At 46.4% G+C, this 519691-nt stretch overlaps 7 protein-coding genes across 16 annotated transcripts; 2 read left to right on the forward strand and 5 right to left on the reverse strand.

Annotated features, from left to right (window-relative positions):
* Positions 1–14165: 14165 nt before the first annotated feature.
* ANAPC7 (anaphase promoting complex subunit 7) lies at positions 14166–44267 on the reverse strand. Its single transcript, XM_029620122.1, has 11 exons — positions 43609–44267; positions 40875–41061; positions 39932–40051; positions 39691–39802; positions 38906–39059; positions 31282–31424; positions 24135–24252; positions 22161–22357; positions 21192–21416; positions 20330–20480; positions 14166–19302 (listed from the first exon to the last, which is right to left on the reverse strand). Exons 1-11 carry the CDS (start codon positions 43707–43709, stop codon positions 19113–19115), a joined length of 1698 nt encoding a protein of 565 aa, XP_029475982.1. The 5' UTR covers positions 43710–44267; the 3' UTR covers positions 14166–19112.
* Positions 44268–56709: 12442 nt separating this feature from the next.
* On the reverse strand, positions 56710–65688 carry ARPC3 (actin related protein 2/3 complex subunit 3). 3 transcript variants are annotated; one of them, XM_029571455.1, is made up of 7 exons: positions 65400–65688; positions 64908–65007; positions 62981–63057; positions 61829–61897; positions 60666–60792; positions 58283–58377; positions 56710–57186 (listed from the first exon to the last, which is right to left on the reverse strand). In XM_029571455.1, exons 1-7 carry the CDS (start codon positions 65403–65405, stop codon positions 57124–57126), a joined length of 537 nt encoding a protein of 178 aa, XP_029427315.1. In that variant the 5' UTR covers positions 65406–65688; the 3' UTR covers positions 56710–57123. The 3 variants fall into 3 exon arrangements, with proteins under 3 accessions (XP_029427315.1, XP_029427314.1, XP_029427313.1); XM_029571454.1 differs by having other exon boundaries at positions 65500–65686; XM_029571453.1 differs by lacking the exon at positions 65400–65688 and adding an exon at positions 65178–65207.
* A 9578-nt stretch (positions 65689–75266) lies between these two features.
* On the reverse strand, positions 75267–97687 carry GPN3 (GPN-loop GTPase 3). Of its 2 annotated transcripts, none has more exons than XM_029620013.1 (8): positions 97512–97687; positions 96511–96619; positions 92481–92648; positions 91282–91406; positions 90570–90685; positions 89418–89514; positions 84540–84668; positions 75267–83832 (listed from the first exon to the last, which is right to left on the reverse strand). In XM_029620013.1, the coding sequence occupies exons 1-8, from the start codon at positions 97557–97559 to the stop codon at positions 83761–83763; spliced, it is 864 nt and encodes a 287-aa protein (XP_029475873.1). In that variant the 5' UTR covers positions 97560–97687; the 3' UTR covers positions 75267–83760. The 2 variants fall into 2 exon arrangements, with proteins under 2 accessions (XP_029475873.1, XP_029475874.1); XM_029620014.1 differs by lacking the exon at positions 97512–97687 and adding an exon at positions 97423–97495.
* Positions 97688–105685: 7998 nt separating this feature from the next.
* Positions 105686–128624, forward strand: FAM216A (family with sequence similarity 216 member A). Its single transcript, XM_029572044.1, has 7 exons — positions 105686–105886; positions 108900–108940; positions 117025–117152; positions 117994–118138; positions 119208–119394; positions 122467–122555; positions 124706–128624. The coding sequence occupies exons 1-7, from the start codon at positions 105720–105722 to the stop codon at positions 124810–124812; spliced, it is 864 nt and encodes a 287-aa protein (XP_029427904.1). The 5' UTR covers positions 105686–105719; the 3' UTR covers positions 124813–128624.
* Positions 128039–163081, reverse strand: VPS29 (VPS29 retromer complex component). Of its 5 annotated transcripts, none has more exons than XM_029572048.1 (5): positions 162928–163069; positions 161208–161219; positions 150768–150959; positions 136340–136575; positions 128039–128575 (listed from the first exon to the last, which is right to left on the reverse strand). In XM_029572048.1, the coding sequence occupies exons 1-5, from the start codon at positions 162928–162930 to the stop codon at positions 128458–128460; spliced, it is 561 nt and encodes a 186-aa protein (XP_029427908.1). In that variant the 5' UTR covers positions 162931–163069; the 3' UTR covers positions 128039–128457. The 5 variants fall into 5 exon arrangements, with proteins under 5 accessions (XP_029427908.1, XP_029427905.1, XP_029427909.1 ...); XM_029572045.1 differs by lacking the exon at positions 162928–163069 and adding an exon at positions 162722–162811; XM_029572049.1 differs by lacking the exon at positions 161208–161219 and having other exon boundaries at positions 162928–163081.
* Positions 163082–163242: 161 nt separating this feature from the next.
* RAD9B (RAD9 checkpoint clamp component B) lies at positions 163243–418681 on the forward strand. 3 transcript variants are annotated; one of them, XM_029572041.1, is made up of 11 exons: positions 163243–163686; positions 181507–181577; positions 206978–207127; positions 228942–229056; positions 269185–269284; positions 277778–277884; positions 297443–297549; positions 320752–320816; positions 346574–346696; positions 409105–409354; positions 418197–418681. In XM_029572041.1, the coding sequence occupies exons 1-11, from the start codon at positions 163653–163655 to the stop codon at positions 418329–418331; spliced, it is 1257 nt and encodes a 418-aa protein (XP_029427901.1). In that variant the 5' UTR covers positions 163243–163652; the 3' UTR covers positions 418332–418681. The 3 variants fall into 3 exon arrangements, with proteins under 3 accessions (XP_029427901.1, XP_029427903.1, XP_029427902.1); XM_029572043.1 differs by lacking the exon at positions 409105–409354; XM_029572042.1 differs by lacking the exon at positions 346574–346696.
* A 25624-nt stretch (positions 418682–444305) lies between these two features.
* On the reverse strand, positions 444306–500267 carry PPTC7 (PTC7 protein phosphatase homolog). Its single transcript, XM_029619215.1, has 6 exons — positions 499836–500267; positions 487944–488135; positions 459733–459931; positions 458060–458183; positions 457402–457531; positions 444306–447644 (listed from the first exon to the last, which is right to left on the reverse strand). Exons 1-6 carry the CDS (start codon positions 500035–500037, stop codon positions 447586–447588), a joined length of 906 nt encoding a protein of 301 aa, XP_029475075.1. The 5' UTR covers positions 500038–500267; the 3' UTR covers positions 444306–447585.
* Between the last annotated feature and the right edge of the window lie 19424 nt (positions 500268–519691).

A 519691-nucleotide genomic window follows, 5' to 3' on the forward strand; every position in this document is an offset into this window, starting at 1 on the left:
AGCCCATGCTGCCAGTGACTGAAGAAATCAGAAGCAGGCCTGGCATTAGGAAGGGAAATGAATGCTGGGTAAATGTGGGGGAGTGGCAGGGGTATGTGTATGTCAAGTAGGTGGCAGAGAAGAGAAAGCAAGAAGGTGCTGAGTGAATGGTGGTGGAAAAAAAAAAGTGTGAGGCTGATACGGCGTGGAGAGAGGAGAATAGGGGAGAAGAGCTGATGGGCAAAGGTGCAGGACCTGATTGAGGCCTGTGCCACAGCCAGTGCTGCCTCCCGTTGGTGGGGGTCACTTAGGGTGCCCAATAGCCTTGCATCCACCCTGGCGACAGTAAGTGCAGAAGGTCTGCAGCAGCGGCCCGTTACGTCCGCAGGCAGGAGACGTGCTTCTCTCACGCTGTTTCGGGTAGGAGGTGGCGCAGCCCGGCAGGAGGATGCTGGCTATGAGAGCACGGGCACAAAAAAAAGAAAGGAGTTTAAAAGAAACGCGGTGTGTGAGTGGGTGTCCCTAGCAAGGACACTGGTGAGTCCGTGGCAGACATCTTGACCGCCGGCTGAGAGGCCTGGGTGCTGGGACTGGCCCACCTACGCATGGGACAAAGAGCAAAGAAGCAAACAAAATTCAAGAAAACCTGAGAATCACAGAGGATCCTTAGATGCAAAGAAGTGATGGGTTCGCCAGAAATCAAGTGGGGTCTATGGCACTGCAACAGGAAAGAAAAGGGGCGGAGTGGATGGGGCTCGTGCGCCAGATCTGTCGTCTTATTCTATGCTTTAGCCTCAGGACCCAAGCCTCAGTCCTAACCCCTCGTCCCAGCATCCTGCAGCCATCGTTCAAGATCCTCAGAGGCTGCTGTCGAGGCCAATACTAAGCTGTGTTCTCGCTGAGCGGGAGGCGCGGATTTTTACCACGAATTACAAATCTCTAAAGGTGCGTTCCCGGGAGGGAGGAGGGGAGCGGCCGTTGGACTCCGCCTTGTAACTATTTATCAGCCTGACTGCAGGCCCGGGCTCTGCCATTATCCACACTGGCGCTCTCCCTTTGACTGCACATTTGTAGCAAAAGTGCAAAGAAATGAATTTTCCTGAGAGCCAAATCACACTGTAGATAGAAGCGATAACAGAGGTTTGGGGTAGATTTTCAAAGGGGTACGAGCGTACCTCCCCCCGAAAACCTACCCCAAACCCCCTCTGCGCGCACCGAGCCTATTTTGCATAGGCTCGGAGGCGCGCGCAAGCCCCAGGGCTTTGCAAAGGGGGCGTGTCGGGGGCGGCACAAATTTCAGGGCGGGGCAGGAGGCGTGGTCGAGGCCTCCGGACCAGTCCCCGGGTCGGGTGATGCTTTCGGCAGGCGTAAATCTGCCAACAAAGGTAGGGGGGTGGTTTAGAAAGGGCCGGGGGGGGGTTAGGGAGGGGAAGGTGAGGGGAGGTGGAAGGAAAGTTCCCTCCAAGGGAACAGGCAGCGCGCGCTGGGCTCGGCGAGTGCAGGCTGCACAAATGTGCACCGCCTTGCGCGCACCGACCCCGGCTCTTATAAAATCCAGTGTACTTTTGTTCGCGCGTGCGCGTAAATTTATAAAATCTACCCCTTTGTTTCTAATTATTAAAGATCTCGAGCAGATGCAAGCTTGTGCTGGCAGAGGGTCGTCGAGGACCGTGCACAGTTCCCGGCGTGCGCACATGGACGTGCCGATCTGGCTGCGCACAGGCGGGGACACATTCAGGCCTCTTCCAGGTCCCTCCCAGTCCACTTCACTTAAGGAGGAGGGAACTTTCCTATCCCTAACACTAACCTTCCTACCCTGTCCCTCTCCTCTCTGACCCCTTCCTAACTACTTAATTTTTTTGTTTGATTACTTACTGCTCCTCTGCCGGGCTTCCCTGGGACAATCCCCGCCCTGCCCAGACCACGGCACCGGGCCACCCCCCCTTTCTTTAGGCCCGGCCCTTGTGCGTATATCGGTGGTTATGCGCGTGGCACGACCCATAAGTGAATGCAAAAGGACAACGTCTAAAACCATTTCAGCTTGAGCCTTTCGAACATCTGCTATCTTGAAATGCTTTCTAGCATAAAAAAAAAACTACAGAGCTACGCATTTCAAAAAAGCAGAACATTATAGTTAAAATTATAAGGCCCAAGATGGCGGCGTGAACGGTGGCACGAGAAGCTGCTCTCTGATAAATATTCCCTGGTTGAAAATGCCTCCTAAAAGGAAAGGTAAAATTCGGGTTTCCCCCCCCCCCGGCACCCCTTTTACCTGAAGGACAGAAGCTGATTACCTCCTTTGCGACCGCCTCGGTGGAAAGAACGGGTGGAATTGTCCCTGCTTCAGCGACAGGAGAGGGAGCTCCCTCGCTGTCTGGGGAAACCACACTTAGTCCCCCGGATTATCGACCTCCAGCGCCGCGGGTGAACCTGTTAGATGCAGCGCATAAGGATGACCTCGCCCGACCGGCAGGAAGCCAAGACGGAGGAACGACGCTGCAGCCTCAGTTCTCCTCCAGTTTGCTGGAATCAGCATCGATCAGGGACCTAGAGGAATCTGAACCATCTTTATCCCCAGTTGATCCTGTGCAGGAAGAAAGCAGGATTATGGCAGCGCAGGCGTTGGATGTTCCAGGAGCGCTGAATGCCCATGAAGGAGGCGAGTCTTTTCAATTGCCACCCCAAACCGGCTATAGTGACCCTGGACACTTTATGGGACCTTGTTGCTAACCTCGGAAGGCTAGTGAAGGACTGTGAAAACAAATATGTGAAAGTGGTATCGGAGATACAGTCCCTTAACCTCAACTTGGGAGGCCAGATTAAGGATCTTAGCAACAGAGTTGAAGTGGTGGAACAAAATACATCACAAGTTCAGTCCATGAACTTTAAATTGATAAAAGCTTATGGAATCCTTGGAAAACCACGTGAGACATCTCAACCTAAGATTCTTACATTTTCTTCGTGCTCTGGGAGAGGACACCCATAGCATATTAATAAGGTTTTTTTTGTGGAAAATTTAAAATTTGAAGAGTCTAAACTTCCTCTGGTAAATAAGGCATACTTTATATCAAAAGCCAGAAGAAATATTGGAGATAACCAGATGGAAGCTCTCGACAACTTGACGCAATTTTTGGAAAGCTCAACAGTAGAGATATTAGATTGAGGAGTGTTACTCATGTCCTTTGTGACTGAGAAAGATATAAGTGATGTTATGAGAAAATATTTTCAAAATACAACTACTACTTTTTTGGGTCAAGTTGTTAAAATATTTCCAGATTTTGCTAGGGCCACCCAAATAAGGAGACGGGAGTTCGTTAGTATGAGATCTCATGTATTAACCTTAGGTTATACATTTGTATTAAAATATCCTCGCAGATCCATAATTTGAGGAAAAGATGAATGTTTTGTTTTCACTATGTCTGAACAACTGAAATCCTTCTTAAATGCCAGGAATTTAAACATCAATCCTGTGTAATAGATCCCTTAGATAATCATTTATTGTAATCCATCGAATCCGTTAAGCCAGTTTATCTTGTTTTGTATTGTTTCTTGTACATACTCCCTTTAATTATTAGGGCCTGTTTCTTTTGTTTCTTAAGTTCTGAGATTTATACCTCACTGAAAAGTGTTGTAATTGGTAATTTCCTATTGGCATGTTTAATGTGAAATTAGATATTTTACATATCTTTTCTTTTTCGATGAAGTAAGATGTAGGATTACTTTATGAAAACTAATAAAATATGAATTATAAAATTAAAAAAAAAAAGTTAAAATTATTTTCTCCAGAAATCATGGCTCACTGACTTCATGTGAGCGACTGATACCGAAGCCCCAACTAAGACCAGGTACTGGATCCTTCAGACCCAACTGGGTGTCAGAGCAGCAAAAGGGAAGAGGCCAAGAATTTATCTGGCACAAGCCCCACTGCGAGTCATTCAGAAACGAGCTTTTTAAATCAGAGGTTCTCGTGGATCCAGGACTGCCCCGCCCAATCTGGCATTGCAGGGGTTGGGGGGAAGCTTTCTGAGGAGGCAGCTGGCCTGGAAACTCGCTTGACGCCCCGTGGTGTATAAATGGTTACATTTAATTGTGGCTGGCCTGCCCCTTTAAGAAACCCTGTGATAACGCCGCAGCAAGGGACGCATAAGTGAGGCTGAGCAGAGGGTGGGGGCTGCCATCTCAGGCTGAGGTGCAGAATTAGGGCTGCATGCACAAGCCTCTAACGCCAGCCTCCTCTCATCCACATCCAGGACCTTCGCCCGTGTGCCGCATTAGTTCACAAATGTTACATTGCAGCCAGTCCTCAAAGGGGAAACCATCCGCCGTGCGATTTGTGCGGGCGACGTAGGTAGGGGCACCCCCCACTCAACGTCTGCATGCAGTGGAAGCTCTCAGCCTGGTCCCTGTACGGGGTTTGGAAACTCCCCCCGCCCATGTACCTTCAGCCACTTACGGCAGTTCACAGGAACACCTCTGTGGCCGATGTTAGCTTCTTTGCACTATGAACACTAAAAGTAGGCCCCAGTACCTCACAGCCATAAAGGCTGCTCTGCCGTCTTGCTCAGCTTCTTAAGTCTGAGATATTGCAGGAGGATGGGGCCATGGCTTCAGGGTTGTTTTCATACTAGTGCAGTGGTGTTCACTGCTGATCCCATGAGGGCCCTAACCAGGCCAGGGTTTCAGGATATCCCTAATAAATATGCATGAGTCAAAATAAAGGTGGTACATGCAAATCTGCCTCATGCATATTACATAAGAACATAAGATATGCCATACTGAGTCAGACCAAGGGTCCATCAAGCCCAGTATCCTGTTTCCAACAGTGGCCAATCCAAGTCACAAGTACCTGACCAGTAGCCAAACATTAGATAGATCACAAGCTACTATTGTTTATTAATTACCGTCATAGCAGTTTATGGATTTATCCTCTGGGAACTTATCCAAACCTTTTTTAAACCCATTTACACAAACTGCTGTAACCTCATCCTCTGGCAATGAATTCCAGAGCTTAACTATGCGCTGAGCGAAAAATAATTTTCTTCTATTTGTTTTAAATGAGCTACTTGCTAACTTCATGGAGTGCCCCCTAGTCTGTCTATTATCTGAAAGAGTAAATAACCAATTTACATTAACTTGTTCAAGTCCGTTCATAATTTTGTAGACCTTTATCATATCCCCCCTCCGTCATCTCTTCTCCAGTTTTCCTCATAGGGGAGCCATTCCATACCCCTTATCATTTTGATTACCCTTCTCTGCATTTTCTCCAGTACAACTGTATCTTTTTTGAGATGTGGCAACCAGAATTGCACACAGTATTCAAGATGCGGTCTCATCATGGGCGATATAGAATCATTATGACATCCACCTTTACATTTGCCATTCCTTCCCTAATTATTCCTAACATTGTTCGCCTTTTTGACTGCCACAGGACACTGAGCTGACGATTTCAATATATTATCCATGATGACACCTAGATCTCTTTCCTGGATGGTAATTCCTAATATGGGACCTAACATTGTGTAACTATAGTGAGAGTTATTTTTCCCTATATGCATCACCTTGCACTTATCCACATTAAATTTCATCTGCCATTTGGAAGCCCAATCTTCCAGTCTTGCAAGGTCCTCCTACAATGTATCACAATCTGCTTGATATTTAACTACTCTGCTTGCAAATCTCATCATCTCTCATTCTACCCATTGCCAGATCATGTACAAATATATTAAAAAGCACCAGTCCAAGTACAGATCCCTGAGGCACTCCACCGTTTACCTTTTTCCACTGTGAAAATTGACCATTTAATCCTACTCTCTGTTTCCTGTCTTTTAACCAGTTTGTAATCCACAAAAGGACATCGCCTCCTATCCCATGACTTTTTAGTTTTCTTAGAAGCCTCTCATGAGGGACTTTGTCAAATGCCTTCTGAAAATCCAAATACACCACATCTACCGGTTCACCTTTATCCACATGTTTATTAACCCCTTCAAAAAAATGTAGGCGATTTATGAGGCAAGACTTCCCTTGGATAAATCCATGCTGGCTGTATCCCATTAAACCATGTCTATCTAAATGTTTTGTGATTTTATTCTTTATAACAGCTTGCACGATTTTTCCTGGCACTGAAATCAGGCTAACCGGTCTGTAGTTTCCCGGATCGCCCCTGAAGCCCTTTTTAAATATTGGGGTTACATTAGCCACCCTCCAGTCTTTAGGTTCAATGGATGATTTTAATGATAGGTTACAAATTTTTACTAATAGACCTGAAATTTCATTTTTTAGTTCCTTCAGAACTCTGGGGTGTATACCATCCAGTCCGGGTGATTTACTACTCTTCAGTTTGTCAATCAGGCCTACCACATCTTCTAGGTTCACCGTGATTTGGTTCAGTCCATCTGAATCATCGCCCATGAAAGCTTTCTCTAGAACGGGTACCTCTCCAACATCTTCTTTAGTAAACATCGAAGCAAAGAATTTTAGTTGTTTCGCGATGGCCTTATCTTCCCTAAGTTCTGCTTTAACCCCTCGATCATCTAACAGCCCGACTCCCTCACAGGCTTTCTACTTTGGATATATTTTTAAAAGTTTTATTATGAGATTTTCCTCTACAGCCAACTTCTTTTCAACTTCTCTCTTAGCTTGTCTTATCCATGTCTTACATTTAATTTGCCAGTGCTTATGTTTTTTTCCCTATTTTCTTCTGATGGATCCTTCTTCCAGTTTTTGAATGAAGAACTTTTGGCTAAAATAGCCTCTTTCACCTCCCCTTTTAACCATGCCGGTAATCGTTTTGCCTTCTTTCCACCTTTCTTAATGTGTGGAATACATCTGGACTGCGCTTCTAAGATGGTATTTTTTTAACAATGTCTACATTCAACATTTGTAGCTGCACCTTTCAGTTTTGGGTTTGTTTTTTTTAACTATTTTTCTTATTTTATCAGTTTCCCTTTTGAAAGTTTAGTGCTAAAGCCATGGATTTACTTACTGTTCCCCTTCCAGTCATTAATTCAAATTTGATCATATTATGATCACTATTGCCAAGTGGCCCCACCACTGTTAACTTTATCACCAAATCCTGTGCTCCACTTAGAATTAGATCTAAAATTGCTCTCTCTCTTCAGTTCCTAAACCAATTGCTCCATAAAACTGTCATTTATTCCATCCTGGAACTTTATCTTTCTAGCAAAGTGTTGCATATAAGGAAAAATAACCCTTGCTGTAGTTACACGGTTAGGCTCCATATTAGGAGCTACCACCCAGGAAAAAGATCTAGGCATCATACTGGATAATACTTTAAAATTGTCAGTTCAGTGTGCTGCAGCAGTAAAAAAAAAAAGCAAACAATGTTAGGAATTATTAGGAAGGAATGGTTAATAAAATGGAAAATATCATAATGCCTCTATATCACTCCATGGTGAGACCGCTCCTTGAATACTGGGTAAATTCTGGTCGCCGCATCTCAAAAAAGATATAGTTGTGATGGAGAAGGTACAGAGAAGGGCAATCAAAATGATAAAGGGGATGGAACAACTCCCCTATGAGGAAAGGCTGAAGAGGTTAGGGCTGTTCAGCCTGGAGACGAGACGGCTGAGCAAGGATATGATAGAGGTCTTTAAGACCATGAGAGGTCTTGAAAGAGTAGATGTGAATCGGTTATTTACACTTTAGAATAATAGCAGGACTAGAGGGCATTCCATGAAGTTAGCAAGTAGCACATTTAAGACTAATCGGAGAAAATTCTTTTTCACTCAATGCACAATAAAGCTCTGGAATTTGTTGCCAGAGGATGTGGTTAGTGTAGTTAAGTGTAGCTGGGTTCAAAAAAAGTTTGGATAAGTTCTTGGAGAAGAAGTCCATTAACGGCTATTAATCAAGTTTACTTAGGGAATAGCCACTGTTATTACCGTATTTTTCGCTCCATAAGACGCACTTTTTTTCCCCCAAAGCTGGGGGGAAAATGTATGTGCGTCTTATGGAGCGAATATAAAAAAAAAACCAAACAAAAATCTAACAACCCCCCCCCCCCCCCCGACTCCCCCAAGACCTGCCGACTTAATTTCCTACAACCCCCCCCCCAAGACCTGACAAATTAATTTCCTGCAACCCCCCACCCTCCTGACCCCCCCAAGACCTGCCAAACGTCCCTGGTGGTCCAGCGGGGGTCCGGGAATGATCTCCTGGGCGTGGGCCATCGGCTGCCAGTAAACAAAATGGCGCCGACGGCCCTATGCCCTCACTATGTCACTGAGACCGACCGCTGCTATTGGTCGGTCTCAGTGACATAGTGAGGGCATAGGGCCGTCGGCGCCATTTTGTTTACTGGCAGCTGACGGCCCTATGCCCTCACTATGTCACTGAGACCGACCAATAGCAGCGATCGGTCTCAGTGACATAGTGAGGGCATAGGGCCGTCGGCTGCCAGTAAACAAAATGGCGCCGACGGCCCTATGCCCTCACTATGTCACTGAGACCGACCAATAGCAGCGGTCGGTCTCAGTGACATAGTGAGGGCATAGGGCCGTCGGCGCCATTTTGTTTACTGGCAGCCGACGGCTCACGCCCAGGAGATCGTTCCCGGACCGCTCCTGGACCCCCGCTGGACCACCAGGGACGTTTGGCAGGTCTTGGGGGGGTCAGGAGGGTGGGGGGTTGCAGGAAATTAATTCGGCAGGTCTTGGGGGGGTCAGGAGGGTGGGGGGTTGCAGGAAATTAATTCGGCAGGTCTTGGGGGGGTCAGGGGGGTGGAGGTTGTTAATTTAAAGGGTTGGGATGGGGGGGTTTGGGGGTTCCCACAGAAAGAAAAATATTCTGATCTGGGGAGTGGACCGAAATGGCCCTCCCCAGACCCGAAAACAAAATGGGGAGAAAAAAAAAACCTATGCACTCCCCTAATTTGCTCCATAAGACGCCCAGACGCAGAGCCGGTTTAGCACAATTTTTTTTTTTTTAAATTTTCCCACTCTGAATCCTAGGTGCGTCTTATGGTCAGGTGCGTCTTATGGAGCGAAAAATACGGTAATTGCATCAGTAGCATGGGATCTTCTTAGTGTTTGGGTAATTGCCAGTTTCTTGTGGCCTGGTTTGGCCTCTATTGGAAACAGGATGCTGGGCTTGATGGACCCTTGGTCTGACCCAGAATGGCAATTTCTTATGTCCTTATGTTACACTTACCCAGTCAATATTGTGGAATTTGAAATCTCCCATTATTTCTGCACTACCAATTTTGATTAGCTTCCCTAATTTCTCTTAACATTTCACTGTCCATCTCATTATTTTGGCCTGGTGGACGGTAGTATAGTCCTATCATTATACTCTTCCCCCAACACACACGGGATTTCTACTTATAAAGATTAAATTGTGCATTTAATCTCTTGCAGGATCTTTATCGTGTTGGACTATGCAATCCCAGACATAAAATGCCACCAAGTTGCTCTTCTCTATCATTGCGATATAATTTGTCCCCCGGTATAGCATTGTCCTCATTGGTTATCCTCTTTCCACCATGTCTCTGAGATCCAATTAAGACTATGTCATCATTCAGTGCTATACACTCTAACTCTCCCATCTTACTTCTTAGATTTCTGGCATTAGCATACTAACATTTCAAAGTGTGTTTTTTGTTTGTATTAACATTCTGCTTTTCAGTTGATAGGGATAAATTGGAATCTTTTAGTTCCGATGATTCTTTGCTTAAAGGCAAATAGACTACTTTTCTTATTATTGGAACCCCTCTGTTGGGATTCCCTAACTGTAATGCTTCATTAGTATCCTTCGAAGATACCTTCCTCCAAACCATGCGCTGCTGAGTGACTGTCAGCTTTCCCCTTTGTTCTAGTTTAAAAGCTGCTCTATCTCCTTTTTAAAGGTTAGCACCAGCAGTCTGGTTCCACCCTGATTAAGGTGGAGCCCATCCCTTTGGAAAAGACTCCCCCTTCCCCAAAAGGTTCCCCAGTTCCTTACAAAACTGAATCCCTCTTCCTTGCACCATTGTCTCATCCACACATTGAGACTCCGGAGCTCTGCCTGCCTCTGGGACCTGTGCTTAGAACAGGGAGCATTTCAGAGAATGCTACCCTGGAGGTTCTGGATTTCAGCTTTCTACCCGAGTATAAATCTGGCTTCCAGAATCTCCTTCCCCCATTTTCTTATGTTGTTCGTGCCCTCATGTACCATGACAGCCAGCTCCTTCCCAACACTGTCTAAAAGCCTATCTAGGTGACAAGAGATCCGCCAACTTCACACCAGATAGGCATGTTACCAGGCTATCTTCATGTACACCAGCCACCCAGCCGTCTACATTCCTAATAATCAAATCACCAGCTATGATAGCTGATCTAACCCTTCCCTCCTGGGCAATAACCCTGGGAGGCACATCCTCCATATGAAAGGACAATGCATCACCTGGAGAGCAGGTCCTTGCTACAGGCTCTTTTCCTGTTGCACCAGGTTGATGCTCTCTGACCTGATCTTCCACCTCCAAGGCAGCACCAGGGCTGCCAGACTGGAGTTGGGACTTGGCCTCTATGTTCCTAAAGATCTCATCTATATACCTTTCTGTCTGCCTCAACTCCTCCAAGTCTGCCACACTGGCTTCTAGAGCTTGGACTCGTTTTCTGAGAGACAGGAGCTCTATGCACCGGGTACACACATACAACCTCTCATTGGTGGTGAGAAGTGAAATTCTTCTAAGCACAAAGGAAGAGTAGGACCTAGGGATAACTGTATCTGATGGCAATGCATTAAGAATAAAGTGACGGTAAAACCCAGAAAGATACTTGGCTGCATAGGGAGAGGAATAGTCAGCAGAGAAAGGGAGGCGATATTGCCCCGTATAGGTCCCTGCTGAGACCTCATTTTGCAATACTGTGTACAGTTCTGGAGATCGCACCTTCAAAAGGATAGAAACAGGATGGAGTCAGGCCAGAGGGAGGTTACTAAATGGTCAGTGATCTTCGGTGTAAAGCATATCAGGAAAGCTCTAAGCATGTATAACCTCGAGGAAAGGTGAGATAGGGGACATATGATAGAGACATTCAAATATTTCAAAGGTTTCCATGTATGGGAGACAAGCCTTTTTCAATGGAGGCTTTAGAATGAGGGGTCATGAGATTAGGTTAGTCTCAGGAGTAATCTTAGGAAATATTTCTTTAGAGAGGGGGTGGTGGATGTATAGAACAGCCTCCTCATGTAGGCGGTGGAGACAGAAGCAGTATCTGAATTCAAGAAAGCCTGGGATAAGTACAGGGGATCTCAGGGAAGTGATGAGAATTATAATGTGCCATCATTTCTATGTTTTCAGGATCTCTGCAGTAAATATGCATTAGGTAGATATGTATGCACAACCTCTTTGCATGTAAATTTCTCTCATACATATTCATTGTGGATATACTGAAAACCTGCCTGGGGTAGGGGCAGCCTCCAGGACACGTTTGGGAATCACTGCACTAGGGTAGATTCATTTTACAGAGCCCTTCCTGAAATCATCAGCCTGACCCAAAAGGGAGAAATGGAGGGAGAAGAGAGTCAGTCAGTCAGTCAGTCACGCTAGCTTCCTATTTAGGAAGGGCAGCAGCATGGGGGTTAAAGAAGTTCAGGATTTCAGTGTTCTGTCTTTAACTTTTCCCAATACACAATGCCAGCCCATTCTTCTTTTTCCCTCTATATCTCCTTTTTGTAAAGAAACCCTCAAGTCTCTTCTGTGGGACAGGCTGAGCCTCAGCACGTCTCCTGTTTTATTTCTCTAAACTTTTAAGCCACTTATTATGATTACAAAATTAGGAATCGTAGTGTAGGACTAAAATTATACTCTTCACCAGGCCAACACTCAGACAATGATATCGGGAAGCATTTTAGCAGAACCAAGCAATAGCTGGGTAGTTGTAACACAATCTACCCCCTGCAAGGAAACCGAGACATTTCTGACTTTCCTTAGCAGAAAGCAGGCAGAATGTTAGGAAGAAAATAAATCAATGCAGTCACCCACACAGGAAGCAAACTAAAACCAATCTCTTGCACAGGCACCAGCCCCAATCAGAAATGTGAATAGGCAATGCAACTCAGCCTAAGGATTACTATTAAACACGCAGACCTTACAAGACAGAGTGCATTGGTGTAGATGGATTACATTTGTGTTTCCGAGACCATTCTGAAACCAGCTGCCTAGGGCGCCAAGGAACATCCTGCTTCTACAGGCTTTAGGACCATGTGCTTGCACAATTTCAGAGGGGCAGCCCACCATGCCACGCTGCCTCGGGGCACCAAAATCTTAAACGTGGCCCTGCTGGGGGAATCACAAACCAAACTGTTATCTTTAAAGTGGCTTATTCTTCAGAAGACTCTATGGGAGTAGGCTGCAAGCATTTGATGGTAATTAACCCTATCACCCAGATGAGTTGTTCTTTTACACTACACCTTGCTGGCCTACTGTGGGTGAATCAGACAATAAATTACCTTTAACAAATTCAAGTTAGCTAAGGGCTTCCTGTGCAAAGCTCACACTAGAACTTGGGGATGAAAGCAGATCTAGAGCATTAAAATAAGAAGAACTGGAAGCCAGGGACACTAATCCTGAGACTTACCTGCTAGTCTGGCAGAGGCTGAGCAGGTGAATGCGGCAGGTGTAGGGGACGAAGGCCCCTTACCTGCCCTCCCTCACTCTTTTTAACCTTTGTGAACCTAAACCCACAGGTAAGAAACATTTTTTTCTAACACAAAATGGGGGGGGGGGGGAAACCCTTTATCCTACTATTAAACTGCAAGATTCCCTTCTTTATCCCATCTGACTTTCCTTCCAATCCTGAGGTGCAATCAGTATCCGAAGATTATGAGAGATCCTCAGCTATCTACTCCCACCATTCAATCACTAGGAAAGGGGGAATCAGGGAAGGTGCGGTTTAATAACAAAAAGCACAGACATGCACAAAATATAAAAAAAAAAAGAAAGAAGTCCAAACAAAAGATGGCCTGAAAGCAGAGGGTATTCCTGTTAGAAGATGTTTGGAAGCACCTTCAGCGCTGATTAGTGCTCAGGCCATTGATGGGGGCATTCTGCAGAGAAAGCAGAGCCCCTTTCAAAATTGCACACCCTTCCCCCCAGGGCAGTGAAAAGGGGCAGCACGGTCCCACCATAGTACACAGGGGAAGCTTGTTTTATCAATGCAAACACTGCAGGGACTTATGTACCCGCGGTCCCCACCGGGCAAGAAATGTTCAAAGCCTGCAGGCTCATGGGTCGCCAGTGGGCCTGCAAGCTCCTCGGACGACCTGGAAGCTATCATTTCTGCCCTCCCAACTTTCTGCAAATCAGTTTTGCGAAGGAGTCGGCCTGGGGCGATGGGCTCAGAGAATAACTCCGCTGCTTGGCTTATAAAATAAAACATACTGGTAAAATGAAATTCTCTGGCTTCGGGAACTGACACAGGGTTGCAGAGCTCTCACCCCTACAGCCCAGGTTCAAAAGAAGCTCATCATGGTCTGAAAACCACTTGGTGACTTGTGGGAGATAAGCTGGCACTGCCTGGGACTAACTGGCCCCACTGCTGCAGAGAGATTCGAGAGTGCACGGGCCTGAAGGCTGAATGATAGCTGCCTCTAGCGCATGGACGAGACTTGTTGGCAGGGTGGCTTGCAAAAGCTGGCACTGCCACTGCTCAGGCTCCCCCTATTGCACGGATTAACGGAGGGCTTCAGCTTCCAGTACTACCAGTCTGGCTCCTGTCAAAACTCTAAGTGCATTAGCAAAATGATTTGATCTCTATGCTCCAGGTAAACCATTAACCTGGCTCTGACAAAATGGCTCTGCAGTTTCTCTTATGCTACTTTCTGTGTGCTCTGAAATAATCTACATTTGCTTATATGTCCCAGCTGCTTCTTGTGAGACAGGAGGCTAACACCCAGGAACTGGCTGTATGTCATCCTCCAGACTCTAATTCAGTACAGAATTTGGCTATGTCTGTCACCTGGCAGCTTGCCATAGTCTGCAGGAAGAGATTTTTCTTTACTGGACAATCCTATTCTTGTCCACACCCTATGCCCAGATCCTAGCTCGCATTTAAAAAGGATGAGGTGACGTGTGCTACCTTAAGCAAGCTATGGCAATGCTCTCTGTACTCTGCAACCACATTAGTTGTCAAGACAACATTTTCTTAAGTCCTTATACAAATATTTTAATCTGGCAAACGCAGACGGAGTAAATCTGATAGCCGGACCTCTTTATTCAGACGTAACAGAGACAGAGTTATGACATGCTTGAGGCTGCTTGACTTCCATTTGTGCAGGGCGTGGATCCGAGTCCTCGTGTGCCCCTGACATACGACGTAGGCAATGACAGCAGACACACTAAACTAGCCCATTCAGTCTATCCACTAGCGACCCGCCCAGTCTAATCACAAAAGTGAATAAGGACACAGAAAGTAGGCTACAAACGTAAAATCAGAGTCGGGGCTATCCCATCAACTTGTACAATCACGTCCCGTTGTCAGACTGCACACAGTGCAAACACCTGAAAACATGCAACACTTCTTCTAACCATTTCACTGGTAAATATACTTAATTTGTGAAAAACAGCAGTCCCGAACCCGTAAGTCATCATGACTCTCCCGGCCCCCACCATGGGCTGCATTTCAGCATGGATGCCTGCCTGAGGGTGGAAAGAGTCCATGTGGTAAACTTCAGAAGACATTTCTTGCTGCTGGTTTCCAGTTGTTGGCACTGTGGGCAATTAGAAAAACAGGACTTGTGTTTATATGCTCGTCACTCCACCAAAAATATGGTAGTCCCTGAGTACTGTTTTCCTGTTTCTCTAAACCTGCCTTGGTCTGTTGTTTAATGTCCTGTGCCACCTTTCGGTCTATACTGTGGATATTAGCTGGTTTGAACTGGTCTGTTGCTCCTGACATGTACCAGTTTTCCAAATGCCCTCTACGTTTAACAGCAACGCTCCTGGTAGATCGGGATAGCTGTGCACAGCGACTCCCTGCAAGTCCAGCAGAGCTCAAGATCTTGAAAGCTCACCTTCCCTAAAAAGAGGAACAGAACCCAAGTTTCAGCACCTCAAGGACACAAAGGCCTAGATTTCTTTCTAAACCGAAGGTTTTTCTCCTAACTGGGGACTAAACTTGTAGATGTTAAGGACACACATAGAATCTAAAGTGTCAAACCTTCATATTTTGCTACTCCTTGCATCCCATAACTTTCCACCCCTGCATCTCTTTGTCTCCTCATCCACTTCAATTTTCTGAAACTATACTTTCTTTAAATGCCACAAGTTTCACGCTTTCAGGTTAGGCACTTAAACCAAGAGCCAAGCCCGGAGGATGGCTGTATGACGCCTTGCACAGCTTTCAAGTCCTGCATTATACTAACTAAAGGTTCATTTCAGACCTGGCTCATCCGACGCCCCATGGCGCTCCTGGGGAACCTGAGTAGAGGAAGACAAAACACAGAAAGCTGCCAGAGAGTGGCTCCCAAGTTATGGGCCTGATGTAGCGAGGACATCCTCCCCTTTCTTCCAAAAGGAAAATGAGAGTCTGGCCTCTGAGGGAAATCCGGAGATGATTTAAAATATACAAACGGAACATGTACACGATTAAGGGCCCTAAGGAAGGCCTTATTTCAAGCTCACTTTGAGGCCTGTTTATTTTGTGCTGGGCCTTTAGGATCCAGCTCCTGAGCAGCTCTTACATGGATTCAGTTGCTCGAGAGGCACGAAAGTAACACCAACACATCATCACTGACATGGCCTCTTGTTTTAAGGAGACCTCACCGAGAAGGCTAGGCGAAGCCAATATTTTTTCCTAGTCCCCTCTGTTCCAGTACAAGCTCTGCCCTTGAATGCTAGTCCCTCACCCAATGCCAGGATAACATTTGAAGAGCATTAACCTAACTCCCAGCTGCCCTAGATTTTTATCAAGCAAAACGCCTGAAAGGCTCTCAGGGTAAGAGAAGAAAGGCAACATAAACCTGAAAGGCACTGGAACGCACCGGGCCTCTCTTTTCCTATACAGCTATTAATCCAGCGGCGTTTTCCTTCCACAGCTGCAGAAACAGATCCCAGCTAACGTCCCATACACAGACAATGAACCAAAAAACCCAAAACCGCTTGTCCCTAGAAGCACTTCCTCAGGCCAGAGGAAGTCAGAATGAAAGGAGATGATGATGATGTAAGAGCACAGGGAAAGTGAGCTGCTGCCTTCTTTACCTTCTAAAGCTTTCCACATGCGGCTTCTCACCTGAATGTAATATTCTGACTTAAATGGAGCCATGCGCTTTGCAGCAATTTTCAAACTGAGTCCACACGTGCCTTCATTGGGGAAGAGCTCCCGCAGGCATTTGCACTTGGTTTCTACAGATATTTCCCCCCACACCATAACAACATACGGAGACTCAAAATGCCATCGCTGAACATTATCTTCCCTCCCTCCAGCTAGGAACGACCTCAGGACTGCGGCCTCCTTTGTGGAACAACAGGCAAAGGGTGGCAATGTTCAGACAATCAGGGCCCCAGGTAAACGTGGCCCTCCGAACATACAATCAATACCCACAGCACTGTGACAAGAACAGGGAGTCTCTTTCTCTGCAGTTCAGTGCTTTTTGGAGCAGGTGACCATACAGAAATGTTTCTCAAATGTGGCCTCCAATGGTTTTTTTTGTGGCCATAATGGTTAAAATTAACTGAGTATTTTTTTTTTGGGGGGGGGGGGGAGTGGTAATGTGGCCACCAGCGAGAGCGGGATGCCAGACTCCTGAGGCCACCCAAAAAATCTGCAAGAACTCCTGCTGTCTAGGTCCATGGAAAGGGGCTGAGCCGGTGCTACCACATGCATGGACTGCTAGCTCTGCTTTTTTGGTAATTTTCAGGAAATCAATGGAAAAATCAGAACAACGTTTATGCACGCAGTGGGATAAAACCCATAATTGTCACACTATTTCAGCGAGATATAGAACACCTGGCTGTCCTCTGACCTCCCTGCTGAGCCTATCAGAAGATGAAGCCGGACCACAAAGCTCCAATAGAAAAGCAGGATACTGGAAACCAGTGCTCTGAATTATAAAGGGGGCATAGAGTGCACGACCCCTGAGGATGGCCCATTTCAATAGGGTCAGCACTAAAGTGCCTCTTTAATAAGAATTTGAGTTCACAATTGAAGTGGCTAAGTTATATCTACCATATAAATGGGCTCTGACAGACGGGCTGCAAATGCGCAGTAGAGAGTGGCTCTACCGCGCATGCGCGGGCAGGAGAGCACGTCGGTCAGAGCGGAGCTACAATATAGCGCTGGGAGGAGCAGCAGCGGAGCGGTGGCGGCGGTATCGAGAGGAGCAGCAGCAGTGATAGCGGGAGGAGTGGCGGCGGTATCGAGTGTCGGGCGGGCCAGCATATGGCGCTGGGAGGAAATGCAGCGGTGGGGAGGAGCAGCTGAGGCATGCGCGAGGGAGGGATTCCCAGAGACCTCCTGTCCTCGTGTCTGCACCGAGAGCAGGGCCGTGCTGAAGAGAACAAGGAGGGAGAGGGAAGGTGTTGTGGATGAGCTGAGAGGGGAGGGAGGAAGTGGGGAAAAAAGAGGGTAAGACTGAGGGGAGGGAGGGTGAGTGACAGAGGGGGAGAAGGATGAGTGACTGAGGTGCATGAGCGAGGGGAAGGGGGAGGGAGGGAGAAGTGTAGAAGGGTGCAGTGTCCAAAAACGGACCGAAAAATAAAATTTTAACTTAGGCCGTTGTTACGGGTTTAACGGCTTGTATTTAATATATTAAAAAGAAGCCTGGCGTATAAGTGGTGTCCAACAGCTTCTTTTTGCCTTCATCCTAAATTAGATGCAAGAGGGGGAAATGCATGCAGATTAATGTCCAAAGAATGAACCAGGGATCGTTTTAAGTTCTAGTTACTAAAGATTATTCCCACAGAAGAGAAAACCAGAGTCTAATCCCAGTTCCCCAAAATTGCCTCTCATAGGGGGTAGGTGCACTATCAACATGCGAGAGCTGTGCTCATGGGATCAGGATTTCCTGGCAGCAGGCAGGCATGCTTGGGATGCAGAGGAAGTTTCCTCCGCTGAGGTCCTGTGTTCGAGGAGCACAGACTGGATCTAGCATTACATTAACACCACTTGAAACTTCTGATTACTCTCAGTTTAAAAACTCCAAAAATAAAAGCCAAAGTGCATTAAAAAAAAATCGCTGGGGCTACCAAGCAAATAAAAAGAAATTATTGGTCGACGTCAAAAGGTGTCTGTAAGCAAGTCCAGCTGCGTCCAGCCCATCAGGCTCCATCTGGTGCCATCAGGGACTTGGATAGGAAATGCTGTTACAGGGCCAACAAGACAGATGCACAGCAAAAACCTTTCTATCCAAATAGGGAAGGCATGCAAGATCAGCCTGGTCCCAACAAGGCAAAGGACGGCAGCAAGATAGGAGGCCTTCCCGGCCTCATCCGGCACAAAACCGTTCCAGCTCTTCCATGCTTTGCATTTCTGTCCCTCTCACCACAAGTTACACCCCCCCCTCCCTCTTCATAGACCCAGAGCAGGAAAGACGACGCGGCAGAGTTTGATTTTATAAAGGCGAGTGTACAGCTTATTCCAATGAATACATGGTACAGACATTGGTAGAGAGTTTCTATATACATGTGAACTTCATGTCCCATTCTTTCCATGTGCAAAATACTGATTACCACACTGAAAAGAAATTTAGAAATTAGATATTCTTCAGGAGCGCTCCGACTGTAGACGGTGATTCAGGGCATCGCGTGGTGTGCGCCCACCAAAACAGGCAAATCTTGTACGTGTCAGGAACAGCACCCAGAGCTCAGCAGGAAAAAAAACCCCCAAAAAAAACCCCAACACTCTTCTTCTTCCACAGGACTGCAAATAAGATTCAAAAACAAAACTGAACCACAGAAATACATTGTTTTAAATTAGTCTGACGCCCTACCTTTAATCACCTATGGAAAATATCTCCTGGGGTGGGAGGGGAGGGGAAGAGAAAGCTAATATTGAAATCATCTACTTTCAAAAGAATGATTCCTCCTGAAGAGCTCAGTCTGGGAACAGTTCATGCTTGGGACACTGCGTCCTGCCCCAGTACCAGCTATGGCGGTGTGATGCAGTGCTCCGAGCGCCAGCTACCTCCCCGCGGGACCCTCACTGCATGCCGAACCACTGCTCCTGATCTGCCCACTGAGCTGCCTCGCTGTCACTGCCCTCCAGGTCTCCCTCCTCTCCGCTCCCCTCCATGTCATCCACATCCTCCTCCTGGGTGGCATCCGTTGGACTCTCTTCTTTCTCCATTTTCTGCATTCCTTCCAAAGACTTTTGATCGTTAGGGTCCAAACTACGAAAACAGTAAGCGAAAAAGAAAAAAAAAAAAAATGACTTGCCTGTCCATCTTTTCTCGCCTTCTGCTTCCTGACTGAAGAGGCACTCCTGGAATATCCAGGCAGTCACAGCGGTGGGGATTTCCATGACAAAGTCACTAAGAGGCGGTTTTACATTTCCTACATTTTACAGAGGCCGGAAATGTGCAAATAAAAAGGCTTCTAGTCAGTTTGCTTGCACAGTTCTTGCGTAATTCTGGACACAGTGCCTCGTTTACCCAAGGGATTTCATTTCCTGAAGCTTCGGGGGGGAATCATGCAAGCCAAAAAGGGCTGCAGGCTTTTGGGGTTTTTGTTTTTTGCAGGTTTAATTGTCCGACTTGGGCAATGCATCCTGTCACCTCCTCAATAGGGTTGGGGTTATTTCTCCCTACCCCCTACGTTACAGATTCTCACTGCCAGAGAAAAGGCCAAAACAGGAGCATCCTCTACACAGAGCTCAGATCCATGTGCTTGAACGTCTGTGCCAAAAAGAGAGCAATATTCTGGTTTAATCAACCTGAAAAGAGAGCTGCACGGGATTCCCGCAAGGGGAAGGGGTCTGCACGTTGGCCAAAAGAACTAAATGTAAGAATCAAATCAAAGATCCCCAGCACTTTCTGCACACTGATTTTGCTTGACTTGATTTTTTTCACTGCATATTTTCCCTTTCTGAAGTTGCAAGAATTTAAATTCTTGAGCTACCTCAAAACTGTGCCCACAACCTGACTATGTTTGCCCAACATTTAAATCCTGCCCTGACAAACAGCTCTGTATTGGTCCTTTTTCAAGGAAGCACACCTAAAACTAAACACCATTCTGCACGAGCATGCCCCCTTATCACTTTTCACTCTAGCGCCTTCACATAAACAAACATTGTTCTCAAGAGTCAATATATTCAGCTGCCACCTGGTTCCTATATCTGTTTATACATTCCCTGAAGCTTAAACTTTCTTAAATCACTATTTTCTGTGAAGAGCAATGCTGGTCAGCCCTGGCCTTCACCTCAGTGCGATGCTGTACTGGTCCATAGCTTCCTGGTACTCGCTGACCGCCACCAGGAAGTCGCCCAGCATTCGGTGCAGGACACAGTCGCTCTGATCCGCCAGGGAAGTGCGCAGTAAAGCAATTCCATCCTCGTACTTTTGTTCCCGACCTGTAAAAAGGATGCCAGGATAGGGTCACTGCACCGATCCAAAGGAAGCTGGACCTCCCCCCCATTACTTCAGGCAGACCCCAGACTTTTCATCTGAGGTGCAAATAAACCTAGAGCCTACAGAAACTGAGGAATTCTTTTTCTCCTATAGTTGGACTATCAATGACTCTTTCACTTTATAAAATTGTCTTCACCTTGTCTAGGACCCATCCTGTGAAATATTCTCCCTTGGATGAACTAGTCTAGCGCACAGATTTTTCCTACTTTGTAGAAAGCAGCTCCTAAAAATACAACTCCATTTAACTGCAGAATATTTCCGAGCTATGCTTCTTGCATACTGCATCAGTTCTTCCATGGGCAAAGGTGTACTGGATTTCAATTTTGGATTTTATTACTCGCCTGTCCAAACGAGTTCATGGCATTTTACATGTCAGGTGCTCAGCTGGTTCCCTGCCCCACAGAGCTTACATTCTCAGTCTGTACCTGAAGCAATGAAGTGATTGGCCCAAGATCACAAGGAGTGGTGGTGGTGGTGGCAGAAGCAGCCTTTGAACCCTTCTTCTCAGCCTCCTGCTCTAACCACCAGGCTTCTCCTCCAAAAAATAACATTACTGAGCACCTGCCAATTCTATAGCAAAGAAATTCAGTGCTACTCTATTCTGACAAGCAGGGCAACGAGAGTTAGAAAGAGCCGCAGGCAGACAAACGTACTGAGCAGCTCCGCTTTCTTCACCACGGCCTTAATGTAGTCCGGCCTCTGCAGCAGAGCCTTGTCTAAGAGCATCTTGGCTTTCTCCTGCGTGACTGGGTCTTCCAGGCAAACCGTTGCCAAGAGAGTCAGAGTCTGTGCATTTGCTCCCAGAGTCTTATAAACATTGTTAGCCATCACCATGGCTTCCCGAATGCTGTTTGAGGCCAAATAGCATTCAATAAGACCTAGAAAAAAAAGAAAGTATGCACAGTGAATTATCTTATGCCGTAGCGGCATTCATTATACACTGCCTGTGGTGGGGGGGCATTTGTACTTATGAAATTCCCACCTCGCAAAAGGACTCATGCAGCGTTTCGAGATGTCATTAATCATGCCTGGTCTCTCACAGTCCTGTTCTCGGGTCATTTGTTTGTTTTTTTAAGATACGGTTACCACTTATTTATTTATTTATTTTAGATTTATATTCTGCCTTTGTTTTCTTGGCCCGGCGATTTCCTCCTATTCCTCTGATCTTCTGGCTCAGTAAGAACCAGCCTTTGGTGAGCTACCGCGCCAGGAGTCTGCATTGTATGAACCCTTCAGTCCTTGGCCGTGGGTCGCAGAATGCAGATCAGTCCAGTTGCTAGGTGCCCACTGTTGTGTGATGAGCTGAGATTCCCATGCCCACCCCGGGGGACTGTGAGTATTGCTGGTGCCCTAGGGCTCAGGAATCAGACTGTCTTCCACATGTCCGTATGCACCTGGGCCGTCCTAACCCTGGGGGGATTCTCTTTTTCTCTCTTTCAAACTGTTATATGCTCCACATTAAAGAAGCAGAAAGTAGTCACGAGGCCAGCGAGGCACTCCTGGCTTCCTCTGAGGTCAGGATGGAGACATCAGCCTGGGCCAGGTGCTTCTCAGCTCCACAATGCCAGCAGACACTCAGCACCATTCTGCCCTTAGGCCACTCTATCTCTCCTCACACTTGCCTTCATAACAATCCAGCCTGCAGGGTGCTAGGCGTATAGCTTCACGGAAGTGGATTATCGCCTCCTGAACTCTTCCCATATTTCGAAGGGCAGCTCCCTTCAGTAGCAAGGCCTGCACACTGTTACTGTTGAGCTGAATGGCCTTGGCACCCAGGTACAAGGCACGGGAGTATCGTTTACTGTAAAAACTGTGACACCTGGAGAAAAACAAGGAGAAGCATGCCAAGGCAGGAACGCAGTGTCCACAAATCTGAGGGAGGAATGCATATTCAGTAAGCAGCCCTTCCCCCGTACACGCAGCAAACATTACATTACATATCCACTTCGGCACATTGATTTCCATGTATCTGTTCTTTAGTCAGGTTAAATATCTGTGCTCACAAATGTAAGAAATTATTTCAGACTGGAGAAGCAAGCCTGCCACTTCTGCTTCTCATTCACTGCGGTCATGGATTTGCTTGTCAGATTTTCCCCTTGTTCCCCCACCCCGCACTGAATTTGGATTATGTGGTCAAAAAGGCAAACATTTTTTTCCCCAAAGTTAGCAAATAGAATGTTAGGAATTATTTGGAGAGGAAGAGATAAGAGAACTGAGAATATCATGATGCCTTTGTATAGATCCATGATGTGACTACATCTTGAGTACTGAGTGCTGTTCTGGTCGCCCCAGCTCAAAAAAAAAAAAAAAAAGACATAGCAGACATGGAAAAGGCACAGAGAAGGGCAACACGAATGATAAAGGGAGTGAAAAAACCGTCTTATGGAGAAAGCCTAAACACATTAGGGCACGTTAGCTTGGAAACGAGACGACTGGGGGGGGGGGGGGGGGGGGGGAGGGGATTTATAAAATCATGGGTGAGGTGGAATGGGCAAATATGGCAGTGTTACCCTTTCAAACAAATCTAGGACTAGGGGACACTCCATGAAACCTGCAACCAGCAGATTTAAAACATCGTAGGAAGTAATTTTTCACTCAGAGCACAATCCAGCTATGGAATCTGTTGTCAAAGGACAACCAACATAGTGAGGGTTCAAAAGAAGATTGAACAAGTTCATAAACAGTTATTAGCCTGGTAAACCTGGGAAAGCCTTCGCTTATCCCTGGAAGTGGGATACGAGACACAGATTCACTGTAGGGGATCTGAAGGGTCCGGCTACTGTTGGAGACAGGATGCTGGGCTCGATGGAGCTTGGTCTGAGCCAGCCTGGCACTTATCTTATTAACCTGTAATGCCACTAGTTACACTGCATCATTGCTCCCATAGTGACATTGCTTTAAAAGCACAGCTTAATGAGTTTGTCATTACTGACATCGCCACAACCCCTCTGTGTTCCAACAGAGCCGCCAAGTATTTATTTATTTATTCGCCATTTATAGTCCATCAATCCACTTAAGATCTCAGTAAGTACAATAAAAGACTTTACATACAGCTGGAAAAAGACAAACATGTAATAAATATAATTAGCAATAAATTCAGTCAAATAAAACCATAGGAAGACGCAAACAGTCATAAAACAATAGAAAAGGTTTGGGTAAACAACAAAGCTTTAAATTATTTTTCCTAAGGGACCATAACTCTAAGCTCAATAGGCAAAGTATTCCACAAACACAGTGCAGCCACGGAGCAAGCTCGCACTCTATTTTCAGCTAACCTGATCTTTTTAAATGAGGGTGTAACTAAGGTGCACACATGTATGGAGCGCAAAGAATGCAGAGAGTATAAACAGCTAACACAGGATGCAAGTGAGAAGGAGAATCATTGAACGAAGCTTTCAGAGTTATAGAGGCAGTGATAGGGAGTTCTGCCAGGCATCGGTCCCCAGCGTTAATGAAAATAAAGGGAGTAATATGGTCAGCCAGCAATTTATCTGGCTGCAGCATTCTGGATCACCTGGGGAAAATCGCAGAAAGGCCTGAACATAGCTTAAAATGAGAGGGCATAACAACCCCTCCCCCCCCGGCGCAGCACTTACCCCGAGACCACCCACGGCTCCGCATGCTGATCAGAAATATTGAACAAGCGACAGCCCAAGTTTTCCACGTCCTCCAGTCGACCTTCACGTGCCAGTAAGTAACCATAAACATCCATGCCTAGGAAGGGATTTAGGTTAAAAGGGAAATCAGTTTACTTCGAAAGCGCCAAGTTTGTTGTTATCCCTTAGAAAACAAATCAGCATTAACATTCTACAATTAGTGCAAATGCTTTTGTTCGTAGTCTCCTGAAAGATCTTAACTAAAGTCAAACCTAATACAAGTCTGAACACCAGAGCCAGGAAGTTCCCATCTGGATCTGTCACGGATACCGACTCCCCCACCAGCAGGATCAGCGCTGGTGTGAGGTGCCCAAGGCAGGCTCTACAGCCTTGTGCCCCTCCCCCCACACAATTAAAAATGATGCATTTACAACAGATTTTATATGAAAAAGTACATTCTGAGGTAAAAATAGCACAGGTATATTATATTTACTGTGGTGCAAAAAAGGACATTGGAACCACTATGGTACCAGACCTACTGTAATGCATGGTGGCTATTGGCTTGTCTATCAGAAAACAATTACAATACAGTAAACCAAAACAGCACTAGCTGCCACCCCTTAAATAGTTACAACCCTGCAAATATTACACCAGGCCCTAAAACACCAACACACCTCCTATCAGGAAAACAGAACAAGCCAGGCTGCTATAGATCCATTCACAGAAAGCACACATCAAATACAGAATAAAGAGACCATAAACCGAAATGTGCAGACAAAAAGCTAAACTGGAAACCCCAAGAAAAGCGATTCTGTATGCAGTGCAGAACTATGACCATTCCTCACGAAACAGCAAACATTAAAATCAAGAAACACAAGGCATCAGAGCACTGAAGCCAATAATTAAAACTTATGCAAAATCTTTTACAAATTTCCCAAACACCAATAACATTGTAAAAAACAGACACATCAAACACCACTCAATAATTAAAACTAATAAAGATTTAAAAAATCCCCCCCCTCTCCATACTTGGCCCCTTTTGATTGTTGTGAATTAGTAGAGGAGGCCAGATTCTCTCTCCTCTCTCTTTCACATACACATATTTTCTAACACGCCCGCCCAGCACATATACTCATTCACACACATGTGCCCACACATGTTCCTGCTCATTCACACGCACACTCACTTTCCTCTCCCTCCAGAACAAGCAGCAGCACTGCAGCCTCCTCCACCACCGGGCCCCATCTCTCTCCTGTGGCGGCGATGCAGCCGTTGCCTTCAGCCAAGCTGCTGTCGCTTCTGCTCTTTTTGGCTGCGTGTTCCCAGCCGATACCGCTCCATCTCCTGAATCCTATGAGCCCAAGCAATGCTGCTGCTGCTGCTTCTTTAGGCCTCGCTGCCGCCTCGTTCCAGATGTACAAGAACAGTGGCCGCTTTGAGTCGCGTGGCCGTCCCGCTGCTCCGCCTTCTCTCTTCAGCTCCCACCACCTGTTCAACTCTTGCTGCTTCTTTGGGCGTGTGGGCCGGCCCCTGACACGGACGCTTCTTTTTTTTGGGCTGCGCCAGCCAGGCCTTCCTCTTCGAAGGCAGAACAGTGAAGGTCCGGCCAGCTCAGGCTGAAGGAGCAGGAGCAGTAGGGTCCGACTGCGATCAGGGTCGGTGGAAGCACCAGGCGGCCACCCCTTAAACCTGTGATGCTCTAGGCGGTTGCCTAGTGCTTCCACCGACCCTGAGCAGGATCTCTCACGGGGCCATGAGAGAAACAACATGGTAAGAATATCAAATTAATTTTTTATTTTTTTTTTGTAATTAGAAGTTTTTATTGGATGTGTGCAAGGAAACATTACAAGAAATCAGGGTACAAAATACAGAGATACATCCAAAATTCTCACTGTACATCCCAAACCCTCCCACCCTCAAATCCGCATAGTATAAATCTATCCAAAAAGCACTCCGCAATGCCATTAAAGTAACATTGTACATAAAGGAGTTTCTAAAAAGGTCATCTTAAGAACATGCGTTCATAAAACTGGAAGGAAGTCGCACCAAGTGAAACGCCATCAGCAGCAGTACATGAGTGAGCACATACTATAAAGTGCCCCAGCCCTGAGACCGCCACCTTTTGTCCAAAGGGGACCAAAATTTTCCTTAAAACCAGTAGGCGGTTATGATGCAAGGCTGTCAAATGAGCTAAACGCCAGTGTTTAAATAGGCGACCGTGTAATCTCACTGACGGAGATCGCTTGAATTCCTTTTCTCTCTTACAATCGGAAGCACGTGATATAAAAAGGCCCCGCATTACAGCTTTAGAACAATCCCAAATCGGAGTCTGAGATAAGGAAGCACGGGGCCTGAAGGGGAAAATATTCTCAAAATTTGCTCACTTAACGAGTGGAGGAAAGATTCATCTTTCAATAAGCTTTCATTAAGGCGTCAAAAACCCGCTGACCACAATCCAAATCCTGAAAGGAAACATTCATCCGAACGGGCGCATGGTCAGACCATGTAATAATCCCTCTGCTAGCTCCCACCATCCGATTTTGCAAAAACTTATCAATGAGAAAACAATCAGTACGGGAGTACGATCTGTGGGAAGATGGGAAAAAAAAAAAAAAAAGTATAAACATGAGAGGTAGGGTACAGTTGTCTCCAAATATCGAGCAGACCCCTCTGAGATATAAGAGGTAAGCATCTTCCCTGCTCCACTTGATGAAGAAGAAGAATGCTGTGAGTTATCTACAGTTACATTTTTAGTAAGGTTGAAGTTCCCTCCCAGAAGCCGAATCCCCTCTGCAGAGTAAAATGTCATCCAGCCCTTTCAGAAACGATCATTGATCTAAGTTTGGGGAACACAGACTAACTAAAGTGAATATCTCCTTGCCCACCCGAAGTTTTAGTAAGCGATACCTGCCTTGTGCATCAAAGAGTTGAGAGATTACCTCATGTGTAAAAGAATTAGAGGTCAGAATGACCACCCCTGTATATTTAGCCCCCACTGTGCTAGTAGCCAAGAACCGGTGTGGATAGTCCCTTGTGAGATAAGAGACGTTCATGCCTCCTCCTTACGTGGGTCATTTGCAAATATGCAATAGATGTTCTGTTGTAAATAGCTTATGAAATATGTTAAGACCTTTAACATTAGGGGAAAATATCCAGGTCGCCATTTATAAGGTACAAAAAAGCCCCGTCCCATGTATCCCTGTTATCGCACTCAAGGGACCTGTGCCTAAAAATCCAAGCCACAGCAAATGTGCATAAGAGAATGTAAAAAAAAGAAAACCAAAAAGACGCAATATCCCCCTACTGATACCACAACCCGCAGAACAACCACAGCAGATCTGACCACTCACTGGGGGTAAAAGTGACAAATCAAAGACGGAATGAAGTCAATCCCCCGATTGCCCAAGCACAACATTATACAGAAAATTAGCAATAATAATAAGTATCTATCATATGAACTAGAAAAAATGCAACTGAAAAACACTGCTTAAAGAACCGCAAATTGGAAATGCCCACCATAGCTATTGATCTGTAAGAATTGACCAGTAGCCTGACTATATCGCAAAATGCAAAGCAGAAATCAAGAAGTCCTGTCCACTCAGCCCTGAGCTGAGCGGGATTCTTCCGAACGCTGATGCAGCCGCCGGCCTCCCTTTGCAGCGCGTTGCCACCTCGGATAAGTATCTGTTTTGGGTGTGTTGGGCGCCATCTTAGGCACATTGAAACCAATCAGAAGGCAGGCTCGCTCGCTTAAAGGCCTCCATGGCCTCAGAGACAGATCTCACCCGGGAGGTAATTCCTTTAAGGGGAAAGTCCATCGGTAGCGTATTTGTTCAGCACGCAGGGCTCGGGTCACTTCTCTCATCTCAAAGCGCTTACGCAGACTGGAGGGCGACAGATCTTGGAAGGCAGTAAGAGAATAATCTTCCCATTTCCACTCAGATTGTTTCCTCGCCGCCTCATAAATCAGCGGTTTTTGTGGGGAAACTATGCAAACGCAAAACAATGTCCCTGGTTCTGGTATCGGGCTTCGGGCGCAACGCCCTATGAGCTTGCTCAATTTTTACCAGGGTAGTGGAGGCAGAAACAGTGGGGCCTTCAGCCTCCCGAGCGGTAAATATAAAAAAGTACCCAAATATTCTGAGCCACGGTTAATGCGTCCTTGTAGGCTTCAGTTTCAGGCACTCCCTGGATCCTAAAGTTATAGCGCCGAGAGCGATTTTCAAGATCCTCAATTTTTTCAGCAAGAAACACGTTTTCCTTTTGTAAGAAATGTTGCTGCGTCACTAAGTTATTAATGACGTCAGCGTGGCCTTCCACCTGGATATCAAGCTCATCGACCCTGGAGCCCAGTGCCACCAAATCGTCTCTCACCTCAGAAATAGAGCCCAGGACATCCTTTCGGTGCCGTTTCATGTCCGCTCTCAATTCTAAGAACCAACCTCATAGTTCATCTCTCGAGGATAAATCAACGGCACAGGAACTTAGCAAGGAAGCGGAGGTTACATTTTGCAGCACGAGGCCACTGGAGTCTTCTGTGGCCTGCCTGCTATCATTGAAAGCATGCTTACTGAAAGAAAATTGTTTCAGATTAGTAGTTTTATGTTTGGTCGCCATCCCGAGATGTCCTCTACCAGCAAGGCAAACAGAAAGTGCAAAAACCAAGTTTAAAGCAATGATATATGATGGATTCGGCAATGAGGGTTGAGGAGCTTCCAAATCTTGCATCCATCTTGGCTGGCCACGGAATAGTGACCCTATAAAACTCATTTTAATAAAATGCGGATTAAAGCGTTGCCAAACGTGAATGTTAAGGGAGATTTCTTATTCTGCACTAAGACCTTTTTGTTTCCCTAGTAAGACTTCCTTGAACTGACAGGCAGGTGGCAACTGAACACCTGCTATGTTGTGCATGCAATTTTTGATTGCTAGGACTAAACAGGTTACTCTGCTATATTTTCCAAAGCAAAGCTCAGAATGCATATTTTCCCAGTTTCCACAAGGTGGTGTAATATTGCAACATTTTGTATTTATATTGGTCAAGAACCCAGTACACCTTGGGCTTTCACTGGTTGCGCACTATCAGCTCTAGAGTGATCTAGCCAGAATTTTCCAGAAATCTCAGTCTTGGCTGGGAATGTGAAGAGCTACACATTCTTGTGAGGACCGGAACCTCCCCAGGCATTGGCTACATTCAAAGAAACTTATCTAGTTAGCATTAACTGTATAAATCCTTATTTCCCAGTTGCTGTTTGTAAATCAAATTTTTTTGTTCACTGTTCTTGCTATTGATTAATAAACTTTTTAGTTTGTTAGCGCTGTCCTGTGACCGACTAGCATAGTAACATTATAAATGTCGGCAGAAAAAGACTCAAGCGGTCCATTCAGTCTGCCCTGCAAGTTTTTACCATCCTTATATATATAAAAAAAAAAGTAACTGCTGCTCCGTTCAAGTTACCCCATGCCTTTTGTTATAAGTAGTAACTGCTGCTCTGTGTAGGTTACCCCCTGTTAACATAAGCGATCCTATTTGTCTGTAAGCACATTTCTGGGAATTGTGTGAACCTTAGTTTCTGTTGGGTCTCAATGTCCCCAGAACCATCAGGGGAGAATATCTGCCCAAAGGTAAGCAGGAATCCACTTGGTGGGAGATTGCCAGTGTAGGGGTACGTGTAGGTGGGCCTGGGCTGTGCTTGCCAGGACCCTCTGAGTGACCACAGTGTTAACCCTCAGTGGGTGCTAGGACAATGCTAACGCATTATGTTACAGACCTGTTCCATTTTTATTTCAGGAAGGAGTTGTGCATTCTTTATATTCCACATCAAGGATTCAAATATTAAGAAAATGATTCTTAGTTCTACTCCTACCTCCCTGTGACCTTCAGGCCAACTTGGAGGTCAACAATGCACAATTCTGTTTCCTAAGGGCATTTCAACTCACTCTCTCTCTCTGATGGCATCACAACTTAAGAAATGCCAACTCAGTTTTCACCTTACATGCAATACAGAGAACGATCACATTATGACCCATTTTACTACACAAAACAGGAAAATATTCATCTAGAACTCTTCTAACAAATATATTTACTGTGCAAGTTACCTATAAGCTTTCCAGTTCACAAATGTTTCTGTGTTAGTTTTGATGAGTGTTAATTAAGCATCTGTCTTATCCTGCTGAGGACAGGGATAAAGAGTTTGCAGCCAGGTCTCCGAGAAGGAAGGGGGAAGGGAAATGAGCAAACGAGCAGTGAACATGCTCACAGTGCCTCACCACTCATTCTAGCTTGTGAACAGAATTTTAGAGTTTATATCACTAAACCTTGCACTTCAACTCAGAAACCGCTAGGTTGCTTCAGCTGCCAATAACAGAAGCAAACTGGCTCTGCAGTGAGGCTTGCAGCTCCAGCTCTGACACCAATCATATCTGATCAGAGGTAGAAAATTCATGGGCACCAGTTCACTTATAAATTAGCACCCGAGTGGCGCTGCCTCTGCCACAGCAGATAGGGGAGGAAGAACATCTCTGCTGTGACGGCCTGGGCCCAGGAGGAACCACTGCCGCCGTGGTCAGAACTGGGTCAGAAGATGAGCAGCTGCTGCAGAAGAGAGGCTAGAAAGGTGAAAACAAACACAGAAAGCATAAAAATACAAACACAGAAAGCAAAAAAAAAAAGAAAAAAAATTGGAAACAGACAAAACCAAAAAAAGAAGACATAAAAATAAAATCCAAAATAACCCCCCCCAAACAAAATAAAACATTCAATAAAAAAAAAAAAGCAAAATGAAAAAAAGATTTAAAATATAAACAAGCAAAAAAGCAACACAAAATGCAAAAAATAGATAAAACAAACAAAGAAAAAGCCTCAAAAAATAGGATACAAGGAAAAATATTATTTTGCTCTAGGCTTCTAAGAAATGTTGGCTGGTGCCCTAGTTTTCTAACTATTTTCCTATCCCATCTCTAGTTTTAGAAAGCCCCAAGCACATCACACAAGATGGGATAAGAGCCCAAAGGGTTTTTTCCTACATGGGTATGCTTGGGGCACAAGTTTAGTACGCCCGGCCCCGACTGTCGATAAAAGGCATATGGCACATGGATTCTCACGAAAATCCTAGCAGGTTTTTTGTTATGATTTGGATGTCTGTACCTTTTATCAGATAGGGATCCAGCATCTGGGCTTGTTCAAACTTCAAAACTGAATTCTTATTATCACCGGCTCTGAAGTACAAATCTGCTAAACTCCCCAGCAGGTCCACATTGTCTCTTAAGAGCGATTTTTTTTCTAGGGAACTTGAAGAGAAAAGAAAAAGAGCAGTCTGGGTGTTGTGGGTCCATTTCATATTACCTCACAAAATCTGACAATGCTGGAGACTAAAAAACACCACGCTGGACTCAGATATTTCTTGCTATATTATTATTTTTTTTAATTCTAGATTTCACTTTTTCTACCTCCAGTTCTAAATTCAGCCCCACTGCATTTCCTCAGTTGTCTGTGCCCTTTGCCCTCACTGCATCCCCAATATCCCTTTCTGTGACTGACAGCAGCTAAAAGTCCACTAACAGCCAGCTTACCCGTGGGTGTTTATCACCAAAGTACTTTAATAATCCCTGCTGTCCCCTGCCTTTCCTTGGGACTCAGTATATGAAAAAACTTTTATTCTGACAAAATTCGAGCCCGTCTCTGGCCGAGATTTGCTCTTTTTGAAGAGCTGCCTCAGGGGCTAGACATGTCAGCAGGGTAGATATTGCGAGGTAGGATTCTCGCTCTGTCTGTCAAGCTATATAATTGGAGCGTTTGTATTCAGTTTGAATCCTCAGTAATGCAGCTGCTTATGTAATCCGGACCAAAGAATTGAATCCTCCATGAATGCATATTGCAGTTTGGCGCATTATAAGGAAGAACTGAATAATACAGGCTTAGTGATGTGCTGAAAGACACTGGTTTTTTCTATGCGGTCCGGCGAAATTAACATTAATGACAATTTCGTTCTGAAAGATTTCTGTGATTAAAATATTCCAGAGGATTCAATTCTTTGGTCCGGATTACATAAGCAGCTGCATTACTGAGGATTCAAACTGAATATAAACGCTACAATTATATAGCTTGACAGACAGAGCGAGAATCCTACCTCGTAATATCTACCCTGCTGACATGTCTAGCCCCTGAGGCAGCTCTTCAAAAAGAGCAAAACTCAGCCAGAGACGGGCTCGAATTTTGTCAGAATAAAAGTTTTTTCATATACTGAGTCCCAAGGAAAGGCAGGGGACAGCAGGGATTATGGAAAGGCCGGCAACTCAACAGACTGACTGACATGAAAAGCGGAAACTACCTTGGGTAAAAAGGACAGCACCGTGCGCAATGAAATACCCGAATCCGACATACGCAGGAAAGGCTCACGGCAGGACAGAGCCTGAATCTCTGAAATGCGTCTAGCAGAACAAATCAAAACGAGAAATACCGCCTTGAGGGTCAGATCCTTCAAAGTTATCCGCTTAAGAGGGGCACAAAGACCACGAAGAACCAGATTCAGATTCCACGACGGACAGAGAGCCCCCTTCAAAAAACGCACCACATCCGAATGCGTGGCGATAGACGCACCCTCCACCGTACCACACAAACAACCTAGCGCCGCAACTTGGACGCGGAGTGAACTATAGGCCAGACCCTTCTTTAAGCCGTCCCGCAGGAACGCCAAAATGTTTACAACCGTGGCTCTGCGCAGAAACACGCCGGATGCGCTACACCAAGTATCGAATACCTTCCATACTGTAAACATATGTTAGAGAGGTAGAAGGTTTTCTAGAACTGAGCAGGGTTGTGATGACTGCTTCCGGGTAGCCTCTCTTTCTCAATTGCCTCCTTTCATAAGCCAGGCCGCTAGACAAAAGCGAGCCGACTGGTCGAAAAATACCGGACCCTGCCGAAGGAGATTGTGGAGATGACAGAGGCGGATGGGACCGTCGACCACTAGGTTGATGAGATCCGCATACCACGGTCTGCGCGGCCATTCCGGAGCCACGAGAATCACGGGACCTGCATGTGATTCTATTTGCCTCACGACTTTTCCTACTAGTGGCCATGGAGGAAATACATAGAAAAGGATGTCCTGGGGCCATGGAAGAACAAGGGCATCCATCCCTTCCACTCCGTGTTCCCTCCTTCGACTGAAGAATCGAGCTGCCTTCGCATTGAGGCGGGTAGCCATCAGGTCTAGCCGGGGCATCCCCCACCTCCAGGTGAGGATGCTCATCGCTTCCCCGGAAAGTTCCCACTCTCCGGGGTCTAGGTGCTGTCGACTGAGAAAGTCTGCTTGAATATTGTCTACTCCGGCTATGTGTGATACCGCTAGATGGCGCAGATGATGTTCTGTCCAGGTCATCAGCATGTCTGCCTCTATGGCAACTGAATGACTCCTCGTGCCGCCTTGCCTGTTGATGTACGCTACTGTCGTAGCATTGTCGGAGAGAACCCTCACCGACTGATGCTGAATCAGTGACAGAAATCTGCAGAGCACCAGCCGTACCACTCTTGTCTCCAAACAATTGATGGACCATTTGGCCTGAGGAACTGTCCACTGACCTTGCGCCGATTGTGTCTGGCAGACCGCTCCCTAGCCGAAAAGGCTGGCATCCGTTGTCACTACTATCCACTGTGGGCTTTCCAGGTCCATTCCCTCCTACAAATGATGTGGCAACAACCACCAATCTAGACTGAATCGAGCAAGCTCCAGGAAGGGTAGAGGCAGATGAAACTCCTCTGACTTGGGGTCCCATCTGGAAAGCAACACCCTCTGGAAAGGCCGCAGATGCGCAAAGGCCCAGGGGACCATTTCCAGAGTAGATGCCATAGAACCAAGAACCTGTAAATAGTCCCATACCGTGGGCAAAGGTAGATCCAAAAGGCGGCGTACTTGCAACATCAGTTTGAGCATTCTGTCCTGCGGGAGAAAAACCTTTCCCACAGCCATATCGAACCGTGCTCCCAGAAACTGCAAGACCTGGGACGGAATCAAGTGACTCTTGTCGAAGTTGACTACCCAACCAAGGGCATGAAGTTGATGCAAAACCTTCTGGATCGCTAGGCTGCAAAGGGTCTGTGACTTCGCTCGGATGAGCCAATCATCCAGATAGGGATGAACTAATATCCCTTCTCGTCTGAGGGCCGCTCCAACTACCACCATCACCTTGGTAAACACTCGAGGCGTAGTTGCTAGACCAAACGGGAGGGCCCGAAACTGGTAGTGTTCGCCCAACACCATGAACCGGAGATATCTCTGGTGGGCCTCCTGAATCGGTATATGAAGATAAGCTTCGGTCAGGTCCAAAGAGGCCAAAAATTCGCCTTTGTGAACGGTCGCAATGACGGATCTCAATGTCTCTATGCGAAACGAGGCACCCGAAGCATCTTGTTGACTGCCTTCAAGTCTAGGATTGGACGAAAAGACCCTTCCTTTTTGGGGACGACAAAGTAAACGAAGTAACAGCCGGTCCGATATTGGAACCAAGAGACCGGAACAATCGCCCTTAGATCCTTCAAGCAGTGTAAAGTCTGGAGTACTAGCTGCTGTTTCAGAAGAGACCCGCACAGGGATACCAGGAAAAGGTCCCGCAACGGGTGAGCAAAATCCAAAGCGTAACCTTGCTTTATGATATTGAGGACCCATTGATCCGAGGTGATTTTGACCCATTCCTCGTGAAAACGAGAGACACATCCTCCTATCTCTGGCACCGAGGAATGGGCCGGCGCACCTTCATTGAGGAGATTTGGAGGATGCGAAGGACTGGGAGTTGCTAGTACGGAGAGGCCATCTCCCACGAAAGGAATGGACCCAAACCTGGGACCTGGAAGGTTGTTGGCATGGGGAAAAAGACGGAGTCCTACCAGTTCGGAACCATCTCTGGCCCCGAAAACGGCCCCTAAAGGAACCAAAAGTACGAAATGAACGAGGTTTGTCCTCTGGCAATTTATAAACTTTATTATCTCCCAAGTCTTTAATAAGCTGTTCTAACTTTTCTCTGAACAGCAAAGTTCCTTTAAACGGAAAAGAACCCAAGCGAGACTTGGAAGTTGCGTCAGCCGCCCAGTGGCGGAGCCAAAGAAGCCTCCTAGCCGAAACTGCAGAGGCCATCGTGCGAGAAGAGGTACGTAAGAGATCATATAAGGCATCAGCCGTATATGCTACCACCGACTCTAAACAATTCGCCTGCTCAAGTTCTGCCGAGGGCAAATCCTGAGAGGTGAGTAACTGTTGAACCCACCGAAGAGTAGCCCTTTGCATTAAGCTACTGCATACCGCCGCCCATACGCCTAGGGCAGATACCTCAAAAATATGTTTAAGAAGAACGTCAAGCTTCCTATCCTGTAGGTCCTCGAGAGCAGTGCCTCCCGTCACTGGAATAGTGGCGTGCTTGGCGATGGCAGAAACTGCAGAGTCCACTTGAGGAACCTTCAGCAATTCCAGAGATTCCTGTGGGAGTGGGTAGAGCTTGTCCATTGCCCTAGTAACCCTAAGGCTGGCCTCCGAACATCCCATTCCCGAGTAAGCAACTGATGAAGTTTAGGATGAAAGGGGAAAGCCCTAGGTGGGGCTCTAAGCCCTGCAAGAACAGGATCCCCGGGAGTAGAGTCCGCCACTGGCTGTGGTGCTGGAATTGCAAGCTCTTCCAGAACAAAAGGAATAAGATGATCTAACTCCTCTTTGCAGAACAAGCACAGCACTTCGGGATCATCCCCTTCCACCAGAGCCGATTCCGAATCCCCCTCATCCGCTACATCCCCCGATGTTCCCAGGAGAGGGTCTTGTAAGCCAGTGTCCTGAGGCATAGGCTGAAGATGTGGAATAGGTCCCTCTGCAAGTCTGGGCACCTTAGCTGGTGGTGGCTGCTGACCCCCAGCATCTGCTTCAGCCTCTAAATATGCCTTGTGCATTAGCAAGATAAATTGAGATGAAAATGGATGTCTTAAACACCACCCCCCCCGGGGGTAAAGGAGGATGAAGAGGCTTGGTTTTCTGCAAAATCGGGCGCTCTGGACTTAATGCAGGGGGGAACAACACCGGAGGAAGCTCCCCTCCCCCCAACGGCTGATCAACGCAATCGTCGGGGAAATCCAAAATGGCCACCGTTCCCGCACGAATCGGGGACAGGGCCGGCCGATGCAGGGGGACAGGCTGAGAATTAGTCGAGCTGCGTGCACGCGGTAATGGCCGTTTTCTGCCTGCAAGAGGCAGTTCTGATGGCCCCTCGCCCCCGGGGAGGCAGTGAAAACAAAGACTGTCCTTGGAGAGCCGCACTGCCGGCTGCATGAAGGAGAGGAATTTAGACCACCAGATTTACACTCCATGGATGCAAGGACCAAGTGTACAAAAAGGATCACCAAGCCCCAGCTTGTCCATCTCAACCAGACAGGGAAGGACCCACTAGGAGCCAAAACCCTCTGGGAGGAAGGTTCCAAACTCAAAAACCCGTAACCACACTGCAGATTTTGCACCATCTACCATCTGCTGGAGACAGAGAAATGCTGAGGAGCTGCAGGCAGTACACAGGTTATGGTGCAGTGTCAGTAAAACTTTCTCTGTCTCCATCTGCTGGCAGGGAGGCAAAACCCAGGAGTCTGGTTTGATTTGGGTACATACAGGGAACCTGTTCTGTCTCTTTTCTTTTTTTTTTAATCTAATTCTCCAGACTGCAGGATTTTCACCTCTGCCATCTGCTGGAGTCAGAGAAATACTGAGGGACTACAGGTGGCACTCTAGCTTATGTAGCAGTTTCAGAAAAGTTTTGTTCTCTGCCTCCATCTGCTGGTAGGGATGCAAAACCCTCTTGTCTGGACTGATCTGGGGTATGAACATAAGAACATAAGAACATAAGAAAATGCCATACTGGGTCAGACCAAGGGTCCATCAAGCCCAGCATCCTGTTTCCAACAGTGGCCAATCCAGGCCATAAGAACCTGGCAAGTACCCAAAAACTAAGTCTATTCCATGTAACCATTGCTAATGGCAGTGGCTATTCTCTAAGTGAACCTAATAGCAGGTAATGGACTTCTCCTCCAAGAACTTATCCAATCCTTTTTTAAACACAGCTATACTACCTGCACGAACCACATTCTCTGGCAACAAATTCCAGAGTTTAATTGTGCGTTGAGTAAAAAAGAACTTTCTCCGATTAGTTTTAAATGTGCCCCATGCTAACTTCATGGAGTGTCCCCTAGTCCTTCTACTATCTGAAAGAGTAAATAACCGATTCACATCTACCCGTTCTAGACCTCTCATGATTTTAAACACCTCTATCATATCCCCCCTCAGTCGTCTCTTCTCCAAGCTGAAAAGTCCTAATCTCTTTAGTCTTTCCTCATAGGGGAGTTGTTCCATTCCCCTTATCATTTTGGTAGCCCTTCTCTGTACCTTCTCCATCGCAATTATATCTTTTTTGAGATGCGGCGACCAGAATTGTACACAGTATTCAAGGTGCGGTCTCACCATGGAGCGATACAGAGGCATTATGACATTTTCCGTTTTATTCATCATTCCTTTTCTAATAATTCCCAACATTCTGTTTGCTTTTTTGACTGCCGCAGCACACTGAACCGACGATTTCAATGTGTTATCCACTATGACACCTAGATCTCTTTCTTGGGTTGTAGCACCTAATATGGAACCCAACATCGTGTAATTATAGCATGGGTTATTTTTCCCTATATGCATCACCTTGCACTTTTCCACATTAAATTTCATCTGCCATTTGGATGCCCAATTTTCCAGTCTCACAAGGTCTTCCTGCAATTTATCACAATCTGCTTGTGATTTAACTACTCTGCACAATTTTGTGTCATCTGCAAATTTGATTATCTCACTCGTCGTATTTCTTTCCAGATCATTTATAAATATATTGAACAGTAAGGGTCCCAATACAGATCCCTGAGGCACTCCACTGTCCACTCCCTTCCACTGAGAAAATTGCCCATTTAATCCTACTCTCTGTTTCCTGTCTTTTAGCCAGTTTGCAATCCACGAAAGGACATCGCCACCTATCCCATGACTTTTTACTTTTCCTAGAAGCCTCTCATGAGGAACTTTGTCAAACGCCTTCTGAAAATCCAAGTATACTATATCTACCGGTTCACCTTTATCCACATGTTTATTAACTCCTTCAAAAAAGTGAAGCAGATTTGTGAGGCAAGACTTGCCCTGGGTAAAGCCATGCTGACTTTGTTCCATTAAACCATGTCTTTCTATATGTTCTGTGATTTTGATGTTTAGAACACTTTCCACTATTTTTCCTGGCACTGAAGTCAGGCTAACCGGTCTGTAGTTTCCCGGATCGCCCCTGGAGCCCTTTTTAAATATTGGGGTTACATTTGCTATCCTCCAGTCTTCAGGTACAATGGATGATTTTAATGATAAGTTACAAATTTTTACTAATAGGTCTGAAATTTCATTTTTTAGTTCCTTCAGAACTCTGGGGTGTATACAGGAACAGGAAAAGACATTTTTCCACAGATTTCTTTTTCGATCTAACATTGAAATTCCCTGACAAAATAAAATAAAAACTGAACACAAAGGTCCTTATCTATATGCTAGCATGATCCCTTTCCGCATCTGACTAAAACCTCTTACATAGCATTCTCAGTACTAATCTCCAGGCCCTCCACTGAGCACCAAGAGAGGGACTAGTTTATCAGATTCAACGGGACAAAAATGGAAATGGTTTCTAAACCTGCAATAAGATGCTCAGTTGGAGTCACGGAAGGAGCGTGCTCCCCTTCTTACCATATGGTATTGATTGCTCTGGTGTTCTCCCCGGTGTGTACAAAGGCGTACGCTTTGATCCACACAGAAAGCCAGTCCAGATTAGGAATGCTCTGGATTACATTTATCGTCATCGATGCCACTTCTGCGCCTTTCACGGAAAGGGACAGTAGACCTATCAATAACAGAAAGAGAGCAGGTAAAGTCAGACATATTCCAGAAGTGTTGCTCCCGTTCTGTGAGTATCAATGCTTAATGCAAGGAGCGGCTCACAGTCAACCAGCCAATAATACAGCAGCTCAGATCCCATGCCAGGAAGCAAAAGGTGGGTAGAATCCTCACTCCAGGGGCGTGATGTGTGTTACATGCCCGCCCCCCTCCCCCACTCCAAACCATGGTGGTTTTTTAAGTTTATGGAAATAGTTTTATGTTGTTACGATTAAAGAGGTGTAGCGTTACATGCACCCATGAGCTTCACATTTCTAAACCGCTTTATCCTTCAGGAAAAGAGTCAAGGCCTATTTACTGAAGCATTCAAGTAACTGGAATATCTGTGGTATAGTAATTGATTTATCATTTTATTTGCATTGTCGATTTATTTATGCCATAGTGTTCTGTGTTGTTATATGTATTATTTATGAACGTTAAGAGTGTTATCCGTTTTTTTTAAATAAGTATAGCTGTGCATGCTGTTGCTCCATACGCCTTCCCGTATTCTACAAACTAAAATATTTAAAATGTATGTAGAGGTATTCAAACCACAGCAAAGTCACATTCCATGAAAAGCAGTGAAAATACATCTGTACCTAGGATTGCATCAAGTGCCAAAGGGCACTGCCTCAGCACTTCCTTGTAACTAGTGACAGAAGAACGCTCTTGACCTGCCTTCTTGTACAAATTTGCCAACAGCATGTTAATCTAGAACAAACAGGGAAAAAAAAGACCTATTTGTAAAAAAAAAAAAAAAAAAAAAAAAAAAAAAAATTATTATGTTACTATGTCCAATCATCAGCTCCTACCGACTGCTGAGAGACTTCATGCAATTACCTTAGGGGTTCTCTGTCGGGAAGGGATCCCATCGAGTATTGCAATGGCATCTTTGTCTTGTTTCAGCATGGTGTAACACTCCGCCATTTTGTATTTCACTTCAATTTCTGAAGGCAGACACTAAATAAATATAAATGCTGGTTGAAGGAATGTCTCTTCTTCCAAATACTAGTCAAAATTATTTTAATTGAAATGCGCCATGTGGAATACAGGTGCAGTGCGATTCCTGTGCAAGGCAGCAAGAGATTGGCGAAATGGAGGTGACTATGGGGTGATTCTAGTCTTGCACTGTCTTAATGGAAATTTAAACTCTAGAACAGGCCCTGACCACAATGCTTCTGAGAATGTGTCTAGATCAGATTTATTTTCCCTTAAACGAGTTAAGGATTGCACTTTTTATTTCCTTGTGCTTCTTATTCTTCTCTTGTATAGTCTTAGTCTTTTCTTCCATTCTGAGGGATGCCAAAAATCTAACTTGACAGCAGTGTTTTAGCAAATTGATAGGAGAGCTGATCTACCTCTTCCATCCATGTCTCTTTCAGTTGATAAATCAGTTTTGAACTGACATTGTGATATTTCTCTAGTGACCATTCTGCATAAGAGGTTCACTACAATGGAAGGGCTTAACTTCAGAAAAGTCATCGTTCAGTACTAACAAAATATTTTTGATATGAAATTGGAAGCAACGAGGCATAGAGGAAATGTGAGAAAGTACCACCTTACTGAGTGTGTAGTTCATAACTGGGATGTGGCAAATGCAGATGCAAGCAAAACAGGGACAGAATTCAAACATGCTCGAGATAGATGCAGGGGATGATAGAAAGGATAAAGGAGGGAGAGGACAAGACCGAGTAAGATCTCAGCAGATTAGATGGACCACGAGGTGCTTATCTGCCACAATAAAGATGTTCCCAAGATCACGTCAATGTTGGTTTGTAAATACCTGACTTTGTGGAGTCGATGCTGCATTCCCAGTGGAAGGCCTGACTTTTGATGTCTTACTTAATGCTTTCTTCTGCTGCAAAGCCATTGTGTACTTACTCACAGCATTTCTATATTCCTTGTCATGAAACAGAGAATCCGCATGGTACACAAGCAGCTGATATTTTTGAGATGAAGAGAATAATTCACTGGAAGGCAGAATTCAAGAGAAAGAAGTTTAAACAATTTAAAAAAAATAATCCATACATTTGTATTTCTTTCTGATCTGAATGGACACTAGCTATTTTGGAGGCAATTTACACAAAGCCACCTAAGTTAATTGCACAACTGTAGCAAATTTTCAAAGAAACTGTTCAGGCAATTTCTTCTTGAAAATGTACTAACACAAAAGTGCCCGCATACGTTTGCCCCCTGCTCCATCTGTGGATGGAGTTAGGTAGCAGAAACTGCATGCATATATTTGAAAATCCTATATGCACACATAGTTTACTCTCCCAACCCAGCTCACTTTCCAAAACACCAACTTTATAAAGCAGCTAAATATAACCACTAGTATGGGTGTGCACAGACATTTTTTCCGTTTTGTTTTAGTTTTTCATTTTGTTGTTTTATTTCAAATGAAAATAAAAACAAAACAAAAAAAAGATTGTGTCTGCCTAGCTCTCCTCTCCACTACAAAAAGAACCTCTCCCTGCATAGCTCCCAGTCTACCCTCCTTCCAAACCTCTTATCCAATCCATAGGCTCTGAAGACTCCATGGCAGAAGCAATCCCCAGTTGCTCCTGCCCCAGTGATGTAATTTTAGAAAATGTCATTGGTCAAATCAAGGCTGGCGCCATTATGGATAATTTCTATACAACAAAGTGGCACTGGGCAGCCTGAGGCAATTGTATGACAATTATCCATAATGATGCCAATCTCAGATTGGCCAGTTCCATTTTCTACAATTGTATTGTCAAGGCAGGAGCGAGAGGACATGAGGTGACAAGTTTGGGGGTGTGTGCCAGATCAGGGGCTGTATGGAGGGGCCAGGAAGAATATTTTAATGAAATAAAAATGCACAAATTTTTTTTTTGTTTTAAAAAGGAAAGGAACTGAAACAGATTTTGTGGTACTGTTGTGTGGAGCCAGGGACAGGCTCAAGTAAGCCCATAGCTGAATTTTGAGTTCCCTTTTCACAATATGCTACACAACTCCCCACTGTGGGGCAGGTTGGGCCACTAACTAGCACATCAGACAACCTTCCACCATTATCTCTCACAGCTGCAGGGGACTCTTTGTGTATTTATTGTTTAAATGGTTAACCATTTAAATGTCAGTAAATGGTCAACTTTTTAAATATTTATATCCTTGACAGCTACCTAGTTGTACTATATTTAGCCACTCTGCACGGGGAATGTTTCACTTTGATGTAGCTGGCTAAGTCCTTTCAAAATTGCTCTCATGTATGGTTTAAACAGGAACATCAACTGAACATCCACTTTCACATACAGTGAAGAAAAATAAAATCTAGAGTAAACAGAGCAAAAGACAGCTGATGGGATTACCTTTGTCATCTGGGTATGCTGTTTGGGAGGGAAGGGGGTGGCAGTTAATAACCAGAAGAAAATGGAGAGAAAAGAAAAGGGATGACAAAGGTTATCCAGGCAGAAAAGAACAGTCCCTCTTCTGGCAGTTTATTGTGCTGTTCTTAGTTATACAACTATGATTGGGTATGAATGGCTGAAAGCTGTTCTCTGATGCCTCTGAGTCAAGTTCCCCTGACTGGTAACACCACATCAGTGAAGTGTCAGTTTACACTCCCTGTAAACTCCCTGTCAGTTTACACTCCCTTCTTCTTCTCTTCTAACGCTCATGTTTATGCTCCCTGTTTTTTGTAACTTTGCCTTCTATATCATTGTTAATTGTTTTTCCCCCCCAGTTATACTGTAAACCGGTACGATAAGACTTGGTCTTGAGCATCGGTATATTAAAAGAATTTACATAAATAGTTTGAGTGTTGCTTTCCAGCTCAGAAGCACTGATCCCAAGGTGTTGCCCCCCCCCAGTTTATTAAAGTACTGTTTCCCCCTGGCTATGCCGCCCTGCTATGTATTAACACTGCTCCCCCTAGAAGAACTGGAACAGATTCTGGAATGAAAAATAAATAGTTCTTTAGAGGAAAAATGAACACATGGAACAAGCTCCCAGTAGACGTGGCAGAGACCAGTATTTGGTAGTCCTGTACTTTGCCCCTAGTTTTCTGGTAGCCGAGCAGTTCCAAATCTTTGCAATAACTAAGAAAGCCTAGGACAAGCCCAGAGGATCCTTAGATCCTCTGGGCTTGTCCTAGGCTTGTGAAAGCAAAACCTTAGAACGGGTAGGTTCTGAGGTATTGCATTAGGAGCCGACAAATTGAAGCCCTCCTCATTTGCCATCATTTTCTATGTGCAATGGCTCTGCTTTGCAGCATGATCATGAGGACTTGCTCCCGAGAGCTGGCAGACCAGAGATACATAGACAAGGGCCATATTAGCAGTAAGCCAAGGAAGTCTCAAGGAGCTTTTATCAGTTTTAGCCTGGCCTTTTATTCTGCAGCGTTAAAGCCCGAGATCAGATAGGCGCTGATAGGTATTACAGTCCTTAATCGCTGTCAGGTTCCTAGTTTACGGGGGGGGGGGGGGGAGGATACCGAAAAGCCTCTTGACATCTCTATATACAGCCCCCAGCCTTGTTGCTCTGGGCCTTCCACTCACGGGTTGTTGTTGCTCATGGTTAGCAGCAGACTGCTCAGTAACCGGACGTTGGAGTGCAGGCCGGCGGCCGCCATATCCCTCACATGGTCAATCACATTCATCCTCAAAGCGGGAAGGGTAGGGGAGAGCGGCCGGAGGGAGCAGGAGAAGCGCTAGCGCCTGGAACCCTTATGCCCACCGCCTTCCTTCCGTCTCTGCGCGGACAATGGCGCTCCGAGGACTTCAAATGAGGACCTCCTGAGAAGAGCGGTGAGGCGGCGTGCCTGGACGCCGCAGCAGCAGCTCGCAAAAAAAAAAAAACAACCGAAGACGGCCGCGGTTATCCCGCGAGCGCGGGTTTGGGTTGCCGGGAAAAGCGACGAAACCGCGGGAGACGAGCCGGTGGGTGGCCGAGCCCGGTTTGTTTTTCAGGCACTGGAATAGACACCTCTGGGCTCTCTGCCCCGCTCCCGGCTTTGAAGTCTGTATTAAAGGAGGCGGTCGGACTTGGGAGGGGACAGTGGTGGGAGATACGGGCCTGGGGCGGTTTTATGGCCGCCTCCCCCCTTATTTATTTCATTTCTCCCTGGTAGCTAGTTCCATTTTGTAATCTACAAAGAATGAGTGAGCAGTCAGTGCTGCTCCTCAGAAACAGAAGGCACCGGGCTCCCGCCTGCCTCTGACCCCGCCCTGTCCTCCTCTGCTCGAGGGGGCGGGGTCAGTGCTTCATCCTCTGGCCTTGCTGCGCCCTCCCTATTTATCCCTGGCCTGAGTGATGAGGGGTTCACTTTTTTTTTCCTGTGGCTCTACCTTCTCTCCGGCTCAGAGGTCGTTGCTTTTGATCCCGGCCTTGCTATGTTCTTCTCTCTAGCCTTCCATGTAGTTTTTAGTTCAAAAGCTTTCACTAGGTGAAGAGATCCAATCCTGTTAAAAAAAACCCCAAAAACTCCAATGTATAGCTGTTGCTATTTTTTGCTTGAGTGGCATAATCTCATGCTGCAAACGAATAAGCTGGAAGGATTGATAGATGGAATTTAACTGCACAACCTTGTCTAGCTGTTCTTTCCTAAAAGTTTGAAGTGGAGAATTGATGATTTTTTTTTATACTTATAATTTTAGGCCTATATATCATAATAGTTTTTTTAAATTAGTGTTATTAGGTTTTATATAGCACCTTTCACATAATGAAGCAGAGTTTTTTCTACTTTATCTGGGAAAAATAATACTACATCGTGCCCACTATGTCAAAGTACATAACAAACCTAGCACTGTAGATGCACATGCCTGTAGCCACTTTTAGATAGACTAGCCCTGTAAATTAAGAAAGCAGTGGCATATGCTGTTGCCATCAAGTACTATTTGATTACATGTAGATAGGATTGTAGCTACAATAGCAGAGGAGGAAAAGTACAATTGAGGTTTTACAAAACAATAAGAGTATGAATAGGGAATATCTAAACTGAAATTTAACCAACTTTTTCAACAATTAAAATACTGAGAATGAACTACATGTACCCACCCTGGAGACATGTATCAATGGATAATTTATGTCATAAACCAAGTAGTTTTTAATGACTTATTTGTTACCAGATAATAATGGCACCTTTTGTAAAGCACAAGCTATTTGTATGTGCCCCATTGTAAACCGTTATGAAGATAAATTACTTAATGACAGTATAGAAAATCTTTTAAATAAATAAATACATTTTTTCCCCAGCTATGCAAATACCTGCAGCCCCAAAGTATGAGTAAATGCTATGCAAGACCACTAAAACTGTCTCTTTTAGAATAGTCACTACTGTTTAAACTATTTATTTATTTATTATTTATTTATTTATTTATAGTTTTTATATACCGGGAGTTCCTGTATACAATACATATCACTCCGGTTTACAAATAACAGTAAGAACTACTGCCGGGGGCAGTTTACATGGAACAAATCTTGGAACAAATCAGAACACTTGATCTAAATAAATAGTAAAAGAACAAAGCTGCCGGGGGCAGTTTACATGGAACAAATCGGAACACTTGATCTAAATAATTAGTAAAAGAACAGAACTGAGTTCAACTTTAAGCATATAAATAAAGGCAATACTATATCAATCCCAGATCTGATTTATATTTATGACTGGCAATGACTCTCCACAGACCTGCAGCAACCTACAACCTAGCCTAAGAGAACCTTTAGAAGTCAGAAGTTAAATGCTAGTAAAAACAAACTCCGTTTTTTCATGTCCTTTCAGTAGAATACTTTTTTTTTCATGTGTTGATCTACCATGTGATTGAAATAACATTACCTAAATGCTGTGACCAACTATCTTCACCCCCTGCCTATTCTTCAATTACTACCACCATGTCTTAGCAGCAGTATGCTACCAAACCTATCCAGAAGGGCTATCAGTGATGATAGTCCTGATGTTATAATTTATTACATAACTTAGATAACTTTCCATGGGGCCAAGCGCATGACCTGTGTGGCTACAAGAAAGCAGCTTCATGCTGGAGCCTATGGATCACTTGTTTGAATGCATCTTATACTTTTAGCCATGTGCATTTGGATGCCCCATGCTTGGCCATGGGGGGGGGGGGGAGGCATTTTCCTGTGCTCAGCAAAGCAGCTCAGCTAGAGCAGATGAAGGTATAGAAGTTATACACCTTCTGCACAAAGCATTTTTGATTAACAGGAGCGCTGGAGGTATGTCTTACCCCAAAGAGATGATTGGGTGGGGGGGGGGGGGGGGGGGGGGGGGGGGGGGGAAGGGTGTCTAGTTTCAGGCCAGCCGAAAGGATTTGTTAGAACCACATCATCTTGATTTGGAATCGGGTGGCTCAGGGGACAAGGAACCCCACATCATCTTCCACAGGATGATGATTTTAATAAGGAACACTTGGAGAAGGGTGAAATCCCAGTAGGACAGGGGGGGGGGGATGATCCTAAGGTAATTGTTCTCTTTAAAAGAGAATTGCCCACGATGATCTCTTGGGATAAAAGAATAGAAGGTAGAGTCAGAGCATGAGGATCAGGATCCCATCTTAGAGAGTCTCGGGTTCTGCTTAAGCCTTTCCTTTTCATAGGGCAGTTAAAGCTCTTGTGTTTAAGGAATGGGATACTCCTGACTCTGGCTGAAGATTGGCAGGGTCATGGCAAAGTTGTATCCTCTGGCAGCTGATTTAGCCCCCATAGCAGATACCTTGTATGATTTGCTTTGTACATCAACCAGGAACATGGTGTCTTCAGTGTCAGCTATAGTTGCTGGCTGCTTGATTGGGCTGCAGCCGGATGGTCGCAATCCAAACTTGGTTATCTTCCTTTTAAAAGGGAAACTGCTTTTTTGGGAGGATTTGGAGAAGTTGGGCAAATACCTTTGAGAATCTAAGTCTCATAAGCTGCCGGATGACCTTCCCTAGTAGGAAGAAGTTTAAGGAGGCCAGGTGTTATTGTCTGGGCAAAGGATCTTCTACACAACACTAGTATATAAGCAAATCTCACTTCTGTTGAGGGAACCATAAGAACTCTTGGGAGAATTCAGGTCCCAGTTGGGGAGATCTTAAGAGGTCTCAATGAGGTTCCAATGGTCTACTCTCTGTATGTATGCATATGGGGATGGTTTTCTCTCTTTTACGAAGAGTGGCCCACAATTATTTCAGACCAGTGGGTCTTGTCCGCAGTATGAGATGGGTACGCTTTAGAATTTGCTTGCCCAGTAGCTAAGGCCTTCATGATTTCTCCGTGTTCATCTCAGCTCAAGAAAAGTTGCAGTACAATCCATCTTGGAATGACTCCTTTGGTTGTGGGTGGTTAATTCCAGTCCTAAGAAAAGAGGGTTGGGGAAGGTACTCCATTTTCTTCGTGGACCCGAAAAAGGAGAATACATTTATCATCCCATTTTAGACCTCAAGCAAGTGAATGCATCCTTATGGATGCCTCACTTTTGCATGGAAACTTTACAGCTTTATAATTGCAGTGGTCAGACAAGGGGGAATTCTTGCCATCCTTGGATCTTTCGGAGATCTATCGCCACATTTCCATTCACAGAGATCATCAAACGTTCTTCAGGTTTGTTGGGCTGGGACAGCATTTTCAGTTTCATGCACTCCCATTTGGTTTGGCGATGGCTCCTTGCACCTTTTCCAAGGCGATAGTGGTGGTGGCGGCAACCTTGCACATGCCAACCTGGACGACTGGCTCAGTCAAAGTCAAGAGATGCTTGCCTTTGGTCTGTTTACAGAGTGGTTCAGTTACTGTAGGCTGGGTGATAAACTTCCCCAAGAGCAAGCTGCTTGCATCACGGAGCTTGGAATACCTAAGGGCTCGTTTCGAGAGAAGGATAGACAAAGTGTTTCTTACCATAGATAGGCTTTTGAAACTGCAGATGTAGATCGGTCATTTCTTGCAATTAGAGTCTCAAAGTCTGAGATTATCTATAGGTCCTGGGTTCCATGGCATCTTTGCAGAACCTAGTGCCATGGGCATTTGCACATATGAGATTGTTGCAGAAGGCGCTTCTCACACATTGAAGGACTCAGTCACAGGATTTTGAGATCAGCTTACCCTTCTTTGGGAAAGCTAGGTCAACTTTTTCCTGGTGGCTCTAACAGGAAAATTTGTTCAAAAGATGTGGATCTAGAAATTGTGGATTGGATGCCAGTCTGTGTGGCTGGGGGACCCATTGGTCAGGGACAGATAACGCAGGACAGATGTACTGTGCTGGAGGCCTTCTACCAATCAGTTAGAAACAAGGGCGATATGGATGACCTTAAGTGTTTCAGCTATTGGTCAGAGACAAGGCAGTGAGTGTTGTTGGAAAATGCAACTGTTGTGGTGTATATAAACAGACAGGTAGGGTCGAAGAATCCAATGGCATCCTTGGAAGTGAAGGTCTTGTTCCATTGGCCGGAGAGGAATTGAAGACATTTTTGGCGAATCATGTAGCCGGAGTAGAGAACATGCAGGTAGGTTATTTCAGCAGGCATACTCTAGACCCTCGAAAGTGTGAGTTGGCAGAAAAAAAACTGTCTCTTTCATAGCCACATGGGGCAGTCCCCAGTTGGAATTTATGACAATTAGGTAGAATTCCAAGCCTCCAAGGTTTTTCAGTAGAAGGATGAAGACTGGGTCCGATGGCCTTGATGCCCTGGCCAGGTTGTGGCCTCAAGGGATTCTGCTTTGTCTTTCCTACTTGACCTTTGATACAAAGGGTGATCAGGTGCATAGAAAGACATCAAGGAAGGTTATTCTGGTGGCTCCAGAGTGGGTCTGGCATCCTAGGTTCACAGACTTGATAAACCAAGATAGAAGGACTCTTGTGACTCAGCCATATTCCCAGTCTGTTGCATCAGGGTTTGATCTTCTTGGAACAGATGGCTCACTTTGGCCTCTCGGCCTGTGTTTTGAGCAGAGGTTGAGAGTTAGACTATTCAGATAAGGTCATTACTATGTTGCTTCAAGCCAGAGAGACCTAGATTTCCTTGGCATATGTGCATGTTTGGAAGGTATTCTAATCATGGTGTCTGGGATTTCCTTATTTATTTATTTATTTTAGATTTTTATATACCGGTGTTCCTGTATTAAAATACAGATCACATCGGTTTACATTGAAACATAAAAATTACGCCAAGAGGCGGTACATATAACAAGGTTATAGAACTTGGAAAACATGGAAAACAGGTTCGAAAAATAACATTGAGAAAATTGTATAGTCTCTTTGAGAAACCAAATCATAAAATAAGGCGTAATTTCATTTCAGACCTCAATTCCTGATTTTAAAATTAGATTTTTTAGCAGCACGTGAGGTGAGTGATTTAGTTCAAATGATTCCTGACCCTACTCATATTAAAGAGCACACTTTGGATTTAGTGTTTGGTTCTTTATTGGCACACAATAGGGGTAGATTGAAATATGAGGGAGTTTTATGGACAGATCTTTTTTTTTAAGTTTTATATTTAATAAAGATAGGATCAAAGAGCCCCAAAATGAAGATAGATCAAATTGGAGAAAGGTGAATCCAAAATTGTTTAGGGAAAAGGTGGACCAGTCGCTAGATAAACATTGGGAAAAGATGGATATGGTAAACGTGGAGAATATGGGTGGTATGAATTACTGGAGGACAGTAAAGTAGAGATAGGAATGAAGGAAAAGAGTAAGGATGAGAAATGTGGAAAGTTTAAAATGCCCCTGCTATACATTAGTTAGCTGATTTGAAGAGAAGTTAGAGACACTTAGAAAGAAGATGGCAGAAAACAGAGTAATAATGATAAAAATATTGTGGAGGAAGGCAAATACAGAATATTTTAGAAAGCTTGTGTTTAAAAAGATTATTATAATGGGACAGTACGAATCTCACACTATAATGCAAGAGTGCTATTTAAAACAGTAAACATCTTTACTGGGAAAACAAAAATAGGGAACTTTTGATATATGATGATTAACCAGATTGTGAGAAGTTAGCTGCTTATTTTAAGGAAAAAGTGGATTTGCTAGTGAGTGGTTTAGAGAGATTTTGGAGGAAACAGAAGTGAAGCAAACTGACTATGAATAATGCAGTACAGGAATTTGAAGTGTATCAGGAGGAATAATTTGGAGAAATTTGAGCAGGTTTCCTTATGGGACTTGAAGTTGATAACAGAGCAGGTGAAGCCATCAAATACCTTTTTGGATCCTTGCCCTTCTTGCTTAACACAAGGATGTCTGATAACGTTTTAGGATTCCTATTAACTTTTGTAAAAAGCTCATTGGAAATGGGATGGGGTACCAAGCAGACTTAAGAAAGCTGTAGCCTTTCCATGGTTTAAGAGTGAATCTATGGAGCCATGCGAATGCAGCAATTACAGATTGCTTTCAAACATGGCTTATGTTCAAAGAGTTTAGAATGGATTATCACTCAACAATTATCAGATTATTTGGAAAACACTGAATTTTTAGATATGGCACAGCAGGCTTTTCTAAAAGTTTTTAGCACAGAGATCCTTATGACGACATCTTTGATGGATGAGCTCCTTCCTGGAATTAATAGAGGTGAATCTGTTATGTTAGTTTTGCTCAATCGGTCCAGCACTTAATTTAGTTGATCATTCAATTTTGTTGCAGAGATGTGAATGCAGGGATGAAATGGCTGAAAGAAGACACTGTGTTTTTTCAAGGGAGGGATTGGGAGTTCCTCCGGGTTCCTCTCTTTCACCTCTACTTTTTAACGTCTTTATCTCTAGTGGGTAGAATTGTTTGTTTATTGGGGGGATTTGTTTAGATGGATGTGGACGATATCCAGATTGTGGCTTAATACAGTGTTTGCAGGGGGTAGTGAATTGGTTGAGTGAGAACAGATTAGTATTAAACTTTTCAAAAGAGCTTTTAAAACTGGGAAATGGTGAGACAGAGTTGGCCTAAATTGGGAGAGATTAGAGCTTTGCTCAAAAGAAGTCAGGTCACTGGGATTAAAGCTAGATAAAATCTAAGTATGGCAAAACAGTCCAAGTTGCAAAAAGTACTTTTTTGAAATAAAAAATGGTAAAACAACTGAAACCTTATTTGGAGCTGCATGCATTGTGAATAGTAGTAGATGCTCCAATTTTGTCCCACATATATTATTGCAATGCTATATATTTAGGGTTGCCAAGTAAAACTACTCAAACATTGTAGTTGATCCAAAATATAGTGGCTTGGATCATTACAGACAGCTCTAGGTCACTGGCAATGCCATTACTACTGCAGGTACAGTGGTTGGCAGTAGAGGCGCGTTGTAAGTTTAAATGTCTGGTATTGGCTTTTAAAATATTGAGAGGGCAAGGTCCACCACATCTGAAACAGTTTGAGGGGGGTATGAGACTAGGAGAAATTTTCAAGCAGTAGGAAAACACTGTTTGCAGCTTTTCACCATTTATAACTGGCTAATAGATCATTTTCAGCTTCTGTTCCAATATTGTGGAATAGTCTTCCTCTTGAAATAAGAGAAAATGATTTGAAACAGTTTAGAAAGAGAATGAAAATATGGTTTATATCTACAGTGTTTGTTAAGTTAACCTGTTAAGATCAAATGATTGAAGCTTGGGAGACTGTTTAATCAGCAAATCAGTGTTGGAAAATATTTTGTGTTATTGATATGTTTTGAGATTTAAAAATGCTCAAAGCAATGTAAAAATAGTATAACATGGTTAATAAGGGAGAAATTACTTACCTGATAATTTTGTTTTCCTTCGTGTTGACAAATGGACTCAGGATTAATTGGTTGTGCTCCCCTGCCAGGAGACGAGTCAGATTTCAAAGCTAACATCACCCCAGTTACAACCCTGCAGTGACCTCAGCTCTTCAGTATTCTCTTCAAAAGCCACTGTGGACATACTACTGAAAAAAACTGGATTAAAAATATGATTTAAAAACTGAAAACTTAACTATACTCAACCGAACACTGAATAATTCTGAATATAGATGCCTTGATCAAGGGACTGGATGATGGTTTACCCATAATCTCTTGGAATTGATATCTACTCCACGAGCGAATCCTTGGCACCGTTCTTGGGCAGCCGGGGTGGGATGCTGAGTCCATCTGTCTGCACTAAGGAAAGGGAAATTATCAGGTAAGTAATTTCTCCATTTCCTAGCGTGTAGCCAGATGGATTCAGGACCACTGGGATGTACAAAAGCTGCTCCCGATCTGGGCGGGAGGCTTCCTGTGGTCCGATTAACTCTGCCCTTGCAAAGGCTGCGTCCTCTCAGGCCTGTACATCCAGGCAGTAGAATCTGGAGAAGGTGTGCAAGGAGGACCACGTCACAGCTCGGTAGATATTGATGGGAGACAGCAGTCTAAGCTTCCGCCCATGAGACTGCCTGAACCCTATGGAATGAGTTTCTCTGAAAAGGTAATGGCCTTCCTGTCTCCACATAGGTTCCTGTGACCACCACCTTAATCCAGCAAGCAATGGAAGCCGCGAAACTGGTTCACCCTGCTTCCTTCCACCGTGAAGGACAAACACAGTTCTGAAACTTCCAGATACCGCACCAAACGTCTACTGACATTCAAATGATGGCAGCTGTATTCTTCCGTGTCTTTGTGCTTATGTAAGGATGGCAACAAAATGGACTGATTCAAATGAAACTCAGAGACTACCTTGGGCAAGAAGGATGGAACGGTACGGAGCTGTAATGCTCCTGGAGTCCTCCGGAGGAATGGTTCCAGACACAACAATGGCTCCAGTTCAGAGATCTGACACACCGAGCATATAGCCACCAGTAATACCGTTTTCAAGGTTAATAAACGCAAGGAAAGACTGTGCAGCGGCCGAAAGGAGGGCTCTGCCAAAAATTCCAATACTAGATTAAGATTCCGCAAGGGAACCGGCCACCGTAGGGGTGATCAGAGCTGCTTCACCCCTTTCAGAAAAAAGGGCCATGTCTGGAAAAGCAGTAGGCAGGTTCCATTCACCTCATCCCAAAACAGGAGAGAGCTGCTACCTGGACGTTCAAGGAGTTAAGGGTCAAACCTTTATTCAAGCCGTCCTGCAAAAATTCCAGAATTAGTGGGATTTTGACCGCATGAAGGGGGACACCGCATTCCTTGCACCAAGCCTCAAATACTCTCCATACCCACACATATGCTACAGATGTAGAGAACTACCGAGTGCAGAATATGATGGCAATTACTGTCGCAGAATATCCTCACTTCATCAGGCGAGCCCTCTCAAGGGCCAGACCGTAAGACAGAATTGAGTCGGATCCTCTTGAAGGACCTGTCCCTGCTGTAGAACCCTGTGTGGTAGGAGGTACAGGGGAGGTCTCCACATACCATGGACGCCTGGGCCAATCTGAAGCTACTAGGACTAATCCCCTGTGGTGCTCGATTCTGCGAATGACCCTGCCCAGCTGGGGCCATAGAGGGAAGGCGTATAGAAACTCTTCTTCCTGCCAGGTCTGAATAAGAGCGTCGATCTCCAGGGACCATTGATCTCTTCTGCGACTGAAGAATCAGGGTCCTTTCGCATTGAAAACTTTAAGAAAACATTGAAAACTTTAAGAAAATTTAAGAAAACTTTAAGAAAACATTGAAAACTTTAAGAAAACGCGCCATGTCCACAGCCGGGCCCAACCTTTGGAATTCGTTACCACCCGAGCTTCGCCAAGAACCCTCTCTCCAAAATTTTAAAAAACACCTTAAAACATGGCTCTTCAGACAAGCCTTTCCTGAATCTCAACATTACTCTGACACGGGTCAAAAGACATAACATGACACAAGGTAACCTCAGGACATAAGACATATCAGGACTTTAAGGAGACACTTGAGCACTCATCTCTTCCGTACCATACTCTTTAAGGAGTCACCCGACCCTCAAGGATCTTAGGAGACTTGATCACCCTTTACTCCCACATCATATCCCGTTAATCTTGTTCTAATGCCTCACTCCCTTCCTGCCTACATACTCCTCCTTCCCTCCACCACTCAGTCTTACTCTCATAGCTACCTTATGCCCTATGCTACCACCACGCCTTATCCACTATGCAGCTGCACAATGACACTTCATTAAACGTATTTTGATATTACGCATACAGTCGCCCCAGTTGTTGTTCCCCTATTTATATATATTATGTTACTCTATGATGAAGCATTTCACTATATATTATTGTTGAACTGTTGACCTGTTCTATGTTTATTGTTTATTGCTCAATGTTCTATGTTCGATGTAACGCCATAGCCGCGACAGTTATGTTCAATTGTAAACCGATATGATTTGATATCTTTGTTCAAGAATGTCGGTATAGAAAAATTCGAAATAAATAAATAAATAAATAAATTGTGGGATGCGGCCAGCAGGTCGATGGACGGGAGACCCCAGCGATCTACTGTCTGCCAAAGCCTTTCAGCGGATAATGCCCACTCTCTTGGATCCAGACTTTCCCTGCTTAGAAAGTCTGCTCTGACTTCTTTTCCTGCTATGTGGGAGGCTGAGATCATCTGTAGATAGATCTCCTGTGACACTTGCTGGCTCTTGGTTCCTCCCTTGCGGTTGACATAAGCTACTGTCATTGCATTGTCTGACATTAAGCAGATTGCTTAATCCTGGAGTCTGTGGTTGAACTGTAGACACACCAATCTGACTGCCCGGGCTTCAAGGCGGTTGATGTTCCAGAGGGCCTCTTCCTCGCTCCAACGTCCCTGGGCTGTTAGTTCCTGAGAGTGAACTTCTCAGCCCCGGAGGCTAGCATCATTTGTGAGGACCAGCCAGTTCGGGGAGGACAAGGGTACACCCCTGCTCAGATGAGCTTCCTACAGCCACTACTAGAGCTGAGAGCATACTCCCATTGGTAAGTGGAGGCGAATCGAATAGTCTTGAGACTGCAGGTTCCAACATGACAGTAGTGAGCGCTGAAGTGGTCGCATGTGTACCCTCGCCCACGGCACTACCTCCAGGGTTGCTGCCATCAAACTGAGAACTTAGATAGCTCCACACTGTCCAGCATATCGTGTTCATCAACCGACACACTTGGGACATCAACTTTCTTATCTGCATGGTCGGAAGGTAGGCCTTGCCCTGCTTGGTATCGAACCAGACTCCCAGATATTCCAAGGACTGGGAGGTCTTGAGACTGTTTTTGTCCAGGTTTACAACCCAGCCGAGTTCCTGAAGCAAGGAGGTCACCTTGTTGGTTATCCGGATACTCTCTTCCACGGACTTGGCCCGGATCAACCAGTTGTCCAAGTACAGGTGTGCCAGGATTCCCTCTTTCCTCAATGCTGTCACTACTATAATCTTTGAAGATGTTCTGGGGCAGTAGCTAGGCCAAAGAGCAGTGCCCAGAACTGATAATGGCGACTCAGTACTGCAAAGAGTAGGAAACGTGTGTGTTCTTGACAGATTGGAATATGTAGGTAGGCCTCTGATAGGTCCAGGGAGGTTAAGAACTCTCCTGATTGTACAGCCATTGTCACGTAGCATAGGGTTTCCATGCGGAAGTGATTCACTCTTTGATGTTGGTTGATGCTCTTGAAGCCCAGGATGGGGCAAAATGAACCTTCCTTCTTGGGTATGATGAAATAGATGGAATAACTCCCCGTATTTTCCTGGGGCACAGGTACTGGGATTATAACTTTCATCCTGAGGAGCCTCAAAATAGTCTCCACTGCCTGCTTCATGTGCTGGGAGTGGCAAGGAGACATCATGAATATGTCCTGAGTACTGTGAAATCCCAGCACATATCCTTCTCATATGATCTCTAGTACCCATTTGTCCGAAGTGATCTTGACCCACCGCTGGTAGAAGAGGGACAGTTGACCCCCCCCCCATCTCCTCGTTCCGAGGCTGGGTCGGCAAAACCTGAACCTGAGCCTGCCGCTCTCTTGGGCTGTTGACTATGAAAGGACTGAGACCTCCCAAAGGGCCAAGACCTCTGAAATGTCGAGAGTCTGTAGGGGCGAAAGCGTTGGGAGCACCTGGATGGACCTCTCATAAGCAAGAGGCGCTGTAACTGCTCTCTCTTATCTTCCGGTAGCCAGGGAACTAGAGATTCACCCATTTACTGGCCAGCTTTTCCAATTTGTTTCTGAAAAGGAGTTATCCTTTAAAAGGCATCTTTGTAAGATTTGCCTTGGAGGTTGCTTCTGCTAACCAATTTCGCAGCCATAGCTGTCTTCTGGCCGCCACTCCTCTGGCCGAAGTACGGACTAGATCTGAGCCCGCGTGTGTGTGCATATATTCAGAATGTCTGCGTTCAAACCCTCTCATGGGAGAGGTTTTCAGATTTTCTCTTTGGTGTTTCCCAGTAGTTTTATTTTCCCCTGCTTGTTTACAAGGGGTTACATCTTTTTTAGCTTGGTTAGATTATACTGAGCAACTGCAGGTGGCACCATCTGGTCTCCATCTGGTGGTAGGGGAGAAAACCCCAGACTGGACTGATCTGTGGGACTCAAAGGAAAAAAAAAAATCAGCAGGTAATTTTTCCATCTGAATGTAATTGTGGATATCCTGAGAACAGGACTGCACTAGGGACATGGACTTTGAGAAATCCTACACTTGAGAGCTACAATCTGATATTACACACACCCCGAGCCCTTCCCTCATGCTGTTCCGGAATTAAGACACAGGGCACCCCACTGTATTTTTACTAACTAAACTCCCATATCAACTGGGACAAAGTGATAATTGTGTCAAAGGCTTGTTTATTGAAATCAGATAGAGGTTAAAAGGTAGTGAGCAACAATACAGTACAAGTTGCCTGATAAAAATACAATTGAGAATAAAGGTACTTCAGCCAGTGTGGGGTACCTGCTTATTTCAGAAGTATTTTCTAGCAGCTCATGGAAAACTCAAACACATAATGAGGAACTGATCTAAAAACATTATCAATTTTTATTTTTATTAAGCACCAGCTTAACATGTTTTGCAAAGACTCAAATGATCTTTTGCCCCTATTTTTTCCCCCACTCGAGAATGTTCTGGAGGAATAAAAGTTCATTCTCTTGTAACATTTAAATAAAACAAAGGAAAAACAATACAGCTTGCTGCAAAGCACTCAGCACGAGGTCTGGGTCTGTTCCTGCTGAGCTTGGAAGCTCACTGGCCAGGTCCGGAAAGGGATTTGTTCATGAACTGCCTCTTCACAAAGCAAGTCCACCACTAGCAGAGAGAAAGAGAGAGAGTAAAGCTCATTTAAAAAAAAACAAAAACCAAACAAAAAACCACTGCTGTTCACAAATAACCACGTAAGTAGTCAAGCATGTGTTTGGTTAACATTTAAATGTGGAAGGACAAATGGCCTGGGCTTTGTGCTGTCAAGGAGTTGAGGAGTTCTACTGCTGTCCAAGGGGGGAGGCTGAGGTAAATATAGGAGCTGCGATGATGCCCTGAGACTGCATCCTATATTTCTGGACATGGATTCTGTACCGTATCGAGTATGCCTGTATTTGGGGCAATACTGGAGGTGGACAGGAATGAGAACGATCTCACCGAGGAGAACAAATGTGTTTGGTAACAGGTTAGCTAAACGCCTGCATGGCCCAATTTGTACATAACATCTGATCTCTACCAAGAAGTTCCATGCACTACCACTGGAGCCTGCTTTCACAAATATATTAGGATTCCAAAAACATCTCTCTTATCAAGATCCTCTTGGACTCCCTACTGTCCTGAAAACTTGGTATGGATAGACCACCAAAACAGAAGAGTTATTAGGGGATGGGAGATAGACACATGGTGATCTCATAAGCCTAGGTTAAGAACAGCCAAGAAAAATCAAGCATTGTGATTTTGCAGACAGCATCATGTGAGCATGTACCGACATCCTTTTCTAACTGGGCAACAGATCATAAGGCACTGGCCAATGGTAAAACAACCTTTTTAAAAAAGTTATTCTAAGGACACGCAGACACGTTTGGTCCCCATGACATAAGTGCAGCAGCACAATGCCAGATGTAAGGATTTTGCAGCTCCTGGATGCTTCTAACATTCCAATGCACCTGAGGTGACATTTACCTCAATACATGTTACAGGTGATATTTCAGACTCTGAATGAAAGGAAATTAAACTTATAAATCGCTTGGACTGGGAGAATGGTTGCCTCATGGAAAAAAGGGTGGGGTTTTTTTTTTTTAGCTAAGTTTTTCATGAGACACAGGCTTTTTCTGTAGGGGAGGCTGAATGCATGGCATGATGTGAACAGTCCCTGTGCTGCTTGAGAAAAGATCATACAGCCGTGAAATGGGCTTGCCCTTACCTTGCTGGGTTTATCACTCTGGGGATCAAAAACCTTCTCACATAGCCTGAGGCCAGTCTCCTGTCTCAGCTGCTGTAGATATGCTCTCATCACTTCTGCAGGAGACAAGACATGAGAGACAACTCTGAAGCCAAAAATCACCTGTACTAGATGGTCAAATGTGCTACACATTTACATAAAATGTACTGGAACAAAATAACCCTGGGAACTACGGAAATCCTCAACTCTCCTATACTACAAAAACATCCCAAGCAAGCCCGATAGGTTTCAATGGGAAAAAAAGAATGATTTAAAAAGAAGAAGTAGCTATTTGAGAAGAGAGCTTACATGAAAGATAAGTCGTGCAGCTGAACTTTGAACTGATTTGCAGCAGGAGGCCTGCAAAGAGCAAGCTGCAGGAGTCTAAGCAGGTGGTGATAAGAGTGAACGAGCAGTTTGGTAGCATACTCAGAAAGGAAGAGAGATTTTAGAGACATTACAGGAAGAAATGGCATGCTTTAGCAGGGCTCTGGATGTGCATATATGTACAGATGCACACATGACCACAGTCTGATCCATCCATGCCACCTCACACCCGAGCAACTTTCAAAAAACTGCCTCTTCCCATTTACAGCAGCTATGCAAGTGCTCATTGTACATAGAGAAGCTGAATCTGACCATAGTAGTCCATGCCTTGATAACATCTTAGCTGCAGTGCTGCAGCACATTATACAGTGGCCTTCAGCTAATCCAGAACATCGCAGCACACCTACTAAATGGGTGAAAACATTGCAAATACGTCACCCCTTCTGCTAGAATCCTATGCCTAACGTTTAAAGCTTTAAAGGGTAAAGGCCCAGACTACAGGAAGACCAAACTACCTCTGTACCCACCTTCCAGACCTCTAAGAAGCCTCCATAGTTACCCCTTCTCTGAAGGAAATAAAGTGCTCAGATACTACACACAGGGCTTTCTTAGGAAAAGGCTGCTCCCCGTGGAATGCACTACCAAAAATACTCCATCAAAACTACCTCCTTTTCAAAAAGCAAGTGAGGAGTTTTTGGCAAGGCATTCAAGGTTAAGAGCAACTAACTGCACCACCGCACCCACCCGGTCACGTCTCTCCCCAACTGGCATCAACCAAAAGCCCCCACGTGCAGACAGGGCTTATTTTACCACTGTCTGTCCTATACATTAAAACAATTTTATAATAGATGCCCATCCTATAACTATTTACATCCAAGCCCTGTAGCACAATCTGTAAATTCAGCTGTACAAATGTATTATTTCCTCTCCCATACACCATTTGTTTTTATCAATATCCATAGATGTATGTGTAAGTCGTCTTAAATAAAATCGGTGTCCTGGTGGACCCACGGTTAATAGTGAGTATGGTAAACGTACCAGAAGACTGTAACCCCATGTTAAAGACCACTGTACATCACTTTCAGTGGAAGTTTACTTTCAGAAAGGCAGTTCATAAATTAGAATGCATACAAAAATATAAAATGAGTCTGTGCAGCAGCAACTCATTTACCCTGGTTCCTAACAGTGGAAGTGACGACAGAGAGGGAATTTTTAAATACCTGAAACACTTACTTTGCCTCAAGAATGAGATAAGGCAGTGGGAAGACTATTCCTAGTGACTTGTTCCTTTATGAGGCAGTTAAGCTAGTACAACTGTTTTGGTAGTTAAGCTGCTTTAAAACTTTGCCATCCTGTGCTTGGTGGCAGGAGACACAAGGAAGGAGGAGGAAGTCACCTCTGTGCCCTGTTCGGGTGTTCACATCCTCGTTTGCAGCATTACCAGCCCGAAAAACTGAGCTTTGGGTCGCAAGGCCTATCCAGCCTGCTCAGAAAGGCCCTGCCTTGGATCTCAGGACCCGGGGGAGCAGAAGTGAGTATTCTGCCATTTGCCACATTAGGTCTACTCTGGACCTGAACACGGTAAGCCAGGACTTCCAAAACGTGTCCAGGTGACTCCACTGCCTGTCAGGTTTTCAGAATATTTGTTAAATTAGTTTGCATACACTGGAAACCCAGTACATGCAAATTTATCTCGTGTATTCATTGTGGATGTCCTGAAAACGTGATGGACTGGGGAATTTCCCCCACGTGGGTCTTCATTTCGGATGGGGGTCAAAATATAGCAATCTGAGGACTCTTGACCATGGGGCAGATAATCCATTTGTTCTATCCCACATACAATAACAAGGCCCTTCTGTCTTCTAATCGTACAGATTCCTTGCACAGAACCAAAATACCTCCTGGCTGAAGCAAGAGCCATGTTAGGCCCTTTACCCCTTCAGACCTCACACCTCAACTACTTGTCCAGAAGCCCCAAGCTCTAGGGCCTGTGAGCTTTCACGCACACATTTAAGAATGTAATGGCTCGGCCACTTACCATCCTCCTGTTTGTTGGCAGGCTTTGCATACATAGCATTGAGCGGGAAGCCTGGCTCGCCAGGGATTGGGAAGTTTGTGATTCCTAGAGTGTACATTTCTTTTTCTCCTTGGCCTCTGGAATTACACTGAGAAAGAGAACATGTAAATATCTTTTAGCCATACAAAGTATAGCCACAGACTAAATCTAGTCCATCTCATTGTGTTCTGCTGTCTTTGCAAACACTGGAAGGATTTCTGTCACAGTGATATCAGAAATTAGATTAGAAAAGAGGATTCAAATATGGAGCAAGTTTAGTGAAGAAATGGGGGTTAACACATAGGGAGAAAATATGATATGGACATGTGTTAAAATATAGCACCATGGGTATTTATTTATCTTATATTCCGTATCCATTGCAGATTACAAGTTACTTACACACAGTAAAAACAAAATACAAGATAACACTTAATAAATCAAGCAGTACACTTTACTCCCTCAAACAAATAAAAAAAATGCCTCTTCATATTAAAAGCCTGTGCAAAAGAATTGCTTTAATCTTCTTTTGAAATTTCAACTAATCTGCAAATTCTACAGGTAGAGCATTCCATAAATGCAGACCCATCACCGAAAAGTCTTTAGACCTGGTCGTCCTCCTGTGATATTCATTAACAGGTGGAACAGCATGCAAAAGATGAGATGTATAACCTGATACTTTATCTTTCAAATAAGATTCTACATAAAAAGCTTAAACGGAACTCTCTGCATACTAGAGAACCAATGCATTTCTTTCTAAATATAGTGTTACACTTGCTCCCCACTGCAATCCAAAACACTGTCCTCACAGCTGCACTCTGAACCAACTACAATACCTTCATTAAACATTTTGGCAGCCCTGCATATACAGAGCACTTTTTGCTCTGAGGGAATAAAAAAAAAAAAAAAAAGACAGCTCCTTTTGCTGGCCTAGGACTGGAAGGGAAGTTCCTCAATATCACTCAGCAGGGGTCACCAATGCAGCAGTCCTCAGACCTTCGTGATTTCCCTGAACCAGAGCTCCAGGCCCCACCCTGGGGCCCTCTCTGCAGCAACCATCCGCATTACCTCAGCAGTTCAGAAAACAAAACATCATGCTTAAAAAACCTTTGCACCTGCTTTTCTGTAACTTGACAGTAAAGCATTACCTTCTGCAGCTTCTTTAAACACTCTGAGATGTAGAGGGTTATGTAGATCAGCGTCCTGTCAGCCTCGTTCTGCAAGACAAAGTACACAAGGCTCATATTATAAGATTCTTTACCTCAGCAAAACTTCATTTTATTGAAAAGAAAAAAACACAACTTTCTACAGAAATGGGGGGGGGGGGTCAACTGTCCCTCTTCTACCGCTGCGATGCAATGCTTGAGCTGCCCACAAAGAATCTAAAAGGTTGCTCAGAGACCCACTGGACTGTGCTGAAGTCTGGAGGGAAGGGTCCTACTGTAGGAGCCTGGTCCTCTGGTAGTGCTTGTGGGGAGTGGAGGAGACACAACCTGAGATTTCTGGGACTCCTTGAGGATTAGGGCAAAAAATGCAAATTACTCAGAATCTGAAGCAGAAGAGAGGCTGCCAGCAAGTCAAATTCTGGAACCCCTGAGAAATAATCCAGTCATCGCCATGCACACCGGTTTGCCTGCGGTCTTGGGGAGGTACTGCCTGGCTTCTGGGAGAGAGACATTTTGAAATTACAGCTCACTTTGGCTGAAATTACAGCCAACCCCACAGGATATTCAGTATCTGTCCTGTACAGATATTACACAGCAAAATGCGCACGCATATATTGGACACATTGAAACGAGACATAAAAACAGGCGGAATTAACATGTATGAAGCTTGTAAGCAGTAGCACCAGTCAAGTCTTCTGGCTACTGTCTATTTGTGCATATATTTTCCCCTTTAGAGAGATTACTTTAAGATGACTGAATTCTGAATGTGTATGAAAGATGTGCAAATAGACAGGAGCCGATGCTGAAACATCAGAACAGACACTAAGCATGGAACCTGTGCTGCAGACTGGCACGTCCCACTCCTGGATAGACAGGAGGCTCACCTTCAGAATGTTAATGTATTTCTAAGGATGTCATTTTATAATAATGAATTTATTACACTATTTTTACTGTAAACCTTTTTGGGCTGAACTTCATTCAAGAAAGGTGGCATAGAAATGTAACACAACAGTAACCAGGGTTGAAGCCTTGGTGGGTGGCGCTACTGCTGACACGTTTCAAACTGGTGCTATTTAACCCCCTTTCTGTGTCTCAACTGATAAGTATAGTGCACCGGAAAGTTGTACTGCTCACCTTAATTTCGTAATTTTTGAAGAACACATTGGCTTTGAAGTAATAAATAGCCTCTTCGATAATGTCCACGTCCTTAGCTAAAAAATTAAAAGGAGAAAAAAAAAGATGAATTGAAGAAAGCATCTGCAGTAGCACCACCTATTGAAAATATCAAAATTTATATACCAAACCTGAGGCTCCAATCTGAGCCTCCGGCTCCTGGGTGCTGGCACCAGTTATCTATTTATTTATCGCCTAAGCGATTTACAATATATCAAGACAAACAGTAAATATACAAAAATAAAATTTAAAAAATACATAAAAACACAATCAGACCTTTAAACAATTTCCTTCAACTCCTCTACAGGGCAATTTCTTTCATCAAGCAAGTTTTTAAAGCTTTCCTAAATTTTAACAAATTTACCTCTTCTCTCAAGCCAGGAGGCAAATTATTCCAAAGTTGAGGAATCATTCCAGAGAATGATCTGAGAATGTCGAAACATTTTAACCTCCTGGACTCTCAAAAAATATCCTCTTGAGGACCTAAAATTTCTACTTGGTCTGTACCAACTGAGATGGTCCTTTAGTTGCTGTGAACCAACTCCTTTCAAAGTTTTAAAAGCCAGAGCCAAATTCTTAAACCTGCATCTTGAACTCACCGGAAGCCAATGCAGATCCAATAATAATGGCTGAGAAGGAGCTCTCCTAGAGCTTCCAGTTACAATACGAGCTGCTGTATTCTGAATAGTTTGCAGTTGGAGTAGTTTTGACAAGTAATCCCAAAAATAAAGCATTGCAATAATCAATGTAAGACAAAACTAAAGTAAAAACTACACAGATCTCAAAACTATAATGTCCAAAAATGGTCTAATTTGTTTAAGCAACTTGATTCTCAGATAACTTCTCACCAAAAGAGAGAGATGTTTTTTTCTCAACTTAAGGCTGAATCCTCTTGAACCCCAAGAGATCTAACCTCCTCCTTAGGAATAATCTCTTTCCCCATCCACTTCAAAAGGGGTATCTTAATTTGTTTTTTCTCAAAAACAAAATTTATGTTTCTTAGGATTCAGCGCCAGTTTACTATCTGACAGCCAATTTTTCACTGATTCCAAACAAAATTACCAATTGTTTGTAATCAGCCTGCCTATTTGGCGGCAAAGGAACAAGGATATGAATATCTGAATATCATATATATATGGAAACCTGCCTTCCGAATCATCTCACCGATTCTGCTCAAATAAATATTGAACAGAATCAGACACACAGATGAATCCTGTGGTACTCCACAATCCACCTCAACTGCAGCAGAATAATTGCCTTGAAAATACACCAATTGCTTTCTCCCTGACAAAAAAAAAATAATTCAGCAACCGCTTCAAAATAAGATCACCAATACCTAATGATTCACAGGGTCTCAAAAGATACCAAGTTATAGATAGGATGTGTTTGGAACTGGAGAGTGGGCAGACAGCCGCCTACAAGGAAATATTGCCTAAGCAGTTCCATTTCCGGACAACCTAGCATTTCCCTAGAAATCCAAAATATATAAAAATTGGAAAAACAATTGCTCTTTTAATGGATTTAACTACCAATGAAGTTATCTGAAGGGGAAAAAAAAAAACCCTCCCCCCAGTATTGCTGATTTAAAAGCACACCTGGATTAGCCTACCCCGATGACAATTATCTGGTCTGAGCTGGATTTAAGATTATGGGTCTCCTCCTCTACAAACCAGGAAGCAGTGGGGAATATCTCTGTTTTGGGGTGCCTTCAGAATGTGGCCTAGACTTAATCCAGCTCTGCAACTGGTCACCCTATATCCAATGGCATCCAAAAATTAGAGTTCTCTGCAAGTCTGTCAGCTGGCAATTCCCAGTCTTACTCTTGATTAAACAAAATTTAATCTCAACAACCCTTTGAGAATGTGAAAAATAGAGAAACTGTACTTACTTTCCCTGGGTGCAGGTCCTTTGAACTGACTTCTAATTGGCAACAAGGCCATATTGCCAATCAACTTGGTATCGGACTCCATTAGAGTAGAGTGGTAAGCCTGGGGGTAGGAAAGCCATATTCTGATTTTTAGTAGCATAAAGACGGAACTACAGCTATGGCTCTTCCAGGAGCCTTTAGCAAAGAAGCAGAAAGCAGACCTTTCAGAATATCAGCAGCACCTTAGGTCTGCTCAGAACTGTAAGTCACCTTCCATTTTGCATGTCTTACCCCAGCTAACAGCATTTAATGCAAAATATCTGCTCGTGTTCTCCGGTTATTCTAATCAGATACTAAAAGCTAGGTCTCAGGCTCCTTCTAAATCTGCACTAGATCACAGCTAAAGTTTGTTTCGACACATTCTACAAAAAAAAAAGTTACAATTATAAACTTCTCCGTTTAGGCCTGCTACGATCCTACTTCCTGAATTTCAGGGTCCCCTAGCTTCAGTACCTCCATCCGCTAGTTTACAACGCGGGCAGCTCCGGAAACCCGCGGCCCGAGCGTGCACACTGAGGGGGGGCGGGGAGAGGGGATCGGACCAGAGCCTTACCGGCATGCTGATCGCGGCTGCGTGGGCTTTCCGAGGAGTGGAAGCTTTCAGCAGCGGAGCAGGCTCGAGCACTTCCGCGTCCCACCCTGAGCCACCGCTGCTGCTGCTGCGGCGACAGGAAGTGAGCGAGGCGCGGCCCGGCCCTGCAGTGCTGCGTGCGGCCGCCTGGGGGCGCCAGAGCCCATCCCTCTGCTATCGGCTGCTCCGTCTCGCCCTCCCATTTAAGGTCGTGCCCTCTCCTGCGTTTGTCAAGTCTTGCGGCTGGAAGGTTTGCCTTTTTATTTTAGGAAAATCTTATTTCATAACGTTACTGGGGAAGACCAGCAAACCCGACTCTATTTAATGTTATTAGCTTCAAATAAGCCACTTAGGGTTGCCAAAATACACAATTTTCGGTTTTTTTTTTCCTCAAAACGGATACAACTTAGGTGTCTGTTAAACAGAAGCCTGTGTTGGCTGCTGCGGAAGGCAAATGGAAACAATTATTGTAACAGCATTGGCCAACCAACGTTTTACACTGCGACGGCAGAAAGCACCCGTGAGGCTCACAGAGGGTCGTGCAAGCGATGTGGCTCAGAGCGGAAAAGAGATAGGTCGACCTCAGCGATGAAAGCTCATGAGCACAATATCCGGGGATGTCGCTCTTAGCTCGTCCTTAGCACTGGGGTCCAGGGCCAGAATTCCGCCGTTGCACGGGAATCTGACAGGAGCACCTGGACGGACACCTGGACAGCCTGAGCTGGGGTTTGACCCAGTGATCTAAAGAGAAAAGGCTTTCTAAATAATGCTGAGCCATCCGCTGCGACTAAGGGCCAAGACTTGGGAAAGCTATCCACAATTGAATATGCTCCAGTGCATGTTATAAACTAAACCAGGCAAAACCCAGTAACCGTCTCAAAGCTGAGATTTCAAAAAGCAACATGGTTTAGCCATTGTACAATTTAAAAAAGGAAAACTTTGAAAATAAGTCCTATCCATCGCAAGGGTGCACAGCACATATGGGCCAATACAGTAAAAACGCCCGCTCTCCCAGCGCACGCCCAGGCCACTCTCCTGTGTGCGCGATTCTGTATTTAAATGAGGCCCGGCGGTAAAAACAGGCAAAAGGAGGTGCTAGGGAAACTAGCACCTCCTTTTGGACCGGAGCGGCACAGGCTCAGAAACCAGACGCCGCCAAAATTGAGCGTCCGGTTTTCGACCTGACAGCCACAGGCTCACTTCAAATGTTTTTACCCTTCAGGACCTCCGACTTAATATCGCCATGCTGTTAAGTCGGAGGGTGCACAGAACAGTTTTTACTGCTTTTCTGTGCACTTTCCCAGTGCCCGAAGAAATTAGCGCCTACCTTTGGTTAAGCGCTAATTTCTGAAAGCAAAACGTGCAGCTTGACTGCACATTTTGTTTTCTGAATCGCATGGGAATACCTAATAGGGCCATCAACTTGGCCCAGGTTTAATCATCAGTCTCGCCCTGTCCACATTGTACTCGCACTTAACTTACCATTGACTTGGTTTAAAAACAGTCCTATCCAGTTCCCCATGTACACTCACCCAGAGTTTGCATCCTATAATTGAACGTACATAGCCTTCTACTCACATACGACTCCCTCTTTATTTTCGATTGTATAAACTTCTCCCTTTAATTTCACTCTTAGAGGCTCCTGGACCATTTCAAATTATAGAATTCTCAATTTAAGTTCCTTGTACCAGCTCTTGAATTCACTTGTTTTATGTTTTTCAGTTGTACCATTCTTATATTCACGTGTTTTATGTACTGAGTTTGGGCGAAGTTGCAGTTTCCTGTAAACCGGTGTGATTTGTATCCCATACAGGAACCTCAGTATATAAAAGTTTAAAATAAATAAATACTAGGTTCGGGGGATTGGACACGCACTGTACTGTATCGGCCCGCTAGTTGGGCCAGTTAACCGTTGTCCTGCTTCCAAAGCAACCTGTTTCTGCTGCTAAAGGAAATTTGGTTCTTACCTGCTAATTTTCATTCCTGGAATGCCACAGATCAGTCCAGACAAGTGAGTTTATGCATCCCTGCCAGCAGATGGAAGCAGAGAACAAAAACTTTGAGGCACTGCTTCATAACAGAGTCCCACCTGCAGTCCCTCACTATTGACCTGTACCCAAGCCAAAATGTGTAACTCCTAAGCACCATGATCTCTTCCTCTAAAGAGCTGAGGAACAAGTTGGAACTTCCAACCAAACTGACCCCTGAATTATGATCAAGAAAGAAAACATTTTAAATCTCCAAAACTGCAAGAACTATATACAATTATCTTCTTCATAACAAAAACTCTGCAACACCAGCAGCATCCAGAATCAAGAGAGGGCTTTTGAAAATTAATCATAATCCAAATGGACTGGGAGTCTTGGCTGATCTGTGTATTCCAGGAATGAAAATTAGCAGGCAAGAACCAAATTTTCCTTTCCTGTTCATACCCAGATCGGTCCACCCAAGTGGGATGTAGCCAAGCCCCTTTACACTGGGCAGGATCCCAAAAGGCCTGTACACAGCACACTTTCCCTAAAGGCATCCTCCTCTGGAGCCCTAACATTCAAACAGTAATGTTTAGTGTACAAAGGGGATAATGGTGCTGCCCAGCAAATCTCCTGAGGAGACACCAACTGACCCCTCTGCCCAGGAGGCAGCCTGAGCCCTAGTTGAATGTGCCCGCAAACCCTCAGGGATCAGCCAGCCTTCTCAAATATAGGCTGAAACAATCTCCTCCTTCAACCAACAAGAAATCAGTCGCCTTTCCACCCTTCCTTAGCCCACTGAATAACACAAAAAGGTGGTCTGAGGTCCAAAAACCATTAGTCACCTTGAGATATCTTAGGAGAACCCGACGCACATCCAAAAGAGGAAGCTCCCTCACATGGGGAGAATCAGGCATCAAACATGAAAACCCCAGCAACGCCACAGTCTGGTTAAGATGAAAGGCTAAGTGAAAAATCTTATATTGAATGCCAATCCTAAAATAATTTTTTGACCATTATTTGTTAAGTCTATGGCCACATCATCAAGCCTGACAGCGTGTTCTCTGTAGTTTCAAACGAGAGCCGCCCGGACTTCTAATCATCTGCGGCAGTCATTTTTTCTTTTTTTCTGTTTTTCAATTTGTTTTTCTATTATATCATCGATTCAATAGTAATTCTTTCAAAGGTTTTAAAAGAAGCTCAACATACGGCCGAAGTTTCGCAGCACCAGCTGCTTCATCAGGAGCTGTAGTGCAATAGCAATAATCTTTTCAATAATAATCAATCTTTCTCTGTCAGATGAATTCCTATATCAAGAAAAAAGATTTAATAAAACAAGATCATTTATTTATTTATTTATAATTTTTATATACCGACATTCTTACATTAAAATGCAAATCATACCGGTTTACATAAAACAGAAAAAGCAGGAAAAAATATTTCCATAGTCAAATATATTATATATATATATAGATCATATATATATATATATATTTATTTATTTGTTACTTATCTGAAGTCGGCAAACAATCAAACCTCATAACTGGACTAACACCATCTCATAACATCTTTAAACAAGAGGAACAGAGACCATCTTTGTATCTGACGTGAACTTATAACTAAGTTCCATCCAATCCAGACCTCACACGTCCTTATCAAGTGTGACGTAAGCATCAAGTTTTCTTTCACAGAAATAAATTTAGTTCTAATTCAGTATTCAACCCTCTAGGATAAAGGGTATCCAAAAAATGTTTCTTGGAGAATATCCACTGTGATACTAGTGATTTACATCTAGTCACTCTAGATGTTGAGTCCCTATACACATCGATTCCACAAAATGAAATGATGGAGATTGCTAGGACATATTTTGAATCTAGAACTCGTCCACAACGCATACCTTCAGAATTTTTACAATCCTTATTACATATTGCATTGACAAAAAATTATTTTGCGTATGAAAAAAATGTTTTTCAGTAGGTCTGTGGCACCACAATGGGTGCCACTATGGCTCCAGATTTAGCGAATCTCTATATGGGTGCTTTCGAGCAGAAATGGATCACTGACAATCAACCTTTTTTTCAAAATATTTTTGTATGGAGAAGATATATAGATGACATCTTGATTCTATGGCGAGGGACCCAACAGGAATTTAATGATTTTTTGATCTGGTTAAATTTGTGCAATACCAGTCTTCGTTTTACAGCTTCTTGTCAGACAAATGTGACTACCTTTTTAGACATTACCATTATAAAGACACCGATGGGATTTAAAACTTCAGTTTATCGAAAACCAGTAAGTAGTAACACCTTTCTGCACTTCAGCAGTGCTCACCCTCGGAGTTTAAAAGAAAATTTACCCACCGGGCAACTTTTCAGAATTCGATGCCTCTGTTCCTCTCAGGATGATTTTAAAAATCAAGCTAAGATCTTAAGTGACCGTTTTGTAAAGAGAGGCTATCCTAGGCGATGTGTGAGACTAGCTTTTCACCGAGCTAAACATACTAACAGAGATTGGTTGTTTTTACCGAAAGAAAAAACAATAGAAGATCTGATTACTTGTGTGGTGCCTTTTTCCCCTATGGCATCTACATTTAAACAACTTGTTCACCAAAATTGGCATCTGTTGCAGTTCTATGGCGAATTTGAATCAAGACCTAGATTTACATACACGAGAGGCTCTAATTTAAAAGATCAACTTGTGCATTCTGACTCGACGATTTTTGTACCCAAAAAGGGTGTTGGTTCACATACAGCTTGTGGAACATGTTCTGTATGTATGAATATGCTTGTGACCACCTATATTCAAGTTTGATAACTTATCAATTACAGTTCAATTGAGACAATATACAACATGTAAATCTGTGGGTGTTATATACATTATCCAATGCCCATGTAAGATGACATATGTGGGCAAGACTACACAACAACTGCGGACTAGAATTATTGAACATCGTTCAAGTCTGGCTACACAGCGTTTGAATGCACCGATAGTGTCCCACTGCTTTGAAAAAGGACATATTTTTGAAGAATTGCGGGTTTGTGTATTGGAGCAGATTGTGCCTCACTGGCGTGGAGGCGACATGAACAAAAAACTTTTGAGAGCTGAACAAAGATGGATACATTTTTTGGATACCCTTTATCCTAGAGGGTTGAATGCTGAATTAGAACTAAATGTGTTTCTGTGAAAGAAAACTTGATGCTTACGTCACCCTTGATAATGACGTGTGAGGTCTGGATTGGATGGAACTTGGTTTTAAGTTCACGTCAGATACAAAGATGGTCTCTGTTCATCTTGTTTAAAGATGTTATGAGACGGCGTTCGTCCAGTTATGAGGTTTGATTGTTTGCCGACTTCAGATAAGTAACAAATATGATCTTGTTTTATTAAATCTTTTTTCTTGATATAGGAATTCATCTGACAGAGAAAGATTGAATATTATTGAAAAGATTATTGCTATTGCACTACAGCTCCTGCTGAAGCAGCTGGTGCTGCGAAACTTCGGCCGTATGTTGAGCTTCTTTTAAAACCTTTGAAAGAATTACTATTGAATCGATGATATAATATAAAAACAAATAGAAAAAATGACTGCCGCAGATGATTAGAGGTCCGGGCGGCTCTCGTTTGAAACTACAGAGAACACGCTGTCAGGCTTGATGATGCGGCCATAGACTTAACAAATGGTCAAAAAATTCTTTTGGGATTGGCATTCAATATAAGATTTTTCATATAACATTTCCTTTTTGTTTACTATTTTGTGCTTGTGGAAATTGTTCCAGTTCTTTTTTTGGCGTAAGATGAAAGGCTGACACCACCTTGGGCAAAAAAGGAAGGAACCACCTGAACTGAGATCTCATCGTCGGAAATCCGCAAAAAGGGCTCCCTGTACGATAAGGCTTGGAGCTCAGAAATCCGTCTAGCGAAGCAAATAGTCACTAGAAACACCGCCTTCAGCGTAAGATCCTTCAAAGAAGCCCTGCACAAAGGCTCGAAAGGAGGGTTACACAAAACTCGCAGAACCAAACTAAGATTCCAGGATGGACAAAGTCTTCGAATTGGAGGGCACAAATGCTTTGCTCCTTTCAAAAAACGTATTACATCCAGATGCGAAGCTAAAGGTCTTCCCTGAAGCCTTCCTCTAAAACAGCCTAAGGCTGCCATCTGGACTCTGAGAGAATTACCGGCTAAACCTTGACAGCCCCTCAAAAAGGCCAAGACCTGGGCCACAATTGCCTGCAAGGGATCAGTGTCATGGGCTGTATACCAGGCTTCAAACACTCTCCAAACTGATATATGCCAAAAACGTGGAGGATCTCCTAGCCTGAAGCACAGTAGTAATCACCGGCTTGGAATACCCCTTTAGGTGGAAACGTTGCTTTTCAAAAGCCAAGCCGCTAGACAGACTAGACAGATCCGCTTGTCCAACAAGATGGGGCCCAGATGCAGCAGATCCTTCAAATGGCTTAAGAACATGCCATACTGGGTCAGACCAAGGGTCCATCAAGCCCAGCATCCTGTTTCCAACAGTGGCTTAAGCGAACGAGCCAGTCCACTACCAGTTGTACTAGATCCGCAAACCATGGATGTCATGGCCACTCCGGCGCTACCAGGATCACTTGTCTCTGATTCTGCTCAATGCAACGTAGCACCCAACCTACAAGCGGCCATAGGCTCCTCTCTGGCCATGGCTGAACTAGGGTGTCTATCCCTGCAGAGCCGAATTCCCTCCAGCAACTGAAAAACTTGGTTGCCTTGGCATTCTTCTTTGTTGCCATGAGATCAAATTGGGGTTCACCCCACCTGCGCTGAAGGAGCGCAAAGGCCTCCACCAACAACTCCCATTCCCCTGAATCTAGCTGTTGCCTGTTGAGATAGTCCACCTGTACATTGTCTACGCCTGCTACGTGAGCCACTGCTAGAGCCGCTAGATGAAGCTCCACCCAGGTGAAGAACGCCTGAACCTCCTGAGCCACCAAACAACTCTTCGTTCCGCCCTGCCAATATAAGCCACTGCTATTGCATTGTCCGAGAACACATGAACTGCCTGGCCCTGAATCCGAGGGAGAAAAAACAACAATGCCCTCCAAACCACTCTTGTCTCCAGATGGTTGATGGACCAGGATGCTTCCACCAGGGTCCACTGACCTTGGGCCGCCAATCCTTGACACACTGTTCCCCTGCTGAGACTGGCATTCGTGGTCACCACCCAGTCCAGAACCTCCAGATCCACTCCCATCTCTAAATTGGACCGTGATAGCCACCATGAGAGACTGGATCTGGTCTCCTCCTGCATCAGATTCCAATAGGATAGGAGAGCTTTCTGTAAGGGACACGTGCGCAAAAGTCCATGGTACCAGATCTAGTGTAGAAGCCATGGACCCTAATAAATAATCCTAGACCTTGGGAACTGGCAGGTCCCTCAGACGAACCACTTGTGATTGCAACTTGAGAATCCTCTCTGGGGTGAGGAACACCTTGCCCACCCAGGGTGTTGAATCTCACAACCAGGTAGTCCAAGGACTGAGACGGGACCAGCTGACTCTCTGACTGGTTTATCACCCAGCCCAGGGACTCCAGGCACTCAGTCACTCGCCGAATGGAGGCAACCCACTCTGCTTCCGACTTTGCTCGAATAAGCAAATCGAGATAAGGATGAACCAGCTTCCCCTCTCGAGGGCCACCGCCACTACTACCCATCATCTTCGTGAACGATCTCGGCGCCGTTGCCAAGCCAAAAGGCAGGACCTGAAACTGAAAACGCTCTCCTAGCACAGTGAATTGCAGAAATCTCTGATGATCCGCCCTGATGGGAATATAGAGATAAGCCTCCATCAGATCGAGAGAAGGCAAGAACTCCCCTTTGCACACCGCCGCAATCCCTGTCCGCAATGTTTCCATTCGAAAACGTGGAACCCACAATGTCACATTGATCCTTTGCAGATCCAGAATGAGCCGAAACGAGCCTTCCTTCTTGGGAACCATGAAGTACACAGAATACCTTCCCTGACAGTGTTCTTCGAGTGGTACCGGGAGGGCGGCTTCCAATCGCTGCAGGCGTAGCAGAGTGTCCCACAGCACTGCTTGCTTGGTGGGCAAAGTGCAACAGGACACTATGAAGGCCTCCTTGAAAGGGGGAGGGGGGGCGAGAAAATACTAACGCGTAGCCATTTATCACTTCCAGCACCCACTGGTCCGAGGTAATTCTGGTCCACTCCTCGTAAAACCAGGACAACCTTCCTCCGACGGCCACAAGGGAGGAGTGGACCAGTCCACCTTCATTGGGCAGGCTTGGCACCTCCGGACCCCTGTCCAGAACCCTCTCTGAGCACTCTGCGGGTCACTCGAAAGGACTGCTGCCGTCCTGAACCCTGTTTCTGTGCAGAACTGGACAAACTTCTGCTGGCATGAAATCTCATCTTATGGAAGCAAGAATGAGACAGAAAGGTCTTTTTAGTGCCCTTCTTATCCTCAGGCAACCTATTCCCCTTAGAGTCTGCCAGATGCTTCATCAGCTTCTCCAGGTCCTCACCGAACAACTGCCCCTTAAGAGGGAGATTAGCAAGTTGCACCTTCGACCAAACATCCGCCGACCAATTGTGTAGCCACAGAAGCCTTTGCGCAGCCACCACAGACACTTCCTAGCTGAAGTGCGAAACAAATCAGAGGGCATCCGCCACATAAGCTACACCTGCTTCCAGGCAAGCATCCTGGCCAGCAGCCCCTGGGGTACCTCCGGCAGACTCCTGCACCCAGTACAAATAAGCACTCTGCATAAGGCTGGCACAGACTGTAGCTCTCAGGCTTAAAGCAGAAACCTCGAACAGCCTCTTCAACAGGATCTCCAGCTTCTGTCCTTCAAAGCCGCTGATCCTGCCACCAGAACGGTCATCTTTTTTGTCACCACCGATACTGCTGCATACACCTTAGGCAGATTCCACATCTCTAAGATGCTCTCAGGCATGGGTTATAACCTGGCCACCTTCAATCCAGCTTCCAGGGACTCCCACCCCCGGTCAATTTCATCATCTGCTTCAGCAAGGGGAATGCCCTCCGTGGTCCCCACAAATCCTCCAACACCAGGTTTCCCCCTCCGTGTCTGAGTACTCCTGCATCACCTTAATCAGCAGTTCCTCCAGGACCAGAGGGATGAGTGGTCGCAATTCCTCCTTGCGAAATAACCTAACCACCCTAGGATCATCGCCTTCCATCAATGGGACCTGCTTCTGCTATATTCACTGCACTTGGCACTGAAGAGTTAACCTTCGATTTGGAAGCAGAAATTCTGGAGTTTTTTTTCTTGTGTTGTCCCTTATGTCTGCCACACCTGGGTGATTCAGCAGCTAGTCTGGCCAGCTCTGCAGAATCATCTTCATTTTACCTGTCTTTATTGCTGTGACCCAGACGGCTCTAGTCACCATTATCTCCAACTTATGCATAGTAACACTCTTTGTTTTGGCGATCAACAACGTTTGGAGTTGTAGAAACAACCTCCTCTGTGTGTAAAGAATCCGTGGATGCTGTGCATAGGAAATGGGGAGTAGAGAGAATCTACAACGCTGATATATAGTGACCAGATTTAGGGGCCTATGACAGCAAGGCTCTAAGAGGAGCCGTGGCGCAGGAACAACAGGGCTGAGTTTGGGATAGAAATTAGGGTCCCACTGCTGGTTGCAAGTGAGCTGGAAGGATATAGGAGGAGGAAACTGCTGCCACCCCCACCCCCTACTGAGCATGCATTTTGTACCCTTTAAAAGTATTTTCTTAAATAAACTGAAGGACAAGAACATTTACAAACATACTTTATTGTACAGAAGTCAGAGTGGAGAGCTTCCATCAGAACGTGAATGTGTTCACTACTGAACCACAGTGAAAGATTGTCATAGCAACCACTGGAGGTTTCTACACATGGGTTTAGTTTTAGGCTATATTTATACACAGCACATTTTAATAGCATGAGCAGGTTTACCCTTTGCCATCACTGATTTTTATTCATGAAGACCATGCTTATGTCACATACAGCATTTGTTACACTGAAATATTTTCCCAAATTGACTTTACTATAAAACTGAATGTAGAAATCAGGAATAAGACGACAGTGGTAACTCCTGTGTTTTCTTATGCTTACTAGCAACACGGTGCAGGATATTTTAATAAACCCGGGCTGCTGACTGCAGGAAGGAAGTTAGTCATACATGAGCACAGTGCAGTTGCCAGACTATTTTCAGCGTGATGAAATCTCATTGCATGATCTCACATTCTTTACAGAGGAAGCACTACCCAAGTACAATCTATGTGCCCCTTTCTTACTTTTTACATTTTAGTCTTCTCCATTTGTTCTATCCTACTTTATTCCTTCTCCGTTGAAACTTTGCAACAAAGGTATCCATTCCCAGATATGGGGAGAGCAGCTGGCAGCTGTGTATGCTTCCATGCTGCACCTGTCTCAGGATGAGGAGGAGCAGCACAGCTGCACCCGCTGTTCCCAAGCTGCTTAATGGTGGGGAGGGCCCAGTCAGAGCTTTTTAACAACTTAAAACCGCAGCATCTCCTCTGCCATTAGACTCAAGCACAAAAGAGGCAAAGTAAGCAATTTTATTTAAAGGCCAATTGAATATATAAAAAAATGTTAGTTGTACTAGCCCATGGGTTGGAGTATATGCTGTAATGATTCACAGACAGCTGAGGGACTACGTGTTCTAAGCCCCAGAAAGCATGTTACTACAGTACATACATACGCATTGCTGAGTGTGCATGCAAATCACCTCAAGGTGGGAGGAATTAAATGGTAAACATGATCTGGCCATGTAAAGGGTGAATTCACCAAACCATGATCTTCAGGTCTAAAAAATAGATGTCACATTTTTATAAAAGGAAAAATCATAGTTGCTGTTTATGACTTAAGTGAATTAAATTACTTATGGAAAAACTAACATTCTAAGAGAACAAGTAAAAAAAAACAACACACACCATACTACATTTTAAAATAAATATAACTCTCAGTAAATAATCAGGGAACCATGGTCAATGCCGGTTAAATTCTACCTTCCTGTTCATAGCGCAGATCAGTCCAGACAAGCGAATAAGAACTTTCCAGGCACTGCTACATAACCAAGAGTGCCACCCGCAGGCCCTCCGTATTTCTCTGTCTCCAGCAGATGGCAGAAGGGCAATCCTGTAGCCTGGAGTTTTGAACTTAGAATTTTTAAAACATTTTTTGTATTTATTTATTTTTTTTTAAGCTGGTGGCTCATTGAGGGGTTAGGTTCATTCATGGGCCATCCCTCGGCCAGAGCAGGGCAAGCGGAGGGTTGGTTAGCCCTGATGTGGTTCAGTTCTCTTCTTCCAGAAAGAGGGAAAGGCAAGGGGTCCTGGTTCCATTTCTCCCTGTGGGTCCTCCTCACCCTCAGCCATTAGCACCAAGAAGCAGGGAATGATTCATTTTCTTTTTTCTGCCTTCCCTTGTGTGTGTGTTTTGTTTTTTTTTGAGTGCCGTTATTTAAAAAAAAAAGTAAATAGCTGAGGAGTGCGACAGCAGAGCTAATTGTGTACTGGGAGGCCACAGTCAGGCGAGTAGGGATGCAAGTGATTCAGCTATGGTGCTGGGGCATCATCTGAGATTTTTATTGCGCCAGCAGGGGATTCATTAGCAGCAGGAGGCAATTTTATTTTTTTTTTTAACCACTGACCGAGGCTTCATGGCGTCTGCTGCTGAGTGCAAGAAACTGTCAGGGCTGCAACCCAAGGCAATCGCACCTCAATGCAGCCTTGTTTTGCCCAGATTGTGCCACTGGAGGGACAGGGACCTCCGCCGGGGTCACAGATGGCAGTCGCTCCATCTCCCCAGGCTCGGTGCAGGAGATGGGTGGGGTGGGACTGAGGAGGCAGCAGCCATCTTGACCACATGGCACAGGACTCTTCCCCCCCCCCCCCCCCTTTCTGGTAGATCAGCACCCTGTGTAAGACAAGAAAGGGAGGGAATGATGAAGTAATGCTGGATCTGGAGTCCAGTGATACCAAGGACTGCACTGTGGATTTTGTCCTGCTCCTCCATAAAGCCTATTTAGCTAAGAAGAAAGTAGGAGCTAAGCACTCTGCACCTCAGAAGACCCAACACTAACAGCTAGGCAGGCAGGGTCAGGGGCATTTTTTCTGCTTCTGGGCCATCCCTCAGGTGACGAGGATGGCATTTTGGGCAAAGCAGAAGGGCTGCAGGGAGGTCTGGGGGTTGATCCGGACAAGAATCCTGTGGATACGTTAGCGGATATTATGCATGATGCTGAGGACGTCCTGCTCATGGAGGGGGATGATTCTAGGGTGGTGAGATTGTTCCAGAAGGAGAAATTGCGGCTACTAATTCCCCAGGTGTTGGAATAGTTGGGGATTAAGGTCACACAAAGATTGAGAATGAGGGAATGAACCCTGTCTTGGATAGACCTCAGGGGCCACCTAAGGCTTTTCCTTTACCAAAGAAAGTGAAGAAGTTGGTCAACCACGAGTGGGAATCTCTCAACAATGGGTCTTAAGGTAGGCAGGGCTATAGTCAAGTTATATCCCTTGCTGGAACAGACTTTGGCGTTTTGGAAGCTTCCTAAAGGTAGATGTGGCAATGTCAGTGGTGACCAAGAATACGACCATCCCAGTGGCAGGATCGGCCACTCTGAAGGATAGCCAGGATCAGAAGTTGTTCTGTGGAAGAGATTGTTGGAGGTCTCAGCTTTAAGCCTTCGTGCGGCAGTCTGCGAGAACTTGATGCAGAAAACCTGCTTGTGCCGGGTGCAGGAGGCTCAGGAGGACGAGTTGGGGACGGCAAATGAGGCCACATAGGCTGCCCGCTTGGAAGGAGGAAGCGTGGCCTAAGAGGCAAATACCCTATATAACATGGTCCAGACTTCCGCCAGGAATATGGTTTCTGCAGGGGCAGTACAGAGGTTCCTGTGGTTACAAAATTGGTTGGTGGATGTGTGGTCTAGAGCACAGCTGGGTAACCTTTTTAAAGGAAAACTGTTGTTTGGAGAAGATCTAGAACAGATGATGAAGCAGTTGGGGGGGGGGGTCAAAAGGAAAAGTTGCCTGAAGATAGGGACGATCGGAAAGACGACGTTCCACCACACGCTCATTTTCAAGACGCAAGGAGGTTTAGCTCGAACAGGAGTTCTACACCTACAGCACAGAAGCAAGGCTTGGGAAGGCAGTAGTCCTTTTAGGGGCTGCAGGAGGTAAGGTTAGCCAACAAAGGCAGGCTGGTCTGCTCCTCAGAAGCTTGAGGGAGACTATCCCTGTTTTATGAGGTGTCAACCAGGATCACGTCAGACCAATGGGCTCTGGAGGTGATGAGAGGGTTGCGCCTTTTCACACCCGATCAGAGACGTCTGTTGTCTCCTGTTGTGCTTCCCGCATCAAATGAGAGGCAGTGCAGGACACGTTATAGTGCTGCAGTACCTGAATGCGATCGTTCCGGTTCCCCCTCAGGAACAGGGATTAGGGTTCCCAAGAAAGAGGAGACGTTTTGACCCATACTCTATATACAGATCAATGTGGTGCTATGGGTGCTGCGTTTTCCAATGGAAACTCTCTGGACGGTAATAGCGGTGGTTTGCAAGGGAGACTTTCTGGCATCAGTGGATTTCAGAGGCCTATCTACACATTCACATAAGACCGTACTATCAGAAATTGCTGAGGTTCATGGTGCTAGAGGGTCATTTTCAGTTTCAGGCCCTTCCCCTCGGGTTAGTGACAGCACCATGTACTTTCACAAAAGTGATGGTGGTAGTGGCGGCAGCACTCAGGAGGGAAGGAATCTTGGTGCACCGGTACCTGGATGATTGGCTCATCAGCATGCAGTCAGAATTGGAGTGTTGTTCAGTTCGATGTGTCATGCAGCTGCTGCGGTCATTAGGCTGGGTGGTGAACCTGGGGAAGAGTCACTTGGAACCATCCCAGTTGTTAGAGTATCTGGGGGCTCGATTAGATACCTGTGTTGGGAAAGTCTTTCTTACCATCAAGAGGGTGATCAATTTGCAGGCTCAGGTGGTTTGACTTCTGTGGCTTTCAGTTCCCAGAGTCTGGGACTATTTGCAGGTCTTGGGTCCATGGTGTCTACACTGGAGTTGGTTCCATGGGCATTTGCTCACATATGAACTCTCCAGTTGGAATCACTTTCAGAAGAATTTCATCTTCCTTTGTCACTTCAGCAGGATGCCAGATCAAGTCTCTCGTGGTGGGTGTTTCGTCTCAATTTGGAAAAAGGGGTGGATCTGGAGGTTCTGGACGAGGCAGTGGTGACCACAGATGCCAGCCTCAGAGGTTTGGGGGGGGGGCAGTATGTCAAGGACAGACGACCCAAGGGCAGGGGTCGCCAATGGAAGCATCTTGATCAATTAACTGGTTGGAAACTAGGGCGGTTCACAAAGCTTCTCTCGCCTTTCTTCTGCTCATTCAGGGATGAACAGTACGAGTGTTCTCGGACAACGCAACGATGGTGGAGTGATGTATATCAATTGTCAAAGCAGAATGAAGAGTTGGCTGGTGGCTCAGGAGTTGTTTATTTGGGTGGAGATGCATCTAGCAGGAGTAGCATCATCTCACATGGGCTGAATGGACAATGTGCAGACGGACTATCCTAGCAGATAGCAGCTGGATCCGGGAGAGAAGAAGGAGTTGTTGGCAGAGGCCTTTGCCCTTATACAAGTCAGATGGGGAAGGCCTCAGTTGGAACTCATGGCGGTTCAAGAGAATGCAAAGGCGGATTGATTTTATAGTCACCGGAGGTCGGCTCCAAGGGAAAATCAACATCCTGGTTCAACCATGGCCTACTAAGCTTCTGCTCTATATGTTTCCCCCATGGCCTCTCATACGGCAGGTATTGCATCACATTGACCATCCGGGCAGGGTGATCCTCATGGCACCAGAGTGGCCACATCGGCCATGGTTTGCAGATCTGGTTCATCTTCCTATGGACTGTCCCATTCGCTTAGCCCAACAGGCCGTGCAGATACGACAGGGGCCCATCTTTTCAAAGCAGGCGGATTGCTTTTGTCTAGTGGCTTGGCTTTTGAAAGTCAATGGTTGCGCTTGAAATGGTACTCTGAGCCAGTGACTAAGACTTTGCTTCAGGTGAGGAGGCCTTCCACGTCTTTGGCTTATATCAGAGTTTGGAGAGTGTTTGAGTTGTGGTGTTTGGAGAACGGGCTATAGCCACTGCATGTAGATGTTCCTCAGGTCTTAGCCTTTTTGCAAAGTGGTTTAGCAAAGGGGCTGGACTATAATTCCCTCCGAGTACAAGTGGCAGTCTTAGGTTGTCTTCTAGATAAGCCACAGGGGCAGCTGTTGACGTCTCATCTGGATGTCATGCGTTTTCTGAAGGGGGCGAAGCATTTGCATCCACCGATCTGGAGGATGTGTCCAGCATAGAATCTTAACCTGGTCCTTTGACCTCTTTGTGGTCTTCCATTTGAACTAATTAGAAGGGCTTCTTTGAAGGATCTCACCCTGAAGATCATTTTCTTGGTAGCCATTTGCTCGGCTAGGAGAATTTCAGTGCTTCAAGCTCCAAGACCCCTTTCTATGCATTTTAGAAGATGGTGTATCGTTACGTATGGTCCCCTTCCTTCTTGCCATATGTTTCCTCTTTTTATCTCAACCAGACAGTGGAGCTGCCGGTTTTCCCGCATTTGATGCCCGATATGCCACTTGCGAAGGAGCTTCACCTATTCAATGTTCGGCAGATTCTCTTGCAATACTTTAAGGTGATGAATGCCTTTCAGAGATCAGATCATCTCTTTGTCCTGTTCAATGGCATGAAGAAGGGAAATAAAGCTTCCAAGGGCACGACTGCATGATGGTTAAGAGAGGCGATAATTTCAGCCTATATCTGTAAGGGTCAATCGGTTCCAGAGGGGTTGTGGGCACATTCTACTAGGGTGCAGGAAACCTCCTGGGCGGAGTGTCAACTGATTTCTCTGCAGAAGATTTTTCAGTGGCGACAGTCTTCACGTCACACTTTTACCAAACATTACCATCTGGATATGCATGTGTCAGAAGAGTCTGCATTTGGGGAAGTGTTTTGCGTGCAGGTCTTTCAAGTATAGAAGGGGTTGGGTACATCCCACTTGTCTGGACTGATCTGGGGTATGAATAGGAAAGGAAAAGTGGTTCTTACCTGCTAGTTTTCATTCCTGGAATACCACAGATCAGGCCAGAAGCCCATCCCCTTTGATTTTTTCGAAAGACCTTCCTTGCTTCTGGATGTTGCTACGACAGTTTTTAGTCATATGCAGATTTTCAAAGACTGTACATAGGTTATAGGTCAGGGTTGCTAATTATAATGACCCTTGTTATGAAACAGGGGGCCCTAGTTTTAGGAGGCTCCAATTTTGAGTCTCTGCTCACCCAAAATTATTTGGGTTTTTTGGATTGGACATCTTGTCTTGGCTACAGGTCAATACTGAAGAAGTGCAGGTGGCACTCTCAATTAAGTAGCAGTGCCTGAAAAATGTTTTTATTCTCTGCCTTCATCTGCTGGTAGGGATGCAAAACCCACTTATCTGGACTGATCTAATTTCTGTTCCTGGAATACCACAGAAGTAAGAACCAAATTTTCCTAATAGTTAGCAAAAAAACAGTTCTGAGGTTTTATATATAAAATACAAGCAAATATCATAAAACTCCAAGGTAACAAATTAAATATACTCTACATGTCCGAGAACATGATCTCAACCCAATTCTTGTACATACAGCATAGCAGTTTTAAGCCCTCAAGGCCACATGCACTAAGCTTCTTCCTTCACAGACACAAAATAGGAAAAGCCCTTTAATAGTGTGTTATCAACCCGATCCTTCCTAGTCAGTCAGTTTGGTTTTCTGGATATCTGAAATGAATATGCATGAGCTACATTTACACACTGTGAAATACACTGCCTCAATTATATCCCCTGCAAATTCATTGTGGATATCCTGAGACCCTACCTTGGCTAGGGGTACTCAAGGTTGAAGAGCTTTAGTATATCTGGCTCTCATTGCTAACCTCTGCAAAGTCTGCTACACTCTGGCAAGTCTGCTCAAACATTTCCGTGGGAAGTAAAGGCTTACATTATTGCAGAAGATTAAAAAAAAAAACAAAAACAAAAAACAAAAAAAAAAAAACCCCACACACCACCTCTTAATGAATCATAGGCCCCGATTATTTTTTGGCACAAAACAGAAGAAAATCGTTTTTATAAAAATCAGCCGCGTGTATCACATTGTGTTAACAATGAAACTCTTTAGTGGCAAAGGGCCAAAAAGTCTTGTTACAAAATGGTGGAACAGAATGGAATCCATCCTTGGAATACTTTGGCTACTTGCTGACCCACAGAACTCTACACGCATGCTGCAGTGCACAAAGCCTGTGGCTCCAGAAAAAAAAAAAAAAAAAAGAGGATTCAAGGAAGACGAGAAAGATATCAAAACAGATAAAGATGCAGGACTTTTCATTTCATGTTTTTGCATTTTCTAGCAGCAATATTCCCCTTAGAAGAAAGCATCTCTTGCTGTGTCTCAGCCTCCCTGCACTTCCAGCCACCTATCATGAATTGCCCCGCAGATCCCAGCTGCCGCAGGGAATTCTGCTCATGCACGCTGTTCCATAATGCTCAGTCTGCCTACGAAGCTACGGTAGCACTGTTTCACACCAATGCAAGCACTACAGCAGCGTGCATTTAAAAAAAACCCCAAAAAAACATGCTAGAGGGCCGGTTTACCAAGCTCTTTCCTATCTGCACATAATGGAGGGAAAAAAAAAAACCAAACTAGAATGAAAGGGGGCCCCCAGGTAAGGTGTTACATATGTGAATTCATACATACAGGATCTTCTACAAACTGTTCCCGAAGTGAAATCATTGCTATAATCAGACCTAGATGAGATTCTGCTTACATACTGCATTTTAATATTATGACGGTGAACCTTAAGAGCAACAGCAGGAACTCTTCTGCAGCTGAAACGGATGACCAGGTTTGCGCTTCGTGATGCGAGGGACGATGACTGCCCTCCTTCCCCATCCAGAATACAGATGCGCATCCTTAAAGCATCACTTCAACACACCTGAACTCTCCGCTATGTCGCTGTTCCTACTAAAGACAAAGGATTATGCACCAACACTGCTGCTCTCCCCAACATCAGGTGATGAAAGCAGAGGTTAAAAAATAAAAATAAAGCTGTTGTACCATTTTCCTTCAAGTTTAGAGAAGTCTATCCAATGGTTTCTAAAGAAAAATTACTTTGTACAGATATTTCTTGTGTTCACGTTTCTTGCTCATCTGCGCGGTCTTGAAAATATTCATCAAAATTCGAAGGATTGTCTGGATTAGATTCCTGACATGAAAACATAAGACAATACAGTGAAGGCTGGCTTCATTTGGCTTTTGTGTATTCAACAAGACAAGTAACTATTATTTCCTGATATGTTATTTCCAAAAGTACACTTTCAGTCTACTCGTTCAAAAGTGTTTTCATTTTATTATAAAAACTGTTCAAGTTTCTTTGTTTTTTTGTAAGCTCATGGAGACCTAGTGCAACTAATCCCATCACTATCCCAGCCAGGTGCCACAGCACTGTCAGCTTCCATGCAGGCCAGAGGCCAGATACAAATCACTTCTACAGCACAGCAGGCATCACCGCCAGCCTGCAAGTCCCCAGATCCCACCCCCCTCCCAGCTTCTCAGCCTCACGTCTGCTAACAGAATACCATCACCCAAGTCTCCATCCCATAAATTCACGATGGCAGGAGCCAAACAGAGCTCCCTAAAGAGCTTTGCTAACTCAGTCCAATGACTTAGTACAGCCACAAATGGGAGATATATATAGGCACCTTCATTTTCAGTTTTCCCAGGAATAAACACAGGGGAAAAAAAAAAAAAAGTCAGTGGAAAAAAGAACTTTTCCCCAGTTTTTGTTTATTACAACAAACACTGATAAACTCCTGGGAAACATAAAATAAAAACTGAACACGAAGGTCCCTAGAGAGATCCTGGCAGCTTCTGAGGAGCTCTGAGAAGTCCTGGGCAGCAGACATAATTTACCTTTGGCTCTTTGAACTCCAAATCTTCTCCGTATTGGATGGCAAAGTCAATGTGCTGCAGTACGATGTTCATACATTCCTCGTCGCATTGGTCAAAGGGTAAAAAGTGAACCATGCTGTAGTCGTCAATCTAGGAGAGGAGAGATTTTAATGGCCACTCTCGCCATCTTTCTGAATTCTGCCACAAGCAGCACCATGCATGGACTGTGCGCCTCTGGCCTCAGTCCAGCAGAAGCTTCTATCACTGTTCCACCACGACTCCTGCATAATCCCCACACGGCCTTAACACCAGTCTTTAAAAGTCAATCATTTCCATTTATCATACTGTGAACATTACTGTTGCTTTAGGTGATGTTCAACTAATGCACATAACTAAATAGCCATATGTCAGGAAATACTTTATTGCATTTACAAGATCTCAGAGTTTCGGCTAATGGAAATCATTTATTTGTGATTCTTCATAAGCTAGACAATCATCACCGCAAGTGGATCATATACCCATGATACTTTCTAATCATAGGTCTTTTAATCAAATTTTTTAAAATTTTCTTTTTTCAATTATAGATTTTTTTTTCTTTTTATAAGTCCACTATCTTTAGAAAATACTTTCTTGTATTTATGATTCCAAAAGGAAAAAAACGAGTTATCTTGGTTGTACTGTAGACCCCGATTCATAGTACCGCTCTAGATGTTTATTTTACGATGTCCTGCCTTTGCCCGACACGGCTCGTGTTTCGAAGAGAATCTACCACCTCAGGGGCGCATCCTCAGTAGGGATGTGCAATCGTTTTTCCCGAATTAGGCAATGTCAATGAAATTGCCTAATTTGGAATGGTTCAGGAGAACCGAAAAATGATTTTTTTCCGAAATTTCGGAAAAAATTCATTTTTGAGTTAGCGCGCGCTAACTCCCAATACTGCGCATTAACCCGAAAATCAGTGCCCCCGAAAAACAAACCCCTGAACCACGGGAAAAACGAAATTCATGCGGGGGGGTGGGGGGGGGGGGAAGCCAGACACAAAATCTTTACCCAAAGCACATCTCTAATCGTCAGCAAGTCACATACACTAGGACAGAATGATTGCAGTTAAACGTACTTATGAAAAAGAAATAACTGTTCAGCCTTAAACTTTAATGGCATTCGCTGAAAAGTAATTTCTGTTGAACAGACTTAAAGCAGGATAAAAGCTGAACCTTGATAACATACGTGTCCAGAAGAAAGAGCATTCCCATGTATAAACTCAAAATAAAATGGTACGTTCGGCGTCTTTCCTGTGAGCTCCGCCATTTTGTTGTGCCTATTTGAAGCCTCTGTTTGAATAGAAACAGACCAATCAAAAGCTGTGTAATTTGGAGTCAGCCAATCAATGAACTATGTAGCTTAGAGGCGGGACATCCGTTCAATATTGTCATTCATACCTCTGGGTAAACTAGACGAAAGCTGGAATATCCAGCGTTCTTTATAAAAGTTTATTCATGTCACCTCCTCAGTCTGAAAGGAGTGACTCCATCAATGTATGGTCCAATGTAACCGTGCAAACGTGTGTTTGTTGTAAACAAATGTTTGACTATTGGCGCTTCCAGCTTACTCGTGGTTCAATCTACTATGATGCTCAAGAAGGCGAACTCTGACAGGTCTCGACCTCTGACCTACGTAAATTTGCAGACAGTGCATTGTAAAATGTAAATGACATTTTGAGAATTACAATTTGTGTTGAATCATTTGGTATAGAGTGTCTGAGCGAGGGGTCCTGCCAAGAGATACCCTCCAGAATGGGACTGCATGTATCGCATGCCCCACATGAAGTATGCCCTGTTATAGTGAGTGAACCAAATGCATCTGTTTCTGTGGGTAAAGCTGTGCGGATGATGCAATTGCAAATACTAGGATGTAGGTCGGACATTGAGACCTGTCAAAGTTCACCTTCATGAGCATTGTAGTAGATTGAACACAAGTAAGCTGGAAGCGCCAATAGTCAAACATAGTTTACAACAAACACACGTTTGCATGGTTACGTTGGACCATACTTGATGGAGTCACTCCTTCAGATTGAGGAGGTGACATTAAAACTTCATTAAATTATAAAGAACGCTGGATATTCCAGCTTTCGTCTAGTTTTCCCCGAGGTATGAATGACAATACTGAATGGATGCCCCGCCTCTAAGCTACATAGTTCATTGATTGGCTGACTCTAAATTACACAGCTTTTGATTGTTTGTTTCTATTCAAATAGGGGCTTCAAATAGCAAATCAAAATGGCGGAACTCACAGGAAAGACGCCGAACGTACCATTTTATTTTGAGTTTATACATGGGAATGCTCTTTATTCTGGACACGTATGTTATCAAGGTTCAGCTTTTATCCTGCTTTAAGTCTGTTCAACAGAAATTACTTTTCAGCGAATGCCATTAAAGTTTAAGGCTGAACAGTTATTTCTTTTTCATAAGTACGTTTAACTGCAATCATTCTGTCCCAGTGTATGTGACTTGCTGACGATGCACCCCTGAGGAAGAAGATTCTCTTCGAAACACGAGCCGTGTCGGGCAAAGGCAGGACATCTTAAAATAAACATTTAGAGCGATACAATGAATCTGGGTCTACAGTTCAACCAAGATAACTCGTTTTTTCCTTTTGGAATCATAAATACAAGAAAGCATTTTCTAAAGATAGTGGACTTCTAAAAAGAAAAAAAAATCTATATTGAAAAAAGAAAAAGTTTAAAAAAAAATTAGAAAGTATACGATCCACTTGCAGTGATGTTTGTCTAGCTTTTGAAGAATCACAAATAAGTGATTTCCATTACCCGAAACCCTATGAGGTCTTGGAAATGCAATAAAGAAGTTCCTGACATGGCTATTTAGTTATTTACAGTTTATGACTGCCGTATTCTATTCAGTTACCTATTTTTTTTGTCAACTAATGCATATGACATAACATGTAATACATCTTCAATATCTAAAATTCATGAACTCATCCTCAACACATCTAAACCTCATTCACTCTTCTTTCCAAAACAGTACACAGTAAACATCCCAAAAATATCTGGATTTGGGATTTTACACAAATAATCTTGATCATTAAAATTAGAATGTATTTCTTCTGCACTTTACATGCTTCCTTTCATAAACTAAGTAGCAGGGGGAGCCAAATACCTTTTATGGGTGGGAATGGGCCAAGCAAACCAAGTTGTGCCACCTTTCCTCCTCCCCCCTTGCTCATCAGCAGTAAGTGGAGGAGCGGTGATGCCTCAGGCCATGTCTTCGTTTTCCTCCTCTGCCACCTGGCCTATCTGCTGCTTTGAACTGCACGGCTGCACAATCCCATGAGGTTCAAAGCAGAAGTCAGGCCCAGAATTGCAGGAGACGGCTAATGAACTGCCAAGCCATCCTGGATCTCTCACAGCAATCTGTGGGAAGGGACAGATTTTGCTATGGCCCATCCCATTCCTACACATATGGCACGTGAGTATTATCCCATCTTATATGCAAGTACATAGGGACAGTAACTTTCAAACTGGCACATGGGTGCATCGGTGCATGCCCAGCTACGCAGCTATTTTACCACTTGTACATACACGTGCCCAATTTTAAGCGGGTGCATGCCTATACGCGTAAATCCCACTTCTACCGCGCAAGTCGGGGAACTTTAAAAGGGGCGTGCCTCCGCGCCATTTCCAGTTTCACCAGATTGTCCACCAAGTTACCCAGTTAAAAGCTAGGTCTTCCAAATCCCTCCTGGTTTGACTGTCTACATTCCCCCCAGTTACCCCCATACTCTCTAAACCTCTGGGAGAAATGGCTATTTTTTTTTTTTTTTTTTATAAAACTTACAATTTGTCCCTAGCAAAAAGTAAACTTACACAGCAGGGGATCTGGGTGTGTGCCCAGGCACGTGGGTATTTGCGCACATCTGTTGGCTATGCCCCAAAACCCCATGTCCTGTCCAGACCACACCCTCACCCTACCCCTTTTGAAAACTTGAAATGTGCACACAGGAGATATGCACTCATCTGGGTGGCTTTTAAAATTTGGCGGTGGTGCATGAGCCCGACTTGTGCACTTATTTCCCAATTTTGGTGCACGCCAGGCTTTTAAAATTCACCTCTAACAGGCCGATGCTATACCATGTGCTCGGCCTAGCGCACAGGCTAACGAGCTCTTGGACGCATGTTTTGGACGAGCTAGGCTAACACCAGATGCAATAAGGGGATTAGTGCATCCAAAATAGTGCATAGCTAATAGTGCTCATCAAATGGAAATGCATGTAGATGAGGCTATCAGCTATTACCCAGATGCAAAAAAAAAAAAATAAAATCACCAGCCCCAAGGCTGGCATTGAGTCTTTACATTCTCCGAGCCGTCAAAGACTCCACAGAAATCCCAAAATACTGCTTTCCTGTGGTTCCTCCTACCTAGTATTGTCCTGATACTAACTAGGAGAAACCACAGGAAGCAGCATGGAGGAAAAAAAAACAACCTTGCCAGCGGCCAGGTTAGGGACGCCCATTAATTGAGCATCTGATTTCCTAACCTGTGGCTGTGAGTGGGTTAGGAAAATGGACATTGAGTGTCCGTTTTCCTAACCAGTACACAGCTACTTCTCCTGAGTGCTAGGGACGCACAATTTCTCCCTAGCACGTCCTCTATCACAATCCCTCATTTAAATAATGCATCACGCCTCCAGGAGAGTTGGCTGGACTCGCATTAGGAGAGCAGGCACTCAATCATGAGCGCCCATTTTACACGAGCTGATATTGCATCGGCCTGTAAGAGTTTAACTGTGACTTTGTTAATCAGTTTATTTCTAACATATAGTAGCAACATCTATCTAGTTTAAAAAAAAAAAAAATCACATATTTGCATGTGGCTATGACCTTACCAGTCCACAGATGGCTTCAGTCAGCTTTTTGAATTTTTTGCTTTTTAGTACACTTGAAGAGTCCTCAATCAGAGAATACATGTCTGGGTCCAGATACCTGGAAAAAAAAAAAATAATAAATTCAGGCCTGGTCCATTCAATCCTTATCCTAACTGCTAATCTCACCCATGTTCATTCCATAAGTTTAAAAGGTGGTTAGAAAGGGAGACAAAGCGGTGACACAAGGCCCCAAATTATCTGTCTTTTCACTTAGGGCTTATGGGGAATGCTGCCCACGGATTGCGCTCTAAAAGCCTAAGAAACAGCTCTCCAGCCTGAGGGCAAAGATTCCATAAATAAGTCTGTGGCACACCTACTGCGGAATAAATGACAGGCTAGATGTGACCGGAGCTAACATGGCTCACGGCTGTACGTCACCGATCTGGCGGTTATTCTAGGAACAAACTCCGATGACCACAGCAACACCTGTTCCACTCTGCAGCAATACTTATCGCCTGGCAACTTGGGTTTTTTCCGTAGTGGAGGTCATCAGAAATTTATATAAAAGCCAAATGGTCAGAAAGGAAGTTTAGGAGTCCAAAGGCATCAAAAACAGGTAATCATACTAATTCTCCTCACAGGCAATGATTTCAACAGGATTTCAAAAATGCACCAACCTGCCAGGGGAGTCAGTGGGAGTAAGAACACTACTGAAATTCAAGAAAGCACGAGATAAAAGACAGAAGATGCCTAGCTGTGAGGAGGTAAAGAAAGTGAGATATGGGCTCTGCTGTACTGCAGCAGGAAGGGAAATGGACAGACTAGATAGATATTATGGTCCTTATCTACAGTCATCTCAGATTCACTATGTATTTTGCCTTGCTGTGTCCTCCCTAACATGGGCAGACAAAGCACACCTGTTACTTCCGTGTGCACGTGACTTTCGATAAACCATGGCTAATTAGCTTCGCATCTGAAGTTCCATACCAAACGAGCTCATTTGTAGCTCATTTTCTCAGTCATGTCCTGAGATCATGTTGACAGATTAGTGCCACCAGGTCACCAGCTTTGGACTCAAATCTCTGATTATTTTCATTAACACCCTGGGGAGAATTCCCAAAAATAATGCTAGTGAATTGTAAGTACAGGCACAGACCATGTTCCAGAACTTACTTCTCAATTTCTTTTCTCGCTTTCTTACTCAGTAAATCCATCTTTGTCATTATATTAACCTGTGGAATCTCCAAGGATACCATAGCACTGAGGGCTGCCATGACACCAGAGATAAACTAAAGGAAAAAAGGACAAACATAATAGATCTACATGAGATAAACGGCAATAGATCCACATAAATGATAAAATCTTATAAAAAAAAATTGCAAAGCTAAATAAGCTAATTTGCTACAACTGGGAACCTCAGGATTTTAAATCTATAGCCTTCCAGCTTTCACCCAAGGACACTTGCGCAGAGTTAAAAAGCACAGCTTGTCTGCCTGAGCTAACAGAATAGAACCTGATCTACTTTAGCCAAGCTGCCCATCTCTCTGCTGTTATCACACTACCTTTCACTTACTAGAGTAATAAGAACCTAAGTAGTGCCATGCTGGGTCAGACCAAGGGTCCATCAAGCCCAGCATCTTGTCTCCAACAGTGGCCAGTCCGGGTCACTTGGATGTACCTAGCAGATTCATTCCATGTTGCTCATCCCCATTATTAAGAAACAGCAAACTTCACGTCTGCCTGCCTAATAACTTAATGATCTGCCCTCCAGAATTAAATCTGTTTTAAGCTCAGCTACACTACTAGCCTTAACCACACTGTCTTGCAACAAATTCCACAATTCTTACAAAAGTTAACTAAAATGTTAACTAGTAATATACTGTACCTTAAAAGATTCCACCATGAACTGAGAATCAACCAGGAAAACTCCACAGACACGAAACTCCCACTGCTGCAGTTGCTCCACAAGTTGCTTCATCACTGGCAGGTGAGTGTAGAGTTCAATCTGGCCTAGAACACAGATTGTTACATTTACTTTCCCAGCCCTCATCAGTCAAAAGTTCTGTCTCAAAGCCAAGTTTATAAAACAATGCAGCACACTGTACAGAGTATTGGCCACTGAGCAGATATCACAGCTTGGCTGCTCAGCCAGGCCCTTCCCCTAGACTCCCCTCTCTCCCCATCGCCGGTTTGTAAAAATGCATTCCTTCTCTAAGGTTCATCTTTACTATTAAGTTGTTCTCTCCCCTCTGTTCTTAATTTACCCTGCATCATTCTTGTGATCATTGAATTTCGTATCCTTTATAAATGCATTTTGTTCTCACCTCTTACATGATCTGCCTTGTGCCTTACCTTAAGAAACGGCAAAATATAAGCCAAACAGTTTGCCATGACCAAAGCATAACATTAGCCCTGCTGATGGGGCGAGCAGTGTAAAGTGAAGTGAGAACGAAGCAGGGGTTGCCACCATAAGCTGAGGACTTGAGGAAGGAAGCGGCAGCAGCACCACACTGGCATGTCTGCTCACAGGCCATGCCTCCCAAAAGAAGCTGGCTGATTGCTTCTTTTGCAATACCAATGGCATTAAAATCTATTTTGAAAGGAATCATATCCAAATAGAAACTAAAGATTTGCTTCATGGGGGAACAATATTTATCTTATGAGATGCTAAACAGGACACTAACTTCAACCACTCACAAGTGCCCCAAAACATTCACCTTTTACCTATTTCCATATAGGTTAATGAGGTTTTGGGTTTATTTGTAAATACTGATTTAATATTGAGGTGCATTTTTTTTAATGCAAAATGTTAATGTAACAGGAGTAAGCAGCAGAAAAAGACATCTCTTTCCACTTAGTACATGCATTCACAAAGCAAAGCATCTGACATCTCATTCTCTGATCAACCTTATTGCACTGCACTAAAGGCAAGGATATTTTCCCCGAGATATATTCCTAGATTAACTTTACTCAACAGTGCTGCAGAAAGAAGGTGCACGCGCACCTTAAAGCTGCCTTTTTAAGCTTACGCATCTATCACCTGTTGCAGTAGACCGTTACATTATTTAGAAGTCGGATATTTACCTGGACAATCAAAAAGTATGTAATCATCCTCCACATGCCCCAGGCAATTCTCCAGCCAGTCAAAGTTGTTGGCAAAATATTCCATGCAAAAGACGAGCCCCCCGTTTGGTCCAAATCTTAAAGTGTCATCTTCCATCACATCATCAACCTCGATCAGCTCTCGGATATCTAGAAAGGAAGAAGGATCTGACCTTCAAGCAGCAGTACTAATTAAACAAATATACCTGCCTGGAGTTTGTAGCCTTTTACAGCTGTTCATCGAACATCTTTGGTGAATTTCAGTAAGGGAAATTCCAGGATCATAACTGGCCTTCACACAAAGTTGGAAGTTGAAAGTTTTGTGCCTTTCAGATGGCCAGACCATCACATAATCACCCGTCAGATGTGCCAAGAATGACTAATAAACCTAAGGGTTGGGGGTTATTAAAAAAAAAAGTGTTTCACTGCTGTCCAGCACCTGGTCTGCTCAGCTCCCGAGACAGATGGACAAGATGCCCATATCAAAAATGCCGCGTGCTTTTCACATTTTAGAACCAAGATAAAAAATAAATACTCTCATTTGCAGTTCAATCTAAATTCTTGCAAGTCTTGTTTTGATTACATTGAATTGCTGCAAAAATATTGGTGGCAAATGTTTTTGAAAGCTCAGCAACTCCCCCCCGCCCCCCTCTCAGCGCCAGCCTTGTCAGAACTCCAAGCAGCGGAGCACAGCACATGAATACCGCCTGAATTAGGGAAGATTTTTAAACAACGAGAGCGCACCTAAAGTGCCAAAACAGAAAATATATTTCAGGACACCAAAAGAGGATACACTTGGGAATAAGACCGCAAGAGAAGGCAACAGACACATTGCACAAAACGTTAATCTGCATAGTGCTGCTGCTTCAAACAAGTTCTAAGTCCACTTGCTGGGCAAGAGAAACAATTTTACAAGAATATTAAATCCAGGTTTCAAGTGTCATCAACCAAAAGCTTCTCTGATGCATTGCTTATGGGACTGTAAAGTTCTTCAATCCTTCTGGCAAGAGCTGCACAAGTATGTTTTGTTTATTCTGTGGTGTTTGGCATAATAGGTGATATTCTGTGGTGTTTGGCATAATAGGTGATATTACTAATAACAAGGTTAAGAAAGCCAAGAAATTGTTTCTAATTAAAAGTTGCCTCAATGCCTACAAACTGATTTTGGTGAGATGGATGAGTGACTTGGGGCCAGCATTAGAGGGCTGGAGAGTTTCTGTGCTTGATCTATACCTGTTGGAGAAGGAATCAAAGACCATCTCTGGCAGGAAGAACATATCATTTCATCAGAGATGGTCAAACGTTTTGAAGTCTATACCAGAAGAGTTACAGCAGAAAATTAAACTGCCCAGCATAGCGGAGACATGAACGGTACAATGGCTGCTCCATCTCCAGACGTCTGTGAATATAAACGATTGGACAGTAATTGCCCTCTCCAGGAATACAGTCCCAGAACTGCTTAATTGTATTAGGTATAGTAATACCAGCTTAACTCCAAAAACAGAGGTGAAGATAGTATCTAGTATAAGCAATTGTACAACGAGAATCATTGTGTTAAGTGTCTAGTGAGATGAAGGGGGTAGGAAGAGTGGGACAGAGGGGGGATTAAGGGCCAGGAGCCTTAACTTGTTGTACTAATTGTTGACATCGAACGTTTAAGGTTGTGTATATATACTTATGTTGCATTGTCTTTCCAGTTTGTCTCCTGCCAAAACACAATAAAAATCATATATAATAAAAAAAAAAAAAATACAGGTTTTAGGAAGCCCTTAACATTTGACTTTTTTTGCAGTCAACTTTAATATTTACTTAAAAGCGTTTGTATATCACTTTCTCCATAGTTGTTCGATGTGGTTTACAAATAAAAGAACATGCATAATTCTTTTAAGTAAAAACAAAATAAGTAACATACATAATAGTAAGCATTAAATAAAATGAAGTAAAACAAAACTGCAGCTGAATTATAACTAACAAAAAGAAACACCACAGTATTTTCCTAGCACTGTTCCTTTATTGCAGGGGTGGCCAACTCCAGTCCGAGAGCCACAAACAGGCCAGGTTTTCAGGATCTCCACAATGAATATGCAGGAGAAATTTGCATGGCCTGTTTGGGGCTCTAAGGACAGGAGTTGGCTACCCCTGCTTTATTACATTTCATTCTTTTGACTTAGCAGTGCTCTCCTCCTCCTCTGGGTTTCCAGCTCAACCAAAACCAGCCTCTGCTGAGCCTTCATTCACTATTATCCAGGGAATTTCCCTCCTGACTTAGCCCTCTTTGCAGCAGCAGGCCTTAGCCTGGGAACTTGCACCAGGGCTCCTCACTAGGGTCTGCCAGTGCTGCCTACACGGCATCCTTAGTCCGGGCCAACCCAGAAACTGAACTGCATCTCAGGGTTGCAATGCTCCTAGCATGTTCTAAAACATGTGACTAAACTGTTCTTTTGCTGTTCCCAAATACTGAGTTTTATTTTTATTTACTGATTTTATTTATCATCATTTGGTGATGCCATCACAACGGTTTACAACAGTAAAAAATACAATAAAGTAAAATCGCAACACAAAATACATTAAAAATTCTTAGCATAAAAACTACATAGTAAGATCAACATTACATTAAAATAATATAACAAAACTGCAATGTCATTTTTAGTGTAAAAATAAAACTTAAAATATATATGTAAAAACATGAAGTTTAGTGTGTTTCATTAGTTTCAATAAATGCCTTTGTAAAGAGCCAGGTTTTAATCTCTTTCTTAAATGTTTTTAAGTTTTGTAATAGGCTTAAATCTGTGGGTAATGAATTCCAGATCTTTGGAGTAGCAAGTGATATTGCGCGTTCTCTTACTTGCGTAAGCTGTGCCGATCGTACCGATGGAATAGAAAGGAGGCCTTTATTTGCTGAATGGAGGTTTCTTTGCGGTACATGTATTTTAATTGCCGTGTTAAGCCAATCCATGTGCTCTCCATACATGATTTTATGGATAATTGTTAATATTTTATACTCTATTCTATATTGTATTGGTAGCCAATGAAGGGAAATCAGAACTGTGGTAATATGTTCTTGTTTCTTGGTACCAGTTAAGATTCTGGCTACTGCATTTTGTAGTATTTGAAGTGGTCGAATCATTGATGATGGTAATCCAAGTAAAAGAGAGTTACAGTAGTCAATATTGGAAAAGATGAGTAATTGTAATAACGTTCTAAAGTCGGTAGGATTAAGGAAAGGCTTTAGCCTCCTTAAGGTTAATAACTTGTAGTAACCACCTTTGATTTTTTTTGCAATGTGGGTCTTAAAACAACTCACTATCTATCATAATTCCTAAATCTCTAACATATGGTATAGAATGGATTTCAGTTTTGCGATCTTCCATTTTCAGCAGTGGTAGAGGAGATGTTGGTGATTTTCTATTTAGAATTATAATTTCCGTTTTGGTTGTATTTAGTATGAGTTTGATATGAGTTAGCAGTTGTTTAATGATAGATAGAAACATGGCAGGTTTATTGTTTCAATCGAGTCAGTAATGGGTATCAAGATTTGAATAATCATCTTCATATATGTAGTGTGAAAGTCTGAGCCCAGTAAATAAATGACAAAGGAGAAACATGTATATATTGAAGAGGGTGGCAGACAGAGACGAATCTTGGAGAACACCAGTTGTAAATTGAAATTTTCTTGAGTGCACTTGATTTTTACTTGAAAATTGCGGTTTCACAGATAAGAGGAAAAACATTGTAATGTTTTGTCTGTAAGCCCAATTTCTGTAAGTCGTAACAGGATAGAGTAACAGTATCAAAAGCTGCGGGGATATCTAGTAACACTAATTGTATGGTGTCATGTAATGTGATAAGTAAAGATTCCGTGTTATAGTGCTTCCTGAATCCAAACTGGGATGGGAATATGTTATTTCTTTCAAGGTGTTCTGTCAACTGGATTTATACAGATTTTTCAAGGAGTTTTGCTAATATTTTGTCAAATATTAATGCAGTTAACAGCACATCCATGAGAACTCACCTGCCATGACAGAGTACTCAAAGTGTTCAGCTGCAGGGTCCAGATTAACAACCTGAATGAGACGGTTCAAGGTTTCGCAGTGTTGCACCATGGTGGAACAGTAGGTGCTCTAGCATTTAAAACAGAAAACCCACCAGTTATATCCTCAGCCGCAACAAATAACTGGGTAGCACTAACTGGAAATAAGAATTCTAAGGGAAATCCTATTTCCTCTGTGATTTAGTACAACATTCAGCTGAGAAAGTAAACTTTACTTTATTAAAAATTTATATTCTGCTCATATCTCATTGTTCAAGGCAGATTACATCTAATACACATGTACAGAATTATAAACTAAGGCTAGTCAGTGGTCTTTGTTCTAAAGAAGGCTAGAGGAAAGGCAAGATTTGAGAAAGACATTTAAATATCTCGTTTCTATGCAGAGGAGACTAGACGCTTTCATCGGAAAAGGAGGCTCTATGATGAATCGGGAGTAATCTTTTCAGAGAAGGACAAAAACTATCTGAATTCAAGAAAGCATGGAATAAACACGGGGGGGGGGGGCCTCTCCACGGAAGTAAGGGGAATTATAATGCTGAATTAATTAGACAAATGGGCAGACTGCATGGGCGAAGAGGACTTTTTCTGCCGTCGTGTTTCTATATTTCTAAGGAGGGTTTGAAACTGCAGTCTCGAAAGCTGTTACCGATATTATACTCCTTTCTACTGTTAACAATCAGCTCTACCCAAATCTTTGCAGAGTTGTCCTTTAACTACATAATGATCTCCTCCTGGGCTCACAAGGGATCCTCTATTTCTTTTCGAATTTCAGCAACCCCCTAGCCACACGCTGAGCACTTCCCGCAAACCTGCCAGTGAGGAAGCGCCCGGACCCCCACAAGGGCTATAACTACTTATCCACCCCCAGCTTACCCTCGGGAGGGGATAAAATAATAACTCCCCGCCGGCGTCACGTACAATCCCCCGGGCGGCGTATCACAGCGAGCACGGCCTCCTCTCACCTTGCCACTGCCCGCCGGGCCCATCACCAGCTGTGCGTACCGCGGCATCTCCCGTACTAGAGAGCCTCAGACCGCAGCCCACGTGGGCTCTCCCTAGCACTTCCGGCATCGAGAAGCTCGCGCGCCTCCTTAGGGGCCGCGAGAGAGCTCAAAACGCGCAGCATGAAGGCTCGGCGCGGCGGAAGAGCCTAGAATGGCCGGCAGCGCATGCTCAGACAGAGCTGGGGGCGGGGCGTTCACTGATTCCAGAGGAGCCTCTTCCTCTGCTTTGAGTCTCTTGTCATTTTGCAACGTTGCATTTGCTTGACCTGTGCCACTCCACACTCTGTATGGCCATTCTATGCCTCAAAACTTTTAAAATAATAATAAAAAAAAATCAAATAATCCTAACAATAATATTTAATTGCCAAAAAGATAACACGTGCAAATTTTAATTTCAATTTGATTTTTCACTTTTTCCTATGAAAGGCACAAGGTTAATTCCAAGATAAAGCTGTCCAGTTTTTGCCCTAGAGACAGTGGTAGTCATTTGACCGGAGAGCATCACTTTGATCTACAAAACATTTTAACTCAGTCTTTAGTAATATTGCTTTTCCTCTCTCCCCATAATTGTCATTGTGGTTTGAGATACAGTTGGACACTAAGTCTACTTGCCTAATAACTTTATGGACTTTTTCTTCAGGAACATAGTGTATCAATAAATTATTCTTAAATACAGAAAAAAAAAGAGCTTGTCCAATCCTCTTTTGAACCGCACTATCAGGTTGATGCAATAGTGTGCTCACATGAGCACACTATTTAACCCAAGGTTGGACGCGGGTTTTGGACTCGCGTCCACAACCTCTTATTCTATAAGGGGATTAGCGTGTCCAAAACGCACGTCCAACCTCCGCAAACTAATAGCGCTTATCGCATGCAAATGCATGTTGATGGGGTTATTAGCTATTCTCCCCAGATTAAAAAAAATAAATTGTGCACCCAATGTGCACATTTTTACGCTCAGAAATTAACGCCTGCCCAGAGCGTTAATTTCTGAGAACCCAAAAAATGTACAGAAAAGCAGAAGACTGTAAAAAAAAAAAATGTTAAAAAGTGTGCCGGTGATCAGATTAGGAAAAGGGACGCTCAATTAATGAGCATCCATTTTCCTAACCCGTGGCTGTGCACAGGTTAGGCAAATGCCGTTCGTAAAATTTAGCATCAGTTTTCCTAACCTGCTGACGGCCACCTCTCCTGGGCGCCTGCTGCCAAGGAGGCGCTAGGGGTGCATATATGTCCCTAGCGCCTCCTTGGCAGTATGACCCCCTCATTTCAATATTTGATCGCATGCCCAGGAGAGGTGGCTGCCCATGCGTTAGGAAAGCAACACTGAGCATCCGTTTTCCATGCTGATTTATTGGATTGGCCTGTATGTTAGTTGCCTGGACCACATCCACTGGCAACAGAGCCCATAACTTGATTGTGTGCTGAGTGAAAAAATACTTAATATAATTGTTTTTAAATCTGCCGGTTGCTGGTTTCATGGAGTGTTCCCTAGTCCTAGTGTTGTTTGAAAGGGTAACTAACCGTTCCCTATTTACCCATTCCACCCCACTCATGATTTTATAAATTTCAATCCTATCCCCTTCTCAGTTGTCTCTTTTCCAAGCTAAAGAGCCCTAATGGGTTTAGTTTTTCTCCATAAGGGAGCTTTTCCACCCCTTTATCATTTTTGTTGCCCTTCTCTGTAGATTTTCCATGTCTGCTTTGTCTTTTTTGAGCTGAGGCGACTAGAACTGCACACAGATCTCAAGATGCAGTCACAATGGCTCTATAGAAAGGCATTAAGGTATTGTCAGCTCTGTTCTCTATTCCTTTCCATATAACTCCTAACATTCTATTTGCCCTTTTGACCGCTGACACACAGTGAGCTGAAGATTTCAAGGTATTGTCCTCGAGGATGTCAAGGTCCTTTTCTGGGTGGTGACTCCTGACTCGGAACTCAGCATCGTGTACTTGTATTTGGGATTATTTTTCCCTATGTGCATTACTTTTCACGTGTTCATATTAGATTGCATCTGTCATTTAGCTGTCCAGTCTCCTAAACTCACAAAGTCCTTCTGCAGTTACTCACAATCCGCTGCTGTTTTAAAGACTCAAAACAATTTTGTCATCTGCAAATTTGTTCCTTTCTCCAAATCATTTATGCATATGCTAAATAGCACAGGTCCCAATACAGACCCCTGGGGCACTCCACTAACAGCATTTCTATATTTGGAAAACTGACTATTTAGTCCTATCCTCTGTTTCCTGTCTTTTATCCAGTTACTAATTCACAATAGGACATTGCTTCTGATCCCATGACCTCCCAATTTCCTAAGGAGTCTCTCATGAGAGACTTTGTCAAATGCCTTATGAAAATCCAAATACAATCTGGGGTAGATTTTCAGAGGGGTACGCACGTAAGATACGCGCGTACCCCCCCGAAAACCTACCCCAACCCCCACCTGCGCGTGCCGAGCCTATTTTGCATAGGCTCGGCGGTGCGCGTAAGCCCCGGGACGCGCGCGTAAGTCCCGGGGCTTTGCAAAGGGGGCATGTCGGGGGCGTGTCGGGTGGGCGGCACAAATTTTGGGGCGGGGCGGGAGGCATGTTGGAGGCGTGACGCCGGCCCGGGGGCATGGTCGAGGCCTCCGGACTAGCCCCTGGGTCGGGTGATGGCGCGCCAGCAGCCCACTGGCGCGCGCAGATTTACACCTGCTTTCGACAGGCGTAAATCTGCCAACAAAGGTAAGGGGGGGTTTAGATAGGGCCAGGGGGGTCGGTTAGGTAGGGGAAGGGAGGGGAAGGTGAGGGGAGGTGGAAGGAAAGTTCCCTCCGAGGCCGCTCCGATTTCGGAGCGGCCTCGGAGGGAACAGGCAGCGCGCGCCGGCGTGCACAGGTTGCACAAATGTGCACCCCCTTGCGCGCGCCGACCCCGTATTTTATAAGATACGCGTGTATCTTAAAAATCCAGCGTACTTTTGTTCGCGCCTGGTGCACGAACAAAAGTACGCGCGCGCGTAAATTTATAAAATCTACCCCTCTATCAGCTGGCTCACCTTTGCAGCATGTTTATTTAAACCATCAAAAAAAGAAATCTAGTAAATTGGTAAGGCAAGATTTCCCTTTGGAAAACCCATGTTGACTCCCCTTTAAACCATGTCTATCTATGTGGTCAGTAATTTTTTTTTTAATTATAGTTTCAACTATTTTTCCTAGCACTGATGTCAGGTTCACTGGTCTATAGTTTCCCAGATCACCCCTAGAGCCCTTTTTAAAAATTGCCATCACATTGGTTTTATTAGAAATACATAATTTTAAATAATAATAGAAAAACCTCAGGGCATTATGGATGCTAAAAATATGGGGACTCTGATGACATTTGTTTATTCATATAGTTTTTAAATTGTAAAGCAACAGTTAATATTTAATAAAATTTTTGTATACTTCTTTCTTGACCAAAAGGTCATCCAAAGCAGTGCACAACATAGTAACATATGACCATAAAACATTTGAACATAAAATGTGTCATGCTAGGTCAAACCAAAGCTCAACGATTCCAGCATCCAATCTCCACTGGGGTAGAAACATAGAAACATGATGGCAGAAACAGGCTATATAGCCTATCTAGTCTGCACATCCACACCAACTACTCAGCTCTACAATCATCTGCCTGGACCGTCCCTTGTTGCTTGTTCCCAGGGATAAGCGTTGGCTTTCCCGTCTACTGATCTAAAAATTGTAGACTTTTCCTACAGGAACTGGCCCAGTTAAAGGCAAACTAAATCCTCTATGCACTATAGGGATGTGAATCGTTTTTGAACGATTAAAATTATCGTCAGATAATTTTAAAATCGTCCAAAATCGTTAGAGTGCACGATACAATACAAATGCCCACGATTTATCATCAGGGGCATTTGTATTGTATCATTAAATAGGGCACACCAAAAAAGCCCCTAAACCCACCCTGACCATTTAAATCGACCTGACCCGACCCATCGCTATTTTTTTTTTACGGAGGCCCGCGCCGCAAAAAAAAAAAACCAAACCATCTGACCCTTTAAATCGACCCGACCCATCGCTAATTATTTTTTTACGGAGGCCCGCGCCGCAAAAAAACCCAAAAAAACCCTTCCGACCCTTTAAATCGACCCCCCCTCCCGACCCCCCCAAAACCTTTTAAAGTTACCTGGTGGTCCAGGGGGTCCTCGGGGAGAGAGCCAGGGGGGCCTCGGGGAGAGGAGAGATCCAGGGGGGCCTCGGGGAAAGATTTCCCAGGCATCAGCTGTTCTAAAAAAAAAAAAAATGACGCCGATGCCCCTTTGCCCTTACCATGTGACAGGGTATCCGTGCCATTGGCCGGCCCCTGTCACATGGTAGGAGCACTGGATGTCCGGCGCCATCTTTACTCATCAGTCCATATTATACTATGGGCTGATGGCCGGCACCATGTTTAAGGATGGCGCCGGCCATCTTTACTCATCATGGGCTGATGAGTAAAGATGGCCGGCGCCATCTTTAAAGATGGCGCCGGCCATCCAGTGCTCCTACCATGTGACAGGGGCCGGCCAATGGCACGGATACCCTGTCACATGGTAAGGGCAAAGGGGCATCAGCGCCATTTTTTTTTTTTTTTTAGAACAGGTGATGCCTGGGAAATCTTTCCCCGAGGCCCCCCTGGATCTCTCCCCGAGGTCTCCCGAGGCCCCCCTGGACCACCAGGTAACTTTAAAAGGTTTGGGGGGGGTCGGGAGGGGGGGTTGATTTAAATGGTCGGATGGGTTTTTTTGTTTTTTTTGCGGCGCGGGCCTCCGTAAAAAAATAATTAGTGATGGGTCGGGTCCGGTCGGGGGGGGGGGGGGGGGGGCGATTTAAGGGGTCGGATGGTTTTTTTTGTTTTTTTTTGCGGCGCGGGCCTCCGTAAAAATATAATTAGTGATGGGTCGGGTCGGGAGGTCGATTTAAAGGGTCGGATGTGGGTTGTTTTTTTTTTTTGCGGTGCAGGCCTCCTAAAAAAATGTGAATTGGAATCGGAAACTATTCCAATTCACATATCTTAACGATCAGAATCGAGCCCCCCCACAGCCGAATCTGATCGTTAAGACGATCTGGCACACAATTCACATCTCTAATGCACTATGCAATATCTCCGAAATGTACACAAGCAATAGTTAATACTCACTTTGAATTGATTGTGTCTTTCTTTTTTAATTCTTTAAGTAGCTGTCATGCAATTTCTCCTAATCTTTAAAAGCAGTCATAGTATTCAGAATCTCAGATTAGGTAACACTCATAGGACCATTTGGTCTCAGTGTTGACTATAAGGCTATGTATATGGCATCACACACACTGCATGAACCATTCCAGTCCTATAAGTGAGATCATTTGTGACACTGTTCCAAACATGGCTGCACCAAGGGCTCAGGGAAGTGGCAGGGGATCAAGCTTAAGGGATTTAAAACATACTAAAAGTAAAGATTTTTGTTGACAAATGATAAATATTGGGATTGAGATGAGCTAAAAAATATTTTTTAAGGCAGGGACTGCTCAAGGCAACCTGCTGCCTGAGGCGAGGGATGAGATGGCGCTGTCCCCCACCCCCCTCTCCCTTTTCCACACACACCCATACATGCATACACATATATGCACTCATTCACTTCTCTCCCTCTTCCATAACACATGCACTCTCATTGTCTCTTCTCAACTCGATTCTCATTAGCCACAGGAGCCTCCTCTTTCCCCAGGCTCGCAGGACATGCGCTCCACTTCCTCTTCTTCCTCCTCCTCCTCCTTCTCCAGGAGCGTCGGCCCGCTCTGCCCTTGTTTTATTTTTGGTGCGCGGCCCGACACTGTTGCTCCTCCTTCTGAGTGTTCAGTTTCCCGCGGAGGAGGGCAATGCTCCTGTTCGTCTTTTTTGCTGCGCAGCACAAGGCTTCACGTTGTCTTCCGGAGGCACGGTACTGATGCTCCTCCTTCTTCGAGCGCATGCTGCTTCAGGCCCTTTCTCTTCCGGCCTTCTGCAGCTGGGCACCTGGAGTTTTCAGGTGTTGGCCTGGAGCCCCGGCAATTCATTAGGAATTCCAGAGTCTCCGGGCCATATCTGGAGAGTTCCCAGGTATGAGTGTGAGGCAGACACCTCACCCTGCCTCATTATAGAACTGCCCATTTTAAGGATGTAAACGTTGGAGATTGCTGTGGTCTCTTCCTCAGGCACTGAACATGCTGGAGGAAATTACCTTAGCAGTCCTAAATTTTCACATTTAAACACTGGCTCTTCCAATAAGGGTTTCATGTCCATCCAACAACTTTATTGAGTTTCTTTAAAATATAATTTTATTTTTGGCAGGCTGCTACACCCTTTCTACTTTTGAGCAAATATTACTGCTTTCTGTGTATACCTTTGAAATATAACACTCTGCATAGAAAGTGCAGTAGTTTTTTAAGATTATTTTAAATTTTTATTATCACGTTAATGTTCAACTGAGCTTACACACAGAGTGACACACAAGCAATGCAAGATATAATTATCCCAAGCCTCCAGATCTCAAATACCCATAATGTAAGCAATAGATCAGTTTTCCTTCCCCCCCCCCCGCTTTTTTTCAAAATAACCCCCCTTCCCCCAACTTCCATTAACAATTATGAGTGCCATTCCTCAAAGGGCTGCCAAATACACGTAATGGCAGCATGCTTGCTTTTCCTGATCGCTATACGAAACTCCATTGTTGCGAGCGGAGTAGTGGACCCTTGGGCCGGCCTTGCGGAGAGAGATGGTAAGCACTCCGCGGTGAAGCGGTAGGCCGGGAGGCGGAGCCAGGCAGAGCGTAGGGTAGGAGACTTTGCCCTAGAAGCCCGAGGACCCCCCGAGCCACTGGGACTTAGGAGACCGAGGACACTGAAGAGACGGCTTCGCCCTGGAAGCCTGAAGACCCCCCGGGAGGAGCCCGTGAGGTCCCGAGCCGCTGGGACTTAGGAGACCTAGGCTGAAGGCGGAGACGGAGACTGACCAGGGTCGAGGCAGGCGGCAAAAGAGAAGCGTCAGGTACAGGCCGGAGTCAGGAACCAGAAGGACAACTGAAGATCCAGGAGCTGGAGCAGGAGTCAAAGATCCGGAACTGGAACCAAGGATTCCTGGAACAGGACTCAACACGAGCAGGAAGCAACAGGAACAGAGCACAGCAACCAGCACCAAGCAGGAACCTCGTTGTAAGGCAATTTGCTACAGTCAGATGCCGGGTTTAAATACCCACCAGCGTCTGATGTCATTCCAAGGGAAGTCCCGCATCTCGGCGGGAAAAGCCCTTTAAATTCCTCCTCCTTGCGCGTGTGCCTAGGAGGGGAGGGACTACTTTCAGAGGCTCGGCACAGGCCGAGTAGGCTTGAACAGCTGCGACCCTCGCGGGGAAGGGAGCCCGACCCTGGGACCTTGCCGACTGAACCCTGGCGGAGCAGGTAAGGCCTCGGTCGCGGGGCTTGCGACCAAGACCGCAACATCCATGCTATAGATACCATCCAGGCTCTGATGCACCTGTTGTATAGCCTGCCGCATTGATTGGATTTTCTCCAGTGGGGCTGCCACTGAACATCTGGCTACAAGGCAAACTTGAGTAAATAGTTTAGGCACATGAGGAGGAGACTCCTCCACTGGTACATTAAAAAGGAAGAACTCGGGACCCCAGTCTAATGTATAATTCGTCAGCACAAGCACATTCTGTTGAGTGACTATTCAACAACAAAAATCTGCCTTCAAATGTGATCATAGAAAATCTCGCATCTTTACATTTCAAAGTAGTTAAAGGTACAGTTTATGACAAATAATTATTCTATAGGTAGTTACATCTCTGCAAAACCTATGATGTATTACACAGCACTTGCTTTAAAAATAAACAGGCAACTTTAAAATGTGTTCACCTATTATCCTCCTGCTCCATATTTCATTTTAGAAACCCACAGAAAAGACTGGGCTGTTACCTGTCGCCTTTTCAGAGCAAAACGCACATAAAACAAGATTCGACGTTCCGCCCCCCCCCCCCTGTCATTTTACTTATCGCCTCTGGCCACGAACCTTGGCTGCGCATGCGCTTTGAGCGCTGAACTGCAGGGCGCCCTCTGCAGGCGCACTGGGGTGGGCGGAGGGCGGGGAGGACACTGGCACGGGCTCTGCTGCTGTTGGGCGCAGCTCTGCTGATGCCATTGCTACAGATACCAGAGAAACCGCTAACTGTTGTTTTTTGGAGATCGTACAATAAGGTCATGAACAAGCAAGTTACTTTCATTGCACGGGATGAAAGGAGGCTGCAGATCTGCAAAGGGCAGACTTGGCAGTGCCCAGCTGAAAAGCGTTTAGTGTCGAGGTAGGTGAGGGGAACATGCCACCATCTAGCTCCAGCCATCTTCACTAAGTCCCTACATTGAAAGGCTACTTTTAAGGATGGTTTGAAATATAAGAGGGGGTTTTTTTTCTGGATTTACATTGACATTTTGCAAACTTAAACCACGATCAGCATAACATGAGCAAAGCACGATTTCAAAATAAATGACAATTTTTATCATGTTTGATGAGTATATTCCTTGTGAGATACCCGAATAGCTGGAGGTTAATGTTTTGTTTTGGTCGTATCCACTAACGTCTGCATTGCAGTTTTATTTCCAGCCTTATTTCTTTACGTGCTCAACACAGACATCAGCAATCCTGTCACAGCTTAACCTCGGCTGATGATGTAACTCCTTTAGGACTGCGAGGCTCAGGCTGGCAACAGGGAGCTGGAAAGTCAAAACTAATCTTCGTTTGCAGGTGGAGCTTCAGGGATTATATATTTTGACCAGGGCTGAATTAAGGGTGCTTTGGGCCCTAGCTGGTATCCCAAATGGGCTATCCCCTACTGTTATACTTCATTTGTGCATCTATGGGCCCTCGTCTAGGCTTGGGACTCTGGCCAGCGCACCATCCCCCTTTAATCTGTCACTGCCTTTGACATTGATGCCTGTAGTGCTTTAGCCTCTCACTTCCTATGGATATTGCTCATTAGAAGTCCAGATCAAGGGTTCCGAGTATCCTAACTGCGACAGAAGATGTAGAGCTGCCTATAAACTTCAACCAGAACCCCCTTATTTTTTGTAGCAGGGAATATTAGCATGATCATATTCTCCAGTTTCAGGAAGGAGATAAAAATGCATAACACTTATTTTATATTCATTTTATCCATTGTTCAAGATAATCAACAGTTGCTCTTGAAATAAGGTCAGGGAAACAGATGTTAAGAGCATTGCACATCAGATAGATGCCTGTAAACATAGGGATACACAACCAAACACAAAAGCATAAGAGCTCTATAATAATGTTTCCCTAGGTTTTCTGAGAGACAAATCTTACAAAGAATTATTTTGCCTGTTTTGGCATTATTCTTGTAATATTGCAAATGTGGATACTGAAACGTTTCTTTTTTACAAATAGTTTTTCTTGCTTAAAACAACCAGTTTGATTATGCATGCTTTCAAATACTACAGTATGTAGAAGAGTTATATGCTACCAGGTTTATCCCTAGAGGTTCTGATCAGCTGTTGTCCCTTTAGTGAGACACACTTTCTTATCATGAATGAATTTAAGAAAGGGATCCTGAGGTCTCCAGGCACCTCTCCAGCTCATCACTGCTACAGGCCAATCAGACTGCAGCTGTGATTTATAAATTTAGTGACTGCCTAACAATATTGAAATCTTCTCGAAACAGGCACATTAGCTCTCTGTACCAAAAAAAAAAAAAAATAGATGTTCCCTTTCTGCAACTGAACTTAGATAACAGGCCTCCAACCTGACAGCATGGACTAATGCTATTGCGACTCTAGACTGGCCCACACACCATTCTTATGGCATCACCATGCCTTGGATCATGGTATGTTATCATTCACCTAAAGCATCAGTCTTTTTTAAATATCAGTTCCTAGTTGAAAACAAACAAACAAAATCTTTAGGGATCCAGCAAGGTCAGGAGACACATCCTCCTTAACACCAGAGGAAAAGAAGGAGCGAAGAAAAGATTAACGTTTTAGAAAACCTCCATGGTCAAACTTATGACTGAAGCTATTGGGCTATTTATTTATTTATTTATTTAGACATTTTATATACTTTTGTTCCAAATGAAGATCACAACAGTTTACAAAAGTTGCATTCATACTATAGTTCAACACCATAGGTATATATCTAAATCTACATTGATGTTCTGGGACATATTGGCTAAGACCTAGGGCATTTGACTAGAAGTTCTGAGGATCTATTTCAACAATTTTCACAAAAGTTGTCTTAAGATACTTGTAATCTGTTGTTACTTATCATTATCCTTCAGGTAGTCAAGTTCCCAAATGATTCGTTTTATAATGGCATAGTCCTTGCCATGTCTGGGATGGTGGACTTTCTTTCCCGCAGTCATATATCTACAGCAGATGCCTATGCTGGCCACCTCTTAGTGACCCTAATTACTGAGGCTTCAGTTCAAAATGAACCTGGAGGACATTATGTTGTTTATCCTTGATATTCTCCTTATTCACATTTTTGCAGATCTGAAATTATTTCCTCTGCTAGGAGATGGGCATTAGTGATATGTTGCACTCTTGTGCGAGTGGTCATCTTTTTATGAGTAATGGTGGGTGGAGACTGGAAAGTTTCTATCCATGGACAGACCATCACCCTTTTCTTCCCTCTCTTTCATACTTCCTGCACCCTTCACAAGAGCCTTGGTGAATTTCTGACCAGGTGTACCAGTGGCCATTTTTGTGGCATTCTGGAGTAGCGTGCACAGTTATCTTCATTTCGCATGGATAAGAAGAAAGGATACCTAAGAATAAAATTAAAAAAGGAAACAGCACCACTCCAATAGAATATTTTGAGCAATCTAGATAATACTGCTACTGGGAGGTGAACCCAACACCTGGTTTTATTATGTGTAAGGACTTAACTGCAAAAGTCTTTCATTAACAGCCAGCTAATGCAAAGGAAGAGGTCTTCTTTGGGGGTGGCATCACTGGACAAGCAGGAGGAGAGACGACACTCCATGCAGCACCACCGAGCAAACAGAAATCATTTCCAAGAACGGGGGCAAGCTGTGAAACTGCAGGCACATTTTGATCTCAGTGCCCAGAGCCTCTTTTCTTTCCTGTGTTAAAAATATCAGGAAGCTGTGGAGCAGCAGTGGGTTGGGCCTGTTCAGTGTGACAAAACAGAGGAGGTTTTCTCCCAGAAAATAGGAGTTACTGAGGTGGGGAGCATTGATAGGGACATGGAACTAGGCCAGTGAAATGCCCTTTTCTTTATATCTCCTGAATAGTCAGCCCTAATTCTATGCTGCTACTCATACTGCTTGCTTCTTTTCACAGATCAGCTGGGAATCGTTATTACCAGAACCAAAAATATACTAGTAAGTATTACCCTTCATGACACTGATAATAAGTGTAATTAACACAGAATTCAAGGAGATAATTTGAAGAAAAAAATGTTTTCTTTTAATAGAGCTTAGCCTAGTTTTCCAAGATGCATGTTCCTGCCTTAAGAGATTTTTCTGATGATGATGTTTGCATCTGTAAAAGCATAAAATGATTGTTTCACAAGTTTACTGAGGAACCGGTAGCCCGTGAAATGCATTTCACAAATGAACTGTTGTAAGGAGCAGTTCCTGAAGCCATTCTTGTGGATAAACAGTGATCCACAGGCATAAACTGCCTGCCTGAATATTGCCCTCCCTTGATGAGCTATAAGCACCTGCTGTGCACACCTTTTGTCATATGTGCAGGAGGTGTTCCTGGGGCAGTATTTTGGGCGGGGTTGCAAAATGACACAGGTAGATAGCTCTACATGCATTATTTTTCCCGAAAACATGCACACTATGGTACGAAAAGCAGGTGAGAATTTAATCGGATATATAGTACCCGTTTCAATGGGAAAGCGCGCACATATATTTTCTTAGTAAATTGGTGCAAAGCCCACAGGTAGAAAGTACTCACAGAAATGTAGTAATTTATTTATATTCTGCCTTTCATTACACTGCAAAGCAGATTACATTCAGGTTCTGTAGGTTATTGCTCTGTGCTCAGAAGGCTCACAATCTAAGGGTCTGATTTATTAAGGCTTTCCTCCCATTTTGTGTCTATGGGAAAAATGTTTAGTAAATGAGGGGCTACGGTTGGATGAAGTGACTTGCCCCAGGTCACAAGGAGCAGCAGTGGGATTTGTCCCAATGCAGATAGTTTGAAAATTATTCCCTACATTTGTTTTACGTTTTGCACTATTCCTTTCAAATTAGTTTGAAATGTGCTCCAAGGTACTTATTTTTCCATGCATACAGGGTTTTTTTTTTCTTTTTGTTAGGAGGTTTAATCCTTATGGTTTGGTCAAGTTCCAAACAGTTTCTTGTCCCCATTGGTACCAAGTAGCAGGGTATTCACTGTCAATATCCTGTCAGTTTCCAGCCTCAGTCCAAAGGCCAAGATGTGACCCTACTCGGCTCAATGCACCGACCTTACATTTGAGAAGTGATGCGACAGTTATGTTTTATCATTATTTTGTTATAGCTGGAGCTTTCATCTTCCTGGATTGGTGAGAGCCCAGTTTCATGTTCCCACTGTGGCAGGGCCTTAAGATCCAGTACTCGAGTTCTCAATCTCAGCCAAGAGGCTGCAAAGGAACCACCTCAGGCCTTCCATTTTCATAGCAGTTGTATATGCTGCCTTCGGTCCTCCTGGAACACAGTACTATGTATTTATAATATTTCTAAGCCACCTCCCCTGCTAAAGCTGTCTGAAGTGGGGTACAGCGTGCCTAGAACCAGCTTCAAAGGGATTATGGGGAGAGAGAAATTAAGGCTCTAATGGGTGCTGAATCTTAAGAACAGGAACTTAACACATTATGTCCCAACCTTTTTTTAGGAGGTTGCCCTCTAAACAGGACACTGGGTCATAATGCATTAAAGATCAACAAAATCACTTGTTCCCTGTACGTACCAGGATCAGTCCAGACTCCTGGCTTTTGCCTTCCCTCCAGCAGATGGAGACAGAGAAGTTTGAACGGACCCTGCTCTATACCCTGAGGTGCCACCTAGAGTCTGTCAGTATTTCTCTATGTGCAGCAGATGGTGGAGGTGCAAATTCCTTCAGTCTGGATTAGCTAGAAACTAGTTAAAAAAAAAACAAAAAAAAAAAAACTAATTCCCTGACGTACCAGGATCATTCCAGACCACTGAGATTATGCCTTTCTTCCAGCAGATGGAGTCAGAGAAATAAACTGAAAAGCACTCCTCATATACTGGTGTGCCCCCTGTGATCCTTCAGTATTTCTCTGACTCCAGCAGATGGAAGAAGCATAATCTGTGGTTCTGATCCTGTACTTACTAAATTGTTGATTGCTGATTGAAAAGTGTGGGGTTGTTGGGCCCCTCATTACCTTTGGCTAGTACAATATACAGTAAATTTGGTGAGAAGTTTTACCTAGTACCTCCGAAAGGTGGACATCCGGTTCCCCTTGGTGGCAGGTAAGTTAGGAAGTTTTGTTTGTTCAGTAAATAAGTTTGCCCGGAGCCCAGTGACAGCAAGGATTTACCGGTGGGCTGGTCCCTCCCCCCTATATACCCTTAGATGCGACATCCCTCTAGAAGGAGCAGCCTGTGAAGTTTTCTCTCGGACCCAGGACCGCGTGTTTTCCTTCCCTTGATTGGAGAGACATAGTTACCCAAAAAAAAAATCCAGCTTTAGCTGTTTCACTGCTCTCCCGGGGCTCCGGAGGGGTTCGCTGCTATTTGCAAGTACTTACTGCGCTGGGACTCCCCACTTATATGCCATGTGGCTCGCGGTGTTCTGCCTGTGGAGAGGCGGTGGTCCAGCTCTCCCGTGACGGCCTCTGCTCCCGATGCCTTCCCAGGGGAGAAGGGCTGTCGGATCAGCTAATTACAGGCAGGGGAGCAGGTGCCTCGTGATCGCGGGTTGCAGAGAGGCCTCTGCTAGCTGTTAGACTTCGGCTTGTCCCGTTCCCGGCCAGCGCGGGAACGGCATCCATTTTGTCTCCCTCCGACAAGCTGCCCGAGCCCAGCTCGGGGGGAGGGGATTTTCCTCCACCGTTGTCACCACCCGATTTGAGCCCTGTAAGGCCACAGAAGGCAGGGCTTGATCCTCCTCCTCCTCCAAACCCTCCCCGGGCGGGGGGTTTCCTTAAAGCGAAAGCATCCTTTTTCCTCACAGTTTGTGCTGCTTTTGCACAAAGCATATATGGAGGCAGAATCAGATTTGGAGGAACAAGGTTCGCCACCTGCGAAGATTCTGAGACCTGATGCAGGCCCAGATGTACCCAGGGTCTGAGTAGGGGGGCACCCTTCTGGATATGGCAGCCCCTCCTTGCCCTGACCCGCTTGCTCTTCCGCCCCAGGACCCGGATTCGCTCGGGGATGGGGATACGGTTGCTCCAGTGGATGGAGATGACGCGCATGTCCTCAGGCTGTTTGTCAAGGAGGAGTTGGAACCCTTAATTCCTCACGTGTTAGAGGAACTGGATATTCAGGCGCTGTAGGCTGTGGCTGCTCCTGTTTCGGGGGACCCGGTTCTCTCGGGACTTTGACTTCTGCCCACGGCTTTTCCCTTTCACCCGAGTCTTTTCCAGCTTATGACCCAGGAGTGGGACACACAGGAGGCTAGTCTTCGAGTCACCAGGGCTATGGAGAAGCTGTACCCGTTGCCTGAGGAGTCTCTGGAGCTTCTGAAGATCCCCAAAGTGGATTCGGCGGTCACAGCTATCACCACACACATTACTATCCCGGTCACCGGCGGGACTGCGCTTAAGGATCTCCAGGATAGGAAGCTGGAGGTTCTCCTCAAGAGAATTTTCGAGGTTTCTGCGCTGGGGGTCAGGGCAGCGGTCTGCAGTAGTCTTATGCAGTGGGCCACCCTCAGATGGGTTCAGCAACGGCTCACAGTTCAGGCTTTGCCCCCGGGGGCGGCTGAGCAGGCAAACCGCATGGAGGCGGTGGTAGCTTATACCACGGACGCTCTGTATGATCTCCTTTGGACTTCATCCCGCACCATGTCTTCGGCAGTGTTGGCCAAACGACTACTATGGCTCCGTTACTGGTCTGCGAATGCTTCCTCCAAGTCACGGTTGGGTTCCTGCCCCTTTTAAGGGCAAGCTCTTATTTGGAGAAGAGCTTGAACAGCTTGTTAAGGCGTTAGGAGACAATAAGGGGTACAAGCTTCCGGAAGGTAAGCCCCGCTCTTCTTGGCCCTTCAGTAACTCTCGGGGTCATTTCCGGGGACAGTGCCATTTCCGGGCAGGACTCAGGCCTCTGCCCCCCCCCCCGACAGCAGTCGACAAGATCCCAGTCATGGGCTCACTCCTTTCGTGGTCGTAGGCCGACTAGAGATGGAATCGCCCAAGGAGCCTCCGGCGTCAAGTCTTCCCAATGAAGGTGCGCTGACCCACTCCTCCGTGCCGGAGATTGGCGGGCGGCTCTCTCAGTTTTTCGAGGAATGGGTCAAAATTACTTCAGATCAGTGGGTCCTAAGCATTGTTGAACACGGTTACGCTTTGGATTTTGCTCGGCTGCTAAGGGAGTTTTTTCTGGTCTCTCCTTGCGGCCCCCAAGCGAAATGGTCGGTGGTGAGTCAAACCCTGGAACACTTGAAAGCTCTGGGAGCCATAGTCCCAGTTCTGCCGACCAAGCACCGCAAGGGCAGGTAATTCCATCTATTTCGTGGTTCCCACAAAGGAGGGTTCGTACCGTCCTATCTTGGACCTCAAGACTGTGAACAAAGCATTACTGATGAAAACATTGAGATCAGTCATTGCAGCCCATCCACAAAGGAGAATTTTTAGCCTCGTTGGACCTGAAGGTGGTTTACCTTCACATAGGTATCCAGGAAGATCATCAGAAGTTCCTGCGGTTCATGATTCTGGGTGAACATTTCCAGTTCTGTGTGCTACCGTTCGGGTTGGTGACAGCCCCCCCGCGTCTTCACCAAGGTCATGGTGGTAGAAGCGGCAGCTCTCAGGAGACAAGGGATATTGGTTCGCCCATATTTGGACGACTAGCTCAACCAAGTGAAGACAGAAGATCTTTGCCGAAAGGCGGTGCATTCGGTCTTGGAGCGTCTGCACTCGCTAGGTTGGGTCATCAACTTCTCCAAGAGCCAGCTGACTCCCTCCCAGCACTTGCTATTCCTCAGTGCTCTGTTCGACACAGCTATCGTGCAAATCCCTTCAGTCTGGATTAGCTAGAAACTAGTTTAAAAAAAAAAAAAAAAAAAGGACTAACCTTCAGGATCAACAAGAGGATTGAGGTACTGTAAGCCTCTCTGGGGGTTGGCAGGTCCTGAAGGGACCATCCCCCCTGGTATTTGAGGCTGAGGAGCAGAGGGTTGAAAACCCTGTAACCGGCACTCCTTTGCATTCTTTGAGGGTGATACTGGGGAGCCCAGTTCACTCACCCTCTGAGGGGAACAGGTCCAGTGTTATTAAAAAAAAACAACCCACAGCCGAACTGTGGAAGAAGCTGTAAGTTAAAAAAAAAAAAAAAAAAAAGGATTTCCTTTTACCTCTGACTACCTTTCTGGGCCTCTCTGGTCCCTCCCCGCCCCCCGGCGATCTCTGCCTGCCGGCTTCCCACGGTTGTACCTCCTGCCGGGCTCTTTTTTTCTATTTTTGGTGCTCCTCATGCTGCGTGGTGCAGCCTACAGCGCCTGTGGGAAGGCACATGCATGGCTCTCCAGAGCCGGCATCTGCTCCGACTGCCTCCCCGGGGGGAGAGCACTTCGGAGATGCCTCAGATGTCAGTTTCCCGCAGTGGTGATCCCCGCGGAGGCTGGGAGCCTTGTTCGGCACCATCCACCTCCCGACCCGTTCCTGCTGAGTGCGGGAACGGAAGCCATCTTGGAGGTGTTTAGAGTGCAGGAGCGGGCAGCTTTGGGGGTAGGGAATTCCCCATCACTGTTATCACCATGTCCTGGGACGTGCAGGGAGACCTCAGACTCTTTTTCATCATTCTCCGAAGAATTTGTCCTGCTCCTCACAAAGCCTTTAAGGCTTGGAAGGCAGCCAAGAAGGAAGGTGGCAAGGCTCCTCTTTCAGCCCCGGTGCCTTCGGGAGGGGGCAAAGAGGATACTTTGACCCACAAGCGGCCCAAGCCCTCGGGGGGGGGGGGGGGGGGGGGGTGTGGCTTCATCAAAACCTAAGCGACCACTCAGATCTATATCCTGCCCTACAGACACTTCATCTTCGGAGGCTTCGGATGTAGATGGATCCCACCCGCGGGATCCTCAAGGTTCGGACGCAGATCCAGACAGCCAGCCTCCGCCTACCAAGCACTCAGGCTCACAGATGGTCGAAGGTGATGACCCCAAAGTGGTGCGTTTGTTCCAAAAAGATGAGTTGGGTCCGCTTATTTCCGCTATTCTGGAAGAATTGGGGATAGAGGGTCCTCAGGAGGATTCACGCATGGGTGCCATGGATCAGGTGATGGTCAGTCTTAGGGGCCCGGCTTGCTCCTTTCCATTTCATGTCAGTGACTGACCTATTGTTTCGGGAGTGGGACACTCCAGACTTAGGTTTGAAGGTGAGCCAGGCTATGGATAAAATGTACCCACCACCGGAAGATGCCCTGGACCTCCTCAAAGTGCCTATGGTGGATGCGGCAGTCTCCGCAGTGATGAAAAAGACCACTATCCCTGTTACAGGACCCACAGCTCTTAAAAGACTTACAGGATTGCAAATTGGAGTTGCAGCTTAAAAAGATTTTTGAAGTTTCGGCTCTCGGGGTATGTGCCGCTATGTGCAGCAGTTTTGTACTAAGGGCCAGCCTCCGCTGGGTACAGCACTTGCAATCGGTTGTATCCTTGTCAGATGCAGAAGCTATTCAGGCTGGTCTACTGGAGGCTGTGGTCGCTTACTGCGCCGATGCGCTTTCTGATCTCCTTCGTACTTCAGGCAGGACTATGGTTTCGGCTGTCTCGGCCCGTAGACTCCTCTGGCTCAGAAACTGGTCTGCGGACGTCTCTTCAAAGACCCAACTGGGATCCTTGCCTTTTAAGGGGAAGCTGCTCTTCAGCCAAAAATTGGAGGACATGATTAAGTCTCTGGGAGAGAACAAAGTCCATAAGTTACCGGAGGATAAGTCCAAGGCGAAGGGATCCTTTTCCCAGCAGTCAGGGTTTCGTGGGCATCAACATTTTTGCTCTTCCCGATCCTCCGGGTCATCATCTCGACAGGGTCCTCCCCGCCAACATTCCTGGAATCAGTCCTTTCGTGGCCGACGACCTGGTAGGGACGGAGCCCCACAGGCACATGGAGGTCTCAAGTCTACACAATGAAGCGATGCCATTCACTCCTCTGTACCGAAGATAGGGGGCAGGGTATCCCTTTTCTTGGAGGAGTGGCCACCTTAACCTCAGACCAGTGGGTCCTAAATATAATAGAACACGGCTACGCTTTAGATTTTGTTCAGCCGCGCCGGGAGCGATTTCTGATTTCCCCATGCTCCTACGAGCAAAAACGCCTGGCGGTGCACGACACCCTAAGACGTCTTCAGGACTTGGGAGCCATTGTTCCAGTACCCACAGGAGAGCTCAGGTGGGGACGCTACTCCATTTACTTCATGGTACCCAAAAAGGAAGGCACATTCCAGCCCATCCTCGACCTAAAGAGAGTCAATCGGGCTCTAAGGGTGCCTCAATTTCGTATGGAAACTCTTCGTTCTGTGATAGCGTCCATTCACAGGGGAGAATTCTTGGCGTCCCTAGACCTCACGGAAGCATATCTGCACATACTTTTGATGGTTGGGGTGGATGGTTATCTACGGTTCTCAGTTCTTGGACGTCACTTCCAATTTTGTGCCCCTCCCAGTCTCGCAACGGAGCCCATGGTATTCACCAAGATAATGGTGGTCGTAGCAGCGGCACTCCGGAGAGAGGGTACTCTGGTGCATCCTTATCTGGACGACTGGTTGATTCGAGCAAAATCAGATGTTCTTCTTATGCTATATGTTCCCCTTACAGGGTGTGAGTAAGGGCATGCCTCGTTTGTTCCGTTACAGGTTTACATTCCTTCTGCTCTTTGGGGGGGGGGGGGGAAGTTGTATTATAATGAAAGTTATGGTTTAAATTTTATGGTTGGGTACAGCGTAATACTGACAGACTCTAGGTGGCATCTCAGGGTATAGGGCAGGGTCCGTTCAAACTTCTCTCTCTCCATCTGCTGGAGGGGAGGCAAAACCCAGGAGTCTGTCAACTACAGGAACAAAAATTAGCAGGTAAGAACAAATTTTCCTTTGACCCATTTTTTTAGGAACTGGATTAACTGGCACAATAAACTTCCTCAATCCTGCTTTCAGCATTAGCAGCCTATCTGAATATATATCAGTGCCAGTTTACATTTGATCTGGCATTTGGATTGGTGTATTTATCACACTTTAATCTGCTACCGTATGCACCTAAAGTTATTGATTTCAGGGGTGTCTTGGTTTGCTTTTTTCAGCCCCTGACAGTGCATCTGGTAAATCAGAGGACAAAAATGTGGGAAAGAACAGAACAATGTCAGCACCTGTGGCGCAAGTCAAAACGATTCACATTCCTAAGTCCATGATGACAGCATCATTTCTAAAGGTAGAATGCTCCTGTTAGGTCTTTCTAGAGGAGAAGCTTTGTTTATAAGACACGCTGTAATGGCATTTTGCATTGTCATTCTCTCTCTGGCTTACAATGCTCAGGAGATATTTGGCTGTTCTCTAGAACCAGGTTTAGATGGCTACACCAAGGTTTTCTGGAAAAAAAAAAAATCCGAAGTGATGATTCCATCCTAATACTTCCCTGATGGAACACTTATCTTTATTGTGGCTATATAAGGAGATCTATTTTCCCGAGGAACTGGCGATTGCACTGAGCATAACTCATTACCTTAACAACATAGGGTATACTCCTAAGGATGACTGTGCCAATGTCTAATGTACTAAACACAAGGCCAATACAATACTAAACTTGCATCTCTTCCCTACCTTCCTGCTTGTAGGATATCAGGATTATTTAAAGTGCATGCTAAATTCTAAGCTCATGGATTTCACATTACATAGTAGTGATGCAATGTTCATAAATGCAGGGCCAGATTTAAGATTTTGGTGCCCTCAGGTAGGACTGGATGGGTGGGGCGGATGCCTCAGTGGTATCCCTTTCAAAAGGTGCTAGTACGCAGCCCCTAAAGCAACCAGGACCAGGCTCCTCTTTGGCCGAGGTACTTGGACCCTTCAAAATCAGGCATCCTACACAGTGGCCTTTATCCCTAAATCAGGATCTTCGAACATGTTTTATAATAAAGTACTAATAGGCATTCATGCCTATTCTGGAAGGAGCTCTTGAATTTTTTTTTTTTTTTTTTAATATTGAGCCTCTGAAATAGAAAAACGTCCTTGCTCGCGTAAAGTTTTTTTTATAGCTTCATTTTATATTGCAGCATCCAGATCTTACCCCAGGACAGAAGCGATATCTCTGGAGCATTGCCAAAATCTACAGCACAAACTGGATGCGAACATTGATGAAAAGGCAGTACACAAATTTATCTCATCACTATAAACAGCTTGGACTTCTGAAGTGTACTGGTACGGAAGAATTCACTACTGCGGGGTAGGCAATGCTGGTCCTGGTGTGCCAGAAACCAGTCTGATTTTCAAAATATCCACACTGAATATGTAAGAGGTATATTTGTAGGCACTGCCTCTATTGTATGCAAATGTACCTCCTGCATATCCATTCTGGAGATCCTAAAACAGGTCTATTTGTGGCCTTCAAGCATCACAATTGCCTAATGCAGAGGTTCCCAAAGCTGTGCTGGGGGACCCCAGCCAGTCAGGTTTCTGAGATACCCACAATGAATAGGCATCAGATAAGATTTGCCTGCTGTAGAGGCAATGCATGCAAATGTATTTCATACATATTCATTGTGAATAGCTTGAAAACCCAATTGGCTGGGAGTCCACCAGGACAGGCTTGAGAACCCCCACATCATATTTTCAGCCTAGTACTTGGGACATATCTAGCAGTCAGGTTTTCAGGATATCCACACTGAATATGTATGAGGTATATCTGCATACACTATTTTATTGTATGCAAATATATCTCAGAAAAAAGAACCAGTAAACACCAGTGATTCTTGATACTTTATTCAGCACTAAGCATCAAAAAAGCCCGACTCAGGCAGAGTTTTGCTCATTTGATCTGCTTCATGGTCTAATAAAACACCTATAGCACAAGATGCCAAAGTAGCCTGCATCCAGCAGATTGACTTCACTGTTTGTGCGTCGCTTAAAGCACCTTTAATGAGCTCTGACAACGCCAAAATATGCAGGACAGAAACAAACGCCACAGCGGATAGGTCAGTGCACTTTTTTGATGCTTAGTGCTGAATAAAGAATCAAGAATCCTTGATGTTTACCGGTTCTTTTTTCTTGGTTGCTACTGCAATATTGGATCGGTTTCCGGTTTGTTTCTTTGGACCTGCAAATGTATCTCATCCATAGTCATTGTGGATCTCCTAAAAATAAGACCTCTTTGTCACACTCCAGGACCAGAGTTGCCGACCCTACACCACCTAATTGTAGAAATAACAGTCCTCCTAATACAGCAAATCATTTATCTGCTACTGTATTTGTTTTATGGTCTATACTGAAGGTCTCACTGTGCCACAGGAAAATCAAGCCAAAGCTCAGGCTTCCCAAAGGCAACGCAGCTGGATTAAAAGGAAGAAAACTCCACAGAGAGGCGTGAAACCAGCTCTTACTCCAAGTTCCACTGGGCAGTCACCTATAGCAAGAAATGGAAACTCAACTCCTTCACATACAGAAGACAGTAAACAAAGGTCTACTATATTTCTCTTTCATGAAATGACAGATTGTTGCACAGACTTGACTTGGCATAGCAATACAATTAAAAAAAAAAGCACACTCAAATGGCAATTAATTAATTTGAAACACAACAAAAGAGCAGGAAGCTGCACTCCAAATATTCAATAGACAACATCCAAGGAGATGCAGATAAATAAGTCAGTCCCAAGATTCAAGATTAATCATATAAGAGATATTTTTAATTTTTCAGAGCGGCACCTCCATTGCTTAAAACGGCACAAATCTCAGAGAGGGTCCCCCGACACGGACCCGTGCTTCGCCAAACCCGGCTACGTCGGGAGGGACAGTAATTTCATACGAGTTCATAAACTACAAAATAAAGAAATTACAACAAAATAATACGCTGGACCAATACAAATGGATGGAATCACATAATTCAAATACATGAAACATACCTTTATAACTCAGTGCATTCACGCAGTCAAATCGCAAGGAGGGCGGACAGTACAAGCAAACCCCGGCGTTTAAAGGGACTAAAAATTTAGGCGCCAAAATTCGGCCAATAGGAGATTAACAGCACTGCACACCATCAGCCAATCAGAATACAGTATTAGAATGACAGTCGGGAACCGGAAAAATAGTAAAAAAAATTGCCATTCAATCTTGTTATTAAGTCCATGGGGCATCAGGCAGTTAAGTCTATAGATCCATTTCTGTTCCCGGTGGGTCAGAATCTCTGAGAAATTCCCACCCCGGGGTGGCGGAGGTACCATTAGATCAAATTCAGTATGGCCAGATGCAATCCAGTGAGGCACCAAAGGGACTGTTTCCCATCCATTTTTAATATTTGAGCGGTGCTCAATAATTCGGGTTCGAATGGGGTGGGAAGTTTTACCTACGTATAATTTGAAGCAAGGACATACAATCACATAGATAACTCCTTTGGTCTGACATGTGGCCAAAAACTTTAACTGAAGTTTAATATGGGAAATAGGATATTCAAAAATAAAGGTGCAGTATGGAGACACACTGAGCAGTGCCCATAGGGTGAATTACCTGAACAGCTTTCAGAATCTGACAACCCTTGGTCATTTAAATATGAATGAACCAAAATATCTAAGATTCCATCCCCGGCAAAGTGAAAATCGGGGAGGGTAATCAAAAATTTTATAAATGGATAATATTGGCCAGTAACATTTAATAATCGAAGTAATGATGTGTACATGAGTTGAAAAAGGTAAAATACAGTTTATACATTAGTCGGATGACCTGATTTGTGGAATGAACATATATTCACGCTTAACGTAAAGCGCATGTTTGAATGCTCTATGAAGTACACGTTGGAGGGTACCCTCTCTCCCTAAACCTTAACACCATCTGCTTATCTTGGTTAATAAAGTCTGCTCACAAGGAGCAGAGGCGTTGAAGCCTAAGTAATTGACCAGCTGGAATATTCGTTCTTAGAGCAGTAGGATGGTGACTATCAAACCTTAATAAGGTGTTGCGGTCAGTCTGCTTCCGAAAAAGCGATGCATAAAAAATACCATTTTCAGTAGATACAGATACATCCAAAAAAGGAATAACCTTGGAGTTAATAGAAAAATTAAATTGGAGATGTTCACTACAATTATTTAACCAATCAAGAAATACAAAAAAATTGGATGTCCGTCCCTGTCAATACTAAAAAAAATATCAATGTACCTGTACCATGAGAAAATAAATGACGACCAAGAAGATGAATAAAGTCTTCTTCGAATTTACTAACAGAGGCAGGCCAAGCTCGGTGCCATTTGTCTGCATCTCCTTGGATGTTGACTAATTAATTAATTTGGCCATGTTTAGCTATTTCCAGACCCTTTTATACACAAATATTTAGCAGTTCAGGTTCCTACTTTAATAGTGCCCCTTTAATGAACTGCACCGGTGACCATATGGCATGAACATGATCGTCTGGCCACATCCACCTGCATCCCCTTTAAAACAGGGTGGAACAATTTGTTCACTAGTTCGATGTTGGCTCCATATGGTTCAAAAATATAAAAGCTGCACATCCCAAAGGTGGAAATGGTGTTCTTCTATGGGTGTGATTTTACCTTCAGACGTCATCTCGCTTCCTGGGTGTCAAATGCTTCTGTGCAAGTCACACAGCTGGTTTCCTCTCCCTGCCTCATTTGTCTTATTCTCATAGGTCCTGTTTTGCATAAAGATGTGGGTATTAAGGCCAAGGCCCAGCCCCAGCCTTGTTATGTCTCTCTAGCCAAAACCAACAGCATATATCACAGAGAGTAAAGCAGCACAGGATGGCTGGTTGATGTGGTTACTACGTCACAGACAGATGAACAGATACTGTGTAGAAGGATGACTAAAAACTAACAAGGTTGTTATCAGGATGTAACAGTTTATTCATGCACTATAGGAAAAGTTATCCATAGGGCAAGGTCATTATTTCAATAAAATAAAACTTAACAGTTGTTGGTAGGTTAGTATGTTCCTTGAATGTTAGTGCTCATAAAAGGTGTTATATTGACAAGACTGCTGTTTATTCAGGTTGGTAAGTGGATGTACAAGATCCTCCAACACTCACCAACATATTTTAACTGTGCTTGTTTTCTGCCCCAACTCAAGTATTGGTCTCTGCATGTGTGGTGATTTTTTGTTTGAGATGTGGAGGAAAAATCCATAAGCCATTAAGGTGGACTTGAGGAAATTCACTGCTTATCCCTGCCATAAGCAGCATGAAACCCAGCAACCTTTTGGGATCCTGCCAAGTACTTATGATCTGGCTTGGTCACTGTTAGAAACAGTGGACCTTTGGTCTGACCCAGTATGGCAATTCTTATGGGTACAACATAGGCCACCAAACAACTTTCACTTGCAACAAGGCTGGGGGTTGATAAATGAAGGCCTCTCTCTCCCAGTATCAGTTCAGCTTATGAAATAAATTCCAAATATGCATTAAGAGTTATGACAAAATATAGGATGAACGTACTCTCAACAGGAAATAAGCTTAAATGTAAGCGCAAGGGGAAAAATTTGATATTACTCCTAAGCAATCCCACAGATGGATTTTTTTTTTTAAATTGTAGACTGCAGTCAGGAGCTTTACTGAAAACAAGAAATAAATCACAGAAAAGTCTACAGCCCCCAAGAAAAAGAGAACCACTTACTCAGTCTGGTAAGTTTCCTGGATGCATAATAAAAGATATTTTGGAGAAAACATATCTACAATCTCTCTACCTAAACTCAACAAAACAAAAGCAACATGCTGGAGAAATTCCTGATGATAAAATCCAGGCAACAGAAAGGGACAGTGTAAGAGGTAGTATCATATCAATCCACTGTATGGTTCATTTCTTGCCGATTGTTATTCTGCTTATTTATCAACTTTAAAACTAGCTCAGGAGGGCAGTCACTCCAACATAAACACATTTTCAACATACTGAAAACAAGCAGGTGTAGACAATAATTCAGTGGTATTCACATCCGGTTCTTGAGGACCACAAGAGGGTCAGGTTTTTAGGATACCATTAATGTAAAATCAGAAAAAAGATTTGCATACAATTGAGATTTGGTACATGCAAATCTATGTCATGCACATGCATTAAGGAAGTCTTCAAAGGCTGACCCTTTTGCAGCCCTCAAAGACAGGACATGAATGCCACTGCAACAACTGCAAGAAGAAAGCAGAGGTAGGCAGCCTCCAGTGCCCATGGACACCAAGCTGCTCTGCTTTTCAGGATATTCCTAATGAATATGTGAGATAGCCTGCACACTCACATTGCTCTGTATGCAGATCTACCTCATGCACATTCAATTAAGGAGCTCCTGAAGACCCCAAGTGGACTAGAGGTTGCCTACCCCCCCAAGAAAGGGGGCTGGGTACAAAACCTTCCAAGTCCTAGGGCGGTTCAGCATTGCACTTACTCCACTAGCAGAAGGAACTGCTCCTATGTGAAGCATGCATGCAGCCATTATTCACTGATTTGGGGGGGGGGGGGGGGGGTGTAGCTTTCACTCAGACTCATTTTCAAAGTTTGCCATGGACCCGTTACATAAATGAGCTTGCCTATTTTCAAAGCAGTTTTCTTTTGTCGCTATTGTTGCTTCAGATAGGCAAAAGGAAAAGTCAATTACATTAACTACCCCATTCCTTCTTGAGTTGGACAGTCACTGTTAAGTTTAGGGTCCAGCAGCTTAGTTGGATAAGATGGGCAGTCAAGCACCAAGATTAGGACACGGGGGTGTGGACTGGCGTATCCCAGCCTGACATCACTGTTCCCCACTCCATTATAAACCATACTAAGTTCACACTTACGACTATGGTATTCACTCCAGCCCCCTTGTGGTCTCTGCACACTGGCTGGTGTCTGGTGAGACAAGCATCTTTCTGTGATTCCCCTTTTTGCACTGCTTTCTGTGTTGCTGGGAGTTTTTGAGCAGCAGCTATTACCCCTAGCAGAAAGCAAAAGGGGGGAAGTAACCTGCAGCGAGCCCAAGATGGATCTTTTTTGCTTTCAGGACTACAGTGCCTGCGCTTCTGGTTTCCTTGTTGAATGGCTTTCTTATAAATTTCTATTCACATGCTTCTGTGGCGGTACATGCATTTAACTTAATCGAGGCGTTGAGCCTCCTGCCCGTGTTACTGGCAAGCCCTTTATTGATCCCTGTCCCAATTTCTACTCCACCTCAAACTGGGAAAACAGATGACTAATGGCCTTCAACATGACTGCTAGCCCGGCCTGATGTAAGGCACCTGAATGAGAGAATGACAAAAACCTCACCACCTGTGCAACTAAAGTTGCCAACTGCATCCATTTTTCTCAGGACAAGCTGATCCAGATCCAGTCCTAATTTTACTGCCCATTGCATGCAATGACTTGCCTGATTTCTCTATTACATTCTTTAAGAAAAGCAAGACTACAACCCCTTGTAAGCCACAGGGGTAAAAAGCCAGGACTGGACCAGCCCACACTGAAAATCTGGACTCAGTTGGCAATTGTAATTTGGGACTAGCTTTCAAAGAGTTAAACTTCCTTCAACAGGTTAGTATCAGCATAGCTCTGAAAAGCAAATGACAAATGTATCAGGTTAGTTCAGTAGAAAAAAAATCAGCTGCACCTTGGTTTCTGTCTTTTAATTCTCGTTCTGCAGGTGGCCTAAAACAGTGATCTCATTACTTCAAAAAACATAATAATATTAAAATCTGAATGCAATGGTGCCTGTTCACCATTTAATTTAATCTAGGGCTGTAAGAAAAGTGATTTTATTTTCATTTCAAAGACTTTGGATTCTAATCTGCCTGGACCATTCTACCTTTTCTTTCAGGTTCTGCTGACCAGGCAGCATCCAAAGGAAGTGAACAGAAAACAGAAGAGGAGTCTCTGAGTGAATCCATGAATTCAATATCACTTGAAGCTGAAAAAGGGCATTGATGACACTTTTAAGAATCCTGGAATAGAAATTTCTAGCTTTCGTGCAGGCCCGGTCAAAGTTGGGAATGTTGACCCGTCTGCCAACAAAATTTGTCTTTTTAGAGTGCCTGCGCTCACTAACCGTTTCTGAGTAAATCCTCATCTGGCTTAAAGATTTTTTTAGACACTGAAATACACAGGTATTTTCTGACCTATAGGAAAGAGATCCAGATAAACCAAGGAAAAGACGGACTGATGGTGATCTAGAATGAAACCAGAAAGGGTACTGCTACCTAACCTGGGACAGACAAGTTTCTTGTGGAAAGTTATCATTAGAACTAAGCCTTGTATAGCAATGCAACGCTGCAGATGGTAGAAAGAAGTTAGTTTAGGGAAAACTCAGTGGAAAAAAAAAAAAGGAAAGCAGTGTATGAAGATCTTGAATAGATCTTCGTAATCTTTGAAATATTCCTGCAGAAAATGAGAATTTTTTATTAACCAAATGTAATCAGAGCATTACTATCCCATTATGGGCTCATCTTATTGAAATCTGTGACTTTCAAAAACTTTCCAGCAAAAAGATCCTTATTGACTGCAGCAAACAGTATGAAAATTCTGAAGTCCATATTGAGTGGTGCAGAGAGCAGGACAATGCCTTACTTGAGTTGGGATATTCAGCGGACTTACCTGGCTAAGTCTATCACTGAATATACTGGAACTACCTGACCAAATTTAGGCCCTATCCCCCCCCCCCCCCCCCCAACATAGACACCCTCTCTCTCTCTCCCTATGTTAAAAGAAAAAGCAGCTGAGAAGTCCTGCATGTATTGGAAAAAAAATGTAAATGCCCCCTTTACATGGGGTTTTTGATTGAACCCCACCCCCTCCAAATTATGTAATGCATGATCAGCTTACTTTCAGCATGCACAACCCTCACTATCCCTTTTCTGACAGCAGCTACTCTCCTGTTCCCAATATCTGGAAGTGGGCAGAGGAAGCTATTGGCGGACGCTCTAGTTACATCGAACTAAGAACAAGAAGCCCAAAAAGCTTACGCACATCTGTCATTACACTGCCTCAGTTTAAAAAGCTCAAAACCATGTGCATGGCCCTAACCCTATAGAAGCAAAGCAGGAAATGGATCAATCAATAAACAAAAAATCTTTGTTTGGTTAAAAAAAAAACCAAACTGTGTATTGATAAGGAAGTTACAGACAAAAAAAATGCCTGTCACCCCCCCTGCACACTTTAGCTTGCCCTCAGTCCCTTAATAGTGCAACACCTCAAAGGTAACCATTATCTTCCCCATAACGCAGCAGTTGTTAGCATAGCTTGGATGTCTCATTGTCCACTTCCTCCAAATTAGGAGACCATGCCTTCCATAGCTGAAAAATACATTATACAGCACTATATACAGGAAGTGCAGGTGAGATGGACAACCGGACACACACATGCTACCCTCCCTACCTCTTTCTAGCACAGGTGTAATATCCTACAACTGGCCTTGCTCTAGGACTGACAGCTGGGATATATCCTTACCAATATAGGCAGGAGTAACTGGACTGATGGACCAGCTGTCTTTTTTTCTGCTGTCATATTTATTTTTCGACACGTTGGCTAGTTAGCAGGGATGTCCTCCTATTCGCAAATACAATCTTCGGTTATTTGGGGAAAAAAAAAAAAATCCACATGCAAGGTCATACTCATTTTACACTAGAGATAAGCTAAACTAAATCCTCTTCACTAGCTCCTTCACTGCAAAAAACAAACAAACAAAATATATATAAATCTATGTGCTGAACACAATAGATCACTTCTGCTGTGAAAGGCAGACATTGCTTATTTTATTCAAATCCTTCAAAACAGGATTATTTAGCTGTAAGCTCCTGTGAATTAATAGGTGCTATTAAGTCTATTATAGCAATGACAAAAAAAGATACAGCATAGCACAAGATTGTTCCTTTTACATACCATGCTGTCTCAAAATATTGACAATTGAGATTTTACTTCCTTTTTTCCATTAGTTACTTTATTCACTACTTATCCGTAAATCCCTAACCCTTCCCACCTAAAAATTGTCAAGAGTGCAATCTTGCCAGTAAGTGCTTTTGATCTGATACATTTACTGATATTTTCAGTGAACAGGCACAAAAATGTTAAAAGGCACAATTTCCTAATTGTGTTTCTTTATACAAAGCCTGTAGTTAACAGGTCTTGCAGGCTATTACTGTTCAGTTACAATGCCATCTTTTAATTCTTGAATAATTAGCTGCATCACACAGGTAAAGTAGAGTCTGTACATTTCAACAGAGAAATACTGAGGGAATGCAGGCGGCATCCCAGGTTAAGAGAGAGGGTGCCCTTCAAGTTTTTCTCTGTCTCCATCTGCTGGAAGGGAGGCATAACCCACAATCTGGACTGATCCAGGTACGTATAGGGAAAGTAGAATTTGTACATTTCAATTTAATATTCTGCCTTTTGGGACTGGTCAGCTACTGCAAAGTGGATTACATTCAGGTACGTAGGTATTTTAATATTCCATTATCAATCTTGTGCCAGACCACAATTACATTTTTGTTACAAGAACACCTCATACTTCCATACCAATATTGGTCCCTTCCATATATAAAAACTATCAAAAGACAAAAAAACAAAAACAACTTACCATGCACTAAAGTGGATTGACTCCATTTGATTTTATTCAACTGTTAAAGCTCTGGTGGTCTATGCTTCATAATGCTGGACTTCCCAATTTTATTTTTGTAGTCTTGTATCACAATTAAATGATACGATTTAATTCACAAGTGAGAAATATACCAGGAAGTTGTACAGTGTGGATATTGGTAACAGACTCTGAAATAGACAAAAATTCCCTCAAATACTGCATCATGGTCCTTACTATTTTGCAAAGATAGATTGGATTGCTTTGTCCTGAAACAGAAGCTCTTAGCTCTCTGGAGCCTGTAAGGCAGATTTTTCAAGTTTTAGTTCTATTAAATCACAAGCCACAAGAAGTCCTATCATTGTATAAAGATTACAAACATTACTCTCATTTACTGCAAAGAATTCAAAGCACCTGAGATTTTTCCAAACAGATTAGCTTTGAGCAAGTTACACCACTGCCCCAAGTGCTGGCATGAAAAATAATTCAGATTATGTGAGCTATCAGGGTAGCACAAACGATTGGGTTCCAGTGGAACACCATAAGAACAGCAGCTTATATAAAGAAAGTGTTAACAACTATAAGTGCATGAGAAAAGAAGTTTAATACAGTATAGTGGGATTTAATATTTAACACAACAGCATCTGAGCCTATCCATGTGTTTCTAAATCAACTTCCTATTTTGATATGTCTGTGAATGTTAGTATTTATGATATTTACAAGACTAGTATTTTATACATAGAGATCTATGTGCCACACCTTTTCTTAGAAATGTATTTTGTAAACCAATAAAACACTGCTGTGCTGCTTACAATAGAGGTATAGCAGTATTATGTTATCAAACAGAACAGCTGGGCAAAATAAAACAGAAGGAAAAATATCAGAAAGTAGAATTGTTACAATAAATTCTTTATGGACCCTAAAATGCTTAGACACTTGATTTGACTGAAGAAAAAGAAAAGGGAGGCACGAAAGCTGAAGATCAGAATAGAGAAGGGTTTGCTTTAGGGTTTCTTGTATTCAATTCTTTCCACTTTCACATCATCTCCGATTAGTTGATACACGTATGTGACCACTGTAGCAGCCTGGATGTCCATCAGTACAAAGGAAGGGATGATGTTGCTTTAAAAAAAAAAAAAAAAAAAAGCTGAGTTTTGTAACTATATTTAAACGGAAATAAAGAAGTAATAGCAACCGCCGTCTCTCTATCAATAGCTTGACATAGAAACATAGAAAGTGATGGCAGATAAGAAACGTAAGGCCCATATAGCCCAATGCCACAGACCACACTTTTCCATTCACATCTTCACAGCTAAAGATCCTCCATGCTTATCCCAGGCTTTCGTGAATTCTGTTACTGCTCTTGCCTCCACCACTTCCCTGGAAGGTCATTCCATGAAGAAACATTTTCTGTTATTGCCCCCACCCCTGTCTGCTCCCTTTGCACCTCATACCATGATTTCCTGTTCTAAGACATTTTCTCTGAAAACATTTCAGGTATTTTAATGTTTCTATCATATCCAACAGCTACAATAAAACATGTACAGTTCAAACCCCACTGCTTGTGACCTTGGGCAAGTCTCGTCACCCTCCGTCGCCTCAGATATAAACAGATTGTGACATGGCAGTGGAACACTTGATTGGGGGAGGGGCAACCAAGCTTCACCCCCACCTCTGTCCATAACAGTAAAAACCATATTAAAAAAAAAAAAAAGGAAAGCAGAGTTGCTTACCTGTAACAGGTGTTCTCCTAGGACAAGCAGGATGGTAGTCCTTACACGAGTGACATCATCGGATGGAGCCCGGCACAGAACTTTGATCTCAAAGATTCTAGAACTTTCAGCATGCCCTACTGAGCATGCGCAGCTGTAATCATCGCCCTGCCCCCTAGGCAGAGCTCCTCAGTCCATGATATAGTGGGACCAAGACTATGGCATGTTCTACCAGTAGATTTAAGATTACAAGCAGAACTCAAAACGTTTAAAAAGGCGCTTAAAACCTGGCTATTTGAGAAGGCTTATACGATAGTTAATGGATAAACTTTTAACTACCACAGTTTTACAGCTTAATTTTTATGTCTATGCTTTTTACTTATTTTATTGGCTATTAACTGTTTTGTATGATGAAGAAGCTTTGTATCATTTTTATTTTTTATGTCTTTTATTACAGCTGTTTAATGATTAATATTTCATTTTATGCTTATTTATATTTTTATTGGATGTTCTTTGTATGAAATGTTTGTAAACCGTTGAGACGGCTAGACTAAACAATGGTATATAAAAACCTAATAAATAAATACATACATACATACAAGGAGAAACCAACTCCTAGGGGAGACGGGAGGGTTTCAAGAGGACTATAGGAAAATTGATTCTTACCTACTCATTTCCGTTCCTGTTATACCACAGATCAGTCCAGACTAGTGGCTTTATGCATCCCTACCAGCAGATGAACAAAACTTTGAGGCACTGCTACATAAATGTGTCAACTGCAGTCCCCTCAGTACTGACCTGTACCCAAGCCAAGTTTAACTAACATCCCTTGTACTAGGGTGAATCAGAAAACCCCTTAGGGTTGGATACCCCAGAGCTGGAGGCTAATCTACTCCCATAAGCAACCGCTTAATTCAACACAAACTGAACAGATTAACTGATATTAAAATTCTTTTAAAAAAATCAAGAAAGGCAGCAATACCAGAGCGGGTCTCTGGACTGATCTGTGGATTTACAGGAATGAAAATTAGCAGGTAAGAACCAATGTTCCTTTCCTGAACATACCCAGATCAGTCCAGACCAGTGGGATGTACCAAAGCCACCCTATACTGGGCGGGAACCCAAAAGACCTGCTCTCAACACACTTTCACTGGAAGTAGTATCCTCCTGCATGCGAACATCCAATCGGTAGTGCTTGATTAAAGTATGGAAGTGAGGACAACACCGTGGGCCCTACAGATCTCCTATGGAGACACCAACTGAAACTCAGCCCAAGAGGCCACCTGAGCTCTAGTTGAATGAGCTTCCAAACCAGTTGGAACGGGCCGTCCCTTACACATATAGGCCGAGCAAATAGCTTCCTTCAACAAATGAGCCCAAGTAGATTTAGAAGCTCTCTCTCCTTTCATGGAGCCACCGTACAAGACGAACAGGTGGTCCAAGCGATGGAAGGAATTAGTGACCTTCAGCTAACATAACAGAGTGTGACGCACATCCAAACAATGGAGATCTCTACCCACCACTGAATTCCTGGGCCAGTCCAGAAACCCTGGCAATTCCACTGTCTGTTTCACACGAAAGGCAGAAACCACCTTAGGCAAAAAAAAAAAAGGGGGTACCGTGCGCAAGGACACACTGTCATCGGAAATAAGCAAGAAAGGATCGCGACAAGATAAAGCCTGAAGTTCCGAGATCCACCTGGCAGAACAAATAGCTACCAGGAAAACCACCTTCAATGTCAGATCCTTCAAAGAAGCTCGTCCCAAAGGCTCAAACGTGCCTCACAGAAAACCCACAAGACTAAAATTAGATTCCAATCTGGGCACATCTTCGAATATGCTTTACCCCCTTTAGGAATCGGATGACATGGGGGGGGAGGGGGGGGTAGTGAAAGACTTACCCTGCGCCCCTGAGGCAACCCAAGGCCGAAACCTGTATGCAGAGCGAACTGTAGGCTAACCCCTTGGACAAGCCCAATTGAAGAAAGGACAAAATATGCAGAACCGTTGCCAACAAATGATCCAGGCCTTGCTGTAAGCACCAGGTCTCAAAAACTTTCCACACCCTGATGTAGGCCATGGAAGTAGCAGGTCTTCTAGCCTAGAGAAGGGTGGTAATAACCGGCTCTGAATACCCCTTCATTCTCAAGCATCGCTTCACGAAAGCCAAGCCACGAAACAAAAGTGATCCTGCCAATCCGAAAAGATGGGCCCCTGTCACATCAGCCCTGGCAGATGAGCCAGATGAAGAGGACCGTCCACTGCCGGATACACTAGATATGCAAAGCAAGGACATCATGGCCATTCTGGCGTCACGAGCACCACTGTTGCTGGATGCGCCTCTATACGTCACAATACTCGTCCTATAAGAGGCCACGGTGGAAACAAAGGTCCACGGAACCAGATCCAACGTTGAAGCCATGGACCCCAGAACCTGTAAATAATCCCATACTCTGGGAAGCAGAAGACATAAGAGCCGAATCACTTGTGACTGAAGTTTGAGACTCTGTCCGCCATTAGGTACACTCGGCCCACCTGGGTGTCAAAGCGGGCTCCTAAATATTCCAGGAACTGGAATGGAACCAGGTGACTCTTTGCCAATTTGATGACCTACCCCAGAGAACAGAGAGTGGTCATCACGTGCTGTAGAGAACGATCACACTCCTCCGTCTTTGCCCGGATCAGCCAGTCATCCAGATATGGATGCACCAGAATGCCTTCCCGGTGCAAGGCAGCTATCACCACCACCATCTCTTTCATGAAGGTCTGGGACGCCATGGTCAACCCAAAAGGAAGAGCTGGCCCAACACCTTGAAGTGCAAGAATTTCTGATGATCCTTTCGAATGGGAATATGCAGATAAGTATTTGTAAGGTCCAACGAAGCCAGGAATTCATCTTTGCGGACTGCCGCAATTACTGTCTGTAACGTCTCCATCTGGAAACATGGCACTCGCAAACTTAAGTTTACCTTCTGCAAATCTAAGATGGGATGGAAGGTGCCCTCCTTTGGTACCACAAAATAGATGGGGTACCTTCCCTGTCCCTGCTCGCTTGGTGGCACTGGAACTATAGCCTCTAGGTGTATTAACCTTTGTAGAGTTCACTTCACCATCTCCTTTTTGCTTCGAGAAGTGCAGAGGGACTTCAGAAAGGACTCCCTGAGCAGACACAAAAATTCTAAAGGTATAACCGTCTCTTATAACCTCTAGAACCCATTGTTCCGAAGTAATCTTGGCTCACTCCTTGTAAAACTGGGACAGTCTGCCCCCTACCGCTTCCGATGAGAAGCGGGCCAGATTAGCTTCATTGGGAAGACTTACTGCTTCTGGTCTCATGACTAGAGCCACATCTGGAGGACCTGACGGTGCCCCAAAAGGACTGCTGTCAAACTGGACGACTGCCTGGATCCCAAAGAGATAGACCCCCTGTCGGACCGAAACCTCCTTGAATCCTGAAAACATGACTGGGACGGGAAAATCTTATTGGTCTTATCTTCTGGCAGTCTGCTTCCCTAGACCAGCTGATGAAGTCCCCATGGGACTTCATCAGCTGGTCTAGGTCCTCCCCAAAGAGTAGTTTCCCCTTGAAAGGAAGATTGCATAGCTGAGTCTTTGACCACATATCCACCAATCAATTGCGCAGCCACAGAAGATGGCACCCAGCCACTGCCAAGACCATATTTCTGGCCGACGTACACACCGGGTCATACAAGGCATCCGTCACATAAGCCACCCTGGCCTCTAACCGGGCCACTTGAACTGGGGAGAACACCCCCAATGAGGCCTGCTCCTGTGTAGTGGCATCATCCTCCGAGTCATCAAGATCCCTGGGGTCAACCCTGCACCTGCGGCACGGGATCCCAGGGGCAAGTGCCCATGTCTTGAGACTCTGGAGCCAACCTAGGTCTCTTGACCGGCCCTGGTCTCCTCTCCAAGGAAGCCCTCTCCTCCTGCATTCCCCCGAGCCAAAAAGGCCTTGTGCACCAAAAGAATAAACTTGGGGGGGGGGGGGGGAACCCTGCGAGCCCTCCATCCCCGCATCGGGGAGACCTGACTCTATACCTCCTCTGTCCTCCTGGACATCTTCTGGCTCCTGTCCCGCAAGAGAAAGCAGTGGAGGGAGTCCATCGGGGTCACGGCCAGCTGGGGTTTCCCACTTGTCATACCCCTTGGAAGGAGGCACCGAAGTAACACCCCTTTTAAACCTGCCACTATCACCAAGGCACGGGCAGCCTTCCTGGACTTTGGAGTCTTGAAGGAAGATCCCTCTCTTCCCGATGCACAACCAGTGCAGATGGAGTGCGTATTCAAGTGGGCAGGCAAGAGCCCACAGGTCCTGCAGGCCTCCATCTGAGGTTTATCAGCCATGACGCCTGTGCTGAAGTCAGGCCTAGTGCACCGCTGTGAGAAGGCCCCACCCACATGACAGCTGCTGGCAAGATGCGCAATTGCGTCGAAAAGCCAGCATGCAGGAAAGTTAGAAGTAGGCCTGAAATCCGCATGAACGTCTCGGTATGCAGCACAAGTTTCCCCCACTGGGGAAAAACTAAACACGGTCTCTCACTCTCTCCTGTGAGTTGCTGGGAACCCCGCCTGGCCGCCCACCTCTGCACTGCTGCATGATCCAAGTTTCCTGACCCTTTGTCTCTTGTTGCTTTTTTTTTTTTTTTTTTTTAAACAAAAACAAAAAAACAAATCAGCTCACAGAAAGATCAAGCGAAAAACAAAGAGTACTTCCCTATATGGAGCCAGCAGTACATAGGAGAGGTCTTCAGGGTACCCAGTACACTGCCTATCAAGGTCCCAGGAACAGTGGGCCACAGCAGCCAGGGGTATCCAACCCCTCGGTTGCCCGGCTCAATCTGAGGGACAGCCTAGAAAAAAATGGAACCTAGCACCTTGGGAAGCAAAAGTCCATACTACATTTTCCAAGTCTCCACTCTGTCAGGACTGCAGGTATGCACCTCTACCATCTGCTGGAGACAGAGAAATACTGAGGGGATTGCAGATGGCACTCTCAGTGCCTCAAAGTTTTGTTCTCTGCCTCCATCTGCCGGTAGGGCTGCAAAAACCTACTGATCTGGATTGATCTAGATATGTTAAGGAACATCCTACTGTCCTAGGAGAACACTTGTTACAGGTAAACAACTCTGCTTTCTTCTAGGACAAGCAGGATGGTAGTCCTCACACATGGGTGAATACCAAGCTACAGGCTGTCCGAGCAGGACTAAGTGGTAAACCGCACAGTGCTGGAGTACTACCTCAGTCGTTTGCATGTGAGGCAGCCAACCCACCAGGCTGGAGAAGAGTTAGGTTCTACAAAGCCAAGAAAAAGACAGACAGAAGTCCCCATGTATAGCAGGGATGTCTGAAGTAGGGGTGTCATGCGAATGCAAACAGAAGCAACTACGCATCATGGAAGACAGTACAAGCAGGAATTCTTACAAAAACAGTGGATCTGGATCCTCCTGCATACTCCAGACCTGTCAGCACTGTGGAAAAAAGGAAAACAGATAGAGCAAAGAGAGGACAAAAGTACAAAAACCTGCAGGAGCAGTTTTTTTGTTTTGGAACAGACTGTTGGGTTCTCACCTGGGCAGCCTACAATGAAGCCGGCAGACAGAAAGAATAAACTACATGAAAGAAAAGCTGCAGCTCTAGAAAAAAATCACTTACAAAACTGTAAGAAGAGAGCAAACATGAATATTGTGAAAAATTTTCTAATAAAACAGAGCATGAGCTCCACAACCTCGAGACGACAGCTCTGCGGAAAATAAGAGACTGAGGGACTCTGCCTAGGGGACAGGGTGATGACTATAGCTGCACATGCTCAGTAGGGCATGCTGAAAGCTCTAGAATCTTTGAGATCAAAGCTCCTTGCTGGGCTCCATCTGATGACGTCACCCATGTGCGAGGACTACCATCCTGCTTGTCCTAGGAGCACAAATATTTCAGAACAGCCAAAGAATAAATCATCCAGTAATGCAAAACTTCCATAACTTTTTAAGTATTTTCACAAAACCCAATAAAATATTTAAAAAACAGCCAACACATCAAATATCACCCACAAATTAAAACTAGTAAAACGTCTTCTGCCTGCATACCTGATCTTTTCATGGCCAGTCACCCTGAGAATGTTGTGGAATGGGGGGGGAGCAGAGGACGGCCACACAAACTTTATCCTATCCTCTCACAGAGGTTAATTCTCTCAAACATTCCCCACACATGCACGTGCAGGAAGGCAGGCACTCATTTTCAGCTGCAGTGGCCACTGCAAGATAGGTACCGCAGCAGCCCGAGTTGCTTCTCTGGCCCCCGCGGGACGGGCTCCATGGCAGCCCAGCCAAACCTTTTTGGAGCTTTGCAGCCTTGCCACATGGGCTGCTTCCTCCTCCTTGCTGGTAGCGCCAATATTGTCATTCAGGTGTTGGAAGCCAAGGAGAAAGTGGCTAGAGGCACTGCAAAGCCTCTCTCGTCCAGGAGCAGCTAGAGTAAGTGAGGGGCTCACAGCAGCATCGCGAAGGGGCGGTGTGGTGGTAAGGTCATAATGTGCTGTCCCAGCTGCCACCAATGAGGCTTCTCTGGTGGAAAATGGGGGGGGGGGGGGGGGCATGGCCCCTGCGTGCCTTCCTGTTCTGACACCTATGGATTGTGAGCCCTCTGGGGTTAGAAAATTCTTACGATATCTGAATGTAATCTGCTTTGAAGAGGCTAAAATGTGTAATATAAACCAAATTGCATAAAAATGACAAAAATATTAATCCCTCATCTACTAAGTCTTAAGACATCAAAAGCATATCCTTTCATTTCAACCAGTCAAGGAATAGCTAGGGGTGATGGGCTTAAAACTGTGATCTAGCATTCCAGTCACAAGCCCTGCCTATAAACCAGTGTTTTTCCATGAGCAAAGTTAATCAGATTACATAGGCAATATGTATACGTGATCAAGGCAATTTATAATCTACGAGGCTGACAACAGTGGCTTTGGCTTTTTGCAGAAACTTCAGATTGTCCTTTTGCCTTGGAACACATGCTCCACTGGTGGATTTAAAAACCAAAGAGCACCTAGGTATCAAGTATGCCCAGAAATGTTTAAACCCAAAGCTAATTATGTAGGTATCATATATGAAGCAGAAGATTATGAAGAGACACTCGTCAGCATACTGTTGACTTACCTTTCTAAAGCACTGTAGGCGCCTGTAGCTGATCCTGGGTTGATGTAGAATTTGTTCTCATGTTCAAATGCCTCAAATTTCTGTGTATGTCCTGAGATAAGAATGTCCACATCCAGCTGCCTCTGTAGCAAAGCCAGACTGGCCATGTCACCCCAAGGAATAACTTGATGCCCATGGATTAAACCAATTTTAAACTGGCCAACAGTGACGACTTTCTGTTCTGGGTAATTCAGATTCTAGAAGGAAGATTCAATGCATATTGTTCAAGATTTGCAGAAATGAGGTTCTGCAGCTTAAGTATTATAGAAGCTTCAAAGCATTCATCTCATCCTGGAAAGCATGATGTAAAATTTAAAATTTTTTCCATGAATCCATTCCAGACATTAAACAGCAATTTGTGGCACTGCAGCTTTGCGAGTTATCTTGTATTGCTGTGCTACTCAAACTATGACATGCAGTTTGATGCTTATGTGACTCAAAGAGTGACGAAACAGTCACGTAAACGCAGCTTTCTTTATTAACATTAAGGATAAACACTGCTCGATTCTGCAATGTTTCTTCCCAATTGCATATCCTATTCCCTCTTGTATTGTTCCCATCCTCCTGTTCTTATCGCACATTTTTACACATGATAAAATACAAGCTCTTAATTACTACCATGTTAAAGATATCAGTTGATGTCTTCCAATGTTGATATAGTATAGCATAATCTTTGGTTTACCCTATTGTTTTTCATGTCATCCCTCCTGCTATTCATTAGCATAACTAAACTGTTTATTATTTAATAAGTTGTTCCTATTCAGTTCCGAGTTTGATGTAAAGCCTGTTGCTAATTTTACAGTTCCATGTAAACCGATGTGATGTCCCCCTACTAATGTCTGTATATAAACATTTTCAAATAAAGTGTTTTAAAAATCCTTGTGAGTAAAAGAACCACAGTGGTACAGTGCTATGTACACTGATAGCATAAGTACTGATCTGTTTTTGTTTTAAATCTGTATTTTCCAACTGATGATACAAGCAAATAGCAATACATACATATATACATACAAATATATATGTATGTGAGTCTGGCAAACTATTTCTTCATGAAATTTTGAGTATAGATGAAAAGAAGCTTCATATAAAAGTCTATACGAATATAATCACACATTGAGTTTCCCTATTTTCACTTTCCAATTAAAAAAAGAGTCTATCAAATTATGAATTTGCTCTGAGCTTTCAGCAATAATCTTTCAAAAAAGACTGACTATACATTAACAAAATCAGGGGATTTTTTTCTCTACATAGGAGGTCAGTCTTTCCATAGAAAGAACATACAAATACACATTCAGTCCAAAGATCCACAGAGGATTTATTTGGGTCGTTCCAGAATTTAGCTACTGTTCTCCTCTCTAGCTGTTGCCAAGAAATAAGCAATTAAAATACCTCTCTTCAATCTACATGTCTCTGGAAGTGGAGCACCTAATACCACAACCAAAACGATCTACTGGGAACAAAACTGGGGACTAAATTGACAGAAATCAAAATGCTGGGCAAAAGTAGTATTGGATACAAATATCAACTTATCTGCTCTTCAAATTATATAAGACACATTGAAGATAAAAGGAAATGCAAACAGATGAAAGCATGGAGAAAAGATATTGGAAAAAAGTATGGACTCCTAGAGAGTAGTAAGATGTCTGAGGGTAGATAAAGGGGGGGGGGGGGGGGAGGATTTGAAATCCTTTATAGATGGCATCTGAGTTCTAATAGAATTAAAGAGAGTGTTTTTCAGATAGGGGTTGGAGGTGGTGTGGAGCACAAGGAAAGTTTTTCCGTATTTGGAGAGTCTAAATGCTAGTTGGATAATATGGAATATACAATGAAAAAGTCCTGGATAGGAAATACTTAGAATAAAAAAACAAACACAAAAACAAAGAAACTTTCCCTAATCACTGAACCCAAAGGGGTCTTCTCCCTTTTGGAAATTTATCATGATATTCAGACAAGCACGCACCATAGTTATTTGAGATAAGTGTGTTTTCACTATAATTTCACAAAATGGAAAAATAAGGCAGGAAGGAGGAGGCATAGACCGATGATAAAATCGATATTCAGGCATTGAAAAAACATTGCAGTAAATATTGCAGCATTAATTAAGCCTGTAGATATGATGGCCATGCCTTCTCCATTTAAATATTTCTTGATTTAAGATATACTGATTGGACTACTTTGGGTTCAATGATTAGGGAAGGTTTCTTTGGTTTTTTTGATTATATGAAATAATTGCCATTTCTGCATCTTCTTTTTATTAAAATAAATTTCAAGCTGGTGAATTGTGCCGGTGGGGGGGGGGGGGGGGGGGGGAAGCACTGGAAAATAGATCATAAACTACAGATTGAGAATATCTAGCATTGTATGTAGTCCATTTCTATGATTGAATATAATATGATGTCACAGTTGGTATATATGCTTTGTGTTTCAATAAAAACTTAATTACATACACACACTGGAATAGTTTTCTATATAAATAATTGTTCCCTTGTCATAAAGCTGAGCCAATTCTACTCCTGATTTCACCCAAGCATTAACATTTTTTCTTGAGAATATAGCTGAGAAATCCCATACCAGTGCTGAAGAAGATAACATAGCCAAAAACTAACCCACTCCTCTCTGAAATACTTCTGTAGACTTAGACCATCAATTTCTCCTTTTTTAGCTGGATATCCATCCACTGTACCTCCAAGCTGCAATGCGCTATCTTTTGAAATCTGGTAAAGCTACCCCTTTATATTTTAACGTCACAAGTATCTGTCAAACAAATTATAGGACTATTCCACATCCATATAAACTTGGAAATTTTATTTAGGTCATTAAATAATTTTGTCTGGGGCATCAGATGGAAGCTTCTCAAGAAAAAAATGAATGCATTGCGAGATCAGCATAGAGGAGTGCTAGCCGGGTGAGTTTTGAATACCGTGGGCAGGCACATGAGGAGCAGCAGCAGAACAAGCTTCCCTTTTTGCTACCTGTTCCTGTTTTGGGTTTGTGTGAATGGGAGCTTGCCTGGCCGTGGAGGTGTCCATGAATAGTAGCGCGTGTGCTATGAGAGCGAGAGCGACTGCCTGGCGGGCTGGGGGTGTGTGAATGGGAGCTTGCATGTGTACATATGTATGGAAGTGGGCGCGGGAGCCTGCATGAGAGAGAGTCTGTGTGTGAGTATGAAGGAGGAAGGAAAGAAGACTGAATAAGAAACCCTGAAAAAGGAAAAGAGACAAGGGGGAAAAAATACTGGGACCAATGATTAGAAAAATAAGATCAGACAACAAAAGTAAAAAAAATTATTTTTGCCTTTCACCGATTGGAATATACCATCTTTGGGAATGTCATTTCTTATATATTTGATTTTTGCTTTTTCTTCAGTATTCTAGTGCTCAGAGTCTGGTTTCTCAGGCTTTCCATTTCAGTTTTGTTTGCATGTTTGATAAGGGTCTGTCTGTTTTGTGCATCTGTGACAGAAATGCAGTATTTTGGCTAGCATATAGTTTCTCTGAGGGCATTTGTAGCAGTTTGGTTTGTTCTGTTTGCCCATTAGGTAGTGTATTAGTGTTCTAGGGCCTGGTTTAATGTTTGCCTTGCTTCCTTTTCATAGATAAGGTTGCTGCTATTTGAATCTTGAGTTACTGCTGTTATGGTATGATAAAGTTTTATTTCTTTATTTGCAGGGTTTGTGTTACTTCACAAAGTGTTTAGCAGTGAAGGGAATATATGTTTTGCTATCATTGAGGTGACACCGGAATTTGAATTTTTTTTTTGTATGTCCTAGTTCTGTTCTGCACCTGTTGCAAATCTTTATGATGATTATTACTGTTTTATTGTAGTTTTATGCATTTTAGGAAAGAGGATTCATAAAAGAATATACTGATATGTTTTATTACATGATTGGATCGGATGTTTCTGAAGTGTTCTTCATTTATTTTTTACATGATATTGTGTATTTATAAACTTCAATAAATATAAAATAAGTTAATATAAATAAGGCATTTTTAATGTGGCAAGTGCTTGAAGTAACAGAATTAAAATATTTTAAAATTTCACTCATGCATGATGGCTGTTGCGAAATCCACTGTAGGGTGGATGCTAAGACATTATTTAATCAATAAGAGTACAATTAGTAGGGCCTAGATCTGTATGTCTACTGCCCACCCATGTTAACTTTGCCCCCCCCCCCCCCAAAAAAAAAAATTCAGTTCTGGCTATACCACTGGGCTGAAGAAGAACAGAGAGAGGCTGGGGCCGCCGGCAGAGCTCAGGCCAGCAACAGCTGAAGAACAGATAGAGGCCCCACGTGAGAGAGGGCGTGTGTGTGTGGTGAAGGATGCCATCCCATTCTTCGCCTCAGGCAGCAGCTTGCCTTGAGCTGCCCCTGACTGATGCTATCCTCCCTACCCAGGATATATAATAAGGCTGCCAAATCCTTAAATCTGTTTTGATCTTAGATACCAAAGGGGTCTAATTTCTATCATATAGCTTAATTTTCCCAGAATCTTTACTCCAATCACATTATAGCTTGAAAGTCTAACTTCATAGAAAGACAAGTTTGCTTACTGTAAACTGATTTCCATAGATAGAATGAATTAGCCATGCTATTTGGATGACGTCACCGACAGCGCACTCTAGCCGACATCTTCTCCAAGGTTGAAAAGTTTGGATGTTCTGTGCAGTACTTCCCACGCGCAGTACATCACTTTTTTCAGTTAGTAAAAAAAGCTAGAAGGCAGCGGCCATGGTATATGGGAACAGAAAAATATGTCCAGGGAGGTGGAAGGGAACGCATGGCTAATTCATCCTATCTATGAAATCCACAGTTTACAGTAGGCAAACTTGTCTTTTTCCGTCAATAAGCATGCTGAATAAGCCCTGCTATTTGGTAGTCCCAAATAGGAACAAAAAAAAAAAAAAAAAAAGATATGGAATAGTGGTGATGGTTTATTTTCATCTGTTATACCATACTTTTCTTTTCACCCCCCCCCTTTGTTTTTTTTTTTTAACACACTCCCCAGTGGACATAGTTTTCTGATCTAGCACACTGGATAATACTGCCCGCCCTAGTCCGCTACCTACGGCTGTTAAATGATCCAGGCAGCAGTGCGCAATAAAAGTGTGGACTTGGGAGCAAGTAGCAGCACTACATATATCCTCTATAGGAACATTTTGAAGATGCGTTGTAGAAGCTATGGCTTGCACCTGATGTACTGAAACTCGTCTTGACAGGGTATTTTGTGATGAATTATGACAGAATTGAATACAGTTTGCAATCCAGTTAGATATAGTCCTCTTGGAGACTGCAACCCCCAGTGAGTTCAGGTTAAATGATACTAACAATTGAAAACGATAGTCAATGTGGCAGAGTCCTTTGCTATAGTAAGCCAATGTTCTCTTATAGTCTAACGTATGGAGTAAAGATTCTCTCTTGTTGGCATGAGGCCTGGGAAAGAATATTAGAAATGTAATGTCCTGATTAATGTGAAAGGCTGACACCACTTTGGGTAGGAATTTAGGATGAGTCTGGAGAAATACCTTGTCGTGGTAAAACTGAAAATAAGAAGAAAAATGAATCAAAGCTTGTAGTTCACTTATTCTTCGGGCTGAAGTTATTGCTACTAGAAAAACCACCTTCCAAGTGAGATATTTCAAATGAGGAGACTGTAGCGGTTCAAAGGGAGCTTTCATTAGGGTTGATAAGACTACATTCAGATCTCAGGGAACTAGAGGTTTACGGACTGGTGGATCAAGATTTAAAAAGTCCTTTTATGAAATGAGATATTAAGAGGATGAGAGGCTATTGAGGAGTCATTATGTCTCATGATAAGCAGCTATAACGCTTAGGTGTACTCTGTCTGATGAAGTAGCTAAACCTGATTTGGAGAGGTGAAGCAAGTAACAGGATTTCTCTAGGTGCCAAGGAAAATGGAGAAACGCCTTGAGTTTGACACCATTTGGCATATCTCTTCCGCTTGAAGGAGTAGTTACATCTGGTTGATGGCTTTCTTACTGCTACTGCCCTTTTGATCTCACATTCAACATCCAGGCCATCAGGGGGAGGGAGGAGTGAAAGGATGAAGAAGAGAGCCCTCCTCTTGAGTTAAGAGATGTGGGTCCTGACAGATACAAGAGTTCACTTTCGGAGTACTGTATTAGATAAGCGAACTAGGGCTGTCTCGGCCATACAGGTGCTATGAGAATCATGCGAGCTTGGTCCCAAATCAATTTCTGAACGGTTCTTGAGATTAGAGGAATTGGAGGAAAGGCATAAAGACGACCCCAAGACCATGACATCAGGAAAGCATCCTGTTTGTTCCTGAGACTGCTTGGGCATACTGAGCAAAATCGACAAACTTTCTGATTCTGTTCTGTTGTGAAAAGGTTTATCCAAGGACAACCCCACTGTCAAAAAATCTGATTTGCTACCAATTTGTTGAATGACCATTTGTGGGGATGAAAAATTCTGCTGAGGCAATCGGCTACTGTGTTCTCTATCCCTGTTAAGTAAGTTGCCCTCAACACTACTGAGTTGTTGAGAGCCCACTCCCAAATCCAAACCGTTTCGCTGCAAAGAATCCAGGAACCTGACCTGCCTTGTTTATGTAAAACATAGCCACCTGATTGTCGGTATGAATCAAAGCATAACCTTGCAATAGATGCGTAAAGGCTATTACAGCATCTCTCATAGCTCTGAGTTCTAGAAGACTTATTTGATACATTCCCTCGGCTTGTGACCATTGACCTTGGGTCTTGTAATGTAGGAGATACGCTCCCCCAACCTTGTGTGGAGGCATCTGTGGTGAAGACTAGAGTGTGGGCTGGATCCTGAAGAGAAGCTCCCACTGTCATCACCTCTAGATTCAACCACCATCGAATGTCCTTCACCATGGATTCCAACAAGGTCACTATAGTGGACACTAGTTGAAGATATTGAACCCATTACGCTTTTAATCCCCATTGAAGGTGCCGCATGTGTAGGTGAGTATGGGGAAACTACATGGATGGCAGCCACCAAGAGACCCAGCAGAATTAGAACCTAGTGGGCAGTGACGTGATTTTAGAAGTAAGTCTGTACATAGATGAATTCAGTCAACTCTTTGCTGGGGAAGGAATGCACAAGATTTTATGGAATCTACTCTGGTTCTTATGAATTGTAGAATCTGAGTCTGTTTGAGTACAGATTTCTTGTAGTTAACAAACCTAGAGACTCTAGACACAAGATTGTTATCTCCAGTTGATGAAATAAGGAAATCTGGTCAGGAGAAACTATTAGCCAATCGCCCAGGTAAGGGAATATCCGAATCCCTTGACGTCTTGGATGAGCTACTGCCACAGCCAGGCATTTGATGAAGACGCAGGGAGCCGAGGAAAGACCAAAGGGCAGAACCATGTACCGGTAGTGTCTTGGAGTTCATCTGGAAGCACAGGAACTGCCAGAAGGAGGGATGTATTGGAATATAGGTGTATGCCTCCTTGAGGTCCAGTGAACACATCCAATCGTTCTTCTGTATGAATAGTAGAACTACTTGAGGGATGTCATCTTGAATTTCTCTTTCCGGAGGTACTTGTTTAGGGAATGAAGGTCCAGTATAGGGGAGAGTCCCCTTGAGCGTTTCGGAATGAGGAAGTATTGGGAATATCATCTTGAAATTGATCTTGTGCTTGGGAACCAACTGGATTGCTCATTGCTGGAGCAAAATCTGTATCTCTTGTTCTAGAAGAGCTAGATGAAAGTATCCTTCATTGCGGCAGTGTGGAAAGGGGAGGGCAGGAAATGAAATTTAGATGATCACCCTTGCAAACTATCTGAAGTACCAGTGATCTATGGCGATTCTCCTCCATTCTGAGAAATGACTGAATTCTCCCTGCTACTGGGAGACCTGGTTGCGGCTGACATCTTCAGAAAAATGGAGGAGGTTTTTGAACAGAGGTCTAGGATGGATTTGTTGCTTTCTGTCCCTTTGGCGAGGTCTAGTTTGAGCAAATTGAGGCTGAGCGCGTGGATTATAGCTGAATTGTTGGAGATCTGTATGGTAGGAAACTCTTGTATGATTTTTTTTGGTAGTAGAATGGCTTTCGCTGGTAAAAACATCTTGCCGACATTTGAGAATCTAAGGTTCCTGAGAGGGACTTAATTGCTACATTTTTCTCCTTTAATTGGGCCACCGTATCCCTGAATTTGTTATCAAATAAGTTGTCCCCTATGCAAGGAAGATTAGACAGTTTTCATGGACATCTTTCCCTAATAGTGCTAGAACAGAGTTATGCTATGCGCCAAGCAGCGATGGCAGTGGCGGAAGTCCTGGAAGACATTTCAAAGGACTCGTATACCGTTCTGAGCAAGTGGCATAGACCTTCCTCCATGTCATAGAATGGTTGAGGCATTATCAGCTAGACTGTTGCTGAACAAAGAAAGGGTTTTAATAAATGAAAGGACTTGCAGAGGTACTGAACTATATAAAATTGATGCTGCTGTATACGCGAAGTTAGCATTGCACTTTGAAAGGTCTTTTTGGCATACTCCGAGGATTCTGTGGTCCTTTATTGGGGGGCGAGGATGAACAGAGCCTAGTTTTCTTTGTTTGCTTCATTGCTGATTCCACAACCCCGAATGCACGGGGAAGCTGAACGACTCTGTAGGTAGTAGATTTTTATAATCTGAGCTTCAAATCAAGTTTCCTGGAAACAGGACGAATGGACTTAGGTGATTCCCATGTTCTTGAGAGAATGGAGTCCAATAATTTGTGAGATGGAAGAGCTCATGATTCAGCTAGAACATCTAGTATTTTCAGAATTCTGAATATCTGCTCTCCAAGGTCAGGTAATTTTCGGACCTCCACTCCCAGGAATTTGCCTAGCTTTTCTACAAATTGAGAGAAATTGAGGTCCTCTGGTGGAGAGGAGAGGTCAGGAAGCTCTTCTGGTGGATCCGATTGTATACTAGTTGAGGTATCCGGGGAACGGTCACACAGGGAACTGGAGGCATTGACTGAGGGGGAATGATGCTCTGTGACATGGGTTTCATCTGGAGGAGGAGATGAAGTAAATTCGGGGAAGCTGGCTAGCGGTGCATCCCCAACTGGACCTGGAACATGAGGAGGTGACACCTGCGGGTGCAAGGTGGAGAAAGAGTTTGTTATAATTGCCTCCTGTGAAAAAGACACTGTCACATCTTCAAGAAGTTTCAGATGTTGTGGTCTCATTTGAGAAGACTGGGAGATTGATTTTCACCGGCATAGAGCTGCAGTTAAAATCTCTGAAGACGACTGAGGCACCCAAGAAACATGCTACTGTGTAGGAAGAAAGCTCTTCTTGGAGAATAAATCTGTTTAGATGAGAGCGAGAAGATAATCCCGAACACTGATCAGTTGCCCTGCGAAGAGCCCGAACTAATAGAAAGAAGCTTTGGAGGAGATACCCAAGGAGGGTGGGATAGTATGTCTCATATGGGATCCATACTGTATTGAGACCAAGATGGTGATCTTATTTGTCCAATGGCTCTGGACCTGCTGATGCTGACTGATACGAGAACTCCTTTCCTTTAGACAACGCATGCATCTTACGTTTTCTGTGTATCAAAACAGCACTGTGTAGACTGTGAGAATGCGTTGATGCGCAGAATGTCAAGTTTGCACTTATGAATCAATCTTCGTGGGGCACGATGCAGTCTGCGTCAAGATACAATGCTTTGGTTTCTTACTGGAAAGTCTGCACCGATGCGTCCTGCCCCAAGATCATAGCGGCGCGCTTTGCATCTGTCACCTTTTTTTTTTTTTTTACTCCTACATAGAGGTATCGCACTCTTAAGAGGGCGCCTTGCATCTGTCAGCACAGCCGGTGCATGTGTCGGGACCATGCGGGCCATGAGCCAGAGATCCAGATTTTACCTTTTTTGGTGCCAGTTTGACTTCAGGCGTCCGTAACTTTTTCCTCTATGGCTCCACTGATGAAGCATGTCTGGCTACATCATGAGACTTTGATTTTGGGCCCAGGGAGGATTGAAAATCCCGGATTGGGCGCATAGCTTCCTGAGGTCGATGAAGTTCCTTCTCAGTCCCAGAGGCTGGCAATTTTACAGTGACTACATGACACTTAGTCATGGTCTGGGCCAAGACAAATATAGCAATAATTATGATTGTCAGTTATGGACATAATGTGTCCACACTGATAATACTTAAAGCCTGTTTTTGTTTTTTTTTTTAAAGATGTCATGTTAGCACTTAAAAGTGCTGTTTGGGTTTTGCTACTGCGAGGAGAAAACCTTTGAAGAGAGATTGAGAAAAATGTCTGGGCCTGAGCGCAGAAAAAAACAAACTGAAGAGAGTGATGACGCGCTGCACATGGGAAGTGCCGCACAGGTGCAGCACATCAAAACTTCAATCTTGGAGAATATGTCCGCTAGCGTGTGCAGTCTGAAGTCATCCAAATAGAAGGCCTAATTCAGCCTGCTTATCAACGGAAAAAAATAATTGTTGCTTTTATTCATCATGCTAAAAGCAAAATATCAACATACAGTCTTAAGTTTTTCTTTTACCAACTTTAAGTTCATAACTTTCCCCATCTGCCTTTTATATTCAAATGGCACCCATATTTTATGTAACTACATTAATACTGTACTAATGTATATGGAGAAATTACTACTTACCTGATAATTTCCTTTCCTTTAATGAAGGGTAGGTCAACCCCAATGAGTGGTTATGCATCTCTGCCAGCAAATGGAGACGGAATTAAAGCTGATGTCACAACCATATAGTCCCACCCTGACAGCCCGCCAGAATTCTCTGGAAAAGCCAAATTGTAGACAATCTGATTATACCTGAACATTATTATCCACAGGCAAACATTCATGTTTCTCAACCAACAGGAACACTGAACTCAGTCAAAGAAATGAACATATCTAGCAAACTAAGGGCTAGAGAAGTCACCAGTTGACAACAAAGAGCAGGGATCATACTCTGCATAGCTCGCCGTAAGAAAGGCTAACCACAAATTTAAACATCGACAGCTGAGGGCGCGTCTGGGATTGGTCTAACCCTTCACTAAAGGAAAGGAAATCAAGTAGTAATTTCTCCTTTTTCAGTGATCGGGTAAGTCAATCTCAGTAAGTGGGATGTGCCAAAGCTAATCTCGGAAAGGGTAGGAGGCTGCCAGTGGTCCAATCAATACCGCCCACGAAAAGGTGTCCTCCCTAGCCATAACATCAAAGCAGTAATGCTTGGGGAAGGAGAGCAAAGATGACCAGGTTGCTGCTTGGCAAATTTCAACAAGCGGCAAATGAAGTTTCACCCACAAAACCGCCTTAGCCCTAGTAGAATGCAGTCTAATCTGTCTTGGTAAGGCAACGTCAGCAGCCACCCAGGCTGTCATAATGACTTCCTTAACCTAGCAGGCAATCATTGCTCGCATCGCTGGTGCTCCCTGCTCACAAAGACAACAAGAGAGGGGGAGGAACAAATTATTTGTGTTCCCCGGAGTATCAGGCTTACAGCAATCGTGTGAATACCTTGGTACTCAGTCGTCCAGCAATATACCCACACTTTATATATGCCACCATGGAGCATGAATAGGCGACCAGACTTCTGAACAGCCTTAATTACCTAACACCGCCATAAAGGATGCTTGACAATGAAGGAACGCAAAAGGCAGTACTCATCTTCATCTCTGCCCCCTGTCCAAGGAAAGTAGAGAAGTGGACTGATTCAAATGAAACTCCAAAACCACTTTAGGCAAAAAGAGGACACCGTCCGAAGTTGAACCGCACCCAGAGAAGGTTCATGACAGGAAAGAACCTGAAGCTCAGGGACCCAACATGCCAATTAGATTACTACCAGAAAACCTGTCTTCAAAGTAAGCAGCCACAAGGAAAGAGCATGCAGCAGTAGAAGAGTCGAACCCACCAAAAACTCGAGGACCAAGTTAAGGTCCCATAGAGGCACCAGAAGCCGCAACAGGGAGTGAAGATGTTTAACTCCCTGAAAGAAACAGGACACATCAGGATGGGAAAACAAAGGTCCTCCAAAGACTCTTCCCCTATAAAAAGCCAGGGCTGCAGCTTGACCTTCAAGGTGCAAAGGGCCAAACTATTAAGCAAGTCATTCTATAAAAGTTCCAAAATCAAAGGAATATCCACCTTGAACCGTTAAGTACATCACTGAGAATACCAGGCCTCCAGACCCTCCAAATTCTAACCTAGGTTAGAAAAGTAGAAAATTTCCAGGCACAAAGAAAAGGGGAAGTTTCAGAAGTCAAAAAAACCCTGCTTCAACCACCGAACCCTTTCAATGGCCAAACTGTAAGACAGAATTGACACGGATCATCTTGAGGAATGAGCCCCTGATGTAAAGGTCTGTACGAGACGATAGCCCAAAAGGACTGTCCTCCAGAAGTCTCTGAAGATCAGCATACTATGACCTTCAAACCCAGTCCGGAACCAGTAAAAGAATGGTGTTGGTTTGACCATTAAACCTACTGCACCAGACTGCTTATCAGAGGCCAGGTGGAAACGCATACAGCAGGACGCCGCGTGGCCACTCTTGAAAAATAGCATTGATGCCCATTGCTTTTCGGTCCCGACTGAAGTATGGAACCTTCGTGTACTTGAAGCTCGCCAACAGGGGGAGAGGGCTAAAGCCTTCATCGCCGAGCCTCTCTCGGCTTGCAACCACTATTGGAAATTATAGTTCACGACAGTCAAGGCTATCAGACTGAGGGCACTCTACTGAGGGAGGGACCACACGGTATCACCTCAGGAAGCAAGTTGTGCTATACAGACATCTTGTCTTTCTATTATCTCCTTTCGATTCTTCTTTTTTTTTTTTTTTTTTTTTTTTTACTCACAGGCAATCCCCCGAAGGGAAATGCATGTCCACCATCTGCTGGAGTCGGAGAAAACTGGCAAACTCGATGTCTGGGCGGGACCTTATGGCTGTGACATCAGCTTTTGCTCGGTCTCCATCTGCTGGCAGAGGTACATAATCACTCGTTGGGACTGATTTACCTAAACGCTAAGGAAGTGTAATTAATAAACAAACAGATTTAAACATAAAATATGGGTGCCTGCTTAAGATTAAAGGTTAAAGTATCTGCCTTTCCCAAATTAAATTTTATAATGACATCTTTCCGAAATCTTTAAATCATTTGCATCCAAGTGGTTGACACTAGGGACACTGTTAGACATAAAATATCTGTATTTCACATTCCAGTCCTCCACCTAAGATTCTCATTTTTCTTTGGGGGGGAATCTGCAATTTGCACTGCCAAGGGTTCAATAACCAAAATCAACCACCATAGGTGAAAGGACAACCCTTTCTTCTCCCTATTTTTAATTCAGATTTTGAGGATAAATACTTCATTAAACATCCACCTTAGGCCTCCTTACCTTCTATAATCGAAGTCACAGTTCCCTAAAGCTTCCTCCAAAAAGGTCTGCATTACTCTCAGAAAATACTGATTATTCAGAGCTCTCTCACAATGCAGTTCTCTTTGGCTATCTTGAAGCAGTAGCATTAAATATGCTTCTGATGAGAGAAAGCCAGGCCCTGCATATTCACTATCCCTACTGAGTTATTTACTGAACAATGTATAGAGTACAATACAGTACAATACTATTTTAAGCATGTATTAAGATATTTGGGGAGAAAAGCCCCTTAAGTTGCTAAGAAGCCAGTGTACTAAGCAGAGAAAAACTGAGATTTAGTACATGTTATTTGTGTTCTTTTAAACAGAATATATATGCAAATAAGCCTGATAGAAATTTAGCCTATTTTTCTTATTGAAGTGTAATTAAAGTTATTGTAAAACTGGCTTTACAAAGCAAATTTCATGCATAGCTTTACTATATGGTAACAGTTAATCAGCTGATTTGCAAAATTTAGCATTGCAGTGATTATTAAAATACAAGTTTTGCAAGCATAAATCTACGTGCAAAACTTTACTATTTGCAAAGCCGAAAAATGTCAAAGGGGGAATAGCCTCCCTGAAACTCAAAAACTTATCTTTTTTGGGCAAGCTTTTCAGTAATATAAGGAAAGGCATTTTTAAGTACTTTACACATACGGAGATGCATTGATTTTTGTTTCAGACAATATATAGTTGTACTGTTGTTAAGAGTACTTGTTTTTATTTGTATCTATGTATGTTACTATGTAAGTCGCTAAGAATTCTGGATAATGTGGCCTACAAATGTTACAAGTCCGCTTTGTGCACTAAAATGGCAAACAGTGTGCACTATCACACATCATGCGCACAATTTGCCATACAAAACAGACTCTGAACTTTTTCTCAGCTTAGCACAGCCTCCATTTCTATTATATTTTATGGAACTATTTGCACTTGCATGCCACATACTAAATCAAAGCAAATGATCAATCATTCTTTTTTTTTGCAGAACAGATATCACCACCTCATCGAAGTCCCCTCTGACAATGTGAACATCTCCAGCCAAGGTCTTCAGATAGTCATAGCTCTCCTTGGTGCAGAGGTTTCCGGTGCAGAGAATATGTTGAATCTTTCCAGGCACCAGCAGTTTTTTGAACTTTGCTGGCAGACTGTTGCACCGATGCGGGATATGGAGGTCTCCTAATACTAACACCAACTTATCAGGTACACAGATACATAAAAAAAGAATATATATATTAGCAAAGTCTACTGTAAAACTGAAAAACATCATCTTAATGCAACAATTCCTGCTAGTACTTAGCTAGCTGTATGTGTCACTATCCACTATGCCTACAGTGATCATAGAGCTTCATGGTCAAGGGGAAAACCTGCTTTTAATCCAATGCAATCAAAGAGATGCAATTCTACTTTCCCAAGTGAGTTCCCTAAGAAAAGCAGGACTACATCTCCCTGCATGCAATGCAGTAAGATCAGGACTAGCTCAGTTTGTCCCCCTGGACATGGAGTTATATGGTCACCCAAGGCATACAGCATTATAAAAGATTTATATCTTTGAATACTCAGGAAATAAAAAAGGAAGGTAAAAATATCTAGTGTGTACGTTTTATTCTTTCCCTTGCTACAACTTGTTCCACAAGTAGAAACAAGAGCTAAATCACAAAGTAACCTAGTGCAAAGGTGGATATAAAATACTCTGGTAGTTCATCTGTGGTGCAGCTGCTTTCTGACTGGCAGCATCTCAGTTGAAACTAATGGCTGAAGCAGAATGCGGTACTGATCTTTAATAAGCTTCCTTTTAGTAGAAAGATTTTTAAAGTGCATTTTGTTATTACATAATGCTGTACACACTGAAATATTCAGACTAACAGAAAATATTTCAATCAATGAAGACTGGAACTTTGATCAGAAAAACACACATTAAAGAATTACTCTAGATACTTTTTTATCATGAGGAAAACCTGCTAACATCTAGGTTATGCTCATTTGTTTAAGAATTCCTAAATAAGGATGTTATCAGTGTTTTTATCTTGCCATCTTCTTCTTAACTGAGCAAACTGAATAAAGGTTGTAGAGCCTGACTTTGAAGTAAATGTTATTTAGAGAAAAAAAAATCATGCAGCAAAGTCAGTATGAGAAGTTAGATTTTATTATACAATACAAGCAAATAGAATGTTAGGAATTATTAGGAAGGGAATGGGAATGGTTAATAGAATGGAAAATGTCATAATGCCTCTATATCGCTCCATGGTGAGACCACACCTTGAATACTGTGTACAATTCTGGTCGCCGCATCTCAAAAATGATATAGTTGCGATGAAGAAGGTACAGAGAAGGGCAACCAAAATGATAAAGGGGATGGAACAGCTTCCCTATGAGGATAGGCTGAAGAGATTAGGGCTGTTCAGCTTGGAGAAGAGACGGCTGAGGGGGGATATGATAGAGGTCTTTAAGATCATGAGAGGTCTTGAACGAGTAGATGTGACTCGGTTATTTTCACTTTCGAATAATAGAAGGACTAGGGGGCATTCCCTGAAGTTAGCAAGTAGCACATTTAAGACTAATCGGAGAAAATTCTTTTTCACTCAACGCACAATAAAGCTCTGGAATTTGTTGCCAGAGGATGTGGATAGTGCAGTTAGTGTAGCTGGGTTCAAAAAAGGTTTGGATAAGTTCTTGGAGGAGAAGTCCATTAATGGCTATTAATCAATTTTACTTAGGGAATAGCCACTGCTATTAATTGAATCAGTAGCATGGGATCTTCTTAGTGTTTGGGTAATTGCCAGGTTCTTGTGGCCTGGTTTTGGCCTCTGTTGGAAACAGGATACTGGGCTTGATGGACCCTTGGTCTGACCCAGCATCGCAATTTCTTATGTTCATGAAAGAAGTGCAGAGCAAAGAAAGGGTTGTAGCATTAGATTAGAATAAACTGATTTTAATGACATTTCATGATTCAAACCAACCTTTGTGAAACTAAAATAGCAGCACAGCATGTGCATGAATTGACAGTGGCTTCATCTCTTGGCTGTATTTCTTTATTGCATGATGTAGGGTTTTGTTTTGGTTTTTTTGTACGTTTAACTTCATGCTTTGGCCATGGTGAAAATGCCTTCATGTCTCCAATAGGGGTTATGTGACTGGGTGATTAAACACCCTGCCCCCTCCCCCAAATTATGAAGGTTCTCAACCTCAGTCAAAAAATAAAGGCCAAGAAGGAAACTTCTTTGGTTCATGCTTTTCCTAATCGTAGTACTTTAGCCAAAACAGAGGCCATACGTGGACATACTGAAAACGCCTTGCACTCAGTTAATCTGAACAGCTGACAGTAGAAAAAATATTAAAAATAAAAACTGGAGATTTTGTGCATGCAAGATCATGTTCAATTTGGTTTCTCTCATCACAGTTTAGAACTTTTACAAGGACGGCAACTTTTAAAGAGGCACGCGGGGATACAAGCACATGCGTTCGTCAGCCCAAGCCCAGGGAAGTGGTCATTTTATAACATACGTGCATATATGTTGCATAAGTGGGGCAATTTTAAAGGCATGTGCGTTGACAATTACCAATTTTCCCAGTTCATTCTCAGTTCGCCCAGCTAAGGAATAGGACTTCCAGACCCCCTAGTTTAGCCTCCATTCTCTGTTAGCCCCCACCCTTAAAACCCCACTGATGTGCCTATTTATCTTTATGTTACAACTTAGATGTCTTCCATAGAAGTAAACTTATGTGAAGGAGGGCCCAGCACGTGCCCATGCGTGTAAGTATTTACGTGCTAATTTCAAGGTGAACTCCAGGCCCAGATCGAAGATAGCTGCTTCCTGAAGCAAGTGCGCGCATCTGCGTCCTTTTTGCCTGGCTCAAGTTTATGTTTTGTACAATGCCGCATTCAGCCCATAAATGGAGGGTTAAGGAGAAGACCTTCTCCGCGGTCTCAGGTCCTATGGACACATCCTACGAGGGATCCGATCGGGTGAGGCACATATGATGGAGGAAGCCGGAATGTAGTCACTGGCTTCTCCACCAGACCTGTCTGTATCTCTGTCACCGATCTGTGGGGCTCCACCGGCAAATCCAGCGGCCACCAGGGATCAGGTAGCCTTATCGGAGGAGCCGTTTGCCGGAAGTGCTGACAACCTCCTTAATCGAGCGGGCTTGGGACTCCCCGAAGAAGATCGAGGACTAGCTGGAGCAGGCCCCATTTGGAGTATAGCAGACTCATCCAAGGAGGATTCTGATCAGGTTGTTATGATATCGAGGTGTTTGGTGGATTCTCAGGGGCAACAGTGATGGTATCTCCTACGGGGAGGAGCCCCATAGGGAACTGAAGCACCGGGTTAGACTCAGATGCACAAACACAGAGAATATATTGTATTATACAGCTTTTGTGTATATTATACAGCTTTTGTGGTCCACCAGAGGTGGCAGTAGAGAGTACATTAGATAGCAACAGTCTGTAATCCTCGGCAGAGGAGACCCGTTTCACAATGGTGGTGTAGGGCCCGATGCAGATGAGCAGCAAGGAGCTGTAGATGGACAGACTAGGAGAAGTTGTACTCACTCTCTATAGCTGATAGGTAGAGTTCCAGCAGGTTGAAGAATTGGAAGCAGGCAGCAGGATAGACACACAGGCCCTCGAGGAGCGAGTACCTGTATGTAGGATAGGCACCTGGAAATAAGCAAAGGGCCCCCGAGGAGCAGGTACCCAGGTTAGTAGAACCCCGGAGGGTGAAGGTGGCTTCCAGCAGAGTAGAAGCGGCAGAGCAGCTTCAGACCGGAGCGAATCCAATCTGTTGCTAACTCGGCGAGAGTCAGCAAATGGGCAACCTTTTGAATACGGAAGCAGTGACGTCACTCGAGGGGGACGCCCCCGAGGTTCGCGCCAACACTGCTACAAGACGTGAGGCGTGTGCGCCCGCCCTAGGAGGCCTCAGGTCAACATGGCGGGACGCCGCACCAGAGCTGCTCCAGGGAATCCAGAGGGTGCGGCAAGGAGACACTACGGACGCCATTCTCCCGAGGCTGGTGGAGAAGGCTGAAATAGAGGTGAGGCATGTCGGGCGAAGCCGTCTGAGACCGGACGCAACATTGTATCAGTTTCTACCCCAGTATTAAGACTTTTGTAAAATCTCAACACCCACTCCGGAGAGTCCCAAGTTAATTACTTTGGATACTATCTGGGATGCATCTGTAAATCTGGCATCATCTATGACTCTGCAACTTAACCCTATAATTGATATTCAACATTTATTAACTTTAAGGTTATGTCTTTGGAAAAAATCTCAAAGAATTGGAAGTAGTGAAACAAGAAATGCTTAATTTTAATCCACCCCAAGAACTATTGATTAAAGAAAACCAGTTATTCCAAAATAACGTTGAGAATCTAGAAATGTTCTGGGTGGGATGAATTTACACTTTATTAATTTTCCTAAACTTCCTCATTTATCTGCCAAGGAAATGTTTAAGAAATATTTTGTGGCAGTATTGAAAGTTCCTGAGATGGCAGTACCTCCTGTATCTAAATTATATTATTTACCAGCCTTTAAAAGAAGTGAGAATCTAGGGTCATCACAGGGAATGGATCTCATAACTCCAACACTGAATGTGTCTCAGCTGTTGGAAACCTCAGACAGTGCTCTGGTATACCGGCTACAATGGTGGTCTCTTTTGCATTTGATATGGATTGGGACTGGGTTTTGAGACTGTATTTCAAACAAACATCACTCTGAAGTTCTTTTATCACCCGATTATAAGAATATATCCAGATGTATCGAGGTCTACGCCAAAAAAAACAAAACACAAGACTTTTTTTATACTTAGGTCTAAGGCATTATAGATTGGAGCCTCTTTTGCACTGCAATTCCCTTGTAAATGTTGTATTAAATATAAAGGCCTATCTTATGTCTTTCTTTAGTCCATCTCAGTTGACCTTTCTTCGCTGCGATATTACCCTCAGCATGTACCAAGGGTTTAACTCAGGTCAAGCTGATCCTCCTCCAGAAAGTTGAGTGCCCTAGTGATGTATAAGCCCGCTGTTTATCACTGCTTCAAATTTTGTTTGGTTTTTTTTTTCTCTGAGATTTTTCCTTGTGGCCATTGGATCCTCTATTGTGGACTTTTGGGATAGAAGAACTAATCTGATATTTCCTTATTGTTTTGATTGCCTTTTGTAATCTTATGTTTCTTTCTCCCTTTTCTAATTAAAGATGTTTTCTTGATAATTCATGGAAACTGAATAAAAAAAAAAAAGTGAAATCCAGGAACGTCCATGCTCACCCCATTTTTGGAACATTTCATTTGCACTCGTAGCAGGAGATACAATGTACATGGGCGACTTAAAAACTTGTGTTTCTCTCCCAGTTTTGGCGCACACTGAGAAATTACTACTTACCTGATAAATGTCTTTTCCTTATTTTAGAACCAGTGGGTTATGTACCTCTACCAGCAGATGGAGACGGAGCAAACTGATATCACAGTATATATACTCCTGTAGTGACATCAGCCTGCCAGTATTCTCTTCAAAAGCCAACTGTGGACAGACTAGAAAAACTTGATTAATAACAGACGACCATTTCACTCAACCAACAGGAAACATTGTACCCAGGAAAGGAATGTATGAACACTAATCTAGGGGCAAGATAAACACTTACCAGAAACCCCAAGAACACATAGCCATGCAGACGAACCATAACAATCATTTGGCAGCCAAAGGCGGGAAGCTGAATCCATCTGTCTAGATTAAAGAAAAGGAAATTATCAGGTAAGTAGTAATTTCTTATTTCCTAGCATCTAGATAGATGGACTCAGGAACAGAGGGATGTACCCAAGCTACTCCTGAAAGAGTGAGAGGCTGCTCGCAGCCCAGTCAAAACCACACGTGCAAAGGCTGTGTCCTCCTGGGCTTGCACATCCAGACTATAATATCTGGAAAAGGTGTGTAAGACAGACCAATGTAGCAGCTTGGCAAATGTTAATGGGAGACAACAATCTAACCTCCACCACTTTAGGCAAGAAAGAAGGAAGGAACAGTTCACAGCTGAATCACTCCTGGAGTCACCCAAAAGGAACGGCTCCCAGCAAGACAAAGCCTGCAGCTTTGAAATTTGATTCTCACAGCATATCGCCACCAGAAACACCGTTTTCAAGGTCAGTAATCACAATGAAAGACTATGTAATGGTTGAGATTTAGGGCCCGCCAAGAAATCCAGTGCCAGATTAAGAACCCACATGAGAAGATGAAGATATTTCACTCTCCTCAAGAAACAGGCCACATTAGGATGAAATAAGGAATCACTGAAACAGGCAAGAGCCGCTACCTGTAGCTTCAAAGAATTAATGGCCAACCCTATATTCAACCCATCCTGCAAAAATTCCGAAATAAGCGGGATCCTAACTAAACGAGAAAGTACTCCTTGATATTCAAACTAAGCCTCAAAAAACTCACCAAGCCTGCACATAGGCTAAGGGAGCTGAGAATTGTCATGCTTGCAGCAAGGTGGCAATCACTGCAGTAGAATATCCAAAATGTGAGCCCTCTCAAGGGCCATACCGTAAGACAAAACAAAGTTGGTTCTTCGTGAAAGACAGGCCCCTGCTGCAACAGATTCCTGTGTGCCGGAAGATGGAGGGGGTGAGTCTACCAAGAGACTTTGCAGATCTGCATACCATGGTCTCCTAGGCCAATCCAGTGCCAACAAGAACAGCATCCCCCTATGGTCTTCGACCCTCCAAACTATTCTGCCCAACATGGGTCACAGGGGAAAGGCATACAGCAGCTTGTCCTCTGGCCAGACCTGGACAAGAGCATCAATACCCAAGGACACAATACCCATTCTCCTAAGTCCAGCCTGCCTGCTGAGAAAGTCTGCTCTTAAATTGGCGTTTCCTGCAATATGCGACGCCGAGATTTCCTGAAGATGCACTTCCACCCATTCGATAAGTTGGTCTATCTCCTGCAACACTTGCTGACTTTTGGTGCCTCCCTGCGAATTGATGTAAGCCACTGTCATTGCATTGTCTGACATTATCTGGATCGCTCGACCCTGCAACCTGCCACTTAACTGCAAGCATGCCAATCAGACTGCCTGGGCTTCCAGCCAATTCATGTTCCAGAGAGACTCTTCTGCCCTCCAGCGCCCTTGTGCTGTAAGTTCCTGACAGTGAGCTCCTCAACCCTGGAGGCTTGTATCTGTTGTGAGTACTAACCAGTCCAGTGATTTTAGGGAAGCTCCCTTTCTTAGACGATCCACTTGTAACCACCACCGTAGTTGAAAGCAGACCTCCATCAGCAGGTGGAGCTGATTCGAATAGTCCTGAGATTGTGGGCTCCAACAAGACAACAAGGAGCGCTGAAGAGGATGCATATGCACCCTCGCCAATGGCACCACTTCCAGGGTTGCCGCCATCAAACCGAGTACCTGGGCGTATAGTATTCACCAAGAGATGCACCTGTGTCATCAACTTCTGAATACGAGCTTCTGGCAGGAAAACATTGCCCTGCCTCGTGTCAAACCAAACATCCAGATACTCCTATCATGCACATCTTTCAAGGCTTCTTCTCCCTCCACGGGGATAGTCATCCTTTTAGAGATGGCACAGACAAGTGCATCCACTAATCGGAAAACACAAACATTCTCACCACTGAATCCAAGGGGTACAGGCCTTCCAAGGTCCGACCCCCTTTGAAATTTGCCTCCGGGGCATCCCACTCAAGATCAATCAATTCATGAGTAGCCTCCATAACAGGGAAAAAAAACAAGAGGCTTTATGCAAAGAAACCAAATTGGGATTTTTCTTTAGCTCAGACATGGAATCTGCTCCAGGTACTCCCAGCATCTTCAACATCTGAGAAATCAGGGCCGGCAGTCCATCACTATGAAAGAACTGCAACATAGTCCTATAGGGTTCCAGTCCAGGAGGAATTTCCCCAACCTCCAAAGAGTCAGGATCTGCTTCATCATCGGTGCCATCCAGATTCCTGTTGGGAATACCTGCAACTAATCGTGGTGTTCATTGGCGCTTAAACATAGTACCGGAAGACGGAGAGGTCACAGCCTGAAGATCAGACCTGACAGGACTGGATGGGAGTGAGGACTGCGCCTGAAGAAAGGATTGCAATCCTTGAAAACATTCTACCCAAGAAAAGGCAGAAGGATCCATGCCAAAATCAAAGGCACTTGTGCGGCGCCCACTGAGCTGCCGTCCCCTGCTGAGGAACGAGTCAAGGGAGTTCCAAGGTCAGGCGTCCCTCCTGAATAAAACAGTATAGTGTTAATTATGCGAGAGTGCATCACTGCCCTCATGATTTACACTCTACCAGACAGTTAACCCATTGGTGTAATATAGATCCTCTTAATACAGTGGTTATTTATGATATTTGTGATTGAGGATCAATTTAGAGGCTTCATTATTTTGGGGAATGTCCTTAACCAGGCTGTAAAGAATCAGGCTTAGTAAAATCAGAGGAAGATAATTCTCCCTGAGCCTCCAAGCAGCGCTGGCACTCCAGGCTAACATGCCCGAATATGACTGGCAGCACAGAGGGAAAGGAACTTAGGTTTCTTAGCCACCGGCGCCATTAGTCCATCAGTACACTTAACAGGCAACTGAAGATGTGCATCCAGCTAAGTTCATGCTGAAAAAGCTTAGGCGCACAAAATTTAGTCTTATGTACTGCAAAACTAAGTGCACTGTCACCGCGCCAATCCTGGGTGAATGACCGATATGCGCACATTCTGGTACATATGCAGTGTGCCCAAAAGAAAATGGGCGCACAATTTGGACTGCACAGCCGGACACACTTGTGAATACTGACACTCCTGTAGAAGGCAGCCAAATGCGCAGAAAAAAAATCACGCAAAAACACCACCGCGGCCTACCATGTGGCACACAGAAAGAAGCCTAACAGCGGTGCCTAGCCCACACAGACTGCTCAATCCACCAGGCTGCCCAATTCCCTTAACACCACGGGTGTGGGAACGAATGTCGGCATGGCATGCCGAGCACGAAGACCAGAGAAGTCCTACAACTCCTCCGCTATTCCGTCTGAGGAAAATGTTACCTGAGCTCAGTCTTCCCAGCCGAGTACAGAGACTTGTTTCCAGCTGCAGGGGAAGAAGGCCCATACAGTCACCATTGCGCTCGGCTTCCTGCACTTACTGCCTTTCAGCTGATTAATTCAGCTAGGTCCACGCCGGCTGAAGAACCAGCTACCAGACCAAGGCACTCATCTGAGGAACCACGGAAATCACCTCAAGAATTCTCAAGTGGGGGAACTCAAATCTCCAATTAATTCTCCTCTAAATTTTGAAGCAATCCCCAGTAGGGAAATGCACATACATCATCTACTGGAGATGGAGAATACTGGCAGGCTGATATCACCGCAGTATATATACTGTGATGGCAGTTTGCTCCATCTCCATCTGCTGGTAGAGGTGCTTAACCCACTAGTCCTGAATCCATCTGCCTAGTTGCTAGGAAATGGGCTTTTAAAATTCATCTTTAAAATATTTAAAAGATAGGACTTCTTGAACATATTTTTGGTCCGATATAGTGCAGAATGTATTGCCCTGATTACATGAGAGTTTTAAGTTTACTTCTTTTGTAACTGCTTTAAGCTCATATGGGCTTTAGGCCCAAAGCCACCTCAAAGTGGGTAAGTAGGGCACTCACCCTTAATGCCAAGCTAGGGGGTGGGGTGGGGTGGGGAAGAAGGGGATATACACCACTGTTTTCAGCTTGAAAGAGAGGGGGACAGAGCAACAAAAAAGTTACCCTTGCCTGGTGCATTGTTTTGTCCAGTGATTGCCCTGCTTATGTCAAAAAAGGAAACAAATTAACAAAGCTCTTTTACTCTATGCATGGCTGGTATGTCAATGCCTCCCCTTCTCTCACTGCAAACATGTTAGTAAAATACTGGCATGCAAGTATTTTCTTAAAATTAATAGAAAAGACTGCTTCACGACAATCTGGGTTAGGGTAGTATACTCAGAAAATCAGTAGCTGAGACCCCTAAAATGACTTAGTCAGTGCCATACAGGAGATGCAGCTATGACTCTCGGGCCAGAGTTTCTTCAAAATAGTGCTGGCCATCCCTGCAGACCTGCTCAAATATGGCATTGGAGGCAGTTGCCTTCTTTCCTACAAAGCACAGAGCATTGCATTGCTCGATCTGACAGAGCAGAGGTTGGAGAATATGGGGAAAGGATGGAATTCCCAAAGTTATGACAATGTCATCTCATGAAGAAACTGGACACATGCCGGGTTGGGCAACTCACCCAATTATAAAAGTAGGAAGTGTTAAAAAAAAAAAAAAAAAAAAAGAAGGAACTGGCCTTGGTAAACCCTGACATTTTCAAATATCAATGCAATTAGGCTAATATGATGCACAATAGCCAATAATGCTAAAAAAAAAAATCAGTGTTAGCATAAGCTAAAAGGAGTAACTTACTCTGTGCCCAGGCTTATTGGAATGAAGAGGTTGATTGCAGACAAGGAAGGGTGAGGTAGGTGGGAATGAAAAACAGGGTGAAATGTGACCAATGTTAAATAAAAGAAGTTACAAAAAAGAAAATCTTTAGCCAAATGAATCAGCAAATAATTAATGAATTCTGAATGTTATTAAAGGAAAGTGTTGAATGCTGGAAGCCCTTTCCAAAATAGCAATTCTATCTAAATTGTTTAGGGTGATACACTTTCTTGTTCCAATGACATTTCTGTTTATCCTTCACTTTCAGCTGAAATTAATACTTTTAATCAAAATTTCACTAACAAGAAGTAATTAATAATCCATTTTTACATCACAACATCAAATTTCAACTAAAATTTACCTATGACTTTGCTTGTTAAAAAAAAAATCTTCATGTTATTAAAGTTTTTAATTCAAATTAGCTAAGAAAATATTAGAACCATATCATTCTAGTCAGCTAAGGGGAAATAACTTTAAAATATCTACCTACCTTTGTTTCTGAGGGTATATAAAACACTATACAAGTAATACTAAGCATCCTTGGATAACATTTTCAACATAGTTGATTTATGCGCTATGTTGAACTGTTGATATAACTGCATCTCCGTCTCTCAGGGCCTGACTCACTAAGTTTTTTCTCACACTCTGCATATATGTGAGAAAAATCCTAGTGAATTGGCCCATAAGTTTAATTTTTGCAGTAATGGACAGTGATCGAATAAGTCTCATACCACTGCTATTACTCGCATTAGTGGCATAGGATCTATCTAATGTTTTGGTAGTTGCCAGGTACTTATAACGTGGATTAGCCACTGTTGGAAACAGGATGCTGGGCTTGATGGACCCTTGGTCTGACCCAGTATTGCAACTTATGTTCTTATATATGGATCTTTATTTGATCTATCAGCACTAATGCAAAAATGCAATCTGCTAGATATAATTACTCCAATATCCTTAAATTTTCCATTTCAAGACAGTACAGCATATGTAATAACACATATCATGCAGCTTTGCCATATTATTATTTTGGAGGGATTACTACATGAAAATCTGAGGCAAATAAGATAAAAGAACATGAATTTTAAATAAAAAAGATGATAGCCTAAACTCTTCTGCCACTGAAATTCCATGTGCCTTGGGCATATCACTTTATCTTCCATTATCTCAGCTACACAGTCTGACCTTCAAGGCATAGATTGTATTTGGATGTCAGTGGTGGTATGACACTATGATTTGGAACGCTACATGAACGCCAATATAACTGAATCTCTCATGCATGCAAGAGTGCAGGAATTTTCGTCTTATTATTAAAAATATGAAAACTAAAAGATTTATAAACTCTATTAGCATCTTTCACCACACGTTCCTAGGAGCAGAATGTAAACTTCAAAAGTATATCATAAACCGTAAGGCACTTAATATGATAAAGGAGGACGTCCTAATTATGATAAAATTAAAGGTGACACGCATCAATTCAGTACAGTAAACGCACAAACCCCAGCAATGAAAACAATTGCATCCCCGCCCCAGCATGATTTTCCCGGTAGGTGCCTTTCCCCAATGAGAATCATGTGACAGCAGCTAGTAGGCCCCGAGAGAGCCTTCCCCTTCCTCACAGACGTCGGTACTTCCCGGTGCACGGCCCGGCTTGCAGCAAACACCAAAAGCCCATAGAGCCCGAGAACGGGGAATGCCTTCCTACCATGCTGTTACTGGGGCGCGCCGGTGTTACAGGAAGTAGCAGCAGCAGCAACACCCGCAGGAAAAGAACCAGAACCCAGCACGGCAAGCGCCAAACCCTGGGCCGCTACGGCAGCCGCGCAGGCACAAAACGGAGCAGTGCCGTACACCGCGAAAAAGAAAAAGGGAGGGCCTCGTCGTGCCTTTACACGTCCCCTCCCCTCAAGTGTGTAAGGAGAGCTCGTATAGGCCGCGTTGTATCAAAAGGGAAGTCCAGCGAGGGCTGACGGGCGAGGCGACGAAGTTCAGCTATGGGGTGACGCAACCGCCCACAATCGCACATGCGCAGTGCGCGTCGAGCGTTTTCCCGCGCTCGTCGGTGTGGCGGGGAGAGATTGTTCTGTGGTGGACGTTCGAAGACCTGCTTGTCTCGCTTCCTGTCAGTGAGTGGGGGGAAAGGGAAGATCCCTCTGCGCTCTCCACCGGGACGCGTCTCGAGAAGTTTTTTCAAATATATTATCATTCCAGATAAAGCTTATTAGGTTGTCTTAATAACAACAAAAAAGACAGAGGCTGGTGCACCTTTTCCAAGACTTCAGATGCATGAAGTGTTAGCTCAGTCCCAGTGGTTGCTTCATGAGAGCACTGGGATAGAAGTCAGCATAGGTTTAAAACCTTGCACAGACCTCCTGCAGCATTGTGAGAATTTGACTTACTGACGGCTCTAGGTGGACCCTTAACCTGAGCATGAAGTGTGCCATTCCTGGCAGCCACGTGAAAGGTATTTTACTGCAGATGGGTTCAATCAAGTGCTTTGTATTTCCAGGAACAACTGGAACAACCCTAGACAGTATCGAGCAGATTGAATGGATGATTTTGGTCTTTATCTGCCATCATTTACTATTTTACTGTGCGTAATCATTCTGGCATATCTATTTTGGCGTTTTAGCTAGGGTGTGGTACATTGAGACCCCGACTTTAGAGCAAGCAATGTAGATGGATACTTGAGAAGATGGGAGATTTCTATTATTTAGTTCACACATTTATAGCCCTCCCCAGCCTTTTAGAAGGTTGTCAAAAGCACTGTATGACAGTACTAAATCATGGTGCATATAATAAAATCCAAGTACAATAAGGGAAATAAAATGACTTCAAAGTTAGTGGGAGGTGGTGTATTTTAGCCTTGGTAGCCAGGGTTGCAGCCCAATTACTCTTAGGTGCTAGGCTATCCCCCCTCTCATCATGACCTTTTTGATTTAGCCACACTAGATAAATAAGGAAGGTGAATAAAGATAGGACAAGCACTCAAAAAGTTAAGTATTTCAATTTATTCAAATTTATAACCCCCATTCATCATAAATTTCAGAGTGGCTAACAACAAACTTTCTTAGTGTTCAGACAGAATCCAGAACCAGTGGGTTATGCATCTCTACCAGCAGATGGAGACGGAGCAAAACTGACATTATGGTATATATACTGTTGCGCTGGAGGTGGACCATTGGCCTGACACAGGATTGGTATGGCCCTCTGAGGGATCCCAGAGGGCGCCTGCCGCCAGGAGGCGGAGCACACAAGGAGACAGGCAAGCTGGAGCTTCACCAATAACGGCCCAGGGGCTCCACAGGTTGAGCCCTTGGATTCCCGGGCTGCCTGGGCTTAGGTGGGCCTCTGGGAGTCTTCTGAAGAGATGGTGGAGAGGTGTGCCCACAAAGAGTAGAGGTGCGTGGCTGACAGTGAACAGACAAGCTAGACCGGAACAGAGATTACTGGAGACCATGGCTACGAGGCAGGAACTGAAGATCCTCCGGGCAGGGTAGGCAGCGCCTAGTGGTCTGGCTCGAGGAAGGCCGCAGACAGCGTCAATGCAGGTGGGCCTGGTGGTCTCAGGAGAAGCAAGAGAGTGTCTGAATGGAGCGCAAGGGTCAAAGCCAGGGTATCCGTCCGAGGATGGTCAGCCAAAGCAAGGGTCAGTTCCAGGTATCAGTCTGAGCGTGGTCAGGGCAAGCAGCGGTCAGTTCCAGGTATCAGTCCGAGCGTGGTCAGAGGCAAGCAGAGGTCAGTTCCAGGTATCGGTCCAAGCGTGGTCAGAGGCAAGCCGAGGTCAGTTCCGGGTATCAGTCCGAGATTGTACATCCTGGGTTGCAGAACGTGGAACAAAACTCAGGAACGAAGGAACACAGGAACAGGTGCTGGAACCCAGGAAGGACCACAGGAACACAGGAGCGAACACAGGAACAGACGCGGGAACACTGGAACAAGCACAGGAACTCAGGAACATGCACGGGAACACTGGAGGAACGCAGGAACGAGGACTGCAACTAGCTCACACAACCCGTTTGCCAAGGCAAGGAATGGAGGGCTGAGCCCTGCCTTTTATGTAGGGCTCAGGTGACATCATCATTGGGTGCCGCGGACTGGTTTCCCGCCACGGCGCCTTTAAAGGTCGGCCCTGTGCGCACGCGCCTAGGGGCCGACTACAGGAAGGCGTGGCGTGGGCCTCTCCGCGCTGCGAGGGACACGGAGCACTGGAGCAGGAGGGAACCGGGTCCGGAGTTGAGGAGGCCGAGGAGCTAGGAGCCCGAGGGCGCAGATGGCTAGCTACAACCGCGGGGGAGACCGGGGGAGCAGTCGAGGCTGGGTCTGGAAGGTGAGCAGAGCCGGTTGCAGCCCTAGCACGGCCGGGGTTCGCAACATATACCCCTGAGGTGACATCATCCCACCAGTATTCTCCATCTCCAGTAGATGGTGGACGTGCCTCTCCCTACTGGGGATTAATTAAAAAAAAATTTTTTTCAAAGGAGAATAAAATAATTATTTGCCCCGCTCTTCTGTGGTGATACCTTATGGTCCCTCCCTCAGCTAAGAATTCCTGAGGTGATTTCTTTGGATTCTTCCCTCAGATGAGTGTCTTGGTCCGGTAGCTGGTTTTTCAGCCGGGGTGGACTTAGCTGTAAAAGAAAACAGCTGAAAGACAAGTGGGTGTAGGAGGCCGAGTGCAGCGGTGACATGGTCCTTACCCTCTCCCCCCGCAGCCAGAGACGGATCTGATACTCAGCGAGGATGGGATGAGCTACGGTAAAGAGGTCATTAAAAAAAAAAGAGGAAAGGGAGTTAAGTAGGCTTTCCTCTCCCCCCACCGGTCTCCATCTTTGGCGTGCTGATCCGACATTCGTGCCTCCAGGGGAGCTTAGGGAACGTGAGCAGCTTGGTGGGTTGAGCAGCTTTTTTTGGCTAGGCCCTGCTCTTAGGCTTGTCTTGTTCGCCACATAGGCCACAGTGGCATTTTCATGTGTTTTTCTGCACGCAAGACTGTCCTCTTCAGTTCCATCGGTTCGTGCTTGTGTGCTCAGCTCTGCGTCCAGGTTGTGCGCCTGGTTGTGTGCTTAGTTGTGTGCCAAGTTAGGCATCCTTAAAAAGAACAACCTAGATCCGGAAATCCTTACCAACTACCGTCCCATATCAAACCTTTCATTCATAGCCAAAACCATTGAAAAAGTCATATACTCTCAACTCTATGACTTCCTGGAGACAAACAGCATCCTACCTCCATCCCAGTATGGTTTTAGAAAAAACCTAAACACGGAATCTGTCCTCATCTCCCTAAATGACATTATTATAAGAGGCTTTGACAAAGGTGAAAAATACTTGCTCATTCTTCTTGACCTTTCAGCCGCCTTCAACACAGTGAACCACAATATACTATTGGAGCGACTATCCCAAATGGTTTAACTGGCAATACCTTACGTTGGTTTTCTTCCTATTTATCTGATCGAACATACCAAGTATTAATCAACAACAACCTATCAAAAACAATCAACCTCAACACCGGAGTCCCTCAAGGATCAGCTTTATGAGCCACCCTTTTCAACATATACCTTCTCTCTGTTACGGCTATGGCTGCTGTGCAAGCGCCTCACCACCAGGGGTCCCTCAAGTGCAGGCTCTCCTGGCTGGCCCAATCCATCTGCTCTACGTCCGGGATGTTCCTTTATAGCCCTGCCTACCTTAGACTCCAGTGCTTCGGCATCGAGCTCGTTTGGGCTCCCTTCTCTAGCCTTGCCGTGTGTGTGGCCTTCAGGCATTCTGCCTTGCCTTGCTGTGGGTGTATGGCCTTCGGCCTTGCTGTGTGTGTGTGGCCTTCAGGCCTTTTGCCTTGCCTAGCTGTGTGTGTGTGTGTGGCCTTCGGGCCTTCTGCCTTGCCTTGCTGTGGGTGTGTGGCCTTCAGGCCTTCTGCTTGCCTTGCCTTGCTGTGTGTGGCCTTCGGGCCTTCTGCCTTGCCTTGCTGTGGGTGTGTGACCTTCGGGCCTTCTGCCTTGCCTTGCTGTGGGTGTGTGACTTTCGGGCCTTCTGCCTTGCCTTGCTGTGGGTGTGTGACTTTCGGGCCTTCTGCCTTGCCTTGCTGTGGGTGTGTGGCCTTCGGGCCTTCTGCCTTGCCTTGCTGTGGGTGTGTGGCCTTCGGGCCTTCTGCCTTGCCTTGCTGTGGGTGTGTGGCCTTCGGGCCTTCTGCCTTGCCTTGCTGTGGGTGTGTGGCCTTCGGGCCTTCTGCCTTGCCTTGCTGTGGGTGTGTGGCCTTCGGGCCTTCTGCCTTGCCGTGTGTGTGGCCTTCGGGCTCTCTGCCTAGTCTTGTGTGTGGCCTTCGGGCTCTCTGCCTAGTCATGTGTGTGTGTGTGTGGCCTTCGGGCTCTGTCTTGCTATAAGGTTCTGGTGACCCTGCCTGGACATTGACTCTGTTTGCCTGCCTTGACTCTGCCTGGACATTGACTCTGTTTGCCTGCTGCCTGCCTTGACCCTGCCTGAACTTTGACTGTGTTCCCAGCCAGTACTCTGCTCCCTATCTCAGCCATCGCCCAGCTCCATTCACTCCTGCCTGCATCTCATTCCTTCCCAGCCATTCATCACAGACCTTCCAGCTGTCTCTGTCTCTCTCCACCTGGAGTCACTCCTGAAGGTGGTGTTCACAACACCGGACCACTGCCCTAAACGTAACAGTATGCTGAAGCCACCCTTCAGAGAGAGATAGGATTTTTTGTCAAACCAGTGAGTCAATTTTTTTTTCCACAAACTACAATATGCCTCAGTCTCAAAGATTTTATAGCTGTGCATGCTGTCAAACCTTGAACTATTTAAGCTACCAAGACTGTCTAGCTTGTCAACTCCCCGACCAAGAACATTGGACATGCAGTAATTGCTATAAGAGAAATGTCTCTGTTTACCAAGAATGTTTAAATTGTTCTACTCCTAAGCCAGGATGGTGGAAATGTTCTTGTATCCCAAGCCTATTACCACCAGGCAAACCGTGCCCCTGTTGCTCAGCTATGGGACCAGCTGCTTCATTAAGAAAAACAGTCAGCTCGACTACCCTGCGTTCAGCTTCTGGCCCAGTTAAAAACGTTATTCCCTGTAACAGCTTGTGGATAAAGAATTCCAGCCCTTCATTTCAAGACACTTTGAAGAAAACTTGTCACTAGGAAACAAGTAATAATTCTGAAAACCTTAGAACTCACCGGGTTAAGAAGGCTTCCATGACTTCCACGCTAGAGCCTCAGAGACAAGAGTAGAATGTACTAATTAACTCTAGCAGAGCCCTGCTTTCCACAGCTGCAGATCAGTTACAATTAAAGGCTAGGGTTCCAAGACGATCCAGAGCTGCCTGTGCCTTCTCTAAGCTGCTAGTCCACCCTTTTAAACCAGGGAAACATAACCGGGAGCTCCAGACTCTGTCTCAAGATACCAAGTCCTCTGCAGTACAATCTTTATCCTCCCTTCACATCACAACATACTTTGTTACTCTGCCGCCCCTGGAGGGGTCTGAACTGGTCCTGCTGCCGCCCCTGGAGGGGTCTGAACCGGTCCTGCTGCCGCCCCTGGAGGGGTCCGAACCAGTTCTGCTGTCGCGCCAGGAGGGGTCCAAGCCTGCTGCTTTGTCGCCCCTGGAGGGGTTTGGGACCTTCTCGCTGCTCTAGGACGGGGTAGAAATCTTCACATCATCCCAGGAGGGCCTTGACCCTGCCCACCCGCCCCAGCAGGGGTCTGAGCCTGCCACCTGGCCCCAGGAGGGGTTTAGGACTGTTCTGCCATCCTGGGAAGGGGTTGTATTTGTTACACCATCTTCAGAGGAGTTTGGATTTGCTATCACGCTGTACTCCCTGCAGAGTTGGGGTCCAGATGGAGGGGGAGGTCTTGAAGGGGGGGTACTGTTACGGCTATGGCTGCTGTGCAAGCGCCTCACCACCAGGGGTCCCTCAAGTGCAGGCTCTCCTGGCTGGCCCAATCCATCTGCTCTATGTCCAGGATGTTCCTTTATAGCCCTGCCTACCCTAGACTCCACTGCTTCGGCATCGAGCTCGTTTGGGCTCCCTGCTCTAGCCTTCATTGCCTTGCTGTGTGTGGCCTTCGGGCCTTCTGCCTTGCTTTGTCTTGCCGTGCGTGTGGCCTTCGGGCCTTCTGCCTTGCTTTGTCTTGCCGTGCGTGTGGCCTTCGGGCCTTCTGCCTTGCCTTGCCTTGCTGTGGGTGTGTGGCCTTCGGGCCTTCTGCCTTGCTTTGCCGTGTGTGTGGCCTTCGGGCCTTCTGCCTTGCCTTGCTGTGGGTGTGTGGCCTTCGGGCCTTCTGCTTTGCCTTGCCTTGCTGTGGGTGTGTGGCCTTCGGGCCTTCTGCTTTGCCTTGCCTTGCCTTGCTGTGGGTGTGTGGCCTTCGGGCCTTCTGCTTTGCCTTGCCTTGCTGTGGGTGTGTGGCCTTCGGGCCTTCTGCTTTGCCTTGCCTTGGCCTTCGGGCCTTCTGCCTTGCCTTGCTGTGGGTGTGTGGCCTTCGGGCCTTCTGCCTTGCCTTGCCTTGCTGTGGGTGTGTGGCCTTCGGGCCTTCTGCTTTGCTTTGTCTTGCCTTGCGTGTGGCCTTCGGGCCTTCTGCCTTGCTGTGTGTGTGTGTGTGTGTGTGGCCGGCCTTCGGGCCTTCTGCCTTGCTGTGTGTATGTGGCCTTCGGGCCTTCTGGTGGGTGTGTGTGTGGGTGGCCTTAGGGCTCTCTGCCTAGTCATGTGTGTGTGTGTGTGTGTGGCCTTCGGGCTCTCTGTCTTGCTATAAGTTTCTGGTGACCCTGCCTGGACATTGACTCTGTTTGCCTGCCGCCTGCCTTGACCCTGCCTGAACTTTGACTGTGTTCCCAGCCAGTACTCTGCTCCATGTCTCAGCCATTGCCCAGCTCCATTCACTCCTGCCTGCATCTCATTCCTTCCCAGCCATTCATCACAGACCTTCCAGCTGTCTCTGTCTCTCTCCACCTGGAGTCACTCCTGAAGGTGGTGTTCACAACACCGGACCACTGCCCTAAACGTAACACTCCTCATCTGCCAACTACTAAAAGAATATGAAATCACACACTTCCTCTATGCTGATGACATTCAGCTCCTCATTCCCATAAAAATTCGATTGAAGACACCTACAAGAAAACCTCAGAACTACTTATCTTAATCAAACATCTCCTAAATTCCATGAAACTCATAATCAACTGTTGTGTTGGACGGCCTCTAAAGGCCTTGCATTCTGTTGTGTTGGACGGCCTCTAAAGGCCTTGCATTCTGTTGTGAACGGGGTGTTTTAGTGTGCCCTTGGGCCTCGGCCCAAGCCCAGACCTTCAGGGCCGAGCTGAGGGTTGACGGTGTGTCCCACGATGGCTGACGGTCTGGCCCTCTGCCAGGCCTGCAAGCTCCCAAGGCCAACACCCAAGGATGTTGGAAGTTGAATGGTCCTCCGACCATTCCGAGCCCTTTCGGACCTGCTGCGAGGAACAGCATGGAGCAGCAGGCCTGGCCTGAGGTTGAGGGCAGACGGGCCTTGACACGTAGACAGGACTATGGACGATGCGACGGCATTGCAGACAAAACACTTAGTTGATGCGACGGCACCTCTGACGCAGACACTTGGTTGATGCGACGGCACCTCTGACGCAGACACTTGGTTCTTGACAACAACTGGTAGGAAGGACATTTGCACTGTCTCTCAGGGTGCCCTACTCAGGTTACCTGCAGGACTGAGTCGCGGACCACCCTGTCCCACTGCGCGCCCTACACAGCCCTTAGAGGCTGGTCACGGACCATGAGGAGAGCGGGACAAGCGCGGGGAAGATCCAGGCAAAGAGGAACTCCAATGATGAAGCCGGTGTCATCCGAAGCTCCCTCTATGGCTGGCGGGAACAGAGATTCTGGAGCACAAGGACAATCCCACCTGCAGGCCACCCCATTCTCAGGCACACCTCATCCGAGAGAACAGGCCTACAGGATCAGAAGGCTCAAGAGCACCAGACGAAGATGCAGGGAAGAACATCTGGAAAGGCAGGCACATCAGGATGAGGAAGATCATGACGAGGCATCAGAACATGGACCGGGACCTCAGGCAAAACACTAAGACATGAAGACGTGGTAGAAGGCAGACGGGACGAGGAGCTCCACGAAGAACAGAAGACCTTACGAGGTTCTGGCAGGCAGGAGCCTCCAGAGGGGATGACACTCAGATGCAAGGCAACGACAGACTGAGAAGACAGCCCTTTATAGGGCTCAAGCAGGAAGTCCACTTAAAGGTGGGGCCAGCACACTTCCTGTGCCTGGCCCTCCAAATCAGGCAGAGAGGCACGGGCCGGCGCCCAAGAAGCAAGCAGGAGCAGGGCTGTGCAGGACCGTGGACAGCGGCCTGCACAGCGTCATCGCATAGAGATGCAGGCAGGGCCTGAGGAGCAGGCCCTGACGTCGGCAGCGGCTCCAACCGCTGCGGGGAGCCCCGGGGGCAGTCCCAGCCCCGTGGAGAGAGGCAGAAAGTCCGCGGCACCGGCCACGGTGAAGATGAGGATCCGGGGTGGCCTCCGGGCCGCGAGGGGCAGGCAAGACCGCGGCTCACACACACACGCACTTATTTGTGCGTACTATCTGAGCGTCTTGGTGGGAGTTCAGTTTGTGCACTTTTCAAGGCACAGTGGGAGTGCCTAAATTTTGGATGCCTAGTTTTTTGCAGTGTGAACACAACTGAACGTACTATTGTCAGACACCTGTTAGGGCATATTGACAGAAAGGCGCCCATTCCAAATGAGCCTAAGCACCTTGCCCTATGTGTTTCTTTTCATATCCCAACCTGGCATTCCCTCTAACTTGTGTCAGTGCTGTTTGGAGGTTCAGGAAGAATTGCCTCCATCTGGTTTTACTAAGCCTGGTTCTTCCCAGCCTGCTGCAAGAATGGAGAAAGAGCTGACAGAGGTGTCGCCTGATTTTGGGACTCCCCTAACTGGTTCATCAGCGGGGGAAAGTAGTTCAGTGGGCGAAGGTCCGATGCCCCCTGGTTTTGGTGCCTTTTCTTGGGTAGAATTTTTTCAAGAACTACAGTCCTTTCTTCAAGCGCAGTCCCTGGTTCCTGCCAATCTTGACAAGACATGGATCTCAGGCTGTAGATTACCGCACGCCTGGTGCTGTGGGTAAGCGTCAGAGTAAGCCTAGATTTGCTGCAGGTCTCCCTGATAGGGCCCAGATGGCTCGGATGATGAAGCCGATCCTTCCTCCCTGGAAGATGGGAAAATTCCTCTGGGTTTGGAGCCGTATAGAACTATGTTACGTTTCTTCCATAGAGATGAGTTACCAGCTCTGATTTCCCAGACATTGAAGGTGCTGAGAGTTCCAGGGGCTGAATCTATGTCTTGAGCCAAAGAAAGATCCCATTTTGATTTCTTTGCGTAAAGCCTCGTTTCTTCTCTATTATGAAGACCATTCAAAAATTGATTGATCTTGAATGGGGTGCCCTGGAAGCTAATTTTAAAGGGGGACGAGTCTTGGTAGGGCTGTACCCCTGGATCCAATTGCGAAAGAGCAATTGTGGTTTCTGAAGTTGGATGCGCTTGTATGTGCTGTTACCAAGCGGATGACTATTCCCGTAGAAAGGGGAGCAGCCTTGAAGGATGCTCAGGATAGGAGAATTGAGGCTATCTTTAAGCAGGCTTTTGAAGTAATTGGCAATGAATTTGCAGATAGCTTCCTGTTTTTCCCTGGTGACTCGCTCTTGTTTTACTGCTTTCTCAGGAGATCGATGAATCTGACGTGAATTCCAGGGCCTTGATGGAACCAGCAGCCGCCTTTTTGGCAGAGACTGCGATTTGGTCTGCACTTTGGCCAGAGGGGTGGCTTCAGTAATAGCAGCTAGGCGTCAGCTACAGCTGAAAAATTGGTTGGCCAATACAACCTCAAAGTCTAACCTTAATGAAGTTGCCTTTTAAATGTTTGCTCTTGTTTGGGAGTGAGCTGGAGACAATGGTCAATAAGTAGGGTGAGTCCCAGGTTCCTCGATTACCAGAGGATAAGAAACAGGCACCGCGCTCCTTCATCCCGAGAGGTCATACTATGGGGTTCAGGTGTTTTCGACCCTAAAGAGGAGCGGATTTTCAGAGGATTTGACCCTTGGGTAGGTCTTAGTCCTTTCGTCCCATGCAGCCCAGACGGGGTGCAGGCTCGGGTAGTGCAGTACCCTGAGCCTCCCAATGAAGGTGTGCAGATCCACCCCCAGGAATAGGAGATAGGAGGTCGCCTCTCTTTTTTATCGGAGATGGGTCGAGATTACGTCAGACCAGAGGGTTACAGAGGTGATAAGAGATGGCTATGTGCTGGAGTTTCATAGTGTTCCTCAGGACATGTTCATGGTGTCTCCCTGCAACTCTCCGCAGAAGACAGGTAGTGGAGTGTTCGTTGTCAAAACTCCTCAGCCTGCAGGCTGTGGTTCCAGTGCCCACGTCTCAAGAAATTACGGGCCGATATTGTTGCGATCCTGCCCGCGAGGAGCGCGGGCAGGCTCTTACCCCACGCGGCCAGTCGGGCCGCTGACGCTGTTTTCTTCGCGGCAGGCCTGCCGCCACCGGGTCCCTTCCTGGCTGCCTCCAGCCCTGCGCGGCAGGGTCGGGCCACCGGGAGCTCCTTCGGGCGGCTGGGCCAGCTGCCACCGCTCCGGTGTTCCCCGACGCGCTGCAGGCTTCCCGGGGTCTTCAGCCGGCAGGGAGGGCATCCCTGCCGGTGCCTGCTTCAGCCCGGGTCCTTGGTCGGCAGGGAGGCTGTCCCTGCCGGTGCCTGCAGTCTCTTCAGCTCCCTGTAGCCAGCCTCTGACTCCGGTTTGCTTCTGACTCCGCTTCAGCCTGCAGGCAGCCTCTGACTCCGGTTTGCTTCTGACTCCGCTTCGGCTCGCTGCCTGCCTCCGACTCCGGTTTGCTTCCGACTCCGCTTCAGCCTGCAGCCAGCTTACCTTTCTGGCTTCCTGCTTCAGTCTTCGCGGCTGGAAGCCGCTAGCAGCCTGCCACCTTTCCACCTTCAGAGCAGCCCTGCTCCGCGGCCTGCCTGACTCCCTTGGATTGTCCACGTGGTTGGGAGGACGCCGAGCTGCACTAAATCTCCAGGTTGGAGTTGTGGTGCCAGGCAACATATTTTTGTCTGCTTACTCGAGGAGTTGATGAGTCTTTTGCCATAGATCTTGGACCTCTTGCTCACTGATATTGGCTATTGGTCAGATGACAGGAGTGGGGACTGGCAAAGATACCAGAGGGTGGTGCCGGAAGACTAGGTAGAAGGGTGAGGATCCTGTCAAGCTTCCCTTTATTGTAGCAGAACTCTGCCCATGAGAGAAGGGATTCCCAGTTGTCTTGACACTAGTTCACACATGCCCTCAGAAAGACTTTCAGGGTCTGTTTAACCCGTTCCGTCTTTCCATTATTCTGAGGGTGATCCCAAATTTCTTGCAAAGGCTCTTCCAGAAGTGGATTAGACACCAAGAATAGTCCAAATTTGAGCCTTTATTTGAATGGAGACAATTATATGTTTGTGTCCGACTCAGGCCGAGTTTCGCCCCACCTGGGGCTGCCTCAGGGGCTATTTATGAATAAACAATGTATATACCAGATTGTTCTCAAATTGAGTGCATCAAAATATCTAGTAGTCAGATGGTCTAAATTTTGCCGTATTCTGATATAGTCTCCGCTCAAATTCATTAGGCAGCCCCAGGTGGGGCGAAACTCGGCCTGAGTCGGGCACAAACATATAATTGTCTCCATTCAAATAAAGGCTCAAATTTGGACTATTCTTGGTGTCTAATCTGCATATTTGCCTAAACGGCTTTGTTAGATAGCCTACCCTCCTGCTTTATTGGTTCTTCCAGAAGTGGGCCTTAAATTGTACTCCTCGGTCTGAGAGAATATGAGATGGGAGCCCATGCAGCAAAGGATGTGTTGAATGAAGAGATTAGCCAACTCAGGTGCAGAACGCAGCCCAGAGAGAGGCATGAAATAAGCTATGTTTGAAAAACAATTCTCCGCTATCCATATAGTGTTGCAATTAGCAGTGCACAGATGCAGCCCGCGGACCACCATTCTCACCTCCAGCCCCGCGCCAAGCTACTGCCGCCTCTGCCAAGGCCCACTTCCGTGAACGCGGAGAGACACCGCCACTCCAGCACTTGTTCTGCTGAACTCCTTAGGCATGCGCACAAGCGTCACTTGCTGATATAAAGGGACCGCAGTGAGAAAAGCTGCGCAGCTCCTGAGAATGACGTCATGAGGCCTGGCCTGGCCTCGGCATAGGTCAGCCTGCTTCCAAGTAGTGTGAGTTGCCAGCGTCTTCGTCTTTGGTTCCTGTGGTTCCAGTTCCTGCTTCGGTCCCAGTTTCAGCCCAGTGACTTGTGTCTTCATCCCAGCGTGCTGTGTCTTCAGTCTTCGCCTCCAGCATTTGTGGACCTTGTCTTCCTATCACTCTTGTCGTTGTCCTTTCAGTTCTTCAGTGTGCTTTTCCTGCTTGTTCTATTCCTTGCATGCCCACTCTTCCTATCCGTCCATCCTGTTCCCTTCTAACGGTTACTTGATATTGACCTTGGCCTGATTCCTGAACCAGCTTGATTGCCGCCTGCCTTTGCCCATAGCCTGCCACCGGATACACCTTGCCTTCTCCTGTTCCAACCTGCTACTTCCACAGACCTCATCACAAGCAGAAGCCCCCACCTGCCAGCTTCAGTACCCAAAGGCTCAATCCAAAGGGAATGTGGGCTGGTAAAGGCGAATTTCCAGTTGGGGCTCTGCCTCGTCTGGATCCGCTGCCTATGGTGGGGACCTGCAGGGCTCCACCCTGCAGGGAGCTTCAACTCTACTTCAGCCCACTTGCATATTATAGTGGTGTTGCCATTTGAGAGGGGAAGGTCTGTGACAAAGTAAGTGGCTAAATTGGGTCCAAGGTTCCTTGGGTCTGGCAGTGATTGTAACAGCCCCCAAGGTCGGGCTCAAAAGCTCTTGTTCATAGCACATGTGGAGTAGAATTCCATATATAACTTCACATCGACCTTCATCTGAAGCCACTGATAGCGTTGGAAGATTAACTCCAGGGTTAGGGTGAAGCCTGGGTGACCCCACAAACGAGTTGTGAGCCCATTGAAGGACTTTCTGATGTAAACATTTAGGAATGATAATACTTTAAAATGATAATACTTTAAAATCGTCAGCTCAGTGTGCTGCAGCAGTCAAAAAAGCAAATAGAATGTTAGGAATTATTAGGAAGGGAATGGTTAATAGAACGGAAAATGTCATAATGCCTCTATATCGCTCCATGGTGAGACCACACCTTGAATACTGTGTACAATTCTGGTCGCCGCATCTCAAAAAAGATATAGTTGCGATGGAGAAGGTACAGAGAAGGGCAACCAAAATGATAAAGGGGATGGAACAGCTTCCCTATGAGGATAGGCTGAAGAGATTAGGGCTGTTCAGCTTGGAGAAGAGACGGCTGAGGGGGTATATGATAGAGGTCTTTAAGATCATGAGAGGTCTTGAACGAGTAGATATGACTCAGTTATTTTCACTTTTGAATAATAGAAGGACTAGGGGGCATTCCATGAAGTTAGCAAGTAGCACATTTTAACATTTAACACTTTTCTATACCGACCTTCATGGTAATGACCATATCAGATCGGTTTACATCGAACAGGGTAATAAACTGAAACAGAAATAAACAATTGAACGGAAGCGGCAAAGTGACATTTGACATTCAACAAGGAGGGAGAACTTGGAGGCTAATCAGCTAGAAAGAGAGGCCTAGGGTGGCAGAAAACTAAATATAATAATATAATACATAGTAATATAGTATAAATATAGTAATATAATACAATAAGGTGAACGGGCTAGCGCATAATGAACTTTGTGGTACAGGTTTCCTCGTTCATGAAGGGAGTTAGGTCATCTAGTGTGAATCCGGGGGATCTGAGAAGGCTTGGCGGAAAAGCCATGTCTTAAGTCTTTTCCTAAAAGTTAGGAGGCAGGGTTTCAGCCTGAGGTCTGAAGGGATTTTATTCCAAATAGTTGGGTCCTGCTGTAGAGAACGCTCGGTCTTTGGTCGAGGTGAGGCGCGTGACTTTAGTTGGAGGAGCTTGTAGAGTTCCTTTGTGGATTTCTCTAATCGGTCTGTTGGAGGTATGGAGTTTGAGGGGGAATTCTAGGTTGAGTTGAAGTTGATTGTGGATGGATTTGTGGATTAAGGTAAGTGATTTGTGTAGGATTCTGAAGTTAACTGGTAACCAGTGTAGGTTTCTGAGGATAGGTGAAATGTGTTCTCCACGGTTGGTGTTGGTCAAAATTCTGGCTGCGGCATTCTGAATCATCTGCAGGGGCTTGGTGGTAGAGGCGGGTAGACCTAGGAGGAGAGCACTGCAGTAGTCTATTTTGGCAAATATCAGGGATTGGAGAACTGTCCTGAAGTCGTGGAAGAATAGGAGGGGTTTGAGTCTTTTTAGAACCTGGAGTCTGTAGAAGCAATCTTTCGTTGTGATGTTGATCATTTTCTTAAGGTTTAGGCGATTGTCGAGAATTACCCCCAGATCTCTTACATGCGTATGGGTGAGATGCGAGTTGTGGAGGGACTGTGGGAGGGAGTTATCCTGGTTGGAGGAGATGAGGAGGAGTTCGGTCTTCGTAGTATTAAGGACCAGGTTTAGACTGTTGAGTAGGCTAGTGATGGATTGTAGGCAGTTATTCCAGTGAGTAGGGGCTTTTGAGATGGATTCTGTTATAGGAATCAGAATCTGTACATCGTCTGCATAGATGTAGTGTATTAGTTTAAGATCTGTTAGCAGTTGGCAGAGGGGGAGGAGGTAGATGTTGAAGAGGGTGGGGGATAAGGAGGATCCTTGCAGTACGCCCAGTGAGGAATTTGTAGAGGGTGATTCTTTATTATTAATTTTTACTTTAAAGCTTCTGTTGCTGAGGAAAGACTTGAACCAGCTGAGGACTGATCCAGATATACCAATGTCTGATAGGCGATTCAGGAGGATGGAGTGGTTGACGGTGTTGAATGCCGCCGAGATGTCTAGCAGGACTAGTAGAAAGGAGTGGCCTTTGTCTAATCCCATAATAATGTGGTCTGTTAGAGAGATGAGGAGAGATTCTGTGCTGCGTGATTTGCGAAAGTCATATTGCGATGGATATAGGATGTTGTGATCTTCTAGATAATCTGAGAGCTGGGTGTTTACCACTTTCTCCGTTAGTTCAGCTAAGAATGGGAGATTAGAGATGGGGCGGAAATTGGCTAATTCTCTCGGGTCTAATTGTGTTTCTTAAGGAGGGGTTTAAGGGAAGCCGTTTTAAGTTTGTCTGGATAGATCCCTTGAGTTAGCAGGCAGTTTATAATGTTGGTCAGTGGTCCAGAGATCGTATTTGGTATAAGAAGTAGGAGTTTGGAAGGGATATTGTCTGAAGGGTGGCTGGATGGTTTCTGTTTTTTAAGGAGGGATTCGATTTCCCTGGGGGAGGTTAGATCGAAGTTGTCGAGTTTGGCTCCCACGGGGGTGTGGACATTGTCGTATGCAGCGAGCGGGGTGGGGTTGGTGGTGAGTAGTGCAAGAGTATTCGAAATCTTCTGTTGGAAGAAAGATGCAAGCTCGTTAGCCTTGGATAGTGCCTGTTCGTCTGGTATTGTCGGAGGGGTTGGCTTAGTGATTTGTGATACATAAGAGAAAAGAGCTTTGGCATCAAATTGGAGGTTGTGGATTTTATTGGCGTAATATTCTCTTTTTGTCTTTAAAATAGAGGTCCTGTAATGATGTAAGGTTCCTTTGTATGCTGAAAGTGTAGATGAGTTGGGGGTTTTACGCCATCTGTTTTCTTTGTGTTGTAAGTCTTGTTTCATCCGTTTCAGTTCAGAAGTGAACCAGGGTTGATTTCCTTTTTTTGCTGGGTTAATAGTTTTGGAGACTGTGGGGCATAGTTTGTTTGCTATTGCTTCCGTGATGTTATGCCAGGAGAGTACGGCAGAGTCTGGGTTGGAAAGATCTAAGTTTGTGAATTCCATCGAAAGCTGATCACTAAGTATATCGGATTCGCATGGTTTCCTGTAGTGAATGGTGGAGAGGTGATGAGGTGTGTATGTCTGCTTATTTGTGGAGAAGGAGGAGTTTATCAGGAAGTGGTCAGACCAGGGGATTTAAGACTAATCGGAGAAAATTTTTTCACTCAACGCACAATAAAGCTCTGGAATTTGTTGCCAGAGGATGTGGTTAGTGCAGTTAGTGTAGCTGGGTTCAAAAAAGGTTTGGATAAGTTCTTGGAGGAGAAGTCCATTAATGGCTATTAATCAATTTTACTTAGGGAATAGCCACTGCTATTAATTGCATCAGTAGCATGGGATCTTCTTAGTGTTTGGGTAATTGCCAGGTTCTTGTGGCCTGGTTTTGGCCTCTGTTGGAAACAGGATGCTGGGCTTGATGGACTCTTGGTCTGACCCAGCATGGCAATTTCTTATGTTCTTATCTTCCCAGGTGGGACCAGTATAGTGGCAGTGATCATGATCCACGCGGAGTTTATGATGTGTCATAGGGGCTCCAAGGAACCTTCTGTGTCGAAGGAATGTGAGAGGGCTATGTTTAGCTGGCTAACTTTAAGATAGCTGGCTATATTTAATAGAGATGTGCTTTTGGGTAAAAATTTTGTGTCGGGCTTTGTTTCGGCCCCCCCCCCTCCCCGCGGGAAATTCGTTTTTCCCGTGGTTCGGGGTTTTTTTTTCAGGGACCCCGATTTTTGGGTTAGTGCGCATTATCGGGAGTTAGTGTGTGCTAATTCCCATTAGCGTGCACTATTGGGAGTTAGCGTGCACTAACTCAAAAATGAATTTTTCCCGAAATTTCGGAAAAAATCAATCATTTTTTGGTTCTCTAGAACCATTCCAAATTAGGCAATTTGTTGACATTTCCTAATTCGGGAAAAACGATTGCACATCCCTAATATTTAATAGTACAGCTGCCCTATTGAATATACTTCCAGAGTTAGCCAGATAAACAGGTCAATACAGAACGGTGCGCTCGGCTTAGCGCACCGTTAGCCCCCATCTGGAAGCGTGTTTTCAATGCGCTATTATTACCCCTTATACAGTAAGGGGTAATAGCTTGAAGAAAACGCGTGTCCAACCCCCCAAAAACTAGTAGTGCCCGCAACATGCAAATGCATGTTAATGAGCCTATTAGTTATTCCCGCGCCATACAGAAAGTAAAATGTGCAGCTAAGCCACACATTTTACTCTCAGAATTTAACGCCTGCCCAAAGGCAGGTGTTAATTTCGGCTGGCACTGGGAAAGTGTACAGGAAAGGAGAAAAAACTGCTTTTCTGTACAAACCGACTTAATATCATTAAGTCGGAGACCCCAAAAATTAAAAAAAAAAAATCAGCCTGCGGCTCGTGGGTTGGAAGATAGACGCTGAATTTTGCCGACGTCCATTTTCCGAACCTGTGGCTGACATCGGGTTTGACAACTGACGCCGGTAAAATTAAGTGTCGGCTGTCAAACCCGCTGAAGCCGCCGCTTCTGCCAATAAGGAGGCGCTAGTGTCCCTAGCGCCTCCTTATTACCTAGGGCCCTCATTAGCATAGAGAATCGCGCGCCCAGGAGAGTGGCCTGGGCGCACGTTGGGAGAGAGGGTGCTCGCCTTGGAACGCTGGCTCTCTCATTTATCAAAATGCTATAAGGTGTTTTTGCATGCGTAAGGGCTTATTGTGGTGTGTTCTCAAAGAGAGAGAGAGAGAGAGACTAGCCATAATGCCCTCACCCTAGATAGGTATTTATATCTCTATGGGAGGCCCACCTAGTAAATCGAGTTGAGGATTAAGTATTAGTGTAGGGGGTTAGGGGCCGCCACTTTGACATTCAAAGTGAGATGTACAAACAGAACAGTGCTCTCTTGTGAAGATTTGATGACCTTGGGAACATTGCACAAATCTCACCCAAAGATGAGATTTGTGCAATGTTCTCTCAACCTACCTTAATGGACTCTACCTGGGTAACATCAAGCTAGGTTGAGAGAACATTGCACAAATCTCATCTTTGGGTGAGCTTCCTCACTCCGAAGGTCATCAAATCTTCACAAGAGAGCACTGTTCTGTTCGTACGTCTCATTTTGAATGTCAAAGTGGCCCCTAACCCCCTACACTAATACCTAAACCTCACCTTGACTGAAAGAAATATTCCTTTTCTTAAAACTGAAAAAAAAGTATGTGGAACAGAGTGAGACTGCTGTAAAAATGAATGCAAACAGGAGCCCATTTCTGCTTATGTTAAGTTTTTTTCTCTTCTGCAGTATTTGGGAGAGCAATCCATGCCCTTGCAAGAATTAGTGATGAACTGTGGTTTGACCCAACTGAAAAAGGGGTAAGTGTGTTTTTAAAGTAGAGATGGGCCAAAACAAGCAAAGAAAAAAGTCAAGAGCTGTGATGGCAATTATAGACCCTAACTATAATTCAGGTCTTCAGCTATGGCCTGGGGTTATAAATGTATGATTGAGCTCTTTTATCATTTATATGCTGATTTCACAGGTTCTTATCACTATCTGTGATCATAGAAACATAGAACATGATGGCAGAAAAGATCATATGGCCCATCCAGTCTGCCCATCTACAACGCCTGCTCTGCTTTGTAGCCTCTCATTCTACCTCAAAGATTACTACCCTTAATAGAAGGTTTGGAGGGTAACCTTCATGGAGAGGAATTTACTACTACCCTTAACTGAAGGCTTGGAGGTAACCTACATGGAGCGGTAGTTACTACCCTTAAAAAAATAACCAAAAAAAATAAACTTACTGGGCTGACTAGATGGACCATTTTGGTCTTGAAACCAACAACACTGTCCCAGAAAAATCTAGTGTAGGTGGAAAATAAATTTCATACATCAACACTCCACCAGATCTACAATTTTTTGCATATAAATATAGACCATCATAATCGACGACATCAGTGGAGAGTAATTAAACACGTCTATGATCTTCAGCCTTATATATAATCATAGGTCTCTGAAATTGTCCCATTCTTTTTTTCTTTTTTGTTATGCACTTTAAAAAATCATGCTAATTAAATATACATTTTTTAGTTTCATATCAATATCACCATAACTTATCTTGTTAAATTGGCTGCCAATGTTCGATGCTTCCCATGGTGATTGTCTTCACAGAGCGCTGTATTACTTTCAGCAAGAAATGCCCATCACTTCTTCGCCAACACAGAACTGTGTTTCGAACTACTGTTCTTCATCAGGGCGCTTAATTTAAAATGTCAGTCTATGAACAAAATATCATCCTCTTTTTTTTATTAAGGAAATAGGCATAAAGATTATTGAAATGCATACCGTCATCCGAGGCACTCACTGACAGCAACATTGGATTGGAAATGATGTCAGGCTTCATCTTCAAAGCAACCACTCATTTTTAAAGGTCTGATCTGTCACTCAAATCACAACACAATAAAGAATTCCAGTCAATCTCGCTATTAAGACCATTAGGTGACATGGTTTTAAGATTGAAAATCCAATACTGTTCTCTATAATTTAACTGATATATTGGATCACTCCTCATGGATTATTTTGTACTTTTTCTATTACCCTCCATTTTAAATCTGAAAATTGGTGAAGAGAGTCAACACAATTTTGTACCATTGGTGCTTGTAATTTTTGTGTGGAGATACAGCTGCAGTGGTTGATAATGCGTTTGCAAATAGGACGTGAGGTACATCCAACATATTTTTCATTCCATGGACAAATTATTATGTATATGACATTTGAAGTCTTACAATCCGTATAGTGTCACACAGCATATGATTTCCCACTGATATCATCATGCCAAGTGGGGCTAGTGATCAACTGTCTGCAGATGGCACAACCTCCACAACTCCAATGTCCCTTCTGAGGCAATTCCTCTTGGGCATCTGCTATGTGCACATCCATTTTGGTCTTTGCCACCATTTCCTATGTTACTATCTATGCTTGTCCCAAGCTTTCATGAATTCTTACACTGCCTTTGTCCCCACAGAGAGGCTGTTCCATGTGCCCACCACCCTTTCTATAAAGAAATATTTCATATTTCCTTAGATTATTCTGGATTCTACCCTTTTCACTGTCATCCCATGAATCCTCATTCCAATGCCTCTTTTCCATCAAAAAAAGCCAGCATCCTATGTATTTATTCTTTGGAGATATTTAAATATTCACCATCATTAGACATAACCTTTCAGTGTAAAGATTAACTAAATGTTAGGAGGTAGGAACTTTATAAATATCTTCAAGATGTGAGAACAAAGGTTTCTTTGTTATAGAAAACCTAATTTCATTTAATAGATTTTTCATTATCTTAGTATTACTTGGAAATTTTATGCCTGCTGATTATGTGTAAAATGATTATCCTGCTTTAGCTACTTGCTTTATTTTTATTAGAAAATAAAATATACTTTAACATCAACAAAACATATATCCTGTCTCGACAAGTGTTTTTGTGTTTATTCACTGTTGTCCTACTTTTTTCTTGTCCCAGGAGTGCCTGGGAGTTTTTACTTCATGTTTCCAGTCAGCTCTGGTCAATCTATGTGATTTAGCAACTAATCTGGCTAACCCTGCAGAATTATCCTCATTTTATCTGCCTTTATTTCAGTGGCCCAGGCTGTACTGGTCACTGTTCCCTTCAGTTTATGCTCAGTAAGACTCCATTAATTTTTACTCACCAATAAAGTTTGGAATTGAAGAAGTGGCCTCCTCTGACTGCAAGTAAAGACTGAGTTAAAACATAAGAACATAAGGCTTGCATTACTGGGTCAGAACAAGGGTCTATCAAGCCCAGTATCCAGTTTCCAACAGTGGCCAAGCCAGGTCACAAGTACCTGGTAGGATCCCAAGGAGTAGATAGATTCCAAGCTGCTTATCTCAAGAATAAGCAGTGGATTTCTGCAACTCTCCCTTAATAATTGTTAAAGGGCTATTCCCTGTACGTACCGGATCAGTCCAGACTCCTGGGTTTTGCCTCCACACCAGCAGATGGAGACATAGCAAGATTTGACTGGCTCTGCCATATATACCAGGGTGCCACCCACAGCCAGCCAGTATTACTCTGTCTCCAGCAGATGGTCCGGGTGCTCCACTCATAGTCTGGTTTAAAAAAAAAAAAGGAAACAGGGAAATAGGTAGATTTGATTTTGTATTATTAGGTGCCTTGAATTAAGTTCTTTCTTTAAAAAAATAAAAAAAGATTGTTGCTGAAGGAAGAAGGACTCCCGCTAGACGGTCTTCGCCTCCCAGGGGGTTTGGCTGGTCCTGAGGGGACCATCCCCCCTGGTTTTGCAGGTGGCTGGGGCTAAGGGTCGAGGGCCCTACCTGTGCCTTGGAGGCAGCCCAGCTTGGGGTGATACCGGAGAGTCCGGATCACTCACCCCAACCAGACCACTTCAGGACCCATCGGTGGACAGCGGAGCAGGTCAGGCGGCGTTTTTCTATACAAAAAAAAAAAAAAAAAAGATTTGTTTTTTTCTCACAGGACAAGCAGGATGGTAGTCCTCACATATGGGTGACATCATCAGGATGGAGCCCAATCACGGAAAACTTCTGTCAAAATTTCCAGAACTTTGACTGGTCCCTACTGGGCATGCTCAGCATGGCACTAACCCTGCAGCCAGCAGGGGTCCCCCTTCAGTCTTCTTTTTTCCGCGCAGCAGTAGCCTCGCGGTTTAGGAGCTCTGAAGAGATTCCTGACAGGAATTTTCCTCACGGAGTTAATTAAACTTAAATTGCCCCACAGGGGTCCCTCCTCTAACTTTTCTCAGGCTGCGGTACTCCAGTAAGTTTTTACCCATTTTCTGTCGATTACCATCGAGTTTGGCCCTCGCGGCCTACTGGCCGTCGACCGTACTGCGGCTCGATTTTTTTCTATGGCCATGGCGTCAGGGTTTCGTCGGTGCCCACACTGTACTCGTACCATGTCTATCACAGACCCTCATGGAGTCTGGGTAATGTGTTTAGGCCGTGAGCATGATGTCCTGACTTGCACCAAATGTGCCCTCATGACATCTAAAGGTCGCAAAGCCAGAATGGAGAAGATGGGACTCCTCTTCCGTGCTCACATCCCGACGCCGTCCATCGCATCGATGTCATCGGAACCGGCACCATCGAAGTCGCACCAGCATCGACCTCCGTCCAGTGACCGTCTGCCATCGAAGTCTTCACGGCCATCGACTCCCGTTACTCCTCCTCAAGATTGAGGGGATCGTAGGGAGAAACATCGCCATCGGCATCGTAAGTCTCGGGCCGTCGAGGGAGCAAAATCATCGACCTCGCCACCATCCAAGCCACCATCGAAGAAGCCCCGTCCAGAAATGGCATCGACCATTCCTGCGACCGGGGCATTGAGGCCACCCTCACCCGATCGGGGTTTGGGAGTTGCGATTCCGCCTGTAAAGGTGGTCCCTCTGACTGTGCCTCCACCTCCCTCTTCCATCACGGAGCCAGGGCTGCTTGCTCCAGGTCTCCAGGAAGAACTGGATCGGCTGGTCCAGGAGGCCATCGACAAGGCGATGCAATGGCTCCAGGTTCCTCCGGCACCGACACCAGCACCGAGAGTGTAACCAGTCACCGACTCGATGACAGCACCGCTGGCACCGCTGCTATCCCAGATGGAGGCGCTCATGATCACCCTTCCACCGGTGATTCCCGGGTCTCCGATGGCTCCGGTGCGCTCCCCGTTGACAGCTTCATCGGGAGGAGAAACACCGTTCCGCATTCCTCCTTCGGGAGTATTGCCTCAGCCATCAATGCCATTTCGTCCCTCGCCACCGATTCATTCATCGGGAGCAATACGCACATCGGCGCCATCGATGCCTTCGATACCGGCAACGATGCTTTCCAGGCCTTCCACGGTGCCCCCGGCGATTTCTTCGATTTTTTCGGAGCCTCAGCTGGGGCCTTCGGGTATCCAACCCCCTTCTTGTCCTACAGGTCAGTCTGCTGATCCTTATGATACCTGGGGTGATGATGCTTCCACAGACACCGATGACTTACCTTCACCTCCCTCTCCTACTGAAAGTAGAAAGCGTTCTCCTCCAGAGGACCTTTCTTTCATTAATTTTGTGAAGGAAATGTCTGAGTTGGTCCCTTTTCAGCTTCAGACGGAGCAGGATGTTAGGCACCAGATGATGGAGCTCCTCCTGTTGCGGTCCCGGGCCGAGGGGGTTCCCGGCCGGGACCTCCTACCGGGTAGGCCGGATCCCTCGGCAGCGGGCGCGGGCCGCAGCGCGTCTCTCCCTGCGTCTCCAGAGCAGCGTCGGGGAGAGCACGGCAGGACCTGCCCCCTTAAAGGGGCCGAGGCAGGAGAGTCGGGTCGGCTCCGGATGATGAGGTCAGACGCCCGGGGAGATTTAAACCTCTCCCCGGGAAGGCTCAGATGCCTTTGCAACAGGGTCCTTGCTGGTTTCTTCTGGAGTTTTGCCTTGCCTGCCGCCTGCCTTGACCTTGCCTGGAACTGGACTTTGCCTTGCCTGCCACCTGCCTTGACCTTGCCTGGAACTGGACTTTGCTTTGCCTGCCGCCTGCCTAGACCCTGCCCGGAATTGGACTTTGCCTTGCCTGCCGCCTGCCTTGACCTTGCCTGGAACTGGACCTTGCTCTATCTGTCGCCTGCCTTGTATTCGCTGGATTGAGTTACCGCTCCACCTTCCAGAAGGGAATTCATCAGGACTTCTCCTCGGTGAGTACCCTCTGGACCAAGGGTCCACTACTGATTGGGTTAGAACACCTCCAATTCCTGGATACCCCTAAAGTGATCACTTCTATTCCCATTCATCAAGTTCTTCTTGACCTCCTCAAAAAGAATTGGGAAAACCCAGGATCCATAGCCCCAGTCCACAGAAAAGCTGACACTACCTATTTAGTACAGTCAGCCCTCGGCTTTCAAAAATCTCAGCTCGACCACCACTCAGTGGTAGTGGAATCGGCTCAAAAGAAAGCAAAAAGGACGAAGCCTCACTCATCTACCCCTCCTGTTAAGGAACACAAGTTCCTAGACAATATTGGTCGACAAGTGTTCCAAGGGGCCATACTCATCTCCAGAATTGCTGCTTACCAGCTGTATATGACCCAATACAATAGGGTCATTTTCAAGCAGATACAGGTCTTCTCTGAAACCCTGCCTGAACAATTCCAACAACAGCTTCAAATCCTTGTCAACAAGGGGTTTGAAGCAGGAAAGCATGAGATAAGAACAGCTTACGATATCTTCGACACCACTACTAGAGTGTCTGCAGCTGCCATTTCGGCAAGACGATGGGCCTGGCTCAAATCTCCTGACTTTCGGCCAGAAGTACAAGACAGGCTATCTGACCTACCATGTGTAGGAGACAATCTGTTTGGTGAACAGATCCAGCAAATAGTGGCTGAATTAAAGGACCATCATGAGACCCTTAAACAGCTCTCATCAATACCTTCCGACTTCCCCTCAAGACAGCCCTTTAGGAAGGACTCTAAGAAGTCATTCTTCCGTCCAAGGAAGTACTATCCTCCACCAGCAAGGTCCCGAACTACGAGGCTTCTCAAAAACCTCAGCCTCGCCAGGCCCGAAAGCAAAAGCCGCAAGCAGTTCCCCAGCCGGGGCCTGCTTCAGGTTTTTGACTTTCACTTGGAGAGCAGCAGCCTGATTCCTCTGCCAAGCATACCAGTGGGAGGTCAATATGTGCCACTTTCGCGGCATGTGGCAATCATTCACAACCGACCAATGGGTGCTAGCAATCATTGCTCAGGGTTACCACCTAAACTTTCTTGCTCTTCCACCTGACTCACCACCTCTGCAAGCATGGAGAGTATCCGACCATTCTGTCCTTCTGGAGCAGGAGGTTTCCCTTCTTCTCCAGTTAAGAGCAATAGAACCCATCCCACTCTCGCAGCAAGGCCTAGGGTTCTATTCCCGGTACTTTTTGATCCCCAAAAAATCCTGGGGAGTTCGTCCAATTGTGGACCTACATGCTCTCAACAAGTACCTGCAGCGAGAAAAGTTCAAGATGGTAACTTTGGGCTCACTTCTACCTCTTCTGCAAAGAGGAGACTGGCTCTGCTCTCTGGACCGTCAGGACGCATACACACACATTGCGATAACTCCAGCTCATCGCAAGTACCTCAGGTTTTTAGTAGGCCCAAAGCACTATCAATACCACGTGCTTCCATTCGGCCTAGCATCGGCACCACGAGTCTTTACCAAATGTCTCGTGGTTGTCGCAGCTTTTCTCAGGAAAGAAGGTGTTCACGTCTACCCCTATCTGGACGACTGGTTAATCAGGGCTCCAACCCAGCAAGCCGCTCGGTCGTCCCTCAATTTGACCCTACACACTCTAATTTCTCTAGGATTTCTCGTCAATTACGAAAAATCCTATTTATTTATTTATTTATTTATTTATTTAACATTTTTTCTATACCGAACTTCATGACAAGCTTCATATCAGGCCGGTTTACATAAAACTTAGGGAATAACTGAACATAACCGTATAACAGGAAGGCCGAAGCGCAGATACAAATAACAGGGAGAACGAACTTGGGGGCTAGAGTAGCCAGGAAGTAAAGGACAGAAATAACTGGAGAGTGAGAACTTATGAATATACATTTATTATTATTTAGTCCCATCTCAAACCTTGTTGGTCATTGGGGCAGACTTGGACACCTTGCAGGCAAAAGCCTTTCTCCCTCAACAACGAGCGCTAACCCTCATGTCTCTCGCTCACCAGTTGCAGTCTCAGCATAGAGCAACAGCTCGCCAATTCTTCATCCTTTTAGGACACATGGCATCCTCAGTCCATGTCACACCAATGGCCCGCCTGGCCATGAGACTCATGCATTGGACTCTGAGGTCACAATGGATTCAAGCTGTTCAGCCTCTGTCAACCATTGTCCACATCACCGACTCACTCCGTCTGTCTCTCGCCTGGTGGACAAATCACAACAATCTCCTCCAGGGTCTGCCCTTTCAAGTGCCAGATCCTCAACTCATTCTCACCACCGACACTTCCAACCTCGGGTGGGAACCCATGTGGACAATCTACAGACACAAGGGTCTTGGTCTCCAGGGGAAGCCAAACATCAAATAAACTTCCTAGAACTTCGAGCAATTCGATATGCTCTCAGGGCTTTTCAGGAACGCCTGTCAAATCACGTCATCCTGATTCAGACGGACAACCAGGTGGCCATGTGGTACATCAACAAGCAGGGAAGCACAGGCTCCTTCCTTCTGTGTCAGGAAGCTGCGCAGATTTGGTCAGAAGTGCTCTCCCACTCGATGTACCTCAGGGCCACCTACTTGCCGGGAGTGGACAATGTCTTGGCAGACAAACTGAGTCGTGTCTTCCAGCCACACGAGTGGTCTCTCAACCCCTCAGTAGCGACCTCAATCTTTCGCTAATGGGGATACCCCCAGACAGACTTCTTTGCGTCCCCTCAGAACCACAAAGTGGACAACTACTGCTCCCTCATTCGGAGTGAGCGCTCTCAGCCCAGAGATGCATTCTCCCTCTCGTGGGCAACCGGTCTGCTCTATGCATTCCCTCCACTTCCTCTTCTTTCGAAGACTCTCGTGAAGCTACGTCAGGACAAGGGAACCATGATCCTGATAGCACCTCACTGGCCTCACCAAGTGTGGTTTCCTATACTCCAGGATCTCTCCATCCACAGGCACATTTCCTTGGGAATAGACCCGCATCTGATCACTCAAAACGACGGATGCCTACGCCATCCCAATCTTCGGGCCTTGTCCCCGACAGCATGGATGTTGAAAGCTTAATCCTTCAACCACTTAACTTTTCAGATTCGGTTTCTCGTGTCCTGATTGCTTCGTGAAAACCTTCTACAAGAAAATCTTATTCCTATAAATGGAAAAAGTATACATCATGGTGCACTTCGCAGTCTCTTGATCCCTTTTCCTGTCCAATCCCAAGGTTTTTGGACTATCTCTGGCATTTGTCAGAGTCAGGTTTAAAGACCTCTTCAATAAGAATGCATGTCAGTGCGGTAGCCGCCTTCCATAAAGGTGTCGGGGATGTTACTATATCAGTACAACCCCTCGTAACACGCTTTTTAAAGGGCTTGCTCCATATCAAGCCACCTTTACGTCCTCCGGCCACTTCTTATACCTTAATCTAGTTCATGGTCGGCTCATGAAACCACCATTCGAGCCTCTTCACTCCTGTGACTTAAAATATCTCACATGGAAAGTGATTTTCCTTTTGGCTATCACTTCAGCTCACAGGGTTAGTGAGTTACAGGCCCTAGTTACCTATCCGCCTCACACTAAACTCCTGCAGGACCGGGCAGTACTCCGCACTCACCCTAAATTTTTACCTAAGGTAGTTTCGGAGTTTCACATTAATCAATCCATCATACTACCTACCTTCTTTCCCAGGCCCCATTCCAATCCAGGGGAACAGGATCTGCATACCCTTGACTGTAAACGGGCTCTAGCGTTCTACCTAGACCGTACAGTTGCCCACAGGAAGAGTACTCAGTTATTCATTTCTTTCCATCCCAATAAGTTAGGGCAACCTGTGGGTAAGCACACTCTCTCCTCCTGGTTGGCGGACTGCATATCTCTTTGCTATCAGCAAGCAGGCATTCCTTTTCAAGACCGTGTCAAAGCACACTCTGTGAGGGCCATGGCAACTTCAGTAGCACACCTACGATCGGTGCGCTTCCTGACATTTTCAAGGCTGCCACCTGGCGTTCTCTCCACACTTTCGCAGCCCACTATTGCTTGGACAAAGCCGGAAGACAAGATTCCATCTTCGGCCAGTCTGTCCAGCGTAACTTATTTCCAACGTGACGTACCTACACCCTTCCGCCGCCTGGTGGGGTTCAGGATGCCCTCTACCAAATTCCACCCCAGTTGTTGTGCCTGTTGCATGCCGTTGGGTACATTTGGTGCATATTCGGACATCCTCAGCTCAGTACTCACCCATATGTGAGGACTACCATCCTGCTTGTCCTGTGAGAAAGCAAATGTTGCTTACCTGTAACAGGTGTTCTCACAGGACAGCAGGATGTTAGTCCTCACGAAACCCGCCTGCCGCCCCGTGGTGTTGGGTTCGTAACGTTTTGTTATTTTATTTTTCGGCATTGCTTGTAGCTTTCAAATAAGACTGAAGGGGGACCCCTGCTGGCTGCAGGGGTAGTGCCATGCTGGGCATGCCCAGTAGGGGCCAGTCAAAATTCTGGAAACTTTGACAGAAGTTTTCCGTGATTGGGCTTCATCCTGATGATGTCACCCATATGTGAGGACTAACATCCTGCTGTCCTGTGAGAACACCTGTTACAGGTAAGCAACATTTGCTTTCACTAGCAGGTCTCTTTTACCTTGTTGCTGCGGCGATCCGTTTGCGGTGGGCTTTCTCTCCCCCTTCTTCATTTTCCCTAGTTTTGTTGGGTCGGCTTGGCTACCCGATGCCACGCGGTCAGGTCTGCGTCGAGTGTGGGGCGGATCGCGAGCACCTCTCGCGGGATGGGCTTTGCTCTGCCTGCATTCCTGGAGGTGAGGGGACTTCGGGGACTTCGCAGCCAGTCAGAGGGGTACTTGTGAGGCGCAGTTCCTTGGCGATCGCCATCAGGGAACTGCCTGCCTCGTCCCACAGACCCGGGCCGGTGAACGCGGGAAAAGCCGCCATTTTGGGAGCCACTTCGTCGGCTGCAGGGAGGGGGACTGGACAATGCTGGAACGGATTCAGAAGGTTCCTCTTCGTCCTTTTCTTCAGATTTTATTTTAGCCATGCACAGAGCCTTTAAGGCTCGCAAGGCGTTAAAGAGATAGGCTCCTAAATCCGGAAGCTTCGAGGCACTGCCTCCCCCAGCCAAGAGGCAGAACCAGAAACGACCTGGGGAGAGCTTCCAAGGCTCACTGTCCATTACAGGCTATTCCACCCCGAGAGGATTCAGACTCCGTTTCGGAGTCCCCAGATCCGGATGATCCAGAAGAGACTACCCTGCCCCCGAGGGGGGGGGGGGGGTCGAAGGAGTAGGCGACCACACTCTGGGTTCTGCGTGGCAGAGTCAGGTCACTGAGGGTGACAATCCTAAGGTGGTCCACCTGTTCCATAGGGATGAACTGGGTCCCCTAATTCCTGCAATCCTGGAAGTGTTAGGGATTGCAGCGCCACCAGAGGAGTCTCGTTTGGGCTCGATGGACCCAGTATTATTGGGCCTGAGTGGTCCTCCTACAACCTTTCCCTTCCATTTTTTGGCTATGGACTTGCTTTTTCGTGAATGGGATACTCCAGATTTGGGGTTGAAGGTCAGGAAGGCTATGGATAAACTATATCCTCTTCCGGAGGATGCTTTGGAGATGCTTCGGGTTCCGAAGGTGGTTTCTGCGTTGACGAAAAGGACTACCATTCCGGTTACAGGGGCTACAGCTCTTAAAGACCTTCAAGATTGGAAATTAGAGGTGCAGCTTAAGAAGATCTTTGAAGTTTCCACCCTAGGGGTCCGGGCGGTGATGTGTAGTAATTTTGCTCTGAGAGTGGGGCTTCGCTGGGTGCAACAATTGTTAGCCAATGAGGGCCTTTCAGAAGAAGAAGCGTGACAGGCAGGCCGTCTTGAGGCGGTAGTGGCCTATAGTGCTGATGCCCTTCATGATCTTCTGCGCACATCAGCTCGCTTCATGGAGTGTCGGCATGCAGGCTGTTGTAGTTGCGAAATTGGGTGGCGGATGGGGCCTCCAAATCCCATTTGGGTTCCTTGCCCTTTAAGGGGAAACTTCTTTTTGGGAAAGAACTGGAGGATATGATTCAGTCACTGGGTGAGAATAAGATTCACCGCCTGCCGGAGGACAGGACGCGATCCAGGAGATCCTTCTCTACACGATCCCGATTTTGAGGGTCTCGCAAGTCTCACCCGGCTCATACCATCACATCTTCCTTTTGTCCCACGCCAGCACACCAGCAGTCTTGGTCCCAGACCTCTTGTGGCCGGCGCTTCGGCCACGAGAGGTCTGGGATGTCTGGAGTTTTCCAGACGTCTTCAGGTGGGAAGCCTGCACAATGATGTCAGGCCGGTCCTTTCCTCGGTACCAAAGGTAGGGGGCAGATTGTCTCTGTTTTACGAGGAATGGACCACAATCACGTCGGACCAGTGGGTGCTCTCAGTGATAAAACACAGCTATGCTCTAGATTTTGCACGCCGTCCCAGCCCAAGATTCCTAATATCTCTGTGTGGATATGCCGCAAAAAGACAAGCAGTCAAAATCACTTTGCATCGTCTTCTGGACCTGGGGGCAATCGTTCCGGTACCTCCCCCAGAACAGTGAAGGGGACGTTATTCTATATACTTCGTAGTTCCAAAAAAGGAGGGTTCCTTCCAACCCATCCTCGACATCAAGCGTGTCAACAGATGTCTGCGGATACCCCGCTTTCGCATGGAGACATTACGGTCGGTCATCGCTTCCGTTTGGCCAGGAGAGTTTCTGGCTTCGCTAGACCTGACAGAGGCGTATCTGTACATTGGGATCAGACAGGACCACCAGAAATATCTGAGATTTTTCATCCTAGGGAACCACTACCAGTTTCAAGCACTACCATTCAATCTTGCGACGGCTCCCAGAACATTTACCAAGATTATGGTGGTGGTGGCATCTCAACTTCGCCGGGAAGGCTTGCTGGTGCACCCATACTTGGACGATTGGTTGATTCGGGCGAAGTCTGAAAGTATGTGTCACTCGGCAATCCAACGGGTGCCACAGGTGCTGAAGTCTCTCGGTTGGGTGGTCAACTTGGCCAAAAGTCACCTAGTCCCATCCCAGTCATTGGAGTTTTTGGGAGCCTTGTTCGACACCCGTCAGGGAAGAGTTTACCTTTCCTTGGATCGAGGTCTCAAGCTGCAGGGCCAAGTATCGACCCTGCTTCAACTACACATCCAGACGGTCTGGGATTACTTACAGGTAATTGGTTCCATGACTTCTACGCTGGAATTGGTCCCGTGGTCTTTCACGCACATGAGGCCTTTACAATCAGCCCTGCTTTCCCGTTGGAGTCCCATTTCTGAACAGTTCTACCTTCCCCTGCCCTTGACGGAGTCCACCCGTTCCAGTCTAGGGTGGTGGCTCTGTTTGGACAATCTGCACAAGGGTGTTCCACTGACGGTGCCAGAATGGACAGTGGTCAACATGGATGCCAGCCTTTCTGGTTGGGGAGTCGTTTGTTTGCAACAGTCGGCTCAGGGACTCTGGTCTCCAGTGGAGTCTCAGTGGTCGATCAACTTCTTGGAAACCAGAGCAGTTCGCCTAGCCTTGCAGGTTTTTCTTCCTGTCATTCACGGGAAGTCGGTCAGAGTGCTGTCCGACAATGCGATCACCGTAGTGTACATCAATCGGCAGGGTGGAACCAGGAGTCGGCTGGTGGCACTGGAAGCTTGACTGTTGATCCAGTGGGCGGAGCTTCACCTATCCACCTTAGCTGCATCCCACATTGCAGGGGTCGACAATGTACACACAGATTTTTTGAGTCGAAATCAGCTCGACCCCGGAGAGTGGGAGCTAGCGGACAGGGCTTATCAACTCATCTGCAACAGATGGAGCACGCTGTGCATGGATCTCATGGCGACTTTCAAGAATGCCAAGGCTCCTCGCTTCTTTGCTCATCGCAGGGAGACAGGGGCCGAGGGTGTGGATGCTCTAGCTTTGGGCCTGGCCGACGTCTGTTCTGCTGTATGTTTTTGCACCTTGGCCTCTAATCGGCAAAGTTCTTCGTCGCATAGAGACACACCCGTCGGATGTGATCCTGGTAGCTCCCGGGTGGCCCTGTCGGCCATGGTTCACGGATCTGCTCAATCTGGTAGTTGACGGTCCGCTGCGCTTCCCGTTTCTTCCAAACCTTTTCATCAGGGTCCCGTTCGTTTCGATCAGGTAGATCGCTTTTGTCTAGCGGCATGGCATTTGAGAGGAGGCGTCTGAAAGGTAAAGGTTACTCGGACGCGGTCATGACCACTCTCCTTAGGTCGCGCAAGGCAAGAACATAAGAAAATGCCATACTGGGTCAGACCAAGGGTCCATCAAGCCCAGCATCCTGTTTCCAACAGTGGCCAATCCAGGCCATAAGAACCTGGCAAGTACCCAAAAATTAAGTCTATTCCGTGTAACCATTGCTAATGGCAGTGGCTATTCTCTAAGGGGTAGATTTTCAGACCGCGCGAATAGGCGTACTTTTGCTGGCGCATCAGGCGCAAGCAAAAGTACGCGGGATTTTAGTAGATACGCGCGTAGCCGCTAAAATCCTGGATCGGCGCGCGCAAGGCTATCGATTCTGTATAGCCGGCGCGCGCCGAGCCGCGCAGCCTACCCCCGTTCCCTCCGAGGCCGCTCCGAAATCGGAGCGGCCTCGGAGGGAATCCTCTAACGCACTCCCCTCACCTTCCCCTCCCTTCCTCTACCTAACCCACCCGCCCGGCCCTGTCTAAACCCCCTCCTTACCTTTGTCGGGGGATTTACGCCTCCCAGAGGGAGGCGTAAATCCCCGCGGGCCGCTAGCGCACCGGGCCGCGACCTGGGGGCGGGTCCGGAGGGCACGGCCACGCCCCGGAACGCCCCGGGCCGTAACCACGCCCCCGGAACACTCCCGACACGCCCCGAAAACGCCACGCGGTTCAGGCCCGCCCCCCCGACACGCCCCCCTCAGAAAACCCCGGGACTTACGCGAGTCCCGGGGCTCTGCGCGCGCCGGTAGGCCTATGTAAAATAGGCTCACCGGCACGCAGGGCCCTGCTCGCCTAAATCCGCCCGGATTTGGGCGGATTTAGGCGAGCAGGGCTCTTAAAATCCGCCCCTAAGTGAAATTAATAGCAGGTAATGGACTTCTCCTCCAAGAACTTATCCAATCCTTTTTTAAACACAGCTATACTAACTGCACTAACCACATCCTCTGGCAACAAATTCCAGAGTTTAATTGTGCGTTGAGTAAAAAAGAACTTTCTCCGATTAGTTTTAAATGTGCCCCATGCTAACTTCATGGAGTGCCCCCTAGTCTTTCTACTGTCCGAAAGAGTAAATAACCGATTCACATCTACCCGTTCTAGACCTCTCATGATTTTAAACACCTCTATCATATCCCCCCCTCAGTCGTCTCTTCTCCAAGCTGAAAAGTCCTAACCTCTTTTGTCTTTCCTCATAGGGGAGTTGTTCCATTCCCTTATCATTTTGGTAGCCCTTCTCTGTACCTTCTCCATCGCAATTATATCTTTTTTGAGATGCGGCAACCAGAACTGTACACAGTATTCAAGGTGCGGTCTCACCATGGAGCGAAACAGAGGCATTATGACATTTTCCGTTTTATTCACCATTCCCTTTCTAATAATTCCCAACATTCTGTTTGCTTTTTTGACTGCCGCAGCACACTGTACCGACGATTTCAATGTGTTATCCACTATGACACATAGATCTCTTTCTTGGGTTGTAGCACCTAATATGGAACCCAACTTTGTGTAATCATAGCATGGGTTATTTTTCCCTATATGCATCACCTTGCACTTATCCACATTAAATTTCATCTGCCATTTGGATGCCCAATTTTCCAGTCTCACAAGGTCTTCCTGCAATTTATCACAATCTGCTTGTGATTTAATTACTCTGAACAATTTTGTGTCATCTGCAAATTTGATTATCTCACTCGTCGTATTTCTTTCCAGATCATTTATAAATATATTGAAAAGTAAGGGTCCCAATACAGATCCCTGAGGCACTCCACTGTCCACTCCCTTCCACTGAGAAAATTGCCCATTTAATCCTACTCTCTGTTTCCTGTCTTTTAGCCAGTTTGCAATCCATGAAAGGACATTGCCACCTATCCCATGACTTTTTACTTTTCCTAGAAGCCTCTCATGAGGAACTTTGTCAAACGCCTTCTGAAAATCAAAGTATACTATATCTACCGGTTCACCTTTATCCACATGTTTATTAACTCCTTCAAAAAAGTGAAGCAGATTTGTGAGGCAAGACTTGCCCTGGGTAAAGCCATGCTGACTTTGTTCCATTAAACCATGTCTTTCTATATGTTCTGTGATTTTGATGTTTAGAACACTTTCCACTATTTTTCCTGGCACTGAAGTCAGGCTAACCGGTCTGTAGTTTCCCGGATCGCCCCTGGAGCCCTTTTTAAATATTGGGGTTACATTTGCTATCCTCCAGTCTTCAGATACAATGGATGATTTTAATGATAAGTTTCAAATTTTTACTAATAGGTCTGAAATTTCATTTTTTAGTTCCCTCAGAACTCTGGGGTGTATACCATCCGGTCCAGGTGATTTACTACTCTTCAGTTTGTCAATCAAGCCTACCACATCTTCTAGGTTCACCGTGATTTGATTCAGTCCATCTGAATCATTACCCATGAAAACCTTCTCCATTACGGGTACCTCCCCAACATCCTCTTCAGTAAACACCGAAGCAAAGAAATCATTTAATCTTTCCGCGATGGCCTTATCTTCTCTAAGTGCCCCTTTAACCCCTCGATCATCTAACGGTCCAACTGACTCCCTCACAGGCTCTCTCAAAGTTTTTACTGTGAATTTTTGCCTCTACAGCTAACTTCTTTTCAAATTCTCTCTTAGCCTGTCTTATCAATGTCTTACATTTAACTTGCCAATGTTTATGCTTTATCCTATTTTCTTCTGTTGGATCCTTCTTCCAATTTTTGAATGAAGATCTTTTGGCTAAAATAGCTTCTTTCACCTCCCCTTTTAACCATGCCGGTAATGGTTTTGCCTTCTTTCCACCTTTCTTTTTATCATTTAAAGGTTTATTGAGTATAAAACAGCTGCAGAATCTCAAACCAACAAACATGATAACTGGTGTACAGTCAAAGCAAAATCAGCATACGTATCACCACAGAAGGAGAAGGTACACCATCGTCAAAGATGAAAGGCATAATAAAACATTATAGAGCATAATATTACATCCTGAAATACAACTGTGATTTTCTCCCCTACTCCCCCCCCCCTTCCCTCCATTGGTAAATCCAAAGAATAAAGGGTTGCAATGTGGAAGCATCACGAGCCACCACCATATCCCCCCCCTGTACAGTAAATAAAATAAACTATGCGAGAAACCGCAGAACTCATCAGGGGGAGCCATTGGCTTGAGCAGATTTCCAATTTACATATGCCTGCCAAGTTTTGTCAAATTTATGCAAAGTTTTATGCCGACAAGCTGTGATCTTGGACAATAAAAAGATTTTTTCCACGCGTTGTTGTATGACTGCATTTGTAGGTACTCTGGTATCTTTCCAGGATCGTGCAATTTCCAAACGGGTGGCCAAGACAACATAATGAGCCAACCTGTTAAAATCATCCGACAGACCCACGAACTTGAGCCCAAGTAATGCCTGAGCCGGTCCAAAAATTGGTAGACCAGGGATCATCACTCCCAACCAGTGTCGTATAGTCGACCATAGTACCTGTAGCACCGAGCAATCCCACCACATATGAATATAAGTGCCCACCTTCCCGCAATTCCTCCAGCAGTACTCCGAAACCCTGGGCATAAATTTGTGTAACCGCTGCGGATACATATACCAGCGGTATAAAACCTTATATGCGTTTTCAATCAGAGATGCAGCAATATAACCTTTCCCAAGCCCTTGAAAAATCGTCTGCCACTGCTGGGTGGAAAGATCCATTCCCAAGTCTCGTTCCCATGCAATTTGAAAGTTTGCCTTTGTCCCATCCGCCCTTGCCAGTAATTGATAAATGCCTGACATCAGCCGGCTAGAGGTATCAGCTTTCTTACACAATTTTTCAAAAGAGGATTGGCCAAGCGCCAGATGCGGACCAATCTGAGTGGTTCTAGCGAAATGAGCTAATTGCATATATGGGAAATAAGCAGAGTCGGGTAAATTATACTGACGCTGCAAATCAGCAAAGGGTTTGATTCCCGTTGAGCCCCAAATCTGGTCCCACTCTAAAATTCCCCGACTCCTCCATAGTTGGAAGGCTGGGTTTTCATAGCCGGGTCTAAACTCTTTATTATCATAAAGACTAGTGCTAGCATGGTATTCTCTCCGTCCCACAAGTCTGTCCCCCTGCAGAGACCATAATGACAAAGTATCTAATATAGAGGAGGAGAATACGTTCCCCGGAACCACAGTCCAAGTCCTCCGTGGTTGCCAAATAAGAGACCTTAATGGGGTGCCCCCAACGAGTTCCTGGTTAAGTTGTATCCACTGTTTGGGAGGTTTCCCCTTGTGCCAGTCAACCACTTTTTTAAAGTGAGCAGCCCAATAATAGCGGAGAAGATCCGGCACACCAAGCCCTCCCAGCGCCTTAGTCTGAAAGAGCACTTTCCGGGCTATCCTCGGTCTCCGCCCCGCCCAAATGAAATTCATACACTTACGTTGCCAAATTTGAAGTTGGGCCGCTGACACGGGTATGGGGAGTGTTTGAAAAAGATACAATAATTTGGGCAGTAAGGACATTTTGAAGACCGCCATCCGCCCCATCCAGGAGATGTGATACCTACTCCATTCTTCCATCTCCCTAACCATTTTTTTCCATAAAGAGACATAATTGAGAGTAAAAAGATCATGGGTTGCACTTAGTTGCACACCTAGATACTTAATATGAGACGATGCCCATCGGAATGGGAAGCGACCCTTGAGGCGGGAAATGGTATGAGGAGCAAGGTTAATGTTCAAAATCTCCGATTTCTCCCAATTGACCCGAAACCCTGCTAAAAGCATCCATCTCTGAAATCAAATGGGCAAGGGAGAGTTCTGGTCTGGTAAGGGTGAGCAGGATATCGTCCGCATAAAAAGAGAGAGTTTAGACGACATCCGCTCCATCTGCAGCCCCTGAATAGCTTCCTGCTCCCGAATTTTAATCGCAAAGGGTTCTAAAAACAAAGCAAAAAGTAAAGGGGATAGTGGACAACCCTGTCTAGTTCCCCGGCCAACCGTGAAATTTGGGGAGTAACCACCATTTATCTTCAAGCAAGCCTGAGGGGCATCATACAATTGTCGCAGCCATAGTAAAAAAGGGGCACCAAAGCCCATATTTTCCAAAGTACAGAACAGATATGGCCAGTGTACCATATCAAACGCCTTTTCGGCGTCTATTGACAAGGCTATAGTTGGAATTTGATACTTTTTCGCAAACCAAATACGGTCAAAAATCTTGTGAACGTTGTCCGCAGTGGTCCTCCCAGGAATAAACCCCGACTGGTCTGTATGAACAAGCTGCGTAATGTAACAATTTAACCTATTAGCCAATATCTTCGCTAGAATTTTTACATCAATGTTTAAGAGAGATATTGGCCGATACGACCCACAGTGGGAAGGATCTCTACCGGGCTTCAATAAAATAGTGATCCCAGCCGTGTTATCCTGGGGGGACAGAACGGTTCCCTTCCTTAATGAGTTAAAAAAGTTAAGGAGAATGGGGGCTAGTACAGTGGCAAACTGTTTATAAAATCTGGGCGTAAATCCATCCAACCCAGGCGATTTACCTAATTTAAGAGTGTTAATAGCTTCTGTAACTTCTAATAAAGAAATGTCCTTATCCAGGAACTGCCGTTGAGGAGCTGTTAATGCCGGCAGGGGGATATCCGACATATAATGAGATATGTCCTCATCAGATATCGTAGAGTCTGCGCTATAAAGCTGAGCATAAAATTGATGGAAGCGATGCCTGATCGAAGTGTTATCTGTCAGTAAAGCACCATCAGCACTCTTAATTTTAATAATAGTAGCTTGCGCTTGTTTACGTTTTAGCGTTTGCGCTAGATATTTCCCTGCTTTGTTCCCACCCTCAAAAAACCTCTGTTGCGCCAAAGTTAACTGATGCGCTATCTTGGCCGAATCTAGGTGTGCTATTTTATCTTTAGTCTCTTGAATAGCTTGTAGTGTGGTGGTGTTAGTAGGATCGCCCATATGGGAACGTTCCAAATCTTGAAGGTGCAATAATAACCCTTGCCTGTCCTGGTTGGTCTGTCTTTTAATGAACGTGGCTCGGGAAATAAACGATCCACGCAGGACACATTTCAGACAGTCCCACACTACCCCAGGATCCATCCCCTCAGTATCATTAGTATGGAGATAATCCTGTATTTCCTTAGCAATCTGGCGTTGAAACTCACTATCTTCCAGTAGAGAGTCATTAAGGCGCCAAAACAGTTGGCCTTTATCATAATTTTGAATTTGTAGGGTAAACCATATGGGGGCATGATCCGACCAGACGATCGGTTCAATATCCACTGCTTTAACCATATTTATTCGCTGCCTATCCAGCAGGAACATATCCAAACGAGAGTAACTGCTGTGGGGATGCGAATAAAAGGAATAACAGCGGGATTTGGGATAGCGAGATCGCCAGACATCTACCCCGGAAACCAGGGATTGAACATGCTGTAACGCTTTCCGGACTAGAATGGAATCAGAACTGCGCCCCGTGGAATTGTCCAATGTGGGATGGAGGGTTGTATTAAAATCGCCACCCAATATCACACTCCCTTCCGCCTTGTCGGCAAGAACAGTAGACAATTGTGTGAAGAAAACCTCCTTATGAGAGGTCGGGCCATAGATTGTGATAAGGGCGTACTGCTCAGACCCCACCCGAATATTAAGCAACAAGTACCGCCCTTGAGGATCGGAGTGGGAACTCAAAACCTCATATTGTAAATTCTTATGAATAAGAATCCCTACCCCCGCATATTTAGTATCTTTAGTAGCTGCAGCCCAGTATTGATGCGGGTAGTTAACATTTTTGAGCAAAGCCTCATACCGCTTTCTGAGATGTGTCTCCTGTAAATATATCACATCGGCCTGCAGACGACCCATTTCTTGAAAAAGGAGCTTACGCTTCCGCCCAGAATTTAGGCCCTTGACATTTAGAGATACAAATTTAATAGTAGCCATGGAGAATAATTAGCCCCTCCGGGCCATACTGTACAAACCAGATACCCTCAATGGGGCCGACTGCCGAGTAAGAAATGGAGCCCGGCCATAAAAACAGACAGGAAGAAATGGCACCTGAGAAAGGTGATTGATAGCAGACATATGTGTGAGCACACCAAACAACCCCTGCTATAGAACCACAAGCATACCAATGGAGAAGAAACATCCCCCACCCCCTCCCCCTCCCCCACCCCCTATGAACCTCCTGAGAAGGATAAAACCGTTCCCAGCCTCTACTGGAGGAAAGGCCCATCCTGAAGCCAGAACGAAGCCTCCCACCCCCTCAAGTAGCGTATAGCGCCACCGTAGCTGATTATCACACCCAATACTTGAAATTAAAAAAAAAATGAAACCCAAACAGTAAGAAAACCGCTTCTTACGGAACCGAAACCAACATGAGAATACCGGGGCATTGCCCCCTGGGCACCAGTTCTGTGACAGGTTAACCTGAAAAAAGAAGAAAAGTTAATGGAGAGTCACAAAAGTCAGGTTGGAGCTCCTTCCTTGCGGCCGTCGCTAGGATTTCTTCTCAATCTTTTACCCCCTTTGGGGACGCGCTGCCATCTGGGAATCTCCGTGCGGCGACCCTTAGGTACCTTAGGATCCGAAGCTGGAACCTCCACCGCCATACCAGCCTCCTTCATCGCCTGAACCGCATCCTCAAAAGTGTGAGCCTTGAATGATTTCCCCTCCACTTGGAACCAAAGGCCAAAGGGGAATAACCAACGATAACGCACTTTAGCAGCTGAAAGGACCATGGTGATCGGTTTAAAAGCGAATCGCTTCCGCAGGGTAATAGCAGCCAGATCCGCATACACTGCAATATCATGTTCTTCCCACCGCCATAAACGTTTCTGTCTCGCTGCTGTAGCTATTTTGTCCTTATACAAAAAGGAATGGAAGCAAACCACAATGTCTCTGGGGGTATTTCCTACCCGGGGTCCCAGCGATCTGTGAGCTCTCTCAATCTGGCAGCTACAGGCAGGCTCCCCCTCGCACTGTGCTTGCTCCCCCAAAATCACAGCACAAATCCGTTGAATCACAGAGACACAGTCCTTGTATTCCTCACCTTCTGGCACTCCTTTGAAACGCAGGTTACAGCGTCTGTTTCTGTTCTCAATGTCCTCAAGTTTATCAGCAATCTCCGTTTGTTGAAGCTGAAGGGCAGAGAGATCTTTTTGTTGTGCAGCCCAGCGCTCTTCATGGTCGTCAAGGCGCGTGTCTGCCTCCACTAGCTGGCGTGCCATGGTAGTGTGCTCTTCCCGCATCTCCTGTAAGGTATTAGCTATTTCAGCTTTAAAGGACTTAATATCCTTGCGGAGCTCAATGAACCACGAGCGCATTTCCGCTCGAATCGAGGTCTCAGCCATTGGGCCCTGCTCTGCACACTCAATATCCTCCGTGTCTCGCAGCTCAGAATCCGCCGCCATTTTATGCACCTCGGATTCCGTATCGTCCTCGAGCTTGCTGTAGGAGAATTTTTGCAGATTGAGGGTATTTTTTTTCGCCGTCATGGTCCACTAAGGTTCCGCCGTCAAATGCTTCGGGTTGCACTTCAGAACGCCACGGTAGGCGCTAGCTATATTCCGTAAAAGCTCCGGTGGGTGAGGAGCCCCGTTCTCAGGCGTCCAGCATGGGAAGTGACGTCACTTCCTCCTCTTTCCACCTTTCTTAATGTGTGGAATACATCTGGACTGTGCTTCTAGAATGGTATTTTTTAACAATGACCACGCCTCTTGGACATTTTTTACTTTTGTAGCTGCTCCTTTCAGTTTTTTTCTAACTATTTTTCTCATTTTATCAAAGTTTCCCTTTTGAAAGTTTAGCACGAGAGCCTTGGATTTGCACACTGTTCCTTTTCCAGTCATTAAATCAAATTTGATCATATTATGATCACTATTGCCAAGCGGCCCCACCACCGTTACCTCTCTCACCAAGTCCTGTGCTCCACTGAGAATTCCCTCTCTTATGTACAGGTTTGGAGGATTTTCGAGTCATGGTGCGTTTCACATCAGATTGCTCCCACTCGGGCGTCGGTATCCAGCGTTCTAGCTTTCCTCCAGGATGGTTTGTCCAAGGGCTTGTCCTGTAGTTCCTTGCGGGTGCAGGTGGCAGCCCTGGGATGTTTGCGTGGTTCTATAGATGGGGTGGCATTGGCAGCGCATCCTGATGTCTTGCGATTTCTTTGCGGGGCAAAACATTTGCGTCCACTGGTGTATCTTCCATGTCCATCCTGGAATTTGAATGTTGTCCTTAAGGCTTTGTGTATGCTTCCTTTCGAACCATTGAAGAGCGCGACTCTGAAAGACCTCACGTTGAAGGTGGTATTTTTGGTAGCAATTTCCTCGGCACGTCAGGTCTCTGAATTGCAGGCTTTATCATGCCGGGAGCCTTTCTTGAGGATCTCAGATTCCGGGGTTAGTTTATGGACTGTGCCATCCTTTCTTCCGAAAGTAGTGTCCTCTTTTCATTTGAATCAGTCCGTAGAACTTCCTGCCTTTTCCGATTTGGATCGGTCAGATCCTCTTTACAAGGAGTTGAGAAAATTGGATGTTCGAAGGGCACTTCTGCGTTATCTGGAAGTTACTAACGCTTTTAGGGCCTCGGATCACCTCTTTGTTCTCTGGAATGGACCAAAGCAGGGTAATATGATCTCCAAGACCACGATCGCATGGTGGTTGAAAGAGACCATTAACTCTGCTTACTTGCTTTCTGGAAAGCCGTTACCGATAGGGCTCAAGGTGCATTCCATTCGATCCCAGGCGGCTTCCTGGGCTGAGTGTCATCAAATCCCCCACAGGAGATTTGCAGAGCAGCAACTTGGAAATCGTTGCATACCTTTGCGTGTCATTATAGGCTCGATGTGCAAGATCCGAGCGTGGGAAATTTCGGGGTAGGCGTGTTGAGAGTGGGCCTCTCCGGTTCCCATCCCACGTAGGTACAAGCTCTGGTACATCCCAAGACTCTAGACTGATCCGGTATGTACAGGGAAAAGAAAATTAGGTCTTACCTTCGATAATTTTCATTCCTGTAGTACCAAGGATCAGTCCAGAGTCCCGCCCGTTGTGTTCATCAAGGTTTGGGAGAGTCCGCTACTGCTATTTGTTTGTGTTGTCCTCTGGTCTGCGGATTTTCTGCTGTTCGTACCCTTATTTATGGGTCTGGTTTGTTGGGGTCAGTGATCCATCTGTTCAGTTACATTTCCTGTAGATAGTTTGGTTGAGAATCATTCTGCTTTGACATGGAGTAATTATCAAAGGTAAGATCTAATTTTCTTTTCCTCCTGGAACTTGTCCAAACCTAAGCTTTCTGTTCAAGTTGTACATGTGTGACAGAGGCAGAATAACATCAAATAAGTTACTGATTTTGCATTACTCAGTTTAACTAATGTGTTTCCCTCTAGTGTTGTGTTCCGCGGTTGTGGAAGGCCACGACCGCAGCCCCCTACCTTGCCTGCGATGGCAACCCGCCACGGGAGCTCCGGGAGAAGTCCCTGATCCTGTGCTCGTTGCTCTGGCACGGGCCCCAGTGATAGTCGCCGGGTGGGGAGCCGTCCCTGCTCCTCCTTTGCGGCGTCCAGCAGTGTTTCCTCCGCGGAGGAAATCCAAGATGGCCACCACCATCTTTAGGCGCGGGGCCACGCCCCCTCATCAGATTTAAAGGGACCTGATCCCTTTAACTATCCACAGCTGTTCCCTATGAGCCAGAGCAGAGAAAGTATAAAAGGAGGCTTCCTCTGCTCATTCTGGATTGGCCACTGTTGGAAACAGGATGCTGGGCTTGATGGACCCTTGGTCTGACCCAGTATGGCATTTTCTTATGTTCTTATGTTCCTTGACTTGGCAATGTCCCACGTAGTCAGGTCTGCTTGCTTCGGTGAGTTCTTGTACTTCAGATCCTTGTTCCGGTCTCGTCTTGGTGTTCCTGGTTCCTGACTTCGGATTGGCTAGCGGTGATTCCTGGTGTGTGACTTCGGACTGGCAAGCGGTGATCTCTTAGTATAAGACCTCGGATTGGTAAGCGACGACCCTCTGGCACTTGACCTCGGACGTCTTCTGGACCATCGTCTCCAAGGGCCCACCTAAGTCCCAGCGGCCCGGGTCCCTACGGGCTCCTCCCGGGGGGACCGCGGGCCTCCAGGGGTGAAGCTCCAGTTAGCCCTTGCACCGAACTCTCGACTCCTTGACCTCTCAAAGGTCCACCTAAGTCCCAGCGGTCTGGGTCCCTACGGGCTTCTCCTGGGGGGGGGGATCGCGGACTTCCAGTGGCGAAGACTCCGTTCTTCTCCTTGACGTCACGACTCTTCGTCTGCTTCCACATTCGCCTCAGTCTCCAGTGCCGAGGGTCAGCTGGTCGCATCTTCTGTTCTGCCTCGCCACCCAACGGGAGAACCTATGGATCTTCCTCCTAAGGTATACCATCCTCCCGTCGGCCCAAGGGTTCACAAGCCGGAGCATAACATCTAGCCCTATTTAGGCAACATGTATCTTTTTTGTAAAAACTTCTTAGTGTGGTGTACAACATTCAGTATAACAACCAGCATAAAAAGATAAAACCAGTATATTACCAGCATATAAGATAAAACATAAGCAACTTTACTGAGATTACACCTACTTTTCATATTTATACCATTGGGCTGGAAATTATGGCAGTGTTTGATTTGGTCAGGTAGCTAGGTAAGTTTTACAGATTTTGGAATAGCTCTGTATTTCCTTTTCTTTCTCTCTCTCTCTCTCTCTATATATATATATATACACAGTTGGTTGTAACTAATATTATATGATCTAAGTGATGAATCAAGTTAATGGAATGTTTTATTTATACCTTTTTTTTTTTCATTTTGTTTGTAGCTTGCTCTGAGATCAGTGAATTCTTCCAGGTCAGCCTATGCCTGTGTCTTCTTCTCATGTATGTTTTTTCAGCACTACAGCAGGGTGACCATTCATGAACCAGGTCAAGGAGATGTACAGTTGCACTTCAAATGTAAATTTCCAATGAAGGTAAATATCTGTAACAACAGCTTTGGTCTTTCAATTAAAGAGAATCTGAAACAACTTCATTCTTATAGTATTTTACATGCATAGAACCACTTTGATAGGGATGGGCATCTTACTTTGGATAATAGCTTCAGAAAGGCAGAAGATATCTATCAGCTATTTTCTTTTATAATTGTATTTGCGGTGCTGAACTCCTGGCTGCCTTTAGGCCTCCTACTGAGCTGTCAGGTTGCACAGGCACCCTGGAAAAAGGGACAGAGTATAGTGCTATGTAAAAATAGGTTTATACACCTTTAGGGGTGCATTTAAACAGACTAGGGATAATTAGCCATATTCAGTGTTACGATCCCCCCTGTTGCTGCGCTACAGGTGGTATCTCACCTTCCACTGGAGGCCGCTTTGAAGCCAGGGCCTCGCCTGTGTAACATCCAGGATGTGCTCCAGGGCCTGGGAGGCCTAGCTGTTCCTGAAGCCTGCCTGTGGCTTGCTTGGCTGCGTTTGGATTTCCTGTTCCTATTTAAGGCATGGTGAGGAGGAGGTGAGAGTGGCCGAAGGCCACTCCCCCCCCCCGAAAAAGACAAACAAAAGAAGGGTAGTTTGATAACAAAACAAGAGACAATAACAAAATTAAGAAACAACGGTTCCCAGGCACCCCCGAAAGAAGGTGCCTGAGACAAAAACAAACAGTAAGGGAGGGAAGGGGGACCATAAAAGACTAGAGAGGAGGCAGGAGTGGTCTTAAGACCGCTTCGCCCCCAAAAGAAACAACAAAAAGAAAGGAACCGTAAACAAAATATGAAGACACCAATTCCCAGGCACCCCCTAGAGAGGGTGCCTGGGACTAATAGAAATAATAAGGGAGGGGAGGGAGACTAATTAAGACTAGGGCGGAGGCAGGAGTGGCCATAAGACCACTCTGTCTCCGAAAAAAGAAACAAATTCCCAGGCGTCCCCTGGGGAGGGCGCCTGGGACTAATAAAAAATAAAAGGGGAGGGGAGGGACTATTAAGACTAGAGAGGAGGCGAGAGTGGCCGCAAGACCACTCTGCCCCCGAAAAGAAACAAAAAAGGGGAAGTCTATAAATAAAAAGGAAAACAACAGTTCTCAGGCGCCCCATAGAGAGGCGCCTGAGACTAATATAAATAGAAGAGCAGGGAAAGGGGAAACCTTAACAAAGGGCCACAAGAAAACTTGTGGCCTAAAACCCAGGACTACTCATGTCCAAACAGAGTGTGCATCCACTTACCTGCCTCCAAGTGCCTCTTAAGAGGGGCGGGGGATGGGGCAGGGAAGGGGAGGGGTCACCGATTAGAAAAGGGAAGGGATCCTGATCGGGACCAAGGAAGGGAGGGGGGGGGAAGGGGCCCCCTCACCCCCACCACTTTGATCCTTAGCGGGGGGTGAGGGGAGGAAAGGTATAAAAACAAAGGGGGAAAGGGACACCCAAAAAGTGCACAGAAACAAAACAGAACTATAACAGAAAAAACTCAAATCAAAGGGATTAACTCAAAAAGGGGAGGGAGGGGAGGGGAGCACTCAGTCCACTGCCCACCTGCGGGTAAACTCCTCTACCCGCCCGGCGGACAATGCACAGAAGTGCTCCGCTTTCAGCCGGGCGCGCACCGTCGAACGGAAGAGGACCTCGCACTCCAGGGACCGGCCCTCGGTCAACATCTCTTGCCGCGACCGCCAGACTGAGGATCTGGCGGTGGACAGGAGATAGTTGACCAAGGCGTCCCTTTGGCGCAGAGGCCCCCTCCTAAGTGCGCGCCCGTAAATGAGGTGGTGCGGGGTGAAATGTAACCAAAACCCCAAAAATAAACCATTCAAAAAGGACAGGAAGGGGGTGAGCCTGGGGCACTGAAGCCCCAGGTGGAAAAGGTCCTCCTCCTGCCCGCAGCCGAACGGACAGGGGGGATCCTCCCGGAAAACCCGCGCCTTGAACCGGCCGGTGGCCACGGCCCCATGCACCAACCTCCAGGAGCGGTCCCCTTCGTAGCCGGGGATCAGCTCAGAATAGAACGATCCCCAGCGAGGCCCGCTCCCGTCCCCGCTCCTCGGCGGCAACACCTCCCGCCAGGGAGTGTCGGGCCTCGGAGCGAGGGCGAGGCGATGCACGGTATGTAGCACCAGCCGGCCCAGGACCCTCCGGGACATGGTCCGGAAGTCTGCTACGGGCAGTTCCCACAGCCTGCTAAGACTGTGGGCGCAAGGAGGAACGTCAGCTCTATGAGGGGGCCCGCCGTCCTCGGCAAACCTAGGCCCTATAATCAGCGCCGGGGGTGCAGTCGGGTGGGGAGCCCCGGGCTGCAGCGGGCCCACCTCACTCACGACTCTCGCTAGAAGACGGAGAGCATCGGGCACAAACTTGAGAATGTGGCAGACGACTTGAGGCGGGGCATCTAGCATATCCCCGACCTTGGTCACCTGAGCGCAGACCAGGTAGCATCACAGGCTGACGTTCTCCTCCAGCCCCAACAAACCGAGAGCGCGGTTATGCAGGAGGGGCTCCCCCAGGAGTTCGCCCGGCCTGCTCGGCAACCCCCTGGTCAGTCCCAGCAGCATCCAAGCCTTCAGCATCTCTCGGTAGAATCCCGGCAGCCGCGAGAGCCTCTTGGGGGTGAAGCCGCTCGGGTCGAGGACCAACAGCTGCCAGTCGTACCGCAGGTTGCCCGTCTGGCGCAAAAAATGGGTCGTCAGCGGGCGCCATCGCGGAGTGGGGTCCGCGTACAGGTATCTCTGCAGGGCCTGTAGACGGAAGGTGTGCACCTGACTTCTCAGGCACACTAGCCCATGACCGCCCTCTCCCGACGGGAGAGCCAGGACCCCGGCGGAGACCCAGTGCTTCCCACCGCCCCAAAAGAAGTCCAGCAGTTTCCTTTGAGCACAAGCAAGGAACTCCGGGGGGCGGACTCAAGGCGGTGGTACAGCATGCTCGCCAGCAGCTGATTCACCACCAAGGCCCGACCCCGGAATGACACCAGATGCAGCAGACCCCTCCGCGCCCCGAGGCGAGCTTCAAGCTTCTCTCCGAGCTCGCTCCAGTTAACGGAGGCGGTGGCATCCGCGACGGACAGGTGGACGCCGAGATACTTAAGGGTCTCCCTGCCCCACGACAGGGCAGGGAGATGGGCGTCCACCCCCTGCGGCCCTACCAAGAGGCCGGAGCTTTTGTCCCAGTTGACCTTAGCGGATGAGGCTGCGAAATAGACCTGCTGGCAGTCACGCACCCTCTGTCGGTCAAGCGGGTCCTGTACCGCCAGGAGCACGTCATCGGCATAGGTCGAAAGGGTGATCCGCAACTCGGGCTCTCGCAGCACCAGACCGACGAGCCGCCTGCGCAGAAGACACAGGAACGGTTCGATGGCCAGCGCGTAGAGTTGACCCGAGAGGGGACACCCCTGACGCACTCCCCGCCCGAACGCCAGGGGCACCGCCAGGGACCAGTTGACTTTAACCAGACACTCCGTTCTCAAGTACAAGAGGCGGAGGTACCCCACGAACCCGGGTCCAAAACCGAACGCTCGCAAAGTACCCATGAGATAATCGTGATTTACCCTGTCGAAGGCCTTCTCCTGATCGAGGGACAAAAAGGCCGCCGACAGACCAGACCTACGAGCGTGATGAATCAGATCCCGGACCAAAAAGATGTTATCAAAAATAGTGCGTCCGGGGATCGTGTAGGTCTGGTCAGGGTGAATCACCTGCGTCAGCACGGAAGCTAGCCGCAGGGAGAGCGCCTTGGCCAGAATCTTATAATCCGTGCAGAGCAGGGAGACGGGGCGCCAGTTCTTGAGGCAGCGCGGGTCCCCCTTCTTGGGCAGGAGGGTGAGCACTGCTCGCCTACAAGAAAGGGGCAGGCACCCCGTCTCGAGGGCTTCGTTTAGGACCCGCAGGAGATCGGGCCCTAAGACGTCAAAAAAGAAAGAGACGAACTCGGCGGTGAGCCCGTCGATGCCGGGGGACTTCCCTCTCGGCAAGTGGCCCAGAGCCTCGATGAGGTCTCCCAGGCCCAAGGGTAGGTCGAGCCAGGCTCGGCTGACCTCACTCACCGCCGGCAGCCCCTCCCATAGGGTTTGACAAGCGTTTGGATCGATCGGGTCTGGGGAAAAGAGAGCCTCATAGAAATCACAGACCTCCGCCCTGATCTTACTCGGTTCGTCGAAGGGGGTCCCGTCGGCAGCCAGCAGGCACACTATCTGCTTCCGGTTACCCCTCCGCTTCTCCAGGCCATAGAAGAAGGGTGTGCCGCGGTCCATCTCCCGCAGGATCTGGACACGCGACCTCACATAGGCCCCGCGTCCTCGTCGCTCTTCGAGGTGGCGCAGGGCCAACTTCTTCTCCTCGTACTCGAGAAGCACAGCCGGTCCGCCTCCTGGTCCCCGAGCGTCGCCGAGGCGCCCTTCCAACTCCATCACCTCCCCCGAGAGGCGACGGATGGCAAGGCGCTCTTCGGCATTGACGCCCCTGGCACGTTCTTGACAGAGAACCCGGAGACAGACCTTGCCCACATCCCACCACTGAGCGAGAGAAGCAAAGTCCGCCTCCCGGCAGCGCCAGTCCACCCAGAACTCCTGCACCGCCGCCACCAACTCGTCGTCCTCGAGGAGCGAGTTGTTGAAGTGCCAGTGGGTCGACCTGGGCTGTGCGGGGCTGAGCACGACCCTCAGGACCACCATATGGTGATCCGAGAGGGTGGCCGGCTCCACCGTACACTCCGTGGCCCGGTGCATCAGCCAACGGGACAGATACCACTGGTCGATGCGGGAGTGACACACACGCTCTCTGACCACCCTCACGAAGGTGAAGCCGGAGCAGGCGTCCGGGTGCTGCTCACGCCAGACATCCGCCAAACCGCCGCGCAGGACGGCCTCCCGAAGGGTCGCCTGTGCGCCGGAGAACTCACGTACACCCCCCCGATAGAGTGGGCCGAGGGTGACGTTAAAATCCCCCCCGAGCACCACTTCCTCGTCGGAGTCCAAGAGGTCGGACAACTGACGAAAGAATACCGTTTGTTCGGCCGAGCCGCAAGGGGCGTACACTTAACGCAATTCACCGTGCAGCTTCCCTCTAAGCGTAGCCTCACGTGCAGTATCCTGCCCAGCATGACAGCCTCGACGCTCAGCACCTCTGTCTGCGAGACCCGCGAAATCAAGACGGCCACCCCGCCAGCCACTCCCGAGTCGTGACTGAAGGCCATCTCGCCGTCCCACTCCAGTCGCCAGGACGCTTCGGCGGCTGGAGTGGTATGGGTTTCCTGTAAAAAGATCACTGAGTACCCGCCGCGCTTAAGGGCGGAAAGTACTCAGTGCTTGCGGAACCCGGTCTGGCAGCCGTTGGCGTTAAAGGTGCAGAACGTGAAAGCCATTCTCTGTCAAGAGGGGGTTTCGGGTATCACGCGCACGACCGGCCCCATCACAGAGCCGGCTGAAGCGAGCACGAGCGGTCGTGACCGATGAAAACCTCTCCTCGCCAGGGCAGGGGGACGGCCGAGGAGCGGTGCAGCCGCCCGCCCCACGTCCCCCTCCCCAACAGTTGTGAGCGCAGACCTACCTCCATCGCGGAAGGGGTCAGAGCCGTCTGCGGGGGAGAGCGGGGGTCGAGAGGCCGGCGTGTCTCATGTCGACGCGCGGCCCTCTTTCCTCGGCCGCTCGCCCATTCACACTCACCCCTCTTCCCCTCCCCCTTGCGTCGTCAGATCCCCCAAGTCCTGGCCCCGGAGGAGACCGGGACCTGGTCCTCGAACTTCGGAACAAGCCCTCCGGGAACGAGAACTCTTCCGGCGGTTCCTCCTGGAGGAGGACGAACGACCGCGCTCACCCTCCCTCCCACCCCCCCGCAGGGCGTTGGCCCGCACTGACGGGTGCCGGGCCACCCGGGGCAGGGAAAGAGGGATAGGGAGGGCGAACTAAAGAAAGAAGGGAGGGGATGGGAGAGAGGAGGGGAGTGAGAGGGGTAGGAACGGAAGGGAGAGGGGTCTGGGGAACGGGAAAGGAACTCGACAGAGCGGGCCCGAGGGCGACCCGTTCCGAAGGGGGAGAAGAGGACGGAGGCGGAAGGGAGAGGACCTCCCCCTCCTCCAGTTCAGAGAGAGGGGGAGAGGAAGGGGAGGGAGGGAGGAAGGGGGTGGAGAAGGCCAGACAGAAGCTCCGTCAGGGGCAGGCCGGAGGGCCCCGCGGCCCGGTCGGGACCCTGCCGAGACGGGGCCCCTTCCGGAGGCGGAAGCTCGACCGGCCCCACCACCCGCGGAGTCGGGGTGGGAAGGACAATAGGAGGGGGTTTAGGGGGCAACACCTCCACGGTCCGAGGTTCCTCCGCCTCGCCCACCGAGCCGTCCCTCTCCGTCTGGACAGGAGGGGGGACCACGATGGAGACGTCAGGCTCGGTGGGGGTCGGCGGAGGGGGCTTCCTGGTCGGGGGCGGCAGCAGCGGTGGGGGCTCACCCGCCTCCTGCTTACCAGGAGGGGGCGGAGGCGGCAGGGGTGCTTGTACCGGGGACTGGGGAGAGCGGGCTTCCGGGGAGGCAGTCAAAATACCTCCCACAGGGAAGGGCGGGGATGATACTACCTGTCCCTAACCCTTGGATCCCACCTGGAGCCCGCCCGACGGGTCCCCGGTGTTTTCCCCGCCATCTGGGGAGATCCCGCTTTCCGGGGCCTCAGGGCTAATCCCCGGGGCCGACTCTGGCTCCCCGCCCGGAAGACCAGGCCGAGGCTCCGAGGGCCCGTCCCCCTCGCCCACGGCCTCCGCGGCGACGACAACCGCTTCGTCGACCGGCGATGGACTCGGGAGAGAAGGAGGGGGTGCCTCGGGCACCTCGCGGGCAGGGCGGGGTTCCGCTAAGCTAGCTGTCGGGGGTGACAGGGAGAGGGCCGGCTTCGCTCCCGGGTCGAGCCCCTCCTCGTCCGAGGAGGGGGCGGCCCGAGGATCGTCGCCCGGGGCCTCTCCCCGCGTGAGCTTCCTCCGCTTCTTGGTCAAAAGAGCGGAGGCGCCGGCGCGCTCCGACTGGGGAGCGGGCAGAGGAGGCGTGGGCAACACCTCCATCTCCTCCAGCACGCCCACACAGTCCTCGCTGACCAGTGGGAGAGACGAGGCCGCCTCGTCGTCCTCGCGGTCGACCACCTCCACGAAACAGGCGGGAGATGGGGGAGGCGCGGAGTCGGAGGCGGGGGCCAGCCCTAAGTCCCCATCTACGGGGCCCGTCCCCCTCGCCTCGTCCTCTCCCTGATCTATGATAATAACTGGGGCCTCAGAGCTCCCCTCAACAGGGGGCTCTGGGATGACAACATCGGTGGGCCACGGCCCAGGGGCAACTGCGGGAGGGACCGGGGGATCGGCGACCCCTTGCTGGTCACCAGATGGAACATCGAGACCCCCGCCCGTGGGGGCAGCCGCCCTTTCGGCCCTGGCGCAGGCCCTCTCCCTCTTGCGTCGCTGCCTGGAGGAGAGCGGCGCGGTCACGGGGAGAAGGGCCTCGGGGTCGGGCTCGTCAGGTCGTGGCTGGTCCGCGACGGGGAGAACGTTGGCGGCGGCCGGCTGAGGGGGTGCGGCGATGGTAACGGCGGATGCCGCGGTGGCGGTGGAGCCCTGTCGATCTCGGGTAGGGGCAGACGCGGGCGTCGTGGTCCCGCCCCGGGTGGACGCCCTCGAGGGAGCCGCGGCTTCGGCCTTACGAGGGGTGGCAGCGTCAGGGGGTGCGTCGGTGGCGGAGGGTCACGCCGCCGCCCTCTCCCACCCTGAAAGCTGGGAGAGGTGGCCGGGGCACTCCTGAAAAGAATGCCCCAGCCTGCAGCCACGCTGGCCCATAGAGCCCTCCGCCGACCAATAGATTTTAAAAGGCACCCCCTGAAAGGTGATAAAACGCCACCCCTCGGCCCGCATCACCTCCGCTGACAGACGTATCCACGCCTGCCGACGGTAGGAAGACACGTGCCGCAGCTCCCGCTCCCGGTGTCCCGCCGGGATGGCCGTGACGGGGGTGGTGAAGGCCCCCAGGACACCGAATTGGAGCTGGAGGAGGGCGACCGGGATGTGGGGCGGGACGTTGGAAAACACTACCCGCGTCCCTTGCCCCACGATGGGCTCCACCGCGTGGTACACCCCCTCGACGACCAGCCCCTCGACCACGGCTTTGTGCACCGAGGCGAGGGACCGGACGAACAGCACGACCTTCCCGTACATTCTCCCCGCCGCCACGACCTCCGTAGGCCCGACCAGCTTGGCCAGGGCGGCCGAAAAGCGGAGGGGGTCGGAGGTGACCAGCTCTTGGCAGCGCAGGCCGTGCCGCATGGTGAGGCCGGAGGAGCCCGCCGCCACCGAGGAATAAGGATCCAACGGCGGGGCGGGGCGGGCCGCCCTCCGGCGCTCGATCCCTTCACCGCGGTGACGGCGGCGTAGCTGGCCTGAGCTGCTACGGGACGGGGAAGGGGGGTGGCGGGTGGAGGCGTCGCGGGGCCCCCAGAGGTCGTAGGGTCGGTCGAGGCGATGGCCGGGGCGGAGGAACCGCTGGTGTTAACGGCCGCGGTGGCGAGGGGGAAAGGAAGGGGCGCCGCAGGAAGGGCGGCGGACGCGGCAGTCACGGCGATCGCGGCAGCAGTCGCCTTGGCCCACCGCGAGGTGACGCTCGCCGCCCTCTGCGGCAGAGGAGAAGGAGGAAGAGCAGCGGGTTCGACCCGCGGGGGAGGAAACGGGTTGCCTTTTGCCCAAGAGGGGAGGGGGGCGATGATGGTCCCGTCCTCCGCCACGAGCTCGCTAATGGGGGTGAAGGGGAAGGGGGTAGGCGTGGCCGCCAGGGAGCCTCCGGAAGAGGGGAGGGGCGAGGCGATGTGCTTCACCTTCCTCGCCCTCTTGCCGGCGGGTATCGCGCCTGCGGCTGACGCCCGAGGGGGAGGGGGAGGAACGTCAACCTCCGGAGAGGGACGGGGCGGGGGAAGGGAACCGGTGGCGGCGGGGGCAGGAGGGCCGTCCCCCTCTACCCGGGGAGGCGACAGCAGGGCGAGGACGCACGCCGCCACCCCCATAAGGCGAGAGAGGGCGGCGGTGATGACTTGCGAGGCGGCCTCCTTTTCGATCATCGCCGGAAGGGGGGGGACGGGAGGGGGCGGAGCTCCAACCTCCGAGGAGGGGCGGGCGGGCGCGGGGGCAGGAGGGTTCCCCACTTCTGCCTGGGAAGGCGAAAATGGGGCCAGCACACTGGCCGCCACCCCTAAGAGACGAGAGGGGTGGGCGGGGACGGCGTGCCGAGGCGCACCCTCCTGCGGTGCCGCCGGCGGAGATGGATTGGAGGGGGGAGGAGCATCGGCCCCCGAGGAAGGGTGGGGCGAGGGGAGGGAGCGAGCGGGGGCGGGAGGGTTTGCCACTTCTGCCCGGGAGGGTGAAAAAGGAGCGAGCACGCTCTCTGCCACTCCCAAGGGGGGGGGGAGGGCAGTGGAAGCAGGAGGAACAGTAGCAGAGACAGAGGCCATGTTGAAGACAAAGAGGGGACAACAAAACCAAAAAGGAAAAAAGACAAAGGCAGGTAACAAAAAATAAGACACAAAACAGCAAGAAGAAGAGGGGAGGGGGGGAACCAGAACCTAACTAAAGGGTAGGGAAGGAAAGGGAACAAAATAAAAATAAACCCTAAGAGTCCTAAAAACCTTGGGCCCTAGGGGGGGAGAAAAAAAAAGGGAGCTAAGGCAACTTGAGCCAAAAAAAAAATAAAAAGGGAAAAAATTAAAGGAAAAACCTAAATGGCCTTAGGGGGGTAAAACTCAGGCCTAAGGGAGAGGGAGGGGGGTCAGCTCAAAAATAAAAGTAGCTGACAGAGGAGAGGGGGGGGGGGGGGGAGAAAGAAAAAGGGAGTTAAGGCAACTTGAGCCAAAAAAATAAGAAGGGGGGGGGGGCAAAAAGGAAAAACTAAAAGAAAAACCTAAATGGCCTGGGGGGGGGGGGGTGTAAACTCAGGCCTAAGGGAGAGGAAGGGGGGGTCAGCTTAAAAAAAGAAAAGTAGCTGACAGGGGGGGGGGAGAAGAAAAACAAAACTCAAAGAACAAACTAAGGAGGGTTAGGAGCCGCAGGTGGGAAGGGTGGGGCAGGTAGCTGCAGGCAGCTGATTGCAATGAAGCAATCAAGCTAGGTGCCTGCAGCAAGGGAAGAACAAAAGGAAGTCAAACAAACCAACCAACCAACAAACAAACAGCAAACAACCCAAAGAACAAAAGGAAAACAGGACAGCAAGGACAACTAAAAGGGGAAGACAACAACCAAGCCTAAGTAAGTAAACAAAAATTAATAAAGTAAGAGGAAAGGGGAGGGGGAGGATGGAAGGAACCCAAGAAGAGAGGCTCCAACCACCTCTTCCCTCCTTTCCTCCTGGTCTGGGACCGCTCGCCTGCCTGCAGGGCCTGTAGCCCCTGTGGTGCTGGCCACAGGGGGACAGGTGGAGGACCTCCCGATGTTAGGGGGGGAGCAGCACCTGGGGAGAAAACAAGAAAGGGGGGGGGGGAGAGGAGGTGAGTAAGAAAATAAACAGGGAGGGGAAGGATAAACTAACCTAAAAAACAACACAGAAGGAAAGGGGAAGTGCTGCAGCACTTGTGTGTGTGAAGGGGAGGGAAGGCAGGTGCTGGCCCTGGCCCTGGCCCTAGCCCTAGGTGAGGTCTTAGGGGCCTTGCAGGCCTGATGATGGCTGTCCCGGTGGAGGGCTGGTGGAGGTCCTGCAGCAATTCTGCCTAGCCAGATGGTGGTGAGAGGTCCAGGCAGAGAGGTAGGAAGCAGTAACAGCAGCAGCAGTAGCAGTAGCAGGGTGGATGGAGGAGAACTCCAGGGACCCAGAATGCAACAGGGGCCTGGGAGGCCTAGCTGTTCCTGAGGCTTGCTTGGCTGCATTTGGACTTCCTGTTCCTATTTAAGGCATGGGGAGGAGGAGGTGGAAGTGGCCTATGTGGCCGATGCCCTATACGACATGGTCCTGACGTCTGCCAGAAATATGATTTCTGCAGTGGCAGCACAGAGACTCCTGTGGTTGCGAAATTGGTCGGTTGATGTGTATTCTAAAGCATAGCTATATAACCTCCCCTGTAAAGGGAAGCTATTGCTCAGTGAGGATCTGGAGCAGCTGATGAAGCAGTTTGGGGGAGATGAAGGGAAATAAATTACCCGAGGTTAAGAAGATCGGCAAGAAGACCTTTCCCATACACACTCGTTTTCGAGATGTAAGGACATTTCAGTCAAGCAGAGGTTCTTTGCCTAAAGCACAGAAGCAGGGCTTGGGTAGGCAGCAGTCCTTTTGGGAGCAGCATAGGTCCCCCCATGAAGAGGCCAGCTAGGGGGCCAGAAGAGGTAAGGTTGGCCAATGAAGGCAAGCTGGTCTGCTCCTCTTTGGAAGCCATCGGAGGGAGACTGTCCCTGGTTTACGAGGAGTGGACCAGAATCACGTCAGACCAATGGGTTCTGGAGCTGGTAAGAGACGGCTACGCCTTAGAATTTTTTAACCCGCTCAGGGAAGCCTATGTGATTTCCCGCTGTGTCTCCCTAGCCAAGCGGGAGGAGTTGCGGGACACTTTACAGCTGTTGCAGTGCCTGCACGCAATTGTTTCGGTTCCCCCTCAGGAGCGAGGATGAGGAAGAGTGTATTTTGTGGTTCCCTGTTCCCAAGAAAGAAGGGACTTTTCGACCCATCTTCAATCTGTGGCGCTCTGGGTGCTGCACTTTCAGATGAAGACACTGCAGATGGTGATAGCGCTGCGCAAGGGGGAGTTTCTGGCCTCTGGATTTGATGAAGGCCTATCTCCACATTCCCATAAGAGCCAGTCATCAGAGATTCCTAAAGTTCATGGTACTATTTATTTATTTATTTATGTTATTTAGTTAGTTTTTCTATACCGGTGTTGGTACATACCTTCACACCGGTTAACAATGTTTCTTAAAATAATAACATAAAAAAACATAAAAAGAAAATAAAATACATTAAATTTTGTAAAAAAAAACAAGAAAAACAATCATAAAAATAGTAATAGGAGAGCATTTCCAGTTTCGGACCTTTCCGAATGTTCACGAAGGTAATGGTGGAAATGGCAGCAGCACTCAGGAGGGAAGGTATCTTGGTGCACCCTTTCCTGGACAATTGGCTCATTACAGCAAAGTTGGAAGTGGAGTGTCGGCAATCGTTTTGACAGGTCATGCAACTGCTGCGCTCGTTGGGCTGGGTGGTGAATCTAGCAAAGAGTCATTTGGAGTCATCCCAGTCGGAGTATCTGGGAGTGTGGTTTGATACCTGAGTCGGGAAGGTGTTCCTGACCACGGAGAGGGTAATCAAGTTTTAGGCTCAGGTGCTCCAACTTCTGCAGATTTTGGTTCCCAGAGACTGGGACTATTTGCAGGTCCTGGGTTCTATGGCATCTACACTGGAGTTAGTTCCATGGGCCTTTGCTGACATGCAATCCCTTCAGAGGGTGCTTTTATCCCATTGGAATCCGCTGTTGGAGGAATTTCAACTTCCTTTACCACTTCAGGGGGACACCAGGCTCCTCCGGCAGCTCCGCAGCCTCCTCCGGTCCCAGCCGGTTCTCCCCATGTGCGTCGAGGGGAGACACCACCATCACCTAGTTCTAGTCTGTCCACCTTAGGCGCACACGCACGCACGCACCTTCTCTGACTTTAAAGGGGCCGCGGCAGGAAACCTACCTGCGGCCCCGGATGATGATGTCTCCAGGCCTTACTATTTAAGGCAGGCTCCGCCATTCTGTCTTTGCCTTGGCAACAGGTTTCCATACTTCCTGTCGTGTGCTTAGTTGCTGCTCGCTCGTGTTCCTGTTCCTGTATCCGACTTAGTTCCAGTCTTCGTGTTCCTGTTCCAGTTCCATCTTCCTGATTCCTGACTACCCATTGGACAGATTCCCTGGCTTTGACCCTTGCTTGAACCTGACCTTGTCTCCAGCCGCCTGCCCTGACTCCAGCTTGAACCTGACCCTGCCTCCAGCTGACTGCCTTGGACTTGGCCTTTCTTAGGCTCTTGCCTACCTACAAGCCCGGACTTAACCTGTTCCTACTGCTTGCCTGCCTCAGCCTGTCCGGAGTTCTGGAACCAGGCCTAGTCTTCAACCTAGCTCTGTTGGACTCTGTGTCTCCGCTGCTTACTGGCACCTTGCCTCGTATGCTCTCTCCAGGATCAACCATGCGGAGGCCCGCCTAAGACCAGCCGGCCCTGGTACCCAAGGGCTCAACCTGCGGGGAACGAGGGCTGGTATTGGCGAAGTTCCAGTCAGCCTCCGCTTCCCATTCAGCTCCGCCTCCCGACGGTGGGGACCCGTGGGGGCTTCCCCATGGGTAACGCCAACTCCACCTCAGGCCACCTCAGCAACAGGATGCAGGCAACCTGGGTAAAGTGTCAACTGATTTCTCCACAGGAAATTTGTTGAGTAGCGACATGGTCTTCACTTCACACTTTTACCAAACATTACCATTTGGATGTACAGACGCTGGAGGAGTCTGCATTTGTGGAGAGTGTGTTGAGCGCAGGTCTTTCAAGTTCCTACCCAGTATAGAGGGGCTTGGGTACATCCCACTTGTCTGGTCTGATCTGGAGTATGAACAGGAAAGGAAAATTGGTTCTTACCTGCTGTTAGGAACCTGCTAGGGAGTTAGCATTTTGTTAGGAATCTGCTCCTGTTGTAGGAGGAGTTAGCAATCTTGTTATGAGCGAGCTCCTCTGGAGGGAGGAGCTAGCTATCTGTGATGGTTAAACTCCTATGAAGGGGAGGAGATAGCAAGCTGGTTGTGAATGACATCTCAAGAGGGAGGAGTTAACAATCTGTTATGAATCTCCGTACAGAGTTAGCAATCTGTTATAATCCACTCCTGAGGAAGGAGAAGTTAGTATACTGATATGCTCAGCTCCTGTAGAGGGAGTAGTAACAAACTGTAAAGAATCTGTTGCTGAAGACTCCTGGTGGGGAAGGAGTAGCCATCTGTTACCAGTGGAGTGCTTGGAGAGGAGACTCGGCTGTAGAGGAAATTAGATAGGTGAATCCTTGGGCCGATGGCATATGACTGCGCCCCCAGGAGGATATCCTGAGAGGGACCACTGGCTAGGCTTGAGTACAGAGACAGACACAGATAATTCTTTTATTAGACAGGTTAGTAGAACCACCAGAGATGGCAGTAGTGAGCTGATATGCCCGGCAGGGCTGAAGTCCCTCAGGTACTGGAACAGCGATCCCAGGGTTGCTGAGCTGTAGAGAAACTATAGATAGTGAGTAGACAGGGTTTGCTGTGTTCATAGCCAGAACTGGATGACAGATCTCACATAAGGTCTTTAGAAAGCTCGATAGCTGGAAAGGGTTAGGCCCTCGAGGAGCGAGTACCTGGTTCCAGGGAAAGCTCTGAGAGAGCGATGGTAACTCACAATTGTATGTATCTGTGATAGCTTCCAGGCAGTAGAGAATCTTCAGAGTGTTCAGGAACATGGGCCCTCGAGGAGCGAGTACCGGTTCCTATCAGCAATCTGAAATAGAGAAAAGAGAGCGAGGCCCCAGAGGAGCGGGTACCCCTGGTAAGTCCAAGGAGGCAGAATAGCTTGGACGAATCCTTGCTAACTCAATTCGTTAGCAAATACTGAGACATTTTATATTGGAAGCAGATGACGTCAGTTCAGGGGGACACCCCTGAGGTTCGCGCTCTTGCTGGTACATTATTCGGAGCACGCGCGTGCACGCGCGCCCTACGTCATTAACATCATGGCGGATCCACAGTGTCGTGCTGCTCCGGGGACGCCAGAAGAAGACGGCAAGAAGATGCTGCGGCAGCAAACCGTCCATCAGGCCCGGAGGGAGTCGTCACAGTGGTAAGGAGGGCGGAGTGAGGGCATCGAGCAGCGATGGACGCAACACCTGCTAACTTTTGTTCCAGGAATACCACAGACCAGTCCATAGACCCATCCCTTTTTCGAAAGACTTCCTCGCTTCTGGATGTTGCTAAGGCAGTTTGTAATCATATGCAGATTTACTAAGACTGTATATAGCTTATGCCTTAGAGTTGCTAATTATTATAATCCTTGTTTTGAGATGGGGGGGGGACCTAGTTTTAGGGGGCTCCAACTTCGAGTCTGTTATGGTTAATGGTGTTTGGGTGGAACCTTGGACACTGTGGCAGCTGACCATGCCCACGGGGGGCAGTCCCGTGAGGGACCACAGTGTCAGGCTAAACTCCGGACAGACAAATACAGATTGAATCTTTTATTAAACAGTTTATGGAACCACCAGAGGTGGCAGTAGTGAGTAGTGGTTGTAGAGTCCAGCTGGGCGCGTCTCTCACAGAACGCTGGAACAGCGGATCCTCTGCAGAGCAGTGCTGTAGTGGAAAGAGACTGAGAGTTATGAGCACACAATAAGATTAGCATTCAGAGTCCCAAATAGAAATAGGAGAGCTCCGAGACAGGGAGAGCAGGCCCTCGAAGCGAGCACCTGATCCCTTAGAGCAGAGAGACTCAGTAGCGTTGTACTCACTATCAGTAGCAGAGATTCCACTAGACGAGAGGTCTGGCACTGGAGCAGAGAGCAGGCCCTCGAGGAGCGAGTACCTGATTCTGGCGAAGCAGTACTGTGGAGAGAGATGTTTTCTGTACTCACTGATGATGACTGTAAGTTAGTTCTTCCAAGTAGAAGGGTAGAGGTTGCAGGCAGCGACACAGGGAACATGGGCCCTCGAGGAGCGAGTACCGGTTTCCTGATAGCACCTGAAAGAAGCAGAGAGGCCCCTGAGGAGCGGGTACCCTGTTAGAGACCCCAAAGGGTAGTAAGAGTTCCAGATAGAGCTGGAGTGGCAGAGTAGCTTAGGAACGGAGAGCGAATCCCATCCGTACGAATCCTGTTGCTAACTCAACGAGCTATCAAATACTGTAGGCAGATATACCCTGAAGTCGTGATGTCAGAACAGGGGGACGCCCCTGAGGTTCGTGCCAACATGAAGTTAAAGATGAGGGCAGTGTGCGCGCGGGCGCCCTAGAGGTACCTTGAAGAAGAATGGCGGGAGGCAGCACCAAAGCCGGTCCGGGGACGCCGGAGAGAACGGCAAGCAGATGCCGCGGTGGCCATCAGTCCAAAGTGAGCGGGAGGAGCCGCAAGTAGAGAGAGGTAGGCGGGGCGAAGCCGTCGAAGACAGACGGACGCAACAGTACCCCCCTTCAAAGGACGGCCTCCGGCCCTTTTACCAGGATTTGGTTTGAGTGGATGCATCTGATGAAACTGAAGAAGCATCTCTTTGTCCAGGATATTTGCCATCGGCTCCCAAGAATTTTCTTCAGAGCTGAAACCTTCCCAGGATAGAAGGTATTCCCAAGTTTTGCCACGTCTTCTTACATCCAGAATAGCTTCAAGCTTATATTCAAGGTCTTCTTCTGTGGTAATAGAAGTTGGTTCTGGAGACTTAGATGAGAGCTTACTGAGAATGAGTGGCTTCAAAAGTGAAACGTGGAATGCGTTGTGGATTTTCAATCCAGGCGGTAGCTTCAGACTGTATGTAATGTTGCCAAGACATCGGAGAAATGGAAACGGTCCAATGTAGCGTGGAGCAAATCGAGTAGAAGGTAACTTTAGTTTCAAGTGCTTAGTTGACAGCCAGACTTTGTCACCAGGTAGAAATACAGGCGCTTTAGAATGATGAGCGTCGTATGATTTCTTTGCTCATTCACCCGCTTTGATTAACATGTCTTTAGTCATGATATCCATCAATTATGGATTCACAGCAGTGGACTGAGCTGCTGGGGACAACACTAAGAGAGTCAGTGGAAGTGGCGGTGAAGGTAGTCGTCCATAAACTACTTCGAATGGTGTTGATCCAGTGGATGACGCTAGATGTGAGTTAATGGCGAATTCTGCCCATGGCAACAGTTCGGCCCAGTTATTCTGACAGCAACTCACATAGGCACGAATGAACTGTTTTAGGGTCCTATTCATCCTCTCAGTTTGGCCATTAGATTGGGGATGATAGGCAGATGTATAATCCAGAGAGATGTCAAATAGCTTGCACAAAGCCTTCCAGAACATTTCTGTGAATTGCGATCCTCTATCATAGACAATGTGCTTCGGTAGGCCATGTAGGCGAAAGATTTGCACAATGAAGAGCTTAGCGAGCTCCAAGGCTGAGGGTAAGCCAGGCAGCACCACGAAATGGGCCATCTTACTGAAACGGTCAACCGTCACCCAGATAGTATTCATTCCTCCAGAAAGAGGCAGATCAACTACAAAGTCTAGCGATGTGAGTCCATTGCTCCTCTGGAACTGGCAGCGGTTGCAGCAATCCCCAAGACTGACCAGAAGTAGGCTTATGTTTGGCACAGTTGGAGCATGATGCTACATAGGAGTACGTGTCTTCCTTGATAGTAGGCCACCAATAGTACTTTTGTAATTTTCAGCAGGGTACGGCATTGACCAGGATGGCCAGCCAGCTTGGAATCATGAGCCCAGTGTAAAAGTTTCTTTCTGAGGTTCTTCGGTACAATCGTTTTACCAGCAGGCATGGAATGAGTAGCCGCCAAGATAACTTTCTTCTGGTCGATGATATGCTGAGGTTCTTCAGGAACATCCTCAGAGAGGAAAGAGTGAGACAGGGGATCTGCTCTGGTATTCTTGTCTCTGTGACTGTATTTGAGCACGATGTCAAAGCGATTAAAAAAACAAGGACCATCTGGCTTGTCTGTGGTTAAGACGTTGCGCATGACAGAGATACTCTAGATTCTTGTGGTCTGAGAATACAGTAATTTGAAGTTGGGCGCCTTCGAGCCAAGGCCGCCATTCCTCGAATGCCATCTTAATAGCCAGGAGCTCTTTATCTCCGATCCCATAGTTCTCTGCAGGAGAAAAGCACCACGAGAAAAAGGAGCAGGGATATAAGGCTTTAGAATCTCCAGTTTGGCTCAACATGGCCCCTATTCCAACATCTGAAGCATCAACCTCCACGATGAAGGGTCTGTTGGGGTCCGGGTGACGCAGACATGGCTCAGTGGAAAAGGCAGTCTTTAATTTCTCGAACGCGGAAATGGCCCCTGCAGACCACTTTGAAGCATTAGCCCCTTTCCGTGTCATAGCAGTTAAGGGCACTGTCAAAGAAGAATAGTTCTTTATGAAGCTTCTATAGTAGTTTGTAAACCCCAAAAATCGTCTCGGGGCCTTCAGATTGGTCTCAACCTACCAACTGGTAGGTTGAGACCAATTCTTGATACTCTCTAATTTTTGGGGATCCATCTGGAAGCCTTGTTTCGATACAATGTAGCCAAGAAAAGGCACAGATTCTTTGTGAAACTCGCATTTCAACAATTTGGCGTAGAGACAGTGTTCTCCAAGTCTAAGTAATACTTGTTTGACATCTGCTAGATGAGTAGACATATCTTGTGAAAAAATCAAGATGTCATCTAGGTAGACAACGACACATTTGTACAGAAGGTCCCACAGAATGTCATTCATCATGTTCTGAAACACGGCGGGGGCGATGCACAGGCCGAAAGGCATCACCAAATATTCGAAAAGGCCGCCTCGAGTATTGAAAGCTGTTTTCCACTCGTCGCCTTTGCAAATGTGAACCAAGTTATAGGCTCCCTTCAGGTCAAGTTTTGAGAATATCTTGGCTCCTTGAAGTTGATCAAAAAGCTCCGAGATCAGAGGTAAGGGGTATCAGTCTTTAGTGATCTCATTCAGACCTCGATAATCGATACAAGGATGCAGTGTGCTGTCCTTCTTCCCCACGAAGAAGAAGCCTGCGCCCGCAGGAGACTTAGATGGTCTAATTAAACCCTTTTGCAAATTTTCCTCAATGTACTCCGACATGGCTTTGTTCTCCACCACCGACAAGGGGTAGACACGTCCTATAGGAGGTTCAGCATTAGGTTTCAGTCTTATGGCGCAGTCATAAGTTCTAAGTGGCGGAAGGATGTCAGCAGCTTCTTTGAAGAAAACATCATGAAATGATGCATACTAAGGCGGCAGTCCTGGCATCACTGGAGTTGTAGGCATACAGAGAATAAGAGTAACTTCCTTTAGGCATTTGCCATGGCATTCTAGGCCCCAACGGGAGAGTTCCAACGTGGCTCAATTGAATTGCGGCATATGCAGCTGCAACCAGGGTAACCCCAGAATGATAGGTGCATGGCCTTCTCAAATACAAAGAAGGAAATTAATTCGCTATAGAGAGCGCCAGTGCGGAGGGATACCGGTTCGGTACAACAAGTAACAGCACCTGGTAAAGGCTCCCCGTGTATAGATGATAAGAGTAGTGGAGTCTTCATAGTGGTGAGGGGAATCCTCAAGTGTTCCACTAGACGTTGAAGAATAAAATTACCTCCTGCCCTTGAATCCACTAGGGCAAGAGTCTGAAACTCCAAAGGTCCGCAGATCAGAGACACAGGGAGAGAGAGTGGAGGAGAGCGCATAGTGAGGCCTAAGAAGAGCCCTCCTGCAGGACTTAGGCCTATCCGTTTACCGGACATATCGGGCATGTTTGGACTGTATGACCAGCTTGTCCATAGAACATGCACAATCCATTCCTCTTCCAGAGTCTTCTCTCTTTGGATGTCAGGTGACTGTGACCAAGTTGCATCGGTTCTTCCCCACTGGCAACGGGAGTCAAAAGAACCATCCTGAGTGCAGGTTTAGCATGAACTTCCTTCTGAAAGGTCCTTTACAGGGCTTGAGCTCTTGCACCTTATCACGAAGCCGGTGATCAATTCTAGTAGCTAAGGCCACTAGCTCATCCAGCGAGTCAGGTGTTTCACGGGCAGCCAACTCATCCTTCAAGCGGGAATCCAAACCTTTGAAGAAGAGAGTTTTCAGGCAACCAGCAACAGTATACCGGGCAAGATCATCAAAAAAGGATTTAAACAAGTCCATAAATCCGTCAATATCCTGAAGTATAGGATCTTTGCGTTCCCACAGCGTGGAAGCCCAAGTCAAAGCCCTTCCATCCAAGTAGGATTGAATATAAGTAGTCTTGGCGTAGGCTGTGGAGAAATGAGTAGGTTGCAATGCAAAATGCATACAATAATGGTTTAATGGATATAGAACCTTGATTCTTCTGTGCATGCAGCTGATGAAATGCAGTAGTCAATTTTTCCAATGCGTCTTGTTGTTCAGCAACGCGCCGGGCCAGGCCTGGAATGGCCTGCAAGACGTTGAGCTGAGCCGGATCCATGGCGTTAGCAATCTGTTATGGTTAATGGTGTTTGGGTGGATCCTTGGACACTATGGCAGCTGACCACTCCCATGGGGGGCAGTCCCGTGAGGGACCACAGTGTCAGGCTAAACTCTGGACAGACAAACACAGATTGAATCTTTTATTAAATGGTTTATGGAACCACCAAAGGTGGCAGTAGTGAGTAGTGGTTGTAGAGCCCGGTTGGGCGCATCTCTCACAGAACGCTGGAACAGTGGATCCTCTGTAGAGCAGTGCTGTAGTGGAAAGAGACTGAGTGTTATGAGCACACAATAAGATTAGCATTCAGAGTCCCAAATAGAAATAGGAGAGCTCCGAGACAGGGAGAGCAGGCCCTCGAGAAGCGAGTACTTGATCCCTTAGAGCAGAGAGACTCAGTAGTGTTGTACTCACTATCAGTAGCAGAGGTTCCACTAGACGAGAGATCTAGCACCAGAGCAGGCCCTCGAGGAGTGAGTACCTGATTCCAGCGAAGCAGTAAAGTGGAGAGAGATGTTTTCTGTACTCACTGATGGTGACTTTTCCAAGTAGAAGGGTAGAGGTTGCAGGCAGCGACACAGGGAACATGGGCCCTCGAGGAGCGAGTACTGGTTTCCTGATAGCACCTGAAAGAAGTAGAGAGGCCCCCGAGGAGCGGGTACCCCGTTAGAGACCCCAAAGGGTAGCAAAAGTTCCAGATAGAGCTGGAGTGGCAGAGTAGCTTAGGAACGGAGAGCGAATCCCATCCGTACGAATCCTGTTGCTAACTCAACGAGCTAGCAAATACTGTAGGCAGATATACCCTGAAGTCGTGACGTCAGAACAGGGCGACGCCCCTGAGGTTCGCGCCAACGTGAAGTTAAAGATGAGGGCAGCGTGTGCGCACGCGCCCTAGAGGTACCTTGAAGGAGAATGGCGAGAGGCAGCACTAAAGCCGGTCTGGGGACGCCGGAGAGAACGGCAAGCAGACGGAGGCGGCCATCAGTCCAAGGTGAGCAGGAGGAGCCGCAAGTAGAGAGAGGTAGGCGGGGAGAAGCCGTCGAAGACCGGACGCAACAGAGTCTCTGCTCGCCCAGAGTTATTTGGGTTTGTTGGATCAGATATCTTGGCTTGGGTACAGGTCAATACTGAGGGACTGCAGGTGGCACTCTGTTATGTAGCAGTGCCTGAAAAGGTTTTATTCTCTGCCTCTATCTGCTGGTAGGGATGCAAACCCCACTTGTCTGGACTGATCTGTGGTATTCCAGGAATGAAAATTGTGCACATTACACAAAAAGTTACCTGCACGAAAGCTTTCAATATTGACCTCTATGACAGTAATATCCTATGTAGTTTTTAGATTTACCTTGATATGGAAAGAACCTATCTTAATTTTTATTTCCAGTAGCAAAGATCATGGTATTATGTGCATATCTGTTGCTCATTTTACATTGATTGCTTGTATATAGCATTTCTTAAAACAATGTTTCTGTTATTAAGGAAGTCAGATGAGTTTGAAGAGAAAAGAATAACATATATTTGTATTTATATATCTAGTATTTGTGCAGAATACAATTTTTGTGTCATCTTCCTGCCTTTGACATTGCATTTTTAATAATTTTTTATTGCGTTCCCACAATAGTGTTGCTTCATACTATAATGTACTTTTTCTTGCAGTCAGTTCTGCCTGTTTTTAGATGTCTTACCACACTAGAAAGGAATGTAGAGAAATGTAACATTTACACAAATTTTAATGCTTGCCATGTGGTTTTTCAGCTCTTCTGCAAACACGGTAGGTTGACTACAGTTAAAAATCCATTTTAAAGCAACACCAAATAGTTATTCTGAAATAGTTTGACATGGGTGTGTATTCGTTACATCTCTAAATGAAGTAAACATATCTTTGAACTAAGCAGTTATCTTCTTTTTTGTATGATACACAATGCCCAGTGCTTCCATGCTCCCTCTCCCATTACAGGAGAAACCACATAATTAACTGTTAAACTGCGTAATTTACAACTTGCCACACAATCCTTAAACTTGAAACCCCTTCCCCCTTGCTAATTTAATTATCTGAAGGAAGCCGCAGAGTACCTATAGGGCTGATTCCAGGGGTAGTGGAATGCCTTTTTGATTGGGGGTGTGTGTGGAAACCAAGCTAAGAACATAAAAACATAAGAAATTACCATAATGGGTCAGAGCGAGGGTCCATCAAGCTCAGCATCTTGTTTCCAATAGTAGCTAATCCAGGATGCAAGTACCTGGCAAGTACCCAAACATTAAATAGATCCCATGCTACTAATGCGAGTAATGAACAGTGGCTATTCCCTAACAGCTCGATACAGTAACATTCAGTTGAAGTTTTCTCGTCTGTAACGAGCTCCCTGCGCACAATTCGGACGCGTAAGGCAAATCAGCGATACAGTTTCCAGTTTCGCGCGACCGTAGCGCTTCTTAAAACAGACGCGTAACCCTTCCCGCACCCGGCATGTAAATGAACGAATTAGCTGTATAATGAAGGAATTAGCTATTCCCCTCCGATACCGTAACGCGCGCTCAGGTTATCTCATTAGTAACGCACTGTTTTGCCGCGGCCGTAACGTGTTAGTTTACCGCCTCCCCCTAGTAGGAGTTAGGACTGTGAGTCTAGTAACAAATCCATCGACACCGCTTAAGACACTCAAACAATAAAACACAATTAAAAAAAAAAGCGATACAGAGATGATCGAGAAAATGTAATGATGTGGGACACATAAAACCTGTCAGAAGAAAAAAAAAATTTTAAATACCTGTCTGAGGGCCGCATCGGTCCAGGCTGCCGGCGGGATCCGGGGGGCCGGTGGTCGCGTGTTAAATCTAGGCCGCGGGCGGGTGGGTGCCTGTTCCAGGCGGCGGCGGCAGCGGCGGTGGGGGGACACGCGTTAGTTCGAGACGGCCGGCGGGCGGCGGGTGGTCGCGTGTTAAATCTAGGCCGGGTCGCACAGACGCGCATTCATCCAGGCGGAGGAGCCGGCGGCGAAAGCCGCCGGCTCCTCCGCCTGGATGAATGAATGCGCGCCTGTGCGACCCCTGCGTTTCGGCGCTCAAGGCAGTCACATGCCGTGACGTCACGCCTTGAGCGCCGAAACGCAGGGGTCGCACAGGCGCGCATTCATTCACTGCCGGTGGGGGCTGCCGGAGAGGCAACCCCCACCGGCAGTGAATGAATTCATTCATCCAGGCGGAGGAGCCGGCTGCTTTCGCCACCGGCTCCTCCGCCTGGATGAATGAATGCGCGCCTGTGCGACCCCCTGCGTTTCGGCGCTCAAGGCGTGACGTCACGGCATGTGACTGCCTTGAGCGCCGAAACGCAGGGGTCGCACAGGCGCGCATTCATTCATCCAGGCGGAGGAGCCGGTGGCGAAAGCAGCCGGCTCCTCCGCCTGGATGAATGAATTCATTCACTGCAGGTGGGGGTTGCCTCTCCGGCAGCCCCCACCGGCAGTGAATGAATGAATGTGCGCCTGTGCGGACCCGGCCTAGATTTAACATGCGACCACCCGCCGGCCGTCTCGAACTAACGCGTGTCGCTGCGCCCACCCGCCCGCCCGCGGCCTAGATTTAACACGCGACCACCGGCCCCCCGGATCCCGCCGGCCGCCTGGACCCACGCGGCCCTCCGACAGGTATTTACAAATTTTGATTTTTACACTTCCTGGTGCCTGTCATTTCAAATGTCATTTGAAATGACAGGTACCAGCGCACCCAGGTTACTGTATAGGCGCTGTATTAAGCGCCTATACAGTAAAATGGGTTAGGCGGCCATAACCCTTCCCTACCGCTTTAAAGCCGCGGCATGCATTTGCATGCGATTAGAGGAGAGTATCGGGGAGTTAGTGAAGAGAACTGTGCGTGCGGGGAGGAAGGGTGCGCCTGACACTACCGCACTGTTTTTACCGCGGCCTTACTGGATCGAGCCGTAAGTCAACTGCTATTAGTCAATAGCAGTTTCCTGTTCGTATCCCAGATCAGTCCAGACAAGTGGGTTTATACATCCCTACCAGCAGATCGAGACAGAGAATAAAACTTTGAGGCATTGCTACATAACCAAGAGGGCCATCTGCAGTCCCTCAGTATTTCTCTGTCTCTAGCAGATGGTGAGGTACAAACTTGCAGTCTGGAGATTTAAAAAAAAAAAAAAAAAAAAGAGAGAGAGAAAGTAGGCTATTTCGGCTCCCCGAGGCGTTAGGTTCCTTCATGGGCCATCCCTCAGGTAGAGCAGGGTGAGTGGGGGGTTAGTGACCCCTGTTCTAGCTCGGTCCTTGTCGGCGGGGGGGAGGGGGGTGGTGTTAAAGCCAGGGGTCCTGGTTCCTTCTCCCCCCCTGAGACCCTGTCACCGTTAGCAAGCACCCTCCTTCCAGAAGCAGGGAGTTAATTTGAATTTATTCCCTTTCCTGTCATTTGTTGCTCTGATATATGTGCTCCTTTAAGTAAAAAAAAAAAAAAAAAGACAAGGAGCAGGGCTGAGGCAGTGGTCGAGCTTCTGATTTCTTTCTCTGCCGGGAGACAGGTAAGGGTGAGCGGGATTGAATTTTTGTCCTCCATTGGGGTCGGAGGCCTCTTCAGCGTTGGACAGCGCCACAGGTGGGCTATTTTTAGGCCCGATTGCACCAGCATGCTGTCTCCCGCTCAGCATGGGAAGATTTGTCACAGCTGCGGATCACAGCCGTTGCATCTCAACAAGACCGCGTTTTGGCCCAAATGAGTCTCTGGAGGGGTTGGGACCTCCGCGGGACCCTTGGGGGTAGCCGGAGAACCCCGGAAGGGGGGGGGGGGTCAGAGGAGCCGGCAGCCATTTTGGCTGCACGTGCTGGGAGTCAGGCTGCTGCTCCAGAGCCATGGGACTCCCCTCCCATGCTGTTTCCCACTGAGCAGCACCCTGCTGGTGGCAGGGAAAGGGAAGAGACTCAGGAGAACACAGATCAGGACCCTTGTTCTTCAGATCCGGAGGCTTTTTCAACAGATTTTGTTCTTCTCCTCCATAAGGTCTATTTGACCAGGAAGGCAGCAGGAACCACGAGGCCTTTACCTAGGAAGTCCTGGGCGGCCAAGAAGTCTAGGGATCGGAAGCATACCAAATTGGGAGGGATCCTGCAGCTTATGGGACTCAGATGATCTGCTGTGGAGGAAGACACATCAGATGAGACAGATGATCCCAGTCAGATGCAGGAAAGTCCAGTGGATCCAGACAAGGACCGATAGTGAGTTTGTGGATCCTATGCAGGATCCGGACAAGGATCCTGTTAGTGTTTTGGTGGATCCAATGCAGGATTTGGATGAGTTTCCGATCATAGAGGGCAATGAGCTGGGTCTGCTAATTCCCCAGGGGCTGGATGAGTTGGGGATTAAGGTCACACAGGAAGATTCAGACAATGAAGGGGAAACCTGGTCCTGGAGGGGCTACAGGGATCCCCTAAGGTTTTTCTGTTGCCTAAGAAGGTGAAGAAGTTGGTGGATTGGGAGTGGGAGTCTCCCAAAGCAGGCCTGTTGATAGCCAGGGCTGTGGCTAAGTTATATCCCTTGTCGGAACAGACCTTGTTCGTGGAAGATTCCCAAGGTGGATGCGACGATGTCCGCGGTTACTAAGAAGATATCCATCCTGGTGGCTGGTTCGACCACTCTGTAGGATATCCAGGATTGGAAGCTAGAGATTCTACTTAAGAGGCTGTTTGAGGTTTCAGCTTTGTCGTGCAGCGGTGTGTGGAAGTTTGATGCAGAGAGCCTGCTTGTGCTGGGTGCAGAAGAACAACGATAAGTGGTTGGGGTCGGCAGCTGAGATGGCTCAGGCATCCTGCTTGAAAGCGGGAGTGGCCTATGTGGCATATGCCCTTTATGACATGATCCGGACTTCCACCAGGAGTATGGTCTCTGCGGGCTACAAAATTGATTAGTGGATGTGTGGTCTAAAGCCCAGCAGTCTAATATCCCCTTAACATAATATCGACCCCATATAACTGATCTGTTCTCTCCCCGCAATATTGGCACTGCCTCCTTAAATTCCTCCACACATTTCTCCACTTCTTACTCTATTTTTGTTTATGCTTTTTGCATATTTTATGCCTATTTTATTACCGAGTTATTGTTGTTTGAATGTTATTTATTTAATTTTGCACTTTTGACTTCTATTATATTTTTATGTTCCATGTAACAGCTGTGCCCTGTTCCTGGCCTGCTGATTGTTCCTTGTAAACCGATACGATGTGCATACGGCTATCGGTATATAAAAAATGTAAAATAAATAAATAAAGGGCAAGCTACTGTTTGGGGAGAATCTGGAGCAGCTCATTAAGCAGTTGGGGGAGACGAAGGGTAATAAGTTACCTGAGGAAAACCACCAAGAAGTCCTTTCCTCTGCAAGCTCAGTTCAGAGAGGTGAGGAGGTTTCGTGCTGGTGGGAGCCCTGGGTCTGTGGCGCAAAAACAGAAATCGGGCAGTCAGCAGTCCTTTCAAGTCCAATGCAGACCTCTGAGAGACAGTGGCCCCCAGGGGGAGTGGTAGAAGTAAAATTGGTCAATGAAGGCGGGCTGGTCAGCTCCTCTCCAGAGGCTATCGGAGGGAGGCTGTCCCTCTTTTATGAAGAGTGGACCAGGATCACATTGGACCAGTGGGTCCTGGAGGTGATAAGAGACAGCTATGCCTTAGAATTTTCTCGTCCGCTCAGAGAGACGCCTTTCTAATTTCCCGCTGCATCTCCCAGTACAAGCGGGAGGTGGTGTGGGATACCTCACGGCTGCAGCTTCTGCGTGCCATTGTGCCAGTGCCCCCTCAGGAGAGGGAGCAGGGTCGGTATTCCATGTACTCCATGTACTTCAGGCTATTCTCGATCTGCAGAAAATCAATGCTACCCTCCCGGTGCAATGGTTTCAGTTGGAGACATTGCGCACGGTGATAGCATTGGTGCACAAAGGGGAGTTTCTGGCGTTATTGGACTTGACAGAGGCCTATCTCTATATCCCCATTTGGACCAAACACCAGAGGTTCCTGAGGTTCATGGTCCTGGGGGAACATTTCCAATTTTGGGCTCTTCCCTTTGGGTTGGTGACAGCACCACGCACATTCACAAAGGAATGTATCCTACTGCACCCGTACCTGGATGATTAGCCGATACGGGCGAAGTCGGAAGTGGAGTGTCTTGCGGGTCCTGCAACTCCTGGATTCATTGGGCTGGGTGACAAATCTGGCAAAGAGTCCTTTGAAGCCAGCCAAGTTGTTGGAATATCTGGGGGCATGCTTCGATATATGGATAGGGAAGGTGTTTTTGACTAAGGAGAGAATAATCAAGTTGCAGAGTCAGCTCTTCGGCTGCTGCGACTCTCATTTCTCAGGGTCTGGGATTATTTACAGGTCTTGGGTTCCATGACTTCTATGCTGGAATTGGTTCCTTGGGCCTTTCCTCACATGCGTCCTCTGCAGAGGGCTCTGTTATCCTGTTGCAATCCCTTTTACTGCTTATGGAAGACGCCAGGTCCAGTCTCTCATGGTGGCTGTCTCGGTGCAATCTGGAGAAAGGAATGTATCTGGAAGTGCTCGACTGGGTGGTGGTGACCACGGACACCAGCCTCTCAGGTTGGGGGCAGTTTGTTAAGGGAAATCGGCCCAGGGTCAGTGGTCGCCAGAGGAAGCATCCTGATTCATCAATCAGCTGGAAACCAGAACAGTTCGCAAGGCTTGCTGGAGTTTCTCCCGCTTATTCAAGGGAAATGGGTGCGAGTGTTCTGGACAATGCAACGATGGTGACATACATCCATCATCAGGGTGGAACGAAGAGTCATCTGGAGGTGTTGGAGGTACAAGAGCTATTTGTTTGGGCAAAGAGCCATTTGGCATGAATAGCTTTGTCCCATGTGGCCAGAGTGGACAATGTGCAAATGGATTTTCTCAGCAGACAGTCTCTGGATCCAGGGGAATGGAAGTTGTCAGTGGAGGCCTTCGCCTTGGTTCAGGCCAGGTGGGGGTAGGCCAGTGTTGGACCTCATGGTGACTCCAGGAGTCACCATGAGGTCCAAGGCTCACTCGCACTCGCCCCCGACAGCCTTCTCCTCTCTCCTTTCCCCTGCCGAGGCTCGCGCGGTCGGTGCGGCCCTCTCGGGGCGAGAACCTTCCCCCCAGCAATCGACAAGGTGAGCCGCGCAGGGTGGGAAAAAAAAATAAAAAGGGAGGAAGGAAGGAAAACAAAAACAAAACATTCAGAAGTAGGTAGCTCGCGGAGAGCCTCGCGTTGGGGAGCCGCGCCTCCAAGGAGACTCCGGGCCAATCAGAGGGCGGATTCAGCCCTTTAAATCTCCAAGCAAGCCCCGGCGGCGTCGCGCGCCGGGCGTCGCGTGCCCTAAGGGGCCTGCCCCTTAGTGCGCCCCTTTGTGAGCCCAAGGAAGTAAGACTAAAGTCTTTACTTGAAAGTCTGTCTCCCTCAACATTGATACTTGCCAGTCACAACCAACATACTTACTCCCCCTCCAGCACTCATCCAGCCTCCTCCAGCATTCGTCAGCACTCATCCTGCATCCACTCAACCTCCTCCAGCACTCCTCCAGCACCCATCCAGCTTCCTCCAGCATTCGTCAGTACTCATCCAGCCTCCTCCAGCATTCGTCAGCACTCATCCTGCATCCACTCAACCTCCTCCAGCACTCCTCCAGCACCCATCCAGCCTCCTCCAGCATTCGTCAGTACTCATCCTGCATCCACTCAACCTCCAGCACTCATCCAGCCTCCTCCAGCACTCATCCAGCACTCATCCAACACTCATCCAGCCTCCGCCAGCATTCATCTCATCCCCTATCGCTTAACTAAACACTATGCTACAGGGATTCCCAATCCCTATTCTTCATCGCAGCTTCCACAACCTAGATAAAGCAACAATGCAATATCATTCACGCACTTCCAAAACACTCATCCCGATCCTGATCACTCCACTCAGCCAATTCCTAGGTCTCACTTTATTCTCCCTAACTCTTTTCAACGCACAATCCATCACTAAGAAAACTCTGATCCTCAATGACTACCTCCTGGACACCAAACCAGACATCTGCGCTATAACGGAAACCTGGCTTAAACCAACTGATAAAGCCCTAATAAATCAACTCCCCACGCAGATGTACGACTTCTTTTCCCTCCCTCGACTAAAGAAAAGGGGAGGGGGCCTACTTCTAGCATCCAAAAAAGAGCTGAGAGTCTCCCAACTCCCAGCAAAATCGGATTCAAAACTAGAAATAGGCCTCTTCAAAATAACCCAACTCCAAATCCTCTTAGTTTACGCCCCTCCAGGACTCCTTGATTCTGATGCCTCCCTCCTAAGTGAACTGATTGCAAAACACATTAACCTGGACTCCCCCGCATTGATCCTGGGAGATTTCAACCTTCATGTCAACAACACCACACTCACAACCAACTGTGAAGCCTTACTCTCCACACTTACAGCCATGGGCTTCCAACAGATCAACAAGCCCACTCACAAAGCAGGCCACACCCTGGACCTCATTTTCACAAACTCAGGCATCACGCACTCATCCCCTCTGGTTTGCACCCCTGTCCCTTGGTCGGATCACTCTCTTATCACCACTACCTTTTCAATAACAGAAACCCATAATATCCACGCCCCCCAATCCCCATTCACTTACAGAAGATCCTGCTCTTCTGATGACCTCAGCCTCCACCTGGCTAAAGAACTTCCACACCTAAACCTTTCAGATCCCAACTCAGCTCTTTCATCCTGGAACAATATCACAGAGAAAATAGCAAATAAATTATGCCCACTTTCAACAAAATCTCTTAATCAAAATTCACCAAAGAGACAGCCATGGTTCACCAAGGACTTACGGAAACTCAAACAACTCCTCAGAAGAAAGGAAAACCTATGGCGCAAAACCCCTTGCCCCAGCACACTTTCCACTTACAAATCTGCTCTCCACCATTACAGGAACTCCACCCTAAAGGCAAAAAGGGATTTTCACGCTCACAGGATTCATGACCTTACCTTCGACGCAAGAGCCCTCTTCTCCTACGTTTCAGAACTAACACAACCCAACACACCAGCTATCCCCAATGAACAAGCACAATCCAAAGCCGATGAACTAGCCATTTTCTTTCAAAGTAAAATCACCAACCTCTTAACCCTATTACAACCCAGCCTCACCCCTATGACTGGATCCTACCAGCTACTCAACAACAGAATCTCCCTGGATTCATTTGAACCTACCACCAACTTAGAGATCCAATCCCTGTTAAAGAAAATGAAACCTTCTTCCCATCCCTTCGACCTAATACCGACAAAACTACTTTTGCTAATACCTGAAACTATCTCCAAACCACTAGAAGACATTATAAACTGCTCCTTAACACAGGGAATCTTCCCTGATGCACTAAAAACGGCCTCTCTTAAACCACTACTAAAAAAGCCAGACTTAGATCCCAAGAATCCTAACAACTTCCGCCCAATCTCTAACCTACCTTTTATAGCAAAGATTTTGGAAAAACTGGTTAATTCACAACTCTCCAACTACCTCGAAGATCACGAAATACTACACCCTACACAATACAGATTTCGCAAGGCTTTAAGCACGGAATCCCTACTCCTATCACTAACAGACCACCTCATCATGGGCTTGGACAAAGGACAATCTTTCCTACTAATTCTATTGGACTTGTCGGCTGCTTTCGACACTGTCAACCATGCCACCCTCCTCAACCGCCTCTCTGACATTGGAATAACAGGCTCTGCTCACGCATGGTTCAAGTCATTCCTTAGTAACAGAGGTTATAAAGTTAAAATCAATAATAAAGAATCACCACGTCACAATTCATCACAAGGAGTTCCTCAAGGCTCCTCACTATCCCCAACTCTTTTCAACATATACCTTCTTCCTCTATGCCAACTATTAACCAACCTGAAACTAAAACATTTTCTATATGCTGACGACGTGCAAATTCTGATACCCATCAAAGAATCTCTCTCAAAAACCCTCAAATACTGGGAAAACTGCCTTCAAGAGATCAACGGACTCCTCGCAAACCTAAATCTGATTCTAAACTCCGCCAAAACGGAACTCCTCCTCATCTCACCCGAAAACAGCAACCCCCCACCTCAAATTGCTCCAATTAACACCATTGTGACACAAGCAAGAGATCTTGGGGTAATAATAGACAAACACTTGAATCTAAAATCATTTATTAACAATACAACCAAGAACTGCTTTTACAAGCTGCAGGTAATCAAAAGAATGAAACCACTCTTACACTTTCATGACTTCAGAACAGTCCTTCAATCAGTAATATTCTCCAAGATAGACTATTGCAACTCTATCTTACTAGGCCTCCCGTCCTCATCCATCAAACCGCTCCAGAATGCGGCAGCTAGAATCTTGACTAATTCCAGAAGAAGAGACCACATCTCTTCCATTCTAATAAATCTTCACTGGCTACCAATACACTACAGAATCCTACACAAGTCATGCACTATCATCCATAAATCCATCCACTCCCTAGCCCCCCTCAACCTCCAAATCCCACTCAGACTTCACTCATCATCCAGACCCATCAGAGAAGCATACAAAGGTTCTCTGACTGTTCCCCCTATTAAAGCGATACACCATATCACACTCAGAGACCGGGCCTTCTCTACAGCGGGCCCTGCTCTTTGGAATTCCTTACCACCTGATCTCAGACTTGAACCTTGCCTGCTGACGTTCAGAAAAAGGCTTAAGACTTGGCTATTTAAACAAGCCTTTCCCGAGTCTAATATCCAAGGAGAGATTCTACTACACGCGAACCCTACAGATTCTACCACCCATTGAGACCTATCGGGACAATGTAAATACCAACCACAAAGAGACATTACTGCACACAATGTAAATAATCTACCTCTGTAAAGTTTATATTTATTCCTATCTATTCTTATTCTCCTTCATTCCCCAGTTTCAATGACCTTGTTATATTGTAACTTTTTGCTTCTTCTGCACTGGTTAAATGAACAAAGTTTTCACTCCCCTGTTATCTGTAAACCGGCATGATATGATTGTATCATGAATGCCGGTATAGAAAAACCTTAAATAAATAAATAACAATAAATAAAAATGTGAAGACGTTTTGGTTTTTCAGTCGCAGAAGGGAGGTCGGTTCAGAGGGCATCGACGCTCTCGTTCAGCTGTGGCCGGCAAATCTGTTACTGTACCTATTTCCGCCATGGCCTGTCATAGGGTGCTGCGGTGCATCGAGCATCATCCGGGCAGGGTGATTCTGGTGGCTGCGCCAGCTGTGGTTTGTAGACCTAATTCATCTAGTGGTGGACGGTCCTGTTCGCTTGGCCCATCTGTCAGGGTTGTTATGACAGAAACCCATATTTTCGGACTGGGCAGATTGCTTCTGTCTAGCGGCTTGGCTTTTGAGAAGTGAAGGCTCCACTTGAAGGGATATTCAGAACCAGTGATTACGATTTTGCTTCAGGCAAGGAGGCCTTTAAAGGTGAATGTCCCACAGGTTTTGGCCTTTTTGCAAAGTGGCTTGGCTAAGGGTTTGACCTATAATTCCCTAAGGGTTCAAGTGGCAGCCTTGGGGTCCCTTCAAAGTAGGATTCAGGGAAGACCGTTGGCGTCTTATCTGGATGTGGTTCATTTCCTCAGGGGAGCAAAGCATCTATGTCCACCGGTCCAGAAGATTTGTCCAATGTGGAATCTTAATTTGATTCTTCTGGGACTGTGTACTCCTCCCTTTGAACCGATTAGAAGGGCTTAGTTAAAGGATTTAACCTGAAGGCTGTTTTCCTAATGGCTATCTGCTGAGCTAGAAGGATATTTGAGCTGCATTGTTGTGCAAGGACCCTTTCCTGTGCTTTTCAGAGGATGGGGTTTCTTTACATACGGTTCCTTCCTTTTTGCATAAGATGTTTTTTTTTTCTTTCACCTTAACCAGGTTGTCGAGCTACTGGCCTTTTCGAATTTGTCAGCGGATACTCCTGTGTCGAGGGAGTTCCACTTATTGGATGTGCAACAAATTCTTTTATGATATCTTAAGGTGACAAATGCCTTTCGGAGATCTGATCATCTGTTTATCCTGTTCAGTGGAGCAAAGAAGGGTAATAAGGTTTCCAAGGGCATGATTGCACAATGGTTAAAAGAGACAATTGCTTCGGCTTACATCTGTAAGGGCCGGTTGGTGCCGGAGGGGTTGACAGCACATGCCACTAGGGCATAGGCAACCTCGTGGGCAGAGTGTCAACTGCTTTCTCCGCAGGAGATTTCTCGGGCGGCGATGTGGTCTTCTCTTCACACTTTTATCAAACATTACTGCTTGGATGTGCGGGTGTTGTCTGGACTGATCTGGGGTATGAACAGGAAAGGAAAATTGGCTCTTACCTGCTAATTTTCATTCCTGAAGTACCACAGATCAGTCCAGAGACCCATCCCCATCTTTCAAAGTCTTCCTCGCTTCTGGATTTTGCTGAGCTGGTATGTGATATACTCAGATTAATGAGAAGTGTACATAGTTTGGTATGTGGTTTTAAGACATGGGAGCCTAGTTTTGAGAGGGCTCCAACTTTGAGTCTCTGTTCGCTCAAGGTTTATTGGGTTTGTTAAGTTAGACATCTTGGCTTGGGTACAGGACAATACTGAGGGACTGCAGGTGGCACTCTCCATTATGTAGCAGTGTCTCAAAGTTTTGTTCTCTGCCTCCATCTGCTGGTAAGGATGCATAAACCCACTTGTCTGGACTGATCTGTAGTACTTTAGGAACAAAAATTAGCAGGTAAGAACCAATTTTCCTTTATGTATTTTTCCTCCAGGAACTTGTCCAAACTTTTATTTTATTTTTATTATTTTTTTTTTTTTGCATTTCCAATAATTTACACAAAACAAATTTTGTATATTCATGCAGATGATTCAACATTCAAAACTTACATATATAATAATTATCACTCAAGCAATATATGAATATTTAAATCATTCTGTTACATCATAGGAAATCCCAGGGCATAACAATTAACTGAGCAATTATTATGAGAAATTTTTTATTAACTTGATCAAGAGAGGAGAAATTAAGAATCTTCCTCCCTCTCGATCTCATTCAGGAGGGTACAATGGTATCTATCTAATGCACCTAACCTGGTCCTGTACTGGGGGGGGGGGGGGATGCGAATCTAAAAAAACCTGCAACTCAGATGTTTAAAAAAAAACATAATTATTTCCATGCCGTTGTGAACTAAAATATATGGAGCATACTTATGTTTTTTTTGAAATCTGAGTTGCAGGTTTTTTTTAGATTCACATCCCCCCCCTAGTCCAAACTTTTTTTAAACCCAGCTAAGCTAACTGCCTTAAGAACATCCTCTAGCAATGAATTCCAGAGCTTAATTGTGTGTTGAGTGAAAAAGATTTTTTCCGATTTATTTTAAATGTGCTACTTGCTAACTTCACAGAGTGCCCCCTATCTTCCTATTATCTGAAAGAGTAAACAATCAATTCACATTTACATGTTCTATTCCTCTCATGATTTTTAGAACATAAGCCCAGCATCCTGTTTCCAACAGTGGCCAATCCAAGTCACAAGTACCTGGCAAGTACCCAAATGTTAAATAGATCTCAAGCTACTATTCCTTATTGATTATTAGCATTTTATGGATTTTTCCTCTAGGAACTTATCCAAACCTTTTTTAAACTCAGTTGCACTAACTGTCATAACCACATCCTCTGGCAATAAATTCCAGAGCCTAACTATGATCTGCATGAAAAAGAATTTTCTTCAATTTGCTAACTTCATGGAGTGCTCCCTAGTCCTTCTATTATCTGAGAGAGTAAATAACCAATTTACACTAACCTGTTCAAATCCTTTCATGATTTTGTAGATCTCTATCATATCCCCACCCAGACGTCTCTTCTCCAAACTGAACAGCCCTTACTTCTTTAGCCTTTCCTCTTAGTGGAGCTGTTCCATGCCCCTTATCATTTTGGTCACCCTTCTCTGCACTTTCTCCAGTGCAACTATATCTTTTTTGAGATGCAGTCTCACCATGGAGTGATACAGAGGCATTATGACATTTTCCGTTTTATTCACCATTCCCTGCTTCTCGGGCGGCTTTTTTGACTACCACAGCACATTGAGCTGACGATTTCAATATATTATCCAGTATGACGCCTAGATCTCTTTTCTGGGTGGTAACTCCTAAGATAGAACCAAACATTGTGTAACTACAGCAAGAGTTATTTTTCTCTATGTGCATCACCTTGCATTTGTCCACATTAAATTTCATCTGCCATTTGGAAGCCCAATCTTCCAGTCTAACCAGGTCCTCCTGCAATTTTTCACCATCTGCTTTAGATTTAATTACTCTGCATAATTTTGTGTCATCTGCAAATTTGATTACCTCACATGTTGTACCCTTTTCCCAGATCATTTATAAATATATTGAAAATCACCTGTCCAAATTCAGATCCCTGAGGCACTCCACTGTTTACCTTTTTCTACTATGAAAGCAGACCATTTAATCATACACTGTTTCCTGTCTTTTAACCAGTTTGCAATCCGCACAAAGACATCACCTTCTATCCTGTTGCGGAGGTAGACCCCTGGCCCAAGGTGGTGGCACCCGTGGGGGAAGCCCCCACGGGTCCCCACGGTCAGGAGGTGAGGCCAGGGGGGAAGCAGAGGCTGACTGGAGCTTCACCAATACCAGCCCTCGTTCCCCGCAGGTTGAGCCCTTGGATACCAGTGCCGGCTGGACAGACGGGCCTCCGCGTGGTTGATCCTGGAGAAGATGTCCAGAGGCAGAGAGCCAGGTGGCATTGGAGACAAAGGGTTCCGGAAGAATGAAGCAAGAACCAAGGTTGGGTCCAGACGAAGGATCGAGGCTGGCGGCTAGAGGCAAGGTCAGATCCAAGCAAAGGCAGGTGGCAAGAGGCGAGGTTGTCCGAGCAAAGAATCGAAGCCAAGGAGGTCCGTCAGAAGGTAAGCAGGAATAGGAACAGGAGCTGAAGAAGGAACTGGAACAGGAGCTGGAACTGGAACTGGAGCAGGAATAGCAAAAAGCGCACGACAGAGAAGCATGGAGACCCGTTGGCAAGGCAGGCTCCAAATGTCTGAACCTGCCTTATATAGTGGAGCTGGTGGAAGTCATCAACTGGGACTGGGGGAGACTTTCCCGCCGTAGCCCCTTTAAAGCCCAGATAGGCATGTGCGTGCTTAAGACCAACGGGCCAGGGAAGAGGAAGTGGTGGCGTCTCCCCATGGCACACGTGAAGAGGCCCAGTTGGCCCTGGAGGAGGCTGCTGCGACACAGGAGGATCCTGGGAACACGGAGGGAGCACAAGCGCATAGGCGACTGCCCACTGCCGGCAAGAAGGTCGGCCAGCTCTGGGGAGCCAGCATCGGGAGTGAGTGAGCCCGGCCGTGGGCCTGCCATGGCTGGGGAGCGCAACAGTCCCCCCCCCCCCCCCCCTTCCCCCTGGGCTTACTTGAATGGATCGAATGGGCTTACTCGGATGGGTCGAATGGAATTGCCGGAGGAGACCTTTATCGAGGATGTTAGTAGCAGGTTCCCAGGAGTTTTCTTCAGGACCATAACCCTCCCAAGAGAGGAGATACTCTAACAGTGCTCTCTCTTCCAGATGTCTAAGACTTCTTGCACCTGATAAAGGGTGCCAGTTTCAGAAACAAGGTGGGAGGGCTCAAGAGTTCTGCGAGAAGGCCATGAAAGCACCAAGGGTTTAAGTAGGGACACATGGAAAGAGTTGTGTATTCCTAGTGTGGGTGGAAGGTGGAGCTGGTAAGTTACTGGGCCGATGTGTTGAGTGACTGGAAACGGGCCAATATATCTGGGAGTGAAACGCTGGGAAGGAAGCTTCAGACGAATATGGCGCATACTCCACCATACCTTGTCGCCAGGCTGGAACTCTGGGGCTGGCCTTTGGAGAGCCTCTGAGGATCTTTTGGCACGCACAGCCACTTGTTGGAGTCTTTGATTCATACAGGTTCACAAGGCCTGAAGGTCTAATTTAGAAAAGACAGTGGCTCCTTGAAGGCGATTAAATATTTTGTTGATCAAAGGCAGAAGGTACTTGTTCCTATGAGTGATGGCATTTAGGCCACAGTAGCCAATACATGGTCGTAAGTACCCATCCTTTTTGGTAAAGAAAATGAAGCCTGCGCTGGCAGGCGACATGGAAGGATGAATAAACCCCTTAGCCTGGTTTTCACGGATGTAGTCCGACATAGCTTTGGTCTCTGGTATAGAGAGAGGATAGGTTCTGCCCCTGGGAGGCGATGTTCCAGGCAAGAGGTCGATAGGGTAATTGAATTCTCGATGTGGCAGGAGGATGTCAACCTTCTGTTTGGAGAATGTTGCGTAGGAGGTGGATCCTTGGGCTGAGGTGGGGTTGACGCAACCCTTAGGCTAGGGCCTACGGGTCCCCACCATCAGCAGGCGGAGTGGGCTGAAGCTGGAGGCCACTGGAGCTTCACCTATACCAGCCCACGTTCCCCTAGGGTTGAGCCTTCGGATGCTGGGGACGGCAGAACTTAGACGGGCCTCGAGGTTGGGTATCAGTAGCAGCTGGTTCAGCCCAGAGACAGCAGCCAGCAGATGGCATGATCCTATCCCGTCAGGATGCTGAACGGAAACCCAAGCACTAGGGAACAGGAGGATACTGAAGGTGCCTGAGCAAAGGTAGGCCGAAGCCTTAATAGTCCGTGTCCAGAGGATAGGAACAGAGGCGTCACTGTCAAACTTAAGCAGATGCGGACGGCACCTGGAAGATGTAGCCAGCTACGTGGAACTCTGGACCCAAGAGAGCCTGAGGCAAAGTCGTACATAGCAAAGTTCAAGGCACAGAGAAAACAAGTGTGGTCAAACGTAGCAATAGTCAGGGCACGGAGAAGGCAGGCATGGTCAGACATAATGGTCAGGGCACGGAGAAGGCAGGCGTGGTCAGACGTAGCAATGGTCAAGGCATGGAGAAGGTAGGCGTGGTCAGATGAAGCAGTGGTCAGGCTTGGAGAAGGCAGGTAGGCGAAGTCAGGCGAAGCAGTGGTCTGGCTTGTGCTATGGTTAAGCGGTGTTTGGGTGGATTCTTGGGTACTGTGGCAGATGTCCACGCCCACGGGGAGGAGCCCCGTGAGGCGCCACAGTACTGGGCTAAACGCAGACGCACAAACATAGAGTTTAGTTCTTTTATTAAACAACTTGAGGTGTACCACCAGAGGTGGCAGTAGTGAGGTAGTCTGGATGTAGCAGTCTCAGGACCCTCGGCAGAGGGGACTCTTCTCACCCCGTAGGTATAGGGGGATTCCAGTGTAGGTTTCCCAGCAAGGCAGTACTGTGGATGAGATAGACTGAGAGTTAGATTACTCGCTAGATGGTTGCTGATGATATGCAATTCCACCAGGTTGAAGAAGTTTGGTAGTGGCACCGAGGCAGGGAGAGCAGGCCCTCGAGGAGCGAGTACCTGATCCCTGTAAGGCACCTGAAATAAAGCAGAGGGCCCCTAAGGAGCGGGTACCCAGGTTAGCAATACCCCGAAAGGCAGAGAGAGAGCTTCCAGCGGCAGCACGGAAGTGGCAGAGTAGCTTAGACCGGCCGAAACTAATCCTTTGCTAACTCAACGAGCTAGCAACAAAGTACAGGCTATATACCCAGATGGCGTGACGTCAGTAGAGGGGAACGCCCTTGAGGTTCGCACCAATGCTGGAATAAAGACGTGGGTGGCGTGCACACGTGCACCCTAGTAGGCCCTTGGGAGGAGCATGGCGGGAAGCAGCACCATAGCCGTTCCAGGGACGCCGGAGAGGTCGGCTTGTAGACGCGGTGGCAGCCATTTTCCCTAGGGATGCGGGAGGAGCCGTGACAAGGTGAGGCAAACGGGGCGAAGCCGTCTAGAACCGATAGATGCAACAGTACCCCCCTTCAAAGGGCATCCTCTGGACTTCCTACCTGGTCTTGGTTTCTGAGGATGCATTCTGTGGAAATCTTGTAGCATCTCTTTATCCAGTATATTAGCCAAAGGTGTCCAAGAGTTATCTTCGGGTCAATAACCTTCCCATGACAGGAGGTATTCCCATACTCTGCCTCTTTTTCTCATGTCAAGGACAGCATCTACCTTGTACTCGATGTCTTCTTCTGCATCTATTGGTGTAGGTTCAGGTGTCTTGTTAGAGAACTCACTTAGGATCAATGGCTTCAGTAGTGAGACGTGGGACGCATTATGAATCTTCAATGTAGGTGGTAGCTTCAGACTATAGGAGAGATTGCCTAGTCGTTGGAGAATAGGAAAAAGTCCAGCAAAGCGTGGAGTGAAGCGAGCTGAAGGTATTTTAAGTCTTAAGTGCTTAGTGGATAGCCAGACTTTGTCACCAGGCTGGAAATCAGGAGCCTTGCAGTGGTGAGCATCGTATCCTTTCTTAGTTCGAAGTCCTGCTTTGAGAAGCATCTCTTTGGTCTGAGTCCAGAGTTGTTGAATATCTTTCGCAGTAGATTGAGCTGCCGGGGACGACACGGACAGTGGAAGTGGCAGTGGTGGCAAAGGTAGTCGTCCGTAAACCACTTCGAATGGTGTTGATCCAGTGGATGTTGCTGGATGAGAGTTGATGGCGAATTCAGCCCAGGGCAATAGTTCTGCCCAGTCATTCTGGCGAGTGATCACGTAGGCACGAATGAACTGTTTGAGTGTCCTATTCATCCTCTCTGTTTGCCCGTTGGATTGAGGATGGTATGCTGAGGTGAAGTCGAGAGAAATGTCAAACTTCTTGCACAATGCCTTCCAGAATTTAGCTGTGAATTGGACTCCACAATCGGAAACTATGTGCTTAGGCATGCTGTGTAGGCGGAAGATGTGCATGATGAAGAGCTGGGCAAGCTCCATAGCTGTGGGTAAACCAGGGAGAGCCACGAAGTGAGCCATCTTTGAGAACCAATCTACAGTTACCCAAATCGTGTTGTTTCCTCTTGCGAGTGCTAAGTCCACCACAAAGTCTGTAACTATGTGTGTCTATGGTTCGTCTAGTACTGGTAAGGGTTGGAGTAGACCCCAAGGACAACTGGGTGGCGTCTTCTGTCTGACACAATTTGCGCAGGAAGCAATTTAGGAGAATGTGTCTTCCTTCATGGTGGGCCACCAGTAAAACATTTGTAGTTTAGACAGAGTTCTGCGTTGACCAAGGTGTCCAACCAGTTTAGAGTCGTGAGCCCATGCTAACAGCTTTTTTCTGAGGTACTTGGGTACGATGGTTTTACCTGCAGGTACAGAGTGAGTACCTGCCAGAATAACTCTTTTCGGGTCAATGATGTGTTGTGGTTCCTCTGGGGTATCCTCAGAGAGGAATGAGCGAGATAAGGCATCTGCTCTGATGTTTTTATCTCCAGGGCGGTATTTCAGCACAAAGTCGAATCTGTTGAAAAACAGACCATCTCGCTTGCTATGGTTCAGGCGCTGTGCATGGCGGATGTACTCCAAATTCTTATGGTCTGTAAAGACTGTGACTTGATGTTGCACTCCTTCGAGCCAAGGGTGCCACTCCTTAATGCCATCTTTATTACCAGGAGCCCTTTATCTCCTATTCTGTAATTTTTCTCTGCTGGAGAGAAGTGACGAGAGAAGAATGAACATGGGTGTAAGGCCTTGGAATCACCATAGAAACATAGAAATGACAGCAGAAGAAGACCAAATGGCCCATCCAGTCTGCCCAGCAAGTTTTGAACTTTTTTTTTCTCATTCTTATCTGTTACTCTTGGCTCTTAGTAACCTTTTGATTCTATTTCCCTTCCACCCCCACCATTAATGTAGAGAGCAGTGTTGAAACTGCCTCTAAGTGAAATATCTAGCTTAATTAGTTAGGGGTAGTAACCGCCGAAATAAGCAAGCTATACCCATGCTTATTTGTTTACCCAGACTAAATAATTCAGACCTTGTTGGTTGTTGTCTGTATATAGATCTACTTTTCTTCATTCCCCCTGCCATTGAAGCAGGATATGCATTGAAAGTGAAGTATCTGACTTTCTCCTCTGCCATTGAAGCAGAGAGTTATGCTGAATATGCATTGAAAGTGAACTATGAGACTTTCTCCCCTGCCATTGAAGCAGAGAGCTATGCTGGATATGCATGATGTATCAGTCATTCTCCCCTGCCGTTGAAGCAGAGAGTTATGCTGGATATGCATTGAAAGTGAAGTACCAGGCTTATTTGGTTTGGGGTAGTAACCGCCGTAACAAGCCAGCTACTCCCCGCTTTTTTGTGAATGCAAATCTTTTTCCCCTTACTTCTTGCCGTTGGAGTTGCATTAACCATGTGTATGTTTATTGAGTAAGGGTATTATCTCCAGGCAGTAACCGTCATTCCCGCGAGCCACCCACTCTTCATTCACATCCTCTAGACTTTATGGATCCACAGTGTTTATCCCACGCCCCTTTGAAGTCCTTCACAGATCTGCAGCTCTAACACTAAATTTTAAAAAGGGAAACTTTGATAAAATGAGGAAAATAGTTAGAAAAAACTGAAAGGTGCAGCTGCAAAGGTTAAAAGTGTTCAACAGGCTTGGACATTGTTTAAAAATACAATCGTAGAGGCGCAGTCCATATGTATTCCGCGCATTAAGAAAGGTGGAAGGAAGGCAAAACGATTACCGTCATGGTTAAAAGGTGAGGTGAAAGAGGCTATTTTAGCCAAAAAAACATCCTTCAAAAATTGGAAGAAGGATCCATCTGAAGAAAATAGGATAAAACATAAGCATTGTCAAGGTAAGTGTAAAACATTGATAAGACAGGCGAAGAGAGAATTTGAAATGACGTTGGCCATAGAGGCAAAAACTCATAATAAAAACTTTTTTAAATATATCCAAAGCAAGAAACCTGTGAGGGAGTCGGTTGGACCATTAGATGACAGAGGGGTTAAAGGGGCTCTTAGGGAAGATAAGGCCATTGCAGAAAGACTAAATGAATTATTTGCCTCCGTGTTTACTAATGAGGATGTTGGGGAGATACCAGTTCCGGAGATGGTTTTCAGGGGTGATGACTCAGACGAACTGAACGAAATCACTGTGAACCTGGAAGATGTAGTAGGCCAGATTGACAAACTAAAGAGCAGCAAATCACCTGGACCGGATAGCATGCATCCTAGGGTTCTGAAGGAACTCAAAAATGAAATTTCTGATCTATTAGTTACAATTTGTAACCTATCATTAAAATCATCCATTGTACCTGAAGACTGGAGGGTGGCCAATGTAACCCCAATATTTAAAAAAGGCTCCAGGGGCGATCCGGGTAATTATAGACCAGTGAGCCTGACTTCAGTGCCGGGAAAAATAGTGGAAACTATTCTCAAGATCAAAATTGTAGAGCATATAGAAAGACATGATTTAATGGGACACAGTCAACATGGATTTACCCAAGGGAAGTCTTGCCTAACAAATCTGCTTCATTTTTTTTTGAAGGGGTTAATAAACATGTGGATAAAGGTGAACCGGTAGATGTAGTGTATTTGGATTTTCAGAAGGCGTTTGACAAAGTCCCTCATGAGAGGCTTCTACGAAAACTAAAAAGTCATGGGATAGGAGGCGATGTCCTTTCATGGATTACAAACTGGTTAAAAGACAGGAAATAGAGAGTAGGATTAAATGGTCAATATTCTCAGTGGAAAAGGGTAAACAGTGGAGTACCTCAGGGATCTGTATTGGGACCGGTGCTTTTCAATATATATATAAATGATCTGGAAAGGAATACGACGAGTGAGGTTATCAAATTTGCGGATGATACAAAATTATTCAGAGTAGTTAAATCACAGGCAGACTGTGATACATTACAGGAGGACCTTGCAAGACTGGAAGATTGGGCATCCAAATGGCAGATGAAATTTAATGTGGACAAGTGCAAGGTGATGCACATAGGGAAAAATAACCCTTGTTGTAGTTACACGTTGTTAGGTTCCATGTTAGGAGCTACCACCCAGGAAAAAGATCTAGGCATCATAGTGGATAATACTTTAAAATCGTCGGCTCAGTGTGCTGCAGCAGTCAAAAAAGCAAATAGAATGTTAGGAATTATTAGGAAGGGAATGGTTAATAGAACGGAAAATGTCATAATGCCTCTGTATCGCTCCATGGTGAGACCGCACCTTGAATACTGTGTACAATTCTGGTCGCCGCATCTCAAAAAAGATATAGTTGCGATGGAGAAGGTACAGAGAAGGGCAACCAAAATGATAAAGGGGATGGAACAGCTCCCCTATGAGGAAAGGCTGAAGAGGTTAGGGCTGTTCAGCTTGGAGAAGAGACGGCTGAGGGGGGATATGATAGAGGTCTTGAACGAGTAGATGTGACTCGGTTATTTACACTTTCGAATAATAGAAGGACTAGGGGGCATTCCATGAAGTTAGCAAGTAACACATTTAAGAATAATCGGAGAAAATTCTTTTTCACTCAACGCACAATAAAGCTCTGGAATTTGTTGCCAGAGAAGGTAGTTAGTGTAGCTGGGTTCAAAAAAGGTTTGGATAAGTTCTTGGAGGAGAAGTCCATTAATGGCTATTAATCAATTATACTTAGGGAATAGCCACTGCTATTAATTGCATCAGTAGCATGGGTTCTTCTTAGTGTTTGGGTAATTGCCAGGTTCTTGTGGCCTGGTTTTTGGCCTCTGTTGGAAACAGGATGCTGGGCTTGATGGACCCTTGGTCTGTCCCAGCATGGCAATTTCTTATGTTCTTATGGTCTTCACCACTTCCTCCGGAAGGGCATTCCAGGCATCCACCACCCTCTCCGTGAAGAAATACTTCCTGACATTGGTTCTGAATCTTCCTCCCTGGAGCTTCAAATCGTGACCTCTGGTTCTGCTGATTTTTTTCCGACGGAAAAGGTTTGTCGTTGTCTTTGGATCATTAAAACCTTTCAAGTATCTGAAAGTCTGTATCATGTCACCTCTGCTCCTTCTTTCCTCCAGGGTGTACATATTTAGATTCTTCAATCTCTCCTCATAAGTCATTCGATGAAGACCATTCACCCTTTTGGTCGCCCTTCTCTGGACCGCTTCCATCTTGTCTCTGTCTCTTCGGAGATACGGTCTCCAGAACTGAACACAGTACTCCAGGTGAGGCCTCACCAAGGACCTGTACAAGGGGATAATCACTTCCCTTTTCCTACTTGATATCCCTCTCTCTATGCGGCCCAGCATTCTTCTGGCTTTAGCTATCGCCTTGTCACATTGTTTCGCCGACTTCAGATCATTAGACACTATCACCCCAAGGTCTCTCTCCTGCTCCTTGCACATCAGCCTTTCTCCCCCCATCGAATACAGTTCGTTCGGATTTCCACTCCCCATATGCATGACTCTGCACTTCTTGGCATTGAATCTCAGTTGCCATATCTTCGACCACTCTTCCAGCTTCCTTAAATCCCGTCTCATTCTCTCCACTCCTTCCGGCGTGTCCACACTGTTGCAGATCTTAGTGTCATCTGCGAAAAGACAAACCTTACCTTCTATCCCGTCCGTAATGTCACTCACAAAGATATTGAACAGGACTGGTCCCAAGACGGATCCTTGCGGTACACCGCTTAAAACCGCTCTCTCTTCAGAGAGAGTTCCATTTACCATCACACATTGTCTTCTGTCCGTCAACCAGTTTGCAATCCAGGCCACCACCTCGGCACTCATTCCTAAGCTTCTCATTTTATTCACCAGTCTCCTGTGTGGGACCGTATCAAAAGCTTTGCTGAAATCCAAGTAGATGACATCAAGTGCTCTTCCTTGATCCAGTTCCTTGGTTACCCAGTCAAAAAAGTCTATCAGATTTGTCTGACAGGATCTTCCCCTGGTGAATCCATGCTGCCTCTGGTCCATCAATTCTCCCGACTGTAGATAGTTCACTATTCTCTCTTTCAACATTGACTCCATTACTTTTCCCACCACCGAAGTGAGGCTAACTGGTCTGTAGTTACCAGCCTCTTCTCTGTTCCCACTCTTGTGAAGCGGGACCACCAATGCTCTTCTCCAATCACTCGGCACCACTCCTGTTTCTAGAGATCTATTGAACAGATCACACAGCGGACCCGCCAGCACATCTCTGAGCTCCCTCAGTATCCTGGGATGAACTTCATCAGGCCCCATGGCTTTGTCCACTTTCAGTTTCTCCAGCTCTTCCCATACATTTTCTACTGTAAATGGAGTTACATCTACTCCACTCCCCTCCAGTTTCTTGTTAACTAGCGATGGTCCTTCTCCAGGGTGCTCTTTAGTGAACACAGAACTGAAGTATTCGTTTAATATTTCTGCCATTTCTTCGTCTCTCTCCACACATTGATCCTTTCCATCTTTCAATTTCGCTATACCACTTTGAACTTTTCTCTTTTCACTGATGTATCTGAAAAATGTTTTGTCACCTCTCTTTACCTCCTTGGCAATCCTCTCTTCTGCTTGACTTTTTGCCGTCTTGATTAATTTCTTCGTCTCCCTCAGTTCTACCAGATATTCTTCTTTGTGCTCCTCCCTTTGGGATCTTTTATATTTCTTGAACGCTGTTCTTTTAGCCTTTATTTTGTCAGCCACCTCCTTTGAGAACCAGATAGGTTTCATTTTTCTTTTGCTTTTCTTTACTTTTCTAACATATAGATTAGTTGCCTTGGTAATTGCTCCTTTTAGATTGGTCCATTGTTGATCCACATCTCTCTCGTTCTCCCAGCCTTTTAATTCTTCCTCCAGGTACTTCCCCATTTCATCAAAGTCCGTGTTTTTGAACTGCAAAACTCGGGTCTTTGTGCATCTTTTCCATATCCTTTTTGTGATATTAAACCATACCGTTTGATGATCACTGGTGCTGAGGTGAGCGTCCACCTGGACATCAGAGACATTATCTCCATTAGTGAGCACTAAGTCAAGTATAGCTCCTTCTCTCGTGGGTTCCATTACCATTTGTTTGAACAAAGCTAGTTGCAGGGCATCCACTATTTCTCTACTATTATTAGATTCTGCAGATGGGATTCTCCAGTCTACATCTGGCATATTAAAGTCTCCAACGATCACCACTTCTCCCTTCTTTCCTATCTTTTGGATGTCTTCAACCAGATCTCTGTCTAGCTCTTCCTTTTGGTTTGGAGGCCTGTAAACCACTCCAATAAAAATGGATGTCCCATCTTTTTTTAGGTCAGCCCATAGTGCTTCTTCATTGCCCCATCTTCCTTGCAGCTCAGTTGCTTGGATATTGTTTCTGATATAAAGAGCCACTTCTCCCCCTTTCTTATCCTCTCTGTCCTTCCTTAACAAGTTATAGCCTGGTATTGCCGTATCCCAATCGTGAGATTCCGTAAATCATGTCTCCGTGACACCAGCTTGACTTAACACGGCCCTTACGCCAACGTGTGAGGCAGCACCAAAGCCGTTCCAGAGACGCCGGAGAGAACGGCAAGCAGACGCTGCGGCAGCCATCCAAGGTGAGCGGGAGGAGCCGAAAGTAGAGAGAGGTAGGCAAGGCGAAGCCGTCGAAGACCGACAGACGCAACAGTACAATTCTGGAGACCGCATCTCCAAAAGGATAAAGACCAGTTGGAATTGGTCCAGAGGTGGCTATTAAAATGGTCTGTGGTCTTTGTTCTAAAGGATATGGGCACAGACTTAAAGATCTAAACATGTATAACCCTAGAGGAAAGGCAAAATAGGGAAGATATGATAGATATTTAAATATCTCTAATGTTTCCATTCATAGGATGTGAGCCTTTTTCAACGGAAAGCAGGCTCTAGAACAAGGGGTCATAGGATGAGGGTGAAAGAGGGTAGCCTCACACACACACCTCAGCAGCTCCAATATATCACTTTGGCTCAAAAGCCTTGATCCAACCTCCTCTCTTTCCCCTCCCCTAGTCCCACAGGTTTCTCTCCTCCATTCCCTCCCTCCCCAGCCCCATCAATCCCCCACCAATTTCTCTTTTACTCTCTTCCCCCAATCCAAGTTTCTCTCTTCCCTCCTCCCCAGCTCCATCAGTTTCTCTATTCCCTCCCCCCAGCTCTTTCAATTTTTCTTTTCACTTCCCTCCCCAGTCCCTTCAGTTTCTTTTTGCCTCCTCTTCTTACTAGAGATGTGAATCGTGTGATCGATCGTCTTAACGATCGATTTCGGCTGGGAGGGGGAGGGAATCGGATCGTCGCAGTTTGGGTTTTTTTAATATCGTGTAAATCGAAAACCGGCACACTAAAACATCCCTAAAACCCACCCCGACACTTTAAAATAAATCCCCCACCCTCCCGAACCCCCCCAAAATGCCTTAAATTACCTGGGGTCCAGAGGAAGGGTCCCGGTGTGATCTTTTACTCTCGGACCTCCGTGCGTTGTAGAAATGGCGCCGGCGCTACCTTTGACCTGTCATATGACAGGTCAAAGATAGCGCCGGCGCCATTTTGTTTTTTTGTCCCCCGACGTCAGGAGCGTAGGAGATCGCTCCCGGACCCCCGCTGGACCCCCAGGGACTTTTGGCCAGCTTGGGGGGGGGGGGCCTCCTGACCCCCACAAGACTTGCCAAAAGTCCAGTGGGGGTCCAGAACGATCTACCGCGAATCGTTTTTCCGTACGGAAAATGGCGCCGGCCATACGCCGTATGGCCGGTGCCATTTTCCGTACGGAAAAACAATTCGACTGCAGGAGGTCATTCCGGACCCCCGCTGGACTTTTGGCAAGTCTTGTGGGGGTCAGGAGGCCCCCCTAAGCTGGCCAAAAGTCCCTGGGGGTCCAGCGGGGGTCCGGGAGCGATCTCCTACGCTCCTGACGTCGGGGGACAAAAAAACAAAATGGCGCCGGCGCCATTTCTACAACGCACGGAGGTTCAAGAGTAAAAGATCACACCGGGACCCTTCCTCTGGACCCCAGGTAATTTAAGGCATTTTGGGGGGGTTCGGGAGGGTGGGGGATTTATTTTAAAGGGTCGGGGTGGGTTTTAGGGTTGTTTTAGTGTGCCGGTTTTCCCCCCCCTCCCCCTTCCCCCCGATTTACGATTTTTTGACAATAAATCGGGGGAATTGTTATTGTATCGCGGCTCTTAACGATTTTTGACGATTTAAAATATATCGGACGATATTTTAAATCGTCAAAAAACGATTCACATCCCTACTTCTTACTGCTGCTGCTGTCTGTTGCTGCGCCATCTGCTGGCCTATGTTTCTGTCCACGCACTTCTCTCAGTCTGAGCTGCCAGTGAGCATTCAACATTGTGAGATCAATCTACAGGAAATGATGCTGGCACAAACCAAGAGTTGCAGCAGGAACAGCAGCCGAGTTCCTGCTTCTCCTCTTCAGGTCTGGGGCAAGTGTGGCAGCACATAAAATCTATGGTGTGGAAACTGCCAAAAATTGGACTGGCCATGGCCCTGCTGGCCCACCCTGTTCTAATGCCTATGGCTGTTTCAACAGCCTTCTAGCTCAGCCCCTGCTACTAATTCTCTGGTTTATGCTCCAGTCCCTCCCTTCCCAGAAAGCTTGCAGTGAACAGAAGGGGAGTGAGGAGGCTGAGACTGGAGCATGCCTGAAGGGAAGAGGAAAAGAGGGCATGAGACTGGAGTGGACAGAGCAAGGGGTTTGAGTGTTTGATCCCTTAAAGATCTCTTTTTTAACTCAAACTAAAGACAATTTTAATATAATCCCTGGATGAAGTGAGCCCCATAGAAGTTCATGTTTATATAAAGGTTTTTGCACTCGCATATGTGGCCAGACATAGAATAGTTCACAAAGATCTGGATGTATATTTATAAATTTGTAGGTGCTCATGTCCCAAAGCTGGCAATAATGTATTTATTTAGTGTATTTAGCTCATGCCTTTTCATTGTAGCTCAAGAGAAGTGACATTCCCTCTACATACCCAGTTCAGTCCAGACACCTGGGTTTTGCCTCCTGTCCAGTAGATGGAAACAGAGAAAGTTTTGACAGACTCTACCTTATATGCCAAGGTACCACCCACACTATGTCAGTATTACTTCGTCTCCAGCAGATGGTGGAGGTGCAAAACTCACAGACTGTGCTGGTTACTTGGTAAAAAAAAAGAAGTAGTAGTCTTAGTCAGGTAGGACTTAGAGTTTAATTTAATTTTTAAAAAACAAAAAAACCCAAAAATTAACAGAGAAGACAGCCGGAGAGCGTCCTTCAGCCTCCCAGGGGTTTGTCAGGTCCTGAGGGGACCATCCCCCCTGGTGTTTGAGACGACTGCGACTAAGGGTCGAGGGCCCTATTGCCACGGTGCAGCAGTGCTTGGGGTGATACCGGGGAGCCCGGTTCACTCACCCCAGCAGGACCAGACCAGGACCCAGGAACTACCGGGCAGGTTTGACAAAAAAAAACAAAACCTTGCTGACCAGTTTTTTATTTCCTCCCGGGGCTCTCCTTTGCTTCTCTGCCACAGCTGACAGGGGGGGGCGCTTGTTTTTTTGTTGCCGTCCTTTCGCCGATTTAAAAAAAAAAAGTTTTCTCTGTTTTTCTCCTTGCTCTCTCAAGCCGCGCAGAGCGTTGTCGTGTGTGCGCCTCCGGACGCGTGCACCTCTCAAGAGATGGCCTGTGTTCGGCCTGCCTCCCCGGAGGCGAAGGAACCTCTGCGGCCGCCGGTGGGGGGGGGGGGGTCGTTCTTGACAGGCGGTCCGTTTCATTAGCATTTGGAGACCTGCAGCTTCCTTCCCCCAGCCCGTTCCTGCTGAGTGCGGGAACCGGTGCCATTTTAGGTTCCTTCAGTTCGGCGGCACAACTCGCGATGGGAGAGGGGAATCTCCTGCCCTCATTGTCTCCCCAGCAGCCAGCTCTGCGGCCTAAATCTCCTGTGCTTGTTGACTCAAATGCACAGGGGAACGACACTGGGACAGATTCGGATGGCTCTTCCTCGTCTTCCTTTTCATAAGATTTAATTTTATTACTACATAAGGCCAGGAAGGCCAGCAAAAAGCAGTCTGCTAACAAGGCAGCCTTCTCGACTCCACCCTCTAAGGCCAAAAAGTGGCCCATGTCTGAGGGGAAAGGAGGGTCCCCAAAAGCAAAGCGCCCCTTAAGGACCATAGCGCCACAGGACGACTCGGACACGTCTTCTGACAGCTGATCCAGATGGTCAGGACCTGCCAGCCCAGCCTCCGAGGGGGATGGAGGGTGATGGGAACCAGCAGCAGAGTGCTGCTCGCGAGTCTCATGTCGTCAAGGGAGACGACCCGAAGGTAGTCTGCCTATTTAGAAAGGAGGATCTTGGTCCTCTCATCCCCGCTATTTTGGGAGAATTGGGAATTGATGCTCCACAAGAAGAATCTCGCTTAGGTTCTATGGATCCTGTGTTATTGGGCCTGAGGGGTCCTCCTACGTCTTGGCAAGTTCTTATGTCTTTCCATTTCTCGGTTACTGACCTGCTATTCAGGGAATGGGACACCCCAGATTTGGGGTTGAAAGTCACTAAAGCAATGTACAAGCTCTGTCCTCTGCCAGAGGAAGTTTTAGATATTCTTCGAGTTCCCAAGGTTGATGCAGCGGTGTCAGCGGTCACGAAAAAGAGAACTATACCAGTCACGGGTTCGACGGCCCTCAAGGATTTGCAGGATCGAAAGCTGGAGATGCAGCTTAAGAAAATCTTCGAGGTCTCTGTGCTGGGAGTCCAAGTAGTGATGTGTAGCAGTTTTTCTTTGAGAGCGGGCCTCTGCTGGGTGCAACAGCTACAGGCCAACGAATCACTGTCTGAAGGAGAAGCTCTTCAGGCAGGGCGTCTTGAGGTTGTGATAGCTTATAGTGCGGATGCCTTTTATGACCTCTTATGGACGTCTGCTCGGTCCTTGGTTTCCGCTGTCTTGGCGAGTAGATTATTGTAGTTACGAAACTGGTCTGCGGATATTTCTTCTAAGTCCCAGTTGGGGTCCCTGCCTTTTAAGGGCAAGCTGCTGTTTGGAAAGGAGCTGGAGGACATGATTCAGTCCCTGGGCGAGAATAAGATTCATCGGCTGCCAGAAGATAGGCCAAGGTTGAGAGGGTCTTTTTCTTCTAGATCCCGCTTTCGTGGGAGGCGAAGGTCTCGAGTGCCCCGAGGCTCCACTTCCTCCTTTCGGCAGAATTCTAGCAGACAACAGTCGTGGTCTCAGTCCTTTCATGGGCGACGCTTCGGTAGACAGTCCGCACAGGGAGGTAAGCCTTCACAAAGATGTGCAGTCGGTCCATTCCTCGGTTCCAGTTGTAGGGGACAGACTGTCTCTGTTTTACGAGGAGTGGACCAAACTCACATCGGACCAGTGGGTTCTCTCTGTGATAAGACATGGCTATGCTTTAGATTTTGCACGTCGGTTCCATCATCAGTTTCTGGTCTCCCCATGTGGCTATGCAACAAAGCGTCAGGCAGTAAAGGAGATGTTGCAGCACCTTCTCGACCTCGTAGCAATTACACCGGTGCATCCATCGGAGCAGCGAAAGGGCTGTTACGTTACCTACTTCGTGGTACCAAAAAAGGAGGGGACCTTCCAGCCCATTCTCGATATAAAGTGGGTCAACAGATGTCTTCAGATCCCCCGCTTTTGCAAGGAGATGCTGCGGACCGTCATTGCTTCAGTTCGACGGGGGGAGTTTCTAGCATCCCTAGATCTGACGGAGGTGTATTTACACATCGCCGTCCAGGCCGACCACCAGAAGTTCCTGAGGTTTTCTATCCTAGGGCATCATTATCAGTTTCAAGCTCTGCCTTTTGGCCTTGCTACAGCACCCAGGACATTCACCAAGATAATGGTGGTAGTGGCAGCGCAGCTCACGCAAGGAAGGATTGTTGGTACATCCGTACTTGGACGATTGGCTGATTTGAGCGAAATCGGAGGCGCTTTGCCACTCAGCTATCCCCGGGTGCTTCAGCTACTGCGAGCACTCGGGTGGGTTGTCAACCTTGCCAAGAGTCGTCTAATTCCCTCCCAGTCATTGGAATTTCTGGGGGCTCTATTCGACACGCAACAGGGCAGAGTATTTATGATGTCCGAACGAATCGTCACGTTGCAAGGTCAAATTCAAGTCTTGTTGTCCAAGCATCCTCCAAAAGTCTGGGATTACTTGCGGGTCCTGGGCTCAGTGACGTCTACACTGGTTCCGTGGGCTTTTGCACACATGCAGCATTGCTTTCCCGGTGGAATCCAGTTTCCGAACAATTTCATCTACCCCTGCCTCTGACGGAGTCCGCATGGTCCAGTCTGGATTGGTGGCTACTCTTGGACAACTTGAGTTGGGGGTTTCCCTTAGTGGTTCCAGAATGGACAGTGGTCACCACGGATGCAAGTCTTTCCGGTTGGGCAGTTTGTTTTGGGAAGTCCGTGCAGGGCCAATGGTCCCAAGAGGAGTCTCAATGGTCCATCAGTTGTCTGGAGACAAGGGCAATGCAGCTGGTGTTGCAAGCCTTCTTTCCGATCCTCAAGGGGAAATCGATCAGGGTGCTGTCAGACAATGCGACCATGGTGGCTTACATCAATCACCAAGGAGGAACAAAAAGCCAGCCAGTAGCGTTGGAAGCTCATCAGCTAATCAGCTGGGCAGAGCAGAACCTGGTCAGTATAGCGGCATCCCACATTGCCGGGGTCGACAACGTCACGTGGATTTCCTCAGTCGACATTGGCTTGATCCAGGACAGTGGGAGTTGGCCGACAAAGCATTTCAACTCATCTGCAACACGTGGGGCACACCCTGCATGGATTTGATGGCAACGTTCAAGAATGCCAAGGCTCAGCGCTTCTATGCTCGCCGCAGAGACATGGGAGCAGAGGGAGTGGATGCTCTGGTTCTTCCCTGGCCGTCGAACGTCCTGCTCTACGTATTCCTGCCTTGGCCTCTAATTGGCAAAGTGCTCAAGCGAATAGAACTACACCAGGCAGAAGTGATCCCGGTGGCTCCCGAATGGCCGCATCGTCCCTGGTTTGTGGATTTGGTCAATCTAGCGGTGACGGGTCCCCTGCGGTTTCTGGATCTTTCGGACCTGCTGCATCAGAGGCCTGTCTGTTTCGACCAGGCCGATCGCTTCTCTCTAACGGCATGGCTTTTGAGAGGCAGCAGCTGAAGGGCAAAGGCTACTCGGATGCTGTAGTGGCTGCACATTTGAGGTTGCGTAAAACTTCCATTTCCCTGACTTATGTCCGAGTATGGAAGATCTTTGAGTCTTGGTACGTAGAGCAACAGATTGTTCCTACCCGGGTGTCCGTGCCAGATATTTTGAGTTTCCTTCAAGCTGGCTTAGCTAAGGGCTTATCGTGTAGTTCCTTGAGAGTGCACGTGGCAGCTCTTGGTTGTTTACGAGGTACCATACAGGGGTTAGCGTTGGCTGCGCATCCAGATGTCTCTCGCTTTCTTCGGGGAGTGAAGCATTTACGTCTGCTGGTGAGACATCCTTGTCCGTCTTGGAACTTAAACTTAGTCCTCACAGCTTTGTGTGCGGTGCCCCTTGAGCCTTTGAAAAGAGCAACGTTGAAAGAACTCACATTGAAAGTGGTTTTTCTAGTGGCGATTTCCGCTGCTCATAGAGGTCCGAGTTTTAGGCATTATCATGCAGGGAGCCCTTCTTAAGAAATTAAGATTCTGGAGTATCCTTGCGATTGGTTCCTTCCTTTCTTCCAAAGGTAGTTTCCTCCTTTCATTTGAATCAATCGGTAGAGCTCCCATCCTTTTCGGAACTGGACTGGTCGGATCCCCTTTCTAAGGACTTAAGGAAGTTGGATGTTCGCAGGGCTTTATTGCATTATTTGGAAGTTTCCAACAATTTTCATGTCTCAGATCATCTCTTTATGCTCTGGAGTGACCCAAAACGGGGTAATATGGCATCTAAGACCACGAAAGCCTGTTGGCTGAAAGAGGCTATAAATTCTGCATATTCGCTGCATGGTTGCCCTTGCCAGTGGGACTTCAGGCACATTCTACCCGTTCTGAGGCAGCTGCTTGGGCGGAATGTCAACAGGTTTCGCCACAGGAGATTTGCAGAGCGGCTACATGGAAATCCTTACATGCTTTTGCGAGGCATTACAGGCTGGATGTCCAGGATCTGGATGCGGGAGGATTTGGAGAAGGTTTGCTGAGAGTGGGCCTCTCCAGATCCCATCCCAGGTAAGAAAAGTTCTGGTACATCCCAGGAGTCTGAACTGATCTGGGTACATACAGGGAAAAGAAAATTGGTTCTTACCTGACAATGTTCGTTCCTGTAGTACCATGGATCAGTCCAGAGACCCGCCCGCTTGACGCATAGAGGTAATGGAGAGTCCGCTCCTTCAGCATTTGTTAACTTCTGGTCTTCAGATCAATCTTATTTACCCTATTTAACGGGTTTGGTTCGCAGTTGGAGTTAGTAATCCAGTTCGAGTTTACGGTTTGTTTATATAATTAGTTTGGTTTTGATCCATTCTGCTTTGACACTGAGTAATACTGACAGACTGTGGGTGGCACCTTGGCATATAAGGCAGAGTCTGTCAAAACTTTCTCTATCTCCATCTGCTGGAGGCGAGGCAAAACCCAGGAGTCTGGACTGATCCGTGGTACTACAGGAACGAAAATTATCAGGTAAGAACCAATTTTATTTTCAGGTGCAGTAGGTATGCTGAAGCTATGCTGATGTGAAGCACAGTTTTAGCACACATAAGTTCTTAAATACATCTGCTAAGAAAGACAACGAGGACTTTCGCAAGAAAATATTAAAAAGGATGGTTATACTGCATTTCAGTTCAAAACAAAGGTGACATTTCATAGTTAAAAGTTTGTTCCTTTATATCTTTATATGATAGATAATTTTTGTACATGGTACATTTTGTATTTGTATATAGCTTAAATGTTAAAAAAAACAATGTGAAAAGTTTTCAGTAAAAAATTGACTTTTTGTGTAGTGAGAGATGTTTATTTATTTGTTGTATTTATAATCTGCATTATCCAAACTAGTTGAACTAGTAGATGTGAAACCTTTTGCTCAATTATGCAAATTTCCTACATAATTGCTGCAAAATTTAGAAAATTCTGCTGTAGAATGTGCTTTCTCTTAGGACAAGCAGGATGGTAGTCCTCACAGATGGGTAACATCATCAGATGGAGCCCAGCATGGAAAACTGCCCAGCATGCCACTATCCGCGCAGCCACAGCGGGTCCCTCTTCAGTCTCATTTTTTTCTGCGAAGCAGTTGCCATTGCGTTTTATCAGCTCTCTCCAAGAATGTTTTCAAACACTCATCAAATTTTTCTTCCGTTTTTTTCTTCCACGTCGGGTTCCCTCCAGCGTCTCGGTAGGTACTTTTTCTCCTGTTCTTTGCAGTTCATTCCCGAGTGTGTCGCCGGCCAGCAGCCGTCGATTGCTTGCCAACTTCTTTTCATGGTGTCGACTGGTTTTTGGAAATACCCCCAGTGCCCGTGGACCATGTCCATCACGGATCTACACAAGGTCTGCATCCTCTGCCTTGGGGCTTCCCACGACGTCCGAGGGTGCCCCGACTGCACTCAGATGACTCCCAAGGGCCATCATTCCCAGTTGGACAAGATGGAGCAGCTTTTTGGCACCAAAATGTCAGCTCCATCAACTCTGGCTTCGGAGTCCTTAACACCGAAAGGTCGAGGGGACCCCTCTGACTCGGCGTCACCATCCGCATCCCGCCCGATCTCGCTTCGGGGTTCGGGGATCAGCCCTCTCTGTCATCTGACCACTCCAAGGCATCTGGATCATCGACTTTCTCGGTGCTGGACAAGGATCGGGCTGAGCACCGAGGAAAACACCGGCACCGACAGTCATCGTCGCACGGCGCCGATACCAGGGGAGCACCGGCCCATGCTGAGCCTCCCCTGAAGTGACCCCGTGGAGAAGAGGCCCCATCCTCTTCTAGACCCGGGAGTCCCAGGCATTCCTGACCAGTTCTGGTGTCGGGCACCGAGCCTCTTCAGCCCCCCTGTGGAGGCTCCGATGACACCTTGTCCTTCACCTTCTCCTCCTCCGTCATTTGCGCTTTCATCACAGGAGTTTCAGGAGGAATTTGACCGCAGGGTGCAACAGGAAGTACTCCGTGCCCTCCAGAGTGTTGAACCTCCCTCTGCACCAGCCTCCATACTGACGCTGGAACCAGCGCCTGCGCTGCTAGCGCCCCTGCTGGAGCGGCTCACCATCCTGTGGGCATCCTACCAAAACAGCCTCAGTTCCTCATTGGCCATCGAGATCGCCCTCCGATGCGATTCCAGTCCTTGGCTCCTCTGAAGAGGAAGGAGCGCAACTACGCCCGAGGCCCGCAAAAGTGCCTCCACTCCCCAAACCCATTCCCGGCCATCGGGACTACCAGGGCCGCTGGTTTCCTCAGTGCCTCCGGCATCATCGATACCCCCAAGGCCTCCAGCACCAGGTTGACCAGACAACCCTCGCTGCTGTTACCAAGGGAAATGGGCGTTGGTCTTCCCCACCGTTCCTCTGGGGTCGTCAGTGAGGAGGATGCACCATACGACCCCTGAGCTGATGATTCTTTTGAGACCTCTTCTGAAGACTCTGGAGATTTGCCCTCCGAGCCTTCCCCACTGGAGGAGAGATGTCGCTCTCCCCCAGAAGACCTCCCCTTCACGGGCTTTGTTAGGGCGATGGTGGAAGCAATCCCTTTCCAACTCCTCACGGAGGAGGACGCCCACTATAAAATGCTGGAGTTCTTCCAGTTTGTGGATGTACCGAAGGAGGTGGTGGCTATCCCGATCCATGAGATTCTTCTAGAACTGCTCTACCGGATCTGGGAGCATCCGGGATCCATCACTCCAGTTAACCAAAAGACGGATGCCCTCTATCTGGTCCTGCAAGCCCTGGTCTTCCAAAAGCGGCAGCTCCCCTACCAATCTGTGGTTGTTGAATCTGCCCTTAAAAAGGCGAAGTGATCCTGCACCCATTCATCTGCCCCTCCAGGCCAAGAACACAGGGCCCTGGATACTCTGGATAGGAGAGTCTTTCAAGGAGCAATGCTCATTGCCTGTATTTCCTCCTACCAGTTGTATATGTCCCAGTACAACAGGAACCTATAGAAACATGTGCAAGAGCTGGCTGAGAACCTGCCTCAACAGAAACAAGAGGCGCTAGAGACAGTGGATCACAAGGGTCTGGAAGCTGAAAAGCATGAGGTGAGAACAACCTACAACATCTTTGGGACATCAGCCAGGGTGTCGGAGGCAGGCATTAGCGCCCATCGCATGGCCTGGATTCGAGCCTCTGATCTTCATCCGGAGGTTAAGGAGAGGTTAGCAGACCTACCTTGTACCGGAGAGAATCTCTTCAGTGATAAGGTAAGGGACACAGTGGCTCAGCTCAAGGACCACCATGAAACCTTACAGCAATTTTCTGCCAGTGCCTCCAACCCAGAGTCTTCTGGGCACAGGACTTTGCAAGCACTTCTACCGCCAGAGAAGGTACTATCCTCTGGCTATACATACCAGGGCATCAAGTGCCAGAACTAGGAGCCGACCTCGCCAGCAGCGGACCCCCAGGCCCCAGCCCACACCACAGCCCAGCCCTGCTGCGGGCTTTTGACATGCGGTGAGAGAGTGGAGGCCAGCTCCCGGTGCCAGTGGATCCTTGCCCACCGGTCGGAGGCCGATTGTGTCTGTTTGCAGACCACTGGGCCCCCATCACCACCGACCGGTGGGTTCTGACCATCATAAAATAGGGTTACCGCCTGAACTTCAAAATGGTCCCAGCGGATTCCCCACGACTCTTAACGTGGAACACTGTGGAACATCAGGCAGTCCTTGAATCCATACTCTCGGCCTTGTTGGAAGTCAGTGCATTAGAACCCATACTCCGCTTTCAGCAGAGTCGGGTTTTTTACTCTAAGTACTTCCTGATACCAAAGAAAACAGGAGGCCCATTCTCAATCTCAGAGTTTTAAATAAGTTCTTGCAATGAGAACACTTCAAGATGGTCTCCTTGGGCACCCTGATCCCGCTCCTTCACAAAGGAGACTGGCTCTGCTCTCTCGATCTGAAGGACACTTACGCCCATATAGCCATATTCCAGCATCACAGGAAGTATCTTTGCTTCCTTGTGGGCCACAGACACTTCCAATACCTGGTGCTACCATTCGGCCTAGCCTCTGCCCTGAGGGTCTTCATGAAATGCCTGGCTGTAGTGGGGACACATCTGCATCGCAGTGGAGTGCACGTGTTCCCCTACCTGGATGACTGGCTCATCAGGAGCACCACACAGGAGGGTGCTGTACGCTCCCTCTGCCTTACAGCCAAGGTGCTGCAGTCACTGGGATTTGTGATCAATCTCCCCAATTCTCATCTCAGTCCATCCCAGCAGCTAGCATTTATCAGAGCTCTCCTGGATACGACTCTTGCCAGAGCATTTCTTCCCCAGGACCGTGCCCAGACCCTGGCATCACTAGCGCACTCTGTCCGTCAGAGTCGGAAAATCTCTGCCAGGGTGCTACTCTGCGTGCTGGGGCACATGGCAGCCTCCGTACATGTCACCCCACTTGCCCGACTAGCCATGCACGTCACGCAGTGAACTCTCAGTGGCTCCAAGCCACCCAGGCCCTTTCAGCACCAGTGCAAGTTACCTCACCGCTCTGGGCCTCCCACTCCTGGTGAGAGAAGCTACCCAACGGGGAAAGAGGTCTTCCTTTCCAAACACCATCTCTCCAAGTGGTACTGACCACCGATGACTCCACCTTGGGCTGGGGAATGCATGAGGACAGTCTCCGCATGCAGGGCTTGTGGTCAGAACAGGAAGTGTGTTATCAAATCAACTTCCTGGAGCTGTGAGCGATCCAGTACGTCCTCTCAATGATCCAGGATCATTTGGCCCATAAAGTAGTCTTGATCTAGACCGACATCCAAGTTGCGATGTGGTACATAAACAAGCAGGGAGGGACAGGCTCCTTCTTGCTTTGCCAGGAAGCGGTGCAGATTTGGGCCTCGGCCATGTCCAAGAGCATGCTCTTACGAGCAGTTTACATTGCAGGGACAGACAATGTAGTGGCGGACCGCCTGAGTCGAGCTATCCACCCCGAGTGGTCGCTCAACCCGACAGTTGTGGACAGGCTCTTCCGCCAGTGGGGCAATCCAGACGTGGATCTCTTTGCCTCCCCCCAGAATTACAAAGGGAGGACGGGGATCCAGCCTCAGATGCCTTCACCTGGTTTTGGGGCAAGGGCCTCCTGTTCGCGTATCCTCCACGACTGCTGGTGGGGAAGACGCTCGTGAAGCTCCAGCAGGACAGGGGTCTCCCTATATTGGCCACAGCAGGTCTGGTTCCCGATCCTGTGAGACCTATTAATACAGGAGCCCATATATCTGGGCACCTCCCCTGACCTGATCACGCAGGATCAGGGCAGATTGCACCACCCAAACGTCTGGTCACTGGCCCTCACTGCCTGGATGTTGAAAGGGTAGTCTTACAATCCCTCGACCTCTCTGATAACGTGTTGCAGATACTGGTGGCTTCACAAAAGCCTTCCACCAGGAAGTCTTACTGGTTGAAGTGGAGGAGGTTGGTGTGAGGCAAAAGGCCTAGACCCTTTCTCATACCCTACTCCATGACTGTTGGACTATTTGTGAACCCTCTCAGAGTCTGGGATGCAGACCTCCTAGATCAGAGTTCACCTGAGTGCTATCGGCGCTTATCACTGGAGGATAAGTGGCACACCCATTTCTGTACAGCCCTTGGTGGGCCGCTTAATCTTATAAAATCTTCTTATATAACTAAAGCCCCCTCTGCGTCCTCCTGTTGTATCCTGGGACCTCAACGTGGTGCTAGCTCAACTCATGCAGTCTCCTTTCGAGCCTATGTGCTCCTGCAAGCTTAAACATCTCACCTGGAAAGTCATTTTCCTGGTTGCGGTCACCTCTACTCACAAGGTCAGTGAGCTTCAAGCATTAGTAACGTATCCACCCTACACAAAGTTCTTTCATGACAGGGTGGTCCTATGCACTCACCTTAAGTGCCTGCCTAAGGTGTTGACTGATTTCCATCTCAATCAGTCCATTGTTTTGCCCACCTTCTTTCTGAGGCCCCATTCCCACTAGGGTGAATGGGCTCTGCACAGCCTAGACTGCAAGCATGCCCTTTCCTTTTATCTTGAGTGTACTGCAGCCCACAGGCAGACCACACAACTTTTTGTCTCCTTTGACAAAAATAGACTGGGTGTTGTGATGGGCAAGCACACCCTGTCTAACTGGTTGGCGGACTGTATATCCTTCTCCTAAGAGCAGGCGGGCCTACTGCTTGAAGGCTACATCAAGGTGCACTCAATTAGAGCTATGGAAGCGTCAGTGGTGCACTTTTGTGTGGTCCCCATCGCTGAGATCTGCAAGGCTGCAACGTGGAGCTCCCTGCACATGTTCACTGCCCATTACTGTTTGGACAAGGATGGTCAACAAGACACTACCTTTGGCTAGTTTGTCTGTTGTAATCTGTTCCAAGCATAAGAACCCAACTCTCCCTACTTTGGCCCAGTATCTGGTTCTTGCTGCCTCCCGTTGCATCCCACAGTACTTCTGTTGTGCCCGTTGACATGTGGTTTAGTGCTGTTGGTCCTGTTATTGCTGGAGGCAGTGTGCAGCTTGGTATTCACCCATCTGTGAGGACTACCATCTTGCTTGTCCTAGGAGAAAGCAGAGTTGCTTACCTGTAACAGATGTTCTCCTAGGATAGTAGGATGTTAGTCCTCAGGAAACCCACCCTCCACCCCATGGAGTTGGGTTCACTGTCGGTTTGTTGTTTTATTTCTCACTCTTCTTTTCGCTAAGATAAAGACTGAAGAGGGACCCTGTGTGGCCGCACGGATAGTGGCATACTGGGCATGCTCTTTGACAAAAAGTTTCCATGCTGGGTTTCATCTGATGATGTCATCCATCTGTGAGGACTAGCATCCTGCTGACCTAGGAGAACACCTGTTACAGGTAAGCAATTCTGCTAACTCTTGCCACAGAATCGTGAAAAATCTGCTTCAGGAAACTGGAGACTGTAACAATAAGATACAAAAGATTGTAGTATGTTTGTGAGAATCCACCAGAGAGCACCATCAATTTATAAAATCAGTACGGACTTCTTTATTTATTCAGCATTGTAATAACTTAATGGATTCTTAACCTAGTAACATACGGTTCATGTTATTCATGTTTATCTGAAAAATATTACAGAATGTGAAAAATATTACAGCATACTGTTTCAGTTTGTTGTGTGGACAATGAACCTTGTTGAGAATTCAGCCTGAAAATTAACTCTTAGATGTTCAGATATAATATGGTCAAGAATTCATGCTTTTTGTTTTTGTGTTTCAAGCATAAGAACATAAGAAATTGCCATGCTGAGTCAGACCAAGGGTCCATCAAGCCCAGCATCCTGTTTCCAACAGAGGCCAAACCAGGCCACAAGAACCTGGCAATTACACAAACACCAAGAAGATCCCATGCTACTGATGCAATTAATAGCAGTGGCTATTCCCTTAATTTAATGTTTCTGGTTATTTGTAGAATATTACTGTTATATTAACTTTAACTTTTTTCATTTTAGTCCGATGGTATAAATCATTAGTTGATATGAGTTGATTTTTAAAACACTGTGCCACATACAACCCTGTTTTATGCACATAAATCAAGCTTCGAAAATCAACCCCAGGGGGTTCTGCATGTAAAAGTGCACACAAAACCCAATTTCATGCAGACTTTTACACACAGTTGAAGTAGGAATTCTGGGGAGCTTAGTTGGGGAAAGGATTTACACGTGTACTTTCAAAAGTAGATGTGTAAATCTGCATGCACAAAGTCACACCTGCTCAGGAGTAGGTTTAACTTTGCATGCGTATGTCCACGCTTGTATCCAGTAAACCCGCAAATTTTCAAAGTGAGCTTTGAAAATGTGGGCTATTGTCTGGATAAAAAGTACCTATAGACTTTAGCCCTATACAGATAGTAATAAATTACCGTCTAAATGTACATACATTTGCATCTTGATTATTTGTTTTTTTTTAGGAATTACAAAAACCCATAATCTGACTTTTCAAGACTGTGAACCTTTACAAGCTGTATTTGCAAAGCACCTGTGTCCCAATATATTAAAAATTCAATCAAGGTAACAAGCTCTACATTTCCGGAAATGTTATCAAAAAGGATACACAATTTGTGAAGCGTTACTATTCCGCATTGTTGCTGAAAGGTTCTGAGAGTAAATCATTGGTATCAAAACATGAATGGTAGTAATGCTTCCCAGTATGTACCCGGATCAGTCCAGACTCCTGGTTTATTCATCCGTGCCAGCAGATGGAGATAAAGGAAGTAAAACTGACTCTGTTTCATATACCCTGGTGCCACCTGCATTTCCTCAGTATTTCTCTGTCTCCAGCAGATGGTGGCTGGTGAATATACCTGCAGTTTTTTCAGTGTGCCCAGTATTTTTTTCTAGCTTTTTTGTTCCTTGGAGCCTTTCTCCCAGGGGTCAGGGTTCCTTATCAGGGATCCCTACCCTGTTTGGTTGAGGTGGACGGGCTGGGGCTTGGTGACCCTTTGTACGCCCGGTCCCGAAGTAGCCAAGGGGTGTGCATCTAGTGGCCAGAGCCCTCCCCTCACACGGTCATTTTGGTGACTTTTGCTCTTTTGGCTCTGTTAAGTTGCTTTTTCCCTCTTCTTTCCTTAATTTTCTGAATTGAGCTGGACAGCTCTCTTCAGCTTTAGGAGAGGGGACCAGCTGTTAGGTTTATTAAAGTTTAAAACAAACAAAAAAAAAAAGCAGGGGAAAATCAGGCAGGAGGCAGCGGTAAAGATGTGTGTGTGTGTGTGTGTCTCTCTCTCTCGCTCTCTCCCCCCGTGCATTGCTTCTCCTTCGGGGTTCTTCCTAAGGTAGTTTCAGCTTTTCATCTCAATCAGACAGTGGAGCTGCTGGCCTTTCCAGACTTGAGTGTTTCTGAGTCTAATGCACAGGAACTTCGGAAGTTAGAAGTCCGTAGAGCTTTGTTGCAATATCTCAAGTCACGAATGATTTTAGGAGGTCTGATCGCCTTTTTATTTTGTGGAATAGTCCAAAGAAGGGTATCCAGGCTTCCAAGACTTCCATTGTGAGGTGGCTTAAGAAAGCCATTGGCTCTGCATACATTCTCAAGGGTCGACAAGTGCTGGAAGGTTTGAGAGCCCACTCTACTCGATCTCAGGCAACTTCTTGGACGGAAACTCAATTGGTTTCTCCACAGGAAATTTGTAGAGCGGCAACTTGGAAGTCTCTGCATACTTTTGCGAGACACTATCGGCTAGATGTGGGGGATCCAGAGGCTCGATCTTTTGGTGAGAGTGTCTTGCGAGCGGGACTCTCCAGGCCCCATCCTGGTTAGGGAGCTTTGGAACATCCCAGGAGTCTGGACTGATCTGGGTACGTACAGTAAAAGGAACATTGGTTCCCTGTACATACCCGGATCAGTCCAGACCATGGGTTGAGCCTCCTTTCCAGCAGGTGGAGACATCCTAAAACTGAAAGGATATCCTATATGAGGACAGAGCCTATCCTGTAACCCTTCAGTATTTGTAAGTCTCCAGCAGGTGGATCAGCACACCCTTCGGTCTCCTGATTTAAGCTAGTCAGCCGTCTCTTCTTCCTTTCTTTGGATCAAGCAAGTACTTCTTCCTTAGGTTTTGGATTGGCTCTTTCTCTGAAAAAAAAAAAGATAGAAAACAGTAGTTAGTCTTTTTTTCTGTGCAGGAGACGGTACCGTCTCCTGGCTCTTGCCAGACTCAGGGGGGCTTCACCGCTTGTGCGGAACATAGCCTGAGTCCGTGAGTGCTTCCAGGTGTGGGGACCGAGGCTGGTGGTCCAGTTCTCATCTCCCCCTCCTCTGGCTGCCAAGGGAGCTTAGAGCTCCATTGCTGTGCTCAGTCTGGAAAAAAAAAAATTAAAAAATTAAAAGTTATTTATTTATTTAAAGAACAGCAATATAAGCATATTTTTTTACATTTGCACGTACGGGGAATTCGAACCGGCAGCCAGACAAGCAGGAGTCAGCAGGTTTTTCTCCCCTGCTTCACTTCTGCCGGCGGGCTGACAATCAAATCTATTTTTACCTTTTTTTCCTTTCAGAGCGGCTCCTCTTCACGGCGGATGCTGCGGCCGGCAGCCTGCCTTGCCTGTGGGCAGACCTCATCGCGTTTATCGCGTGAGGGACTCTGCTCAGCCTGCCTGCCAGGTGAGGAAGGCCCCTCCTCGGCAGGGCAGGCAAATTTAGCCCGGGGATCACATCCCCAGCACATGGCCAGGCCGTTCCCGGGTCGGCAAAGCCTGGGAATGGTGGCCATCTTGGGTTTTTCGGCAGCTCCCGTTTCGGAGCTGCCTGGGGCTGGGGAGCCAGATTTTTTTGATTTACCCCCCGATTTGAGCCCCAAGGCCTCCCAGGACGTGGTCCCTGACCCCCCTCCCCCCCCCCCCCCCTCCCGGGAAATCCAGGGCCTGTTTTTTTCGGACTTTGTCCTCCTCCTGCACAAATCTTATTTAGCTAGTCTGCAGGAGGAGGAGGAAGGTCCCCTCCCTGGCCCCCCCAGCAAAAATTCCACGCTCCGCGCCGTTGACTGTTTGCCCGGCCGCAGAGTCCCAGGGGTCGCTTCAGGTGCGAGTGGTCCCGGGGGTGGCTCCTGCTCTTCCGGACCCTGACCCCACGTCTGATTCAGTGAGTACTCTCTCGCCCCTGGAGGAGGACGATCCCAGGGTCCTCCGCATGTTCCAAAGGGAGGAGTTGGAGTCCCTCATCCCCTTTGTCCTCCAGGAATTGGGGCTGGAGGGGCCCCCAGCGGATATCCTTACGGCCTCCCTGCCTAAAAATATGGACCCGGTCCTGGCGGGACTCAGGGCTCCGGCAAGCGCTTTTCCATTTCATCCCATGCACAAGTTGCTGCTCCTGCGGGAATGGGAGGCTCCCGAAGCGGGACTCTGGGTGGGGCGTGCTATGGACAAGCTCTACCCTCTCCCGGAGGAATGCCTGGAAATGTTGAAAATTCCCACAGTGGACTCCGCGATCACCAAACACACCACTAGCCCTGTGGAGGGATCGACGGCTTTGAAGGACGGACAGGACCACAAGCTCGAGGCACCTATGAAACGCATCTTTGAAGTCCAGGCTCTAGGGGTCCGTGCGACTATCTGCAGCAGTCTCATGCTGCGGGCAGGTCTCAGGTGAGTTCAACAGTTACTTGGCGCCCAGGACCTCCCGTCGGCAGAGGCGGAGCAGGCTGAACATCTGGAAGCCGTCATCGCATATGGGGCTGATGCGCTCTACGACCTCCTCCGCGTCCAGGCGAAGGCGATGGCCTCGGCGGTGCCCGCTAGACGACTCCTCTGGTTGCACAATTGGTCGGCCGACCCATCCTCCAAGGCATGGCTAGGCACGTTACCCTTCAAAGGTAAGTTGCTTTTTGGAGAGGACCTCAAGAAGCTTATTGATTCCTTGGGGGAAAATAAGGTTCATAAGCTTCCAGAGGACCATCCGAAACAAACACGCTCCTTTACACCCTCCCGACCTCGTTTCCGGGGACAGAGACAGTATATGCCACGCGGACAGGGTGGCTCTTCCAGGGGGTATTCTCAGTCTCATTCTTGGTCGCAGTCCTTTCGTGGGTGTTGCTCCTTTCGTGAGGGTCAGCCCGCGCACTCTACCCCTAAGCCTGCCACACAATGAAGTTCAGTCGACCCATACCTCGGTCTCTTTTCTGGACGGCCACCTCTCCCTTTTTTCGAGGAACGGGTCAAAATCACGTCGGACCAGTGGGTCCTTGACATTGTCCGAGACGGGTATGCCTTCGAGCTTGTTCGCGACCTACCGGATCTCTTTCTATTCTCCCCATGCGGGCGTCTCAAACGGGAAGCGGAAGAGCAAACCCTCGCCAGACTCCTGAGTCTGGGCACAGTGGTCCCGGTTCCGGAGAAGGAGCTCGGCGCAGGCCAGTATTCTATTTACTTCGTAGTTCCCAAGAAGGACGGGGCTTTTCGGCTGATCTTAGACCTCGAAAGGGTCAACCGGGCCTTCAAGATCCCACATTTTCACATGGAAACCTTGCGAGCGGTCATAGCGGTGGTTCGCCCCGGAGAGTTCCTCGCCTCACTCGATCTGACAGGGGCGTACTTCCATATCCCGATTCACTGCGATTACCAGAAGTATCTTCGCTTCCACATCCTCAACTGGGATTTCCAGTTTCAGGCACTGCCTTTCGGCCTCGCGACCGCGCCTCGCACCTTCACCAAGGTCATGGTGGTGATGGCAGCGGCCCTTCGCCGGGAAGGCATCCTAGTTCACCCCTATCTGGACGACTGGCTTGTACGGGCCAAGTCTGAGGCTCTTTGCAAATAGGCGGTGACTCGGGTATTAGCCCTCCTCGTGTCTCTCGGATGGATAGTGAATTTTTCCAAGAGCAACCTTCAGCCCTCCCAGGAGTTAGACTTCCTGGGAGCCCACTTCGACACTTCTGTGGGCAAGGTCTTCTTGCCTCGTGCGCGGGCCCTCAAGTTGATCAACCAGATTCGGAATCTGCTCTTGCTGCCTCTTCCAACGGCCTGTGACTTTCTGCAGGACCTAGGTCCATGGCTTCCACCATTGACCTAGTCCCCTGGGCTTTTGCTCATATGCTAAAACTTGTTGAAGAGTCATCCTCCATCTACATCACTTTATATTCTCTGTATGACGGTGTACCCAGTATCACCTTCTCAAACCCAGAATGTACATAGTTTTTTCACCCTGCCTCAGTATACCTTGTTCATTAACGTTCTCCCTTAAGTTCTATGTCAACATGTTATAATGTTATAATGTATTCCGCTCCTGAGGCGACAGTTCAGTTCCATGTAAACCGGTGCGATATGTATTGTATACAGGAACATCGGTATAGAAAAAATAAAAATAAAAATAAATAAATAAATATGCGACTGTTACAGAAAGCTTTGCTTTCCCGTTGGCAGCCAGTGTCTGAACAGTTTCACATAGTCCTCCCTCTTTCGGCCTCTACCATCGCCGACTTGCAGTGGTGGCTTTCGCTTCCCCATCTTCTTCGGGGAATGCCCCTTCAAGCTCTGCAATGGATGATAGTGACCACGGACATCAGCCTCTCGGGTTGGGGTGCGGTCTGCCTGTCCCGGTCCACACAGGGGCTCTGGTCGCCGACTCAGACTCGCTGGCACATCAGTCAGTTGGAAGCCCGGGCGGTGCGTCTGGCTCTGCAGGAGTTCCTGCCCCTCATATGCAGCAAAGCGGTGAGAGTGCTGTCCGACAACTCCTCCACCGTGTCTTACATCAATCGTCAGGGGGGCACCTGCAGTCGCCTGGTGGCCCTAGAAGCCAGCCGGCTCTTCGCCTGGGCAGAACGACACCTGGATTGCCTGGCGGCCTTCCACATCACGGGCAAGGAGAACGTCCAGGCCGATTTTCTCGATCGTCAATCGCTCGATCCGGAAGAGTGGAACTCTCGGAAGAAGCCATGGATCTGATTGTCGGCAGGTGGGGTCCCCCCACCTGGACTTAATGGCGACCATGCGCAATGCCAAGGCCATTCGGTTCTTCAGCCGCTGGAGGGAGCACAGCTCGGAGGGCGTGGATGCTCTGGCTCTCCCTTGGCCCGCGGACGTCCTTCTGTACGTGTTTCCTCTGTGGCCCCTGGTGGGAAAAGTTCTCAGGAGAATAGAACTCCACCGAGGGCCAGTGGTTCTGGTAGCACCCGAATGGCCTCGCAGGCCATGGTTCGCGGACCGTGTCAACCTGGCGACGGACAGACCTCTGCGGCTAGGCCATCTTCCTTGTCTGCTTTGGCAGGGGCCCGTATTTTTCGACCAGGCTGATCGCTTTTGTCTAGTGGCCTGGCTTTTGAAAGGCGGCGCCTGAGGCGTAAGGGCTACAAGGAAGAGGTCATCTCCATCTTGCTTCGAGCATGGAAGCAGTCGACTTCTCTAGCCTACTTGCGTGTTTGGAAGGTCTTTGAGACTGTTTGTGAGGAGTCAGGTGTCTCAGTGCTCTCCGCCCCGGTCTCGTTGGTCCTTTCCTTTCTTCATAAGGGTCTCTCCAAGGGCCTCTTCTTCAGTTCCCTGCGCATGCAAGTCTCTGCTCTCGCCTCTCTCCTTGGACGGGTCGAGGGTCATCCTTTAGCAGGCCACCCAGTCGTGGTTCAGTTCTTGAAGGGAGTCAAACACCTGCGTCCGCCCGCTCGCAATATTTGCCCGTTGTGGAGTCTCAATCTGGTCCTCTGGGCCCTCTGTTCTGCTCCGTTCGAACCTCTCCATCGGGCTATGGTAAAGGACCTCACGCTCACTGGCTTTTCTTGTTTCTATCGCCTCCGCTCGGCCGGTCTCTGAGATTCAAGCGTTGTTCTGTCGGGAACCTTTTTTGCACTTCTCCGACTCCGGTGTTTCCCTCAAAACGGTGCCCTCTTTCTTGCTGAAGGTTGTGTCCACCTTCCATGTCAACCAGTCGGTAGAGCTTCCAGCGTTTTCTCGGGAGGAGATTGCAGGTACCGCTGGAGGTGACCTTCGTAAACTAGATGTCAAACAAGTTCTATTTAGGTATCTTCAGGTTACCAATGACTTTAGGGTCTCAGACCATCTTTTTGTCCTCTGGAGTGGTCCCAATCGGGGCAAGCCGGCTTCTAAGACCACTATTGCACAATGGTTGAAGGAGGCCATTTCCTCGGCTTATCTCTGCCAAGGTCGGGCGATTCCGGAGGGCTTAAAGGCTCATTCGCTACGTTCTCAGGCTACTTCCTGGGCGGAGACCCAATCAGTCTCTCCAAGAGATTTGCAGGGCCGCCACCTGGATGTCCTGCATACTTTTGCTCGACACTACCGTCTGGACGTGCAAGCGCCAGTTTTTGGTTCCTTTGGGCGGCAAGTGCTTCGAGCAGGACTGTCTCGGTCCCACCCGGGATAGGGAAACTTTGGTACATCCCATGGTCTGGACTGATCCGGGTACGTACAGGGAAAGGAAAATTAGTTCTTACCTGTTAATTTTTGTTCTGGTAGTAACACGGATCAGTCCAGACGCCCTTCCCTGTCTGTCTTTCTTTTCTGTCCTCTCGAAGCTTGTTCTTGCAGATTCGCAGTTTTTGATACTTCATTACTTGCAAGAATACTGAGCAATTACACCGGAAGCCTTGGTTGTTCAAGTACCAAGTATATGCAAGAGCGGTTAGTCCTACCATGTTTCTTACATTGTTCTACAGTTGCTCCATTGAGCTTTATGGTTACTTGCTTGATCATATTCTGGGTTTTGTTGTTTTCTGCTTTGACAATGGTTATACTGAAGGGTTTACAGGATAGGCTCTGTCCTCATATAGGATATACTTTCAGTTTTAGTCTGTCCACCTGCTAGAAAGGAGGCTCAACCCATGGTCTGGACTGATCCATAGTACAAGAAAACAAACCGGTAGCCGATCCAAGGTGGCTGTCAGCAAGGAAACACAATTAATTGGTAAATTCTATACCTATGACTTGTAGTGTAGCACCTCACGATACTTAATACATATACATATCATGTTATCTCGCGAGAACTGGAGCGGGTAAAGGAGATTTAAATACCTCTAGCTAGACTGTCTGATCCACTTTCAGCGTTTATTTGTGCAGAGCGCTTATATGGACCTGATGTGAACATTTGTTCAAAGGAATTTGCTGTGTTATCTTCTTTGACTTCTTTATATGTTAACCTTGTGATGTTTCAAGCCAAATCGAGTGGCTTGTAAGCCCCTGAGGCAGCTCTTTGAGCGAAACTCGGCCAGAGTCGGGCAAGCTTCAATAAAACTTCTTTTCACACCGATCCATCTACATGTTTCCTTGCTGATCCATAGTACTACAGGAATGAAAATTAACAGGTAAGAACTAATTTTCCTTTCTTACCTACTAATTTCCATTCCTGTAGTACCACGGATCAGTCCGAGCCCGCCCGAATTATGGAGGTGGAGAGTTGTCTACTCAGCTGTTGTATTTTTGACATAGAAGAGTTATTTACTAAGTTTTTTTTATACTAGTTTTATTCAAGTTTTCTTATACAAGGTTTTGAATGCCTGTTTTGATATGGCACTTAGCTTGGGTACAGGTCAATACTGAGGAACTGCAGGTGTCACCAGAGTATATGAAGCAGTGTTAATTTTACTTTCTCTGTCTCCATCTGCTGGCACGGATGAATAAACCAGGAGCCTGGACTGATCCGTGGTACTACAGGAACGGAAATTAGCAGGTAGGAACCAATTTTCCTACACTAAACAAAGGAATCACAGATTTACCTTGTGCATCTTTTAAGACTATATCCTTCTTCATGTTTGTTTGTCAGTGTTGAACTTAATGTTGTAGAAATTCTCTAAAAGGTTGCTTTGAAAAAGTTTGTCCAGGTAACTTTTTTAGTTACCCAGACAAAACTCAAGATTTAAATAATCCCCCCATCTTTCAAAGGAAAAGTAGGTGTATACAATTCTGTTGAAAATTGGTGTAAAATCCATAGGAAATTGACTTTTAATCTATGTGGGCAGCTATAGAATTACCCCCTAAATGTTTAAACTTTAAAATACATTTATTAAATTAGAGTAATTTCTGTCTTTAAAAAATTATTTCTTACACAATATTTCTTAGGGTGCTGGCAGATTTAATGATTCATTTTCCAGCATACCAAGAGGAAATTACTTTAGCAGTTTGTCCTCTGAAAGTTTGCTTCAAGAGCTATGCTGAGGAGGTAATAGGTAAGAAATAAAAAAATATTACTATTTTGATAAGTATAGTGATTATTCCTCTGCACTCAGGCTAAGAGAGTTGGCTGGTTGCAAGGCCGGATTTAGGCATAGAGAACATAAGCACAAGCCTTGGACACCAAATTCTGAACGCACCCCTAAAACTGGGACTCCATCTTCTGATGATTTCCGGGAGACAAAATCTCCCACCCCCGCACTTCTGCCTATGGGCACCGTAATCTTAATTCCCTGTACATACCAGGATCATTCCAGACTGTGGGTTATGTTCCCTGTCCAGCAGATGGAGTTAGAACCAAAATTCCCAGGGGAGGACCTATATAGCCACGCCTCCCTCGCCTCAATCCTCAGTATAGTTCTAACTCCAGCAGATTGAGCAGGGGACACGGTGGTCCCCAGCACTTTTTCTAGTTTATTTTCTCTTTGAGGAATCAATTAAATAATATTAGATAAAGGTTTTTTTCTTGTAAGGGATAGGTTCTGTAGTGTTCTGACAGGACCACTCCGTTCAAAGAGAGACACTGTTTTCCAGTCAGGAACTTGCTGACAGGCTGTGTTTTTTGCCTGTCACTTTATTTTTCTCTTCCTATTTCTTTGTTTTTTTCCTCTTCCTTGTCTGGCTAGAGTGTGGTAAGTGTTATTTTTATTTCATTTACAGTCGTTGGTAGGAACAGGAATTTATGAGGGGTGAAAGTCTGTAGTGCCGACCACTCCCCCTAGCCCCGGAGTTTTCCTTTTCCCCTCCTCCCTTTCAGGGAGTGATTGGAGTTCCCGCCCTGCAGCTCTGCGACGACCCATTCCCCGGAGCTGCTCACCGTCGGGACGGCGTTTTTCCTCGACTGTCTCTTGGGGACGGTGAGGGGTCCGGAGGCCGAAGAGTTTTATTAATTCGCCGCTTCAGTTGTTGCCACACGCCGCAGCCGCCCCTCCCCCTCCCTCCCGCCGCGATGCAAAAATCGCCGAACGGCTCCGGAGCTCGGCACGGGCTTCAGCAGACCTCAGAGGGATTTTCTTCAGCTTTTCCTGAGGGGGAGTATGGCTTACCTGGTAGGCAGCTTGGAGGAGAGTCTGACCGCTCTGGCAGGAAGCGGCATGCCCCGTTTCCCCTCAGCGCGGGAACGGCGGCCATTTTCTCAGCTGACTCGGAGGCAGCTCTCTCTGAGGAGGACGTCGACGCTCCTCTCCAGGTTTCCTCTAACAGTATGGAGTTTCGGAGCGCAACGGACCAGGGCAGGCAAGGGGACGACGTCTCGGGAGGCCCCTCATCAGCACTTCCCGCTTTTTCGCCAGAATTCATTGTTTTAATGCACAAGGCATTTTTACAGAGCAGGGATCCGAATCTTGGAATTTGGGGTCCCCCTCCCCCCAAACTGGCCTGCTTGACACAGCTTTCGACGGCAGACGCTCCCTTAGGGAGGGCTTCTTTGCCCACTGGGGGTGCGGGGTCCACTCAGCCCCCTCCACCCCCCCGTGATTCCTATACCGCTGCAACAACCGTCGGGGGATCCATGGCAAGATCCAGATGCAGATGATCCTTCCCTGGCGGCCCAGGTAGAAGGTGACGACCCGAGGGTCCTCCGTATTTTTCAAGCAGCAGAATTGGATGATCTCATCCCCCACATCCTCCAGGAAATGGACATTGACCCTCCTCCGGATCCTGTGGCTCAGGATCCGAAGATTAAGAAAGGGGATCCTCTCCTAGCGGGCTTACGACCTCTAGCGAAAGCTTTTCCCACGCATCACAACATCTTGCAATTGATTTCAAGGGAGTGGGATACTCCTGAGGCCAATCTTCGAGTCGGTCGAGCCATGGAAAAGTTATACCCTCTCCCCACTGATTTCTTGGAGATTCTTAAGGTTCCTGCTGTTGATTCAGCGGTATCTGCGGTCACGAAACATACTACTATCCCGGTCACGGGTGGGACAGCGTTGAAGGATGTCCAGGATCGCAAGCTCGAGGTTTACCTCAAGCGTATCTTCGAAGTCTCAGCGTTGGGGATGAGGGCTGCTATCTGCAGTTCCCTAGCACAGCGAGCAGCTCTGCGTTGGGTACAACAGCTTCTCACTTCCCAATCTTTGCCACAGGCAGAGACTATTCAGGCTGATAGACTTGAAGCGGTGGTTGCCTATGGAGCTGATGCTTTTTATGATCTGTTAAGGGTCCTCGCTCGTTCCATGGTGGCGGCGGTGTCCGCTCGTCGTCTTTTGTGGCTACGCAACTGGGCAGCAGATGCTTCGTCTAAGATGCGCCTGAGTTCCCTTCCTTTCAAGGGTAGGTGCCTATTTGGGGAAGATTTGGATCAGATCATCAAATCTCTTAATGAGAATGCGGTGCACAAGCTACCAGAAGATCATCCACGTTCTTCTAGATCTTTTTATTCCTCCAGAAATAGGTACCGGAATCAACGGAGGTCGCGTCCTACTAGACAGCAGACACCTCGGGCTCCTTCTACACGATCACATACCTTGGAACTGGTCCTTTCGAGGGCGCCGCCAGGGTAAGGATACTCAAGGCACAGGTCCTTCTTCGAAGGCTTCACAATGATGCCTGAAGGACCCAAGAGGGGATCCCCCACCTGGGGGGTCGCCTTACTCTCTTTTACAAGGAGTGGGCCCAAATTACGTCGAATCAATGGGTGCTGGACATCTTAAGACAAGGCTACGTATTAGATTTTGTACACGAACCCCGAGATCGTTTTCTGTTTTCTCCTTGCGGTTCCCGTCTCAAACAATTAGCAGTCCAACAGACTCTCGATCGACTGCTACAGCTGGGGGCGATAGTACCGGTAGCGGCCTCCGAACTGGGAAAAGGTCATTATTCAATCTACTTCGTGGTTCCCAAGAATTCTTGGCCTCTTTGGACCTTACAGAGGCATACCTTCACATCCCGATCCATCACCATCATCAGCGCTTCTTACGCTTCAAGATTTTGGGACAGCATTTTCATTTTCGTGCTCTCCCTTTTGGTCTGACGACGGCTCCGCGTGTCTTCACCAAGATCATGGTAGTGGTGGCGGCGGCACTCCGCAAGGAGAGTATCCTTGTACATCCCTATCTAGACGACTGGCTCATTCGGGCGAAGTCGAGGACGCAGGGTTACCGTGCTGTAGACAGGGTAGTACAGTTTCTTCAGTCTCTGGGATGGATCGTCAATTTCTCAAAGAGCAAACTGATACCGTCCCAATGGCTGGATTTTCTGGGAGCACGCTTCGACACCAGCCGAGCCAAGGTATTTCTGCACCCGGACAGAGCTCGGGCTCTGCGTGCTCAGGTAACACGGTTCATGGCACTAGTTGCTCCCACGGCATGGGATTATCTCCAGGTACTGGGAACCATGGCCTCAACAATCGATTTGGTTCCGTGAGCCTTCGCTCATCTCAGGCCTCTCCAGAGGTCTCTGCTTTCGCGATGGAACCCAGTGTCGAGAGATTTTCAAGCAGTACTGCCCATCCTGGATGTTGTCTTGCTCAGCTTACTGTGGTGGCTGGACCCTCAACAATTAGCTCAGGGAGTGTCTCTACAGAACCCGGATTGGGTGGTCGTCACCACGGATGCCAGTCTCACCGGCTGGGGGGCGGTCTGTCAGGACAGGTTTCTCCAAGGCCGATGGACGATGGAACAGTCCACTTGGCCCATCAATCGGCTGGAGACCAGAGCAGTCCGTCTAGTGCTGCAGGGGTTCTACCCACTGGTACGCAGTCGAGCTGTTCGGATTCTTTCGGACAATGCAACCACAGTGGCGTACATCAATCGCCAGGGGGGCACTAGAAGCCATCTAGTCTCGTTGGAGACCGACGAGTTGATGACATGGGCGGAGCTACACTTACAGCGGCTAGCGGCTTCGCACATAGCGGGCGTGGACAACGTTCAGGCAGATTTTCTCAGTCGACAACACCTGGATTCCGGAGAGTGGGAACTCTCGGAGGACGCAATGCGAAGGATAGTACAGCGTTGGGGGAGACCCCATGTGGATCTAATGGCAACCGCGACAAATGCAAAAGCCGCCCGGTTCTTCAGCCGCAGGCGAGAGCGCGGTGCGGAAGGAGTCGACGCATTGGTTCTTCCCTGGCCTCGACAGTGTCTCCTGTATGTCTTTCCTCCATGGCCTCTAGTGGGCAAGGTTATCCGACGGATAAAGACGCATCAAGGTCCGGTGATCCTAGTTGCACCAGAGTGGCCTCGTCGACCATGGTTTGCAGATCTTCTCAATCTGGCAGTAGACGGCCCTCTTCGGCTCAGTCATCTGCCACGTCTTCTTCGCCAAGGACCAATATTTTTCAAGGAGGCAGATCGCTTCTGTCTTGCGGCTTGGCTTTTGAGAGGCGTCAATTGAGATGGCGTGGATATCCAGAATCTGTCATCTCCACGCTCCTGAAAGCTAGCAAGACATCCACGTCGGTTACTTATGTCAGAGTATGGAAGGTTTTTGAGGAATGGTGCGAGTCAAAATCGATTCTACCAACTCAGGCCTCGGTGACACATGTGCTTTCCTTCCTACAGGCTGGTCTGGATTTGGGCTTTGCCTATAATTCTCTTCGTGTGCAGGTGGCGGCGTTGGGAGCCTTCCTACGTAGTAATGACAGGGAGCTTCTGGCCTCACATCCAGATATCCTACGTTTTCTAAAGGGGGTAAAACACTCGAAGCCTCCAATTAGACCACCTTGTCCTTCTTGGAATCTCAATTTGGTACTCCGGGCTCTATGTGCACCGCCTTTTGAGCCTCTGACTTCGGCCACACTCAAGGATGTCACCCTTAAGACCATCTTCCTGGTGGCGATCAGCTCAGCACGTCGGATCTCTGAACTACAAGCTCTATCATGTAGGGAGCCATACCTTCGTTTCACGCCAGGGGGAGTATCCCTGCGGACAGTTCCATCTTTTCTGCCGAAGGTGGTCTCGAATTTCCATCTCAACCAATCGATAGAGCTTCCGTCATTTTTATCCTCTGATTCTTCTGACCTACGTCGGTTGGATGTCCGACGTTCTTTGATACATTATTTGGAGGTCACTAATGAATTTCGACTCTCCGATCATTTGTTTGTCCTTTGGTCGGGACCCAGGAAGGGTTGCATGGCATCCAAACAATCAATCGCTCGCTGGCTGAAAGGAGCGATTATAGCCGCATACATCGGAGTGGGTAAGTCTCCACCTTTAGCTGTTAAGGCGCATTCTCTCTGCGCTCAAGCGACGTCGTGGGCAGAAAGTTCTGCAGTTTCTTCTCAGGAAATCTGTAGGGCGGCCACATGGAAGTCTCTCCACACTTTCGCAAGACATTATCGTCTAGACATTCACGCGCCGTCTCACGGTCAGCTTGAAGACAGGGTCATACGGGCAGGGCTGTCCGCGACCCACCCATGATGGGGAAGCTTTGGTACATCCCACAGTCTGGAATGATCCTGGTACGTACAGGGAAAAGAAAATTATTCCTTACCTGCTAATTTTCGTTCCTGTAGTACCATGGATGATTCCAGACCCCTCCCTGGTTTTGGGGGTTCTTTGTGGGCCATCCCTTCTTTCCTGTCTTCACAATATTTTCACTCTGTATCTCTAGTTATTGCAAGCTGTGTCTTTGAACACAGTGCTGTTTGCAAGTTCTCAGTTACAGTTTTTTGAGTACAAGTTAGTTGCTGTTACTTACAGCTGTTATTTTTTCTCTATATTTTTGAGATTAATTGATTCCTCTGGTTCTGTCTCTTCTCGTCTTGGCTTTGCTAGTCCAGTTACTGAGGATTGAGGTGAGGAAGGCGTGGCTATATAGGTCCTCCCCTGGGAATTTTTGGTTCTAACTCCATCTGCTGGACAGGGAACATAACCCACAGTCTGGAATGATCCATGGTACTACAAGAACGAAAATTAGCAGGTAAGGAATAATTTTCTTATCCAGCCCTGGCTGGATGCATTACTTAAGTCTTTTAGGAACACACACCAGTTTTCTGAAGCACAAGATCTTAAAAGACCAGTTCTCAGAGCCATTGGGTAAATAACGATTTATTGGGTAAACTGGTCTGTCCAAAAAATTGCTCTCAGAGCAGCTAAAATGTATACATGGAGTTCACAATGCAGGCACTTTTAGCTTCATTAAAAAAGGGTCATTCTCACAGGACAAGCAGGATGGTAGTCCTCACATATGGGTGACATCACAGGATGGAGCCCTGTATGGAAAACTTTTCTGTCAAAGTTTCTACAAAGCTTTGACTGACACTGGCACACTGAGTGCACCTAGCATGCTCAGCCTGCAATTATCCCTGTGAGCCACAGGTGTCTCCCTCAGTCTTCTTTTTTCCGCTCTGCAGTAAGCATAGCGGTTAGGAGCTCTGTGAGAAATTCTAACGTTTACCTCACGGAAACACTTAAACTTTTACTTCACAAACACTTTTCCCTGCACGGGTCTCCCTTCGCGTACGTTTATTCGACGCTCGGTGAGTACTATGCCCTGTTTTTTCTGTCGGTTCCTGTCACCTCCCTGGCCTGCCAACTGACTGCGGCCTTCCCTCTCCCTATGTTTTCAGTTAGCCACACATAGCCTGCGAGTGTCCCTGTGTGACACTCTGCCTGGTTATTAGCGCTAGTGGGACAGGGACTTCCACAGTTTCTGTTGCTGCCAGGGCCCCTGTCGATACAGATCCTTCAATTTCCTTGGTACCCTCGCGCAGTCGATGCTCCCATCGGTACCGTCGGTACCCCCTTCAGATCGTCCTGGATTCTTAGATGCCATCGATACCCCTCCCCCCCCCCCCCCCCCATGGTACACTGATGCCATCGGTCCCTGCATCGTTTCTATCAGTGCCATCCATGTTTTTCATCCATGGCACTGATTTTTCCTTGGTTTTCATCGGTGCCATCATTGCCTGGATGGATGCCATCAACGTACACCTTGTCTTGTCGGTGCCATCCATGCCTGGGTCAATGCCACTGTCGCCCGGGGCACTTCCATCGATGCCAGGGTCATTTCCATTGATGCCATCCTCTATTTTCTTGATGCCATCGATGCCTAGGACATTTCCATCAATGCCCAGGTTCATTCCATCGATGGACATCGATGCGAGGATCGATTCCATCGATGGGCATCGATGCCAATGCCAATTCCATGGGTGACATTGATGTCAATGTCAATTCCATCGATGCCAAAGTGGATTCCATCAATGCCAATGCCAATTCCATCCATGCCAATGTTGATTCCATCGGTGCACATGTCTGTGCCATCGATGCCATGGATGCCATTGGTGCCCGAGTCAATCCAATTGATACCGTCGATGGCCTTGGCCATGCCGTTGATGCCCGTGGCCATGCCAACGATGCCGTCGGTGCCCGCCTCCATACATCGATGCCCACGTCATTTTCATCGTTGTCTTCGACACCGTTGATGCCGATATCATTTTTCCAATGCCAATGATGTTTTTTCGATTATTCGATGCCACATCGTTCCCATAGATACCTACGCCAATGCCGTCAGTGCTTCCATCACTGTCATCATTGCTCTGGCCGAGTCATCGCCGTTTTTTCATATATATTTTTGACGATACCCTCGAGGCCACTTCGGCTGCCATCGACACCGTCAATACCGACATAGCACCGCCACATAATGCCCTCGCCTAAACACAGTGCTCCATGCTTTGGGTTCTTATTAAAGCCCCGTATTAGCCTACGACACTACATAGTGCCAGGAGCAGTGCAGGCATGCTGACAGTCCGTCATCAGTTGCTATCCAAGACAGCGAGGGCATTCATCTCGGCGCTGGGAAAGACCAGGCCGAGCACCGTGGCATGCATCGTCACCGACACAGTGACCGTCCACCACCGACACCATCCAGCACATTGGTGCTATCCTTCTCGATGCTGGATAATGCTCGGGCCGAGCAACATCACCACTGCCATCGACACTGTTCCGCACAGTATTGGCAGTCCTTGGTGCTCCAGAAACACCGGAACGAGTTCTGAAGAATTCTGCACTGGCGTCACGAGACATCGAGCCGCTGCGACGAGGGCCGGGTTCACGAGCTGTTAATCAGCTCCCCTGTTCCTGAGGCATGCCCCACCGACATCGGTGGGGGATTGTGGCCCTCCACAAAATACTACCGTGGTAGCGCCAGCCACGCTTAGCCTGTCTCCTCTATACCTACGCCACCGTACCAGGCATCAGAGTTGAGAGTAACGTCTACTCCCTCGATGACTCCTGAAATCCACGGAGCCAGCAATCTTCACCAGCTCGTCCTTCGGCGATCCACGTCGTATGATAAGTACCCACTTCTGCGGCATTCCCATTGAGATGTGTTCTCTAATTCGAGCCACATGGTTCGAAAAGTTCTAGGTCATGTACCTTCCAAGAACCGTATTAGTGTCACATATCGCTATGACAGCCACAATACCAGGAGAACCTCTCTATCATTTCTTTGGGATTGCATCAGGGCTTAGGCTCTGTACTGATTAATGCTCTGGCTTCTGGTTTCTGCTTCAGAACCAAAGTTCCAGGTGCATTCGCTGATCTGCTAAACAGGTCTCGATGTCTCCTTGTGCAGCACACAGAAATGCGGGTAAGACTTTACCGCTCATGCTCCCATGGGAGGTTACATGATATCCAGATTACATCAGCCCCTCCAGTTGGACACCTCCTGGTCTCCCAACTGGCCGGATATCAGAGTGGCCACCCCACTTTGTACCAAAGTTCCTGGTACACTCCCCCAGAGGCAACAAAGCACAGAGGGGGGAAGGGGGGTTGGGGAGTTTTAGTTACACTATTCTTTCTTTCAATAGAAAGTAGTTACTCTCTGCCCATCCTGGACCTCAGAAATACCAACTTTCTTCAGAAGGCACAGGTAAAATGTTATCTCTCGTTACCATGCTTCCATATCGCAGTTAATACATTACCTCTAATCTTTCTATGTGCTTCATGGTGAGTTAACAATATTACAATCCCAAGCTCTGCCGGTTGCACCAGCTTTGGCAAATGGGGTATTCATTGAATCACTATCAGTGACTGCTGTTTCTCTGTGGCGTGCAACATCATTCACGCTTTTCCTTGCATGGACAGCTGCATAACCACAGTCAGTCCAGTCAAGGAGCTCTAACTTCTTCATGACTCACTATACATTTACTAACTGGGATTACTGTCACTGCCATAAATCCCTTACACAACACTTCTGGACACCACAGTCATAATGACCTTCTGTCCAGCATACGCGCAGACATTCTAATAAATTCTCACATGTCCCTGTGTACATTTTCCATAACCTCAGCCCCTCAATTCTTCATTGTCGGGCCATGGGGTTTTTTCACTATGCACTTTCCTCATAGAAAACTGCTTTGAGTTAGATTCAGTGAAATTCCATTATCAGTGAGTCTAAGCTGTCCAACCGCTTTCGTCCCTCATCCATATTGCAGATCTAGAACAAAAACTTAGTCTGATTCTGCTCATGCTCGCATTTACTCAGGGTTGTAAAGTTTGACCTAAAGGTTTCTCAACCCAATATGCGTCTACTCCACTCCAGGCACAGTTTCACATGAACTTCCTGGAGCTTGTACATAAGAACATAAGAAATTGCCATGCTGGGTCAGACCAAGGGTCCATCAAGCCCAGCATCCTGTTTCCAACAGAGGCCAAAAACCCGGCCACAAGAACCTGGCAATTACCCAAACACTAAGAAGAACCCATGCTACTGATGCAATTAATAGCAGTGGCTATTCCCTAAGTATAATTGATTAATAGCCATTAATGGACTTCTCCTCCAAGAACTTATCCAAACCTTTTTTGAACCCAGCTACACTAACTGCACTAACTACCTTCTCTGGCAACAAATTCCAGAGCTTTATTGTGCGTTGAGTGAAAAAGAATTTTCTCCGATTAGTCTTAAATGTGTTACTTGCTAACTTCATGGAATGCCCCCTAGTCCTTCTATTATTCGAAAGTGTAAATAACCGAGTCACATCTACTCGTTCAAGACCTCTCATGATCTTAAAGACCTCTATCATATTCCCCCTCAGCCGTCTCTTCTCCAAGCTGAACAGCCCTAACCTCTTCAGCCTTTCCTCATAGGGGAGCTGTTCCATCCTCTTTATCATTTTGGTTGCCCTTCTCTGTACCTTCTCCATCGCAACTATATCTTTTTTGAGATGCGGCGACCAGAATTGTACACAGTATTCAAGGTGCGGTCTCACCATGGAGCGATACAGAGGCATTATGACATTTTCCGTTCTATTAACCATTCCCTTCCTAATAATTCCTAACATTCTATTTGCTTTTTTGACTGCTGCAGCACACTGAGCCGACGATTTTAAAGTATTATCCACTATGATGCCTAGATCTTTTTCCTGGGTGGTAGCTCCTAACATGGAACCTAACATCGTGTAACTACAGCAAGGGTTATTTTTCCCTATGCGCATCACCTTGCACTTGTCCACATTAAATTTCATCTGCCATTTGGATGCCCAATCTTCCAGTCTTGCAAGGTCCTCCTGTAGCCATGCATTAAGCCCTTATGCCTTCCAATTTTTATTTATTTATTTATTTAGGATTTTTATATACCGACCTTCTCAATACAAATATCAAATCAGGTCGGTTTACATAGAACAAAACTGTCGCGGTTGAGGCGTTACATTAAACAGAGTTTCTGAACATAAGAACATAATTATTAAATATTAAATAGACAACAATAACTCATCAAGATAACATGAATAAGTGTAGGGAATAGTTAAAAAAGAGGGTAGGCTAAATAGGGGTAAACAGGAACAATACTGCTTCTGCAAAAATCTTTGTACATACAGACAGACAGCATAGGGACAATGTGCTTTCCAACACACAAGCACGCATAACCTCTTAGCTGCTCTGCAAGGAAGCTGCGCAGCTCTACCCTTCGCCCTTGCTCACTCCATGTATCCTCGGGCCACTTATCTAAGAGATTTACTAAACGCACTAGCAGACCTTCTCCATGTAGGTTTCCATCCTCTCGAATGGTCTCGGACTACATGTGTAGCGGGAAAGATCTTCTAACGCTGAGGTCAACCGAATTTGCCCTCTGCGTCCAAGTTGAACCATATGGTGCACAGATTCTTCTCCCCACACATGTTTCCAATGCATTCCCATAGACGCCTTTCTTCCATCAAGGGCCTCTTAAATGTGTCTCTTCTGCTGCCTCTCATAGCCAGCACACTTCTAATGTTGAACCGGGACGGGGTTCACTGTTCCTCAGACCCACGTCCTGGCCGACACTAGTATGGTTCCCATACTTCTCAATCTATCATACCAGTAACCCAATTCGCCTTCTCACAAGTCAGTCTCAAATCGTAGACTCACTGATGTTCTCAAGTACTGGTAGCGTCACAAAACCTTCCACACCTAAATCCTACCATTCAAAATGGCATGATTTACCACATGACGCATAAAAAAGGGTATTTCCCTTTTTCTTTTTCTACACCACTCTTTTCTCTTCCTCCCTCGGATTCTGCTCCTCAGACATCCTCCACATACATACATCTCTGTTCCAATTGGTGTATTGTTTTGGAGTGGGGATACCCGATTAATGGTAAACCCCTTCTGAGTCAGCTTACCATGGATTATCCACTGATCAAGCCGCCTCTATTTTCACTAGTCACGAAATGCAACCTATATCTTATCCTTATAAGTCTCTTATGATCTCCGTTCGAGCCTTTCCATTCCTCTCATTTCACAGTTTGACATGGGAAATTCTTTCCCTCATAAATGTCATTTCTGCCAACAGGGTCAGTGAGTTACACACCTTGTTACATACTCATCCGACCCCGCGTTCCTCCGTGACCGAGTGGTTTTACATATTCAACTTCATATCTTTCTTAAGGTAGATGTTGCATCTCACCTTACTCAGAATATACTCTGTCCATTTTTCCCAACATCTCTCTCTCACCAAAGTGAGAGGGTTTTTTCCACTTCTTGGACAGTAATAGTGCACTTGCATTCTATCTAGATCGCACTACATTCCATAGGAATTCCACCTAACTCTTCCCTTCTGTGGCAAGAGTCAAGCTGCGAGTTCCAGTGGGCAAACAGACCTATTCCTCCTAATTGACGGTCTGTATTTCTTTTTCCTACCAACAAGCAGACATTCCACTACATCACTGTGTGTAACCACACTCTGTTGCATCCGTACCAGCCTTAATAGCTTCCCCTCAGCCGCTGCTGTTACGATCCCCCCTGTTGCTGCGCTACAGGTGGTCTCTCACCTTCCACCGGAGGCTGCTCCGAAGCCAGGGCCTTGCCTGTGTTCCATCCGGGACTTGCTCCAGGGCCTGAGAGGCCTAGCTGTGCCTATGGCTTGCATGCCTCTTCTATTGTGGGTGGGGAGGAGGCGGGGGCGGCCAAAGGCCGCCCCGCCCCTTAAAGAAACAGGGAGAAACAGACAACTAAAGAAAGGGAAGGAGAATCCATTGCACCCCAGCGCCCCTTGCGAGGGCGCCGGAGACTACTAGCAGGGGACAAAGGAAGGGAAGGTAGGAGGGGTGACAAAACAAGAGGCCACTAGGACACACGTGGCCGAAAAAGCAAGCAGGAGGCTGGAAGCAGGAAGCAGCAGTAGCTGGAACCAGCAGGCAGCAGCAGCAGCAGGGCTCAGGAGGAGCAGCAGGGCTGGAGGCCCAGGAGACTCAAAGACACAGGGCTGGAGGCCCAAGAGAGACAGCACTACAGGACTGGAGGCCAAGCAGACACAGCTCTAGGGCCTGTGTTCCATCCGGGACTTGCTCCAGGGCCTGAGAGGCCTAGCTGTGCCTATGGCTTGCATGCCTCTGTGTTTGGACTTCCTGTTTGGCGACGCCCTTCTCCTAGGGGCCGGCCCGCAGCTCTCTACACCACTTATAGGGCCAGTGGTGGGCGGTCCTGGCAAGCTCCTCCTAGGGAGTTGCCTACAACCTCCAGTATTTAAGGACTTTCTTGTCATTTGCAACTGGCCTTCGGATTGAGCATTACAGTCGCCTGTAACCGTGCTGATCCAGGTCCTCCATGTTTGATGGCTCCTTGTCCTGTCTCTGCCCGGATGTCTGCTATCTGATGTTACCTGATGTCTGCCTTGACGTATTACCTGATGTCTGTTCCTGAAGCTGCCTGATCCTGTTCCTGTTCCAGTTCCGGTTGTTCTGCCCTATGTCCTCGTCTGGTTCCTGAGCCTTATGTCCTGTTGGGCCCTGGAGTGGGCAACAGGAGGGATTCGTCCCCCGGGCTCTGGAGCTTCCCTGCCTGCCAGCCGAAGGGGCTTCGGATGTCAGTATCCCAGCATCGGAGTTCCTGTTCGCCTGGATCTTCTGCTTTGTCTTCCCTGCACCCTCCTTTCCTCAGTGTGGTCCGCGACCAGCCTTCCTGGGCTGTGTAGGGCGCGTCTGGGACGGGGTGGTCCGCGACTCAGTCCCACGGGTGGGCTGAGTAGGGCACCCTGATGGACAGTGCCATGTTTCCTTCCAGCCTTGTCTATGATGTCTGCTTCAGCCTTTGCCCTGATGTCTCCAACGTCTTGCTTCAGCCTGTCTTGGATGTCTGCTTCAGCCCCCGTCTGACGTCTTCAGTGTAAAGGACTCTGTCTGCCCTCGCCTCTGTCCGGCCTGCTGCCCATTGCCGATCCCAGCGGCAGGTCCGAAAGGGCCGGGAACAGTCGGAGGACCGTTCATCAGTCAACTTCCCAGTGTTGGCTACCATGGGCGTGCAGGTCCGGCTGAGGGTCAGACTCCGTGCCTGCTCCCCTGCTTCTGTACCCGCCTGGCTCACCATGCCTGCCCAGCTCACCTACCACAGTGTGGCTTGGGGCTCCTCCTTGAGTCCTGCCGTGGTCCAAGGGCTCACCACCAGCTCGAGACGACCGCGCCCGTGCGCGCTCGTAACAGCTGCTGCTTGTACATATTTATCAGGCTGCAACCTGGAGTTCTCTCCATACCTTTGCAGCCCATTATTGCTTAGATACGACTAGCCGGCATGCTCCATGTTTGGCCAGTCCGTTTACTCTTATTCTTTTCGATTTAACTACCCAACATCCTTCCACCAACCCATTAAGGGTTTCAGGATGCCCTCCGTTCCAAATTCCACCCCCGTCATTGCGCCTTTCGCGCGTCTTGGGTGCATTTGGTGCGCTCTCAGGCATCCTCAGCTCGGTACTCACCCATATGTGAGGACTACCATACTGCTTATCCTATGAGAAAGCAAGTGTTGCTTACCTGTAACAGGTGTTCTCACAGGACAACAGGATGTTAGTCCTCACGAAACCCACCCGCCACCCCGCGGAGTTGGGTCTGTATACGTTTTTACTTTTATTTTAGTTTCGCTTGCGCTTTTAGCTATAAGACGAGACTGAGGGAGACACCTATGGCTCACAGGGATAATTGCAGGCTGAGCATGCTCAGTGCGCACTCAGGGGGTAATTTTCAAAGGAGTTACGCGCATAAATGTAACTACTATTGTAGCAATTTTCAAAAGCCATTTACTCACGTAAAGTGCACTTATGCGAATAAATCCTATGGACGATTCAATGGCATATATTGTAGCAATTTTCAAAAGCCCACTAACTCGAGTAAAGTGCATTTACATGCGTAAAACCCAGATTTACGCATGTAAATGCTTTTTAAAATCCGCCCCTTAGTGTGCCAGTGTCATTCAAAGCTTTGTAGAAACTTTGACAGAAAAGTTTTCTGTACAGGGCTCCATCCTGTGATGTCACCCATATGTGAGGACTAACATCCTGCTGTCCTGTGAGAACACCTGTTACAGGTAAGCAACACTTGCTTTCTTGGGGTTTAGGTCAGGGGAGGTACATATGTATGCAGAATGGCATTTTCAAATTTGCATATTTACTTTTCCCCCCTCTTTTCCCTCGCCCTCAGAAGGAGGTGCAAGGTCCGTGGGGACTTTTGTGCCCGTGTACCCACATAAGCAAATTCTTTAAAAAAAAAAAACAAAAAACCTATGCACAAAGTTTCTCTGAAAATTACTCATCAGCTTCACGGTTGCAAAACTACCTGCAAACTTTGCATCTAAGTAGGCTACTGAAGATTGCCCCCTAAAAAGGAGCACATTTATAAAATCTTAGTATCCAGAAATAATTGAACAAAGAGAAACCATAAGCAGAAAGAAAGTAAAGCACAATTTTCAAAAATTGGAAAATAATTGATATAAAAAAATGATGTAACTTGCTGAGAGCAGGGGGGTCCCCCAAAGTTTTGGTGCCTAAGGGGGGCTCCAGACAGTCTTAATATTTTTATTCATTTTTTCCATTATTAAAATGTATTCATTTTGGTGTGCCATGATGCAGTGAACTTACTGCCAGATGTGCTGCAGCATGAAACAGATTGGGAACCACTAGTCTTAATTATGGTCTCGGTGTGTGAACACACATACACCTGTGTGACAAAACAGAATCAACAAAGAATAAAAGCAAAAATCATGACTTGACCATGTTCCAAGTGATAGTCCTTATCAAGTGATATATCGCTAAAATTTGTTACAGGCAAGAAGTAAGTGTGTGTGTGTGTGTGTGTGTGTGTGTGTGTGTGTGTGTGTAGCTTCCTGCTGTCTCTGCTGGAGGTTATGAAATGAAACTCTGTTTTCAAGGAAGGGTCCAGCTCATGCCAGCTAGCCTACTTGTTCCTGTCCACATCGTGATGAAGTATCTCAGCTTCCAGCCATAGAGCGTGACTGCCTGCAGTCTATTAATCCTTGTCCAGGACAGTTTTCATCATCTTTCTTGTTTGTATTCTATTATTTTGGGCCCGTGAGCATACAAATTCACCACTTAATTCACACCCAGCTCCCTCCTGTCCCACAAGTCCTGTGTACAAACATTTATTACTGGGGTAATGAACAAAAGCAGAACATGGTAAGGAGTACAAAAGGATTTCAGCAATTCTTTGTGATGGGAGTGAATGAAAACTTTTGCTTTTCTTAACTATGCTGATTGTTGCTGGAGCCAAAACGGGATGAAAGGAAATGCTATGGTCAGATGCTTGGGAATCTCTGCTGTTAAAAACTGATCATAACTGTTCTCCATTTGAAAAGTACACTATATTTAGCTTCTCATTTTGCTGACACAATTGTTTGGCATCTAATCCCATATCCATCATACCCAAAAGTTGACAAAAACATTGGGATTTTATTAGGATGTTCAGTTCCTAAGAAAAATGCACTTGAAAAAAAAGCCTCACTGTCATACTTGCTTACATCATGGTTTCTGTTATGAACTGTGCTGCCCGCGGGTTCCCCCGCGAGCAGACTCACTTACCACGCTGCTGTTCCCCCGACGCTGCATGGACACCACCGTTGGGCCTCTCCCACGCAGCTGGAGCCACAGTCTCGCCTGGCTCACGTGGCCCGGAGGCCGCCCGGATTTGTCCTCTTCACCGCGGCCGGAGCTGCGGACTTTCCTGCCATCTGCGGGGCTGAGACCACCCCTGACGGGATTGCCATCTTCGTGGTGCTAGGCCGCAAGCCCCGGTCCCATCCGGCGGCTGGAACCGCCCCGGGGCTCCCCGCAGCGGCTGGAGCCGCTGCCAACGTCAGGGCCTGCTCCTCAGGCCTAGCCTGCGTCTGTATGCACAGACACTGTGCAGGCCGCTGTCCATGGTCCTGCACAGCCCTGCTCCTTAGGCGCCGGCGCGCACCTCTCTGCCAGATTTAAAGGGCCAGGCACAGGAAGTGTGCTGGCCCCACCTAGGGATGGACTTCCTGCTTGAGCCCTATAAAAGAGCTGTCTTCTCAGTCTGTCGTTGCCTTGCATCTGAGCGACATACCTTTGGAGGCTCCTGCCTGCCAGAACCTTGTAAGGTCTTCTGTTCTTCATGGAGCTCCTCGTCTCGTCTGCCTTCTACCACTTCTTCGTGTCTTGATGTCTTGCCTGAGGTCCTGGTCCATTTCCTGATGTCTCATCATGATCTTCCACCTCCTGATGTTCCTGCCTTCCAAGATGTTCTTCCCTCCGTCTTCGTCTGGTGCTCCTGAGCCTTCTGTTCCTGTAGAGCTGTGGTTCTCGGATGGTGTGTGCCCGAGAATGGAGTAGTCTGCAGGTGGGATTGGTCCCTGTGTTCCGGATCCTCTGTTGCCGCCAGCCATAGATGGAACTTCGGGTGACATCGATTCCGTCATTGAAGTTCCTCCTTGCCTGGGTCTTCCCTGCGCTTGCCCCGCTCTCCTCATGGTCCGTGACCAGCCTCCAAGGGTTGTGTAGGGCGCGCAGTGGGACAGGGTGGTCCGCGACTCAGTCCCGCGGGTGGCCTGAGTAGGGCGCCCTGAGAGACAGTGCAAATGTCCTTCCTCCCAGCTGTTGTCAAGTTCCAAGTGTCTTCGTCCATGATGCCGTTGCATCAACCCAAGTGTCTTCGTCTGTGATGCTGTCGCATCGACCATAGTCCTGTCTACGTGTCAAGGCCCGCCTGCCCTCAACCTCAGGCCGGCCTGCTGCTCCATGCTGTTCCTCGCAGCAGGTCCGAAAGGGCTCGGAACAGTCGGAGGACCGTTCCCCTACCAACATCATCTGTTGTTGGCTCTGGGAGCTTGCAGGCCCGGCAGAGGGTAAGACCATGTTTAGCCATGCTGGGACACGCTGTCACCCATCGGTTCGGCCCTGGATTCGTCTGGGGTCTGGCTGAGGCCCAAGGGCACACTAAACACCCCTTTCTCAACAGTTTCTCCTGCCAAGGAGCAGCTTATATATTTAAAGAGGGACAGGTATCCAGATTGTATCCCAGTTAAGTGGGTCTTCCTACAGTTTGCAGAAGGAAACCCAGATACTGTACATAAGCCTTGGGACTAATCTTCCTTTACAAAATATTAATACCACTGCTAACTTCCACAGTAACAAAGTAAACTGGAAAAAACCGAGAAGCAGACTCAAATTGTTTTCTTCATAATTTTGATTGACTTGCTGTACAACATGAGATTATTGTAAATATAAAGCCATAAAACAAAATAAAGTGGATAAAGTGAACAACTTCTTGAAGTACTGATGACATTTCCATCATGTTCAGTTTATATCACTACAGAAACCATTTGCTCTAAAATTCACAATTGTCTGCGCGTGCATGGCATAGGCTGCCTCAGATGTTGCAGTTTGATGCTGCTGGAGGACCCTTGGGCCGACCTACCTAGGGAGACAGGGTAGGCCGGGGGGCGGAGCCACAAGCTGGAAGGGTTCACCCAGGGACCCCCCGGGAGGAGCCCGTAGGGTCCTGGGTCCTCAGGACTGGGAGCTGTTTACAGAATGTCCAGAAGGCTGTGGTGGGGCGTAGGCCGGGACCAGAGCAAGCAGAGTGAATAGGAAGTCCATGGTACCCGGAAGGCTGGGGACCGGCTGTGCAGAGCCGAGGGCCGGCTGAAAGCAGGGCAGCGGGCGGCTGCAGAGTCTGTAGCAAACCGGAGTCAGAGGCAGGCAGTGGGTGAAGCGGGGTCAGAAGCAAACCGGAGTCTGAAGCAGGCTGCAGGCTGAAGCGGGGTCAGAAGCAAACCGGAGTCGGAGGCAGGCGGCAGGCTGCAGGCTGAAGCGGAGTCAAAAGCAAACCGGAGTCAGAGGCTGGCTGCAGGCTGAAGCGGAGTCGGAAGCAGACCAGAGTCAGAGGCTGGCTGCAGGCTGAAGCGGAGTCAGAAGCAAAGCGGAGTCAGAAGCAGCAGCGAGCTGAAGCGGAGTCAGAAGCAAACCGGAGTCAGAGGCAGGCAGCGAGCTGAAGCGGAGTCAGAAGCAAACCGGAGTCAGAGGCAGGCAGCGAGCTGAAGCGGAGTCAGAAGCAAACCGGAGTCAGAGGCAGGCAGCTAGCTGAAGCGGAGTCAGAAGCAAACCGGAGTCAGAAGCAGGCAACGTGGAGATCAACAGGAACGCAACTGGGAGCAACTAAGAAGTTGTGAACCTCGTTGCAAGGCGTTGAGAGAGAGTCTGAACGCCGGTTCTATCGGGAATTGGGCGTGATGTCAGCAGCGCGGGCGAGGCCGGGCTTCCGGGAGCTGGACGCTCAAGACGGACGTCCTCGCGTGCGCACGAGACCGAAGGGAAGCAGGCCCGTAATGGCGGCCGCCACGTGGAGTGAGAGAAGCCCCCGGGGTCCGGAGCGGGCGGAATGCCGTGATCACTGAAGCGGAGGTAGGCGGGCCTGAGCCCTAACAGAAGGGAAGCGGTCGGGACTGCAACATCAGATCTTTAGTAAATAACAGCTGATGTTTTTAATTTAATTTGAAAACAAATTTCTAGCCTGCACAACGCAAAGTACTTGGCGGGTTACAAATCAATATGCATAATGAAATGTAACTGATATTAAAAAAAAAATAACAATAAGAGAAATAAGTTTAAAAAACACATAACAGATAGCTCCTCCTCAGTTCATACTGGTGTCCATGTGGGTCCTCCTTATAACTCAAAAACTGCTAGAGGTAGGTGAATGAAATTTTGGGGGCAAGAAAGGGACTTGGAGGGGGGGATTGAATTTTGCAACATGTAAGATTTGAGAGCAATTAGCAGGGGTACTTTGTGGCTACCAACTTTCCCATTTGTAGCTACAAGTAGAGAGAAACAGAACCAAGGCTGTTTAGCATGTTTTTCTTTCCAATGATCGGTTGCTTTTTGTTTTTGCAGATTTTACAAAGACCGTGCACACTGAAATACAACTTGGTCCAGATGAATTTGACTACTTTCAAATTGGGGTTGACTCTGAAGTAACATTTTGCCTTAAGGAACTGAGGGTGAAGATAATTTTTACATTGTATTAAAACTAACTGCAGATACTTGATCATATTTTCTAAGCTTTTATTAACTGACTTTCGGGCCAATACAGTACAGTGCGCTCCGGCGGAGCGCACTGTTAACCCTCGATTGGACGCGCGTTTTCGACGTGCTAGCGTTACCCCTTATTCAGTAAGGGATCGAAAACACGTGTCCAACCCCCCCGAACCTAATAGCGCCCGCAACATGCAAATGCATGTTGATTGCCCTATTAGGTATTCCCGCGCGATTCAGAAAGGAAAATGTGCAGCCAGGCCGTACATTTTACTTTCAGAAATTAGCTACCAAAGATAGGCGCTAATTTCTTTGGGCACCGGGAAAGTGCACAGAAAAGCAGTAAAAACTACTTTTCTATGCACCCTCCGACTTAATATCATGGCGATATTAAGTCGGAGGTCCCGAAAGTTACCAAAAGTTTAAAAAAAAAAATTTTGAAGTCGGCTCGCGGGTCGAAAACTGGACGCTCAATTTTGCCGGCGTCCAGTTTCCGAACCCGTGGCTGTCAGCAGGCTTGAGAACCAACGCCGGCAAAATTGAGCATCGGCTGTCAAACCCGCTGACAGCTGCCGTTCCGGTCCAAAAAGAGGCGCTAGGGACGCGCTAGTGTCCCTAGCGCCTCTTTTTACCTGTTTTTACCGCTGGGCCTAATTTGCATACTGAATTGCACGCACAGGAGAATGGCCTGAGCGCGCGCTGGGAGAGTGGGCGTTTGCCCGCTCTCCCACGGACTTTACTGTATCGGCCCATTTATAAACCAAGTTTTGTGTTGATAAGCTATGGTATTTTAAAAGTTGCAATATCTTTTATTGGCTCATCAAAAACTGTTTTTATATCTTGATGTTATACAATGAGCTTTCAGTCCTCACAGATCATTTTAGCAGGAACTATTTTTTGTGTAATATTATGATAAGCCAGAAATATAATTTCCTCTGCATTCAGGCAGGCTAATCCCCACTAGTGGGTTATGCACTGCTGCCAGCAGATGGAGACAAGAGTAAGAAGCTGATGTCATGAATATATAGTCCAGCCTCAACATCAGCCTGCCGATATTCTCCATCTCCAGCAGATAGTGGACGTGCATTTTCCTACTGGGGATTGCCTGTGAAAAATGAAAAAAAAACCCTAGAAGATGAGATGATTATATAGCACTGCTTGCCTCCCTCAGTAGAAAGCTCTCAGTCCGATAGCCTTGACTGGCGTGGCCTTAGGAAATTAGCAGATGCAGGCCGAGAGAGGCTCTTCAGTGAAGGCTTTTGCTCTCTCCCTCCTGTAGCCAGGACCCATTCCTGTTCTCAGCCAGAGAAGGCTGAGCTCAGGTAAATTTTTAAATTCAAATTAAAGGAGGATGTGGTAGCTGGGAGGCCGCGTTTCTTCCTGGCTCCGGGCCCGCCTCAACTATCGCGATTCATCTTCGTGCGCCACCGCCTGCAAAACAGTCGGATTATAAAGGGGACAAGGCTTATGTCCAGTGTTCGCTTAAGGAATCCGCCAACACAACTGATGACGACTAAGACAAGCAAAAAGGAGAAAGAAAAACCGAGGACTCCCGAACCAAAGATGGCAGCCGCCGCAGACCATGAGTCTCCCTCCACCCCGCTGCCGCTAATGCTCGCTGACATCAAAGACGCGATTCGGGAGGCCCTGGATGAAAAATGGGCTGTGATCACAGCGCAATTAGGGGAGATCAGAGATTCTATAGTGGCACTACCCCCAAGGTTGGATGCCGCCGAGGTGTGGATTTCAGCACTGGAAGACACAGCGCTTGCTACTGTCCCTAAAATGGCAGCCCAAGATAAAACCTTACAGGCCTTGCAGGCCAAAATGGACGAATTAGAAAATAGGGCCAGACGAGACAATCTGAGGTTTCTGGGATTCCCAGAACATATCAGGGAGTGGTCACTTTGCTCAATTTTGGAAACCTGGCTCCCGGAGGTACTCGTGCTGCCCCACCTGCAAGGGAAGCTGGTGGTGGAGTGGGCACACCGGCTTGGAGCGAAGAATGCGTCCTCAGGGCGCCCGCGGCTCATTATAGCCAAAATCTTGAATTTGGTGCATAGGGCAAAGATATGGCGGGCGTCTAGATCAAAATCTGACCTGATATTCCAGAATTCCTCTATTCAAGTCTTCCAGGACTTCTCTGCCTCAGTGTCCGAGGCACGATGGGGTTTTTCCTCTATTTGCTCCTCTCTACACAATTGCGGATTAAAATTTGCCCTATTGTTTCCTGCCCGATTGCGGGTTGGGCACGTGGGAAAAGTCCACAACTTTGAATCGGCGGATTTGGCAAAGATTTTCTTGGACTCCCTGGCCAGCTGAAGTGAAGTTACCCTGACCGTGGGTGTTATTGCCATGCTTGAATTGGCTTCTTCCCTGTGTACAGTGCGTGCAGGGGTGTTTTTTCATGGGCTTACTGAACTGAAGTCAGGATGAAGATAGCCCCATGGTTACCTACCGTGGCCTGGGAGCATTTTTTTTGTTTGCAGTTAATGGCCTGAAACCTTGGCATTTTTTGTACTTGTTATTTTGGGGTTTCTTCTCTTGTTGGGCCTAATACCTTGTGCTAATTTGCTTGGGCCACCGACACAGCTTTGTGTGACAGTTGATTATGAACATCTGATATGTGGAGTACTGATCCCGACTGGGAGTTCTGACGGGCGAGTCCAGAAATTGGGGGCCTGTTGAGCTGCTTTCTCTATGTATTTTCTCCAACTTCACACAGTATTGCAGGGACTCATTCCCATAGGAGCGCTTGTGGGGGTTTTTTTTTGGGTTCCCCACTTGCGATACCTGTCTGTTCCTGAGCAGTAATGTTACAAAGGACATGTTGGCTTGTTTGTTCTGTTAATTTCTAACTAATTTCGGTGGTCCTAATTCTTTGACTACAGTATTTGGGGGGGGGGGGGGAATTCCTGCTTGGAGGCGCAGGGGGGTCCTTTTATGAGGTAGGGTCTCTCAGGGTCCAAGGCCTGGACAAGGTTCGTTCAGCCGGCGGTTGGAACTGAGGTTGGCCCGGACACATCTCAACATGATCTCTATACTTCCCTTATGGGAGTTTTGAGGGAAAAAGGGTTGGGGAGATGGGGGACAGGAAGTCAAGTTGAATTGGGAGGGTGGGGAAGGGAAGAGGTGGGGGGGAGTGTTTGGGGAAGAAGGGGTTTGGATAGGATGGAGGCATTGGGGGGGACATAGAATGTACGTTAATACTGGTGAGTGAGAGAGACTTTCTCTTAAATATAATTCTAATCCCTCAGCTTCCTTGGTGGGGGGAGTGTAGGGGGGGAGCCTCAGCTGGGAGGGCTACCGCCTTGGAATTCTTGTAAATCCGGCTGCTATTTCTTTCTGGTGTGAGTAGGCTATAAGTAAGCCCACATGTTTTGTTTCTTGGAATGTTTGTGGGCTCCACTCACCCATTAAGTGCTCTAAGGTGCTCTCATTGTTGAAGAAAAGGGATGCACTAGTGGCGTATATGCAAGAGACTCATCTCACTGATGCTGAACACATTAAATTGCACCACGACTGGGTGGGGGAAGTCCGGTTTGCCTCAGCCTCTTCAAAGTCAGCGGGAGTGGCAATTTTGACTCACAAGCGGTTCCCTCTTAACATTACTAAAGAAATTGCTGATCCTCAAGGCCGATATCTCATTTATTTATTTATTTATGTATTTGGTGCTTTTTTATACCGGCATTCATGATAGTATCATATCATGTCGGTTTACAGAAAACTGGGGTACAATACCCTTAAACATTAACATAGTAAAGAAGCAAAAGTTACAATAAAACAGGGGTGATAGAACTGGGGAAGAAGAAGACAAAGCATAGGTAACTCAAATATAAGGATAATTATTTGCAGTGTGCTGAGTGTTCCATAATATTTGCTGTGGTGAATCAGTGACCTTATCTATGGCGAATCAGTGAATTTAGGGAAAGGCTTGTTTAAATAACCAAGTCTTAAGCCTTTTTCTAAATGTCAACAGGCAGGGTTTTGTCTGAGTTCAGGGGGAATAGTATTCCAAATGGTTGGTCCCGGTGTAGAGAAGGCCCGTTCTCTTGTGGCTAGATGGTGAGTGGATTTGGTTGGGGGGGTGTGCAGGGATCCTCTGTAGGCTTCTCTGATCGGTCTAGACGAGGTGTGTAGTCTGAGAGGGATTTGAAGGTTAAGAGGTGCTTGGGTGTGGATGATTTTGTGGATAATGGTTAGGGACTTGTGTAGAATTCTGAAACGTATTGGTAGCCAGTGTAGATTTTTTAGGATGGGGGAAATGTGGTCTCTTCTGCCCGAGTATGTCAGTATTCTTGCCGCCGCGTTTTGAAGCATCTGAAGTGGTTTGATTGAAGAAGTGGGTAGACCTAGCAAAATGGAATTGCAGTAGTCTATCTTGGAGAATAGGAAGGCTTGGAGGACAGTTCTGAAGTCTTGAAAGTGTAGAAGTGGTTTAATTCTTTTTAGTACTTGCATTTTATAGGAGCAGTCCTTGGTTGTGTTGTTGATGAATGTTTTTAAATTCATATAGTTGTCGATTAATAATCCCAGGTCTCTTGCTTGGGTGACAAAGGTATTAGTGAGTGACTTTTGAGGGGTATCGCTGTTGTCCGGGGAAATGAGGAGTTCAGTCTTGGCTGAATTGAGTATCAGGTTTAGGCTAGAGAGGAGGAGGTTGATCTCTCGGAGGCAATTTTCCCACTACTTGAGTGTTTTTGTAATGGATTCTGTTATGGGGATCAGGATTTGCACGTCGTCCGTGTACAGGAAATGTTTTAGTTTTAGGTTAGTTAGCAGCTGGCACAGGGGAAGAAGGTATATATTGAAGAGGGTGGGGGACAAGGAGGAGCCCTGAGGAACTCCTAGTGAGGAGTTGATGCGAAGGGACTCTTTATTGTGGATTCTGACTTTGTAGCCTCTGTTACTGAGGAAATATTTGAACCATCTGAAGGCAGTTCCTGTTATTCCGAAGGCAGATTGTCGGTTGAGGAGGATGGAATGGTTTACGGTATCGAAAGCCACCGAGAGGTCAAGAAGGATTAGTAAGAAGGATTGTCCTTTGTCCAAACCCATGATGAGGTGGTCTGTCAGAGAGATGAGTAGGGTTTCGGTGCTTAGTGCCTTACGGAACCCATATTGGGTAGGGTGGAGTATTTTGTGATCTTCGAGATAATCTGAAAGTTGAGAGTTGACTAATTTCTCCATGATCTTGGCTACAAAAGGTAGATTGGAAATAGGGCGGAAGTTATTGGGTTCCTTTGGATCTAAGTTTGTTTTTTTTTTTTAGAAGAGGTTTAAGAGAGGCGAGTTTTAGGGCATCTGGGAAGATTCCTTGTGATAAAGAGCAATTTATGATATCAGCCAGAGGTTTGGAAACGGTGTCGGGTACCAGCAAGAGTAGTTTTGTTGGGATTTGGTCGTAGGGATGGGTAGAGGGTTTCATTTTCTTTAATAGCGTTTGAATCTCCAGGGCGGTAGTAAGTTCAAACGATTCAAGAGAAATCCCTTTGTTTGGGAGATGGTAGGAGCTAGGAGAGGAGGTAGGGCTGGGGGGTAGAAGAGTTAAGAGGTTTGAGATTTTGCTTTGGAAGAAGAATGCCAGTTCGTCAACTTTGGATTGTGCTTGGTCGTTGGGAATAGATGGGATGCTAGTTTGTGTGTGTTTGGATACGTAGGAGAATAGTGCTTTATCGTCGAAAACGAGGTCGTGGATCCTTTGAGCATAGAACATAAGAACATAAGAAAATGCCATACTGGGTCAGACCAAGGGTCCATCAAGCCCAGCATCCTGTTTCCAACAGTGGCCAATCCAGGCCATAAGAACCTGGCAAGTACCCAAAAACTAAGTCTATTCCATGTAACCATTGCTAATGGCAGTGGCTATTCTCTAAGTGAACTTAATAGCAGGTAATGGACTTCTCCTCCAAGAACTTATCCAATCCTTTTTTAAACACAGCTATACTAACTGCACGAACCACATTCTCTGGCAACAAATTCCAGAGTTTAATTGTGCGTTGAGTAAAAAAGAACTTTCTCCGATTAGTTTTAAATGTGCCCCATGCTAACTTCATGGAGTGTCCCCTAGTCTTTCTACTATCCGAAAGAGTAAATAACCGATTCACATCTACCCGTTCTAGACCTCTCATGATTTTAAACACCTCTATCATATCCCCCCTCAGTCGTCTCCTCTCCAAGCTGAAAAGTCCTAACCTCTTTAGTCTTTCCTCATAGGGGAGCCGTTCCATTCCCCTTATCATTTTGGTAGCCCTTCTCTGTACCTTCTCCATCGCAATTATATCTTTTTTGAGATGCGGCGACCAGAATTGTACACAGTATTCAAGGTGCGGTCTCACCATGGAAGGTGGAATTCCTGTAGAGGTGGAGGGCAGATTTGTAAGCAGATAGTCTGCTGGGGGATGGGGCCTTGCGCCATTTGTTTTCTTTCTGTCTGAGACTTTGTTTGAGTTTTCGGAGTTCATTGGTGAACTACGGTTGTTTTCTGTGCGAGGTAGGATTGATTTTTTTAGTTGATAGTGTGTTGTGATGGATGACACACGGAAGAAGACACGTCAGGCAGAGTTCTCGGGAAGGCACCCTGAACGCAGTCCGAGTGCTCTCTTTTATTATACAGAGTTTACAGAATTCCACAGCGTATTCAGCATACTATTGGTTATACTGCTACGTGCTAATGCATGCTGCCTGCGTGCTGCGTGCATGCCTTCATTGCTATTGGTTACTACATCTTATACTGTGCGCGTGATAGCCTTGTGCCAGTTTCTGGGTGAAGCAAGCAACCTCCTCGTGAAGAGGTGGGGGCTGTCTGTGAGCCTAAGATAAGGAAGTGCAGAGATCTGAGGAATGCTGACACAGTCACGCTCAGTGTGTGTTTAGTGCAGATAAGGAAGTACAGAGAGATCTGAGAAGTGTCGATGCAGCAAGGCCCAGTGTGGTCTGCCAGCTACTGAGCAAAGCCTTTGTCTCCACATCTCATCCTTTCTTTTATATTTTACAGGAAATCTTTACGTTGTGTTTTAGGTATAAGTATGTTAGCCAGGTTGGGCAAGCATTGAATACAGCAGCAGCAACATATTAGAATGAAGATACAAAGTAATACAATGGGAATTATCTTTCTGAGACCTGCCATATCGGGGAGCCAGGACCATAGCCAGTCCCAAGGGGACTGGGGTTCGTTATCGTATAGAGGGCGATCGGCTATTAGAGTCTCAATCTGCTCAATGGTGTGTGTGAGGTTAGCTTTATAATCAGATATGTATACACAGCAATGTGAACCAATCAATGCACATATGCCTCCCTTTGAGGCTAAGATCATGTCCAATGCATTGCGATTCTGCAATACTACTTCTCTCATTTGTGAGACCTCTTCTGTGAGGAGTTTTATGGATTTAATCGTTAGGTTGAATAGAGCTGTGGTCCAGTTGGCAAGGGTGCATAAATCTTGGTAGTTTAGTGCTGCCCCTAATGGGGGAAACAGACCATCGTGCCTGTGCCTCGTCCATTTGGGTTTTGAACTGACTCTCTCCTGTTCTGATTCTACCTTTGGGCAGTTTGGTAGTAGTATAAAAGGATGGCATTATGTAGCCTAGAGTACATCTACCTGTCCATCTTGCAGGGATTCTCATATATGCCCTGCGTCCACACAACATCCAGATGTTTCCCAACAAATTGGTAGATGTGTTTTGCTTGTTTTGGGTTTGTTTTACCATTTCTGCTATAGGGTTACACAGATTGAATCCTCCTGTGGCTGTGGATGTGGGGCAACCCTGTCCAACTGGGCACCCTGTGAACTGATAATTACACATATATTTTGTGAAATTGTGCATGTGTTCAGTAATGGTCTCATTAAGGAAGGTGTTGTTTCTAGACATGTTGTGTTGCAGGGTGAATGTTTGATTGCAATATGGGTATTTCCCTACCCTGGGTCCTGTGATACTGTCATTATTATATTCCCAACAAAAGGTAGCGTTCTCTTGTATTCTACTACCCAAATGCCTCAACGTGTAATTCACTGGTGAGTTTATAAAGACCCCATTGTCCCACGGGTATGTAGTCCATCCTGATAGGTTAAAGGGAACTGCATGCATCAATAGTCCTCCTCTGGTATGGATTGGCATGTGCATGCAAACTCAGCAATCTGTTTCGTTCAATAGTTGTGATAAGTTCTGTGCATTGGTAATGTACATATTGGTTTGCCATAGTCCTTGTTCAGAGATCGCCATGGCGGGAGGGAGAATTTAAGATAAGAAGATGCACATCACAATTGTCAATGAATTGGCATTCAAACAAGAGAATGCAACAAGCAAAAAGTTCTCTGGAGTTTTTTCAAGTCCCTGCTGTTCCAGGAGCTGTGTGGATTGGCTGGATAATGCCTTAATTTGACACCAAGTCATCTGATGGTGCTGGCGAGGAGCCCGATCCCGGTCCTTCTGAGGGTTGTGAAGACTCAGGGAGAAATTTGGAATTGGATTTTTCAGGCCTTGGTGCCACGCCATCTCTCCACGGCTTAACGCAACAACTCAGAACCCAGACTGGACCTGAGGGAGCAAGCACAGCAGCATATCCTCGTCCCCCATGTTAACAAGGGGACGGGGCCATGCCAAACAGGGTTAGGTAACATTCTATACAAAACTGATGGTTGTGGATTGCTAATCTTGTTCCCAAAATGATTGTCCACAGCTGTGGCCTGATTGGAATGTGATATATTTAAATGATTTAAGGTAAACAGTACTTTGTTCAGCCATTCCTGTTTGGGGGGGAGGCCAGGGGCATTTCCTGCTTTTTGTTTGTGTTTATCAAGAGCTGTCTTAAGAGTGAGGTTGGCTCGCTCCACAATAGCCTGTCCAGTGGAGTTGTAAGGGATGCCAAATATGTGTTTGATGTTCCATTGTTGACAAAAGTCAGCGAACGAATGGCTGCTGTAAGCGGGGCCATTATCAGTTTTTAAAACGGAAGGCATCCCCATGGCCAAAAAGGTTCTTATACAGTGATTGATAACATGCTTGGTAGCTTCCCCTTTTTGGGGGGTGGCCCATAGAAAATGCGAAAAGGTGTCAATGGTTACATGTAAAAATTTCCAGGGGGCGAAAGGAGGATATTGAGTAACATCCATTTGCCATATTTCGTTAGCACGTAAGCCACGTGGGTTCACGCCCATGGAAGGGGCAGATGCGACCTGTGAACATTGGGGGCATTGTTGCACAATGGCTCGGGCTTGATCTAGTTGGATATTAAATTGTTTAGCGATTGATTTAGCATGCTGATGAAACATGGAGTGGCTATTCCAGGGAGTGACGCTGAGCACTGCCTGTTTAGTAGCCGCATCGGCGATAGCATTGCCTTCAGATATCCACCCAGGGAAAGGCTGGTGGCTTCTGATATGGGCGATGTAAAGCTGGTGTGTGCGACCTTGGAGGGCTGATTGTAGTGTCAGAAAGAGGGATAATAGGTTATCATCTAAAGAAGGGGTTACATAGGCTCCAGGAAGAAGAGTAACTACATAACAAACATACTGGCTATCTGAAATAATGTTTAAATCAGCGTTAGCAAAGCATTGCAAAGCTATAATGACTGCAGCTAGTTCTGCTCTTTGTGCTGATTGCTGAGATGGGGTAATTTTCGTCATCCATTGTTCTTGCACTTGCCAGGTGACTGCTCCCCACTTTGGGCCGCCGTCAGTGAAGACAGTCTGAGCCTGTGGTAAGGGAGCGGGCGACAGCCCTGGGTGAACTGAAAGCGGCACCTGATTAAATGCAAGGAGGCGGGGATCTGAGGGTATATGATAGGAAACTTTCCCTACATAATCTGCTAGTGCAGCTTGCAGTGCTGCTGACTGACCTAACATCCTTTCCCAGTCTCTGAGAGGTAAGGGCACTATTATATTCACAACGTCGAGCCCTAACAAAACTTTGCTGCATTCTCGTCCCTTAAAAATCAGTTCTGCATGCATAAATCGTAGAGTATTGATTGTGTGCGGGGGAGTATGTGCCAAATATAGCCATTCTATTATCAATGTCTTATTCCCTTTTTGGTTCTCGATTTGCTGTGTCAAGGCCGCTGTAGGTTGCTTTGCTGTCAGAATCAGGATTAAAGTAAAGGGAACATTATCAGCACATCTGTCTACCCAGATTAAGTTCAGTGCTTCATTAACTTGTTGGAAAATCTCTATCTGCTGTGATGTGAGCATAATCAATTCTGATGGACTTCTTTTATTTTTTAGAGCATCAAATAATGAACTGAGCATATGGATAGGCAGGCCCACATAGGGTCGCAGCCAATTAATGGATCCCAGCAATTGTTGTAATTGTATATATGTAATGGCATCGCTCAGCTTTAACTGTGGGATTTGAGGGCTTGAGTAAGTCTGCAGCATCTTATGACCTAAATATAGGAAGGGTTCACTTCTCTGAACCTTTTCCGGGGCTACTATCAGCCCGGACTTGGCCAGCTCTGTGGACAGATGACCCATCCAGTCGTCTGGGATCTGAGGTGCAGCTACTAAAATATCGTCCATATAATGATAAATTAAAGCTCGGGGATAACAATCCCGAAATCCCTGCAAAGCTCTGTCCACGAAATGCTGGCACAAGGTGGGACTGTTCAACATTCCCTGTGGTAATACGGTCCATTGATATCGTTTGGTAGGTCTTTGGTTATTTAAGACAGGGACTGTGAAAGCAAAAAATTGTTTATCCTTTTCGCTTAACGGGATTGTAAAGAAACAATCTTTTAGATCTACAATTATTATCTGATAATCACGAGGGATCATGTTTGGGTTGGGCGTACCGCATTGAAGCGGGACCATCAGTTGCAATATGGCATTGATTGCTCGGAGGTCATGCAGAAGCCTCCATTTCCCCGATTTTCTTTTTTATTACAAAGACCGGGGTATTGAAAGGGCTAACTGTAAGTTCGATGTGCGCTGCGGCTAATTGATCATTCACTATTTCATGAAGGGCCTGAAGCTTATCTGTAGGTAAAGGCCACTGCTCCACCCAGACGGGTATGTTGGACTTCCAAGTCAAACGTAAAGCAGTCGGCTTCATGTGGGACATGATTAGTCTTCGAGCACTAAGTGGGCTTGGAATTGGGACATCAGATCTCTTCCCCACAAATTGATATGAAGGGGAAGGATCACCGGCCTCAGTGTAGCCGAGCCGTTGCCGGATGGGGTGGTCACTGTAAGCCAACGGCCACTACGTCTAGCTGCTTGGGATCCCCCGACCCCCCCCCCCCCCCCCCCCCATACTGAGAGAGAATCAACGGTCGGCCAATCCGTGGGCCAGTGGTCAGCGGCAATAACAGAGACGTCTGCTCCTGAGTCTAATATCCCTTCAAAGGGCTTACCGTCTAATAAGTAAGTTTTTTTCGGTTTCTCCTTCCTGATCTCTTGGGTTACTGCCAAAATGCTAGGGTGCAGTGCAGGGGCGCGAGTGGAACCAAAGCCGCCGGTACCTCTGACAGTTTGCTGTTCTCCTGTGGACAAAACATAAGGGACTATAACCAATTGTGCTCAGGAGTCTCCTTTGTTTAGTGTAAGTGGGAATTTGGTTTCAATCTGAATCATGAGAGTACCTTCGTAATCGCAGTCCACTACCCCGGGAATGATGGAAATCCCGGCCTTTCCCGCAGAGGACCGGGGGAGAATCAACCCCACCGTATGTTCAGGCAATGGGCCTGTAAGTTGGGACGGCATCAAAGTAACCATCCCAGGGAATGTGACGAATTTTGTTTCTTGATTAATCAGGTTTATCCCGGCACTTCAGATTGTGGCTGCCGTGGCAGATTTTGCCGGGGTTGTGGGGTTTGCGACAATTGGGCTGGGGCTTGTCACTGGCCCAGAATCTAGTTTCCCTGACAGACACTTCTACACTGATTTGCCCAATGGAAACCCTTTTTGCATTTTGGGCAGACTGTTTTTGGACGGGATTTGGAGGCCCCGGCGGAGTCAGTACCTTTGTAGGCACCTCCACCCGGGGCACGGCACTGCTGTTTAAAATGGCCAGGTTTCTTAAAATTGAAACATGCTCCCTTGGGTTTTTGGAACTGACCTTTGTACAAGGCGTTCGCCAGGGCGTCCATTTGAAAGGCATGAGTACCTACGTCCATGCAAGCCTTTAGCATGTCGGCTTAGGTGTAGTCTATTTTACTGACTATGGATTGCAGAGCTTTCCTACAGTCCGCATTTGCATTTTCAAAGGCTAATTTCTTTATTAGTTCAGCGCTCGCCTCTGGGTTGTCTACCTGACGCTGAATGGCTTCTTGCAGCCGATCTATAAATTGTATGTAAGATTCTGTGGCTGTCTGTCGGGTCATCGTAAATGATTTTGTGGCTTTTCTGGATTCAGGAACCTTCTTAAAGGCCTTGGTCACACAGCGATTTATTGCTGGATAGGCAGTGGCGGGCGTCCCCACTGCTTGCTGTTCCAGCGTTGCAAATTGTCCCACCCCGTAAAGTTGGTCAGGTATATATGCTCCTCCCAAGATATTTCCAGCTATGAGGGCCACCCTTTGATATTCTGAGTCCCAAACCACATACTGAGCAGGGGTAAGAACATAAGAACATGCCATACTGGGTCAGACCAAGGGTCCATCAAGCCCAGCATCCTGTTACCAACAGAGGCCAAACCAGGTAAGGATCATACGGGCCAGATCTTTCCAATCCTGGGAAATTAATTTATAGCCATTCGCAATTCCCTCTAACATCCCTCGAGTATAGGTGGAATGAATTCCTGTTTCTGTGATGCTCTTTCGGAGTTCCCGTAGGATACTATACGGTAATGCCGACCATTGATATTGAATCCCACCCTGGTCATTAGGGACCTCCGTAATGGGAAATGCTTGAAGCCCTTCCAATAATTCCTCTCCTGTGAGATTTCCTTTCACTTGTTCTTGGTGAAACCCCACGCAGACCGCACCGCATAGGTCGTTATGTGGAGCGGCGTTGTGTAATGGTAATATATCTGGACAAATCGGTGATGCAGAATCAACGACTGTCGCGGGCAATGGCAGCTGGGGGTACAGGGAGCTTGTGGTTGGTGAAGGGGTTTGAGGGTAAGGCGGAGGGAGGTTAGTTTCTTTGATTTCAGTTTCTTTGGTTTCCTGGGGTTCTTCCTCCGAGGTGGACTCGGAGGATGCCACAGGAGCCTTGGTTGGGGACAGTGCCTTGTGATTGTGTGTCCCCAGATTTTCTATCGCTTTTGTGCATTTTTGCCAAAGCAATAGATGTTTTATTGAGGCACACGGGGGTGCGTGCAAGGCATTCCCTAAGTTGATCCAGTCCTGGATATTCAAAGTACAAGCCTCTGGATACCACGGGCACTGGCTTTCTATTTCTTTCAACATATTTTCTATATCTCCTAGTCTGACGTGAATTGCCTCTCCTTTTGTAATAAAGAAATGATTTCTTACTATTTTCTGCAACTCTTATGCATGAACCTTCTGCTGAGTTGACAGCGCTAAACCAGTCTCACATAGCTCAACTCGGTCTGTTCTGGTACACGGCGAAGGCGGTGTTAAGGGGTGACATTATCTCCTATATTTCCCACCGCCGTAAAGTTCTAAACCAGCGAATCCTGACGTTGAATGCGCAGTTGCGCAAGGCCCGGACCCGATTAAGTGCCGCTGAAACGGATCAGGCTCATGCTACTTATAGATCCCTGCAAGCGGCCTTAAATTCCCTCCTACATCAGCGGGCAAAGAAAAGTTTTACGTATTACCATAATAAAACCAATACCTTAATAAAAACCAATAAATAAATAAACCTCATAAATATGTTTTAAGTTATAGCTCTGTTTTAATAGCTGCTTTATATAAGATTTATTTTGTATTAGTTGCTTTGTATAAGATTTAAACTATTATTCTTGTTTCATGTAAAAGGCTCCAGCGTATGTTTTTGTTCTCTGTACACCGACGCGATATCTCTGATGAGCGGAGGTATATAAAAACCAATAAATAAATAAATAAATACCAATTTCATCTTTATCAATATAGTAATAAAATGGGGCGGATGATGTCCAACTTAATTAGATCTGCCAGGCTAAATCGGTTTATTCCAGTGCTGCATACTTCCCCAACTTTGGTGGCTCGAGATACCTCTTCTATTTTAAAGGATTTTCGGGAGTTTTAGTCCGTGTTGTAGGCCTCAGAAGGCGGGAGTGAGGAGGCCTGCACACGGTTTTGCTCCAAATTATCACTTCCGAGTTTATCAAGCGACCAAAAAGCAATGCTTAATCAGCCCATTACGGAAGATGAAGTTCATCAGGTTATCAGGCGAGCTCGGAAGTTTAAGGTTCCGGGGCCTGATGGTTATACCACAGAGTTTTTCAAATTGCTTGAAGATAAAATAGCAGGCCCTCTGGCGTTGGGGTTTTCAGAATTGATAGAGCATGGCTCTTTTCCAGTTCATAATAACTTAGCCCTTATCACTCTAATACCTAAAGCGGGAAAGGACCCTCTCCTACCTGAGTCCTATCGCCCGATATCATTGCTAAACCTAGATCACAAATTACTGGCAAGATACTGGCAGATAGGCTGGCCATAGTCCGTCCCTCTCTGGTGGGGGATCATCAGGTTGGGTTTGTTCGCCAGCAATATGCACTAGCTAATATTAGACAGGTTTTGACTGCCATGACTGTTTGCAGGCAAATGGAAACCCCCTATCTGGCCATTAGTTTTGATGCCAAAAAGGCCTTTGATAGGGTGGAGTGGCGCTATTTATTTTACATTCTGCAGACAATGGGGTTTGCTGGCTTCTTCCTTCAAGCTGTGCGGTTACTCTATACGGATTCCAAGGCAGCTATTCTTGTCAATGGAGCACAGTCCGAGTCGTTTGGGGTAACGCGAGGAACACAGCAGGGGTACCCGCTGTCGCCCCTGCTGTACATTTTGCAATTAGAACCCCTTTTGCTCGCTATTCAACAGCAACCCGCGATTCAGGGAATTCACCTTGGTGCGCGTATATTTAAAAATGTAGCTTTTGCAGATGATCTGCAAGTTTTTGTCACAGATCCTCAGACCTCGTTGCCTCCATTATTACGTGTGATATGGGCTTTTGGCGTCTTTTCGGGGCTAAAATTAAATGAATCTAAATCTTTAGCGTTGCCTTATCCCTCTACCTTGCCAACTAGCTGGCCGGATGATTTCCCGCTGCAATGGGCGGCAGATCACCTCTGCTATCTGGGGGTGTCTATCCTGGCGTATCCAGAGCAAATCTATAAGGCCAATGTTCCTAAGCAATTGAAATCAGCCATCGACAGTCTGGCCAATTGGAGGCATTTGCCTCTTTCTTTAAGTGGCCGCATAAATCTATTTAAAATGACCATATTGCCAAGGTGGCTTTATCAGACCTTAATCGGTTGGAAAGCACTTTGCGGTGGCTTGTTTGGAGGGGGGGGGGGGGGGAATCCCGCATCCCACTCTCATGGTTGAAAGCGAGTTAGGGCAGGGGAGATTTGGGGGTGCCTGATTTGGCAGCATACAATTTGGCTTGCAATTTACGGATTGTTAGGGATTGGCTGACGGGCCGACCGGTATATACCCCGCATTCTGCGGATGGTTCCTTGACGTTTCCGGTGGCCCCTGCGTATGTTGTGCAGGCCCGGCCAGGACATCTGTCGTCTTTTCTTACCCAGATGGCGCTTGTGAAGCCACTTCGACAGACGTGGTTGCGGCTGACCAAGCTTTTACAGATACCTGTTCAGTGTGCTTATTTTTTCCCAGTGGTGGGTAATGCTGACTTTACTCCGGGTTCCCAGTCCTCTGGCTTTCAGGGTCGGAGTCCAGGGGTATTACCTCGGTGGGACGAAGGAAGGGGAACTTCTCCCATTCACGGAATTCCAGGCCATCTATGATTTTGGAGTTACTCATACCTTCTCATACTTACAAATTGGGCATTATATCAATTCACTGGGAGCAGAAATTAAGTGCTCTTCGGTGTTCACGGGCCTGGATCAGATATTTGGATTTGAACAAGCAGCGGTTCCATCTCTGTCATCCTACTATAAATTCATACGACAGCGGTTGGAAGTAGATATGTGCTCGTATCTAGAGTCCTGCTGGAACCGGGATGGAGACTTTGTTGTTACCCACTCAATTCTAAAGATGTGCTTTAGGCATATAGCCAGGATCTCGATCAATATGTATTATCAAGAGCTACAATTTACATTTTTGAGCCGGGCATATGTGTCCCCTCAAGTGGCATTTCACTTGACTATAGTTTCTTCGGCGGAATGTACTCGCTGTGGCCAGGCTACGGGAACATTGTCCCATGTTTTTTGGACATGTGCCCCTGTACAATGTTTTTGGCGCCGACTGGTGGAGTATATGGCTGACCTGTTGGACATGGCTTTCCCAGTCACTCGACTTTGGCTGTTATTTGGATGCATTTCCCCGATTAGGATTCGAGATCCTTGCTCACGCATGCTTCTGCATAAAGCTTGTCTTGTGGGGAAAAAGGTGATTCTTTCAATCTGGAGGTCCCCTGATGCTCCGTCCTTCTGGGCCCGGAGAAACTGCTTTAACGCTATGATGAATATGGAATGTCTGGCGTCCTGGACAGCCCCACGAAGTCAGCAGAGATTTCTTACCATGTGGCAAATGTATCTTTAATCTCTTCCACATCGGGCGCGAAGCCTTATAGTTAATGATTAACTCTTTCCACTGTGAGCAGTGCTTTGATGGTCTATCTTATTATAGTAGAATGATACTCACCAGTTGTACATTGCGGGAATTAAAGGTCGGGGGAGGGGGGTTGGATAAAGGGGGGGACGTTTCAGGGGAAGTATTATGTTGACGTTTTGTTCTGAGGGGGCTCAGAGACCCGCCTTCCTCAGTGTTGTTTTAATTGTGGATGTCAAAAATCAATAAAAATGTTTAAACATAATTCAAATTAAAAAAAAAAAAAAAGAGAGAGAGAAAGGAACTTTTTAGTAAGGATTCTTTCTACAGGGTATTCCTCGTCGGCGTTCAGTTTTCCTCATGTCTCTGGGGAGTTCTGTGAGGTGTAGAGGCAGTTCAGGCATGGCAGGTTGAGCAGCCTTTTGACTAGGCCCCTCTCTCAGGTTTCTCCTTCCTGGCACATGGTAGGCTGCAGCGGTTAATTTGCACATTTTGTGTGTGTCATTGGCACATGCCTGTGCGCCTTTGTGTACGTCTAGATCCACGTCTCCTGTTTGGCGTGTGTTGCTGAGTGCCTTTTCTGGACGCACATTTTGGACATCTAATCTGGGCACGCTTTTTACTTATGTGTTGCTGGGCATTTTTTTCTGGACGCACATTTTGTGCATCTAGTTGGGTGCGCATCTGTATGTGTGTGGTGCACATACAAACCATGGCACCAGCGAAGTCTAAGCACTTAGCAATTTGTGCTGCATGCCACATAAGGACGATACAGCCAGAGCTTTCTGCAAGCCTTTGTTAGTGCTGCCTGGATGCACATGGAGTTTTTGCCTCCTACTGATTTTGCCAACGCTGGTCTATCCCTATGATCTGAGGGGCGTGAGACTGGAGGCGACACATCGGGGGTGTCCCCTCCTTCAGTTGATCCACTGGCTGAGTCGTCTTCAGGGGAGGCTTGTTCTCAAGATGTCAGGTTCGGGCCTATTGGGCCTAGTATGGAGCCATTCTCCTTTTCCTGGATGGAATTCTTCCAGGGACTGCAGATCTTCCTCCAGTGGTTTCCGTCTGAGTCGGCGATACCCGCTACTTTAGGCTTGTGCGGTTGGAGTTCTGTGTCTGCCACCACGGGCAAATGCTTTGAATGGATGTGGATCAAGATGACACTAATGATGATTTTGGTGACTCCCCTATTGAGGAAGGGGAGACTTCCCCAGCTTTGGAGCCACATAGGACTCTACTCTGTTTCTTTCACAGAGATGAGTTGCCAAGCCTGATCTCTTAGACCGAAGACCCTCGAAGTGGCTGGGAATGACTTTTCAGGTGTGCAGAAGAAGGACCCCATATTAGTCACCCTATGCAAGGCTTTCCCCTCCAGGATTCAATTCAAGAGCTGATTGACCTTGAATGGAGTGCCAGAGGCAAGCTTTAAAGGGGGGGGGGGGGCATACCTTGATGGGACCCTTTGGATCTGCAGGCCAGACCCTTTGCATTTCCCAAAGGTGGATGCTTTGGTGTGTTCTGTCACTAAGGGAATCACCATTCCGGTGGAAAAAGGAGCAACTCTTAAGGATGCTCAGGATAGGAGGATTGAGGCTATCCTTAAGCAAGCCTTTGAGGCAATGGGGATGAATTTTCAAACTGCTTCTTATTGTGCCCTGGTAGCTCGAGCTACCTTGTGTCTTTCTCAGTACTTTGGCAGCATCATTTCGGATAGTGGGTCTATGATAGAACCAGGGGCTGCTTCTTAGCTGATGTGGGCTGTGACTTGATTTGCACAGCTGCCAGAGGAGTTGCTTCTATTATAGCGGCTAGACAGCAGCTGTGACTGCACATTTAGTCAGCAGACACTATTTCTAAGTCCAATTTCACCAAGTTGCTCTTCAAGGGTTAGCTTTTGTTTAGTAATGAGTTGGAGAAGATGGAAAATAGATTGGGGAAACCACAGGTCCCTTGCTTGCCAGAGCACAAAAAGCTGTTTTCCCAGACTTTTCAGGCAATTCTGTCCCTTCAGTAGGTCTCAGAAGGTTGTGGAGTCCCTTGATCTTCTTAATGAAGATTTGTGGGCTCAACTGTTAGTGTAGGAGATAGGTGGGCACCTATCTCACTTTTATCACAGGTGGGTCCAGATTACATTGTGGGTTCTCAAACTGGTTCAGGATGGCTATGCTTTAGAATTTCTTCACATTCCTCCAGATGCTTTTATGATATCTCCATGCAACTCCCCTCAGAAGAGGGTAGCAGTGGAAACTACATTGCAAAGGTTGTTGAACCTGAAATCTGTGATCCCCCTTTCCCGAAATGCAGCAAAATACAGGCCATTATTCCATTTAGTTTGTCATATCCAAGAAAGAAGGGTCATTTCGGCCCATCTTGGATCTCAAGGGAGTCAATCATCATTTGCGGAATACTCAGTCATAATGGCAGTACAATTAGGGGAATTCCTTACATCTGTGAATCTGAAGGAGGCATATCCTCATATCCCCATTCACCAGGAACATCAACGGTTCCTACGGTTTTCTATTCTGGGTCACCATTTCCAGTTTCAGGCCTTGCCTTTCTGGTTGGCCACTGTGCCCAGGACCTTCTCCAAGGTCATGGTGGTGGTAGCAGCAGCCTTGTGCAAGGACAGCATTCTAGTTCACCTGTATCTGAACGATTAGTTGATTCGAACCAAGTGCATGGAAGAGAGTTTACGGGCTTCTGGCAATGTAGTCTCTTTGCTACAGGATATAGACTGAGTGGTAAACCTGGCCAAGAACAGTTTGCAGCCATCTCAGACTCTGGAGTATCTCAGCATTTGCTTCAATACAAAGCAGGGCAGAGTAATTCTGCTGGAAAGTTGAATCCAAAGGTTAATTGCTTGAGTCCAAACCCTGACAAACACTAATTGCTCGACAGTGTGGTCTTATCTACAGGTCCTGGGATTGATGGCTGCCACAGTGAAAGTAGTTCCCTGGGCAAAGGCACATATATGAACTCTTCAATGCACTTTGCTTTCCCGATGGAACCTGCAGTCGCAGGACTACCCAGAGAGACTTTTCCTACCATTGAAAGTAAGGATTCAGTTGCAATGGTGAAACATCAACTGATTGGAAGTGTGGGTGGTTCGGCTAGCGTGCTTGCAGTTCACCAAGCTTCTAGAGGCTCAAGCAGTCCGGATAATGTCAGACAATGCAACGACAGTGGCCTACATCAATCATCAGTGCGGAACCAAGAGTCAGCAGGTATTGGATGAAATAGATGCGCTCATAATATGGGCAGAACAACATCTTCTAAGCATATCCACCTCTCACATTGCCGGAAAGGACAATATTAGAGCCACTTCCTCGGCAGGAGGAACTTGGACCCAGGAGAATAGGAGCTGGTAGTCGAAGCCTTTCAGTTCCCTGTGGAGCGCTGGGGCCACCTGTACCTAGACAATACGAAAGTTCCATGGTTTTTCAGTTGCAGACAGGACTTGAAAGTGCTGGGCATAGAGGCTTTTGTTCAGGAGTGGCCGTGTGGTGGCCTGCTATATGCATTCCCGCCCTGGCCTCTGATAGGCAGGATTGTCCGAAGATTGCAAGTCAAACCAACACTGTCCTTTTGGTGGCTCCAGATTGGGCCCGGAGGCCATGGTATGCCAATCTGCAGAGACTGCTGGAGGGCAGTCCCCTCAGGCTACCGCCTTGAAAGGTTCTGGTGCAGCAGAGACCCATTCTACACGATGATCTGGGTCTGTTTTGCCTTACAGTTTGGCCATTGAAAAGGCTTGGTTGTTGAAGCATGGTTACTCGCCTGCTGTATTTTCCACTTTACTTCAGGCCAGGAAATTTTCTACTTCTCTGGCCATGTTAGAGTTTGGAGAGTTTTTAAGGCTTGGTGTTCTGAGCGAGGTTATTAACCTCTCAGGGTGGATATTCCCTTAATTTTGGAGTTCTTACAGGATGGATTACGTAAAGGCGTGGCCCTTAACACCTTGAAGGTTCAAGTTGCAGCCCTCGCTTGTTATAGGGGGCGAGTTAATGGTGGGCCTTTGCCTTCCCATTTCAATGTGTCCTGGTTCTTGAAGAAGTTAAGCATCTTTGTCCTCCTTTGCGGCTTCTGGTACCTTTGTGGGACCTTAATCTGGTCCTTGAATTCTTGGCAGGTCTGACCTTTCGGTTGCTGCGAGGTCTTTCCTTGCAGCTGCTTACCTTGAAGTCAGTTTTTCTGGAATCAATCTGTTCAGCATGTCGGGTTTCTGAAATGCAGGCCCTTTCTTGCCATGAACCTTTTCTGTGTATGACTGCAGGAACGGTACAGCTTCAGACTGTGCCTTCATTTTTACCAAAATAGATTTTGGAGTTTTATTTGAATCAGTCCAATTCCCTGCCCACCTTGGACAGGGATAGGGATGGAAATGAGTATCATCTTTTATGTTCCTTGAATATCAAGCAGCATTTGCTGTGGTACTTGGAGGTCACTAAATCTGTCTGGAAGTCTGATCGCCTGTTTGTGCGGTAAACAGGGGACACTGGCGACACAAACAATGATAGCTCATTGGGTTAAGGCTATTAGAGACTCTCCCCTTTTCTGACTAGATTACAGACGTATATACCTGTAATGTTAGAAGTACTACAAATCTATAGAAGGGTAGCTAATTAATTATTATATATTTGAGATGTTTGTGCTGGGTCCAAAATTACCTGAACCACAGGAGCTGGATAGGTTTAAATTTGTGGCTGATGATATGAAACATCTGGGCATTTGGGTCCCTGGAGATTTGTCTAATTATTCTGATGTAATAGAAAAAATATGGGTTGACCTAGCCCAGTGATGGCAATCTCCATCCTTGAGTGCCTCAAACAGGCACTTGCCAGGTTCTTATGGCCTGAATTGGCCACTGTTGGAAACAGGATGCTGGGCTTGATGGACCCTTGGTCTGACCCAGTATGGCATGTTCTTATGTTAAGGAAGTCATTACAGCTGCCTCTGTGGCTGCTGAGATTCCTTTGCCGAAACAGATTAGACCGCATTCCATGAGGGCTCAGGAAGTTTCGTGGGTGGAACTTTGTTTGTTGTCACCTGCTGAGATTTTCTGAGTGGCGATGTGGTCATCCTTGCACACCTTTTCCAAGTATTGCCACCTGGATGTTTGGGCTAGGGAGTTCACTGCGTTTGGATGAATGGTATTGACTGGACCACTGGCAGCCTCCTGCCCCCTTCGGGAGTAGCTTTGATACATCCCACTGGTGAGGATTGGCCTGCCTGAATGTAGAGGAAGGAGAAATTACTACTTACCTGATAATTGCCTTTCTTCTATTGAGGGTAAGCTAATCCCCGACCCGTTCTTGACTGCCAATGTTTAACTTTAGGTCACTTTTTCAGGACAGACATTGCCGAGTGTTGTTCCTGATATTCATTCAAGATTGGTAAGTGGATTATCTAGTCCCTCAGTTTAGAGAATAAGTTACTTCTGTTGGTTGAGAAACATGAATGGTTGGCTGTTGATGATAATGCTCAAGTATAATCAGTTTGTCCACAATTTGGCTTTTCCAGAAGATACTGGCGGGCTGATGTCAGAGCGAGACTATATATCCGTGATGACAGCTTCTTACTCCATCTCCATCTGCTGGCAGAGGTACATAACCCACTGGTGGGGATTGACCTGCCCTCATTAGAGGAAAGGAAATTATTAGGTAAGTAGTAATTTCTCCATAGATGAGCCGAAACACCCCCCCCCCCCCAGCATTTATTTGTATTCAAATAGAATAACCCCTCTCCATCTATGACCACGTGATCTTTCTGTAATGCCACTGACTGTAGAGTTTCCTCTGGATCATTTAATAGAGGACCTGAGATTGTTCTGACATTCAGCTCTCTGGCAGGCTAACATCAAGTCAGCAAACACTCACTTTTAAACATGACTCAAGAAATATCCTTTATTTCTAAATTGAAATATAATTACTCTTCCAATGTTCTGTAGCAATTATCTTATGGTAACAAAAAAATACCAGTTTTGTAGCATTATAATGCCTATGTCTGGTAATTCTTTGTTGAAATGTTCTTGTAAAGACTTTCATCTTAGGAATGGAATAAAATGAGAGAAAATCATACATTTTTTAAATTATCCCTCTAGGATCATTCATTTTTTTACCCATCAAACCTGGCATTAAACATATTCCCTGTCAGAGCTAGCTGCTCTAGTAACAGGAAAAGGACCATTATAGAATTTATCCATTGAACAGAAAGTAGTTTATTGGCTCCATAATGGTATTTGCTTACTCAAGACACACATCTGGGGCTTCACATAATGCTTTTTATGCCTAGAAAGCATTTTACAGACTCCAAGATTGGGGGTCTTTAGATTAGGCTGTTAGAATTTTGGCCATAAACCTTCATAGAATTGAAAACTACTGAATAGGACACATAGGGCCTTATTTACTAACTATTTTTCCCATAGAGACAGAATGGGAGAAAAGCCTTAGGGACAACCCTAAGAAAATAATTTTATGAAATGTGATTCAGTCTAAATTGCCTTTGGTGGCACAAAACGATAGTAAAAGATTTTCTCATTTTTTTATGTATAGGGATTCCTGGCATTTGCAGAGGCAACCAGTGCTTACATCTCAATTCATTTTGGAATGTCTGGAAAGTAGGTTTCCTATTCAACCATCGAATAGTATTTTAGGAATTTTGTTCTTACTGTCTTTGCACAATATGGGGGTAATTTTCAAAGGAGTTACGCGCATAAATGTAACTACTATTGTAGCAATTTTCAAAAGCCATTTACTCACGTAAAGTGCACTTATGCGAATAAATCCTATGGACGATTCAATGGCATATATTGTAGCAATTTTCAAAAGCCCACTTACTCGAGTAAAGTGCATTTACATGCGTAAAACCCAGATTTACGCATGTAAATGCTTTTTAAAATCCGCCCCTATGGGTACGATGAATTTTATGAACCACTTCAAGGTTCAAGTTATTCTGTCAAACACAGGCACAGAATGAGGGGGGAAAAAGCTATAGTAAAATTAAGCCATAAGTCTGCTTTCCTTGGCTATGTTGTAAAATGTGTGAATATGTTTTGTGTGGGAGCTACTTAAAGATTGCCCAGAGAAATTGGCAGCTTCTTAGCAGTCTGCACATAAGAACATAAGATATGCCATACTGGGTCAGACCAAGGGTCCATCAAGCCCAGCATCCTGTTTCCAACAGGGGCCAATCCAAGTCATAAGTACCTGGCAAATACCCAAAGTCTAGACAGATCACAAGCTACTATTGCTTATTAATTACGGTCATAGCAGTTTATGGATTTATCCTCTAGGAACTTATCCAAACCCTTTTTAAGCCCAGCTAGACTAACTGCTGTAACCACATACTCTGGCAATGAATTCCGGAGCTTAATTATGCGCTGAATGAAAAAAAATGTTCTTTGATTTGTTTTAAATGAGCTACTTGCTAACTTCATGGAGTGCTCCCTGGTCCTTCTATTATCTGAGAGAGTAAATAACTGTTCCCTGTACGTACCCGGATCAGTCCAGACCGTGGGTTGAGCCTCCTTTCCAGCAGGTGGAGACAGACTAAAACTGAAAGGGTGTCCTACATGAGGACAGAGCCTATCCTGTAACCCTTCAGTATTTGTCTGTCTCCAGCAGGTGCATCAGCTCACCCTTCGGTCTCCTGATTTCGGCTAGTTAGCCGACTATCCTTCTTCTTTCATTGGCTCAAGCAAGTACTTCTTTTAGTGTTGGATTGGCTCTTTCTTTCAAAAAAAAATAAAATAAATTATTTAGTCAGTCTTTTTTCCTGTGCAGGAGACAGTACCGTCTCCTGGCTCTTGCAGGACTCAGGGGGGCTTCGCCCCTTGTGCGGAGCATAGCCTGAGTCCATGAGTGCTTCTAGATGTGGGGACTGAGTCTGGTGGTCCAGTTCTCGTCTCCCCCTCCTCTGACTGCCGAGGGGGCTTAGCACCCCAGTGCTGTGCTCAGTCTGGAAAGAAAAAAAAAAAGGATTTAAAAGTTTAAAAGGTATTCTTTTTACTTTGTACAGCACTTGAAAATATTTTTTTGCATTTTTCTTCTTTTGGTTCTTCAGGGGCTTGAACTGGCAGCCAGACAGGTAGGAGTCAGTAGGTTTCTCTCCCCTGCTTCACTCCTGCCGGTGGGCTGCCAATCAACTCTATTTTTAACTTTTTTTCTCCTCAGAGCGGCTCTCTCATGCCGCGGCCAGCAACCTGCATTGCCTGTGGGCAGACCTCGTTGCGATTTTCGCGTGAGGAACTCTACTCAGCTTGCCTGCCGGGTGGGGAAGGCCCCTCCTCAGCAGGGTAGGCAAAATTAGCCCGGGGATCACATCCCCAGCGCATGGCCAGGTCGTTCCCGGGTCGGCAAAGCCCGGGAACGGTGGCCATCTTGGATTTCCGGCAGCTCCCATTTCGGAGCTGCCTGGGGCCGGGGACCCGAATTTTTTCGATTTACCCCCCGATTTAAGCCCCGAGGCCTCCCAGGACATGGTCCCTGACCCCCCCTCTTCCCCCCCCCCCCGGGAAATCCAGGGCTTGTTTTTCGACGGAATTTGTCCTCCTGCACAAATCTTATTTAGCTACCCTGCAGGAGGAGGGAAAAGCCCCCCCTTGACACCCCCGGTAAAAATTCCACGCTCCGCGCCGTTGACTGTTTGCCCGGCTGCGGAGCCTCCGGGGTCTCTCCAGGTGCGGGTGGTCCAGGGGTGTGCCCCCCCCTGATCCCCCAGTGGATCCGGTCCTTCCGGATCCTGACCCTTTTTCTGATTCAGCTGCTACCCTCCCCACTCTGGAGGGGGACAATCCCAGGGTCCTCCGTGTGTTCCAAAGGGAGGAGTTGGAGCCCCTCATCCCATTTGTACTCCAAGAATTGGGGTTGGAGGGGCCCCCGTGGATACCCTTAAGGCCTCCTTGCCAAAAAATATGGACCCGGTCCTGGCGGGACTCAGGGCTCTGGCAAGCGCTTTTCCGTTTCATCCCATGCACAAGCTATTGCTCCTGCGGGAATGGGAGGCTCCCGAAGCGAGACTCCGGGTGGGGCGTGCTATGGATAAGCTCTACCCCCTCCTGGAGAAATGTTTGGACATGTTGAAAAATCCCTCCGTGGACTCCTCCATCTCTGTGGTCACCAAGCACACCACTATCCCTGTGGAGGGATCGAAGGACGGACAGGACCGCAAGCTCGAGGTGCATATGAAACGCATTTTTTAAGTCCTGGCTCTGGGGGTCCTCGCGACTGCCTGCAGCAGTCTCATGCTGTGGGCAGGTCTTAGGTGGACTCAACAGTTATTCGGCACCCAGGACCTCCCGTCGGCAGAGGCGGAGCAGGCCGAACATCTGAAAGCCGTCATTGCCTATGGGGCTGATGCGCTCTACGACCTCCACCGCGTTCAGGCGAAGGCAATGGCCTTGGCGGTGTCCGCTAGGCGACTCCTCTGGCTGCGCAATTGGTCGGCGGACCCGTCCTTCAAAGCACAGCTGGGCTCGCTGCCCTTCAAAGGTAAGTTGCTGTTTGGAGAGGACCTTGAAAGCTTATGGATTCCTTGGGGGAAAATAAGGTCCATAAGCTCCCGGAGGATCATCCGAAGCAGGCACGCTCCTTTACACCCTTCCGTCCTCGTTTCCGGGGACAGAGACTGTATACCCCACGTGGACGGGGTGGTTCCTCGAGGGGTTATTCTTCCTGTTCTCAGTCTTGGTCGAAGCCCTTTCGTGACCGTCGGCCCTTTCGCGAGGGCCAGCCCGCAAGCTCCACCCCTAAGCCTGCCACTCAATGAAGGTCAGTCGGCCCATTCCTCGGTCCCATTTCTGAGCGGCCGCCTTTCCCTTTTTTTCGAGGAATGGGTCAAAATCACGACGGACCAGTGGGTCCTCGACATTGTACGAGACGGGTATGCCTTCGAACTTGTTCGCAACCTACCGGATCTCTTTCTGTTCTCCCCTTGCGGACGTTCCAAACGGGAAGCGGTAGAGCAAACCCTCGCCAGATTCCTGAGTCTGGGCGCAGTTGTCCCGGGCCCGGAAAAGGAGCTCGGCGCAGGTCAGTATTCCATTTACTTCGTGGTGCCCAAGAAAGACGGGGCTTTTCTGCCGATCCTGGACCTCAAACGGGTCAACCGAGCTCTCAAGATCCCACGTTTTCACATGGAAACCTTGTGAGCAGTCATCGTGGCGGTGAATAGGGTATTAGCCCTCCTTGCATCTCTCAGGTGGATAGTGAATTTTTCCAAGAGCAACCTTCAGCCCTCCCAGGAGTTAGAATTCCTGGGAGCCCGCTTCGACACTCGAGGGGCAAGGTATTCTTGCCTCGTGCACAGCCCTCAAGTTGATCGGCCAGATTCAGAATCTGCTCTCATTGCCGTTGCCAATGACCTGGGACTACTTGCAGGTCCTCGGGTCTATGGCTTCCACCATCGATCTAGTTCCCTGGGCTTTTGCTCATATGCGACCATTACAGAAAGCTTTGCTATCCCGTTGGCAGCCGCTGTCGGAACAGTTCCACATAGTCCTCCCCCTCTCAGCCTCTACCATCGCCGACTTGCAGTGGTGGCTTTCACTCCCCTGTCTTCTCCGGGGAATGCCCCTTCAGTCTCCACAGTGGACGATAGTAACCATGGACGACAGTCTCTCGGGCTGGGGTGCGGTCTGCCTGTCCCGGTCCACTCAAGGAGTCTGGTCGCCCATTCAGACTTGCTGGCACATCAATCGGTTGCAGGCCTGGGCGGTGCGTCTGGCTCTGCAGGAGTTCCTGCCCCTCATACGCGGCAAAGCGGTGAGAGTGCTGTCCGACAACTCCACCACCATGTCTTACATCAGTCGTCAGGGGGGCATCCGCAGTCGCCTGGTGGCCCTGGAAGCCAACCGTCTCTTCGCCTGGGCAGAACAACACCTGGATTGCCTGGCGGCCTCCCACATTGTGGGCAAGGAGAATGTTCAAGCCAATTTTCCCAGTCGCCAATCGCTCGATCCGGGAGAGTGGGAACTCTCGGACGCAGCCATGGATCTGATCGTCGGCAGGTGCCCCCCCCCCCCCCCCCACCTGGACTTAATGGCGACCATGCGCAATGCCAAGGCCAATCAGTTCTTCAGCTGCTGGAGGGAGCACGGCTCGGAGGGAGTGGATGCTCTGGCTCTTCCTTGGCCCGCGGACGTCCTTCTGTACATGTTTCCTCCGTGGTCCCTAGTGGGAAAGGTTCTCAGGAGAATAGAACTCCAAAGGGGGCCAGTGGTTCTGGTAGCACCCGAGTGGCCTCGCAGGCCATGGTTCGCAGATCTTGTCAACCTGGCGACGGACGGACCTCTGCGGCTGGGCCATCTTCCTCGTCTACTGTGGCAGGGGCCCGTATTTTTCGACCAGGTCGATCGCTTTTGTCTAGCAGCCTGGCTTTTGAACTGCGCGGTCTGAGACATAAGGGCTACAAGGAAGAGGTCATCTCCACCTTGCTTCGAGCCCGGAAGCAGTCGACTTCTCTAGCCTACATGTGCATTTGGAAAGTCTTTGAGACTGTTTTTGAGGAGTCAGGTGTCTCAGCTCGCTCCGCCCCGGTCTCGTTAGTTCTTTCTTTTCTACAGAAGGGTCTCTCCAAGGGCCTCTCCTTCAGTTCTCTCCGCGTTCAAGTTTCCGCTCTTGGCTCTCTTCTCGGACAAGCTATCATCAGACCTATTCTAAAAAAGCCCAAAGCTGATGCCTCTGACCTAACCAATTACCGACCTATTTCCAACCTTCCCTTCATAGCAAAAATCCTTGAAAAAATTGTGAACACGCTGCTCACTGAACACCTGGAAAATTTTGAAATTCTCTCACCATTGCAACATGGTTTTCATAAATGTATGAGTACCGAAACTCTGCTCATCTCTCTTATCAACACCATACTTACTGGGTTCGACAAAGGTCAATCCTTCCTACTAGCCATGCTTGATATTTCCACGGCCTTCGATACTATTAATCACAACATTCTCATTACACGGCTTAAGGAAATTGGCATAGCTAACACCCCATTGCAATGGTTTGAAGCTTTCCTACAAGGACGGCAATATAAAGTCAATTTTGAAAACCATGAATCACAACCATACAATATAAATCACGGAGTACCACAAGGATCTGCCCTCTTCTCTACTCTCTTTAATATTTATATCCTCCCTCTTTGTCACCTACTGACAGAACTTGGCCTTATGTACTTCATCTATGCGGATGACGTACAAATTGTTATCCCCATCACTGACTCCCTTAATGATGCCCTTAAAACATGGAATACTGCCCTCACCACCATTGGTAACCTCCTTACTAGCATTAATCTGGCCATTAACCCCGATAAAACAGAACTTATGGTCATTTCCCCACAGAATCACAAAAACACAATTGCTGCCACTCACACATCACTCACTTCTCTTGACATCACTAACACTGTTAAAAACCTTGGAGTCACATTAGACAACCACCTTAATTTTAAAAAACATATCAACAACATTATTAAAAATGGGTTCTTCAAACTACACACTCTAAAAAAAATTAAGACTATTACTCTACCAACTTGATTTCCGTACTGTTCTGCAATCCCTCATTTTTTCGAAAGTTGATTATTGTAATGCCCTTCTCCTAGGCCTACCCAAAACTACCATTCTACCACTACAAATGCTTCAGAATGCAGCAGCACGCATTCTCACCAACACCAGAAAATCGGAACATATTACTCCCATACTCAGAGATCTACACTGGCTCCCCATTGCGCACAGAATCATGTTCAAAACCTTATCTCTAATACACAAGACCCTACACAATGAAAACATGACATGGTTCAATAATGAACTTTACTTCCACAAACACTCCAGAACCTCTAGAACACAACATGCAGCCACCCTACACACCCCCACACATAAAACCACCACTCTTGAGTCAACTAGAAGGTGGTTTGTGTTCCACCTTCACGGAGCGGAAGGTTGGAGGGCTGCCATCTCCAAAAAAAACAAAAAACAAAAAAACAAAAACAAAAAAACAAAAACAAACAAACAAAACAGAGGTGGGTAAGAGTATGGGGCAGGGGTGTGGCCGTTTATTGCGGCAGTTGCTACCCCTGATTGAGCTGGATGTTCATTGGGATGCGGATACGGCACTGCTCTCTGCATTGGTGGAGGGGTGGAAGGGAATTGGGGCCGGAGGGTGCTGGAAGCCAATAGTGACGGGGGAGGGGGAGAAAAAAAGGGGGGGGGGAAGATTAAAAAAAAAAAATGGATAAACTGCGTAGCTTGCTGGGCAGACTGGATGGGCCGTTTGGTCTTCTTCTGCCGTCATTTCTATGTAACTAGGAAGCGTGCGATAACCATAGCCGGACCGAACTGTTGGAACAATATGACACCGGAGTTACGGCAAGAAACATGCCCAATAAAATTTAAGCAAAAACTGAAAACATGGCTTTTCCTACAGGCTTATACTTAACCCTTAAGCTCTCCTCTCTCCCTTACTCCTACAGCCTTGCCCACTAATTTACTTAAATGTATCCCCCTTTTTCTTTCTCACCACACCTAACTTTTTGTTGGCAATTATTCATATCGATTGTATATCAATTGTATATAAGACTTCTATCCCATTTCTTTCTCTCAAACCCAGCTTTTCTCTTTTCCAATTGTTTTATAAAATTCATTCTATTTAGTTATAGACTTATAAATTCATTCTATTTATTTATATACTTATAAATTCAGTGAGATAACAATTTGCTTTGTACCACTATTTTATTTTTCCCTTTCATTGTTCCACTGTTCTCTCCCCTCCCCCCCCCGCTTCACAAGTTTATTGTAAAGCACTATTGCATATGTTCGTTAACAAGTCTATTGTAAAGTTTATTGTTTATTGTAAATGTTTGTTGTTTATTGTAAAGCACTGTTGCACATGTTCGTTCTAGCTGGCACAGCTGCAATGTTTCTGTTGATTGTGAACCGATGTGAGGTTACTAAACAAATGTCAGTATATAAAAACTGCAAACAAACAAATAAATAAATAAAGTTTAGCCTCCACCCTCAGATCCCCTCGACCAATTCCAGTTTTTCTCTAGATAAATTTTGTGAACACAATATGTAATTGGTTGACAAGGAAAATATAGAAATCTCAGTTTTTGAATGCATAACGTGAAAAGTTGCATGCACAATGGCTTGCATACCTAAGAAATGCCATAGTGGGTCAGACCAAAGGTCCCATCAAGCCCAGCATCCTGTCCGAAGATAGCAATTCAGGTCACAAGTACCCACCGGGATCCCAAAGAACAGAGCCTATTCTTGCTTCAGATTTGCTAAACATAACAAATGGCTGAAAGAAGAGTTGCCAGGTTTTCTTAATTTAGCCAATCAAAAGGCTTGTGATGTATCCATTCTCAAGTTACACTGCCTTCAGCATGGTAAACGGTTAGGCCTATAGGGCAGCAAAATTTCCCTTTACCCCCACCCCCTTCTCTGCGATCCTGTCCCAGACCTTAGAAGGAACCCTTTCCACTGCTGCCATCACTGCATCCTTCTGCTCATAGGTCATGTTCTCCAGACTTCCAAGCAGGCTTAGCCCCCTTGCTTACTGCACTTTGAGAATCACCACTAGATCAGAGATCCAGGGGTGCCACACATATCATTGGGGGGGGGGGGGGTGTGGAGGGGAGAAAGAGGACGGGATAGCAAGAGCGCCTGACACTTAATTAGTGTCTAAGGGCGGTAGCTGACCAAATCCATTACTGTAAGCAGTTGAGTACACACTATGGTCAAATGCTGGTTAAAGTGAGCTCACCAACTGAAAGTCCAAAAGTATTCTATTCAGTGAAAATTTCCTCCTTTGTCAGTTGTGATAATATAAAATAGAGTATTCTGATCACCTTATCAGTGTACACAGCACTGTACAAGATATATAACTGCGAATAGCCACTACTATTAATTGCATCAGTAGCATGGGATTTTCTTAGTGTTTGGGTAATTGCCAGGTTCTTGTGGCCTGGTTTGGCCTCTGTTGGAAACAGGATGCTGGGCTTGATGGACCCTTGGTCTGACCCAGCATGGCAATTTCTTATGTTCTTATATTCTTATAATTATAGTTATCAGGTCCCTTCTCCAAAGAGCCTGGAATCTAAGCTTAAGCATGAGGTTTCTGGCTACACACATTCTACTGTTTGTATATGGTTAATAGGCATATGTAAATTAGAAATATTTAATGAAAAATGCCTTATTTAGTTTTATTTTCTGAGTGTGGGTGACATTTTTGTTAAATATATTTTTCTGTTATCTTTGGTGTTGCATTATGCATGTTACATCTTATATAATTATAACATAAAATTGTTTCTCACAGGACAAGCAGGATGGTAGTCCTCACATTTGGGTGACATCACAGGATGGAGTCCAATCACGGAACACTTTTGTCAAAGTTTCTAGAACTTTGACTGGCACCTACTGGATATGCCCAGGATGGCACTAACCCTGCAACCAGCAGGGGTCCCCCTTCAGTCTTCTTTTTTCCACGCAGCAGTAGCCACGCGGGTTAAGGAACTCTACACAGATTCCTGACAGGAATTTTCCTCACGGAATTACTTCATAATTTAATACCCCACAGGGGTCCCTCTATTCAATTTTTACATCCGCGGTGATCCGCTAAGTTTTTTACCCGATTCCGGTCGATTCCCGTCGAGTTTGGCCCTCGTGGCCTACTGGCTGTCGACTGCACCGCGGCTAAATATTTTGAGAGGCCATGGCGTCGGGGTTCCGTCGATGCCCCGACTGCACTCGCACAATGTCCATTACTGACCCTCACAAGGTCTGTGTAATGTGCCTAGAGAGCGAGCATGATGTCCTTACTTGCACCAAATGTGCCCTTATGACACCAAAAGGTCGCAAGGCTAGAATAGAGAAGATGGAACTTCTTTTTCAGTCTCAAACTCCGACGCCGTCCATAGCCTCCACGTCGTCAGAGCCGACACCGTATACGTCCCGCCAGTATCGTGCACCGACCAGTGTCCGACCGGCATCGACAACTCCGCAGCCATCGACGCCCTCTGTTCCTTCTCAGCATAAGGACTGAGGAGATCGTCGCGAAAGCATCGACATAGATACCGTAGGTCTCAGACCATCGATGCAGGCAAGTCCTCGACGTCGCCACCGTCTGAGCCACCACCGAAGAAAGCCCGCCCAGAAAAGGCACCATCCCTATCTGGCTCTGGGTCATCGAGGCAACCTTCACCGGGACCGGTGATAGGAGCCGCCATTCCACCTCCAACGGTGGTCCCTCCAGCTATGCCTCTGCCTCCTCCTCTACAGGTTTCCGAGAGGAGTTGGATTACATGATTCAAGAGGCCATCGGCAGAGCGATGCAAGACTTCAAGATTCCTCCGATGCCGGTGCCGATTCCTTAACCGGCTACTGATCCCATTCCCGTAGCGCTGGCACCACTACTAACGAGGATGGAAGCGCTGCTCGCCGTTTTTCCTCCGATGGATCCAGGGGCATCGATGGACCCAGTGCCCTCCTCTCCAATTCCTCTGTCATTGACAGAAGGAGAAACACCGTTACGTCCTCCATCGGTAGTCCTACCGATGCCTCAGCCATCGATGTCACCGATAGCGTCTTTGCTACCATCGATGCCGCCGATCTGCCCATCGATGCCTCCGGTGACTCCCTCAATGCCTTCGGTGCCTCAGCCAGGACCTTCCGGAATACCATCATTCTGTCCCTCTAAGGATCCTAGGGGTGCTGCTGATGAGCCTTATGACACATGGACCGATGATTCGTCCCAGGATACCGATGACTTACCATCACCACCCTCTCCTACTGAAAGCAGGAAGCGTTCTCCTCCAGAGGACTTGTCCTTCATTAATTTTGTGAAAGAAATGTCTGAATTGGTTCCATTTCAACTTCAGACAGAACAAGATGATAGACACCAGATGATGGAACTTCTGCAATTTCTGGATGCTCCTAAAGAAATCACCTCTATCCCTATCCATGATGACCTCTTGGATCTTCTGAAGAGGATTTGGGAGCACCCTGGTTCGGTGGCACCAGTTAACCGAAAGGCGGACACCACATACCTAGTTCAGTCAACTCCAGGTTTCCAAAAAACCCAATTGGATCACCATTCAGTGGTTGCTGAGTCAGCCCAAAAGAAAGCCCGACGCTCCAAGCCTCACTCTTCTTTCCCTCCAGGGAAGGAGCAAAGGTTCCTGGATGCCATAGGTCAGCGTGTCTTTCAGGGGTCAGTGCTTATATCCCGCATTGCCTCTTACCAACTCTATATGACCCAGTACAACAGGGTCCTCTTTAAACAAATACTGGACTTTGCTGAGTCCCTGCCTCAGCAGTCTCAAGAGCAATTACATGCCCTGACTCAAAAAGGATTAGAAGTGGGCAAACATGAAATAAGATCAGCTTATGATATTTTTGACACCGCTTCCAGGGTATCAGCAACAGCTATTTCTGCGAGGAGTTGGGCCTGGCCTTAGCAATGGTAACATGGAATAGACTTAGTTTTTGGGTACTTGCCAGGTTCTTATGGCCTGGATTGGCCACTGTTGGAAACAGGATGCTGGGCTTGATGGACTCTTGGTCTGACCCAGTACGGCATTTTCTTATGTTCTTATGTCTTTGGATCTACGACCTGAGGTCCAGGACAGACTATCTGACTTGCCTTGCACTGGTGACAATCTTTTTGGTGAACAGATACAACAAGCAGTGGCATAGCTCAAAGATAACCATGAGACTCTTCGTGAACTCTCCTTGTTGCCTTCTGAATATCCTGCTAAGCAAACATTCAGAAAGGATCCCAAAAAGTCTTTCTGGTTTTTTTTATATTTAAATTTTTATTAGTCAGAACATAATAAACAGTGAATCCGTTACATCATAGGGTGTAACATAATGATATGAGAATGTTACAGAAACAAATCATTATAACAGATATTGAGATTAAAACAGCAGAAACCCCATGAATATCATTTGAGGCAAATGTGTTGTTGATTTACCCACCGACATCTTATCCCTGATAGTTTTTCTATCCCAACCCCCCCCCCCCCGCCTCCTACATATGTAACAGTAAGTAAAGTATAATCCTGTTGAGAAGCCAGTGCAAGGGTAGAACAAATAGACAATCCATTTTGCTAGCCGCTGTGAAAACAGTGATCTAAAATGTAAACCCGGAGTCCTGTGCAGATTTCCATGTTGAATAAACTTGCCAAGTCTTTTCAAATTTTAGGACACATTAGTGTTGATGAGCAGTAATTTTAGACAGTAAATATATTTTGTCCACCTTTAGTTGTATGGCTGCTTTCGTGGGAACCCCAGATGACTTCCAAACTTTTGCTATTTCGCAACGAGTAGCTGTCAAAATATAATGAGCCAATCTGTTATGTTCTTCCACTATACCTGGGATTTTTAAACCCAATAATGCCTGACCTGGTGTAATAGCAGCTAAACCAGGAATCATATCCCTCATCCATTTAAACATCCCCTGCCATAACTCCTGTATTTTGGGACAGTCCCACCACATATGAAAAAAGGAACCTGTTTTCGCACATGCCCGCCAACAAAGATCGGAGATGTGTGGTGTAAACTTGTGTAGTTTTTGAGGGTATATATACCAGCGGAATAATAGTTTGTATGAATTTTCTATCAGAGATGTGGCAATATATCCTTTTCCCATCTTTTGAAAGACCCTTTTCCAATCCCTAGGTAACCATTCTAAATGAAGATCCCTTTCCCAGGCCTTCTGAAATGCTAAGTGAGACTCATCAGGCGACAATAACAATTGATATATCACCAATAATGTCTGTTTAGATACGTCTGCTTTCCTGCATAATTTTTCAAAGTCAGATAAGCCTAGTTTCAAATGAATATCAATCATTATGGTACGTGCAAAGTGGGCTAGTTGTAAATAAGGAAAAGCAGCCGAGGCCGGTAAGTCAAATTGTTGTTGCAAATCTGGAAAGGGGTGCAAACCTTGAGGTCCCCATACATGTTCCCATGTCCTTATGCCCTGGTGCCTCCATAAATGAAAAGCTGGGTTCTCATACCCGGGCCGAAATGCCTTGTTGGCATATAGGCCGGTGCTAAGATGATATTCCCTCTGCCCCAGTAATTGGGAACTATATTTATGCCACAATGTTATCAAGTGTAGGAGTGATGGGGAAGATGCAGCCCCCAACTCTATCAACCAGGTTCCTTTTGGTTGCCAGAGGAGGCTACTGAGCAGGGCATAGCCAATAATTTCCTGGTTAAGTTGCACCTACTGTTTGGGCTGACGTGTTTTATGCCAATCCACTAATTTCTTAAACTGAGCCGCCCAATAGTATCGTGAGATATCAGGAACACTGAGTCCTCCCTGACTTTTAGGCTTGAAGAGAACCCTCCGAGCCACACTCGGTCGCCGCCCTGCCCATATAAAAACCATGCATTTCCTCTGCCACAGCTGAAACTGTGAGGTAGGGATCGGGGTGGGCAGTGTTTGAAATAAGAATAGAAGTTTTGGTAATAGGGTCATTTTGATGACCGCTATTCTGCCCATCCAGGAAATGTGATAGCGGCTCCATTCCTCCATGTCTTTCTTTCTTTCTTTCTTTCTTTATTGGTTTTTATTTACCGCCGTTCATCCTAGGATATCGCGTCGGTATACAGGAAAACAAAACAAAACGTCAGAGCGTTGTACATAGAACAAGGTAGTAATAATTATGGACTAGTAAATAAATAACTAAGGGAAGAAGTAACGTTGTACATATAACAAGTTAATAGTTATGAACTAATACATAAATAACTAACAGTGAGAATAGCTAAGTAATTTAAACGACAAAAACTTAAAGTAGAGGGAAAGGAAGGAGGGAGGGGGGGAGGAAGAGAGGGTTGGACGTGCTGGGGTATTTAGGGAAGTTGTATCATAGAGGAGGGAGAAAGTGATGGAAAATGTCTATTGTGCTTGCAAAGAGGGTAGAATGAAGAGGGAAGGAGGAGCGGGGGGGGGGGGGGATCAAGTGTAGGCCTGAGTAAATAACCATGTCTTGAGATTTTTTTTGAAGATTTTTGGGGACTGTTCAAGTCGTAGTTCAGTGGGCATAGAGTTCCATAAGGTAGGGCCAGCTAGTGACAGGGCGCGGGCCTTAGTGGATGTATATTTAAAGAGTTGGGGTGAAGGGGTTTGCAAGGTAGCCATGTATGGGTTTCTGATCGGCCTATTAGAAGTATGAAATTGTAAGGAGTTAGAGAACCAGTTCATTTCTGATTTGTGAAGGGCTTTGTGTATGAGGGTTAAAACCTTATATTGAATGCGAAAGTGAATGGGTAGCCAATGTAATCGTTTAAGAATAGGTGTAATATGCTCCTTTGAAGTGGAGTTGGTGAGTATGCGAGCGGCAGTGTTCTGTAGAATTTCTAACGGATTAATGGCATTTTTGGGTAGCCTAATAGAAGAGCATTACAATAGCCCATTTTAGAGAATATAATCTTTGGTTAGTTTGGTCCACAAAAAGGTGTAATTTATAGAAAATAAATCCTGAGAGGCGCTGAGTTGCACCCCCAGATATTTTATTTGGGATCGAGCCCATCGGAATTTAAACAGCCCCTGTAAGCGTGCGGTCTCAGCCTGCGGGAGATTAATGTTAAGTATCTCGGATTTCTCCCAGTTGACTCTGAAACCCAAGACCTTTCTGAATGCCCCCATTTCTTGGGTCAGAGTGGAGAGAGATGATTCTGGTTAGTAAGCATAAGTAGAATATCATCTGCATAGAGGGATATTTTGGTAGATATCCTTCCCACATTCAGCCCAGTAATGGTAGCATGACGCCGAACATTTATTGCAAATGGTTCCAAAAAAAGGGCAAACAATAAAGGTGATAAGGGGCAGCCCTGCCTAGTTCCCCTACCCACCGTAAACGTGGGCGAAAAACCACCCTTGATCTTGAGGCATACCTGGGGAGCATTATATAACTGACGCAACCATTGTAGGTAGGGGGCCCCAAATCCCATTCTCTCCAGGGTAGCGAAAAGATATGGCCAGTGTACCATATCGAATGCCTTTTCGGCATCAATTGATAAGGCTAAAGAGGATATGTTATGTTTTTTCACATACCAAATAGTATCACAAATTTTAAGGACGTTATCCGCCATTGTCCTCCCAGGGATAAACCTCGCCTGGTCCGCATGCACCATCTGAGAGATAAAACAATTTAAACGATTTGCCAAGATTTTTGCTAGTATTTTTACATCGATATTCAGGAGAGATATGGGCCTATAGGATCCGCAGAGAGCTGGATCCCTGCCGGGTTTCGCTAAAATGGTAATCCCGGCAGTATTGGCGAGTGATGAGAGGTGGGATCCCATTCTCAACGAATTAAAATAATTGAGAAGCATGGGTGCCAGTACTGTAGCATATTGCTTATAAAATCTGGGTGTATAACCGTCAAGGCCTGGTGATTTACCAGGTTTTAAGGTCTTAATGGCAGCATGGATTTCCCCCAACGTGATGTCTTTATCTAAAAATTGCTGTTGAGAAGTAGTCAGTTCTGGGAGGGGAACATCTGACAAATATTGAAAGATGTGCTCCTCCAAGATATTCGAATCCTTACTGTAAAGCTGAGCATAAAACTGAAGGAACCGCTGTCTAATAGAGGTATTATCAGTTAGAAGAGTACCCTCTGAGCTTTTGATCTTGGTGATAGTAGCTTGCGCCTGCCTGCGTTTGAGCTAAATACCTCCCCGCTTTGTTCCTCCCTCGAAAAATTTCTGTTGCGCTATTTCTAGATGATGCGCAATGAATGCCGCATCAAGTGCTACTATCTTATCTTGCGTCTCCTGAATAGCCTGTCGCAGTTGGGACTGGGTGTTATCCTGCATGTGGGCAATTCCTAGGCAGTGTAGGCGAGTCAACAACCTATACCGTTCCCTCTCTCTCTATTTCTTAACAAAGGAGGTCCTGGCGATAAAAGTGCCCCGCAGTACATTCTTTAAACATTCCCAGACATTCCCCGGATCCATCTCCCCTGTATGATTAAAGCGTAGATATTCTTGTATTTCCCTAGCTATTTGTCGTTGAAATGCACTATCCAGCAGAGAGTCATTAAGATGCCAATACCGTAAACCCCGGTCATAATTTTGCATCTGTAAACTAAACCAAATGGGTGCATGGTCAGACCATACGATTGGTTCAATTTCCACTGCCCGGACCCAGTTTATGTGTGTCTTCTCTATCAGGAACATATCTAATCTAGAATAGCAATCGTGGGGAAGTGAGTAAAAGGACTAGCATCTGGAAGTTGGAAAGCGGGAACGCCAAACGTCAATCCCTGATATAAGTGTGATAATATTTTTAAGGGCTTTCCTGGTAGGGGCAGAGTCCGTGCTATGCCCCGTTGAGTTATCAATACGGGGATTGAGTGTTACATTAAAATCTCCACCAAGAATCAGACTCCCTTCCACCCTATCAGCTATAACGGTATACAGGGCAGTATAAAAGGCCTCTTTTTGGGATATTGGGCCATAGATGGCAAGCAGTGTTAATAATTTGCCCCCCAGTTTTACATTCAATAGGAGATACCGGCCCTGAGGGTCAGTGTGGGAATTTAACAGTTCGAAGTGATGATCTTTGTGAATTAAAATTCCTATCCCGGTATATTTTGCTGAATTCGTTGCCACTGCCCAGTATTGATGAGGGTATTTGTTAGATCGCATAAGACCCTCATATCGTTTCCTAAGGTGCGTCTCTTATAGATAGATCACATCGGCCTGTAAGCGGCCCATCTCTTGAAAGATTATATTTGCCGTTCTATTTATACCTGTTATCTATACTTGTTATTCGACGATTTGTTTTAATGTAACGCCATAACCGCGATTGTTCTGTTTCAATGGAAACCGATATGATTTGATATTTTTTTCAAGAATGTCGGTATATAAAAACTATAAAGAAATAAAGAAATAAAAAAATAAAGAAAGAGAAGCCTGTGTTTACGACCTGAGTTTAATCCCTTAACATTAAGAACATAAGAAAATGCCATACTGGGTCAGACCAAGGGTCCATCAAGCCCAGCATCCTGTTTCCAACAGTGGCCAATCCAGGCCATAAGAACCTGGCAAGTACCCAAAAACTAAGTCTATTCCATGTTACCATTGCTAATGGCAGTGGATATTCTCTAAGTGAACTTAATAGCAAGTAATGGACTTCTCCTCCAAGAACTTATCCAATCCTTTTTTAAACACAGCTATACTAACTGCACTAACCAATCCTCTGTCAACAAATTCCAGAGTTTAATTGTGCATTGAGTAAAAAAGAACTTTCTCCAATTAGTTTTAAATGTGCCCCATGCTAACTTCATGCAGTGCCCCCTAGTCTTTCTACTATCTGAAAGAGTAAATAAGTGATTCACATCTACCCGTTCTAGACCTCTCATGATTTTAAACATCTCTATCATATCCCCCCTCAGCCGTCTCTTCTCCAAGCTGAAAAGTCCTAACCTCTTTAGTCTTTCCTCATACGGGAGCCGTTCCATTCCCCTTATCATTTTGGTAGCCCTTCTCTGTACCTTCTCCATCGCAATTATATCTTTTTTGAGATGCGGCGACCAGAATTGTACACAGTATTCAAGGTGCAGTCTCACCATGGAGTGATACAGAGGCATTATGGTATTTTCCGTTTTATTCACCATTCCCTTTCTAATAATTCCCAACATTCTGTTTGCTTTTTTGACTGCCGCACCATACTGAACCGACTATTTAAATGTGTTATCCACTATGACGCCAAGATCTCTATCTTGGGTTGTAGCACCTAATATGGAACCCAACATTGTGTAATTATACCATGGGTTATTTTTCCCTATATGCATCACCTTGCACATATCCACATTAAACTTCATCTGCCATTTGGATGCCCAATTTTCCAGTCTCACAAGGTCTTCCTGCAATTTATTTATTTATTTTATTTATTTTTAACTTTTCTATACCGATGCTCCTGTACAGGATACATATCGCACCGGTTTACATGGAACTGAAAACTGTCGCCGGAAGGCGTATACAATGAAACATAGGAACCAAGAACGTGCGGGGAAAATAAAACAGATATGTGCAAAACTTTAGCAACATAAGAGAATACACTATCATATAATGTGGTAGATATAACATAATATTAAAATGAGTAACTTAAGAATGGGAACGAGGCCTAAGCCTCGGGGAAACGAGCCGATAGGGGGGAAAAGGGAGAGAGTTAAGGGAGAAAACCACAATGAGCAATGGGACGTTTAGCATTGGAAGGATTCAAGGGGGAGAGAGAGCATGAGCGAGGGGATTATCTGTCCGAAAAGGCCTGTCTGAAGAGCCAGGTTTTCAGTTTCTTTTTGAAGACCAAAGGGCAGGGTTCTTGGCGGAGGTCTGGTGGGAGCGAGTTCCAGAGTGGAGGCCCAGCTGTGGAGAGGGCGCGCTTCCTTAAAGAGGTTTTAGCAGGCGGGGTATATAGCATGTCTTTGTATGCTCTTCTAGTGGGTCTGTTTGAGGTGTGTGGCCTTATTTGGAAGGTTAGATTGAGGGGGGGAGATATTATGTAAAGCCTTGTGGATCATCATGAGGGCTTTAAAGAGGATCCTGAATTTGATTGGTAACCAGTACAAGTTTTGAAGGATGGGAGTGATATGTTCTCTTCTGTTGGCATTAGTGAGGATCCTGGCTGTGGCGTTCTGGACCATCTGAAGAGGTTTGATTGAGTTGGCGGTAGTCCCAGCAGGAGGGAGTTGCAGTAATCCACTTTGGACAAGACAATGGATTGCAACACCAAACGGAAGTCATGGAGGAGTAGTAATGGTTAATCACAATCTGCTTGTGATTTAACTACTCTGAACAATTTTGTGTCATCTGCAAATTTGATTATCTCACTCGTATTTCTTTCCAGATCATTTATAAATATATTGAAAAGTAAGAGTCCCAATACAGATCCCTGAGGCACTCCACTGTCCACTCCCTTCCACTGAGAAAATTGCCCATTTAATCCTACTCTCTGTTTCCTGTCTTTTAGTCAGTTTGCAATCCACGAAAGGACATCATCACCTATCCCATGACTTTTTACTTTTCCTAGAAGCCTCGCATGAGGAACTTTGTCAAATGCCTTCTGAAAATCCAAGTATACTACATCTACTGGTTCACCTTTATCCACATGTTTATTAACTCCTTCAAAAAAGTGAAGCAGATTTGTGAGGCAAGACTTGCCTTGGGTAAAGCCATGTGACTTTGTTCCATTAAATCATGTCTTTCTATATGTTCTATGATTTTGATGTTTAAAACACTTTCCACTATTTTTCCTGGCACTGAAGTCAGGCTAACCGGTCTGTAGTTTCCCGGATCGCCCCTGGAGCCCTTTTTAAATATTGGGGTTACATTTGCTATCCTCCAGTCTTCAGGTACAATAGATGATTTTAATGATAGGTTACAAATTTTTACTAATAGGTCTGAAATTTCATTTTTTAGTTCCTTCAGAACTCTGGGGTGTATACCATCCGGTCCAGGTGATTTACTACTCTTCAGTTTGTCAATCAGGTCTACCACATCTTCTAGGTTCACCGTGATTTGATTCAGTCCATCTGAATCATTACCCATAAAAACCTTCTCCATTATGGGTACCTCCCCAACATCCTCTTCAGTAAACACCGAAGCAAAGAAATCATTTAATCTTTCCGCGATGGCCTTATCTTCTCTAAGTGCCCCTTTAACCCCTCAATCATCTAACGGTCCAACTGACTCCCTCACAGGCTTTCTGCTTCGGATATATTTTTAAAAAAATTTCTGTGAGTTTTTGCCTCTACAGCCAACTTCTTTTCAAATTCTTGCTTAGCCTGTCTTATCAATGTCTTACATTTAACTTGCCAACGTTTATGCTTTATCCTATTTTCTTCTGTTGGATCCTTCTTTCAGTGTTTGAATGAAGATCTTTTGGCTAAAATAGCTTCTTTCACCTTCCCTTTTAACCATGCCGGTAATCGTTTTGCCTTCTTTCCACCTTTCTTAATGTGTGGAATACATCTGGACTGTGCTTCTAGAATGGTATTTTTTAACAATGACCATGCCTCTTGGACATTTTTTACTTTTGTAGCTGCTCCTTTCAGTTTTTTTCTAACTATTTTTCTCATTTTATCAAAGTTTCCCTTTTGAAAGTTTAGCACGAGAGCCTTGGATTTGCACACTGTTCCTCTTCCAGTTATTAAATCAAATTTGATCATATTATGATCACTATTGCCAAGCGGCCCCACCACCGTTACCTCTCTCACCAAGTCCTGTGCTCCACTGAGAATTAGATCTAAAATTGCTTCCTCTCTCGTTGGTTCCTGAACCAATTGCTCCATAAAGCTATCATTTATTCCATCCAGGAACTTTATCTCTCTAGCGTGTCCCGATGATACATTTACCCAGTCAATACTGGGGTAATTGAAGTCTCCCATTATTACTGCACTACCAATTTGGTTAGCTTCCCTAATTTCTCTTAGCATTTCACTATCTGTCTCACCATCTTGACGGTAGTATACTCCTATCACTATAGTCTTCCCCGAAACGCAAGGGATTTATACCCATAAAGATTCAATTTTGTATTTAGTCTCATGCAGGGAAACAAATTTAACTGATGTGATTTGGAAACTGTACTTCGCCCCCACAAACATGCAATGTTGGCTACCAGGGAGGCTCTTAGCAGTATGTAATAATCGAAAGGATTCCCGGGCCTTGAAGTTGGAGTGTGACTAATTTGGCCTAGCCAAGATAAGGACTGTTGCATACATAGAGAAGTATATGCTTCCCATCCCAGCATTAATGCAACCATACATGTAAAGAGGCTAAGTACCCATCCCCCCTCCCTATCCCAACCCCAATTAACCCTCTGGGAAGGATCTAAGCGTTCCCAGTTTTTACCGGAGGAGGACCCCATGTTGGTAGCCGGTGCCGTCCATCCCCGGAGCATCAAAACATGTAACTACCTGAATAACTGAAACAAATATTGCATGAAAAGTTCCTAAGACAAGAACGGAATAATACAATAAAACCACGGAAACCTCAAATTGACCATCGTATGGCCACCTCGCACTGGTATTGGTACAGGAGAAGCCCTGAAAGTCATGAAAGATCCAGTTACTGCCAAGAAGTTCAAGTGGGGGCAACGGTCCTCTGCCCCTCATTGGCATTTCTCCGGAGTCTTCAGCCACCTAGTGGAGCACGTTGCCAGCGTGGCATTTCAGGTCTAGATCCTTTAGCTGCTGTGACATTGGAGGCTGGGATCTCCACCACCAATCCAGCCTCTTTTGCGGCCAGCGTTGCTTCGTCCAGGGTGCGTACCCTGTGCGACTTCCCATCCGTTTGGAACCATAATCCAAAAGGGAACAGCCAGCGATAGCGAACCTTCACTGTTGTCAGCGCCGTAGTAAATGGCTTAAAAGCCAGTCTTTTGCGCAATGTTGTTGCAGCAAGGTCAGCGTAAATAGCAATGTCATTCTCTTCCCAGCACTATGAATGTTGTTGTCTCACTGCAGAAGCTATTTGTTCTTTGTACGCAAAAGAGTGGAAGCAGACCACAATATCACGTGGTCTATTCCCCACATTAGGTCCCAGGGATCTATGCGCCCTTTCAATCTGTGTACTGTGCTGTGGGCCTCCACACCGGCCACCGCTTCGCCCAATAACATTGTGCAGATTTTTTGAATCATCAGTGTCAGTCCGCATATTCCTCCCTCTCAGGAACACCCTTAAAGCTTAAATTGCAACGCCGGGACCTATTCTCTATGTCCTCCAATTTATCAGCCAAGTCCGTATTTTGTATTTGCAAGGTGGTTAAATCTTTTTGTTGGCTTGCCCATCTCTCCTCGTGGTCATCCAGGCGGGTGTCCATTTCATCAATTCTACGTCCCATTTCAGCATGATCATCCTGCAGCTCCTGGAGTGTAGCTGATATCTCTAATTTGAATGACTTGATATCCTGGCGTAGTTCCAGGAACCATGAACACAGTTCGGCCCGAGATGGGGGCTCTGAATCTGCTCCTCATGGGGGGGTCCCCTCCTCCTTCCTCTGGCTCCTCAGCCCCTGGTTCCGCCACCATTTTGTGCGCCTCAGCCTCGAGATCTTCACCACCTTTAAAGTATGAATATTTTTCAAAATCTACTGGGTTTTTTTTGCAGTCATTTTTCGGAGGATATCCGCGATTGAAAACAGTGAGTACGTCTCCGATTCGCTCAGGCAGTCGCAATTTAAATCTTAAAACAGCTCGGGTGGATGGAGAGCCCCGTGCTATGCGACCAGCATGGGAAGTGACGTCACTTCCTCCTCCCATAAAAGTCTTTCTACCGTCAAAGGAAATCTTATCCTCCACCGTCCAAAGGTCGCTCTACTAAGCCTTACCAGAAAGGCCAGTCCAGGCAACCTCGCAGGCAAGCACCACAGACAACCCCTCAGCCAGACCCAGCATCTGGTTTTTGACTCTTTCCTAGAGAGCAGCATTCAGCCTCCACTACTGCATATTTATTTATTTATTTATTTATTTAAGGTTTTTTTATACCGGCATTCAAGAACTCGTTCTCATCATGTCGGTTTACAGACATGGGAGGTTGATTATGCTACTTCAGCAACATCTGGCACACAATCACTTCAGACCAGTGGGTTCTTGCCATAATCACTCAAGATTATCATCTCAACTTTCTCGCCATTCCGCCGGACTCCCCACCTCGGCTGACGTGAGGAACATCCAATCACTCACCACTCCTGGATCAGGAGGTCTCTCTCCTCCTTTGATCCAGAGCAATCGAACCAGTGCCTTACTCTCAACAGGGCCTCGGCTTCTATTCCCGGTACTTTCTAATCCCAAAAAAGTTAGGTGGCGTTCGCCCAATACTAGACCTTCGTGCCTTAAACAAGTACCTACAAAGAGAAAAGTTCAAGATGGTAACCTTGGGTTCCCTCCTTCCCCTTCTGCAAAGGGAAGATTTGCTCTGCTCTCTAGACCTCCAGGACGCTTACACACACATTGCAATAACTCCTTCTCATCGCAAATGTCTGCAACTCCTGGTAGGCCCAAAGCACTATCAATACTGAGTGCTACCATTCGGCCTGGCATCTGCACCACGAGTCTTCACCAAGTGCCTCATAGTAGTAGCAGCATTCCTCAGAACTCAAGGTGTCCATGTCTACCCCTACCTCGACGATTGGCTGATCAGGGCTCCCGCACAGCAAGCCACTCTGATGTCCCTATGTCTCACTTTGCATACCCTGATCTTTCTAGGGTTTCTCATCAATTACCCAAAGTCCAACTTAGTCCCATCACAAACCCTGTCGTTCATAGGAGCAGACTTGGACACCTTCAGAGCGAAAGCATTTCTTCCTCGAGAACGAGCTCTCACTCTCATTTCTCTCGCCCATCATCTGCAGTCTCGAAAACGCTCAACTGCACGTCACTTCCTAGTGTTGCTTGGACACATGGCATCCTCGGTACATGTCACTCCAATGGCTCGTCTTGCCATGAGAGTCATGCAGTGGACTCTAAGGTCATCTCAACTACTGTCAGCCATTGTCCACATCACCAACCCACTTCACTTATCTCTGGCTTGGTGGAAGAATCAGTCCAATCTCCTTCAAGGCCTTCCATTCCAGGCTCCAGATCCACAAATAACCCTTAAAACCGATGCCTCCAACCTCGGCTGGGGAGCACATGTTGCCAATTTGCAAACTCAAGGCGCCTTGTCTTCAGAGGAAGCCAAACACCAAATAAATTTCCTGGAGCTACGAGCAATCAGATATGCTCTCAGGGTGTTTCAGGATCGCCTTTCCAACCAGGTCATCCTGATTCAGACAGACAACCAGGTGGCCATGTGGTACATCAACAAACATGGAGGAATGGGCTCCTACCTCCTGTGTCAGGAACCTGCACAGATATGGGCGGAAGCCCTTTCCCACTCGATGTACCTCAAGGCCACTACTTGCCTGGAGTGGACAATGTGTTGGCAGACAAGCTGAGTCGCACCTTTCAGCCGCACGAGTGGTCCCTCAACTCCTCAGTAGCAGACTCAATATTCCAACGTTGGGGTTACCCTCACATAGACCTTTTTGTGTCACCTCAAAACCGCAAAGTAGAGAACGTTTTCTCTCTCAATCGCAGCCAACACTCACTACCAAGAGATGCGTTCTTCCTCTCATGGGCAACTGGTCTCCTATATGCATTCCCTCCACTTCCACTTCTCTCAAAGACTCTCATGAAGTTACGTCAGGACAAGGGAAGCATGATCTTGATAGCCCCTCACTGGCCACACCAAGTGTGGTTTCCGATTCTTCAGGACCTCTCCATTCACAGGCACATTCCACTGGGGAAGGACCCGCTTCTAATTACTCAAAACAACGGGTGCCTACACCACTCCAATCTTCAGGCCTTGTCCCTGACTGCCTGGATGTTGAAAGGTTAGTTCTACAGCCACTCAACCTTTCGGAACCAGTTTCCCGTGTCCTGATTGCTTCACGAAAGCCTTCCACGAGAAAATCATATTATTACAAATGGGTCATGGTGTTCCTCACTGTCCCTTGATCCTTTCACTTGTTCCACCACGAAGTTTCTAGACTATCTCTGGCACTTGTCAAAATCAGGTCTAAAAACTTCTTCCATCAGGATGCATGACAGTGCGGTAGCTGCCTTCCATAAAGGTGTTGGGGATGTTCCCATTTCAGTACAACCTCTTGTAACACGTTTTCTGAAGGGCTTGCTCCACCTTAAACCTCCACTGCGCCCTCTGGCCCCTTCTTGGGACCTCAACCTGATTTTGGGTCAGCTCATGAAACCACCATTCAAGCCTCTCCAATCCTGTAATCTCCGCTAACTCACTTGCAAAGTGATTTTTCTTTTGTCGATCTCATCTGCTCGCAGAGTTAGTGAGTTACAGGCCTTAGTCACCTACCCGCCTTACACTAAACTTCTGCATGATAGAGTAGTACTCCACACTCACCCTAAGTTTTTGCCTAATGAAGTATCAGAGTTTCATATCAATCAATCCATCATACTACCCACCTTCTTTCCCAGGCCCCATTCAAATCCAGGAGAACGGGCTCTGCATACCCTTGACTGTAAAAGTGCTCTAGCATTCTATCTAGACCGTACAGCTGGCCACAGGAAATCCATTCAATTGTTTGTTTCCTTTGATTCCATCAAATTGGGTAAATCTGTGGGTAAGCAGACTCTCTCCTCCTGGTTAGTGGACTGCATATCCTTTTGTTATCAGCAAGCAGGCATTCCACTTCAAGACCATTTATTTATTTATTTATTTATTTATTTAGCGTTTTTCTATACCGGCATTCATGATTAGAAACCACATCATGCTGGTTTACATGCAACAAGGGGTGAGAACAAGCAACGTTAAAGCACACTCTGTCAGGGCCATGGCAACTTCAGTAGTGCACCTACGCTCGGTGTCACTTCTTGATATTTGTAGGGCTGCTACCTGGAGTTCTTTCCATACCTTTGCAGCCCATTATTGTTTAGACAAGGCTAGAAGACAAGATTCCATCTTAGGTTGTGCAAGACAGACTGGCCGATTTGCAACTTGATGTACCAATACTCTTACTATTAATTAATTAATTATTTATTTATTTATTTATTTAACACTTTTTTTATACCGACCTTCATAGTAATGACCATATCGGATCGGTTTACATAGAACAAGGGTATAACTGAAGCAATAAATAAAGTAATTAACAATAGAGGTGGATAAGGCAAAGTTACATTTAACAAGGAGTAGAAACTTGGAAGCTTAAATAGCTGAAAGCAGGTAAAGGCAGGAAGTAATAGTAACATAATACAAAAGAATATGGGTTAAAGCATAAGGTGCTTTAACCTGGAAGTGCCAGAGTCCATTTTCGAGAGGAAAAAAGACCATTCGTCCAGGAGAGAGTGAACGGCGACTAGGGTTCAGGATTCCCTCTACCAAATTCCACTCCAGTCCTTGTGCCTATTGCACATCTTGGGTACATTTGGTGCATTTCTCGGACATCCTCAGCTCGGTACTCACCCATATGTGAGGACTACCATCCTGTTTGTCCTGTGAGAAAGCAGAAGTTGCTTACCTGTAACAGGTGTTCTCACAGGACAGCAGGATGTTAGTCCTCACAAAACCCACCCGCCACCCCGCGGTGTTGGGTTCATTACGTTTTCTTATTTTATTTTTTGGCACTTACTTTAGCTTTTAAACGAGAATGAAGGGGGACCCCTGCTGGTTGCAGGGTTAGTACCATCCTGGGCATGCCCAGTAGGTGCCAGTCAAAGTTCTAGAAACTTTGACAAAAGTGTTCCGTGATTGGGCTTCATCCTGTGATGTCACCCATATGTGAGGACTAACATCCTGCTGTCTTGTGAGAACACCTATTATGGTAAGCAACTTCTGCTATACAACATCTTGTCTCATTTTAGACCAGTAGCATTCAGTATTGATGACATGGTGTTTGAAGCACAGTTTGTGCTCGCTACATTAGCTGATGCAGAGAGCAGGACCTCTACACAAAGAGGACAGGCGATTTCTCGACCCACTACCAGGTAATTTGTACATGGCAGGTACCATTACTATTTGCTATCTTAAACAGGCTTTTTCTCTATATGTACCCAGATCAGTCCAGAGTCCTGGGTTTTTCCTCCCTTCCAGCAGATGGAGACAGAGAAAGTTTCGTTGACACTGGCATATAACCTGGTGTGCCACCTGCAGTTCCTCAGTATTGTATTTCTGTCTCCAGCAGATGGTGGTGGTGCAAAACCTGGAGTCTGAAGCTTAGTTTAACAAAATAAAATAAAATAAGAAAGAAGAGAAAAAGAAAATTCAGTTTTTAGTTTTAGTCGAGAAGAGCTCCTCCCAGAAGGTTGGCAGGCTCTGGTGGGGCTATCCCTTCTGGTTGTGAGGTGGATGAGCAGAGGGTTGGAAACCCTTTTTGGCTCAGTCTTTTTTGCCACCCCGGGGGGGGGGGGGGGGACTGGTGGTGTCAGCTCCTTTCTCTCCCTCAGGATGATGCCCAGAGCCTGCTGCCCAGCTTCAGGGAGGTGTTTTCTTTAAATTTTTAAACTTTAAAAAAAAAAAAAAAGCTCCATCTTCTTTTTCTGATACGTTAGTCATACGGCGGGGCAATTCGCAGGCTGCCCAGCAGGGAATCTGCTTTCCTTTCCAGCGTCATTGTAGCAGCAATCAAGTTGCGTGTGAGCGACCCAATGGGGGCCATGCCTTGTGGCAGCCGGTGTTCAACATGTGGGGAAGCGCGCGAGCACCTCTCACAAAATGGCCTTTGTTCCCACTGCCTCTCCAGGGGAGAGGACAGCTCAGGAGCCCCTGCGAGAGTGTTGGATAGTCATTGGGTCACCATGGTGGATGCTGATACAGCTGCTGGCTCCTTCCCAGTTCACATGGGAATGGTGGCCATTTTAGCTTCATTTGCAGCAGCAGTTGAACTGTCTGAGGAGGATGAGGACCTGCTGGAGCAGGATCCTGATGACCCAGTAGGATTTTCTCCGGATTTTGTGCTACTGCTCTACAAAGCTTATCTTGTCAGGAAGGCCGCAGGACGCCCACTTTCTCCAAAGACAAGCAGGATGGTAGTCCTCACATGTGGGTGACATCATCGGATGGAGCCCTATCAAGGAACACTTTTGTCAAAGTTTCTTTGACTGGCACACTGAGCATGCCCAGCATGCCACCAACCCTACATCCAGCAGGGGTCCCCCTTCAGTCTCATGTTTTCCGCGCAGCAGTAGCCTCAAGGTTTTCAGGAGCTCTGTGAGAATTCCTCACAAGTATTTTCCTCACGGAAACTTTCTTTAAAATTTCAAACTTTTTCCCCCATCGACCACCGACCTCCATCGATGCCTCGTCCTTTGCGGTTGGTTCCCGGCGGTGCTTTCATCGGTGCCTGAGGGCCATCAACCATGTGCCGCCCTTCTTTTTTGAAAAATGGCGACCGGGTTTCGAAAATGCCCCGAGTGCCCGCGGACCATGTCCATTACGGATCCTCATGATGTGCGTGTCTTGTGGTTGGGGCCCACTCACGACGTCCAGCGGTACACTAGCTGTGCACAGTTTGACACCAAAAGGCCACAGGGCCCGCTTGGATAAAATGGAACACCTATTCAAATGTGTGTCTCCGTCTACTCCAGCCAAGAGTACACCGATTTGAAAGCCTTCAACTTCGACTCAGCCACCATTGATGTCCCAGCGCCATCGAGACACCGGTGACCATCCTTCACCAGCTTCTTCACGTTCGAAGGCATCGACATCTTCCTCCTTGGTGCCAGAGGACTGGACCGAGCATTGGGAAAAGCACCGTCACCGCCATCGACGTGAGCCTTCTTCCGATGCCAGCACAGACAAACCATTGACATCGGCATCGACAGAGCCACCGGCAAAGAAGTCCCGGGGAGAAGGGGCCCCATCCCCCTCTGGACCCGGGACACCGAGACGTTCCCCACCGGCACTGGTGCTGGGAGCCGAGACTCCATTGATAAAGGTGGACTCTCTGGCAACGCCCATGGAGCCTTCAACCCTAGCAGCTGTCTTACCAACACCAGCCTTCTGGGAGGAATTGGACCAGATGGTCCAAAAGGCAGTACTTCAGGCACTTTGGGGATTCCAATCGGATTGGGTGTCGGCACCGGCTCCCATGCCGACACCCGATCCGATGCCTACCATGCTGGCTCTGCTTCTTGAGTGCCTGGATACACTAATCGGTGCATTACCATCGATGCCCGTTACTTCCATGCCATCGGCACCTCCAAGACCACCGACACCAATGCCTATTCCATTGTCCTCGGATTATGAAAATATTTTACCAATGCTAGAGCCGGTTCAAGGACCATCGGGTCTATTGCCACCCTGACATCCACCAAAAGCGCCGATTCTATCGATGCCATCAATGTCCTTGGTACCTGCTTCGGAACCTCCATCCTTCCCATCGGTGCCACCTCCAGATCCGGCTGGATTTGAACCCTTACCTCCATCTGAAGACCCGCATGGTGCTGGAGATGCACCATATGATCCCTATGGTGATGATTCCTCTGACACTCAGGACTCCGAGGAACTTCTGTCAGAGCCTTCACCCCCAGAAGAACACTGCCGCTCCCCTCCTGAAGACCTCACATTTTCCAACTTCATTAAAGAGATGTCTGAAACCATCCCTTTTAAACTACAAACAGAGGAAGATGCCAGACACAAGATGCTTGAGGTATTGCAATTTGTGGATGCCCCTAAAGAAGTGATGGAAATTCCAGTACATGAAGTGCTTCTTCATTTGTTACAACGCACCTGGGAGCACCTGGCACAGTAACAGAAAAACTGATGCCAGGGAGGAAGTGACGTCATCCAGACAGATGGCAGCCTAAACCCGAGTCTCCTCCGATGACCGACAGCATCTACTTTCATCAAGCCCCCTAGTTGGACACACGAGGTGTCAAATATAACTTTACGTTATAGGAAGAGTAGCAGATGACGACCAGACGAAAAGCGTTTGATTTTACGAAGTACTCGTACCACAAACTTGGGCTGGAAGGAGAGCCTCTGGAAACCAACATGGCGGACGCGCCTGAGGCCGATGAGAGTCCGGCGGTCGGCAGGGCAGAATCGCCGCAGGAACATATTGAATTCCCCACCAAGTCCGAAATGCGGGGTTGGTTTGAGGACCTGAAAAAAGAAATTGCGGCCAACACTGCGGATATTAAGACCTCGATTGAGGAGCTTCGAGGTGACATAGCAGAACATGGACGGCGCATATTCGAAGTGGAGACACGAGCTGAAGCCAATAGTGACGGAATAAAAACTGCCCGAGAGCATCTGACCACGTTACAAAGTGAGATGGAACGCCTCCAGGACAAGGTCGAGGACCTTGAAAATAGGTCCCGACGGCAAAACCTCCGCTTTCGCGGCATACCGGAGCTTCCTGACTATGCTGATTGTGCAGCTGTAGTGGTACAAATAAGCGCCATGCTGCTTGCTGAAGGTGAGGTGGACAAGGCCGCAGTTCCAGCTGACGCAGTCAAAATTGTGCGAGCTCACAGAGTGCTGGGCCCAAGGGGCAATAATGTGCCTAAAGATATCATAGCTTGTTACCAGGATTTTGGACTCAAAGAAAAAATCGCAAGCATAGCGCGAAGGCAGCCCATGTGGCAATGGCAAGAGCATGAGCTCATGATTTTTATTGACCTCGCACCGTCTACAATCAAGAAAAGAAGGGATTTCCAGCCCATAACAGGACTTCTTAGAAAAGAAAATATCCGATATCGCTGGCTGTTCCCGTTCGGGATCAGCTTCACAGTTAAGGGGGCAACGCATAGGGTGAGGACACCCGTGGAGGCTTCCCAAATTTTAAAAGAGGCGGGCTATCGTGACTGTGCAGAATTACCAGCGCCTCCGCTGCCTAGTGCCCGCAAAGATGAACCGCCTAGGTGGCAAAGAGTAATCAGGGGAGACAGACGGTTGCGACGACAACCGGAGAAAGACCCACACGGGTGAGAACCTGCAGGATGAGAAATCCTCTACCAGTTATTTTTTTCAATTTATGGTCGTGGATGCGCCGAACAGGCCACAAGAGCATGGCGCTGTGTCCTTCGGACGCTCTAGTTACCAGTTTCAAGTTTAGCCTGCTCGGGACAATGACTTCTTGTATCCTTATTTGGTCTAAATGTTATTACATGTTACTGGACTCATATCAATCTGGTTTTCGTTCAGAGGCTTTTCCTGAGATTTAAAAAGGGGAGCCTCAATGTTATGCTTGATGATTTTTATACATTCTGTAAGATGTCGGGTGGAAGGCAACTGTTGGTATGACTGTTTCCTCCTTTTCACAGGCAGAGTGGTCCTCGAGAGAGGAATACGCTGCAGAGGGGATGGGAAAGCGGGGAGGAGGGGGGGGAAATGAGGTGGGACAAAGCTATTATGCTCCGTTTCTCTGTGTGAGGGTATATCTAAAATTACAGCTAAACCGGCAGGACTGAATTATTGTACACTGGGGCTCAGGGGTTTATTCTAAAGGAAATACTGTTCAGATGTTATGGCGAATATAAATATTTGGTCCCTTAATGTTAAGGGGCTGAACTCGCCACTTAAAAGGCAGTCTCTATTTTCTGACTTGGCTTATCATAATGTTATGATTGGGATGGTTCAGGAAACACACTTAAAAAAGAGATATGAACGCTTGCTTCGACATAATGACTACCCAAAGCAATATTGGGCGGCCAGGCCACTGTCTCATAAGTACCTTGGGGTTGGCATCTTAATTCACAGAGATTTAATGTATGAAGAAATAGCATGCTACTCAGATCCAGAGGGTAGATATCTTATGGTGATCATTGCTATTGGTGGGGAAAAATATTCTTTGTTAAGCGTATATGCTCCCAATAGCGCTCAGGGACCTTATCTAGCTCGCTTATCTCAGATTATAGATCAATGTGCAGAGGGTCATTTGATAATAGGGGGAGATTTTAATTTGACCTCCAACCCTAGACTGGATAATTCACAAGGGAATACTCAAACTAAGAAGAAAGATCGTCAGAGTTTCCACTGCTTCCTACGCAGGTACAGTTTAATTGACACATGGAGGGTTTGGCACCCCAATAGACGGGGATATACTTTTTTTTCTAAAGCCCACAAGACATATTCTAGAATAGATTATTTGCTGGTTACAAAAAGCTGCTCCAATCATGTTAGCAACCCGACTATAGGGACCGCTACCTGGTCAGATCATAGTCCAGTATCTTTACAGATAGTTTTTTCTGCCATGGATCAGGGCATACGGTACTGGAAGCTCAATGAAAGCCTGTTGGCAGATGAAGCCTTTTGTGACCTTCTAAATTCGAGTATTCAGGATTACCTACAAATAAATGATACGCCAGAAACGGCCCCAACCACGCTGTGGGACTGTCTTAAAGCAGTGATTAGGGGTCGGCTTATTGCCAGAGGCGCTTATGTGAAAAAACAGAAACAGAGGGATAAGATCGAAATCATTGGGCAGATACAAAGGCTAGAACTTTTACATTCCACTACCGGGAATAACCAACTTTTGGCACAAATGGATAAATTAAGATTGCAATTGGTGGAAATTGAAGCGGCTCAGGTTGCGTTCCAATTGGAACGTGCAAAACAGTCATTCTATGAAGGAGGGAATAAGGCTGGAAGATATCTGGCCCGCAAGTTAAAGGTCAAACAATCAGTACTCAATATTGTAAAGTTAAAAGACGAACAGGGGAAGATAATTACTTCCAGTACCGAAATTAGGCAAAGGTTTTTGCGATTTTATTCAGCTCTTTATGCAACTAACCCTACTATTCACCCAGCAGAGATAGACCACTACTTGTCGACCATACAGCTCCCCCGGGTACCTCCAGAAGCACAAAAATTTTTAACTCGGGATATCACAGCAGCGGAGGTGTTGCGGGCCATAGGGGCTTTGAAGCAGGGCAAATCTCCCGGCGTGGACGGCTTTACGGCCGCTTTTTACAAAAAATTTGCAACCACATTAATTCCCCCTCTGGTAAAATTATTTAACTCACTGCAAGATCAGGGTTCCCTATCCAGAGAGGCGAATTTGGCGGGGGTGACACTTCTAGTCAAGCCAGGGCGTGACCCTACTTTATGCGGTTCATACCGCCCCATCTCCTTAATAAACTTGGACATGAAATTACTCGCAAAAATACTGGCACACAGGCTCAATACCTTTCTCCCCGACTTGATCCATCCAGATCAGTCGGGCTTCATTCCAGGTCGCATGGCGTCCGATAATGTCAGGAAGGCAGTTGACGCTATGTGGTGGGCAAGATCCCATCAAATTCCTATGACTCTCCTGGCTATCGATGCTGAGAAAGCCTTTGACTATGTTCACTGGCCCTTTTTATTCCGGACCCTGAGCCAATTCCATTTAGGGGATAGATTCATAACGTGGATACATAAACTTTATGAGGCGCCCACAGCCTGTCTCAAAATTAATGGGGGGTATTCTTTGCCTTTTGCCGTACAGAGAGGGACCAGGCAAGGTTGTCCCCTATCCCCTTTATTGTTTGCTCTTTTTTTGGAACCCTTTGCTCAAAAAATTAGGAATAACCAGTTGATATCTGGGATACAGGTTGGTGACGTCTCGTCCAAGACGACATCTTGTTTACCATTACTGACCCGCTGCAATCGCTACGGGAAGTCACCAAAGAAATTACTGAATTTAGCTCTGTATCGGGGTTCACTATTAACTGGGATAAATCCGAATTATTAAACATATCCCTGTCACCGGAAATGGTGGTTCAGATTCAACAAGGCTATCCTTTTAAGTGGGCCAAGCAAAAATTGAAATACCTGGGGGTATATTTGGGGGTGTGTGATAACTTGTTTCAACTAAACTACCCGCCTTTATTGGCTAAAATCTATAAGGACCTTGAAGAGTGGGACCGGTGCCACATTTCTTGGTTGGGGAGACTGGCGGTGGTTAAAATGAATGTTATGCCTCGGCTTTTATATCTCTTACAAACGTTGCCAATTCTGATCCCGGTAAAGCTTTTGGATAAATGGCAAAACCGATTGAATAAATATTTGTGGAAAGGCAAGAGAGCGCGAATTGCTAAGCAGACCCTATACTTACCCCGTTTGCAGGGAGGTTTGGGGATGCCCAATCTAGCCCGCTATCAAGGCGCCGCTCAGCTTAAAGCGGCTGTAGAATGGCATAGGAACACAAATGGCAAGCCCTGGGTACAGCTGGAGCAAGCGATCATAGGGACTTTACCCATTAGCGCGCTTATGTGGCAAAAGAGGAATACCTGGCCCCAGAGAGGGCAGTTACCGGACACGGTCGAGGTAACTCTGTCGATATGGGAACAATGGAAGAAAACCTTAGTGGGTACACAAAATTTCTTTCATAGCACTCATTTATTTCATTATAATGCATTCAGGCCTGCGGGTCATCCTATGGCCTTTTCTCATTGGATTATAAGTGGTATCTCGCAACTTGCTCATGTGTGGGCACCAGGAGGGTTGCTTCCATTTCAGACGTTGCGAGAACGGCACAATTTGACACCTGCAGATTTGTTTAAATACTTGCAAGTTCGACATTTCTACATTAGCAATCAGGTAGAAAAGGATTTAACAAAAGGGGTGTCCTCATTTGAAAGCATGTGCAGACATGCAAATAAGGTAGATAAACATATTTCTAACATATATGGTTTATTGTGTGGTAGTTTCTCACTTTCTACTTCCCATATTCGAGCATGGCAACTGGATTTACAGTGCGACTGGACCAAGGAGGACTGGCTGCAGGTGTTTCACGGCCTGCGAACAGGTTTAATTTCAGCTAAGCATATCGAAAATGGATACAAATTGTTCTTCCGATGGTATGTTACCCCTGTCCAGCTGCAACACATGAGACCGAGTTCTTCAGGACTGTGCTGGAAGCAATGTCGGGAAAAAGGAACATTTTTTCACTTATGGTGGACTTGCCCCAAGATTCGTTACCTGTGGAGTTTGATTTCTGATTGGATTACAACTATATTACGAATCACCGTTCAACTAACTCCGTCTCAAGCATTGCTGAATGAAGAACTCAAGGACACTTATAAGTTTCATAATTATTTTATTAAGTACGTGGTAACTGCGACGAGATGCCTCATTGCACAATATTGGAAAGACACGAAGGTACCTACAATACTTATGGTGCAGGCAGCGGTCAGGAATATGCATAGCCTTGGGCGGATCACTGCATATAAAAATAAGTCGGTACATAATTTTTCAAAGATATGGGGGCCCTATGATCGCTGGATGCACAATACTATGGGAGGATGGTAGCCAGTGCCATTCCAGCTCTATCGTGGTCTTGAACTAGTGAGGGTGGTTTGAGAGATCCCAGTGACCCCTTGCGCTCTGAGGGCCCATACCGGGACCTTGATATCGAGTCTCTATCCACATATCTTTACTGCCTGTGCATCTGCTTTGTTATCCTTACACAATATTCTAAGGACAATAGTTGTACGCCTCATGGGGGGGGGGGGAAGTTAGGGTAATAATACATACTATGGCGACATGCCCTTGTTGATGTTGTTGACAATAACTCACTGTATCTGTTTCTGTATAAATTATGTTTACTCATTCTAGTGGAATTTGTACAGGCTGTCTACATGTTGCCAATAAAAGTTATAAATTAAAAAAAAAGAAAAAAAAAAAAAGAAAAACTGATGCCACCTATCTGGTTCAGTCAGCTCCGGGGTTCCACAAATGCCAACTGCCCCATCAATCTGTCGTCGTTGATTCTGTCCAGAAGAAAGCCAAGGGATCCCGGCCTCATTCTTCTACCCCTCCAAGTAAAGAACAAAAATCTTTGGAGGCCTTCAGACGAAGAGGAGTGTCCCATGGTTCTATGCTAATGGCACGTATACCAGCCTACAAGCTCTATATGACTCGGTACTCAAGAAATCTTTGGAAGAAAGTCCAAGAATTCTCTGAGACCCTACTGGAGGAATATCAAGAAGGGCTCAAAGCAATTCTCCAAAAAGGGCTCGATGCTGGAAAGTATGAAGTTAGGGCAGCATACGACATCTTTGAAACTGCCTCAAGAGTATCAGCAGCAAGTGTAAGCGCTAGATGCTGGGCATGGCTCAAGTCTTCTGACCTGCGCCAGGAAGTCCAAGAAAGGTTGGCAGACCTCCCATGTACAGGGGACAATTTGGCGACAAAATTCAAGAAACAGTGGCGCAACTAAAAGTGGCACTCTCCCTTCGGACTTCCCATCTACCACCTTCCCATCTACCACCTTCCCATCTACCACCAAGAGGTCTTTTGATGGGATCCTAGGAGGCTATCCTATAAGCCACGTAGGTATTACCCACCTCCATCCCATACTCGACAACCTAGACCCTCTCAAAGAGATCAGCCTCGGCAACACAGGGCCCCAAAAGCCCAACCAGCCCCGCAGACTGGCCAGCATTGGGGTTTTGACTCCTTTCTAGAGGGCAGAAATCAACCCCTGCCTACCACAACAATTCCTGTGGGAGGCCGCTTGTGCCATTTTGCCAGCATATGGCACACAATTACAACAGACCAATGGGTCCTTTCTGTGGTCGCCCACGGTTACCAACTGAACTTCTTCATGCTACCACCGAACACGTAACCATGTCCAGCGTGGGGTCTGATCAACCGCTCTCCACTTCTCGCGGCAGAGCTCTCAATCCTCCTGCAGTCCAATGCCGTGGAACCTGTATCTCGACTGCAGTGGGGTCAAGGGTTCTACTCTTGGTATTTTCTAATTCCAAAAAAGTCAGGCAGCATTCGTCCTATTTTAGACCTACGTGCCCCAAACAAACATCTCCGCAAAGAAAAGTTCAGAATGATAACCTTGGGTACCATGCTCCCTCTCCTGCAACGGGGAGATTGGCTCTGCTCTCTAGATCTTCAGGAGGCTTATGCCCACATTTCCATATACCCTCCTCATTGAAAAAACCTCAGGTTTATAGTAGGCCACAATTATTTCCAATACCGAGTGCTGCCATTCGGTCTAGCATCAGCACCCCATGTATTTAAAAATGCCTGGCGGTAGTCGCAGCTCAATTGACACAACATCCACGTCTATCCGTATCTAAACGATTGGCTCCTCAGAGGTCCATTCCAAAAGGTAGTACTCCACTCCCTCCATTTCACCATCAGCCTACTGCAATCCTTGGGGTTTCTAATAAACTATCCCAAGTCACATCTAACTCCATCATGCACCCTCTCGTTCATCGGAGCAGATCTAAACACTGTCCAGGCCAAAGTGTTTCTACCAAAGGACCGAGCACGCACATTATCAACCTTGGCCAAAGTAGTACAGAGTTGCTGAACCACTACAGCTTGTCATCTACTAACCTTACTAGGTCAAATGGCGTCCAAGGTTCATGTAACCCAAATGGCTCGACTAGCCATGAGAGTAACACAATGGACTTTAAAGTCCCAGTGGTCCCAATTAAATCAATACATGTCCCACATTGTCCACATCACCAGCCAGCTTCGTCTCTCACTTGCTTGGTGGATACAGGAGTCCAATCTTCAGATAGGACTACCCTTCCAACCTCCGCAACCTCAATTTACTCTGACAACAGATGCATTCAACCTGGGTTATGGGACCCAGGTCAACAACCTCCAAACCTAGGGAACCTGGACCACACAGGAAGCAAAGCATCAGATTCATTTTCTGGAGCTCCGGGCAATTCGATATGCCCTCTTCACTTTTCTAGATTGCCTCTCCAACAAGGTAATCCTAATCCAAACAGACAGCCAGGTAGCAATGTGGTACCTCAACAAGCAAGCGGGCACAGGCTCTTATCTGCTAAGCCAGGAGGTGGCGCAGATCTGGGCCTGGGCTCTCTCCCATTCCATGCTACTGAGAACGACCTACCTGCCAGGCGTGGACAATGTGATGGTAGACAACCTCAGCCAGACCTTTCATCCCCACGAATGGTCCCTAGATCCCACTGTAGCAAACCAAATATTTCACCAGTGTGGCCGTCCACACATAGACATTTTTGCATCAATTCACAACCGCAAAGTAGACAATTTCTGCTCTCTACACTGCAGCCACAACACACCGCCACGAGATGCCTTTGCCCACTCGTGGGCAAGGGGTCTTCTATATGCCTACCCTCCACTTCCACTCATCAGCAAGACTCTTCAAGTTATAGCAGGACGGGGGCACAATGATCCTCATAGCCCCTGACTAGCAGCGTCAGTCTTGGTTTCCCATCCTACGCGACCTCTCAGTCCAGCAACCAATTCACCTGGGCACAGATCCAACTCTGATAACGCAGAACAACAGGCTGTTGCATCATCCGAACCTTCACTCCCTGTCTCTAACAGCTTGGATGTTGAAAGGTTAATACTACAATCCCTTAATCTCTCTGACAGTGTGTCCCAGGTCCTCGTAGCTTCACGAAAGCCTTCTACTAGGAGATCCTATCGTTCCAAATGGAAAAGATTCTCCTTGTGGTGCACCACAAAAGAAATAGATCTCTTTTCCTGCCCCACTACAAGGTTCCTGGACTATCTGTGGCACCTTTCCGAGTCAGGTCTGCAGACTTCCTCTATCCGAGTCAGCATTATATCCACTTACCATAAAGGTATAGGAGATGCCCCGATCTCAGTGCAACCCCTGGTAGGGTGCTTTATGAGAAGCCTGCTCCAGCTAAAACCTCCACTGCGTCCTCCGGTTCCAGCATGGGACCTCAATGTTGTGCTAGCACGGCTCACGCGACCTCCATTTGAGCCCCTGCACTCCTGCGAGCTTCAACATCTCACTTGGAAAGTCATCTTTCTAGTTTCTATAACATCAGCTTGCAGAGTCAGTTAGCTACAGGCACTGGTAACATACCCACTGTATAGCAAATTTCTTCATGATCGTGTGGTACTCCACACGCACCCTAAATTCTTGCCAAAGGTAGTTTCTGATTTTTACTTAAATCAGTCACTAATACTTCCTACCTTTTTTCCAAGGCCTCACTAACAACCAGGTGAGCGGGCTCTGCATTCCTTGGACTGTACATAAGAACATAAGAAATTGCCATGCTGGGTCAGACCAAGGGTTCATCAAGCCCAGCATCCTGTTTCCAACAGAGGCCAAACCCGGCCACAAGAACCTGGCAATTACCCGAACACTAAGAAGATCCCATGCTACTGATGCAATTAATAGCAGTGGCTATTCCCTAAGTAAACTTGATTAATAGCCATTAATGGACTTCTCCTCCAAGAACTTATCCAAACCTTTTTTGGACCCAGCTACACTAACTGCACTAACCACATCCTCTGGCAACAAATTCCAGAGCTTTATGCGTTGAGTGAAAAAGAATTCTCTCCGATTAGTCTTAAATGTGCTACTTGCTAACTTCATGGAATGCCCCCTAGTCCTTCTATTATTTGAAAGTGTAAATAACTGAGTCACATCTACTCGTTCAAGACCTCTCATGATCTTAAAGACCTTTATCATATCCCCTCTCAGCCGTCTCTTCTCCAAGCTGAACAGCCCTAACCTCTTCAGCCTTTCCTCATAGGGGAGCTGTTTCATCCCCTTTATCATTTTGGTTGCCATTCTCTGTACTTTCTCCATTGCAACTATATCTTTTTTGAGATGCGGCAACCAGAATTGTACACAGTATTCAAGGTGCGGTCTCACCATGGAGCGATATAGAGGCATTATTACATTTTCTGTTTTATTAACCATTCCCTTCCTAATAATTCCTAACATTCTGTTTGCTTTTTTGACTGCTTTTATCTGGACTGCACTGCAGCCCATAGGAAGTCCACCCAACTGTTTGTCTCTTTCGATAAAACCAAATTGGGAGTTCCGGTAGGCAAGCAGACCCTGTCGACCTGGCTGGCGGACTGTATTTCCTTCTGCTACTGACGAGCAGGTCTTCCGCTAGAGGGACGCGTAAAAGCGCATTCAGGAAGAGCCATGGAAACGTCAGTAGCGCACCTCTGTTCTGTACCTCTTGCTGACATCTGCAGAGCTGCCACATGGAGCTCTCTCCATACATTTGCAGCTCATTATTGTCTCGACAAGGCTGGCTGGCAAGATTCCATCTTTGGCCAGTCTATCCTGCGTAATTTTTTTCCAGTTTAATAACCCAGCTTCCTGACTACATCCCACTGAGAAACTCAGGCTGCCCTCATACCCAAAACCACCCCAGTTGTTGTGCCTGTTTCACGTCGTTGGGTGTTTTTGGTTCATTCTATTCGGGCATCTTGTAGCTCGCTATTCACCCACATGTGAGGACTACCATCTTGCTTGTCCTGGGAGAAAGCAGAGTTGCTTACCTGTAACAGGTGTTCTCCCAGGACAACAGTCCTGGGAGAACACCTCACGAAACACCTCACGAAACCCGCCCACCACTCCCCGGAGTTGGGTTCGCTTAAGTTTTATTATTTTATTTTTCGCTCGTACTTTTTGCTACAAACGAGACTGAAGGGGGGACACCCATGCTGGATGCAGGGTTGGTGGCATGCTGGGCATCCTCAGTGTGCCAGTCAAAGTTCTAGAAACTATGACAAAAGTGTTCCGTGATAGGGCTCCATCCGATGATGTCACCCACATGTGAGGACTGACATCCTGTTGTCCTGGGAGAACACCTGTTACAGGTAAGCAACTCTGCTTTCCAGGCTTGAGGACCCGCAGGATCCTCATCCTATCAAGCAGCTCAAAAGGGCGTGGACAAGTGGGATGACCAGGGTTCGCCGAGTCCTGATTCAGGCTACGCATTCGGAGGACGCAAATGAGCTCTTACGAGAGTTGCATGATGGGGAGCCTCTGGTGGAGGACCCTCCGGAGGTGGATTTTTCTCCCGACCATTAGGATCCAGATGAGGGGCGGGGCCAAGCCCCAGCTGTGGAAGGACGATCCTAAGGTTTTTCATCTTTTTCACAGGGAAGAATTGTGGCCCTTGATTCCATGTGTTCTTAAGAAGCTGGGAATCAATGAACCAAGAGAAGAATCTGATCATGAAGAAGTGGACCCAGTAATGGAGGGCTTGAGAGGTCAGGCAAAGGCTTTCCCGCTTCATAAGTTAGTAAAGAAGCTTGTGCTCCAGAAGTGGGAGATTCCAGACACCGGTTTGAAGGTCAGCAGAGCTATGGATAAGTTGTATCCATTACCGGATTATATGGATTTGTTGTGGTTGCCAAAGGTGGATGCCTCAGTGATGGCTGTTACGAAGAAGACAACTATTCCTGTGGTTGGTTCTGCTGCACTTAAGGATATGCAAGACAGGAAGTTAGAGGTCCATCTCAAAAAGTTATTTGAGGTGTTTGCTTTGGGCATTAGGGCTGGGGTGTAGCAGTTTTATGTTTCAAGCAGATTTGCACTGGGTTCAGGAGTTACAGTCTGATAAGGTGATGTCAGAGTCAGAGGCCAAGTAGCTGGAAGCTGTGGTGGCCTAAGGAGCAGACAAGTTATTTGACCTCATCCAAACATCCTCCAGGCCATGATGTCTGTGGTCTGGGCCAGACGGCTCCTTTGGTTGTGGAACTTGTCTGAGGACGTTTGGTCCAAGTCTCAGGGGTGTTTTTGGAAAGGACTTTTTGGAAAGGACTCCTCTGAGCTCGTAAAGCATCTGGGCAAGAACAAAGAACATAAGTTGCCAGAGGATAAACCGAAGGGCGGCAAAGGTTCTTTCTCCTCGCAGCCTCGCTTTCGGGTGGCTCAGCAGTTTTGTCAGAATCAGGCTACAGGAGGCACTGGGAGGCAGTAATTCTGGAACCAGTCTTTTCAAGGCCAAAAGCCAAACAAAGATGGTTCTGGCCAGGGAACATCAGGATCCAAGTCCACCCAATGAATCGAGGCCGGTCTCCTCAGTGCCAGCCATAGGGGATTGGTTGACTCTGTTCTTCAAGGAGTGGGCCAAGATCACGACAGACCAGTGTATCCAAAATGTGATAAGACATGGTTATGCTTTAGAGTTTGTTCATCCGCTAAAGAACTTGTTCATGGCATCTCCTTGCACCTACACAAGCAAAAGACAGATGGTTCGGGAGACCATAGACTGTTTACAGATGCTGGGAGCCATCGTTCCTGTTTCCATAGGGGAATGGGGAATGGGAAGGTACTCCATTTATTTTGTGGACTCAAAGAAGGAAGGGACCTTCTGCCTGATCTTGGATCTGAAGAAGGTGAACATGGCTCTCAGAGTTCCTCGTTTTTGGATGAAGACCCTACTTTCGATGATTGCAGCAGTGTGCAAAGAATAGTTTTTGGTCTCTCTCGATCTAACCAAAGTGTAATTGCACATAGCAATCCAGCCAGATCATCAAAGAATTCTGAGGTTCATGATTCTCGGGTTACATTTTCAGTTTTGCGCCCTGCCTTTCGGATTGGTGACAACCCCAAGAACCTTCACCAAGGTGACGGTTGTGATGGTGGCAGCTCTCAGGAAGGAAGGTATCCTAGTTCACCCGTATCTGGATGATTGCCTTATTTGGGCAAAGTCAGAGGTCCTTTGCAGTCAAGCAGTGGCAGTGGTACTGCAGCGTTTAAGGTCCCTGGGTTGGGTTGTAAATCTGTCAAAGTCAGTGAATAAAATGAAAAATGTCATGATGCCTCTGTATCACTCCATGGTGAGACCGTACCCTGAGTACTGTGTACAATTCTGGTCGCTGCATCTCAAAAAAAATATAGTTGTGATGGAAAAAGGTACAGAGAAGGGCAACCAAAATGATAAAGGGGATGGAACAGCTCCCCTATGAGGAAAGGCTAAAGAGGTTAGGGCTGTTCAGCTTGGAGAAGAGACAGCTGAGGGAGGATATGATAGAGGACTTTAAAATCATGAGAGGTCTAGAATGGGTAAATGTGAATCGGTTATTTACTCTTTTGGATAATAGAAGGACTAGGGGGTATTCCATGAAGTTAGGAAGCAGCATATTTAAAACTAATTGGAGAAAATTCTTTTTCACTCAACACACAATTAAACTCTGCAATTTGTTGCTAGAGGATGTGGTTAGTGCAGATAGTATAGCTGGGTTTAAAAAAGGTTTGGATAAGTTCATGGAGGAGAAGTCCATTAACTGCTATTAATCAAGTTGTCTTAGAGAATAGCCGCTGCTAGTACTGGCATCAGAATTATGGGATCTACTTAGTGTTTGGGTACTTGTAGCCTGGATTGGCCACTGTTGAAAACAGAATGCTGGGGTTGATGGACTTTTGGTCTGACCCAGTATGGCAATTTCTTATGTTCTCAGGTGTTGGAGTTACTGGGGGTGCGTTTCGACACCAGGGTTGGGAGAGTATTTCTCACCAAGGAACAAATCGACAGGCTGCAGAGGCAGGCTCGCAGCTTGTTGGACATTGCAGTTCCCAGGGTGTGGGATTACCTGCAGGTTCTCATTTCCATGGCTTCCACGTTGGAATTGGTTCCTTGGCCATTTGCTCATATGAGACTGCTGCAGAGCCCATTACATTCCCGGTGGGATCCGTTGTCACAACAGTTTCATCTTCTATTGCCTCTTACGGAAGTAGCTAGGTCAAGTCTTTCATGGTGGCTTGGTCGTGACCACTTAAGTCGAGGTGTAGCCTTGGAGGTTCCGAACTGGATAGTGGTCACAGCAGATACCAGCCTCTCCGATTGGGGGGCTATGTGCCAGATTCAGTCGGCACAGGGCTGGTGGTCTCCAGAGGAGGCGGCATGGTCTATGAATCGCTTAGAGATGAGAACAGTTCATCTTACGTTGCGTGCCTTTCTGCCTCTCTTATGGGGATGGCTGGTAAGAATTTTATCAGACAATGCAACAGTGGCTTACATCAACCGACAGGGTGGTACCAAGAGTCGGGTGGTGGCTCAGGAGGCCCAGGAGTTAATTCGCTGGGCAGAGCAACATCTGGAATTATTGGCGGCTTCTCTCATAGCTGGGATAGACAATGTGCAAGCAGATTTTCTCAGTTGTCAACAGCTGGATCCCGAGAAGTGAAAGTTGTTGGAGGAGGCGATGTGGCTTATCTGTCGCAAGTGGTGTGGCCCCAGCTTAGACTTGATGGCAAACCAAAGGAATGCCAAGACCCCAACTTCTTCAGTTGCAGGAAGGAATGCAGAGCGAAGGAGTCAACGCTTTGGTACGCCCATGGCCGCAAAGGATTCTCCTGTACGTGTTTCCACCATGGTCGTTAGTGGGCAAAGTATTGTGGCGAATAGAGATTCACCCAGGAGAGGTGATTCTAGTGGCGCCGGAGTGGTCTCGATGGCCCTGGTTTGCAGATTTGATCAATCTCGTGGTGGATGGGCCACTGCCTCTTGCTCATCTTCCCAACCTTCTGCGTCAAGGTTCCATATTTTCAGATCAGGCAGCTCGCTTCTGTCTCATGGCTTAGCTTTTGAGAGGAAGCATTTAAGGTGCAAAGGATATCTGGAGGATGTCATTTCCACTATGCTACAAGCTAGGAAAACTTCAACATCCTTAGCCTACATAAGGGTGTGGAAAGTCTGAGTCCTGGTGCTCAGAACAGGGGGTTCATCCTACTCTAGCATCGGTGGCGCATATTTTAACCTTCTTGCAACGAGTGTTGGTGAAGGGTTTGGCCTTCAATTCCCTCAGTGTACAAATGATGTCTTTAGCCTGCCTTAGCGGCAAGGTGCAGGGGGCAGCCCTAGCAGCACATCCAGACGAAGTGCGTTTTCTCCAGGGAATGAAGCATTTGCAGCCCCTAGTACAGAAGTTGTGTGTCCCCTGGAGCCTTAACTTGGTTCTCAAAGGGTTGTGTACAGCTCCGTTTGAACCACTACAAAGGGAAACTATGAAGGATCTTACCTTAAAGGTTGTTTTCTTGGTAGCAAGTTGTTCCGCTAGGAGAATTTTGGAGCTACAGGCTCTTTCATGCAGGGATCCTTTTCTGAGGATTACGGATAATGGAGTCTCTTTGTGTATAGTTCCTTCTTTTCTTCCGAAGGTGGTTTTGGCATATCATTTGAATCAGTCAGTGGAACTACCGGCTTTCCAAATCTGGATACAACTACGCCTCACGCGAGGGAGTTGAGACTTTTGTATGTGAAAAGGGCTGCTGCGATATCTTAGGATCACTAATAACTTTTGGCTATTGGATCATCTTTTTGTACTATGTAGTGGCGCAAAGAAGGGACATAAGTCTTCCTCCTTTAATCTGTGACTGCTCCTTATCCTATCAGCCTGGACACCACTCAAATATACTCACTTCAATCTCACATCAGTCCACACACCACAAGACCACACACAACAAAAGAAGGCTTATTCCGATCCACACCCTCACTCGCACTCAAGCCATCAGTCTCTCACTCATCTCCATTATATTGTTCAACGCACAATCCCTCCAGAAGAAAACACATCTCTTACATGACATTCTAACTGATTCCAAACCAGAAATCTGCGCTGTCACTGAAACCTGGTTTAAACAACATGACACTCCTCTCATCAACCAACTACCCATAGACAACTACGACGTGTTCTCAATTCCACGTAAAAAGAAGAGAGGAGGCGGCTTACTTCTGGCTGTAAAAAAGGAGCTCCATCTGCTATCCCAGAAATGTGATCTCCCAAACCAGTACGAAATTGGCTTTTTTAAATCTAAGTCACTTCAATTGTGTCTCATTTACACCCCCCCAGGTCTTCTAGAGAAAGACTCATCCCCCCTTATTGAATTCTTTGCAAAATCCCTATCCGCTGACTTACCCACGATTCTCCTTGGAGACTTTAACTTACATGTGGATGCTTCCCCGCAATCCCCGGCCTGTGAAGCATTCATTTCCTCCCTCGAAGGTATGGGTTTCAAACAAATTGTTCACTCTCCTACACACAAAGCTGGCCACACCCTAGATCTGATTTTTATCAACTCCCCCATCAACATAAGCAATCCCCCTTCATGCATGGCAGTACCCTGGTCTGATCACTCGTTGATTCTGACTAACCTCACTCTTCCTCAATTTTCCCCTACCTTGCCCTGCCAGCCCATTTCTTTCAAATACCGCAAAACCTGTACTGTGGACACTATCACACAAGCATGCTCTGATATAGACAATCAAATTGACCTCTCTTCCCCAGACAACGCCTTCTCCACCTGGGTCAACCTCACCCTTAACATTGCCAATAAACATTGCCCACTAACAACAAAAACCGTCAACCCGAACCGTAGAAATAGAAAACCCTGGTACACACCTGATCTCAGAATTCTTAAAACTCAGCTCAGAGCTGCTGAAAGGTTTTGGCGCAAACACCACTCCCCCGCAGCCAAAACCAACTATTACCAACGCATGCACGAATACAGAAACTCCATCCTCCAGACTAAACGTGAATACTATGCCAGAAAAATACACAGTCTGCAACATAACCCTAAGGCCCTTTTCTCTATGGTTGCTGACCTAACCACTCCCTCTTACATGCAACAACTAGCAAACACCTCCAAGAATCGATGCAATGAGTTAGCACATTTCTTTAGAGATAAAGTTACCTCCATCACGGCACACTTTTCTCACAATAACAACAATATTATCCTTCCTATTTTCAGCGCTTCAGCTACTCTCTCCTCTTTTGACTCTTCTTCCTCCCTGGAAATAGAGAACATCCTAAGAAAAATGAAACCCTCCTCACATCCCTCTGAAACTATCCCCTCCAAACTCCTACTATCTATACCGAAAGTTATCGCCAAACCGCTATCCAACATTTTCAACTGCTCCTTAGAGCATGGCACAGTCCCTAACTTTCTCAAACAAGCAGTAGTGAAACCGCTACTCAAAAAACCCAATCTTGAACCTGCAACTTTGTCTAATTACAGACCTGTTTCCAACCTACCCCTCCTAGCGAAAGTTCTTGAAAAACTAGTTAACTCTCGCCTTTCCCTTCACCTTGAACAACACAACATTCTCCCGTCAACCCAACATGGTTTCAGGAAGCATTTAAGTACTGAAACCCTACTACTCTCTCTCTCTGACACACTCATCAGAGGAACCGACTCCGGATCCTCTTATCTGATTGCTATGCTAGACATCTCCACTGCGTTTGACACTGTCAATCACTCTGTCCTCCTCAACATCCTCAGAAGTATTGGGATCTCTGGTAATGATCTCGCCTGGATACAATCTTATCTACAAAATCGCTTTTTTACTGTCTTAGTTGATAACAATGAATCTGAACCTATCAGTCTCCCTCAGGGTGTGCCCCAAGATCCTCCCTCTCCTCTACCCTCTTTAATATTTACATGCTTCCCCTTACCACTCTCCTCACCAACCTTCACATCAAGCATTTCATTTATGCAGACGATGTGCAAATCATCGTCCCCTTTTCTGACTCCCTCCAAACTGCCCTACAAAACTGGGAATACTGCCTTTTCTCCATTAACCAACTCCTCTCAGACATGCACCTGGCTCTAAATCCCAACAAAACCGAACTATTAATCATTTCTAATAAGCAGCCGCTTCCAGCTATCCCACTCGCATACGCATCTACATCTTTCTCCGCACACATTCGCAACTTGGGTGTCCTCATTGATAACCATCTCACTTTTAAACCATTTATCAACTCTATCATAAAGGACTGCTATTTTAAGCTACAAACGATAAACTCAGACCTCTGCTACACTATTCTGATTTCCGTACTGTACTTCAGTCTATTATCTTGTCTAAAATAGACTACTGTAACGCCCTCCTCCTTGGCATCCCCGCAACACACACCAAACCGTTACAACTATTACAAAATGCTCGTATACTGTCAAACTCTAAAAAAAAGAGACCACATTACTCCCACACTTATCGAACTGCATTGGCTCCCAATACACTCACGAATACTTTATAAAGCACTCTCCCTCATCCATAAAAGTCTGTTAAATTCAAACCTCAACTGGATCAACCCCCCTCTCCTCCCCCGCATTTCCAATAGACCTACCCGCCCAGCCCTACAAGGAACCCTACGTACTCAATCCATCAAATCTATCAAACTCTCCTCCACCATAAGCAGAGCTTTTTCCCTTGCTGGCCCCACTATATGGAACTCCTTACCTCCTGATATACGCATTGAGACCTCCACTCCCAAATTAAAAAAAAAACTTAAAACCTGGTTGTTCCAGCAAGCTTACCCCATGTCACCTCCCCCCCCATATAAAAATTCCCTAACAGCAATCGAGTAACATATCAACAATTCAATCCTGTTACCTACTCCTCCGAATTGTTGACTAAGAATGCTTTATGAATGCTGGATCCTGTATATTGTTATTATATTATAGTTGTTGTATATATTAATATATTGTTATGCTTATCAATATTATCCATACTTCCTGTTAATTGTATTCGGCTATTACTTGTAAGGGCCCTGCCCAAAAGTTATTTGTTTTATGTAAACCGATACGATGTGCGAACGGCTATTGGTATAAAAGAGACTTTAAATAAATAAATAAATAAATAAATAAATAAAATCCACCATAGTGCAGTGGCTGAAAGAGACGATAGGTTCGGCTTACATATGTCACTGTTGCACTGTCCCTGAGGGTTTGAGAGCTCATTCTACTTTATTTATTTATTTGTTTATTTATTTAGAGATTTTTATATACCGTGGCACGTTCAGAACATCACCTCGGTTTACAAGGAACCATAATGCAGCAACAAGCTTTACAATAATACTTAAAGAACTATCATTGAATATATGCAGCAGGCTTTACAGTAACATAAGAAAATAGCGCCATATTCAAGGAACTCTTATTGAATACATGTAACTAGCTTTATAGTAAAATATGAGAATGGAACCATATTTGAAATACGAGTAATAAATAAACAAAGGTGGATTTATTCTAGAGGGAGAAGAGCTGGAGAGGATAAGGGGAGAAAGGGTGTCTAAGGGGAGATGGGAAAAATGGGTGTCTAAGGGGATGTCAACAGTGATGTTATCAGCAGATCAATGGTAAAGTCTGTCATGGGTATGCTTGTTTGAACAGCCAGGTTTTAAGGTTTTGCTTGAATTTTCTATGGCAAGGTTCCTGGCGCAGGTTAGTGGGCATTCTATTCCATATCGTGGATCCTGCTTGATAAATGAGCACTCCTTTGTGGATACATGTTTGGTAAGTTTGGGGGAGGGTGTCCGTAGTTTGGCCTGGTGCTGTGTTCTTGTTGGTCAGTTTGCCTTATGGAATGAAAAGTATTCAGAAAACCACTGCATATTTTGGTTATGTATGGATTTGTGTATTAGGGTAAGAGATTTGTAAATAATCCTGGAAGCTACGGGTAGCCAGTGTAGGGAATGGAGAGCGGGTGTAATGTGATCGTGGCGGTGTGTGTTTGTGAGAATGCGGGCAGCTGCGTTTTGTAGCATTTGTAATGGTTGTAAAATGTTTTTTGGTAGGCCTAGAAGGATGGAGTTGCAATAATCAATCTTTGATAGTATTGTGGCTTGCAGAACTGTACAAAAGTCATAAGGGTGTAGGAGTGGTTTGATTCTTTTTAGGGTATGGAGCTTGAAGAAACCATTTTTTATTGTGGCAGCGATGAATTTTTTTAACGTAAAGTGGTTGTCGATGATAATGCCAAGGCTGCGGACTTGTTGCAATGTGGACGGGCAGGCTTGGGATGGGAGTGTTGTATTAAACGTGGCATCATTTTGAGGTGAGATGATGAGGAGCTCTGTTTTGTTAGTGTTGATGGCCAAAAAATTATCATTGAGGAGTTGTTTTATTTCAGTGAGGGCGGCGTTCCAGATTTTCAGAGCATTGGGGAGGGAGTCATTTATGGGAATGAGTATCTGCACATCATCAGCATAGATGAAGTGCGGGAAGCCCATTTTCGACAGTAGTCGACAGAGAGGTATAAGATAAATATTGAAAAGTGTTGAAGAGAGAAAGGATCCTTGGGGTACTCCTTGTGATAGTCTTCTTGGCTTAGAATCACATCGACCAATTTTTACACTATAATTCCTGTCGCTCAGGTATGATTGGAACCAGTGTAGGGCTGTGCCGGCAATGCCAATTTCTGTGAGGCGGGTGATGAGGGTGTTGTGAATGACCGTGTCAAATGCGGACGAAATATCTAGAAGAGCGAGTATGTAGGAGTGGCCTGTGTCTAGGGCTTTTAGAAGGGATTCTGATAGGGAGAGGAGCAGCGTTTCTGTGCTGTGATGCTTTCGGAATCTATACTGGGACGGGAAGAGCAAGTGATGCTCGTTGAGGTATTCCGTAAGTTGCTTGTTAATGATTTTCTCTATTATTTTGGAGAGAAACAGGAGGTTTGAAACTGGGCGATAGCTAGTCGAATCAGAGGGATCAAGATCTGGATTTTTTAAGGGTAGGTTTTATTATAGCATGTTTGAATTGGGTAGGTACAATGCCAGAAGTAATAGATTTGTTGAGGTTATTAGCAATGGGTTTCGCTATAGTGGTGGGGATCGAGAGTATTGTTTTTGTGGGCATTATGTCTGCGGGGTGCAGTGCAGATTTGATTTTTTTTTAGGTTATTCCCTATTTCTAGAGCAGATGTGGTCTCAAGGTTTGTGAGCGAGGTTTTGATGTTTTTGGGAGTGGCTGTGTGATGTGATGTTAGCTTGTGAAAGGTTGAATGTGGAGTGTGTGTGTGGTTGGCATTGTGAGTGTTGGGTGTTAAAGAGTTGTTGGGAAAGGTGGGGGCATTGAAGCATGCCATGATGGTTTCAATTTTGTTGTGAAAGTACGAGGCTAGTTTCTCACATTTAGTTTCATCATCATTGTTTCAGTTTATGTTGTCAGGGGATGTAATGAGGCTAGAGACGTATTGGAAGAGCGCCTGAGGGTTGAATTAGAATTGGTGGATTCTTCCTGCATAAAAGTCTTTCTTAGCTTTGTCTGTGACTTTGCGGTAATTGTGGAGTAATGACTTGAACTTTAATAATAAGGATGTATTTTGGTTTCTGCGCCATTTCTTTTCAATTTTACGGAGCTCAGATTTCATTGTTCTTAGTTCAGGGGTGAACCATGGTTTTTTGTCTATCTTGTTCGTGTTAATTTCTTTGGTTCGTATGGGGCAAAGTTTGTCTGCTATGTTGCTAGTAATTTGAAACCAGGAAGCGGATGCCGTATTGGCGTCTGTGAGGTCTAAGTTTTTTAGATCTTCTGAAAGTGCGTCAATGATATCCTCCGCCTTACTATGTTTTCGGTAGGATATAGTTTTTTTGTGATGGTTGGAGATGGGGGAGCATTTAATTGTGCAGCAGGTATCAATCCGGTAATGATCTGACCAGGGTATGGGAGTGCAACAGGGTATATCTGTTTGGATGAGTGAGTTGGTGAAGATCACATCTAGTGTGTGTCCAGCTTTATGTGTGGGGCTAGCAACAATTTGTTTGAATCCTAGGGCATTCAATGAGGTCAGGGTGGCTTCACAAGCTGGGGATAGAGGGTGGCGGTCAACATGTAGGTTCAAGTCACCGAGAATGATGGCTGGAGTGTTAATGTCTATGTGTTTGGCAATGTATTCTGTGAGTGGTGATGGGTTGTTTTCCAGAATGCCTGGGGGAGCATAGATTAAGCAGATTTGGAGTGCCTTGGATTTAAAGAGGCCAATCTCAAGTTTGTGAGGGGGGGGGAGATAGATTGTTGAGTGAGATTATATTTCTTTTTGGCCGCAAGGAGGAGTCCTCCTCCTTTCTTTTTATACCTAGGTATGGAGAAGACATTGTATGAATCTATGGGGAGTTGGTTAATCAGGGCAGTGTCTGTGTCCTTTAGCCACGATTCTGTAATCGCACATATGTCAGGGGTTTCTTCTGTAAGGATATCACACAGTAGGGTAGCCTTTTTTAGGATAGATTGTGTGTTTAGTAGAAATATCAAAAAAGTCATCAGTCCTAACATTTGAGTGATTGGCGATGCCATGATGGGGATTAGTATTCTGTTGAATTGTGTGTGATGACTAGGATCGCAGGCAACAACCTGGGCCGAATGTCAGCAGTGTCACCTCAAGAGATTTGTAGGGTGGCTACTTGGAAGTCATTGCACACTTTCGCCAGACATTATCATTTGGATGTCCAGGCTGCAGCTGCCAGGGGCTTTAGTGAAAGTGTGCTTTGAGCGGGACTCTCACAGTCTCACCCTGTTTAGGGAAGCTTGGGTATATCCCAGGAGTCTGGACTGATATGGGTATGTACAGGGAAAGGAAAATTGGTTCTTACCTGCTAATTTTCATTTCTGTAGTACCACAGATCAGTCCAGAGTCCCACCCATTAGGATATAATGGATTGGAGTCTGCTCAATCTGTTATTGTAAATAGACTGAAGAAGGGTTTTTCTTCTCTTGTTAACGTCAGAAAGGATTGTTCCCATTAGGGTTTTTTTTTCCCACACCCTTTTGCTCATTTGGGGGAACTTATGTAGGGATGTGTTTGTTTAGTTTCAGTGATATCTTAGCTTGGGAAACAGGTCCATACTGAGGGACTGCAGGTGGCACACTAAGTTATACGCCAGTGTCAGTGAAACATCTGCTGGAAGGGAGGCAAAACCCAGGAGTCTGGACTGATCTGTGGTACTATAGGAACTAAAATTAGCAGGTAAGAACCAATTTTCCTTTTTCCCTCTTCTGCTATTAGTTGTGTTAGTCAAGATAACAGAGTTAAAAGAAAATTGAACTTGTCATGCAGAATATTTAACCTCAAGGGACTATTTAGCCTACTTTGTAGTCAAGCCAGAATTTCTAATTAGGCAGAGTAGGCACCTGCCTAATGGCACCATAGTGCAAGGGGTGCTTGTTGCAACCATCCCTTCCCGACGGCTTCACTCCACCTACCTTTCTTTCTTTGCAACTCCTCTCGCTATGGATGGACGCCTGGCTGCCGCGGCATCTGCCTGCCGTCCTCTCCAGCGTCCCTGGACCGGCTTGGGCTCTGCCTCCTGCCATGCTCTGCCGGTAACCTTAGGGTGTGCGCACCGCGTGGCCCTCACTCTTATTTCCTACTTGGCATGAACCTCAGGGACGTCCCCCTGTGATGACATCATGCTGCCTAGATATTTAAAGCCTACGATGTTTGCTAGCCTTTGAGTTAGCAAGAGGGGATTCTTACAGATGGGATTCGCTCTCCGTATCCAGCTACTCTGCCTCTCCAATCTTCCTTTGGACTCTTAACGCTAACGGGGTACCCGCTCCTCGGGGGCCTCACTTGCTTTTCAGGTTGCTATCAGGAAACCGGTACTCGTTCCTTGAGGGCCCATGTTCCCTGACTCACTGCCTGCTCCTACCTTCTCTTCTGCCTGGAAGGATTCGCCATCTTCAACACCAGTGAGTACTACCATCTTCACCTCAGGTACTTGCTCCTCGAGGGCCTGCCTCCGTTCCAGCCCTAGTGCCATCTCCTATGTGGAACCGCTGTGTGAGTACATTACCTTCAAGCCTCTCAGCTCTCAGGGATCAGGTGCTCATTCCTCGAGGGCCTGCTCTTCCTATCCTGGGGTTCCCCATACTGGGGCTTTGTGCTTATTCCACTGTACTCATTATTCTCAGTTCTTTCCACTACAGCACTACTACTAGAGGAGTCGCTGTTCCAGCGCCTGAGGGATACTAGCCCAGCCGGGCTACTTCTGCTGCTCACTACTGCCACCTCTGGTGGCTTCACCACATTATCTAATAAAAGATGTTTGTGTGTCCTAAGCTGAGCCTGACCTGTGGCCCCTCACGGAACTTCCCCCCTTGGGCGTGGTCAGCTGCCACAGTGTCCAAGGGTCCACCCAAACCTCGCTAATTATAACAAATTGCTAACTCCATGGATCCGGCGCAGCTCAATGCCTTGCAGGCCATTCCAGGCCTGGCCCTACGCACTGCTGAACTACAAGATGCATTGGAGAAACTCACTTCAGCGTTTCATCAGCTACAAGCACAGAAGAAGCAAGGCGCTACTTCCAGTAATGAAGGTCAGTTACCTGAAGTAACTGTAAAGACTATGGTACCTCTGGCTGCTCCAGTTCGTTTCTCTGGAGAGATTCAAAGAACTAGAGGTTTCCTAAACCAATGCTGCATGCATTTCGCATTACAGCCTGCACACTTCCCCACAGCCTACACCAAGACTACTTATATTCTATCTTATCTTGATGGAAGGGCCTTGTCTTGGGCTTCAACGCTGTGGGAAAGTAAGGATCCAATCCTGTAGGATATTGATGGATTTCTAGAATTATTTAAATCCATTTTTGATGATCCTGCTCGAGTGACTGTTGCTGGTTCTGACCTGGTGGACCTGAAGCAAGGCAACTGACCACTGGCTGATTTTGCAATATAGTTCAAGACACTTGCTACAGAATTATGCTGGGAACCTAGATGCCTGAAAACTCTCTTCTTCAGAGGTCTGAATACCCACTTGAAGGACGAGCTTGCCGCTCGTGAGACATCTGACTCGTTGGCTGAACTAGTGGCTTTGGCTACTAGAATTGACCACCGGCTTCGTGATAAGGTGAAAGAACTCAAGCCTACTAAAGGACTGTTTCAGAAGGAGATTTGTGCTAAACTTGCACTTCAGATAGTTCCAGCAGTATCTGTTGCCAGTGGAGAAGAACCGATGCAACTTGGTCGCAGTCATTTGACTTCAAAAGGGAGAAGACTTCGGAAGAGGCATGGCCTATGTATGTACTGTGGACAAGCTGGTCACGATGTCCCAACATGCCCTATTTCGTCCGGGAAACGGACGGGCCTAAGTCCTGCAAGAGGACTGTTCTTAGGCCTTACCACGCCTTCTCCTCCGCTCTCTCTACCAGTCTCCCTGACTTGCAGACCGTCTACAATCCAAACTCTTGCCCTTGTGGATTCGGGGGCAGGAGGCAACTTTATACTTCGTCACCTAGTGGAACGTTTGAGGATTCCCCTTGTTACTTTAGAAGCTCCACTCCTCTTGTCATCTATCCATGGAGAGCCTTTGCCCGGTGATGTGACTTGTCACACTGAACCAGTGACTCTTCGCACCAGAGCCCTCCATACAGAGACAATTCCCTTCTTTGTGTTAGAGAAGGCCATGCAGCCTATCATTCTGGGGTTACCCTGGTTGCAGTTGCATCAGCCTCAATTCGACTGGTCCTCCTTGAAACTCTCCTATTGGGGCCCAGGTTGTCATGGCAGTTGCCTCAAGGAAGATTCTCCTGTTCTCTGCATGCCTACAACTCCAGTGATGGCAGGACTGCCGCCTCAATACGCAGCATTCAGTGATGTGTTTTCCAAAGAAGCTGCTGACATCCTCCCTCCACCCAGATCTTATGACTGTGCCATTCGTCTAAAACCAAACACTGAACCTCCTAAAGGACGTGTCTATCCACTCTCTGCAATAGAGAATAAGGCTATATCTGAGTACATCGAGGAGAATTTACAGAAAGGGTTCATTAGACCTTCAAAGTCGCCAGCTGGTGCAGGATTCTTCTTTGTGGGGAAGAAGGACGGAACCTTACATCCTTGTATTGACTTTCGAGGTCTGAACGAGATTACGATTAAAGACCATTACACCCTGCCTTTAATATCAGAGCTGTTTGACCGGCTTCAGGGGGCCAACATATTTTCGAAACTTGACCTGAAGGGGGCCTACAACTTAGTCCAGATTTGCAGTGGTGACGAGTGGAAAACGGCTTTCAACACTCGGGACAGTCATTTTGAGTACTTAGTAATGCCCTTTGGCCTGTGCAATGCACCCACTGTGTTCCAGAAGATGATGAATGACATTCTGCGGGATTTGTTGTACAAGAGTGTCGTAGTGTACCTAGATGACATCCTGATATTTTCTCAGAATCTGTCTACTCATCTAGAAGACGTCAAGCAAGTTCTACTAAGACTCCGAGAACACTGACTCTACGCCAAGTTATCCAAGTGCGAATTCCACAAAGACTCCGTGCCTTTTCTTGGCTACATTGGGGTAGATTTTTAAACAGCGCGAATAGGCCTACTTTTGTTTGCGCTCCAGGCGCAAACAAAAGTACGCTGGATTTTAGTAGATACGCGCGGAGCCGCGCGTATCTGCTAAAAACCTGGATCGGCGCGCGCAAGGCTATCGATTTTGTATAGCCGGCGCGCGCCGAGCCGCGCAGCCTACCCCCGTTCCCTCCAAGGCCGCTCCGAAATCGGAGCGGCCTTGGAGGGAATCCTCTAACGCCCTCCCCTCACCTTCCCCTCCCTTCCTCTACCTAACCCACCCGCCCGGCCCTGGCTACACCCCCCCCTTACCTTTCTCCGGGGATTTACGCCTCCCGGAGGGAGAAGTAAATCCCCGCGCGCGAGCGGGCCTCCTGCGCGCCGGGCCACGACCTGGGGGCGGGTACGGAGGGCGCGGCCACGCCCCCAGACCACCCCGGGCCGTAGCCACGCCCCCGTACCCGCCCCCAAAACGCTGCCAACACGCCCCCGAAACGCCGCGATGACCGGGCCCGCCCCCCGACACGCCCCCCTCGGAGAACCCCGGGACTTACGCGAGTCCCGGGGCTCTGCGCGCGCCGGTAGGCCTATGTAAAATAGGCCTACCGGCGCGCAGGGCCCTGCTCGCCTAAATCCGCCCGGATTTGGGCGGATTTAGGCGAGCAGGGCTCTGAAAATCCGCCCCTTTGTGTCTAAAGATGGCTTCAAGATGGATCCCCAAAAATTAGAAAGTATCAAGAATTGGTCCCAACCTACTAGCCTGAAGGCCCTGAGATAATTTTTGGGGTTCACCAATTACTATAGAAGCTTTATAAAGAACTATTCTTCTTTAATGGTGCCCTTGACTGCTATGACCCGGAAAGGGGCCAATGCTTCTAAATGGTCTGCAGAGGCCATTTCCACGTTCGAAGATTTAAAGACTGCCTTTTCCACGAAACCATGCCTACGTCATCCGGACCCCGACAAGCCATTCATCGTAGAGGTCAACGCCTCTGACGTTGGTGTGGGGGCTGTTCTGAGCCAGACTGGAGACTCCAAGTCTTTACGTCCCTGCTCTTCCTTCTCACGACGTTTCTCTCCGGCAGAGAAGAATTATGGAATCGGTGACAAAGAGCTCCTGGCTATTAAGTTGGCATTCGAGGAATGGCGGCCTTGGCTCGAAGGCACTCAACATCAAATTACCGTGTTTACAGACCATAAGAATCTAGAGTATCTCCGCCGTGCGCAACATCTTAACCATAGAAAAAGCTAGGTGGTCCTTAATTTTCAACCGCTTTGACTTTGTGCTCAAATATTGCCCTGTAGACAAGAATTCCAGAGCTGATGCCCTATCACGCTCCTTTCTCTTGGAGGATATTCCAGAAGAGCCGCAGCACATAATCGACCCAAAGAAAGTCGTCTTAGCGGCTACTCATTCTGTGCCCGCTGGTAAAACCATCGTGCCAAAGCATCTCAGAAAGAAAGTGCTCTATTGGGCGCACGATTCCAAGCTGGCTGGCCATCCTGGTCCACGCCGTATCCTGCTGAAGCTACAGAAGTATCATTGGTGGCCAACTATCAAGGAAGATATACTCTCCTATGTGGTATCTTGTGCCAACTGTGACAAGCACAAACCTATTTCTGGCCAACCGTGGGGATTGCTGCAACCGCTTCCAGTTCCGGAACAGCCCTGGATGCATATCACTACTGATTTTGTAGTTGATCTTCCCCTTTCTGGAGGTATGAATACCATCTGGGTCACAGTTGACTGCTTCATTAAGATGGCCCACTTCGTGGCACTACCTGGCTTACCCTCAGCCTCAGAACTTGCAAAGCTCTTCATAGTCCATATCTTTCGCCTCCATGGCCTACCAAAGCACATAGTCTCGGATTGAGGATCACAGTTCATGGCAAGATTCTGGAAGGCCCTGTGCAAACTCTTCGACATCTCTCTAGATTATACATCTGCCTATCATCCTCAATCTAATGGCCAAACAGAACAGATGAATAGGACCCTGAAACAGTTCATTCGGGCCTATGTGAGTTGCCATCAGAATAACTGGGCCGAACTGTTTCCATGGGCTGAATTCGCCATTAATTCTCATCCAGCAACATCAACTGGATCAACACCATTTGAAGTGGTATATGGACGTTCCACATTACTGCCACTTCCACTGAAGCTCTGAGTGACGTCCCCAGCAGCTCAATCCACTGCTGAAGAAATCCATCAATTATGGACTCAGACGAAAGCAATGCTACTCAAAGTGAGTGATCGAGCCAAAAGATTATAGGACACTCATCATTCCAAAGCGCCTGTCTTTCAACCTGGTGACAAAGTCTGGCTATCCACTAAGCACCTTAGACTGAAGTTACCCTCCTCTCGATTTGCTCCTCGCTACGTTGGACCATTTCCAATTCTCCGACATCTTGGCAATGTTACCTACAGTCTGAAGTTACCACCTGGATTGAACATCCATAAAGCTTTTCATGTTTCACTTCTGAAATCACTCATCAGTGAATTCTCTTCCAAATCTCAGGAACCATCTCCTATCAATGCAGAAGATGACCTAGAATACAAAGTCGAAGCCATTCTTGATGTCCACAAATGAGGCAAAACCTGGGAATACCTTCTCTCATGGGAAGGTTTTGGCCCTGAAGAAAATTCTTGGGCGCCTCTGGCTAATATCCTTGACAAAGAGATGCTCCATCAGTTTCATCTCTCGCATCCTTGGAAACCAAAACCTGGTACCCGCAGAGGAGATCGCCCTTTGAAGGGGGGTACTGTGCAACCGTCCCTTCCCAACGACTTCACTCTGCCTACCTTTCTTTCTTTGCACCTCCTCTCGCTGTGGATGGATGCCTGGCTGCCGCAGCGTCTGCCTGCCGTCCTCTCCGGCGTCCCCGGACCGGCTTGGGCGCTGCCTTCCGACTTTCTCCGCTGGTACCTTAGGGCACAGGCACCGCGCGGTCCTCAGTCTTATTTCCTACTTGGCGCGAACCTCAGGGATGTCCCCCTGTGATGACATCATGCAGCCCCGATATTTAAAGCCTATGATGTTTGCTAGCGTTTGCTAGCTTTTGAGCAAGAGGGGATTCTGACGGATGGGATTCGCTCTCCATACCCAGCTACTCTGCCTCTCCAGTCTTCCATTAGACTCTTAACGCTAACAGGGTACCCGCTCCTCGGGGGCCTCACTTGCTTTTCAGGTCGCTATCAGGAAACCGGTACTCGCTCCTTGAGGGCCCATGTTCCCTGACTCACTGCCTGCTCCTACCTTCTCTTCTGCCTGGAAGGATTCGCTATCTTCAACACCAGTGAGCACTACCATCTTCACCTCAGAGCTGTTCCCTGGAACCAGGTACTCGCTCCTCGAGGGCCTGCCTCCGTTCCAGCCCTAGTGCCATCTCCTACGTGGAACCGCTGTGTGAGTATATTACCTTCAAGCCTCTCAGCTCTCAGGGATCAGGTACTCGCTCGTCGAGGGCCTGCTCTCCCTATCCTGGGGTTCTCCGTACTGGGGCTTTGTGCTTATTCCACTGTACTCATTATGCTCAGTTCTTTCCACTACAGCTTCTCTGCCTTTTTTGTAAATATGTACAATTGTCTAGTTTATTTAGATTGCCTTTCCCCCTTACCCTCTTCAGTGCCTTAGTTCTCTGCCTCCCCCCTCCCTCGCTTTCCTTGTTCTACTGGTTACTTGTTACATGTAAAGCCTGTTGCTTGTTTCGTTCTCTGTAAACCGACGAGATGTTCCCAACGTACGTCGTTATATAAATACCTTTAAATAAATAAATAAATTCAGCACTGCTACCGGAGGAGTCGCTGTTCCAGCGCCTGAGGGATACTAGCCCAACCGGGCTACTTCTGCTGCTCACTACTGCCACCTCTGGTGGACTTCCCCCCGTGGGCGTGGTCAGCTGCCACAGTGTCCAAGGGTCCACCCAAACCTCGCTAACTATAACAGTGCTGCCTTCGGTCTCTGTAACCCTCTCTCAAAAGCAATGCTCAGCTCAATTGGCATTGACTCAGACACATCTCGGGCCGGTGGCATTCAGCACACTATGTAAGCACACTATGACTGCTCAATGCAGGTTATTCCAGCCTTCTTAGAAGCCTAATGCAGTTATACCACTGATGTTATAACACTTTAGAGCAGATGGATCCAGATTATTCTCCAGTGCAAACATTTTTTCAGATTTAGCAATAAAAATATTCCAATATTTTCAATTTGAAAACGCGGGGCGGGCGACTAATCTGATATATTTTCCCCTTGGAATAGTATCTAGTTCATGATAAATATATATATGACATCCTAGTCACTATAGACAAATTGCATGCTCTGTGTGTAATGTAATTTCTGAAACTTTCAAATACAACTGCTTGCGCCAGCAGCTCCAGTGCCAGTTCAGAAGGATGGACTACCCCAGAAATCCACTTGGTGCTTCTTGGCGTGCTTACTCCTGGGACTTAATTCTACCTATGATTGCACAACTGTCTCATACTACTCGAGTTAAGGCCAGCAACTTGTTCATTAACTTTGTGGCTTTCAGAAAAATGCAGGAAGAGACTGTGTGGCCTGTAGGAGAGGAGGGGCCAGTTATGGAGACAGGGAAACTGGCAGGGTGACTAATGGGGAAAGAACAGGACATGCTGCAGGAACAAGGGAAGACATGAGAGGGAGGAAGGAGGAAATTGGGAAAGAGTGAAGGACAGATACAGGGCAGAATTTAGATAGAGTGACAAATAACAGAAATTCTGTAGTTTTCTAGGCATACTGCATGCTACGCAATTGCTCAGATTACATATCGGTCATTCCGTGATTACATACACAATTTTATATTGCATTGTTTCCATGCAGAATGTAGGCATGGCCCACTACAGGTTCTAGATATTGAAAGATATACCTTAATGCATGTCAGCAGGCCTTATCGTCTTCTGGGATGGGATTTATCATCTAATTTGCTTTTGATGTTAAAGGACTCAATAAATTAGTCTTTGAAAGGGAGATTCCTGTTGCCTTCACAGTGCTGGTCATCAAAATGTGTCTCTGTAACCCATTGTATTACCCTTGTTAAAAAATAGTAATTACAGTAAAATCTTATGAAAAGGATTGTAGCTTAGATATTGGTAAAGCCAATCCTAACACAAGAGCCAGGAATTTCCACCCAAAGTGACACAAAACAAACAAGGAAACTCCAAAAACCACCTGGTTACCAAGCCTAACACATTTTTTTTTATAGTATGAGCTTATTAATTACTGTAGTTAATCATCATCAAGCCTGACGGCATGCCCTTACACAACTGGGCCTCCCAGATTGCTACATCATTTGCATTATATATAAGAGATATTTTGTTTTAGTCTTCTTTTTTCTTTTGCAAATAAAATAATGTGCTTTAAAAAATGATCCTGGCTTCACAACAGCCAGTGTTTTGCATTAAAGCTTCATCAGGAAGGACCAACTTGATCATATAAACAACACTGAATATGCTTAATCCAAGTTCTCTACATAAAGCTGAAATAAGAGAAATTATTGTAAAAAAAAAGTTATTGAGAAAAATAGATTTTTTTTTTGGAAAGCTCAAAATACTTATTTTGTTGTTGAACCAATACCATTATTTCAGGACTGAAAACATCTCTCCATGCTATCTTGAAGAAGGAACAGAGGAAACAGCCAGCTTGTTTGAAATATATATAGGATATTTCTATAGGACGCTGAGCTTGAAAGTTGACTGGTAACGTGAACTGACATAATCAATGAGGACCAATCTCAAAAATGTCATTAGCCTTCCATTGTAGGATCCCTCGTCAATGTCCATTCGGAACACAACACACATCCCTAGCATAACAGGAACGATACACATCTCCCCACTGCGACAGCAGACACCAACGCCTTGAATCCCACCACGACATCACTAGGCCAGTTCATCAATTACATAGGGCATTTAAAGATTTTTCAAGTATTTCTTATAACAAAGGATTTAGTCTGTGGGATTATGTTGTTCACTCTGATTCTACTCAGAGGTTTGATGTCAATGTACAGAATGATAAGGGGGTCACATAAGCCATGTGGTTCCTGTACAGTATGTCATATATTGTATTGATAACAGGCCTTTCTCTATATTCACATCAACACGTACTTACACATATACACTGAGATCCAAACCTGAATTCAAACCCATCAGTTTCATCATGTTCAATTTATAAATCCATCTCTGTTCAGCCCTCAATAGCTTGTGGTCCAAATCACCTCCATGCCATTGGAGAATAATCTTTTGTAATGCACAGTATGTGACATTTCAATGCAATGTGAGACCAAGGGTGCATTAATGCTGCGTGTTACAAAATTGGATTTATGTTCTATCATCCATGTTTTTAAACTGCGCTTGGTATTGCCAATGTAAAATTTGTCACACGCACAACTGATGGCATAAATTACTCCTGTCGAAACACATGTGGTGTGTTGGTATAAAAAACTTGTTTGATTTGCTGATGGAATATATAGAGAGGTAATATGCATAGTTAATTTAAGATCTTAATGTTACAGCCCCGATCGCTTACGCAGCGACCGGGTCCTTACCTTCCCCACGGGTCTCTTCCAGCGCCGCGAGCCGCGCAATTCCGGGCGGGCCTGGCCGCATGGCAGCGGCGTCCTCCTCGTGGAGACGCCGGCTCAGTCCGATGGTAGCTCCGCCTCCTGCAGGGGAACGCGCGCGCGAAGCCAGGCCTCTTAAAGGTCCAGCACCCGGAAGTCCCTGAAACGCCCTTGCTCTGACGTAAGCCCCGGCGGGGAGGGATTTAAGCCCGCAGCTTCCTTCCTTGCTTTGGCCTTGCACAACGTGGTCACTCCTTGGAGAGAGTTTAGTTGCTGTTCCTGATCCTGGTTTGTCTCACGATTCTGCCTGTCTGCTGCCTGTCTTGATCCTGGTTTGTCTCAACGATTCTGCCTGCCTGCTGCCTGTCCTGATCCTGGTTTGTCTCACGATTCTGCCTGATTGCTGCCTGTCCTGATCCTGGTTCGTCTCACGGATTCGTTTCTAGCTGCCTGCCCAGACTCCGGTACGCCTCCTCGTCCCAGTCTTCTGCTGCCAGTCCCTGACCTCTGTCCGCTCCAGGTACCGTCCACGCCAGTGACTCTCCTAAGTCCCAGCGGTCCCGGGTCCCTACGGGCTCCTCCTGGGGGGACCTCGGGCTTCCAGGGCGAAGCCACCTAAGTCCTAGCGACCCGGGCCTAACAGCTCCTCTGGTAGGGTCACGGGTTTCCAGGTGAAGATCCATCCCTCGCTGAGTGTGTCTGCCTTCCGACCGTCTCTTCTTGCCGGTCGGCCCAAGGATCCACATCCAGACCATAACAGTTTGCAAGGCCATGGATCCGGCAGAACCTGGCGGGGCCTACAGGCCATTCCCGGAACTGGCTCAGCGCTTGGTACAACAACAACAGGTACTGGCACTCCTGGGCGGCCACCGTGGAACGGTTGGCTACCCGCATGGACGTTGAACCCGCGGCACCGGTCCCGGTTCCAGTAGCCATACCAGCACCAGTGGTGACGCTTCATACCCCCACGCAGCTTCCGGCTCCCTCGCGTTTTGCTGGGATTCTAAGGCCTGCTCTGGCTTCTGAATCAGTGCTTTGTACGGTTCGCCTTGCTGCCCAATCAGTTTCCCTCAGATGGAATCAAGGTGGCTAACATCTTTTCGTTACTTGATGGTCGAGCCTTAAACTGGGCGTCTCCCATGTGGGACAAAAACGATCCCGCCCTGAGTAATTTGAACTTGTTCGTGGAGGAATTCCGAGCAGCCTTCGACGAGCCTGCACGTCTGGCCTCCGCAACCTCTGAGCTACTCCAGCTCCGGCAGGGGACACGAACCCTAGCCGACTACGCTCTGGAGTTTCGCACTCTTGCCCAAGAAGTGGGTTGGGCCGATGACGCCCTTCGTGGGGTTTTCCTGGAGGGTCTGGCGGCTAGGATTAAGGATGAGCTTGCCGCTCGGGATCTCCCAGAGGACCTTAATTCACTTATTAATGTGGCTGGGCGCATCGACCGACGCCTGCAACAAAGAGCGAAGGAGGGGCGCTCTCCCCGCCGCCTGACCTACTCCCGTACCATCAGCTACCACTAGATCCTCGAACCCAGGATCTCGTACCACCGGCACCCCAGTGGAGTCTTCCTTGAGGAACCCATGCACCTGGGAAGATCCGCTTTGACTTCCAAAGAGAGGCAACGCCGCCGGGACTTGCGCTTATGTTTGTACTGCGGAGGGGTAAGGGCCATTTTCTGGCCCAATGCAAGGTAGCGGCCGGGAAACTTCCGCACCTAGGGGTAAGCGAGGGAGGTCTCCCCTAGGTTGTTTAAATGCTACTCCTCATTGTACCGTGCCGGTGACCCTCAAGTACCCCGGTGGTTCCTTCAACACACAGGCCCTCATTGATTCCGGGGCAGGAGGGAACTTTATCACTAAGGACTTGGTACGACGCCTTCAGCTCTCCACACAGCTTCAGGAACCACCCTTACGGGTCACCTCCATTCAGGGTACACCGCTCTCTGGCAGCATAACTACCAGTACCACGCCCATCATCCTCCAAACTGGGTCTGCTTCACACGGAGAGGGATTTCGGTTTTCTGATTTTGGAGAAATCTGTATACCCCGTGGTTCTTGGGTTACCCTGGCTTCAATTGCATTCTCCGGAGATTCGCTGGGACGATTTCCAGATTGTTCGCTGGAGTTCGCAGTGCTCCCGTTCTTGCATCCAGCCCTGGAAGGGTCCCGCGAACGCCTCTGGCACTGACAGATGTCAGCTCCCAGCTTCCATCCTCGTACCAGGATTTCGCTGATGTGTTCTCTAAAGAAAAAGTGGAATTACTACCAGAGCATCGTCCTTTTGATTGTGCGATTGAATTGCTTCCTGGCTCCACTCCCCCCCGTGGGAGAGTATATCCACTGTCTCAGCCTGAAACCCGGGCCATGTCAGATTACATTTCTGAGAATCTCAAGAAGGGGTTTATCCGCCCTTCAAAGTCGCCTGCAGGAGCAGGGTTCTTTTTTGTGGCAAAGAAAGATGGGTCTTTGCGGCCCTGTATAGACTATCGTGGACTTAATGCCATAACCAAGAAGAATCGCTACCCACTGCCGTTAATCCCGGAGCTGTTGGACAAACTCCAGGGAGCACAGGTATTCACAAAGCTGGACTTGCGAGGGGCCTACAATTTGGTCCGTATCCGTCCTGGGGACGAATGGAAGACCGCTTTCAACACCCGGGACGGACATTACGAATACTTAGTGATGCCATTCGGCCTAGCAACGCTCCCGCAGTGTTCCAGCACTTAATGAATGAGATTCTTCGGGACTTCCTACAGTCATGCGTCATAGTATACTTAGATGACGTTCTTATCTACTCCTCGGACCTGGTCTCTCATCGACGACATGTTCGACAGGTACTCCAGATCCTTCGGGATCATCGGTTGTTTGCGAAATTGGAGAAATGTCTTTTTGAGCAGAATTTCCTTGCCCTTTTGGGGTATATCGTTTCTGCAACTGGTTTTCGCATGGATCCCAGCAAGGTATCTGCCATTCGGAAACTGGCCTCGGCCGGTGGGCTTGAAGGCTTTGCAACGCTTTTTGGGCTTTTGCAAATTTCTACCGCCACTTTATTCCACAGTATTCCCAGATGGTGGCGCCACTCACCACCCTGACTAAGAAGGGTTGCGGATACTCGAATCTGGCCTTCCGAGGCTTGCAAAGCTTTTGAGGACTTAAAGGAGGGCTTTCCTCCAAGACACTTGTTTGCGACATCCGGATCCTACTCAGCCCTTCTTCGTGGAGGTGGATGCCTCTAGCGTTGCGGTAGGGGCAGTCCTCTCGCAAAAGTCCTCTTCTGGCCATTTATTCCCCTGCTCCTATTTCTCCAAGAAGTTTACTCCGCCGACGAACAACTATGGGATCGGGGATAAGGAGCTGTTGGCAATCAAGTTGGCAATAGAAGAGTGGAGGGCAATGGTTGGAGGGAGCTAGTCATCCTGTGACGGTCTACAACCGACCACAAAATTGGGAGTTCCTGAACCAAGCCCAGCGACTGAACCCCAGACAGGCGCGGTGGGTCGCTGTTTTTAGTCGGTTTGACTTTATTCTCAAGTACCGACCTGCCGCTAAAAACATCCGGGCAGAATGCTCTCTCGAAGGAATGATATTCCGGAGGAAAAGGAGGAAACTTCCTCAATATATTATCGATCCAGCCAAAGTCCAGTTAGCCAGTTACTATCGTATCCTCTCTGTGGAACGTTGTAGTAGTTCCTCGCAGGGACCGCAAGAGAGTTCTCGATTGGGCTCATGATTCCCTCTCCGGTGGTCACGCCGGTAGGGAGAGGACCCTTGACCTTCTGAATCGATATTACTGGTGGCCCAAGGTGTGCCAGGATGTTCGCCTGTACGTGGATTCTTGCCCTGTTTGCGCCAGGCAGAAGCCTCTAAGCGGTCGCCCGTGGGGCCTCCTGCAACCACTTCCTATACCCACGGAACCCTGGACTCATATCGCCACGGATTTTGTGGTAGACCTACCTCCCTCCTAGGGCAACATGGTGATCTGGGTAACGGTAGACCGTTTCTCCAAAATGGTTCATCTGGTACCATTACCCAAGTTACCTTCGGCACCTGAGTTGGCCCGTTTGTTCACACAGCACATCTTCAGGGCCCACGGGCTCCCACAAAGCATCGTTTCAGACCGGGGTCCTCAATTCATGGCCCGGTTTTGGCGGGCCATCTGCCGGAAATTTGGGGTACAGTTGAATCTATCTACAGCTTTCCACCCACAGAGTAATGGACAGACAGAACGAATGAATAGGTCCTTGAAGACGTTCCTTCGAAGTTTTATCTCTGAAAGGGGAAAACAACTGAGGTGTCCCTCCTTCCCTGGGCTGAGTTGCCTACAACAATCACACCCACTCTGTAACGGGACAATCACCCTTCCAGACGGTATTTGGTTGCCACCTGAAACCGCCGGTGCCCATTCCAGTTACAGTGCCATCACCAGTAGCGCAAACAGTGGCTCATCAGATTCATCGTCTCTGGAAGACGGTTCAACAGCGACTCGCATCTTCTGCAGAAAAGGCACAAAGATGTGCCAATCGTCACCGACGACCAGCGCCCGTATTCTTGCCCGGCTCCAAGGTGTGGTTAAGCACCAGGAACCTCCATTTGACGGGTCGCTCCAGGAAATTGGCATCAAGGTACTGTGGTCCTTTCACTGTAGCAGAACGTATTGGGCTAGTCTCGTATAGACTCCGTCTGCCCTCGTCTTTACGTATTCACAACGTGTTCCACGTCTCTCTTACTGAAGCCTGTGGTACTCTACGTTCTCCATCATCCCTCTACTGATGCTGTATCATCCTCCCCGAATGAAGACCTACTTACTCAGGTACGAGAAGTACTAGATGTCCGTTTCCAGGCTCGTCGCTGGGAATACCTGTTGGCATGGGAGGGTTGCGGTCCTGAGGAGGACTCTTGGGAGCCAGCTTGAAATATTCTAGACAAATCACTGTTAATCCAGTTCCATCAAGACAATCCTGGGAAGCCTGGTCCCCTGAGGAGGGGGCGTAAGAGGGGGGGTACTGTTACAGCCCCGATCGCTTACGCAGCGACCGGGTCCTTACCTTCCCCACGGGTCTCTTCCAGCGCGATTCCGGGCGGGCCTGGCCGCATGGCAGCGGCGTCCTCGTGGAGACGCCGGCTCAGTCCGATGGTAGCTCCGCCTTCTGCAGGGGAACGCGCGCGCGAAGCCAGGCCTCTTAAAGGTCCAGCACCCGGAAGTCCTGAAACGCCCCTTGCTCTGACGTAAGCCCCGGCGGGGGATTTAAGCCCGCAGCTTCCTTCCTTGCTTTGCCTTGCAACGTGGTCACTCCTTGGAGAGAGTTAGTTGCTGTTCCTGATCCTGGTTTGTCTCACGATTCTGCCTGTCTGCTGCCTGTCTTGATCCTGGTTTGTCTCACGATTCTGCCTGCCTGCTGCCTGTCCTGATCCTGGTTTGTCTCACGATTCTGCCTGATTGCTGCCTGTCCTGATCCTGGTTCGTCTCACGGATTCGTTTCTAGCTGCCTGCCCAGACTCCGGTACGCCTCCTCGTCCCAGTCTTCTGCTGCCAGTCCTGACCTCTGTCCGCTCCAGGTACCGTCCACGCCAGTGACTCTCCTAAGTCCCAGCGGTCCGGGTCCCTACGGGCTCCTCCTGGGGGGACCTCGGGCTTCCAGGGCGAAGCCACCTAAGTCCTAGCGACCCGGGCCTTAACAGCTCCTCTGGTAGGGTCACGGGTTTCCAGGTGAAGATCCATCCCTCGCTGAGTGTGTCTGCCTTCCAACCGTCTCTTCTTGCCGGTCGGCCCAAGGATCCACATCCAGACCATAACACTTAATTATAAGTATTATGTTTTGATATTAGGATATCTCCATTTATATTTTGACAATAAATATGAGATTTGCCAAATGATGCTCCATGTCACTTTCAGGGATGAACTATAATAGAATATTAGAATGTCATAAAAAATTTAAACCCTGCAATTCACCCATTAGATCCAATTCCTCCCTCGGTTTAAAAACCTCTAGCTCCAATTATTGCTCCAACCATAACAGAGATTGTTAACTTATCTTTAAAAGAAGGTCATATCCCTAAGAATCTTAAATCTGCAATCATAAAACCCATTTTAAAAAAATCCAATCTGGATGCCGATATTATATCCAATTATAGACCTATTTCTAATCTGTCCTTTATGTCTAAAATACTGGAAAAAATTGTCCATAAACAGCTAATTGAACACATAGAAGATAATAATATTCTGTTTCCAAATCAATTTGGTTTCAGACAGCATCTTAATACGGAAACATTACTAATATCTTTCGGATACGGTTTTAAAAGGTTTTGATAACGGGCAGAGATATCTTCTCATTTTACTTTATTTATTTATTTATTTATTTATTTATTGAGTTTTACATACCGTCATTCGGTAGAGCCATCATAACGGTTTACAGATTATGTATAACTTAGTAGTTAGGCAACAGTTAAAAACCAAGTGAACAGTAACATATTGTTCTTCGCAGTGTTGTGCACAGTAAACCAATGTTAACAATAGTAGATATGAAAATGTTTCAAGTTCAGAAAGCATTACTAGGTTGGAAGGGAGGGAGAGGGGGTTCAGGGTGGAGAGCAGGTAATAAGAGGTTTATAGATGCAAGTTCATTTGAGAGTTGGGAATATCCGAGGTCTGAGAGTCAGTGAAGAATTTGCGGAACATAAAAGTTTTTAGGTCCTTTTTGAAAGTTTTCAGGTTGTGCTGGGTTCTTAGTGCTTTAGGAAGGGTGTTCCAGAGTTTAAGGGAGGCAATAGAAAAAGCTCTCTCTCTTGTAGTTGTTAGATGTGCATCTTTGATGGGGGGGATGCTTAAATATCCTGTGTTGTTTGAACATAGGTTTCTTTGAGGGTTCTGGGGGGTTATGTTTAAACTATTCAGTCCTTGATGGTCATCATTTAGAATTTTGTGAATGATGGTCATTGATTTGTAGGCAATGCCTGCAGTAATAGGGAGCCAGTGAAGTGATGTCAATATGGGTGTTATGTGATCATTTCTTTTTTTTCCTGTTAGTATTCTGGCAGCTGAGTTCTGGAGTACTTGGAGTAGTCTGAGTGATGATGAAGGTATGCCAATTAGCAAGGAATTGCAATAGTCGAAGGTGGAGAAAATAAGTAGTTGTAGGATAGTTCTGAATTCGCAAGGGTTGAGAAATGGCTTCATATGTCTTAGGGTTAGAAGTCTGTGGTATCCTTCTCTAGTTTTACTTGCTATGTAGTTCTTGAAAGAGAGCTCTTTATCAATAATAACTCCGAGGTTTCTGGTATGGGTGGTAGGGAGTATGGATATCATTTGTTTGTCTAGTATGGTCAGGGGTGGCGGAGTTAGATTGGGTTTTTTATCCATAAGTATTATTTCCGTTTTGTCAAAATTGATGATGAGTTTCAGAGAGTTTAGAAGGTGCTTGATTGAGATAAGGAGATCTGAGGTTTTCTTGTAGGTGTCTTCTATCGAATTTTGTATGGGAATTAGAAGCTGAATGTCATCAGCGTAGAGAAAGTGTGTGATTCCATGTTCTTTTAGGAGTTGGCAGATGGGGAGAAGGTGTATGTTGAAAAGGGTGGCAGATAAAGCTGATCCTTGAGGGACTCCAGTTTTGAGGTCAATCATCTTTGATGTGTTGTTGATTAGTTCTTGGTATGTTCGGTCAGATAGGTAGGATGAGAACCATTGTAATATGGTGCCGGTTAGGCCAATTTGGGATAGTCGTTCTAACAGTATATTGTGGTTTACTGTGTCGAAGGCGGCTGAGAGGTCAAGGAGTATGAGTAGGTATTTCTCACCATTATCAAAGCCTCTTATAATGATGTCATTTAGGGAGATGAGGAGGGATTCTGTGTTTAGGTTTTTTCTAAATCCATATTGTGATGGAGGTAGGATGTTGTTTGTCTCCAGATATTCATCAAGTTGGGTGTGAACGACTTTTTCAATGATTTTGGCTAGGAATGATAGGTTTGATATAGGGCGGTAGTTGGTGAGGATTTCTGGGTCAAGGTTGCTCTTTTTAAGGATTGGTTTGATGACAGCAGATTTGAGGCATATGGGGTATTTGCCTTCGGTCAGTGATAGATTGACGATTTTGGTGATGGTTTTAGATATGGTAGGTTCAATTGTTTTGAGGGTGGTTATTGGGATGGTGTCTAATGGATGTTTAGCAGGGTTCAGTTTATTTATTATATTTTGAATTTGGAGAGTGGAGGCGGTGTCAAAGTCTGACCATGATGAGGTTATCTTATTGTTGTTAATTTTGATGTTCTGGTTGTTGTTGGTTATGTTGGCTTGGATTAGATGAGATATTTTGTTTTTGAAGAAATCAGCAAAATCATCACTTCCATGTTTGGTACATATAGAATCCTGGGTGGTTTTGGTAAGTTTCTGAACTATTGTGAATAGCATTCTGGGATTATGATGAAATTTGGAGATTTTGTTGGAGAAGAATTCCTTTTTCGCATTGTTAATGATATTTTATATTGAGCTAAGTTGTTTCGATAGTTGTTTAGTGTGGTAGAATTTTTGTCTTTTCTCCATTCTCTTTCTTTTTTTCTGAGTAGACGTTTAGCGGTTCTGATATTTTCATTATACCATTGGTTGTTGTGTTTAGGTTGTTGTTTAGACTTTGTGATAACTGGATTCAAGTTGTCTGCAACTTTTTTTGTGATATTTAGCCATGATGAGGTAGCATTATCGGAGTTAGATAGATTAATGTCGTTTAATTCAGTTTGGAGAGTTTTTTGTAAGAGTTCTGTGTTGAAAGGTGGGCGGTACGAAAATTATTCTTTGAGTGCTTTGAGGAGTTTTGAGGTTGACATTGGTATGTAGGTTGGCTTGGATTAGGTGGTGGTCAGACCATGGGTATTTCTGTGGTGTGAGTAGAAGTTTGATTTCCATATTTCAGTGTTGACAAAGATAAGGTCAATTGTGTGGCCTGCTTTGTGAGTTGGAGATTGGATTATGTGTTGTAGATTAAGAGCAGATAGTGCATCAGTGATGGTTTGGCAGGCTTTTGATTGGGTGTGTAAGTTGAAATGTATGTTGAAGTCACCAAGTATGATAATTGTTTTGTTGAGGGAGATGTTATTCATAATATATTCAATTAGAGGGGAGCAGTTTTTATCCAGTGCTCCTGGAGGAGAGTAGACAAGGCATATTTATAGTTTGGGAGAGTCATATAGAGCAATTTCAAATGGAGGAGGAATGTTTGATGGACGAAATGATAGTTGATACTTGATGTATCGGCTGCGTTTGATACTGTAAATCATGACATTTTAATAACTAGGTTAGTTGAAATTGGCTTAACAAAAGACACACTCAAATGGATGTCTTCCTTTCTTCAAAATCAATCTTTTCATGTTAAAATAGGTGAGTCTGTTTCTGATAGATATGAACTTAATACTGGAGTACCGCAAGGTTCGGCTTTATCTGCCATGTTATTCAGTATCTATCTCCTGCCAGTTTGTCATTTACTAGCAGGCCTCAATCTGAATTTTTACGTCTATGCAGATGATATTCAGATTCTGGTACCCATAGTAGACACCATCGAACAAACCTTTCAAGAAATCAACATTTACCTGTCTGCTATTAAACAACTATTGGTACACATGAAACTTGCCATTAATATGGAAAAAACTGAAATTATCCTTCTTGAAAGAAAACATAGATCTGATGGTAAAAAAGTCTACCCCGTTTTGCATAATGTTAAAATCGACTTAGCAGAAGCTGTCAGAGACTTACACATTTCAATAAAAATAAGAGATGGGTATTATAAACTTTTAGTTCTTAGACATTTGAAGCCACTATTAGATTTTAATGATTTTCGTTCGGTTCTCCAGGCTCTTATCTTAACCTCATTGGATTATTGTAATTCTCTTTTACTGGGACTGCCACATCAACTTTACGACCATTACAAGTGTTACAAAACGCAGCAGCACGGGTTTTAACAAATTGTAACAGGCGTGATCATATTACACCAATTTTAATTAGTCTGCACTGGTTGCCTATTACTCAAAGAATTCTCTGTAAAGTATGTTGTATTATTCACAAGACAATATATGCCCATAAATCTGACTGGTTAAATTTTTCTATTCGTGTGCATACACCTCATAGATCTTTAAGATCCGCCAACAAGGGTTTGCTTGTTGTTTCATCAGTGAATACTGCTCATTTGATTTCAGTACGGGAAAGGGTTATTTCTGTTGCAGGCCCATGTATATGGAACACGTTACCAACAGAGTTACGCCTTAAATCAGATTTTAGGAGTTTTAAAAAAGGATTAAAAACATGCCTTTTTGAGCGAGCTTTTGCAGGCAACTGTTAGAGGCATTATTAATATGTTTTAAGTTTCATTTTATGGCTATTTTAGTTTTTTAGAGTAGTTTAATAAGTTTTAATTGTTTTGTGATATTGTATTGTTTAGTTTTAAGATTATTTTATTTTGTATTTGAATATGTGGTTGTCAAACAGACTTAAACATATTGTACACCGTTTTGATGTGACTACGAATGACGGTATAGAAAAGCTTTTAAATAAATAAATAAATAAATCTACTTTAATTATTATATTTTTTTATTTTAGCTTGACATTAACATCTGTTTTCAACATGATAAAAAATATGAGTTTTGCCAAATGATGCTACATGTTAATTTCAGGGATGAACTATAATCAAAGTTCCCTGTACTACCCAGATCAGTCCAGACTGCTGGATTTTGCCTCCCTTCCAGCAGATGGACACCCTTTGAGGGTACCCCCTTTTAGCCTGGTGTGCCTCCTGCAGTTCCTCAGTATTTCTCTGTCTCCAGCAGATGGAGGTGGTACAAAACCTGTGGTTCTGAAACTTTTTTTTCGTGGGTTCACTAATTTAAAAAAAAAAAAAAAGAAGAGGAATTGTTTGAAAAGGCTGTCAAGGTAGGAGGTGGTGGTGGCAGCAGCCCTTCGCAGGGAAGGAGTTCTAGCTCACCTGTACCTGGATGACTGGCTCATTGAGGTGAAGTCGGAAGCTCTCTGCAAACAGTCAGTAGACATGGTCTTGCATCGCCTGCAATCCCTCGGCTGGGTCATCAATCAGGCCAAGAGTCACCTGCATCCTCCTCAGGTCTTAGACTTTCTGGGAGCCCGGTTCGACATCCGAGTGGGCAAGGTCTTCCTCCCATATGAGAGGGCCACCAAACTCCAGTCGCAAGTTCACTGCCTTCTTGCAGCGTCTGTACCCAGAGTCAGGGATTATCTGCAGGTCCTGGGCTCCATGGTGTCGACTCTGGAGTTGGTCCCTTGGTCCTTCGCTCATATGAAACCCTTACAGAGAGCACTGTTGTCCCATTGGGATCCAATGTCGGAGGAGTTCCAGGTTCTCTTACCGCTTCTGGTTGGGGAGCAGAATGCCAGTCTCACTCGGTCCAGGGCCGATGGTCACAGAAGGAGGCATCATGGTCCATCAATCGACTTGAGATGAGAGCAGTGAGGTTAGTGTTGCAGAGTTTTCTCCCGCTCTTGACCAACCGGGTGGTGCAGGTCCTCTCAAACAATGCAACAGTGGCCTACATCAACCGACAAGGCTGGACCAAAAGTCGCCCGGTAGCCTTAGAAACTGATCAGCTGATGACCTGGGCGGAGTGTCATTTGTCCATGCTTGCCGCATCGCACTTAGTGGGAGCCGACAAACACGCAAGCGTATTTTCTGAGCCGGCAGAGATTGGACCCCGGAGAGTGGGAGCTCTCAGACGCAGCAATGTGTCTCATATCACACAGATGGGGTCTCCCCCCTCTGGACCTGATGGTAACTCAAAGGAATGCCAGAGAGAACACAGAGTGGAACGGGTCAATGCCCTGGTACTCCTGTGGCCGAGCACAGTTCTGCTATATGTGTTTCCTCCATGGCTTCTGATAGGCAAGGTCCTTCGAAGAATAGAGGTTCATCCTGGTCAGCTTGGTTTGCAGACCTGGTCAAACTGGCAGTGGACGGTCTTCTGTGCCTGAGTCATCTTCAGAACTTTTTACGGCAAGGTCCGATATTTTTCGACCAGACAGATCACTTTTGTCTAGAGGCCTGGCTTTTGAAAGGAGGCAATTGAGGAAGAAAGGATACCAGGAGGATGTCATTGCCACCCTGCTTCAAGCTCGCAAGACATCTATGTCCTTAAGTTACATCAGGGTTTGGAAGGTCTTCAGATCCTGGTGTGGCGAGCAGGGAGTCCTCCCGCGTCAGTTCTCAGTGGCTCAAATTCTGGCCTTTTTGCAAAGAAGCCTCAGTAAGGGCTTGTCGTTTTAACTACATCCGGGTACAGATGGCGGCCTTGGGCTACCTCAGAGGAAAAGTTCAGGGGACGTCTCTTGCGACACATCCTGATGTGGTTCATTTTCTTTGCAGAGTGAAGCACTTGAATCCTCCAGTCCATCCTGTGTGTCCGTTGTGGAGCCTCAACGTCTTGTGTGATGCTCCATTTGAGCCTCTTAAGAAGGCCTCTTTAAAAGACTTAACTCTGAAAACTGTGTTTTTGGTGGCGATTTGCTCCGCTAGGAGGGTATCTGAATTGCAAGCTCTTTCTTGCCAGGAACCTTTTTTTCGGATTTCAGATTCAGGAGTCTCCCTCCAGACGGTTCCTTCCTTTCTCCCAGGACAAGCAGGATGGTAGTCCTCACATATGGGTGATGTCACTGGACGGAGCCCTATCACGGAAAACTTTTCTATCAAAGTTTCTAGAAACTTTGACTGGCACACTGAGCATGCCCAGCATGCCATGATCCCTGTGTCCACAGGGGTCTCCTTTCAGTCTCTTTTTTTCCGTGATGCAGTTTGCCTCGCATTTAGGAGCTCTGTGAGATTTTTCTTACGTTTCTCACGGAAACCCTTGAAGTTTTACTTCACAAATAATTTCCCTACACGGGTCTCCATTCGCATACATTTCATCGAAGCTCAGTGAGTACTATGTCCTGTTTTTTGGTCGGTTCCTGTCACCTCACTAACAGTTCCCCTGGGTTACCAACCGAATTGCGGCCTTCTTTTCACCTCGGTCCGCCCCACGATACCTGCGAGTGTCCTTGCTGTGAACCTCTACTGGGTTCATGATTCCCGTTGCTGCCAGGGCCGCCGTTGATCCCCCGTCGACTCCCCATCGATGCCTCAGGCAATGCCATCGGTGCTCTGTCCATGCCATCGGTGCTTCCATTAATGCCTTCGATCCTGCCATCGATACCTCCATCAATGCCCTCGACTAAAGAAAAATCTCCATACTTCGTGTTCTAAACCAGAGCTCGTAATCCTTGGGCGACAAACAATGCCAAGAGCAGTAGAGGCACTGTGACCATCCATCACCAATGCCATCTGAGACAGCGAGGGCATCTTCCTCTGTGCTGGAGATTGACCGGGCCGAGCACCATGGGAATCACTGGCACGGTGACCGTCCGTCACAGATGCTATCCATGACATCGGTGACATCTTCCTCAGTGCTGGATAATGACCGGGCCGAGCACCGAGGGAAACATTGTTACTGCCACAGTAACCGTCTGTCGCCGACATCATTCTGGACATCGGTGACAACTTCCTTGGAGCTGGAGAATGACTGGGCTGAGCACCGAGGCAAACATAGTCACTGCCATGGTAACCGTCCGTTATCTTCGCCATTCTGGACATCGGTGGCAGTTTACTTGGTGCTGGAGAATGACCAGGCTGAGCACCAAGGGAAACATTGTCACCGGCACCGATGTGGTTCCACATTTGGTGCCGGCACTGATACCGCACTGGCATCAATGTCCATTGAGCCAGTTGCGAAGCGGGCCCAGGTACAAGAGTCTCCATGCTCCTCTGCACCCGAGGCACAGAGGTGTTCCCCACCGACACCAGTGCAGGGTACTGAGCCACCACAGATTCATGTGGAAGTGCCAGTAACGCCTAGCCTGTCTCCCCCTGTAGCTGTGCTACCTATGCCAGCTTCCAGGGAGGAGCTGGACGTCCTCGTCGCCTTCCGGAATCTACTAACACCGGAACCATCGATGTTTGCACCGTTGTGGCACTGCCTCGTTGTGGCACCTACCAACGACAGCCTAAGTCATTGACGCTGACTCATCCTTCTGAGCCTCCACAGACCCCTATACCTATCTCAGGATCCTTGAGGGACGATGGGCACTCTTATCCCACTTCGGCATCGATCCCATCAAGACCTAAGTTAAGGACGTGCCTGAAACCATCCCTTTCGACCTGGTCACTAAAAAGGACCAAAAGTTTCAAGAGGTCGTAATATCTTCCAAGAACCATATTGATGTCACATATTGCAATTTACCAGCTATGTTTGACACAGCACCAAGGGAACCTCTCTGCCATTCACATGAAATTCGAGCAACATGTGATTGCTTCGAAACGTCCTCTCGTTGCCAGCAACAGGACTCCATACTAGATGGAAACCTGGCTTACAGCCTCTGATTTACGGCCCAAAGTCCAAGATAATCTAGCTGATCTGCCATGCACCGCAGATAATCTCTTAATGCACAAGCTCCAGCAGACAGTGGCTCAATTGCAAGACCGCCGCAAGACCCTGAAATAGCTCTCTACGTTTCTTGCAAATCCTCCCTCCTCGTCTAGAAAACCAGCGAAGAGGGATGCTAGCAGGACCTTTTACTGCTCCCGCTCCCGCGTGAGACCAACGGGTATCCAGATCACACCAGCTCCGCCAGTCGGGCAGGCTCCTGGATTAATCTACCTTGCCAGAAAACAGAATGGTCCACCCCACTGAGGACCAGGACTCGGGATACCATTCCCCGGACACAAGGCAGAGGTTTTTAATCTCGCTATTTCCTACTTTCAAAGAAAATAGGCGACCTCCGCCCATCCTAGACCTCACAAATCTTAATTTCTTCAGAAAGAAAAGTTCAGAATGGTGTCTCTCGGCACCATGCTTCCCTTACTACAAAGGGGTTGCCTCTATTCTCTGGACTTTCTATACGCTTCATAGTGAGTCAATAACATTTTCAATACCAAGTTCTGCCATTCGAACTAGCTTCGACAACTTGTGTTTTTCACCAAATACCTAGCAGTGACTGCCGTTCATCTAAAAAGAACAGCAGCATTCACGCATTTCCTTTCCTGGACGACTGCCTACTAAGGAGTCAATCCAAACAAGGAGCTCTAAATTCTCTAAGACTCACTATCAATCCAGAGCAGATCTGGGCACTACAATCGCAACGGCCTTCCTGCCCAACAGCCGCGCAGACATCCTATCAAATTGTCCACATCTCTGCTCGCATGCAACATAGCTTCAGCCCATCAAACTTTCATTCCTGGGCCACGTGATTCCATGATCCACGTCACTCCTATGGTCAGACTAGCCATGAGAAGAACTCAGTGGATTTTAAAATTTCAGTGGCTCTAAGCCATTCCACCGCTTTCGTCCCTGCTTCATATCACCGATCCAGTACCAAATCCTCAGATGATCTTGGCCTTGGTCGCATCCAACTTGGGTTGGAGAACTCGTATCAATACTCTCCAAACCCAAAATGCGTCAACTCCACTCCATAAAAAGTCTCAGATCAACTTTCTGGAGCTTCGAGCCATGCGTTATGCCCTTTATGCCTTCAAACACTGCCTCTCACACAAACTTTTGTGGATACAGACAGACAACATAGTAGCAACAAACAGGGAAGCACAGGTTCTTATCTGCTCTGCCAGGAAGCCGCACAGTTCTGGGCCTGGGCCCTTGCACACTCCATGCATCTCCAGGCTACTTATCCAACAGGCATATTGAACATGCTAACAGACCTTCTCAATCGATGACTCCATCCCCACAAGTGGTCTCTGAATCCATGTGTAGCGAGCAAAATCTTCTAGCACTGAGGTCAACCAACCTTCAACCTCTTGCGTCTGAATCGAACCACACAGTGGACAGATTCTGCTCCCTACACAGGCATTCAAATGCGTTAGCCATGGGCGCCTTTGCTTGTCCCTGCAACAAAGGCCTCTTATAGTCGTCTCTTCCGATACCGCTCATAACCAAAACTCTTGTGAAGCTACAGCAGTACAGGTTTTCAATGATTCTCATAACCCCATACTGGCCTCGACAAGTATGCTTTCCCATACTTCTCAACCTATCACTCCAGGAACCAATTCACCTGCCCACAGGCCAATCTCATAACACAGACTCACTGATATTCTCAGGTACTTGTAGCTTCACGACAACCTTCCACACGTAAATCTTACCATTTGAAATGGGCAAGATTTACCAAATGACGTGCACAAAAAGGTATTGGCCCCTTTTTTCCTGCCCCACTCCATCTCTATTAGGCTACCTTTCGGATTCTGGTCCTCAGACATCCTTCTCATGGGTACATCTCAGTTCCATTTCAGCGTACCACCAGGGAGTAGGGGATGCCCTGTTAACGGCTCAACCCCTCATGAGTCGGCTTATCATGGGTTTTCTACAACTTAAGCCTCCTCTACGATCACCGGTTACGGAATGGGGCCTAAATGTAGTGCTTACAAGGCTCAGGCGTTCCCCGTTCAAGCCTTTGCATTCCTATAACATTAAATTTCTAACATGGAAAATTATTTTCCTCATAGCCATCATCTCTGCTAAAAGTGTCAGTGAGTTACAAGCCCTTGTTGCATACTCACCCGACACTAGGTTCCTCCATGACCGACTGGTCCTCCGTACTCACCCTAAATTTCTTCTTAAGGTGGACACAGCCTCTCACCTTACTCAGTCTATAGTCTTCCCACTCTTTCCCAAGGCCTCACTCTCACCAGGGCGAGAAGGTGTTGCACACCTTTGACTGTAAGCATGCACTTGCCTTCTACCTAGACCGCACTGCAAGTGCCAGCCCTCTATCGCTTAGATAAGGAAGTCCGTCAAGACTCTGCCTTTGGCTAATCTGTCTTGCAAAGCCTTGTTCCAGTATAATCCCCAACTCCTTCCACAACCATCTGCTGTGATTTCATATGAAATCCACCCAACTCTTTGCTTCTTTGACAAAGACAAGCTACGAGCTCCACTGGGCAAACAAACTCTCTCCAGCTAGTTAGCAAACTGTATCCAATTCTGCTATGAGAAAGCAGGCCTTCCTCTCCAGAGGTGACTGCAAGCACATTTTGTAAAGGCCATGGCAACATTGTCCCACACTATCGTTCAGTTCCAATTGCCGATATCTTCTAGGCTGCAACATGGAGCTCTCTTCACACATTCACAGCCCTCTATCGCTTAGATAAGGAAGTCCGTCAAGACTCTGCCTTTGGCTAATCTGTCTTGCAAAGCCTTGTTCCAGTATAATCCCCAACATCTACCACAACCACCTGCTGTGATTTCAGGCTGCCTCATCATTGCCAATAGCACCCCAATTATTGTTCTTGCTGCACGAGTTGTCTGCTATTGGCCTGTTGAAATATGAGTCAGCCTGTAGCTTGCTAATCACCATATGTGAGGAATACCATCCTGCTTGTCCTGGGAGAAAGCAGAGTTGCTTACCTGTAACAGGTGTTCTCCCAGGACAGCAGGATGTAGTCCTCATGAAACCCACCTGCCACCCTGCGGAGTTGGGTCCGCTTACATTTTGTTATTTTATTTTTTGCTTGCACTTTTTTGCTACAAAAGAGACTGAAGGGAGACCCCTGTGGACACAGGGATCATGGCATGCTGGGCATGCTCAGTGTGCTCACTGTGCCAGTCAAAGTTTCTAGAAACTTTGACAGAAAGGTTTTCCGTGATAAGGCTTCGTACAGTGACTCACCCATATGTGAGGACTACATCCTGCTGTCCTGGGAGAACACCTGTTACAGGTAAGCAACTCTGCTTTCTTCCAAAAGTGGTTTCAGCTTTCCATTTGAATCAATCTGTGGAATTACCAGCTTTTTCCAATGCTGAGACGGAACCTTCTCACACGCGAGAATTGAGGCGCTTAGATATCAGGAGAGCCCTTTTGCATTATCTTGACGTTACTAACGCCTTTCGTCTCTCAGATCATCTTTTTGTTCTATGGAATGGCCCTAACAGGTGCCAAAAAGCATCCGTGTCTATTGCCTGCTGGTTGAAAGAAGCTATTGCTTCCACATATATTTGTTGCGGTTGCCCGGTGCCGAAGGGTTTGAAAGCACATTCCACTCGATCACAGGCAGCTTCCTGGGCGGAAAGTCAGTTGGTGTTGCCGTAAGAAATTTGCAGGGCAGCAACCTGGAAGTTTTTGCATACTTTTTCCAAGCATTACCGTTTGGATGTCCAGGTTTTGGACGTCGCCAGTTTCGGCGACAGTGTCATCTGAGCTGGACTCTCAGGATCCTACCCCAGATAGGGCAGCTTGGGTACATCCCAGCAGTCTGGACCAATCCGGGTGCATACAGGGAAAGGAAAATTGGTTCTTACCTGCTAATTTTCATTCCTGTAGTACCACGGATCAGTCCAGATGCCCGCCCTTTGAGGGTTTTCAGTTCCTTAAGAGTCCACTTGCACTGTCATTCGAGTATTTCTTCATTGTCTGGTTATCTTTTTCATTGGAAGGAGGGTACAGGTTTATCCTTATCCTATGCAGAAAGCTCACTTGTTTATAATTACAGCTACTTAGTTCTTCCTTGTCTGTTACTTGACATGCCTGTTCAATAATGTTATACAAATGCTTGGGTCATGTTTATATTGAGGAACTGCAGGTGGCACACCAGGTTAAGAGTGGGTGCCCTCAAAGTTTTTCTCTGTCTCCATTTGCTGGAAGGGAGGCAAAACCCAGCAGTCTGGACTGATCCGTGGGACTACAGGAACGAAAATGAGCAGGTAAGAACTAATTTTCCTATGTCCAGAGTGAACTGGTCTGGTGATGTGTGGGATTCGAGGCATTTCTATCTGCTGTCGTGGTGGGAAGATGTGTATCGTTCCTGTTATGCTAGAGATAGGAATGGGTGTTGTGTTCCGAGTGGACATTGATGAGGGATCCTACAATGGAAAGCTAATGCCATCATTTTTTAGATTGATCCTCATTGGTTCTGTCAGTTTACATTATCGGTCAATTTTCAAGCTCAGCGTCCTATATAAATATTAAACAAGATGGCTGTTTCCACTGTTCCTTCTTCAAGATAGCATGGAGAGACGTTTTCAGTCCTGATATAATGGTATTGGTTCAACGACAAGATACGTATTTTGAGCTTTCAAAAAAAATCACTTTTTCTCAACTTTTTCACAGTAATTTCTCTTATTTCGGCTTTATGAAGAGAACTTGGATTAAGCATATTCAGCATTGTTTATATGATCGGGTTGCTCCTGATGAAGCTTTAATGTGAACATCAGCCGTTGTTGAGCCAGGATAATCTTTTAACATGCATTATTATTTTATTTGCAAAAGAAAAAAAAAAGACTAAAACAAAATCTCTCTTATCTGTAACGCAAATGATGTAGTGGTCCAGGCAGCCCGGTTGTGTAAGGGCATGCCATCAGGCTTGCTGATGCGTAACTACAGTAATTAATAAGCTCATACTGTCAAAAAAATTTGTTAGATGGTAACTGGGTGGTTTTTGGAGCTTAGACATTAAACCATAAATCTCTTTCATGGGAATGCTATAAACTGATCAACAGCAGAAAAGCAAAATGCTAGAAAAACTGTACCTTTTAAAGGGTGTTTTGTTTTTTTTTTTAAATATCCACCCCAGCCACAATACACTTAACCTCTTACACTGCCAATTATGACTGGGGAGTCCAAAGGTGAACTGCCATTATTTGTGGCTGATTATAGGAATCGGAGTTTTATTCATTTAGGGCCCAACCTCTTCCTTCCATAACTTATCTATCACAGTGATAGATAGTATGGGGCCATAAAATGGTGTTCCTGCACCCAAGCCATTGGTGTTACTGTTGTGTGATGGCTGGGATTCCCTCCCACAGGGTGTCTGTCCATTCCCAATCACAGCCAATCCAATGAACAGAAGATGGATCCACAAATCAAACTGAAATCTGCACACCACACACAGCACTGCCACAGGAACAAACCATGCTCGATAGAGCTGTGCAATTGTAAAAGTAATTCATGCACAGACCCTATAATTAAAATAGCTATTGTGAACCTAGATCTTATTTCAGGATGCAGAGAAGTTAGTGTAGGAATCATTTTTGTAATTAAATGAATTAATATTTTAGAACTCAGTTTGGCATCAGAACAATTTTACAAGCTCAGGTAAAAGAAAAAATGAAAAAAATATTCTCCCAGGACAAGCTGGATGGTAGGCTCACATGTGGGTGACATCAAAAGGATGGAGCCCAAATCACAGACCGCCTTTTGTCAGTCTCTTTTTTCCGTGCGGCAGTAGCCTCGCAGATTTCTGGAGTTCTGTGAGCATTCTTCACAACTTTTTCCTCACGGAAACTTATTTAAAAAATTTCCAAATTTTTCCCCATCCCAGGGTCCCCCATCGACCGCCGACCTCTGTTGACTCCAGTAAGTTTACCTTGTCCTTTGGTTGGTTCCCGGCGGTGCTTTCTTCAGTGCCCGACGGCCACAGACTGCACACCACTTTTTCTTTTTCAAAAAAATGGCGACCGGGTACCAAAAGTGCCCGAGGACCATGTCCACACCCTATGTGTCTTGTGCTTGGGGCCTGCTCATGACGGCCAATAGTGCACTAGTTGTGCCCAGATGATGCCAAAAGGCCGCAGGGCCCGCTTGGAAAAGATGGAACACCTTTTTAAGAGAGTGTCTCCGTGTACTCTAGCCAAGGCTACACTGAGTCGAAAGCCTTCCTCTTCAATGATTCCGTCACCATCGAAGTCTCAGCGCCATCGAGACACCGGTGCTCTTCACGTTCGAAGGCATCAACAGCTTCCTCCTCGGTGCTGGAGAAGGACTGGACTGAGCATCAGGAGAAACACTGTCACCGCCATCAACCTGACCCTTCTTCCGATGCTGCCGGCAAGCCATCGGCATCGACAGATTCACCAGCCAAGAAGTGCTGGGGAGAAGGGGCCCCCATCCCCCTCTGGACCTGGGACACCGAGGCATTCCCCACCAGCACTGGTGCTGGGAGCCGAGACTCCACTAATACATGTGAACCCTCCGGCAACGCCTTCTGAGTCTCCAACCCCGGTGGCTGTGCTGCCAATGTCAGCCTTCCTGGAGGAATTGGACCGGATGGTCCAAGAGGCAGTACTTCAGGCACTTCAGGGATTCCAATCTCCACCAGCACCGGCTCCCATGCCAACACCTGACCCAATGCCTACCATTCTGGCTCAATTTCTCGAGCGCCTGGATACCTTAATCAGTGCATTGTCGTCAGTGCCTGTATAGTTTAGCAATTGGATAGAAGAGGGATTAATTATTGACCCTTTGTATAGTATACCCAAGGAAGTAATGGCAGTTCCAGTACATGAAGTGCTCCTTGATTTGTTACAAAGCACCTGGAAGCATCCAGACACACTTCCACCAATGAACAGAAAAACTGATGCCACCTATCTGGTCCAGACAGCTCCGTGGTTTCTAAAAAGCCAACTTCCCCATCAATCTGTGGTCATTGAGTCTGCCCAGAAGAAAGCCAAGAGATCCTGGCCTCATTCTTCTGCCCCTCCAGGTAAAGAACATAAATCCTTGGACGTCTTCGGACGGAGAGTCTTCCATGGTTCTATGCTGATGGCACGTATAGCAGCTTATCAGCTATACATGATTCAGTACTCAAGGAATCTTTGGAAGAAGGTCCAAGAATTCGCTGAATCATTACCAGATGAATATCAAGAAGGACTTAACACAATCCTTCAGAAAAGGACGCGATGCTAGAAAGCATGAAGTTAGGGCAGCATATGACATCTTTGAAACTGCCTCAAGAGTATCGGCAGCAGGAATAAGTGCCAGATGCTGGGCATGGCTCAAGTCTTCTGACCTGCGCCAGGAAGTCCAAGAAAGGTTAGCAGATCTTCCATGTACAGGGGACAACTTATTTGGCAACAAAATTCAGGAAACAGTGGCGCAACTAAAAAAATCATCATGACACCTTACGTCAGCTGTCCACTGTCCTCTCAGACTTCCCATCTACCACCAAGAGGTCTTTTTGACAGGATCATAGGAGGTTATCCTACAAGCTACATAGGTATTACACACCTCCATCCCATACTCGACAACCTAGACCTTCCCAAAGAGGCCAGTCTAGACAACCCAGGGCCCCAAAAGCCCAACCAGCCCCACAGACTGGTCCAGCATCAGGGTTTTGACTCCTTGCTAGAGGGCAGAAATCAATCCCCACCTACCACACTGATTCCAGTAGGAGGCCGTTTGTGCCTCTTTGCCAACATATGGCACAAAATTACAACAGACCAATGGGTCCTGTCTGTGGTCACCCACGGTTACCATCTGAACTTCTTCTCGCTACCACCGAATCTTTCACCATGTCCAGCGTGGGATCTAACCAAACACACTTCACTTCTCAAGACAGAGCTCTCGACCCTCCTGCAGTCCAATGCCGTCGAACCGGTACCTCGGCTGCAGTGAGGTCAAGGGTTCTACTCTCGGTACTTTCTAATTCCAAAAAAATCAGGCGACATTCGTACTATTTTGGACCTACGCGCCGTAAACAAACATCTTCGCAGAGAAAAGTTCAGAATGGTAACCTTGGGTACTTTGCTCCCTCTACTGCAGCAGGGAGATTGGCTTTGCTCTCTAGATCTTCAGGAGGCTTATGCCCACATTGTCATATACCCTCCTCAACGAAAATACCTCAGGTTTGTAGTAGGCCACAATCATTTCCAATACCGAGTGCTGCCATTCGGCCTAGCATCAGCACCCCATGTATTCACGAAATGCCTGGCAGTAGTCGCAGCTCACTTACGACAAAACAACATCCACGTCTATCCATATCTAGATGATTGGCTCCTCAGAGGTCCATCCCAAGAGGAAGTGCTCCACTCCCTCCATTTCACCATCAGCCTACTACAATCCTTGGGGTTTCTAATAAACTATACCAAGTCACATCTGACTCCATCACGCACCCTCCCGTTTATCGGAGCAGATCTAAACACTGCCCAAGCCAAAGTGTTTCTCCCAAAGGACCGGGCACACGCGTTATCAACCATGGCCAAAGCACTGCAGATTCGCCAAACCACTATAGCTCGTCATCACATGGCGTCCACGGTTCATGTAACCCCAATGGCTCGACTAGCCATGAAAGTAATACATTGGACTTTAAAGTCCCAGTGGTCACAGTCAAATCAACACATGTCCTACATTGTCCACATCACCAACCATAAGAACATAAGAAATTGCCATGCTGGGTCAGACCGAGGGTCCATCAAGCCCAGCATCCTGTTTCCAACAGAGGCCAAACCAGGCCACAAAACCTGGCAATTACCCAAACACTAAGAAGATCCCATGCTACTAATGCAATTAATAGCAGTGGCTATTCCCTAAGTAAACTTGATTAATAGCCGTTAATGGACGTCTCCTCCAAGAACTTATCCAAACCTTTTTTGAACCCTGCTACACTAACCACATCCTCTGACAACAAATTCTTGAGCTTTATTGTGCATTGAGTGAAAAAGAATTTTCTCCGATTAGTCATAAATGTGCTACTTGCTAACTTCATGGAATGCCCCCCTAGTCCTTCTATTATTCGAAAGTGTAAATAACCGATTCACATCTACTCGTTCAAGACCTCACATGATCTTAAAGACCTCTATCATATCTCCACTCAGCCGAATCTTCTCCAAGCTGAACAGCCCTAACCTCTTCAGCCTTTCCTCATAGGGGAGCTGTTCCATCTCCTTTATCATTTTGGTTGCCCTTCTCTGTACATTCTCCATCACAACTATATCTTTTTTGAGATGTGGTGATCAGAATTGTACACAGTATTCAAGGTGCGGTCTCACTATGGAGCGATATAGAGGCATTATGACATTTTCCGTTTTATTAACCATTCCCTTCCTAATAATTCCTAACATTCTGTTTGCTTTTTTGACTGCTGCAGCACACTGAGCAGATGATTTTAAAGTATTATTCACTAGATCTTTTTCCTGGGTGGTAGCTCCTAATATGGAACGTAACATCGTGTAATTAGAGCAAGGGTTATTTTTCCCTATATGCAACACCTTGCACTTGGTGCACATTAAATTTCATCTGCCATTTGGATGCCCAATTTTCCAGTCTTGCAAGGTCCTCCTGTAATGCATTACAATCTGCTTGTGATTTAACTACTCTCTGAATAATTTTGTATCATCCACAAATTTGATAACCTCACTCTTCATATTCCTTTCCAGATCATGTATATATATATTGAAAAGCACCGGTCCAAGTACAGATCCCTGAGGCACTCCACTGTTTACCCTTTTCCACTGAGAAAATTGACCATTTAATCCTACTCTCTGTTTCCTGTCTTTTAACCAGTTTGTAATCCATGAAAGGACAATGCCTCCTATCCCATGACTTTTTAGTTTTCTTAGAAGCCTCTCATGAGGGACTTTGACAAATGCCTTCTGAAAATCCAAATATACTACATCTAACGGTTCACCTTTATCCACATGTTTATTAACTCCATTAAAAAAAATGAAGCAGATTTGTTAGGCAAGACTTCCCTTGGGTAAATCCATGTTGACTGTGTTCCATTAAACCATGTCTTTCTATATACTCTACGATTTTGATCTTGAGAACCAGTTTCATCTCTCACTAGCTTGGTGGATACAGGAGTCCAATCTTCAGATAGGACTACACTTCCAACCTCCACAACCTCAAATTACTCTGACAACAGATGCATCCAACCTAGGTTGGGGGGCCCATGTCAACAACCTCCAAACCCAGGGATCCTGGACCATAGCAGAAGCAAGGCACCAGATAAATTTTCTGGAGCTCCAGGCAATCTAGTATGACCTCTTCGCTTTTCGGGATTGCCTCTCCAACAAGGTAATCCTAATTCAAACGGACAACCAGGTAGCAATGTGGTACCTCAACAAACAAGGGAGCACAGGCTCTTACCTGCTATGCCAGGAGGCGGCGCAGATCTGGGCCTGGGCTCTCTCCCACTCCATGCTACTGAGAGCGACCTACCTGGCAGGCGTAGACAATGTGATGGCGGACAACCTCAGCCAGATATTTCATCCCCACGAATGATCCCTAGATCCCACTGTAGTGAACAAAATTTTTCACCAATGGGGCCGCCCACACATAGACCTCTTTGCGTCAATTCACAACTGCAAAGTCAACAACTTCTGCTCTCTACACCGCAGCCACGACACACTGCCACGAGATGCCTTCGCCCACTCGTGGGCAAGGGGTCTTCTATAAGCCTACCTCCACTTCCACTCATCAGCAAGATTCATGAAGTAACGGCAGGACAGGGGCACAATGACCCTCATAGCTTCTCACTAGCTGCATCAGGCTTGGTTTCCCATCCTACGCGACCTCTCAGTACAGTAACCAATTCGCCTGGGCACAGATCCAACTCTGATAACGCAGAACAACGGACTGTTGTGTCATCCGAACCTTCACTCCCTGTCTCTGACAGCATGGATGTTGAAAGGTTACTACTACAATAACTTAATCTCTCTGACAGTGTGTCCCAGGTCCTCATAGCTTCATGAAAGCCTTCTACTAGAAGATCTTACCGTTCCAAATGGAAAAGATTCTCCTCATGGTGCACCACAAAAGAAATAGATCCCTTTTCCTGCCCCATAACAAGGTTCCTGGACTATCTATGGTACGTTTCCGAGTCTGGTCTGCAGACTTCTTCCATTAGAGTCCATGTCAGCGCCATAGCCGCTTACCACAAAGGTGTAGGAGATGCCCCGATCTCGGCGCAACCCCTGGTAGGGCGCTTTATGAGAGGCTTGCTCCAGCTAAAGCCTCCACTGTGTCCTCCGGTCCCGGCATGGGACCTCAATGTTGTGCTAGCACAGCTCACGCGATCTCCGTTTGAGCCCCTGCACTCCTGCGAGCTTCAACATCTCACTTGGAAAGTCATCTTTCTAGTTGCTATAACATCAGCTTACAGAGTCAGTGAGCTACAGGCACTGGTAACATACCCACCATATACCAAATTTCTTCATGATCGTGTGGTACTCCGCACTCACTCTAAATTCTTGCCAAAGGTAGTCTTTGATTTCCACTTAAATCAGTCTATAAAACTTCCTACTTTTTTTTCCAGGCCTCACTCACAATCAGGTGAGCGGGCTCTGCATTCCTTGGACTGTAAACATGTGCTTGCCTTTTATCTGAACTGCACTGCAGCCCATAGGAAGTCCACCCAACTGTTTGTCTCCTTTGATAAAACCAAATTGGGAGTTCCAGTGGGCAAGCAGACTCTGTCCACCTGGCTGGTGGACTGTATTTCCTTCTGTTAACGACAAGCAGGCCTTCTCCTACAGGGACGCGTAAAAGCGCATTCAGTAAGAGCCATGGCAACGTCAGTAGCGCACCTCCATTCTGTACCTCTGGCTGACATCTGCAAAGGTGCCACGTAGAGCTCTCTCCATACATTTGCAGCTCATTATTGTCTTGACAAGGCTCGCCGGCAAGATTCCATCTTTGGCCAGTCTGTCCTCCATAATTTATTTCCAGTTTAAATAACCCAATTTCCTACCTACGACCCACTGAGAAACTCAGGCTGCCCTCAGTCCCAAAACCACCCCAGTTGTTGTGCCTGTTGCAAGTTGTTGGGTGTTTTTGGTTCATTCTATTGAGGCATCCTGTAGCTCGCTATTCACCCACATGTGAGGATTACCATCCTGCTTGTCCTGGGAGAAAGCAGAGTTGCTTACCTGTAACAGGTGTTCTCCCAGGAGAGCAGGCTGTTAGTCCTCACGAAACCCACCCGCCACTCTGCGGAGTTGGGTTCACTTACATTTTATTATTTTATTTTTCACTTGTACTTTTTGCTACAAACAAGACTGAAGGGGGACCCTTGCTGGATGCAGGGTTAGTGGCATGCTCAGTATGCCAGTCAAAATTCTAGAAACTTTGACAAAAGTGTTCCGTGATTGGGCTCCATCCTGATGATGTCACCCACATGTGAGGACTAACATCCGGCTGTCCTGGGAGAACACCTGTTACAGGTAAGCAACTCTGCATTTTTTATGAACCATTCCAGAATGATCTTTGATTATCAAATAAGCACACTCAAGGGCAATTAACTAACAACCACCAATACACATTCAGATTCAGCTTGAAGACAATTTCAGCTACCACTGAAGAAAATTCTAACTACCTAGCAGATAAAGAGAATCATACAGAAACAGCAAAGTCATCAGGATCACTGTATCAGAGTGGAAGACAAAGTGATAACGAGCTAGCTACAATAGACTTGAACAGACCATTGCCAAAAATCCCAAGTGAAAACAAATTAATTTCGGAGGAAGAGGCTAACAGAGTGGAGGAAGTAGTACCAAGCACTGTTGGCTATTACAAGGTAGGAAGAGAATGATTTAATGTCATTTCTAGTATCTGTCTAGCACTAGTGTTATCCTGCCACACATGGCCCTTCCATATGCATACCAATGTGCAAACTGATTTGGGGCCAGTTTCATGTAGCATTTTCCTGTACATAATCACAAATGGGTTACTAATAAAGATAAAAATCTTTTCAGCTGGCTGGATCTTTTTATTCGGCTAATTTGCATGCAGGCCCCACCTGCGTTTTTGTGGTTTAGCAATGCTTTTGTTTTAAACACTTTGCACCACTAGCATTTCTTGCTGTTCTGCCACAGTCTGTGTTTTCATTTTTTTTAAGTCAATAGCCTTTATTTCTTGATGTTTTGTTCTCTGTTTCATACAGTTAATGTATTGTTTCTTTTACCATAATAATGCATGAGACTCCTTGTCCCCTGTAAGTAATGCATTAGCATAGAGAAAAATTATGGCCCTATAGCTTTGTAACTGCTGTGAATTGCATTTACCTTACACATTTAAGCATTTACAGGAGCTGTTATAAATACCAAAAGCTTCAATTTTCTGTGTGAACTGATGCTGACTTTTTCCAGAATTATTTGTGAAGTCAAGCACTTCAGCAGCAAGATGACATCTGCCACCATACACTCTTATATATGCATAATTTCCAGTTCCCGGTACATACCCAAATTAGTCCAGACTCCTGGGTATTGCCTCCCTTCCAGCAGATGGAGATAAAGTTTTGCTGACACTGCCACATAACATGGTATGCCACCTGCAGTCCCCCAGTATTTCTCTGTCTCCAGAAGATGGGAGATGTGCAAAACTTGCAGTCTGGAAATTATTTGATTTAGATTTTTTTTTTATAATTTTATTTTTAATTGCATTTCATTTTATTACAAACAGAATAATATCCATAGGATGAACCCATCCTATAAAAAATATATAAGAAAAACTAGAGAACAAATACAGCTAGTATCATATTGGAGCTGATTTAAGAAGAAAGAAGAATTTCCACATAGAAACTATGTTGTCTCCCACATTATTTTTACATTTCCCCCCCTGTCAGTTCCTTAGATATCAGGAGCGTGCATCCAGAAACAACCTAAGTTTTTCTGGAGAATTGAAGGCATATCTATTGTCCCCATGTTTAACCAAACATTTACATGGATATTTTAAATTAAATTGTAATCCTTTTTGCAAGGCTTCAGCTCGCATCTCAATAAATTTCTTCCTACGCAACTGAGTTGTACGAACAACATTTGGAAAAATTCGTACGGGATATCCATAAAAGTCGTTCTTTTGATGTTTGAAATGAGTTTTTAATACCAAATCTCTTTCTAAAGAGGAAGAAAATTGCACCAATAAAGTTGCCCTTTTATCAATTTTTGATTCGAAAGATTTTTCTAAAAAATCAGTTAAGTTTAAATCCATTTTACTTTCCTCTTTTTTTCCCTCCTCTGATATTTGTTGTTGTAGATAATAGGATTTTATTATTTTTGGTAACGAATTTTCTGAATACTTAAGTATGTTCTTTAGATAACTATTGATCAAATCTGATGATGTTGATAAATGGGTTTTGGGAAAATTCAAGAACCTAAGATTTAATCTTCTGTTCTGATTTTCCAGCATTTCAATTCTCCCCTCATATTCCTCAACCGATTTAACCAAATTTAACTGAACATTATGGATATCTCCGAAATTTTTTATCAAATGTTACCATTTTTCCCTCCAATTTCTCGATTTTTTTCTTGTGTATTAGTATCTTTCTTAATTGCATCCTGAACAGTTACCATAAGGGTGTTTATTGACTTCTGCATATTTACCATCATTATACCCAGTTCTTCTATCGTAAACGTCTGGGGCACAATTAAAGAAATACCCCCAATGCCTAATGCACTCCCCTTTTCTCTACTCTGTTCAGGGTTCCCCTCATCTCCCTCTATTATCACGGATACTTTATCTCTGATGTTGTTTATATTCTGAGTATCTAATTCAGACAATCTAGAGAGATTCATTTCATCACCAGAGTTTTTTGTGGAGTCTACAGATATAAAATGACTTCCATTCGGTCTCATAGAAGGTGGGTCTGGTCTCTCAGGGGCTCCAGGAGTTAAAGACGTTTCTGTGGCCAAATGAATCAGTTCCTGCTCCTGGTCTGAAACATTAGCGGCCCTCACTGGAGTGGTGGGAAGTCGCCGTTTCTGTTCGCTGGTGAATATCTGTGGGTTGCCGGAGCAGCCCAATTGAACTTTGTACCTTAATTCAGCTGTCAGCTGTAAATTCTTTGGAACCCTTCGACTAGCGGCTATTTCCTGCATCCGGGTACTGACGCTGCCGACGGTGACGTCAGGAGGAGGAGCCGGGTAGGCATAAAATCGAGCCTACGCCGGTGGGAAGTCGCCGTTTCTGTTCGCTGGTGAATATCTGTGGGTTGCCGGAGCAGCCCAATTGAACTTTGTACCTTAATTCAGCTGTCAGCTGTAAATTCTTTGGAACCCTTCGACTAGCGGCTATTTCCTGCATCCGGGTACTGACGCTGCCGACGGTGTCGTCAGGAGGAGGAGCCGGGTAGGCATAAAATCGAGACTACGCCGGCGCGACGTCTAAGCCGTGCGCGTCCAAGGGGCGCGCGACTTAGCCCGGCTTTGCCCGGATTTGAACGATTTGAGCGGAACACCAACGACCAGAACGGCCCTAGAGACAACCAGCTAAGTAAAATTTTTGTTGTCCGTCTGGAAATAGCTCCCGTTTAGGTTCAACTTCGCCATGCCTCACACCAAGAGGAAGGCGAAGCTGAGAGACAACGTGACTGTATCAACGCCTAATAAGTTACTACAGCCTAAAATAGTGGAGTGTTTCCAGTCAGCTACCACAATATTTGATTTAGATTTAAAGAAGATTCCTGGGTGGGTGGCAGGTCCTGGTGGGGCCACCCCTCCCAGTACTGAGGAGGACGAGCAGGGGGTTGGGGACCCTTATATAGCTTGGTCCTTTCGCCAGCAGGGGTAGATAGCCGGTGGAGCCAATTTTCTCCCATAAGAACATAAGAAATTGCCATGCTGGGTCAAACCAAGGGTCCATCAAGCCCAGCATCCTGTTTCCAACAGAGGCCAAACCAGGCCACAAGAACCTGACAATTACCCAAACACTAAGAAGATCCCATGCTACTGATGCAATTAATAGCAGTGGCTTTTCCCTAAGTAAACTTGATTAACAGCCGTTAATGGACTTCTCCTCCAAGAACTTATCCAAACCTTTTTTGAACCCAGCTACACTAAATGCTCTAACCACATCCTCTGGCAACAAATTCCAGAGCTTTATTGTGCATTGAGTGAAAAAGAATTTTCTCCGATTAGTCTTAAATGTGCTACTTGCTAACTTCATGGAATGCCCCCTAGTCCTATTATTCGAAAGTGTAAATAACCAATTCACATTTACTCGTTCAAGACTTCTATCATATCTCCCCTCAGCCGTCTCTTCTACAAGCTGAACAGCCCTAACCTCTTCAGCCTTTTCTCCCCTAGGAGGACTGGTGGAGCCTGCTGCCCTTCTGTAAAGGAGGTAACTTTAAAATTAAAAATAAATAAATGTTCCTTTTTTTTCTTTTTGGTAGCAGTTTTGTTCCAGGTTGGAGATCGGGGCAGCAGCCTTGCAGGAGCTCCACTATTGAGCAATGTTTTGGTCCTCCTGAAGTCCTCTGAGCGCCTGCCTGCACACATGATTGGGCAGGCTGCAGACATGCCACAGGGCAGTAAATGCTCCACAAGCAGCTGTCCCGGGCCGGTTTCTGTTCCCGCTGCCTCTCTGGGGGAGAGCGCAGCTTGGAAATGGCAGCAGCAGTGGCAGGGAAGCAGCAAGAGCCTGGAAGACTCGCAAGTGAATCAGGTGCAGCAGCGGGCCCCGATTAACATGGGAACGGCAGCCATTTTGTCTTCTATCGCGGTTGCTTCAGAAGCTGCAGGGGGAGGAGGGGGATCTCCTCCACAGCTGTCTCTGGCTGATCAGAGGCCCATGTAGGGCCGGGGGGGTCCAGGGGACTCAGTCGGGGAGGATGAGGACCTCCTAGGTGAGAATTCTGATAATCCTGCAGCTTTTTCGTCAGATTTTGTTGTGTTGCTGCACAAAGCATACCTGGCCAGGAAAGCCATAGGGCGCCGTGTTGTGAGAAGGGTCGATGGGCCCACGATCCAGGAAGAGACCCAGAATTTCGTGGGCTAATGCTGCGACAAGGATTCAGTGAGTCCTTGGTAGGTCTACACAGTCAGATATGGTGGATGAGGCCTCGGAGGATTCTGAAGATGGGGATCCTCCAGCAGAGAATCCTCCTGAGGCGGATCCTTATCCAGATGGACAGGATCCAGAAAAAGGGCTGGGACAAGCCCCAGCTGTTGAGGGGGAATGATCCAAAGGTGGTTCATCTTTACCATATGGAAGAGCTGTGGCCCCTGATCTCCTATGTCCTTAAGGAGCTGATGATTAAGGTTCCACAAGAAGAATCTTATTAGGAGCAGTTGGATCCAGTCATGGATGGCTTAAGAAGTCCAGTGAAAGCTTTGCCCTTTCATAAGTTACTCAAGAAGTTAGTGGTCAGGGAGTAGGATATTCCGGAGACTGGCTTGAAGGTCAGCAGAGCAATGGATAAGCCAGAAGTTCATCTCAAAAAGATTTTTGAGGTGTCTGCCTATGGCATACGTGCTTTGGTTTGTAGCAGTTTTATGCTTCAGGCTGGTTTACGTTGGGTGCAGCAGTTGCAGGCCAAAAAAGCAATGTCAGCATCAGAGGCAAAGCAGGCCAAGCAGCTAGAGGCGGTAGTGGTCTATGGAGCAGATGCATTATATGACCTCATCAGACATTCCTGTAGAACTATGATGTCAGCGGTCTCGGCCAGGAGACTTTTTTGGTTACAAACCTGGTCAGCAGAAGTTTGGATCAAGCCTCATTTAGGAGTGTTGCCTTTTAAAGGGAAGCTCCTTTTGGGGGAGGACTTTGAAGAGCTCAAGAAGCATCTAGGTGAACATAAAGGGCATAGATTTCCAGAGGATAAGCCAAAAGGGGGAAAAGATTCTTTTCCTACAGTTTCTCGCTTTAGGGTGAATAGACATTTTTGGCAGAATAGGGCTTCGGGGGGAGCCCAGAGGCAAGGCATTGGAAGACAGCAGTCCTGGAACCAGTCCTTTCGAGATCGAAAGTCAAACAGAGATGATTCCAGCCAGGGTGCTGGTGGAGCCAAGTCCACCCAATGAAGCGAGGCTGGTCCACTCATCGGTCCCAGCTGGGGGGGGAAGAGGGAGTCAGTTGACTTTTTCTTTTTTTGCAAGGAGTGGGCCAAGATCATGATGGACCTGTGGGTCTTAAGTGTGATAATTAATTAATTAATCTTGTTAATTGAACCTCGGTATATAAAAGTTATAAATAAATAAATAAATAAAGAGAAGGTTATGCTTTAGAGTTTGCGCATCCACTAAAAACTTGTTCATAGTCTGCCCCTTACGCTTCTGTTGCAAAAAGGCAGGTGGTACAGGAAACCATCAACCGCTTACAGATGCTGGGAGCCATTTTTCCTATTCCCGCGGGGGACAGGAAGGTATTCCATTTATTTTTGTCCCAAAAAAGAGGGGACCTTCCACCCGATTTTGGACCTAAAAAAGATCAATATGGCTCTCAAAGTTCCTGGTTTTCAGATGGAGACTCTGCGGTCAGTCATTGCAGCGGTGCGCAAAGGGGAATTCATGGCTTCTCTGGATTTGACTGAGGGATACTTACACATAACGATCCATCCAGATCATCAGAGATTCCTGAGGTTCATGATTCTTGGGACACATTTTCAATTTTGCATCCTTCCATTCGGGAAGGGTGCAAAATTGCTCCAAAGGACCTTCACCAAGATGATGATCATGGTGGCGGTGGCTCTCCGAAAGGAGGGCATCCTTGTTTACCCATATCGGACAATTGACTTATTTGAGCGAAAGCAAAGGTCCTTTGCAGACAGGCAGTGGCGTTGGTGCTACAATGGTTGAGATTCCTGGTTGGGTAGTGAATCTGTCAAAGAGTAATCTGACCCCCTACTCAGGTGTTGGAGTTCCTGGGGGCGGGTTTCGACATCAGGATCGGAAAAATGTTTCTCACCAGGGAACGTGTTTGCAAATTACAGAGGCAGATTCTCAATTTATTGGACAGAGTGGTCCCAGGGACTGGGATTACCTGCAGATTCTCGGTTCCATGGCCTCCATTTTGGAACTGGTTCCTTAGGTATTTGCTGATATGAGCCCTTTGCAGGAGGTGTTGCTTTCCTGGTGGAATCCATTTGTCAGAACTGTTTCATCTGTCACTACCTCTTACAGAGATAACCAAGTCCAGTCTCTCGTGATGGTTTTGATGGGACCACTTGGGTTATGAAGTAGACTTGGAGGTTCTGAATTGGATAGTAGTTACCACCAATGCCAGTCTCCGGATGGGGAGCTGTATAACAGACTCAGTCGGCACAGGGCCAGTGGTTGGCCCAAGGGACATTGATTGGCCCAAGGGACATTGTCTATCAATCGCTTGGAGATGAGAGCGGTGAGGTTTGCATTGCATGCCTTTCTTACTCTCTTATTCGGACGACCAGTAAGGATCTTGTCAGACAATGCGACAACGGTGGCTTACATCAACCGACAGGACAGTACCAAGAGTCGGGCAGTGGCTCAGGAAGTCCAGTAATTAGTTTGCTGGGCGGAGCAGCATCTGACGATAGTGGCAGCATCTCACATAGCTGGGATAGACAATGTGCAAGTGGATTTTCTCAGTCGGCAACAACAGGATCCCAGAGAGTGGGAGCTGGAGGAAGCAATTCATCTTATCCATTGCAGATGGGGCTTGCCCCACATGGACTTGATGGCAACTCAGAGAAATGCAAAAGCACCATGCTTCTTCAGTCAAAAAGGGAATGTGGAACAGAAGGGGGTCGATGCCTTGGTACTCCCATGGCCGCAGGGCATTCTTCTGTACATGTTTCTGCCATGACTGCTACTGGGCAAAATTTTGTGGCGAGTAGAGATTCATCTGGGAGAGGCAATTCTAGTGGCACCGGAGTGGCCTCAATGGCCATAGTTTGAAGATCTAGTCAATCAATTGGTGTACAGAAGGTTGTATTTCCCCATGCCACCCAGCTCTCCTTCCACCATTGCAGCTCAGCCATCTACCAAAGCTTCTTCAGCAATGTCCCATATTTTCAGATCAGGTGGCTCACTTCTGTTTCACAGCTTGGCTTTTGAGAGGAAGCATTTAAGAGGGAAAGAGTATTCCAAGGATGTCATTTCTATTCTGCTGCAAGCTAGAAAGACTTCCACATCCTTAGCCTATGTGAGGGTGTGAAGTGTTTGAGTCTTGGTGCGCAGAACATGGAGTTGAACCTACTTGGTGGCATACATTTTGACCTTCTTACAGTGAGGGTTGGTGAAGGGTTTGGCCTTTGCTAATGCTGCACCCTGAGGGAGTTAAAGTGCAGGGAACAGCCTTAGCAGCACATCCTATGTGGGGCATTTGCTCTGGGGGGATGAAGCAGTTGCGTCCTCCAATACGGAAGTTATGTCCCCTCCTGGAGCCTTAACTTGGTCCTTAAGGGGATGTGTGCGGCTCCATTTGAGTCTCTTAGAAGGGCAACTATGAAAGATCTTACCTTAAAGGTTATTTTTCTTATGGCAGTTTGTTCCACTAGAAAGGTTTCGGAACTTTAGGCTTTGTCATATAGGGATCCTTTTTTTTAACAATTCAGGATTCTTGTTGTGTGCAGTCCCTTCCTTCCTGCTGAAGGTGGTGGTGTCGTTCCACTTGAGTCAATCTGGAGCTTCTGGCTTTCCCAAACCTGGATGTGGCAGCACCTCACACAAGAGAGTTGAGACTCTTGGATGTAAAGCAGGCATTGTTGCAGTAGCTTAAGGTCATTAATAGCTTCCAGCTGTCGAATCATCTTTTTGTGCTACGGCATGGTACAAAAAAAGGGACATAAGGCTTCAAAATCCACCATAGCACAGTGGTTGAAGGAAGTGATAGATTCGGCATACATCTGTCAAGTCGTCCTATCCCTGAGGGTTAACATCTTACTGTAATCAATCACAGGCAGCATCTTGGGCTGAATGTCAACAGGTATCACCACAAGAGATTAGTAGGGCAGCTACTTGAAAATCATTGCACACTTTTGCCAGACATTTTCATCCAGATGTCCAAGCTCCTGAGGATCTTTGGTGAAAGTGTACTTCGACCGGGAGTCTCACAGTCCCAACCTGTTTAGGGAAGCTTGGGTGCATCCCAGGAGTCTGGACTGATCTGGGTACATACAGGGAAAGGAAACTTGGTTCTTACCTGCTAGTTTTCGTTCCTGTAGTATCATAGATCAGTCCAGAGTCCCACCCAGTTGATGTGGGGAGAATTGGAGAGGCCACTCGAACTATTATTGTAAATAGGCTGAAGAATGGCACATGTTTTGTTTGGTTCCTCATGTTGTTAAGGTTTTTTCCATTATAAGGTTCCATTTCCTACTGCTTGCTCAGGGGGAAGTGATTGTTACTAGTAGATATGTTCTTTGGTATCTTGGCTTGGATACCAGTCAATACGGAGGGACCGCAGATGGCACACCAGGTTATATGTCAGTGTCAGCAAAACATTCTCTATCTGCTGAAAGGGAGGCAAAACCCAGGATTCTGAACTGATCTGTGGTATTCGAGGAACAAAAATTAGCAGGTAAGAACCAATTTTCCTCCCCCCCCCCTGAAAAATTATGGCTCAAGGGTTCCATTTCTTATTTGAAAAAAAAAAAATTTTTTAATTTAAAAAAAAGTGTGACATTTGAAAATGCTAGTTAATTTTCCTCTTTTGTTTTCTAGTTTTGTTCCTTATTCTTTGGAGCAGTTTCAGCCAAGCAACAAGATGACTTCAATCAGACATTGTGTAGTTTGGCAACAGCAAGCGACAATGAAGAGGAGTATTTCAATAGCGGGCAGCTCTCCCAAACATTCTAGTGTCTATACCAGTGAACTGAAGGCAGTTTATTTGGTTTTATTTAATGTGTATTTGAATATATGGCTCAGTTGAACATAGAGCTTTCCCAAGTTTTATAAGGAAATCCTCCTGCTGAGACTTTTCTTATTTACACTAATCTGTGTCATGATTTACTTACATACTCTAGTAATTTGAAGACATTTGTCAGATTTTTTTTTTTTTTTTTTTACTTTTGCACTAAGGATATCTATTCTACTTCTAGCACAATTCAGCCGAACACTTTCTTTAATTTCAGAAAACAGAAGGGTGGTTTTTCCAGTTGTGAAATGATCTGAATGTTGTTTTTGACAATAAATATCATAAAAAACTAGACTTAAGTGGAATGAATTTTCACTACTTCTCATTTGACGTCTTTGCCCAACTGATTTGGCCATTCAAACTAACTGCAACACCTACAACTTATTTTAACTGCATCTACTTTATGCTGCCATTAGACAATGCTCTTCCATTAAAAGCACTTGGGAATAGCTTGCAAGCTTTGCATGTATAGTGAAACACAGGAAAGAAAACATGTTACTTATAACAGTGAGTACGCAGTGAGTCTATTCACTAACACTCCAAAAGCATTCCGCCCCCCAAATTAAAAAAAAAAACTTCCTTACAAGAAATGTTTTTGCTGAAAGCTGCATGGACAATTAGTACCTCAATAGGGATTATTGTGTGCAGCATCTAAGACTTTGGCTGCTCAAAAGTCATACCCATATTGTAAACTAAATTAATTGAAGGTGCAGGTTAGGTACTGATCTACTTAAGCTTTTTATTTAATTGCAGGAAAGGATCATTTTCAATTCCTCTTTAGTTCTTAACCTCATTCTCAACAATTATCTATCCTAAGTTGAGCATACCATAAAATTGATGTCCTAGTGGTCTGGAAAATCAAAATTGTGGAGAACGAAGGTAAAAAAAAAAAAATTTGATAAAAAAAATTCTGTAGGATAGAGTTAATAAGGTTCTGGTGCTTAGGAATACAACTTATCTAAACTGGTGTGTGTGATAAAACAAAACCAAAATGAAAATAAATATTACATTCCATTTAACTTGTGTCTATTTAGGGACAGATCCAATGCACAGTTTGAAATCCAAAAGCCAAGAGAAAAGAAAATGAAAATGAAAATTAGATAAATTGCCAGATCAGATAAGCAAAAAATTAAGGTTCTGATTCATGAAGCTGTTTTACTATAGACCCACAATGAGAAAAGCTTTTGTTAATTAGGTCCTAAAAGTACATTAAATTATATGATCATTCTAAATCAGAATCTTTAATTGAAGATCATGTCATTCTTCCTTTCAGACATCCTGTGATTGAGAATACATTTTGCATCATTTATTCATATTTATATTATTAACTGATTGAATAGTCAACTCACAGAAGAAAGAGGACATCTATAACCAGTTGAATTTTAGCCCAAAGACTCATTTCCTAGCGTGTAGCAGATGGACTCAAAACAAATGGGTATTGTGTGCTCATGCTAGCAGTTGGAGACGGATCTGACGTCAGCACGGGTACATATACCCCCGCAGGAAGTGTAGCAATTCAGTAATTTCCGTCTCCAAAGCAGTTTGGAGCTACCTCACGCTCGCCGAGCGTGTTTCCAAATTCTAACGACTAAATTCCTAGAAGAAATCTATTGAAGCAAGCCCCTCACTCCTGTGATGATACCAGGAGGTCCCTCACACAGTTGAGTTTCCCGAGCTGACTTCCGTGGTCCCTTGGAAGCAAGAGCCTCGGTCCAGTGGCCGGTTCACGGCAGGGACCTAGCCCCCGAGTGAGAAGGGCTCGGGCGCGGCTTGGCCCCCGAGCGAGACGAGTTCGGGCTCGGCCTGGAGGCAGACTCGGTCCCGGCGTGGACTTGGTCCCCGAGCAAGACGGGTTCGGGAGCAGCCTAGAGGCAGCAGGCGCATTTCCTTATGTGCGGCGGTTGAAGGTACTCTCCCCCCGCAGCCGGAGACCACCCGAGTCGCAGCCGGAAAGCGCCGAAGACAAGGTAAGGCGTATATCTTTATTTGGTCTCAGAGGAAGTGTGGATTCGCTGGGCCTGCCTACGAGGCAGCACGCCAAGGAGGTCGCCATATTTGCCTGCCTACTCATCTTTGCCGTTGAGCGCACGTTGCTAAGCTGAGCGCCCGCGATAGGCGCACGTTGTTAGTGCACGCGATAGGCGCACGTTGTTCGCGCATTTATAAGACGCCCGTGGATAGGCGCACGTGTAAAGGCGCACATTTATAAGACGCCCGTGTATAGACGCATGCTGTTAAGCACTCTTGTTAGGCGCACTTTATTGGGCGACACCGAATTTCAGGCGAATGGAGCATAAGAGACCCCATGCGGCCGCAGGGCCAGCACCTCCAGAATCTGGCATGAAAGCTCTAAGCCTCTGCTCAGCATGCAACCTCAGAGCCACACAGAGCGAGGGAGCAGACTCACTATGTGCCCAATGTGAGGAGGCCATGGGAGTTCCAGGACAGGACCGGCCCCAGCCCAGCGGTTCCTCAGTGAGCACACCGGACTTAGCGGGCCACGGCGAGCAACCAGGGAACCCGAGAGACCTGGTGCCCCTACGGCCAGATCCGGCTTCGCTTTCCTGGGTGGAATTATTCAAGGGGATTCACGCCTTTGTCCAGATGCAGTCTGCTCCTCGAATGGGTCTTTCCGTCCCGGTTGATCCGGTACCTGGCCCCTCGAGACCTAGGCGCAGCCACTCACCTCCCGACAGCCCCGATTATGGGGATTCGGATTGCTCCCAGGATAGTGAGGACCGCCCCCGAGGAGGGTGAACTGCCCTTGGAGATGGAGCCATATCGGACCATGAGGCGCTTCTTTAGGAAAGAGGATCTTTCAGGCCTGGTCTCACAATGCCTATCGGAACTGGCCATTCCGGGCCAGGGGACCCTAAAATGAACCCCCTGTTAGAGGGCCTACACCAACTGGCTCACTATTTTCCCCTCCTACAAACAGCACAGCAGCTAATCGATCTGGAATGGAAGGCACCGGAGGCCTCATTCAAAGGGGGTCGGGCCTTGGCAGGCATGTACCCTCTGGATCCGGCGTCCAAGGAGCTGTTGGCGTGCCCCAGGGTAGACGCCACAGTGAACGCAATAGTGAAGCACACCACCATTCCGGTTGAGGGGGGAGCGGCCCTCAAGGACTCGCATGATCGACGCATGGACACCATTCTGAAACAAGCTTTTGAGGTAGCAGCCATGTCCCTACGAATCTCGACCTGCTGCACCGTGCTGACGCGTTCCTGTTTATCACAGGCAAGAAACAACACCCAGGGAGCAGACATGGAATCAGCTCTCGCATTTCTCACTGACGCAGCCTCCGACCTCGTCCGTACGGCAGCCAAGGGAGTGTCCTCCTCAGTGGCAGCCAGGAGACAGCTTTGGCTACGCAATTGGGCGGCCGACTCATCCTCCAAAACACGACTCACAAGAATGCCCTTTAAGGGTTCCTTACTGTTCGGCAGCGATCTCAAGAACTGGGCTACTAAATGGGGTGCCTCTCCATTACCCCGTCTACCAGAAGACAGGGCGAGGAGGAGCCAGCGTTCTTTTTCTAGACTATCTAGAGGTAGAAATTCTCAGCGTTTCAACCCTTACAGGACTCGTTATCAAGCGCCTCATTCCCAGGGCAGGCACCAGTCCTTTCGGACTTAGCATAACAAGAAGAGAACCGGCTCGGGTTCCGGCCCCGGCCGCAACCCACAATGACAATCAGCCGACCCATCCAGGGGTAGCAGCCATAGGGGGCAGGCTAACCCTCTTCTACCGCAGGTGGGTCGAGATCACTTCGGATCAGTGGGTCCTCGCCATCATCCGAGAAGGATATTACCTGGATTTCCTTCGGCTTCCGCCGAACAAGTTTGTGGAATCTCCTTGTTCACCGCTCAAGATGGACTTCAGAAGGGTCTGTCCCTCAGCTCCATCAAAGTTCAGGTAGCAGCACTGTCTTGCTACGGTCCCAGGAGTGACGGCAGCACTATTGCCAAGCACCCAGACGTCTCACGTTTCCTGAAAGGAGTCAAACACATTCGCCCGCCACTACAGTGGCCAGTGCCCTTGTGGAATCTCAACCTGGTATTGGAATTTTTGGCGGGATCAGCCTTCAGGCCCCTTCGAGGCCTGTCCCTCCGTTTGTTAACCTTGGAGATGGTGTTCTTGCTGGCTGTGTGTTCAGCACGCCGCATCTCAGAGCTACAAGCACTATCCTTTCGTGATCCATTTCTCAGAATCACTCCAAAGGCTATCCATCTTCGCACAGTTCCATCCTTTTTACCCAAAGTGGTCTCACACTTTCACCTCAACCAAACCATATCCTTACCTACCACGGAAGGTTTGAAGAAGTCGGAGGAAGGTCGAATGCTACGCCATCTCGACATCAGCAGACTGCTGTCCAGATACCTGGAAATGTCAGCAGCAGTACGAAAGACGGACCATCTGTTCGTCCTGCACAGCGGGAAGAAGCAAGGGGAAGCGGCCTCGCGGCCAACCATCGCCCGCTGGATTAAAGAAGTTATCAAGGCAGCCTACATAGAGGCGGGAAAACCACCACCTCTACAGTTCAAGGCTCATTCTACCAGAGCACAATCGGCCTCTTGGGCAGAAGCTAAGCTGCTGTCGCCTGCAGAGATATGTAAAGCGGCGACGTGGTCCTCCCTCCATACCTTCTTCAGATTCTACCGTCTGGACGTCCAGGCCAGGGAGGACACAGCATTTGCGAGGGCAATCCTAAATGGTCCTCAGGCAGCCTCCCGCCCAGTCCGGGAGTAGCTTTTGTACATCCCATTTGTTTTGAGTCCATCTGCTACACGCTAGGAAATGTAGAGATTACTTACCTGATAATCTCGTTTTCCTTAGTGTATGCAGATGGACTCAGCATCCTGCCCGGCTGCCGGCATACATGGGGATTCACCGACTCACGGTAAGCCATGTTTTCTTATAATAGGCCATCCACCCTGCCGGGTGTCGACGCCTTCCGGTTGAGAACACTGGCGGTCTCCAGCTACTATCAATCGGTCAGGGTAATCCTGTTTATTAATCGATTGGTCAGCTACAGCTTTTGCAAGGAAGATTACTGAATTGCTACACTTCCTGCGGGCGTATATGTACCCGTGCTGTCATCAGATCCGTCTCCAACTGCTAGCATGAGCACACAATACCCATTTGTTTTGAGTCCATCTGCATACACTAAGGAAAACGAGATAATCAGGTAAGTAATCTCTGCATTCTTGTAAAAGAGAAAAAATATTCTATGATGTACTTGCATTACTTTTGCAAGATCTTGAAATATGAATTAAGATCTTTCTCAGGATATGTTGAGTAAAAAAAAAAAAAAAAAAAGTTTCCTCTTCATACAGGCAGGCCAGTCCACACAAGTGGGTTATGCACTCCTACCAGCAGATGGCATCAGTAAGTCAGTGATCTCCATCTCATATACAGTAGTCTTGCATTAACATCGGCCTGCCACTATTCTTGGTCTCCAGCAGATGGTGGACATGCATACTTGCATGTGGATGTAAGACTGGAGAGTGGCTAATGTAACCCAGATATTTAAAAAAGGCTCCAGGGGTGATCCAGGAAACTATAGACAGGTGAGCTTGACTTCAATGCCGGGAAAAATAGTGGAAACTATTTTAAAAATCAAAATGGCAGAGCATATAGACACATGCTTTAATGGAACACAGCATGGATTTACGCAAAGGAAATCTTGCCTCACAAATCTGTGTTTTTTGGGGGTTTTTTTAAAGGGGTTAAACATGCGGATAAATGTGAACTGGTAGATGTCGTTTATTTGGATTTTCAGAAGGTGTTTGACAAAGTCCCTCATGAGAGGCTCATAAGAAAACTAAAGTCATGGGATAGGAGGCAACGAATTTTTGTGGATTACAAACTGGTTAGACAGAAAACAGTAGGATTACATGGTCAATTTTCTCAGTGGAAGATTGGAAGATTGGGCATTCAAAGGGCAGATGAGAATTAATATGCACAAGTGCAGAGTGATACAGATCGGGAAAAATAACCCATACTATAGATACACGATGTAGGGTTCAGTATTAGGAGCTGCCACCTAGGAAAAAGATCTAGGCATCATAGTGGATAATACATTGAAATCACTGGCTCACTGTATGGTGTCAGTCAAAAAAGCAAACAATGTTAGGAATTATTAGGGAGGGAAAGTGAACAAAACAGAAAACATCATAATGTCTCTGTATTGCTCTATGGTGAGACCACATTTGAGTACTGCGTACAATTCTGGTTGCCGCATCTCAAAAAAAGATAGAGTTGCACTGGAGAAGGGGCAGCGAAGGGTGACAAAAATGATAAAGGGGGGAGGAGAGGGAGCAATTTTAGATCTAATTCTCAGTGGAGCACAGGACTTGGTGAGAGAGGTAACGGTGGTGGGGCCGCTTGGCAATAGTGATCATAATATGATCAAATTTGATTTAATGACTGGAAGAGGAACAGTGTGCAAATCCAAGGCTCTCGTGCTAAACTTTCAAAAGGAAACTTTGATAAAATGAGAAAAATTGTTAGAAAAAAACTGAAAGGAGCAGCTACAAAAGTAAAAAATGTCCAAGAGGCATGGTCATTGTTAAAAAAAATACCATTCTAGAAGCACAGTCCAGATGTATTCCACACATTAAGAAAGGTGGAAAGAAAGCAAAATGATTACCGGCATGGTTAAAAGGGGAGGTGAAAGAAGCTATTTTAGCCAAAAGATCTTCATTCAAAAATTGGAAGAAGGATCCAACAGAAGAAAATAGGATAAAGCATAAACGTTGGCAAGTTAAATGTAAGACATTGATAAGACAGGCTAAGAGAGAATTTGAAAAGAAGTTGGCTGTAGAGGCAAAAACTCACAGTAAAAACTTTTTAAAATATATCCAAAGCAGAAAGCCTGTGAGGGAGTCAGTTGGACCGTTAGATGATCGAGGGGTTAAAGGGGCACTTAGAGAAGATAAGGCCATCGCGGAAAGATTAAATGATTTCTTTGCTTCGGTGTTTACTGAAGAGGATGTTGGGGAGGTACCCGTAATGGAGAAGGTTTTCATGGGTAATGATTCAGATGGACTGAATCAAATCACGGTGAACCTAGAAGATGTGGTAGGCTTGATTGACAAACTGAAGAGTAGTAAATCACCTGGACCGGATGGTATACACCCCAGAGTTCTGAAGGAACTAAAAAATGAAATTTCAGACCTATTAGTAAAAATTTGTAACCTATCATTAAAATCATCCATTGTACCTGAAGACTGGAGGATAGCAAATGTAACCCCAATATTTAAAAAGGGCTCCAGGGGTGATCCGGGAAACTACAGACCGGTTAGCCTGACTTCAGTGCCAGGAAAAATAGTGAAAAGTATTCTAAACATCAAAATCACAGAACATATAGAAAGACATGGTTTAATGGAACAAAGCATGGCTTTACCCAGGGCAAGTCTTGCCTCACAAATCTGCTCACTTTTTTTTGAAGGAGTTAATAAACATGTGGATAAAGGTGAACTGGTAGATATAGTATACTTAGATTTTTAGAAGGCGTTTGACAAAGTTCCTCATGAGACACTTCTAGGAAAAGTAAAAAGTCATGGGATAGGTGGCAATGTCCTTTCGTGGATTGCAAACTGGCTAAAAGACAGGAAACAGAGTAGGATTAAATGGTCAATTTTCTCAGTGGAAGGAAGTGGACAGTGGAGTGCCTCAGGGATCTGTATTGGGACCCTTACTTTTCAATATATTTATAAATGATCTGGAAAGAAATACAACGAGTGAGATAATCAAATTTGCAGATGACACAATTGTTCAGAGTAGTTAAATCACAAGCAGATTGTGATAAATTGCAGGAAGACCTTGTGAGACTGGAAAATTGGGCATCCAAATGGCAGATGAAATTTAATGTGGATAAGTGCAAGGTGATGCATATAGGGAAAAATAACCCATGCTATAATTACACAATGTTGGGTTCCATATTAGGTGCTACAACCCAAGAAAGAGATCTAGGTGTCATAGTGGATAACACATTGAAATCATCGGTTCAGTGTGCTGCGGCAGTCAAAAAAGCAAACAGAATGTTGGGAATTATTAGAAAGGGAATGGTGAATAAAACGGAAAATATCATAATGCCTATGTATCGCTCCATGGTGAGACTGCACCTTGAATACTGTGTACAATTCTGGTCGCCGCATCTCAAAAAAGATATAATTGCGATGGAGAAGGTACAGAGAAGGGCTTCCAAAATGATAAGGGGAATGGAACAGCTCCCCTATGAGGAAAGACTAAAGAGGTTAGGACTTTTCAGCTTGGAGAAGAGACGACTGAGGGGGGATATGATAGAGATGTTTAAAATCATGAGAGGTCTAGAACAGGTAGATGTGAATCGGTTATTTACTCTTTCGGATAGTAGAAAGACTAGGGGGCACTCCATGAAGTTAGCATGGGGCACATTTAAAACTAATCGGAGAAAGTTCTTTTTTACTCAATGCACAATTAAACTCTGGAATTTGTTGCCAGAGGATGTGGTTAGTGCAGTTAGTATAGCTTTTTTAAAAAAAGGATTGGATAAGTTCTTGGAGGAGAAGTCCATTACCTGCTATTTTCACTTAGAGAATAGCCACTACCATTAGCAATGGTAACATGGAATAGACTTAGTTTTTGAGTACTTGCCAGGTTCTTATGGCCTGGATTGGCCACTGTTGGAAACAGGATGCTAGGCTTGATGGACCCTTGGTCTGACCCAGTATGGCATTTTCTTATGTTCTTATGGCTCCCCTATGAGGAAAGCTAAAGAGGTTAGGGCTGTTCAGCTTGGAGAAGAGACAGCTGAGGGGGGATATGATTGTGGTCTATAAAATAATGGGTAAATATGAATCAGTTATTTACTCTTTTGGATAATAGAAGGACTAGGGGGCATTCCATGAAGTTAGCAAGTAGCACATTTAAAACAAATCAGAGAACATTCTTTCACTCAATGCTGCATAATTCCTTCTCATGGAGGGTTTCAGTGCCGAGATTTGGATACCTTGAATGTCATGAGCAATGGTAAGATGACCTAATACTTCCCTCTCAATCTCCATGCTGTCAGTTGAAGGGAGTCTTACATAGGATGTATCACTGTTCCCTCCTCAAGCGATATGAGACCAACCCTGTTCCCAAGGGGAATTGGCAGCTGCATAGACAGATGAACTAGGTAGGTGTACCACAGCTGTCTGGGCCATGCTGGGGCGATGAGGATGAGATCCAAGTTGTCCGCTATGCATTTCTGTAATACCTGTCCTATCAATGGGATTGGAGGGAAGGAGTAGAAAAGACTCTGACCACATTGAGGAAAGCATCCTGGGCTATCCTTCTGTCGCTCAGATAGAGGGAGTAGAATTGTGGCACTTTTTCATTGTGTTCTGTGGCAAAGAGATTCATTAGAGGCATTCCCCATTGGCGAAAGATGTAGGTTGCTACGTCCCTGTTTAACTCCTACTCATGGGGATGAAAGACAGCTGAGTCTGTATGCTTCTGAGTTCCTTATGCCGGGAAGATAAGTGGCTTGAAACTATATCAAGTGTGCTAGTATCCATTCCAGTAGTAGTACGGATTATTTGCACAAAGTCCTGGAACTGGACCTGCCTTCTTCGATTAGGTAGTACAAGGCTACCTGGTTGTCCGTGTAAATCGTGACCAATTTGTGTGCAAGAAGCCATGAGAAGGTATGAACGGCATAGTGAATGGCTCTGAGCTCTAGAAGATTGATTTGACAACTCCACAGACAACCATGCATTATATGGGGCTCCCCACCCCATCGTGGATGCATCTATAGTCAGTATGACTCAGTGAGGTACCATGTGACCCAGGAGTGTTAGGACTTGGTGCGCAGTATGCTGTTTTAAACATTTCAGGGTTCTGGCCAGGGTTCAAAATGTGGAGATTGTGTCTTCTGGGAGGAAGGCCTTGCAGAGTTGTGTGTTGATACACACTTGTATGAATTGTAGGGACTGACAAGGGTTGAGGTGGGATTTCTCGTAGTTGACCAGGAACCCCAGGCTCTCCAGACATGTCAGACCTCAAATTTGATGGGTACAAATCAATTCCGGAGTCAGGGCTACCAGTAACCAATCGTTGAGGTAAGGGAAGACTTTAATGCCCTCCTTTTCAAGGTGGGCCACAGTTACCACTAGACATTTGGTGAAAACCCTGGGTGCTGATGAGAGGCTGCCAGATAGAACCAATATTGATAGTATTCTTTGTGAATCTGGAGGCACAGGTAGTGCCAGGAAGAAGGGTGCATGGGGATGTGAGCATAAGTATCTTTGAGATCCAATGAACACATCCAGTCTCTGGGCTGTATGTAGGGTGATCTGCTCAAGAGAAGTCATCTTGAGCTTTTCCCGGATCACAAATCTGTTCAGCCTCTGAGATCCAGATTAGGTTGCAGTCCTCTGCTCTTCTTGGGAATAAGGAAGTATCGCAAATAGAAACCCTGGGACCGTTGAGAACAGGGAACTTTCTGTATCGCTCCTTGGCTCAGGAGGAGTTCGACTTCCTGTAAAAGGGGGAGAGAATCTGTCTGCCGAGCAAGAGGGGTTAAATGTAGTAATGCGGGAGGTGTTCTGAAATTGAGATGGTAACTGTTCTGGATGATGCTTAGGACCCAAACGGTCAGATGTAATCTGCCCCCATGCTGGTGCAAATAAAGTGAGGCATCCACCTACTGCCAAGCTGTGGCAGGATCAAAAAGACGGCTGGTTTTTAGGGACAGCAGTTGGGGCTGGCTTGGGGGTGGGCTGGGTCCGTGGCCGGCCCCATTGTTGATGTGTCTGTGGTGGTTCAGTCATCTGAGTAATATAAGAGGGAGGACAGTATGGAGGGTACAGTTTGTAAAAGCATCAGGGATAGAAGGGTTGCCTGTAGGAGGAGTAATAGCATTTCGGAATTGGCTGATCCAGAAACAATGTAAGGGAAGACACTGCTACACTCTGAAATGGTTTCATAACTCAAGAGCAAAGTTTGTCACTGAACAAGTTATCCCCTTTGCAGGGGAGATTGTTAAGCTCATCATGGACATCTTCAAGGATCACACTTTCCCGTAGCCATGTTATGCAACGGACTGCTATAGCAGCTTCTGAGGAGAATCAGGGGGGTCCCAAGCACTCAGGACGTCTTGGGCCCAAATGTCCAGGCGACTGTTGTCTAGGTTCTGATGACCGGTGCTCGAGGTGGCATGTGTTGCTCTTTGTTTTTCCATGTTTTTTCGTATACATTGATGGATCACCCGATGCTCCACTGCGCATCGGATGCATCTGTGCAGATACCTGGTGCCAGGAGCTTCGGGACATCGGAGTTCTGCGTCGAGTGGGATTTTGCGTCAGCCAATGCATGACGCCAGGCTTCTCAGGCCCAGTGCGATGCATCTCCGTGCCTCAGCGGTGAACCCTGTGGTGCCGACGATGCACCCAGGGTCCGGGGTGAGCTGGAGGCCAGTTCCGTTTGAGACCGTCTGTGTGGAAGCTCCCCGGCCTTACCTGTGCCCTCTAGTTTCTTTGCTTTGGAGGAGGGTTGCAGGGAGGAGGCACTGTTTGTTTCTTTGGGCCATTTGAGCTCCCTTGCCGGGGAAGAGTGGCTGATATGTGGGGCATAAGACTCTTATACAGCATGGTCCCCTTCCTGTAAATGGATGATCTTCGTGGCCCTTTGCCGTTGGGCCCTGGGGGACATCCTCCCGCAGTCCCAGCAGACTGCATGTCATGCTCAGGCCCAAGACAGATGTAACAACAATTGTCTGTCAGGGACAATTTTGCCCCATTGGCAAAATTTAAATCCAGGGGCTGAGTCATGGTTAGCACTGAAAAGTGCTTTTGGGGGTTCACGTCAGTGAGAATAATAGAAAAAGAGAGGAGATGGTAGAAGGAGAATGGTAGAAGGAGAATAACCTGGGACCAATCGCTGCGTAGGGAAAGTGAAGACTGAGGGAAGACTGTTAACCGCGCGGGAAGGCACTGCGCAGGCATGCAGCAGCAAAACTTTCTGCTGTTAGAAGTTCCCACTGAGAGCCGCCAGGGGATGCTCCCAGAAAGCATAGCTAATTGAGCCTGCTTATCTGCATAAAAAATGGAATCCAAGGACTGAGTAGACCATGACAGAGGAACTAGGGTAGAGTGAATCCAATTTACAAGCCATGAAATGGACCATCTGGAACAGCAGAGCAGTCAGAGACTGCAAATTACTCCATGCTTTCTGGGACCAGTGGGCCATTTCTCAGGTGGCACCTGTTACCATGTGTCATTTTGGCATTTACAGTACAATGCTCTGTATAACACTACCATAATAAGCCACTACCGTATGCAATAGACATCTCCCTATACAAGGGTAAGTCAGTAAGCAAGTCACAAATCTCTCTACTAAGGTAATAAAACATATCTGTAATGTTGTCATATTCCATAGATGGCAGCACCTTAGAAGTGCTTATGTACATAGTTATTTAAACTGTGTATGCGCAGGGGTTGTGTACACAAGGAAAATGGCTGCCGCGTTGACAGATTGTACGGTCAAAGAACAACGTGCTGTTGTCCGATTTTTATGGGCTAAGGGCTTAGTGGCAAAAGACATTCATAAAGAAATGTATCCAGTATATGGAGAGAAACGTCTCTCGCGTAAAGCAATTTATAACTGGACCGATAAATTTGCACAAGGACGTGCAAACATGAACGACGAAACCAGACCTGGTCGACCTATAGAGATTGCGACAGAGGCAACTGTGAAGCAGGTTGAAGAGATGGTTCGCGCTAACCGGAGGGTAACAATTGAAGAAGTTGCCAAAGAAATTGGGTGTTCTCACGGATTAGCATATTCCTTAGTGCACGATGCATTGAACTTTCGCAAAGTCTGTGCAAGATGGGTTCCCAAACAGCTGACCGAAGACAATAAGAACAACCGGATGGGTGTCTGTTCGGAAAATCTCTGCCGTTATGCAAACGAAGGTGAATCAATGATGGCACATATTGTTACTGGTGACAAGTCGTGGGTGCACCACAATCAACCAGAAGCGAAACGTGATTCCATGCAGTGGAAGCATCCACTATCACTGAGAAAATTCAAGCTTGTGCCTTCTGCAGGAAAGGTGATGTTGACTGTGTTTTGGGACCGAGATGGGATACTCTTAACCAGTTTTCAGAAGCGTGGTGAAAGGAGCTATTCGTAGAAAACACCCAGATCTGGAAAAAAGAGGAGTGCCGATTCTTCATGATAATGCCAGACCACACACTTCGAATGAGACTCGTCAGACAATTGTGAACCTGCACTGGGAAGTTCTTGAACATCCACCATACAGTCCGGATTTGGCACCCAGCGATTTTCACTTGTTTGGCAAACTGAAAAGCCATCTCGGTGGTAAACATTTCACCAGCAATGAAGAAGTGGAACAAGAGGTGAAGCGCTGGTTACGATGCCATCCAAATACAGAAGGTTTTGACGGACTTTTCAAATGCTGGGACAAATGTATAAATGTTCGCGGCGATTACGTTGAAAAGTAGTTGGTTTTTCCAGAAAAACTGTTTGTGACTATATTCTGTATATTTCACAGTAAATAATTCATCTTTTGCATTTAAATAAATTTCATGAATATTAATCCCATGTATGTTTGTGACTTACTTACTGACTTACCCTCGTTCTTTCCCTGGCAAGACCACCAGCTCTCCCCATCTCTTATTTCCACTAACACTCGTCTCTGTATAAGGTTAATGCAAAGGTATTAGGCTACCTAGGCAAACTTCTAGCATTGTACATGCACTCCATTACATACCACAACTCCAGCACAGCATCCTCTGATTTCTCCTTTCAGTGGCAGCATTAGTTCAATCACAACACCCTCCCCTTCTCTCTTCCCCCTTCCAAGCCCCACAGCAAGAGAGATTCCCTCCTCTCCCCACCTCACAACAGCAACCTCCTCTCTCCCCAACACCAGCCCCCACCCCCCACCAATGGTGCTCTAGCACAGTGATTCTCAACCGGTGTGTCATGGCTCCCAGTGGCCCACTGCCCCACTTGTGCTTCCCTTCTCCCCAGGGGCAGACTGGCTGATGTAGTTGGTAGGGGAGTGCAACCACTGGAAGCCAGGCCGGTGGCAGCTGAAGTGTAGAGAGATCTTGCACACTGCCGCCAGAGACCAGGCTGGCAGGACAGACGAGCAGAAAGACACTGCGTGCCACCGGAGGCCAGGCCAGCGGCGGCTGAAGTGTGGAAAGATGCTGCTCGCGCCATCTGTGGCAGCTGAAGAGCGGAGACACACTGCGCACCACCACTTGAGGCTGAAAAATGGAGGCCAGGCTTATTGGGCCAAACAATGAGAAGAGGCTCCACGTGAGCGTGAGAGCATGTGTGGCAGCTTTTTTGTGCCTGTAGTAGAATGAGTACGTGAGTGGCAGCTGTGTGTGCACCTGTGGTAGAATGGGTGCGTGAGTGGCAGCTTTGTGTGTGCCTGTGGTAGAATGGGAGTAAGAGCATTTGTGTATGATTGAGAGCTTATATGTAAGTGAGACATGTGTGTGACAGAGAGACTGGTCGGAGGTGATGTGTTTCTTTGAGAGAGACAGACTGGTCAGGCAGGTGACTGGTGTGTGAGAGAGAGAAAGCCAGGGCGGTGACTGGTGTGTGTGTGTGTGTGTGTGTGTGTGAGGAAGAGAGACTGGTCAGGTCGGTGACTGGTGTGTGGGTGAGAGACAGAGCCTGGTCAGAGAGGTGACTGGTGTGAAGGGAGAGAGACTGACTAGGGAGATTACTAGTCTGTGTGAGTCAGAGACTGTGTGAGAGTGACTGGTTGTGGGCCCTAAGGAAGAGGACTGTGAGGACAGAACTTCAGCAGCCACTGCTGCTTCTGGTGTGCGCTATTGGCCTGCAAGGGAAAGGAGTAGGAGAGTTGCTGGAGAGGGTAAGTAAAGGCGGCTTTTTAAGTTTCTTTTTCTTGATTGACTGCCATTTTAATTATTGGATATTATGTGATGTGGCTGCTGTTTTAAAATAGTTTATTGATATTTGGACAATTTTTAATAACTGGATGTTCTGTTCATCAGCTGTTTTGTAACATTTATTAATATAGTTTTACAATTATTTTGTGTGGGTATCTATAGCAGCTTGGCTTATTCTGTTTTCCTAACAGAAGTGTATTAGTGTTTAGGGCCTGGTTTAAAATTTGTAGTATTGCCATTTCATAATTTGGGTTGTTATTGTTTTCCATAATCCGGGTTTATTTTTGTGCAGATTAGTTTGTGTGCATTATTGCAATCTTGGGTCAATGTTAGGTGCTATATTTCTCTTTCAATTTCTCCAGGTTTGCCCTGCATACAGAGTGGCTTTTTTTTGTTTTCCATTCCAGTTTCTATCTCCATATTTATAATTTGTGGTTTTTCTGTACTTGGTGAAGGTCAGCTCTGGGTGTGTGACAGAGGTGAGGTATTTTACTAGCATGTAGGCATTTATATCAATCTTATTTGTTGTGTTTTCTCAATAGGATATGCATTAGTAGTAAATTACTCTCTCTTCATAAGGCAGGGTATTGTGCCTGCCAGTAAAGGGAGATTGGTTTTGCTTTTACTGAAATGTCATCAGAACCAGAATATTTTTTTTTGTATGGGGAGTTGTACGGGTAATGCCCTAGTTCTGCTTTGCACCCATTGTTGGGGGTTGAGGGGGGTCCTGAGAATGCCCCGTGACAGTCACATGTTCAGTGTGTCACACATGTGAGAACCATCTATCAGGTGTGCCCCAGCCGAAAAAAGATTGAGAACCACTGTTCCCTGTACATACCAGGATCATTCCAGACGATGGGTTATGTGCCCTGTCCAGCAGATGGAGTCAGAAACAGATTTCTGGGGGAGGTGCTACATTACCTCACCACCCTCGTCATCATCCCCAGTATCTTTCTGACTCCAGCAGATGCGGGTTGTGGAACTTGGGTTCCCCACAACTTTACCTTCATTATTAATTTTTCTCTCATTTTTCTTTAAGGGATCAAGTAAAAAGTTCTTCTTATTTTATAGCTAATTTCTTTATTTGGGAAAAGTTTTTAAAAAAAAAAAAATTTCTTTTGAGGGAAATTGGGTGCAGTAACGGTTTGTTACCTCACCGGGGCTTCCTGACAAGCCTCTTTTCTCTCTCTTTACTACTCTCTCTCCGTTTCTGTTTGGCTGGGGTAAGTGTTTCTTTTTTTTTTTTAATTTAATTTTCAGGTTACCTCAGCGCTTTTTCGTCGACGTTTTCGACAGAGGGTGCACGCTGGTTGTCCAGCCTCTCCCCCACTTTCCCCCCTCCTCCCCCCGCAACGCTATCTAGTCGACCCGCGGTCCCGCGAAGTATATTCCCCGGGACCGCCGGCTGCCGGGAAGGAGATACCCCGGCGGTTTTTCTTGGGTCGGCAGGGGGGAGTTTTTCTCTTTATTTCTCGCAGCCATCTCAGCGCGAGGCTATTCTTGCCGCGCTTATTCGCCCCTCCCCCCCTCTCCCTTCATTGTTTTTCAATGCCGCGCCCGGCGGCCTGTGTAATTTGCGGCCGGCAGGGAGCTAAAATCGTCAGGGAGGGGCGTTGCTCGGGCTGCCTCCCCGATGGGGAAACATGTCCGACTGAGGGGGACGCCGAGGGAATGGTGGACCGCGACTCAAGAAAAAGACAGGCCCCGTTCCCGCTCAGCACAGAAACGGCAGCTATTTTAATGTCAGACTCGGAAGCGGGGTTATCAGAGGAGGACTCCCCGATTATTTCAGCACTCCCTTCGAGAACCCAGCGGACCGCAGCAGAACCCAGTCACCGGGAGGGTGAGGCCTCAGGGGCCCCCTCCGGAGGATTTTCTGCTTTTTCACCGGAGTTTGTTGTTTTGATGCACAAAGCTTTCCTTCATTTCAGGGATGCTTCTTCGGACTTTTCTGTTCCCCCTCCACCAAAGTTGGCCCGCCTTTCACCATTGCAGGGGGAGTCCCCCTCTCAAGGGACTTCCTCTCCTTCTGGTGCTCCACCTCAGCCTTCCAAGGATCCCTCAGCTGTACCTCCACCACCGGTTTCGTGCTCAGGGGGGGACCCTCCGGGAGATCCTTCGGGAGATGATCCCACTTTGCTTTCTCATCTGGAGGGAGATGATCCAAGGATCCTACGTATTTTCCAATCGGAGGAATTAGAGGACCTGATTCCTCATATTTTGACGGAAATGGACATCGACCCCCCACCTGAGCCGGTTGGACCACAACCAAACGTCAGGAAAGGTGACGCTCTCCTTGCGGGCTTAAGGCCTTTGGCCAAGGCTTTTCCCACTCACCCTTTTCTCCAACTCATTTCCCGTGAGTGGGATACTCCTGAGGCAACCCTCAGTTAGTAGAGCTATGGAAAAGCTCTACCCACTCCCACAGGATTTTCTGGACATCCTCAAAGTTCCCGCCGTGGACTCGGCAGTATCAGCAGTGACCAAACACACTACCATACCGGTCACGGGAGGTACAGCTCTGAAAGACACTCAGGATAGAAAATTGGAAGTCTTTCTCAAAAGGATTTTTGAAGTTTCCGCACTAGGTATGTGAGCGTCCATTTGCAGTGCTCTTGCTCAGAGAGCAGGTCTGCGCTGGGTACAGCAGTTGCTTACCTCGCAGGAGTTGCCAGATGCTGAGGCCCTACAGGCGGATCGACTGAAGGCCGTGATGGCATATGGGGCGGATGCCTTTTATGACCTACTCAGAGTCCTCGCCCGTTCCATGGTAGCAGCAGTCTCAGCTCGACGTCTGCTCTGGCTGCGAAACTGGTCTGCGGACGCATCCTCTAAAACGCGCCTGGGATCCCTTCCCTTCAAGGGTAAGTTTCTTTTTGGGGAAGATTTGGATCAGATCATTAAATCTTTGAATGAGAATTCAGTGCATAAGCTTCCGGAAGATCGTCCACGATCCTCAAGGTTTTCTTACTCTTCTTCCAGATCTCGATACAGGAATCAGCGTAGGACACGAAACACTCGTCAACAAGCTCCTCGGAACCCATCCTCTCGTTCAGGTTCCTGGAACCGGCCCTTTTGAGGGCGCCGTCCCGGCAGGGAGGGTCAGGGACGGGGTTCCTCTAATTCCTCCTCCTTCAAGACAAACCAATGATGCCAGTCGGACCCACGACCCGGTTCCCCGGCTGGGGGGCCGGATCTCTCTCTTTTACAGCGAGTGGGTCCAAATTACATCGGCCAGTGGGTCCTGGATATTCTAAAGAACGGCTACGCATTGGATTTTGTCCATCCTCCCAGAGACAGGTTCCTTTTCTCTCCTTGCGGATCCAGTTACAAGCAAGAAGCTGTTGCTTCCACTCTCGACCGACTTTCCGCACTGGGAGCGATATCACCTGTTCCTCCCTACGATTGGGGTCGAGGTCATTACTCCATCTATTTTGTTGTCCCAAAGAAGGAGGGTACCTTTCGTCCCATCCTGGACCTCAAGATGGTGAACAGGTCTCTTCGAGTTCCCCGTTTTTGCATGGAGACTCTTCGATCAGTTCTAGCAGCGGTACATTGAGGAGAATTTCTAGCTTCTTTGGATCTCACCGAGGCCTACTTGCATATTCCTATTCTCAAGGATCATCACCGCTACCTAAGATTCAAGATCTTAGGTCAACATTTTCAGTTCCGAGCCTTACCTTTCGGTCTGGCGACGGCTCCACGGGTCTTCACGAAAATCATGGTAGTGGTGGCAGCTGCATTGCGCCGGCAGGGCGTTCTGGTACACCCTTACCTAGACGATTGGCTCATACGAGCGAAGTCATCGGACCAGGGTTGCCGGATGGTCAGAATAGTGCTCCGCATGCTCCGGTCTCTCGGGTGGATTGTCAACTATGCCAAGAGTCACCTAGTTCCTTCCCAGTCCCTGGATTTCCTGGGGGCACATTTTGACACGAAACAGGGCATGGTATTCCTCAAGAAAGAAAGGGCTCAGTCCCTTCGCGATCAGGTTCTCCGATTCTTGGATCTTCAAGAACCCACAGCATGGGATTACCTTCAGCTCCTGGGCACGATGGCCTCCACTATCGATCTTGTTCCTTGGGCTTTTGCCCACCTCCGCCCTCTTCAAAGGTCTCTACTCTCCAGATGGAAGCCGTCCTCACAAGACTACCAGATGGTACTCCCAATTCCGATGGATACCGTCAACAGTCTTCACTGGTGGCTAGAATACCGAAACCTAGCTCAGGGAGTCTCTCTGGACATGCCAGAGTGGATAGTGGTCACCACGGATGCCAGTCTATCAGGATGGGGGGCGGTCTGTCAGGAGAGCTCTCTACAAGGTCAATGGACGGTGGAACAAGCCCGGTGGCCCATCAATCGTCTGGAGACCAGGGCGGTACGTCTGGCGTTAAAAGGGTTCCTTCCTCGGTTGCGTCACAGAGCTGTCAGGGTCCTTTCCGACAATGCGACCACGGTGTCCTACATCAACAGACAGGGGGGCACACGAAGTCTTCAAGTATCCTTGGAAGCGGACAAATTAATGCTCTGGGCGGAAAGGCATCTGTTGCGTTTGGCAGCCTCCCACATTGCGGGAGTAGACAATATACAGGCGGACTTCCTAAGTCGTCAACGCCTGGATCCCGGAGAATGGGAACTCTCGGGGGAGGCGATGAATTTGATAATCTCCCGATGGGGTCCTCCCCACCTGGATCTCATGGCCACAGCAAGCAATGCAAAGACTCCGCGTTTCTTCAGTCGCAGAAGAGAACACGGCGCAGAAGGAATCGATGCTCTAGCCCTGCCTTGGCCGCGGAACATCCTACTTTATGTCTTTCCACTGTGGCCTCTCGTGGGAAAAGTGATTCGAAGAATCGAGAATCACCACGGTCCAGTGGTCCTCGTGGCGCCAGAGTGGCCTCGTCGACCGTGGTTTGCGGATCTTCTTCTCCTGACCATGGAAGGCCCTCTACGTCTCAGCCACATTCCACGCCTACTTCGGCAGGGACCCATATTTTTACAGCAGGCCGATCGCTTCTCTCTAGCGGCCTGGCTTTTGAGAGGCGCAAACTGAGGTACAGAGGCTACCAGGAGGAGGTCATCTCGACTCTATTGCTTGCTCGTAAGAGATCTACTTCAGTCACTTATGTAAGAGTTTGGAAGGTCTTCGAAAATTGGTGCGGATCTCACGACATTCAGCCCACCAATGCTTCCGTATCTCAAATTCTCTCCTTCCTTCAGGAAGGACTAGATCTCGGTCTCGCTTACAACTCACTTCGTGTACAGGTCGCGGCTTTGGGCGCCCTCTTATATAGTGGCGAGGGATCGCGTCTCTCCTCTCATCCGGATGTGGGTCGTTTCCTTAGAGGGGTGCGTCACTTGAAGCCTCCGTTACGTCCTCCTTGTCCGTCCTGGAATCTGAACTTAGTTTTACGAGCACTTAGCGGTTCACCTTTTGAACCCTTAAGATTTTCCTCTCTTAAGGATCTGACTTTTAAAACTATCTTCTTGGTGGCAATCTGTTCAGCGCGACGAATTTCAGAACTACAGGCGCTACCCTGTCGAGAACCGTATCTCCGTTTTTCAGATGACGGTGTGTCCCTCCGCACGGTTCCATCTTTTCTTCCTAAAGTGGTTTTGGCCTTCCACCTTAATCAGTCAGTTGAGTTGCCTTCCTTCAATTCAAACGAACCCAGGGATTTACGTCTTTTGGATGTAAAGCGATGCCTGTTGCGTTATTTGGAAGTTACCAATGAGTTTCGTCTTTCCGACCATCTCTTCGTTCTCTGGTCGGGTCCCAGGAAGGGTCACATGGCATCCAAAACGTCTATCGCTCGCTGGCTGAAGGGGACGATTGCTTCGGCTTATATTGGGGTCGGTAAGCAACCTCCTTTGGGGGTTAAGGCCCATTCCGTTCGCGCACAGGCGGCGTCATGGGCAGAGTCTAGCTCTGTTTCAATCCAGGAGATTTGCAGAGCGGCGACGTGGAAGTCTCTCCATACTTTCGCAAGGCATTATCGTCTGGATGTTTCTGCACCATCAGACGGTTCTTTTGGGGATCGAGTCATCCGAGCAGGGCTATCCATGGCCCGCCCATAGGAGGGAAGCTTGGGTACATCCCATCGTCTGGAATGATCCTGGTATGTACAGGGAAAAGAAATTATTCCTTACCTGCTAATTTTCGTTCCTGTAATACCATGGATCATTCCAGACACCCTCCCGTTAGTTATTAGCAGGATTTAATTAGGGTGGGCTATCTCTGCTCGACTATGCTCTCCTTATTTTTTCTGCTCACTCTAGCACTCAGAGTTGTTTGTTCAATATTTATGTGTTAACAAGTTCTCTGTTGAGGTTATCATTCTGTTCTTTAACAGTTTTAAACTTTAAATTTTAGTTAATACGTTTACTTGATCCCTCTCTTCCTCTTGGGCTTGGCTTTGCTAGGCTAGATACTGGGGATGATGACGAGGGTGGTGAGGTAATGTAGCACCTCCCCCAGAAATCTGTTTCTGACTCCATCTGCTGGACAGGGCACATAACCCATCGTCTGGAATGATCCATGGTATTACAGGAACGAAAATTAGCAGGTAAGGAATAATTTTCTTCTCTAGGACAAACAAGCCACATTGCACAGCTCATCTCTCTCTTCTGAGGTGTCCAGAGTGAGCGGCAGAGCAGCAGCAGTTCCCAGTTGAAGATAATCCTCTATACACATGCAGGCTATCTCAAGTCTCCTGTAGAATGCATAAACAGTGCACAGCACGTGTGTGACTCCACGCTCATCTTCATGATGTCAAGCGCCATCATGTCTCTGCACTTACGTGCATCTGATGACCTCCCCCTCAGGAGAGGGACATGAGGTCTGGCCACACCCAACATACAGTCATAGATAGAAACTCTGGTTGTCACCCACACCCTGCCTTTGTCCTGAACCAGCACTTGGCACATGACTTACAACGTTGGAGCATGTTTACTGCTGTCTGTACTGCTGCTGACCCTTAAATTGTGATGCTCTAGGTGATTGCCTAATTTTTCTAGCAGCCCTGTCTACACGCCTCTGCAGATCAAACTCACCCTCTTGCTCCTCAGAAACAAATCTACAAAGATTCAAAAAATAAACATAGCTTTGTCTGAAACTTGGTTTCCACACAGGTCCAATACAAGTTCCAAAACATAGGAACATGACAGCAGAAAGAGACTGGATGGCTCATCCAGTCTGCCCATCTATCCAGTTAATTTAGCATTATAATTCTCATCACTTCTTTAGAGATTCCCTGTACTTGCTTTCTTAACTTCAGTTAGTTTTTGCCTCCACCACTTACACAAGGAGGCTGTTCCAAAAATCCTCCAACCTCTTTGTAAAGAAATATTTCCTAAGATTACTCCTAAGTCTACTCCCTTTCAACCTCATCTCATGACCCTTCAATTCTAGAGCCTCCTTTCTATTGAAAAAGGCTTAGTCTCCTGTGCATGGAAATCTTTCAGATATTTGAATGTCTCTCATATCTCCCCTATCTCACCTTTCCTCTTACGGTATACATGCTTAGATCTTTTCCGATATACTTTAGAATGAAGCCCGCTGACAATTTTAGTAGCCACCCTCTGGGCCGACTCCATCCTGTTTATATCCTTTGAAGATGTGGTCTCCAGAACTATACACAATATTCCAAGTGAGGTCTATCCAAGGACCTCTGCAGGGGCAATATCACCTCCCTTTTTCTGCTGACCACTCCTCTCCCTATGCAACTAAGCATCTTTCTGGCTTTTACCATTGCTTTATCCACCTGTTCGGCCAACTTAAGATCAGATAAAATTATCCCCAGATCCTGCTCCTCTTTTGTGCTCAGAAGAATTTCACCTCCAATACTGTACCTCTCCCTTGGGGTTTTGCATCCTAAATACATTACTCCATTTTTTTTTTAGCATTAAATATTAGATGCCAGACCTTAGACCATTCCTCAAGCTTCGCTAAATCTCTCGATTTCCTCTCCTTCCTGGCTGTCCACCCTGTTATGTATCTTCGGCAAAAATACAAACCTTTCCTAACAACCCTTCCATTGTCGCTCACAAAAATGTTGAAAAGAATTCCATCTTGGCCAAAACCCACTACTCCAAGGGAAACAGACAAAACAGGAAAAGGAAAAATGCTGGCAAAAGTTGCAAAGCAGCATTCTACTCAGTAGCCATCTTGGATCTCTCTCTATCTGGTGGTACATGAGAACTAGAATGCGTTTAATCCTTTTGCCATGTTGGTCTCTACTTTTACAGCCTGTTAATCTGCACTTCAGGCACAGTTCAATTACAAAACCACTGCTTTTTCTTATTCTCTCTCTCTACCCATTTTCTGAGTTTTGAGGGTTAGGTGATCATAACACCTTTATTTATTTATTTATTTATTTATTTAACTTTTAATATACCGACATTCATAGGGCATATCATGCCGGTTTACAAAAAACTGAAGCAGGTAGAAAATACAATGAACAAGGGTAGGGGAGAAGGGGAGCAGGCAAGAAAAAGGTGAGAGGTGGGCAGGGGAAGAGCAGCAAGAAAGAATAGGGCAGAAGGAGAGAGAGGAACAAACAACTTGATAAATATAATAAAAGGAACATAATTGTAACTGTTTTAAAATTATAAATTAAGGCGAAGTATTCATTTACAATAGATCAGTTGTATGATTAATTGATTGAAGGGGGAGGGGGAGAGGGAGGTGGAAGAAGAAGGAAGAGGTGGGAGGTGAAGAAGGAAGAAGGAAGAAGGAGGTGAAGAAGGAGAGGAAGAAGGAAGAAGGAAGAGGTGACCTTTTCTCGACAGAATACTCCAACTTTCTGTTGCTCACAGCACTGTCTTCCCCTGGTGAGCCATACGGCTACTAGCAGGCCTGACCTTGGCTTAGCGCCTGAGATCCAACAAGTGCAGGTCCTCCCAGGCCACTATTACAGGAGGAAGAGATTAGTATGAAAGCCTGGCTGATGTGCAACAAGCTAATACAGTATAACAGACTATTAGCCTTTCATTTTAGAACCACATACAGATCTTTCTCAGAGAAACGTGAATCTGGCTTTTTACATTTGGCATTAAACAGGACAGTAACCCACAGCAACCTAAAAAAGGAAGGGAAAATCTCAGCTCAGAACCACTGCCAGTCTTTGCTTAAGAGCTCCATTTCTGAATAAGAATTGCTTTCTAAGAAGACAAGAATGAGCTAAGCATTCAGCTCAGCTGGTAGTTGCAAACCACTGCCTGTAGATATCACGGTTTTGGTCTGAATAGAACCTAAACATGAGTAGTTCTTTTGTAAGTTTTAAACAAAACAAATATATTTTACTAATGCAAATCCTGCTAACTTTAACTGCATGAATTTTGCAGTGTAAAAAAAAAATGATCTAAGTTTTGTAAGATGGATATCCACTTGATCAAGTTTAGTATCAGGCTTTGAGACTAAGGGGGAAGTTTAGTTCATTGATTTAAACATTGCGAAGACTCCAAATTCCTGAAATGGGAAATCATCTCTTACTCACATCCTGTGCCACTTGAAGCAAGCCAATACCTCCTTGTGTGCCAGTCTAATTTTACTATATATATATATATATATATATATATATATATATATATAGTCCTAAAAAAAAAATCTACCAATCCAGCATCGATTTTATCAGCTTGGAAACCAGAGAACTCTTTTCTACAGTGTCCTCTCCTCTGAATGAATTCAAAGGATGATGATTTAGAAGCGGACATCACATAATGATCCAAGTTTGATGCCAGCTCAGGAAAGCACTATACTGAGATTTCTAATTCATTTTCACTAAGGACATGAAAAAAACAGACTGATTATTAACAATGAACATACTGTTTCATTAAAGTCGAAGAAAAGCTACAAACATTCCAAATAGCCTCATATCTATAAAAATATTTTAATTTTCTTCTTAAACTGGTCTATGAAAAACACTCAGGACTGTAAAAGGTTGTATCCTCCTCACCTTCCCCCAGATGAGTTACCAGACCGTGCATGTAACTCCCCTAATGAGGGGAGTGAGAGATCAAAGGTTTTTACAGCACAAACAGATCCATGTATTGTGTAATACATAACAGACTGCATAATGCATATCAGCTCACATGAGAATAAGGTTTCAAGATTTTTATTAAAAAAATTTTCCATCACTTTAGATTAGGTTTCTAAAAAAATAAGGCATTTTACTTCAAATACTATATTTATTAAATATTTTTACAATTTAAATGTATTTACAGAACTATTCCTGCATAAGTTACACTTCACACATCAAATTTAGGTAATTACCTCTTATGTGAGCAATGATAGTCTCCTTGAATAAGAAAAACATTCTTTATTTTACACAGACTAAAAAAAGACTTGCTTCATTCTTTCATCTACTTTTGTTGTGAACTACATCATGCAGCCAACTTCTAAAATCTGATTTTCAGATCAGAAGCTACATATCTACCAAACACAGAGGTTCACAACACATGTTAAAGCAGCAGTACACTCTTCGCTGCAAAATTAAAATCTGTAGCGAGCTAGAGATTTGCAAAACCATATTCAAAGAAAGTTCGGCAAGGTTCCCTTTCTAAACAGACCCAGTAAAACTTTAAAAAAAAACAACCAAAAAACAAAACAAAAAAAACATCCTCAAGTTGTAATACAGAATCGGAGAAAATGTGGGCCATCAGATTACAATACTTCTTGGTGCCTCCGATGCCTCTTTGATTTGTTAGGAGTATTTGAAGTGAAGGGCCTATGTCAAGTCAAGGAGGAAGAAGAGGAACCAAAAGAAGCGATGGCCTGTTTTCCAGCAATTTCTCATATCCTTATGTAATAAGTTTATGCCAAAACCCAGCTTTATTAAGTCAATTTTTTCCCTAAACAAAGCTAGCAAAATTGTCATTTGGTAGAATCACACAAACTTTCTACTTTACAAAATTTCTATTTCACAGGAAGAAGGATGCACTGCTGCTTTAGGTCATCTTTTTTTTCCTCCTAGCTATATATTTTTTTTTAAACATCTACTCTTTATGGGAAGCTCTGTTCCACATATCTTCCTTTACATTAACTCAGTAGTAGCTCAAGGAAAATTAGATGTTGCAGTTCTAGCAAAGACAGTTACCAGTAAAGTAACTATATGGCAGGAACCAAGAACCTCATCTTCTTTTCCCTTAAATACCAAATCATTTCTTAACCTAGTCCCTCTGTTCACAGACATTTTTCCATCACCTACGATACCAGTAGTTTTGTGGGCTTTCCCAAATGAAATTCTGTAATTGGCATGGTGTTACTTGTATGATCCATTAGTGGCATACAAAGTAACCTTATCCTGCAAATTATTCTCTATCCTAGTTGCAAAAGAAGTAAACCATCTCTGGATGGTTAGTGAGATCCTAGTTATGAACCAACCAACTTTAGTCAGTGCATTTGTTAAGTTTCTAGTCTTATAAAAATGAACTAATCACAAATCAAGTCTAGTTACTGTATTAGATCCCATGAACTAATTCTTAGGTAACATTACTGCCATTATAAGCTTATAAAAAGTGCATGGGTCCTTCTAGCTTTTGTAGGTATTTTGTTGTGCGCAGACAGCTTTAATAAGGTTATTGGAAGAAATTAGACTGATATGTTTTGAATGAACATCTCAAACCACGGAATAAATGAAAATTCACAGGCATGTCATGAAAAAATACTAATTCTTTATAATACAGTATTGCTTTATAAATATAGATGGAAAAGCTCTTATTACTGGTCTTTGGTGTGTTCAGTGAGGGATAGGTAATTTGCTACTTCCAAATTTTATCTTATGTGATGTGAGGCAAAATGGCTTAAAACATACTGTTTACTTTTGTGCAACTGCATTAACACAAAAGACGGTTAAAATATCAGACCCATCAGGTGACAACTATTACACCACCAGACGAGGAAGCTCGTGACCTAAGATTCCAGACACTGGATCACCAGAGACCTGAAAATTTTTGCATATGGTGACCGGTTTTCAGGGAAAAATGGCACTATTACAGCACCGGCTGACTGGTCCACAAGACAGAGTGTGCCTCTACACTCCTATTACCAAACTAGCAGCAAGGGGGGTGGGGAGCACGAGCGTGAGAAGAGTGAATAAACCCAGGGATTCATTTCTACCAATTTTTCTAAGGGTACTCTTTTCGTATACAGTTTTTCCTTTAATTTAACAAAACCTTTTGAAGTGTGCTATCAAGTAACAGATTAATAATGTAAACACTACTGGACCGCCTCTGATGGGGTCATGTTTGGCTAAGTTCAAAAGCAGCCTGATATGATTTGTCCTCAAACACCACTGTTACTACAAGGGAGACGGGAAATTAACAAGAGATACATCTTCCAGAATAGGGAGAAGTTCAACCAATAAAAAAAAAAGCACATAAGAAAAAAAAAAAAAGACTATGAAATTAACATGCTGCAATATCAATATAGTGCACAAACAGAACTAGACAAAACAGCATCTATCCTTACAAAAAAAAAAATGTAATTAAACTGGATTTGGAAGCAGTCAGGTGCCCCTGCATGAAACACTAACCATTCACATCTACTGTATCCACACATCAGCAACACTATCTGCTGGTCTCGAAAAGTACAAGATTGTTCTGCAGGAGGGCTAATCACTGCACCTACTGGTGTATGCAGGGAGGGAGGGAGGGAAGATGTGGGTAAAATATTCTAAAAGGTCAGCAAGCTGCTTTTGGACCCCCTTCCTCAGTAGATCTTCCCTCTACTGGCACCTACATGGGACAAGTAAGAGCAGCCAGCTAAGCGACCATTAAGGACTAGGAAGGCCACATGTTGGATAGGGGCTGGACAAAAAACCCCCAAAAGACCATAAATATGAAAAACTTAAAAGTAAGCAAACAATTTTCTGCCACTTGCCAATCACCACTTATCCACATTTTATCATAGCACTGATTTGTACCGCCAAGATGCTCTTCTAAAAGAGTTTCACCATTTTGCCAGCTGACGGTATTTAAGGCATTCTGACAAGTCATTTATGGTAATTTCAACTGCATACCAAAATATTATGCCAATTTAGGAATAGTACATCAATTGAGTGTCTCACAAATGAATATTTAACACACTGTAAATGAATTGCCTGTTACAAGCATGATGCCAGATATAGTAAAGTGACATGTACATAGTACATGTTAAACAATTTTAAATAAAATAAAGGTTTAGACATACAGTTATGCAAATATACAGTACTTCACAAACATTTAAAAAAATTGTATACAAGCTGAGGTAACATGACAACAATTATTAAACAGTGAAACCAGTTAGTACATCCCTTTTTAAGGCAACACATTTCCTGGGCCTTACTTGCAAGAAATACCTGATTTTGGGAAAACAAGCTTCTTAATCTTAAAAAGAGACACTGCTATAGTTTCACTGTGTACATATCTAAACATCAAATGTTACCCACTGTTTTATACACATATAAAAACATGGCTTTAGTTCAGGTTTCTCTAGCTGTACAATGTTTCTACCAGCAAACGAATGGGGGAACAAAAGCAAACAGAGAATGGAACTTTACAGCAGCTACCTTGAATATACTTGAAAGCTAGCTGGAAACTATTTGGGAGTAAAAGGTAAATTTCATAATGGCTATTAGGTAAATGTAAACAAAGTTTATTATGAAAACCTCCAAAATGTCAATTATGGATAATGCAAATATTAGAAAATCATTTCAAAATGTATTAGATCTGTACCTACTGCCTGTGAAACTGCATGGGGGTCTTTCCAAGACTCAGGGGAATTGGGCAAACCATACAAACAAAAAATGGCCAAATCTAGAGAAGCTTTTTACCGTGACAATTCCATACAGATTTTCTAGACGCGTTTCATAAAATCTGGATGAGAAAAGGGGACTATCACTTTTCCACATTCAGGTCATCTTTTTGCTTTAAAGTTCACCGTTATTCATGTCAATTTTAGAATTTTTTTTTCTTTAAATAGCAACCAGACAGCTGAAATCTGTCCCACCTGGGAAAGATAAACCACAAAGGAAAAGCTTCAAGTCTTTCATTTTTTTCAGTCTTACTATCTGGCAGGTACTACAAAACTAAATTACTAAACTAGTGGTTCTTACAAGGACCTCAACTGTATCTTAAGTAGAGAGACAAATGGGCTAAACAAATAACTGGCCACTGAAAATAGTTGCAAAGAAAATAAGTGATCCTGCCAGCAGGAAACAGTACATATGAAGGTAGGAAATTTGGGATAATGAGCAAAAAAAACCAAAACTGTCGTAAGTCCATATTTCTCTTAGTCTGTGTATTCAGCTACTATAGAAAGAAGAACAGTGATGTCATCTGGTTTTCCTCCTGAAATGAAAATTTATAAAGCTTTAAGACACAATCAATAAGCTGCTACATTTATACAGAAAAACAGGTACCAACCCCACCAAAAAAGCAGATAACAGGTTTAAAAAGTGTCCTATTAATTTTAAAAGGAAACTACTTTTAAGTCCCATCCCAGGTCATTCCAATGGGAAGCCATGTTTATATTTATTTATGCTTTTTAAGGTGTTTATATATCAGGATTTGTATAGCACCAAAATGTACAGTACCATGCAAAGGTCTTCACACCTGATGTCTAAAATATACAAAACACATTACAGTGGGAATTTAACTGATCTACACAACATATTCTACATTCACCATGAAAGTTCTACAAAAACTCCAAAAGTAATTGCACAGGTCTCCAAATCCCTTGAGGCAATATAGGGTGGAAGCCCCTTTTGCAGAAACAGCAGCCAAAGTCATTTAGGATAAATGTCATAAGAACATATGTCAGACCAAGCACTATCGCGCCCAGCATCCTGCCTCTGACAGCAACCAATCTGGGTTGCAAGTAGCCATCAGATCCCCAATAGTAGATCTATTTCTTGAAACTCACTTGCAGGAATACGGGCTGGCTTTCCCAAGTCTACCTGGCAAATAACAGTTTATAGACTTTTCCTTCAGGAACTCGTCCAATCCTCTTTTGAACCCCGCTATGTTAGTTGTCTTGACCACTTCCCTCTGGTACCAGATTCTATAGCTTTATTATGCACAGAGTGAAAAAAATACTTCCTAGGATTTGTTTTAAATCTGCCAGTTGCTAGTTTCATGGAATGTCCCCTAGTCCTAGTGTTACTTGAAAGGGTAAACCATTCCCTAATGTCTACTAACTTTGCACAACGGGATGATGCAATTTTTGCCCATTCAGGGATCATTTGTGGACTTCAGTCTTCGATTTTGTATTGGACTCAGCTTTGAACTTTGACCTCAGGCACTTGAGGACACTTGCTTGCTTCATGCTGAACTTTTCCATTGGTGCTTTTGCTTGCTCTGTGCTTATTCTACGATCACTATCCCGCTGAAAGGTGGATTTTCTCCCCAATCTCAGGTCTATGGAAAACTGGAGCGGGTTTTCTTCCAGGATCCAAATGTACTTTGCACATCTACCTTTCTCTTGGTCTTCACAAACCACCCTGCCCCCCCCCTTGCTGAAAAGCATCCCACAACATAATGTTGCCACTGGCAAGCTTTACTCTAAGGATCGTATTAGAAGGATGATGTGCTACCTTTGTTTTATGCCATGCATATTGCTTAGCATCAAGACTAAACGTTACGCTTTGGTCTAAGGCAACAAAAAAAAAAATTCTCCCCCATAGGGGCAGTGTCCTCTAAACATCTTTGCAAATGCTATGCAGCACATCATACGGCTTTTCTTCAGCAGAGGCTTCCTTCTTGCCACCCTCCTATACAGGCCATGTTAGTGGAGAAAGCAGAGTTGCTTACCTGTAACAGGTGTTCTCCAAGTACAGCAGGGTGTTAGTCCTCACATGGGTGACATCAGATGGAGCCCAAAGCGGGAAACTTTGACTAGGCACACTGAGCATCCTCAGCATGCCCTATATCATGCGTCCACTCGGGATGCCTCTTCAGCTTCATAACAGAATTGCGATGAAAAATAAAATAAGAGAAACCCAACTCCGCAGGGTGGTGGGCAGGTTTTGTGAGAACTAACATCCTGTTGTATTTGGAGAACACCTGTTACAGGTAAGCAACTCTGCCTTCTCCAAGGACAAGCAGGATGGTAGTTCTCATACATGGGTGAATCCCTAGCTACAGGCTGCTCCCCAACACAAAAGGGGACCGACAGACACCTAAACAAGATGCCAACGGGCACAACACCACCGGTACTGTTGGTAACAGAGGGGGAGAGAGCCTGAACTCAAATAATGGGCCCTAAGTTGGGAGAATTGGGTTCTACACCTCAAACAGGTTCCTGAGAAAAAAAAGACTGGCTGAACCTACTGTTGCGTTGGCCATCCCTATCCAGACAGTAATGTGATATGAATGTGTGAACTCCACGTCGCAGCCTTGCAGATCGCCACCATGGGAACTGCTCGCAAGTGGGCCACAGACGCTGCCATGGCTCTGACAGAATGAGCCTTGATATGACCCTTAAGATGCAGTCCCACCTGGGCATAATAGAAGAAGCAATCTGCTAGCCAACTGGATAGGGTCTGTTTGGCAACAGCAACACCCAACCTATTCTTTTCAAAAGAAAAAAAATTGGGTGGACTGTCTATGGGCTTCTGTCCACTCCAGATAGAAGACTAAGGTTCGCTTGCAGTCTAAACTGTACAGTGCTCATTCGCCTTGGTGCAAATGGGGCCTGGGAAAGAATATTGGCAGGACGACTGACTGGTTAAGATGGAAATCCTTCACCACTTTAGATAGGAACTTAGGCTGCATACGCAAGACCACACCGTCATGACAGAATTCAGTATAAGGTGGATAAGTCACTAAGGCCTGGAGCTCGCTGACCCTGTGCGCTGAAGTGACCACCACCAAAAATATAACCTTCCAGGTCAAGTACTTCAGGTCACAATTGCACAACGGCTCAAAAGGAGCTTTCATTAGCCTAGCTAAAACCATATTGAGGTCTCAAGACATAGCGAGAGACCTTATGGGAAAGCTTCAGCTGAAGCAGACCCCCCATAAAACGTACAACTACAGGATGTACAGAGATGGGCGAACCATCTACACGGAGGTGGTAAGCGCCAATCGCAATAAGATGGAGTCTAATGGAAGCTTTCTTTAAGCCAGCCTCCAATAGGTGTAGAAGGTAATCAAGCAGCTTTTTTGTGGGGCAGGAGAACGGATCTAGGGCCTTCTGCTCACATCACACGGAAAACCTCCTCCACTTCAGTCCGTAGGACTTTCTAGTGAAAGGCTTTCTAGAAGTCACCAGGACCTGAGACATCTTCTGAAAGATCGAGCGGCTGCAGAATTAACCTATCATCCAGGCTGTGACAAGGCCTGGAAGTTGGGATGCTGCAGCCTGCCCTGATCTTCCATAATGAAATGTGGGGAAATCCCCAGACTGATCGGTCTCAGATGGACAACTACAGAAGGAGTGGAAACCAGACCTGTCTCGGGCAATGAGGGACTATGAGAATCATAGTCCCTCTGTCCTTGCGAAGCTTCAAGAGTCTTCACCACTAAGGGAATCAGTGACATCACATACAGAAGACCTGTGCTCCAAGGGCGGGCGAGAGCATTTGAGGCTGGTTTGCTGTCTGTCCTGTGCAAGGAGCAGAACTGAGGCACCTTCCTGTTGCTGGGGGACACGAACAGATCTACGTCCAGGCTTCCACAGAGGTGGAATATCCGATTCACTACCTCCTGGCTCCAGAGACCTCTCTTGGGGTCTGAAGGCTAGACTCAGCCTGCCCGCTACCACATTCTCCGTTCTGGCCAGGTACATAGCCCTGAGCACCATCCCATGGGTCAGGGCCCATGACCAGACATGGACTGCTTGACACAGCAGGTTCAATCCCGTGCCTCACTGCTTGTTGACATACCACATTGCTACTTGATTGTCGGTCTGGATCAGATCAACTTTGTTGGATAGCTGATCTCTGAAAGCCCATAGTACGTACCTGATCGCCCAGAGCTTCAGGAAGTTGATTTGACATGAATGTTCCTAAGCGGACCATAAGCCCCAGGTGCCGAGCCCATCCAATGAGCTCCCCACCCCAGGGTAGATGCATCTGTTAACACAATTTGAGTGGGAAGACTCCAAAATGAGATCCCCTGTCCCAGATTGGAAACTATCCACTACCAGGACAAGGAGTCCAACAGGGATGGGGTGGTTCGGATGCAATCTTGGAGGGTCTGTGTGGCTTGCCACTACTGAGACCTCAGGGTCCTTTGGGCTCTGCACATGTGTAATCATGTCAAGGGAGTAACATGGATGGTCACAGTTATGTGGCCCAGCAACCTCAACATGTGCCAAGCCGATACCTGCTGGCTCTGTTGAACTTCCACTACAATGGCCGCTACTGTGACAGCCCTCTGGTGCAGCACAAAGGCCTTGGCCTAGCAATGTGTAGCAGGGCTCCAATGAAGTCCACTTGAGGTGATGGACTGAGATGGGACTTTAGATAGTTGAGAACAAACCCTAGGGACTAACACCCGAATGGTCAAGTGCATGGACGTGGCTGTCCCTGCCTGAGACGTGCTCAACCAGCCAATCGTACAGATAGGGAAAAGCATGCACTCCCAAGTCTGTGGAGGTACGCCGCCACCACAGCCAGCCATTTTGTGAATACCCATGGGGTGGACATGAGCCCGAAAGAAAACACCTGCTACTGAAGTGTTGTTCCCCCACTACAAACTGGAGATACTTCCTGTGACCATGGAAGATCTCAATGCGGGTGCAAAAGGGGAATAGAGGTGCTTAGGGAAACCATCTTGAATTTTTCTCTTTTTAGAAATTTGTTCAAGGCCCTCAGGTCTAGGATGGGATGAAGTTCTCCTGATTCCAAAGAAAAGAAAGTACTTGGAATAAAATTCCCCGCCCTCTTTGCTGTGATGGAACAGGCTCGTCCGCTCTGGCTATTAAGAGAGAGGAAAGCTCCTCTAGCAGTACTTCCTGATGCACTATGGGTCCCAATACGGGCACAGAGGGCGATTTGGTGGGGACACCCAATAGTTTTAATTGGTAGCCCTGACAGACAACAGACAGAACCCACTGGTCTGAGGGGGGTACCAATGGTACGCAGTGGTACTGGGCCACTGGTTTGCGAAGAACCACAGCCTGCCCCGACTAGGGGTCCATCGCCTCGGGTATGGGCGACTGGCTGATACTTTCTGCGTCCCAGTCAAAACCCCGCCCCTGAGTTTGACTGAGGAACCAGCTGGAGCTTGGGAGCTCCCTGCTGCCTGAGACGGGATTGAAAGAGCGGAGGATAGTACTTTCTTTGGCAAAAGGAGGACTTCCTTGGGCCCTGCCTTGATGGCCTCCTAGAAGAGGACAGGTCCAGAGCGCTGGCAGAGAGTTGCTGGAGGGTCTCATGATGGTCCCGAAGTTGGGCCACAACTTCCCTCACCCTATATCAAAAAAGATTCTCTTGAACAAGGCACGTCAGTGAGTCGTTCCTGTACCTCCAGTTGGAGATCAGAGGCCCACAACCATGCCATTCTACAGGTGCTGATTCCTGCTGCAGAGACTCGCGATGCCATCTCGAAAACATCATAGGTCACACGGACCTAGTGTTTTCCACACTACAAACCCTTGCGCACCAGTGACAGGAGGGTGTCTTGTTGCTAAAGCAGCTGCTCAGCCACCTCCTGGCACCTGCTTCCAGATGTCCTGCATATATTGGCTCATGTAGAGCTAGTAGGTAGAGATGCAGAAAATAAGCATAGTGCCTTGGAATACCTTCCTCCCAAGAGCGGCCATCATTCTGTGGTCCTTCCCCAGGGGCTCCAAGAAGTGGGTCCAAGAGTGCTTGGCCCTCAAGGGTGGATTTGACACAGACTGGTGGGGCAGCTGACACTTATCAAATCTGACAGCCTTCTGGACTAGGTAAACCCAGTCTGCCTTCTTAGTGACAGGAATCACAGAGGGAGTGTTCCCAAATCCTTAGCAGCAACTCCAAAAGGATCTTGTGTACCGGATCGCTACGGTCTCCTTAGGAGCCTCTACAAATCTCAAGCATCTTGGGTCTGGCATCCTCCTTCAACAGCTGGAACGGGATGGCCTCTGCGATCAATCTCACAAAATCTGTGAAGGTTAAGTACTCAGGAGACTTCCTTCGCTCCTCTGGAGGAGAATGGTTTGATAGAAGACCATCCAGGTCCTCTGAGGAAGACTCAGTCTGATCATTCCCCTCACCCAGGGGGTCACAGGAACCCTCATCCTCACTGTATGTCACAGGGGATGGGGCCGTAGGTGCTCGGCCAACGTCCAGATATGCAGGCACCAATGGGATGAGGGGGGGGGGGGCTTTAAGACTTGGTGATCCTGCCAGCCTTGGTGGAGCTTCCTCCTCAGAGGAACCAGTGACGGCCACCACAACAGGAGGCTGCAGCCCCAGTGCCCCAAACACTGGTGCCTGCCCAGGAACAGACGCCAGCTAGATCAGTAAGGCACCGATGAACACATTGTGCTTCGCCAGCTGCAGTATGAGAAAGGGCGGTTCCAACTCCAGTGCTGTCTGTGCCACTGGCCCATGGCCCTGCAGGCTTATTCCACTGCCAGCTGGACTCTATGCTCCAGCTCCTCCTCAAACGCTGCCAATGCCAACATCAACTGGAAGGAAGAAGAGGTGGCCAGATCTTCCTCAGACCCTTGAGGGAGATCAGCAACTGGCACCAGGACTGGTGGAGCCCGCCATGGACCTTGGGCTTTGATGGAATGCTGGCGCTCTTCACTACAGAGCTGCTTTGGGGGCATTGCGACAAAAGCCGGTTCTTCCCTATGCCCAGAACTGTGCATCAACGGAGACCAGTGCCAATGTTTTTTCATCTTCCCACAATGCTTGACAGAACAGATAAAAAAAAAAAAAAGTTGCAAAAACATGAAAAAATTTTCCACTAGGCCAAAAAGTCAAAAGTTTTAAGAGCTCAACCAACCATGAGGCACACAGCTCCGTGGAAAAGAAGAGACTGAACAGGGACCCGCATGGATACATGGTATAGGGCATGCTGAGCATGCTCAGTGTACCTAGTCAAAGTTTCTAGAAACTTTGACAAAAGTTTTCTGCATCGGGCTCCATCTGCTGTTACCCATGTGTGAGGACTACCATTCTCCTGTTTGCCCTTGGAGAATTCTTGAAACTATTGAATAATCAATTTTCCTCAATAGTCAGAGACTTTCAAACATGGTGAAGTTTTATAGCCTTCCCCTAATCCATACCTCTGAACAATATGATCCCTGAGCTCTTTTGGTAGTTTCTTGCTCAGCATGTTTTGGCCTTTACTCTAAAGTCGCTTCATACAACAGAAACAGTTTGATCCTTCATCCAGGAGAATTTGAATCAGCTTAACTTAGATGACTGGACACAGGTGGGTCTATTTATCGGTCTTGTTAAAGGCAAACACAGAAAAAACGGCAGAAGACGACCAATAGGCCCATCCAGTCTGCCCAGCAAGCTTTCACACTTATTTTCTCATACTTATCTGTTACTCCGATCGCTGAGTTCAGGGCCCTTATTGGTAGCTTTTTGATTCTAATTTCCTTCCACCCCCGCCATTGATGCAGAGAGCAGTGTTGGAGCTGTACTAAAGTGAAGTATAAGGCTTAATGTTTGAGGGTAGTAACCATCGTATCGAGCAAGTTACCCCGATGTTTGTATACTCATACTGCTCAGATCAATGCCTTGTTATATGATGGCTGGATGTAAATCCTATTTCTTCATTCCCCCTGCCGTTGAAGTAGTGATCTGTGCTGGATATGCATTCAAAGTGAAGTATCAGGCTTAATTTGTTAGGGGTAGTAACTGCTGCAATAAGCAAGCTACTCCCAAGCTTGTTTACCCAGACTGTGCAATTCAGTCTTTTGTCTGAATATAAATCCTCTTTTCTTCATTCCCCTCTCATTGAAGCAGTGAGCTGCACAGAATATGCTTTCCAAGTGAAACAACAGGCTTAAATTGGTTCGGGGTAGTAGCCGCCACAACAAGCACGCTACTCCCATGCTTATTTGTTTACCCAGACTGTGCTACCTTGTTGGTTGTTGCCTGAATGCAAATCCTCTTTTCCACATTTCCTCTTGCCGTTGAAGCATAGAGTAATGTTGGAGTCTCATTAACCATGTGAATGTTTATTGAATAAGGGTATTAATCATCAAGTAGTAGCCGTCATTCCCGCAAGTCACCCCCATACCTCTTCTCTTCATTCCCATCCTCCAGGCTTTATGGATCCAGTGTTTATCCTATGCCCCTTTGAAATCCTTCACAGTTTTGGTCTGCACAACTTCCTCCGGAAGGGCGGTTCCAGGCATCCACCCACCCTCTCCGTGAAGAAATACTTGCTGACATTGGTTCTGAGTGTTCCTCCCTGGAGTTTTAAATTGTGACCCCTGGTTTGTCGTTGACTTTGGATCATTAAAACCTTTCAAGTATCTAAACATCTGTATCATATCACCCCTGCTCCTCCTTTCCTCCAGGGTATACATATTTAGATTCTTCAGTCTCTCCTCAAGTCATTCAATGAAGACCATCCACCTTTTTGGTCGCCCTTCTCTCGACCGCCTCCATCCTGTCTCTGTCCATTCAGAGATACGGTCTCCAGAAATGAGCACAGTACTCCAAGTGAGGCCTCACCAAGGACCTGTACAAGGGTATAATTACTTCCCTTTTCTTACTCAAAATTAGTCTCTCTATGCAGCCCACCATCTTCTGGCTTTAGCTATCGCCTTGTCACACTGTTTCGCCGACTTCAAATCGTTAGATACTATCACCCTCAGGTCTCTCTCCTACTCAGTGCACATCAGACCTTCACCCCCCCCATCGAATACAATTCTTATCAGATTTCCACAGCCCATATGCATGACTATGCACTTCTTGGCATTGAATCTCAGCTGCCATAACTTTGACAAGTCTTCAAGCTTCCTTAAATCCTGTCTCATTCTCTCCACTCCTTCCGGCGTGTCCACTCTGTTGCAGATCTTAGTATCATCCACAAATAGATAAACCTTACCTTCTATCCCGTCCGCGATGTCGCTCACAAAGATATTGAACAGGACCGGTCCCAACACCGACCCTTGCGGCACTCCGCTCATCACTGCTTTCTTTAGAGTAAGTTCCATTTACCATAACACTGTCTTCTGTCCTTCAACCAGTTTGCTATCCAGGCCACCACCCTTGGCACTCACACCCAAGCTTCTAGTTTTATTCACAAGCCTCCTATGCAGGACCATAGCAATTTTTTGTACCAGAGCTAATTTGGGTTTGCTATGAACATAAGAAATTGCCATGCTGGGTCAGACCAAGGGTCCATCAAACCCAGCATCCTGTTTCCAACAGAGGCCAAACCAGGCCTCAAGAACCTGGCAATTACCCAAACACTAAGAAGATCCCATGCTACTGATGCAATTAATAGCAGTGGCTATTCCCTAAGTAAACTTGATTAATAGCCATTAATGGACTTCTCCTCCAAGAACTTATCCAAACCTTTTTTGAACTCAGCTACACTAACTGCACTAACCACCATCCTTTGGCAACAAATTCCAGAGCTTTACTGTGCGTTGAGAGAAAAAGAATTTTCTCCGATTAATCTTAAATGTGCTACTTGCTAACTTCATGGAATGCTCCCTAGACCTTCTATTATTCGAAAGTGTAAATAAATGATTCACGTCAACTCGTTCTAGACCTCTCATGATCTTAAAGACCTCTATCATATCCCCCCTCAGCCGTCTCTTCTCCAAGCTGAACAGTCCTAACCTCTTCAGTCTTTCCTCATAGGGGACCTGTTCCATCCCCTTTATCATTTGGACAAAAGGGTGTGAAAACGTATGCAAGACATTCTTAAATGCTTTTGGAATATTTCTGCAATTGTTCTTTCAGGAAGCAAGTGTAGAGTAGGCTGTGTAGATCTGTGACAAACTCCCACTTCAATGCATTTTGATTTGGTTTTTTTTTTTTAGACAGCAGAACATGAAAAGTGTACAAGGGCATGAAGACTTGCAGGGCACTGTATGCAGTGCTGTACACATACATACTGGACAGTCCCTGTTACAGCTGTAACCTATTTTGAGTGCTAACAGAGAAACATGTTAAACACATTAAATACATACCTCTTACATTCAAACCATTGTCACATGCAAACTGTGCAAAAGGGGACATGTAATTGGGGTCATAGGCCAGCTCATGAGCTTGTTCGGCTATGCTCCGGGCAGTCTGCTGTACACTCTCATAGTTTGAATTCTAAATAAAAGAAAAAGAAAATACACAATTCCAGTGGCCAAGAAATCTTACTTCATTTATGGTCTTCATGTGAAGTAATTTATAAGTCAAATTAGAAAGAGCAAAAGAAGTTTCAGTTGGATTATTGAAACTTATTAATGTGGTTATTAAAGGATGTGCATGAGGCTCAAGAGCTGTAATTATTTTACAGTATAAAAACAAAGATTTTTAAAGACTTCTAAAATAAAATAAAGTTAGTTGCATTTGAATATATCCTCCTCAAAATCAGCCTGTCAGATTCTAGTACCTTCCATTTTACAAACACAATTATGAAGGGCCAAAAAAACAAACCCCAAAACTAATTAAGACAGGGTCAATTAACAGAAATCCTTCTTGGTCTTCAAACTAGCTGCCTACTTCCTAGCCAAGCTCATTGAGAGAAGCATGAAAATCTCTTTCAGTGTTTTCAGTTTTCACTGCCTTACTCAAATATTGTGCAGAGGTAAAACTCTTAATCAGTTGAATCCATTTCCCCCCTTCCCCAATTACCTTTAATTTTTTTAGCTCCTGAAGGATCATGTAGTCTGGCATATTGTCAAAAAGGCCATCCGTTGCTGTCAGAATAATGTCTCCTAGCTGAACATCAAAAGAACTGCTGTCCGCAGCATCAGGGCTAGGAGGAAAACGACAGTGTCACAGGACTTCACTACCATGTTATGCATATCATTCCTCGGTAATATGACAACCTCAATGTAACTGGCAGAGGTATTGCAGAAACCTACGATTTTCAGTTGGGGGGGGGGGGGGGGGGGGGGAGAAAAGCATTCAACCAGGCCCATCCGGTGGCCCAAGTGGGTTGGGGATGTTGTAGAGGCAGTATTCACAGCACACACACACACCCCCCGGGGGGGCGGAACGAGTCACGGTCATGCTGAAAGGTTCTGGAAAGGGCACTGGTGCTTGGCCCCCTGACCAAAGGCTGTCAGTTACAATAACCAGATTAGGCAATAATTGGAGTGGGGGAGAAATCTCCCCAGTTAGCTGTGAATGAAGGTTCCATGGTGCCAGATCCCTGCCCTAGTTATTACTGAGCTGGAAGTACAAAAAGAAGCAGGAGGAAACTGAGGGCCTATCTTTATCCTTTCTATAGTTCTCTATGCAAATCACAGCCCACATGTAATAGCTTATGGGTAGCAAATTAAAGCTTTTTTATAGCTTTCTGAAGAACTCACAACATGAGTCATTTTCTTGGACCCAGTGCTTAAAAATAAATCCTGTCTGAGCATTACTGACACCTTCCAATCTCTTCTGCAAAAGTGCAGCCAAAAAAATGCTTAGATGTTTTTTGTTCTTTCATATTTTATTTGTAGTGTGAAACTACAAATGATTGCTGTATGTTAATCAGTTAAAAATTGGCTCTATATTCTAAAACCAAACAGCCTTTCAATGGAACAATAGCTGCGTCCTTAAATCACAGTATTTGGTGAGATCTTCAATGAAAGCTTGATATCTGGCCTCTGCTGTATTTGTTTTAGATTTTTGTAACAAACAGGGGTGCAAGTCCAATGCCCAGGTTGCTATTGCGATACATTTTTGTGCCTTCTCGTGTGCTTCTGCCGCGATTGGCTGCCATTGGACAGAACAGGCTTTCATCCTAACACACCCATCAAGGAGTCTGTAGTTGGCAGAACACCAACCTTCTTCTGGGATACAGTACACAGTGTGCTGCTGGCAGCCATTGCTGGCTGTGACTGAAACATGAGCACTAATCACATGCTTGGGGCCTCTGCACTCAAAAAATACTCACTACCTCACACGCAAAGGGAATGGAAATGTATTCTCAAAGTGTGTCCATGTGGAGATAAAGCATTAACCCAGGCATGCTATGAACTGGACGAAGCTAAAATATAATTCTATAATTGTTCTATGCCAATACACGGTAGCTCTTTAGCCTTTCTATATTAATGCAGAGAAATAGCAAGAATTGAAAAATGCACTACATGCAAAAATTAAAAGGGGTTATGGGATCTCTCGCCATAAAATGAATCACAGCTGCACATTTTAATTGCCTACAAAAACCCACTTTGGTTGCCCTGAATGTTTTGGATTATGGATGCTAATCGAATCTGGATTAGGAATTTGCAGTGCTGCAAATATCAGTAGACTATTTTTGTGGCATCCCCAACCTTTCAGCTACATCTGCATAAAAGCTCTCCCCATACCTGTCACTTAAAACTGCTCCCTCTGCCTCAGGGGGCGCGATGGACAGCTGGAATGGAGTGTTGAAGTAATGCTGCTGCTCATCGGAGCGGTGGACCACCTCACCTCCTCGCACTACCAGGAAGCCAGAATCCCCCAGGTTTGCTGTATGCAACCGATGACTTGTTCTATCCAGAACTACCAGGCAGGCTGTGCTGCTCCCTAAAGAGAAAACCATCCCGCAGTTAGACATGGTAAATTTGTACATGCACCTCACTACATGACCCCCCTTCTGTAACAGAGCGGGATACCCTTACATTACAACTACTACAGGGGTGACAGACTTCAATCCTCAAGGTCTGGTTTTTAGGATATCCATAATGAATATGCATGAAATGATTTGCATACAAGGGGAACAAGTGCATACAAATCTCCTGCATATTCACTGTAGAGATCCTGAAAACTTGGCCTGTTTGTGGCTCTCAAGGACCAGAGTTGGCCGCCCCGAACTACTTCTAATGCTTTTTAATGTGATTTTACTTGTGAAGCAGAAAGCTTTTACTTGTTAGGAAAACTCTCTCGTTTGGCTGAGAAACCAAAAAAAACCCAAAAAGGTGCAAAACTAAATGTCAGACCAACTCCCCACACCAGCACCACAACTACAGTTAAATTAATGATCACCAACATATTAGGGAATGTGAATCTCTCAGAGACCTGCAATGAATTTCTCTCATCCATCTGAAATAAAATGTCACACTTCTTATTGAGAACAGCATACTCCTTTACAATTTTCTAAACTAAACAAAAGCCTCCAAATCCATGTTGTCCCACCTTGTAGGACCAAGTGGCTCTTTAAACACACACATCATATTATGTACCAGTTTCACTGGAATTGACTGATTCTGCATAAGCTATGGAACTCTATAAATCAAAGACACAGGCTTCTCTACAAAATCTCAGAGAGATTATCAGGACAAAGAATCCTGGACACATGTTATTTCCAAGTGTTTTAAATGGTTAATACTTAAAAAAGCCAAGAAGTTCAGCTGATTCTGAACAGCAGCAGTATTTCAATCTGTAACACAAATGATCAGCAGAACTGAAATGCTTTCCATGGGTCCACATAGAAAGTTAAAGATTATTTTCTCCTCAGTTAAGAGCTTAAACTTCCAACCCAGAAATCCCTAGACAGGACCTGCAAAGAATGAAAGGGCTAGCAGCAGCAAGCCTCAAAGAAATCCAAGAAAAGAACATTAATAGGTATACTGCATAGAGATGTGAATCGTTTTCCATATCGTCTTAACGATAGAAATCGTGTGGCAGGAGAAGAAAATCGTGTTTAACACGATTATTTCGTTGAAAAATCGTTAAAAATCGTTTTTTCCGATTAGTGCGCACTAATCGGAAAAAACGATTTTTCAACGCACTAGTTAGTGCGCACTAGTTAGTGCGCACTAACTCGAGTTAGTGCGCACTAACTCAAAATGATACAAATAGACACTTTCCAGGTCACTGAAGGTCAGTTAGGAATGAATGTGTGTTCCTATTGGCTGGCAGCCCTCTTATCTATTGATGTTACCAAGGTTACCACTGAGGTGATGGTTGGGGGGATGGGAAATGGAACTGGAAACTCATGAACACCAGCAGAAAATGAAACAAAGTGTTCCCACTTCCCAGGTCAGTAAAGGTCACTTAGGAATGAATATGTATTCCTATTGGCTGGCTGTGCTCTTATCTATTGATGTTACCAAGGTTACCACTGAGGTAATGTTTGGGGGGATGTGAAATGGAAACAGTTGGAAGCTTGACATGTGATGATCAGCACTCACGTGACTAGAACTTTTTTGTTTATTATTTTTGTTAGCAGACACGTGCATGTTGAATTTGCCAATCACTGTGCATTTTAGAAAGGTGGTCCTGACTGGAACTGTACACAGTTCAAATATATGTAATTGATTGTTGGTAAGTGTATTTTTTAAGTAGCCACACTGGCACAAGTATGTTTACTTTTCCTCCTACTTAACTCACTAGCTCAGCTTTGTAAGAAGGGCTTCTCTGCTTGAGTGAGGGTCAGGCAGCTCCCCCCTGTCTGTGAAGCCAGCCTCTCACTAGTAATGCAGGGAGGGAGCTGTCTCAGACTTCACCATCCTCCCCCCCCCCTCACCCACACACCATTCACTAGCTGGGACATGGGGGAAGTCAGGAGTGAGGGTCAGGCAGCTCCCCCCTGTCTGTGAAGCCAGCCTCTCACTAGTAATGCAGGGAGGGAGCTGTCTCAGACTTAACCATCCTCCTCCCCCCCCCCCCTCACCCACACACCATTCACTAGCTGGGACATGGGGGAAGTCAGGAGTGAGGGTCAGGCAGCTCCCCCCTGTCTGTGAAGCCAGCCTCTCACTAGTAATGCAGGGAGGGAGCTGTCTCAGACTTCACCATCCTCCCCCCCCCCCCCTCACCCACACACCATTCACTAGCTGGGACATGGGGGAAGTCAGGAGTGAGGGTCAGGCAGCTCCCCCCTGTCTGTGAAGCCAGCCTCTCACTAGTAATGCAGGGAGGGAGCTGTCTCAGACTTCACCATCCTCCCCCCCCCCCTCACCCACACACCATTCACTAGCTGGGACATGGGGGAAGTCAGGAGTGAGGGTCAGGCAGCTTCCCCCTGTCTGTGAAGCCAGCCTCTCACTAGTAATGCAGGGAGGGAGCTATCTCAGACTGGTATCAGGGTTAGGGCACTGTGTGCAGGAAGATCACAACACTCCTGGTATTAATAGGGATAGGGCACTGTAAGAGATGACTGTAGTAGATTGAATAAAGATCTGATGTTTCTGCTCTCCTCACACCAAACAAAAACAACACACAAGCAGAGAAGCCCTTCTTACAAAGCTGAGCTAGTGAGTTAAGTAGGAGGAAAAGTAAACATACTTGTGCCAGTGTGGCTACTTAAAAAATACACTTACCAACAATCAATTACATATATTTGAACTGTGTACAGTTCCAGCCAGGACCACCTTTCTAAAATGCACAGTGATTGGCAAATTCAACATGCACTAGCATTTCAGGTGCCTGCTAACAAAAATAATAAACAAACAAGTTCTAGTCAAGTGAGTGCTGATCATTACATTACTTTTTTTGTCAAGCTTCCAACTGTTTCCATTTCACATCCCCCCAACCATTACCTCAGTGTTAGCCTTGGTAACATCAATAGATAAGAGCACAGCCAGCCAATAGGAATACATACATACATATTCATTCCTAAGTGACCTTTACTGACCTGGGAAGTGTGAACACTTTGTTTCATTTTCTGTTGGTGTTCGTTAGTTTCCAGTTCCATTTCCCATCCCCCCAACCATCACCTCAGTGGTAACCTTGGTAACATCAATAGATAAGAGGGCAGCCAGCCAATAGGAACACATATTCATTCCTAACTGACCTTCAGTGACCTGGAAAGTGTTTATTTGTATCATTTTCAGTTAGTGCGCACTAACGGGGAGTTAGTGCGCACTAACGGGGAGTTAGTGCGCACTAACGGGGAGTTAGTGCGCACTAACGGGGAGTTAGTGCGCACTAACGGGGAGTTAGTGCGCACTAACGGGGAGTTAGTGCGCACTAACGGGGAGTTAGTGCGCACTAACGGGGAGTTAGTGCGCACTAACGGGGAGTTAGTGCGCACTAACGGGGAGTTAGTGCGCACTAACGGGGAGTTAGTGCGCACTAACGGGGAGTTAGTGCGCACTAACGGGGAGTTAGTGCGCACTAACGGGGAGTTAGTGCGCACTAACACGATTTAACGATTTTTAACGATAAATCGTTAGAATTTCTATTGTATCGTGTTCTATAACGATTTAAGACGATATTAACATTATCGGACGATAATTTTAATCGTTGAAAAACGATTCACATCCCTAATACTGCACTATATTTTACTGCTATAGACCTGAGGATAGCATTTCCGCCTTGCTGACTATTTACCAGTTTGGTCTATAACACCTCATTGGCTTATAAGGCAATAACTGTGTCCCTTTGGCATGTCACCATGGGAACTAACCAATGCGTAGCTCTCATTAACAATACACCTATAAGGATTTGATCCACTAACAGCACATAATCTTAATACCAGGTTCATAATTCTATTAAAAATGTGATTTGGCTTTGAAGTTAACACCTTTTTATTTTGATAAACCTGTACAGTGAACATATATACAGGTGGCCAAAATTTGATGTAACATATTCCTCACTTGCCAAACTGCTTTAACAACTCCCAAGATCTGGAATGAAGTTCCTTTACTCATGAGCCAGAAACCAAACTACAAGAAAATTATTCCTTACCTGCTAATTTTCGTTCCTGTAGTACCAAGGATCAGTCCAGACGGTGGGTTATGTCCCCCGTCCAGCAGATGGAATCAGACAAGGCTTCGGAGGGTGCTGATATATTAACCAGTGCACCCTCTGCAAGAGCTCAGTATAGAGTATATCAAAGCCAGAATAATAACTTACAAAGGATGGATCAAGTTTCCCCAACCATAACAGAACATAAACTAAGGCAACTTGTGCCATAACTAACTTGCAGAAAGAACCGTGAAACAGTCTCATAAGACGAGAACAACGTGTTTCAGAATGAGTAGAGTAGATCGAGCAGGAAAGACCCTAGAAACCCAGCAATCAATGAGGTGGGTGTCTGGACTGATCCTTGGTACTACAGGAACGAAAATTAGCAGGTAAGGAATAATTTTCTTTTCCCTGTAAGTACCAGGATCAGTCCAGACGGTGGGATGTACCAAAGCTTCCCTACACCGGGTGGGCCCTTGAAAGCCTTGCTTGAATGACCTGGTCGCCAAAGTGTCTGGAGGTGGACGACGGGAGGTGCAGTCGATAATGTCACGCAAAGGTGTGCAAAGACTTCCAAGTTGCCGCCTGGAAAATCTCTTGGGAGGAGATGGACTGTACCTCGGCCCAGGAAGCTGCTTGTGAGCGAAGAGAATGGGCTTTGACGCCCAGCGGAGGAGTCCAACCCGCACCTATGTATGCTGATGCTATGGCTTCCTTAAGCCATCTCGCAATCATCGTCTTCGAGGCCTGGGACCCCTTCCTCGGCCCCGACCACAGAACAAACAAATGGTCTGAGACTCTGATGTCGTTAGTGACCTCCAAGTAGCGAATTAGAGTGCGTTTGATGTCCAGGAAACAAAGAGATCTCAGTTAGTCAGCTGTGAAGGACGGGAGCTCTACCGTCTGGTTCAGGTGGAAAGTCGAGACGACCTTGGGTAGAAATGAGGGAACTGTACGTAGAGACACACCGGTGTCCGTGAAACGGAGGTAGGGTTCCCGGCAAGAGAGCGCTTGAAGTTCCGAGATGTGGCGTGCGGAACAAATGGCCACCAGAAAGACTGTCTTGAGCGTGAGATCCTTGATGGTGGCGTTGCGCTGAGGCTCGAAGGGAGGACCTGCCAGAGTGCTAAGGACCAAATTAAGGCTCCAAGAAGGGCACGGATCCCTCACCAGGGGCCGTAGGTGCTTTGCTCCCTTGAGAAAACGGCCGATATCAGGCTGTACCAAGAGCGAAGGATGATCTGCGTACTGAATGAGCGAACCCAGAGCGGCCACTTGGACTCATAAGGAATTGTAGGAGAGACCTTTGTCCAGTCCGTCTTGAAGGAACGCCAGGATCTGAGGAACAGAGGCCCTTATGGGATGAGTACCATGCGCTGTGCACCACGCCTCAAAGACCTTCCAGACCCTCACGTAAGCGACAGACGTCGAAGTTTTGCGGGCCTTGAGGAGAGTCGAGACTACTGCCTCAGGATATCCTTTGCGCCTGAGGCGGCGCCGTTCAAAAGCCAGGCCGCAAGACAGAAGCGTTCTGCCCGATCGAAAAATACTGGTCCCTGATGGAGCAATCAATGAAGATGGCCCAACCGAAGTGGGCTGTCCACTGCTAGATGGAGTAGATCTGCGAACCAGAGGCGATGTGGCCATTCGGGAGCCACCAGAATGACGGGCCCCCGATGGAGCTCTATTCTCTGGATGACCTTGTCCACTAGAGGCCATGGGGGAAAAACAGAGTAGAAGGTGGTGCGGCCAAGGGAACACTAGAGCGTCTACTCCTTCCGCCCTGCGCTCCCGCCTGCGGCTGAAGAATCGTGATGCTTTGGTGTTGAGAGACGTCACCATCAGGTCCAGGCGAGGTGGCCCCAGCAATGAATGAGAAGTTGTATTGCTTCGGAGAGAGACCACTCTCCGGGGTCCAATTGCTGACAACTCAGATAGTCTGCCTGAATGTTGTCTATGCCTGCAATGTGTAAAGCGGCCAGACGCGCTAGGTGCTTCTCCGCCCACGCCATGAGGCGTGCTGTCTCGAGCGATATGTGCCAGCTCCTCGTGCCTACCTGTCGGTTGATATACGCTACGGTGGTCGCGTTGTCTGAGAGGATCCTTACCGCCCGATTCCGCACCAAGGGTAGGAAGTGTATTAGGGCCAGGCGCACTGCTCTTGTTTCCAGCCGATTGAGCGGTCAGGTTGCTTGTGCCTTCATCCACTGCCCCTGCGCTGAGCTCCGGTCGCATACTGCCCCCCCCCCAACCGGATAGGCTGGCATCGGTGGTGACCACCACCCAATCCGGTACCTCGAGAGAAATGCCTTGGGCCAGATGTCGTGGGTCCAACCACCAACTCAAGCTGTCCTTGGCGAACTGGGAGAGAGGGTGTACAAGCTGGTAGTCCTGCGAGACTAGTTTCCAGCGAGAGAGCAGAACCGTTTGTAGAGGATGGAGGTGTGCAAAGGCCCATGGAACGAGGTCGATCGTGGAGGCCATAGAGCCCAAGAGCTGTAGATAGTCCCAGGACAAGGGCGCTGGTAACGCAGTAAAGCATTGTATCTGCTCCCAGAGGGACTGGACCTTGTCCTGGCGTAGGAAGACCTTGCCCTGAAGCGTATCGAAACGTGCTCCCAAGAAGTCCAAGTACTGTGAAGGGATGAGGGAGCTCTTGGCGAAGTTCACCACCCATCCCAGGGAACGAAGGAGTCGGACGACCCTGGTGACCGCAGACTGCTCCTGCGCAAAGGACTTCGCTCAAATAAGCCAGTCGTCCAGGTAGGGGTGAACTAGGATCCCCTCACGTCTCAGGGCTGCCGCCACTACCACCATGATCTTTGTGAACATCCGCGGGGCGGTCTCCAACCCGAAGGGGAGAGCCTGGAACTGAAAGTGCTGATTCAAGATTTTGAAGCGAAGGAACCTCTGGTGGGCCTTGAGGATGGGGAAGTGGAGATAGGCCTCTGTCAGATCGAGAGAGGCAAGGAATTCCCCCTGATGTACTGCCGCAATCACGGAGCGCAGCGTCTCCATGTGGAAATGGAGGACCCTTAGAGACTTGTTGACCTCCTTGAGATCCAGGATTGGGCAATAAGACCCGTCCTCTGCAAGAGCTCAGTATCTCTCTGACTCCAGCAGATAGGGGAACCTGACGCTTCCCCTGCATGAAGACTAGTTCCTTCAATTGTTTTCTTTCTCTCTGTGTGTTCTGTTAAGGTAGGATCAAGTTTATTAAAAAAAAAAAAAGTAAAGGGAGGTTGGAAAGTTTGTGTGGCTTGCAGGCAGGGCTGCTCCAGTCACTTCTCTTCTCCCCCCCCCCCCCCCTTCTTCCTCTTCTTTGGGGTAAGTGGGCCTCTTAAATTTGTTTCTGATATTTTTCCCTTTTCAGCTTAGGTGCTGTGTTTGGGGTGGTGGAAGCTGGTGGTGCCAGCCTCTCCCCACTTTGCCGCCCGCGGCCCCGAGACGCTCATTCCCCGGGGCCGCTGCAGCAGGGAGGTGAGATTCCTCTGCTGCCTATCCGGGGCACTCAGGGATATTTATTTATTTATTTAGCTATTTTCTATACCGGCTTTCACGACCAGGGGTCACATCAAACCGGTTTACATTGAACAGTTTGTGCATTAAAACATAGAACTGGAACAACTAACTGGTGCAGAAAATACAGTTACAATGAACAGGGAATTATACAACTGGGAGAGTGGGAAGAAGAAGAAGAAGAGAGTATAACAATTAATAGAAATGCATTTACAATGGATCTTTACAAAATATGTAACTTAAAGACCCAGACTGAGAGCAGTCCTGGTCTGGAGTAGGTGGTGGATGATTAAGACTTTATAGTGGAGTTATGAGATGATGCGAACTCTGACAAAGTAATTAAGGGATAATATTAACATGGGTTAATCTAAGATCGGAAAGGCTTCTCTGAAAAGCCAGGTTTTTAGTCTTTTTCTAAAAGTTAGTAAGCATGTTTCCTGGCGCAGCTCTACTGGGATAGAGTTCCATAGGCGTGGTCCTGCTGTTGATGGTGCTCTGTCTTCAAGTGATTTGTGTTTGAAGGCTTTGGCGTGTGGAACCTGTAATGTTTCTTTATAGCAATTCCTGGATGGTCTGACTGTGGAGTGTTTTTCCAGGGGGATTTGTAGATTTAATGGTGCGATATGATGGATGACTTTGAAGATGGAAGTTATGGACTTATACATTATTCTGTATTGAATAGGTAGCCAGTGAAGGGCTATCAGGATCGGGGTTATGTGGTCGATTCTCCTAGAGTTGGTCAGAATTCTGGCAGCTGTGTTCTGCACCATTTGTAGCGGTTTTGTATGAGAAGCTGGAAGGCCTAGTAGAATGGAATTACAATAGTCCTAGTCCTAGTCCTAGTAGAATGGAATTACAATAGTCCAGCTTGGAAAATATCCCGCTCCCCATGGCGATTCTACCATCGATCGGGGCCCCCCCCCGGCCGCCTGCGAGCATGCAGCGGCCGTCCCGCTGCTCGGCCTGTGGCGAGCCGGGGTCGAGGATTTCCAGAGAGGGCATTTGTTCTAGGATTTCCAGAGAGGGCATTTTACTTCGTCGTACCCGTCCTTTTTGGGTACGACGAAGTAAATTGAATAATGGCCCAAGTCCACCTCTCCAAAGGGGACGGGAGAGATGGCCCCGAGGCTCTGCAGTCTGTCCAGGGTCTGTCGTACCACCAGTCTCTTGTGGCTGGAACCGCAGGGAGAGAAGAGAAATCTGTCCCTTGGGAGGCGGGAAAACTCCAATGCGAGGCCGTTCCTTTAAGATGTCTAGGACCCACTGGTCCGAGGTGATGTGGACCCACTCCTCGTAGCGAGAGATTCATCCCCCGATCCGTGGGGTTGAGGAGTGGGTTAGCTCGGCATCGAGGGGATTTGGAGGAGGTCCCCTGACTCGTCCCCTCCCGAGTGGGCCTGTGACCATGAAAGGAACGGGGCCAAGACTGGGATCTGGAAGAAGGCGTCCGGGGCCCTGCCTGTCTGTAACCACGGTAGCGACGCTGCGCCCAGGACTGAGTTCTGGAGGGAGTAAAAGACGTGAAGTTCCACTGGCGATCCTCAGGCAACTGGTGGACCGCATTCTCTCCCAGAGACTTGATGATCTGGTCGAGATCCTCACCAAAAAGGAACTTGCCCTTGAAAGGGAGGGAGCCCAGGCTGGACGGAAGAAGAATCCGCCGACCAGTTGCGAAGCCATAGGAGACGCCTCGCCGACACCACCGAGACCATGGATCTCGCCAGGACATGGAACAAATCATACAAAGCGTCCGCTCCGTAGGCTATGGCGGACTCCAGGCGGTCTGCCTGGGTCGCTTCCTCGGGTGGCAAGACTTGCGAGGTGAGTAGCTGTTGGACCCAGCGGAGACTCTCCTTCTGCGCGAGGGAGCTACAGATGGCAGCGCGCATCCCCAGGGCCGAGATCTCAAAGACTCTCTTGAGGTAAACTTCCAGCTTTCTATCCTAAAGGTCCTGCAGAGCCGTGCCACCAGTAACCGGAATAGTTGACCTCTTGGTAACCACAGACACCGCAGAGTCCACCTTTTGGACCTTGAGCAACTCCAGGAAGTCCTCCGGGAGGGGATCAAGCTTCTCCATGGCTCTTCCGACCTTCAGAGAGGATTCGGGAGTATCCCATTCCCTGGCCAATAGTTGCAGAAAGATGGGATGGGTGGGAAAGGCCCGGGGCAGGGGGCGCAAACCGGCTAGGACAGGGTCCCCCTTCTTGGCGGATGAAGCGACTGGAGCAGAGGGTCCCAGCGGGTCGGGCAGGGGATCAAGGTCCAACTCCTGAAGTATCTGAGGGATGAGATCCTCGAGCTCCTCTCTCCTAAAGATGTGGAGGACCCGCGGGTCATCTCCATCTAGCTGTGCCTCCGAGTATCATCCGGATGAGCCGGGGATCCCCCCCCCCCCCGATCCGGGAAAGAGCCCGCCCCTCCCAGCGAGGGTGGTGCAAAGTGGACCCTGGGGGCCCCATGTGAGGTCCCTGATGCACCCCCCCCCCCCCCGCTGTGTCCTGGGACCCCTGCAAAGCATCCGCTAACCGGGGGGTCTTGGCAGGAGGTGGTTCTGGAATGGGCGCCTGGGAGCCTCCAGGCGCTGCAGGGTAGGCATTGCGCATGAGCACAATGAACTCTGGGGAGAAAAGTGGGGGACTCGGGGGGGGGGGGGCGATCAAGGAGACATCCGGGGGGCCCTGGGCACCGAAGGCAGTCACCGGTGTCAGGATCGGTGGGGAACTGTCACAGGGATCCTGCTCTTCCTCCCCTGATGGCTGCAAAACGCGATCCGGAGGATTCAAAATGGCTGCCGTTTCCGCTGAAAGCGGCCGGCCCACACTGCCCGAGTCACGCTGAAGTGCGGGAAGAAAAATTGTCTAGCAGCCCGCTGGTGTCCTCCCCACCAGGGAGGCACCTAGAACAAATGCCCTCTCTGGAAATCCTCGACCCCGGCTCGCCACAGGCCGAGCAGCGGGACGGCCGCTGCATGCTCGCAGGCGGCCGGGGAGGGGGGGGGGGCGAGCCGTGCGAGGGGGGGGGCCCGATCGATGGTAGAATCGCCGTGGGGAGCGGGAAAGCACATCTCCGCTACCCCTGAGTGCCCCGGAGAGGTGGACTTGGGCCATTATTCAATTTACTTCGTCGTACCCAAAAAGGACGGGTACGACGAAGTAAAATGCCCTCTCTGGAAATCCTAGAACAAATGCCCTCTCTGGAAATCCTCGACCCCGGCTCGCCACAGGCCAAGCAGCGGGACGGCCGCTGCATGCTCGCAGACGGCCGGGGGGGGGGCCCGATCGATGGTAGAATCGCCATGGGGAGCGGGAAAGCACATCTCCGCTATCCCTGAGTGCCCCGGATAGGCAGCAGAGGAATCTCACCTCCCTGCTGCAGCGGCCCTGGGGAATGAGCGTCTCGGGGCCGCAGGCGGCAAAGTGGGGAGAGGCTGGCACCACCAGCTTCCACCACCCCAAACACAGCACCTAAGCTGAAAAGGGAAAAATATCAGAAACAAATTTAAGAGGCCCACTTACCCCAAAGAAGAGGAAGAAAGGGGGGGGGGGGGGGGGGGAGTAGAAGAGAAGTGACTGGAGCAGCCCTTTACTTTTTTTTTTTTTTTTTTTAATAAACTTGATCCTACCTTAACAGAACACACAGAGAGAAAGAAAACAATTGAAGGAACTAGTCTTCATGCAGGGGAAGCGTCAGGTTCCCCTATCTGCTGGAGTCAGAGAGATACTGAGCTCTTGCAGAGGGTGCACTGGTTAATATGTCAGCACCCTCCGAAGCCTTGTCCGACTCCATCTGCTGAACGGGGGACATAACCCACCGTCTGGGCTGATCCTGGTACGTACAGGGAACTTGCTTTCTGGAAAAAGGCCAAGGTGAGGCTATACAAACAGGCCTTTCCCCAGCCGGCTCATTAGGAATATTAAAGTTTTCCCACACCTGGTCCTTATGCCAGACAATGGCACTCCATGTTAACCACATTTAACCATGTTCTACCTGTCTAATTCTTAATTTCTGTAATCCGCTTTGAGACCAAATCTGGCAAAAAGCTGAATATCAAATGTCTGGAAATAACTACATTTCAGCCTCTTTTGTTCATCTGCTGAAAAGTAAGCTAAAATGTTTTTAAAATATGACAAGTGTCAAAAGTTTAGAGTAGCTGCAGTATTTTTTAACTGACAGGCGACTGTTTGTCCTTGTCTTCATACGCAAGCGTTTGATAGTCTGGGTACTTTTTTTCCTCACTGGCACTAATAATGTCTCATTCCTGTTACAGTGCACGGGACACTGAGTGATATATTAAAGAATGAACAGTATCAAAGCTTCATGCATGGAAAATGGTTTTATTCATGTTTTGAGAGGAAAGTTTTATGAGCTAGAGTGATTTTACTTAATCTTTGCCTTGATTAAAATGGAATACACAATTACCAAACAGTGGGGTAGATTTTACAAAAGTATGCGGGATTTTATAAGATACACACGTAGCCGCACGTATCATAAAATCCAGGGTCGGCGTGCACAAGGGGGTGCACAATTGTGCGCCTTGCGCACTGCTCGTTCCATTCACACCCCCCCCCGCACCTTCCCCTCCTTTACCCCCCGCCCCCCCATCTAAACCCCCTCCCTACCTTTATCTTAAAAGTTACTACTGCCTCCGGGCAGTAGTAACTTACGCGCGGCAGGCCCCGACACTATGCAAAATAGGCTCGGCGCGCGCAGGGGGGTTTTAAAAGGGTTACGCGCGTACCCCTTTTAAAATCTGGCCCACAATGTACATGTTTAATAATACTTTGGCCAAGTTTGTTATTTTGGCATGTACTAATATCTACTTGACAGGCTTAAAATTTCAGCAGCAATACCCAATGCTCTTCATCTGCCAGTATAACTAAATCTTTGTGCATATGCCTGCTTGTACTAGCTCTCAGATATATATATGCTTAAATCCAATACCATGAGCAAATCTAACATGCATGTGACCAAGTGCAGCATGCTATGCTGGATTTGGGAAAAGGAGAGATGGGGATGTCCAAGTGGATTTGGCAGGATTTTTTTGGACTGCTTTTCCTATAAAAATGGGATGATTTTAATTTTCTGGGATTTGTGCAAGTTGTGGTTTTCTGTGAAATGTAGAAGAGCAAGAACTTTCATGCTCAGATTTTCAGTTAGAAGTATTAACCATGCAGAAAATGCTACTTGCTATGAATACAAGATTTGATTTGCCTGTCCTTAATATGCAAGTTGCACTGTAATAAACATTTTACATGTTTACAAATGACTATATTCTTATAGTGCAAAGCCTAGCCCTTGGAAGCTCATTTATATCAGTGTTATTTAAGTCTTTAAAGATATAAATGAGTTATTTGAAGTGATTGTGAATAAAGGTTGGTTGGAGGTTTCTTGACCAATGATTGAAATAGAGCAAGTCCTTAAAGTGGTTGGTTCTCGCTATCATTCAGAGGTCTTTTTCCTCCATTACTCTGAATTAGAGTTTCAATCCAGCGGTCGATATCACAATTGGCAGTATATTTAGAAAAACTTTTTCAGGGAGAACACTAATTTTTTTTGGCACTGTTTTGATTACTCCCCCTCATTGCTTGTGTTGTTGTTAGAAGTGTGAATCTAACAGCTCCAACACATTTAACCAGAAACCTTAAATTCTTAATCCCTCGTAATTTCATGCTAGAAGAGTGATTATGTACTTCAGGAAAAGACTAAAATTATCCTCCTTCTAGGGATCAGAAGGCATATGCATGTCCTTGTGGATGCCAATGCACCCAGGCTATGTGGTAATGTTTATATTACAACTTGCCCTGCCAAGCTAATCTTTCTATGGACAACTGTTTTATCCAGCACTGCTGCTCCAAAGAGATAATGGAGCAGCAAGTCACTACTGACTCGTCCTCACCTAAAGCACCCAATGTCAGGAGGCACAGTTGGAATGTCCCATATGGATTTTGGATTTCCACAAAAAACAATCCTGTAAGAGCACAATATGTACATTAGGGCCAAAAGAAAAGCTTCCTTCAATTTACCCCATACTCCTCCTCAAACGTAGGGCCAGATTAAAAAGTCAGCATAAGTAGAGCAAAAATGTACATAAATCCAGCAAGTTAGTTTACTCGCAATTTTGTGGATTCACTTGACCAGGATTTAAACTTCCTGCAACTTCTGTAAAGGAAAACCTTTCACTAATCCCCCCCACTAATTTTTTTTTTCAAACTTCTCAAAGGAGTTTTATCAGATCCTTAAAGTTGGCATTTTTAGGCAAAAGTCCCACGGCAGGAGGACAGTGCATGGTGGAGAGGGATTAAAAAACACTAGCTCCCTCAAAAATCAAGTATATTAAACAGGAAAGGCTGCTTTAGAGCAGCAGAAACTTAGTTCCTTGTAACAAATGGTAGTGCTCCCTAAAGAGTAAGCTAAGGACCTTAAAAAAAAAAAATCTTACAGCTCATTGCTTTCCATATAAGACATGTCTCCCAAAGTTAGTTTCTGATTTATAATGGAAAGCACAGCGCTGGCTTTTTGCACTATAAATACCTGCTAGACACCTTGCAGGCGATATGTTGCCCTTTGCCCCAGAAATAAATAGAATGGAACATCCCAGTTTGGTCTGACCTTTAAATTCACATGAACAGCGGTATATATTGCATTACAAGATCTGAAGTGCACAGATGGCCTTCTTGTTATTGTACATAGTTAACATGACAGTAACATCATCTTTAGAATCAAACAAGCCAATAAAAAAGTAACCTATACTAATGCAGCCATACTGGTGTTCTTGAAAAAAATGATTTGCAGAGTTAACCATGAGCATTTGAGATCACATACATCCTTTCTTCAGATATCCATGTGACCCCAAAAGCTCACGTACTTCATGTTTTGGATAATTCGTATCAGAGCTTGGAAATAAGTTAGTGCATTAATATCAAACAGCAGAGGTTCCCAAACCTGTCCTGGGGCTGCACCAGCCAGTCAGGTTTTCAGGATATCCACAATAAATATGCATAAGATGAAATTTGCATGACAGAGGCAGTACATGCAAAAATAGCTCATGCAAATTCATTGTGGAGATCCTGAAATCCTGACTGGACAGGTTTGGGAACCACTGATGTAATAGGATTAAGAACAAAAGTGTTTGATTTCAGCAGTTACAGTAAAACTGATAACACAAGATGTTGCATCAAATTAAGATCAAAGAAGGAGCTAGTACCAAGTAAATAAATAATCATTTAAGATGAAGAAAATTCTGCTCCATTTGTGGCCATACTTTGCGAGTACAGCTGTATTTATTAACTCTGCCTGCTGGAGATTTCCTTACAAACATCGTCCAGTCCCCCCCACTGTGCACAAAAGGATTGTTCCTTTCCAGCGTGACACGTAACTGGGTTTGTTTTGGCAGTCACTGGCAATACTGTGCTTAGAAAACATAGAAACGATGGCAGGAAAGGACCAAAAGGTTCACCCAGCCTGCCCAGCAAGCTTATGGTAGTATCCGCTGCGCTAGACGGGTCACCCCCATACTTAGTTTCCCAGAACATAAAGTCAGGGCCCTTATTGGCTGCTGTCTGAGTCCAATTCCTAATTACCTCTTGCCACTGAAGCAGAGAGTAATGTTGGAGTTGCATCAAAAGCATCAGGCTTATCGGTTAAGGGTAGTAACAGTCACATCAGCAAATTACCCTTGAGCTTGTTGCCCCAGATCGTAAAAGTCAGGGTCCTTGTTAGTTGCTGTCTGAATCTAATTCCCCTTTTCCCTCTGCCGTTGAAGCAGAGAGCAATGATGGAGTTGCATCAAGAGTATGAAGGCTTACTGATTAAGGGTAGTAACCAGCAAGTTACCAGCAGTTACCAAGTAACCATCAAGTTACCTCTATGCACTCTTTTCTTTGTTTCCATTCTCTAGCCTTTAGGTTTCCACAGTGTTTATCCCATGTCCCTTTGAATTCTTTCACTGTATTTTGTCTTCACCACCTCCTCTGGAAGAGCACTCCAGGCATCCACCCCCCTCTCAGTGAAGAAATATTTCCCAATACTGGTTCTGAGTCGTCCTCCCTGGAGTTTCATTTCGTGAACTTTTACCGATTTCTTTCCAACAGAGATGGTTTATTGATTGTGCATTATTCAAACCTTTCAGGTATCTGAAGGTCTGTATCATATCTCCCCTGCACCTCCTCTCCTCCAGGGTATACCTATTTAGGTCCTTCGGCCTCTCCTCATAAGTCATTTGATGGAGACCCCCCACCATTTTGGTCACCCTTCTCTGGACCACCTCCATCCTGTCCCTTTTGAGATAAGGGCTCCAGAACTGAACACAGTACTCCAGGTGAGGCCTCACCAAGGTACAAGGAGATTGAGAAATTACTACTTACCTGATAATTTCTTTTTCTTTAGGACAGTAGGGGAACATAAACCCACTTGTTTTGGATTCATCTAACTAGATGCTAAGAAACACCTTTTTTTTTTTAATTAAGAAAAAAAGGTGATAATCCCCTCAACCTTCTTTTACTTACCAATAAATTGCATCTTCCCCTTCCCCCCAATTCTACACTTCAAGCCTGTGCCATAAGATCACACAGCAACAAAGGAATGTACAGCCCAAAGGAAATAGATATCCCGTATTTGGGCCAAAGCTTAAAAAGAGGACTTCTCCTGTTAATCATGACACATCTAGGCATGCATAATTTCGGCTTTGACCAATTTCAATTTCACCTTTTCCTTTTGCCCTTTCATATTTTGTTTTAAGCATATATGTGAAAACAATGCAAGAATGTGTTACACAGATAGAAAGCAAATGTTGCTTACTTGTAACAGGTGTTCTCACAGGACAGCAGGATGTTAGTCCTCACATATGGGTGACATCATCAGGATGGAGCCCAATCACGGAAAACTTCTGTCAAAGTTTCCAGAACTTTGACTGGCCCCTACTGGGCATGCCCAGCATGACACTAACCCTGCAGCCAGCAGGGGTCCCCCTTCAGTCTTATTTGATAGCTACAGGCAGTGCCGAAAATAAAACAAAATGTTACGAACCCAACACCGCGGGCGGGTTTCGTGAGGACTAACATCCTGCTGTCCTGTGAGAACACCTGTTACAGGTAAGCAACATTTGCTTTCTCACAGGACAAGCAGGATGGTAGTCCTCACATATGGGTGAGAACAGAGTTGAGGATGTCCGAACATGCTCCAAATGTACACAACGGCATGCAACAGGCACAACAACTGGGGTAGAATTTTGTAGAGGGCATCCTGAACCCCACTGGGCAGGCGGAAGGGTGTAGGTACGTCACTTTGGAAATAAGTTACGCAAGACAGACTGGCCGAAGATGGAATCTTGTCTTCCGGCTTTGTCCAAGCAATAGTGGGCTGCGAAAGTGTGGAGAGAACGCCAGGTAGCAGCCCTGCAAATTTCAGGAAGCGGCACCGATTTTAGGTGTGCTACTGAAGTCGCCATGGCCCTCACAGAGTGTGCTTTAACACGGTCTTGAAAAGGAATGCCTGCTTGCTGGTAGCAAAAAGATATGCAGTTCGCCAACCAGGAGGAGAGAGTTTGCTTACCCACAGGTTGCCCTAATTTGTTGGGATGGAAAGAGACGAATAACTGAGTGCTCTTCCTGTGGGCAACTGTATGGTCTAGGTAGAATGCTAAAGCCAGTTTGCAGTCAAGGATATGCAGAGCCTGTTCTCCTGGATTGGAATGGGGCCTGGGAAAGAAGGTAGGTAGTATGATTGATTAATGTGAAACTCTGAAACTACCTTAGGTAAAAACTTAGGGTGAGCGCGGAGTACCGCCCAGTCCTGCAGGAATTTAGTGTAAGGCGGATAGGTAACTAGGGCCTGTAATTCACTAACCCTGCGAGCTGAAGTGATAGCAAAAAGGAAAATCACTTTCCACGTGAGATATTTTAGGTCACAGGAGTGAAGAGGCTCGAATGGTGGTTTCATGAGCCGACCAAGAACCAGATTAAGGTCCCAAGAAGAGGCCGGAGGACGTAAAGGTGGCTTGATATGGCGCAAGTCCTTTAAAAAGCGTGTTACAAGGGGTTGTACTGATATAGGGACATCAGACACCTTTATGGAAGGCGGCTACTGCACTGACATGCATTCTAATTGAAGAGGTCTTTAAACCTGACTCCGACAAATGCCAGAGATAGTCCAAAAATCTTGGGATTGGACAGGAAAAGGGATCAAGGGACTGCGAGGTGCACCATGATGTGTACCTTTTCCATTTATAGGAATAAGATTTTCTTGTGGAAGGCTTCCGTGAAGCAATCAGGACACGAGAAACCGAATCTGAAAGGTTAAGTGGTTGAAGGATTAACCTTTCAACATCCATGCCATCAGAGACAAGGCCTGAAGATTGGGATGGCGTAGGCATCCGTTGTTTTGAGTGATCAGATGCGGGTCCGTTCCCAAGGGAATGTGCCTGCGGATGGAGAGATTCTGAAGTATTGGAAACCACACTTGGCGTGGCCAGTGAGGTGCTATCAGGATCATGGCTCCCTTGTCCTGACGTAACTTCACGAGAGTCTTCGAGAGAAGAGGAAGCGGGGGGAATGCATAGAGCAGACCGGTTGCCCATGAGAGGGAGAATGCATCTCTGGGCTGAGAGCGCTCGCTCCAAATGAGGGAGCAGAAATTGTCGACTTTGTGGTTCTGAGGGAACGCAAAGAGGTCTGTCTGGAGATAACCCCATTGTTGGAAGATGAAGTCCGCTACCGAGGGATTGAGAGACCATTCGTGTGGCTGGAAGACACGACTCAGTTTGTCTGCCAAGACATTGTCCACTCCCGGCAAGTAGGTGGCCCTGAGGTACATCGAGTGGAAGAGCGCTTCAGCCCAAATCTGCGCAGCTTCCTGACACAGGAGGAAGGAGCCTGTGCCTCCCTGCTTGTTGATGTACCACATGGCCACCTGGTTGTCCGTCTGAATCAGGATGACGTGATTTGACAGGCGTTCCTGAAAAACCCTGAAAGCATATCACATCACTCGAAGTTCTAGAAGTTTATTTGATGTTTGGCTTCCCCTGGAGACCAAGACCCTTGTGTCTGTAGATTGTCCACGTGGGCTCCCCACCCGAGGTTGGAAGCGTTGGTGGTGAGGATGAGTTGAGGACGTGGCACTTGAAAGGGCAGTCCCTGGAGGAGATTGTTGTTATTTTTCCACGAGGCGAGAGACAGAGGAAGCGGGGGGAATGCATAGGGCACCGACATCATTGTCTGTGATGTGGACAATGGTAGACAGAGGCTGAACAGCTTGAATCCATTGTGATCTCAGAGTGCAATGCATGAGCCTCATGGCCAGGCGGGCCATTGGTGTGACGGACTGAGGACGCCATGTGTCCTAAAAGGACGAGGAATTGGCGAGCTGTTGCTGTATGCTGAGACTGCAACTGGTGAGCGAGAGACACGAGCGTTAGCGCTCGTTGAGGTAGAAAGGCTTTTGCCTGCAAGGTGTCCAAGTCTGCCCCAATGAACGACAAGGTTTGAGATGGGACTAAATAGGATTTTTCGCAATTGACGAGAAATCCTAGAGAAATTAGAGTGTGTAGGGTCAAATTGAGGGATGACCGAGCGGCTTGCTGGGTTGGAGCCCTGATTAACCAGTCGTCCAGATAGGGGTAGACGTGAACACCTTCTTTCCTGAGAAAAGCTGAGACAACCACGAGACATTTGGTAAAGACCCGTGGTGCCGATGCTAGGCTGAACGGAAGCACGTGGTATTGATAGTGCTTTGGGCCTACTAAATTCCTGAGGTACTTGCAATGAGCTGGAGTTATGCAATGTGTGTGTATGCATCCTGAAGGTCTAGAGAGCAGAGCCAGTCTCCTCTTTGCAGAAGAGGTAGAAGCGAGCCCAAGGTTACCATCTTGAACTTTTCTCGCTGTAGGTACTTGTTGAGAGCACATAGGCCCACAATTGGACGAACTCCCCCGGATTTTTTGGGGATCAAAAAGTATCAGGAATAGAACCCTAGGCCTTGCTGTGAGAGAGGGATAGGTTCTATTGCTCTTAACTGGAGAAGAAGGGAAACAACCTGCTCCAGAAGGACAGAATGGTCGGATACTCTCCATGCTTGCAGAGGTGGTGAGTCCGGTGGAAGAGCAAGAAAGTTTAGGTGGTAAACCTGAGAAATGATTGCTAGCACCCATTGGTCGGTTGTGATTGATTGCCACATGTCGTGAAAGTGGCACAATCGACCTCCCACTGGTATGCTTGGCAGAGGAATCAGGCTGCTGCTCTCCAAGTGAAAGTCAAAAATCTGAAGCAGGCCCCGGCTGGGGAGCTGCTTGCGGCTTTTGCTTTCGGGCCTGGCGAGGCTGAGGTTTTTGAGAAGGCCTCGTAGTTCGGGACCTTGCTGGTGGAGGATAGTACTTCCTTGGACGGAAGAATGACTTCTTAGAGTCCTTCCTAAAGGTCTGTCTTGAGGGGAAGTCGGAAGGTATCGATGAGAACTGTTTAAGGGTCTCAAGATGGTCCTTTAATTCAGCCACTATTTGCTGGATCTGTTCACCGAACAAGATAGCCTGTCTTGTACTTCTGGGCGGAAGTCAGAAGATTTGAGCCAGGCCCATCGTCTTGCCGAAATGGCAGCTGCAGACACTCTGGTAGAGGTGTCTAAGATATCGTAAGCTGTTCTTATCTCATGCTTTCCTGCCTCAAACCCCTTGACGACAAGGATTTGAAGCTGTTGTTGGAATTGGTCAGGCAGGGTTTCAGAGAAGTCCTGTATCTGCTTGAAAACGACCCTATTGTATTGGGTCATATACAGCTGGTAAGCAGCAATTCTGGAGATGAGCATGGCCCCTTTGGAACACTCGTCGACCAATATTGTCTAGGAATTTGTGTTCCTTAACAGGAGGGGTAGATGAGTGAGGCTTCGACCTTTTGCTTTCTTTTGAGCCGATTCCACCACCACTGAGTGGTGGTCGAGTTGAGATTTTTGAAAGCCGAGGGCTGATTGTACTAAATAGGTAGTGTCAGCTTTTCTATGGACTGGGGCAATGGATCCAGGGTTTTCCCAGTTCTTTTTGAGGAGGTCAAGAAGAACTTGATGAATGGGAATAGAAGTGATTACTTTAGGGGCATCCAGGAATTGGAGGGAGCTCCATCATCTGGTGTCTGTCATCCTGCTCCGTCTGAAGCTGAAAAGGGACCAACTCTAACATTTCCTTCACAAAATTAATGAAAGAAAGGTCCTCTGGAGGAGAACGCTTTCTACTTTCAGAAGGAGAGGGAGGTGAAGGTAAGTCATCGGTGTCTGTGGAAGTATCATCACCCCAGGTGTCATAAGGATCAGCAGACTGACCTGTAGGACGAGAAGAGGGTTGGATACCCGAAGGCCCCGGCTGAGGCTCCGAGAAAATCAAAGGAATCGCCAGGGGCACCATGGACGGCCTGGAAGGCATTGGTGCCGGTATCGAAGGCATCGATGGCGCCGATGTGCGTATTGCCCCCGATGAATGAATCGGTGGCGAGGGACGAATTGGCATCGATGGCTGAGGCAGTACTCCCGAACGAGGAATGCGGAAGGGTGTTTCTCCTCCCGATGAAGCTGTCAACGGGGAGCACACCGGAGCCATCGGGGACCCAGGAATCACCGGTGGAAGGGTGGTCTTGAGCGCCTCCATCCGGGATAGCAGCGGTGCCAGCGCTGCTGTCATCGGGTCGGTGACCGGTTCCACTCTCTGTGCCGGTAGAACCTGGAGCCGTTGCATCGCCTTGTCGATGGCCTCCTGGACCACCTGGTCCAGTTCTTCCCGGAGACCTGGAGCAAGCATCCCCGGCTCCGTGACGGAAGAGGGAGGCGGAGGCACAGTCGGAGGGACCACCTTTACAGGCGGAATTGCGACTCCCAAACCCCGATCGGGTGAGGGTGGCCTCGATATCCCGGTCGCAGGAATGGTCGGTGCCATTCCTGCCGGGGCTTCTTCGATGGTGGCGAGGTCGATGATGTTGCTCCCTCGATGGTCCGAGACTTACGATGCCGATGGTGATGTTTCTCCCTATGATCTTGAGGGGGAGTAACAGGAGTCGATGGCCGTGAAGACATCGATGGCGGACGGTCACCGGACAGTGGTCGATGCTGGTGCGACTTTGACGGTACCGGTTCCGATGACGTCGATGCGATGGGTGGCGTCGGGGTGTGAGCACGGAAGAGGAGTCCCATCTTCTCCATTCTGGCTTTGCGACCTTTTGGTGTCATGAGGGCACATTTGGTGCAAGTCAGGACATCATGCTCACGGCCTAAACACATTACACAGACTCCATGAGGGTCTGTGATAGACATGGTACGAGTACAGTCTGGACACCGACAAAACCCAGACGCTATGACCATCGAAAAAAAATCGAGCCGCGGTACGGTCGACGGCCAGTAGGCCGCGAGGGCCAAACTCGACGGTAATCGACGAAAGACGGTCAAAAAACTTACCAGAGTACTGCAGCCTGAGAAAAGTTAGAGGAGGGACCCCTGTGGGGCAATTTAAGTCTAATTAACTCCGTGAGGAAAATTCCTGTCAGGAATCTCTTCAGAGCTCCTTAACCGCGAGGCTACTGCTGCGTGGAAAAAAGAAGACTGAAGGGGGACCCCTGCTGGCTGCAGGGTTAGTGCCATGCTGGGCATGCCCAGTAGGGGCCAGTCAAAGTTCTGGAAACTTTGACAGAAGTTTTCTGTGATTGGGCTCCATCCTGTTGATGTCACCCATATGTGAGTACTACCATCCTGCTTGTCCTGTGAGAACATCTATGACAAAACCCCCACTATCCACAGGTACCTGTACAGCCATCTCAACCCTTACTCTCTCATGTGCTCTAACTTACACAAGTATGTAGTGCAATTTTCAAAAAAGTCTTGTGCTCATCAACTGACGCACTTGGGCCATCAACTTCCTTATCTGTGTGGACTTGCCCTGCTTGGTGTCGAACCGGACTCCCAGATATTCCAAGGACTGGGAGGGCTCGAGACTGCTTTGTCCCGGTTTACAACCAGAGATGGTTCCTGAAGTAAGGAGGTCACCCTGTTGGTCACTGGAGACTCTTCCACATACTTGGCCCGGATCAACCAGTCATTCAAGTATGGGTGCATCAGGATTCCCTCTTTTCTCAATGTTGCCGCTACGATCACCATAATCTTGGAAAATGTTTTGGGAGTGGTGGCTAGGCCAAAGGGCAGAGCCCAGAACTTATAACGGCAACCCAGTACTGCAAAGCGTAGGAAACCGTGTTCTTGACAGATAGGAATATATAGGTAGGCCTTGGATAGGCCCAGGGATGTTAAGAACTCTCCCGATTGAATGGCCATTACCACGGAGCGTAGGGTTTCCATGTGGAAATGATTCACTCGTAGATGACTGTTGACACTCTTGAGGTCCAGGATGGGGCAAAAGGAACCTTCCTTGTCGGGTATGATGAAATAGATGGAATTACGCCCCGTATTTTCCTGGGGCGCAAGTACTGGGATTGTAGCCCTTATCCTAAGGAGCCTCAAAAGAGTTGTCTCCACTGCCTGCTTCTTGTGCTGGGAGTGGCAGGGAGACATCATGAATACATTTCAAGAAGTGCTGTGAAATTCCAGCACATATCCTTCTAATATGACCTCTCCAGTACCATTTATCCAAAGTGATCTTGAACCATCTCTGGTACAAGAGGGACAGTTGTCCCTCTATCTCCTTGTTCCAAGGGTGGGTTGACAAATTTTCTTTGGGGGTTCAGGGTGAATTTGAATCCGAGCCTGCCCCTCTCTTGGGAGGTCAATTACGAAAGGACTGAGACCTCCGAAATGTCAAGTTTCTGTAAGGGCAAAAGCATTGGGAGCCCCTGGATTGACCCCTCCTAGGCAAGAGGGCGCCTTAACCGCTCTCTCATATTCTGGTAGCCGGGGAACTGGAGATTCACCCCATTTATTAACCAGCTTTTCCAATTCGCTTCCAAAAAGGAGTGATCCTTTAAAGGGCATCTTTGTAAGATTTGCCTTGGAGGTTGCATCTGCTGACCAATTCCGCAGCCATAGCTGTCTTCTAGCCGCCAACACCGAGGGCACTCCTCTGGCCAAATTACGGATTAGATCCAAGCCCAAGGCGGCTAAAAAGGTGGTGGTGAGTTCCATAACCGCTCTGGAATTCACCCGAGTCATCCACCTCCTCAGAGAGGAGTAGGCAAGAACGAGCTACCAGGGCACAACAAGAAGCAATCTCTAAGGTCATTGCTACAGCATCAAAGGCCTGTTTAAGGATGGACTCCATCCGTCTATCGGGTACATCCTTTAAGGCCGCTCTCCCTTTCACTGAGATAGTTGTTCACTTAGAGATGGCACAGACCAGCACATCCACTTTAAGGAAACGCAAACGCTCTCTCACTGCCAGATCCAGTGGGTATAGAGCTTCTAACGCTCATCTCCCTTTAAAACTTGCTTCTGGGGCACCCTATTCCAGGTCAATCAACTCCCGGACAACTTTCTGTACTGGAAAGTAGCAAGAGGCTTTCTGTAAGGAAATCAGAATGGGATTCTTCTTTGGTTCCGTCAGAATCTGCCCCAGGAACTCCCAGCATCTTCAGGGTCTGGGAAACCAGGACCGGCAATTCGTCTCTATGGAAAAACTGTAATATGGTCTGATACAGTTCTAAACCGGGGGGGGGGGGGTTTCCAAGGAAGATGTATCCTCCTCCATGCCATCTGGGTCCCTGCCAGAGATACCCTTGGTGAGGCGAGGCATGCCTCAAGTTCTGCCAAATAGGACTGGGGGAGGGAGGGCTTGCCAGCTGAGGTTTTGTCCGGACAGGGGCATGTGAGGTAGCAGACTGCATCTGTACGAAGTCTTGAAGGCCCTAGAAAAATTCCATCCAAGAGAAGGCAGCCAGGTCCATGCCTAGCCCCAGAGGTACTGTGGTAAGTGCCACTGAATTTCCCTCTTCCACGGATGACCCAGTCCTGGGGGTACTCAAATCTGGGACACTTACAGTTAAAGCTGTGGCTAATTCATCTGAATGGGAGAAGCCAGGCTTAGCAAAGTCCAAGGAAGCCAACTCTCCTTGGGCGTCCTCACAGTACTGACACAGGTTGGAATTCAGGGCAGGCTGTAAAGCTCTAATACGACAAGCAGTGCAGAGGACATGGTGCTTAGGTTTCTTGGTTGCTGGCGTCACTGGCGGCGGGAACTGTGCGTTCCAATTGGCTTGCACTTAAAAAATATGCACATAAATTAGAGCGCTCAGATGGGACGCGGCAAGGCGCACCCTAGGTCCGTGCACTCAGCTTTTCTTGTATGCCTTTATGACATTGTTCACATAGGTATGCACTGACGTTACATGCACAGCCAACACACTGCGTGTACCAACGTCCTATGTAGGGCCATACCGCACTCACAAAAACGCACGCAAGATGGTGCCAATGAGGCCAACCACGCGGTATGCCTTTAGCAGGGCCTAGCCCACCGGGGGCTGCTCAACCCACTCAGAGGCCCAATTCCCCTTACCCCCACAGGAGCAGGAACCATGTCGGTACGGCGCGCCAAGCACAGAGACCGGAGGAAACCTACCGGAAATCCCAATGGTCTCTGGATTGGTAACTTTTTTTTTTTTTTTTTAAACTTACATGCGCTCAGCGCTTACCGGCTGAGTATAGAGTGTCTCCAGCTGTGGAGGGAGAGTGCTTTGGCTGTCACCAATGCACCTGGCTTCCTGCAGCAGCTGCCTTTCAGCTGCTTGAGCAGCAAAGTCCACATCAGGAACTGGCTATCGGACCAAGGCACACCTCTGAGGGATCTTGGAAATTGTCTCAGGAATTCTCAACTGGGGGAGGGACCTTTAAGTACCACCGCAGGAGAGCGGGGTTCAATCTTTTCTCCAACTTAAAAGTAGAATTTCTTTTTCCAAAAGGTACAGCGATCCCCATAGGGCAAGCATGTCTGCATCTGCTGGAGACAGAAAAATACTGAAAGGCTGAAGTCCCTGCAAGGGTGTATCTAGGGTGACGTCAGCTTTGAAACCTGACTCAGTCTCCATCTGCTGGCAGGGGAGCATAAACCCATTGGTCCTGAGTCCATCTGGCTACACCCTAGGAAAAGCTTTTTTTTCTGTATCCAGATGCCTTGTCAGCCACAATGCATAAACACAAGTGGGATTCTAACCAGAGAATCCCTCTATATTACTGGTATATATTTGCTTGCTCTTCAGTCATCACGTGTCCAGCCTTAAATGATTTCTGCTATACTGCCCAGCTAAACAGTGCAGTCTCAAACCTTATGACAGCTAACAATGGAATTCAAGCTGGAATTCTTGAAATTTAAGACAAGTGGCAGTTACTACCCTTAACAGGGCAATTACTACCTTTAACCAGTTAGTTAGTGTTGATGCTTTTGATGCAACTGCAACATTGCTCTCCGCTTCGACGATGGAGGTAAAAAGGAATTGGATTCAGATGCCAGCCAATGCTGGGCCCTGACTTTTATGGTCCAGGGTACTAATGTGCAGACATTAGGGAAAATGCACAGGACTGCTTCTATGGCCAAGTCCAAAAGCAAAGCACATTCAAGTTGCATTGTCTGAATTAAGAAGACTCCCCACCCTGAAAATTACTACTAGTAATATTTTTAATCAGTTTAAAAGTTACTTGATTTTGATTGTATTACTACTAACCTTAACATAAAGCTTGAAGATAGTCTGCATAAAACAGCAGTTACTACTTTTAACAGAAACATGGGGATAATCTGCACGGAGCAACAGTTACTACCTTAAGAAACTTATTGGGCAGACTGGATGGACCTTTTAGGTTTTTTCTGCTATCATTACTATATCATGTAAAATTGATTTTAACTGGGAAAGGTTTTCCTATCAGTATATGTATGCAATGACAGACAGCTGCATCAGCAAAATCAATCTATATTACTTGGTTTATTAAATAACTTCTTACACTGCCTAAAGTTTCCGGTGTTTGAAACATTTTTTTTTTAATCTATTGATTCTTAAATATAGCTCTTCTCCTCCACCTACCCACTCCCAACCCAGACCAGGCAATGTCACCTGTCTCTGCACAAACATCTACTATTATTTATTCCCTGATGGCTCTGGAGTATATTTTATAACCCTGCTGGTCCATTTTTAAGCATTCTTGCACTACAAGAATGGCTAATGTGGAGATTGTGTCTGTTACATGCGAGACCACAGCAGTTATGGCCTTGTCTCTTTTGCAAGATGAAAACACTATCATGTGCTAGTGCCACATCCTGATTTTGATGGTTGTCAATTTTTGTCATGCAAGATGCAGGACTGGGCAGATCTACTGTTTGTGGTAAACACAAACAAAATCAGCGCTAAGACCAATGCCATTTCCATGTGTGCGCTGTCAGCGAGAGTACACCTTCTATATACTTATTTAAATACAAAATTGATGAAAATGTTTCAATTTAATATTTCTTACAAAATTAATTTTGCAACAAGCAGGAGGCATGGCTGCTTTAAATTCTGCAGCAAACTGGTGAACTTTAGAAGACATTTTTCCCCACTGTTCTTCTCTAGTTGATCCCAATCACTAGACATGCTGATTTTAATGTTTATCCTAGTAAAGCATGACCACCAACTGATGTGATGCACAGCAGATACTCTGTTAGCTGCTTGCTAGGATGACAGGAAGTGCAAGGTTTTATAGTGAGAGTACTGATCTGCCTTCCTCTGAAATTCATATACTCTCACAGGTCTGGTGGGAAGATGGGATGGGTCTGGGTTCCTTATGATCATAGCCTTTAGTTGGCCAGCTCTTGCTTGTAGCCTGCTTTACAGCAGCTACCTTTTGGAAATGCAATCCTTGTCTAGAATACTGGTGAGCTCAAGTACGAGACATTGCAGACACTAAGCATCTCTTTTATGAATCGAAAAATGAGCAATTTAAATGTAACAATGTCTGAGGGATTTATCATCACTCACTACTGCAAACCATGCTGCGAGAGCCTTGATTCCGGGTTTTTCTATTCTTTTACTTAATGGTCAGACACTGGATTGCAAATGGTATGTCCTTCAAATCTGTTAACGATATTGAATTTCCTAAGTATTACTTTTTTACTTTTAACCTGTCCTGAGTTGTGTAAATCATATTTGTGTGCTATGGTTTTCATAGTCTGTATGCCAAGAAAGTTTATAAATAAAAGAGTTTAAAAAAAATGTGTTTATTCAGTCAGGCAGAAACATTCAGCTCTGGTCTTCAAGGGCCACCAAGTGGTCTGGTTTTTAGCATAAACCAAAATATGCAAAATAGCTCCGTTCTTGGACTATACCTATGCATATATAGTCTTATGCCTATTCATTGTGGACATGTGAAAACCAGGTCTGTTTGTAGCTCTTAGGGCTGAAGTTGAGGAGTCCTGAAAGATTCGATTGAAGAATTGGAGATTCTAAGCCAGGAAACCCACTGCGCTTACCAAGTAAAGGACTTTGTTCTGCAGTAACTCAGAGTAACTTGTGGTGAGAATTCCAATGGGATTGCTGGGCACAAACCGTCCTTCTTTCACTAAGCGCTCACACGTTCGCATTAGAGTCCCGGAGAACTGAGAAGGGTCAACTCCATAGTCTCGCCAGCCTCCCACACCATCCGCCACACCTGCAAATAAAGCAGCAAATATTGTATGCTCATTACTACTACAAGTGAGATCAATATTTTTGTACAATTGCCTGTGTGCTGAAAATGGCAATTTAGTTTTTAACTAACTGGTTGGAGTCGCACGCTTGTTGATTAGAATCCAGAGAGCAATGTCCAAATGTCGTATTTCCCAAGAGCAATTGCCTTTTCAACAGGAAACAACCTCTTACTAAAGGCTAACAATTTAGGTGGTAGAATGTCATTTGATGTCTCTAAAATACCCTTCACATCAAGGCCACTGAGTCAGAGAGCAAAAGATCTAGATTTGACTTTGACAAGAGCTTTGTAATCTGAGAGCAAGTTACAGCCAGATTCAACATAGCCCATCAATACTAAATGCTACTCATTCCAAAAATATGAGTGCAATCTTTTAAGCATCTGTTCTTAAAGCAGTGATAGAAAGGGAGATTCATAAATCCTTGAAAGCAACAACTTAACTCATCCTATAATCAGCAAAAAGCTGTAACCCAAGAAAACCAATGTTCTTTATATTGTATTGCTTTGAGCGATATTCTTTTCAAAGCCATCTCTAAAAATGTATAAATCAGCTTTCCATAAAGCTATAAAAATGAATCCTTTGTACAAGACTATTACTGGTTAACACTAGATGAAGCCTCTGATTTCAACATCTATAATGGCTATGATTTGTAACATTCAACATGAAGCAACAGCACTAGCAAGGCTTATATAATCCATCTGACAGAACCAAAAGTCCCTCTTTTGCTTCAATTTAGAATTTACCTCTACAAAGGATATTAATGTATGATGATTTTAAAAGCTCCTCCTACTTTGTCACTCCCACTATTGTGAATCGAAGTAGCAATAGGGGATGGCTAGCTGTACTGATCCCCTTCAGAACTCCATGCAGGCATAATACTGCAAAAGTCTCAGTATGACTGCAGCACAAAATGAATACTGGCCTCAGGGAAGGCTTTTTTTTTCTTTTTAACAGAGGGTGTGCATTAACAAATGTATATTTCCAGCTCCAAAAATGTACACATTGACGTATTAGGGGAAGAAATTGCAGAGCCTAGGAAGACCAACAGATATAGCACCAGAGCCAAGAAATAGGTATGTTGATATTTTAAACAATCTTGCCAGTACTGCTATATTAAAAATTACATATAGATTTTATTTTAGCAAATTATTTATCCCCTCAAAAAAAAAATTTAGATTTTACATAACCCCTTTTATACAAAATCTATCTATCTTTAGTCCTGGGCAACTCAGAAAAAAAAAAAAGTTAACCCTGTGACTTCCTAAGAAATCTGAGTTTGGGTTTATGCACACAAATTGTGGGCTCTCCTTATCACTGCACATGGGTGGGACATCACCCAGTAGTACAAGTATCACAACATAAGTGCGATACCACAGCACTGCACCAGGTGGATGGGAGGGGTGGGAGTGTGTGGGCTGGGACCATACAAAAAAAAAAAAAAAGTGACATGATTTACACAGTTGCACTACAAATGGGAAAAAATGAAATGCACAAACAGCAAGTAACTTTCTCATTACCACCGTGTTTGAAAGACTTTTACGGTAGTCAGCTGCCATTACTAGTTCATACGGCCAACTACCTAAAACGTTCACAGATCTTTAAGCAGAATTAGGTTTACTACTGTATATTACAGTTTTAAATTAATCCAATAAAACGCACCAAGCTTAGGGCTTGATTTACTAAGGCTTTTCTCCCATTCTCTCTCTGTGGAGACAAAAAAAAAGACTAAGTGAATCCAGACAGATTTGCTTTCTGAATTCCCTTTATGTTGTCAGCCTAACAGTGTTACTACATACCGAGGGTTTACAATTACATAACTGCAGCAGAGCTACTGAGATAGCGCTATGTTTAAAATCCATATCCATTCACTTGAAAGCAATATATATCAAATGGATGTTTGTAAGAATACACTTTAAGCCAAAAGAATGTCCAAGTACAACAGTTCAAAGACAAAACCCCCCCAAAAAACAGATTACTGCATTATTCGCTAGAGAAGCAACTAGCAGCTCCAGGACCAGAATCTGCTGAAGGCTAATTTGTGCCATTTAGTTCTGGTTAATTACTTGTGCTGCAATTGTTCCAGGGGACAGAATGGAATGTTAGTCAGGCCCTATTTAATCGTGTCTAGCGATACGGAGGAGATGCCATGACACTATCAGAAGGGGGCTCGTATTGTAGATGCCCGCACACACCTGCGGTAGCAGCAAACTTGGCACTAAACAGGGCCCTGAAGACAACTGATAATGAAGCAATGGAAAGTACAAAAGACATGGTCCAGATGCACCCAAGTTCCTGCCTTGGGAAGCAGACACATTTTCCTCTCCTTCCTTTGTATATCTGTTTTTTTATTTATTACTTGCCTTTTTGAATAAGGAATTCTCCCAAGGCAGGAAACAACATATCAGAAAGCATCAGAGCAACTATTATTTGCTTTCTTTAGGTAAAAGGCAAAGGAAATCTTATATCAGGACTCTCCAACTTAGCCAATATGACCCCATTGTAGCACCTGAAAATTCACATGACCCTAGGGGACAACCAAAACATGTTAGCAGGGATGTATTCCCTCTCCAAACAATCACACCTCCTCACTTTCCTCTGCACTTCAGTTGTCCACCCCCTCCAGAGGACCTCCTCTCCCAATCTCTACTAGTTTAGTTTATTCAATTTTTTTAATCACCTTTGCAAATAACTTTCATTTGGTATTTAGAATCAAAATTAAAAAATACAATATAAAAATTTAAGTCATCATCAAAATAAAATAACCCATCCCCCAGCTGATCCTCTCACCCCAAGGCCTTCCTCACTCATTCCCCATACCCTCTCCCTTTTCTCATATTCCATCCCAGCTCATTCACTTACTCCCAAGCACTTCTTACATTCCCTCTATTAACCCTCCACAGCCCAATCTCCTCTTCCCCTCCTCTCCCCCCCCCCCCCCCATCACCAGGAATCAATGGCAATATTTTCCTTCAGGCCCTGGGTCAAAGGTGGATGACAACTGGTGGGAAGAGCCTCAGTTTGGGACATCCTGCCTTACATTGTCGCAGCACTCATTTATTTTTAAATCTTATATAAAAACCAGTACTACTTCTCTGCAACTTCCTCACCCCCATCAGAAGCAAAGCTATTGACTGCCTGCACTTAAAATGTAAATAATTTAATGCCACTTTAAATAGGAACACTTCCATCAATGGACTGTGTCTTCATTATTCTTATGAGATATCTAGCTCAAACACAATCGGGCTGATACAGTAAAAATCGTGGGAGAGCGGGCGAGCACCGACTCTCCTGTGCGAGCGATTCAGTAAATTAATTTAAATTAGGGCCCGTGGTAAAAAGAAGCGGCAGCTGTCAGCGGGTTTGACAGCAGACGCTCAATTTTAGCAGCGTCGGTTCTCAAACCTGCTGACAGCCACGGGTTTGGAAACCGAACGCCGGCAAAATTGAGCATCCGGTTTTCAACCCACAAGCCGCGGGCCCCATTTAAAATTTTTTTTTTTTTTTTAACTTTTGGGACCTCTGACTTAATATCGCCATGATATTAAATTGGAGGGTGCACAGAAAAGCAGTTTTTACTGCTTTTCTGTGCATTTCCCTGGTGCTGGCAGAAATTAACGCCAGCCTTTGGGTAGGTGCTAATTTCTTAAAGTAAAATGTGCAGCTTGGCTGCACATTTTACTTACTGTATCGTGCGGGAATATCTAATAGGGCCATCAAGATGCATTTGCATGTTGCGGGTGCTATTAGTCTCGGGGGGGGGGGGGGAGGGTTGGACGCGCGTTTTCCACGCGCTATTACCCCTTACTGAATAAGGGCTTAAGCTAGTGCATCAAAAACGCACATCCAAATGTACTGTATCGGCCTGAATGCAAGCAAAATGTTGGTATCTTAGAGGAAAAAAGAGCAAAACTGTCAGGAAGTTTTAAAAAATTCTCATTTCCCCCCTACATGCCTCTTTTTACTGGCCACCCCCGGTGCTTCTCTCTCAACAATTAAGCTAATCCTTCTTTCCACTCAATAGAGAGAATTCAGACAGGCCATATTCCTAAAAATGGTCTCCTAGTTTGCCATTGGCACTTAAGATTATCAGGCTGGTACCTGGGAAGTAGCATTTAGAATCCTAGTGGCTTTGTGCAGGTAAGAGAACAGGAGGCTAAGTGTGCGTGCACTACATCTCTGCATCCAGGAAAGAGAGAGAATGGCTGCCAACAGGGCCAAGCAAAGGAAAGTGCATTGCAATTTGGGAGTACTGAACAGGAGGAGGGGACCCTTAAAAGAAACAGTCACTCTCTTCCAAAATATTGCTATAATGAAGGTGAAATTGTTTATAAGGCTCCCATAAAAGTCCCCTTTATCATAGGAAGCAGCCATAAGAACTCTGGACCTGAGCAGAATTTTTTTTCATTTTGATTTTGTTTCATTGATGGGGGGGGGGGGGGATTTCATTCCCTTTCATTTTTACTTTTTTTTTTTTTTTTTAAAGGTAGTAGCAGCCAGCATTGGGGCACTCGCCCCTGCTGCAAAAATTGTGATTATATAAAAAGATGAAATAAAGTCCTGCTGGGCCTTTTCCCCAGTTCCCGACTTTACTTGCAACTATAAGCATCTTCACGGACAGGGGCAATCTCTAGCTGCTGCCCTGCCAGGGTAAAGAGGTACCTCCAGAAAACAAAATGTCACTTCAAGACCTACTGGTGGAGCAGGAGCACCTGGAGCTCACTCCTGGCCACAGAAGATCCTTATGACTGCAGGTAAGCTGGGGGCAGAGCAGGAGGTCCAGGTGGGCAAACAGGATAGGGAAAAGGCTTGGTGGGACTTTGTTGGGTTTTGGTTTTTTTTAGCATCGTGATTTCTGTGGTGGCTTCCACTGGCTTTTTTTTTTTTTTTTTTTTAAACAAAAACAAATGAAATTTTGTTCATTTTTCATTTTATTTCCAAAATGAAATTTCCTATTTTAAATGCACATCCAGACAAATTTCAATTTCATAACAAAATTACATATGATGCTTAAACTAATCAAATCCCATTCTGTGTGTGGTTTTTTTTTTTTTTATCAGTGTCTGATGTTGATTGGGGCGTCCCAACTCCAGTGTCATCTAGAAGCAGAGGATACTGGATTCTCTGCAAGGAGAATTGTTTTGTCAGCTGGTAACAGACTCCATACGGGAGGACACGATACTGGACCTGGTGCTTACCAATGGGGTACAGCATCTCTGATGTTGTAGTGGAAGATCTTCTGGGATCCAGTGATCAGAGGATGGTGTGGTTCAGTATTACAGCGCAAGAGATGAGGGTCTTAGACTTCAGGAAAACTTACTTTCTTAAAAATGGGGGGAGTACCTCAAGGGCTCATTACCTGGATGGGAAAATTTAGGGGAAGTAGAAGAGCAGTGGGCAAAACTGAAAGGAGGTATAAGGGCAACTCATTTGTTGGGAAAGTAAATAGTTATAGTTTTCTAAAGTAGCTGAAAAGGTGGGGAGAAAAGTTAGCATTCATAAACAAGAGATCACAGAAAGAGGAAGACAGGCGACAGTATCTGGAAAAAACTAAGATGAGAAAGTAGTCAGGAATGCAAAGATTCAAATGGAAATAAAAATAGCAAATACAGAAAAGCAGGGGTACAAGACTATTTAGATATGTTCGTGATAGAAGAAAGTACAAAAGTGGCATTGTGAGACTCAAAGAAGGGGAGGAATATGTAGAGGCTGATGAGGAAAAAGAAAAATTGCTTAAAAAATATTTCTTCTGTGTTCACTGTGGAAGGCTCTGGAGCAGGATTCAATCGATTTTTGGAACAGTGCATTTTTGAGGAGCTGACTAAATAAAGTAGATAAGGTGATGGGGCCAGATGGGATACATCCAAGGGTTCTATAAGTTCTCTTCTGGCAGTTCCGCTTGCTGACCTTTTCAATTCTTCTTTAGCATCAGGAGTAGTTAACGGAGGACTGGAGACAGGCAGATGCGGGGTCCTATTCATACTAGTGAGGAGGCAGCAGGGAATTATAGGCTGGTTAGTCTGACCTCTCTGGTGAGCAAATTAATGGAATCGTTGCTAAAACAGAATAGTGCAGTTTTTGGAATCCAATGGATTATAAGACCCAAGGCAGCATGATTTTACCAGAGGGAATCTCCATCTACCACTATCCTTTGCTGCCTCCCATGCAGCCATTTTCTAAGTCAGTCACTCTAGGTCCCATACCAAGGGCATTCAATTTATTTATAAGTGTCCTAGGCAGATCCATGTCAAAGGCCTTTCTGAAATCCAAGCACACTGCATCTAGCACTCTTCCTTGACCTAGCTTTCTGGTCACTCAAATAATTGATCAGTTTTCTCTAAGAAGGGAGTGTACCTCAGGAACTGGTGCTTGGACCATTCTTTTCAACATTCTTGTGAGTGACATAGTGGAAGGATTGTCTGGAAAGGTTTTCCTTTTTGCCAAAAATACCAAAATCTGTAACAGGGAGGACAGCCAGGAAGGTGTGGAAAACATGAGGCACGATCTAGCAGCTACGATTTAATGCTTAATGCAGTTACAATGCAAATACCCAAGGGAGAGGTACAGTACTGGAGGTGTGAAATTCTTCTAACAGAAAGGAAGAGTGGGATCTGGCGGTGATTACATCCAATGAGCTTAAGGTGCCCAACAGGTGGATAAAGCAACAGCAAAAGCCAAAAAGATACTTGGCTGCATAGGGAGAGGAATAGTCAGCAGAAAAAGGGAGGTGATATTGCCCATGTATAGGTCCCTGGTGAGACCTCACTTGGAATATTGTGTACAGTTCTGGAGAACGCAGCTTCAAATGGATATAAACAGGATGGAGTCGGTCTAGAGGGTGGCTCCTAAAATGGCCTGTGGTCTTCATTCTAAAACTATGGAGATAGACTACTTAAAGATGTAAACATGTAACCCTAGAGGAAAGGCAAGATAGGGGGAGATATGATAGAAACATTTAAATATTTCAAAGTTTTCCATACACAAGAGGCAAGCCTCTTTCAACAGGAAGAAGGCTCTAGAATGAGGGGTCATGGGAAGAGGTTAAGAGAGGGTAGACTCAGGAGAAATCTTAGGAAATATTTCTTTACAGAGGGTAGTGGTTGCATGGAACAGCCTCCCAGTGGAGGTGGTAGAGACAAAAATTGTATGGCATAACTATATGGAATCTCCAAGGAAGTGATAGGAATTTATAAAGCTAAATTAAATAGGAGGATGGGAAGACTGGATAGGCCATATAGTCTTTTTCTGCAGTCATGCTTCTATGTATCATCGTTACTCCCAGCATTCTGGGGAATATCAAATACAGCAACTTAAAAGTAAAATGTTTACTTGATTCAGATATCTATCCCTAGTTATATTAACTTCATTTGCTTTCACATGTATAATGAACACAATTTTCTTTTAAGCTCATACTATTCCTGAAACACACACATCAGAACTATACTCCTCCTCTTAACATTTTTCTTACTTGTGTTAACCTGTGAATCTAGATCATATGCAGCAGTAGTAATAATAGTAATAGTTTCTAGAATGGGCTTATAGTTATAGTAATACAAAAAACTTGATAAGGGTAAAACTATTACTCAGCCTTAACTTTTCTAGTTTATGTATACCAGCGATACTCCCTCAATATGCCCTTCCAGTTAGCTTTCCTGTACGTTTATCTGCTAGCACAAAATTTGGAAACTTTTCATCTGAGCTGCATTCTAGTCCCAGTTTCTAATCAGTAAGTTGCTCATGTGGTAGTCTGCAGGTTTGCTATAATTAACATTGGCAGTTTTTCATACTAATGGTCCAGGAATTGTTGGCTGACCCATAATAGTACTGAAAATAGTTCCAAACTGACCCTAAATTACCCTTCTGGTCTTGGACAATGTAGTTCGTTGAAATTTCAAGGAAAACATGAGCACTAACTTCATAACATTGGAAGAAAAAGCCTTAACAAGCACTGCTAACATCAATATACAGAGTTGGCCGGATAACTTAACTAGCTAAGTCTGATTGGGCCAAAGAGACATCCTGAAGTTTGAAAGATAAACTTGTCTTATCCAGCTGCAACTAACTTCAGGACAGCTCTTTGGCCCAACCAGACTTAGCCAGCTAAGTTATCGGGCCAGCTCTGTATACTGGTGTTAGCCAGACAACTTAGCCGGTTAACTCAATTCCTCACAGTTATGTCCCTGAAATGCCCCTAATTTATCCAGCTAAATTCTAGCCAGCTAATATTTAGCTGGCTAAGTGCCCAACTCTTCATTTACCTGGATAACTTCCAGCTAAATGTTTTGAATATGGATCTCCATGTATTCTGCTACATTTAAAATTGTACTTTTCATTCTATTCTTTAATTTTATTTCTAATCTGCAACATGGCATAGTCTCTATGCTACAAGGTGAAAAGCTAAAAAAAATCATTCTACTTTCCCAACGGCTGAAAACCTGTCTGACCCTTGCACAAGCTGCAGTACCACTTTCTCTCTAGGTCAGGGGGTGGCCAGCTCTGATAATCAAGAGCTACAAACAGACCAGGTTTTCAGGATATCCACAATGAATATGCATGACATTTGCATACAACAGAGGGGGGGGTGTAAGCAACATTGTCAATTTTCAAGACAACTCCCCACCCAATAAAAAAATTTTGCTAGCTGCAATTTTTATGCATTATAAGGCAGCTTGGGGATAACTGGATGGAGCAGCAGTTATGACCCTTAAGAGAAACTCGGGAGTAACCTGCATAGAATGGCAATTACTACCTTAAGAAGCTTGATGGGCGGATTGGATGGTCTTTTTCTGCAGTCATTTCTATATTTCTATGTATTGTGGATATCCTGAAAACCTGGCCTGTTTGTATCACTTGTGGATCAGAGTTGGCCACCCCTGCTCCAGGTGGTGTCCTGTGTTTGATAAAGTTCAAGACTGTAATTTAAATACAGCCCAAAACAAGAAAATGTGCTAGTGATAGAGAAAATAGAAGGACTACAACATATTACTAACAAACAGGAAAATATTGAAAAAAGAAATCCATTAATCATCATTAGGTGGTCAAAGGTTAAATGCTTTCCACTTGTATCCATGCCAAATATAAAAATGGGGAGGGGGGGGGGGCACACACACAAAACCAACCAATCTTGTTTTGTAGTTTCCTCCTGCTCCAGCTCAATAGGAACCAGCCCCTGTTGGACTATGACGACATTAGCTTTCATACACAACTATGCAGAGCTTTTCCCCATTTTTATAGCCTCTGCCCCATCTAGACCTGGCACTGCAGAGACCGTCTTCGGCTAGCAGCCACAGACATGGCTCCCTTCAGAATCAGTTAAGCAGATGCCAGAGTGTGGATACTAGGTGTCACCATTATGCGATGGCAGAAAGATTCTCACTGCCCCCCCACAATCCTTCTCACCATAAGCTGCTTCGGCAGCTGGTTCCAGTTTCAGCTGAAAGCCAAAAGGAGCAGAAGGACTGCAGGGCCAAAACTTTAAAATTCTATGACTATTCTTCTAGCTCAGGTACATGAACTGCACTTCCCAGAAGCTTTGCTGAAAGACAGCCAGGTGGTGTTAGAATTCATTATCTCCCCTAGGCTATGGAACTGGTAAGTCGATATGAAGGCAGACAGACTGGATGTTGGGTGCCATCATCTACTATGTAGGTAGGCCAATAATGGCCTTTGATCATAGTGTGTTTTAAATATGAAGTTATCTCCCCTTTCTACCATATAAGCACAGATTGCTTTAAGGTTGACCCAGCATGGTCCTAACGAGAGGTCATAGAATCAAGAAAGAACAGTCATAGGACCATGCCAAAATGTGCACAGGGATTCTACTAGTTCCAAGAAGTTTTGAAGATTTTAGTACAACTGCCAGAAAGATATCAGGCACTCAAAATATACAGAGGAAAGAATATCACACATATTCATAAATGGACACCCCCCCCCCTTGAGTTCTTCATAAATATACCGGTATTTTAGATATCTTGACTGAAATGCAGAATATATCTATATCTATGGCTATAATGGGCAGCTGAGTAATTCTATTCAGTGCAATATATGCTTAGGAACAAAGTACATCTCTTTTGGGTATTTCCACAAAGTGCCTGCCAAATTTATACATGATTTGAATATATATTTTATTTTGGAATGCACCTTACTATTGCACAAAAGCACTGCTGTAGCTGGCAAAAAAGAAAAACCTGACTTGTATAATGTGCAGGTGTGACTTCAGACACAATAACTGAATGTCTGCTTATTAACTGCAAAAAGGGTAGCACCTTGGCTTACACAATTTGTGTTTCAAACCATAGTGTATAGAATTACATTTCTGTCAGGATTAATTGAAAAAAACTAATGCATTCCAAGAGTGTTTTGGTGAGCCACACTCTAAGAATTTAGAATGCCTTGGAACACTTTTACAACTTTTTTTTAAATATGGAAATTATTAGCAGCTGGAAAATGAGTCAGAAGGTATTGAAGTCACTTTCACTTGCCCTTCAAAATATGTGTGTCCAAACTGCTTTTTACATAAGATGGGAGTGACTGTTCTCATTGTGTTCTACTACACCCATATTCAAACATTAGCTGCTTTTAAGAAACTTAATCCAGTTAGAACTTGGCATTTAGTTTTGTAAACATACTAGCTGACATTGAGCTGTCAAGAAAAGGCTGCAAGTACATGAGATATACCTAAGATGCCTCATCCTGAGAGGAAGGAGCAAACTCATTTACGGTTTTAAAAAATAATTAGTTTTTCCCATGTCAATATATTCAAAGTTTGTGTCTGTTAGGGCCATAGCTTTAAAAAAATAATCCATATCCCTTTCCTTTACTTCTACTACAGATGAAAACACCTTAAGGCACTCAAAAAAAACGAGACCTCTAAGGGTTCATGTGGTATGGCAACATGTAAGTTACAGAAATTTGTCAAAATTAAAAGTTAAACACCAAAAGCATTAAACTTATGTTTGGTATGAAAGGTCCCAATCTCTTTTACTAGTGTGCAAATCATATTCAACTTCTAAGGCAAATATACAGATTAGGAAAACTCATTACTGCATTTATATACCAATAACAGCCCCAAACTCCCCCTCCCAAACAAACCATCACCCCTTCCAAATAAATCCCCCTCTGATCGCCTAAAAAAGAAAGGAAAAAAAACAGTTAAAGATCACATAGGTAGCTTTCTGATGTTCATTTAAGTTTTTTTGTACTTGGGCTGATAAAGAGAGTCTAATTTTAGGGGAGGTCCAATCACTTTCTAGATTCCAGGGAGCCCGACCTTTTTGTTTTTAATCATAGGGATCCACATGGTCTCGAGAGAGCAAATGAAATAGTGACCCCTGCCGGCCAGGGTCAATATCAAAGGGATCAGCCTCCTCGCCCGCCAGGATACAGGCACTGCCCGACAATGGGGCTTTCTTTTTCGTTTCAGAGTTTCGTACTTTTAAAGCAAACCCCGTGTGGCAGCCCCCAGTGTTTGAGAGGAGAGCGGGCAGAAAGTTTCGCCCGTGCCCTCTGCGGGACAGGGCGAAAGTCACTCCTTAGGCCCCGGCAGCTCCGGGCGACGCTGCCCTCGCACGGTAGCACACGGGGGGCCGCCGCCGCCGCCCGGGCTCCTGCACAGTTGAAGCCCCGCTTCGCCTCCCCAGCACAGGAAGAGGGAGGAGGGGACTCACCGAGCACGTCGGCCGTCCGGTGCCGGGCCACGAAGCAGGCGTCGTCCCCGTAGCACATGCCCTTCTTCAGGATGCCCTTCCGGAAGTCCTTGCCGAAGCCACAGCTGGCCGTCACCAGGCTGTAATCCCGGGAGTCCGTCTGCGAGAGCCCGCCGAGGACCGCCCTGGCCACCAACCTGCCGTAGGACAGGACCGAAAACATGGCGACAAGGGCGCGACGGAGGCGCCTCTCTTTCTCTCTCTCACACACCGTATCGCGCCGAGGCCGTTGACCGTCCGAGGGATAACGACGAAGCAGGCAAGAGGGTTGGGCCGATTCTGTCAGAGCCGGTTCCTCCGCAACTGCAGCAACGTAAGCGCGCCCGCCGCCATCTTCCGCCTTCGCCGGCGTGTTCCGGGCACAGCCAGGAGCCAGGCCCCCCCACCCCTCGCCTTCGCTCCGCCCACCGCGCCTCGGCTGGAGTCTCATAACGCTCTTGCGTCATGGCGCACGTCGGGCCCACGTCACAAGGTTCCTTAGTAGGACCCTTCACCCTTGAGTGAATGCTGACCCTGCTGCCGTTGTAGAGCCCATGGCATTTTCCTTTCCCCGCCATTCCCTTTGTTCTTTGCCGAATTCGGTAGTCGCAGGACACGGTGGCGACGAGCTGTCGGAGGAAGGGACCTTGGGGTATTAGTAAGGAGCCAAAGGCATGGAATGGACGGCTTGCACTGGTACTTGCCTTCTTTGCGATCCAGAGGTCATTTGTACATCTCAAGGTTATCAGAGGAAGGTCACCTTTCCAGGGCAGCCAAGTAGGCCCGAGCTCAGTCCTGTGACCTCCCGTATTGTATCCAGGGCTTCAGTTTAAATTCCGTTTGGCAGTATTCTATTTTCATAGATGTATAGGAACGAGGAAGACATAATTGACTTCCAAAAGTCTGTTTTTTCTTTAAAATGTGACATCTTGCTATTTTTTTTATCTCAGAAAAGAAGACAGTACTTTCAAATTTGGATGCACAGAATTTAACTTCGAAGATTTAAATAACTTGCTTATTTTGTTTTCAGCCTGAGGAAGAGAGAGTAGGGAGTGTAGCTGGCAGAAGTTATTTAAGAAATTAATTATTAGTGCCATAAAAAGGGATCACCTAATTTTTTATTTATTGACCTTTAGTTCAGCACAAAATTTAAATGGAACTAAATGCAGGTTGTTATTCCTGGGGGAATTCTGTGTAGCAAATTTTAAAATTATGTGCACGATATTTTAAAATTTGTCATACTATATCAAAATAATACAGTAAAATCACTGTCTTCCAAAACAAAAGAATCTTACTCAAAGATGCAAAATGTTAAAGTTGGTGCAGAATTCCCCCAGGGGTACACTTATAGTGCACCAGGGCTTCTGGTTTTCAATTATTTTATTTTAGCAATATATAGGGTCCATTGGGGAGCTTTGAGCTGCAGGTAGTGCTAACGTTTTGTAGCAACACAGTAGTATCTGGTTGTTATAAATGTAAGGATTTGAAAGATGTCAGTCCTATTTGCAGCTGCTCTTCGACTATGCAGACTGCTATATTAAAATCCTTGAAAACCAGAAGCCCTAATCATAAGGCAGCAAACCACTTCCCCCTACATATTCTCTCCCCCCCCCCCCCCCCCCCCCCAAATACTCTGTCTCTTCCCCTATTGTGATAACCCCAACACATATTTTCAACACTCCCTCCCCAGCTCATCCTCTCCTCCCTTGGGGCACTCTCCCTCACCTCATTCCCCAGCTCATCTTCCCCCTCTTTCTCTCTCTCTCACCCTAACCTGCCAGTTGCAGCTGTTGGCCTCCACCAGCTAAAAGACTGAATTTAAAATTTTGGTGCCTATAGGCAGGTCCATAGAGCAAGGAGGGCACAGTGCCATAGGCCTAAAGGAAGGATGAGCAGAGTCCTCTGGACCAAGTGCTTAGTACCTTCAAAATTTGGTGCCCTAGGCAGTTGCCTGTGCCTAAATCTAGGCCTGCTGAATGGTTTTTCTGTCCCCTGCTCACTGACCTGTAATGGGGATTTGTCTAATTGCTGGCCACACTTGGCCAAAATGTTAGTAAAAGAACTGTTAGGTAAAAGAAAAGCCTCAGAGAAGGAAGATTGCTGTGACACCTGCTGCAAATGCTGTTATGATTAGAGAGTCCTCTCTAGATGTCTCTGGGAACTATGGTTATTATTGCTTCTAAGGGCTGTGCAGGTGTTTATACTAAAAAATGCTTAGGCCCCGAACCCATGAGAACTGTTAGTCAAAGTCAGATAAGAAACTGGGAGTAATAGGGCACAGAAACAAACACCAAATAGCACCAAGGTTTGAGAAGCAGATGTGCTGAACTGTGATAAAAGCAATGAGAGGGAGGGAGACTCACTCCTGCTTCAAGCAGTGTAAGAAAAGTCCTATAAAAATGAGCAAAGCCGTAAGGATGTCAGCATCGTTATTACTTGTCAGACTTCTGGAGCTGAGACTGCAGACAGATTTCTTGGACCCATTTCAACTTTCATTAGGAATGTAAGTTTTTCTATCTTTATATGTATCTTTTAATACTTTTCTACTAGTTGTTATTATTTGCTTGCACTCAACTCTCTAGTGCTTGTTGTTATTTATCTTTTGAGTTATTATCCTTTTGCTTAGCAAGTGCTCAAATAAACTAACCATCAATACCCTGGATCCTGGTATACTGACTCAGTATAAGTGCACATGTTTGTTTGTGTATCCGAGAAGCCCCAAGGTATAAAAGTCACTCTATATCTCCTTCTTTCCTAAGAAATCGCCCCGAGGTAGGCCTGTGGAAGTACAGGCAGAGCCCCTTGGTATATTCTATGTGTGTGTGGCCTGAACCCAGAACTACCTGGGATAGCTATCTTCTTTCTGCACCACACTTTCAGAGTGCCTGAACTCATGTGCTAGTCTCAAAGTCTTGTGAGAACTGCACAGGAGTTTGGGCACTGCCCAGCTCATACTTCCTGAGAACCACACAGTGCAGAAAGAAGACAGCAACAGCTCCTCTTCTTTTGCAGATTTGTGGAGCCTTGCGCTTCCTGCATTAGCTCTTCCTCTTCCCAGTGGCTCGGAACCCACACTTGACAAATTCAGCACAGAAAACATACATTTTGCACCTGGGAGAATAATGTAGCATGATTCTGTGCAAATTAGGTATTGCACAGTTGTTCAGAATTTCCCCGGAAATAAATTACATAATACCCATTCTGAAACTTGAATATCCAGTCCAGAAGGGCTTTTTTTTTTTTTTGTAATTGACTGGTTATTGACAAACAGCACAGAAAAAACCCACAGTAGCAAATTCAGTGTACAGACGTACTATAATGTTATACCAGATGATTGATTAATAAAGTACAACTATAGTAAAAACAAGACTTTAAAGTTGCCGAGTTCTCATTTTTTACCTCCACCCTTCTCCCCCCCCCCCCCCCCCAGTCCCCAACATATGGTGTTAGTAAAATAAAAATGTTTAGAAGGTTTAGGCGTGTGCTTTGGGAGAATGTCTAAGGAAAGCAACCGCAAAGAAAGGGCGAACACCCACAGTTAGTGATTAACAATTAAGAACCCAAACAAGTAAAAGTCATTTCCTAGAGCTGATATCTCAATACTACAACCTAGAATAGACCAAGCCAAAGTGGGAGAAGAATAGGCAACTGCAGGCGAAGACACATGATAGATGCCCTCAAACAAAAGCCCCACCCAAAAAATGGTCAGTCATACCTGTAACTTAGACTTCCATTCTATATAGGGCTGCCACATCTTCTCAAAGCTGTACGAATAGCAGTTAATTTCCCCAAATAATACACTATCCAAGCGAGATTGCATATCCAGTAGAGACGGGACAGTAGTCTTACGCCACCAAAAGGCAATTTCGCATCTAACAGCAGTAATTACCTGCTACACCCATCTTTGAGAGAACAAAGTCCCCACTCCAGACGGTATAGATAATAAACAGACCTTAGGATCCTTAAGAACCTGAATGCCAGCTACTGAAAACATAAAGCCCAGAGCACTATCCCACACAGCTGCAATAGCTGGACACTCCTACCACAAGTGTAGAAAGGTACCCCTAGCTCCACAGCCCTTCCAGCAATGATCATCTAAGCCCTCAAACATTTTACTAAGTCTTACAGGGGTCAGGTACACCTATAAAGTACTTTTATACCCATTTTCTTTTATAGTAGAGGATACAGAACCCTAACTAACTGCATGAAAGTATTGATCCAATTCTTTATGCTCCAGAGGACTCCCCAGATCCTGATCCCAGGCAATTTGATATGCCTTCTTCCCCTGAGGCTGACTGCCTAATAAGGTATAAATCTTGGAAATAGGCTAATAAGCTTACGAAGCCTGAGTTCAATAATTTTCGAAGAGAGATCTGCCCTTTTTAAGCTCTGGGCCTATTTTTGAGGAGGAAAAGAAATGAAGAATCTGGTTGTAGGAAAATCAATCAAGTTCAGAGACCTGATAGCGTCAGCGCAGTGCATCAAAAGACAGGAGTCTCTGGCCATCCCACAATTGTTCCCATTTTCTTACCCCTTCACTGTTCATGTCTGTCCCAGGGGGAAAACATCTGTCATAAAGAAAGGGAGTCAAATGGTAAGTCTGCTTGTCATCCACTAATCTGGACCTCCATTTCCCCCATAATTTAAAAATTAAACTAGAAAACGGCGACAGCCCAGAAAGATTAATTCTACTCCATTCCCTGATCGACTATTCTGGCCCAAGATTTCAACTCTCCGTCTTTGTGCCAATGTAGAAACGCACTCAGTTGAGATGCAACATAATACCACGTCAACTGAGGAACTTGCAAGCCCCCACTCAGCTTATTAATAATAAAGAACTGATTTAGTAACCCTAGGTGGCCTGTGTTTCCAGATAAATCGTAGGAACTTGCATTGCCACAGAGTCAACAAAGAATCTAGCACATGCACCGGTAAGGTCAAGTAACAAAAGTGGGGCAACCCATTCATTTTAATGATAGCTCTCCTCCCAAACCATGAGAAACTCCCCCTGTCCCATCTATCTAAGTCTTTTTGAAGGTTAGTGAATAAAGGAGTATAATTCAGACCAAACAATTCCTTTATTACAGGGCCAATTTTCACCCCTAGATATTTCACCCAACCCTTCGCAACCCGGAATGGGAAGACAGCCCTAAAGCGGTCAAAAAGATCGCTTGGAACTGAAATGTTTAAAAGCTCTGATTTCTCCTCATTGACTTTAAAACCAGAAACTGCGCCAAAACCTCACATTTCCTGCAGCAAAATCTTCAATGAAGCTTCTGGATCCATCACCGTAAAATAGGAGTTCGTCTGCGAACATGGAAAGCTTATAGTGCAATGGAGCCACTCGCATCCCCTGAATACAACAGTTATGTAGCACCTTCCCTGCAAACGGCTCCAAAGAGAGCAAAAAGTAAGGACAATAGAGGACAGCCCTGTCTGGTACCTCTTTTTACCTCAAATGAAGAGGTGTATTCCCCATTAATCTTTAAGCAAGCCCTGGGGTTCTCATACAGGTGCCGGATTCACCCAATGAAGTCAGGGCCTAAATTCATTTTCTCTGATATTTTAAATAAGTATGGCCAGTGAACCCTATCAAAAGCCTTTTCAGCATCCACTGCCTACAAAACTAGAGGGATACTACTCAGCTGCACCCTCCAAATCAGTTCCAGGACTCGCCTCACATTTTCTGAAGCCAGTCTCCCCGGAACGAAACTGGACTGGTCATCATCTATAAGGAGGTGAGCTACTTTCCCCAGTCTGGTCACCAAGATCTTAGCAAGGATCTTTGCATCAATATTTATCAATGAAATTGGTCTATAAGACCCACAAAGTGTGGGGTCTCTTCCACCTTTAGCCAGGATAGTTAATCCGGCCAGGTTCGACCCAGAAGAAATCGACCCTCCTGACCTAATGAGAGGTCTTGAACGAGTAGAGGTGACTTGGTTATTTACACTTTTGGATAATAGAAGGACTAGGGGGCATTCCATGAAGCTAGCAAGTAGCACATTTAAGACTAATTGGAGAAAATTCTTTTTCACTCAACGCACAGTTAAGCTTTAGAATTTGTTGCCAGAGGATGTGGTTAGTGTAGTTAGTGTAGCTGGGTTCAAAAAAGGTTTGGATAAATTCTTGGAGGAGAAGTCAATTAACTGCTATTAATCAAGATGACTTAGGGAATAGCCTCTGCTACTACTGGCATCAGTAGCATGTGATCTTCTTAGTGTTTGGGTACTTGCCAGGTTCTTGTTGCCTGGTTTGGCCTCTATTGGAAACAGGATGCTGGGCTTGATGGACCCTTGGTCTGACCCGGCATGGCAATTTCTTATGTCTTTATGTTCTTAGGGCATTATACATAGCCACCAAAGGTGGGATGACCACAGGATAGAATGTTTTATAAAATGTGGCTGTTAACCCATCCAGACTAGGAGATTTCCTGGACTTCAGACCTTGAATTGTTTGAAACACCTCACTCGGGCCAATACAGTAAAGGTCGTGGGCCACTCTCCTGTGTGCGTGATTTAGTATTCAAATGAAGGCCCACGGTAAAAAGAGGCGCTAGGGACACTAGCGCATCCCTAGTGCCTCTTTTTTGACAGAAGCGGCGGCTATCAGCGACGCCACTCCCCCCCCCCCCCCCCCCCGAATGTTGCAAACTTATTTCTTATTCAAAAAGGAATTTTCCTCATTCTGTACCTAGGCAAAAAAATCTTTATTGAGTAAGTTTCTGCATCTGAACTAAGAAGAACTTGGGCAAAATTACTGCACTAAGAAACTTCAAAATTAGTCTTTGAATTTTTTCCTTAAGTCCCCTTCCTCCTTATTTCTTCCGTCGTACATTCTTGTACTATTTATCTCATTTGCGCTTCTCAAAATAAATAATATTTAATCAATGATCTGGTTCACAATACATGAAAATATTCCAGTGTTTTGAGTCAGTGGTTCTCCACCAAGTCCTTGGAATACACCAGCCTGTCAAATTTTCAGGATATGCACAATAAATATGCATGCGATAGATTTGCATGCACTCTCTGTTGTTTGCAAATATATCTCCTGCATATTCATTGTGGATATTCTGAAAACCTGACTAGCTAAGTGTGTCCCAAGCAGGCCTAAATTTGTTACTAGGCACACTAGGTGTGTTCCTAGGGTGGCAAAAGTCTGGGAGCAGCAGGCTGGCCAAAGATTTGCTGTGCTATGCTGTGCTGAATCTCACTCAGCAGAGAACAGCCCTCTGCTTCCTGTTCCAGCCTCTCCCATCCCAGGCAGCATGCAAGGAACAAGAGTAGAGAAGATAAGCCTGGAGAGGTCAGCAAAGGTGGATCATTTTAAGGAGGTTAGGAGGGGCAGTGTGGGGATCATTGGAGGGTGAGGGGAGATACTGGGGTGTGTCTATATGTGAGAGGAAGGGGAATGAGGATAGGGAACAGTTTTTGAGTGTGAGAGATACCTGAAAGGTTTTAATGATGCACAATCGACAAACCTTTTCCGATGGAAAGAAATCAGTAGAACTAGGGGTCACGAAATGAAACTCCAGGGAGGACGACTCAGAACCAATGTCAGGAAATATATCTTCATGGGGAGGGTGATGAATGCCTGGAGTGCCCTTCCAGAGGAGGTGGTGAAGACAAAAACAGTGAAAGAATTCAAAGGGGCATGGGATAAACACTGTGGATGCCTAAAGACTACAGGATGAAAATGAAGAAATGAGTGCATGAGGGTAACTTGCTGGTGCGGCAGTTACTACCCTTAACCAGTAAGCCTTCATACTGTTGTTGCAACTCCATCATCGCTCTCTGCTTCAATGGCAGGGGAAAAGGGGAATTGGATTCAGACAGCAGCCAATGAAGGCTCCAACCTCTACGGTCTGGGGAAACAAATAAGCGTGGGGTAACTTGCTGGTGTGGAGGTTACTACCCTTAACCAATAAGCCAGATACTTTTGATGCAACTCAATATTGCTCTCTGCTTCAACAGTAAGGGGTAATGGGGAATTGGATTCAAACAGCAACCAATGAGGGCCGTGACGTTTACGGTCTGGGAATCTGTTAAGCATGGGGGTAACCTGCACAGTGCGGCAGATGCTGCCGTGAGCTTGCTGAGCAGCGTAGATTGACCATTTGGTCCTTTTCTGCTGTCGTTTCTATGAGAGAGAAGGGATTGTGCTGAGAGGGTTGTGTTTGTGTGTGCCAGATTGGGTGGTAGGTTAGAGAGGGGATGCAAAGGGGACTAGGACAGGAGCATAGTAGAGACTCCTGCCTCCTCCCCTACTGCAATTCAAATCCTCTTTTTCTTGATCTTGGATTCTATCCCTCAGATCCTGGAACCTTCCTTCCTTCCTCTCTCTTCTTCCCAACCCCTCCTACTCCCTCCTCCCTTTCTTCAAGCCCAGAACTTCCCTCCCCCACCTCTGTTCCTTCCCAGATTCCTGACCTTCTTCCCCAGTCCAATCACAACTATACAATTTGAGTCTAAGATTCATTTTTCCTTTATATTTTGAATAGTACTATATATTCTCTGCATAAAAGTCTGTCGGATTTTTCAGACATGATTTCTTGTGCACTTTGTTAAATTACACACATTTTGTGCATTTTGATTTTTATATGCTTTTCAGAAGAAAACAATGAGGCAGATACAGTGTTTAAAATAGACACATAACTCAGGTGAGCATTTTAACATTTATAATCACGTACAGAACGTAATCTGCGAGAGTTCTCATTCACTACAGTGCTGCAACTTATCTTTCCACCAGTGCAGCTGTTATGTCAGCCGCAGAGCCCGCGACCGACCTTGCTGGGGGCGATGCGGAGGGGGTGCTCTCCTCTCTGTGGCCCTGCTTCCCGCCGGCGGGCCTTGGAATGCGGTGGAGACGCAGCCACCGTCTGCCCCTCACATCCGGCCCCCCTAGGGGCGCGCGCACCTCTCTAGTTCATTTAAAGGGCCCGCGGCAGGCAAGGGCTGCGGGCCCTTCCCGATGATGTCATTGGTCTGGGACTATTTAACAGGTCTCCACGCTTCCTGCCGTGTGCTTAGTTGCTGCTCGTTTGTGTTCCTGTACCGACCTAGTTCCAGTCTTCGTGTTCCTGTTCCAGTCCTTGTGCTCCAGTTCCAGCTTCCTGTTTCCAGACTACCCTTTGGACGGATTTCTTGGCTTTGACCCTCACTTGTTCCTGACCATGCTCTGGACAGATTCCTTGGCTTTGACCCTCGCTTGTTCCTGACCACACTCTGGACAGATTCCTTGGGTTGACCCTTGCTTGAACCTGACCTTGTCTCCAGCCGCCTGCCCCAACTCCAGCTTAAACCCGACCCTGCCTCCAGCTGACAACTTTGGACTTGGCTTTTCTTAGGCTCTTGCCTACTTGCAAACCTGGACTTAATGTGTTCCTGACTCCTAGCCTGCTTTTGTCTGTCCGGGCTTCTGGAACCAGGCCTTGTCTTCAGCCCAGCTCCGTTGGATCCTGTGTCTCTGTCGCTTCCTGGCACCTTGCCTTGGACACTCTCTCCAGGATCAACCACACAGAGGCCCGCCTAAGACCAGCCGGCCCCAGTACCCAAGGGCTAAACCTGCAGGGAACGAGGGCTGGTATTGGTGAAGCTCCTGTCGGCCTCCGCTTGCCGTTTGGCCTTGCCTCCCAATGATGGGGACCCATGAGGGCCTCCCCCATGGATAGCGCCAACACCACCTCGGGCCAAAGGTCCACCTCCACAGCAGCACCTTAGAATTTGTGGCTTTCAAACCAAGGCCTGAGCAGGCGGAAGCACCCTATCTATTTTAACCTGGTTTCTAATTTCTCTTCCTATCACAGGGCAAATGTATAAAGCCTGTTTCACACAAGGGAGCTAGAAAAAATCCCTGCACCTTCGTTTTTAGTCTAGTGTTTCTCAACCAGTGTGCCATAGAAAAGTCGCCACTACCTGATGCTCAGGTACGGATCAGCAACTGGGCTCTGCTCTCAGCACCTTGCAGCAACGAGACCCACTAGTAGTGGATCTTACATGCAGGAGCTGCTTTCTGAGAATATGTTTACTTACGTATACTTCTTCCTAGCTACAGTGTGACTTCAAGAGTTTGGGAATTAACAGCATGCAGGGCTCAGATAACCATGCCATGCTGTGGGCAGCACATACATTGCATACAGGATGGGGCGCAATGACAGGCCAATGCAATAAGTTGTGCCCGGCCTAGCGCATGGTTTTATTGCCAGTTGGGTGCGCGTTTCAGGAACACAATAATAGCATCCGATGCAGAAAAGAGATTAGCACGTCTGAAATGCATGCCCTAACAAACATACCAAAAACTGCCCATCACGTTTAAATTCCATGTAAATGACGGCATTAGCTCTTGCCTTCCGATGCAGGAAAGTGCGCCCAATGCACATTTTTTTATGCCGGAAAATTAGCTCCAGCTCTGGAGGTGGAGTAAAGTTTTACTCACAGTCAAGGGCTCATGAGAAACATAACAAATTTGGTCCTCTGTGTTGTGATAAATGTCCCCCTTGTAGGGTAGGTTTTATTTTAAAGAGAATAGTATAAGATTTAGTTATTTGGGGTTAGAACAAAAAATGAAAAAATGTATAAGGAGTAATGGAACGAAGCATGATGATTGGTGAAAGGACACCTTAAAAAATTGTGGGCTCCCATTTCTGAGGGAGCTCTTGCATTAATAAAAGATCTTAATTGAACCGGGTCAAAGAAAATACAGTGATACCTCGGTTCTCGAACATAATTTGTTCCAGGAGGACGGTCGAGAACCAAATTGTTCGAGAACCGAAGCAATGAAACCCAATAGGAAATAATGGAAACTGGATTAATTCGTTCCAAGCCCCAGAAAATGCCTATTTACTGGCCTAATTTGTATATAATATGTAGAAAAACATGAGTCTCAACAAGAAATAAAACATTGGCAGCCTTTATAACAGCTTTATTCTTAAGGAAAGTAGAGATGGTTGATTTTGGCACGCCATACTCAGCAGACAGATCCGAAACACGTGTGCCCTGTTCATATTTGGCAATGATTTCTTTCTTCAGCTCAATAGTTGTTCTCACAGCTTTCCGCTTACCTTTGTCTGCATTACCACTTCTGGCTTTCTTTGGACCCATGTCTAAGGGTTAAATTCAGTGTAAAGCGTGACTCTCTCCACAAAGCGTGACTCTCTCTCTGCACTCACACTGATGACGCAAGCAAGGCGCGCTGGGCCGAATGAACGCCATTCGGCTCAACTCGGCTCATCTCGGAAGTTCGAGTTCCAAATATTTGTTCGGATTCCAAGACAAAAGTATCTCGAATCTCCTGGTCAAATACCGATTTGGTCGAAAGTCAAGGCGTTCGAGAACCGAGGTATCACTGTATGTCTATTATTATTTATCCTCACTATGCATTTACTTGGCTATCTTACAATGAAATCTGCACCAAGGTCTCTAACTTCCTGCTGCATTGCAAGAAATTTCTTTCTTCATAACTGGGTTTCCCTAGCAATGTCTGGGTAAACCCAGACCTTGCTACCCAGAAAAGATTTTGATCTATTTCGAAAGAAATGCTTTAATGTAGAATCTCTATCTGAAGGAAATAAGAATGAGACCAATAATGTCCCTCTAAAATCTACTTGTGTTTCTAATGATTGCTCTAAAAATTCTATTATATTCTCTTCCACATTTTGCAACTGATTACTATCTCCCGTAGACTTCTTACTATCTTTTTTCCCTTCATTCAAAAAATATATTTTAGCTATTGGTGGGATTGCTTCATTGGGAAAAAGTAAAATCTCTGTAACATATTTCTTAAAAATATCTAAAGGCAAAGTTAATTTCACAGATGGAAAATTTACCAACCTTAAATTCTTATATCTTATCTCATTCTCAAGCATTTCTATCTTTCTTGCATTAGATGTTTCACCTTGGATCACATTATTCTGTATCTCCTGAATCTGCATAACCTGTTTTTGTATTACACTCACTTTATTGACATTATCCTTGACCACTGGTTCTAATTGACATATATGATTCTTAGTTTCTGACATTATATGTGCTAATGTGGTGATGGAAGATTCTAAAGATGTCAATGCCTTCCATACTAATTCTAATGTAACTTCCTTTTTTGTTACTGTTTGAAGTCCCAAGGATGGGATCCCCATTCCACTTATTTGAATATGACTTTCCATATTCAATCCCCCAATATCCAAAGTTGTTAATGCCTTGTGATTTAAATCTGGATTCCCTCCAACCGCTACAGCAGAAATCTGCCTCTGTGGATTGGTCTTACTTCCAGAATCATCAGAAAGCATATTAGGGGTCCCTTCTTCATCTTTTCCCACACCGGCGGAGGTTGCTTCGGCCATCAACTTTGGAGGACCAGCTAGCTCAGGGATCAGATATTGGAACCCACTTGGATTAGAGGGGGTCACTGGAGCTCCGGGGCTTAGTGATGTATGAGGGTCCAACATAGGTGGCGTGTGCTCTACGCCCAACAATGTAGCGGACTGCTTACTCAGAGTCGAGGTGTTCGATGGAGAGAAGAAGCCAGTCAGGGTTGATTGCAAAGTAGCTGTTACTGGAGTAGCCGGAGTCTCTACTCGCACCCTTCCTTTGCGCTTTATGTGCGGCATTTAAATTACAAAATACTAATATTTACCCTTATGGTTACTTCTTTACTCTTGTTACTCACGGTTTGACACCAGGTGGAGGAGATTTGGGAAAGTTCTTATTCAGCTTTCATTTATTTCGAATCCCGGCAGACGAAGCCGAGCAGACAAAGCCGTGCGCCGGCGTCGGCTGCGCACCGCAAGAAGGCAAAATAAATACCTTCCCGGTCCGAAAATGACGTCACCTTTAGGGAGGCAGATGAGAAACAGCTAAGAGTTCAAGGTAATTTGCAGTCGGGGCAGGCCGCCGCCAAACCCCCGGTGCAGTAAATCGTCCTAGTTCTCAGTTAAAAAAAAAATAGTTCGTGTATTACCTAGAAATTCTGCAAATAATATTGTGCTCGATAAAGGGTGAGACACCAGATTTTCTTTTTTCAGATCAGACAGAGTAATGATATTTGCTCATGTAAGTGATACTTAGAGTTGAAAATGCTGTTTATAACTGTTTTGATTGGTTCATTGATAATGGATATTGTATATGTATTAAGAAAATGTTAATAAATAAAGAATTAAAAAAAAAATTGTGGGCGATTCCTTTTTGTTTGGTAAACAACATGCATTGCGGATTTCCATAGTTTCATGTTAACGATGCACTTTTGTAAGGAACACACAATTCAGATGTCTGTGTGCCTGATGCAATACACTTCTGAATGCCAAAGATGCTAATTTCTCCATGGCGTGCCCTTTTTGTATGCCACTTCACTTTCTTTTTCATTTAAATATTGCATCAGGCGCACAGGGGGATGTGGATGCATGTGTGTTAGGAAAATGGGCGCTCAGTATGAGTGGCCATTTTTTGCACGCATCTTATTGTATCGGCCTGCGAGTGTTGGGAGCAGCAGCAGCACTATGCAGCAGCCAAGCTAACTGTTTAAGCTGGATGTCCACATCGCACCAACGTCTCTTATACTTGTATGTATAGGGAGCTGGTCCATTGTAACAAGTTCATGTGTGTTTCTGCCCCCTTTTTCCCTTTGTTTCAAAAATTGGAAGAAAGACTGGTATGGCTTTCCTAGACCTTTTGACCATGTGAGTCTTCAGATTCACATTGTCTGCTCCCTGGAGGTTAATGTGCCACACATTTTTGTTAATATAGGTGTGCCTTGCACGTGAAAAGACTGGGAAACTAATATTGAATGTTAAATATAAATAATGTTAAATTAACCAGTCACTTACTGTTAAAGTGACTGGTTAATTATCACTGTTTAATATTCTTTATATGGGATCCCAGTATGATAAAGTCTGCAATGCCACCTGCTGGATGTTAAGATTTTATGATTTGCAATGAATTACTTCATTTTAAGTAAGACTACAAGAAAATATAGTTCCATCTTTGCATTAGCTAAATAAATGTAATTGCATTCATTTTATTAATTAGCATAGAAGTCTTAATTAACATATAGAAGCATCAACTGCTTACATTTAAGACTTACAATGTACAATCGTGATGGAAGCAAAAAGGTCTAGTCTACTATGGTTAACCAATTAGGAGAGGATCTCCAAACCCCAAAGTTCCCAAAAGTGAGGAACAATCAGGGCCGGTGCTAGGCTTTTTGCTGCCCTGTACGAACAATTACTGTACCCCCCCCCCCCCTGTTCATTCATTCTCTGTCCCGGGTCCAGCTCCCTTCAGTGATACAAACTTTAAAAACCTGCAGCCCCCGCCCTTCCCCTTACCAATGGCTGGTGCAAGGGTATTAGGTGCCCCAGGCACAATGCCCCTGCCCCATTCTACACACAGTTAAGAATTATGGGGTAAATTTTAAGACCTGTGTACACTCAATTTTATAACTTACGCATGCAAGTTATAAAATCGGGGGTCGGTGCGTGCAAGGGGGTGCACAATTGTGCACCTTGTGCGCGCCAAGCCACGCTGCCTTCCCCCGTTCCCTACCCCCTCACCCCACCTTCCCTTCCCTTCCCCTACCTGCCCCGCCCTTTCCCCCCTACCTTCTTCTGCTCTTTTCTTTTATTTTGAAACTTCAGCCCTGAGGCTGAAGTAAGCTGCACGCACCAGCCGACTGGCCCCACCCCTGCCCCGCCCCCGGACCACCCCTTTTAGCAAGCCCCAGGGCTTTACGCACATACCCAGGCTTTTTGAAAATAGGCCCGGTGCACGTAGGACCAGTTACACACGTAAATCCTCCAGATTTATGCGCGTAACCCTTTGAAAATCCAGCCCTATGCTTTTATATTTTACATGAAAAATATCAAAGTACAGTTTTTTTACGTAAAAATATCCCTTACATTATATTTACATGCACCGCTGTGATGCCAACCAGAAATCCCTGTAAAAAAGACACTTGGAATCCATATGGTATTAGACCAGTTGTGATGTGTGCTGAGTGTGGGCTTGACCCTCCGAAAGCCCTAAAACACTAATACACTTCCTTTTAGGAGAATGCCTCACCTCAGTCACACATGCAGAACATAAACAGACCCTCATCAAATACAGAATAGAACAACCATAAAGTAGAAATACAAACGTGCAGACAAAAACTGAACTGGAAACCGCAAGAAGCCAGACACTTTATGCAGTGCAACAATGAGAAAACAGAACCATCACCATTTCTAATACATCAAACAATAAAATCAAGAACTAAAATAAATACATAATCATAATATAGAAACATACTAATATTATTTCAAAAAAAGCTGATGTATACAAGGTCAAATAATAAAGAATTAATATACAAGTTTTTGTAAATGTCCCAAACACCAATAAAGTATTTCAAAACAGCAGACAAAGCAAATAACACCTGAAAAATAAAACTAAAAAGGATTTTAAAAATTCACACTCTCCATACCTGGGAACTTTTGATTTCCAGTCACCTTGGGATTGTCGTGGAGCAGTAGGAGTTGGATGCACAAACTTTCTCCTCTCTTTCCTATATATATACACACATATAAACTCATATACACATACGCTCCCTCTCAGTCAAACTCACAGGCATCTCCAGCTCTTCTTTGGTTGAGAAGTTGGAATCCACCTGCTCCCCCCATTTCTCTCTCTCTCTCACACACACACTCCCACACACACCCCAGACAAGTTCCCATTTACACACATACCCCCATCCAAATTCCAGGCAGACTCCCATTCTCATATACATACCCCCTGCTCATCCCAGGAAGGCTCCCATGTATGCATGTGCACACACACACATACACACACATCCACCCCATGCAGGCTCCCATTCACACACGCACACACACCCAACCAACCCAGGCAGGCTCCTATTCACGCACCCATCACAAGCAGTCTCCCTTTCACACACCCCCATCCCAGGCAGCCTCCTATACATACACACACACCCCCATCCCAGGCAGCCTCCCATACATACACACACACCCCCATCCCAGGCAGCCTCCCAAACACACACACATACCCACCCATCCCAGGTAGCCTCCCGTTCACACACACAACACACACAAACACCCATCCCAGACAGCCTCGCAAACACACACACACACCCACCCATCCATCCCAGACAGCATTGCGCGTGCACACACAAACACACACACCCATCCCAGACAGCCTCACACACACACACACACCCATCCCAGGCAGCCTCCCATACCCACATATATACACCCATCCCAGGCAATCTCCCATTCACACACCCACTCATTCCAGGTAGCCTCCCATTCACACACACACTCATCAGACCAGGCAGTCAGGGTCCATGGGTCATTCCTCCTCCGCTGCTTCTACCAGCCTGTTCCTTTGTGGAGAAAAGCCGTTCTGCAGCTCCTCTTCTGGTAATTCAACACTTGTGGTGCTAGCACTTCCTGTATCTCCTCTCGTGAGAATACAGGAAGTTCTAGCACCACAAGCGTTCAATACTGCGGGGCCAGCACTAGAGGAGGAGCTGCCAGATGGGCTTCCTCTGCTGTGGCCTCCTGCTTCTGGGAAGCCACAGCAGAGGAAGGGTCGGGTCCATGGGCAGCAACACGGGCCTCCTTCTTCTGCCACCAGTGGGATCAGGTCCACTGGGCAATACGGGCCTCCTCTTCTTCTGACGCCGGTGGGATTGGGTCCACTGGTTGGCGCCAGGTCTGCCAACAAGACAACATAAAAAAAAGGGTGGGTAGTAGACACAGATTTCCATAATTAGCAGATCTTTATTACTTAAAATAATTTTTAAAAATGACTGCATTTGAGTCATAAATGAAATTTAATGTGGACAAGTGCCAAGTGATGCACTTAGGGAAGAGAGACCCAAATTATAGCTACACAATGCAAGGTTGATGGACACTCTACCTGGGCAACAACAAGCTAGGTGGAGAGAACGTTGCCCAAATCTCTTCTTGGAGTGAGTTTCCTCACTCCGACGGCCAGCAAATCTTCACTAGAGACCACTGTTCTTTCCGTAGGTCTCATGTTGAATGTGAAAGTGGCCCACAACCCCCTACGCTCATACCTAATCCCCACCTCGAGTTACTAGGTGGCCCTCCCATAGGGATACAAATACCTGTCTAGGGCATAGGCACATTATAGGAAGAGTCTCTCTCTCTCTCTCTCTCTCTCTCTCTCTCTCTCTCTCTCTCTCTCTCAAACGGGCTGGAATCATCATGGTGCACGATGTTTTCGCGATTTGCGACTCCAGTTCCGCGAATGGCGAAAACATTGCGTGCACGAAAAATGCCTTATTTGCATAGGACACGCCCCCTCATGCGTTACCACTGCGATATTGGAAAATGAGGCCCTTAATGACTGACATTTGTTTTCATGAGTGGTACACCAGGAAATAATATACATGTTAAAACAATAGAGGCCATTATTTGCTTCTACAGTTCTACACCATGGTTTTAAATAAGCACCAGTGATTTTTAAGTTCACATTACCAACCTTGACAGTATCTTCAGAAGGACTCCATCCCTCTGGTTTACAATACATTCAATTTCAAAATCTTCTAAAACACTTTTTGTAGAATCTGTACTAACTGTCCAATGAAATGTCTGTTCTGGTATACAGTTGGAATGTGCATAGAAAAATCTTGTGTTTATTTTTTAATTTTGCTTTCCATTTAATTTTTTAATTCTTTTCAATATCTGTCATGTTAGTGTGTGCTAATTGGTTTTAGCACATCATTTAGCATGCATTAAAATGATAGAAATGAAATGTAATTTTTTGATTATTTTGTGTCATTTCAGATGGGAAACGCACTGTATAACCCGCAGTCGGACGTGGGTTAAAAAGGTGCTAATCCAGTCCCTAATGCAATAGGGCGATTAGCGCCTATTTAACATGCGTCCGACGCAGAGTGAATGCAATAGCGCTCATCACATATAAATGCATGTGAATGAGGCTATTACTTATTCACTCTGCATTAAAAAAAAAAAGTGTGCATCTCAGACGCACATTTAGCTCTCAGGTATTAACGCCTACCTGGAGCAGGCGTTAATAGCTGAGCGCATGTAAAAGAAGTACATAAAAAAACTGCTTTTCTGTACTTAAGTAAAAAAAAAAAAAAAAGAGAGAAAAAAAAATCCCGGCAGACCGCCGAGTTATGAAGACCGATGCCGGTAAACTCGGCATCGATTTTCATAACCGGCCGTCTGCCAATAACGTCAGTTTTTGTAACCAGCAGCCACCGTGGGTTAATGTTAGCAAGGACGCGCTAGGGGCGCACAAGCAACCCTAGTGCCTCCTTGCTAGCGTGACCCCCTAATTTGCATATAGCATGGCGCTCCCCTTGCGGGCACCATGCGCACATTAACGGCTCGATCCAGTAAGGCCGCGGTAAAAACAGTGAGGTAGTGTCAGGCGCACCCTTCCTCCCCGCACGCACAGTTCTCTTCACTAACTCCCCGATACTCTCCTCTAATCGCATGCAAATGCATGCCGCGGCTGTGAAGCGTTAGGGAAGGGTTATGCCCGCGCAACCCATTTTACTGTATAGGCGCTGTAACAGCGCCTATACAGTAACCTGGGTGCGCTGGTACCTGTCATTTCAAATGACATTTGAAATGACGCCAAACGTCGTGACGTCACGTCTTCAGCGGCCAATTGCACGATTTTCCCGTGCAGGCGGCCATCTTTACTTTGCCACCTACCTGCCTGCTCGATCGAACATGCTGCCGCTGCTGGCTCCCCGGATCTCGCTGCCACCCCCGGACCCCGCTGCCGCTACCCCCCCCGGACCCCGCTGCTGCCTACCCGCCGCTCCCGGATCTTGCTGCCGCCCCCCCCCGCTGCCGCCCCCCCCCCCCCCCCGCTGCCGACCCGCCCGTGCGATTTTGGCGCTCATCCAGGCAGGGGAGGGAGGGAGGAAGGGAGAAGGGACTACCGGATGCCGCTGATGGCTGCCCGCCGCCCACCGGCCGCCTGGACCCACGGCCCTCCGACAGGTATTTAAAATTGTTTTATTTTTTTATATAACACACAGGTTTTTTGTTTTTTACACTTTTTACACTTACCATAGCAGGCCCGAGCCTTGCTACTTTTTCGTTTGTTTTTTTTTGCCCTGGTCCCGTCCGGTCTCCTGCAGCCCCGTCCGGTCCGGACGGGGCTGCAGGAGACCGGACGGGACCAGGGCGGGTAAGCAATGTTTTTACCCTACACTACACTACACTAACTCCTACTAGGGGGAGGCGGTAAACTAGCAGGTTAAGGCCGCGGCAGAACAGCGGGTTACGGAGGAGATAATATCAGCGCCCGTTACAGTATCGCAGGGGAATAGCTAATTCCTTCATTATACAGCTTTTTCGTTCATTTACATGCCGGGTGCGGAAAGGGTTATGCGTCTGTTTTCAGAAGCGATACGGACGCGTGAAACTGGAGACTGTATCGCCGAATTGCCTTGCGCGCCCGAATTGTGCGCTACGAGCACGTTACAGACGGGCAATCCTCGAGCGGACGATACTGGATCGACCTGTAAGAAAGCGGGCGCTGACTTTTCAGCGCCCGCTTTCCGCGTTTTTGCATCAGCCACACAATTTTGCCGGCATCCGTATTGCGAACCTGTGGCTGTCAGTGGGTTCGAGAACTGACGCCGGTAAAAAGGAGGCGCTAGGGATGCGCTGTTGTTCCTAGCGGCTCCTTTTACCGCAGGCCCTCGGTTGCATGCCAACGGATACTGAATCGCACGCCCAGGACACTGGCCTGTGTGCGTGTCAGGAGAGCCGGCCAGCCGCTCTCCTGTGCTTCTTTCTGCATCGGCTCGAATGTGTCGTTCAGGCACACTTTTTTTTTTTTTTT

The sequence above is a fragment of the Rhinatrema bivittatum genome, chromosome 11, assembly GCF_901001135.1.
Source record: "Rhinatrema bivittatum chromosome 11, aRhiBiv1.1, whole genome shotgun sequence".
NCBI classification, from domain to species: domain Eukaryota; kingdom Metazoa; phylum Chordata; class Amphibia; order Gymnophiona; family Rhinatrematidae; genus Rhinatrema; species Rhinatrema bivittatum.

Bases quoted from the DNA above. Each gene is read 5' to 3' on its own strand.
- ANAPC7 (XM_029620122.1), bottom strand. From the start codon at position 43,709: ATGAATGTGATTGACCATGTGAGGGATATGGCGGCCGCCGGCCTGCAC. The intron at 39,060-39,690 runs GTACAGATGTAT...TGTTATTGATAG, and splicing joins GGCACTTGATGCAATCCTAG to GTCTACTGTCCCTTTCCGTG. The intron at 19,303-20,329 runs GTGAAGGCCAGG...CTGTTTTCGTAG, and splicing joins CAGTACAGCATCGCACTGAG to TTTGGACCCTAACGATCAAA.
- ARPC3 (XM_029571453.1), bottom strand. The intron at 61,898-62,980 runs GTGAGCAGTACA...TTTGTCTTGCAG, and splicing joins TCAAAAATTACGAAATTAAG to AACGAGGCTGACAGGACGCT. The intron at 58,378-60,665 runs GTAAGTGGCCGA...TGTCTCCTGCAG, and splicing joins TGCCAACAAACAGGAGGATG to AAGTGATGAGAGCATATCTA.
- GPN3 (XM_029620013.1), bottom strand. From the start codon at position 97,559: ATGCCGCGGTACGCACAGCTGGTGATGGGCCCGGCGGGCAGTGGCAAG. The intron at 84,669-89,417 runs GTAAGGTCATAG...CTCCTCTCCTAG, and splicing joins CTGAAGCCATCTGTGGACTG to ATTGACGACTACAGCATGGT. The intron at 83,833-84,539 runs GTAAATTATGTC...TTTTCATGTCAG, and splicing joins TGGAGTTCAAAGAGCCAAAG to GAATCTAATCCAGACAATCC.
- FAM216A (XM_029572044.1), top strand. From the start codon at position 105,720: ATGCCATTGCTACAGATACCAGAGAAACCGCTAACTGTTGTTTTTTGG. The intron at 119,395-122,466 runs GTCTACTATATT...TTTAAATTGTAG, and splicing joins ACAGAAGACAGTAAACAAAG to ACTGCAGTCAGGAGCTTTAC. The intron at 122,556-124,705 runs GTAAGTTTCCTG...CTTTTCTTTCAG, and splicing joins AGAACCACTTACTCAGTCTG to GTTCTGCTGACCAGGCAGCA.
- VPS29 (XM_029572045.1), bottom strand. From the start codon at position 162,796: ATGATTCTCATTGGGGAAAGGCACCTACCGGGAAAATCATGCTGGGGC. The intron at 136,576-150,767 runs GTGGTGATATCT...TCTTCCTTCTAG, and splicing joins TCAGAGGGGACTTCGATGAG to AATCTGAATTACCCAGAACA. The intron at 128,576-136,339 runs GTAAGTCAACAG...TTTTTTTTAAAG, and splicing joins GCCTACAGTGCTTTAGAAAG to CAACATCATCCCTTCCTTTG.
- RAD9B (XM_029572041.1), top strand. From the start codon at position 163,653: ATGAAGTGTGCCATTCCTGGCAGCCACGTGAAAG. The intron at 207,128-228,941 runs GTAAATATCTGT...TTTTTCTTGCAG, and splicing joins AATGTAAATTTCCAATGAAG to TCAGTTCTGCCTGTTTTTAG. The intron at 297,550-320,751 runs GTGAAGATAATT...TTTTATGTATAG, and splicing joins TTTGCCTTAAGGAACTGAGG to GGATTCCTGGCATTTGCAGA.
- PPTC7 (XM_029619215.1), bottom strand. From the start codon at position 500,037: ATGTTTTCGGTCCTGTCCTACGGCAGGTTGGTGGCCAGGGCGGTCCTC. The intron at 488,136-499,835 runs GTGAGTCCCCTC...CTTTATTTGCAG, and splicing joins CCGGACGGCCGACGTGCTCG to GTGTGGCGGATGGTGTGGGA. The intron at 458,184-459,732 runs GTATGGGGAGAG...TTTTCCTCCTAG, and splicing joins GGAGCAGTTTTAAGTGACAG to CCCTGATGCTGCGGACAGCA.